This window comes from Prionailurus bengalensis, chromosome C2 (assembly GCF_016509475.1).
Source record: "Prionailurus bengalensis isolate Pbe53 chromosome C2, Fcat_Pben_1.1_paternal_pri, whole genome shotgun sequence".
Lineage (NCBI taxonomy): Eukaryota > Metazoa > Chordata > Mammalia > Carnivora > Felidae > Prionailurus > Prionailurus bengalensis.
Window position 1 is genome coordinate 140,632,267 of NC_057350.1, and position 576,716 is coordinate 141,208,982.

Genomic DNA, 576,716 nt, shown 5'->3' on the forward strand with positions numbered 1-576,716 from the left:
CTCCCTCTCTGTCTGCCCCTCCCCCGCTCATGCTCTGTCTCTCTCTCTCTCTCTCTGTCAAAAATAAACACTAAAAAAAAAAAATAGAAAAGAAAGCGTACACTTATGGCACACAGAGCGGGATCCGAGTCCTGCTCTCGCTCTTCATGGGCTATTATCAGGGAAGTAAGATAAGTTCTCTGAAAGAGTACTCCCCTCCCCAACATGTAGAAAGCAAAATCAATAACATGGTTGTTTGGAGAATTAAATAACACTTTGTAAAGTATGTGGCACCTACAAGGCACCTTCAAAGTGTTTCTTTCCCTTGCCCACAGCCACTTAAATTTCTTATTTATTTCACCATATATTTTTTTAAATTTTAACTTTAAAAAAAAATTTGTTAAGTTTATTTATTTATTTTGAGAGAGAGAATGAGAGACAGAACAGGGGAAGGGCAGAGAGAGAGGGAGAGAGAATCCCAAGCAGGCACGGCCTGTCAGTCCATCATATAGATTGAAGCACAGCAGGAAAAAAAAAAAATTAAAGAGTACCTAACATCATTACTCACTTTGATTAGGAATAGGCTGTCCAGGGGCACCCGGGTGACTCAGTCGATTGAGCATCCCCAACTTTGGCCCCCATCCTGATCTTGCGGTTCTTAAGTTCAAGCCTCGCATGGGGCTCTCTGCTGACAGCTCAGAGCCTGGAGCCTGCTTCGGATTCTGTGTCTCCCTCTTTCTCTGCCCCTCCCCTGCTCACACTCTGTCACTCTCTCTCTCTCTCTCAAAAATAAATAAACATTTAAAAAAATGAGGAATAGCCTGTCCAATTGTGGAAGTTATAATACAAACACGATGTTAGAGAAGATGTCCATAGGGGTTAGGACATGAAAAGTTAGAGATTTTAGCTGAAAAAGGCAATTAACAAGCCAACATGGACAGTATGATCTCCTAGATAAAAGATAGGAAAAAATATACACTAAGAGTTTAATCATGATAATGAATGGGCGATAGAATGGTTATCTTTTTACCATCTCACTTCCGGCTTCTCTGCATTTTCTAATATCTACAATGTACATATACTTATCTTGTTACAATAAAAGCTTATTTTGTGAAGAGGAGGGAAGAAGGATGGGCTTCCCTAAAGGAGATGAGCAAATGCAAAGACATCCCTTGTTCTTAGGACAATTCAACATCATCAAAATACCTGTTCTAAGTGAATTGATCAATTTAATGGGATTCGAATTAAAATACTAATAAGCTATTTATGGAGCTAGACAAATTGATCCTAAAGTTCACAAGGCGAGGAAACCATGAAAGAACAGCTAGAAAACACTAAAAGGGAAGAGTTCTAGGAAGGACTGCTCTCTCAGCTTTCTGCAAAGCCTTGAGAATTAAAACAGGGCAGTACTGTTGCGTAAGTAGGCAAGCATACCAGCAGAATAAAACAGAGTTCAGAAATATGCCCAACAAAATGCAGGAATCTAGTATTCGATCAAAGTGGCATCTTAAATCACTGAGGCAAAGTTGGTCTTTCTAATAAAATGTTGAGATAACTGGATGACCATTTGGATACAAAGATAAAACCAGGTTAATTCCACAAACTATACACAAGCATACACTCCAAATGTATCTAAGACCTTAATATAAGAAATAAAATTAGACAAATTTTATATAATACTAGAGCAAAGTAAGTGAATTCCTCTTTAGCCTGGATGTAGGGAGAGTCCTTCCATGACTAAAAATTTAGACACAGTAAGAGAAGCCTGATAAACATGACTATATAAAAATAAAGAATGTTTGCATGGCCAATAAAAAAATAGCCATAAATAAAGTCAAAAGACAAACAATAAATGGGGAGAAAACAATTGCTGTATATTACATCCATAAGGAGCTAACAGACCTACTATATAAAGGATGCTTTGAGCGGAAAAAGGGGTGCGTGGGTGGCTCAGTTGGTTAAGTGTCTGACTTGGGCTCAGGTCAAGATATCACAGTTCACGGCTTCAAGCTTGGAGCCTGGATCCTGCTTCTAATTCTGTGTCTCCCTCTCTCTTGGTCTCTCCCCCACTCATACTCTGTCTCAGTCTCTCTCAAAAATAAATAAACATTAAATTTAAAAAAAAAACTGAGAGGAAAAAGACCATAAATCCCAAAGAAAAAAAGATAAAGACACAGAAAAAAATTTTAGGAGATAGAAGTGGCCTTTAATGTGAGAGATGTACAATACTACTCCCAATAAGGAAAATGCACATTAAAACCATAGTGAGATACTATTTCTCACTGCGGTAGATTGGCAAATGTTGAAAAGCTTGACAACATACTCCATTGGCTGCTGAGGCTGTGGGGAAACATGTATGTTCCTACACAGCTGGTAGAAATGCAACATCAAGGAGACTTCCCATGTGGAGGGGACAGGCAATATTTCACAACACTACATATGCAACCCCCCTTCTAGAAATCTATCCTGGAGATTATACCTTCAATAATATGAAAATACACATGCACACGTTCAATCACTGCAGCATTATTTGTAATTGCAAAGTATCAGAGACTACATACAGAGGATTGATTGGTTTACGATCACATTTGAGAACCATGAAGCTGTCAAAAGGAAGAGAACGATGTCTATGAACTGATATAAACGTATTTCCAGGAATTATTGTTAAGCAAAGAAAAAAAATTCAAGTAAAATGCAAATGAAGTTGATGGATAGATAGATAGATAGATGGCAGACATATAGAGGAAAAAAAGAAGAGGAAATAACTTAACATACATTTATGTGCTATCTTTATCAAAGACACACAGGGAGAACAAGAGCCCAAAACAGGGGTGGGAAGGGTGAGGTAGAAGATGTAGGACAGAGTGATGCTTCTGACTCTATGTTTTCATATAGTTTTGAATTTTGGAAGCATGTTACCGTTCTAGACATTCAAAAAATTAAATCAAATTCAATCAACAAAGATGGGAAGGGAAAAATTTTTAAATCTAAAGCTGAAAGCAAGCCAAAATAATGAATCCAATGATTTTTCAAGTGAATACCGTATTCGTAGTAAATAGGGAAGGAAAAAATGTAACCTAAGAAACATACAAGCAGAATATGTGACTTCAAATCTGTATCTTCAGTCTTGTGTAGTTTGTGGAGCAGAGGTAAAACCGCACACACAATCTAAGCTCTATTTTTGTAGCCTTGTTTATTGCACTGGTATGAGCTAAGTACTTCTGAAACCATCTTGGATAAAGTGTAGCAATGAAGGAATAAATGTGTCAATATTGTTGGTGGCCAGGTTCTCACAATGAAAGAAGAAACATACAAACAGAAAATAGAGGAAGGTGAGACAAAACCCTTTGGTGATACACTGGACTTGCAGGACTAGGTGAACCCATGATTTTTTAAACATATGTATGTCTATGCATATATACATGCATGCTTATGCACATACATATACACATGTCTGTGCATGTGTAAGTATGTGTGTATACACGTACACACACATACAGATATTTATTAGCTTAGTCTGCTGAAAGGCCATGGAAACAAATATACCTCAGCAGCACCCAGGTATCCCATTTTAATATTTTTTAATGTTTACTTATTTTTGAGAGACAGAGACAGAGTGTGAGTGGGAAAGGTTAGAGAGAGGAGACACAGAATCCCAAGCAGGCTCCAGGCTCCAAGCTGTCAGCACAGAGCCCGACTAGGGGCTCGAACTCATGGACCACAAGATCATGACCTGAGCCTAAGTTGGACACTTAACCAACTGAGCCTCCCAGACACCAGATATTCCATTTTAAATACCATTCCCCACTACCAGGAAATAGGAAGGGTTCCTCCAGGGAGGGGGTGGGGAGAAGGCCAGTGCTGGGGCTGGGGCTGGGGAAGAATAAACAAAAGATAGCCTTGGAACTTCTGATAAGGAAGTTCTCACAAAAATAAACCAAGTCATAAAGACTGGGGAGGCAGTTTGAAGGGGTTCCACTGGCCAAATCTGGGACAATTTGAGCACAAAATGCCTAAGGGCAGTGATGAATTATAAACCACTGAGAGAAAAAAGGAATCCATAAGTCCTCACCACTAATAAATACTTAAAGAGGGAGAAAGGAGGGATCTTATTTATGGTAGCATGTCAAGTGCCAACTGGTAAATGTGGACTACAGGACTTTTGCACATTTGCGGTGCAACCACCTCAGAGAAAATTAGTTCAAGCAAAAATTGTAAAAGGATGCTAAATCTAGGAGAAAGTTTGACGAGGGAAGGGCAGAATACTTGTGTGATCGTAATGTGCTTCCCGCAGATCGCTTATTAGTTGCAAGAGGAAGAAAAATACTATGCGACAGAGATATAGAACAACACGTGACTGGGTGGCCAAAACCAACATCATTAACGTGGACGAGTCCAACAGTACTTGCATCCGGGCCACACGCTAAGAAGGTCCAGTATCGCTCATGTAATATACCAACCAGGAATGCACAGCCTGGCTGTAAGCACTACGAAAAATTAAGCAAACCAAAAATGAGAAACTTTTGTCATAAAAGACAAAGGATGGGTTTAAAAATGTTCCAGATTAAAGGAAATTAAAGAAACACAACCACAGGAGGCAATACCTTATCCCAGACAAGATTTCATACTGGGAACCAGGTTGAGGAATGAGGCAGGGCCATTACTGGGTATGTAGACAGAATGAGAATGCATATTAAATGCAAGTATATCGATGCATTTTACTCAAGTTTTAACAGTACCTGGTTAGGTAAGAGACAATCCCTATTCTTAGAAAATACACACCATGTGTTTAGGAGTGAAGGGGCACGGTATAGGACACTGACTCTCAAATGATTCAGAAAAAATATATGCACTTATGTCTATATATACATATAAACACACACACACAGAAAAAGAGAGTGTGCAGAAGTAATAATGCAAATTGGATAAAAGGTTAATAATGGATGAATGTGGGTAACGGGTATACAGATCTTCTTTATACCACTCTTATTCTTGAAACTTTTCAGTGCTCTTAGAATTATTTCCATATAAAAAATGGGTTTTTTTGGAAGTGTACTATATCAACTTGATTTAAGAACGTCAGACAAAAAAAGAATGGTTTAGGTTAGCCCCAAATCAAAATAAACTAGCAATTTATTTTAATCCAGATCTGAAAAATGTTATGAGCTAATTTTGATTAAACAACTACATTATTTAATATTGATAAGGCCATTTCCTTCAGTAGTTTTTTTTTTTAATGTTTATTTATTAGTGAGAGAGAGAGAGAGACAGAGCATGAGCACGGGAGGGGCAGAGAGAGAGGGAGACACAGAATCGGAAGCAGGATCCAGGCCCCGAGCTGTCAGCACAGAGCCCCACGCGGGGCTCGAACCCACAAACCGCGAGATCATGACCTAAGCCAAAGTCGGACGCTAAGCCATCCAGGAGCCCCTCCTACAGTAGTTTTAACGCAATAGCCCACGAAATATAGTACGACCACTAAAGAAGAATATATTTAATAAATAGCAATGATATAGCAATGTGCTATTGATTCGCTGGGTATCCTCCTGAGAGCCTTCCAAGGAAGACCTCCTCAGTGATCAGAAAAATTTGGGTGTGTTTTATCAGCAAACTTAAGAGATTTGAAAGAAATGTTTTGGTTATATTGCTATTAAAATCACATTTCTTTTTCTTATTGCAAAATTATGTCTTGCAACTCAACAGTAATATTTTTTTAATTTCACATTTTTTAGTGTTTACCTTTGCTTAGATATTAATATTGCGATTCTGAGGGGGAAAGAGTACAGAGTTAAGTATTTCATGACCTGTAAAAACTTGGTGTCCTTTAGCTCACATGGAGATACAGAGGCTGATATCAGAATATTTTTATTTTAATATTTGCTTCCTTAAGGACTAATGTAAACAGAATATAACCTATTGCTTTCTCAGTGTTCAGACAGCTTACATTTGCAGGCTAGCAATCCCTCTTCTCAATGAGCTGAGACTGTTAGATCAGATGGATCCCAGGGGCTGGTTTGTAGAGCCTGACCTCCTGCCTTGTTTTTCTGCATTTTAGTTTTTTTTTTTTTTAATTTTTTTTTTTCAACGTTTATTTATTTTGGGGACAGAGAGAGACAGAGCATGAACGGGGGAGGGGCAGAGAGAGAGGGAGACACAGCATCGGAAACAGGCTCCAGGCTCCGAGCCATCAGCCCAGAGCCCGACGCGGGGCTCGAACTCACGGACCGCGAGATCGTGACCTGGCTGAAGTCGGACGCTTAACCGACTGCGCCACCCAGGCGCCCCTCTGCATTTTAGTTTTAAAGGAAACAATTTTGTTATAGATCTGAGGTGTTACTACTTTAAAAGCTTCCTGTTAAGATACTGTAGCAAGAAAGTATAATTTAGTTATTCGTGAATTATCTGCTACTTATACTTAAATGAGTTGTTTGCTTTTTCACTCAATAGGCTAAATCTAAATAGCCAGCAGTGAACATTAGTAAATGAAATAGTATTGGTGTTAAAAAAAAAAAAGCTTTTTAATTCCACTCTGCATTTCACATGTAGTGGTTTCATATAAATAGTCCTCTGATTAAGGCATGGCTTTAAGAAGTCAACATTGGATTTCGCGTAATTGCCAGTATAAACAACAAAAGGAATCACAAATGTAAATTTTCTGTGGTACACATCGGATGGCGTCTTTGCAGTCACCATTTACTGGCTCTCCTAGACGGTGATGATTTCAACACCAGAAGGGAGACAAAGGGAGATGGAAAGCACGGAGGGAAGAAAGTAAATCCAAGCAGAAAAAGTATAAAGAGGAAAAGGGAGAAGAGGAAACAACAGAGGAAGGGGAAGTAGGGTTCAGTGGGAAAGAAAATAGAACAAAGGTTAAGAAAGAGGAGAAAGTGAAAATGGGAACGGGGCAGAGAAGGGAAAGCAGGAGATGAAAATCCTCTCTCACCTGGAGGGTCACTGAAAAGACCCTAAGCTGGAGCCATCTTACTTACATTTCGATCAAAGGGAGTGCTAAGTAAGCCTTTTCTTTTTTTTCAGTGTTTTTCTTTTTTTTAATTTTTAATGCTTGTTTATTTTTGAGAGAGACAGACACAGTGTGAGCAGGTGAGGGGCCAAGAGAGAGGGAGACACAGAATCTGAAGCAGGCTCTAGTCTCTGAGCTGTCAGCACAGAGCCTGACACGGGGCTCGAACTCACGATCTCATGACCTGAGCCGAAGTCAGAGGCTTAACTGACTGAGCCACCCAGGCACCCCCATGTTTATTTATTTTTAGAAAGAGTGGGAGGGAAAGCACGTGGGAGCAGGGGAAGGGCAGAGAGAGAGGGAGAGGGAGACAGAGGTGCTGACAAGACAGAGTTGGATGTGGGGCTGGAACTCAGGAACAGCGAGATCATAACCTGATCCAAAGTCAGAAGCTTAACCCACTGAGCCACCTAGGCACCCCAAAGGGATTGGTAAGTCTTAATCAGGGAGGTCAATGTTTTATATTTCACATTGCTTCTGTTGGCTTAATATAAATTTATTTTATGTAAAGTAAAACCCAGCTTGCACAAGAGTATTCCTTACTACCTACACAATATGTAAGCAGCTATTTTAGAGATGGATGTGAACGCCAACAGACGATGGAGCTGAGCAGAGGCTATGCAACAGGCCTGGAATTGGTAGGAATTGCCAACTATTAATAAAGCAGTTTTCTTCCAGTTGTCGCTGTGTGCCATTCTTTGAAACATTCCCTGAGGAATATTTTTAAACCAGCTTAGATAGAACTTGTCATGGGATCATATAACTGCTATTGAACTGTTCTGAGCTTTGAGTCAGCCATGTATCCTTTGTGTGAAAAAGAAAAACAATCTGTCATAAAAGTGCATGAAAGTTGACAAGACTTTCTCTAACAGCTATAGATCCCGGGAATACATATTTATGAAGGTTTTTAAACACTAGCCTGGTAAACATATAGCACAGAGTCAAATTGTTTAAAATTGAACCACTGACCTGAAACAATCACTACAACTTACTTTGCAGTAAGCCTGTGGTTTTCCTGACCACCGAGCAGCCTATGTAACGTTTTACATTAAAGAAAGAACCCGTGTTTATATTTCTTTTCAGTATTTTAATTTACAATCAAGCGTAGACATCATTCAAAATAACTGTCTCAACTTGTCTTAATGTTTATATGATTTCCTCTCAGTATTTTAATTTATGATTAGATACAGACATTAGTCAAAATAACTGTCTCAACTTGTCTTAATGTTTATAAAATTTTCTAAACTATATTAATTATTCTCTAATAGTCTATCATTATACAATGAAAACAATGGGGTTTTTTTTAAGGCAATAAAGGAGTAAAAGTCAAGTAATGAGATCATTTTCCTTCTCATCTAAAAATTATTTTTCACTTTTAAACCTTACAATTAATCTATATAATTTTTTAAGTGGAAATTTCTCCTGGTTTTAAAGACAATGAAGAGTTGAATGGCAATGCTCCCACAGAGTGACATATGAATGTTTTCCAGACACATGATATTTTAAATGAGACAAAGTGATGACTATATTTGGGTTTACAAAGGCCCCTAGAATAGATAGTATTCCTTGCTTTTAATTTACGATGGAGTTTATGTCAGGATTCCCAGTACAAGCACACACAGACTTCTAGTAAAACACCCCACTATGTTTTACCTTTAACAAGAGGCAATACAATTCCAAGAGTGGTTTTCACGCCATTGTCAATCATAAACGTTGCCCCTGTCCTTGTATTATTTATTTGTATAGCATTCATAATTACACCCCCCAGGATTCTTTCTTTGACCTCCAAACACTGTCTGCCTTTTGTACAGGAGTGATCTGAGGCAAAATGATATAAAGTTAAGATCACCACCAACTAACTCAAGGTTCATTGTAATTCATGAGCTTCTAATACCTGTACTTAAAACACTAAGATACTATTTCTTCCTATCTCTGCTTGTGACATTTATCTCAAGTGAGAGCTAAATACCAAGATAAGTTTAAAAATTAAGACCAGAGTCTAATGCATTAAAACATAGAAGCACAGATAAGAAACTATAGAATTTCTGAGCTGATGAAGATTTTAAAGATAATGTACCTATAATTTTAACAGAAAATGAAGTCCAAGGATAAGAAAAGGTGTCCCAAATCTTGCATAGCTAGTTGGGGACATGAAGCTGATGTGGGAACAAATAAAAAAACTGCTAACTACATTTGATAAGTATATAAGAAAGGGGAAAAGAGGGGCACCTGGGTGGCTCAGTTGGTTGAGCATCCGACTTTGGCTCAGGTCATGAGCTCGCAGTTCGTGGGTTCGAGCCCCACATCAGACTCGCTGCTGATAGGAAGGGCCTGTCAGCACATAGCCCACTTCAGATCCTCTGTCCCCCTCTCTCTGCCCCTTTCCCACTTGCGCTCACCCAAAAATAAATAAACATTTTTTAAAAAAGAAAGGGGAAAAGAGTAAACAAAGTCTTGGCAACGTAGGTAACAATATTCCTACCGGGCAGAAATGGTTTGTGGAACTCTGCCCACCCGGCTGTGAGCTGCGAAGGTAATCTGCTGAGGTGATTCTCCCCTACAAGCAATAGCCGAAAGACTTTTCACCATCACTTTGTATATATGGATCTGTCTCTAAATGCATCTACCCTGGACTTCTACAGTCCTGAGTATTTTTATCAACAGAAAATACCAGTCTGTAATCAAACGCATGAAGAAAATGTTTTAAAAAATGGAGTATATTCCCCGGTATTTTTTTAATGAGTCAGGAAGCAGAACAGGAAGAAGGATGTCAGGGATAGCGCCTCTATGACTAAGGATAAGAAGGGAAAACCTTCGTGCCCTCAAAGTGAAAATCCCCTTCTATTTTAAGGAACACTTTCTTACTTTAATCTCTCCAATGAGTAATTAGGATTAGATAATATTCTCTTGGGACATCTACTTTCCAGAGAGTAAGCTTTTAATGCATCAGTAAGAAAGGAAAAAATATAATCTGACAACTAAGAAGGAGAATCATCCATTTCCAAATGCCCTGGATGCTCTGTTCTCATCAGTCTATAGAACCCAAACGACGATGGCAGGCAACAAAGATCTCGACTTTGTGGAGGAAAGAAGACTCAAACGTGAGTCCTCTAGCCCCAGGGCTTTATATGGTGGTATTTCTGTAGCCATTGGCCTCACAAAGCCTCTATTTTGTTTTAACACAATGTGTCTCAGGGGCAGAAAGTGGACAATATGGTGCTTTGAAAACTTTGTCAGCTTTCTGGGTGAAATCATAATTGTGTACTTTAAAGTCAGGCTGGATAGAGACATATATAGATAGCTGCTGTTTTATTGCTCACCCATTTAAAATGCAAATGATAATACCAAAAATTACCAAAGTCTACACTCCAGCTGTTCTTATTATTCACTACAGCTTTTTTTTTTTTTTTGGCTACACTTATCCTCTCCTACATGTCTCTGAATATATTCTACCACATAACCTTCCTTACAAAAACTCCTACTTGTTTCTTAAATAATTTTGTTTTATGTATTTAAAGAGTTGGAATCAAAAATAAACCTCATTTTCCCAAGTAATGAGGAAAACAGATCTTCATTTCCATATCCCAAAAGTCAACTGTATAGAAACAAACTAACAATAACCTAAAGTGGCAGACAACCTATTTGTGAAGCTCCATTGATTGCTCTGTGGAAGCAAAAGTGACCTAGTTTCCTCAAGAGCGTGAGAAAAGAGACCTTTGGTAAGATTCTGAAGACAGGAATGAAAGTTTTTTGATTAGTACCCGATTCCCTGCGATGAGATTGCTTAATTCAGTCTTCTTAGACTGGGACACACACACACACACACACACACACACACACACACACTCAAGAAAGCCCACTCTCTTTCTGCATGAAGGGGAAGCCCTGTTGCTGCCCATAAACCATAGGAAGTAATTCTAAGCAGAGTAGGAAAGAACAAGTCCCTTCTTCAGCCTCAAAGTCCCCTTATGGTGCCCCTCATTGGCACAACCTGTGTACCCGTGAGTCAGCTATTTAATTTCCTTAATCGTCAAATTCCTTGTCTGCTAAGTGGGACCTCACATTAGTCCTACTTTATGGAGTTTTAGGGAGAACTCAATGAAACACACGCGTTATGGTACATATAGGGAGCATTCAACAAATAACTTTCTCTAGTATTAAAATAAGGAACCTAGAAGAAGAGAGGGAAGTTGGGGTTATTTGTCTTATAGCCAGTTTTTGGTTTTTAGTTGTTTTTTTGTTTGTTTGTTTGTTTGTTTTTTGTTTTTTTGTTTTTTGAGTGGCAGGTATCTTGCCCCTTGAGTTTGAGTATCTTCCAGAACAGTTTTATTTAATGTGGAGAAAATTGCAAGTATGAGTCTGGACTCAACTGAGAGGTCAGGGCTAAAGGATCAATAGAAAGAATGTGTAGTAAAGCTATTTAACTTGGTCAATATAACTTTTTCTGACAACAGCAGGACCATGAGCAGAGACAGACGGGTGTACTCGGGGGTCACATGGAAGCTTGTGAAAGGGTAGACACTAAAACTGTGGTTCTCAAATTCTAGCATTTACCAGAATTGCCTGGAGGACTTGTTCAAACACAGATTGCTAGGACCCACTCCCGAATTTTGATTCAGTAGGCTGGGATGATGGGGTTTGAGAAGCTGCATTTCTACCAAGCTTCCAGGAGATGTTGATGCTTCGATCATTGACCACACTTTGGGTAGAGCTAGTCCAGGGAAATAAGAGCAGAGCTGCAATCATTGGTAAGCATCCATACTAGATTAAAAAAAAAAAAAAAGAGTGGGGTGGGAACTTAATTCTTGAGTACATACTATGTGCCAGGAGTTTCACAGGCATTAGTTAATTTCATGAGTTTCAACTATCCTAGAAAGTGGGTTTTATCATTCAATTTTTCAGAGAAGTAAATTGCAAGTGAGAGAGATAAGGAACTTGCCCAAGGTCACATGACTAGTAAGGCAGCATCGCTAATATCCTGATCTAGATCTGTCCCACTCTAAAACCCATCTTTTTTTCCCAATGTGTCAGGCTCTCAACTCTCACTGCAAGTCAGACCAGGAAGGTAATAGGAGGATTGCTTGATAAGAAAGACCTAGAGTTCACAGTAAGGTTTTAAGTACCATCAAGATGGTAACAACTCGCAAGTTTACCTTTCTAATACCTCCTGAAACCCAGTACTCGACTCCCTATCCAACATCACTAACTTCGTCCTCAGCTGTCCTCAATCGAACTGTTGCTATCCCCTCAGAGGTGCTTCCCCTTCAGTTTTCTCCTTCCCAGGTGATGGCAACTCTATCCTCGCAAAGGCTGAAGGCAAGTATCTTCCCCTGCTGCTCTCACAAGGGCCCCATCAGATCTGTCAGCAAATCCTGATGGCTTCGTCTTTCAAATAAATCCAGCCACTTGTCTCTACCTCTCCTGCCACTGTCATCATGTCTGCGTTGATTACATACTCGCTGCTCCACCCTTGCTCCTCTGAAGCTTATTTTCAACTCTGTAGCCAGAGTAATCATTCTAAAATCTGAGTCAGATCACGTCTCTTCCTATCGAAACCTTCCAGTAAGTCCTCCTTTACTCAAAGTAAAAACCCAAGTCCCCCGTGATACAGATCTCATTACCTCCCCTCCCACTGCTCACCTTGCCTCGCCTCCTACACATGTCTCCTGTCGTGTCTCCATCCCAGGGAGACATTCTGCCATTCCATGAACACTGCTGGGCACGCTGTTGCATGGGGACTTGGAACTGGCTCTTCCCTTTCCTTGGAAGCTCCTCCCCCAAATCTAACCGCTAAGCCTTCCTTCCATGTCTTCACTCACATCCCACCTTCTCAGTGTGGCCTCTTTAACCCTGCAACCACCCTCACCCCCAGGAACCCTGATCCCCTTACTCTTTCTTCTTTTTTTTTTCATTTTTTCCTCATGACCCTTCTATGACTGTATAATTTACCTGCTTGTAATATTTATTATTTCTTATCTATCTACCTCCCCCCCCCGACCATACACACCAAAATGTGAGCTCTCTGAGAACAGGAATCTGAATTTTGTTCACTAATGTATCTGAAGTGCCAAAAACTGTGCTTGTCACTTGGTAGGAGCTCAATAAACATTTGCGGGATAAATGAGGACAGAGCCGAGTTCAATGCAAATAGGAAAGTAGGGGAAATGGAAGGCTAGAACAATGATATCGGAACACTTTCAGAATTGCAGCTGCTGGTGCTGGTGTGGCCAACTGGGTGGTGAAGCCATCTAAGGCATAGCTGTGGGGAGACCCGCAGGTGGAGTGCGGGGAAGAGGGATAGGCTGGACGGAAGGACAATAGAAAACCCAAGATTCAAAGTAGAAGAGCTTTTCTTATCACTGTCCTCAGAAAAGAAATAGAAGGTAAGGGAAAACTGGAAAATTATTTTCCTTTTTGAAAGTATTCATAGATTTTTTTAAGTTTGTTTATTTATTTTGAAAGAGAGAGAGAGAGAGAATCCCAAGCAGGCTCTGTACCTTCGACACAGAGCCCATTGTAGGGCTCGATCTCACTAACTGTGAGATCATCACCTGAGCTGAAGTTGGATGCTTAACCAACTGGGCCACCCAGGTGCCCCCCACGCCCGTAAAGGATTCAAAATGTTATAGTAGCCTTAAAAATATGTATCATGTCTCAAATCAATATTTCTTTACCTTACATATCTACCTAAAAAGAAGAGTAAATAGGGTGAGTGTCTGTCCTAAGAACTCCTGACATGGTTTGGGCATCTGTAATGCTTCTGTGTGAACCCGAGGGCATTAGTAAGAAGTATGCCCTAGACAGCAACAGAAGAGGCTCTATCCACTCTAAGCAGAATTCCAGGGTCTAGTATGTCATAAACTTGGGGGGAGACACTGATAGAAAACCCAACTAAGACTGCCTGAATTAAACAAGGAAATTCGTTGGCTTTTGGAACATAAAAGTCCAAAGCGTGTTGGTTACAGGTCTGGCTTGATCTAGGCATACACACAGTGTTATCAGGACTCTGATTTTCCCCATCACTAGGCTCTGCTTTCCTCTGACTTGGCATCATTGCCAGGCAGGCTTTCCCCAGATGTGGCTTCCAGCATTTCTAGGCTTACATTTTCTCATATTAGCCAACCTAATACAAAGATCCTCTCTGACAGTCATTCTACAATAAGACCCGAGCCTGTATCTCCTAGGTCTGACTTTTGTCCTCTCCCCGAGACACATCACTATGGCCAGGGGATGCCATCCTCTCATTGCCTAGTTGGGTCTTCAACATGTCCACTCCTGGAAACAAAAGAGGACAGATCCCACATGGATTCATTACAGAGAAGGATGATTCCCCCAAAGAAAAAGTGGGGCTCTTTGATCAGAAAAAGAGGAAATGGATGCTGAGCAGACAGCAACAGCATACTGGCGTTTGTTCAGAGTTTTATAGGAGAGAAACTTCCTGCTTAGATAACAATGATCTTAGGAATATGCAGGAACTGAAGGCCAAAACTATTTCTCTTAATTTAGAAAATCCACGGGTGTGCAAGAGTAAGTTATTTTCAGTGACTGCCATGGTTTAGGACAAGTTTTATTTGTTTTTTGAAATAATCCTAGACAGTGCGGAGTCCTGGGTCACCTCCCCCCTTAGCAGACGTCTGATATTTCCCAGATTCAGGACTAGACACTAGGTAAATACAGACAGAGGCAAAATGTGCCACCGGGGCCACCATGTTCCCACCTTTCTCTACCTCCTGTGGCCTGCTATCGAGGGGGCCCATCACATGGCACCATCTTGAATAGTCTGTTCCTAAGTCTTCCACCCATCCTGGTCCCACATTTTCACGGCTGTCTGTCATCCTGCCCATAATGATTCTACCTTCTTATTGGTAACCGCCATCATGACAATGCTTTGGAAGCATTGGGACCGTCAGACTACCTTGGAGATCTAGAAGCATCTAAGAAATGCCCTTCTATGACTTACTCACACTCTGCCCTGTGCACCACATGTCTGGAATCCAATGAGAAAACCCACAAGCACCAGTTCGGTTGTTTGTTTTGTTTTCTAAAGCCAGGCAACCCATCATGATCCCCTGAGGCAAGGGAAGCTTTGTGGTGCAAGTAAACAGGAGTGATCATCTACTCTGGCCTTGTATTTTCTTAAGTAGGAAAAAAAAGACATACAGACCGGTGGTGGGAGCACAGATGGCTTCCCTACTGCTGTTGAGAAAGCCCACTTGGTGGTGACTCAGAACTGTGGTGGAAACAATAGAGGAAAGAAGGAGAGGAATCATCTTTTCCAACCTGGTCTCCCGCTGTTATCCTAGAGCCTTGTTTTATTCTTCCATTTCTTCATTTATTCCTTCAGCAAATATTTCTGTAGTGCCTATCACGCACCAGCACGAGGCAAGCCTCAAGTCAAAATGACCTTGTTCTTCCTTCCAGGTGCTCAGTCTAATGGGGGAAACAGACATGCACATGCTGGAACATGTACAGCAAGTGTAGTAATAGAACTGACAGTGACAAGAGCCTAAAGAGGGATGAAGAGAAGCTCCTAACCCAGCTCAGCGGCAGCGGGAGTGTAGGTAGAAGTCAGGTCTCAGGGAAAATTCCCTGGTGGAGCTTCAAGTGAGCTGAGTCTTGGAGTGCTTGGGTGGTTCACTCGGTGAGACATCCGATTTCTGCTCAGGTCATGATCTCATGGTTTGTGAGACAGAGCCCGGCATCGGGCTCTGCACTGACAGCCAGGAGCTGGCTTGGGATTATCACTCTCCCTCTCTCTCTGCCCTTCCCTCACTCACTTTCTCTCGCTCTCTCTCTCTCTCTCTCTCTCAATAAACTTTAAAGCAAGCTGAGTCTTTTTTTAAATGGTTTTTATGTTTATTTATTTTTGAGAGAAAGAGGGCATGAGCAGAGGAGGGGCAGAGAGAGAGAGAGGGAAACGGAATCTGAAGCAGACTCTGAGCTGTCAGCACAGAGCCCGATGTGAGGTTCAAATCCATGAACCGTGAGATCATGACCTGAGCAGAAGTTGGACGCTTCACCAACTGAGCCACCCAGACGCCCCTAAAGTAAGCTGAGTCTTAACTAATGAGTCAGTTTTGGGGAAGACAGCATGGTGGCTAGAAAACATTTCCGACAGAAGGACAGCAAAAATCAAGGCAGCTAGGATGAAACATGTCATGTACACATGGTGACCAGAGAGCCCAACAGGAGCCAGATCATGTAGAAGTTAAACTTGGAATTGATCCTGTAGACAATGTCCAGGAAGAAATACCAACATTCATGATACGGGGTAGCAATATGATCCAATTTTCATTTTCAATAGATCATTCTGGCAGTTGTGTGGAGGGTAGGTTTTAAGAGGACAAGATATGGGGCGCCTGGGTGGCTCAGTCGGTTGAGCGTCCAACTTCAGCTCAGGTCATGATCTCATGGTCTGTTGAGTTCGAGCCCCGTGTCAGGCTCTGTGCTGACAGCTCAGATCCTGGAGCCTGTTTCGGATTCTGTGTCTCCATCTCTCTCTGCCCCTCCCCCACTCATGCTCTGTCTCTCTCTCTCTGTCAAAAATAAATAAACATTAAAAAAATTTAAGAGGACAAGATAAGTTAGAAAGAAAAATAGATAATAGATTGAACTAGAAAAATGGCAGCAAGGAAAGAGAGGGGAAAAAATCCATTCGAGAAATATTTAGGAGGTAAAATCAGAATAACTTGGGGATTGACTGGATGAAGGAAAGGGTGAACACGGAGGTTAGGATCCACTTACCAGCTAGTGATGACAGAAAGCAAGAGGCTAGATAGAGCCATCAGCCGTAGAAGGTGAGAGGACAACAGTAAGTACAGCACGTTGTACCATTTGGATCGCAAAGGTGTGGGTGCTCCCCATGGACACATGGATGCATATTCAAGCCATCGTGATGGGACCTGCCCAAGAGAGCAGCCCATGGAGAGAAGAAACCTGAGCAGTTAGGGTCTAGGGCATAGACTGCCGAAGGTAAGAGCTGAGGGCGCTGGACCAAGGAGTCAGTAGTAGAATGTATCACCCCCACCACTCCCCACAGGAGTACATTCCAAACAACACAAAAATGTCCCATGAAAGAGCCAGAGAGTGTTCATCAAGATAGAACAATAGCAGCACCAGTTTTTCTTTTTAACTGAGAGAAGTTGAGAAAGAGGGAGGGACTCTTCTGACACCATTGGTCCCCTGGATGTGAGAGTGTTGTTTTGGTATTAGCCTGAGCTGAGTCTTCTAACACCTGAAAATGAGTTATAATTACCTACATGAGACTTTTTGCATAGCTGGAAAGTAACTAGAATGGAATTAACCCAATATCTTGTTCAACAGTGAGAGAGGAGGGATATGCCATTGCTATGTTCCCCCCCCCCCCAAATTCATATGTTGAAATCCTGATGTCCAATGTGAAGTATTACGAAATGGGGCCTATGGGAGGTGAGTAGGTCATGAGGGTGGAGTGCTCTCATAAAAGAGACCCCACAGAGCTCCCTAGCCCCTTCCACCTGTGAAGACACACTGAGAAGGCGCCAGCTATGAACCAGGAAGAGGGCCCTTATCAGAGAAGGCAACCATACAGGCCCCATGATCTCAGACTTCCCGGGCTCCAGAACTGTGAGAAATAAATTCCTGATTTTTTCCATAAGCCCCCTGGTGTGGTATTTTGTTATAGCAGCCTGAATGGACTAAGACAGTCATGGTTAAGAACGATGTTCACAGAAAAATAAAGCCAACTCCTTATTGTCCTGTTCCTCCTGACTGTTCCACCAAGGGCAGCCCATTCTTAAAAACATATATCTTCATGCTCCATATTCACAAAAGGTAAGGACATTGTTCATGAAGATAGATGTATATCTATGTCATAAAGTCATCTTGCGAATGACAACTTATTTTGGCTAACTTGGTCATATCTAGTTAGATCAACATCATTTTTACCTCTTTGGTGACTGATGAAGCATAAAAGTGACATCAGATCTGGTCTCTTGCTGTTTGCTTATGTTTGCGTTTACTTTAGCCTTCAGTCTCTTTGTAGGAATCTACCTAATCCCCTTGTTCATCTTGCAAGGGTTAGTTCAAGTAGGGATAATAATTCATCCGTGCAATTAATATGGCACTAGCAACCTACAACACATCAATTACAGTGCTCTGAAACACTTAAATAAGTGCAAGTGTCAAGGTCAACACCCACCTCCCCCCTTATGCACACACACATAGTGGAGCTCCTACCTTTGCCTGAAGATGCCTCAAAGACTGTATGTAACACACACCATCTCATATACACCAAAGGCACCAGTGTCCATATGCATATTCATTATTACTAAAGTTTAATGTTAGATAAAAAAAACCCCAGGAGCTCTGACATTTTCTGCACATCTCCTAGGAGATCATGTCTCATGCTGCCCTGGCAGTGCACCTGTGCCTGGAGACCACCACTGTGGCCCACTGTCTGCTGTGCAGACCCACCCCATCATTGGTCAGGCCAGGCTCAGGAGGCCCAGCTGTGCTGTGGCTGCCTTCTCTTCACTCTGCCCCTTCAAGGTCCTGCCACCTGTTTTTAGGTCTTCAGAAGCCCCTGGAGTACTCAGGAAGCCCAGGCTGCATGACAGTTTTCCTCCTTTTTAACCTCAGAACACAAAATTCCGATTACTTTTCCTCGGGAGTAACAGTGAGGAGCTGGAGAGGGATAGACTGTGACTCAACGTGAGTCAATCTTTCAAAGGGTCTCTCCATGCAGTAGAGACCAGAGAGCAAAGATTACCTCTGAGATGGCATTTGTGACCTGCAGAAGCAGCCGTCTTGAAGGACTGCTCTTGGTGAGGGCCCAGGGCACGAGCTGAGTCAAGGCTCCCATTTTGGGAAAGGGTTGTTATTTTTCAAGCAAGCAATGAGGATTCTGGTTAGGTTGTAAATTACAGGCCATTGTGCAGTGTCTGCATGGGCTTTCTCCCAAACGTGGCTTAAATTCCATTCCCTTCAAGGTTTCTCAACACTTTCTTACCTCTGGAGTCTCCCTGAGGCTCTTGGCTTCCAGCTTTCTTGACTCTCCCATTTGATCCTGGCACTTTGCTAATTCCCTGAGGTTCTCTCTCATCATTCTGCTTACTATTAATAAAATCTGCCATCTTTCTGACATTTTCTAAGCTACCTTTACGCTGGGACACTTGGAAACATTTTATACACCCCAGCTTGCCTTCTGGAGTCTCCCAACTCCGTTCCTCCCCATCCTTCAGGTTTTTTTTATAGTTCTCATATGGAAACATATCAGGGTCCAGGTATATGCCTGTATTTTCCCATATGCCTGTTTTTCCCATGGATATATAGTATTTTGGATTGTAGTATACATATTTAATGATCTTTGCTTGTTTCATATAGCTTTCTCGTAGCTTCCTGTGCACATATGTCAAAAAAAAGAATTGTAGGGGGAGCGCCTGGGTGGCTCAGTCGGTTAAGCGTCCAACTTTGGCTCTTGTCAAATAAAAAATTGTCAGATAAAAAATAATCAGTGAAAGAATAAAACGTTTTAAAAAAAATAAACACTTTTAGAGACAGCATAAATTATTGACTTATTTTTACAAATTAGAAAAAAGGTAAGAAGGAAAGAGATAATGAGTAATTTTGACAAATTTCATCACATTACAATTGTAAGATGTTGTATGAATTTAGTCTACTTCTCCCATTACCCAATTTAGGTAACAAATGCTATTTCCATTTTAGTGCTAGCAGTGAAATGGGTATGAAATGACACTCTATGGGAAATATATATCCCCATAGAATATATACATTCTCTATTTAGCTATACATTTACTATCTGTGTGCATATATATATATATACACACACATATATAAAATATATGTTTTCTATGTATAGCTATATATAAATTTAGCTATATATGTATATATTATATTATATTATATTATATTATATTATATTATACATATTCTCTATTTAGCCATAGAAAAATCTACCAAATCTATCTCATTATGCTTACAATCCTATCCCGTTCTCTCCAACATCCCTCCACACACACATGTACTGAAATAATTGTTACCAACTATATTCAAGCAAGAAATTCCATGCAGCATAGGGGCGCCTGGTTGGCTCAGTCGGTTGAGCATCCAACTTCGGCTCAGGTCATGATCTTGCAGTCCGTGGGTTGGGGCCCTGCGTCGGGCTCTGTGCTGACAGCTCGGAGCCTGGAGCCTGCTTCGGATTCTGTGTCTCCCTCTCTCTCTGCCCCTCCCCTGCTCATGCTCTGTCTCTCTCTGTCTCAAAAATAAATAAAAACTTTAAAAAAATAAAAATAAAAGGAGCCATGTAGTGCGTGGTGTCAGGGCCCCACAGGGATTAGGCTGAAGCCAGTCTCCAGCTAAGACCACATCATTGCTTTAGCTCCTTTCCTTACTCTCTCCTGCTTCTGCACTGCTGTTCTGGGAACGCTTCCCCAGTAAATCATTCAAACAAGAATCCCCATCCCAGGCACCGATTCTAACCAACCTGACTTAAGGCAAGACCTAAGCAATAAATTTCTCAAAAAGAGCCATTACTGTCTGGGTCACCTGCGTTAAACTTCAGAAACTAATACTATCCTGCTCAGTATTTTTTTTTTTGCATATTCAATTTACAACCCTGTCAAATCATTTTTTATGGAAGTATAACTGGCATATAACATTATGATAGTTTCAGGTATACAAAATAATGATTCAATATTCATGTTTATGGGAAATGATCACCACAATAAGTCTAGTTAACATCCATCACCATAGTTATAAGATTTTTTTTCTTGTGATGAGAAATTTTAAGGTCTACTTTCTTAGCAACTTTCAAATACAGTATTATTAACTATGGTCACCATGTTGTACATTATATCCTTATGACTTGGTCAGTCTATTGTATAAAAATATACACATTTATTCAATAGCTATAGTATTATTTAATATCTATAGTATTATTCAATGTCTAAGGCATCAGAGACTCTGAGTGCAACATCACCTTCTGGAGGAATCTCTTACTCTGTTTTAAGCAGCAAACACTTTTACTCATGTATTTAGAAGTGGGCAAGGTAGAAAGGATGCACCAGTTAAAAATATTCTGCTTTGAGTAGCAATTAGACTGAATACAAGAGCAAGAATTCAGCTAACAGAGGATCAAAAATACATCTCCACAAAATGTTTAGACAATAGTAGTTTCCTAGACTGTCAGTGGCTTCTAGCTGTATGCTAGCTGTACAGAACATTTCAAAGTAGTTATGGTATCTAGCCAAGCCAGAGAAAACAGGGTGATAATTAATCACCTCAAACCTGGACTAAATTCTCAATGTTCTTTTAATGGCTCAGCCCTCCTCTGAGCAATCAAAGTCCTTTTACAGAAAGAAAGAAATATGTGTAGCCAACTCTCAATTTTCAGCCTTAATGGAAGGACTATTCATTCCACAAATATTTATTGAGTTCTTGCTATGTGCATAGCACTTTGTCAGGTACTGTTTAGAACCAAGAGGAGTAAATAGGCTGGGAGGACGCCAGAGCTATGCACAAGACCAAGAAACCGTGTTTGGCTTTGGAATGTCATGCTATGGGTGACCCCAAACTAAGTGTATCTGAAAGCATGTCTACCTTCTCTGCATTCCTCACTCCTCCCTTCTCAGTTCTATTTTCTATTACACATTACTTTGTATTTCTTTTACCTTCTCTCTGCCAAATTAGAGAGGAATGTTGCTTGCTTTAAAAAGTATATGGCAGCCTGAATTCCTGCTTCTCCTTTCATTCTGTGTTTCTTCTCCATGACACATCTGGCTCCCCTCCTAGGGATGAGACAATAAAGGGAAAATAAGCTATTTGGTCTAAAAAGACAATATGGATTGTCTAGCTACGGATGAAGAAAGTGCAACAGCTTAGATTCAGCGTTAATCATCCATCTGCAAGAAAGCCAAGTGCTTCTTTTAACATTGCTGAACTTGGCAACTATCAAAGATGGCTCTAGTTCATTGACGGAATGAATGAGCCTAAGTAATGACCCTTTATATTTACCTAGCGTCATAGAGTTTGCAAAATTCTTTCAGATACATTACTCCACTCAATCTTCACAACGACCTTGTGAAGTTTAGCCTGCTACATCAGAGGCAACTGAAATTCACAAAGGTTAGGTGGCTTTTCCCAAGTCACCTTGTCATAAGGGAAAAGCCAGGGCTCAAACTACGTCTTTCAGCCTCAAGCCTTTCTGCTCCTCCAGCCTTACCTCCCTTAGGCTTGTGAGAACCCTAGATTTTTGAAGTGTTTTTTCCAACCATTCCCCTCCCACTTCTCAATTTCAAACCACTACCTAAGTCAGCAACGTAATTGTCCTTCAGAAAAGCTAGTGTTTGGAATATTACAAAACTCCACCCTCTGCACCACCCAATTCTTTAGAAGATTAGACAGATAATTTATGGACCATTACTGTAAGGACAGTGATTACATTAACTACCTTTCTTTCTCTCTCCACTTGGCAGCTAATGATGCTGCAGGACACAATATTGTACTGACCAATATGGTCTGTAGGAACTACTAGAACTGAGATAGAAAAAAAACTGATGCAAAGCACATCTTGCTAGTATTCATACACTGTTTTGATTTGTTTTGTTTTGTTTTAAAACACTCTAATACACTGTGAGAGGACAGAAAGAACCTACATGATGAAACAGGTCTGGGTCTCTGAGGGGGTGCCTTCTTTTGGTATCTGTTCCATGACCTAACTGTTTTCTCACATAAATAATGAAGAGGAAGGAGGTTAATGTTCTCAACTTGGTCTAGTTATGGGAATCACCTATGATATATTTTTTTAGGACAGTAGCTTAAACCATTTATCATTCACAGTCTTTCACATTACATCGATACTCTTATGCATTATTCATTGATGACCAAGTTCTATTGCTATTGATAGCATTGCCTACAAACATTGACTCCTTAGGAGTTACAAAATGATGCTGTTGTTTAACATTATTCAAAAAGCTGAAAAAAATTAGCAAAACGCACATAAAAAATAGTATGTACAATAATAACCAAACAAAAAATTAGTACTTAATTCTTGTTACAGTTTACAACTTCTAAGTTAGGAGTTGGCAAACATTTTCTGTAAAGGGACAGATGGCAAATATTTTAGGCTTTATGGGCCACACAGTTTCTGCAACAACTACTCAGCTCTGCCATTGTAACGTGAAAGCAGCTGTAGACAAGATGCAAATAAATAGGTGTGGTTTGTTGTGTTCTAATAAAATTTTATTAACAAAAAACAGACAGCAGACTGAATTTAACCTGAAAGCTGTAGTTTGCTGATCCTTGAGATACGCCACAGCCTTTGCATTTTTGGACACAATTGTTATTTTCAACTTCTTTGGCAATTTCAATCATATACAACTTGCAGGAAGAGTAGAGTGACTTCTCAGTGTTCATCATCTAGCTTCAACAGTTGTCAGCTTAGGACTAATCTTGTTTCATATAACTCTTTACCTACCTCCCGTCTCTGAAATATTTTAAAGTAAATCTTTTTTAAAATTTTATTCATAAATATTCACATTCATTTCATCCATAAATATTACAGTAATTCTAAAAACATATCTGTAATATAATTATCACACCTAACTAAATTAACAATATGTACTTTTAAATATCAAAAAATTTTGAAATAATTAAGAGCCTAACAAGATCCAGTTTCAGTTGATTGATTTGTCTCTTCAGTCTCCTTGGGTTTCCCCTCTATCTTTTTTCCCCTTTTAATATATTTGACGAAGAAACTGGATTATTTGACCAGCTGCATTTTGATTATTGAATCCTAGTGGTGTCACTTAGCACGTTCCTTTGTCCCCTATATTTCCTATAAATTGAAAGTGAGATATGGAAACTTGATTAGATTCCAACTTAAGTTGTTGGTGAGAACACTTTACATGTGATGTTGTGTGCCCTCATCTGCAGGCCCTTTTTCTGTTATTTACAGCTACTGATGATCATTGCCTAGATCCATTGATTCATTAGGAGTTACAGAATGATGATATTTAAAATTTTTTTTAACATTTTTTTTTTTGAGAGAGAGACAGAGGGAGACACAGCATGAGCCGGGGAGGGGGAGAAAGAGAGGGAGACACAGAATCTGAAGCAGGCTCCAGGCCCCTGAGCTGTCAGCACAGAGCCTGATGAAGGGCTCGAACCCATGAACCATGAGATCATGACCTGAGCCAAAGTCAGACCCTTAATGAACTGACCCACCCAGGCACTCCAAATGATGTTATTTTAACATCCTTTCTTTACTTACTAGCTGCAGTCTTCTGTAAAGGGAAAATTTCCCTAAATCGCTATTAATTTTCTGTTAGCATTGGCAAATGAAAAGCAGGAGGAGTGCGTGATTTTCCCCTTTTATTTGGCAGATTTTAAAATAATGAATTGTTTCTCTAACATTCTCCAAATGTGACCAATGAATTTCTTCTTCATGGGCATCTCCTTAAAGTACAGATGTCCAGATCCTACCACTGATCTATGGAACCAGATTCTCCAGGGGTAGGACCTGGCTTCTGCATACTTAAAAGTCTTTTGGAATGATTCTGAATGTCTACAGCCCAGCCATTGACAATGTCTGGACCAGATGACCCCTAAAGTCCATCCTAGCACTACCATTGTACGGGGCTATAAAATGTCATTAATTATAGATTGCTTATGTCCTCACTCCTTGTCCTCCTCTAACTGGCTAGTGAAATGATGCCAACCAGGTGTTCAGTGAACATTCAGACAGCTGCACAGTTGGTCAGGGACACTTTTATTTTCCACCCAAAGGGTAGAGATTGGCACCTTCAGAGCTCCAAAGTGTTCAGGATTCCCTGGTGTTCCTCAGCTCTCTAATTCCACCCTCCCAGAGATGACAGGCACATAAATTAATGTCTTAAATTCACCCGCAGCGCTGACTCTTCTTGCAATGAAGTCTCCATGAAGGTAACACACAAGGTGGAGTTCAGGAGCCAAGCCAATAAACCCTAAGACACTCGATTACCTGCCTGTTGAAACGTAAGAAGCATTTACTGGCGTCTGGAGAAAAATTCATTCAAAGCCTGCCTCTCTCACTGTGGGACCCATGGCAAGTTACCTAATCTCTTGTGCTTTGGATTCATTGCCTCTACAATGGGGAGAACAGCAACTCTCTCACTCAGTTTCTCTGAGGATGAAATGAGTTTGATACAGGGACACCTGGGTGGCTCAGTCAGTTAAGCATCTGACTCTTGATTTCAGCTCAGGTCAGGATCTCACGGTTCGAGCCCTGCATCAGGCTCTGTGCTGACAGTGTGGAGCCTGAATGGGATTATCTCTCTCTCTCTCCCTCTCTCTCTCTACCCCTCCCCCACTCACCCTCTCTGTCTCTCTCAAAATAAGTAAATAAACTTAAAAAGTTTTTAAATAAAAACAAATGAGTTTAATACATGTAAAATGCTTAAAACACTGTTTTGCACTTAGACTGCTAACCACTATTAATTAAAGCCGGGAATGCCACTTGTGTGGTGGCTTAAAATCAGTAACAGGATGGATAAATACAAACTTACCACAAATTGTGGCTTTCAAGAAAACTTGACAAGTATTTTAAAGACTATGAGATCAAGAACAGAGTAGAATGCAATGCCCTTTTTCTCACTGTAAGAATGGTCCTAGGAATATTGTGAGCTAGAGGGACGAGAGTCACAGAATCCACAAATCTTAGTGAAAATTAGTTCAAACCACCATGTCACTCCCCTAATTCCGTAGTTTATGGCAGTTCAAGACCCCGTTCCTGCCCCCAAGAATACTTTTTACAACTTTATGTGACCACCTTGGACTCCAGCCTCTTGCTTTTGAAACATATCCCATACATCACGTCCTACTGCCCTAAGCAAGAAATGCAGCCTTTTCTCCAATTTACATTTACTTCTGCAGAGCATTTATGAGACTCGTGAGCTTTGCTGTTTGTTTGGGGGAAAGATGAAAGACACACCTTGTATCAGTGAAAACCACCTTGCTGGTCAATAGATACAGCCATCCTGAACTATGTGACTCAGCCCTGTCCAATAGAACTTTCTATGATGATGGAAATGCCCTGCTTCTGCACCATTTATACAGTCATTATTAGCCACGTGTGGCTTTGGAGCACTTGCAATGTGGCCAGTATGGCTGAGAAATTGAATTTGGGGTTTATTTAATTTTAATATATTTGTATTTAAATAGCCATATGTGGCTAGTGGCTACTGTATTTATAACACAGTTCCAGCTTGTTCCCTGCGGCCTCGTGAGCTTTTTCATCCCGTAGAGTCTCAGAATCTCTCCATCTTTCTCACTCTTCTCACCCTCTTTTCAGACCTTCCCTTAATTCATGCCAAGCAGCTCATCCTTCTCCCGTGAGACTGCAGCCTCTGCCCACCTGCTGACAGCCATGTCTTTGGATCTCTACTTATTATGTGACTACTTATTATTATTATCTACTTATTATGTGACTCTTGGCAGGTTACTTAATCTCTCTGAACCTCAGACTCCTTGCCTCTGCAATGGCGATAATACTAGTTACTGTCTTTGCTGGGAATTAAATAAGCTAATACATATAAAGTGGAATACATATCCCAAACGGGCTTAGCACAGGTCATTGCAAAGAAAACCATTTTTATCCCTAAAAGGAATCCTGATGATAAATGTTAATAAATAAAATTTTCACTGCATTATATAATTGTAGGCTGCACTGTCCAATGCAGTAGCCACTGCCACACGTAGCTACTTATATTTAAATTTTAATTAACTACAATTAACACTCAGGGGGCCATCTAGGTGGCTCAGTTGGTTAAGTGTCCAAGTCTAGATTTCGGCTCAGGTCATGATCTCGTGGTTCCTGAGATCAAAGCCCCATGAAGGGCTCTGTGCTGACAGCATGGATCCTGCTTGGGATTTTCTCTCTCCCTCTATATCTGCCCCTCCCTTGCCTGCTTGCAAGCTCTCTCTCTCTCTCTCAAGATAAATCAATAAATAAACCTTAAAAATACAATTAACATTCATTCTACTGTTGCATTAGTACACATTTCTTTTTATTTATTATTTTGTTTTACAGAAAGACAGAGAAAGAGTGCAAGTGGGGGAGAGGGGCAGAGGGAGAGAGAAAGAGAATCTTAAGCAGGCTCCACCCTCAATCTGGAGCCTCACATGGGACTCTATCTCACGACCCTGGGACCATGACCTGAGCCCAAAGCAAGAGTCAAATGCTCAGCCAACTGAGCCACCCAAGCACCCGTGCACTAATACACATTCCAAGTACCTGATAAGCCCCATGTGGCTAGCGACTATCATATTGGACATGGAAGGTACAGAAAAGTTCTACTGGATAGCTGTGGAACACTATTATTACCTCTTTGTACATAAACTCAAGAGAGAAGAATATCCACAGTAGGTCAGAAAACCAGTTAAATTGGGGATACCAATCAATAACAGACATGTCCCATTTATCAGTCTCACTCTCTCACTCTTGCCAGTCAATCTATATTCCCACATTTCATTTTTCCCTTTTACTCCTTACTTTCCCATCTTGACAATACTAATGAAATGCATTGAATAAATTCAATAAAATGTTGCCGGCTTAATTTTCAATGTTATCAAGAATATTTTCTTCAGAATTTATTTTCTTTTAAAGCTTCACAGCAGATGAGATTATGTCTTTCTTTTCATTAATACTAGGTCATATCTGGCAAAACACCAGGCATAATCCTATTCATTTTCTGCAGCCACAGCACAGCTAGGCACAGTAGATAATTTAATGAACATTTTTATGTAGTCCTGTTTGCTCACAGGTTGACAGAGCCCAATGTAAGACGGTCCAGTATGTGTGCGTATATGTGTGCGTGTGTGCACAGTGTTCAGATCCATATACATGTTTTGTTATTCATTGTAGTTGACAGAAACTTGTCTGGGCAGTTAATGAAAGTTCTCCCATTAAGCTGCTATTCTCTTGGGCATCTGCTCCAAAGGAAAATGCTATCATTAGTACAGGATGGAAACTTTCTTCCAACATATAGAAACTTATCCTAAGAGCACACAGTCTTGCTCTTGCTTAATGTTTTTCTGAGAATTGGCTGCCAGAAAACTCTTATTTTAATCTTGGTGAGAGTACAAAGAAAGGGTACTTGGTAAAGAAAAGGTTAATGTGGGCCATCATCCTGAAGACTAGGTACTTAGTATTTGTTTTCATGAGAAGAAAATAAAAACAAGTAAATAAAGTATTTTCATATCCTATTAAAATAAATAATGAAAATAAAAACAAGTAACTGTTGACCTTCAACAATAAAATATAGCCCTACACTTTGGGTGTTTTAGTGCAAATGGAAAGGTATCCAAATTCTTACCTGGGTGGTTTGAGTCAGATATTCTGTCAATCCTTAGAAACTATGTGGACTTGGGCAGCCACTTCCCTGGGTCTTTGTTTTCAGATATCTCTAAATGTCAGAGTTCAGGTCATCCACCCTTCCCTCTCTAGGTTAAAGAATATCTTGGGTCAGTTTCCCCAGGAGATAGATTCTGAGATAGAGATTTACTAGCAAGAGTTTTATGGAAGAATGCCCTTCAGAATACCTATGGGGACTGAAACAATCAGGGCTAGGTGGAAGAAGAAATTGGGTTACAACAAAGAGCAACAGTTTTTGCCTGATGCCCTGGAAGCTCTGGAATTGGGACAGCACTTGGAAGTTGTCCCAAATGGACACAAGGGGGCCTGGCCTTGAACTCCCATAGTGAACAGCCATGCCATGAGGGCCATCCTTTGCCTAATGGCAATTCACAGAGAAGGATGTGAACTGCCAGTGTTCCCAGCAGCTGGGAAAATGAGTGTCTGTGTCCTGAAAGATAGATCTGGATAGCATCCACTATAAAGAAGGAAGCCCACCTCATTTCCTGCTGCAGGGGTGGTATCCGTTCAATTCAGGTGTTCAGGCTGATGGATTTCCCTAGAAACAGACCCTGAGATGAGGATTTGCGTTAAAGTGATTTATTAGGAAATGTGTAAAGAGAGGAGGCCAGCAAGGTTATCAAGCAAAATTCTACTCCTGGTCACTGGCTCCATTCTACAGGGGAGCTTTGGCAACAGTATAGCTATTTCCTCAGAGTTATCCCCATCATGGGGTAAGGTAGCTAGCTTATTATATCCCTGCGTCCATTAACCATTGATTAAGGTCTGTTTCTAGGAGAACTTAAATAAATAGATACGCCCAAGTGTAGGCAAATTGGATTCCAGACGCTTGGACCAATCCTTCAACGTCACAAGTGCTGGCTTTGCTGGGAATGAAAGCATACAGGTAGCCCGTGTGCATTAACATGGCAGAGATTGGAGAGGCTACGGATGGAGAACTCTCAGCCCAAAGTCTGGGCTCATTGGTCCTTTTTACCCCACATGTGGTATTACTCAGGCAGCAGCTGAGCCCAAGTGTTCTACTTCTTTGTCACTGCCTATGCTCCAAAGTAGAAGAGGCTATAATCAAATTTGCTAATCACTTCTTTTTTAGCATAACACATTCTCCTATAAACAAATGTTTACAAAAGAACACACATTTACATTTCTCCCAAGAACAAGCAATAATTTTTTAGATCAGGGCAATCCTAATAGAAATTAACAAAATATAGCATCATTGTCATGACTAGAACTAATCTTGGAACCATCCAACTGTTTCTCACAATACATCATCTTTACATGCAAGTAGGTTTTTTGAAATAGAGCACTTTAAAATCCACGTGTGATGCTATTAAAGAACTTACCCTAAATCACATATACTTATTTGGGTAATATCACAAAAGTTTCTTTCTAGTGAAGCCTGTAAGCTAAATGCAATAACTTTCTGAATTGCTTTAAAAGCTTTTTAAAGAGCTTTCTGCATTGATATCCAATACAAGTATTTATAAGATCATATTCCCTGTAATAATAACTATGGCCGTGTTAAATTTCTTTGCCTCCTTTTAAAATTTGTAACCTAGGGGTGCCTGGGTGGCTCAGGTGGTTGACCCTCCAACTTCTGCTCAGGTCATGATCTCACAGCTTGTGGGTTTCAGCCCAGGGTCTGGCTCTGTGCTGACAGCTCAGAGCCTGGAGTCTGCTTTGGATTCAGTCTCCCTCCCTCACTGCCCCTCCCCTACTCACACTCTCTCACTGTCTCTCAAAACAAAGAAATATTAAAAAAATTTTTTTTAATTTTTCATCACATGACTTCTATCAACATTTAAAACTCATGTCAAGGAGGGTCATTTCAGGCTAATACTTCATTCCCAAATAGCACTTGTTCAAAATTTAAAAATCAAGAGAGCCCCACAATAGAAGAAACATTGTAAGGGCTTGGATATTAGGCAACTCCCTCTTTTATGGGGGACAATCTGAGGGCACAACCCTTGCTTTATAATGATAAACAAAATGAAAGGAAGCCCACATTAACCACACTTAAGTGTTAGTGTCCACGTGCAGGTGGGAAAAAGGGGGTATTAGTTAAGCACACAAGCTTTATCAGACCTGCTGTAAATAGGCTTTCCCCCCCCCCCACCTTTTTCTTAAAGTCTCCTATAACTTTATTGATTCTGTCTAAAAGTATAATAGTAAACACATTTCTATGCCAAGACTAAGGAAAAAGGTTTATTCTCTTCCACTACATGACCATTTTGAAGAAATGCCTTAGGTATGATACCAAGCAGCAACAGATATCATATTGAAAATGAAATACTCTGCTGATTATCTTACTTAATCCTTATTGTAATTGGAAAACAATGTAATATGTATGTCATAAGCACGTAATTTTCTAAGTGTCTAAGTGAGAGATCTATATATATTTGTTAAACACATAACTTACAAAAAAATTAAAGGCAATTTATAAAAAATTTGCAAAGACTGTCCTATGGGGCCACCAAGCTAGAAATCACTACTGAACTAGCTTTTTCCTTACACTGCTCAATAGATGAAGTGTGGAAAGAATAACTATATTTATATTTGGTCCAGTACATACAATTTAATAGTGTTCAGAGATTTTAAAAGAAAGATTATAATCTAAATTATGGAATTACTTGCAATTTGTGGAGAATTAAATTTTTCATTCAATTTGCTCAACATTCTAGGTTGGAATATTTGCCTTATTTCTAAATACTTTATGGTTAAGTGCATAAATTGCTATGAGACACAAAAAAAAATTCTAATCGCTAAAAAACCGCAGTGGGCTTAGACAATTCAGCTCTGTTATAACTCAAATTTCTTATCTGCAGAAAAGAGAGACACAATGTCTTATCGCCTGCATTTTATCTGATTTTGATTGGGAATCAGAGCTATGTTTCTTATTCTGTTGAAGACATACTGAAACCAGACAAAGGATCTCAAGGTAAGGAACAGGAAACGGGTATTGATTTCCTTTATCCACCTCAGTCTCTTCACATCTTTTTGTATTGTACTATGATGGATTAGGTGGACAGGCCAGCAAATGTTTCACATTTGCTACCGATTTGATGGGCTTTGGGAAAAAAGGATTTGAGGTATAGGCTAGTAAAGAGTAGAGTCCTTAAAACCAGGTCTGGGTCAGGGTGATAAGTAGCAAGGCATATGTTCCCTACATCAGAAGGCTCTAAACCTCCTACCTAATATCTTACTTGGCTCTCTCTTAGCGTGCATGTGTGTGCACGCACACACACACACACACACCTCTCACTGAAATAAATACTGATACTTTTCTTAACATAAGATTTCTTTTGATCGCTTCTGTCTTTCCTTTCTCTGGAGTAAATATGATCATCAAATTATACTTTCTCATTCTCACCTATAATCTTCCAGGTCAGTATTTCTCAAAGTGCAGTCCATGAAGACAGTGTACCCAAACCATATAGGATACAATGCAGATCCCAAAGGAGCTGAAGCAGAGTCTCAGTTCTGCATTTCCCCACAAACGCCTTGTGCACATTTAAGTTTGAAAGTCACTGCTACAGCTTGTTATACGGGATTTAAATGCTAAATTAAATAAACTAACATACAGCCCTTCCAAGAGCTATTTGACACCGTAAAAAAGAAAAACGCAAGATTGAATCAAGGTAGTACACCCACTTTCCTGGCCTCTGGAACACCCCAGGCTCCTCCTTCTTACTTCTTTAAGGGCTTTGTCATTCTTCATTCTCAGTAGTAAATTATTTACAACATAATTAAGCAGTCATTGTCTGAAAGATTCCAGTCCCTCATCTTATCCCACTCCACCTTTCTATTTTCTCCTGATATTCTTTGTCACTTCTTTTAAGAGAGTGAAGTTCAACAAATTGAAAAACTAAAGACAAAATAATTATGGTAGAAATGTAACAATAGAGTGAATAGCTTTGTACCAGATAGCATCAGCAATAGTACAGCGGGCAGTCGTTCTAGTCTCCCTCCATTCTCACCATCCCCACCCCCCCCCCCCCGCCCTCAGGTCCCCCTCCCTTCAGCCATCCAGTCACCTGAAGGATGTCACCAAATTAGCAGGTCACCCAAAATTCCTTCTGGAACAGTGCATCTCAGGAACCATATCTTTTGTTTTTCCCTTCTTCCCATAAAAACTGTTCTGCCCTCTAGGTGAATAAAATAAACAACAAATTAATCACCAAGAAAATTTTCTATTGTGGTATTTTTCATCATGCATATCGTTTTTCTTTTTAAATCAACTTTTTTTCAAGTATAATTACATAGGATAAAATTCAGCTATCTTAAGTATACAGTGCAAAGGGTTTTAACAGATATACACCTGTGCAGACATCTCCACACTCAAACTATCTAACGTTAGTCATCACCCCAAAAGGCTTCCTCCTGCCCCTTTGCAGTTAATCTCACCCCACACCTGACCTCCCAGCCCTAGGCAACCACTGATCTGCTTTCCATCACTACAAATGAATTTTGTCTGCTCTAGAATTCATATAGATGAAATCATACTATGGGTACTTTTTGTGTCTGGCTTTTTTTTTTTTTATCTCAGCGTAATGCTTTTGAGGTTCATTTGTGTTGTTGCATGTAAGGATATACGAGGTCTTAAAATTTTTTTTAAGTTTATTTATTTATTGGGGGTGGGGCACACACAGGCAGGGGATGGGCAAGAGGAGAGACAGACTCCCAAGCAGACTCTGCGCCATCAGCACAGAGCCCAACTCGGGGCTCAAACTCATGAACAGCGAGGTGATGACCTGAGCTGAAATCCAGAGTCGGACATTTAACCAACTATGCCACCCAGGTGCTCCTGGGTTTATCAGTTTATTCATTTTCCCCTGGATGGTCATTTGGACTATTTCCACTTTGGAACTACCATGAGCAAAGTTATCACCATTCTGTGCAATTCTTTCTTGGACATATATTGTCATTTCTACTGAGTAAATACTTGGAGCAGAATAACTATGAGATATGGTAAGTTCATATTTGGCTTTATAAAAAACTGCCGTCTAAAGTGGTCAAATAAATGATTGAATCACTATATTGCACACCTGAAACTAATATAATACTGTAGGTTAACTGCACTGGAAATAACATAAAATAAAATGAAATAAAATAAAATAAAATAAAATAAAATAAAATAAAATAAAAATGAAGTGGATATATTGTTCTATATGGCCACCAGCAATACATGAAGGTTCCAGTTTTTGCACATCCTCGTGAACATTTAGTCATGTCAGCCTTTTCCCTTTTCCCCTTTGGAAAGTTGTGCAGTGTAGCTCATTGTGATTTTAGTTTGCATTTCTCTGATGACTAATGATGCTGAGCATCTTTTCATACGCTTTTTATTCCCATTCATATAGTTTTTCTCTGAAGTATCTGTTCAAATCTTTTCCCCATGTAAAATAGGTTATTTGTCTTACTACACACACGCAATACTTTTGATACTGAACTCGAAGGACCAATTCTGATGGTAGGCATCAGACATAGTGGTAAAGGTTAGACTCTTTTTTCGTTTCTGAGACATTGGATTTTACGCCATATGAACTGTAAATCACTAGAACCCAGTCCTAATATTGCCCTTGCTTTCTTTTGGTATAACACAGTGATTAGGCACACAGACTGGAGTTATGCAGCCTGGACTCACATTCTGGCTCCACCACTGACTAAAGGCGTGACATCGGGTAAGATGCCCAATCAGTCTGTGCCTCAGTTTCCTCTGCTGGAAAATGAAACAATGCTTAGCTCATGGATTTGCTGTGATATCTAAATGAGGTCATTTAAAGCACTTTGGACAGTCCAAATACAGAGTAGCACTCAGTAAATGTTTGCTGTTATCAGGATGAAGGGTCTGGGGTTTGTTAATTATAGTGCTCGCACAAAAGATTCTTTCCAGAATCCTTATCTATACGTCATCTCTCTCCTCCAGTCCTCAATTCTATTTCTATAACTGTTTTCTGGATAAGCAGTATCTGGAGATTTATTTTGCTCTGGCTTTCAGGTGAGATGCAAAAACTGGGTAGAGAGGGTAGGTTTTATCTGAATGGGTTTAAATTTCATATCAATTTAGCCCCATTTGCTCCTTAGAAGTCTAATTCTTTTTAGAATATTTCAACATAGTCTTGAGACGACTTAAAACTCAAGAGAGGGAAGAGAAATTAGACTCATCCCGGCAGGAGGCTGGGAGTAACACTTGACAATCAGATTGTTTTATTTCAGGGAAGAAAATCAGTTGCCTCCAAGACAAATGGAGGAAGTGAAAGTTAACAACTTTTGGCTGTGAACTTCAGGAAGCCCTAAAAATTCCTGAAAGTGCATATTCAATGAAAAAGAAAAAAAGAAGATGTAGTCGATTAACAGAATAAAAGACAAAAACCACACAATCATCTCAAAAGACACAAAAACCACATGATCATTTCAATAGATACAGAAAAAAGCATTTGAAAAAAATCCAACATTCATTCATAATAAAAACTCTCAAACTAAGGATAGAATAGAACTTCCTCAACCTGATAAAGGGCATCTACAAAAAACCCACAGCTAATATCATACTGAATGCTTGAAATATTGAATGCTTTCCTTCTAAGATCAGGAACAAGGCAAAGATGTCTGCTTTCACCAATTTTCTTCAACTTTGCACTGGAGTTTCTATAGCTAGTACAATAAAAAAAAAACACCTCTTTTTAAATGAAGGGCATCCAGATTGGAAAAGGAGAAGTAAAACTGTCTTTAATCACAGATGACATGATCCAAAGGAATCCACAAAAAATTCACCAGAACTGATAAAGGGCTTTAGCAGTATTACAAAATCAATATATCCAATTCATTGTATCTTTCTATACATTAGCAATGGAAACACCAGAAATTTTTGGAAATTAAGAAAATGATTCCTTCACAGTAACAACAAAGAGAATGAACTACTTAGGAATAAGTTTAAAGGAAGAAATGCAAGACTTGTACACTGAAAACTATGAAACGTTATCGAAAGAAATTAAAGAAGACCTAAATAAATGTAAAGACATTTCATGTTGCTGGACTGGAAGACTAAATATTGTTGAGGTGGCTCTTCTCATATTGATCTATAAATGCAGTGTAATCCCTAGCAAAATCCCATCAGACAGGCTGTAAAAATGAGTATCCCTGTTAGCTTGCTCTGAACTATTGTTGGGACCCACGGCAAAGGGTAAGAATGGAAGTCCCAGCCACAGACTGCCCTCTTCTCTTCTCACTCCCTGGCACCATGAGGGGCTTCATGGGCAGGTGGTGTGTGTGTGTGTGTGTGTGTGTGGTCACCCCTTCAACCCAGGGTTGTGCACAATAGAAACATAGTCCCTTTTCAGGACAGACCCAAAGCAGAGATCCAAGTAGTTGCTAGGAAAGAGCTCTCTCAGAGCCATTTGGGCAGGTACTTCCAGTTCTGTTTACCAAAGATATGGTCTAGAAGCAGAGGCATGGGCTCCAGATGGACAGGCACATTCCCTTGGCCCCACTGACTTATTTAGAAGGAGACCAGACGTGTTCTCTAAAGCCATGTTTCTCAGAACTTTCATATGCAAACAAATCACTGGGATCTTGTTAAAGTGTAGATTTGGTGTGTCTGAGGTAAGGTGTGATGATCTGCATTTCTAAGTTTCCAGGCGATGCTCTGCTGCTGGTCTGTGGACCACACTTTGAGTAGCGAAGCTGTAAATCAGTGGCCCAGATCAGGAGCCTTACTAAGCTGGCTCTAAGAGCAGAACTCAGCTGTGGAATGGGAGGGACATCTATAGGGGTGAAGGGTTGCTTCAGCACCATCAACTCTTTATCACCTGGGAGATGGCTTGACTGGTGAGCCAAGAGTGTTTGCGGTACTGGCTCTTGAGGAACTCAAATCTAACGACGCGTTCGATATCAACAAGTGCAAGTCATTGTATTAAGAGGGATACTAGACAAATACCTGAGGCACACAGGTGACACAGCAGAAGTGAGTAATGTCTGAACAGAGCATTGAAGGATGCACTGGGATTCTTAGAGAACAATGAGGGAAAGGGGATTCAAGACAAAGGGATACAGATATATTTGTAGCAGATTATATTTTCCAAAAATGGCTGCAGCAATATCTCTAGTTCCATAAAACCTTCTAGAAACTTGTCACTCCCCTATCAAGAGATAAAGTTTAATTCCCTTCTCCTTGAATCTGGGTGGAATTATGATGGCTTCCATGAATCCAATATGGAGAGATGACACCAGGTGATTTATGAGGCTATATTAGGAAAGAGTATGGAGTTTTTGTCTGGTTTTCTTGGGATGCTCACTTTTGGAACCCGACCACCAGACTGTGAGGGAGCCAAGAAATCCATGGAATGTCCTTATGGGGATCCTGAGTTCCCCACCCAGGACTCCTGTTGAGCTCCTAGCCAACAACCAATACCAACTTGCCTGCCGTGTGAATGAGCCATCTTTAAAGCAGGTCTTCCATTCTTCAGTGAAACTGCTCCAAGTGACATTGTGTTGCAGGGAGATAAATCATTCCCACCAAGCCCGGACAAAATTTCTGACTCATGAGCAAAATAAATGATTGCTGTTATTGAAACTACAAACTTTTGGTTTGTTACACAGCAATAGATTCCAGGAATAGTATCCAAAGGTAAAGAGGCTTAGAACAGCTTAGTATTTTAAAACATGGCCTCAATAATAGCATGTTTATGTATAACTCAGCTATTAGAAATAAAAGCATAGAAACATGGGAAATGTTGGGAATGTTGAATTTATGGTGTGGAAGGAAAAAAGTTTAGTAAACAAACCATTAATACTGTAAATGTAATGAGGTTGTACTGTGTAGTCAACCATACTTGGATTAATTATTATTCATGGCTCTTTCAGAAAATATAGGGATGCCTGGTTGGCTCAGTGGGTTAAGTATCCGACTCTTAATTCAGGTTACAATTTCACAGTTCATGACATCGAACCCTGCATGTGGCTCTGCACTGACAGCATGGAGCCTGCTTGGGATTCTCTCTCTTCCTCTCTCTCTGCCCTTCTCCATCTCATGTGCATATTCTCTCTCTGTCTCAAAATAAATAAATAAACATTAAAAAAAGAAATAAATCAATTTATAGATTTTACTACCACAATGAAAGCATAATATAATTTCAAAAGCAAATTAAGAGCCTACCTGACTTCTTCTGTGGGAGATAAGTCCCCCTATTCTTGGGATAAGAGTATGTAATTCTGACTTGCCATTAATATCTTTGTTCCCCCACTGCCCCCCAAAAACCCCACATTTCTAAAAAAAAACTAAGAGTTTCTGGAAGAGGTCAAATTTGTGACTGTTCTTTAATGCTAACAACCTTATTTTCTAGAGGCCTGAGGCGTGGTGGGTGTATGCTAATTTGAGGGATAAAGATTTAGAATGTACTGAATAGATATGCCTGGATTATTTCCTAAACTGTGAGTCTCCTGAAAAAAAATTTTTTTATTCTTTTGACCTTAATCTAATATTTAGTTGAAACGCAATATCCCCATATAGTATGGGAATTTAAATTACATTTGAGTTCATAATCAGAGATTCCTGGGATGGAGACAGCAGGTGACAAACAGTTTCCTTCTGCTTTCAGCTAAGCTGACTCCTCCTACAATATTGTGTTCAGTTCCTGGCACTACATTTTAACAGAAACATGGACAAATTCAAGTGCATTGGGAAGAGAGTGATTTAAATGGTGAGGGACCAAAAAGCTGTGCCAGATGAGAGACAAATGAAGAAAAAAGGGATGCTTACTTTAGGGGAGGAGACAACTCACAGGGCATGGTAGACATTTTTAAATAATGAAAAAATTTTCTTGCAGAAGAGCTGTGAGCATTATTGTGTTGCCCAAAGCGTAATAAGCAAAGGATCAAGAGGCAACTTAGTGGTGAAGAAGGTCAAAACTGTCCAAAGATGGAATCATCTGTTGGGGGAGCTAAGAGGTCCAATCACTGGAGATCTTCACGAACATTATTTTGAAAGAATTCTAAATCAGATCGTGGTTGGATTCAACATCCTGCAAAATCCTTTACACAATTGCTAAGAGCTTTGAACTGCTTCAGAGCCCCCTGTGCTGTCATCTCTGGGAGTCATCGGATGTGCTCCCACATGTGCTTATAACACAGGCCCTTCTTTCCTGCCAGTGCCTCCCAGGGCCAGAGTTGTGCCTCTGTGCCAAAGCCACTGTGCTGCTGACTCCCACCCCCTTCCACTGCCACTGAACTGTCAACTCCCTCCGCATGGCAATGGCTGACTTCTTCCCCCTTTTGTGATACACTGTACAATTGCTGTCAATCCAGAACCCTATAATGTCAAATATATTTTATGGGCAAATAGCTGTTAGTTCTAAGTCATGGACGTTTCCCCCCTTGGACTTAGCAGCCTACAGGGGCTTGAGTTGGAATAATCAGGGAGCAACAGATTTTATGTCTTGCTTACAACCACCTTTATCCAGAGTGATGTGCTCATTGTCCTTAAGTACATATTCTTCTAGGTCTCCATTCTTCTTTTTTCTTTAAGGTCCATTCTTCACAGGACACTCCTTGGCCCCTCACTGAAATATCCCTGCTCCTCCCTAAGGGCATACCTGACATTCTGAATCCCAGATTAGACAAAGCTGTGGCCTTGTCTTCTTCCCTTTCTGTATGTGCCCCCATCCTACCTGATTCCATGAGTGAGGGGTGAGAGCAAAAAATTAGGAAAGTAAAGATAACAAATGAAAAAATACTTCAGAGGAGGGAAGGGTAAAGAACAACGCGGTGTGGATGGCTTAATTATAATTTTTACGTGAATTTAAAAAAATTTCAAAATGTTGTTTATACTACTAAGTAGCGTGACTGAAAGAAGTACTCATGTAATTTAGCGCTAACAATGTAATTGGTCATCCTCCACAAGATTTCACTGATGAAAACCTAGCCTGTATATCAGGAACAAATATCCAGCAGCTTTCTGGTAGTATTTGCAGAACAATTTTTATTACTCATTCAATGCTAATTATGCGTTTTGAGAGTCAAATTCAGAATAAATTATGTATACACTATGTAAAGATATTTACACACATACCATGTGTATCAGTCGATATTCTCCAACTCACGAGTTAAGAAGCAACTTGCTGTGCATGTTCTTGGCAAAGTTAGGCTGAGGGTAAATGGGGGGGAAAGCATATGTTTGCCCCTTCTTCTGAACGAGTAGAGAGATAACTGTATTTAGCTCTTCCATCTGAACCTTCCTCAGAGGTGCATAAGTCCCTAGGGATGCAGTTTTGGAAGAAGTTGGGGGGTGGCCAGAGACAGCCAACTCTTTGAATTCTTATGTATTCTTCAGAACATCCTTCAGTGGGGCTCTTTCTCTTACCTTTCAAAGAGAGAGGGAGGAATGATGGGCATCAGTAAGAAAGTTAATACTCAGTTCACTCTATCCGTAAATCTCCAAAGGACTCGGGCATTTGTTTTGATTCCTGAGGCCAATCTAGTATAAGTTGAGCATAGCATGAGATTGCATATATAAACTATTAAGCAAATGCAAATGGAACAACCAGGGGCAGCGTGTCAGCTATGATCCAAAGCCCAAAGCTTATAACCTGGGTCAAAGTGGAGACGGTGAGCAACAGCATGAGTAAAGGAAGTCAATTGAGTTAGCGAGTCCAAGGCAGGTGGACAAACAGAAATCTAGTGTCAAACTATCTTCGTGAATGTGGAGTTCGGCTGACCAAGAGGCCAGGCGAGTGCGCAGCTATGGAGGTGAATAACTTGCATCACTCTTCAGGAAAGAACTCGCCTATCAGATGCAAGGGGATTAGTTAGCTGACAGCTTCCAGCTATAAGTGCCTTCAGGACCCATCTTACATTTTGAGTCAGGGACACGCTCTTCCCGGGCAGTCTTAGCAAATGAGTACGCATGATGGAAGCATTAGCATCTGGCCATTTCTGCCCAATGTGGAAGTGCTTTGCGGGCAATGTCTGTTCTGGGGCTTTGGTTCGGCTGGACAGGCCTTCCTCAGAGCCGCACTGGAGCCTGAGACTCTTCCCACCCAACCCTTCCTCCTTCCTCCCTCCTTTCACCGGTGTCAAACCTGCATAGTAGCCTGAAGGATGTCACTGTCTACTCCTGCTACTTTCCTCTATTTTTTTTTTCATAGATAAATAGTTAAATCTCTTCCACTCGTAACTACATCTTGGTGTCTGCTTTCTGGAAGACTCAGCTGATTACAGGAAGGATGCCAGTGTTCCAAGACACTGCACGCAAACCATCTCTACCAGTAAGATAAATCACTGACTGGGGGCCCTGACACTTGGCTTCTCTCATGATACTGCCTTTTCATTTGCCCTTGGTTTGAATGGGAATCCCAGAGAACCCAAGGAAATTGTTCATCGATAGGGTACTTATAGTAAGTCCTGGTCAACAGAAAAAATATAACAGAATAGACACAAGTGAAAGGAGCACAAGAATCTTTATTCTTCTCCGTTCACAAAAATTGTGCCCTCCCATGAATATGTGAATGTACTAAAAACCATCGTTATGCATTTTAAGTTGGTGAATTGTATGGCCTGTGAACTACATCTTGATAAAAGTGTCCTTAAAAAACTGTACATTTCCAAGTAGACAAGGAAATACCAAGATGACTGTAGAGGAAGATAAAGGCAATAAGATAGAGAGTAAATACTTTCTTTTTTTCACTTTGGCCATATATAAAGAGATTTCATAGTGTTTCTTCATGCAGAGAGGGCCAGAGGGTTCATAAAGCTCTAGGAAATATTCATTAATATACTTTCTGAATTTAAATTGAACAGAAATAGTGAAGAGCTTATGCATTCTTTGAAATGGCTGTTAAAATGAATGACATGGAACAATTACATCTACTTCCCCAAGTTATGGGATTTGAGGAAATGGCAGTTGAACAAGTTGGTGTATTCATTCATTTGACCAACATGAAGGGGGTGCCTACTCTTCATCCTAAGTATGGTCTCTTGAGCCCTCGAGTAGCTCACAGCAAACTAGGGGACGTAGACTTTTAAACAGTCTAGGATGCTGGGACACACACTGCGAGACTGCGAGACTGTTTGCAAGAAAAAGTGGCAAAGTCCAGAGAGATAATAGCATCAGACTTGAGGGTGATGTGACCTGCTACTTAGCAAAGCACTAGGAAGACTCGTAGCTCATACCTGCATGACAGTTGTTTTGTTTCAAGCTCTATTTAAGTTGCTTATATGTATTAACTCATTTAATCTTCCCTCTTACCCTATGTAAGTATCAGCTGTTAAAATAAGCCCCACTAGTAGACAAGGAATCTGAGCTAGTGAGACGATAAGTACCTTGTCCATCATCACAGCGTGGGAGAAGTAGAGCCAGGATCGTAAATCCGGACAGCCCACTTCCAGAGGATCCCTGTACTGCATTAAGATGGGCAAAATCAGAGCAAGGCTTTCCTTCTGTCTTTGTCTGCTTCAGAGGTTTTGCTAAGTTGAAATGTTTTTTACTTATTGTACTAATAACAGTATAATAACTTTAACAAAGAAAACCTTATCTATAATCTCATTGCTCAACGAATCTCTGACTCTTACATATCATCATTCTTTCCTTTGTTCTGATGATAGTCTTTTCCAGAGCAGATTCTCCCTATCTTATGGTATCTAAAGATGGCTCCTCTGAACCACCTTTCCTTTTTTCCATTCCTGGCCTATGCTCACTCGAGACCCTTTAGCCAGATAATATCTCAGCACCTACTCAAGCTCCTCTGTATTTCTGGGGAAGTTGGAGGCAACAGCCCATTTCCGCAGCGAGTGGGACTCCTGGCCCCAGAGAAACCACCGCAGCAGTAGCATCTTTGATATGTAGGGGACTTGAGGGAACATCATCATCAGAGAGCAGAGAGCATGTGTGTTAGTTACGTATTGCTGCCTGAGAAGTTACCCTCAAAAGTTAGTGGCTGAAAACAACAAACATTATTGTCTCAAGGTTCAAGAGTGGCTTAGCTGGATGTTTCTGTCTCAGGGTCTTTTATGAGGTTGCACTGCAACTTTGTTGAGCAAGTTTGCAGCATCTGAAGGCTTGACTAAGGTGGATCTCCTTCAGAGTTCGCTCACGTGGGTGTCAGTGGGAGATGGCAACTTCTAGTCCATCGGCCTCTCTGTAGGGTTGCTTCCAATACGTCAGCTAGCTTCCCTCAGTGTGAATGATGAGAGTGAGAGAACCAGCAAGCCACCAAGATGGAAGTCCTGCTATCTTTTATATACTAATCTCGGAAGTGAGGTACTATCACTTCTTATCATTTATTAGCCAGCCCTAACATGATGGGGGAGGGGACTACCCTAGGATGTGAATACCTGAGGCAAGGGTCATTAGGGCCATCTTAGAGACTGACTCCCATACTTAGGCAGGGGCCAGGGGTGGGAGGAAAAGCCAGACTTCTGTGTCTGCATCTTAACTTATGGGAATGGTGTCCACTGATGTTTTGCAGTGTGCAGCATATGTAACCACACATAGCAGCCCAGGTGGCAGTCCCTCACCAGGTGGCAAAATCAGGGGTATTTGTCTTCAGCACTCTTCCATTACCTGTTAGGAATTCACTTATTTATTCATTCAACAAACATTTTTTTATTAAGTTTAAAATTTTAATTCCAGTATAGTTAACATACAATACTATATCAGTTTCAGGGGTACAATATAGTGATTCAACAATTCTATACATTACTCAGTGCTCATCATGGTGAGTGTGTTCTTAATACCCATCATCTTTTTTACCTACCCCCTCACCTACCTCCCCTCTGGTAACCCTCTGTTGCATCAAACATTTTTAAAACACCTGTAACATGCGTCTGTATTGATAATGTACTGAGTAATGGGGTCCTAGGGTCTCAGCCTAACAGGGCTTTGCTTTTCCCACATCTGTGTTTTTCTTCTGGATTTCCAAGACATTCAGAGTGACCACAGAGTGCCCTACAGCCCCTTTCAAGCAAAAGATTATTGTCTTTCATCCCATTTTCACAGGGTCCTAATCTTTGGTAAACTTAAGCTAATAATGATATTTCCTTCAGGGAGCACAATCCAAATATTTCACAGTCCTTGACCACTGGGTGCCTAATAAGAGTGGAAACAGCCTAAACAAGGGCTGGCTCTACCAGTATGACACATTTTTTGCTGAAATCCAGTCCAGTTACCCTCAGAGAGGTCTTTTCTAGCACACCCCAGTCATGCTAGAAAACTAATTGTGACTCTACCTACTCATGAAGTTGGCAGTAACAAAAGTTATAAGATGAGCCCTACAAAAAATATTCCTGTTTGCCAATGCTCGGGGTAAAATGGAGGCAATATATTGAAGTCCAGAAATAAGAAGTGTAGGGAAGGAGTGAGTTTATGATGATGGATTGATGGACCAGAGCAGGAAATACAAGGCAGGTAAGCTATTTGTTTTGGAGACGGAATTTGAGTCTTAGGGGAGAGGACTTGAGAAAAATCAAGTGAAATCTGTTAGTAACACGGGACTCATGTTAATGTGTTCTGAATTTCACAGACTCCAGAGCCAAACTGCTGATTTCAAATCCCAGCTCTGCTACTCACTACCTATGTGACAGTGGGCAAGTGACTTAATCTCTCTGAGCTTCAATGTTCTCATCTGTACATCGGAGTTGACTGAATGAAACCAACCTTCTGGGGTGTTTGTGAGCTAGTATATATGAAGTACTTGAACTTTGCCTGGTATAAATTAAGAACACACTAAGCGCTAATTATTATTATTGGAGAAATTAAAACAATGTCTATTGTGTAATCAACAGAGGTCAAGTTCATTCACTGCACCAATATTTATTGAATATATATATAGCAATGAACCTCAGACAACAAAATCCTTGTTCCCAAGGTACTTATATGTGGAGGAGGGAGGGAGGGAGGAGCAGGGGAGAAATAGAAGACTAAAATAAATAAGTAAAAATATACTATTTTAGAATTTATTATGATGATCATGCAAAAAAGAAAGCATAGTAGGGGTTATAGGAAATGCTGGAGGTGGGGAGAGGTGAAGGGAAAAAGGTTCTAGAGACAGGAGATTTTTAAGTCAGAAGCGTTGAGGCTGAGTAATGTTTGGTGTGTCCCATTCTGGCTGGAGGGAGATGAGGATAGGGTGAAGTTGTACAATGTGAGGTCAGAGGGGTCCTAGTTCAGGGTAGTGGGCAGATCATGTAGGGCCGTGCAGTCATTGTAAGAAATTTGTCTGTTGCTCTAGGATGGAAAGCCATTGGAAGTTTTGAGAAGATGAGAGACCTAGATTTTAAAGGACAACTTAGACTATTGTACGTTGGGATGGAGGGTGGGGGGAATGGAGGGATAGTAGGTAGTCAGGTAGGAGTCTCTTGTTGAGAGATGATGGTAGCTTGGGTTAGGGTATTAGCTGTGGGGAGGGAGGTGGGAAGAAGTGGATACTTTTCAGGGTGTATTCAAAAATTTAAGGCAGAGTCAACAGAATTTGCAGATGAATTGGATGTAGCTCTTAAGACAAAGAGAAAGGTCAAAAATAGGGAAGTTTTGTGAGGACAGGGATTTTTCTCTTTTATTCAATGTCATATCCCAACCAACTATACAGTGCCTATTACTCAACAGGCATTCCCTGACTTAATGAAAAGGACAATTCTGATTTGTATTATATCCTTAACTTCCTAAGTTCAGTAAATACGATACAACAGTGAAAACAACTGCAGATAAATGCAGTATTGTTATTTGCTGTAACAGAAGAGTGCTTTGTTATAAAATATTCATTAGAAACAAACAAAACCCAACAGGATATCCACCTGAGTACATTTAAGAGTTCTCTGTTTGGAGAAAAGCATAGAGACCTAGAAAACAGGGATTCCATCATCTATCTTCACCAAACCATTACAAAATGCACTAATACACAATGAGTCAAATGAAAATATTAAAATACACATATTTAACGATGTAAAATAAATTTTTCACACATTCAAGACAATCTATCAAATGTTCTATTTTGGTCATATTCTAATATTAAAAAGCAAATTTTGTGCATTATGTCATCTCTTTCTGCTAATATATTGCACCATGTGAGAGGTATATATGGCTATATAATTGATAAGAATCTCAGAATATGCTAATTGGTAGTCTTTCAATACATATTTTAGAGTCTAAGGGCAACAGGGCCTGTTGATACCCTTGAGTGATGCATAGAAGAAATACACAAGAGCACACCCACTTTTTACTCAGTAGTGATTTATGGAGGTTGGAAGCCAATACCTGCTTTTGCCAGTTTTCAGGGATGCAATGAAGTAATAGTTTTTGAAGAAAGCATTTGATGAAAGGATTTTCAGTTCGAGACACATGTATGGATCTTGACTTGCTCCTGTCCTCAGGGGTCTTATTGCACTGATTTCTTTAGGCTGTTTGAGTTGAGCTGGACTCTATGGAGGCTATCTGCAGCCACTTTCCCCACATACGGTGCCAGCTCCAGAGTATGTCACATATATAGCGACAGGTCCTATATAGGAGAGGTCTAGGAGCAGCAATAGCAAACATTTGACAAAAGGAGCTAGGGTTGGAGGTGGGGGAAATTTTGTGGAAGCTGAGTTTGCATGACAGGCGTGGGTTCTTTTTTTTTTTTTATGGTTATTTGGGGTGAAGATTATAGGGGAACATGACGTTCCCTCAGGTCACCCACAGCACTGCTACTGTTCCCATTGCCTTTAACTGGGCATTAAGGCAGCTCCCACTCGCTCTTTCACCTCTCTCCCAAATATCCTCCTCCTTTCTCCTCTCTCCCGAATATCCCAGGGTTAAAATGGCTTGGAGCTCTTAGTACATTCTAGGCCAGGACAACCCAAAAGGCAGAAGGATTTTACTGTTGCAGTGTAGGGTAGAGAGTCTGGGTTAGCCTTCGCGAACTTTCCAGGCTAGTGCGAAGTTTTCTCATCTTGGGTGCATGTGGGAACCAAGCGTCTGAGTTTTGGTTAATATGTCAACAGGGTCAGTCCCTGTAGTTACTTTGCGAACACTGTGAGGCAAGTGTGAAGCCCACGGCTGCAGTGGCTGGGGGTAAAACGCCGCACCCAGCTTGGTCTTAGGGCAATTCCCCTTCCCCACCCCCCCAGCCAGCATTGCCCTTTAATGCGCGTGCCCGTCAAGGTCCCCGCGTCCCTTCCCCTCAAGTCGCCTCGTTAGCCTCTGTTTCCCTGTCCTCTCCTGGTCCCTGCCTTTCCTTTTCCGTGGGACAGCCCTCGCCCACCCCCGCCACGGCTCACTCGCGGGACTCGGCTGTCACTTTACTTTTCCGTGCCGCCTCCCCGCCCCCTCGCCAGGCCGGCCGGGCAGTTAGCCCGTGCGCGCGCCCGCCACCGCCCCCTCGCGGCCACGCGCCGGGAGGAGGCGGGGCGGAGCGGGCTTGGGGTGCCGGGAGGCGCGCGGCGCGGCACGGCCGACGTGGGGCTCGCGCTCTCGCGGTCTCTCCCGGGCGGGCACGCGGGCACGCGCACTCGCGGGCGCGCGCGCGGACGGCCGGGCGGAGGCAGCGTCTCGCGGAGGCGGTGGCTTCACTTTCCAGGAGTCAGGGGCGGCCGCAGCAGCAGCCGCGGGCAGCAGCCTCGGGAGCCGGAGCTGGAACGGCCGCGGGCAGCGGCGGCGGCGCTGAGGGTGAGTCCGGGCGGGCGCGAGCGCGGCGGGGACAGGCGTGGCCGGGCGGCCGGGTGCGTGGTGCGCGGGTCCGGCTTTCGGTGACAAGACCGTCTGCGGGGACACCCCGTCCTCGGCCCTCCCAGCGCCCCCCCTCCGCCCCCCGCCTCCGCAGCCCTCTTTCGCAGCGCTTGGGCTCTAGCCCGTGACCTGCGCAGACGCCCCTCCCTCAGGTATTCGCCCGGGCCTCGCCGGTGCTCCCCCACTCCAGTCCCCGGCGTCCTCCCTCTAGCTGGCGTCCCCCCTCTAGTGGGCGTCCCCCCCCACCTCCTCTCCACGTCGCAGGTCTCTCCTTACACCAATTGCGCCCTAGTTCTCTCCTTCTCTGCTCCCCAGCGTGCCCCATTCCCGGCGCCCCCTCCCGCGAGCCTCCTGCCCCTGTTTCTCGCCCTTTCCACCCCTCCCCCTCCTTCCTATCTCCCCCCCCCCCCACCCCCGCCCGCCTCGTCCCTGCCTGTCCATCTTCTACCCCCTTCCGTTCTCAGTTCCCCATCCTTCGCCACCCTTCCAGCCCCTTTGCTTTCCCAGCCGCATCCTGGAACTAAGTCTTTGCAAAAGTACTGGATAAATGTCACGGTGGAAAGTGCCCGGCTTGATCTTTTGCTATTTTCCCTAATTGCATAATTGCTGCACATGGTGTCTCTCTGGCGAGTGCCGGGTCTGGCGCCGCCACCGAACCCCGTGGCCCTCCTGGAGAAGACCTTGTGGGGTGTGTTTGTGTATGCCCGGGTGTTGTATTGGTCTTTTGTGAAGCCTAGCGCTTGTCACAGTTTGGAGCCGAAGCCCATTTTTCTCTGGTCTCTTCTCTGCAGCCCCCACTGGCCTGGTTTGAAACTGGATTCCCTCTGCCCTCCTTCCCCCACTTCTCCCCCTCTCTTCTCTCATAATGTTTTGATCCTTTTGCCCTTTACCATTTCTAATGAAGATAAAGCGTAGCTTCTTGTGGGTTTTTTTTTTTTTTCCCACGACCAACCAGAAATGTCCAATCCATCTTCCCTTAAGGAAATTAAGGCCGCTTTAGAAAGACATCATCCTGTGCTCGGTGGCTGTTAGACCTATTTGCATGTTTTCAAGATTCATCGTTTTGTATTGTGTATTCTTGAGAGTTTACTGAAATATTTTTATTTAAAAGTACAAAAGAAAGTGCTAGGGTTTACCTTCAGATTATCTAGCGCTTTGGAAAGATTTTAAGGTCTTCTTAGTTTTGTTTTGTTTTGTTTTTATTCCTGATTCTTTAAAAAGTATGTTTCTGTATATGTGATAATTCAGTCTGGACCTTGCAATTTAAATGATTGTCTCACCGGTTTGGACGCTCTGGCTCTTTAGTGTTTTTGCATATGGGCTGATGCTGACGATAGTGTTTAATGTCATAGCCCATTATATCTCCCCCAGAACACAGCGCCTTTTCTTCAAAAATTGTATTTTATTTTACATTTTAGGTAAGTTCAGAAATCTGAGTAGGAAGACAAATAAGATATCAAAAGACAGGATTAAGCGTTTTCCTGTTGTAAAAGCTCAAATGAACATTTGCTTTTGCAGTTTTATACCATGAGATACAGTTATAAGGCTTATCTGGACAGTAGTTGGATTTATGAAGTGACTATAGTTGCTTTTACGTTATCAGTTATATTTATAACCGAATCATTTCATTTTTATGGAACATGTGACTTTCATTTATTATATTGCTGATTTCCAGGACTGCATGTAATTACGACATAGAGTACACAGCTATAATACAAGATTATTTTGTGTGTTGAAGAAGAAACAACATCCAAACTTTTAATATAACATGTTTGAGGAAAAGTCCACCTTTCTATTTTATGTTTAGAAACCAAGATTTACTTTGAGTCCATAATAAAAATAGAAATTGGGAAATCTTAATTAGCTTTGAAACTATCATTGAAGAAGAGTACTATGTTTATAACTCTGGAATTTAAGTTTATCTTCCTTCTATGATTCGATCAAATTAGCTAAGTAGGAATTAATCTTAAAGATAATTTAAAAATGCTGATTTAGAAGATAACTTTAAAGACTTTTAATTCACGACTTTTTATTCATTTGTATTTTGGAAAGACAAAACAATTTCATACTTATACCTAATTAAAATGCTTGTAGACTGCTTTTTCTTTGTAAAAATTAGTTGTCACCTGTGTGGTACAGTAATTTTTTTCCAATACTTTTTTCTGTACTTAGGCATTTAAAAACCAAAATCAGTGGAAATTTGCCTTACTCTTGATATTTGAAAAAGAAACGAAAACTTTGTTTCTAAGAGTTTCTGTAGTGGTTATTAGTGGTCTCAGATGAATTTCTTATCCGTAGGTTAAGATTCAGATGAAATAAAGTTGTCTTAGGTCAAAAATGGAAATGAACTATTTTTCTTTATTGTGAAACTATAGAAATTATACCTTTATTTATTTGGGTTTCTTTTTTTATAGAAAGGAGCCAAACTTGAGTATATCATCATATGATTTCTATGTATAAAATTAAAATTTGGGCAAGACATGGTATTAGAAGTTAGGGTAGTGACAGGAGGTGATGAATATGCTGTATTTCTTGGTCTGGATACTGGTAACACAAGCGTGTTCAGTTCATGACAGTTCATTGGCCAACACTCACGATTTTTGTACTTTTTTGTCTATATGGTACACTTCAAGAATTTTTCTTCAGCCAAGGATTTCCTCTAATACTTATCCTCTGTTGGCCTTCTTTTAGTATCCACATATTCAAATACTTCTCCATTCAATTCTTGATCTGTCAGTTCTCTAGACTCCCAGTGGCCAAACACACTGAGACTCAAATCCATTTTATTAATAACCACTTTATGGAGATGTATTCCACATACTGCAAAACTCACTGTTTCAAAGTATACAGTGTACTAAGTGGTCTTAGTATATATTTACAAGGATGTGCAACCGTCACAACTCTCTGATTTTAGAACATTTTCAGCACCTCAAAAAAGAAACTCCATACCTATTAGCACTCACTCCCTACTTGGATATTTTTAATAGTTTTTTTTTTTCTTAATTTTATTTAGTTAGTTAGTAATCTCTACACCCAGTGTGGGGCTTGAACTCACAACCCTGAGATGAAGAGTTGCATGTTCTACCAACTGAGCCAGCCAGGGAGCTCCATAATAGTATTTTTTCATAATTCTCTGGAGAGATTAGTCTTCTGATATTCTGGAGTGGTGTTTGAAAGTTGAGTTTGGCTCAGATTGAGTCATTGAGTAATCTTTCGAGTAATTATATACTCATAGCATTATTATTGTGCAAACGTACATAAATAAGAACGTTGAGAAGAATGTGTAGCTTTATAACTAATGTAAGATAGAACTGAAACTCTAGGCATAGATTATTAAACTGAAGGACCACGTTCAGTAAAAAAGAATTTTATTTCATTTAGGCTTCTGTATATTTTTCATACAATGGGTTGCTTCTGGTTTAAGATGTATAAAATCATTTCTCACTCATTTCACATTTCTTAAAATATTGCCAACAGCATTTTGCTATATCCAAGGACCTTTCCCTGAGAATTGTTCTCTTTCTCACTTCCGTGCGCATCTGCTCTAACACGCTTTTATGTACATACTTATAAGATTTTGAACTTCTGATATATTTTAACTGAAAGAAGCTGGAAAAAAAATCAATGTTAAATCCAAGGATAAGAATTAAAGTGAAATAAAAATGAAGAAAAAAAGCGAGAAATATATGTTAGGACTGTTACAGCTAGACTTGAAACATACTGGTATAAAATTTCAGTATTCTATTAAGTGACTTTAGTGCTCATAAAAGATGTCACAGCTGTGGAGACTGATGATCTCCATTTACAGAACAGGTAGAAGAGCAGTCACATTTCTCCGTCAGTGTGTTTTCAGAGCTGCTTGTACAGACGTATTTTTGTTTGGCCTGGGGGAAGGGAGCTGTTGGAGTTGAGCGGGGTGGTGTTGTGTTTGTGTGATGTGTCTTTGAAGGCATTCAGTATCTTCTGTTGACTCTTCACCTCTCTGCATCCGGATCATTCTCTTGCAGTGCTTTTTGGTTTGTCTTACCATAGAAATTTCAATCCATTAAAGACTTGTATTATGAAATCACTTTCATTTAGAGGAAGCTGTAAGTTAAATCTTCAGTGGTGGTGAATTTTCATCACCGTCAACTAGCTATACATTTAGACTAATTACAGTAATAAAAAACAGTGCTTTATTTGAGGTATCTTTCTTTTACAAAGTACTTCTTAGGTGTTGGTAACATGGTGAGCACAAGGCCCTTTTGAGTCTGGACATTGATTTGTCAGTTTGGTTAGAGTTGTCAGTACACTTTAAGCTAGTTTGGTTGTAAGGAATGTCTTCATAGAAACCAAACTCAGGAATTGATTATTATGGAATGACAGTTCAGAGGGGATATCCCTTTTCACTTACTAGAATTTTTTTGTATCTGCTAGCCAGGTTATAGCAGTTATATACCTATGTATCAAGGTAGGTATTAAGGAAATTGAGTTGAGAATTAGAGCTGCTTGGGGAACATGAACTAAGAGCAAAGGGAATTTGAAAGTCTTTAGGGATATTTTATCCAAGGCTGGAAAAAAAAGAATCCTTCACCATCTCAATACAGTCTCCATTTCTTGTGAAACACAGTTGCTTGGTATATTGCTCGATCAGTGCTGACACCATCATATGGTTCAGGTTTTATTTAGAATCATGCAGGCCTCTGTGTTCTTTTGTGTTCTTCTGTTATCAGAAAGGTTACTTAAAATAATTGACTAGCTTGGAGAATTTTAACTTAGTAGTTTTTCAGAATATTTAGAGTTGTACAACATCACTATTATCTTTAAAACATTTTTTTTAATGTTTATTTATTTTTGAGAGAGCGAGAGAGAGACAGAATGTGAGCAGGGGAGGTGCAGAGAGAGAGGGAGACAAGGAATCCAAAGCAGGCTTCAGGTTCTGAGTTGTCAGCACAGAACCTGATGAGGCGCTTGAACTCATGAACTGTGAACAGCATGAACCTGATGAGGCGCTTGAACTCATGACCTGAGCCGAAGTCGACTGAGCCACCAAGGCGCCCCACAGCATCACCATTATCTAATTTAAGAACATTTTCATCAACCCAAAAGCATACTTTATACCTATTAGCAGTCCTTCTGCATTCTTCCCTCACTCCTACTCCCTGACAACCATTTACCAACTTCTCTGTCTGTGAATTTGCCTATTCTGGACATTTTGTGTAAATGGAATCATACAGTTTATTGTCCTTTGTGACTGACTTCTTTCAATGAGCATGATGTTTTCAAAGTTCGTCCATGTTGTGGTGTGTACATATTGTACTTCATTTCTTTGTATGGATGAATAATACACTGTTGTGTGGCTATGTCACATTCGGTTTATCCATTTATCAGTTAGTGGACATTTGAGTTGTTTCCTCTTTTTGGCTCTATGAATAATGTTGCTAAGAATGTTTTGTGTATACATTTTGTATGTTTTCTTTTTTCTTCTCAGTACGTTTTGAAAGAAAAGTTTTGGCAGCTCCCAAAGTTGTTTTGTAAATGACCACCCTGTTCATTTTATATTAGTTTTACTTATTCTACTTGCAGGCTCTCTTCCTCTGTTCTAGAGGTAACTTACTGTCGTCCTCCCACAACTAAATAAATGATCTTTGATTTTTAATCCAGGATCTAAAATGTCCACTGAGGCACAAAGAGTTGATGACAGTCCAAGCACTAGTGGAGGAAGTTCTGATGGAGACCAGCGTGAAAGTGTTCAGCAAGAACCAGAAAGAGAGCAAGTTCAGCCCAAGAAAAAGGAGGGAAAAATATCCAGCAAAACAGCTGCTAAATTGTCAACTAGTGCTAAAAGGTACCTTAATAATTTTAACCTTTTTGGTTTTAGTATCTAGTTATCATCTTAAGTTCTCTCTTTTGTATTTAATCATTTATTTGGGATACAGATTCATAAATCTGTATATTGAATACATCTGTAATGTAATAAGTGTAATGTAATAAATCTGTATATGAATAGACAAATTCATAAAAATACATATTCATTGTGTGTGTTTGTATTATTTAGTAAGTGAGCATATATAGGAAAACGTTTGTAAAAGTGTGGTAGTTTGGTTTACTTGACCATAAATATTTTATTCTGTTCAGCAACATGGAAGAGTGAGTAGGAATCTGTTAAAATAGTTTTTGAATGATGTATATTTTCTACTACTTGTTAGTAAAGTTAGAAATGCTGAAGTTAGCAACAAACATATCTTGGTTTCATTATATAAGGCAGTGGCTCTGTCTTGATACAGGTTTTTTTTTCTCTAGACAATAGATACATCTGGAAGGTAGATATTTGAATGAGTCTCTATTACCACATCAATTGCTTATGAGGACTGGACTCACCAGAGAATCTGCTTTAATATTGTTTAATTATAGAATGTGTCTTGGAAAAGAATTTAGAAGTAAACTAAATTTAATACAGTTTTTCCTGATTTTGTGGTTTAATGGTCTTATTTTCTAATACCTTTTAAAAAATATCTAATAGGAAGCATAATGAAAGCATTCTGTAATTTTTAGACATAGTAGAATGTGAATGTTGAATGATAGCTTTATATTTATTGGATAGTATGAATTAGGAGGATCTGTTTCCTGATGATCCAAAACCATTATGGTGTAGTAGACCTTGTTTCCCTCTGGTGCGGTCAATCCACAGGATTGGGAAGAACCTTCTCAGGCCTCCTGGTGGGACATGAGCTTCTAGGGAGAGATGTTGGGGTGATAGTGAGTGGTCAGCAACTTATTCCAAGGGACTAGGGTAGTCAACTCCTTCCCAGAAGTGTGTTGCTGGTCTCTGATCTCTCTTGAAGGAGTGGTGTGAAAGTCAGGTAGCCTCAAGCTTTAACCCTCTATACTAGAACATGCCAGTGTGGGAGAACAGGGTTCCGTTTAGTTTTGCTGTCTCCCCACAAGTCCAGAGGGCTTTAGTCGGCTGACCCGACGACCCCTCTGCTGGCTGGCCACAGCACAAAATGACCTGCTGCTGGGAAATGTGGGGTGGAGTTAGTATGGATAAGAAAGGTAGGAATGGAGAAAATATGACATTAAGATGAAAGAAAGGAGGTTGGGGTGAGTGAGTGGATACGAGATACTCAGTTATAGAATATACCTGCATGTAAATGAGGAAACTGTAATTCAGTCATCAGCTTCTGATAATAAGGATTTTCACAGGGCATCTTCAGCTTGTCAGAAAAGGGAGAGAATGGGCTGTCCAGGTCTGTGGGAAGTAGAGTTGGGATAGTGCTTTGCCTGGGTTTGTGCTCAGTTGTCCCATGATGCTAGTTAGCAAAGACTCCTGTCTGTTTCATGAGGCCCTGCCTTTCCCCCTCATTAGGAGGATCTCCATAATCCCTCAAAATCATAATTGAGTGATGTATCAAAAGACCAAATTCTGTGTGTGAGAGATCATTAAGTGTACAATGTGTGAAAGTGAGGATTGCATGATTTTTTCAAGTACATGGGTAATATTTTACTTTATTTTACTACAGTGTGTACAAAGTATAGATTACAGGGGCACCTGGTGGCTCAGTCGGTTAAGTGTCTGACTTCAGCTCAGGTTATGAGTTCAAGCTCCACATCAGGCTCCATGCTAACAGTTCAGAGCCTGGAGCCTGCTTCGGACTCTGTGTCTCCCTCTCTCTCTGCCCCTCCCCCACTCGTGCTCTATCTCTGTCTCTCTCTCAAAAATAAATACACATTAAAAAAAATAAAAAGAAAACCCCCGAAGTATACATTATATAGTCAAACCTAGTCCTTCCCCCTCCCCTTTAAAAAGAGGGTAAGACCTGGTTTTGAGATAGTACGTGTGTGTAAAGAATCCAAGACAGTGCCTGATCGGCGCATAATAGTAATTGGTATTATTGCAGTGGTTAGAGTAGGAAGTGTTGTCTGAGTTAAAAGAGAAAGCTTAATTTTTCACTCATCTTTTCCTCCAACTTAGTTGATAGTGAAGCTATTTTATTTTTTTTTCTATCTTTGCTTAAGTTCTAAGAACTCAGGAAAAAATTGAGAGTCAGGAAGGCAGACCCACATCTTTTAAATTCATCATTATATCTATAGTGCCTACCATAGTAGAGTCACAGTATTTACTTACAGGTGTCTTAGAACCTTAATTTGATTGTAGGGATTGGCTCTTCCATGGGTAATTAAGATCCCAGTACTAATGTGTGCAGAAGATTCAAAGTTAGAGATCATTTCAAAATAAAATTCTAATTTATTATTGTTAATTTTTATTCAGATGAGAAGTCTTTTCCATATAGTGTCATTTTATAAGAGATAATTTATCAGAAGAAGTACACAGCTTGGACTCTAGAGCTGGGATCTGGGTTTGATTGTAGGTTCTGGCATTTAGCAGCTCTGTGATCTGAGATACATAATTTAACGTTTCCAACCTCAGTTTCCTTTTCTGTAAAATGGGGATAATAATGGTACTTCTTCACAAGGCCGTCATGGGGACTAAATATGATAAAGCATTTATTTGCCATCTAGTAAGGTCTCATACAGTGGTGCTGTCATTTATAGACCTTGTGCCACTTAAAGTCTTGTAGCTGTTTTTTAAGTTCATTTGATAAACTTTAGGAAAATGAGATCTATGTTAACCTTTGAGGACATAATACTATTGTTGAACTAGAAATACTCACATGCTGTGATTATGTGTATTTTATGTAACTCAAGAAAAGTACTTTGTACATAAGTGCTCAATTGCATGAAATGTGCTGTAACTGAAGAACTAATACTTTTGTGTAGAAACGTGTTTTAAAAAAAAATCTCAGTTTTTAAGGTATTATGGAAGAGTGACGTAGAGTATAGGAATCATTTAAGTGGACACTTTATTTAAACAATGGTATAAGTTAATTTCATCTATTTTGAGGTAAGAGAAAGATTATAGTTACATATTTGATCAGTTTTTGCTCCTTGGCAAGAATTTGTTTCTTAAAAAATTGACGTGCTTTTATCTTGATAATGTCTATATCACTTGTTATATTTGCAAGTATGTAGTTGGACTATGTCTAGCAGTGACACATTTTGATGATTTTATTTGATTGACTAGTCAGTTCAATAAAACAGTTATTTTGAGCTCGTCATTGAATTGACTGTACTGCTTTCAAGTGTTGACACATCTGTAGCTGTGAATTTTAAATCACATTTATTCCAAATTAACTTTGTTTGGAGTAGACATTGTGATTTTACTGGACATACTGCTATTTGGTTTTAGACTCTAAATTTTTGTCAGGTTGAAGGGTGGATTCCAGTGTGTTCCAGCGTAAACGTTTATTATAGTTTTCTACATTAGAATGAATTAGTACTCTTTATAGATAATCTTTTATAATTACTTCACCTTCTTGATTCTAAATCTACACATAAAAACTTTTTAATGTTTCTGAAATCAGGATGCATGGTCCAAAAGTATTTATTGAGGATATCTTAAAAATCACGGATATATAGTTTATATCACCATTCAGAATTAAACTTTAGGCTTATTATGTGCATTGACTCTGTCTTTTCTAGGTTAATTCAGAGACTACTTTGAAATTTAAAAAAATTTAGTGATTAATTGAGTGGTGTTTTTCTTGATAATAATTTCATTTTCAAAGGTTTTGACCAGTTGATTCAGTTGGTTAGGGAGTTCTCAGGTGGCCAAGGAATACAGTCCATTTAAGAATATAGAAAGGCATTTTGGTGGCACACTTTTTTCTTTTTAAATAACTGTTAAGAAAATACCTTTGTGAATTCCCATGTCCAAATATTCATGCTCTACTTGGACCTGAGTGAGTTCCTGAATTGTCTTTGTCTTAATGTTTTTAAAAAAATTTCTTAATGTTTATTTTATTTTTGAGACACACACACACAGACACACACGCACACACACACACACACACACACACACACCATGAGCGGGGGAGGGGCAGAGAGAGAGAGAGAGAGGAAGACACAGAATCCAGAACAGGTTCCAGACTCTGAGCTGTGAGCACACAGCCCTATGCCGGGCTCCAGCTGGCAAACTGCGAGATCATGACCTGAGCCAAAGTAGGCGCTTAACCAACTGAGCCGCCCAGGTGCCCCCTTTTTAATGTTTGTTTATTTGTTTTTGAGAGAGAGAGCACAAGCTGGGGAGGGGCAGAGAGAGAGGGAGACACAGAATCCAAAGCAGGCTCTAGGCTCTGAGCTGTCAGCACGGAGCTCAGTGAGGGGCTCAAACCCATGTGAGATCATGACTTGAGCTGAAGTTGGATGCTTAACTAACTGACTGAACCACCCAGGTGCCCCCCCTGAATTTTCTTTAACCTGAAATATGTGTGTTTGAAATATGTCAATACACATGTACTGCTTCATTTTTTCTGAGCCATTAAACCAATATGTTGATGTTAAAATGCATGCTTCATACCTTCTTTTAAATCAAAAGGGACAGTGTAAGCATAAGCATATCTGTGATTTTGGTACCATATTCTTCAATTAAGTCTAAATGAATCCTGATTGTTGTTTCTTTTCCCCTCCCCTCACTCCTTTCTTTTTAGCGAATGACAGTCATATGCAGTAACTCTTACCATTCTTGGAACAGTTAAGGTATTAGGTGAAGTCTTTCAGACTGAAATTTAGTTTGTATTTTGCTTCTGACTTGTCTCCATAACTATGTGCATTTGCTGACTTAAGTATCTTAATAGCCAAAGAAGTGTCACTGCTAGATGGAAATTGGGAATTTAGGCAGTTGTCTAGTTGATTTATATATAAAGAAATAATTTTGTCTTCAACGTTTTGATAAGAGAGAGGTCATTTATTTGTTTGACTTAGCAAGATAATTGCCTCTCACCTTACCAGTGTACAATAACTAGCCTTAGTTTCCTTATCTTTTAAATGGGAAATGATAAAACAGTAATGCTTAGAGAATTTTGTGAGATTTATTTAATTCACTTTTAATAGACTAAGATCATCATGTGAAAGGTACACTGTAAGTGTGAATTATTGATACTTTTTCATTTTTCCTCACCCTAAGGGACAGTGCCTGAAATAGCTACCTTTCTTACCCCACATGTCAAGACTGCGAAACTTAATACATACCATGATCACAGCTTTTGAGATAGAATTGAATTGCTGTCATTGAAAGCAGCAGGACATCTTGCAACTGTTTAAATAGCAATTCTTAGTATAATCTTTTCTGTCAAGAAAAGCAATGAATATATTGTCAAGAGAAATATATCCATTCTTAGGTGTGGCACAAAATATATTTTAATATATTGACTCACTGCTTAGAGTTGTCAAGTTTATCAATAAATTGCTTTTTGTATTGAATAATTAGATCTGGAATTATAGACATCCAGAGGTGTTCAAGTTCCATTATTTGACAGAAAATTATGATTTATCAGCTTTTTAAAAATTTACTTAGAAAGAGAACACACACAAGTGTTGGGGGCGGCAGGGGAGGACAGAGAGAGAGCAGAGAATCTCAAGCAGGTTCCGCATTATCAGTGTAGAGCCGAACACAGGGCTCAGTCTCACAAACCGTGAGATCATGACCTGAACGGAAATCAAGAGTTGGGTGCTTAACCTACGGAGCCATCCAGGTGCCCCTGATTTATCAATTTTTTAAATCAAAAGGGACAGTGTAAGCATAAAGTAAGATGAGTTATTTGAAAATCCCAAAGAAATTCTTTTATGTCAAAAAGTTTACATTGACAGTTTAAGCTCACTCTTGAATGCCTATTCTTTTGGTCCTCTTGGTTTAAAAACAATTTGTGTAGGGGCACCTGGGTGGCGCAGTCGGTTAAGCGTCCGACTTCAGCCAGGTCACGATCTTGCGGTCCGTGAGTTCGAGCCCCGCGTCAGGCTCTGGGCTGATGGCTCAGAGCCTGGAGCCTGTTTCCGATTCTGTGTCTCCCTCTCTCTCTGCCCCTCCCCCATTCATGCTCTGTCTCTCTCTGTCCCAAAAATAAATAAACGTTGAAAAAAAAAAATTAAAAAAAAAAAAAACAATTTGTGTAAGTTATTCATGTTTCTGCTAACTAAGTAGTACAGAGACCTATTTAATGGAAAGCAACAATTTTCTGTCCAAATACTTTCCTATCCCAGTTGTCTTGAAGCAGACTCTCTCTCTCTTAGCCATCTCTGGTTTTAGTCCTTCTACTGGTTTTTCTGCATAAATCTAAATTATATACAGTATTTTCACCTATTTGTTGAATAATTTTTTTGAAGTTTATGTATTTTGAGAGAGAGCTTGGGAGGGGCAGAGAGAGGGAGGGAGAGAGAGAATCCCAAGTGGGCCCCACACTCTCAGCACAGAGCCTGATGCAGGGCTTGAACTCACAAACTGTGAGATCATGACCTGAGCTGAAATCAAGAGTCTATTGCTTAACTGACTGAGCCACCCAGGGCCCTGATCTATGCTTTTCTTACCTAGGTGTTTTTCTTCTGGAATTTCTGGTTGTCTCCCCTCCTCTTAATAATGTGTCTTTATTATATTCTTTTTTAAAAAGGCTTATTTATTTTGAGAGAGAGGGCGAGAGAGGGCATGCATGCAGGAGCAAGGGAGAGGCAGAATGAGAGAGAGGGAGAAAGAGAGAATCCCAGGCAGGCTACTCATTGGCAGTGCAGAGCCCCAAACAGGGCCCAATCTCATGACCATAAGATCATGATTTGAGCTGAAATCAAGGATGCTTAACTGACTGAGCCACCCAGGCGCCCCAGTCTTTATTATATTTTTACACACTCTGCAGCCCCTTCTTGGCCATCTCCACCTGTTTAATTTACACCTGTCTGCTTTGTCTTCCAAAAATATACTGAAACTTCTCATCTCCTTTTCTTTGCTGTTTATTCCTTTTGCACTTTCTGTATTTTGCCTCCCTGCCCTTTCCTGCCTGACCCGAGTGGAGTCCTGAAGGGATAGGAGGTGGATGTGTGTGTGCTTAGTTTAGTGTCCTTAACCTGGACTTATTAGTTGTCAAGTGCCTGTTGTATACATTTGTGTGAGATCCATAAAGAGTGTTCCTCTATATCAGATCTTTGAGATTTCTCATTTAATTATAGATTGTATATACTTTATATGTATGTGAACACATCATAGAAACCGTATCAGAAGGAATCATATGTTTTAAAGATAAAACTGATCATGAAGTTAACCTCTTCATTTTTTAGGATGGAAAATAAACCTCTTCATTTTATAGGATAGAAAGCTGAGGCTCAGAGAGAGAGAAAGAAAGAGAATGCAGGTGTGAACAGTCTTTTTACTGAATAACTCTCAATGGCAGAGCAGAATTAAAATGAAAGTGTTTTTGGCTTTGAACTTATATGTCTTTCTCAACTTCATAATGCCTCCCCAACCTTGAATCACATGGCTTAGAAAAGTGAAAATTATGTTAGTAACATGCAATTCCTTTAGGAAATTGATGCCAGTCCTCTCAGAGGAGTCACGTCTATTTCTGTATTTTCATTTGTTGCCTTGAAAAAGACATGAAATGAAATTGAGAGTAAATGTTTTCAGATTCTTTTTTTTTAGGGTACTTTAGTAACTATCATCCATTTACTATCACAATAATTACCAGATAACAGGCATCCAGTTAGCAAATCTCATGTTTAAAAACCAAAGCTAAGGACAAGAAATGGTTTTGAGAATTTTTTTTGTATCTTGGTTTAACGAAGCCTCTCTTTAATAATGGTATTTAAGAGAAGAATTCTAGTTAAGAGATTGCTAAGTATAGTCTTCTAAAACGTTGTAGCACTGTTAGCCTTTGTATATGTATATGAGGAATTAGATGCAGTTAAAAGTCAAAGTTGAAAAATTTTAAGTATAGTCTTCTAAAACGTTGTAGCACTGTTAGCCTTTGTATATGTATATAAGGAATTAGATGCAGTTAAAAGTCAAAGTTGAAAAGTAACACATGGGAAAAGCAGGTTTTAAAAAAAGTTCTTTTTGCATGAATCTCGTGCAATGACATTAAGACGGTTATCTGCATATTATTAGGATAGTCCATGCAGAAGGAATAATGTCCAACTGGAAAGTCTCTACCTTCTCCAACCTAGAGGCTTTAGGGAGGAATACCATTTATATTAAAAAAATTTTTTGTAACATTTATTCATTTTTGAGAGAGAAAAAGCATGAGTGGGGGAGGGGCAAAGGAAGAGAGAGACAGAATCTGAAGCGGGCTCCAGGCTCTGAGCTGTCAGCACAGAGCCCTACGTGGAGCCCGAACTCACGGACTGCAAGATCATGACCTGAGCCGAAGTTGGACGCTTAACCAACTGAGCCACCCACGTGCCCCCATTTGTATTTTGATAGCAGTTTCACATGTTGAAATGAGATCCTGATAATTCTTTATCAGTGGTTTGGATCATTCAGAAGCCTTAATTAATAATCATCTTTCCATCTTATTTGGGGAGGTTCTTGTACAGATCAGAAGTTGGAATGATCCATAAATAATGTGACAAAGGTTTCCAATTTAAACTAGAAATTTTGGTTAGTGGTTAGTGTTATCGGTGGTTCAGTGACATTTTAATTTAAGTCAGTGTTGTTTCTGTAGGCTACATGTACTGATCACGGCCAGTCTTTTTACCTTTTGTAGGTGCATTGCCAAAATCATGGTAGAAGTTACTACTTGAATGTTACTGTATATGATGATTTATACAGTATTAGTGTTTCAAAATAAAAACACACAAATGGGAAGTGTTAGTGTAAAAGTATAACACTTTAATGAACTGTTAAGAGTGTGAAGACATTTTAACATAACTTTGTCTCTTTTTAAAGAATTCAGAAGGAACTCGCAGAGATTACGTTGGACCCTCCTCCCAACTGTAGGTAAGTACTTATGGATTTTTATTTGTGTCTTTTGCACAAGGTATAATTGAATTGTTTGATGTGCACCTGTTGTTATAGTCTGATTAATTAGTAAAATATCATTGTGGTTTGGACTTAAATGACTGTGGAAGATGGTTGTTGTTTCTGTGCTGAAATGGCATACTTATCAAGTCTATTGTAGAGGAGTGGTGGAGTTGCCAAACATACAGCAATGCAGTGACAATAAGATAATGAAATTATAGAGTAACAAATACAGTTATCTTTTAGTTGGTGAGGTGATGGGGCCTTAAATGATTTCTTTAATGATAGAATAATAGTGTGGCTAAAGTATTTGCTATTTGATAATTCACTTGTTATCTTGTTGGAAATTGATTTTTAAAAGTGCTGGAACATTAAACAGTGTTTCTTCATGGTTTACATTATTTCTTAAATCATTGGCCGTGGAATGGGTGTAGAAGTAAGAATGGGTGATTTGAGGCAGTGATATTAAATTGAAAATGTTCTCTCCTTTATGACTACATTTTTCAATTTTCTGGTCAGAGTTTACTTATAAGAAGTAAAAGTGCTTGCCTGGAAATGATTAGTGTTATACAGGTACATAGAGGAAGAGGAGAAAAACAAACTCTTAACGTTGTACTGTATTTTGGATCTGGTGGAATAGTTAGAAGACGGCTGTTTGACTATTTTAAACATTTCTTTCTGTTTTGATGTGAGGTTGGTGTTGGAACTAGGCCGACATGGAGTTTTCGTAGTTTAAATTGGTAGTCTTGTGGATTGAAGGTGAGACAGCAGGTCACAGGAAAGTGTTGCCAATACTGAATGCAGGTAGAATTTATTGTTTGGTGCGATTTCTGATTTCACTGATCTTATTTTTTGTGGAAGCAAAGATAGCAACTCTGTGTATTAATGAAAGTGAAAACTTTGCAGATGGCTATTTGATAGTTGGCTAGTTGACAACTGTTTTGTGTAGAAACATTTCTAATAAGGCCTTTTATGTTTGTGGTGAATCTAATGTGGTTCTTTACATGAGAGTCATATACCGTGTATGTACTCACAATAATATTCAAAGACTGTTTTATTCAAATAGACCAAATATTTCTGTTAGGTAAAAACCGTTTAACACTAAGACTTTTTGTTTCACTTAACGACTGTGTTACATCAGAGATTTTTTCAGATGGCAGATCATTGTTTAGGCTTTGCTGGCCAATTCATGGAAATGGAATGATTTGTGGAAAATTCCGGTTTGAATGAAATCTAAAATCTCTTGTTTCTTATGACAGTATTCATTTTAATGGTTTGAATCTTTAAAAAAATTTTTTTAATGTTTATTTATTTTTGAGAGAGAAAGAACACAAGCGGGGGGGAGGGGCAGAGAGAGAGGGAGACATAGAATCCCAGCTATCAACACAGAGCATGACATGGGGCTCAAACCCATGAACCAGGAGATCATGACCTGAGCCGAAGTTGGGCGCTTAACTAACTGAGCCACCCAGGTGCTCCAGTTTGAATGTTTTTAAAAAACTAAATTATTTTGCCACATGTATGACTTTTGTAACCTTCTTACAACTAAATTGGTAAAAATATGAACTTAATTTATATACTTATTTGCTTAACTTTTGAAAACAGTTGGCAAAATAAACTACTTTGTTTTAATGAGCTTGTTTTTTTTTTATTTTTATTTAAAAAAAATTTTTTTTAACGTTTATTTATTTTTGAGACAGAGAGAGACACAGCATGAACAGGGGAGGGGCAGAGAGAGAGGGAGACACAGAATCTGAAACAGGCTCCAGGCTCTGAGCTCTCAGCACAGAGCCCGACGTGGGGCTCGAACTCATGGACCGTGAGATCGTGACCTGAGCCGAAGTTGGACGCTTAACCGACTGAGCCACCCGGGAGCCCCTTAATGAGCTTAAGGCTCATTTTTAATAAATGAAATCTACATAAAATATCACGTGATGGCTAGACTGTTACTTTAAGATATATTATTTTCCAGTGCATTTGCCTAATTTAGTTTTGATTTATTACAGATGATAATTTAGATTTGATTAAACCAATGTTGTAAACATGCAGGAAAACATGCATCAAGTGTGAGAAAAGGAATTACATATTGATGATTATTTAAATAAACTAAAATAAATCACAATTCTATTTAAAAAAGAAAAGTTTATAGTGTCATCTGAAATTTGGAGATTAACTTTTTCACTGAGCCATAGTTAATGATATCATTACTAGTTATGTAAACTCTTTATAAAATCATTTTAAAATGTGGATGTCACACACAATAAGCCCTTCAGACAGTTTTAGCAAAGATACCTACTTTGTTGTGTTTTTTTCCAGTTTTATTGAGATATAATTGACATGGAACGTTGTAGAAAGATATAATTGACATAGAACATTGTAGAAAGATGCCTACTTTGGTTAAACTGCTTGCTTATGGGAATTTGCAAGGAAATTGATTTAATGGTATGAAGATTGGATAGCTAGCAAGTTTGCTTTAGAAGCCAGGTCTGTGATTCTGTAGCTTTGGCTCCTTTTCTTGATCCCTGAATGGCTGATTGGACTGGATCAGGCAGAGATGAAGATCATAGTTACCTTCACATATGTTGTGCTCCCTTTGCAGGCAAAGATCTCCATGCTGTGGCTGATTGGGAAGTGGTGATTAGTTCTACGTGCCCTGTGTACTTGTGCTACTTAATATAGATGTCATTGTGATCGTTAAGTGGATTACTGTGGCCTTTGGATTGTTTGGTGTCAAATATTTGATTGTGGTTTATAGTAAATCTCTCCATCTATATTTCAGTGAGAATGTGGTTACTATCTTAAGAAAGTGAAGTTAGACCATAATTTTAGTTTGGCTTATTTTTGGCACAAAGTTAAGAGTGCTTTTGTGGTTGATTTTTAAAAGTTCTGTGCTGCCTGTATTTGTGCCCTAATGACTAAATAATTAATTTACAGAGATATTCTAAATTAAAGCTATATGCCTACTAGAAGGAGTCAAAATCATATTCCTCTAGTACTCTCTTTGTGTATTATCTTTACTAGCACGCAGGCCTCTTAAAATCCTGCCTTTTGTTTGGTTGCCTTTTGGGTAATTGTTAGCTCACTATCACAGGTAAAGATTATGTATGAGGGAACATCTGTGAGTGTGCCTGTTTAGGCAGTCAGAACGGAGAAAGTATTTTATCTGTTATTAGTGGTCTCAGTCAGGGTGGCTGACTGTGTGTTACATTTCACTTCGAGTGTGGTTTACCCTTATTTTCTGGAGCCTTATTAAACTAGTACAGCCCAGTTATATCTATTTGTCAAGTTAGAGATGGCACCTCTGAATTTTGGTGCATCTCTTATGTGATGTCCATTTTAGCATTTCTTGGAATTATTTTGCAGGAACTAGCATGTGTTAAAGTACTCTGAGTCTGTCATGTAGACATGTTGGGAATATAAAGTCTCTCTGAATTCTATCATTCAGTGTAGATAGATATGTTTGTGTAAGGCATTTTTAGAGGAACTACTGTGGTATTGTTTAATTTTTCTTTTCAGGTTTTGAATGAGTCTAAATATTTTAAAAGTATCCACAAAATACTTTGATAATAAGTTGAATTATTTCTTTTTATAAGAAACACATACCTGTACATCTTTCAATTTTCTATTCACTTCTGTTGTCTTTAAGGTAAAAATGCAGTAATACAGTTTTTCTTAAAGCTTGATTCAATTAAGTACCTTTGGGTATTTTTTCTATTATAGCATAAGAGTTAATGTTTAAAAACAAAACCTTATGATACAACTAAGAAAAAAGTTTCTGTTTATAAAATCGTGGGGTCTGTAGGGCCATAGGCATAGAAAATTGCACCTAGTTTGGGTGAAGTTTGGTTATATATTTAGAATATTTCCCATAAGTAGTACAATATATTTTGTTTGGCTTCAGTTCTTATGATGGATAACATAATTGACCCATGACATTTGCAAGGGTTCTATTCTAGTGCCTCTGCAGATCCACAAGTGTTTTCATATTGCCAGCTGAATTGGAGGTATTGGACTAGAATTGCTCACTACCTCAGTGCCTTGTTCAATAGCTTAGCTGGATGGAGCCACTAAAATTCATGCAGTATCCTTACGGAGCTCTGATAGGTAGAATTGCTGCCCTTTGTAAATGACTATATGTTGTGACTATCCTGATTCTTCACAAATTGTCAAAAGCACAGCTCTTGAATCTGTAAATGTGCTAATACATTTCATTTCTATTACTTGATGCTAGTGGGAAACTGGGAGCTAACTAGAAAAGTCTCCAAGTTAAAACTTTTTCACTCAAAGGGTAACTTGTTCTTCTGTATTGTAGAGAAACTAAATTCAAATTCTGTCATTATTTGATACTGCCCAAGTTTGTATTTGCTTTATGAGAATGGAAATGATAGAGATCCTTAACTACTTTTTGAAAGTAGAGACTGTGGTAAAAGGATTCATTTGGATTTTGATTTTTGATTTAGTAATTGAACAAGTAAAAGGAGGAAATACTAAAAAAAAGTGGATGTAGTTCAGTTATACTACGAGTTTTCACTTTTTATTGCTATATTTCAATGATCTACTCATTGGACACAGCCTCTGCTTTACTTAAAAAAAAAACAAACAAACAACTAATGGCTTCATTGAGATGTCATTTAAAGTGTAAAATTCAGTGGCTTTTACTATATTCACACAGTTGTGTAACCATCACAATCAATTTTACAACATTTTGATCACCCCCAGAGGATACACCAAACCTTTTAGCAGTCACTCCTTCCCCATTTCCTCCCAACTCTCCAACCTCAAGCCCTAGGTTATCAGTCTGTCCTGTTTCTTATAGATTTGCCTGTTCTGGACATTTTGTATTAATGGAATCAGACAGAATGATCTTTTATGACTGGCTTCTTTCATGAAGCATAGTGTTTTCAGGGTTCATCCTTGTAGTGTGCATCAGTGCTTCATCTTTTTGTCTCTGAATAATATTCCATTGTGTGAATATACTACATTTTAGTTTACTTTTTATTTTTGTTTTCATTAAAAAAAATTTTTTTAATGTTTGTTTTTGAGAGAGAGAGAGAGAGCGAGTGAGCGATTGGGGTAAGGGCAGAGAGAGAGGGAGACACAGAACACGAAGCGGACTCCAGGCTCTGAGCTGTCAGCACAGAGCCCAATGCGGGGCTAGAACCCATGAACCGTGAGATCATGACCTGAGCTGAAGTTGGACGCTTAATGGACTGAGCCACCCAGGTGCCCCTATACTGCATTTTATTTATCCATTCATCAGTTGATATGCGTTGGGGTTGTTTCCACTTTTTGACTTTTAGGAATACTGCTGTAAATATTCGTGTACAGGATTTTGTGTAGACATTTGTTTTGATATTTTTGGGTTTATACCTTCCTAGGTAGAATTGTTGAGTCATAGAGTAACTATATTTAACCTTTTGGGGAATTGGTAGACTGTATTACAAATGCTGCACCATTTTACTTCCTACCAGCAGTGTTTGAGAGTTGTAGTTTCTGTACAACCTTGGCAGTTGTTCTTGTCTATCTTTTTGATAATAACCATCTTAGGTATAAGTGGTATATCATTGTGGTTTTGATTTGCATTATCTTGATGGGTATAGTGACGATGATGCTGATGATCCTCTTTTCATATGCTTATTGGCTATTTTTATATCTTTGGAGAAGTGTCTATTCAAATCTTTTGCCCATTTTAAAATTCAGTTGCATGTCTTATTGTTAAGTTGTAAGTGTTCTTTTATTTATTTTGGGTTCAAGGGCCATTTAAGATATATGATGTGCAAATATTTTTTCCTGTGGATAGTTTTTTTACTTCCTTGATGGTGATCTTTGAGGCACAAAAGTTTTAAATTTTGATGTAGTCTAATTTACCTACTTTTTCTTTTCATTGTTTGTATGTTTGGTGTCACTTCTGCCATTGCCTAATCCAGTACTACAGAAGTGTACACTTTTATTTTTCTTCTCAGGGTTTTTTAGTTTTAGCTTTAATATTTTGATTCTGATCCATTTTGTATCTGGTGTGAGGTAAAGGTCCACATTTATTTTGTGTGTGTGTGCATCCCCAATTGTGTCAGCACCATTTGCTGAAAAGACTGTTGAATTGTTTTCACATCTTTGTTGAAAAATCAATGAATCATACATGTGAAGGCTTATTTCTGAACTCTAATTTTTTTTCCATTGATCTATGTGTCTCTCCTTATGCCGATGCCACATAGTCTTTCTTTCCTATTTATTGACAGAGTCTTGATTACTGTAGTTTTGTAGTAAGTTTTGGGTCAGAAACTGTAGGTTTTCTAATTGATTTACTTTTCATTGTCTTCACTCATTAGTTTAAGGCGTTCCCACTATAGGAGAGGCCATGACTGGACATAAATCCAACCACTGTGTCATGAGAGCCATTTAATAGAGGAAAATGTATTTTCCAGATCATAGTAAGTGAGGCAATATGTAGAGAAAAATGTGTACATCTGGATTAATATTTTTCAAAACTATATCACAGAATAGGAAGGCATTGAAATAGAAATTGGGAATAGTTTTTATATAGGAGTGAACTCTGGAAAGAGCTACCAGTGCAAAAGCTAATTATTGTCACTAATTGTTTCCCTTTTCTGGTTATTGTGGTAATATTTATGAGGCATTTTTAGCTTTTCAAGGATTTTCATATATGGTTTTCATTTAATCTTTTCAATTACTCTGTGAGACTCCTGGGATTGAGTAACTTGCTCAGAGTTACTTGTTGATTTGGATTTAAACCCAAGTTTTCTACTCTTTCATCTTTTATTATTTTACATGTGTGACTAGATAGAAAAATACATTTAAAATTACATTTATGGCTAGCCGTTTGTGGTTCAGTAAAGAAAAATAAATCAACATGTAGGGCATTCCAGAATATCATTTGTACTATGTTTGATTTATATTTCTGAATTCCACAAGACATTTTTTTGCTAGAACATTTTGAAAAGTAATTTTTTTGAGTATAGTCATTTTCTACTACACTCCCTTGTGTGTGTGTTTGTGGGTATGTTGTTAGTGTTAGTGTTATTATTACTGGCACTTGTTGAAGTAAAGAATTGCTTTACATTTGACAGTTCTTGCCTCAGTGTTTGCATATGTCTACACTTTTAATGCCAAATGGGTTTTTCTTGGTTACTCAGCCTAATACTAGGTCACTTGCTGCTACCATTCATTTTAGTATTTATTGAGGGCTTAATGTTAGATCTGTGTTAGGGCAAGTGTAGGCTACAATACCGTACACTATCCAGGCTTAGTTCCTAATCCTAAAATCTGGTTGTAACTAATTGAGAGATGAGACATACAGATGCTTGGAGAACCAAGACTAGAAGAATGATGATACTGTTGGAAGAAACTGCCAATATTTGTGGCTTCTGTAAATCTTAAAATTGATAATGCTTTCCTCTTTACTTTGGTTGCCCAGAAACTAATACCTTATTTACTCTTTGACATGAGTAGTTAACTGTTTTTTGTGTAGAAACCTCAACTCAGATTATATTTTATTTTCTTACTCTTTCCCTCTAACTATTTTTGAAGCTCCATATCTTCATTTTGTACTTTTATACTACATAAAATTTTTAAGCCACATCACAGTCTTTTTGGAGTGAGGCTGATTATTAATAAATAAACACTACGAATAACGAAAAGTGATGTAAATGTGTATTGGTTAGCAGAAGGCTGAAATGCCTTTTTGAGGAGTCATTAACATGACAAAATTTAAATATACATTGAGGGCCTGTGTTATATAGGATACTGAATTATTCATATCTCTCTCTCCTTTCTTTGGTACAGATAATTGAGGAATATTTTTTATTCACTCACTGTGAGTTCTTGACTCCATTGCTGCAGTGTTCAGTGGCTTTGCATAGACTTTACAAAGACAAAAGTCTTTAATATTTGAGATGCATTAAATGGTTAGAACAGCTAAAGAATTGTTTGGAATAGCACCTATGGTTGGATAGCTGTCGAGTTGGAGTACGTGTACAACATGACAGAAGGATAAAGCATGGTCTTCTGTTCCATTGGCATTGAGAGTTTCAACCTTGTTTATGTTTTCATTTCTGTGCCGCCTTTTATAATTTTGAAGGTGTACTCCTTCCTTACTGCTAAAAGTATATATATGGTTTCTTTTTTGTCTTTCTGTCTTAAGGCTGACTTTTTACCTGGGGCACAGCCAACATAGAGCCTTAAGGGGCTGTTACTTCAGTTAGGAAACTTCAGGTGTAATTGTTTGCTATCATGTACCTTTACTTCAGAACTGTGCTTGGGGAAGACATAGACATTTCCATAAAATCACCAAAAATTTTTTTACTTTCTTATTTCAAAATGTTAATTTTTAAAATATCTGCCTTTAAAAATTTTTTAATGTTTATTTCATAATAAAGAAAAATATTGAATGAGTAAGTGAACTTAGTGCCCAATACTTGGAGTCTTTGATATTTTTTTTTAATTCTTTGCAGTTCTTTTTTTTTTTTTTTTTTTTTTTTTTCCAACTTTTTTTTAAATTTATTTTTGGGACAGAGAGGGACAGAGCATGAACGGGGGAGGGGCAGAGAGAGAGGGAGACACAGAATCGGAAACAGGCTCCAGGCTCTGAGCCATCAGCCCAGAGCCCGACGCGGGGCTCGAACTCACGGACCGCGAGATCGTGACCTGGCTGAAGTCGGACGCTTAACCAACTGTGCCACCCAGGCGCCCCTCTTTGCAGTTCTAAGAGCAGTACAAGAATGTGTCTGAAAAAATGTGTTAAATAATCACACTGGGATTGTATTTTGTAATAGTAACAGAACATTTTATCACTTATTTTGCCCAGTTTTAAGCTGGTTATTATTTCAGATTTATTACCTAAGCACTTTAGATAGAAAGTGTCATATTACTTTCTAACATGTGATTATTTTAATTTGCATTGCTGTTTTATCTTTTTTAAATATGAAATTTATTGTCAAATTGGTTTCCATACAACACCCAACAGGTGCCCTCCTCAATGCCCATCACCCACTTTCCCCTCCCTCCCACCCCCCCATCAACCCTCAGTTTATTCTGTTTTTAAGAGTCTCATGGTTTGCCTCCTTCCCTCTCTGTAACTTTTTTTTTTGCCCCTTCCCCTCCCCCATGGTCTTCTGTTAAGTTTCTCAGCATCCACATAAGAGTGAAAACATATGGTGTCTGTCTTTCTCTGTATGGCTTATTTCACTTAGCATCACACTCTCCAGTTCCATCCACATTGCTACAAAAGGCCATAGTTCATTCTTTCTCATTGCCAAGTAGTATTTCATTGTATATATAAACCACAACTTCTTTATCCATTCATCAGTTATGGACATTTAGGCTCTTTCCATAATGTTTTATCTTTTAAGATGTCTTGAAAACTGTATTCTTTCTTTTTAAATGTTTATTTATTTATTTTGAGAGCAAGAAAGAGAGAGCACACACAAGCAGGGGAGGGGCAGAGAGAGAGACAGAGGCAGAGAATCCCAAGCTGGCTCTGTGTGGGGCTTGAACTCACGACCTGTGAGATCATGACCTGAGCCAAAATCAAGAGTTGGACGATTAACCAACCACCCAGGCGCCCCTGAAAACTGTATTTTTTAGCATATCCAAAGCATTTCTTTACAGTGATTATTACATTCATTGACTTAAATATCTTTTATCAATTAAGTGTTATTACAAATAGTAAGTAAAACAGTTTTGTTGGTATATATTGAGAGCAATGGAAATTTTCATTTGTAAATTTATGTTGTCCAAGCGTGATTTTTTTCACTGTTTTTTGTAAATGTTTATTTAAAATTTTTTATTAGAATGTCTGCATACTTTAGAGACTTACCTGGGATGCCTTTAAAAGTGTATCTAAATCCGCATTTGTGTAGAAGCAGCACCTTGTGCCAAAATGTATAATAGAATTAGGCAAAGCTGTAAGCTCAAGTTCATTTTCTATTCCAGTACATGGAGTGTAGAGACTCATTCTCCTCTGACCTATGTGGAAGATAAAGCCTAGTAATAATGTGAAATGACCAAAAGGAGAGGCATAGTCCTCATACCAGGGCTAAGGTTTCTACCTTGCCACCTCTTGTTCCTTCCACCTAGAATCTAGCACGCGCCCCTTCTACACCCACTGTTGTTAGTTCTCCTGATGCTTCATGTTACAACCAAAGAGAATGCTCTCTTTAATCTCTGTGTTTCAAACCCTAGCATTTAGTTGATGTTCAGTGTGCCTATGTATGAATAAATACAATTAATCTTACTAGGGAGCTGACAACTCTTGAATGCTTCCTAGTGTTTGAGGCCATGTGGGGAGTGTTTACCAGCATTATCTCTTTTCATCTTCATGACTAACCTTGAAGTAGATGCTAGTTTTAGACAGTGTTTTATAGATGGGAAGGTAAGCTTAGAGAGATTAAGTAACTTGCTCAAGGTCACATAACAAGTAAGTCACAGAACTAGGATTTCATCTTTGGTGTTTCTGACTTTAGAGGCCAAGTGTTTTGAGACTTTCCTATGCAGAGCTTCCATTTGCAAAATAGATACAAATGAATCTGTCCAGAACAGCACTGCCCCAGTAGAACTTTTTGCTATGATTTAAACTGTTCTGTAGCCATATATGGCTATTTAGTACTTGAAAGGTGGCTAATCTCAGTAAATGAACTCCTGATTTTACTTAATTTAAATTTAGATAGCCATATGTGATTAGTACCTACTGTATTACGCAGTGCAGATCTAGAAAAACAAGAACTGTTTGGGGCACCTGGGTAGCTCAATTGGTTAAGCGTCTGACTCTTGATTTTTGGCTCAGGTGGTGATCTCATGGTTTGTGAGGTGGAGCCCCACGTCTGCCTCTGTGCTGACAGCGTGGAGCCTGCTTGGGATTCCCTGTCTCCCTCTCTCTCTGCCCCTCCCCTGTCACGTGTGCTCTGTCTTGCTCTCTCTCAAAATAAATAAGTAGACATTTTAAAAAATGAAAAAAGCAAGGCACCCAAGAACTGCGCAAGCTTAAATTTATGCTTAATTTCAGTTTTAGGTAAATTTAGACATTTTTAAAAATTATGCTTGTAGTTATGTTATCATACCACCCAAGTATTTGTCTCCCTTCTCTCTTCCCACCAGCCACCATTATATTCTAAATGTCAGGGACTTTTAAATACTGTTTTGTTTTGTTTTGTTTTGTTTAGATCATCACACATAGTGCTCTCAAGTAAAGGACCCTTATGAATATTATGAAGTGCTGGGTAAATATTTATTTTTAACTTTTTAACAAAATGAAAGCAGTATTACAAATCCTTGTTTTTAGATAGACTCATAGCATATTGAAATTGGGAAGTATATGGTCTGGCACTCTCAAGCCTGTTTGTAGACTAGGGCAAAATTCTGTGGCCTCACGCATTAGAGTAGAATGATTTGAAACCTGAATACAAAAATGGTGAACTGAAGGAAGGTGACAGATTCCACCGCACATGCTGGGGGAAAATCCTTGTCTGAAGCTAGGGCAAAGTTTCTGCAGAGTACAAAAACATATGGTTTCCAGCAATTGACATTTTGGTGTTAGGCCCAAGGTAGCAGGCAAATGAAGCCCCGCGTGTGCCGTCTTTGGATTTCAGGTGGCCAGGTAGTGAGTAAGGGGTTCTGCAGGAGGGGGGGTGGTACTAACCTGAGCCTGCCAGGCCAGGATAAAGATGGTCTAGAATCTGGAAAAGTAGAACTATAGGGACTTGCGCCTTGAGTAGGGTAGGACAAGATGGAATAGGAGTAGTCTCCGTTCTTTCAAAGTTAACATCTTCTCCACTGAGATAGAAAATTTACCTTCTTAACCAAGCACTTGTGCATCACTTCAGTAAATATCTAGCAACAGCGTGGTTTATAAATGATATGAAACAGTGTTATGATTCTACTTGGTCAGTAATTAGGATTTGAGGTGAAGGAAAGGGACAGACAGGTTTTAAAGGAGACAAAGTAATTATCTTTACTGTCCTGTTACATTGTTGTTAGACCCTTTAGCAATTAGAAAAAAAGTTGTTTTTTTTTTAATTTTTTTTTCAACGTTTATTTATTTTTGAGACAGAGAGAGACAGAGCATGAACAGGGGAGGGGCAGAGACAGAGGGAGACACTGAATCTGAAACAGGCTGCAGGCTCTGAGCGGTCAGCACAGAGCCCGACACGGGGCTCGAACTCACGGGCCGTGAGATCATGACCTGAGCCAAAGTCGGACGCTTAACCGACCAAGCCACCCAGGCGCCCCAAAAAAGTTTTTCTTAAAGTTTAGTTATTTATTTTGAGAGAGAATGTGAAAGAGGGAGAGATAGAGAACCAAGTAGGCTCCACACTGTCAGCACAGAGCCCAATGGGGGCTCAAACTCAGGAACTGTGAGACCATGATCTGAGCCAAAATCAAGAGTCTGCCACTTAACTGACTGAGCTACCCAGGCACCCCTTCTTTAGAAATTTTTAGAGTTCATGTAGTAGATATTTTGCCTTGGATGATTTCTTTCTTTCTTTTTTCTTTTTGAGACAATGCAAGGGAGAGAGGGGGAGGGAGAGAGGATCTAATCAGGTTCCATGCCCCTAGCGTGGAGTCTGATGCAGGGCTCAGTTCCATGACCCTGCGATCATGACCTGAGCTGAAATCTAGCATTGGACCCTCAACATACTGAGCCACCTACGTGCCCCGGGATGATTTTTTAATACGCTGAAAATGAATGCTTGTGCACTTTGTTCTGAATTTGACTGGGCCTAAGGCACTTTTGGCACTATCCAAATGGCTTGAACTATGTCTCCAGGTGGCTTTAGTTATTGCAGTAGCAAAAGAACCTCATTGTAAGGTAGCTTTCCCTAAATGGTAAAGTGGACCCCAAAGACAGCATTAGAAATAGCCTCTAATATTTCTGTAGCAGACTTATTCTGTTCTTAATCTGCATTAATGGGAAATCAGTAAGTCACTATTGTGATGTGGAAATACGTAGTATTTAAAAACCATGGAATATGAATCACATAGTTTTCTGAATATATAATCCAATGGACAAAATGTTTTAAGTACTAAATTCAGGGTAACCTCCTCAGATATGTAAATATAGGTGTTATAAAGCACATAATAAGTATTTATCAAAATTATCATATGTAGTTAGCTATAATTGGTTTATTCTCCTTCTTTGAATTATGTTCAGGCCAGATTGTCGATCTTGTAAGCAGGGAAAAGCTGTTATACAGTTCTTCCAGTTTTTGAGCTCACCAGAGGTGTGGGTTAATGGGTTGGTTGGTGACAGAATCTTTTTACAGAGAAATGGAGTTGTACGTGGTTTCTGATGTCATCATTCTCTGTCTGCACTTGAAATAATCTTTCATTCCCCTGGTGCCATCGTTTTAAGAAGTTAGAAGTTTGAGTGTCTAAGTAAGTGCTACACCCATCATGGGGCTTGAACTCATGACCCCGAGATCAAGAGTTGCATGCTCTACTGACTGAGCCAGCCAGGCACCCTCTTTTTATGTGATTTAACCAGGGGATTCTTCTTGTGTGTATTTGAAGACAATGTGTATTCTGTTTTTCTTGGATGGAATGTTTTTTGGATATCTTTTAGAGCCATGTATTCTGAAGTATGCTTCAAGTAAAAAATACTCTTGTTGAAAAAAATAGTAACTTTAACTGAAGGTACCCCTTTAAAATAAAGCATATCAGAGGAGAAATGGGTGGGAGGAATTAAGATTACACTTATGATGAGCACTGAGTAATAATGTATGGAATTGTTGAATCAATATATTGTATACCTGAAACTAATATAACACTGTATGTTAACTATACTGGAATTAAAATTAAAAAATTGAAAAAAAATGTTTTCAGAATTTTCATGGTGTACATTTTGGTGAACATTCATTCTCATATGAATTCATAATGATATTAGTATATAAAAGAAACTTATTATTTAGTTTCAGGAAAATAATATTGTCCAAAATATTAAACTGGTATTATTAATTTAAATATTTTTAGATACGTTACTGTGTTTGTATTTACTTTCATGTTTTTATCTATGAGCTATAAACACCAGAAATGTATTGTTGGTTTTGTGTTTATATTCATTTGGGAAATATTATAATAAAAATAACAAGTTAATACTGGCAACTTAAAAAAAAAAAAAGTTAGGGGTTTGAGTGGGGCATGACCAAATTGAGTGTAGCTTTGTAATCACCAGTTGGGAACTCCTGACTGTAGATTTCAGAGATGGCAAATTTTGGTGGAGCAGTCTTCTATGTAGGAGGTAGTCAGACATGGATGTTCAGTTGGACACACGTACATTCAACTGGACACATACATGTAAAAGTACCCTGTGGCCTTTAGCTCCATCCATGATCAGGCCCATCAGCTGGAGATCCACCTGGGAGTTTTGACTGATCTGCAAAATACAGACTATAATTGGGTGAGCACACTTTCTAGGTAAGAGATTAGTCAGGCTTAAGTTGTTTATTTGTGTGTTTACAACATGGACCTTATAAGTTAGACATAGTCAAGGACTATTGGGATTGACACCCCATAGTCTTCTGGAGGCTTGAGAAGGAAGGGGTCTGTTGACAATACTGATCCCTATGGGTTTAGGATAAACATCTCTAAGTGCTTTTTAGAATTTGGGTAGAATAGAGCAGAAATGTATTTTTGCCACATTGTTAAGAGGTAAGAATTTGTCACAGGGATAGGAATAACCTTCATGTTTGACAAAGCACCTGGTCAGAGGTTAATAGGAAAGCCTGTGAACAGGCTCAAGATGGTACTGGGGCCTGGGAAACAGCAAAATAAAAGTACATTCTTGAATAAGAATGTGTAAGGTGCTGTTGTGTTTAGAAAATAACTATTACTAGGTTAAATGAATAATAAGCTGAGTGGAGTGTATTTTGAAGTTAATAGTCATTTAACATTAAACAATGTTTTCTAAGGGTCTTTTATGTGATCAGCATTGTGCTGGATACTGGGGTTGCGGTTATAAACAAACAAGGGATCTCCATTCTTTGTGGAGTTTACACCTCAATTGTGAAGACAGACTGGGACTTGTATTTAAAAAAACCCCAAACTGCAGAAAGGGGTTAACAAATGGACACACAGACATAGTAATTGCTCTGAAGAAAACAAACAAGGGATGAGTTTTAGAGTGGGGTTCTACTTTTATCTCAGGTTTGGAAGCCTCTTCTAAGGAGATGACATCTAAACTGAGAACTAAATGAAGAAAAGGTGCTAGCTGCATAAGGTGTGCAGGACCCATGGTGTGTGTACCAAGCTGCATGTGTGGATACGTGCTCTGGTGTTCAGGGAGCTGGAAGAGGTATGGTGTGGCTGGATTGAAGGGGAGTGGGGAGTGGGCAGGGGAATGCTGTGGCACAAGATAAGAAAAGTGAGACTGGGGCCAAATCCAGTAGAGTTTGGCTTTTATGAAGATTGTTCTGGCTGCTGGACTAGAAATCATCTAGGTAAGAGAGGATGATATTCTGGTTTAGGGTAGTAACAGTAAGGATGGAAAGAGGGAAATTTGAGGTATATTTTTTGAAGGAAAATCTACAGGACTTGCTGATAGATGGCAGAATTGGGTGGAATGTTAGAGGAAAGGGAGAAATCATTGGGTTTGAGTCTTTGGGAAATGGTGGTGCCTCTTCTGAGATGTGGAAGATTCATGGTTGGAAGTGGTTCACGAGTCTGAAGTAGGAACAGCATGATCTGTATGCTGTGTCACCAGGGCAATGTGACTGTGAAGGCAGTGCCCAGGGCTGGCTTTTCTTAAGGACTGTGGACAGCACTGTGAAGATTTGGATTTGCTCACAGGGAATCCAGGCTAAGTGTCGGCTTCTTCTAGGGCAGGGTGGCCACATAAGTAGTTCTCAGGGTCTCTGCCTGCTTTGTAGGGGCAGGTGCACAGAGTTAGCCTGCCAGGCAGTGCCCTCTGCCCTGTACTTAGCAAGCCTCCTTCTTCTTGGTTCTGCTCTCAGTGCTGCCAAGACAATGCCCAGCCCCACTCTCCAGGTGCCATGTTGGATTCTCCCCTTGCTCCACCTCTATCCCCACTCTAGATGGCCTTAGGGCCTTAGCTTTGATTACTTCCTGATTGAAATAAAAAAAAAGCTTCACAGAATATGAGAAAAAGAGGAAAAAAAGAAGTAATCTGAACAAAAGATGTAGAGTTGGTTTTAGCCAAGTGTCAGTCAAGATTGATCAAACCATAAATTAATATTTATAATATTCTCCTGAGCTGTTTGCCTGGGCATGGAGAAAAAATAAAGTGAAATAGCTGAGTTGCTGATTTATGGAAGAGAGAATTTTAGTCTGGAAATTTAAAGTAATTTTTTAATCTTCAATGTAACAAAGATAATATATGTGTACAAACTAGAGAGTTACAAATATACCATGGTCATTTTTACCAAAAAAAAAAAGTTGTGTTTTGGATATGTTAATTGTAAAAATGTGAGACATCCAAATGAAGGTGCCAGACAGGCAGTTGAACATGAATTCGTTGGAAAACTGGACCTATCAATTCAGAGTTGTCATTATAAAGACAAGTCCACAGGAATTGATGAATTTATGTGAAGAAAGGGTAAAAAAAAAGAAGAGGACCCAAGACTGAGCATTCTGAAACCATAGTATTTAGAGACGAGTGAAGAAGAAGGAACCAGTAAAGGAGAACAAAAGTCCGTCATCCAGGGAGTAGGAGGAAAACTGGGAGAGAAGGAGAGTACTTCGTTCTTAGCGAGTAGGTCTGAACTTGATCATGAGTGAAGTTTTCAAGTGAGTAAAAAAGTTAAATAAGGTTGTAATTACTTACTGTCCTCAACAGGACAGTAATAAGTGAATAAATATTACCAAGTTGCATTGAAATTTCTAGAGTACAGTTGACCCTTGAACATTGGAGGGGTTAGGGTCACCAACTCCTCCTTACCCCCCAGTTGAAAATCTGCATGTAACTTTGGACTCTCCCAAAACTTAACTACTAATAGCCTACTGTTGACTGGAAGTCTTCTTGGTAATATAAACAGTTGATTAACACATGTTTTGTGTGTTACATGTATTACACTGTGCATTCTTACAGTAAAGTAGGCTAGAGAAAAGAAAATGTCTTTTAAGATAATAAACTGTATTTATATTTTAAAAAATAATGATATAAGAGGAACTGTGCAGTTCAAATCTGTTTTGTTCAAGGGTAAACTGTAATTCTTTTGTAATTTTCTAAGATTATTCATATTACCTATTTAGCCATACTCCATAATTGGGCTCAAGAGGGATGGTTTTCTCCCTTGGGAAGCAGGGTTCTGTCCATCTGAATGTTGTCCATTCAGGATCAGGGGCTAACTTAATTAGGAACGCTTTTGAGAACTCACAGCTGGACTAGGATTATGGACTGAACACAGCCAGTTGGGCATGTCATTATTTATTGTCTTTCTCTTCATGTAGTGTATTTCTCATTAGAGAATTCATTGCTGACAGCATGTCAGTTTATGTGTGTCTAGCTCCTATCTCATGGAACACAAAATTAAGTGTGATCAGCATATACTCTTCTTCATTTTTGCCTCTGAGAAAGAACTGTCAGGAGTATTATACCTGGAGAACAGCAAAGGCTGCTGTTAGAGCCAGGGGTGACTTACGTGTGCTCTCAGACATTTCCTGTGGATATATGGACTGCTTGTCACCAGTCCTGCCTGTGTTCTGTGTGTGCAGAGGCCAAACAGAAGTGGCAAACTTAGAAAACCTTTCCTTACCCATGTGCTTGAGCATAGCCTTTTCTCTATTTCTTTCATTTGGACTTCAAGGTCTACCTCAAATATTACCTCTGTTCTATAATTTTGTCTGCTCTCAGTGTACCCACAGTAGCTGTTACTTTGACTTAGAGAATCAGTATTGCACAGTGGTTTCTTCTGGAGAGACTGCCTAGGGGCGTGTGTGTGTGTGTGTATGATTTTTATCTCTCATTCTGTTAAGGTATAGTGTATCACATTTATTGATTTGAGTATTTTGAACAGTCGTTGCATCTCAGGGTTAAATTCCACTTGGTCATGGTGTATAAACTTTTTAATGTGTTGTTGTATTCAGGATACACACCCACACACCCATACCCACACACCTTTTAGTCTAGTTAAATATAACTTCTCTGTGCCTTGCTTTCTTCATCTGTAAAATCACGTAGGTTTATGTGAAGATTGTGAGTTAGCATATGTAAAACACTAAAAGTAGCACCCCCAATAATTGTTAGTTGTTGATGCAGTTACTCTTATTTATAAGGGTTGCATGCATTTACCTTCTTCATATGTTTTGAGGATGGTGAAGGTATATGGCATACTGAATTCATTATCTTCGCAATATGGTATATTGCATATAATAGACATTCAAATGTTTTTATGCAGTTACTAAGGCAGAGAACTTGTGAATGTTTTTATTTTTCTTTAAACAGCTAAGCATACATGTAAATATCTTGTGTGTGACCCTAGATTGCCTGGTTATCAGTATCTTTTTTAAAAAATATTTATTTTTGAGAGAGAGAGAGAGACTGAGACCGAGACCGAGGGAGGGGCAGAGAGAGAAACAGAATCTCCAGCAGACTGCACTGTCAGAGCAGAGCCTGGTGCTGGGCTCAAACTCACAAACTGTGACCACAGCCGAAATTAAGAGTCAGATGTTTAACACACTGAGTCAGCCAGGTGCCCCAGTTGTCAATATCTCTTTATAAAGGTTTTCCATTTTCACGAGTATGTAGAAGTCTTATCACCCAGTGGGCTAATGTCAATAAAAGGAAGGCTAGTGTCAATAAAAGGAAATGTAGAAAATTCATTATGAGGTTGCATTGACTATTTTATCTCTAAATTAACCCAGTGTTTCATGTTTGGAAAACTCATTAATTGAGATTGCACTTATTGTCCGTTAAAAGATCTTTTTTTTTCTTAAAATGTAATCTCTAGTGTTTTTTTTTTTTTATATCAAATGCACATAGTATGGGTACTTTGCTTCGTTCTCACAGGTATGTAAATTGTCTTAGGTCTTCTGTCTTCCACAGAGCATGCTACTACCATCAGTAGTTTGGAAGAGTAATTGGTTTTGAAAGGTATGAGCTCTTGCTTAAGCTAAAAAATTTCCTGTACGGTGCATTTATTATTTCCTCATAACATGAGCTTAAGTTTGGTTGTAAGCTCTCATACAAGTTCCTGGTGGGGGGATTATTTTTTAAGATTAAAATTTTGGTGGGGTTGTTTTCTAGTTTAGTTTGTCTTTTCTGATGGTACAGATCAACAGCCATGAATATATTTAGTGTTCATGGATAATTTGGTATTTTAATCAATTCATCTACGGGTGCTTCATGCTGTGGAGACATAGACTAAGTGTAAGGTATGGCTTCTTGACTAGGAGCTTAAAAATCTTAATTGTTGGAATAAGGCTGACTCACTGGAAATAGAGAAAAATAGCAGATGGTATACAAAAGAAGTATATTGTAAGTAGTAGATAATTCACCCAGCAGTCTTCCTTATTCACCAAAACCTGCTGTGCACCTTTTCGTTGGAGCAGAACCTCTGAATCTTAAGCCAAGATCTGCCGCTGAGTAATTGAACAAGTCCCTTATCTTTACTGAGTTTACTCCACCTACCTCATAGAATGATAAAAGGATCAAATATGATAATGTATATGAAAGCTCCTAGAATACTAAAGCATAGTGCAAATATAAAGAGTTACATAATGTTAAATTGTTAGGGGCAGACCATATCAGGGGGAAAGACTTTTTAAAAAGTAATACACAAGATTAATGAAGTACTTGGAGAAAGTAGACATTTTTCAGTAAGATGGAGAAATTATGCAATTGTGTGGTTTTGGAAGATGAAGTGTTCTGTGTGAGTGAATTCATTGAACACCAGAAATGTATCCCTTCAAGTTCACAAATTTTCTATTTTATTAAGATAAAACGTATTTCTAAAATGAGTTTTGCCTGTTTCTCCCCTCTAAAACAGAGTGTATTGAATTTAACATATTCTTCTTAGTTTAGGACCTCATCCTGAACTTCATTTATGTTACTGTGGTATAGTGATTAATACACAACTGCTGAGTTATTGAAGGGTGGTATAGGAAGTGCTTTTACTTCATGCACTGTAAAGGACTTTAGGCTGCAGTCTTCTTTTTAATTAAGGTATAATTAAAATATATACAATTTACCCTTTTAAAGTATGTAAGTGGTTTTAGCGTATTTACAGAGGTGTGCAACAAGCATCATTACTGTTATTTCCAGAACATTTTCATCACTCCAAACAAGAAACCCTATACCTAGTAGCAGTCATTTCCCAATCTCCTTTACTGCCAGCTCGTGGCGAGTACTGTGTGTCTTAGTGTGTCTCTAGTGATTTGCCTATTCTGGACGTTTCATGTAAATGGAATCATACAAGTTGTAGCCTTTTTACCTGGCTCCTTTCACTTAGCAAAATGAAAATAGTTTTATAATAAAAAATGCTAGTCAAATAAATTGAGTGGGGGTGGGGAGGTTTAAGAGATCCCGTGAAAGAAGGAAGGTGAAATAAGAGAGGGAGGAGATCAGAAGAGATTGAAGTGTAGCAAACATTGAATATCTATAAGACTGGCACCGTGCGAAGTTATCGGGTGTTCAAGCAGAACACGTTCTAAACCGTAAGCTGGTGTTTTGTTCTTTGGCTGATGATAATGGGATTTTGAATAGTAAGAAAAGTTATATTCTTTTAATTGTATAGAACTGCAGAATAAGCTCTTTGAAAAAGAGTTGGAAAGCAGAGTATTACTTACGCTTAACTTTTGGACGAGTACAATTTTGACTTTTATTTTTCTTGTAAAGTATAATTCCCCTTTCTTCCCAATTTACATTTCTTAACGTATATAGGGCTCTTGCTGTATAATGCCAGCCTTGTCCTTTGTTGTGGTTTTTTATTTATCCTAGAGCAGCCAGTTGAATTTTGGAAATATTATTGGCTGGGAAAGGAGACATCTCAGTAATTTCCCTGCATACCTTATTGGTTGGTATTTAAGGTTAGGATACTTGTCTAAACATTCACATTTCACTAACTGGCAATTCACATTTTTCATTTATTCCATTGACAGTCTTGCCTCCCCCATCTCGTTTATCTTTTATTTTTTTAGCTTAGCAGTTCTTTGGGGCTTAATTAATTTTTGTTTTGTTTTAAAGCTGTGCTCATACAGTAGCCAATTAAATTTTTTTTTATGTCTTATTAGGTAAACAACTGAGTTGGGTAATACTTGGTATATGGCAATGTATAGCTGCATAGCAGTGTGCTAACATTAACTATAAATACTCTGTTCCAGTTTTACCATGTTATCTGTAATAAATGGTAATGATCCTGTTATTTTGTTTAGAGAGAAAACCTGTCATTAAATAGTTTTGTTTTTGTGGTACACAACAGCACTATTTACAATGCCATTATGAATCTACAGGGCTTACTATGTCTGCAGTGAAAGCTACAGATGAAATCTGACAGGATCTATTGGCAGTTTCACCTCTAAGCATTATACGTCTGGTATAGGGGTGAGTTAATGAGCCCTGTGTGTTATTGAGCTGTGATTATTTAAGGTTACTGGGTAGTGTAAGTATTTTCTCTGTTTGCCCATACTCACTTTTAACTGACTATTGGATGAAATTATAATTCTATTGGAGTAGCTTAGTATTTGGTGAGTTTTTTTGTAGTTTTGTGATCTTTAAATGATGGAGCTTTTTTATATGGACGTATTTAAGTGAAGATGAATAATAGAGAAAATTTTATTGATTGGCTAGTCAAATAGATATTAACAATTAAGATTTAATTTTATTGTTTAAATTTTATTTTTGATTAGCTGTCTGTAAAATAAACCCTCTTATTGAAATATGTCCACCTCGGGGCGCCTGGGTGGCGTAGTCGGTTAAGCGTCCGACTTCAGCCAGGTCACGATCTCGCGGTCCGTGAGTTCGAGCCCCGCGTCAGGCTCTGGGCTGATGGCTCAGAGCCTGGAGCCTGTTTCCGTTTCTGTGTCTCCCTCTCTCTCTGCCCCTCGCCCGTTCATGCTCTGTCTCTCTCTGTCCCAAAAATAAATAAACGTTGAAAAAAAAATTAAAAAAAAAAAATAAAAAGAAGAAATATGTCCACCTGCTTACTGAACATTCTGTTTGAGTGTAAAATTGATGCCTCACAAGTAACAAGTCCAAAACTGAACTCCTGTTCTCTCTACAAAGCTGCTTCACCCACAGTCTTTGTTGTTCAGTGAATAGCAAATCCATCTCCCCAGTTGGGCTCAAAAACTTGGGGTCATCCTTGATTCCTTTATTTCTCTCTCACTTATATCCATTATGTCAGTAAAGCCTTTTAGCCCTACCTTCAGAATACACATAGAGGCCAACCACTTCTCATTTCCTCCGCGGTTACTCTTCTGGTCCAAGTCCTCTTCGTTTCTTGCTTGAATGAATTGCCACAGCTTCCCAGTGGGTCTTTCTGCTTCTGTCCTTCCTTCTCTGGTCTTTTCTTAATGTGACAGAATGATCCTTCTAAAATGAAAGTCTGTTCATATTACTCCTTGGATTCCCATTACAGTGACCTATGAAATAGTAAGTGATCAGGTCCCTCATCTCCCTGACCTCCCCTCATATTCTCTTGATTACTCTGCTCCTGCCACATCGGCCTATTTCCTTTTCTTCTAACAGACCAGATGTGCTTCTACCTCAGGGTCTCTAGAGTGGGTTTCCTCTGATTGGATTACTCTTCCTTTGAATAGCTGCGTTACCCAGTCCCTGACCCTCAGTTTTTCTTCAAATGTCACTTCAGTGAGCCTACTTTAACCGTCCTACCTCAGTATGCCAATCATTTTTATTCTGTTTCTGTGGGACTAAACACCTAACATTTACTTACAATTATGTGTATTGTCTGTTCTCTCCCATTAGATTGTTGGTATCGTAAAGGCACTGATAATTTAAGTGTTTAATGCATTGTACTTTATTGACAACAGGACATGACTAGTGCTCTTGAAGCCTCCCTCATTTTCCCTTCCATTCATGGCTGTCCCCAAGTCTGATGGTTTTTAAAGTTGTTATTTAAGTATGATTGGATATTATTCTCATACAGATAAAAGTCTGTTGCAGGGTCATAGTCTGTACATCAGGCTTCATTCTTCAGATGAGGTTAGAGTAACAACATCCTTGTACCTTGTATTTTCCAGTACAGTCAAGAGCAGCCCACAAAGCCAGATGTACATTGGAACAGAAAGGCTATTTGTTGAGTGTATGAAAATGTGTTTTAAATTGTTTCTGCAGTCTTTGCTTGTGAATACAAATGTCATGGGATGACAGCCTTCACGAACGTTTTACTAGAATCTTTATGATTTAGATGGTGATCATTTTATTCTATTGACAGTATTGAGCACTTTGCAGGTGGATAGCAAGGTTAATTATCATATTGAGGAGGGAGGCAGTACATTCTAATAACTTTCAAGTCTTTCTGAGAAAAATTGAATTATTGCCATTAAAGTGTTATTAAGTTAATAAATTGGTTAATAAAAGCAATTAAAACTTTCGTTTCTTACAACTTGCCATAACTCCTTTGCTTGAAAATAGTTATCACTGAATAGAAATATGAAGAAGATCAAATGACTCTTGAAGTTTAAACAAAGGGAACTGCAAAGAAAACCTTCAAAGGACACTATCTCAGTTGTCAGCATTTTGGTGAACAAAATTCGTTGTGTGTTGTTCTAGAGCTAGTAATATGGACACTTTTAATAATACCATCATTTATCAAGCACTTATTTTGTATCACATCCCATGCTTCATCTTTTCAGGCTCCTAGCAGTTCTGTGATGGCAGATATTACAGTTTCAAGTTTCTAAATATGTTTGTTCAGCTTCCGAGCCTCAGATTTCCTATCAGACTCCAAATATTGGGCCCTTTATTCCACATGTTGGCCCCCCCCATCCATAGCTTTTCTCTGACTTATTATTTCATATTTGATATTCTGAATTTTCTCCGAAAAACACCATATACTCATTTTGAGATTCTGGCTTTAAGAAAATAATTTATTTAATATTAAAAATAATACCTTTTGTGGCTCAGCAAAAAATTATTCTGTCAGTTTAGGCATAATCATTTTGGCAAGTTCACAGACTATTTTCAAGCATTGGTTGGGCCAGTTGAACTTGTAAATACATCTGCGAGATTTAAAAAATTCAAATCAGTTGTCTACAACTAGTATTTCTTTTTCTTGGCCATAGGGCTTTAATACCGATTTTTTTTAACCAAATAGTTCTCTCTAAAATACCTATATAGGATGCAGCAGATTTTGCCAATTTGGAGAATATTTTACTTTATATATGAAAACTATGATGCTTCAGGGTTTTTTTTATCCTGCATATTCATTTATTTTCACTTGGTATTTTAGCTGCACTGCGTAAAGTGACATATCCCTGATGATTTTTTTCCTTCTCCAACCAAGGAGAGTTTTTTTCTTTTTTTTAAAGCAGTACATCATTTAATCTCTCATATCTATTAAGGGAAATTTTATAGGTAGAAAAAAGATAGACCCTGAGTGTTATATGGGGAAAAAAAGTGCATTGTTAAGTGGGAGAGATTATAAACAGGCTTAGTTTTTTTTTTTTTTTTTTTTTTTTTTTTTAATTTTTTTTTTCAACGTTTATTTATTTTTGGGACAGAGAGAGACAGAGCATGAACGGGGGAGGGGCAGAGAGAGAGGGAGACACAGAATCGGAAACAGGCTCCAGGCTCTGAGCCATCAGCCCAGAGCCCGACGCGGGGCTCGAACTCACGGACCGCGAGATCGTGACCTGGTTGAAGTCGGACGCTTAACCGACTGCGCCACCCAGGCGCCCCAAGGCTTAGTTTTTTTTAACATAGAAGCTTTGAAGATAAATATGCCTTGTTCAGAAATTTTAACCAAGAATCAGTGATCCTTAATAATTCTCATCATATGTTGACAAATTCACATTCGCATACATTACTCGTGTATAAAGATTGATTAGCGTCTAGCTTTCTTGTATTTTCTAGTATACTTTACTTTTAACAAGTTGCATATCCTGTGCAGTGGACTTTTCAGAATTAGTGTTCATTAGTCTCTTTAATGAAGGTTTTTTTAAATATGTATGTTTGAGAGAGCAAGCACAAGCAGGGGAGGGGCAGAAAGAGAGGGAGACAGAGAATCCCAAGCAGGCTCTGCACTGTCAGTGTGGAGCCCACAGTAGGGCTCAAACTCAGGAACCGTGAGATCATGACCTGAGCTGAAACCAAGAGTTGGAGGCTTAACCTACTGAGCCACCCAGATGCTGCCGCCCCTGCAACCCCTTAATGAAGGTTTTTATAGTCAGAGTAGAAGAGGGCCAACTTTTTATTGTTTATGCAGCAGCATAATTAACTTTATGAGGTTTGTTTATTTTAGCTATGCACTAGAACAATGCTTTGAAGAGGAAAACATACAGAGAGGATTAGTAAATAATAATGTGTGAGGATGGTCAGTGGTAATAATGTCTTCTTTGGGTGGTTCTTGAATTTGTAAGCACATGCTTACATTTTTCAGGTGATAGGAATTAAAATGCCTAAATTCTCTTAAAAGATTTTTTTTAAATAGTTTATTGGGGCGCCTGGGTGGCTCAGTCAGTTAAGCGGCCGACTTCGGCTCAGGTCATGATCTCGCGGTCCGTGGGTTCGAGCCCCGCGTCGGGCTCTGTGCTGACAGCTCAGAGCCTGGGGCCTGTTTCAGATTCTGTGTCTCCCCTCTCTCACCCTCCCCCGTTCATGCTCTGTCTCTCTCTCTGTCTCAAAAATAAATAAATGTTAAAAAAATTAAAAAAAATAGTTTATTGTTTTACATAAGCTTATACCCAATGTGGGGCTCAAACTCAGAATCCCAAGATCAAGAATTGCATGTTCTAGTGACTGTGAGCCAGCCAAGTACACCCCACATTCCTAAGTTTAATTGTCTTTTCTATTGCGCTATTATAAGAAAATAGTGGAATAGTGGAAATTTCACTTGGAGAAATAATTGTATGGGAGAAGTGTTATGTATATATACTTTGGTTCTGAAAGACTTTTAGCTCTTTTGTACAAGTGAATAATGTTAGAAAGGGAATGAAAATTTAAGGTACATTTTTTGTTTCAGATTTTGCCAAATTAGGCATAAAGAAAAATGATACATTTGAATAATTATTCTTTAATAATAGAATAAAATAGAGTAAAAATTTGCAGTAGGGTCAATACTGTGCAGGCTTTGTCCCTCCCACATTTTTTGGGAAAGTCCTATTTCAGGTACTACTTCTTATGTTCCTTTTATATAAATAGATTTGTACATGAAATAGTCTTTGGACTTACTTATTATGGTCTAGTAAAAGTGTTTACCTAGTGTTTCAGGCACTTTGGTATACACAAAAGGGAGAAGATGGTGAAGATAATGGAGATTACAGTTAATTTAGCTGAAAGTGGAAGGTCATCAATGAAAAAAAAAAAAAAAAAAAAAAACCACAGAGGATTTATTGCCTGGTAAAAGAGGGTATGTACCTGATAAATAGGTTATGTATTGTTTGAAAGAAGGTAAAAAGGACATACTGAGTTCTCATTTATGGTAGACATTTTGCTGGATATTGTCATATTCTTATTTATTGAATCTTCACATCTGTTCCAGGTAGGTATCGTCCTCATTGTGCACCTGGGGAGACTGAATCTCAGAGAGTTTACATTGTTTAAGGTCACATAAAGCCAAAACTCAAACTCTAATGTTAAATCCCATTTTCTTTCTGCTAAATCATAATAAATGACTAGAAAGCCTCAAAGGATATAATTTTTTCAAACTTGAATGAATTGGCACAGAGTATTGAATATCTTTAACTAAATGTTACAACTAAACTAATCAAAAAAAGTTATTACGGGCCTTAGTTGGTTCTTAAACGTACCAATTCAGGTTAGCAGAGGACACTGATATTCATAATAATAACGTGAGTTATTGAAGTCATCAGAGTAATCAAGCAATTTTGTTTAGTAATAATGTATTACATTAGAATAGCATTTTACTGTTTTAAAGGGCACTTTCATATCTGTTGTTACCTAAGCACCTTACACCTTTCGTTAGATCTACCATATAATTGTTTTTGCTCCTTCTTGACCTTTCTAACATGAGGGGAAAACTTGCCTCTTTAAGTTTAGGAACTGTCTTTACAGATTTTCATATGTACATCTTTCATTCTCCCCCCCTAAATGTTAAATGGATGGTTGGGCAGTTATAGTTAAGTGAATGGATGAGTGGATAAATAAACCGCAGATTTCAAAAGGAGGAGCAAGAATCTTCAGGTGAATGTTTACCCACAAGTTGTTGAAAATAGGCAATAAACTGAATTAAGATTTTTTTAAAATGTTTATTTTTGAGAGAGAACGCGAGCAAGAGGGGGGCAGAGAGTGAGGGAGACAGAATCTGAAGATGAGAGGGCAAAGCCTGCTTGTGATGCTCTTCCTTTCTCTCTGCCCCTAGTGTGCGCGGGCTCTCTCTCTCAAAATAAATAAATAAAAATTTTAAAAAATATATAATTTGGTTACATATTACTTATATCAATGAATGTATCATTTTAAAGCAGAGGTATTGGGGCCTAAAGAAGAATTCTTTCACAGAGTATTAGAAAGGCATTTCATTGAAGGTGGGCTGAATTTAGAGTCTCATTGGCAAAGGCTCTTCTCACCACACCTGTCTCCCAGAAATTATAAAATAATTCTGTTGACATTTACTCCTTCCTTTTCTCCCCTTTTACTAAGGAGAAACTATAACTTGTAAAAAAATCACTTGTAAATTCATTTCGGTTTTCATTCTTTTACCCAAATGGCATCTCTAAGTTGTAAAAGTCTTAGTGTTACGTTTTAAAAGGATAGTATTGACGTGTAAAAATTTTGGTTAACATAAAGCTTTAGAAGAGTCCATCGCATGTGCCAGACAAGTGTATTTTTGTCTCCAGTTCCCAATTCTAATAATTTTTATCCTCATTTCTCCCTATTGCAGACGTCTAGATCATGTTGCCTTTTTTTTTGTAATTGAATACGTTTTTTTCTCAAAAAAGCAGTTATTGATTGACTTGATGCACCCCAGTTCACACATTTCTGTAGATGATTTGATCAGCTGATTGCCTTAATGACAGATATCTGAATCTTTAATGTGGGAATACTCATTAGGCAGTGTGGTCTGAATTACACCATATCCTCTCTGGTGTTTGTCTCTTATAGATGGGAAAGGAATTTCTCTGGAATTTCTCTAAGACTACAACTTAATTCCCCGCTGTAATCCCTGACAGAAAGAGTTAAGGGAAACAGTTGAACTTTGTTCAGATTGTTCCACAGAATATGAGTTCTACCAGTTAAGTGGAATATTAAAAATTTAGAATATTCAGCCCAAAAACATCTTCTGATCAGCTTGCATATGGAAACCTGGAAAAAGAATGTGCCACATTATACAATTAACATAAAAGATGCAAACATTGAAGTTGCATGGCATCAGAACCACTTCTCGAATTTTTAGTGCAAACATCTCACATGCGTTGCATCTTGTTTTAACTTCTCTAGTTCACTATGTATACATAATCTCTCTCACAGAAGGGAGGGAGCATGCTTGGGAGAAACAGTTTAAAGAGTACAAGAGAGTCATTCAGCCATGCCTGTCTTTCTGATCAGTGAATGTGCGTTTCTCAGTGAGAGATGGAAGATGTTCTTTGTGTTCTTGATTGTGTTTCATAGTGTGAACAGCTCCCTCTCCTGAGTGTGATACCAGTTTTCCTGAACAGATCAGCTACTTCATCTAATATTCGGCTGAATGGACGGCTATCTGAACAGTGATAGAGGAAAACTGGCTGTTTGGGCCTTACTGAGGGATAATAATAGTTTATATCCTATCTTAAGAGGTATTCAGAGGTAATTTTAATTTTGTGCAGTTTTTGCCTTTTTACAGTGACTGTAGAACCTTATTCTGGAGTAAGATATGACATTGCCATACTTTCACATGAATTAAAGATTAACTAGATCAACAGAGATAAAGCAAATGGAAACATTTGAGAACAAATGGCTTTGAAAAATACTGAACATTGAGTAAGATAGGTATAGAGAAATAATTCTTTAATCAGTCACTTTTCTTTTAAGTCTGCTTAATATATTTTCCAATTTCTTAAAATTTTGGCTACAGAGAACACAGTGGGATGCAAAGGATTGATTCAGCAGAGTTGTAGTTAAATTAGCCAAGATGAGGGACTCTAGTGATCTTGATATTAAGTGTCTACATTAAGTAAATCATCTGGTCACTTTAATTAAATCTGTTAGTTAAAATAAAAATGCCTTAATATTAAGCTAAAGTTTTAAAATAGACATTTTTGAGGGATTGCCTACTAGCTGGTAAGTTACATATGTCAGACCCTGTCTAACCCTGCTTAATCATCACAGTTGTAGGTGGGTCAATAGACACTGTTCTAGGTGTTTTATATAAACTCATTTGATTCTCAACAACTGTGTTGAGAATAAGGACTGTTGTTATGACAACTGTGCAGATGAGAACTTGCAGTATAGTCACAGTTAGAAAGGCACACAGCTATTAAAGTAGATGAACCAGTATTCAAATTCAGATTGGGTCCATTTCCTATACTCTTAACCTGTCTTCTATTCGGATTCCTTTTTTTTCTTTTGAAGTTTATTTATTTATTTATTTTTGAGAAAGAGACAGACAGACAGACAGAGACAGAGCATGAGTGGAGGAGGGGCAGAGAGAGAGAGAGAGAGGGAGAGGGGGAATCCCAAGCAGGCTCCATGCCACAAGTGGAGCATGGAGCCTGATGGCGGGGCTCAATCTCACGAACCATGAGCCAGAATCAGGAGTTAGAGGCTTAACCGACTGAGCCACCCAGGCACCCCTTCTATTCTGATTCCTGATTCTCTCTTGACATTCTTAACATTCTCTCTTAACATAGAAAGATTTCAAATGCCTACTCCAGTTTATGGAAAGTTGCTGCTTTGAGGATTCCTAGACTAGGTCAGCAAGAACTTTTTCATTTTTATCAGAGGCTGTCATAAGCGTGAAATTGGGGAGTGGTGGTATATTCTCATTTCTAACCTTAGATCATCAGAAAGCCAGTTAGTCCTATGTTTTAGTACGGGTATCCTCCCCTTCCCTATTTGAAAGTTTGCGTTATGCCACTTAACTTTGATGAAAGACCTACATAAGTACCTGTTTTCACTAACAGAAATCTGAAGAGGTTTTTTGCTTTTATGAAGAAAGGTGAAAAGCAAAAATAGTGTTCAGTGTTTATTTTATATTGAGCCCTTGGAGAGGCAGCATGCACCCCAAGCAGTGATTGAGGACTGCCAAACTCCTTCCCAGGGAACTACACTTAGCATCTCAGTATCAGGTTGTCCTAGCTTTGAACTGTGTCTGTGAGTATCTGTGCTTTATTTCAGTTTATTTTGTGCATCTGTTAGCAAGACATGTCTTAAGGTATCAGAGAGGCCTAAGAGAGTTTTTTTGGAGGGGGTGGTCTAGGAACACTCAGCGATTTTCTGTATAAATTAATGGTAATTGTTCTTTGTTTTATACCATTTCAGCTTGCAAAAGTTTTCATAGGAATGCTCTACTTTTATTATTTTTTTTCAATGTTTATTTATTTTTGGGACAGAGAGAGACAGAGCATGAACGGGGGAGGGGCAGAGAGAGAGGGAGACACAGAATCGGAAACAGGCTCCAGGCTCTGAGCCATCAGCCCAGAGCCTGACGCGGGGCTCGAACTCAAGGACTGCGAGATTGTGACCTGGCTGAAGTCGGACGCTTAACCGACTACGCCACCCAGGCGCCCCTGGAATGCTCTACTTTTAGATAATGGGGTAAACTTGTATCATTCCCTCATATTTTATGAATCTTTATAAGGTGCATTATATGAAAAATATTTCTTTATCTCCTATACAGTTTTTGAACACATTGTCTCATATAATGTACAGTGTTTGCTTTATAAGAATGACCAATTCTTTAAGGATTTGGTTTCAGACAAAAGTTTCCTTTTGATCTGGCACACTTCCTTCTATTAGCCGTTGAGAATTATTTAGCCCATTGTGCTTTTTATTTGCTTTGGCTGCAAGGAAGTTTGGAGTTAAATTTCATTTTAATCATAGTAACTTTATTAGCTTAGGCTTTTGAATGGATAATTTCTTCTCATTCTCTGTGGCAGGAGTTTTTTTTTTTTTTTAAGTTATTTATTTTGAGAGAGAAGGAGAGAGAAAGGGGCAGAGAGAGAAAGGGAGAGAGAATCCCAAGCACACTCCGTGCTGTCAGCGCAGAGCACAGTGCAGGGCTAGATCCCACAAACCGTGGGATCATGACCTGAGACAAAATCAAGAGTCGGATGCTTAACTGACTGAGCCACCCAGACACCCCAAAGGACTTATTATGGACTCTTTTTTCTTTTTTCTTTGTTCATGTGGGCTTTATTCCCAGCTTGGAGTGCTATGTGGGGCTTGAACTCACAACCCTGAGATCAAGACCTGAGAGGAAATCAGGAGCTGAGATCTGACACTTGACTGACATAGCCACCCCGGCGCTCCCTGCTAGTACCCTTTTAGCAGTAGTTGGGCTATAAATCCTACCTTTACATTGAAATCACTATCCTATTTCTTAATTTTTTCAGAAATTAAAAAGCATTCTCTCTAATTTTAAAAGCACTCAGTGTTGGAAATTTAAAGAATGGTTGATAATCTTTATCAACAGATAAAGCAGAAGGTAGAGAGCAGCAGAGTAGGAGGATCCTGAGCTCACACCTCTTCTCTCAGACCCACCGTGAGGCAACAGTTACGTGTAATGCAGCTCTACCTGCAAAAGATCTAAAGATGAGCAGAACAGATCTTCCATGGCTAAAGATGTAAAGAGGAAGCCACATTGAGAAGGGTGGAAAGAACAGAAATGTGGTCGAGAACAAAACCTCCAGTGTGGTGATGCACACATGGGAGGGATATCGCAGGGACTCTTTGAGGTCCTCCCTGAGGAGGTAGGGGATCAGGTCCCTTTGGGCACTACAGGCCCTAGGAATCTACATTGGCAAGATGAGCCCCCATAATGTCTGGCTTTGAAAATCAGCAGCTTACCCCGGATAGTTGGAGGTCTGTAGGAAACCAAGACTCTGCTCTTAAAGGGCCAGTGCGCCATATCACTCAGTGGAGACCCAGCTCAGAAGCAATAGTTTGAATAGTGCCTGGGTTATATGTGAAGGAAATTTACTGATTAATTTTAGGGTGTCTGCCTGAGGGGCAAGGCTCTTTAGGATCTTTCTCCAGGAACAGAAGTGTTGGTAGGTGCTATTTTTCTTGCCTTCCTTCAGCCTCACTGGCCCAACACTGGTGGGGGTCAGTTCTGACACCCTCCATCTACCTTGCTGACACTGCTTGCCCCACCCTGGTGTTCCCCTGCAGACCTATCACCCAGCCCTTCTGTCACAGCAGACACACCACCCAAAGCAGCTCTTGCCTTGCCACAGCTGGTGGGTGGCCTCCATGGGGACTGGTATCCTCTCAAAGCAAATACCACACTGCCACACCTGGTAGGCAGCCCCAACTGGGATTGGCCCCCCTCCAGATCGACTCCTGCCTAGGGAAGTGGGGGAGCCAGGACCACCTTCCAACATGTTTCTCAGCCCCTGTACTAGGGACTGGCCATCATGTGTGTAGCAGCTGCAGCCGGGCCTCTTAGCCACCTGTGCCTGCTCACCAGTGCACCCATAACAGTTGTGGCCAGTCATTGCAGATAGGCAGGCTGGAGGCCAGCCCCGCCCATCAAGGTACCAGTGACAGTTACAGCACAATACGAACAGGAGGATGCAGTGCAGTCCACTTAGGGGACACCCTGGAGTGCCTGGTTCTGGTGACAAGGGGGAGATTGCACTACAGGACACCTGCATAAGGCCATTGCTTTTAAGACCAGGAGATGTAGCTGACCTCCCTAATATGTAGAAACAAATACAGAGTGAGACAAAGTAAGGAGACACAGGAATATGTTCCAAATGAAAAAAACTAGACAAAAACCTCAGAAAAAGAACCAAATGAAAGAGAGATAAGCAATCTACCTGATAGTTCAAAGTAATGGTCAGAAAGATGCTCACTGGACTTGAGAGAAAAGGAGACAAACTCATTGAGAACTTCAGCAAAGAGAGAGAAAACATAAAAACGAACCAGAGTTGAAGAATACAGTAAAATGAAAAATACAGTAGAGGGAATCAGTAGCTGATTAGAGGATGCAGAAGAACAGATCAGTAGTCTGGAAGACAGGGTAGTGGGAAGCACCCAAGCTGAAGAGCAAAAAGGAAGAAATAATAAAAAATTTGAGCATAGGTTAAGGGGCTTCTGGGATAATATCAGCATATCAGCATTTGCATTAGAAGGTCCTCAGAAGGAGAAGAGACAGAGAAAGAGGTAGAAAACTTATTTGAAGAAATGATAGCGGAAAACACTCCTAACTGGGGGAGAGAAGCAGATATTCAGGTCCAGTAAGCTCCAACAAGATGAGCTCCAAACAAGATGAACCCAAGGAGGTCCACACCAAGACATGTTAAAACTAAAATGTCAAAAATTAAAGATAAGGAGATCTTAAAAGCAGTAAGAGAAGAATAAACAGCTATAAAGGAAACCCAATAAGTCTATCAGCTTATTTTTTTAGCAGAAACTACAGGCCAGAAAGGAGTGGCATGGTATATTTGAAAGTGAAAGGAAAAAACCTACCACCAGAATACTCTACCCAGAAGGGATATCATTCAGAATTGAGAGAGAGAGAGAGAGAATTTCCAGACAAAACGAGGAGTTGAGCACCACTAATCCTACACTTACAAAAACAACAATAGCAACAAAACAACCTAAACTTACAGGAAATTAAAAAAAAAGTTACAGAGAGGGAAGGAGGCAAACCATAAGAGACTATTAAATACTGAGAACAAACTGAGGGTTGATGGGGGGTGGGGGAGAGGGGAAAGTGGGTGTTGGGCATTGAGGAGGGCACTGGTTGGGATGAGCACTGGGTGTTGTATGGAAACCAATTTGACAATAAATTATATATATAAAAAAGGAAAAAAATGCAAACTAAAAATAAATAAATAAATAAACATAAAAAATATTTACAAATTAGATCTTTAACCAAAAAAAAAAAAAAAAAAAAAAAAAAGTTCTTTAAACAGAAAAGAAAAAGCCGTAACTAGAAACAGGGAAATTATGAAAGGACGAGTTTCACTGTTAATTATAGTAAGCATATAGTAAAGCTATCTCCTTTTTTTAAACATATTTTTTTAAATGTTTATTCATTTTTTTGAGAGAGAGAGCATGAGCAGGGAGGGGCAGAAAGAGAGAGAGAGACAGAATCTGGAGTAGGCTCCGCGCCCTGAGCTGTTAGCTCAGAGCCCAGTGTGGGACTTGAAACTACAGACCTCGAGATCATGACCTGAGCTGAAGTTGGTCGCCCAACTAACTGAGCCACCCAGGCGCCCCAAAGCTATTGCTTTTATAATCACTTATAAAGCTACTATGTAGGTTAAAGGACGAGAGTAAAATTAATTATATATTCAAAAATTAGTTAAGGGATACACAAAAGACATGAAATATGACAACGTATACAAAAGATGTGGAGGGAGTAGTAAAAGTCTAGTGCTTTTAGAATGTCTTTGAGCTTAAGCGACCACCAACTTAATACAGACTGCTTAATACAAAGGATGTTATGTATGAACCTCATGGTAACCACAAACCAAAAACTGATAGTAGGTGCACACAAAGAGAAAGGGATCCAAGCATAACATTAAGGAAAGTCATCAAATCACAAGGGAAGAGAACAAGAGAAGAAGAAAGAAACAGAAGATCTTATGTAAACAACCATAATTAACAAAAGGGCAAAAAAGACATACCTATCAGTATTAACTTTAAATGTAGATGGAGTATGTGCTCCATTCAAAGGACATAGGGGTCACTGAATGGATTAAAAAGAAAACCTTGGTATGGGGTGCCTGGGTGGCTCAGTCTGTTAAGTGTTTGGCTCTTTTTTTTTTTTAATTTTTTTTTTTTTTTAATTTTTGAGAGAGAGAGAGAGACAGAGAGAGAGTGGGAGACACAAAATCTGAAGCAGGCTCCAGGCTCTGAGCTGTCAGCACAGAGCCCGACGTGGGGCTCAAACTCAGGATCTTCGAGATCATGACCTGATCTGAAGTCACATGCTTAACCGACTGAGCCACCCAGGCACCTCTAAGTGTCCAGCTGTTGACTTACTCCGGTTCAGGTCATGAAATCATGGTTCACGGGGTCAAGCCCCATATTGGACTCTGTGCTGACTGTGTGGAACCTGCTTGAGATTCTGTCTCCCTCTGTCTCTGCCCCTCTCCCACTTGCTCTCTCTCTAATAAATAAATAAAAATAAAAACTTAAAAAAATCCTTGGTCTATATGCAGTCTGCAAGAGACTCCTTTCAAACCTAGAGACACATACGGACTTAAGTTGAAGATCTAGAAAAAGATATTTCTTGTAAATGAAAGTGGGGAAAAAAAAGCTAGGGTAGCAATACTTGTATGATGCAAAATAGACTTTAAAACAAATACTATCAAAAGAGACAAAGAAGGGTGTTACATAATAATAAAGGGATTCATCCAATAAGAGCACATAATGTAAATATTTATGCACCCAACTTAGAAACACCTAAGTATATAAAGCAAATTAGTAACAGACGTAAAGGGAGAAATTGACAGTAATACAATAACAGTAGGGGGCTTTAACACCCAACTTACGTGAATGAATAGATCATTCAGACAGAACATCAATAAGGAAACAGTGGCTTTGAATGACACATTAGACCAGATGGATTTAATAGATATGTACAGAACCATACATACAAATACAGTGGAATACACATTCTTTTCATGTGCACATGGAACATTCTCTAGGATAGATCATATGTTAGGCTACAAAAAAGTCTCAATAAATTTAGGAAGATTGAAATCATATCAAACAATTTTTCTAACCACAACAGTATGAAACTAGAAATCATTTACATGAAAAAAAATTGGAAAAAACACAAACACATGGAGGCTAAACAACATGCTGCTAAGCAGCCAATGGGCCAAGAAAGAAATCAAAAAGGAAATAAAAAAATACCTGCAGACAAATAAAAATGGAAACAGAATGGTTCAAAACCTTTGGGATGCAGCAAAAACTGTTATATGGGAAGTTTATAGTGATACAGGCTTCAAGATATATGAACTCTTATGTTGATTGCAGCATTATTTCAATAGCCGAGATACGGAAACAACCCACGTGTTTACTGATAGATGAGTGGAAAATGAAGAAGTGGTATATATTCAATAGAATATTATTCAGCCTTAAAAAAGGATGAAATCCTGCCATTGGTGACAACATGGATGGACCTAGAGTGTATTATACTAAATGAAAAAAGTCAGAGTAAGACAAATACTAACTGATTTCACATTTATGTGTGGAACCAAAAAAAAGAACAGACAAAAACAGAAACAGACTCCTGAACACAAAACACATTGCTAGTTGCCAGAGGGGAGAGCCATGGGGGCATGGGTGAAATAGGTGATTGGGAATAGGAGATAAAAACTTGGGAGTTATAGTCAAGTCATTGGGATGAAAAGTACAGCATAGAGAATATAGTCAGTAATATTGTAATAACTTTGTAGGGTGACAGATGGTAACTATACTTGTTGTGGTAGGTGTTTTGTAAGAATGTAAGTATTGAATCAATGTGTGGTATGCCTGAAACTAATATAATAATGTGTGTTAACTTCATTAAAAGAAAAAGTTGATGTTTTCCTACAAATCATGTACCAACTACATTTGTTTTCTTCTAAAGGAACTTATCTCTCTTAAATTCATTTTCTTAAATAGGTAACAGTAAATTATTTGTAAAGTGATTATTAACTTAATTTAGAATTAACATAGTCAAACCATAAAATCTATGTAGTGGAACCTTCCAACATGGGAGTTTAGGGCCACCATCCACCCCTCCTTCCACCCCTGGGCAGTTGAAAATCTGTGTGTAATTTTTGAGTCTCCAAAAACTGTTAATAGCCTGCTTTTATGTGGAAGCCTTACTGATAATATACATAGTCAATGAACACATGTTTTGTGTGATATATATATCATATGTTGTATTCTTGCAATAAAGGAAGGTAGAGGAAAAAAAATTTTATTAAGTAAATCATAAGGAAGAGAAAATACATTTACAGTACTGCACTGTCTTTACTGAAAAAAGAAATCCATGTTAAAAGTGGATCCGCACAATTCAAATCTGAGTTTTTCAAAGGTCAATTATATATGAAAACAGTATTCCTACATGTTTTCCCTTTGTTTTGAAGGTAGAAAAGATTTTAAAATCCTAATGATCTCTGGACTCTATGTATTAAGAGGTACACCTTTTCCAAAATACATAGGATATGGTTGCCAGTAATTATTTGCCATACCTATATGTTTATAGGTAAAAGCTATAACCATTCGAGTGAAATAAAGCCTGTGCTGCCAACCTCACTACTCAGATTAATTTCCATAGCTGTCATTTTAACAATATTTTTTATAGGTTTTCAAATGCAGATTATATTGACAGGTACTCTGCATAAATGTGCTATAATCCAAGGGGGCACATGTATTATGTTTTTGATTGTAGTAGGCTTTTTGGACTGATTGACTGTTTCTCTGCAACAAAATAAAATTATGATTGCTGGAAAAGAGGAATAAAGCTTCTCTGGTTTTCACTAGGCAATGTCTTGGTTTAAATCTATAAATTGTATAGACATATATATTTTTCCGTTGAAGAGTTGAGGATTGGCAAAAGAAAAACAATCTACCAAGGTATCATTATAATAAAAGTGGCTGTGTCTTTGAATTATTATATAGCAGTATTATGGTGTGAATTATAATAAATTATTCAGTAGTACTTCACTCCACAGTATAGGACTCTGAGTAACAGATCTGAGGACTGTGACTTAGGAAAATGAATAACACGGTATTATCCAGTTTGCTACTCTGCAGGCTATGTGTGTGAAAAAAGAATTTGTATGACTTAACCATGGACATTAAAATTGGGCTTGCCAACAAAAAAATTGTCTTAAACATTATGATTTATATTCTCATAAGAGAAAGAAACTAATTCTGCATTGTCTTATCCTTCATTATAAGTATTTTTTATAGCTTACTCACTTATTTTGAGAGGGAGAGAGAGCAAGAGTGAGCATGAGTGTGGGAGGGGCAGACAAAGAGGGAGAGAGAATCCTAAACAGGCTCTGCACTGTGTGATGGAGCCTGACACTGGACTTGATCTCATGAACCATGAGATCATGACCAGAGTTGGACGCTCAACCAGCTGAACCACCCAGGTGCCTCTGTCCTTCATTAGAGAGTAGTATTTTACTTTTGTATCCATATTGGCTGAATAGCCTGCAAAGAGACTAGTAAAATTACAATAGTGGGAAGTATTTTTTGCAGTTTATCTCTCAATAAGGAATATTTCAGAAACATCTATTGAATGCTTAAAGAGAAAGGTACTGAAATAAGTTCTGTGAGGGCATGCAGAGATGACATATTCCTTACCCATGAGTTCAAGGGTTAATATAAAAGAGAAATAAAACTAGGAGTAAAGAGATTTTGAGGATGCCTTATAGAAGTGACAGAAGAAATTGCAAGGAAAAAAGTAATTTGACTAGATAAAATTGCAAAGTACAGTGCTTAAAAATGTATGCATTGGTGGAGAGAGAAGAGAGGATACTCCCAAAGGGGCAAATATCAACTGGAAATGTATTCACAGTAAATGAGACAGGCAGAGGATGACAAAGCAGTAAGAAAACCATGATGACTGTGATAGGTAAATGAGCATAGTACACAAACAGGGTTCACAAAGGAAATAGGGTTAGTAAACAGGGATATGGAAAATGTTTAAACTTGCTAGGAATTGAGGAAATGTGATTTTTAAATAAGAAGGAATCCTACACAGTGCTGATGAAACTACTGTTGCTGGAGGACCGTAAAAGATACAGCTCTGATAGAAGCATGTCATCAGCGCTGTACTTCAGTAGCAGTAAGAAACGTTGTTCATTCAGTAATTTAACATGAGTGGCTCTAGCTTATGGAAAATAATTAAAAGTAAAGACTAATAAGTGTAACAGTGAATATGTGAATGTAAACAATGTTATGTGAAGAGAAATACCTAAGTTACGGTAAATTATTTTATCAGATGGTTATGTATCCCATCAGAATAAGGGGAGAAAGTATATAGTAGTATGAAGAGATGCATATAAAAAGAGTAGACTGTTATATGTAATATTTGATTATAAGGTTATAAAATGTAAGTATTAAAATTTGAAAGTGAAAGAAAATTTATAATTCTTGCATTAGAGTAATGAAGTTATAGATAATTTCCTTTCTTCTTTTCTGATCTCTCTGAAATAGTGATAGTGATACTAATAGTGATACTAATTTTAAAATTTAAACATAAGATCTTCCCAAGAAACTGCCAGTTGAAGGGATAGACCTAAATAAATAGTAATATTTAATTGTCATGAGAAGAGAGACATAAACAAATATTCTTGAAATTCATTTTACTACATAGTGTGATTTTATAAAGTCAGGTGAATTTTAAAAGTTAGTGTTTTTTTAATGTTTATTTTTGAGAGAGAAAGAGAGTGTGGAGGGGCAGAGAGAGAGGGGAGGGGACAGAGGATCTGAAGTGGGCTCCAGGCTGACAGCAAAGAGCCCAACACGGGGTTCGAACCTACAAACCATGAGATCATGACCTGAGCCTAAGTTGGATGCTCAACTGACTGAACCACCCAGCTGCCCTTAAAAGTTAATGCTTCTTCATGAAATAAGCTGAACAGGGGTTATGAACTGAAAAACATTTATGAACTTAAAAATGTCAGTGAGATGCTGTTCCTTTTATTCACATTTTGATTGTAGAACTATTAGTTTACATTTTATGCTATTCTACAGAATAGTTAGCTAGGTATTTATTTAAATACATTTATGGAGTGCTTATAAAGTTTTCTAGGCCTGTATTTTCGGGACTGGTAATGAATGAAGATGAATAACTTGGTCTTTGCTCCAAGGGAGCTGTGCTTTAGTTGAGGACACTCATCTTGGTAGTGATTAGACCCTGATACAAGTCACATTTTGTTAAGCACTTCAACTGATGTTTACGTCAAGAATGACTTGAAATTGTGGGGAAGATAGGTAACTTTGATGGAGGGAACTGGGAAGACGTTACAGAGGTTGTGACAGGTTGCTGAACCTTGAAGGAGGGTAAAAGGTTGTGAAATAAACAGTGGTTTTTCGGTGGGGGGGGGGGGGGGGCTTTGAAGGCAGCTGAAGATCCATGAAAGCTGAGGAAGATGAAAGAAGATTCCAGATCATAGGGACTAGCATGAACAAAGTCATAGAGATGCCAATCCTGGATTTATGGAGTAGCTGGTTGCCCTGTGTTTCTAGAGGTATAAGTAAGTACATGTTTGAGGGTTACTCATGTAGGAGTCCTGGTAGCCAGTGTTTGAGATGCTGGTCTGTGCTGGTTAGTGCAAGTGACTAGGGATACATAAGTCAAAGAGCTTCTATTCTCAACAAACATGTGGTCTAGTGTGGGGAGCAATAATTAGTTAAAATCTAGTGTGTTGGCTTACATTGGTATGTTAAGGTTTATTTGACCTTATTATAAAATTCCTGTCCACAAATTTATGATTCGAGACATTATGATGTTCTAAAGGAAACTGTAGACTGGTACAGGATTATATAAGGGTGAGCGGGGAGTGTTTGATCCTGGCCAGAAGGAGTGACCCAGAAGTTGCTATAGGAGGCCATTATGTGCCCTGGGTTTTTAAGGGTAAGTGGAAATTAGAAGAGAGAATGGGAGTGAGGAAAAGAACAGTCTGGAAAGGCAGGATATAGCCAGATTTTTCTCAGAGTAGTTATACATATAGTCTTACAGGGAATTAGGGACTCTTAGTTTAGACATTTTTTCTTAGGCCTCTTGATATGGTAGTAAATAAATGACTATGTTTAAAAGAAATTTGTTAGTGAAAAGGATAAGCCAGAATGCCTAAATGGATTATGATTTCATGTAACTTGGCCGTTGTCAACACATCTTATTTCAGAACAATTTGTGAGATAGCAAAGGGCAAATTAAGGGGTGGGTTTTATTTAACTTTAAAATACTGCAATTAAAAAGAGGTGAAAGCTAGAGGTCTATTTATTAATGATACACTAAATAAACAGAAGGCAGAAATTCAGGGATTTAGTGAGGCAGCTAAAGGGTATTGAGGACAGATACAGAAAGAGTTAAAATAGGGAGAAGTAGCATTTCCAGATAACTGACACTGGTCCAGTGGGTTATAGGTTTGTTTGTTTGTTTGTTTTGATTTTTAAAAATGTTTTATTCTTGAGAGAGATAGAGAGAGAGACACAGAGTGTGAGTGGGGGAGGGGCAGAGAGAAAGAGGAGACACAGGATCCAGAGCAGACTCCAGGCTCTGAGCTTTCAGCACAGAACCCGACGGGGGACTCACACCCACGAACCTCGAGATTATAATCTGAGCTGAAGTCAGATGCGTAACTGACTGAGCCGCCACCCATTTGCCCCTCGAAGTGGTTATAGGTTTAAGCGCTCTTTTTTTTTTCTGTTTTACAAAAGTTATGAACTACTGAACATGTTACTTTTGATCACACTTAGTATCTTCATCTTGACTTTTAGCAGAGTTAGCTTCTTTTAATTTGAACTATTTTATTGTTGGCTAAATTTCCCAGTAGCTGGGAATGAAACCTAGTACTCAGCTTCTGAGAGAATTTATTAGTAAACTTGCTTCCCCACACAAGCCTTTGAAGTTAATTCAGGAAACAGCACTGTTGGAAAAGCCAACGATGCAGCCCGTCCTAAGCCTCTGCGGCAGCTGTGGAGATCATTCTGTTTGCCTGCTCTTCACAAATAAAGCTGGCATGTGAGCCTGGGCCCCATAATTTTTCCTTTACTCTTACAAAGTTCTGATTACAAAGTTCTTTTTAGTATACGCATGTTTTTATGTGTATCAGAAAGACTTCACTCAAATTAGTATTGTATTTATAGTCTCATCATGATGTTTCTGATGAAAATAATCGTTTATTTTAGCTCTTTGTACATCTAGGTGAAATATCGATACTGCCTTGTTATATTGAATGCTTCAGGATTTAGATTATGGTTTTATTTTTTTTAGAGTTTATTTATTTTTGAGAAAGAGAGAAAGTACGAGTGGGGAGGGGCAGAGAGAAAGTAGAGAGAATCACAAGCAGGCTTCATACTGTCAGCGCAGAACCTGATACGGGGCTCAAACCCCATGAACTGTGAGATCATGAGGCGAGCTGAAGTTGGACACTTAACCGACTGAGCCACCCAGGCACCCCATGTTTTTATTGTTTTTATATTAAAGTATAGTCCATAACAAGATACGCCTGTGTGTCCGTGCGTGCACCTGCATGTGCATGTAATTATTAGTAATGTAGACTAAAGAAATTTTTGTGTTTTAATCTCTGATAAAAAAGGTTAGTTCGAACTATATTCCTGAGGGGTATGTTACTTCATCAGGAGCATTTTAATTCTTAGTTTTAAATTTTAAAAAATGAGGAAAGTGTGATTTGTTGAGATTATGTTAGTTTCTTTGAAAGCAATTAATAAAGTCCCTTTCAAATTATTAGGTTATATAAATTCTTCATAATAATACTAAATTAGGTCAGTAGCATTGTTGCATTTTTTGCTTTGGAGTTTTTTCTGTATTTTAATGCAGTGCATTAGTTATTGCTTTGATATTTAGTTGCTTACCTGGAAGCTTTATTTATGTTCTGAGACACACATGCACTCACACACATAAAATCACTTTCTTTTTATTACTGTCCATTTCTATTTTGTTCTCCCAGAGGTTGATAGAGCAGCATCTGGTCTAGCTTGAGTAATGTGCAGTCTTATTTCAGTTCCTCCTGTCTACCTGTATTGTTTGATAGAACATCAGACATTTAAAAAAGAATAGAAATCTGTTTGGGTGCTGTGAATCAAGAAGGAAGTGGTTTACCAACTTAGTCATTTCCCTATTTTTCCACCTCACGTCTTGGAAAAGGGTGTGTTTATGGGACATATATTCCTTTCCTCTAGTTGGATGTGCCTTATGAGAGAAATTCTTTTAATAACTTCTGAACCTTGGCTCCTCTGTGTGTGTCTCCATCTTTTGGGAATAGCTAAGTCAGAACTGTAGTGGGCTCAGGTTGTCATCCAAATGGGATAGATATGTAATGACAATGACAGCATATGGCTCAGGCTAAGATCTTTCTTAGTGGTCTCCTACCCAGTTCTTCTCCATCAGAGCTGGGCTAGCCCTTCACTGGTCCCATGTCTCCAAGCCTGTTCAATCAAACCATGAGATGAGCTTTCATTCTTACATTTCTGTCTAAGGGTCAAGCTCATGAGTGACGATCTGCAACAGAATAACTCTCCTGTGTTTGCTTTACTGCTTTATCTTGCTTAAGGGAAGACAAATTTAATATATTAGGACTTTCTTCTGGATTTTTTCCTTTTTTTTTTTTGATTCATGGTACATTTGAAGCTCCAAAATATCCAGTGTCTAGTCCTGTACATGTCAGCATCACTTTCATCTCTTTTTAAGTTTGAACAAAAACAGAAATATTTCGTGGAAAAATTTGTAGTATATAGACTGACGTTTGCTTTACCTTTCTTCATCTTCCAGGATTATAAAATTAATAATTAGAAAGAAATCTCCAAACTTGGTACAATTTTCTATGTTACGTGTTTCTGCTTTTCTTCATTTAGTTCTGACTCTTTCATCTGTTCAGCTATTGCCATTAAACAGAATTCTCTTCTACGAGAAATGAGTATTAGAAATGGATTTAAAAAGAAAAGGTTAATGAGAAAAGATGACAGTACATATATAACCATGTGATTGCTCTGTAAAGTATGAATTAATTATACTGATAATGGAGGCTAAGCCTAGCAGAGGGATGGGATTGGAATGCTGGCAGGATGGAATGGCCACTGCATGTGCAAGATTACAGCATGTAATTGAGCATACTGAAGAGAAGACTTAGAACTTAGATTTTATTAGAAGGGCGAGAGGCAAAACAGATCCCTCACAAGGAGAGTAAAGATGGTGACTAGTGCATGTTTTTGATTGGACAGAAGAAAGAGATGTCACCAGCAGTTTAGGATATGAGAGGGTGAGTCATGGAAATGATTTTAAGTGGGTTTTGATAGTGATAGTAAAATGTAGAAAAACAACTTAAACCTGTTTCTAGCAGTTGACTCATGGCCTACTGAAAAGAGTCACCTTAAGGTACTGCTTTTGAATGCTCTCCTTTTAAGTAGTTTGCTTTTCTGTATCAGTTTTTTTTAATAACAACAGTAAAAAGAGCTACCAAAAATCAGATCAGTAATCATTGATATTAACATGTTAACATGTTAATTATAATAAACATGTTTCTCTTGGTAGTGATCTTCTAAAAATGAGTCTAACTTCAGGAAAGGAAAAGGTGTTTGTCATAATGTTTTGACTTGTGTGTAATAAAAGACTTTATAAAACACAGAAAATCCTTTTCAGTTTTTTTAAGGTGATGCTTTAAAAAAACTTTTTTAAGTTTTTTATGAGAGAGAGAGAGAGAGAGAGACTGTGACCAGGGGAGGGTGAGAGAGAGAGGGAGGGAGACACAGAATCCAAAGCAGGCCAGGCTTCAGGCTCTGAGCTGTCAACACAGAGCCTGACATGGGACTCAAACTCAAAAATTGCAAGATCATGACCTGAGCTGAAGTCAGACGCTTGACCCATTGAGCCACCGTGGTGCCCCTTAAGGTGACTATTTTTTTTAAAATGTTTATTTATTTTGAGAGAGAATGAGAATACCCCAAGCAGGCTTCACACTGTCAGTGCAGAGCCTGATGCAGGGCTCAGTCTCATGACCTTGAGATCATGACCTAAGCCAAAATCAGTTGGATGCTCAATCGACTGAGCCACCCAGGTGCCCTACCCCTAAGGTGACCATTTTTGTATAAGTAAAACCTATTTTTAAATTTTTTTGTGCATATCACATTTTTTAAAAAATGCACCTTATTTTTTATTTTTTAAAAGTTTGTTTTTATTTATTTTGAGAGAGATATAGAGAGCAAGCAGGGGAGGACAAGAGAGAGAGGGAGACAGAATACCAGGTAGGTTCCATGCACTATCAGCACAGAGCCCAAAGTGGGGCTTGAACCCAAGAACCATGAGATCATGATCTGAGCTGAAATCAAGAGTCGGATGCTTAACCGACTGAGCCACCAGGTGCCCTTGCACCTTATTTTTTAAAGCAGAGTTAGGTTCCCAGAAAAACTGGGCAGAAGGTATGGATTTCCCATATACCTCCTACTCCCACATATGCATAGGCTCCCCCATTATCAACATCCCCCACCAGAGTGGTACATTTGTTACAGTTGATGAACTTAACATTGACATGTTATTATCACTCAGAGTCGACATGAGAGTTCACTCTTAGTGATGTACCTTCTATGTGTTTGGAAAAATTTCTAATGACATGTATCCACCATTATAATATCATATGGAGTAGTTTCACTGCCCTAAAAAATCTTCTGTGTTCTGCCTGTTCAGTTCTCCCTTCCTCCAACACCTTATCTTTTTACTGTCTCCATAGTTTTGCCTTTTCCAGAATGTCATATAGTTGGAATCAAACAGTACACAGGTTTTCAGGCTGGCTTCTTTCACTCGATAATATGCGCTTAAAGTTCCTCCATGTCTTTTCATGGCTTGATTGCTGTTTCTCTTTAGCACTGAGTAATATTTCATTGGGTATGCCACAATTTATTTATCCATTCACCTACCAAAGGACATCCTGGTTACTTCCTTTTTTTTAATTTTTAAAGTTTATTTTTTTTGAGAGAGTGAATGTGGAGGCAGGGCAGGCGGGGCAGCAGGAGGGAGGGAGGGAGAGAGAGAGAGGGAGAGAGAGAGAGAGATTGCCAAGCACTTCATGCTCAGTGTAGAACCCAACACAGGGCTCAATATCATGAACCATGAGATCATGAACTGAGCCGAAGTTGGATGCTTAACTGACTGAGCCACCCAGGCACTGTCTATAGTAAGTCTTGAAGTTGGATAGTCTTGCAGCTTTTTTCTTATCCTTCAATATCATGTTGGCTCTTAAGTGTTTTTTGCTTCTCTTTATATAAGAATTGACATCTTGGCAATATTGAGGGTTCCTATCTATGGCTATGGGATAGATCTTAAATTCTTTGATTCCTTTCATCAGAGTTTTTTGTTTGTTTTCTTCATATAGAGCTTGTACATATTTTTTTTAGATTTATAACTTTTTTGGGAGGTCCTAATGTAAATGATATTGTGTTTTTCATTTCACATTTCACTTGTTGGTTACTAGTATCTAGGAAGGCAGTTAACTTTTGTGTGTCAACCTTGTATGACACAGTCTTGCTGTAATTGCTTATTAGTTTCAGGAATGTTCTTGTGGATTCTTTCAGATTTTTCACAAGATGATCGTGTCATCTGAAATGGTTTGTTTTGTTTGTTTTGTGGACGGCATAGGATAGGTGGAGGAAAGCCTTCGTCACACATTCCATGAATCAGTGCAGCGTCATCTCTTCCCAGTGAGGGTGTCACCCCTGTCCCCTGTCTTCTCTGCAAAGTGTCTTGGGCTCCACAGATGACCTGAGGCTGCCGGTGTCACTGCTGCCCCCATGCAGGGCTCAGGCTCCAGGCTCCTCTTATCCCTCATTTGCTTTAAAACTCTCCTCTCTTTTTAAAATTAATAAATTAAGTTCTGTTGCAGTGTTTTAGTAGTTTTACATGTACAACATAATGATTTGATACTCAGATCTGTTTTTTTTTAAATCTGCTTAAAAAATTTTTTTTGAATGTTTATTTATTTTGAGGGAAAGAGAGATAAGACAGAGTGTGAGCAGGGGAGGAGCAGAGAGAAAGGGAGACACAGAATCCAAAACGGGCTCCAGGCTCTGAGCTGTCAGCACAGAGCCTGACACAGGGCTCAAGTTCACAAACTGGGAAATCATGGTCTGAGCCAAAATCAGATGCTTAACTGACTGAGCCACCCAGGCACCCCTAAATTTGTTTTTTTTTTTAATTGCAGTGGAAAAGAAGTCACAAAAAGTGGCTTTAGGTCATGGAAAATGTATGGAACAGGGACAGGAATTTACCAACCAGTACTTCTGTGAGATACCTTTTTTCTTTTTTTAAGTTTTATTTTATTTATTTGAGAGAGAGACAGTGCAAGTGGGGGAGGGGCAGACAGAGGGAAGGTGAGAATCCCAAGCAGGTTTTGCACCACCAGCACAGAGCCTGACACGTGGCACAAACTCCCCAAATTATGTAATCATGACCTGAGCCTAAACCAAGATCAGGCGCTTAACTGACTGAGCGAGCCAGGAGCCCCATCTCTGTGACATATCTTGAGTAACTACATAAGACCTGCTGAAGAGCCATCCTCTCTCTCCTAAAATAGACAAGGCAGCCTCTCCATATCTAGGGCATCCCTATATCACTGACTACTTCCTGGTGACCCTTGGGTGTGTGTGTGTGTGTGTGTGTGTGTGTGTGTGTGTGTGTGTGTGTGTGTGTGTATAAAGTTATATTTAAATTATTTTTGAGAGCATTGTTCTATAAGATACTAGGTTTTTTTTCTTTAAATATTTGCTGAAAATGTTGCATCTTATTATTTCTTCTTATGAAAAAACAGTATTTTTTTAAAAATCACTCAAATATAACAGTTTTTCTTAGAATTAAAGTTAGTGCCCAGAGCCTATATTGCATGTATAAATGTTAACATGTAGAAAAATTACTTTACATCATATCTGCCCCGTGGAAATTGTTTGTATGATTTAATGTATTTGAAGAGATTTATGTTGCTCTGTTTCCTTAAATAAAAGATTTCTGTGGAATATTTCAGGGTGAAAGGGGTCTAGAGAACTTCCCATTTTAGAAACAAAAGAAACTCACTGATTTTCCTTACCAAGAGTTATGGACAGAAAATACATGAAATTAGATCAGTAGGCTGCAAAATTCACCTTAAGTTCGTTAAATATAATGCTTGCCTGGAATTCTCTTTTCTCACAGAAGTACTCTGTGTGTAGACTTCTCTTTGTAGAAACAAGTTGTAAAAAGGACACGAGAGCCAGAACCTAAGAGGACCTGAGGTTGAAGGAGGATTTTGTTTAATTTCTTTATCAAAAACAATTTACTCTCTCATAAAAATAAATATCTTTTTCAAAAAATTAAAATTTTATTATTTTGTGTCATTTAAAATTGTATCTCAGTGTTAAATTTCCCTTTTTAACTTGTCACGGTGGAGTCCTAGATGTGCATTGCAAGGTTAAACATTATTATTACTGATCTATGTGTCTTTGAAAGCATCTGACTTAGAAAGGAGATTTCTAATATATTAGTTTTTTTTTTTTTTGGAGTCATTGTACATATGTTAAGCATGATAGATCTATTATACAATTTAAAAATGCCATTATGGGGCATCTGGGTGGCTCAGTTGGTTGAGTGTCCAACTCTTGATTTCAGCTCAGGTCATGATCTCAAGGTCATGAGTTTGAGCCCTGTGCCAAGCTTTGTGCTGACAATATGGAGACTGCTTGGGACGCTCTCTCTTGTTCTCTCGCTGTCTCACCCTCTTCTCCTCCCCTGTTTGCATGTGCTCTTGTGCATGCTTGCTCTTTCTCTCTCAGAATAAATAAACATTAACAAAAATAAAAACACCCTTCATTATATATGTTTACAATATTCTGTAGTTTTTTTTTTTAGAATTGGAAGAAAGTTGTAAATTATAAGCCCATACCAAATTGTACCTGAATTATTTTCAGTGCCAAGAATATTTCAGTATAGTTTTAGTTTAAAAAAAAAATCAGAAAACTTAAAATTTAGGATGTGAAAATGGTAGTTCTTTAATCCAATTATGTATAAAAACATTTTTTAAAAAGTAAGAAGATAATCTTCTATATAAAAAATCCCTTTAATTCAATAGAATAGTTGGTATTATAGTAAGCAATGTAAGGGTATGGTAGAATCCTTTAAAACCTTAGAAATATGTTTGAAAGTCCTTTTTAAAGTACGATATTCTGTGTTACAGAGGCAAGACTGGAATGCATTGGTATTATGAAAGCCTTTTACCTGTGGAGAAGTTAAGGCAAACCACCAAGATAACATAATGTTTAAATCTTACTGCAGTTTTAAATTTTGGTATACAAAGTCATTAGCTTCAGAAAGCATAGAACTCTTTTGGAATTGTGCTAGCTTGCTTTCTAAATATACAAAGGAAAATAATTTTCTGATGAGGAAAAGCTAGTGTGACATGGTGTTACAAAATTGAGATGTACCTCCTAGACTTGTCATGTCCAGGTTGAGAGAAGGAACATTTTTAACTTGTAGGTGAGAGGTAGGTGGAGAGATGTTCTTACTTGAGGAAAAACATGAGATTGGGATACAGAAGTCTGTTAACTCTATAATTAATAAACTACTTGAGCCATTGGGACAGCTGGGGGATTTTGACATCTAATTGAGTTAGGAGAGCAAACAACCATGGATTTCTGTCTTTTATTTATATCTTTTTGTCAGGTATTAGTTTTAAAGTCTGATATTTATATATGAGAGCCAAATAGAAAGATACTATGTTGAACCACTTGCATACAGATCTTTTGGGCGGTTGGGTTGAACTTCTTAAGTAATTAATTGCATTAACTTGTTGAATAGAATTTCTTTTTATTTAAAAATTTTTAATGTCTATTTTTGAGAGAGAGAGACAGAGAGAGAGTATGAGCAGGGGAGAGAGGAGGACAGAGAGAGAGGAGACACAGAATCTGAAGCAGGCTCCACGCTCTGAGCTGTCAGCAGGTAGGCCGATGTAGGGCTCCAAGTCATGAACAGTGAGGTCATGACCTTAGCCGAAGTTGGATGTTTAACCTACTCAGCCACCCAGGTGCCCCATACTTGCTTTATTAAAAGAATATTTCAGTCATTTTGATTTTTATAGTAATTTTGGTAGAGACTTAAAAGAAACATTAAAAGATTTGACTTTATATTACTATTATAGAGCTTGGTTCGTAGATAGTTTATTTCTTGGATTCGGCGTAAGATTTTATGTAAATAAATACAAAAGTCATAGTGTTCTTAACCCTTTTTTATTTAGTGTAAAATTTTGGTGAAGTAGCATAGGTCATTGCTGCCTTAGAATAGGTATATCGCCCTAAGCCTCCCTATGTTTTGTTTAAACAATTTTTTTTTAATTTTTATTTATTTTTGAGAGAGGGAGAATGCGAGCAGGGGAGGGGCAGAGAGAGAGAAAAAGAGGATTCAAAGTGGGCTCTGTGCTAAGAGCAGAGAGCCCAATGCTGGGCTTGATCTCACAAACTGCGAGATCATGACCTGAGCCAAAGGTGGACACTTAACCGAGCCACCCAAAGCACCCTTTCCATTTTTAAGATTCTAGATTGGACTGCCCAGACAACAGTTTATTTGTACTGTATCTCATTTCACAGAGGATTTTTGGTGACTACTACTACTGTTGCTATACTAATAAGCATTTATTAAGTGCATGCTTACTTTGAGCTAGGCATATGATCTTGTCTAATTCCTACACAAATCCTATGAGGTGAGTATTATCTGTGTTTTGCAGTTGAGAAAATGATGCTTAGAGGAGTTAAGTAACTTGCCAAAATTTAACCTTCTAAGAGATGAAGCTAGAATGCAGATTTAGGAAATCTAATTTTTGCTCCTAATTTCTATGGGGGTGGGGAGGGGATTGCAAACCAGAATTAAATGTCCAAACTGGGAAGAAAAAAGAAAGACAGTGGAATTTCATGTCTTTAGGTCCCATGGCTTTTATGACTGGATCATGAATTTGACTCTGAATTCACTGTAGGAAAAAAAAAATGGAAGAGAGCAAAATGGGTATGTGAGAATACCACATAAAATCCTTTTCTTAGGACTTAATTCTCAAATAGAGTCCCTCTGTGGGAACCTCAAAAAAGAGTCTCTTTGGAAAATGTTGGGAATAATTTCTTCAGTAATATTTCTTATAATATATCTGGTTACAGGTTCAATAGGACTGCTTCTTTCTGATCTCACAATGAAACTTGAGGCAATAATGTCAAAGCATGATTTGGTCAGAGTTCTGTGAGATACTATGATAGTATGGATCAAGCATGCGTGGTTTGGTATGATCCATGTATGAAATCCAGAATACTGAGAAGGATGGAATGATGGTTTGTATGTTTGCCAGTCAATCCTGAGTTTTGTATATACTTCAGAAATCAAATGAACACAGAGTAGAGTTAACATCTTTGTTCTGAAAATTGAGAAGCATAGACAAAGAACATAGTGACGATTCATGTTATTGAGTTCACAATTGAATGAGTATCCCAGGCTACAGGACTGTTCTAGAAGCCAAGAAGGTAAACTTTAGTAAGAAGATATTTTTCAGTCCTGTGAAATGCAGCAGAGATGCCTGATTAGATGAGGACTGAAAAATTAAATTTCAGAAACAGGTCTTATGTATCTTAGCAAGTGCAGTGTCAGTGCTGAGTGTTGCGGAATAGAAATCCCATTGTCTTGGATTCAGGATTGAGTACAAGATGAGGAAGTGGCAACTTTGTGTGTTGACTTCTCTTGTAGTTGAATGTTGTAATGGGAAGGAGAGAACCTGAAGCTCAGGACCCCAGCATTGAAGGAGAAGTTTTGTTGAAGGACTTAAAGAGACTTGAGACTGTAGGCTAAGGACAAGGAACCAATTTAGAGGGAAATATTTAAGATAAAAAACAGTGATGATTGATGTTGCAAGGTACACATGTTTGGGCCTGGAAGGGATGGAATTCAGACCATTGAGGGTGGCAAATAAATCAGCTCTACTGAAAAATAGAGTACCTACTCGCTACCTTCCCCAAGTCATTCAGAGAAGTATAGACATGGGGATAATGGGGTTTAGTCTAGAAAAGGTGGATGAAATCAGAATATGAATCAAAAGTGCATGACCCAACTGAAGAGGTGACTGAGACCAGCAGCAGTTCTCTGCTAAACCCTGAAAATGAGAGCTGTCTTGGGAGCTGTAAATAAGGGGAACTGGGGGTGGAAGATGGGTTAAACTAGACAGTGACAGAGAAGCCAAGAATCCCAGCAAAAATAAAAATGTAATTCATTTTGACACTTCTTCCAGTGTATGATTTTGCTTTTGTACCTAGTGACTCCTTCTGCCTCAGGAGCTTGCTTACCCAGGAATACGTGTGGTGGAAGCAACAGGGAACTGGGTAGTAAGGAAGCTGGATTTGCACCTCTCATATAGGAAGTTTGTTGTAGGCAGATATTTGAAGCCCATTTAGAGTTGGCATGTGGAGTTAAAAGCTAAAGACTAAAGGCCTTAGGGACTGTGTTTGTTGTTGGAGACACATTGAAATAAAGAAAAGTAGAGGACACTCAGTGACTGAACTGTATTTACTGGCTGGAAAGGCACACAGCCTGACCAGATCAGTTCTCAGCATCCAAGGGGAGTGGATTTCAGGGCTGAGTGAAGGGAAGAAGAGAAAAAGGAAAATGCTTTTCTATCATGTAAAGGGCTGGTTAAGAAAATGTCATCTACTCGGGGCATCAAAGAACAGCTTTTAGTTGATAATGCACCAGGAGCAGCAACAACTGAATAGTTTGTGCAAAGTGCTGGAGCTCTTTGTGGGCAGAGAGCAGAAAGCCCATGGCAACAAAAGTAGTAGAGAAAAATCATAGAGGAAGGAAAATGCTCTGCCACTTACTTAATGTGGTAAAGGCCTGGTAGAAAAGGGGAGAAATTGTTTCATTCTATTTGTAAGTAATCAACATGTTTTCCCAGCCCTCACAGCCCAAAATCAAGAAATAGGAGCCACAATAACACCAGAAACTAGGGATTTCTTGAAAGTCTTGGTTTGGAGCTCCTCTGTTTGACCTAGGACTCCAGAAATGCCTTGTCCAAGTGCAGGCTCTGAGTGGCTAATGGATTTACTGTCTGGCTACTATGCCAGCAGCCATGGGCTAGAAAGGCCCCTACTTTTGAGGCTGTTAACTCTTTTGTGGTCAAGATTCCTTTCCTTTTTGCCACTTTTCCTTCAATGGACAATTTTGTTTCTTGTGTCTAGTGGGCTCCCCCTACCACCAAGTCATCCACAGTGTGAGGGTCAGGAATCTTCTTCTGCTGATGGCCCATCAGTCTACCATGGTAAGATTGCCTTTGGGTTCAGGGCATGTGCCATGCCAGAATGGCAGATTTGTATACATAGTACTTGGCAGAAGTTGTCTCTTGCTCTCTCAGCACTCCTTTCAACAAGAGCCCCATGGGCTTGTGTTACTCTGCACCTATGGGATGAGCCTGAAACCAAGGCGTGGGAGTCATGGGAACCACTCAGTCTGGTTTGCAAACACACTAGGGGCTTAGCCCGCTTCTCTGCAGGGGTTGCTTCTGTTTTCCTCCTGGACAAGATTTTGTGTGATTAGGTAAGCTGGTCTTCAGGAACTGTGGAGTACATATAGATAGAGAGATTAGGTCCTGATACAAGGGTCAACCCTTGTATTTTTGTCTTTTGAGCTTTCTCTCTCTATGTCTTGGGAAAAGAAATAAGGAAGAAATGGTTTGAGTGAACCCATCATTACTGGCTTCTGATTTTTCTAGCTCTGTCAGAAAGGTCATTTGTGTGGATACTTGTTACTAGTTATAATACTTAATAAGAGTTTCAGGAATGCATTTAATAGTTTCTCGTAGGTATACAATCGTTTTTCTCAAGCAGATTTGGTTTTTTAATCACAAATCCTGCATTAAGAATGGAAATAGTCTAACATTTTTGAGATCATCCTGACAACTGAATTTATACCCCATTTGTAAAGAGGCTGTCACTAATTGTATCTACTTGCATCTTGTGTAACCTGTGAGCAATTTGGAGGGAACAGATTCATTTTATTCATTCCTCTGTTCGTTATGCTTACTGTGTAGTAGACATGCAGAAGTGGAGATAGTAACAATAATGAATAGAAACATGGAGTTTCTGGAACTTGTATTATGATGGATCTTCAAAAGATTCTTGAGGGGTGTGTGTGAGGGAGGAGAGTTTTGAAATGGGCATATGGGATGGTCTGTTAGGGTTCCCCAGGGAAGCAGAGCCAACAGGATGTATATAGAGAGAAAGAGATTTATTATTTTTTTCAACGTTTTTTTTTAATTTTTTTTTTTTTTATTTTTGGGACAGAGAGAGACAGAGCATGAACGGGGGAGGGGCAGAGAGAGAGGGAGACACAGAATCGGAAACAGGCTCCAGGCTCTGAGCCATCAGCTCAGAGCCTGACGCGGGGCTCGAACTCACGGACCGCGAGATCGTGACCTGGCTGAAGTCGGACGCTTAACCGACTGCGCCACCCAGGCGCCCCGAGAAAGAGATTTATTATAAGGAAGTCCTAAGATGTGCACTGCACAAGCTGGAGATCTAGGAGAACTGATGGTGTAGTTCCAGTCAGAGTCCAGAGGCCTAAGAATTGTGAGTGCTGATGGCATATGATTCAGTCCAAAAGCTCGCAAGCTTAAGACTCAAGAAGAGCTGATGTTTTCAGTTTGAGTTGACTGGAACTCAAAGTTGGCAGGAAAAGACGGATGTCCTGGCTCAAGCAGTCAGACTGGAGGGCTTCCCTCTTATTTCAGGGAAGGTTAGACTTCTTGTTCTAGTCAGACCTTGAACTGATTGGTTGAGGGCCATCCACATTAGGGAGGGCAGTGTGCCTTACTCAGCCTTTGATGCAAATGTTAATTTCAAAAACACCCTGAGACACACCCAGAATACTGTTTGACCAAATGTCAGTTAACACCCACCCCCAGCCTAGTCAAGCTGGCACACAAAATTAACTGTCATAGGCAGTTTATACTTCTACAAGAAGTTTATAGTATAAACAGCAGTATAATCATTTTAAAGCATCATGAAATAGGCCCTGAACTTCTAAAATTGTTGAACTAGAAATTACTCTCCCACTTTCCAGGATTATTTTCATTTGAAGTTGACCTAGTGTATGTTATTAAAAAACTATTCAGGTGTTAACAAACTTGACTCTTCTCAGTGATTGAATCACTCTTGTGCAGAAACCCTTTGGTGCAATGGAAAAAAAGTGCTGTTGGTAAAAGAAGGGATGTCAAATGTAGTACAGGACTGTTGAGTTAAATTTTTTTTAAAAAGTACAGTAGCAATGAACTGCCATGCTGCTTTATTATCTCTCCCTATATGTAGTGCTGATTTCTGATCTTTCTGGATTGTGTTCAAAACAAATGACGGTCTGTGAATGCAAAAATATTAGTATTTTGTGATAGCCTTTTAAGTTATAAAAACTCATATCGTTGAAAAAATTCCTAGATTCATAAAATGATTTTTACTGTCCACATATTCCTTTACTTATGTGTCCCATCATTTATCCTTTATCACTAAAATTGTTTACTGTTTAATGATGCAGTGAATATTCTTGTTTATAAGTTTTCTACATAGCTCTCTCTCACTTTTTTTTTTACAGTAAATGTTGTGCAGTTAATAAATAAATGGAGTGGAGCTGTGTCAGTGTCTAGTTTTGAATAAGTTTAATAAATATTGCCTAATTGCTTTTATTTATACACTCTTATATAAAATATTAATAATAACAGCTAACTTGTATTGAGTGCTAGGTAGAACCTGGGCTTTATATGGATTTTTTCATTCAATCCTCAAAGTAACCTTGTGAGGGAGGTGCTAATATCACCCTTCAGGAAACAGCTGAGTACCTACTATGTGCAAAGCACTGTGATAGGCAAGGGGACTATAGGAATGAACAAAGCAACCATTGTTGATGCCCACATTCTAAAGGAAAAGGACAGCGACTATTCTCAGTTTATTTGTAATTGTGAGAAAGACTGAAAGAGGAATTTAGGCTACTTTGAAAGTGTATCACACAGGGTATGGGGCGCGGTGTGTGACAAGAAAGCAATTATCATTGAAAAAACACCTTTACAGCCTAAGTTGAGTAGGACATATGGGGGAAGGAAGTGTTTTAGGTTGAGGAGGCAGCATGTGTGAAGGCCTTGAGGTGGTAAAATGGGGGCCTGTTCAAGGAACTGCAATTAGATGAAATGTGACTGGAACTATGAGGTGTCTAGAATAGCTCAGGGTGAGACTGGGGCTAGATCACGCAGGGTCTTTTTTGGTCATATTAAGGATTCTGTACTCTGTCCTCAAAATATTGGGAAACGTTTGAAGTATTCCAGGTAGAGGCCCTAGTGGATTTACTTTTTAAAAAGAACACTTTGGCTGCCATATGGACAATGAACCGGTTTGTAAGGTATACAGTTTTCTATTTGCTCTGTAATTTTCATCAGCCCTTTTAATGTCAGTTTGATAGGTAGAGGTGCTTACATTTCTTAAAAAGAAGCCAACTTAAATCTGTAATCATGGGGGTTGATGCAGGGGTTGGAGCTGTGGCTTGGGGGAGAAGGAAGGGATGATTCAAGGTTTAGAAGAAACTCTCGATCTCTTCCGTCACGGTGTCCAGAAGACTAAGTTTGTATTTGAGAAGAATATGTTGCCCAGCAGTTCTGATTTGTGAACAGTCTGAATTTGGGGAGCTGCTTTCTGTCATGATGCTTGCTGCCATCCCATCTGGTGTTCAATGATCACATCAGAAAGGATGTCATTTAAGGGTCTTACTAAAAGATTCTGAGGACTCTGTAGATTGACAAGACACGGTATGGGGGAGAAATGTAGATATAAGGTTATTTTTATTTTATTGTATGATTTCTGTCTCTTTTTATCTGCCTCGTGATGCCAGTGAAACTAAGACGGCTGTCTGGCATGTGCATAGGTTGGTTGTTAGAGAGCCTCTTATGGTTTCACTTAACTTCTCTAGACAGCTCTTCCAGTAGGTTACCAACCTCCTATTTTTTCTAAGATTTAGACAGTAAATTACAACCCATTTCTTACAATTGTAGTTCCATAAAAGGTACACTTCTGTTTGTTCTAATTTTTCCTCTTAAATTTTAGTTTCAAGAAACAGAGCTTTTAAAAAAAATTTTCCTGCTTTTGATCAAGTTAAAAATTTTTAACTGAAAAATTTTAATATATAAACTAAGGAAAGGTTAATAGCCCTTACCATAGAACTCCTTTCCGTTTACCCTCTTTGAATCTTTTCATGATCTCAGAAGGGAAAAAAAGATGGAAAGTTTGTAAAAATATTAATATATTTTGTAATGCTTTCTGTATTCTAAAATGTACTGTGTGAATCTTGTCTTGTAGTGGAATCATGACACAGACGTATGTGTTCAAATGATCATGCTGCTTTTTACTTCGGTTACTCAGAAGTAAGCTTGAGTGCAGCAAAGCTCTAAAAATTACAAGTAGAGTGGGTTGTGTTTTGAGGTCTTTAATCATTATAAACTAAAGTGAAATAGAAAAGTTCCCTCAAGATACTGTTTTGGGATGTGATTTTACATTGTAGGTATTTATACTTTGGTTTTCTTTCTTTTTTTTTTTTAACGTTTATTTATTTTGAAGGGAGGAGGGGCAGAGAAAGAGGAGAGAGAGAATCCCAAGCAGGCTCTGCCCTGTCAGTACCAATGTGGAGCTTGATCCCACGAACTGTGAGATCATGACCTGAGCCAAAATCAAGAGTTGGCCACTTAACTGACTGAGCCATCCAGGTGCCCGTTTGTTTTTATTTCTAATCATGTATGTGATTTTGGAATTATTTCATTAACGTGAGGAAGATTTATAAAAGTGAAAGAAATAGTTCATCATAGTATTAATATTTTAACAATAATCTTCTGTACCTGCCTTAGGAAGAGATAAAAAATTTTTTTTCCTTTTATTCTTTAAAACAAAACAAAATAAAACTGAGCTAATTTAAGCAGGCAGTTTCTGGGAAAACAAAGGCTTTGGTTTACATGCTTTTGATAGTAGACGTTGTGACCATATCATGTATGCTTTCTTAATAATGTCTGACATTATCAGATTGATTAACTCAGCATGGGGCCTAATCAGATTTAACTGCGGTTGGCAGCTGTACACTAGAAGAATAGTTAATACAGAGGAGGAATAAAATTAGTTTTTTAATAAGCTGCGTTAAATAAAAAACTAAAAAAAGTATCAGGAGTGTTCATTATTTCCCATTGACATGTAAAACTGTTGTGTTCACACAGTATCCTTCTCAAATCCATGCTGACGTATATTTTCAAAGATTGGCTACTGCCAGAATATACACATGCTGATAATAAGATTTGCATTTGATAATTGATGGTGTAGGTTTCAGGGAGTTATGATTTCCTGCAGGCTTCAGAGGTCAACATTTTTATCTATGTAGTGTGTTCATTGTGTAAACGTCATAGATTATCCAACCCATCTAAGAACTAGAACCAAAACCTCTGCTTACTTTTCCTAGAATCAACATATTTCTTTAAAAACTTAGTCTTTGCTGGTGCCTGGGTAGCTCGGTCGGTTGAGCATCCATTTTTGGCTCAGGTCATGATCTCGTGGTTTGTGAGTTTGAACTCGCATTGGGCTCTGTGCTGACAGCTCGGAGCTTGGAGCCTACTTCAGATTCTGTGTCTACCTCTCTCTCTGCCCCTCCCTTGCTTGCACTCTGTCTCTCTAAAATAAACAAACATTTTTAAAAAATGCAGAAGTAATCCTTTTCCTCATTGCTTTTAAAAAATATAATCATGAGGGGCGCCTGGGTGGCGCAGTCGGTTAAGCGTCTGACTTCAGCCAGGTCACGATCTCGCGGTCCGGGAGTTCAAGCCCCGCGTCAGGCTCTGGGCTGATGGCTCAGAGCCTGGAGCCTGTTTCCGATTCTGTGTCTCCCTCTCTCTCTCTGCCCCTCCCCTGTTCATGCTCTGTCTCTCTCTGTCCCAAAAATAAATAAACATTGAAAAAAAAATTTTAAAAATAAAAATATAATCATGAAAAGTTAATAAATGATACATAAGAAAGAGTCCTAAAGTAAGGAGTTGTAATTCTGATTCTGCTATTAACTTTAACCAGGGCCATAGAGTTTAATTAGATACATTCACCAAATGTTAAGTGAATGCCTACCATGTGTGGGTCACTCAGGGCTCTGTGGTTAGGACCAAAACAGCAAAGATTTTGACCTCATTCAAAGTGCTATTTTGATGTGCTGGAGATTCTCTATTAAGGATAACAGCCATTAATTATACATTGAGGACTGATTTTCAAAATATTATGAGAAGTGGGCATAACAAAAACAGTCCATTTCTAAATTGTGTTGCATAAAGTATTTGCACCGAATTTTCTGCTTCACGTGGTGTGACACCCAGCTTTTTAGTATGTTTTCTAAAGCTGTTGAGCTAATAAAACTTGCAGTGAATATTCAAATTTTAGTCAGATGTTATTCAGAATTAAAGTAACAAAATAACTGAGTGGAAAAGTTTGCAAATTGTATGGAACAGTTTCTCCTGGGAAAGACTAACTGTATTTCAGAGAGCAGTTTTCCAAAAAAAACATGCATTAAAGTGTACTTAGATGCCTTGTATGTTAACACATAATCATTTATATACATGTATGAGAAATAATATGTATTCAATTTCTCATGTTGCTTAAGATTTCTAAGCAATTAGAAACTTAATTAGTACAGCGTCATGACTAGTTTGAATCTCCAAAATTAAATATATTTTTAGTTTAGGGAAAAAAGCAATTTCTTTCATTTTTAAGGTACAGTGGCCCCTAACAGGTCCTTATTGTAAGATCATACAACTTTTAAACATTTGGTAAGTCCCTGAATATGTGATACTAGAGAACTTACTCAACCTTAACTGTAATCTTACGGATGAGAATGAGAGTAAAAATATTCCAGATCAAAGAGAAGTTATTTTGAGGAGTTTTAAGTGCAAGTAAATGGAAGCTTATAATAAACATGGCTATTTAGCTGTCATTGTAGCTTTATTTTAATGTAAAATATGTCTAAGGCATGTTGTAAGTACACAGAAACATTTGTTGAATTGAATTAAATGTATGTTTCCTAGATGTAGCTTCCAAAAGATATTGAGCAATTGTTGAACTACAATAAATAGTAATCACATGATCAGTATTAATTTATGAAATTGGAAGCTAATTTAGAATAAAAAGAATTGACTTGTGGCAGAATTCAGCAGTGAATTTTGTTTAAATGTACTCTTAAAACCTAAATTGCCAAGACTCTGGCTGTATAGAACCAAGTACAGCAGTATTAGATATGATCTACGACTTGCTGATAGTTTATTTAAAAACCTATTCATACACTCATTTTGTGTTTTTTTTTGATCATAAATCATTCACATACTAAATTGTCAATTTTTAGTATTATTGGACTTTACATATACTTTGAGTCATTGTGTAAGTTTTTTTAAAGGGTAGGAGCACACTGTTTAACTTGTTTTCTGTTATAAACATGGTTTTAAAACGACTATCATTTAAAAAAATTATACTGTCTTTAATTTTCAGGTAATAAAGTGACAGATTCCGTTCAGTAGTTGAGGGGTAATTTAAGGAAACACTTACCCTTCTCTCTTGGATACCTCTGTTAACACTCATTCGCTGATGCTTAAAATCAGTTATAGTCAGCAGTGCCTTTCACTCACCTATTAGAAGGCCATAAATGCAAATAAGTGTGGGAAAGATACATGTTTGACTTATTGCCACATTAGGATTCAAATCACTGATACCAATCTCTTTTCTTAGGAGGCTTTGATAGAGAAGAGAACACAGTGGGATAGGATGGAGCTTGTAGCAAAGGTGGGCTATGGGTACCAAAGATAAATAACCTGTCATAACCTATTTTAAAATTTTGCCAATGCAGTCCCCGTGTTTAAGTCCCTTAACAGTTGTGGGATGTGTTTTGATTACCCCTGTCATTTGCAGCTCTTTCTGGTATTCAGAACTGCACCCTGAAGGTATTTTGTTATGGGGAGATTTTTGATAGTGCTAATATTCTTTGAGAAGTATACATGTTGTACATATACCACAGCCCCCCTTACCCTTACAGTGAAGACCTGATATGGGTCAGAATCACATTGGTCTCAGTTTTAAGTGGGAAGTTTTGAGGGATTTTGAACGGGACTAGGCATGAACGTGCAATCTCTTTGATCCTTAAAAAAAATTTTTTTTTCTAAATGTTTGTGAGAGAAAGCGTGAGCTGGGGAGGGGCAGAGAGAGAGGGAGACACAGAATCTGAAGCAGGCTCCAGGCCCTGAGCTGTCAGCACAGAGCCCAACATGGGGCTCGAATCCACGAACCAAGAGATCATAACCTGAGCTGAAGTTGGATGCTTAACCAACTGAGCTACCCATGTGTGCCCCTCTTTGATCTTAATTCACATTTTGAACTTTTTTTTTTCCTTTCTGTATTTGGAAGTTGAAAGTGTTCAGGTTGTTTACTTAGAAAGCCTCTTATAGACCCAAGAGCAGCCCTGGTTACCCATTTCATTTGTCTTATTCACTCAGAAATGGTGCCTTCTTTTAGTGGCACTTGCCATAAGTGTCCTAACACATGTTTGACATGTAACCCACTGCTTGGGCTCAGTGAATATTTGCTGAATACAGTAGGGAATATTGGAGACTCCACTTTTATATGTTTGCTTCCTGCTGTCCTTTTCTGTGTTTACTGAATCTGCTTTTTTTTTAATTCATGTTACCTTCTCTCTTACTTCACATTCAGAATTCCCATAGTGGGTCAAGTTGGTCAGTGACCATTCAGTCTGGGGTGACCAGAAAGCAGAGTTCTTACGCCAGTTATCACTGAGACCCCCAGTTTCTCTTCCCTTCAACCTTTAGAGGGTTGCCTTTCCTTGGGGTGTGGAGTTCTATTCTAATTGGCTGTGGCTTGGGTAAATGGCTTGCCAGACCCAGAGCTTGAGGAATCAGTCACTCATGGGTAGGCAGAGATTATAATGATGACTGTTGGTAGAGCTGTTGGTAGAGCCTAAATGGAGAAATATATTTTATCTTCTACACGTGCTATTTATACATTAACTCAGAAACAGTTTTTATGGGGGGGTATATAAAATGCAGAAAGTATATATATTTGTATTGTGAAAGTTAAAATTAAAACTTTAATGAAAAGTTTATATTTGTGTTTAGAAGAATGATTTTTAAGTTTTCATAGTTACATACTTATATCTACTTATGTTTAAGTATACCTATATATCCATATTTAGGTACATCTACTTATAGGAATATTTTTTCTTGATATACTAATAACTATATCTTCCTGTGTCCATCTTGTCTTTACAATTATTACAACTGTGATCTAACACTGATAAAAATAAACATGTACAAGGAAATAACATCTATTTTCTTAAATTGTCTATATTTTTAATGATAAGAATAACCAGAAAATCTTGTGAATAGAAAACTCTGTTTCTGAAAATTCCATTAGGGGTAACATTAGATATCTGCTAAATCCCTTAGAAATCTTTGAAGTACAGATAGTTTGAATTATTTTTATTGAAGAAATATAGGCCAAATTTTCAAAAGTAGCTTCATTGTTTTTTCATGAAGTAAATATTAGCTGCTATTTACTGAGTAATTTCTTTGTACCACGGATAACTTTGGATGTAATTTTAATTCATTCTCCAGATGATTCACAAGATTGGGGGAATTATTTAAATTTTGCAAATGAATCTCAGGTTCCGGATTTGGCCACTTGTTCTCCAAGTTGTATGACTGGCAAGGAAGAAGAGCTGAGGCTTGAACCCGTCTCCATCTTATTCCAAAGCTCAGCCCTTTCCCTTAAGCTGTTTTTAATTTCTGTTGTCCTATATAAATGACTACATTGCAGTGAATGAAAAAAAAAATAGTATCATTTTTGGTCCTTCTGAGAAATTTTTTTATTACATTGCATTTTGTGAGCTTTCATCTAGGTCCTTCTGTCATCCGTGTGTAGATGTTAGAAGATGAATGTTCAATGTAACGAATTAATAAGTATGTAAAACCATTAGTCTAATGACACAATGACACAGGCTTACCTTCTAATGTTATTACGTATCAGCTTCTGTACTGTTGTGAGCAATTTTCTTTGACTCCCACCATATATTTAATATAAACAAAGCAAACACATATAAATATAATTCTCATGTTGGAGGCCCTTGGGTGGCTCAGTTGGTTGAGCATCTGATACTTGATTTGGGCTCAGGTCATGATCTCAAGAGTTGTGAGATTGACCGCTGCATCAGGCTGCACGCATGGAGACTGCTCAAGATTCATTCTCTGTCCCTCTGCCTTCCTCCCTCCCTCTCTGTCTCTCTCTGTCTCTTCTCCCCTCTCTAAAATATAAATAAATAAATAAATAAATAAATAAATAAATAAATAAATCTCATGTTGATAGCTGATAAATTTATAGGCTCTTTTGGGAGATAATACTCTAGCAATTTGGGTTCAATTTATCTAAATTGTAAATAAAATTCGCTTTGAATGTTCGACAGTAACACTGTATTTGATTAACCCAAGACTAGTATTCTACGGTGTGAAATCTAGAGTTTTATCTTCTTTCAGGATAAAAATTATATCTTTATATGTGAACAAAATTGATTTAAAGTGAAGTTAAAAAGTACAGTCAGTATACTTTCACAAGTAAGGAATGTGAAATTAACTGGGTTCAACTTATTATACTAAACACATATTACATTATCATTTGTAGGAACCATGATAAAAAAAATTGCAGCAGTGAATTAACTTGGTAATGGGCTAGGTTAATTTGTAGAGAAAAGATTCAGGCCAAGATAAGTAAGAATGTGGAGGAGCTGTAAAATAGTGATATAAGTATATCAGAAAAGGCAGAACTTGGAGAGGGCTAAAGTTCATGTTTCATCAGATTGAATATTAGAAGGCAAGGGAGTCCGGAGATAGCTTCATACTTTTTGGGACAGCTAGGACAGGCTGATTTTTCTCGTTAAAACTGTTATGCAAAGAGAAGTTAATAAATGTCACCCTTCGACACTCACCCCTCAGTGCAGATAGATAGGTGATGTTCCAAATTACCCCTAGGGCAACCAATAAAAAGTTTTTTTCTTACTGGAAAAATTGGAACTTAGGAAACTCAGGCTTTGAAAATGGTCACTTACTCCCAAAATTTGTAACTAGGAAGGGGGAAGAGCTGAGACTCGAATCCACCTCCATCTTATTCCAAAACCCATGTTCTTTCCTGTTATGTGAGGATTAAAAGCATATGCCAAATCATGCAGATTTGCAGGCTTTCAAAAATTTAGGTCTGTGAGTGTCAAAGTGTGGTCTCCAGACCAGCAGCATTGTCACTTGGTAACTTGTTACAAATGTAACTAAAACAGAAACTTTGGAAGTGGAGTCAGCAGTCTTTTAACAGGCCCTCCTGGTAATTCTCATGCAAACTGAGTTTGAGAATCACTGCCTTAGGATCTTTGCAATTTGGAACCTTAACACAGATAAGAAGGGTTCTGTATAATGTAGGGCTTTCCCTACTTAGACTGGTGTTAGGGATAAACTCATTTTGTGACTAGTTGATTGTAATTCAGGTACAACCTGAATTAACAACAGTTTCCTCCTTTTCAGTCCCATGTAGGAAAAAATTTTTAAAAACAATCCAAACAATACATGTGGTCAAATTTGATCTATCTGATTTACCTATTTAAAAAAAAGATAGTCATTGGGGTGCCTGTCTGGCTCAGCCAGTAGACCGCTCACTTGACTCTTGATCTTGGGATCATGAATTCAAGCCCCACATTGGGTGTGGAGCCTACTCAAAAAATAAGCTAAAATAGCTATCAGCCTTAATGTTTCTACTCTAGACTTAATTAACTATGTTCAGGGAGTTATAATTTGGGTAAGAACTACATAAAATTTATATTACTCAAAGAAAGAGACCATTTTTTTTAATAAAAGAGAAGTAACTAATTTTAATGAACTATATGTAACTTTAACAATGTAACTAATCTGTTATTGGCCTTATTTGTGCTTATAAAATTTTGGATCGTTTAATCAAGAAATTTTGCTAAAATAGTATAAAGTAATTTCATTCTCTCCCAGCGCTTCAGTAAAGAATCTTTGTACTGACTGGATATTTGATTGTATTAAGAGATTATTAGTCATTTGTGTATGTGTAAAAGAGAGTGGATGATACTTTGGGTATGTTTAATAGGGGACTATTTGTCTTTTGAAGATACATAATTTCATCTGTAAATATTTCAGTATGTATCTCACATTTGCTCTAAAATAATTGGAATGGGGATAATGAGAGTTAATACATGGGGGTAGAAGGGTAACATGGTCAATCATGGGTCTGAATGTTTGTTTCTTTACCCTCCCCATTTATATGTTGAAATCCTAATGCCTGATATAAGGTATTAGGCGATAAGGCTTTTAGGAGGTACTTAGGTAATGAGGATGGAGCCCTCATGAATGGGATTAATATTTTTATAAAAGAGACCTCACAGATCTTCCTAACCCCTTTCACCTGGGGAGAACACCATGGTGGCTCTGTGAGGTTCTAGTAATGACCTAGGAAGAGAGCATTCACCAGAACACCACCATCCTGGTGCCTACATCTTGAACTTCTTGGTCTCCAGGACTGTGAAAGTTAAATTTCTGTTGTTAATAAACTATCCAGTTTGTGGTATTTGTTAGAGCAGCCTGAAGACCAAGATAAGGAGTATATAAGGATATATTTTTTTCTCTAAAAGCATGCTTGTAATGTTTTTTTCCCCTAAATTTCTTAATGTTTACTTATTTTTGAGAGAGAGGGAGAATGAGTAGGCAAGGGGCAGAGAAAGAGGGAGACACAGAATCTGAAGCAGGCGCCAGGCTCTGAGCTGTCAGCACAGAGCCCAGTGTGGGGCTTGAACCCACGAACTGTGAGATCATGACCTGACCTTAAGTCAGATGCTTAACTACCTGTGCCACCCAGGTGCCTCTGCTTGTTAATATTTTAAAGTGTAAGGTTGGAAAGAAGAAAAACTAACAATGATGTTAACTCAGCACCTTCCTCACACAAGGAGGGCTTGGTTCTTTGGCTAACATTCCTGGCACACATACCTTATAGTGTCAAAAGAAAACTTCCCTGAGCAAAAAGCCGTTTGATACACTCCCATTGGTAGATATAAATTTCCAGTTGTATAATTAAGAAATAACAAAAGCAAATCAGGAAGAAAAACTATGAAAAATGTCACTTTAAAATACCATACTATGGATACAAAATTCATATATAAAAATTTGTCACATTTCTATGCACTGATAATGAAGTAGCAGAAATAAACATGAAGAAAACAATTCCATTGAACAAAACAAATGAATAAATAAAAAGCAGAAATAGACCCACAAATACAGAGACCAATCTGATGGTTGCCAGAGGGGAAAGGGTAGGAGAATGGGCAGAACGGGTGAAGGAGAGTGGGAGATAAAGGCTTCCACTTAATGACTAAGTCATGGGCATAAAAGGTACAGCTTAGGAAATATAGTCAATGGTATAGTAGTGTTGCATGGTGACTGATGGTAGCTGTTCTTGTGAACGTAGCATAGTGTATAGACTTGTTGAATCACTGTGTTAACACACCTGAAACTATGTAATGTGTGTCAACTATACTTCAATTAAAAAATGTATTAAAAAAATATCATTTACAGTTGCACCAAAAAGAATGAAGTACCTAGGAATAAACTCAATCACGGAGGTGAAAGACCTTTACTCTGGAAACTATGAGACATTGATAAAAGAAGTTGAAGGTGACACAAATGGAAAGATATACCATGCTCATGGATTAGAAGAATTAAGACATAAAAGGCATCTAGATTGGTGAGGAAGAAGTAAAACTGTCACTCTTTGCAGATGACATGATACTGTACATATATAGAATATCCTAAAGACTCCATCAAGAAACTGTCAGAACTGATAAGTTCAGCAAAGTTGCAGTATACAAAATTAATACAGTAAAAAACAGTAACTTGTTCTTTGAGTGTTCTGCAAGACGAGCACACATTTCTAATAAATTGATAAATGAGTCATGTCTTACAGTGTAAGTAGTATGTGACACCAAATGTCACAAGATCACAGCTGAGCCAGTGGTGGTTGAAATTTGTTTTGTTATATACGAGTACTTTGGGTTACAAGCATGTTTCCAGAATGAATTATGCTTACAAACCAAGCTTTTACATATATAGAAATCATTTGCATTTCTATACACTAATAATGAAATAGTAGAAAGAGAAATTAAGAAAAGAGTCCCATTTACAGTTGCACTGAAAAGAATAAAATACCTAGGAATAAATTCATCCAAGGCGGTGAAAGACCTATATTCTGAAAACAAGACGTTGGTGAAAGAAATTGAAGATGACACAGACGAATGGGAAGGTAGACCATGTTTATGGATTGGAAGAATTAATACAAAATGTCCATACTACCAAAAGGGATCTACAGATTCAACAGTCTCTATCAAAATGCCACTAGCATTTCACAGAACTAGAACAAATAGTCCTAAAATTTGTATGGAATCACAGAAGACCTTGAATACCCAAAACAATCTTAAGAAAGAAGCTGGAGGTATCACAATCCCAGATGTCAAGACATATATACTAAAAAGCTATAGTAATCAAAACAGTATGGTACTTAGATAAAAATAGACACACAGATCAATGAAAGAGGGTAGAGGGCCAGAAGTAAAGCCATCTTTATATTGTCAGTCTCCAAAAAGGAGGCAAGAATAGACAATGGGAAAAGAAAGTCTTGTCAATAAATGGTGTTGGGAAAACTGGACAGCTACGTGCAAAAGAATGAAACTGGATCACTTTCTTACACCATACACCAAAATAAACCCAAAGCAGATTAAAGACCTGAATGTGAGAACTGAAACCATAGAACTCCTAGAAGAAAACAGGTAGTAATCTCTAGGACATCAGCCTTAGCAACATATTTATGGATATGTATCCTCAGACAAGGGAAACAAAAGCAAAAATAAACTGTTGAAAAAAAGTTTTATACATCAACATAAAAAAAGCAACCTAGGGAATGGGAGAAGGTATTTGCAAAAGGTATGTCCAATAAGGGATTAATATCCAAAATATATGAAGAATTTCTGCAACTGAATATCAGACAAAACAAATAATCTGATTTAAAAATTGGCAGAAGACTTGAATAGATATTTCCCAAAGAAGATGTACAGACAGCCAACAGACACATGAAAAGATGCTCAACATCACTCATCATCAGGGAAATGCAAGTCAAAGCCACAGAGATCTCACCTTACACATGTTAGAATGGCTAGTATCCAAAAGACAAGTAAAAGTGTTGGCGAGGATGTGGAGAAAAGGGAACCTTGTACACTGTTGGTGGGAAGGTAAATTAGTACAACCATTGTGGAGTTTGTTCAGAAAGTAAAAATATGAATACCATATGATCCAGTAATTCCAGTAATGGAATTTACGCAAAGAAATGAAAACACTATTTCAAGGAAAATGAAAACCCAAAGAAAATGAGAACACTATTTCAAAAAGAAGAATGTACCCCTCTCTTTACTGTAGCTTTGTTTACAATAGCCAAGATATGGAAGCACCCAAGTGTTCATTGGTAGGTGAATGGATAAAGAAGTTGTAGTGTGTATGTATATGAATGCATGCATGTAGACACAAACTAAGCTATGAAAATGAATGAAATTTTGTCAGTTGCAACAACATGGTTGGACCTAGAGGTATTCATTATGCTTAGTGAAATGAGTCAGACAGAGAAAGACAAATACTATATAATTTTACTTATATGTGGAATCTAAAAATAACAACCACAACAAATGAACAACAACAACAAAAGAAAGCAAACAGAGTTATAAATACAGAAAACAAACTGGTGGTTGCCTGTGGGGAGGTGGGTGAGGACGATCAGTGATATAGATAAAGAAGATTAAGGGGTACAGACTTTCAGTTACAAAATAAATCATAGAGATGAAAAGAACAGCATAGGGAGTGTAGTCAATAAAATTGTATTAACATTATATGACAGATAGTAACTACACTTATTGTGGTAAACTTTGAGTCATGTAAAGCATTGTTGAATCACTAGGTTGTACACCTGAAACTAATCTAGCATTGCATGTATATTATTCTATAATAATAAAGAGGTATCATAGTGTGTTACCATAAATGATAAGAGGGTGCATTTTTAGACCCCATACTTAAAAGATCTTCTTGATTATTTTTTAAATAGACACATTAGCTGAATACTGTGGTATTTTATTTTATTTTATTTTATTTTTTATGGTTTACTTATTTATTTTTGAGAGAGAGTGCAAGTGGGGCAGGGGCAGAGAGAGAGAGAGGGAGAGAGAGAATCCCAGGCAGGCTCCATGCTGTCAGCCCAGAGCCCAGTGCGGGGCTCAAACCCACAGACCGTGAGATCATTACCCGAGGCACAATCAAGAGTTGGAAGCTTAATCAGTTGAGCCACCCAGGCACCCCTGTGGTATTTCAAATGATTGCTATTTAGTTTTAAAATGTCCAAGTATTTCTTAATATTTAGTTAAACTCAGGAGACTAAAAGAAACGACACCTGCCAATAACATTACAATTACAGCCTTTCATTATCAAATTGTAATAAGTTGTTTTATATTTCCATTTTAGGAATATAAACCTTGTGTAAAAGTGGTTTTCCTTTATGTAATAAAATTTTTCCTTAAAATGCTGTTACACTTTTGGGTAAAGTTGATTGATAGACTGTTAATTTCTCTTGTGATGTGTGTGTGTGTATGAGCGTATTCAGAACAAACTAAAGAGGACTCATTTGAAACATTTCTAAAGGAAAACTTGAGTTCAGTAACAAGTGAATATAAAAAACATTCTTTAAACTTTTTAAAAAATGTTTATTCATTTTTGAGAGATCACGGGTGGGGGAGGCGCAGAGTGGGGCAGGGGACAGAGCATTCAAAGCAGGCTCTGCACTGACGGCAACAAGCCCGATGTGGGGCTTGATCTCACGAATCATGAGATCGTGACCTGAGCTGAAGTTGGACACTCAAAACTAGCTGAGCCATCCAGTCGCCCCAAGTATGAAAGACTGGTTGGTTTTAGAATATATGCATAGGAAGTATTTGTCACCACAAAACCCAAATATGTATTTACTATCTCGTAGAGTTAAGATTGGTGACTACAAAGTAGCAGCCACTTGTATCTAATAGGTCAGTACAGTAAATGTGGGAGCACTTAAATTAGATTATGCGTTATTTCCTGAAGCTTTCCAGGCCACGTGGAGCCCAAGGCTTGCTGTCTCTGCTAGTCTAGGTCACTGTTTCTCAGACTGGAATGCATGTAAGAATCACCTGGAGATCTTGTTGAAAAGGCAGACTTTCTTTTTAGTAGGTGTAATGTGGGGCCTAAGAAAATGCATTTCTCACAGGTTCCCAGATGATTCCAGTGTCTATTTGAACAGCAAAGCAAAGGATTGTCGTAGTTGGGAGTTAGAATTTAAAATCTCGGATAAAATGTGATTAGGGATAACATATTTCCACTGAGTTTTAAATATTTCAAAGTTTAGTCTTTTCTTGTGTTTAAAAAATGTTATTTGCTTCAAGGGCTGCTGCTAGCCTCTCTAATACTTTTTACTGACTAGATACAAATGGTCCTTGAAAGAGGTGCCAGTTGGGAGGCCTTTGTGGGTTAGGAAAAGATGTCTTTCCTAAGTGATGCAGTCCTGCATACAGGGCTTGAACTTGAGCCCTCACTTACTCTCTAGGCTGGAAGCCTTTGTGCAGTATACATAGACTTACAAATTACTGGTTGATTCTGCCTTTTTAAACCTCTTAGTATAAAGTTACAGAACAATGTGAAAAGACATTTAAAATGCTTATTATAGTGTTAAAATCAACTGCTCAAAAAGTATATAAACAAAACAAGAAATCCCTCTTTTTATAATAGGATTTTTCTCTACGATTTTAATATTCATGCTTTAAAAAAATCTTGCTGTATACTCAGGCTAACTAAAATGCAGAGAATATATACAAGAATCATACTATTAATGATGTTAACTTGAAAAATAGCCATATCCACAGATTACCACTTCTAGGGAAATGGTTCCCCAATATTTGTTATCAGGCAAATAAAAAGAAATTGGCAGTGTTAGTAAGGTTTTCATATTTATAAATTTATATTATTTAAGGGACTTTTATTATTTTTGGGGGTGTTATAGTGTCCTCTTTGTGAAACAACGTGGGTAATATATAGAGGTATATTTTTGTGTGTGTGGTTGTGTGCAGGCATGCATACCCATGCTACTTTTTGTTTCTGACCTTATTTTCTTCAAAGTGGAAAACAGCTCCCTTGGTCTTTAAGAAAGAAGAGAAATACCAACAAGGACCCTGGTAAAATTTGGAGGGAGATAAAATGGTAACAGTCTTTTTACTTCCTTTACCTGGGAGACCCTCTCACCTGGCTACTGGCTGCCTCATAGTTACCCAAACTCTTGCATCACTTCATGAAAATTCACCTCCTCCTGGGAGAAATCCAGGCCTTCACAATGATCTTTTGTTAGCTAGAGTAGCATGGCAGGTAAGAACTTGAATTAGACAGTCTGTGCACTATCACTTAATGGCAGCATAGCCATTATGTAACCCTTGACAAAGCTATGTAACCTATTTGTGCCTTTTTTATTCATATTTTAAAATCAGGATAAAAGTACATCCTTTGTATGGATGTGGCACAGTCAACATAATAAGCACTCAGCTGCTTTATTGTCCTCATCCTAATTTCAGTTATTGGATGGAAAACAACAGATTAAAGTAAATAAAAATTAACACCCCCACCCCAAGTTTGTTTCAGTCCTGGTATGCTTGGAGGTTTTTTTTCCATGTTTATTTATTTTTTAGAGAGAGAGACAGGGACAGAGACAGAGTGCTAGCAGGGGAGGGGCAGGGAGAGAGGGAGACACAGAATCCAAAACAGGCTCCAGGCTCCGAGCTGTCAGCACAGAGCTAGGCATGCACTCAGATTCACAAACTGTGAGATCATGACCTGAACTGAAGTCAGATGCTTGACCAACTGAGCCACCAGGCACCTGAAGTCCTGCTACGTTTGATGAGCTTTCTAGGTGATTCTTACGTTTAAGAGATTACCCTGTGTTATATTTAATACAGTACCATAAAGATCTTCTCACAGTGAACTTCATCTTGGATCTGTTATAGCCGTTAAGGAGTGATTATATGTATTCATACATATGAAAGGGTAGAGATCCCATTTATTTTGTCTAAAGCTTTAACATAGTGCCTTGAATATGTGGTCAGACCTTATAGTTTTATGAGATAACATAGACTTACAGAAAATAAGAGCAAACATTTGTACTAGATAAGTTTCAGAGACCTTAATGGCAAATTCACTGAAGTATAAGAAGTCAATCATCTGTGAATATTTTTCCTCTGGTTTATTAGAAAAAGTTTGAATGAACTACATTAAAATCATAATAAAGGGGCAGCTGGGTGGCTCAGTTGGTTAAGCTTCTGACTCTTGATTTCGGCTCACAATTCTTTAGTTCAAGACCTGCGTTGGGCTCTTTCTTACAGCACGGAGCCTACTTGGACTTCTCTCTCTGTCCCTCCCCTGCTTGTGCACGCTCTTTCTCTCTCAAAATAAATAAATAAACATATAAAAATCATAATACTTACCTTATTTCTGGAGTAAGACTAACAACTGTCATGGCATCTTCTTTCCCTTTATTTTGGCTTTACAGTAGTCTTCCCTTTTATTAAGTAGGAAATGTACTTTTATTTTTCTTACTTTCTGGTGTAAATTTTCTTTTTTTGTTCAACTTGAGAAGCCATGCAGTAGTAATACTGCTTTTGGATTAAGAAATAGTTCTTAGGCAGTGAGGATGATCATAAGCATAATTTGTAAAGTAGAAACATGTCTTGTTTACCTTGAATAATTAGGGCACTGAATAAAAAATGCTAAGAAACTAACAGTTCCACAAGAATAAATGTGCAGTGGTCTGATTTCTGAGCAAAGCATTTTCAACTAGATGTTTTTAAAAGAAAAAATTTAAATGTCCTTCATAGTACTTAAATTATCCATGGCGTATAGATAGGTAGAAAGCAGTACTTACAGAGCTATAATGATAAATCATTGCCTGGTTAAACTAGGACGAGAAGCACTAATATTTAGTGTAGACTTTTTCCTGATGTAATTTGTATATGTGGTCAACTAGTTTTGTAAGAATTATGTAGGTTTATTGAAGAGAAATCTTGATTTCCAATTGTTGTGATGTTATCTCCTACCTTCCTTGATTACTGTCTTAGATTACTCAACCAGAAATGAAAATTGAGAAATGACTTACCTGATTTCTTTGCCTCTTATCATCTTTGTATCAAGTTCAGAATATAGGCAATTTGTTGTATCTTTTTATTTCATCATTATTTTCTCTAAAGATAATCTATTCAAATTTGTAATAACCAAGAATATAATAAGGCAGGCAATTAATTTCTTGATTCTAAAAAATTACTTTCTAAATCCATTCACTCTGCTGAAACTTCATTGTTCCTATCTTCTTGAGACTTTTCCCAATTTCCTCCTCGTATTACTGTTTTCCATTCAAGTATATGTGGATATTTTCAATTAAAAAATAACTATCTTATAAACTTTTTTTACCTGGAATATCCATTTCTTTTTTGTTGTTATTGCCATTTTCCCTTTCTCTAGTCCTTCTTGAATTCATCCATTATGGAATGGATTCTACACATTACTGAATCTTCTCTCAGAGGCTGTCATTAATGTCCTTGCTAAATTCTGGTGTCTGCTTTTGCTCACTGAAATTGTCTTCCTTGATTTCTGCAGTAGTACTGTACTTTTCTGTGATTCTTCTTTCTTGGTCCCTTTGCTGGTTTCTTTCTTTTCATGGCTTTAAGTATTTTCTAAACGTGAGGCCTTAGACTTCTCCTATCTGTTTTAGGGTTGCAGGTTCCCCTCAAGAGGCTTGTAAGTGATGTGAAAGAATGAATGGGCCAAGTAGGGACACAAGTAATAACTAATCAGATCCCTGTCCAAAGGAAACACTTACTTTCATGTGGGGGGAAAAAAGTTACTGTAATCAGATCTTCTAATTAAGAGATGTATGGGAAGTCTAGGTTTTTCTGTGAGGTATTCCAGACTATGAGTATTAGCAGTCATTGGAAGTTGGGAATGCCCAAATGAGAGGGGGTTGCTGATTGGATGGGGGTCTATGTAGTTTATCCACTGCACAGCCTTTGGGTGTACAGTCTACATTATAATGTGTCCTGCTTGTACTGCCATAAGGAGTGGTCCTAGGGATTGCTTTAAAGTTGCATTTTCACAGCAAGTGCACATTTTGTAATTTGAGTATATATTGGTTGGGGTGCTATGGAGGAAAGGTTGATGGAAATGATGGGAGTAAATGTCCCACAAACTACTCTTCCTGCCACAACTGTTGGAAGCTAATCCATTTCTCCTTCTTTTCTTTAAAAACATTACAGTTCAAACAGACATGACTGTGGACTTTTTATTTGTGGGTTCTTCTCTGAATCTTGGAGAGTTCATACAGTCTTATAACTTCAAACATTTCTAAATAGAAAGTGGAGAACTAAATTCTGGTTCCTTTTCAAAAAAAGTTTTAGCTAGCGACTTGGGAGTCACAGTTCTTTGGCTGTCAGCTGATCTTTGAACTGAAAGCAAGTACTTACCTACCTCAAAATGATAGGGTCAGTGAAGCTCAAGGGCCTTCAATTTCTAAAATTTATGATTCAGATTATTCTACATCTATGTTTCTTGTGTGACTTCTCACACTAGTTCTCATATTTTCAACCACTTCTGGAACACCTTGCTACTACTTCTGTGTTCTTTTCTTCACCAGCTTAAAATTAGCATATGTCACATTGAAATCATGTTTATTCTCAGTCTAGTTCCTTTCTTAGTCTTTAATCATGGTCATGATAATTCTGACTTGTAAAAAGTTGCTGACTCTTGTCCATCTGTCCTCATGGCCTCTGGGGCAGCACTTCCTGAGGCCTGGCAGCCACGTTTATTCTCTAGCATATCTCCAGGACTCTAGTGTCTCTGTGTCCCTTTCAACCATTTCCAGTCTGCTGTAAATACTGACCACTCTACTCTTCTCAAACAACTCAGTGGTTTTGATTACTATGAGCTAGAGTCACCAGAGAAGGTTCCCGAAAGGTGTGAAATTGAGCTCTTAACGTTGTGTGCAGTCCTTGCTAGAAGAGTAAAAGAGAGATTTTAGTGGTGGAGAAACAGCAAGAAACAAAAAATAGGAGATGTAAATGGTAATAAAGCATCTTCCTAATTTGGAAAAATAACTGTTGGATAGTGGGGAATAGATTCAGGGCAAGATTAAGGGATCTTTGAAAATTGGAAAGAGAAACATTGAGCATATGTTTCTAAATCACTTAAATCTTAGATACTTTTAGAGATAGAAAGGATTTTAGAAATCAGCGAATGCATCTGTGCATTTTATAAATGATAGTGAATTTATGATTTGCCCTTGATCATATTAGTTAATAGCAGTACCCAAGCTAGACTTCTTGTTTAGTTTGGCAAGGTAGTATGAAAGCAGCCACATAATACTTAAACTAATGAATGTGGCTGCATTCCAATAAAACTTTACCAAAAACGAAGTGCAGGTCTGATTTGGCTTGTGGGCAGTCATTTGCCAACCCATTCTAGAGTATTACTAGTAAGTGTCCTAGTATATTTTTCTCCTTTTGTGTTGGTTTTAGAATTAAGGCATCTAAAAGAGCAAAAACATTAAAAAAAACCAACACCCTAACTTTAATTTAGAAGCATCATCATATCAAGAAGGAAAGTGTAATTTATTTTTTATTATCAGGTATAAATTTTCATATTTAATTCAACTGTAGAAGTCATACAATAATGTGTCTTTTCAGTTGAGGTATAAATAACTACTTTTTAGGTATTAAGGAAACTTTAAAGTATAATCTATAAAAGACACAAGTCCTTCTTGAAAATTGTTAGATTATATCTATCAATATTTTCTATGTTAGCAATTAAAATTTGAAATACATTTACAAATTAACTTGTTTAAAATAATAGCAGTAGGGGCACTTGGGCATGCCACTCTTGGTCTCATTGTTATGAGTCTGAGCCCCTTGTTGGGTGGAGAGATTACCTAATTAAAACAGCAGTAGTACAACCCATTTTATATTAACATAAATGTGTTATGAAAAATACGCATTAGTTTGTATTCTGAAAAATTCTTGGAGGAACGTTGTTTTACATTTTTGCAAACCTCTTTAATGTCTGACTTTATTAAACCACAGCTGAATTCTCTTTCTGTTGGTCTCTTATGATATGTTTTTGGAAGTGATACACATATATAATTGGAAAAAGGGAGGTTTGTTTTAATAGCTTTTTCAGATGATTGTGGGTATTTTTGATAATATACTAAAAGTTGACAACTAGTAATTGTATCAGTGAAGTAAGTTAATTAGTGAACTTTTCATACTGTGTTGCATTTAAAAAATACATTGGTCTGTATTACACTTTGCATGCATGCATTCATTCACTTACTGTCTGGATGTGTGTGTGTGTGTGTGTGCGCACGCATGTTTGACTTTTTGGTTTTTTCCCTTGTTCTTTGAATGAATCTTTTACCTGTGCATGATGTTATAACATCAGGCATTGGTCATTTGGAAATTATGTAAACCTTCCAAATGTTTATGTATTTCCTTATGTACTATCCAAACAATATCCCATTTTTCACCCCTGATCTCATGAGAAAAAACATATTGAGATCAAATCGGTATATAATATTATATGTTTCAAGTGTACATTATAATTTAATATTTGTATACATTACAAAGTGATCATCACCACGAGTCTAGTTTCATCCATCACTATACATTTGAGCCCCTTCACCTATTTTACCCACCACCCAACCCTCTTCCTCTCTGGTAACTGCCAGTTTGTTCTTTGTATCTATGAGTTTTTGTTTTGTTTTGTTTTGTTTTGTTTTGTTTTGTTTTGTTTTGTTTTGTTTTTACATTTCACATGTAAGTAAAATCATATAGTATTATCTTTCCCCACCTGACTTATTTCACTTAGATAATACCCTCAGGGTCCATACATGTTGCAAATGGCAAAATTTTTCTTCTCTTTTATACCTGAGTAGTAATCCTGTGTGTGTGTGTGTGTGTGTGTGTGTATACACATACATACCACTTTTTTTTTAAATGAAGTATAGTTGACATACAGTGTTATTAGTTTCAGATGTACAACATAATGATTCAACAGTTCTATACATTATTCAGTGCTCACCATGTTAAGTATAGTTACCATGTGTCACATAAATCATTACAATCTTAATGACTGTATTCTGTATGTGGTACTTTTCATTTGTGACTTATTTATTTTATAACTGGAAGTTTTAAATACCTTTTCACCTATTTTCAGTCATTCTTTCCCCCACCAACCTGGCAACCACCAGTTCTCTGTATTTGAGTCTGCTTCTGTTTTGTTGGTTTGTTTTATTTTTTCGATTCCACATGTGCAATCATATGGTATTTGTCTTCTCTGTCTGGCTTATTTCACTTAGCATATTACCCTCTATGTCCTTTCTTGTTGTCATAAATGGCAAGATCTCATTGTTTTTAATGGCTGAGTAATACTCCATTGTATATATATACACCATATCTTCTTTATCCATTTATCCATCAGTGGACATTTAGGTTGTTTCCACATCTGGGCTATTGTAAATAAGGCTGCAATGAGCATAATTCTTTTCGGATTAGCGTTTTCCTGTTCTTCACATAAATACTCAGAAATAGAATTGATGGATCATATGGTACTTCTACTTTTAATTTTTTGTGGAATCTCTGTACTGTTTTCCACAGTGTTGCACCAATTGACATTTTCACCGACAGTATACAGGGGTTCCCCTTTTTCTATATGCTTGCCAACACTTGTTATTTTTTGTCTTTTGGACACTAGCCATTCTAACAGATGTGAGGTGATATTTCATTGTGGTTTCAGTTTGCATTTCCCTTACGGTTAGTGAAGTTGATCAACTTTTTATGTGTCTGTTAGCCATCTATATGTCTTTTGCAAAAATATTTATTCATATCCTCTGCTCATTTTTTAATTGGGTTGTTTGCTTTTTTGGTGTTGAATGGTATGTATTCTTTATACATTTTGAATATTAATCAGATACATCATTTGCAAATATCTCATTCGCAAGTTGTGTTTTCATTTTATTGATGGCTTCCTCCACTGTGCAGAAACTTTTTAGTTGGAGGTAATCTTATTTAATTTTGCTTTTGTTTCCTTTGCCTTTGGAAACAGATCCACAAATACATTGCTAAGACTGATGTCATGGAACTTACCACCTGTGTTTTCTTCTAGAAATTTTAAGGTTTCAGGTCTTACATTCGGGTCTTTAATCCATTTTGAGTTGCTTTTTTGTGTATGGTGTGAGATAGTACTAGTTATGCATTCTTATGCATTCTTATGCATGTGGCTGTTCAGTTTTCCCAGCGTCATTAATTGAAGAAACTGTCCTTTCCCCATTGTATATTTTTGGCTCATTTGTTGTAAATTAATTTATATTCTGGACAAATATCTTTTAAGTATTGGTGGCAGATTCAGGTTTTCCAAAATTTTGATCTTTGCTTGGGAGGTCAACTTTTATCGTTGGCAACAAATACTTTCAGTTTATATGCATATATATGTATATACACATGTATACATATATATATACACACACACAATAGGTTCATTCAGTTATTATTTTCAGAAAATACCTGCTGTATGCCCAAGTCTGAATAAGAATAGTTTATCTGTCATTCTTTCTTTTTTTAAAAAAATTTTAGGGGCGCCTGGGTGGCACAGTCGGTTAAGCGTCCGACTTCAGCCAGGTCACTATCTCGCGGTCCGTGAGTTCGAGCCCCGCGTCAGGCTCTGGGCTGATGGCTCAGAGCCTGGAGCCTGTTTCTGATTCTGTGTCTCCCTCTCTCTCTGCCCCTCCCCCGTTCATGCTCTGTCTCTCTCTGTCCCAAAAATAAATAAATGTTGAAAAAAATAAATAAATAAATAAAAATAAAAATAATTTTAACGTTCATTTTTGAGAGACAGCAAGAGACAGAGCATGAATGGGGGAGGAGCAGAGAGAGAGGGACACACAGAGTCTGAAGCAGGCTCCAGGCTCTGAACTGTCAGCACAGAGCCCAACACGGGGCTCGAATCCACAAACCAAGAGATCATGACCAGGGCTGAAGTTGGTGCTCAACCAACTGAGCCACCCAGGTGCCCATCAGTTATTCTTTAAGAAAAAGCACATGAAAAAAGCAGCAAACTTAGCTTGCACCTCTAACACATATACAAGTGCTTTACTTCAACGTAGCCACCATATTTTGGTATGCAGTGAAAATGCTTTACGCATGTTTAAGGGTCAGTATTTAATACTACTAGTAACTTTTACTGAATTATCAAGACCAAGTGAAGCTGCCTCTTTTTTTAACTGCAGGGAGTGTGGTTTGGTCCAATTTCATTAATTTGACATAAGGCACCAAGTCTTACCAACTGTTGCATTTGCACAGTTAGTACAAATGTCAACACAGTGGAAAAGGCAAATGAAGTAGTGTTGTTATGAAAATAATTTTGACTTCATGAATTCTGAAAGATTCTGGGATTCTCAGAAGTTTTTGTGCCACACTTTGAAAAGTACATTTGTAACCCTTTAGAAGACAATATTTAATGTTCCCTTTTCTTTTGACAATATAAAATTATAAACATTCCTTTATCACCTATTTTATTTACTTTGGTATCCTCCAGGAACATTACTATGAAACCATTCTTCATTTTTCTAACACCAGGTTTTTGTTATAGGGTTTTTAAGTGATAACATGACCTTATTAACAATTACTCTTGGATGAACCCTCTTCAGAAATTAATGGTAGTTAAAAAAGCAAGAGCCTGAAAATAAAATGTTTAGAAAAACATGTACTAGAAACCTACTACCCAATGAAGTAGTTACAGTAAACTAAGTTTTGATGTGTCTTTTCATTTTGTAATAGTGATTGAGAGTTAGCCACATATGTGCCCAAATCTAATTAAAAATGTAATTATTCTGTTACCCTGAGCAAGTCATTTGACCTATCTATGCCTGAATTCACTTAACAGCTGACATTGCTATAATTCTGGGAAGTATGTCTAAGAACTGAAGCAGACTTCTGTTGAAAGAAACAGAATCCTTTAACTTAAAGTCCACTAACAGAACAGTATTTTATTTGTGGATTGGATCTAAAGTGCCATGTTAGTTCAGTATCCACTCCCCCTGCCCTCTGAGGACATGTAATCATTGTATTTTCAGAAACGAGTGGTATATGAATGCTAAACAACTGTATCTATTAAAAAATATTAAAATGTTCCAGTTCAGATTATAGATGTCGGTAAGATTTCAGTCAAAATAAAGAGTTGAGTGAATTGTCATTTCGTATACGTCGCAATTGTAGCTGTTGCTTAGTAGCACCAATTTATGATTTATGGCCAGACACATTCACATTTTTTTCACTTTGCTACTCCCAGTTGGCTTTCTTATAGTGCCATCATTCCATCTGGAATGACAAGCAAATGAACCATTGGATACCTACAGAGCAAGAACCACCATTGAACCATGGACATTGAGTCTAGAACCTGGCTCAACTGCTTAGTGTATAACATGGAAGAGTTTTAAGTATTTTTCTACCAATCCAGAAAGATGTGTGTGATCATTTTTAGATATTTTAAAAACTAAATTCTGTTATCAAATGTGAATTCTGCAAGTAAATCAAGCAAATCTTAACCAATTGACTAAACTGAGTAAGGAAGATTGACACATTTCCTCAGTATGTTAAGAATCCTTCTATTTATAATAAAGACATTATAGGCTTTATAATGCAAGAAAAGCAGCAGAGAAACTGACATCTAGAATAGTACAATCTTTGTAATTCAAAGAAATTTAAACGCAGGACACCAATTTGGAGATATTTTGAGTAGAAGTGGTATCCATATTTGATTAAAATTTGCTGTCTAAATAAGATAGAACTTCCTGTGCCCTCTTTTCATTTTGTGAATTTTTAAAAAAAGTAGTATAATTACAGTTTTATGGTTGTGAATATCTCTTTGAGTATATTAATAATAGTTAATTTTTTCCTCTGTATAGTATTTCATTAATTTACTCTTTTTTGACTCTTTCATGTCCAGTAATTCTTGGACACTCTTACATATTTATTATGGGTTAGTTTCTCGAGTCTCCTAAATCATTATTACTTGGTTATGTGCTTTCCAGCTCTCAGAATTTATCACTTCTTTTCCATTTACCTTCACACTGATATATTTATTCTTTTTTTTTTTTTTACAAGTTTTATACTGTCATTTTAGTATGGCTTTGAAAAGGAACAGGTGTCATTGTGTTTGTTCTATTTCCATTTTTTAATATTTGCTTATTTAAATGAAAACATTTATACTGTTGTTATTTTAAACTAGAAGTTGAGTTCAGCAAGTAAGCGCTAAAGCCAACACAATAGTTTAAAAAATTGTTTTAGCAGTTATGTTCATATTGTACAGATACCATAAAATAATCATGTTTTCAGTAATGTTGCTTATGAATTATCACGTGTTATTTTTGTTAAAAGTTTATAGGATTTTAAATTTATGAATTATTAAAAAAACACATCTATTTAATGAATTAAGTAGTTCTCATTACATAAGTTAAAAGGAAGTAGACTTAATGCTCTACAACTTAAGCAGTAATTCACAAATGGGGAAGATTTAGAGGAGCACAGAATTAGTTTGGTTTTGAATAGTCTTAGTTTTGCATATGTGTACTTTTCTTCAGACATACTAATCAAGAGGCACCTTCTAGAGAAATGAGTTTCAAGAATGTGAGCCTTGAGATTTTACACACTCCCCAAAATACTTTAACAAGTGGCCTTGAGGTGAATAATGGAATGTTTGCAGATTTTGAAATCAGATATTCCTCGCATTAGATACTAGCTCCATTACTTGTTAACTGTGTCTACTTAAGAAGGACAAAATGGAAATAATGCCCTTTGTTTTAGAATTGTTGTAAGGGTTAAATGAGATGAAATATGCACAGTACCTAGAGCAATGCCAAGAATTTAGATATTACTTTCTTTCACTTGTAAGACTGCTTTCTAGTTTTTCTTTCTTTAGGATGACAGATGTTAATTTTCCCATCATTTTCCTGTGATTTATTCATGTTACTATAATCAACCTTCAGTGTGAAGATTCCATTGTGGTGCTATATTTTGTTCAACTGAATTAACAATAAAATTAGAAGATGACGTTTTACAAAGATGATATTGTTTTTATACTAATGTTAATGTAATGAAAATGGTTTTGCATCATTTAATCATAAAAATTTTAACTATGCCTTGAACTTTTAAAAAAGAGTTTTTAATCATTTTAAGACAGTTAATCCTGTTAGACACAAATGGATTAGTGTTAGTTTCTCAAAATTTTTTATAATTTGGATAGATCACGAGAATAGTTTGGGAAAATGAACACAGTTATAATAGCTTAGGTGCTAGGTGTTATTTCAAATGCCTCATTCATTCATTCATTCATTGGTAACTGTAATAAGTACTGTGCTAGGTGCTAGAGCTGTAATGGTGAAGAAATGTATCAGTTATTTATTGCTGCATAATGAACTTCCCCAGGATGTAGTGACAGAAACACTGTATCATCTCTGTGAGTCAGGAATTTGAGTGCAGCATTGCCAGGCTGTCTGGTTAGGGGTCTCTCTGAGGTTGCTTGCCAAAACTGTAAACCGAATTTATATTGTAGTTAGTTTACATTGACCGTGTTAACCAAAATTGATCAAAGCCTGGGTTTATAAACTTTGTAATCTTCAAAGTAAAGAGGAAGGAGCTGGGTGTATTGTTTTGTTGCTCTTTTCTTGCTTAAGTCCTGATGATGTCTTTGGTCTAAATGAACCTGGCTGTTCTGCCCAAACCTGCATTCTCGGTGAGAATGGTTATAGGTCAAATGTTGTAATCTTTATCTTACTAGATAGAAGCGTTTGTATGTTGACCTTGGTAATGCACTGTAATTCTCTTCATTGTATAGCTAACACTTACCTGATGCTGACCAATGCCAGACACTATTCTGAACTCTTTTATGTATATTAGCACATTTAATTCTCAAAACAAGCCTGTGGCAAAAAAAAACACTACCCTTCCCCTTTTTACAGATTGTCCTTCTCTTTTGGTATCAAGTGTGATAGCTGGTTGTAGAACTTAGCTAAAATCTCCAAGGGCTGGCCAGCACGAGTGGTTTGTACCCAGTGGGGGCTCAGAGAGCAGTCCTCTTTCAAGAAGCAAATATGTCAGTCACACAGCCTTAGCAGCAGCCCCCTCCTGGGGGAAAACCAAGTTTTGCCTGGGTTGTCACAGTGCCTAATACAAAGGTGCCTAAAAAAGCTACCTGGAAGTTGTCCTAGACATCTTTCTCCCCCTTTTTTTATTTTTTATTTTTTATTTATTTTTTTAATCTTTATTTATTTTTGAGAGACAGCATGTGAGCAGCTGAGGAGCAGAGAGAGAGGGAGACACAGAATCTGAAGCAGGCTCCAGGCTCTGAGCTGTCAGCACAGAGCCCGACACAGGGCTTGAACTCACAGACCGCGAGATCGTGACCTGAGCCAAAGTTGGACACTCAACTGACTGAGCCACCCAGGCACGCACACGTCTTTCTACCCTTAATTCCTCACGTCCGGTCTTAAGTACTGTTGTTATACCAACACATTGTTTCCCTTCATTAGTCCCCTCTTCTCTGTGCCCATTGGCTAGGTTCAAGGTGTTAATCTCCAGTCTGACCTGTTTTCGTTCATAGCCCTGCATTGTTCTTCATATCTCTTCATTATTTTGTCGTAGTTCTTTGCAAGTTGTAGGCTTTACTAGTTTTTTTTTTTAAATAACAGATTTATTGAGATATAATCCACATTACTATGCAGTTCACTCATTTTTAAAGTATACAATTCAGTTAGAATATTTAGAATTGTACAACTATTGGGGCCCCTGGGTGGCTCAGTCGGTTAAGCATCCGACTTCGGCTCAGGTCATGATCTCACGGTTTGTGAGTTCGAGCCCCGTGTCAGGCTCTGTGCCGACAGCTCGGAGCCTGGAGCCTGTTCACAATTCTGTGTCTTCTCTCTCTGCCCCTCCCCAACTTGTGCTCTGTCTATGTCTCTCAAAAAATAAATGTAAAAAAATTAAAAAATTAAAAAAAAAAGAATTGTACAGCTAACATCCCCAAGAGAAGTTCTGTACTCAGGAGCAGTCACTCATTTCCCCATACCTCCAGACCTAGGCAGCTGCTAATCTACTTTTCAACTCAAGAGTCTTGTCTGTTCTGGACATTTCATATAAATGGAATCCTAAAACGTGTTTTTTATGACTGAAGTCTTTTGCTTGACATAAAGTTCCCAGTGTTCATAGAGGTTACATGTTAGCCCTGTGTTCAGCCCAGGGACTTTTACCACAAAATGTCCTTCTTGACTTGTTCCTCATAAAGCACAGCCTTGCATATGTGTATGGTGTTCAGAACCACCAGGGATTATTGTGGTGTTAGTTGTATTCTCTTTGCCCCTCCACCCTCCATATCCTGCTAAGATTCTGACTATCCTCTGTCAGTGTCAGCCCAGCGGTTGGCCTTCACCAATTCCTGGCTGTGATTAGTTTCCTAGGGCTACCATAACAAATTACCACAAACTGGATGGCTTAAGACAATCAAAGTATATTGTCTCACAGTTCTTAAGTCCACAAGTCCAAACTCAGGGTATCAGCCAGGCCATGCTCCCTCTGAAACCTGCAGGAAAAATCCTCCTTGCCTTTGCTAGCTTCTTGTGTTTGCCAGTAAACGTTGGTATTCCATGGGTTATAAACGCATCACTCCGAGCTCTGTCTGTGTCTTCACATGGCCATCTTCTCTCATGTGTCTGTGTCTTGACCTGCTCTTCTCCTCTGTGTGTGTGTCCAAATTCTCTCTTATAAGGACACCAGTCATATTGGATTGGGTTCCACTCTGATGACCTTATCATCAACTTGATTACCTCTGCAAAGGCCCTGTTTCCAAATGGGGTGACATTCACAGATGGGAGTTGGTTAGGACAAAAGCTTAACACAAGGTGAGCGCTCTTTCGTTTTCAGTAATGTTCTGGGACATAAATTTCTCCACATTCTGATCCAAAGGAAGTCAGGCTCCTTGGGCCAGGTAGGGTGCTGCCAGTCTTTGAGGCTTGTTAGATCTTCTTCTAGGCTTAACTTTTGTACTGTGGATCAGGAGTTGGAGGGTGATGAGGAGTTTACTCTTTATCAGCTGTCCACCTGTATCTTCCCTGTGGAGCAGAAGGTGTGTGTGTGTGTGTGTGTGTGTGTGTGTGTGTGTGTGTGTGTGTGTGTAAGAGGCTGGAAAGTGATCCTGCCATTTAACATCAATTATCCATGGTCCAGATCTAGTAATAGGAGTTGGTAGTAACAAACAGGTGCTGCCTTGTAGCTCCCACCTTCTTGTTGTAGATCTTCTGCAGCCTAGTGCTGTGGGAGATGATACTTGCTCATGTCTACCAGCTGCCACATCCTCTAGGGATAGCTCTTCTACTCCAGGTATCTGTGGGAGATGTGAACTGCTACTCTGTTGATGAACCTACTAGAACAGCTCTTCTATAACACAGAGTTGCTGGGGGCACATGCAAGTTCTAGATGGAATGCTGTGGCATTCCACTATTATTACCAAGTGTCTGTAGATTTTATTTAGTAATACTTTGCAGTTTGTTGCAAGCTGTTTGATCAATCTCCAGAGACTGTGAATGTCTCTGCTGATTTTTGCAAGTTCAATAAATGTTGGGGTGGGCTGGGGGAGTTCTCTGAGCTCCTCATATGGCCATTCTAGAAAGTCTAACCCCTTGAATAATTTTTAAAGCACTGTCTTTGAGGTAGGGTAGTGAGACAGACAGAAGATTGGAACAGCATATAGCTCTTCAGGGAATACAGGCCATAGAAAAATGATTTCCATTAGTGCTGATGTTATTTTTCAGCATATTCAAGCATTGAAAAGTTTTAAAACTCTTTGTTAAAATGATTAAAATCATTCCTCATTTGATTTAATAGCCCTTTTTTTGCACCTACACACAAAACACTGAAGAAAACATTTAAAGATAAATGATTAGAGAAGAATGTTAATAAAATTTCATTTCAATAACTAAAATTATTCCTGGAATATTTAATGAGCTAATTATGTAAGCTAAGTCTTCATTTTGTTGGAAGCTGAAATTTTTCATAATGAACTTATTATAGCACATCTCTTTCATGGGTATTTATTTGATGTAAATGTCACCATCTGGGCTGTAATTTTTTTTTTAAATTTTACTCAGTTAGTTGAAAGGGCCAGCAAGATATCTTGAAAGCTTTTTAAAACTCTAAATGTATTTATGTGGGGTTAGCATTCTTACAGTGATTAGTTTTAACTTAAGCTGAGTTCTCCAGTTAGAGATTGGTAAAACTTGAAGCTGGTATAGCTTGTGTTATTTCTCCTGGACCAAAGTGCTGCTTTTTAGACTGGGAAATCACTTAGAAACTAATCACAAGGTATTCTTTTTAGTGTTTTCTGTGAAGCTTTGTAGGCTTTGTATCTTATTTTGTAGGACTGTAACTACGTCTCTGTATACATTCTCTAATGCTTTTTTATTAGAATTTTAAGGGATGTTTCGAACCTTAGATTTTAGTTAGTCCTACCCTACCAATTTTAGTGAAGTAACTGAAGTCCTCAGAGATTATGTAACTTTCTAAGCATCAGAATTTGATATTACACAAATATAACTGTAAAGGCAAGAACAAAATTGTAACACTTCCTGGACGCCTGGGTGGCTCAGTTGGTTAAGCATCCAACATTGGCTCAGGTCATGATCTTGCGGTTTGTGAGTATAAGCCCCTCGTCAGCCTCTGTACTGACAGCTCAGAGCCTGGAGCCTGCTTCGGATTCTGTGTCTCCCTCTCTCTCTGCCCCTCCCTGTTTGTACTCTGTCTCTCTCTGTCTCAAAAAGAAATAAACATTAAAAAAAATTATAACACTTCAAAAAATCTATGAAGCAATGTATAGTCATCTTCTTCCAGAAAGCTTTAGAAATAGCATATATTTCCCCCTGTAATCTAATATAATAATTATTTTGTTTAGCATTAATTTGGCATTTATATCAAATAACTTGATTTTAGGCTTAACTAAGCCACAGACCCCTAAATTTTTTTAGCAGAAAGCATTTTTTTCTCCTTTCTCAGTATTTATGTTTTAATAAAGCTAAAATATAGTCAGTATTAATGTAAATATATAAAATCTATATACCTCACTTTAGAAATTTTTTGAAACCATGAATCAGAAATTAATGAACATCAATATTAATTAGGTCTTAAGAAATTATGATATACGGCTTTATTGCTATATAGTAAAAGAAGCTTTCTATATATTATATTTGATTCTCATAGCCCCCTTATGAAGGTAGGTTAGACAACTTTTATTATTTCTGTTTTATAGGTGGAGAAACTGAGGTTTGGAGTTTAACTGGCCTAAATTTTATGACCTTAATAATTTACCTCTATAGTTACCTTTTTTTTTTTTTGCATGTCACTGGTCAGTCATGGTAGTATTTATTATCTTGTTTCTTCCAGGGAATGCAGAACTCTTGATGATCTTTATTCTTGAAAATTTAAGAGGAATAATCTGTCATTTGGCATGATCCCAAAGGTAGCACAAATGGAAGGAATGTAAGTTAAACTCTGAATGCCAGCATTCCTTTCTTCCCACTTTTAGCAGACTCCTATCTTTCTCTCAGTTTTAGTTCAAATGACACCTCTGTGAAGGCTGCCTTTTTTTAAAGGAGACAAAAATCCTTTATTCCATATACTTTATAGCACTGTCGTACTGCCTCATTTGGTACAAGTAGTATTTGTTGATACCATGATTGAGGTTTTTTTTAAATGTTTGTTTACTTTTGAGAGAGAGAGAGAGAGAGAGAGAGACCATGCTCGTGCATGTGCCAGCAGGGTAGGCAGAGAGAGGGAGAGAGCGGATCCCAAGCATTCTCAAACTCACAAGGCTCGAACTCATGAACTGTAAGATCATGACCCGAGCCCAAATCAAGAGTTGGATGCTTAACTGACTGAGCCACCCAGGCTCAGGTGCTCCTGAGCTTCTTGAAGGCAAAAATTGTGATGTGCCTTTTCACTTCTCCAGGGCCTTGAATGAACCATAGTGGAGCTTAGTAAATATTTAAAAAAATAAATGGATGAATGAATACTGCAGGCTTGATATGTGTCTGTAAGCTGTATAAACCAAGCATTGTGTGCCCTCTGATCCTGGAGAACTGTGAGTGTTGAATGCTTAACTACTTACTACATGATGTTTTGTTGGTTTTTGCTGCATAAATATTCTGGAGTCTTCAGTTGGTGCCTGGGCCATCTCATTTCTGCTCCACTTCACCACTTATGTTATTTGGGATCTGGATAGAATAGTTTTGTTGTTATGTTGCATTAGTTGAATCAGTGATTTTATTAAATCAAAAAGTATGGTTCAGTACATTTGATATTTTACAAAAATGAAATTTTGTTGATTGAGGTCTGTCATAATTTGTCTCTGTTTAAAAATAAAAATCTTTGGGGCACTTGCCTGGCTCATTTGGTAGAGCATGCGACTCTTGATCTCAGGGTTGTGAGTTCAGACCTCATGTTGGGCATGGAGCCTACTTAAATAATAATAAATAAAAATAAAAATAAAAATCTTAGCTTAACTCTTGACTATCCTATAAGTGAATTTTAAAAAGACGAAACTTCCTTCTAAATTAGGAAGTGAGTTTAAAGGTGGATATATCTAGAAGATCTGGCGAGGGTCTGATTAACAAGTTCCTCTGTTTTCAGGGTTTTTCTCCTTTCCTTCTAGTAACCACCTTCTGACAGTTTGGCGCTTTATTAGCTGTAATACCTGAGAGTGGAATAGGAAATGAAGTTCACATGCTTCACTTTTGTTACTTGTTATGAGATCCCTTAAAGTTTAGGTGTGAAGAAGAATGAAAATAGTTATCCCTATTATTTCTGCCTCCCAATTATCACGGATAATGATGACTTACCTACGGTTGACTAAAATTGCATGAAAGAAAAGTAGTTAAGAAATGTTTCTTAAGATTTTTTCACACCTTTCTTTCGGGAAAAGTATTAAAAATAAAAAAAAGACCTAAATGGATTCAAATTATTTTTTTTATCTATGGTATTTTGTTTTGTTACATTTCACGTTCTATAATGAATAGTGGAATTGGGCTCAGTTGTGAATTACAGGAAATGGCACATATGATAAAGATTGTGGTTTTATGTCTATTCAACAAACCAAGGTGGAATTGAAATGAAACTGTAAATATTTTAGCAATACCAATTGCTTCTGTCATCAACCAGTACTAGTCCTAATGAAAACTAGATCTGCTGATGCAAAGTTAATGGGAAACAGGACAGAATAGGTCCTTATTTACTATTAGGCAAGCTTTAGTTTTTAGTCAGCTAGGCACATAATCGTTTTGTTCATGGAGAATACAAATAGTAGAATACTTTTACTCTTTAAGAGTAGAATCAGCCACACAGTAGTGCTATCCTTTTTTTTGTTTGTTTTCTTTGGGACAAGGATTTAGATTTAATAATAAAATGTGTATTGTATATAGCAAATATGCATGGAATAATAGTATATTGAAAAGCAAATGAAAATAGTCAGTGTATATGCTCTTTCCACAATTTACATACCAATCTGGGCTGGAGGTAGAAGATAAATCCTCTAGATTATTCAGCGACTAGGAGTATACCATATTTTCAGAAGGTTTTTCTTGAATAATGGTACTTATTAAGATTTTACTGTTAGAATTTGAGCATATTTAGGTCCTTTCAGATTATATAGAGAACATTAAATTATGTTTAACAAGATAGCCCAGGTAGTTTCCATTCTTTTCCTTTTCTTGCATGTTTAAGTCCAGAACAATAGACTTACAAATTTAGCCATTATCCGAAGGAGTTTGAATGTTAGTTACTTGTACCTCCCAAAGCAGCTGTGAAAGACCTCTTGAGTTTGTTTGTTCATTTTTCAGCATGTAAGACTTGAATGCTTAGTTTGTGCAAGGTAATGTGCTGCTGTGATAAATATGATAATGAATTTCCAACTCCCCCTGTATCATTGAGCTTCCAGTCCAGTAGAGGAGAGAGAATGGTGAGAATAACTAGGGAGCCTGTATGTTTTGTTTTATGCCTCTCAACATGGCATAATTACTAATAGTATCCCCTTTCACATTCACATGTCCTGGTTTGGGTGACAAGTTACGTGGTCATGCTGTGAACAACTATATAAATATCAGCATTTAATTTAAGCATTTAGCCGAATTTAAGCATTAGGCTACTTCATATAAAGCATTATGGAAATTTAGAAGAGCGAAATATTGATTTAAGGCAGGGTGGGAAAAGAAGAAATGCCTTAAATTTGACACTTTTTCTTAATTCACAGTTAGGTGGCAAGGGACTGCCAGTTGGTTCTTGGAAATTCCCTAATGTAAAAGTAAGAATTTCCTCTTTCATTTTTACTTTTTATAGCTATGTGTTTGTAAATTGCAATCTAAAAAAAGAGAAAAGCACCAATTTCAGTGCTTTTTCTGTTTTTGTTTTCTTTTTTGAGAGTATCCCTTTGAGCAGCTGCTGAGATTTTTATATTTTTAAGTTGTTTTAGGTTAAAAGAGGAACATTGAAGAAGTGTTTTTCCCTTGATGTTTCTAAATGACTTAATCTTACTAAGAATATTGATTATTAAGTGAGAAAAAGGTTATAATTAATGTCAGGTATCTTCTAAAAAACAGTTGGAGGCTGTATATAGTTTTGGGCATCAGAAATTTTCCAGAATCCTCAAAATGACAGATAAAGTTTAATCTGCAATACAAAATCTAATCTACTGTTACTGCTTTTCTCCCACTATTGTCCACTCCATTTCACTAATGAGAAACTCTTTAAGCAGCCTTATAACTGAGGGAAATGCTTGTAAAAGCCAGTACAGATAAGATTGCTTATTGTACTTATAGCCAGGTTTATTTGTGGTTGTGATTAATATTGGAGACTGTCAGGAAGTTATTTTGGAATTGCTTTTTCTGTTCTTTTAGACAGTGATGGTATATGACTTCATTCTCCTTTTTTCCTCTTGTCAGGACCAGTATGAGTGCCTGGTGAAACACTTATTATCTCTTCTTGGCCACGCATACCAGAAAAACAATCACTAGAGAATACTTGAGCAAGCAACATTTTATAGAATTGTTTGGTGGGCATCAGGAAGATGGTAGGTCAAGGGACTATGCTGCTGGTTGGAGTCTGTCTCGCTGAAGTCTTGAAAAACCAGTGAAGACCTAAAATAATAGGATGTATTCTGATTAAATAAGCCAAAAACTCTAACTTTGTTTCATCAACTCGGGGAAGACTGTACAAAATCTTATAGACCAGTGACACCTCATACAGTTCTGAAAAAAAGCATTGTAAGGTTCAGATAAAACTTTTGTGTGCAAATTTTAGGAGTTGATGTGGTCTAGGAGCTTGTGAAGATGAAGTGTTTCACGTTCTGATTTCATGAAATGTTCCATATTTCTTTTAATCTTAGTGTAGGATGATGGGATATGCACACTTCTTATTTAACAGTGATTACTGTATGTAATAACTAACTCATCTCCTTACCATAAACATGGGACAGTGGTTACAATAAAGATATTGAGTAGATCAGTTGTAGTTTTTTTTTTTTAAGGAAAAGATCTAATGTGAAAAGGAATGCAGCATTTCAGAATAATTTGGTTCAATAAAAAAGAGAAGAAAGGGGCGCCTGGGTGGCGCAGTCGGTTAAGCGTCCGACTTCAGCCAGGTCACGATCTCGCGGTCCGTGAGTTTGAGCCCCGCGTCAGGCTCTGGGCTGATGGCTCAGAGCCTGGAGCCTGTTTCCGATTCTGTGTCTCCCTCTCTCTCTGCCCCTCCCCCGTTCATGCTCTGTCTCTCTCTGTCCCAAAAATAAATAAACGTTGAAAAAAAAAATTAAAAAAAAAAAAAAAGAGAAGAAAAATAAAGCATTTCAGTAATCTTGACAGGGAAATTTACTAATTGGTGAAACAAAAGATAAGATTCATTGATTTCTAAAAGTATCTTTTACTTCTGTGTCTTTGAGTCTGTGACATAGACTCCACTGTCATTTAGCTAACATGTCTCGGTCTCAGTAGTCTTTTACACATGTGCTCTCTAAATTGAACAAAACATCCCTACTTAAGCTGTTGTCCTTTTATCCCAGCATCTTATTTGCTGTAGCAGATGTTGGTTTCTCTTGAGAAATGACAAAATAATTATCAAAATAATGTTTTGTGAACATTTTATTGTTTAATCATATGAAAATTAAGGTAGGAATTCATAGATAATAGGTATTTTATATTTTATAATAGGAAATTCTACTTAAGCTTAAAAGTCGAAATTTCAATAATATATTGAAACATCAGACCAACTAGACAAGTATTTATGGAAACGTATTTATGGAAAAGTGAGTATGGTCCTCAGAATGGGCATCAAGAGATGTCCCTTGAATGAATCGTGGATCCATTTTACCTGTTGCCTTGGGGGATGAAATTGCACATTTTCTTCCTGTAGTTTGTCTTGCGTTTGTTGAAAACAGTCAAAAAGCAAATGCAGAGTTTGTATTTTGCCAAAGTGCGAGGCAGAATAGTAGGCAGAAAATTGGTATGTAGGCGGGCAAAAGGGTAGATTCTCTGCCAAATGGCTTTAGATGAGTTGATGCAAGGAATTTAAATATTAGGCTTTGATGAGAGATTGTTGAATTTCCTCAGTGTTGTTTCCTTTGGTGTGCAAGCTAATTAGACAACAACTAATTGGAGCCAGTGGCTCAGACAGCTTGTATCTATTGGCACGAATGCTGGAGGGTGTGGCACAGTTGACTTTATTGCTGACTACGAAGACTTCCATCAAGGCTCAGCTGTGATCATGTCTGCAGATCTCTCCATCCCTCTTATAGAGACCTTTGCCTTAAATGGGCCATTAGTAACAAGGGGTGTTCCAGGAGATGTTCATAACTTTGTATGTGGTGTTGATGCAATTTATACTTATCCCTCCTAAGGTGATTTGGCAGTCTCAAAGCTCTACCACTCTAGAAAAATGGAGAGATTCCCTTATTTGGCAAGAATAAAAATTATTACAAAGCATCTTGCTTCTGCATTAAGTGGCAGCTTACAAGAGAGTAGCTGATCTTAATCTTAATCATGCATAAAAATACCCAGGTATCTTGTTAAAAATTTACATTCTGGTGGCACCCCTCCATAAATTCTAATGTAGTAGGTGTGTAATGAAACACTGTAGATATGGCCCTTTCCCCAGCTTACCTAGAATGGAGACTGTCTCCTAAAATATTCAGAAGCCAGAAATGATTTTAATACCCAAAGCGTTTATAAACAAATTTGGTCTGTAAACATGTCATTCAGAGCTGAACTTAGTATCCACCTTTCACAGCTCTAAATACCATACTTTCAATTATATGAGCTCATTAGTTTCTGTTAGTACACTTCTAGGCTTTTAGCAGCGGGACTTTGAAGGAGCTTTTTCTTTATTGTATAGAATTAAACACTGAAAAGGAATCCTCAAATATACATTTCTTCTGTGTTGCTGGTGAGGATACATTTATCCTGCAGGAGTAGATGATAACTGTCTTTATTTAAAACTTTGACACATAATAAGTGCATAAAAGATTATGTTGATAACAGCCCTGTAGTCCTTATTATATATTGAATAGTGCACACATTATAAGGCATTGGGATTTGGGTGTCTCTTCATTGAGCCTTTTGGATTTGGATAAGGCAGAGTACCTTCCCTATAGATAACAGGGAGAAAATCCAGATGACCCCGTCATTGTCCAGGAGCTTTATGCATCATGATTGGACTAGATAAATGATTTAGGATTCTAAAATGCTGTATTCAGCTGTAGTATTCAGATACTATTCAACTGTATCTGTTTATTAGTTCCTTCTAAGATCAAACCAAATTAGCATCCTAACCTCAGAAAACATATTCAAGGTTATATAGTTTTGCCCAAAGAACTAATTTATTCTTCCTCAGTAAGAAAACATAAGATAAGCAAGGACTTACTGTGATTGAAAAATGTTAGAATAGCATTGTTACACAACTTATTTCTAGTTATCTTTTTATGATTCTGTAACACCTAGGCAGTTTATTCATGTAATTGATAGGTTGGTTGGCCACCGTGTAATCCAGTTAGTATTTACTTGTGATTTTCAAAGTGGAACATATTAACTTGAGGAGATTTTTGGCAAATATGTTTAGACAGTAATTTCTTTGAAGATTTTTCATATCCACTTTATCCTTCGATACTTGGGTATCATATACAAGAATTAAACATCTTAATGATTTTGTTTTGTTAGAATTAAAAAAGAAGGGGCGCCTGGGTGGCTCAGTTAGTTAAGCATCTGACTTTGGCTTAGGTCATGATCTCACAGTTGGTGAGTTTGAGCCCCACGTCGGGCTCTGTGCTGACAGCTCAGAGCCTGGGGCTTGCTTCAGATTCTGTGTCTCCCTCTCCCTTTGCCCCTCTCCCACTCACGCTCTTTCTTTCTCTCAAAAATAAACATTAAAAAAAAAGAAAAGAATTAAAAAATAAAGAGAAAATCAGCACAATTAAAAAGTCCTTTTAAAACTTGTTTAGATGACACCTGTTTAAAGGAAAAGTTGTTGTCTCTTTAGTTTTTTCAAATAGTGATAGAACTTGGTAACATTTATTGATTAGCTTTGTGTGAGTCACTGTGCTAAGCTCTCATTCTGTCCTTAACACTGATTATGAAAGAAGTTAATCCCTTAAGTATGTACCTATTTGATTATATTGGCTTTTTAAACTAAACTTTCTAGTTTCAGATAATTACAGATTTAGATATAGCCATAAGAAAAAAACACAGAGATTCCTTGAACCCTTCACTCAATTTTTCACCTGTGTAACATTTTGTAGAAGTATAGAGCAGTTAACACAACTATGATGTTGATGATGCCACCAACTGTATTTAGACTTCCTTAACGTGCACTTATTTGTGTATTTCGTTCTGTAACATTTTAGCACATGTGTAAATTCATGTAAATATTGTCACAGTAAAGATCTGTAGAACTGTTCCATCATTGCCAAAAATCTCTCATAATACCCTCTTATAAGCTGCAGCCATTAACCGTTCTGTTATTTGAAGGATGTTCTATAAGATGAAATTATACACTAAGTTACCTTTGAGATTGGCTTTTCTTATTCAGCATAATAACTCCCTTGAGATATATTTAAATAATTGTGTGTATTAATAGTCTTTTTTTTATTACCTAGTGCTAGTTCATGTTGTGGCTGTAGCACAGTCTGTTTAACTCTTCACCTCTTGAAGGACATTTGAGTTATTTTCTCTTTGGGGCTTTTACAAATAAAGCTGCTGTGAACATTCATGTATATATTTTGTTTGTTTGTTTTTATTTTTTTTAACGTTTATTTATTTTTGAGACAGAGAGAGACAGAGCATGAACGGGGGAGGGTCAGAGAGAGAGGGAGACACAGAATCTGAAACAGGCTCCAGGCTCTGAGCAGTCGGCACAGAGCCTGACGAGGGGCTCGAACTCACGGACTGCGAGATCGTGACCTGAGCCGAAGTCGGCCGCTCAACCGACTGAGCCACCCAGGCGCCCCTTTGTATATATTTTGTGTAAACGTAGTTTTCATTTATCTGGGTTGTATGGTCAAAAGATAGGTATTATGGTAAGTACATGTTTAGTTTTATAAGAAACTGCCAAACTATTTTCTAGAGTGGCTATACCATTTTACATTTCTGCCAGCTATGTATCCAGTTGCTCTGCATCCTTACCAGCATTTGATCTCGTCAGTATTTTTTCATTTAGCCATTCTGATAGGTATGTAGTGATATTGCATTATGGGCATAATTTGCATTTCATTTGGCTAATGAATTTGACATCTTTTAATGTATTTATTTGTCATCTGTGTGTACATCCTCTTGAAGCGTTTCATTATGATTTTGCCCATTTTTTAAATGTTTTTTTTAAAAAGTTTATTTTTGAGAGTGAGAACACTAGTGAACAGCGAGTGCACAAGTGGGGGAGGGTTAGACAAAGAGGGTGAGAGATAATCCCAAGCAGGACGCGAGGCTCAGTCTCACCAGTGTGTGAGATCATGGCCTGAGCCGAAGCTTAGAGTTGAAAACTTAACCAATTGAGCCAACCAGGCACCCTGATTTTGCCCACTTTCTTTTCTTTTTTTTTTTTAAGTTTATTTTTTGAGAGAGAGAGAGAGAGAGCGAGAGCGTGCGTGCACAAGTGGGGGAGGGGCAGAGAGAGAGAGGGAGAGAGAGAATCCCAGGCAGGCTCTGTACTGTCATCGCAGAGTCCGATGTGTGAGGCTCGATCTCACCAATCTGTGAGATCATGGCCTGAGCCGAAACCTGGAGTTGAACGCTTAACCAGCTGAGCCATCCAGGCGCCCCTTGCCCATTTTCTAATGGGTTGGGTTGTTTGCTTTTCTCCTGTTCAGTTGTGAGAGTTATTTATATGCCCTAGATACAAGGCCTTTTGTAGGATAATTTTCAAATACTTTTCCCAGTCTTTATCATCCACTGAATAGAGTCGTTCATAGAGGAGAAGTTATAAATTTTGATGAGAATCAGCTTACCAATTTTGCTTTTGATAGGTGATGCTTTTGGTGTGAAGTCTAAGAAATCTTTGCCTAGGTTTAGGTCCCCAATATTTAGCAAGGATGAGTGGTGTTAAACTTCAAATTAAAATTTTTATTTTAGTATAATACGTTTGTAACTACCAATAAACCAATATTGATACATTGTTATTAGTCCACATTTTATTTCTTTTCCCTTACTTTTTATCTAACATTCTTTTTTTCTGTTCCAGAATCTTATCTTGGATATAATACTACATTCATTCATCATGTCTCCTTAGGCTCTTCTACACTGGGACAGTTTCTCAGACTTTCTTTGTTTTCAAGACCTTGACAGTTTTGAGGAGTGCTGGTCAAATATTTTGTAGAGTGTGCCTCAGTTGGGATTTATCTGATATGTTTTTCATTTTCATGATCACGCTGGGGTTTATGGGTTCTTGGCAGGAAGACCACAGAGGTAAAGTGCCATTTCATCATACCACATCAAGGGTACATGTGATCAGCATGACTTACCACCGATGTTTAGTTTGATCGTATGACATAGGTGGTGTTTGCCAGGTTTCTCCACCGTGAAGTTGCCCTCTCCCTCTGTCTATGCTGTAATCTTTGGAAGGAATTCACTATGTGCTGTTCACATGTAAAGGATGGGGAGTTATACCCCACTACCTACATTTTAGTTCTATGTATTTCTCTTTATTTCCTTGGAGACTTGGCGTATGGATTATTTATAAGTATGCTACTTAATTTCTAAATGTTTGGAGAGTTTCCTGTTGTCTCTTGTTCATTTTTCATTTCATTATATTATGGTGGAAAATATACTTTGTATGATTTAAAATTTTTTTTTTTTTTAAATTTTTTTTTTTTCAACGTTTATTTATTTTTGGGACAGAGAGAGACAGAGCATGAACGGGGGAGGGGCAGAGAGAGAGGGAGACACAGAATCGGAAACAGGCTCCAGGCTCCGAGCCATCAGCCCAGAGCCTGATGCGGGGCTCGAACTCACGGACCGCGAGATCGTGACCTGGCTGAAGTCGGACGCTTAACCGACTGCGCCACCCAGGCGCCCCTAAAATTTTTTAAATGTTTTAAAGTTTGTTTTAAGGCCCAGCATATGGTCTACATTGGTGACCGTTCCATGGGCCCCGTCACTTATTTCATCCATCCTCCTACCCACCTCCCCTCTGGTAGCCATCAGTTTGTTCTTTATAGTTAAGAGTCTGTTTCTTGGCCTGTTTCTCTCTCTTTTATTTTTCTTTTTGTTTCTTAAGTTCCACATATGAGTGAGATCCTGTGGCATTTGTCTTTATCTGACTAACTTATTTTGCTTAGCACTATACTCTCTAGCTCTGTCTATGTTGTTGCAAATAGCAAGATTTCATTCCTTTTTATGGCTCATTAATATTCTAGGGTATGTATATACCACATCTTCTTTATCCATTCATCTGCCGATGGACACTTGGACTGTTTTCCATAATTTAGCTATTGTACATAATGCTACTATAAACATTAGGGTACATGTGTCCCTTTGAATTAGTGTTTTTGTATTTTGGGGGTAAATACCCAGTAATGTGATTACTGGATCGTAGGCAAGTTCTAGTTTTAATTTTTTGAGGAACCTCCATACTGTTTTCCACAGTGGCTGCACCATTTGCATTCCCACCGACAGTGCAAGAGGGTTTCTTTTTTTCCACATCTTACCAACACATACTGTATTTGTGTTTTCATTTTAGCCATTCTGACAGGTGTGAGGTGATATCTCATTGTACTTTTGATTTGCATTTCCCTGATGTTGAATATCTTTTCATATGTCTGTTGGCCATCTGAATGTCTTCTTTGGAAAAGTGTTTGTTTATGCCTTCTGCCCATTTTTTAATTAGACTGTGTATGGATTTTGTTGTGTGTGTTGAGTTCTATAAGTTCTTTTTTAAAGTTTTTATTTATTTTGAGAAAGAGGGAGAGTGTGTGCATGTGTGCATGCACAAGTGGAAGAGGTTCGGGGGAGGGGGGAGAGCATGAGAGAGAATCCCAACCAGGCTCTGCACTGTGAGTGCAGAGCCCGATGCGGGGCACGGACTCACAAACTGTGAGATGATGACGTGAGCCAAAGCTTAACTGACTGAGCCACTCAGGCACCCTGCAAGTTCTTTATATATTTTAGATACTAACCGTTTATCAGATATGTCATTTGCAAATATCTTCTTACATTCAGTAGGTTGCCTTTTAGTTTTGTTGATTGTTTACTTTGCTGTGCAGAAATTTTATTTTTAAGTAGTCCCAGTAGTTGATTTTTGGCTTTATTTCCCTTGCTTCCAGAGACACATCTAGAAAAATGTTGCTGTGGCTTATGTCAGAGAAATTACTGCCTTGCTCTCTTTAAGGGTTTTTATGGTTTCAGATCTTTAATCCAGTAAGTTACTTTTTGTATATAATGAAAGAAATCGGTCCAGTTTGATTCTTTTGCATGTAGCTGTCCAGTTTTCCCAACACTATTTGTTGAAGAGACTGTATTTTTCCCATTGAATATTCGTTCCTGCTTTGTCAAAGGTTGATTGCATAATTGTGGGTTTATTTCTGGATTATCTATTCTGCTCCTCGGATCTGTGTGTCTGCTTTTATGCCAGTACCATACTATTTTAATTATTACTGCTTTGTAATATAACTTGAAGTCTTTAATTGTAATACCTGCAGCTTTTTCTTTTTCAAGATTGCTTTGGCTCTTCTGGGACTTCTGTGGGTCCGTACACATTTTAGGATTGTTTGTTCTAGTTCTGTGAAAAACGCTGTATTTTTACAGGGGTTGCATTAAATCTGTAGTTTGTTTTGGGTAGTGTAGACATTTTAACAATGTTTGTTCTTCCAGCCCATGAGCATGGAATATCTTTTCATTTCTTTGACTTGTGTTGAATTTCTTTCATTAGTGTTTCATTGTTTTCAGAGTACAAGTCTTTCACCTCTTTGGTTAAGTTTATTCCTAGATATTGTATTATTTTTGGTGCACTTGTAAATGGGACTGTTTTCTTAATTTCACTTTCTGCTGCTTCATTGTTAGTGTATAAGAATGCAACAGACTTCTGTACATTGATTTTATATCCTGCAACTTTACTGAATTCATTTATCAGCTCTAGTACTTTTTTGGTGGAATCTTTAGGGTTTTCTGTATAAAGAAATTTTGTTTTATAGTCCAGCATATGGTCTACATTGGTGGACCCCATCACTTATTTCATCCAAGTCATGGATATCATTTGCAAATACTCATAGTTTTACTTCTTCCTTACCAGTTTGGATGCCCAAGATATGGTCCATCTTGGTGACCATTCCACGAGCTCTTGAAAAGAATGTGTAATCTACTGTTGTTGGATGGAGTTATCTATGTATGTCAGTTATATCCTGATAGCTGATTATTTGTCCATTTCTTCTCTGCCTTCCTGATTTTCTACCTCATAGTTTTCTCAGTTGCTGATAGTTGGGTATTGAAGTTCCCAACTGTAATTGTGAATTTATTTGGTTCTTCTTCCAGTTCTATTAGTGTTTGCTTGATGTGTATTTTAAGATTTTCTTATTTGATGCATACACATTTAGGATTTTATCTTCCTGATGGAGTGCTCTTTTCATCGTTATGTAGTGTCCTTGTTTGTCTGTAGCAACTTTCTTGCTTTGAAGTCTCCTTTATCGGATACTAATATAGCTATCACTGCTTTTTAAAAAAAATAGTGTTTGCATGATATGCCTTTTCCATCCTTTTACTTTCAACCTCCTCATGTATTACACTGGTTTTTAAAAGTAAATCAAAGCCAAGTTCAGGTTTTAAATGTTGTCATGAAGTTATTTTGAATTCTTTCAATTAAGGCCAGATTCCATATGTGGGTAAATGGTATAAATCTTTTAAAAACTAGAAAATGGAATATTGGTATGAAGCAGAGGAGAGAGAGAGAGAGAGAGAGAGAACTTTATTTATTTATTTTAATTAAAAAAATTTTTTTTCTTTAATGTTTATTTTTTTAGAGACAGAGCATGAATGGGGGAGGGGCAGAGAGAGAGGGAGACACAGAATCCGAAGCAGGCTTCTGGCTCTGAGCTGTCAGCACAGAGCCTGACGCAAGGCTCGAACTCATGAGCTGTGAGATCATGGCCTGAGCCGAAGCCAGATGCTTAACTGACTGAGCCACCCAGGCACCTTGAGAGAACCTTATTTATTAAGTCAGTTTTGGGTCATTAAACAAATATGTGTTGAATATGTCATGTGTACCAGGAATTGTCTTAGGTGCTGGAGACATAATAATAGAACAAAACAAGAAAAACAAAAACTCTCAGCCTGAAGTTCACATTCTTGTGGAGGAAGAAGAAAGTGAACAGATAAACTATACTGTATATCGGAAGGTAACAAATACTTTGGAACAGGGGCGCCTGGGTGGCTCAGTCAGTTGAGCGGCCGACTTCGGCTCAGGTCATGATCTTGCGGTCCATGAGTTCAAGCCCCGCGTCGGGCTCTGTGCTGACAGCTCAGAGCCTGGAGCCTGTTTCAGATTCTGTGTCTCCCTCTCTCTGACCCTCCCCTGTTCATGCTCTGTCTCTCCCTGTCTCAAAAATAAATAAAACGTTAAAAAAATTAAAAAAAAATACTTTGGAACAAAGTAAAGCTGGGAAGGGGGCAGAGATGGGTAGGACTTGTAGATAGTGGTGATGGGGGTGGTGATGGTGAGGTTTTGATTTCAGACAGGTGGATCAGGAAAGCTCTCTCTGATAAGTTGATGTTTGTTCAAAGACCTGAAAATAATGAGGGAGCAAGCTGTGCTAATTTAATTTCTCTGGTGGAAATTCTCTGGTATCTCAGGCAGAAAAGGGCATTCTTGGCATGTTAAAGGAACCAGTGGGAGACCAATGTGACCAGAGCAGAGCGAGTCATGGGGAGAGTGCATGGAGATGAGGTCAGAGAGGAAGCAGGGGGCTAGGCCACGTTGCATCCTGAAGGCCACTGTAAGGACTTTAGCTTATGTGAGATGACAAGTTACTAGAGAGGTTTGGATAGTAGTGATAAGATTTAGCTTTCATTCCAAAAGGAGCATTTGATAACTTGTGTGTACTTGCTGGTCTGTTGAACAAAAGAAAGGAGGTGGGAATTAAATGTATTGATTTTTAGAAGGAGACGGAAGAGTAGATAACTTCACAGCATTTTTTCCACTTCTAAAATCTTTCACTTCTTTAGCTTTTATGGGTCTAAAGTAATTGATTTTTTGATTTTAAAAAATATGAGGGATACTTCTCTCTGTGACCCTACTAGAGCATTAGGGAAAAAAAAAAGTCTAATTTCCATTGAACAGTTTGACAGGCTATTTTAAAGGTCTAAAGGAATTCACCAGAGGCGCAGATGGTATCATATCAAGAATAACAAAGACTGGAACCTCTGCCATAACTATAATTTATCTTGGTTTATTTTCGGTAAACTATCAGGCACTTCATACCCACTATAACAACCACGTGTTTAAAACAGTATGCCTAACAGCAAGAGCAAACACAAATAATTAGGGATGGTAAAGAAAGAAGAAACATAAGCCATTGATAACAAAGCCATTGATAACTGAGACTAGCTTTACACAATTTTCAAATTGCCAAGGACTTGTCATAATTTTTTCTGATAGTTCATTCCACTTAAAAAATTTCAGTGAGATGAGGACAAGAAAAAAAGATGAGAAAATTGTGTCTAATGGATGAAGAAGGAAATCACAATTACAGTACCTAATGGATACAGAAAGTGCACAAAGATTGTTTTTTATAGATATCATAAAAAAGTAGTTTTTGCAGAGGTTGAAAGTGGAGGATTTACCTGAAATGTGATCAAAATCTAATCCAGTTCACTTTTTGGAAAGAACTAAAGTATAAATACAAAGAATGAAATAATACCTTGAACCTTACGTGAAGAGAATCTCACAGCCTGTTAGAATTTCTCACCTGCTCCCACAGTAATCTGTAACCACATCTAATTAAACCATCACGAACACTGTTTAAATCCCCCCACAATTAAAAGTCCTTCTGGAGGTATCTGTATATACATATCTTAAACTTTGCTTCTTTAGAAAAATTTTTTTTAATTTTTATTTTTTAAGTTAATTTATTTATTTAGAGAGAGAGAGTGTGTAAGTGAGCAGGGGAAGGACAGAGTGAGAGGGAGAGAGAGAATCCCAAGCAGGTTCCATGCTGTCAGCAGAGAGCCTGATGTGGGGCTGAAACTCATAAACCATGAGATCATGACCTGAGTCGAAGCCAAGAGTTGGACGCTTAACCAGCTGAGCTACTACCCGGGTGCCCCCACTTTACTTCATTTTAAGCCTTCCCTCTACCCCTAAACCCAAAAGTCTGTGTAGGTACTAACCTCAAATAGATTACTTTTTCACAATCTTCATAGATATTTTTCAAATAGCAAGCACTCTTCAAAGCTTTTTGATTTAACAATTTGGGTAAATTATAACTTAGCGGAAGGTCAGTCAGTAGGACCATTCCTAATAATGATTATAATTTCTGATTCAAATATCAAAATAACAAGATCTGACAATAGTTCAGAGTCTATGAAAATTAACCAGAAAATCCAAGATCTAAATTCTTTGTATCTTCATAGGAAAATACTTCAATATATTTCAAAATATTTCAGATTAGAAATCCTACTTTTTGTAATCTGAGTGTGTTAAATACTTGACTAAAATGCGCTGATTGGCCTCTTCTTCCAGAAGTACTGTCTATGTCAAAACTAAATTAGACACTGCTTCTTAGTATGTGAAAACTCACTTAAATATGCCTCATATTAAAAAATCATGATACATTTAAATAAGTCTATGAAAATAAGTGTAGTAGTTGAATAGTTCTGGTCTTATAATACCAGTTAGACAAATATTTTTATTTATCTTTTGTATAAACTCTTACTTTTAAAGAATCAACCCTGGGGGCACCTGGGTGGCTCAGCTGTTTAAGCATCCAACTCTTGATTTCACCTCAGGTTATGATCTCATGATTCATGAGATTGAGCCCCTCGTCGGGCTCTGTGCTGGATAGACCTCTCTTGCTACCCACGGTCCTCCGCTTTTGTTCTCTCTCTCTCTCTCTCTCTCTCTCTCTCTCTCTCTCTCTCTCTCTCAAAATAAACTGAAAAAGAAAAGTTTAAAAAAAAACACAGAGAATCAAACCATGTCCTCTTTTTTGTTCCTTTATGGACACTACAGTTATTAAAACCTACTTCTTTCAAATAATGTCAAAGAAATAAGTAACCTGAGCATTCAGCCCTGACCCAGAGAAATAAATATGTTTGTACTTCTTTGATTATAGCGCACTAACTCTGCACTAAATAAGTTGAGAAAATTCAGTTTATTTTAAAAAGTCATATCCTAACAGACAAACCAGTGTCCTTCACAATTTTTCCAATTCTGACAATAATAATAAAATAATGATGATGGTAGTGTTAGAGTTGCCACTTCTTTGTGCCAGGTTAAGCTGTTGCTTGGAATGTCCTTCTCCTTTGCTGAAAAAATTCCTAATAATGTAGCATACGGAGTTATGGTATGCTCAACTTCCAAAATCTTCAGGAAGCTCCTTTGACAATGATAAGTCCATGTTGATTGTTTCTCTGAATTGCTGTGATCAGTTTTGTCTCTTCTACATGATTGAGCATTTCATGATGTAGGACTTACGAAGTTCTCTGGCTGTTTTCCAAATATAAATATATTCACCCCTAAAAAGAAGCTCCACTAAGGGGTCATTACCATGTTCTCCTTTCAAAACCTTTATTCATATAGCACTTCTGTGGAAAACATATACATATAAAAAACACTACTGACTTCCCCATTTTGCTTTTAATATTAAGATTCTGTTTAATTTTCAAAACTTTCCCCAAATGATCATTCTCTTCCTTCTTGATCTGAACATATTATCAGTAAGTTCCCCAAAAAGGCCTAGGTCACCAGATACAAAGTTGAGGCTGACCTTGAAGAATGAACAGAGTATCTGTAAATGCTAGTGGATGTACAGTAATAAAATTCCTGGTACGGCTCAACCAGCTTTTCAGTATAATTGTCACAAATTTTATGTGACTTTCTAACTAGCGTGTTGTTCTCCAGTTAGCCCCAGTAGCTCCACTATTTTGAAGATCATGCTGACCGGAATAACACTTCTCTGAATTCAACTATAGCTCCCAGGATACTTTCAGAAATCTTCATTTTAGAGCCAGGAAAGGGCTGCGGGAGCCTTGTAATCCATTTTACACATGTGGTATCTAAAGTCCAGAAAAGTTAAATGGCCCATATTGGGCTTACAATACTTACTTGATTTTGTGGTTCACCAAAGTGAAAGAGCTAGGTAGATTGATCAAGAGTCCAGATTAAAGGTGGGTCATCATGACACCCTAGTTTAAACCTTTTATTTAAGGAAGACTGATACCATACTACCTGATGAACACCTATGCAGCAAACCAAGGAAGGATGTGCTCTCTCGTAAATTTTGGCACAACTGACAACAGTCTGTCTTCTCTTTTTAAAACTGTTTTGGATCCCCAGTCAGCCCATCTCTTCCACCATGAAATTTAACTTTTTTACCTTCAGTAATCATCATGAAAAATACATACCAAACCTCAATAATATAAAACCTAAATGATTTGGGAAATTTGGTTCGGATTACCTGCTATGTATGAAAGAATAGAACATTTAATCTTTGGAAAGACAGAAGTTTGTTTTGTTTTCCCAAAGTAACCAGTTGAATAATAATTTTGGATTGTGATTTTTAAGCCAGAGTACTGACTGTGGCGGCATCCTTTAATGGACTGTTATCATCTATTAGAAACTTACTAATGAAAAACACTTAGAAAATGAATGGATTAATTTGGCAACAGTATTGATGTTGACCTGGGATGGGAATCATTTAAGGATAGAGTCACTTCAAATATTCCAGGCAAGCATCTACAATTTGTTGATTATCCATCCTCTTGGTTTTCTTTTTTATCCTCTTTGCTGACAGCTTGTGCTTTATAATCATCCATTCATTCTACTTCAACAGAGCACAGATAAAATATAATAAAATTCAAATTGGATAATTTTGCTTTGGGTTAGAAGCTCCTTCAGAAAGTGTTTGAGATTTCACTAAAAAATGTTTTGGGGGGCGCCTGGGTGGCGCAGTCGGTTAAGCGTCCGACTTCAGCCAGGTCACGATCTCGCGGCCCATGAGTTCGAGCCCCACGTCAGGCTCTGGGCTGATGGCTCAGAGCCTGGAGCCTGTTTCTGATTCTCTGTCTCCCTCTCTCTCTGACCCTCCCCCGTTCATGCTCTGTCTCTCTCTGTCCCAAAAATAAATAAACGTTGAAAAAAAAATTTAAAAAAACAAAAACAAAAAAAAAATGTTTTGGGAATTTTACAAGACTTTTTTGTTATTTATAATGCTACTTCTAATATAACGGGTATGTATTGTTTAAATAGTTCTACAGTCATTAAAATTATTATCGTGGGGTCGCCTGGATGGCTCATTCGGTTAAGTGTCCGACTCTTGATTTTGTCACAGGTCATGACCTCGTCATCATGGGATCGAGCTCCGCATTAGGCTCCATGCTGATGTGGAGACTGCTTATGAGTCTCTCTCTCTCTTCCTCTGCCCCTTTCCCCAGTTCGTGTACTCTCTTTCTCTCTCTCTCTCAAAAAAAAAAAATTATTGTGGCATCTTAGCTGTGTTGCAGTTTATAAATTGAAGTAACATCCATAGACCTAATTCCTTTCTTTTTAGCATTTTGAGATATTTTTACTAGTTTCTTGTAAGGTCTTAATTAGCAAAAATTTTCAAGTCCCTGTTCCTATCAAGACTAGTTAGGATGCCAGGCAGAAATCAGTGTGACTGGCAAATAAACTGACTATGATATTAGGAACATTAAAAAAAAAATGTTAAAAGGTCAGATCTATACTTTTACTCCCAAGATCTATAAATTTTGATGTATAATAACAATGTGTGTGGTTAGAGCAGAGTTTGTGAGTTAAATTATATAACACTTAAATTCTGTTTGTTTTGACAGTACAGATACCACTCAAATACAGATCAGTAAATGTATCTCTGGAATCAAAAATAGGAGAGAATGGATTGATGAATGGAAAAGATATGTTAGGCATTGAAGAATGATGCAGTTTTTTGAAATAGTTAGTATTTGCCCTGGAGTTGATCAAAATAGAACCTAACCCTGAATGTGAAAATGAGATGTGGCTCTGCTAAAGATCATATCTGATTTCTTAAGCAGTTTCATCAGTGTCAGCTGTGAGATACACTTAACATTAAATGACAAGGCAGGATTACAGTGCAAGCCCTGGAGTCCAGCCAATTTATCATCCTTGAAGCTATGTGGGATGCTGTGTAACACTATTGAAAATAGATGACAGAAGGCTGTCCAAGCAGCTGCTGTGCAGTTGATCTAAAACAGGGAGACCACAAACCAAGCCAACAGAAGAAATACTTTAAGGGCACAGTGTATCACAGCGTCAAATGATAAAACACAACTCAGGGCAGCCAGGAAACAGTTGTTTCTGTGAATGTAATAATCAGAAATAAAGTGATTCCTTCATAGCACATCTACTGAAAATAACATGATTTTGAAACAATGGTTTGCAAACAGGGATGGAATAAATAAATGATAGTTGCTACTCAAATCAGAGGACAATTTAATGCAAACATCATGAGAAGGATTAATTAGATCCTTTTTCTAAAGCAGTTCACAAACCATTAGAGATATCTTTGATTATCAAGATGTCAAGAACCTAATCACTTATCTAAGACAGAATTTTAAGCTATGTTAGTTTGGTTTAAAAAATATTATCAGGGCTGCCTGTGTGGCTCAGACTCAGGTCTCATGATCTCATTGTTCATGGGTTCAAGCCCTGCGTCGGGATCTGTGCTGACAGCTCAGAGCCTGGAGCCTGCTTCAGATTCTGTGTCTCCCTCTCTCTCTGCCCGCCCCCCTCACACTGTATCTATCTCTCAAAAAAAAAAATGTTAAAAATAATATCATCAAATATCCAAAAGGCTAATTTTCTGAGGTAGAAATGCTCCTCCCTCCTCTAATATAAGACATCATTTTGAGCATGTTAAGTGCTTTTAAATTGTGGAGCTAATTAATTAGTAGTTTTTTATGGCACACTGAAATCTTTTTATTAGAAATAATTCATTTTATTAATGGGAATGTATAGACTATTTGCCTGTGAGTTCATTTGCCTATGAATAAATCATATTGGTACAATAATATAGAATAATTTAGTTTAAAAGTCCTGTAACATAAGAGTATATGATCAAATTTTAGGAAATTAGAAAAAAAACGGACCAAATAAGGATCCAAAGGAAAAGATATTTTCTCATATAGCCAAACTCCTAACTTAAGGCAAGTTGTACCCCCAAGTTTCTTTAAAATATGCAACAGAGGGGTGCCTGGGTGGCGCAGTCGGTTAAGCGTCCGACTTCAGCCAGGTCACGATCTTGCGGTCCGTGAGTTCGAGCCCCGCGTCGGGCTCTGGGCTGATGGCTCAGAGCCTGGAGCCTGTTTCTGATTCTGTGTCTCCCTCTCTCTCTGCCCCTCCCCCGTTCATGCTCTGTCTCTCTCTGTCCCAAAAATAAATAAAAACGTTGAAAAAAAAATATGCAACAGAAACTCAGAATGCACATTCCCAAAGAAATAATAAAGAATACGTTCATAGACTGCCTACAAATTCCAACTTAACACATAATGTACCTAAAATATTATACATTTGTACTAAAAAAGGATGATAACCACTGCTGATACATACCAGTAATTAAACAAAGTGGAAAAAAATGGAAGAAATAAGAGGATAAAATAATCAGAAATTAAGTGATCTCTTTGCAGAAAAGCCATTGAAAAGAACATGATCCTAAAACAATAGCTTGTAAACCAGAGACCACACAAATAAAGCCTGCAGCTAAAGTCAAAGAATAGTTTGATAAGAACAGTAAGAAAAGGATTAACAGAGCTAATTAGAGCCAATGAGCAGTTGGTTAAAAACTTTTAGCTCTGTTTTGAGATCTGTACTGGAACAGGAGGGGTATTTTAGAATTTATGATTAATGTCCTTTTAAAATGGTTTTCTTTTCACTGATAAGGGAAAATTAGAAGCCCTCACTTTTTTTCTGCTCATCTCTTAAAAGCCAGTTGACTTCTTTCTCATTCAGTATACTTCCTAGTGATTTCATCTGCTTCCCTATATTTCATTATCCTCTTCTATTTGCTGGACTTCCAAATCTGTGCTCCCAATCTAGAGCTTTTCTCTTAAATTTGCTGTGTTCTACTGTTTACTAAACATTTTCACTTGGATATCCTGAAGATACTTTAAATTCAGTATGCCCCACACTGATTTTATCACACTATTCCTTTCAAAAAAAACCCCAAAATGTATGCATATCCACTCATGACTCAGGTCAGAACTGTTTGAGTTCCTAACCCCTCACCTTTGTATCCATAATCGGGTCCATTCTCTCCCATATTAATGCAGTGATATCCTAACTGTTCTTCCTACTTTGAGCTTTCTTTCTTCAAGTCTTTTCTTCAAATTCTGCTTGTACTTCCTAAAACTCCAGCCTGAAAATGTTAAAATAGAGATTTAAATTAAAATGCTTCAACTGCTCTGGGCGCCTGGGTGGCTCAGTCGGTTAAGCTTCCGACTTCGGCTCAGGTCATGATCTCACAGTTCGTGGGTTTGAGCCCCACATTGGGCTCTATGCTGACAGCTCAGAGCCTGGAGCCTGTTTCAGATTCTGTGTCTCCCTCTCTCTCTCTGCCCCTCCCCTGTTCATGCTCTGTCTCTGTCTCAAGAATCAATAAACATTAAAAAAAAATTTTTTTTTAAATTTACAAACTCTTCAACTGCTCTCTTTGCCTTTAAGTGGAGTATAAACTCTTTAACTTGAATTACAATGCCCTTTGTGATTTACAAGTGTTTATTCCAATTGCCTCTTACCTTCTAGGCTGACCTTCTAACAATTCAGTGAAAAACTTGTGCCATTTCTTTTCTTGTCTGGTCCTTTGTGCAGACTTTTAAATGTATAAAGAAATTAATTGTAGAACACTTGGCTAGTAGTAAATGTAGAATAATGAATTATGTGTAACATATATCTCTCAAAATAAAAATTTGGAGTCATTTTAAAATGAATATCAACTTCTTTCCCAAATATGCCATTCATATGCTCACAGTAAAATCAGTGGTTGAGATTTTAGAGTGTTACTACTTATCAATAATAGCATAACTTAAACTATCTTGTTTTGTTGACATTTCATAAACTGTAGACAATAGAATTGTTAATCCTGGTGAGTTACCAACAATAAATAAAATTAATAATCTCTCAGTTACAATAGCTGTTGTAACTTTTTCAAAAAATGAGTTGGTAGGGTAAGTTATCCCCAAGATGGGAAAGGAGTGGGGAGAGTGAGAATTATCCTTAGACCATAGAGACCATAGAGAACATAGAGAACACCAGCATATCTTTGATCCTGTGGTCGGCAGCTGCCCTGCCCTCACCTTTTTAGTCTGTATCTTCCTTCACCTCCAGGTCACAATGGCCTAAAACACTGGGAATGTGGCATCTAAAAAAGTCAACATAACCAATACACCAAAGGAAGTCTTTATTTTCATGTAAAAGTATATCACATAGATGAAACAGGACTTTGAAATCATGGTCCTAAAGGGGATAAATTGTGAACTGTATTTTCACTGGTAGAAAAAAGTATCTGCAGGTACTTTTAAGTGATACTTTTAAGGTATTGGGGTTTTTTTGTTTGTTTTGTTTTGTTTTGTTTTGTTTTGTTTTTTTAGTAAGTAATTTGTCCCTTCCTGACTGACATACTTTTGTCAGGGCAAGAGGGCAAGAGATGCTCTATAAACCAGATTTTGGCCTGGCAGGAAGGCCCTGTGTAGCCCTGCAGGAGTAAAAGAATGACTAACATACACTCATCACCTTAGAGATTCTTTTCAAAACAAATCTGATCCTATACTAGAAAAACCTAGCCTATGTTTCTCTGAGACATTTGCATAAACTAGTGGCTAATGATCATTTGACATTTTCTGTTCACAGACATTGAATGTTATGGATTTATTAGGATATTGGATAGCTTTCCTCATTTTGCTAACAGGATATATTTCTACGCATTTCTTTCCACATTTACCTGGAAAGAAGTCATACTGACCATCTGATTTGAATCCAGTGCTAATGTATACCATAACCTTATCCTGAACCTGTAAACTTATGCTGAAAGTACAGTCTTTGGATTGGATTGTTTTGTTTTGTTTTGTTTTGTTTTGTTTTGTTTTGTTTTGAGAGAGAGAGAGAGACAGAGTGCCAGGGCAAGGGAGGAGAGAGAATATTAAGCAAGCTCCACACCCAGTGGGGAGCCCTATACAACTCTCTCTCGGGATTGTGAGGTCATGACCTGAGCTGAAATCAAGAGACCAGTGCTTAACCAGCTGAGCCACCCAGGCACCCCTGGATTGTTTTTAATGTGGGAAATAGAAACAAAAGAGAACAAGCAGGGTTATAGAGAGATTTTATAAAAGTTTTCATTAGAGAACAAGAATTAAATAAAGATTTAAAATAATAATTATTAATTAAATAATTAAAGAACTAAATAAAGTGCCTTTCCAGTTAGGACAGCAGAAAGCATCAAGGTTTTATTCACTAATACCACTAAAATATCAGTGACAACACTGTGGACTCTCTCAGCGAGTCACAGAACAAAATTATTGAAAATGAAAATATAGTTCAGTTCAAGTAGTTCACAACTTCAGAACCAGTTATATTTCAAAACTTGGTCTGTCCACCTCAGTGCTTAGTGTGTGGAATTCACTTACTCAAATTATTTTGTATACTGGTATTAAAATCCCATGATTGTTCATTTTTTGAAAAGTTACAGTATACCTGAAATCAAGAATATCTTTAGCAAATTCAGTTCTGAATCAAGGGAAACCATACTCAAAGGTGTAATAAAAGAACCAATATCTACACCATTTAAAGAATCTCTGAAGGGTGCCTGGGTGGCTCAGTCAGTTAAATATCCAATTCTTGATTTTGGCTTAGGTCATGATCTCACAGTTTGTGGGATCAAGCCCCACATCAGGCTCCTCAGGGACAGAAGGGGCCTGCTTGGGATTCTCTCTCACTCCCTCTTCACTGCTCCTCTTCAGCTCCCATGCGCGCGCGCGCGCGCGCACACACACACACACACACTCACTCACTCTCTCTCTCTCTCAAAATAAATAATACACTTTAAAAATATGGATATAAAGGGCACCTGGGTAGCTCAGTTGATTAAGCATCCAACTTCGGCTCAGATCATGATCTCACGGTTCGGGTGTTCAAGTCCCGCATCAGGCTCTTTGCTCGGAGCCTGGAGCCTGCTTCAGATTCTTTGTCTCCCTTTGTGTCTGCCCCTCCCCCACTTACACTCTGTCTTTCTCTCTCTTTCTCAAAAATGAATAAACATTATTTTTTCACCTGTAATTATTAGAGGCTGATTATGATATTTATTATACATTAATAAAGAAAAATCGAGAACTTACCCACAAAAGTTTTGCCACCAACAGCTTACATACCAAGCCTGAGAAGCATGAGTTTGACTTGCTGGTCCCTGCAAAGGATGGGGTTTGCTTAGGTAGCATACATGTTTTAGGGTTTGGAAGGACAGAGCAACACTCACACTCAGCTTTAGCATCACGTGTGTGTTTTAGAGGGATAATCAGTACCACAGTAGGATTATCAGGTGGGGCACACATAGCTTTGAAATTGTTTAAAAAAACATCTTACAATGAAATTTCTGTACATACTAATGAAAGTAAAATACGTGTGATTTTAAAATAAACTATGGTATTTTTTAACTCATTCGTGGTTAGCGTTCAGTATATTCTGCTTACTGACTGTATTTCCTTGTTATGTATATAAACATCATTTGTGTGAGACTTTATATCGTTATTTTTAAGAAACTTGTGTGGTTTTCTGTTCTGCTTTTAATATCTCTCAGCTGTAGTCATAGATCTCACATTATGGCAGATTAAAAAAATATTATGAGAGGAATAATTAAATTTAAGACACCAAAAATAGGTGTTGGGAGTAGTCTTCATTAACAATAACTTCATTGTTGTTTCTAGGGAGAAAAATTAAGTACAGGCTGTCACCTCATATAGATGCACATACAAGAGGTGTATAAAAGTTGTTGACAACTTGAAATTCCAAATATTGTAATCAAAATTGAAAATTATATAATGTTTATTAAGCTCTATTCATACACCAGGGACTGTGCCAAGCACGTATTGCATTTAATTGTCTAAAAAGCCCTAAGGAAAGGTCATCTGAGTGGCTCAATCAGTAGAGCATACGTCTGTCGATCTTGGGGTGGTGAGTTCAAACTCCACATTGGGCATTGAGCCTAGTTAAAAAAAAACCCTAAGGGAGGTAAGGAACTGAGCCTTGAAAAGTTTAAAATAACTTGCTTAGTTAGAGGTCACCCAGCAAGTAAGCAGAACAGGTGAAATTCACGCACTATTGGATTCCAGAACCTCAGCTCTCCACACTTTCAATGCCAGATTCTAAAAATTCATCTTTCACCACACCCTCCCAATATTCTGCATAATGGCTATGATCTAATAAATGGACCACTGACTGATCTAGTAGGTGAGGGAAACCATTGAGCTGGGTCTTACCCTTGCTTTCATATCAGAGCTTTTGTATATCATAGAAAGAGTATTGATCTTATTATGAAAATGATCCCATAATGATTTTCATAATGAAAATTATGAAATGGTACCATCAACAGTACCATTACTGATTGCCTAAAATTAGTATTATAGTGAGCAGAGTCCCATCATAATACACTGAAGGTGCAGGCTGAAACATGTATACACAGCTATTCCTGCTTCAGTGTGCTTGCTACATTAGACTTTTATATATATATAAAAGTATGTATATATATATGTATGTATATATATATGTATGTGTATACATATATATATATACATACATATATATACATATACATATACATATATATATATATATATATATATATATATAACTCATTTCAGTTATACGGGTACTGAGGCTCAGCTGATTGAGTGCAGTGCAGATAATGCATGTCAGAGGTTTAATTTCCTTTCTTTTACTTCCTTGTAGATAGTTAGCTATCTGTTGTCAGAGTGGAAATATGGGCTCAGTGTCAGCCAGGTGCATGGTATGTGTGGGTGAGTATAGTAATTAGAGAAAAGCAGACTAACATCCAAATCTAGGAGAGATGCCTGAGACTGGAGTTGATAAGAATCCACATAAAATATCTAAAAAGCTCCTCAGAAGCAACACAGTCTGTCTTGTGATTTAAAGACAAGTTTTTCAATATATATTGTTAGGTAGTGGCCTACTTAAAATCCATTCAGTAGAGGAAATCTACAAATAGGGGTTTTATGACAAAGGATATGCACGATACGTACATTTAATTTATATATATTCCTTTACATAAATGTTCATTTAAATAAAAATACTGTAATTAAAATACTTTAAAATTTTATTTGGATTATGTATTTTATGTCACATTTTACTAAACATTGTACATTTATGTTAATATTGTTTTGCAGAATTTATACTCTAATTTATAGGCTATTTATGGAATTTTTATGGGCACTTTGACTATAGATAATTTTTGCCTTATGTACTAACTTTAGAATCAACTTACAAACCAGCTGTGACTCTAGAGTACAGAAAAGGTGGATATAATAGTAACTGCAGTAAGAAGAATCGTCATGGATCTGAACATGTTATAGTTTAAAATTTTTTGTAGAGTGTCTAGAATGTATCCAAGAGCAAAGATGTCCTAATTACAGATAGCTGGTTCTGTATACAGAAATAGGCAGAGAAAAGGGAAAGATAATTTATTTTTTAAAGTTTTTTTACTTATTTTGAGAGAGGGAGCGTGCAGGTCAGGGAGGGGCAGAGAGAGACGGATAGAGAAATCCCACGCATGTTCCTTGCTGACAACGAAGAGCTCGATGTGGGGCTCAAACTCAAGAACCATGAGATCATGACCTGAGCCAAAACCAAGAGCCAGCCGCTTAACCAACTGAGCCACCCAGGTGCTCCAGGAAAGATAATTTATTAACCAGGAATGACTTGAGAGAAACCTACCTTAAAATGTATCTACAAAAAACCCACCTGAAGTATAATTTGGTTTCCTAGCTATAGGATTCTACCTAGTGGAAAGAATTGGACCTCATCTATACATTTAACCACTACATAGCATTCACACATTAATTGTAGCCTGGCTTGTATTTGTATATTGTCCAAGCCCCCTCACCAAATTATGAACTCATGGAGGACGGGGATGGTTTTTCGCCTTTATATTCATTGTAGTGCTAGCAACTAAGAAACATCAGGTGAATATTTCTGGTTCTTGGATCAGGTAGCATTCCCATGGCAAATTAAAATGTGATTCACTAGTTATAAATCAATCTCTTGTGAATTTGGTTAACACAAATGAATTTCCTGGAGTTTCATTCCCATGGGTGAACTGATAAAATTAGATTTCAGTAGAATAGTACATATATCAGGAGGGCACAGGGGACAAAGTTTCTAATAAATTCCTGTAAATGCACTGCGCATTTCTCCAGTGCATATCAGTGGGATTTTATAAAAAGCTAACCCTCTTATTGTACCACATTCTCTGATGTTTTGTTACTCTTATGATGTCCAAATAGGAATGAGTATGTATTTCTTTTAATGTTTGCCTTTTATTTTTCTGGAATAACCTAACTCTCCACTTCTTGAATGGTTTTTAAAGTGTATATATATAGAAGAAAGGTATAATCTTTATATAATCTAGAGAGTTAAAAAATTTTTTTTACATTTATTTATTTTTGAGAGTGAGAGAGAGCGAGCACAAGTAGAGTAGGGGCAGAGAGAGAAGGAGACACAGAATCCGAAGCAGGCTCCAGGCTCTGAGCTTTCAGCATAGAGCCGGACACAGGGCTCGAACTCACAAACCGTGGGATCATGATCTGAGCTGAAGTCGGACACTTAACCGACTGAGCCACCCAGGCACCCCAATGTAATCTAGAGACTTTAAAAATTAGAATCAAAAATGGACAGAAATAATAATTTAATTTAGCAATCCCTAAAGGCAAGAGGCAGCAGGTTCCATCTTGAGAATCCCAGCAGATCTGTGATCTGTATACTGTGGATATACTTAGCAGGCTGGTGTTTTGAGTAGGAAGATAATAGTTTTTAATTGGCTCATCACTGAAGTTTCATCCTGAAAGGAGAGAAATGAACTTAGAGCCAATATTAACAGGTGATAATTAAATTATGGGTTCTGCATGCTTAATATCCTACACTAAAGGCAAGATGAGGCAACTGGAGGCCATTAACTTTAATAATTAGAGTCAGTATCTCTCTTAAGTAGGATTTTATAGTACATTAGCAATGGATGATTAGTATTAAATCAGAAAATAAACTGTTTTCTTACCAGAGCATGTTTTACTAATTCCAACTTCATACCTATGCATTTAAATGCATAGAATAATTTATATGAACTAATAGGTCTTCAAAGGTAAATAAAAAGATAAATGTAAAACATCTGTCGAAACCTAAAATTGATATCTCTGTTTTTAAACACTGTTTGTTTTCTACATTTATTATGGGTTAAAAACAATATCCAGAATGAAGGCTTATGGTTGGTTAACTTTAATCATGAAGAACTGGAAATAAAATGAAAACATTTAATTTTATTATTAAAGCTGAAGAATCCCTGATTGAAATGTTCAGGTATTCCTTTGTAAAGATTTTATGCCATTATCTTTGACCTTAATGTTTTAAAATATTAGGTGGTTATTCCACATTAATTGTATGGGCATTGCTATAGATATCATGTAGGAATTATATCTCAGTAATGATAGTACTATTTTCAAAGAGTGTTTTATTTTGAAGAACACATAATGAGTGTCTATATTTATTATATGTGTGTATGTGTGTGTGTGTATATATATGTTTGTATGTATGTATGTATTTATTTTTTTTTTTTTAAGTCTTAGCCCTTTTTTTTTTTTAATTTTTTTTTCCCAACGTTTATTGATTTTTGGGACAGAGAGAGACAGAGCATGAACGGGGGAGGGGCAGAGAGAGAGGGAGACACAGAATCAGAAACAGGCTCCAGGCTCTGAGCCATCAGCCCAGAGCCTGACACGGGGCTCGAACTCCCGGACTGCGAGATCGTGACCTGGCTGAAGTCGGACGCTTAACTGACTGCGCCACCCAGGCGCCCCTGTTTATATGTATTTATATTTAAGTTTCTTTATTTTGAGAGAGAGAGTGAGCATGTATGAGCTTGATCAGGGGAGGAGTAGAGAGAGGGGGAGAGAGAATCTCAAGCAGGCTCCCTGCTGTCAGTGCAGAGCCTGACCTAGGGTTCAAATACAAACCATGAGATCATGACCTGAGCTGAAATCAAGAGTTGGATGCTTAACTGACTGAGCCACCCAGGTGCCCCTATAATATGTATTTTTAAATGTTTGTTTGTTTTGAGAGAGTGTGTGTGTGTGAGAAGGGGAGAGGCAGAAAGAGAAAGGGAGAGAGAATCCCAAGCAGGCTCCACACTGTCAGCATAGAGCCCGATGCACACAACCTGAGCTGACATCAAGAGTTAGATGCTCAACTGACTGAGCCATCCAGACACCTCTGTCTTTATAATATTTTTAACCATCACTGCTACTGCATTAACTTTGAAATACTTAATGTCGTGGGATGCCTGGGTGTCTCAGTCAGTTGAGCCTCTAACTCTTGATGTCAGCTCAGGTCATGATTGCAGGATCTTGAGATCAAGCCCTGAGATCAAGCCCTGCAATGGACTCTGTGCTAGGCATGGAGTCTGCTTGAGATTCTCTTTTTCTCTCTTCCTCTGTTCCTCTCTCCCACTTATTCTCATTCTCTCTCTCTCTCTCTCTCTCTCAAAAAAAGTGTCATATGTTTATATTTGGGGCTTTTGTTAAACAATCCCTGCCTCTCTTGAGAAGTCCATTTTTATTATGACTTAGAGTGACCACATAAGTTACCGTGGAGACTTTTGGGGAGTTAAAGAGGATGCTTTTATAAAAAATGAATATGTCAGGACAGTAGGTGGAAACCAGGAAGTATATCACCCCATTATAATATTAGACCATTATTATAGCACAGTACCTGAGTTATTATACTTCCTAATCACTCAAGCACAGCATTTCTGGAGAAATGCTTGCAGAATCCGTGCTTGGGAGAACAGAAGTGCATGTTTCCTCCTTGCTACATACAGTGTTAGATTTGGGTTCCCTCAACTCCAAGCCACCAGAGGTACTTTTGTTGTTGTTTTCACTTTGGTGTCTCCAGCACCCAGGAGGGTGCCCTGCACATGAAGATGAAACTAGCAGAATCCTGGGATTCAGACCAAGAGAAGAGTGTGCTAGAGCTGTGCAAAGTGGTGGTTGGAAATGAAAGGAATTGGAAGCAGAGGAAAAGGGAAACCGAGCTGTCCTTGTTTCAACTCCACAGAAGGAGATTCCATTATTACTGTTCTTACAGAGTAGCCAGAATTTGAGCTGGCTTTCCTTCTTTTCCATTTTCATTAATCTAGTCTTACACTCAGTATCTACTCAGAGCAAGAAAAGACCACTCGTAAGAGTAATTGGTTCACCAGGGTTCAGTGAGCAGTGGATTGCATCTGATGTGATGTCCATGGCTAGTTACAAGTAGAACGGTCACTGAGATACTCCTTTATCTGGACATATAACCTATAATTAATCCATACCTATACAATTCTTACTTATTTCAAACAGGTCTATAATCTCAGAAAAATAATAGTATGAGTAGGTTCACTCAGTTTTTCTCTTGTTCCAGTGATTTTCGCAGCAATGCCTCTGTGCTCCTAGAAAAAAAGAAATGTCTTGTAGCTTCACATTATCTTTAAATGTGCTTTTATTGTGTGCTTATCTGCACTTACAGTCTTTCAATGTATAGACCCCATGGTGCATGCACGATTTGTAAAATGGAGAATCCATGTAAGGAAGTTAAATGTGGAAAAAAGAAAAAAAATCAAAACAGAGTACAAATAGCAAGGTTAAATTGAATGCTGTTAACCCCCTGCTGACACCAACTAACAGTGCAGAAGCAACAGCAGGAATCTGAAACGGAGGTTAGCGTTGGGAAATTTCCATTCATGACAGTTATAAATGAAATACACTGCCTAGTTTTTCTTCCTAGGGTATCACCTTAAAGAGCATTTTAAAAGTAGCATCAAAGACAATACCAAGTGTATATCCAGTAGAAATAACAAAAGAAAAATTTAAACAATATCTTAGTCTGAAACCCCCCATTAGAATTCAGGTGAATTTATTTCCTGCCTTTAAAAAATTGATATACTTTACATACAGCAGAATGTGTAAATATTAAGATTTCTTCCTACATTATACAGCTCAGTGACTTTTAAGATAGGAAGAAACCCATGTAATCAGCAATTAGATCAAAGTACTGAACATTATTACCACCTTAGAAACTTTCCTCATGCCTTTCAAAACCACATCTGTTATTATTTAGAAGTTTCGTTTCTCTAGTTATTCTCAGTTTACCTCCAGCTCTATATAAACTACCATGTCTGTTTCAAAATTACAGGCTTGTGAGTACTTCCTGCTGCCATCTTCTCTCCCCGATATATTTCCAGAACATTTCTCTTCTGCTTTTGACCTTATTCCTTCATATCCTGTTCAATGAAAAGCAGCTCTTATTTTGTGGATAAATAAATAATTAGATAACAAGGACAGTCACCTGGGTATAAAATTTGCTGTTGTGAGAATATACTTAGTTAAGAAAATACAAAGAACCAATTAATGATATTGAGTGAAAAATATAAAATATCCCTAATGCTGTATGTGGGGTATTGATATTTTAACAAATCAAAAAACATCCATTAAAAATATGTTCACAACTGGTTGTAGATTTAGTTAAGTGTATAAAATGCTAGTCACTCACACTAATTTTATCCTTACTCCATCTTTTAAAAAGCTTAAAATTCTGTAAGCAATAGCCTCATTTATTTTTCTTTTCTGTTTTCACTTCTCCCTTTTTTACAAGAATACTATTCTTGAGTATAGTTTTCATTTGCCTATTCATCTTCCTCCTGCTATTTTCCACTGGTATTCTGCGATTGTCTTTCTTCATCTCCTTTCCCTCCTGTTTCTAGAACTCGGCACATTCATTCTCTTTATAGTCAAATGAATCTGGTAGTTCTCCCTCCACCACTGGTGAAGCTAATGATTTCCTCCATCTCCAACGCAAGTCCTTAAATATTAAAATGCCATTCTCAGCAGTTCCCTATTTTCTTATCATTTCAAAGAACACCTCTCTCCATCCTTCCTTTCACATCACTCCTATGAAAATACAGTAAAATTCATTTAAAAAGTTTTGAACTATCATGAATTTGTTTCTGTTCTATTTCCTAGAAACTTCATATACAGAGTCTATATATATAATACCAGGGTATTCACTTTCTAGATTCCCTTTGTTTTAAATTTACTCATTGTTTCTTGAATTATCTAAATTACCATTACATTATCTTGTTAATCCATTTCAGTGTTTTACGTTTTGACTTTAAGCTGCTAAGTAGCAGGGATATGTGCCTACTGAATTCATGTTGAACAGTGCATCACTAGAGCAGCCCAGGAAACATTTAGATAGTGATTCAAAACAGGGACAAACTTAAGACAAAGACAAAAAAAAAGGAAATCTGATAGAAAAATAATACAGAACTGAGATGAGAAAGACAGAGTTGTACAAAGAGTGTAGATAGGTTCATAGAAAAAAATTAAAGAAGCAGGGTCATTAGGGCTACTAAAACAAAATAAAACAACCCCCCCCCCCATCCCCTGCTATTAGTAAAAAGTTAGGGAAACAAAACATGGAACAGATCAGAAAAGTGTTCCTGAACTAATAATAGCTTGTGAGGAATTTTCAAGCTCTAAAGCAGTGATTAACAATGGAAAGAGCTTACGTTTTCCATTTCCACATCAGGCTATTTGTATCTAAAGAGGCAACAGATATAAATTATGGGAGATTTGAGAGGACTAAACTTTGTTTTAAGGAGTCTCAAGTGTGTGACAGATTTTCAGTCAAGTTGTTTCCCTTAAGTACTGATTTTTAAAAACCTAATAACTTAAAACTGACCTCCCCCCACAAATGGTCCACAAAACATTCTTCTTTACTTCTGAAGGTTTTATGATGCATTATTATCATTAACCGGTCTTCTGCTATTAAACTGAAATGACCAAATGAGACAAACAGTTCTGAGAACATTCTTGTACCACTGATCAAGACTGGGTTGCCAGATATTAGAAATAAGTCATTTAGTTTTCTGAGCTTTCTGAGCAGACTTGGCGACCTGGCTAGCTCCACCAGCCTTCGTATCCACTGCTTTGATAGACAAGCACAGCAAGTACCTGTCACGTGCCATTAATAGCAAAACAACCCAGAGGAAGATACTTAGAGAAGCTCGCAACTATGGGCTTGCCAGGAATGATATCAATGATGGCAGCATCCCCAGATTTCAAGAATTTGAGGCCATCTTCCAGCCTCTGCCCAGAATGGTGATCTATCTTCTTCAGCTGAGCAAACTTGTGAGCGTTGTGAGCTGTGTGACAATCCCGCACAGTGCATAGCCAGCACTGATTAGGACTGGATGGCTCAGGATGATCACCTGAGCTGTGAAGCCAGCTGCTTCCATCTGTGGTTATCTTTGCTGTCACCAGCCACATTGCCACGACGAACGTTTTGGGACACACGCTTCACACTGAAGCCCACATTGTCTGCAGAAGAGCTTCACTTAAAACTTCATGGCGCATTTCAACAGACTTTGTTTCAGTTGTAACATTGACTGGAGCAAAGGTGACTACCAAGTCAGGTGTGAGAAATCAGTCTCCACAAGGACAGTGCCAGTACCACCAATATTGTAGATGTTCTGGAGGGGCATTAGATGCGTTAGTGGCAGGATGCCATCCAGAGCTTCAAGTGGCATGGTTCCACTGGCATTGCCATCTTTACACGTGACCTTCCATCTCATGAACCAAGGCATATTAGTACTCGGCTCTGACATGTTATCACCATTCCAACCAGGAATTGGCACAAATGGCGGGGTTGTAGCCAATTTTCTTAGTGTAGGTGTTGACTTCCTTAATGATTTCCTTGTGTCTCTTCTGGCTGTGGGGTGGCTCAGTGGAATCCATTTTGTTAACACTAACAATTAGTTGTTTCATACCTAGTATGTAAACCAGAAAGGCCTGTTCCTGGGTCTGCCCATTCTTAGAGATACCTGCTTCAAATTCACCAGTACCAGCAGTAACAGGACAGAAGGTTCAGCCTCAGTTATGCCTATAATCGTGCGTGTGTGTGTGTTAAATATTTTATTTGAAGTAATCTCTGCACCCAACGTGGGGCTTGAACTTAACACTTCCAGGATCAAGAGTTGCATGCTCTACTGACTGAGCCCATCAGGTGCCCCTATAATCATGTTTTTGATGAAGTCCCTGTGTCCTGAGGCATCAGTGATGGAAAAATAGTGCTTACTGTTCTCAAATTTCCACATGGATATATCAGTGGTTATACCATGTACACATTCACCTTTCAGTTTATCCAAGACCCAGGCATACTTGATGGGGCCCTTTCCCATCTCAACAGTCACCTTTAAAAATCTTTTGATGGTTCTTTTGTCAATCCTACCACATTTTTAGATCAGAGAGCCAGTAGTGGTTGTAAACTTGCACTCATCTGTGTGTCCAGTGATGATGTGTTGAATCTTTTCCTTTCTCATTTTGGCTTAGATTTAGTGGTGGTTTTTGTGACACCTGTGTTCTGACAGGAGGTTTGTTGCAAAAAAGCAAGAGGATTTTTAAAAAACATTATATAAAATTAACTTAGAATTCCCAGCGTAGAAGCTTGGTTTAGGGATTAGGGACCTATATAAATATGAAATAGCTGCAATTACACTTACTAGGCTAGAATTACAAAAGATCAGTTTCCATGCTTCAGGGCATAAAAAGATCACTGAATGTGATCAAAATGAAATGTCTCATTTCTGTATGTTTCTGCCCAAGTATGCAACTCATGGGACCTTAATGCCTGCCTCTAATGCAAGACAGAAATATATTCAAAGCAGAAAACCAGACATGATGGCTGGATGGCTAGCTTCAATATGGCAATTCTCATATTCCCAAGAGCATATCCAAAAGTATGCTTAGTGCCTGAGCAGGTTTGGTGGTTTGGAGATGTGCTGAGAAATAATAATAGAGCAAGTCCCAGGGACATGATGTACCAAACATATGATAATACGTATGTGAAATAATAACTTGCAAGAAAATGGCAGCTTTAAAGAGCGTAATCCCATTATTTTTCTTAGAGAATATAAGAAGCCAAAAAATCTAAGCCTAAAAGACAGTTCATTGAAAACCTTATACATAAGAAATGTTACATTATTTAATTATACATGCTAGAGAGCAACAAAGAAAAAAAAACCCCAAAAACCCAAGGCAATAAAAGCATTAACTTCTGAAGTTTTACCTCATCTTAAGAGGCATTTTTCCAGAAAGGCCATTATTTCTGGGACCACAAAGTTGTGTGTGCCTAATGGGCTAATTTTAGACTCCTTCCTCATATACTCTTTGGTGTTAAAGAGATTTTTAATTTTTTTTTTTTTAATTTACATCCAAATTAGTTAGCATGTAGTGCAGCAATGATTTCAGGAGTTGATTCCTTAGTGCCCCTTACCCATTTAGCCCATCTCCCCTCCCACAACCCCTCCAGTAACCCTCTGTTTGTTCTCCATATTTAAGAGTCTCTTATATTTGGTCCCCTCCCTGTTTTTTTCATTATTTTTGCTTCCCTTCCCTTATGTTCATCTATTTTGTCTCTGACAGTCCTCATATGAGTGAAGTCCTATGACTTTTGTCTTTCTCTTGACTAATTTCATTTAGTATATATAATACCCTCCAGTTCCATCCACGTAGTTGCAAATGGCAAGATTTCATTCTTTGTGATTACCGAGCAATACTCCATTGTATATATACCACATCTTCTTTATCCGTTCATCCGTCGATGGACATTTGGGCTCTTTCCATACTTTGGCTATTGTTGATAGTGCTGCTATAAACATTGGGGTGCATGTGTCCCTTTGAAACAGCACCCCTGTATCCCTTGGATAAATGCCTAGTAGTGAAATTGCTGGGTCGTAGGGTAGTTCTATTTTTAGTTCTTTGAGGAACCTCCATACTGTTTTCCAGAGTGGCTGCACCAGCTTGATTCTGGTGAAGAGATTTTTTACACAATACAGTTTCTGTGACCAAAGGCCATGATCAGAGCTGCTCTTTGAATAAGAAATAATACTTTCAAATAACTAAAAATTTGCTAAAGGCTGAATTGAGACTAGATTCTGAAATTCCTGATTCCAAAGTTATGAAAGACTGTAAAATATCTGGATTTCCTCCATTCAGCGCATGTGTATATCAAAGCTGAATGAATCCTGGTACTTTAAAGTAATGGGTTGTAGAGAAGTAGACTTTGTTAAATAAATGCAATTCCAATGGCAATCACAGGTTTCCATTAGATAGACATTGGGAAATAGTGTACCATCCTCTTTGAAAATAATAAGTTGTTAGAATTGGATGTACTTTATGAGGTTAAAGCATTTTTTTAAAACATTACAATGTTTTGTGATGTTTTTGAAATTCCAGTTTCATTAATTCCACATGTTCCATTCCAGATTTGGTTCTTGAATCTCCACTACAGCAAGAGTATATATTTGTGGAATATTTTTCAGTAACAAACAAGAGGAAGAAACATAGTTTTTATAAGATTCCTAATAGCCAGTGTATATAAACCTAGCAACCTATTTCTACAAGTGTCAGCTAATCAAATTTTTATGTATTTTATATGTACCACAAAACATAATTTTTAAGAGGAAACTCTGAAGTGAGTGCTTCTTTATAGCAGAGAAAGACACAGTGTAGTGCAAAGACCACAACTTGAGGAATAGAATGGTTTGCCTTTAGCTTCTAAGACACTCATCACCTATCTGAATTTCCTCAGTTTCCTTATCAATGAAATCAGGGTGATTAACACTGACCTTGCTAGGTTGTGGGAAGATTACTATGGAAACTGCTGAGTAGAGCAACTGGCAGAGTAGGAGCTTCACAAATGGCAGATACCGTCATCTTTTTTGTCATTTCGTAGCTGGCTTCTACATTAATTCTAATGTCTATAAGGTGAACTCCACACATAATGATATATGTAACTAAAGGAGATTAAATGAAATGTTCTATTAAATGTTAAGAAACAGTAACCCATACAAGTTCCTACAGGAACAATCCATAGGAAAACTAAAGCCATTACAAAATGAAAATAGTGCAGAAACAACTACTTACAAAATTAGTCCTAATGCAGATGTTATTTCTCCATTTAATACCAGTGTCTGTGTGTGTCTGTGTGTGTCTGTCTGTGTGTGTGTGTGTGTGTGTGTACACACACACACACACACACACACTCATCGTATCAAAGACTTTGGTTTCTCAATAAACACAAGGCAAATTCAATTCAGTTATAAAGTGAAATGGAAGTCATTCAAAAAATTTCCTGTAATGAGTTAAAGCAGTGATGAAATACTGCTGGGATCACAATCCAGGCCACCAATGAATGACAAAATCAACAAGGATGATGACAGAGTAACTTCTTCAGAAGGACTTGATTATCGAAGAAGGCCTTAAAAAAATCTGATGAAGCGGGTGCCTGGGTGGCTTAGTCAGTTGAGCGTCCGACTTCAGCTCAGGTCATGATCTCGTGGTTTGTGAGTTCGAGCCCCTCGTCGGGCTCTGTGCTGACAGCTCAGAGCCTGGAGCCTGCTTTGGATTCTGGGTTCTCTCTCTCTCTCTCTCTCTCTCTCTCTCTCTGCTCCTCCTCTGCTCATGCTCTGTCTTTCAATAATAAATAAATGTTAAAAAATTTTTTAAAAAACCTGATGAAGCCTTTATCTTTTTGTAAAAAAATGATGTGTTACTGTAATGTAAAAGTCAAATATGCAGTTTAAAAGTCTAGTAATTTACTATCGTGCATACAAACAATTATGCCAATAAAATAAACATTCAATTTTTACTATTCTGTTAACTAGAAAAGATTTTCTAATGTTACAGATTTTCTCAGAGTAAAAATCAACGTTTTGAAAAATTTTTAGTTTTAATTTCTCACAATTTACTCTGAACATTTGGTCCCAATTTAAAGTGATTTCACTTTAAGGAGGCTTTTCATAAAATTATCCTATTATAAGTACCTCCAAATATGAAAAAAAATTTGTATAAAAATTATTAAAAATTTTAAGTTACATCAAGTTATATAGAAGGCACTTTGTGTTATCCTCAGTACTCAAATACGTGATTTTATATTAAAGTGGCTCTATGGTTACATAAGGAGTGTCCAACAATATCTTAAACTTATAGAAAATAATTTCTTCTGAGGAGTTCAAATTGCTTCATACAAAATTTATAAATTGGTTCATCTTTGGCCTGAAATAACTTCTAATTTTTTCCCTGCAGCGAAGACCACTTTTCATTTAAAATAGGCTAAAATCCTAAAGGAATAACCATGACCAACCCCAAACTAGTAATCTTGTCAAATATAGTTGCACCTCATTTATCTGACACCACTGGACAATGAAGTATTAACTGGAAAACTTACTGTGAATCTGAAGCTGGTCCTGATAGGTCTTCCCCATACCTCCTCAGGAATATTTCATTATTTTATCTTCTGTGCTACCCAATAGTGCTTAGAACATAACCGATAAAATAGTACATTGTATTTGAATTATTTGCTTATATGTCTGTGTGAACCATTACATAGCAAACTCTTTGCGGACAAAGGACATGTTTTATTCATCCTCGTATCCACAGCATTCAGTGCAAGTCTAGCACAAGTAGAAATGCAATCAATCTTTGTCACATAGAGGAAAGAAGGAGATGGGGAGGAAGGGCTCGACCTTATTTTTAACAGTGAATAGTTTTTTTAACAATAATCTCTCTGAATGATAGCACTTTTCTTTTTCTTAATGTATAGAGTGAACTCAGCATGCTTATTTAACTTTTTTTGGATGACTAAGGGTCATAGTTTGTAACATTAATTATCGCTCTGTGCCTTCTTAATGATGCCTTCTAGTACTGTTCAAATACTGAGGTTGATCTTCCCAAGAACTCATTACTGTGGGGCTTTCCAATTGGGGATACCTCTTATCATCTACAGGAAGAACTGAAAGTTGACCAGGAAAACCAGTGAAAGAAGCACTTTACATCAGTAGCCTTTACACTGAGGACAGTCATGGGTACACCTGGGGCAGCTGGCTCTGTGGCAGCTTGAGGTCTTCTCCACATTCCTGAGGATTCAGGTTTACTTCTACATTCAGAGTTTAGAAAACTAGCTCATATTTAATTCCACTATCTATGTTTCATAAAATTTTCCCTCCAAAGTACACTGGAATTCCAAATTTTCAAAATGTCCTCCAGTTGCACCTATAATTTTTTAAGTAATTAGTGTTTGATTACACAAAAAACAAAAACACCTTAGTGCTCAATTAAGAATTACACAAAGATGAAAATGTATCATTTTGCAATGACCACAGGAAGGCAAAAAAGGAAACATTCTGTATCTTAAGTATTGGTTTTTGACATGCTCCAAGTGTGTATTTTGTAGATCAAGTCCATTTCAAATGTGCTAACCATCAAAGCAGTTTCCAAAGTGCACAGATACCAGTTATAAAGGTCATGAGAAGTTATTCAGAAATTATTTTTCATTGAATTCTAACAGGAGGAACAAGTAGATAGACCTGTGTTTAGAAAAGAACTTTGCACGATGAACTAACACAGGCCCGTTCATATCTGACTCGTGCCTGAGGAACTGAGGTGGTCTCTCCAGGACCCACTGCCTGGTACTATATTGACCTATCTGTATCAGTCGACACACTGAAAACCTGCCACAACTTTTCCCAAAGCAGAGGCTACCCTAGAGCTGACCCCCAGCACTCTGTCACTACCTCAGCAGCACCACAATCCTGGAAGAGTGCAAAGAAACATGAGTGCAAATACACATAAGTAGTTATCTTTGCAGAGGTATGAAAAGCCACAAAGAAAGAACCCTGAAAGAAACGTAAGGCTTGTGCTGGTTGAAAACAGGGCTGACTGTAGAATGGGGCCTGATCATGGCTCCTTCATGACCACCTCCCTTGTTCCTGCACTCCCACTCCAACTCTTACCAGAGACAGCAGAGTATAGTGAAAAGAATATACATGAGGGTTTGAGTTTTGCTTCTGTCTTGGGCAATTTATTCAAAGTACCTGAACTTCATTTCTCATAGGATTACAGCCAGATTAAATGAGACACCCTGCTAAGAAATAGGTTACCATGCCTTGACATAGGCAAGCACTCAAGCCATGTTCATTTGTGGCACATTAGTTTAAAGCGTATGATGTGTGTTTTTTTTTTATGTTTTGTTTTGTTTTGCTTTCCTTACAAAACATTGGGGTAGTTGAAAACCTATTTTCAATTATCTTGTGATATTCTTACAGTTACCTTTTTTTTTTTAATTTTTTTTTTCAATGTTTATTTATTTTTGGGACAGAGAGAGAGCACGAACGGGGGAGGGGCAGAGAGAGAGGGAGACACAGAATCAGAAACAGGCTCCAGGCTCTGAGCCATCAGCCCAGAGCCTGACGCGGGGCTCGAACCCACGGACCGTGAGATCGTGACCTGGCTGAAGTTGGACGCTTAACCGACTGCGCCACCCAGGCGCCCCATACAGTTACCTTTTAAAGAGGTAGATATAAGCAAAATAGAAAGCATGGTTATCTTTAACTGTATAATTTATAAATTACTTTGTAATTTATACTTGTACAACACTTGTATCAATTTGATTCTGACAATCCGCTTCTTAAAAAAATAAGTTATTGATGTCTTTGATGGAGCTATTTTGAAACTCACTTTCTCCACCTCTTTTAAAGAGGTTTATTATATATTGTGACAAATATATTAGATGTTTCTACACTAATTTTATCAGCAGGGCTTAATCAGTTTTATGAACCATCCTATGCAAAACTATTTTTTAAAACTTGTTCACTATATTTATTTTGCTCTGAGCCATTCAACAAGGCAGAGTAGCTACACTATTTTATACCAGATGGACATTTTAACCGAACCTTTGTATAAAAGAAAAAAATTAGCTGATTCAAAACCCTGACAGAACAAGAAAAGGAGTATATGAATATTTTTTTAAGTGGTCTTGCCACCAGTTTTCTTCCCCTTTGAAAAATAGATTTTCTTTGGCTTTAAAGATACTGTAATTTTAGATGAAGAATTTCTACCTAAATGTAGATGATACATGTTTAAGAATCATTAAGAGTCAGACAGTGTTGCTAGAGTCAAATTACTACCCCCCACCAAAGATATACCTGTGGTTTCTCTAGTTCCTTTTAGTTATCTCTCTTATTCAGTACATTTATTTTCTTAAAATAGTACTCTGATTTGAGAGCTCTAATGTTGAATTAATGGCTTTAATGGAAAGGCTATGCTCCCAGACTCCTGAAATCCTCTTTGGAATATAATTCCATGTGTACAATTACGACAGAGTTTTTTTTTTTAATTTTTTTTTTCAACGTTTATTTATTTTTGGGACAGAGAGAAACAGAGCATGAACGGGGGAGGGGCAGAGAGAGAGGGAGACACAGAATCGGAAACAGGCTCCAGGCTCTGAGCCATCAGCCCAGAGCCCGACGCGGGGCTCAAACTCACGGACCGTGAGATCGTGACCTGGCTGAAGTCGGACGCTTAACCGACTGCGCCACCCAGGCGCCCCATGACAGAGTTTTAAAAAACCCTAAATCGACCTGTTACACTGAGTACTATTTGGAATTGAAAAGGAATAAAATACTTAAATATTTTCAGTGGATATGCTTGCAGTCTCATTTTTGTGTATATGTATATACATATAACTGAAAATTTGATGTTGTTTTTTGTGTAGTATAACTTAGTCTTTCCTGACTGATAATAGAGATTTAATGTTTGTTCTTTTACCAAAAGCTGGTTCCCAAAGCTACTTGGAATTTATATGAGGTTTGTTCAAAGAGGAGAATCGTCTAAGGCAAAAATTGTACAGAGTGAAGGATAACTGATGGGGAGTAGAGGAACACTTTTGGAGGATATTTAAACCAAGGGTGAGCAGGTAAAGTCAAATACACTTGGATATAGGAAGAGATGAAAGCATCAATAAAAGTAAATTCTGGAATCGAGTTTTCAGGGAACATGTGAAAGTGAAGAGTTTACCTGTAGTTAGTATCAGATTGTACCACCCTAAGTCTGACATCAGGATGAAGCCCTAACCCTAATCTCACAGCCCTCTTTGACTTCCCTTCAAGTGCATAACTGCAAGTTTAGTCTGTACAATTCTGGGATTTGTTTTCCAACCGGCGCGAAATACTTGTCTACTCCGCAGTCGAGTTCTTTGTTACCAGTTGGTTCTTTGTTACAACAATGCCTCTTTCTTGCTCTGTCAGTGACTGTCTCACTCAAACTCTTGACCATCTAAATGCACTGGATATGTAGCCATCCTGTTTCCTGACCTTAGTTTCTGACTCATTGCTTTGCCTTGGTCCTGAAGACAGTTCAGAGACTACCTTTGCTTCTCAAAACTGGTAGCTTCATCTGCAAAATAAAAACTTTAAGAGATGGTAGAGTATCTAATTGTATAATTCAGAAAATCTTAGCTCATTTTGATGGGAGTTAAAATTTTCTTAATGTAGTTATAGAGGGTGTGTACATATTTTAAATACTGCTTTACAGGGTCAGTGAACAGAGAGACACAATTGATAGCATAGTATCATATTATAATTAGACATTTTTTAGCATAAGAGGTATACAGTGGCCAATCCCAATCTGGGGTGTGCAACAAAAGTAACTTTACTTTCTAAACTGGTCTCTTTTTGGTTACAGGCAGTCTTTCTAAATTATGCTGTAAAATACACAACTCATCATGGTGTAAAATACTCAACCTTGCCTTTTCAGAAGGCATCTCAGTTTCTTTTTTCTTTTTTCTTTTCTCTTTCCTTTCCTTTTCCTTTCCCTTTCCTTTTTCCTTTCCTTTCCTTTTTCCTTTCCTTTCTCCTTTCCTTTCTCCTTTCCTTTTTCCTCCCCTCCCCTCCCCTCCCCTCCCCTCCCCTCCCCTCCCCTCCCCTCCCCTCCCCTCCCCTCCCTCTCGTCTCCCAAAATAAATAAATAAACTTAAAAAAAATAGTCATGATGGCAGGAGGGAGATGTAGGGGTGTGGGTAGGGTTGGAGGAGAAGTAAAGAGAAGGGAATAGCATGATTTTTAAAAAGGGTACATTGGGTAACATTGAAAAAAGCTATTATATTACCCTAAGTTTTAATTGGCCATCAGAGAATGGTATCGCTTCAAGAGAAAGGAGTCTCTGATTATGATCTTTCAGTAACCGTAGTACCTAACTGTTGATATGTAACTTAATTTCCCTCATCAAAAATTAAGTTAAATCAGAAGTTTTCAGGAATGAACAAAGTTTTCCAGGGTATGTTAAGGAAATAATAGTGTTTTCTTAGGAATTGTTCATGACTCTTATGATGAGTAAAAAAGAAAAATAAAAAGCTACTGAAAACATGGAACTATTCCATATTTTTTAGTGTTGTGAATGAAATTTTATTGATGCTAAAGAAAACACCACTGAATATAGTTTGGGAGAATATTTATACTAGAGAACTTTTTAAAAGTTATTTATTTATTTATTATTTACTTACTTATTTATTTATTTATTTGTTTATTTATTTATGAGAGCGAAAGCGAGCAGGGGAGGGGCAGAGAGAGGGAGAGAGAGAATCCCAAGCAGGCTCCGCACTGTCAGCACGGTGTCAGTGTGGGGCTTGAACTCATGAACCATGACATCATGACCTGAGCTGAAATCAAGAGTCTGACACTTAACCGACTGAGCCACCCAAGCACCCTTATACAAGAGAACTTCGTATTAACTAATACACAATGCCTCACAGTCTTTGAAATAGTGAATGCCTTTATAATTGTGTACACTTGTATAGCTAAGATTTCACTAGTGATCAGTCAGAATAACTTCATGTCTCAACTAGTGGACTGTTTGCAGGTCTTTGAAAGCCAAATACCTTTCACTGAAAGTTACGCCTTGACAGTTGAAAAATGTCATTTTAAACCTGTGTGATAATGTGATGGTAGTATCTGAAAGCAAAATCTGGACCCATTAGGTTAATTATAAATGAAAGATACTCATCTTACTGCTCTAGGATATTAACAACTCAGCTGAAGGCATTTATAAATGTAGGACACATTTTCAAATAGCTGAGTATTATATTTCAGTCAAATAATACTGTTTTTCTATGTCTGAAGACTTCTGTTGAAACTCAACAAGCTGCCAGGTTTTTTTTCTCTGTTAATTATTAGCATTAAAAGAAATACACTGTTAGAAATGACCTTTTAAGGAAAGGGAAACCCAGAGTTAGGCTTAACATAACAAAGGAGTAGAATGTGTTCTAGTAGAACAACATATGAATCCCGCAAAACGGCTTTCAGTCACAGCACCATGATCAATTAGATCAGCAACAGCTGAAATCGTTAGTTGTTGTGGCTGCTGTTGGTGAGCTGTTTTTCTTCCTCCTAGGTGTTCTAACATCAGTTCATCACTTTGCTACACAGTGTCTGAGGCTCTGCTAACCTTAACTACAGAACTGAAAAGAATGAAAGAAAATAAGAAAGTAATCAAAATGAGAGTATCAGTGTTTTGCCTACATATTAATCAAATATACAGCAGCATCTGCTCAAAAAAGGATTGTGAAGAATATTTCATGAAGGTAATTTAAATGCTTAACATGACAGGGGCACCTGGGTGGCTCAGTTGCTTAAGTGTCCGACTTCAGCTCAGGTCATGATCTCACGGTTCGTGGGTTCGAGCCTCATGTCGGGCGCTGTGCTGGCAGCTCAGAGCCTGGAGCCTGTTTCAGATTCTGTGTCTCCCTCGGCCCCTCCCCTACCTGTGCATGCTTGCACACGCTCTCTCTGTCTGTCTCTCAAAAATAATATAAACATTAAAAAAATAAAATATAAATGCTTAACATGACAGTAAACATAACAAATTATCAGTTTAGTGGTTTCTAATTTTTGATGTCTGGAACTTAATTTTTTTTGTTTTAATTTCTGGAACTTACTTTTCCTCCACGCATTTTCTCCCATGGCTATTTATCTTGAGTAGTCAGTGTGTTAAGATGGAACTCAAGTTCATTTTTAGTTACATAATAACAAAAATGTGTTGGTATTGTGATTATTATTGTGATTGAAATTCCGAAGAATGTTTTGCTGTGTTATTTTTTAAACTACATAAAGTACATGATATGTAACAAAATGATAAAGTAAAAAAAAAATGTTGTATTGGCTCTACTGTACAGAGAGCTACTGAGCCTTGTAAAATGTTGCCTTCATTCATCTGTTCTAAATTTTAATAGTCAATAAGAGTTTAATACAGGGTGTCCACAGGACAGATAACTCACAGTCATCAAGAGTGTGGTGATGGAACCCTTGCCAGCGTCAGCTGTATCATTCAGTTTTCTGTTTACTACAACCACGGTTATACTCAAGCCTACAAGGATTGCTGTTTAAGTACACTTTCAGGCAGGTGGTCTGCAAATTCAAATGAATCGCAGTTGTTTAATCTCTGTCAGAGGCAGAAATGACCTGTGCGCATGAGTGCAGCTGTACTGACAAACACCTGTTACAGGACAAAATTTCTCTTCCAGTCTTCTGAGGATGTTTTCACCACTCAAGATTGCAGACGTGGGTGCACAGTTGAATTCAGAACAGTAACACCTTACGTACACAATGTTTTTTTTCTTTCCCCACAAACTTTTTTTTCCAAAAAATTACTTCCTCATTTAATTAATTCATTCTCTCATTCATCAAACATTTATTAAGTGATCTAAAATTTAATATCACAATACCCATCCTGAAAGGAGCTCAGTCTAGAAGAAGAGACACATTAACAAACGTAGAACAATGTGGTAAGTGTATAAGACTGAAAAAGAGAATTAGGTTTTTTTCTTTAAAGAAGTATCTTTGAGAAGTATTTTCTTTATTTTTTTTAATGTTTATTTGTTTTGAGAGAGAGAGAGACAGAGAGAGAGCACAAGTCGGAGAGGGGCAGAGAGAGAGGGAGACACAGAATCCAAAGCAGGCTCCAAGCTCTGAGCTGTCAGCACAGAGCCCCATGCAGGACTTGAATTTATAAGCTGTGAGACTGTGACCTGAGCCGAAGTCAGATGCTTAATCAACTGAGCCACCCAGACACCCCTGAGAAGCATTTTTAAAATATGCTTAAGTCACATTTTAATAATTTGCTTAGGATCCCTACTATGGAGACTGTCTCCAGTAAAGGATGTATATATAGGTAGTCCCTTTGTGTTTTTTTTTTACATGTTATCACTTAACTCACCCCATGCTATTTCATTAGCATCCATACTTAATCTCAATTCTTAATCCATTTACTCGTTTCTTGCAGCAGGATCCTGCAAGAAAGCAACTCAGAGAGACACTGGGAAATGAAGACAGGAATGGAGGTGATTATACTCACGTTAAACAAAAAAAGTTCTAAGACATTATCTTGCTTTGTAAAATCTGCCCCAGACTACATTAATGACTAAGGTATGGGGTTTTGTGGCTCTGAAGCTTTTTTAAAATGAGCTCTTGGTTTCTTTATTATAGACTGCAGGAGTTGCCCAATATATGACCTGTGGGAAAGCTTTTTGGAATATTTTTGGACAGGTTTTTGAAAAGGGAGTTTGAGCTAGCTACCTCTACTGTGAAATGATGACCACCATTAAGAGGGAGTGAAAATCTTTGAACCAGATGAATCAAAGTACATATGTTTGAAGAAGAATAAGTCAGGCGTAATCAATAACATGGTTAGGCATTCCACGTCTGCAGATTCTTGATAAATCAGAACTGGGAAATATTTATTGTATATATATGCATTCACACACACACACTAATATGTAAAGTTGTAACGTAAAAACTGGGGTTAAAAACCCAGTATAGAATAATTTTGTAATATTTTTTTCATATTAGACCTCTAGGATTATGCTACCAAAAGCAAACACATCTTTCCTCCAGCACAGTAACAGTAATAATGGGAGAAAAGTCTCCCAAAGGAAATGCTTCCCTTTATAATTTGTCATGAAATACTAGTTTTTTTAACTGTAAGACCTGTGTTGCTATAGTTTCTCACGTTTGTAAAGTAGGGAAAATAATAAAAAAAATATTCTTGGCTTTAAGACTATTAAAGGAAATTTCCCGTTTTTGTAGCACATTCACCTCTTCAATCAGATTGATGCTAATTATTAATTTACATTCCATAATATTCCCAGTGAAGAATATAAATATGTATTTCTGGTGTCAGGAACAAGTCAGAACTTTTAAAATATACACCTATGAATAAATAATACAGTTGACTATAAATAAATACACCAGTGCTCCACAGAATGCACTGCCTTCTGTTACCAGGGGCATGGTTTGTGTAATGTTAGAATTTAGTCTATGACCATAGAATCATTCACAAAATCTCACAGAGTGGTAAAGTAAATGTTTATAAAGCAGTAAAAAACATTATACCTCCTGTGCTAAATAAACTAAATAATCAAATTAACTAAGACAAGTACTCGGTAATGCCTAAATTTTCCTTTCAACCTGGAGAGAATAGTGTCTCCATCAACACCTTTTCACCCTACTAATCTAACCAAATTTTGGTATTTCAAATTCAGAGTCTCTATTGTAAACAGTATGTTTTATAAAACACCTAATTCTTAGGACGTCAACAAATGTTTATTTTCTTTCATTTCCCTTACTGTTAATTATTAGGTGGGTTTTATGGAACTATAAACACATAGTTAGTCTTTATAGTCTTTTGGTTTCTTCATAATTTTTTTACATCATCTCATTGATTCCTTTTGAGAATTAAAGTAAAATGATATACAGCTGAGTGTTGTTTGCTTCTCATAAAGAGGAAAAATTGGCCAGATGCTTCTGCAAATAAACAGTTTGATCAGTGGCTACACTATTAACATTATTAGGGCATTGTTAGAAAAGAGAAAAGGGGGAAGGGAAGGAGAAAGTGAAAGGGAAAACGATGATTTAGAATATACCTCATGCAGATAAGAGTAGCTGTGGGAGACAGGCTTTAAAATACTATCTTTAATTCCTCTTCACAGCTTTCAGCTTAAGGTTTAGCTGACAAACTGAATCATTACCTATGCTTAAACGTTGAGCTTGTGGTCTTCTAGATTTAAGCTGAAGGACACAATTAGAAAATTATGTATATTATAAATAAACTACCAGGGTTCATAAGTCCAAAATGAGACCTACAATACCCTACAAGTAGAATCTCAACAGTGTGGCTTTGAGTGAATTATACCTCAGTTTCCTCATCCGTAAAATGAAGATAAGGTTATCACTACATAAGATTATAAATGTTCAATGAGGTCATGCATGCCAGTCACTTAAACTAGTATCTGGCACACAGGAAGGAAGTGCTCTATAAAAGTTTACCATTATTATTGCAACTAACATTACCACCGATAAGGTAATTGTGGCTTCCCAGTCTGGTGTCTTATGTCTACCCTACCACCAATATTTAATGCTGCAGTAGGATGGAAAATGGAATTCTAGGCTATTAGCAAGACTCCTGTCCCTTTCTACAATGCAGGGCCTTTGGCTCTGTGATCATGCTCTTTGGAACTATGGTCTGCATTTCGAAAGTCATTTTTATGGACAAAGATACTGACCTACTCACTTCTATAGTCAGAAGGCTTTCCAAAGAAGCTAAATAAAACTCTTCCTCTGGTGTTGATGTCTTCCTCCTGGTTGGGAACAGGGGGCAGGGACTGGTGAAAGAAAGGAGCATACAGGAAGAAGTGGAGAAAATGGTAAAATAGGATGGAAAAGTGCATTGCCTGGGTAGAAGAGAAACACATGATTTAGGGATCTGCCCTAAAGATCCCATTAACCTAATCATTATTTTTCTGAAGTTTCTTTCAGTTATTAACAGAGTCAACAAGGACATACCTTGTTTCTAGCTTTCAGTTTTTCCTATTTTGACTTATTTACACTGTACATGGGGAAATTTATGTCCAATACAGACCAAGAAAGGTTTCCAGGACTAGGGATCTCATTATGTTTTTTTTTTTTTTAAATTCCTACTATGCACCCATCTTGTATCTGTCCTTCAAAATACAGTACTGTTCATGTTTTTTTCTCTGTTTAACATTTTAACACATGTATTTTAGTGTAGAGTATATTTATTTTAAGGAGGATTAGGTGTGATTGTGTTCTTCCTAATGGTAACCTGTAATTATTTTTATAATCATCACTTATTTAGATTTTATATTTTTCAGGAGCATAACTTGCATATGCATTTGCTTCACAAGAAAAAAAGAACGTGGTACATGGTAGATTGAAATTATTTTTCCTCACTAGTCCAAAGATAGTTGACAAATATTTTATATTTTAGCTAAAAACTTAATGTAAATGAATGTTCACAGTTTTGAACTCTGAAAACCTGATTACCAAATAGATAAAAATAATTTTTTAAAAAAGAGTAATGAATCTTCAGAAATACAGAACATTGTGTGTATCTTTTATTCATTACAGTATTGTGGGAAAATTTAGAGCCTAACAGACCTAGGTTGAAATGTCGTCCAATACGTTAACTATATGACCCTGGAAAGACCATTAAGCTTGTAGGTTTCAGCTTATCCACATGTTAAATGGAGGTTAACAGAAAACTCATAATATTATCCAAATATTTGAAGATTTTAAATGATTTCCTTCTTTTAATCCTAATGCCTTTTCTCCCAATATTTCCAGTTGTTCCCAATAATAAACACAAACTAAAGCAAACATGAAATTAATCACTTTGCCTTCTTTGATTATTGTAACTCAGGTTAAAGTGAAATAATTTCAGGAAGTACAATTATTATATTTTAAGGATATATTTTAAACATACATGCTGCTAACATAATAAAAATATACTGTTCCCCAGATAATGTGTAAGAAGAAGGTGGAAAGACTGAAATAATCTTCAAGTGAGGTAAATATTCAGAGACAGAGCCGAGAAAAATAGCGTGTGTCAAAATCGTAAAGAGGTTGACACTAGCATAGAGAATTTTTGCAATAAATACTTGCAGAATTACCTTTTTTATGAATATAATTTATTGTCAAATTGACTTACATACAACACCCAGTGCTCATCCCAACAAGTGCCCTCCTCAATGCCCATCACCCATTTTCCCCTCTCCCCCAGACCCCCATTCACACTCAGTTTGTTCTCTGTATTTAAGAATCTCTTATGGTTTGCCTCTCTCCCTCTCTGTTTGTAACTATTTTTTCCCCTTCCCTTCCCCCATGGTCTTCTGTTAAGTTTCTCAGGATCCACATATGAGTGAAAACATATGGTATCTGTCTTTCTCTGACTTATTTCACTTAGCATAATACCCTCCAGGTTCATCCACGTTATTGCAAATGGCCCGATTTCATTCTTTCTCATTGCCAAGTAGTAGCCCATTGTATATATAAACCACAACTTCTTTATCCATTCATCAGTTGATGGACACTTAGGCTCTTTCCATAATTAGGCTGTTGTTGAAAGTGCTGCTATAAACATTGGGGTATAAGTGCCCCTATGCATCAGCATTCCTGTATCCCTTGGGTAAATTCCTAGCAGTCTATTGCTGGGTCATAGGGTAGTTCTATTTTTAATTTTTTGAAGAACCTCCACACTGTCAAGTGTCTGCACCAGTTAGCATTCCCACCAACAGTGCAAGAGGGTTCCCATTTCTCCACATCCTCGCCAGCATCTGTAGTTTCCTGATTTAATTTTAGTCACTCTGACCAGTGTGAGGTGGTATCTTAGTGTGGCTTTGATTTGTATTTCCCAGTACTTGCAGAATTATCTAGTGTTTTGGTCAGTGTTTATAATCATGATAACTGAAATACAGGACATTATTATAAAATTAAATTTAAGAAAACCATCCCCAATGTATCTTCTTCTCTACCCCCCATTAAGTTGAAGAAAAATTCAAATTGGGAGCTTTTGTGTCTTTTGGTTTGTCAGTTTTTTAATTGTGAAGTAATTTCAGACTTTTAAGAAGTTACAAAAATAGTACAAAGTATTCCCACAGACAACTCCCATATACCCTTCTTTCAGTTTCCCTGATGGTTATCATGTATCAAAATCAGAAAATTAACGTGAATATTATTCCATTAACCAGTCTACAGACCTTTATTAAAATTTTGTGTATTGCTCTACTAATGCCCTTCTGGTCTAAGGTCCAATCCAGTGTTCCCAGTTGTATTTAGTTGTCAGTTTTCTTTAGTTTCCTTTAATCCGGCATAAGTCCTCTGTCTTCCATAGTCTTGACACTTGTGAATTTGTACCATGGCTCTCAATTTGGGTTTGTCTAATGTTTTCTATGATTAAATTCAGATCATGCATTTTTTGTCAAGAAATGTGATACTATGTCCTCAGTGTATCATATGAAGAAGTACAAAATATCCATATGTCTCATTGATTAGGTCTACTTTGATCACTTGGATAAGGAGATGTCTTCTTTCTCTTACTATGAAGTTACTATGTTTCCCCTTATAATTAGTATCTTGTAGTGTGATGCTGTGTAAATATCTTGTTTATAATCATGCTATACCCACTAACTGGTGATTCTTCCCTGAAACAGTTAATTACCATACTGGTGATTTTCTATTTCCATCATTCCTTCTGTGTGTATAATTGAAGTTCTGTGGCAAAGAAAAGCTTTCCCTTCTCATTTATATTTACTTATTTCTATCTGTATATTTTTATTCTATGGATTATTATTATCCATTATTATCATTGTTCTACTTGTCCCCAGTTTGGCCACAGAGAGCTCCTTAAAGTTGTTTCCTCTGTTCTTTGATATTCTTCCATCATGTTTTTTAAAAATGTTTGTATATATATTTTGTGTGTGTGAGAGAGAGAGAGAGTATGTACACACATGCGCAAGGGAAGGGAATTGAGAGAGAGACTCTTAAGCAGTCTCCGTGCTCAGTGTGGAGCCTTATGCGGGACTTGACCTCACAGCCCTGAGACCAAGAGCTGAAATAGAGAGTCAGGCACTCAGCTGACTGAGCCATCCACCCAAGGGCCATGCTTCCATCACTCTTTGAACATTTCCTTACTTTCTAGCATGCAAGATATTCCAGGCTTATTCTGTACTTCCCCTGTTCCAGTCCTGAATTCTGCTCTTTATCTTTTTTAATGTTAACTTACTTATTTTGAAAGAGAGAGTACCTGCACATGCACAGAAGGGGCAGAGAGAGGGAGAGAGAGAATCCCAGTCACAGTGCAGAGCTTGACACAGGGCTGTCTCACAACCATGAGCTCATGGCTGCAACCAAAATCAAGAGTTGGACACTGAACCACTCAGGTGCATTGTGAAGTCTGCTCTTTATCCAAGAAGTCCTGGTTTGTGTTTTTGTTTTTTGTTTTGTTTTGTTTTGTTTGTTTGTTTGTTTTGTTTTTGATGTTGATTACTTAGAAACCAAAATCTGGGCACTGGGAGAACTCATTTGTGCTAAGTGGTTCTTTCATGTACTGAACTAGGAAATATGTAACATATACATAGTACACAGTCTTTTATTTTTATATCTACGTAAAACCATTAGTTGATAATGATACCTCCAATTACAACCCAACACTACAAGATTCACCATAGCTTTCCCCTACAAGTAAGAAGTTATTTGTAGCTCCTTTCTTTGGCATAAAAACTTGATTCTTGATAACCACAATATATTTATTTGCTCGATCTTAGATACACATCAAGTAGTTTCAGAATTGCTAACTCACACTTTGAGTTTGCTGACTTTTTGCTTAGTCTAGTTAGATTGCACATTTTGATTCTTTTTTTTAAATTTTTTTTAACATTTATTTATTTTTGAGACAGAGAGAGACAGAGCATGAATGGGGGAGGGGCAGAGAGAGAGGGAGACACAGAATCCGAAGCAGGCTCCAGGCTCCGAGCCATCAGCCCAGAGCCTGACGCGGGGCTCGAACTCACGGACCGCGAGATCGTGACCTGAGCTGAAGTCGGATGCTTAACCGACTGAGCCACCCAGGCGCCCCTTTCTTTCTTTTTTTTTTTTTTAATTTTGCACATTTTGATTCTAAAATGCACAAACAATATGCTCACCCACACATTCACCTATTGGAAGTGTACCAATAAACATCTCTAGTCTTCTCCATCTTGGTAATATATGGTACCATCCCAAAGAAATAGGAGGTCATCTTTTGTCACAGTTAACAAGTTTTATTCATTGTATCTCCTAGTAGCTCTCAAGCTGCTTTGCTTCTCTTCTCCCCAACCTACTGAATCTCTTAGCTAAACCACTGCCATAGCTTTCTGGTAGATTTCCCCACATCTGGTTTTGTTCCCCTCCGATCCAGAGACTCAGTTAGTGATCCTTTAAATATACAAATGTGATCATTTAACTGTTCCTCCCTTTGATGGTTTTCTCTGTTTATTTCAAATAAAGTTTAAAACCTTCATCATAGCCTAAAGCACCCTGCATGCCCTAAAACTTCTGCCAGTCTTCGTAGCTTCAAAGCATACAGTGTTCACTCCCCTTATTCTCATTGCTGCATCTATATTAACCTTCTTTGAACACCCCAGGTTTTGCACATGCTGTTCCCCCACCCCAAGGGTGCCTCTTCCCTGCATCCCCCTTAGTCCTAACTTCTAAATGTCATTCTAACTGTCTAACTTAAATATCATTTTCTCAGTAAAGTAGTTCCTGAACTGCCATTCTGAGTTAGACTCCCATGTCATATCATCCCAAAGCATTTGGCATTTCTCAGTGTCAGTTTATACTAAACATATTTGTAATTGCTTCTTCAAAGTCAGCTTTTCCAGCTACGTTACAGACTTCTTAAAGGAAGGGATTTTTCTCTGTTGCACACTGTTACATTTATTGTGTCTGAAACAGTGTAAGCACAAAAACAGGGCTCAATTGATACTGAATGAGTGCCTAAATAAATGAATAAAGGAACCAAAAAATATTGTCAAAACATGTTAGGTAGATGCTGGAGTGATATCATGATTGATAGCTACCAGCAACACACAGAAACTAATCTTTGTCCGATTTTTATGGATACAGAGACTTCTGGATCCTTTCTGGTGCATTTATTACCTTACAATATTGGAAATACCACTAGAAGTAGTATATAGCCCTTTTCTCATCCAGTAAATGGAGAAAGGTTAAAGTTGATTTGAACGAGTCAAGAGACATGAAAAATAATTTTCTAAAAAGCCTAAAATTTAACATGTAAAAAAAATCTTCCATCAACTGTTCCTTTCAGAAGTTAATTAGATTTTGCTAATCATCACTTATTTTAAATGCAGCTGCTTTGAGCTATGCGGTATCTGGATTAGCTTGCTTGATGTGCTGGCTGCAGTTCTGCATTCAAGATAATTTACATGGAGGTGAACACTGATACAAAGACCAGTCTGTTTCAGTGAGAGCAGATTTTGAGATGTTTTGTCATTGCCATTGTATTCCCAGTTCAGTAGACTTTCTGACAGAAGTTTTACCCTCGTGGGACTGGAGAAAACTGTAACCGAGCGTAAATGAGCCTTTAAATGTGTTTGCCCATCAAAGTAATTTGTCTGTAGGAATTTTGGGAGGATTTTGGCTTTCATTCTTCTAGATACTTGTAAAATCAGAATCTTACTTTATTTCTCAAGAAGTGACATGACAAGGGCTATAGTTCATTGCAGATTTTTTTTCCCTTTCTTCTCCTTTCTTTTTTTATTTTTCCTTTCTGGTACAATTATTTCCCTGCACCTTGGAACATCAGACATCTAATAAGTCAACATATTAGCAAACTGGTGATTTCAAAACCATACTATAAAAGCTAAACAGTATTAGTTCTTACAGAAATAAAACACTGTTTCTCACTCACTTGTACTAGAGAGTGAAAATAAGACAGTCTTGCTCAAAAGCACCATACATATCATAAGAGGATGAGCCAATCTTGCTCTAAAACTGATGGCTGAAAATGAAGAAGACAGTATTTGATATTTTGAGGCATTTAGGAGGCTTATGCTACTTACTATACCCCCAGTTTTTGAGCAAAGAAAAGCTGAGTCAAACTGTTTACTCTCTTCATAATAATTATTGTGGCTTTTGAATGAAACATTCATTTATTAAATTTCGTTTCACTAAATGGTAACTACATTGCATAAAGTTAAAAATACATTAGAAATAAGCAAACTACATGTTAGCTGTTATTTCACTCAAATGTAAAACAAGTGAAAGTAATGAGCTTCAAGTGATAAAGTTTTACTGTAACTGCTATTATTACTATAGATATTTACTGTGGATTAAAGCTAACATGAAATATAAATTGAAAGCAAGCCTAGTGAACTCTAAATATTTGTTAAAACCCTGAAAGATTATTTTAAACCTGTAAGATAGATGCATGATCATTAAGACAAAATTAAAACTGAAAGTCTAGATTACATCAGATTCAGAGTGGTTATCTTCCTTGAGATTTTACTATGTTCTAAATCTTCTCTAACACAAATTTACTTTTAATATCAGATACTTTTATTTTTTTATTTAAAGCAAGTATTTTATTTTATTTTATTTTATTTTATTTTATTTTATTTTATTTATGGTTATTTTTTGAGAGAGAGAGAGAACGAACCAGGAGGGGCAGAGGGACAGAGAGAACCAGGGGGGCAGGAGGAGAAAGAGAAAGAGAGAATCCCAAGTTGGCCCCATGCCCAGCGTGGAGCCTGACAAGGGGCTCTTTTCTACCACCATGAGATCGTGACCTGAACCGAAACCCAGAGTCAGACCCTCAACCAACTGAGTCACCCAGATGCCCCTATAATCAGATACTTTTAAATTTATTCTTTAAATTGTAATAAAATATGCATAACATTTACCATTTTAATAACTTTTTAATGTACAGTTGGCATTAAGTACATCCAGTTGTTGTGCAGCCATCACCACTATCCATCTCTAGAATCAGATCATTGTTTTTAATGAACATTATTTCTTTCTAAAGGGTCTAAAATAGTTGTATTCGAAGCTAGTCATGTTTCTTAGATAGCCACAGAAGTCTTAGGGCAAAACTGACTTGGCTTCTATTAAATGAAATAAAATATCAAATTACAACAGTCTAAAGAAGATAATTAAAAGGGTTTATAAACAAAATCTATCTTTGGTGTTTTGTGATGAAGCTGTATTTCAAATATACATGACTGCTATGTGTGGACATTTAAGTAAAAAAGAAGAAAATTAAATCTTTACTTCATTGAAAATAATTTTCCTGCCAAGGCAATGTTTTGAATAAAATTATCAGCAGACCCACCTGGTTTAAAATAAAAATACTTCCTATACATTCAGAATTAAAATGATTTGTTAGATCTATAAAGTTTTGTGTTTTTTTTTACTTCCCCCCCCCCCCATGGTTTTTTATTCATTTGTGGCATGCACGTGCACACACACACGCATAAATACTATAAACTGTGGGAATGTTTTTACTTTTGTTCTTTTGGTTAAAATTATGGATTATAGGTCTGGACAAATGGATTCATGATTTTTAATACACACACTGCTTTTCACAGAGCATTATGTGAAATAACGTATATAGTTGACCCTTGAACAGCATGCATTTGAACTGTGCAGATTCACTTATATGCAGATTTATTTTGATATGCCCATTTACGGTGGTATGAGTCTATTTTCTCTTCCTTGTGATTTTCTTAACATTTCTCTAGCTTACTTTATTGTGAGAATACAAGATATAGTACATAGAACATACAAAATATATGTTAATTGTTTGTGTTATCAGTAAGGCTTCTAGTTAACAGTAGATAGTCATTTGGGGGGAGTCACATGTTATGCATAGATTTTCTTTTTTTGAAGTTGATTTATTCTGAAAGCGAGAGAATGAGAGAGCATGCGTGTTTGAGTGGAGGAGGGTCAGAGAGAGAGGGAAAGAGAGAATCCCAAGCAAGCTCTGTGCTGTCATCACAGAGCCTGATGAGGGCTTGATCTCATGAACTGGGAGATCATGACCTGACCCTAAATCAAGAGTCAGAGGCTTAACTAACTGAGCCCCCAGGTGCCCCTGGTTTTTCAATTATATAGGTGGTTAGCTCTCCTAACCCCCAGATTGTTAAAAAGTCAACTGTATACACACAGTGTTTGCTTTTGTATTTTAGGCCTCATTTGTGAACTTTATGTCAAACCTTTTCTTAATGTGTAGGTACATTTGCCAGTTTACCAATGATCTGACCTATAGCTTGGTGTGTATAAGTTTATATTTAGGTTGTTCTTCAATATAATCCTCAAATATGAAGTTTGTAAATTTGAGATTGATCAGTGGTGATTTGTGTAATAGTTGGGATTTTATAATATTATTGATTTTTAAAATTGGTTTAAAAGTCCTTTTCTTAGTCGTGAGTTGTTAATTGGTACTCCATAAAAAGGGGTTCCGTGATGGAGTGAATTTTTAAAAAATGCTTTATACCATATTCCCTTCAGTGAATGTTAGCATATATCTTTTTTTCAAAGTCTAGTAGTAAAGACATCAGTGTCAATTTAAATCCCTATATCTCAACTTTTTAAAGATGAAACCATATGAATGTTAGCATATATCTTTTTTTCAAAGTCCAGTAGTAAAGACATCAGTGTCAATTTAAATCCCTATATCTCAACTTTTTAAAGACGAAACCATATTTGTGTATGACATCTGCTAACACTCTACAAAGTGATGGCCTATATTAGTGTTGATCCAAGAAATAATTATTATAGTTACTTCAGAAATCCCCCCCAAGAGATATATGAGTACTGATGCATAGGGGCACTTGTACCCCAATGTTTATAGCAGCACTCTCAACAATAGCCATATTATGGAAAGAGCCTGAATGTCCACCAACTGATGAATGGATAAAGAAGTTGTGGTTTATATAAACAATGGAGTACTATGTGGCAATGAGAAAGAATGAAATATGGCCCTTTGTAGCAACGTGGATGGAACTGGAAAGTGTTATGCTAAGTGAAATAAGCCATGCAGAGAAAGACAGATACCGTATGTTTTCACTGGATCCTGAGAAACTTAACAGAAACCCATGGGGGAGGGGAAGGAAAAAAAAAAAAGAGGTTAAAGTGGGAGAGAGCCAAAGCATAAGAGACTCTTAAAAACTGAGAACAAACTGAGGGTTGATGGGGGGTGGGGGGGGGGGGGAGGGGGGTGATGGGTATTGAGGAGGGCACCTTTTGGGATGAGCACTGGGTGTTGTATGGAAACCAATTTGACAATAAATTTCATATATTGAAAAAAAAAAAGAAAGCCTAACATTTCTGTGATTTGTTTGAAATAAATCTGTCTTTATTTCAATCTGTAAATCAGTAGAAAGGAAGGGCACAAATAAACTAGACCCCTGAAAGCCTGACTCATTCTCTTTTTTTTTTCCTTCTTAATTGATAATAAAATTCTTCTGAAACTAAGGATTCATGAAGCCCTTAAGGAAGTATATTTGAGAACCACAAAATGACTCCTTGATTTGAAAGCACTGTAAAAGAGGAAGATGCCTGGATAATCCATACAACTGGAAAAGAGATCATTGTATTTAGGAATGGTACTCGTTTGTGTGCATATGTAATGTGATGTTTACTAGAGCTCTTAATGCCCCAAATCCTTACTTTCCTCAAATTTGCACACAGTAGAAACCCTGATTGCATCATAATTGTTAAAATCTCTATAGAAAGTCAAAGAAAAATCTCACAAATTAGCTGAATTTTAAGAAGAGACAGCTAATCTGGATAATTCATTTCTCAATAGCAGATCTCTTGGCTTAATCATACAGTTAATTGTCTCATTCCAGAGCCTGGGGCTGTATGTACTGTCTCCCAGACAAAATATATTAAGAAGGCTGTTCTTGGAGATTTTGAAAATATCACCTGAGGGGGAAAAACATGACATTCTTGATTTTTAATGAGTACAAAAATATGCTAATACAGTTTATTGAATGTTTACCATTTATTTTCTTGTTTTCGTTTTTACTGAAAATGTTTCCTTGTTCAAAAATCATTCTAAATACTTCCAAGATACTCAGGAGTTATAATTTCTTCAGTTACCATGTTTTGTTTTGTTTTGTTTTATTTTGTTTTGTTTTGAGATTTCAGTCATTGAAAAGGGATGAGATAAACACTGTGGTCTGTTTTTGTACACTGAAATCTTCCTATAATTAGTTACCACTCATACTCATGTGTAGGATATTTACATACTAGTGGCTGTGCTCCGGTCATTAAGTGATAGAGAAAGAGGTCTTGAGGGCCCAGCAGACATATTAGAATAAAGATATTTCCCTCCTCCATAGCCATAATAAAAATAATCATTACAAAAATGCTAGTAAAGGGGCGCCTGGGTGGCTCAGTCGGTTAAGCGGCCGACTTCGGCTCAGGTCATGATCTCACGGTCCGTGAGTTCGAGCCCCGCGTCGGGCTCTGTGCTGACAGCTTGGAGCCTGGAGCCTGCTTCGGATTCTGTGTCTCCCTCTCTCTCTGACCCTCCCCCGTTCATGCTCTGTCTCTCTCTGTCTCAAAAATAAATAAACATTAAAAAAAAATTTAAAACAAAACAAAAATGCTAGTAAATTTTACTGGAATAAAGAAGATGGAGAAACATTGTGGACGTATCCTTACAATATAAATCACATACTGCTTTATTACTAAAATAGTTGTTACTAAAGATCGTGTACATTTTAATTTAACTTAAGCCTTTTCTAAATAATGAGAATGGATTTCATGTTGATCTTTCTGAGTGGACAAAGTACACTAGCGTCTGAATCTTAAAATTTAATATTTGTTATAGTTGAAAGAACATGAGATTTGGTATCTTATGAGTTTAACTTGGGTCTCAGGTTCTAACGTGTATATCTCAGGCTAGTTGCTTAACCTCTGTAAGTCTTGATTCATTCATCTGTTAAACAGGGTGATGACACAGGTACCTATATCTCTCAGAGTAATTACATATATTAAATGACATTATACATATACATATATACACACAGAATAAACTGTAAACGCTTTGTAAATTGCAAACTGTCTTCCACCAGATGCTACTGCTTCTACCATTACTCACTCCTCTTACTGACAATGACAATATATAGGATTATAAACAGTTCTAAATTATTTAAAACTGTCATTGACCTCTCTGACTGCTCTAATCAAAACAGATGAATGCTAGGGAAGCTTTATAGAGTTCTTTTAATTTTTTCTTTTGAAGGTGAAAACAATTTAGTCATATAGGTAGGTGCTGTGTTTTTGTACCAGAAAACATGTCCTAAAGGTTCCCCTACCCCATCACTGATTGGGAACATCAAAATCTCTTTTTAGCCCTAATAAATCTCACAGTTCCTGAGAGAAGAAAATATGCAGCACTGGTTACTTAAATGTTTAATAACTTATTCCCTGAGGGTTTTAGCCTTCCAAGGGGACAGAAATAAATATCATATTTGATGCATTACTAAGACTGGTGTTAGGTATGGAAGTTTAAAAATATTTAAAACTGAGAAAGAACTTTAAAAATTTTTTTTAATGTTTACTTTTGAGAGAGAGAGAGAGAGCGCGTGAGCACGAATGGGAGAGGGGCAGAGAGAGAGAGGGAGATTACAGAATCCAAAGCAGGCTCCTGACTCTGAGCCATCAGCACAGAGCTCAATGTGGTGCTTGAACTGGTGAACCCTACGATCATGACCTGAGCCGAAGTTGGATGCTTAACCAACTGAGCCACCCAGGCACCCTGAGAAATAACTTTTTCTTCAGAGTTCTAGAAACCCAGGAATCTGGGCTCGAATTTGGTATCCCTCCAAACCCCCTTGACCAGTTTGAAAACCACTAGTCTCAAAAAGCCTTCCAAGAGCTTTCACTTACTTCATATTAATCTATAATCTTAAAATAATCTTAAGATATGCAAGAACAGCACGCACACAGAGTTAACATTGGGACTTGCTGATAGGGGTGAGGAAGAAACAGGAATAAATCATCAGCATCACACTTTTCCTGATCTTTTTCACATCTCTCTGCTTCAGAATAAATGCTTTTATCACCTGTATAACAAAATGCATAGCTGTGTTTTCCAGAGCTAACAGCATGTATACCTGTCATCACTTTTAAAAAGTGCCAAAGGAATCTTTATAGAGTGTTGGTTTTCTCTAAAATTATCAAAGTGATTTCAGGCTTTAGTGAAATACTTTTGGTTGACACCTAAAAGTATCCTGTGGGTACCTAAGAACTACTCCTTCCTACAGATGAACACATCACTTGACACAGTTTCTGAATAGAGAACCCATACCCGCAAAACTCATTGGCTGACAGGAAGCTCAAAACTAAGTTTTGTGTCTAAATGTAACTATTTTCTGTAGCCCAATTTTCTGTAACAACTGTTGTTCTTCTTCCATTACATAGTCCTGCATTCTTTCTTTAAATTGTTTAATTACAGGGGAGCCTGGGTGGCTCAGTCCGTTAAGCTTCCAACTTCCGTTCAGGTTATGATCTCGCAGCCAGTGAGTTCGAGCCCCACATCAGACTCTGTGCTGACAGCTTGGAGCCTGGAGACTGCTTCAGGTTCTATGCCTCCCTCTCTGTCTGCCCCTTCCCTGCTTGCACTCTCTCACTCTCTCAAAAATAAATATTAAATTTTTTAAAAATAAATTGTTTTATTACTTATAATATTTAAATTGTAATGGTTGCATGACTTTAACAGTTTTTCAGTATTTATTTTTGCCATGTATGCATTTCCTTTTCAGAAGTAACAAGATATAAATAATAAATTACACAACAGACATTTGAACAAAAAACCATTATTATTATTTCCTTCCGAATGGTGCTCGAATGTTTAACAAAGAGGACAAAGAATAGTTAAATTCCTGAAAAATTGAAACTGAGCTTCAAATGAGTGAAATGTGACCTTATACATACCTGTTCCAAACCACTAGGTAATCCTTAGCTACTTGGGAAAATTTTTTTCAAAGAAATTGAAGATATACAAGTCTGTGTTTCATTACCATTCTTTGTAATCTTGATTCACAATAATTTATGGAGTAAATACTATATTGGTAAATAAGGACTGCTTACCCTGTTTAAACAATATTTCCCGATACTTGCTGGTTCTGTAATTATATTGTAATTTTTTTTATTGTTGGCAGTAAAATATGTAGCATGTTTCATCGGTGGAATTCTCACTGCTGGTCTATTTTAAAATATTAGTGTTTGGGGGATATTCTGTATGCTAACAAATAGTTTCTTCTCATACATTTCTAGTCATAGAGAGCCCTGTTAATTTTAGGACATTAGAGGGGAAAAGATATCTTACATAAAAACCTTATGACAGTATGATGGTATCTATTTACAGATGCATTTTTACTGAAATGTAAGCTAATCTTAAAGAAAGATATCTGAGGAATTATAAAGCTTATACTAATACCTTTAAAATACTTGAATTCATTTTATTGAAAGGTTGTATAGTAATACTCTGATATTAATGAAATATTTCATACTATTTTATGTATTAGAAAATACAATACTCTGACACTATCAGCTCCCTTTCTGTTTATTGAAATACTGAGCTAGTGTTTTTGAAAGAAAATGGGCATACACTAAAGGCAAAGATCAAAGGTGGTAGATTATTCTCATCATTGGTTTTGGTGTCTTATTTTGTTGCCAGCATTAACTTGACTCCTAAAACTTACCAAACTTTTTAAAGAATGTGTGACATTCCCTTGTGTGGTCATTTTGTTCCTTTATGCCATTGAGTAACACTGAACAATGCTGTCTTTATCAACCCAGAAAACTACTTCTTTCAGGAAAAATTTTCAAGAGATACCAGTCGAGTTTATCTCAGATGTTTGTGTATTCAAGTATTCCTTACTTCCAGAGCTGACTTTGGAAACTATGAATTTTAAACTGTGCTCCAGGGCAAAAGTAAAAGCTAAATTTCCTCCTTTGGGACACTTAAATATTTCTTTTTTACTTTTTTTTAAATCTTTATTTATTTTTGAGAGAGAGACAGACAGACAGAATGTGAGTTGGGGAGGAAAAGAAAGAGAGAGGGAGACAGAGAATCCTAAGCAAGCTGCAGGCTCCAAGCCGTCAGCACAGAGCCTGGGGTGGGGCTCAAACCTGGGAGCTATGAGATCATGACCTGTGCCAAAGTCCAGCGCTTAACTGATTGAGTCATCCAGGTGCTCCCACTTAAATATTTTTTATCTTATCTTTGATTTTTTTTTGCATGTTTTTTAATTGAATGTACAAATTTTTACTTTACAGAACTGAGTTTTGGGTATAAAATCCCCAAAAATACTACTTTAAGTTGGGTGCCTAATTTATGCTTTTCATTTTGAAGTCCTCTCAAAATATTAAGATTTTTTTTCCTTTGCAACTTTTATGCCAAAACTCAAAGTTCTAGACATGTTCCTTTGCCAGAATATGAATGGGGAAATGATTGAAAGAACAAATGAAAGAAGAAAAAAATACAAACCCTTACAGGCTTTTCTGTCTATAAATATGTCACTGTTCTCCACATTCAACTAATTAGAGATTCATTTAACTTTTCACACATCCATTAAAATTCAGTTACTCCTAGGCAGTTAGAAGAACGGATCAGAATAGAACAGAATATAAAAGCTTTAGAATACCCACAAGAACATATGGAAATTTGATGCGATGAAAAAGGTGGGAAATCCTTAGTGAGTTATATTTTAGGGACATAAAACTGCAAGAAAATCTTGAATTTTTATCAGTAATTTTATATTAGTAATAATGCTAGTATTGTTTCTTTAAACTTTTTAACTGTGTATAAAAGGAGATAAGCATGTCATTAGAATCCAGGATACTCAGTGTCAGAGACCGTTGTAAATATAAAATTAAAGACATTAAGAGGAAAAAAACCTCTAGTGTAAAATTTGAATTGGCACTATCACTATGTATTCATATTTTAAAAATACACTTCCTGTTCTGTCCACAGAAATGGGCCAGAAGCAGGTCCATCCCAGTAGCAGACTGTACCTACCACCCAAATCTTACCTTCTAATTACCATTCACCACCAAAAAACCCCCACCAAACAAAGAAAACAACGACAGTAAACAACCCCCCACTCCTCAAGATTCTTTGGAGAAACCAGATGTGGGGAAGGAAGGTATAAGATGAGCCTAGGATAATCTTGTACCAAAAAGCAAGGAAGCCCTCTAAGAGACCAACCTAATAGTGTGCGGAAAAAAGCCCAGGAGCCCCACTGTCTAAATATGGGGTAATTTGAAATTAAAAGGTACAGTGACAATAGAATTAAAAGAGATAGTTAAATGTAATTGATTTAACATTGGGCCAACAAAAAAATCCAGGAGTCCTTTGTAATACTGAGATAGAACTGACCCAAAATTTATTTGCCAGCATTGGAGGTTACAACTACACCAATTCCTTATTTGAAAGTTGGTATAAAAAGGGGAGAAAAAATTTTAACCCTGTCTTTTCAAGTTGGTGAGGGAAAACTACGTAAGAATGTCAGCCAATAAATGTGAATAGTATGATGGAGTAGAAAAAACACTGTTTTCCAAGTACCATACCCTATGTGCGGTCCAGATTAGGTATTTTTATATCTCAGAGGTGATTTCTTTTCCTTTAGATCCTATTCCTGTGGGTGTTTTCTAGTGTTCTGCTAAGGGAAAGAATAGCTTTTGGAAGTTGTCAACATTAAGCAGAGATCTCAATTTCAGCCTCTCCACCTTCTGTCATCTCAAGGCGTACACAACTCACAGATGAGTACCAAGACCTCTGTCAAACATCAGGGCCCCATAGGTTTGTCGTACCCCGGGGATTTCTCTTGAGATCCTTTTATGCCTTTTACGAAGCATTTCTGTTTTTCAGTTTATTCTGTTAGGTTGACAGAAGTCCTTCTGGCAAGATGGTACTTAGTCACACTTTACACCATGGTACCTGTGGGGGCCAGTGAACTGAAGTAAGTAGGTGTGAACAGTAAGGAGTCTGGGTTTGGGATAGATGAAAGTACGTACCCCGTCAGAGTGCCACGGTGAACTCCATCAAGTGCTGCGAAGTAGGAACCCTAGTGTCGTTTTTCCAGTTATTTTTGTTTTTTTAAAAGAAGTTAGATATGTACATCTTTGTGAGAAGTCTTCTGATTTTTCACTTTTGGCAACTCATACAATTAAAAAACCCCAAAACAACCTTAACACTCTGTGGGCCCAATCTGCCAAATGTTTACAGTTTTTATAAACCAGTGCTTGTATTCATATTTCCAGTTCCTGGCACAGGATCTGAAATCTGGTAAGGTTTGATAAAATTTAAAAGAACCCATGTGTTTTGTACCTTTTACTTCTTTACAAACTTAAAAAATATCAATTATTATATTAGCCGACTTCCTAGATTTGTAACAGGCAAATTTATCATTTTTGTTCTTTCATGAAGATTATTTGATAACTGTTAAAGGAACAAGTTTCACGGTGTGCCGTACCTTAGAAGTTGCAAGTTCATCTCATATCATTGATCAGCACTGTTTGGATTTGATCCTTCAGTTAACTAAGAATCCACAAATTTCTCTGTCTTGAATATTTCATGACAGCTTAGTGAATGTCTTGCAAATCTTGGTATACTGTGTCTTTAAAATCCTTCAGCTGTCAGTCTGGTAACCCTGTTAAAAGAAGAAAATTAGAATCTTTTAGTATGACTTCTTTAAAAATATAGCTAAGTTCTGGAAATCATTGTGCCTTTTTTGTAAGCGTAGGCAAAACCCATTCTTTTGAAAACTGAAGCTTTTTTGCCTAATTGGCTATCCGATGGCACCCCGGTTTTCTTCACGTTTCTTTAAATAATACATTGGTCTTCATATAAATTTTTCAGTCTTGTGTGGATCCTTTTCATCAGAATACTTCTTCAGCTACCGTGCCAAAGTCTACTAGCTGAGAACTAAAAATCTGATAGCATGAAGAAGTAGTTCTCAGACCAAAGGTAGTTCAGTGGGATCTTGAAGGCAAAGAAGGCAAAGATGAGAAACTTATCAAAAGCGTTGTGGGATATGTGTCAGGCACCAGAAATCATCCTATCTTGAATCATACGAAGTTCTAGACCTGCCATAACAGTTTGCTGAAGCCTATGTTTTTGGCTGTAGGTAAATGAGTGTTATGGTTGGAACAATATAATAATCTAGTCATCTGTTTGTACCAGATGGTGTATCAGGTAAGATCAGTATGCATTGTCACTGTTCACTTAAGAGTAAGTAGAACTGGGATGCCTGGCTGGTTCGGTTGGTAGAGCGTGTGACTCTTGATCTTGGGGTTGTTAATTCAAGCCCCATGTTGGGGTAGAGATGGCTTAAAAATCTTAAAAAAAAAAAAAAAAGAAAGAACTGAAAACAGTCTTAAGAGTAAATAAAAAGGACAAATATTGTATGATTCCACTTACATGAGGTTCCTAGAAGAGGCAAATTCATAGAAACTGAAGGTATAATGGAGGTTCCCAGGGACAGGGAGAGAGACAGATGGGAAATTACTGTTTAGTTGATGCAGAGTTTCTTTTGGGGGTGATGAAAAAGTTTTAGAAATAGATAGTGGTTATACATGTACAACATCGTGAATATACTTAATGACCCTGAATTGTATAGTTAAACATGGTTAAAATGGTAAATTTTGTGATGTGTGTGTTTTACCACAATAAAAAGTGCCATCAGTTACTCAAACTGGAAAAATCAAGCCAGGCAAAAAAAGTAAATAGGATGCTGAGGAGACCATGGCTAGATGCCAGAACCTAGTCCACCAAATGAGAGCAAAGCCACTGTGGACCAGAGCCATATGGCAGGGCTGTGCAGTTTTAAAGCAGTAAATGCCCACCTTGGATAGGACGAGAGCTGAGCAAGCAGAACTCACAAAAATCTAGTCCCGGGCACACCTGCCCTGGCAGGCTGAGGTCTCCACACGTGCTATTCCGGAGTGGCAGCTTTGTGAAGCTAGGCCATAGAACCCTGAAGTCCCTAATTAATGAAATGTTTGCACTGTTACACATTTGAGTGTTTAGTTGACCCATCAAAATACATTTTTCTAAAAAAATTATAATCACTTAATCACAATTCTAATGCTAGAATTTTTCTTTTGTGAAATTTTTGAAAACATTTAAATGATTTTCTCTAACTTTTCAGTTTTTGTTTTAGTATTATCAGCTCCTAGCGGTTCATGATACTCTCCGTCTAGAGGTTCCATAAGATAGCTGTTGTGGGAATAATCTCTGATGTTCCTTGTATTCATTTTTGGAGAAATTGTTCTTATGAAAATGATTCAGTATTATTTATTTTGTACAGAATAATATTTCCTAAGAATGTGGAGACTTTGTTCACACGAATACATTTTTCTTTAGCTGATATACTAGTTTTTGTTTTTGGAGTGTGTGATTTAACAGACTCCCAACAACAGTGTTTGTTTTAAAACATGTCTCTTAAAAAACACTTTCTGGGTTATCTTTGTAGATATTTTTCTACTTTGAACAGCCTACCTAATGAAAGGGTGTATGAAACTCAGATTTACTATTACTGTGGTTTTGCAATAGTTATGTGTTGGCAAATAACATCATTATATTTTTGCTTTTGGCATTCACACTTACCTATATCTAAATCACAATAGTCATCCCATTTTAATAAATTGATAAGTAATAATGTAATATACAAGTTTATATTTGAACGTTATAGCAGTAGTGATACAGTAACTAATACTTATTGGATGCTTATTTTTTGTTTGTTTATTTATTTATGGAATGCTCTTTGTTTTACATACATTGGAAGCATTTAGTCCTCACAAGAAGCCTATGTAGTAGATACGTTATCCTCATTTTGCAGATAAGAAATCTAAAGTGTTGGCATGGCTAGCTACTCACCCGAAGTCCTACAGCTAGCTAGTAGCTAGCTTTATCACATTCCATTGGCAGGGTTCTTAACTTCTTCACTGTAATTTAACTAGTAGGTGATTCTAGAAATCAACCTGAGTTGCTAGTTATATTAACTATTAGTTAAGCTGTTATTTTAAAATCGTAGTCTGTAATAATACTAAGTTTGAAATTTATAATGTATGTGTGTGTAAACCATGTTTCAGGAATGCGGATGCTCGGTTGCCGGTATATTAACACGTTAAGCACTCATCAGCAACAGGGATGATTAAAAAAAAAAAAAATGTGATCACTGTCCCCAGGAAGCTTAAAATCTAATTAGATGTTTCTCAATCTTTTTTCTTTTTTTAACCTATGTCTCTCTTGGACAATCAACCAAACTGCCATGACTTTATTAATTTAAAATCTCAAAATAAATTTGGATATTCCTTAACCATCTGATTCTCCTTGGTTCCTGAGTTTTTAATAGTGAGGGATATGTCATTATCCAAATATTTTTGGTCCATAAGTTTTGGGTAGTGAGTAGTAATGAAAGTTTGAATAGCAAAGGAAAATAATTCTATCTCAAAAAGTTTCTCTCTTCATTTTCTGAGTTTGCATAGTGTGAGTTCAGTAAGGAACAGTTTGGATTGTGAGGAATATGTGTATCACATCTTAAAATAATAAAATAGTAATAAATAGAATGAAGTTGTGATTTAAGACATTTACCCCTCCATCATTGTTCCTTTTGAATGTAAAGGTATTCAACAAGAATACCTATTTCTCGCTAAAGATAATTTAAATTTAGTGGCTAGATAATGGTACTGTCTTAATGTTTTGTTTGTGCTGGCTTACATTTATATATAAGTAGGTGAAATGGTTTAGCACAAATGTTGGGTATGGAAGCATTTAAAGGATTTGATGCACATGGCAACAGTACAGTTGTTTAAAGATAACGTATGTTATGGTTTGTACTAGAGTTTGCTGGTAATACTGAGGAAATTCTAGAACAGTGATTCCCCCGGTTTAGTCCCTGGACCTGGACACTTATTAGAGATGTAAATTATAAAGTACAACTCTAGACCTACCCATTCAGGAACCTTGGGTGTGAGACCCTCTAATCTGTGTTTTAACAGGCCCTCGGTTGATGTTAATGCCTGCTAAAGTTGGAGAACCAGTCCTTAGAGGCACAGTGGAAAAGTTTAGGAGGAAGGACAAATGAATGGTATAGTCAGAGCTGAGAACCTAATTAGTTTATGAGTTTTTATTAGTTTTGAGCAGGGTCAGCAGACTATAGCCAGTATGCCAAGGCTGGTCCACTTCTTGTTTTTATATAGCCCACAAAGTAAAAATGACTTAAAAAATTTTAGGGGCACCTGGATGGCTCAGTTGGTTAAGTGTCCTACTTCGGTTTACATTATGATGTCATGGCTCATGGGTTCGAGCCCCACGTCAGACTCTGTGCTGACAGCTCAAGCCTGGAGTCTGCTTCAGATCCTCTGTCTCTCTGTGTCCCTCCTCTCCTCATGCTCTCTGTCTCTGTCTCTCAAAATAATAAGTAAACACTAAAAAAAAATAAATAAAAAATGTTTTTAATGGCTGAAAAAAATAAAAACAAGGATAATGCTGACAGATGAAAATATTAAAAACAAATTTCAGTGTCCATAAATAAAATTTTATTGGAACACACAATCATTTATCTATTGCCTATGGCTACTTTTGCATAATGAGAGTTGAGTATTTGTGACAGAAAGCCAGACAAAGCCAGAAATTCTTACTATCTGGCCTTTTACAGAAAAAGTTGCCAACCCTTGCGTTAACACATTAAAGTGCACTGTATTTGGTAACTGGTGAAAACATAGAAGAGCAGCATGGGGAGTTTAATACTCTGGGTAGAAGATGGACTCTGAGTCTAATGGGCAGAAATCTCAGCTTGCTTGATTTGGAAAGAGGAGTGCAAACAACATGGTCTTTGTTTTGTGCTGTATAGGAGCCTGTAATCCTAGAACCCATGGTTTTACTTGAGGTAGTAACTTTCCTGGTGTTCTTTGTAATCACTTGTGAAGACATAGTTTTATCAAAATGATCCTATACTGTTTATTTCATACAGTGATGTTATCTTGGTATTGAATTTACTGTATATAAAAATACTCTATATTTTCACTTAAATGTGTAAATGATCTTCTGAAAGTCCTCAAGCGTGTTCACCATGAGTATGCCTTCATGGCTTGTTTAGGTAAGAATCAGTTTTATCATGGGCAGAAATTAAACTTTGGAAAATTTTGCTTTCCCTAATGGTGATAAGCTCATTGTAAACCAGCCTTTTTGCTAAGAACAACTAGAAAAACTGGGCAAAACAAAATCTATTTGTAGGCATTGGAGAGCTAGTAAGTCAGTGAGCATTTGAGGGGCCAGGGATCCAGGAAATGGAAGTACAGAGAGAGGAACTCAACATTTGGTACTATTCCTTACCCTTAGTCATTTGCCTAATTCTCAGCAGTAGCTAAGAATCTGACCAGAGCTTCTGGTATTGCTGTACTTCTGGTACAGAGGTTAAAAATTGGAATCCAGAGACTTGCAAGAAGGAATGATCCAGACAAACACCCCAGGCTTTCATTTGAGACCACAGGGTAGAGCAGCACTTGGAAGGTCTATAGTTCAGTCTCCAGTCAACCCAGTGCTTTAGTGGATTAAGGTGATCTGCCATAGAATTGCTTTGATTTTACTATTATTACACTGGGCTCTTAATCAGATAAAGCAGTTGAGCCCAACAGTTAGGCTTTTGATTATCTGGGAATAATCAGCCTGTGGAAGGAAAGCCCTTCACTTCTGAAATGAGAGGAGAGAAGGACCATTTATGTGAGTAAACCTGCTGCTTCTGGTGACGTGAGGTTAAGGGTGGAAAATCTCTTAAGAAACCTGACGGGTCAGGAGAAGGGACTGCTGGTTTTTTAGATGATGCTTGTGAGCACTGCCTTGATCCCTCACAACTTCCCCTTTAGGAACAAACCAAACAGCAGAAAATGGGGAGCCATGCAGCATCCAGATTCTAGCACTGTCATTTCATGAAAGCAACTGTGTCCCTTTGAGGCTGGGTCCCAGCACCTAAAAATCCTCTGCCTTGGGGTGAAGGGTAAGAAGAGAGACAGGCAGTAGATGTCTGTTTTTCGCTGTCAGTTCTAGGATGGCAAAAGTGCTTGAATTGTTTGAAACATGCAGATGGGTTATGGAACATTAAAATAAGCTGTTTATAAATTATCCAGGCTCTCCAAAAAGCATTTTTCCTTCAGTACCCACTATGTGCTGGGTGAATGAGAGTAAAATTAATTTCTCTGACTAGTAGCCTTCTGAGTTTAGTTATTCTTGTCACCCTGATTCTGCATAATCCACATTTAGAGAGTGATATCTCTTTTGTTTGTTTATTTTTAAGAGTGGATCCAAAAATCTTTTTTAACTTCTAATGCCTAGAAAGAGATAGTCTAAGTTTTCTCTCCGTTGACTGTGTTCTGTGATAAAAAACTAGAAAGGAGAATCTGGGCATTAGTGCTCTCTTCTGTCAGTCCACATGACTAGTAACACAGGCAGATGAGTAGGAATTATTTCAGAGCAAAGAGGGAAAACTTTTAAAGTAAAATTTGAGTGGATATTCGATTTGATTATAGCTTCACTAAGTGCAAAAGTGAATGTATTGAAATGGAATATTACGTAATGCAGTTAAATTACCTTATTTACTACCATGTTCATTATCCAAATTGTATTGGTAAATTTGGAAGATTTTCTTACATTGTTACTTTATATATAATTTGTGTTTAAATTGTTCATCACTTATGTTTTGAGAAATAGTTCTCTTTTTTTGATTACTGTGCTTTTTAAATCTGTTCAATATATTTCCTGTATTTAGTCTTTTTACAAATTAGTATAATGGCTATAGTTATAGTAATTTCTTCTGGTATATGGCAGAACTTAATCTTTTCCTATGAATTTATAGACAAACATTTCCAGAAGGTAGAATATCTTAAGAGATTTGGTTTAAAACTTGGAATTTGAGCGAAAATCAAGTTTCTTGCCTTCACATTTTCAGGCATTTATAAAACAAAATCTCAGACTTTATTTATCCTGAGATCTCACAGCATAGTAGAATAGCAGGATTTGATGCAAAGAATATGGTTTTAGGAATCCAGGAGATCAGTATACCTAAGTTAGGGTCCTAGATCTGCCCTTTTCTATCTGTATGACCTCAGGCAAGTTACTTAACCTTTCTGCTCCTCAGTTTCTATATGAAAGTAAGATAATAGTAACTTCTTCTATATGTAGTAAATAATACTACATATAAAGTACTTTGAACAATGCTTGGCACATGGTAAGCACTCAATAAATGATACTTATCACTATTCCTAATAATAATAAAAAATGCCATTTTTGTTACTTCATCCCCGTTACAAGCAGGCATTTTGCTGGAGATGTGGTCACAGACCAGTTTGAGTAGATGAGTGGGAGGAAGAGCAGGAGGAAGAATGGTAAGAAACACACTGTGATATATGCTATAAGTATGATTATTTCCACCTATAGGCCCAGAGAAGGTAATAATTGGAACCCGGGTCCATACACAAACAACTTGCCATATATGTTTATGTAGTTCAAGGATGAATGAATGCCAGGTAAAATAAATAGTTTTTGCATAGTTCCAGAGCATATAAAGGATTTTGTTACTCTTCGTGGGAGAATACATAGGAAGTGGAAGACCTTGTTGTCATCAGGGAATTTACACATGTGGAATGGCTAAATAATAAAAGGCAGCGCAGACTCTATAGCAAGGTGGTGACTACAAGTAACTATTAATAAATTATTAGCAGTAAGCATTTCTTTTTAACTTTGAAAAAATATATAAACAACATATTTACAAAAGCGAGAACAAAGTAAATGTGTAGCATAATGAGTTATTATAAAGTGAACACCCATTAACTACCACCAGAGTGGAGAAATAGAACACTGCCAGCCACCCCTGAAAGTCTCCACTTTCCCTTTCCCAGTCCTAATGGCTTCTGTCTCCCCAAAGGCAACCACTGTCCTGACTCTTACCATAGCCACTTTCTAGAATGATAAATACTCTACATTTTTCTCCTAAGTCTTCATTTCTTTTTAGCGTGAGTATTTGAAGTATCATACAGCCACTTTATTAGATTATGTTATTTAAATGAGCTCTGAAGAAACTTGGGAGGTAAGGTTCCTCATTGTCGTCTGGTTGTCCAAAATAGTCATCATGTTTTGGAATTCTCATTTCATTGTCTTGATCTTTCTGCTCTGCCTAGCTTTGGGAATGGTTGGCGTATAACCAAGAACCAGAGAATTCAGGTCTTACAGTTTCATGGGTCTTATGTGACAACATAACAAATTGTATACTTTAAATACATGTGCATTTTGTTGTATGCTAGTTATACCTTAATAAAGCTTTAAGAAATAAAAAAGAATTCAAGTCTTAGGGGAGACATGATAATGACAATTTGGCATTAGAAAAAGTAGAAGACAAATTTTACTTTTTCCATTCATACTAGTGGAAAACTTTGCATAGGGATGTATATTAAAGAGGTGTGTGCTGAAATGAGCACTTTTGGCTCACTTCTATATTCATGTCAAAATTCTACTTCAGTAGTTCTATTTGTTGTTTGTTTACCATTAGGATAAATCTCCTGGAAACTATTAGAAATGCTGTCTTTCTGCCAGGAGGTTTCAAGAAATTCTGAAGGCAGAGTGTTTTATAGCAGTGCCTTAACCTTGGTGATGTATCTTCTTTCTTTAAAATAGTCTGAATTTGAACCTTGAAATCAAGCCCTAGAATCATATCACTTTATTAAATATTAGCATAATTATGAGAAAACTAGTAGATTACAAATCTTTTTAGATGTAAACTAAAACTCCATATGATGAAAGTGAAAATTAAAAATTTAGCCCGTAAAGACCAATTCAGATGTTTACAAAACTATGTGTACAGCTATATTTTCTTTTGCCAGGGAGTACTTTTATATTATAATCCACTCTTCACTATTTACATTATGAAATATATTTATTTACATTAGCATATTGATAGTGTGAAAGTGGAAGAAGAAGACATTATAAAGATGATTTCTGGACTCTTCCCCACTTTGCTGAAGTAATTGCATCCTTATTTGTCACTTGAGAATTACACTCCTTACTCTGCTACACAGCAGGCCGCTTTTAATTACTTTCTTTTCTTGAACATTACATAAGTACTTCGGAGCATGAAAAAAGCAACACATCTCTGTCTGAACTATTACCGTTCCATTGATAAAACACTGAAAGAAACATTACTGTCGTATATAAGTTCAATAAAAGTTCTGCTGATAAAGACTTATGAAGCCCCCTAATGTAGTTTTGCATATTCTGAGCTTATATTTTACAAAATGAAAAGATTTGCCAGAATATCCAAATCAGGAAACAAAGTTCTTGTTACAAAAAGAAAAAAAAACCCATAAACATCCCTACAGATCAGTACTCCTGACTAATCTCTTTGTTTAATAAGCCACGTTTAGTCAGCAGAAAACAGAAAAAAGGAATGAAATGATCCATTTAACTTACCGATGAAAAATAGTAGTGGATGAATCATGTATCCTGTGGATAGAAGCATATGACTGGCTCGCAGTTAACTCTCAAAATTTATCCTAAGATCTGTAATTAGAGAGAGAAGGGAATAAATGAACCTGCATAGATAGATAGATAGATAGATAGATAGATAGATAGATAGATAGATTTATATACAGAGAGAGATATAGGTATAGATGTATGTATATGTATTTTTATGTGTATATGTAACCCTGTTTACATGATTTCATGCCTTTCAGTAATGCAATTTAGCTGCAGGAATTCATTTACTGTCCACTTAAATGGAAAACCAGATCCTCTATCAAATTGTAGCAACCTTTTAAAGCCTCAAAATCATCTTTTCACAGCCTCAAACCTCTATCCTTTCTTCCTTTCATCCACTCCATTTCTTTCTCCTTCCTTCTACTAGTACTTACAACTAGTTCTGGGTGGTAGAGATACAGCTGTGAACAAGCCTCTGTTCTTATTCAATTTATATTCTAGTGTGGTGAGACAGGCAGTAATCAAACAAATGAGTAAGATATCAGATGTGAGTATGTGCTTTGCAGATAATTAATAGAGGGGGTTCTGCTGAAAAATAACTCATGTGTTCCCTTAGAATGGATGGTTAGGGAGGACCTCTCTCAGGAGGTGATAATAAGCTGTGGCTTGGTTGTCTTTAGGAGTCATCATGTTAATATCTCTGGGAAAAACATTCTAGATAGAGGAACCAGTGCAGAGAATCTAAGGCAGGAATCAGCTTTGCTTACCAGGTAACAGGAGACCAGATGGCTGGAGTATGGAGAAAAGAATGGTATAAGATGAGGCCAGAGAGGTAAGCCAGTATTATTGGATCATTAAATGCTTTTTAGGGTAGGTAAGAAGTAGAGATGGAAATAATCAAAAGAAGAATGATAATGGTAGCGTTGTTTATGGACTCACAATATGCCAAGTGCTGTCCTGAGCATATTACCGTAAATTATCCAATTTAATTCTCACAATTGTATGAGGTAAGTATTGCCATCCTCATTTTTCAGATGAGAAAAGTGAGGCTCAGAGAGAATTCATTTGCTTAAGATCACATTCCTATGAAGTAGAGGAGTAATGGAATTTTATTTGAGCTGTGGTCTAATAGACTCCAAAACCTGTGTTCTTAGCTACCATATTATAAAGGATCTATGTTGTTCCTAAGTTTCCTCTTTTGTCCCCTGCATCCCTCAAAATAATTTCTTCTTCACTTAACGCCAGTACTGGGACATAGAGAAACCCAATATATTGGAACTGGCTTCCAATCTTATTTTCATTTTTATTTTATTTTTCTTATTTGTCATCCTGGGTCCCTTAATTGCTGACTTAATTACACTATCTTAAGTTGCAAAGAATACAAACTGCAGATAAGACTAGGATATTATGAAATAACTTCCAGTACTGTCAGCAGTGATTCTACTTGACAATTACTGGTACTTCAATTTGCCAAAAGAAGTACACTACAAAACCATTTTGACTAGAATGGTTTTAAAATATTCTACTTTCACTAAAAATTGTGATCACTCCATTAAAAAAATGAGTGTGAGATAAGTGTCAGGATTGATAATGCTTAGAAATTGTTTAAAAACTTTAATCCAGGAGCTGATATTTTGTATTTCAGAAATACGGTAGTATTTTAGTCACAATACCTTCGAGATTTTCGCCTATCTTTAGTTTCACTATTCTTTTTTTTTTTTTATGTTTATTTATTTTTGAGAGGGAGAGGGAGTACAAGTAAGGGAGGGGCAGAGAGAGAGAGAGGGACAGAGGATCCAAAGCAAGCTCTGCACCGACGCAGAGAGCCTGATGTGGAGCTCGAACTCACAAACCACAAGATTGTGACCTGAGCCAAAGTCAGAGCTTAACCAACTGAGCCATCCACGTACCTCTAGGTGTTCTTCACAAGCAATATATGTGATCTCCTTTAATTAATAGAATTAATAGAATAGAAAAAAATAATTTTATGTGACATTTGTCTCTAGATCTATAGCTGTGAGGTCATTAGGATTATAGTATGTGAAATAAAGGGAATATTCCAGATACGTGCTTTTAAGTAGGCGTATTTTAACAGTAGCACAGAGAGTCATTTTGGTTTCAGTAACTTCCCAAGATGTCTACCATCTTATCCACCAAAAATCCTTAGTGGTTGTGACACTCACTTGAAGGCTCAAGATGAGCCTATGACCTTAGTCTGTTGCCTGTTTAGACTCGAGACCATAGACGTGATTGAGCCCCAGCCGAATACAAACACACCCCAACCACCCTTGACACACCTCAAGCCTGATGGGTAAAGAAAGTAGCCTGAGGTGTGGTTGGATGTTTCTTTTACAAGGTGAGTGGCAGTGGGGTACTGGACCTTGGTATGTAAATAGTTTATACTTATTCGGAATCAAATTAACAAAATACTGTTTCATAAAAATTGGGCAAAGGAAAAAGCTTAATGAAACTAAAATGAATTTAACTTTTGAACAGATGTAATTATTTTTACATAGTTATCACTTAACTTGCACTTTGCAGTACTTGATCTAACCATTCAGAGAAATACCCTTAGGCAAGATTTCACAGATACTGCAGTGACTGTAAAAGCAGTTGAAAATTGCACGTCTTTCAAACATCTTCAGTTTTACTTTTCTGGGGTCTAGTAAAATTTGTCTTGTGCCGTTAATTGCCAAGCCTTTCTTATTAAATCTAACCTTGCATTTTGTTCGGTTTTTTATAAATCGCCGATGTCAAATGATACAACACTGTGTTGAAAAGTTCTTTGTTAGTTCTGAATACACAAATTTAACTTTCCATGGAAAAGCACCACAGCCACGATAGAACTCTGTCGTCAGCATATTAAATACTCAGAGTGATTATATGTGATGAATGCCATAGTGGGATAGATAGTAGTGACTTTAAAAATAAACAAGGAGAACAAACAAAAGGCACTTTGTGCTTCCAGCCCAGAGGAGGAATCACTTCTGTCAGTTACCAAAAAGTGGACCATAGCTGCATCTATCATCATTGCTTCTCTTTGTATTTCTTTCTTCCTGCCTTTTCTCACTGCTATCCCGTTTTCTCTCAAGTCATGAGCAAGAACTGGATGCAAAGTACTAATGACTGTGTTCCAGAAACAGAACTCCCTACCCCTAATCTCTTGATTCCATTCCTTTAACATCATTTACTGAGAATGGATTACACACACACAATAATTAGTTTATTTATAAACTCAGTAGTAATGAAATTCTGCATGTTGGTATAACTATATATAACGAGGAATATCTATTGGTATTTATCAAACATTGGGTTTATATTACTGGAGTAGGATTTGATGCCAGTATTCTGAACTATTCTTCTGCCCCTCAGGGGCCTCCCCACTTAACTCTGCAACATGACATCCATTCATCAAAAATAAATGCCCAAATCAATGGAGTGTTTCTGTAACAGGTAGTAATTACCTTAGACTTATTACTCATAGCCCACAGACTCTTATCATCATTCTTTATCAGATAACCCAATTGTTCCTACATTAGTAGAAATTGAGCTGTGAGTCCATTTTTCTTGTTATTTGATGAATAGATCGTTTGAGTGACTATTAGAAATATAGCATTTGGAATTGAACTAGTAATGGATTAAGACTTTCTACTGGTTTTCTTTTTTAATTCTTTTTTATGAGTTTATTTATAGCAGCCCCAATTATCTTCTTTTGCATAGATTTGTGTTGAAATCGGCATTCTTTTACGATTTAAAAAGCATGATTTTTACGCTTCATGTTTAAGATAATTGCCAACTCGAGCATTCAAATATTTGCCAAGCCTAATATGTCTGTTTGTGCTCAATACTCCTATGGCAACAGGCAGAGATAATTTGCCTATAAATTTCCATCAGTTCCTGCACTGTCAAATTATATTATACAGTTGTGGATAGATTGAATACAAGAGAATCCGAGATACGAGTAGTTTACCACAGCCTGTTTCCCCCTACTCTATTTATTTCAGCCACTTTGTTAATATTACAAAATTTGGCTTGTGTATTTTGACTCAAGAGTTAAGGTGTTTTTCTGATGCCGAGATAAAGTGGACAAAAAGGTGGCACTTAATTGACAGTTGTTGCTGCCAAAATCCGTGCACTTTTGAGAAATATATTACAGCAACAGTTTCCTATACAATATTTTTCGGTTTGATTTCATTTAAAAAATTTATAGATGGGAAATCACATGTGATACTATAATGTGGTAGACAGATTTAGGTTTGAATTCCAAATCTGTCTTTGTGCTTTGTAAATTTGGGTAACACATCTAACTCACTGGGCTTTTGTACTCTTACTTAAAAATGTGAATGATATATCTGCCTTGTTGAGTTCTAGGAAAGAAATGAGGTTATGTAAAACATCTAACACAGTGTCCAGAGCCTTTCTTTAGTCCTGAAATCCCAGAGCTTGTTAGAGGCAGAGTATCAATCAAAAAAGTCAGGTCTTCTGACACACAAAAATGATTCCTAGCCTCTGTATATTGTCTCTTTTTAGTAGTTAGTAGGAAGTCTGGCTACTGGCAAGTAGTTATATAGGGTTATGATTTTTTCAGATAATTTTTTCCTATAAATTCTGTTAAGGATTTTCTCTCAAGAATTCCAAAACATCAGTAAGATTTGAAAAAGAACAAGTGAAGTTGATAGATGTCCATGCTTTTGACTGGGTGAGTGATGTTAATGGGATTATCCCCTGAAATGGGGAGTAAAGAAGGAAGGAAAGCAGGTCAGAGTGACTTATGTGAGTTCATTCATCAGATATTTACCATTTTATTTAGTTTTAATCTTAGGGACTTTTATAGTCCTTAATATTACTCATTTTAGGGCACTCATAAATTTGCATAATTTGCTGTTTGGAGATACCTCTTTTTTTTTTTTTAACTTTTTATGTTTATTTTTGAGAGAGATAGAGCATGAGGAGGGGAGGGGCAGAGAGAGAAGGAGACACAGAATCCGCAGACTCTAGGCTCCACACTGTCAGCACCAAGCCCGACTCAGGGCTTAAACTCACGAACCGCAAGATCGTGACCTGAGCCGAAGTTGGACACTTAACTAACTGAGCCACCCAGGTGCCCCTGGAGATATGTCTTTTACCCCATGCAGGTCTGGATGAAAATAACAGAAATTCTATGGCAGTGCTGTCTCTGATGTCAGTCACTCGGAAGAATTGACATGTCTATCATTTTCCATAACTAGTGCCAACTTAATATCTCAGCCTCTTTTAATGACACTTTTCTCCATAAAGATCGTCTTAGTAAGGATCTAAACGTGTTTGTTTAAATTATGAATGAAGACAATAACTTGGGTATAAAACTGGACCACTTAGAAGTACTGATTTTATATTGACTGCCTGGAAGGTGGAACCAAAAAGTAGAAGTCAGCGTGACAGTCTTTCCAAGGTCATACAATTCACACTGATTTGGTAGTACACTTTCTATTTCCCTTCTTTCTTTCCTTTGCTGCCTGCCTTTTTTGATTCCCTTTTTTGTTTTTTCTCCTTTGTAGAAATGATGCAGCATACTGGAAGAGGTAGGTTATGCTGACGTAGGCTCAGATCCTGGCTCTGTCACTTGCTCCTTCTGTGACCTCTGACTGATATATTTAACTCTCTGAGCATACCTCCATTTCCCTATCTGTAAAATGGTGAGAATAATGCTTAATTTATGAGGTTATTGGGGAAAATGAAAAAAACAGATTTAAAGCACTCATTTAGTAAACAGGAGTTTTAATATTGTTATGCATCCTGTTGAAACTACAGAGTAACGAAGCATAATAAAACTCAGGTAAATCTGATGATTTATGAGTTGCTTGATAAGTTTTAGTTAAAGGGGAGATTGAAACTACCATTGAAATGAGTTTTCTAAAAATTATCCGTGGGGTTATTCCTGCTAACCCTGTCTTCTGTGACCATGATAATTGAATTGACTGTAAGAAAGATGGAATGAGGAAACAATTCTCCTGCCAACTTAAAGAAAATTTGTATGCCCAGAGGCATGCATGTCCAGCCTTATTGGAGAAAGTGCTTTAAAATTCAGCCAGCAGTACTTGAGACTTCCCTGATGATGAATTGCCTGCTAAACTGTGCCACAGAGTATTCAATTTAATTCACTTATCTCTCTTGGCATAGCTTCTTTATAAAGTCAGTGCCCTCACAAGGGGGATAAAGGTCATCAGGAGAAGCCCATTCCAAATCTTAAAGCATATTTTGAATTCATGGGCTGGTTTTCACCCCCAAATTCCCCAAATATTTTGGAGACATTTTTTTCTTCAGGTTCACATGCTATAAAGATATTTTCCAAAGGATGTCATCAAGATGGCATATTCTGGGGTGCCTGGGTGGCTCAGTCTTTTGAGCGTCCAATTCTTGGTTTCAGCTCAGGTCATGATCTCACAGTTCATGAGTTTGAGCCCCACGTCGGGCTCTGTGCTGACAGCGTGGGGCATGCTTGGGATCTGGTCACACTCTCTTGTCTCTCAAAATAAGTACATAAAATAAAAAATTTTTAAGATGGTAAATTCTTTCTTTTTCTCTGGGGAATCCTGGCTTTCAGAATGGCCTGAAAAAGAGGACCAAAAGATGTCAGTAGGCATCAGATTTCATACCCTTCTCCTCTGCCCCCTCTTTTTATTTCCCCAAGAGCCCTTATCCAAAACTGACCTGTCATAACCTTTTCCTGGTTTTCTTTTGGAAAAAAGTTATAGACTCATGTAAGATCTGGGACATCCTGGCACAATGGAAACAGCTCCAGTTATGGCAACTGCATGTCTGTTCCCTGGTTCTGTGACCTAGCTAGGATCTCAGGGATCACAGATGTAAAATACTATTTTGACATCTTGATGTCTTGATTAGCTGGAGAGTTCTTTTTGAAAAATTTTAAACTTTCAGTTGTGAAAATGCCCAAACATATACAAAAGTGAAGAGTTACAACCCCCATGTGCCTGATGGCTTCCACTACCGCCACAATTTGCCATATTATTTCATCCTCTGTCTTGCACTCCTTTCCACCTTTGTGGGTTTTTTGTTTGTGTTTTAAGTAGAGTATTTTGAAGAAAAGCCTAGTCTTCATGCTTTTTCACTTCTAAACTGCTCACATCTCAATAAAACCTAAAACTTTCAAGTCTTTGACCTCTTCTGCCCCCTCACTCCTCTTAAAAATAATTACCAATATTAGAGAAACAAAAAATTCTGTGTTCCAGAGATTTCTGATTCTATAATAATCATACCCCAGCAATTCTTAATTTGAGGTTATTGAACACCTGGTGGGTATGGGAACATTTTGATATTAATGCAGATATTTGCATGTGCATGTATTTGTGCTTTTTTTGATGAGGGAATTGAGCAATATCATTTTTTTTTTAATTTATTTATTTTGAGAGAAAATGGAGGCAGGGAAGGGGCAGAGAGAGAGCGACAGAGAATCCCAAGTAAGCTCCACGCTGTCAGCACAGAGCCCAATGTGGGGCTCAAACCCACGAGCTGTGAGGTCATGACATGATCAATAGTCAGATGCTTAACGGACTGAGCCACACAGGTGTCCCTCAAGTGGTATCATTTTTTAAAGTTTCAAAGGAGTCCCTGGCTCAGAGAATCTGGGCCTGGGTAAAGACTGTGTATATAGAGTCTTCACCAGATTCTGGGGTCCTGCATAAATTGAAGTACTATATGCAGAAGATCCTATAATCTTGATAAAGAATCTGTAAAAATACATTAGCACATCATAATAATGTCTTTGTAGTGTAACAGCTAAATTCTAGTTATAATTCTGTATTTAGTAAGGCAAGGCCCTTTAAACTATAAATGCTTGACACACAATTTTGGAAAAAGATTATTTAAAGCTAGATATAATATATATTTGTGGCTTCAAGATCAAGTTAGGAGTCTCTTACCATGTTTGTAAAGAAATAAAGCTTTCTCTTTTTTGTGCTAATAAAATGTTTTCAAAGGAAGGCCATTTAGTGTCAACTTTGGTTAGATTCTTTATTTGTCAAAAAATGGATATAATTTATCTGGAAAATCATTACGTGTGGGTCACACTGGACATCTAAATCTTTCATTAAAGCCCATGCTGCTCCTTCGCTCCTGCAGCAGTTTCCCCCCGCCGAGTTAGATGTAGGTTTAAAGCTGGTAAGTGTGCCAACCCTGGGTAAGGCTTTAGATCTGTTGAAGTGTAGGACTCTGTTGGCTGGCTCTTCTAGGTCATAAATCTTTATAGTAAGTTGTACAGGACCTGAATTAGAAATGAACTTTTTCCAATTTAATACCGGAGTTGGAAATCGGGAGCACAGTTTTGAGAATAACGAAAGCTGCTCACTGGAGCAGCACCCAGCTGGGCCTCCTGGCCTATATCTAAGAGTCACAGTTCACAAAAACTGCCAGGGTTTTGCCAGTACTGTAGTTTCATTTTCTTTTCCTTTAGGAGTACACTTCTTACTTGGAGTATGCTGGTCGGTTTTTGTTCTTTGGCTTTACCTGAAGGTAATATCAAACATGAGCAAATGCATAGGGTCGTATTAGCCCTTAGTGGATTTCCCTCGGGGATTGTAAAGAATGCCTCCAGAAATCAGCAGTGATTTTTGTGTGACTCTGAGAACAGGCCCTTATATTTAAGAGTAACGCTTCATTTTGACTTTTGTAGGAAGTTATTAGATCTGAATAGCCACAATACCCAAAGTAGATTAATGATTATTACATAGTAATGAGTGTGGTTCTCACCATATCTCGTAATTAAAGAGGATGATTCCGATGGTGTTATTCGTTGGACTGCACTTCCCACCATTGACTTTATTTTCTCAGGAGTAAAGGAAAGTGGATGGTGCTGTATTCTTGCTTCTCTTCCAGTCATGTAGAATTAGTGTTAGGTAGATGACTATGAAAGGATCAGATGACTATGAAAGGTAGTTTGTATACCATCTTTAAACATCCAACACAACATCACTAAACCAGAAAAAGCAGCACAGAAAAGAGAGTTCCATAGGAGGCTGTTTAGAAAATAGGTATAGGATTGCAGAATGAGAGATGTCTATGGCTGTGATAGAATGCCAAGCCAAAATCGGTGTGGTTTACAAAACAATCAAGTGTTAATAGAAAATAGATAGAACATAAGAACCCTTGGGTAGAATTTTCCAAAAGCAGTCTTAGGCTACTCCCTGATTAACATGTTATGTGGGTAGAAGATGAAAAAACAATGTGTGCTTACTCCTTCTAGTGAAATCTGTCCCTCAGATACCTTCCCACTAACTCTATAAGGCAACTGAGAAAATGGATGCTGTAAAACTATTTGTTTTTCAATCTTTCTACTACAGCTAATGTGTGTTCCTCTTTAAAAGTCTGTATTAATTTAGTAAATTACCACAACTATGGTGGCTTGAAACCAAAGAAATTTATTCTCTCACAGTTCCAGAGGCTAGTCTGAAATGAAGGTGTCAGCAGGGTCATGCTTCTTCTGAAGGCTCTTAGTGAAGGATAATTTTTTGCCTCTTCCTGGCTTCTGGAGGCTCCCAGCAATCCTAGGAATTCTTGGTTTGTAGCCGCGTCACTCCAGTCTCTGCTTCCTTTGTCACATAGCCTTCTTTCCTGTGTGTGTCTCTGTATCCCAGTCTTCTCTTTCTTTTCTAGAGACACCAGTCATTAGATGTAGGACCCACTCTAATATGACATCAACTTAATTACATCTGCAAAGACCCTATTTTAAAACAAGATCACATTCACAAATTTGGGGGTTAGTCACTCTCAACAATAGCCAAATTATGGAAAGAGCCTGAATGTCCATCAACTGATGAATGGATAAAGAAGTTGTGGTTTATACACACAATGGAGTACTATGTGACAATGAGAAAGAATGAAATTTGGCCCTTTGTAGCAACGTGGATGGAACTGGAGAGTGTGATGCTAAGTGAAATAAGCCATACAGAGAAAGACAGATACCATATGGTTTCACTCTTATGTGGATCCTGAGAAACTTAACAGGATCTCATGGGGAAGGGGAAGGAAGAAAAAAAAAAGTTAAAGTAGGAGAGAACCAAAGCATAAGAGACTCTTAAAAACTGAGAACAAACTGAGGGCTGATGGGGGGTAGGAGGGAGGGGAGGGTGGGTGATGGGTATTGAGGAGGGCACCTTTTGGGATGAGCACTGGGTGTTGTATGGAAACCAATTTGACAATAAATTTCATATATTAAAAAAATATATAAATTTGGGGGTTAGAACTTCAACATATCTTTTTGAGGGAGACACTTTAACCCAGGACACAGAGGCCATGGTCAGGATTGGTTTTCAGTATAGATTGAGAGTTATGGTTTTATTTCTTCTTGGTTTTATTATAAAATTATTAACTGCATAATTTAAAAGTGGGTATCATTCTCTAACACATACTGGAAACTTGTATAAAGTGAGAGATTAATTCCACTTTATTTAGAATGTTTGGTTAAAATACTTTTGGTGAACCAATCTATGCAGGGTTTTATTTTATTTATTTATTTATTTATTTATTTAATTTTGTTTTGTTTTGTTTTATTTATTCTTGGCAGTGAGAGAGAGAGAGACAGAGTATGAGCAGGGGAGGGGCAGAGAGTGAGGGAGACCCAGAATCTGAAGCAGGCTCCAGGCTCTGAGATGTCAGAACAGAGCCTGACGAGGGGCTCAAACTCAGCAACTACGAGATCATGACCTGAGCCGAAGTCAGACTCTTAACTGACTGAGCCACCCAAGTGCCCCCAAGTAGATAAATTTCTAACATGTTTGCTAAGCCAAAGACTAGAAGGTATATATAGTTGTGTGTAAAATAATCATTGCCATAATCGGTAGGTTCTGGTGTCCTTATTAATGATGCAAGTATATATGTGGGTGTGCACACATATGTATGCTATAAACGTTTCATTGTAGTATGACCTAATTGTGCCTCATAGTGATACTGCCAGTGGATGCTTAATCTGTATTAGGAACCAAGTCATCAGCTAAAGATCCAATTTGAAAGTGACTGTTCTCAACCAAGCAAAGGGAATATACACTTAACCAACTGAGTCACTCAGGTGTCCCACAACAGGTTTTTCTTTTTTAAGTTATTTATTTTGAGGTGGGGAGGGTGAGAGAGAGAATCCCAACCAGGCTCTGCGCTGCACCATCAGCGCAGAGCCTGATGCAGGGCTCAAACCTATGAACCATGGGATCATGACCTGAGCCGAAGTCAGACACTTAATGAACTGAGCTACCCAGGTGCCCCTGAACAACAGTTTTAACCTTTAGCATATGGTTTCTTTTTCTTACTTTTTAAAAATTGAATAATAATTGGCATGCAACATTATATTAGTTTCAAATATACAGCTTATTGATTTGACAGTTCTATACATTACTTATTGCTTGCCGTGTGTTGTCACCATCTGTCACCATAAGTTATTGCAGTATTCTTGACTGTATTCTCTGTGATGTACTTTTCATCTCCATGACTTATTTAATTTATAACTGAAAGTTTTTATCTTTTAACCCCCTTTATCTATTTGCTGTCCCCCACACACACATACACACATACCTTCTCCTTGGCAACCACCAATTTATATTTATGAGTCTATTTTGGTTTTTCATTTTGTTCTGTTTTTAGAGACCACATATAAATGAAATCATATGATAACTTGTCTTTTGGTGCCTAACTTCTTCCACTTAGCATAATACTCTCTAGGTCTATCCATATTGTTACAGATGGCAGGATCTCATTCTTTTTTATGGCTGAATAATATCCCATATTGTGTGTGTGTGTGTGTGTGTGTGTGTGTGTGTGTATGTATCACATCTTTATTCATCTATCGATGGACAGTTGGGTTGCTTCTGTATTTTGGCTATTGTAAATAGTGTGCAATAAACATAGGGGTGCATATACCTTTTCGAAATAGTGTTTTCATTTTCTTTGGGTAAATACCCAGCAGTGGAATTACTGGATCGTATGTTTGTTCTTTTTTTTTTTTTTTAGGCATCTGCATACTGCTTTCCACAATGGTTGCACAAATTTACATTCCCATCAGCAGGGCACAAGTGTTTCCTTTTTTCTACATAAGATATTATTTCTTGATTTTTCCTTTTCTTTATTTTTCATTGCTTACATACTTGATACATATATCTCAAGATACATGGCAAGAGTAAAAAAAGGGTGGGAGGTAACTAGGTGTCAACCCTATTGTTCAGCACACTCGTAAAATTAATGAGGCATGTATTATTATGAATGTTCTAATAAACTTTATTGTGAGGACTAGGGTTGAAAACTACTATTACTTATGAAGTGTGTAGTACTTCAGTTTTTATTTTCTACTAATTTTACTCTGTGAAGTAAGTTAGAATATGTATTATCTGCACTTAAAAGTGCAGTATAAAAGCTGAAGTATTACAGAAATAATGTGAATCCTGTTCACTGTACCAAGTGGAAATATGTGTAGATAACATAAGAGCAGAAAATATCAAATGCCCCCTGCTTTCAAGACATTCATATCTAGTGTGGGGTACACACAAGTAACAAGCAGTTAAGTCTAATGTAATGTTAGTGATAGATGTATATATATCTAGCAAATGGAAGGGTTTTGACCAAAAAAGGAATGAAACTTTTTGAGGAAAAACCAAGAATGAACAAAAACCATTCCTTTTTTTATCCTTTCCCTCTTTTTCCCCTTCTTCGCCCTTTTTGTCCCCTGGAACTAGTATACGTTTCTAAATTTAAAAAATATATAAATAAACAAATTACAGAGAGGTGATTACTGTAGAATAATGTGCACCAAATGATCAAGTGCAAATACTTCAGATCATAGAGCAAAACATAGGAAAGGGCAAATAAGTCTGTTTTCAGTCTAGGGAAATCCAAGATTCAGGTAGCAAACTGTTCCTCTCAGCTGAGGCCTTGGGAAGAGCTTTCTCTGCTTCTGAACTACATACAGGAGTCAACAAAGTCCAGAAGCAGTTTGGCTCATGAGGGAGGGCAAATTGCCTGGGGTTGGGAGGAGTGGATCCTGTGGGTGTCCAGAAGCCTCTATTCTAGCTACCCCTCCAATCTGCTAGTCTTTTTTCCAGGTTTCTAGACCTCGGAGAGAGAGGCAAGGCTTTCCTTACTGTTGGCCATTTGGCTCTTGCCTAATGATGAGGAAAGTGAAGTTCCACATGGAGACTTCAGGATAATTCTGGGCCTCACCAATGTGCCTGCTGGTTGTTGAAGATGTTCGGAAGAGTCGGAAGGAAAAGGAGATTGAGGTCAAATTTATACTTGCTCAGTTAAACTTGAAAAGTTTTCAGTATTAGAGGTCAGAAGTACTTCAATAGTTTCTTCTGTAATACTGTCTCAAAAGTATGATGTAAATGTCCTAGCTGTCTACATAATAGCTGTATCACATTAGGCAAGTTACTTGAGTTTTTGGTGGCTCCTCTCCCTCAACCAGAAGACCGAGATGGAGAGTGTGAAGATGAAGTACTTAGTACAGTGCATGCTACCTTCTAAGGAAACAGTGAATGTTTTATCTGTTGATGAAAACAGTACCTCTTTGTTAATGATGCATTATTAAAATTAATAATACTAATTGGAATAAAAGTGAAGTCACACTTACCTTCCTGCAGTGTGTCTACATATGCATAGAGAGGAGTAAAGGTAATTATCTAACTGATCATAAATTAGCTGCTGTGATAGTTAAAATTGTTGTACAAACAACACATGTAGATGACAGTATGGATCCCATATGTAGCCATCTTGTGTTCAAAGAAGTGGCAAGCCTCCTAGAGATAATGCAGAATTAATTAGTAATTATTATAGTCACATATTTAATTAAATAGAATAAATGTATGTAAATGTTGGTCTTAGTTGATAAAATGCATTATAGTTTAAAATTTTCATTTTCGCTTTTTTAAAATGTATTTGCTGTTTGTATTTGTTTTTATTTTTTTTTTAATGTTTATTTAGTTTTGAGAGAGGCACAGACAGAGCATAAGCGGGAGCGCGGCAGAGAGAGAGGGAGACACACAAACTGAAGCAGGCTCCATGCGCTGAGCTGTCAGCATAGAGCCTGTCTCAGGGCTCAAACCCACGGACTGCGAAATCATGACCTGGGCCAAAGTTGGATGCTCAACTGACTGAGCCATTCAGGCGCCCTTATTTGCTTGTGTTTTTAAAGAAATTGTTGTTCGTGTTAAAAATCCTATTGGCTTGTGAGGAAACTTATTTTTACTGTAGATCATTTTGGAAGCATGTGGGTTACATTTAGTAGTAGTGGCAGCAGCAAGAGCAGGTGGGTTTCAAAGAGTTTTCAAAGGTGCAGTGCTCTTGGCTAATGTTTCTTAGTAGACATTTTTGAAAAGCTTAAACTCTTTAACCAGTCTTTACGAAGTTAGAGGTAGGGTGTTAGCAGCATTCCTACTGGTTCTTAGAATAGTAAATTCAAACAAAAAGATAGAAAGTCAATTTCTCAAGATATTTGGAAACGGTAACTCAGTAAGTTAAATTTGGACACCTGACTTTTGCTACCGTAGGTAAAAGAGTTCAGAGACAACTCTTCTTTCCTCCTACTTTTATTTGAGTACGCTTACAACACGATAATGTAATGCACTGGTTCTCAAGATGTGGTCTCAGGACCCCAACATCACATCATCTAGGAACATGTTAGAAATACAGATCCTCTGATCCCACCCTATTCTTAAAGAATCAGAAACTCTGGGCTGGGATCTCAGAAACCTGTGTTTTAGCAAGCCTTCCAGGTAATTCTGAGGCAGCTAAAGCTTGAATATGATTACTTTTTATCAGGTTGACTCTTAGCCAGTGTGATGGAAATTTTAAGGAAAAACTGACAAACTAGAGAAACTGTTGCATTATAGAAAGGGAACCAAGATGCTTTTTGAAAAGTTAATTTAAACGTCAACAAATCGTGTGGTTAACATTAATTAGGTAAACGTTTTCTTCAGCTCTCTAACAGAAACAAATGGTAAATGTTTCAGGCCATTAATATGAAATTTATATCATATTGATTTCTATAACAGTATAGCTAATATTCCTTTGACCTTTTCATAATATTTTAACTATAAACTTTCAAGGAAGAAATTGAAAGTATCAAATTTCAAATGACAATTCTAGTCATTAAGATCAATCCAGTATTAATCATTTGGTACTTCCCTCTGTCTTGCTCTGCCAAAGACTCAGTCAGTCTAAACTACTTGATTTCCCTCGACTTCTAATGCTCCTTCCTCACCTTTTGGTGCAAAAGATTCCCGTTACCTCTGCCTGGAAGCACCTTTCCCCCAACTCTTCCCTTTGGCCTATTCAGTCTTTAGGTGTTAGCCTGGATACTTCTTGAAGTAAACTTCCCTTACCTTCTGTTCCCACAGATTCTGTGCATACCACTGGAGAGTAATCGTGTATTTCTCTGTATCCTTTGATACACTGTATGCTCTCTAAGGTCTGATTTTCCCCAGCTGGTATCGCATAGTGCCTGGTACACGTCAGCATTCGGTACATACCTGGCAACTTGGATGAGTAGTCCTTCCATTAGGTAACTAGCAGCGAAGCATTCAGGAAAGCGGTATGGGTGCATGCATGTACGTGTATGTAACCTGTTATTACCATATATTTTGTAACTTGGTTTTTCCCTTTTTTCCTTTTTTATGTTCGAGGGTATAATCCTTTGTAACCCACTGCCTCCCTTTCTTAGGAACTCTTCTAACATGTGCCTCATCCCATTTATCTGTGTTTTGAAAGAGAATAAACAGGACCCAAATGGTGCTTTATCCCAGTGTACAGCTCAGCATGTGAAATTCCATTTTAGTGAAATTGTTACAGTATGAAAGAAGCTTTTAAATCTGAGACCTGCTTTTTTGAATTTTGTAATGAACCTTGGAGAAAACCATACTGGTCTGTTGCTTTTGGTTTTCAGGGGAGATCCCACTGGCTGGAGACATTCATTTTACCTGACCCTATTTCCAGTGAGTGAAAATATCTTTAATCTGTCTATATGAACCAGTCAATATACACTCGTAAAGCACCTCACACAGAGTGGTAAAAAATGTGAATTCCTTCCCTCCCCTCTTTTGAGCTTTCAGAAACAGATAGTATACCATTTCTCTGAAGTGGAGACCATGGGAACGTTGGAAAATGTGAGGAAGGGAGGGAATGAGCATATTAACTCTCAATGAAGGTGCTCGAGTATAACCTCATCCTCAATTTCTAAATTATTAGTTAGATGTTGTTATGTATTTTCCAAGTTAAATTTCATAACGTATATTTCTTTTTATCATGTTTAGCAAAAGAAAGTTATGGGTTCAATGAACCAATATTAATAGCTCAAGAAATTTGTATTAGCCACTAAAAAATACCTACATCTAAGTATACTTTAGATCACTAAAGGTATTTGTTTTTACAAATTATGATTAGTGTGTGTGGGGGGGGGGGTATGCGCATTTTAAATAGGCCTGTGGGAATTTGGCATTCAGTCCTGAAAGGAAAACAATTAGTCTCTGCTACTGTTATACTGAAAATTTTGTTTCATTTGTATTCAAACCTGAAATAGGTTTATTTTACCAAAGCAAACAGTAGAACAGGAGAACCCAAATACTTGCAAGTCAGGTTGGCAAGGATTAAAAAGATAAAACCCAGCTTGTCAAGGATGTGGGTATATAGGCAGCACGGAACACTGATGGTGAAACTGTGGGTTGGTACAGGCATTCTCGCTGGCAGTTAAGCAGTATGTATCCTGTATCTCTGAAATTACAAAGGAAGTAATGGGACAGGTACTCAAAGATGTTTGTCCATGGCTAGTCATGTAGCATTTTGTGTAATAGTAGCTGAAATTTCCAGCTGTGAGAGCTTAGTGAGGTAAGTTACCTATGTCTATTCAACAGAATGAATAGGTTATCATTAAAATGTTGGTGTATATATATATATATATGAACATGGAAATATTTGCCTAATATGTTAAGTGCAGAGAAAGAGTCAGTTACATATCTGTATTTGATTAAAACAAAGAAATAATTTCATAAGGTAATACAATGAAGTAACAATAGTAGTTACTTCTAAGAGGGGCAGCTTTCCTCCCCTCCTCTTACTTGTATTTTCTGAAGTTTCCTTTATGGGGGTGCCTGGGTGGCTCAATCGGTTAAGCGTCCAACTTTGGCTCGGGTCATGATCTCACAGTTTGTGAGTTCGAGCCCCACATCGGGCTCTGTGCTGATGGCTCAGAGCCTGGAGCCTGCTTTGGATTCTGGCTCTCCCTCTCTCTCCCTGCCTCTCCCCTGCTCACACTGTCTCTCTTTCTCCCAAAAATAAATAAAACATTAGAAAAAGAATTTTTTTAAATAAAGTTTCATGTATGGACATTTATTATTGTTGTTGTTATTATTGTGATTAGACTTCTGTCTCAAGAAAAGGAAGCCATGTTAAAACAGCACCAGGTTCTGTCTACTCTAGTAGGTAAGAATTGAATTTAAGAAAGGTTTTCCATTTCCATGGAAATTTATTTTAGTCATATTTAAAGAAGAATATTTTAGGTGTGGGATACCTGGTCAGCCATCCTGCTAACTTAAAATTTCTAGTTTTGCTGTATAATCCTGAATTTTCCAGAGGGTAAAAATTTGTTTCAAGTCAAGGTTGCCCTTATGAATTCGTGAAATAAGAAGCTGCTCACCAAGTCTGATTTCAGGGATCCTGGGAGTTTCACTGCCCTCCAAACTCTTCTCACTCCCTTGCTGTCCATCCTATCGGACTTGAGATGGAAGCTTTACAAGTATATTCTTTAGGTCAAGCATTTTCTTCCTATGGTCTTTTATGAAAGGTTAATGAGGGGTGATAGATCAAATCACTGACTTTGGGGGTTTGAGAGGGTTTTTTTGTTTGTTATTGTTTTGTTTTGGTGGATTAGTCTCTCGGCTAAATCCACTCCAAGAGATGAGGGTTTTGAAGCAGCACACATGCAGCACCTGAGGAAAAAGAAGTGTGACATCTGGTGCCAGTACACACATAGGAAGAGATGGGGGAGAGGATGGGGGGTATACTGAATATGTGCACTTTCTCGCCACTTTAATTTGCCCTGTGTTAGGGGAAAACCATTTACCAAGTAATTAGATAAGAGAAACACATCATTGTGATAGCAGATTTCCAAGTGGTTAATAGAGGGGGGGAGCCAGGTATAGTTTCCTGTGAGTTCTATTGCCAACTGATTTAAATAGGCTTAAGCAAATTTGAAAACCTGAGATGGCATCAGTCACCTGCTTCAGCATCTCAAACCCTTTTCCTCCTTCTGGCTTTTAATATGTTTTGACAAAAAAACGTTGTGTAATTCTGCTGACTTCTGGTCACCTGCAGGCTTAGAGTAACACTTTCAAATCTCTTACTCTTCCTTGATCTTTCTGGACATTTGCACAATGGAAGACTCATTCTTTTTAAGAACTTTCTTTCCTTGGCTTCCATGATGCATTTCTTTCTTTGTTCTTCCTGTCCAGCCACTTCCTTTTTGACTCTTGGTCTGGTTACTTTTCAGTTCCCTAATTGGGTATTACCAAAGCTCAGCCCTTGGCCTTTTGCTCTTCTTGCATGTGTTCTCTGTGGTGATGGATGGGCTTTTTTACAACTTACGCAATGTCCTTTTTTACTCAGGTCTTAATCTTTGGGTATGTCCACTCCAAGTCTCTCATCAGAATTTACCTCTTGGGAATATCTCATATCTTCATTAAGTCAGACAGACACAAAGTCCTATGAATTCTTTTTTCACAGTTTATATCCAGTCACCTCCTTTTTCCCATCCTCATTGCCACCAGCCTCCTTTAGGCACCTTGTACTTCACATTCAGATGATTGCTAATAGCTTTTAATTGATCTTGTCAGCTAATCTTAAAATGTTGCCACTAACTCAGCCTTTCTGAAACACCTAATTTCCTCTAATCATGTCCAGTTTTACCTTCTTTACAAAACCAAACTTTTTACCAGCTTCTCCTCACTGGTTATCTCCTTCTTAACTACTTCTTTAGAAATGATGGTATATTTCATAGTTTTTAGTACTTAATCATACCATACCTTGTACTTAACTATTTTATTAGGGATTTGCTTGTACCTACTTAAATTTCCAACACCTGTTCTTTTTTAATGTTTGTTTGTGTGTGTGTGTGTGTGTGTGTGTGTGTGTGAGAGAGAGAGAGAGAGAGAGAGACAGAGAGCGGGGCGGGGGGGGGGGAGGGAGAGAATGAGCAGGGGAGGGGCAAACAGAGAGGGAGACATAGAATCCGAATCAGGCTCCAGTCTCTGAGGGCTTGAAGTCACAGGGCTTGAAGTCACGAACCATGTGATCATGACCTGAGCTGAAGTCATGACCCTTAACGAACTGAGCCACCCAGTCACCCCTTCAAGTACCTGTTGAATTGAATTGAACAACACATTGCATTTTTTCCTTGCAAGTAGTTTTGTGAAGTAGTGTAAAATTCAGGTTTTGAATGGGTGGGTTTTCCACAGACTTCTAACTTAGTGTTTCTCAAACTTGACTAACTCATTAACTTCTTAGATTTCTTGTTCAGTGTGTTAATTTCCAGTTCCAAACTTAGAGAATCTAATTTAGTATTGAGTCTGAAAACCACACTTTGAGTAATACTGCTGAATTATTCTTTTCATAGTATCCATTACTTCCCTTTAACATCTGTGCGTGGTACAACTAGAAAGTGTATTTTAATAGCACTGTTATTACATATGGCTGTGTGCATATTACTGTTTTTTAAATTTTACACACATATAAGTAATGGCAACAGTATTCAAACCTAGCCTAGAGTGCTAGGAATCACTAGATGCTTTAAGAGTGCCACAGTGAATGAACTGTTTGCAGCCAAACGGATTTAAACTTTAGGAACTCAATCCTGGCGTTTAGTCCTTTATGTAAGAACTTCTGGTATCCCCTCCAAAAAAGTTTGAAAACAACAAGAGTAATAAACAAAAAGTAATGAGAAGTGTACATTCTGTTTAATTACTGAGGTGAAACAGATTTTTTAAAGTAATACCTCATTTTAATAATCTGCATTTTAATGTTATAAAAGATGCATCTGCTTCATGTTATAAAAACAAGTATCAAACTCTGACTTGACAAATTGGGAGCTGTTTAGGTCTCAAACTTATTACATTCCCATTGAAATTAGTTTGGGGTTTTTTTCCCCTTGATAGAATTAAGCTTTCCTTAACACTTTAAATATAGGCTATTTTTCCATCCTCTGTTTTCCATTTCTCTGTGCTGTATTTTAGTTTGCTACAGCATCTGACCTCTGTAGTTTGAAAAAACAAAATTTGTATACAGTTGGATTAGAATATAGTAAGATCGTTCATTGAAGAGAAACCGAGATAGTAGTTATTTCAAGATCTAAAAAAATTATTTGCTAAATATTTCTTTCTATAATTTAAAACATGTTTAAAAGAAATTAGGTGTTTGGTAAAATAATACTGATTTTTTTATTACATGAGAATCATATTGGCAACAAATAAAGTAGAACAGACCTGTCTGTTGCAAATTTATCCAAGTTACTTTGGTTATTCATATTTTTTCAGGTTCTTTTGGTCATAGCCTTGCTTCAGGTGAACTGAAATCTCAAACCAAATTTTGCCCCACCTACACATCTTTATTAGCAAGCAGACACAAAAATAATCATAGAACCCTATTTAATAGGCAAGTGAATTTCCCATTTTGTTCTTTGAAACATATTCAAGCAAGCGCTAAAGCAAGAAAATAATACTTTAATAGTGGAATCAGCTCACTTTTCAGTCTGATTAGGCATCAGAATCTTTTTTTAATGTTTACTTATTTTTGAGAGAGAGAAAGACAGAGACAGAAAAGAGCATGAGTTGGGGAGGGGCAAAGAGAGGGAGACCCAGAATCCAAAGCAGGCTCCAGGCTCCGAGCTGTCAGCACAGAGCCCTGTGCAGGGCTTGAACTCACCAACCACAAGTTGATGGCCTGAGATAAAGTTGGACACTTAACCAACTGAGCCCCCAGGCGCCCCTAGGCATCAGAATCTTCTAATTGGGGGAGGGTGTTTGGTGCAGAAACAAGAGCTGAACACTTTCCTGACCTTGGATACAACTCAAAAGGTGTTAGGCCGCTGGACTTGTTAGAGAATCCTACTCCATTCATGCAAGGATGGAGGAGCTTGTATGTTATTTCTGACTAGTCCCATATTTTGAATCCTGTTTCCCCAATAAAATTTATTACTAACATCTTTTATGCTTAAGGATGAATCCACCATTGGAGATGCAGGTAAAGATAATGGATGCAAGAAAAGACATTGGATCCAGCTCCCTTTGGAATTAAAATCCCAAATAAGGTCTTTAATAAGCTAACCAAGCACTCTCTGAAACACAATTCCCGATTAGGTTCTTCAAACGCTAACTTGCAGACAGAGATACATCATGTGGTCTATATTGACATTTTTTTCAAGTTTCAAATCAGTGCTTTGTGAAAAATCAGTGGGGCCAACATCTTTAGTTTATTATGGTTTAGGATGAGATGAGATAGGAATACATTGCATGTAATAAGTATTGTTTTGTGAACCTTTACTTTCAGTTATATACAGATACACATATGTGTGTGTGTGTGTGTGTGTGTGTGTGTGTGTGTGTGTGTGTGTGTGTGTGTCCATTCCTGGGTAATGATGTGAAATACATATCTTCCTGTGAGTCAATGACAAAAAAAAAAAAAAATCTGAAATCAGCAGTTAGTATTTTAAAGTAAATAACAGATGAGGTACAATTATATATTTGGCCAATTCTAGATTTATAATGGAATAGAGTTTACTGATTTCTTGAGGATAATTTTAGTAAATAAAAATCTAAACCTTTCTCATGTTTCTGAAATTACATTACTCTTATACAGAATTGTTAGCTAAGATAGTAACTGATAAAGAAAAAGTAACTGAAATACAGTAACTGAATAATACTGTTTTTTGAAAAGCATATCCAGATAGGCATTCTATCAATAACAGACTATTTTCTGAAGGTCTTTAAAAAATCACTGTTATGATAGATCTTTCATGTTAGCATATAGATAGACTCCTTGAATCGTCAGAACAGTAGAAGGAGAAGATGTGATGTGTTGATTACAGCAGGAATGCACTCTCAGTGCCAGACTTAACAGTATTTAAGTCATGCTGTTACTTCGCAAATGATACTTTAATATGGTTAAAATTCCCTTGGCAGTAGGGATGCTAGATTAAAGACCTTAGCACCTGTTCTGGACTTCCTGACTTTCTTTCCCAAATGTTTCTTTTCAAATGCACTAGTCATAACCCTTGAGTTTTACTGTCTCTGGCTATGCAGATGCTTCAAATGTAGAAAAGAGTTAACACTCCTTCACCCTCTGAATGTGCTCTTTTTGTTGTTCTGTCTCTCAAGTGATGGGTTGTTAATATGTAACACACTTTCTCTTACCAGATCTCCCTTAGGTCCACCATGGCGATGCCTAGTGTGGAATCCACTCAGGACTTGAAATAACAGAGGGAAGTATGTCATCAGAATCACCTGGGAAGTTGTGGGTGTTGTTTGGGAATTTGTATTTTGTTTTGTGGTGAGTGGCTTTGCAGGGATTATTCCCACTTGCTCGCTGTGCAGTCTTGAGAGAGAAACACAGACTGGACTCTGAGCTCTGTGGTAGCAGAGACATGTCCTGTTTCGTTAACATTGCGACCTTTGTGCCTGGTATGGCATCTGACACATATTAGACACTGAATAAATATTTGTTAAATGAATGAATGAATCATTGGTCTCACTGATACTTTCTTCTCTCAAGGCACCTGCTCAGCTGGTTTGAATTGCATGGTACCCACATGCAGTGGGGAAACCCTCCCTCTACCTCCATCCACCTGCCTCTTGCTCAGGGCTGCGGAATCCTGAGGTCTTCTGACTCATTCCTCAAATACGAAGTTTCAAAACCAGCAGTCAGATTTGCATGGATGCTGACAAAATGCCTTCCTACTGGTAGACTGCTAGGTCTTGGTGTGCAAACAGAAGAACAAGTGAACAAAGTACATTTTAGGCATTTAGAAGGAGGCAGATGCTTAAAAGAGGGAGTACTTGATGAGGCATTAGAACAAGTGGCCCTCATTTACTATAGAACTTATGAATGATTTTCTAACCTGAATTGTCATTATTTATGTTAGTTTCAATTTTGGGCTAAATAGAAGCTCATTGAGCCTACAATCTATGTCTATTTATTTTTTTTACCATCTATGAATTTGATATTTACTTATTAATGAAGTTCAACTCCATAACCGGAATGCTAGTGACCTTCTAAATAAAAATAGTTTTTTTAACTGTGAAAGAAAATCAGTCTTATGGAGAATTTGGACATAAAAAAGTGCAAAAAGATGATGAAAACCATCTGTGATCTTGTCATCCGGGGATGATTGATATCAGCATGTTGATATCTTTAAGGGTTCCTTTTTTTTTTTAATTTATTTTGAGAGAGAGAGCGTACACGTGCCCAGAAGGGGCAGAGAGAGTTCCACGTAGCCTCCATGATGTCAGCACAGAGCCTGACATAGGGCTCAATCTCATGACTCTGAGATCATGACCTGAGCCAAAATCAAGAGTCAGACGCTAAACTAGACTGAGCCACCCAGGCACCCCTCTTTTCAGGTTTCTATTCTGTGTGTGTGTGTGTGTGTATGTAATTTTTATAGAAATTGGATGAAATCAATTTTGTATTTTACTTTTTTCACTGAGCACTTCCCTCTACCATTAAAGAATCTTCGAATATATCATTTTTAATGACTTCATACTATTTTACTGTATGACTGTATTGTAATTTATTTAGCCATTTTTCTATTTTTAGATATTTAAATTCTAAATTTAATTTCTGTGATTTTGTGATTTGGAAAAATAATTTTAATTGACAATCCTCTAGTCAGTCACATTGTATTCTTAAGGTGTATATGCAATTTAAAGTCTAAATGAGGCTCTTTACTGTTGGATATGAAACCTAAAGTAATTGGGTTACTAGAGAATAATGCAGAAGATAGGCACTTCTAATTAACAATGCCGCATAATCTGTCAGTGACTATTCCTTTTATCTGTATTATAGGGACAAATGATGTTCATAGTTGTAACTTCTAAGACATGCATTCACAGTATTTTCATCATCTGTACCAGAGGCAAGAATTTTCACTAAGTATTGAATCATGATAGATCTGTTGATATGCATACTTAAAGTTTAGTGTAAATCCATTTCTTCTATGAAATCTTCTCCGTAAGAGTCTTCCTTTTCTCTGCGGGAAAAGAGTAGTCTTTACATTTACATTACACTTTTCTGTCTTTGTGATTAGGCACACAAAATCCCACACTAGATGTTGCCTAGTCAGGAACTCAGTAAACTTGAGGAAAATAACTGTTTTTTGACATATAAAAAGGAGGGTGTGTGGATTATGTAGAAGAGGTAGCATGGTGATTCTTTTTGCTTTCAAATGAGTAAGAGCAAAAGTTACAGGAAGCAAGATTTGAGTTTTAGTATTAAGGATAACTTTTGTGAAAGTGAAAACTCTTCCAAAGGGGCATGACTTACCTTACATTGTGTGAACTAGTAGTGTTTAAGCACCTCATGAGGATTGTTAATGTGTTTCTCTGTTACCTTGAAAGTCAGCTAAATGATCTGAGAATCTGTACTTACACATTCTCAGATCATTTAAACAAATTCAACAGAAAATACTTTGTGTGTTTGTGGTAGATACAGATACTTACATAGTTAGATATCTCTTAGAGTCTAGCATTACCTGGCTTAGGAGATGCTCTTATGCTGATCCAGAGGATGATCTTAACAGGAACAAATGGAAGATACCAAGTTTGGCTTTTCCAAATAGTGGCACAGTTACTGAATGAGAGACAAGTGGTATCATGATAGCAGGAGATTTGTTGGTCAGTGAGTCAAAAGTTTAATGGTGGTGTCCAAAATAACCAACTAGATGTTATGTGATGCTGAATGAGTAAATGAATAATTTTAAGAATTATATATACATGTATACATACCTGTATATACATGTATGTATACATGTATATATTCCAAATCAAGGGAGTTAAGAAGTTGGTAATTGATGTTGATCAGATCACACTAGAATATTACGTTCTTTAAGAGATTACTTTTTAAAGAGAATTTTCTTAGGTACTTAAGAGCACATTGACAAAAGACACAGTGAAAAAGAAGGGACAGTGGATAACCTGGCCATTTGATTTTATTTTTTAATATTTATTTATTTTTGAGAGATAGAGATACAGAGTGTGAGTCGGGGTGTGAGGGAACAGAGAGAGAGGGAGACACAGAATCTGAAGCAGACTCCAGGCTCTGAGGTATCAGCCCAGAGCCCGACGCAAGGCTTGAACCCACAAACTGTTAGATCATGACCTGAGCCAAAGTCAGATGCTTAACCAACTGAGCCACCCAGATGCCCCAGCCTGGCCATTTTAGATAGAAACGTAGGTTCTTTTTGAGAGATGACCCTTGAATGATGGGGAAATAGTGGTTTACTGGAGTCAAGTGCATCATCTACCTTGCCACTACTCAGCTGCAGTTCAGTGCCACCAGTTGAGTGTTGCCACATCTACCATTTTTCAAGAGAAGCCAAAAATCCATGCATCTTTATAAAAATTTTAAAATATTGACCAGGTAAACAAATATGTCTGAAGACAAGATGTTCTTCAGTTATTAGCTTGTGACACCTGTAAGAGTGTCTGCCAGGACCTCAGCCCTATGTAGGAATAAAAAAACAAAAGAAAGTCTTTGAGGCAACCACGATTGTTTTGCCTAGAGAAGGAACAGAGAGTTACTCCATATACCTGCGGGTTGTCAGATACAAGAGAGATTTGGCTTATTCTGTTTCCAGAAGCAGAACAGGTAATAGTGCGTAAAGCTTCAAAAAGGCAAATTTTTACTCAACTTAAAGAAGCAGTAACAGAGCAAGCTAGAAATAGTATAGGTTGTATGAATGGGAGATCTGAAGGTGGCATTCAAGCTAATGGTAGACAATGAGTAGTGAGGAAGGTACAATGAAGGTTTTAGACAAGATGACATTTAAAGTTCTTTCCTGTCCTCAGATTCTTTTTTTTAAATATTTATTTATTTTTGAGAGACAGAGCATGAGTGGAAGAGGAGCAGAGAGGGAGACACAGAATCTGAAGCAGGCTCCAGGCTCTGAGCTGTCAGCACAGAACCCGACATGGGGCTCGAACTCACTCACAGTGAGATTGTGACCTGAGCCGAAGTTGGACAGTTAACTGACTGAGCCACCCAGATGCCCCATTTTTTTTAATGTTCATTTATTTTTGAGAGTGAGAAAGAGAGTATGAGGGGAAAGGGCAGCCAGGGGGGAACAGAAGATCCAAAGTGGGCTCCACGTTGACAGCACAGAGCCCAGTGCAGTGCCCAAACTTAAGAACTGCAAGATCATGACCTGAGCAGAAGTCAGATCCTCAACCTACTGAGCCACCCAGGTGCCCCTCCTATCCTGAGACTTGAATCACCAAGTTCTAGATCCTATTTAGCTTTTCTGCAAATGTTGGCCCTTAGGTTCAGAAGTGAGTGAACACCCTCCCATACTGGTCAAGTCAGTACATTGTTAAAGACTGTTTTTTTTTCTTTGTTGTCTACTTAGAATATACATTGAAGATTCTTCAGTTTACAGTTCTTGTTTAAAAGGTCCCTACTGTGTTAAAGAATCACAACATTCAAAGTCAAAGCTTTAGAGTCTCTGAAGTGGTTACTGTTTTTTTTCTCTTGCATATAGAACATTTTTATAGCTACTGGTATTTTGGAGGTGTAGTATGTTAGCAATGCATTATGAAGTAAACTAAAGATAATTGTTTAAATCCTTCACTGCAATTGTCTCACATTTTCATTATTATTTATCTTATAGTAAGGATATGAAAATAGAGCTCTGTTATTTCATTTTTCTGTACTCAATATGCATAACATTTTCTCAAGATTTAATATGGGAGTGTATCTCTATTTTTGTCATAACTCATTTTAATGGTTAACAATTGTTTCTTTCTTATCAGGATGACATTTAATATATTGCCAGCCTAGATAAGAGTTCTTGGTTTTCTTTTACTTCTAACTGCTTTTAATTACTCTGTAACAGACTGAAGCTATAATCTGTATGGTGCTTGTTGCATGGCCAGTATACTTATTCATTTCTAAACCAGTTATCGTAATAGGTACTAGGTGCTTAACACACATACCTTAAACTGCAATATGGACAACTATGGTTTTGCAACATGTATGAAGTTTTTATTAGGATACTCATGAAATGTTATCAATGAGAGTACGGTCATAAATCCCACATTCCTTCTTGAATCTTAAGATCAGTAGTACGTAGGACTTATGCTACCTGTTTGTGCCTTAGCAGTGGAATGCGTGCCTTAGCAGTGGAATACTGAAGACAGAATCCCTACACTGTCCTTCAATCTGTGATGCTTGGGAAGGCTCATTTTGCTGGACTTAGTTACTGAGTCTACTGGTTGACCTCTTGAATAGTGACGTGATACTGAGAATTTTGAGAGTGCAGAGAGTGAACGAATATTTTAAGAATTTTCCTTCAAACTTTTCTTCCCTAATGTGGAAATACAAATACCATTCGATAATTTTATTTAATTCACTAGTAACTTCCTGTGCCAAGATCTGTAGAAAATACCAAATTAAATAAGACATAACTCTTTAAGAGCTTCTTTTCTATATTCAACCAGGTATGTCTAAGAAATAAAGCACAGACTACATGGTTTGTTGTACAATATTAATGAAAGATAGCAAAGGCTTCCAGTTATCACACTGAGGTACAAATGATTTCCTAACTGAATTCATTTATCCACAATCAGTCACTAAAGAAGTAGCCAACTGAGATATCTCCTCTAATAGGGGATTAGGTAGCCTTCCTTATTGGAGAACAAATATTAATGGACTTGAATACCTTAGATTTTCCTCTGTTTGCCTTAATTGATAACTGAATTTGATGACCTTTTTTTCTGGTTTATAAGAGTAAAATAGAAACTTCAATCCTATTGCTTGGATTTATGAGCATTTCTTTTAATGTCTTGTACAAATGGTACCATTAATGAAGATTCCTCTGCAGCAGGCAAAATACTTCATTTGAGAATGAAAAAGCAAATTGAGTTAATGTATTGTGTAAAAGATTCGTAGCTACGTATTGTGTCAGTTTGATCTCAGCTGGGGCTAAAGTACTCTGATAGCTATAAGATAACAAAAATAATGGAGAAGTTTAGAGAAGTATGACTGTGAATTTTATATAAATAAAGCAATTTGATTTATAAATGGTACAGTTTATTTTACCTTCATGATTTGGCAGGTGTACTAAACCAAGTAATTTTTGAGTTGGTATCAACTTTCAATGCATGCTTACTTACAAGCCTTCTAATAATAACACCAATTCTTTTAGAGATAAGAATGGATAATTAGAGTCAAAATAAACATTTGTTTTATTCTTTTCTACTTTTAACTGTGTTTACCATTTGACTATAGAAATTTTCAGTCATATACAAAGTAGATTATTACAATGAACCTATTTTCCCATCACATTTGTCAACACATGGCCATTCATGTTTTAACTATACTCCTAACAACCATCATCTCACTTCAGATTTCAAAGCAAATCCAAGGCATCACATCATTTCCTTATAAATATTTCAGTACATGTCTCTATGAATAAGGATTCTTTTTTTTCCCCTTTAAATGTAACTGCAATGCTCTTAAAACAGAACTGCTTTTTAATTGCAGCCAGGAAGTAGGGAACACTGGGGTCTAACCAGGTTCTGATGACTTTAAATAGCTCTAGGTACTCAGCCTTAGGTACTTGAACAAGTCATTCACCTTTACTCTCCATGATTTTTTGTCTTTATAAAGAGGTGATTCAACAAGATAATATCTAAAATCCCATCTGTCTCTAAAATTTATAATTTAAAAAATGAAGAGACCTCCAGCTTCTGGTTCAGCATGTAAGGAGCTTATAAGTTGTCACTTTGTCCTAACTGAAAAAGCTGAAGAAACTGAAAGAACAACAGCTCTCCTTAGCTCTGTCAGAAGAGTGAGGTCACAGGGCAAACCACTCTCCCCAAAATTGGAATTGCAGGTGAATGCAGGGAATCACAGCTTACGAAAGCAGAAATCTCTGTGGGAACCAGTATTGGGGTGGGAAAACCTAAACTACAGCCCATGAATTTCTTGAGGTTCAGAGTGGATACATCTGAGAGTTAAAAAGTCCAGGGGTGGGGGCAGTCATAGGGGGTCTCTATACTTTCCTGGTTTTACCTCCAATAGTTTGACTAGGTTCTCACAGTGAATCCCTTCTACTTCTGGGAGGGGTAGGTGAAAAGAACCATTCTGAAATGCTCCAGAGCATCCTGTCCTTTATAACAAAGGCTGCCCTCCAGAGAAAATGTTTCACCAGAACCTAAACTACTGGGGACTAATCAGGGCCTAACTGACCTAGAGAATGGAAATATCCATATATCCACCTCTAGCCCACTCTATCCTGTCCCACCGAAGTTGGAGGGAAAACTGAGAAGCCCTCACAAAGTTTTCAGTTCAGAGGCAAAGGCTCACTAAAAGATTGAGATCTAATCTTAGAACTAATGAATGCTTTCCCTATCTCTGTGCCTTGCCACCACATTATTAAAAGGTCATTTATTGAAAAAACAGTTCCCTTTACCCAGTACATCACACACAGCTAAAATCATAGGGCATACTACAAGGCAAAAAACACAGGTTGAAGGGACAGAACAAGCAACAGAACCAGACTCCAATATGACAGGAATGTTGGAATTATCAGACTGGGAATTTAAAACAAACTATGATTAGAATGCTGAGGGTTCTAATGGTTAAAATAGGATGCATAAACATGGGCATGGTAAGCAGAGAGATAGAAATTCTAGGAAAGAATCAAAAAAAAAATTAACTAGAGATCAAAAACATTGTAACAGAAATACAGAATGCTTTCAGTGGGCTCATTAGTAGACTGGACATAGCTGAGTAGAGAATCTCTGAGCTTGATGATATATCAATAAAAACTTCCAAAAAGGAAAAGCAAAGAGACTGAAAAAAACAAACAGAATATCCATAAACTGTGGGGCAGGTACAAATAGTGTAACATTTATGTAATGGAAATAATGTAGGAGAAAAGCAAGCAAGAAAGAAAAGAACAGAAGTATTTGAAGCAACAATGACTGAGAATTTCCCCAAATTCTTGTCAGATACCAAACTGTAGATCCAGGAAACTCAGAGAATGCCAGACAGGCTAAACGCCAAAAAAGCTACATTTAAGCATATCCTCTTCAAATTGTATAATATGATTGTCATAGTATAATAACTTCTTTATGCTAATGACTTGTGTGTGTGTGTGTGTGTGTGTGCGTGCGCATTATGTGTGTATCTCCAACTCTGTTCTCTCCCCAGAACTCCACACTCACCTGTTCAACTACCTATTTGACACTTCATGTAGATGTCTCACAAACATCTCAAATTTTACATGTTCAATGGGAGCAGTTGATTTTACTCTCCAAACTTATTTGCAACCTTCTCACCCCTCTCCCCAGTCTCTTTTCAACTCATAACACTAGCATGTCACTCACCTAGTAGCTCAGCCAGAACTCGGAATCAATTTTTACCTCTCCTTCATCCTTCTGAGCTGTTTACCCCTGAGATCTGTCCATTGTGCCTACAAAATGAAATCATCAGCTTCTCCTCTTTATAATATTCTGTTCTGCTTGCTTATATTCTTGCCACCCCAACCCATGCTCAGTCCAGCATCTATACAGTAGCCTAACTGTTCTTAATAAAATATAAATGATATTATGTCTCTGTTGACTTTGCATAATGCTTGAAATAAAATTGAACTGTGAGCTTCCTACTGTGCCTTTGAAGACCCTGTATGACTCAGCCTCTGAGCCCTCATCCTCCCACACTTCTTACTCAATTTGAGGCCCTCTTTCAGGTTCTCAAAGCTGCTTCTTTCCCATCATGGGGACTTTGCCATTCCGATTCCCTCCCATTTCTTTTCTTTTTTTTATTTTTTGTTAACATGTATTCATTTTTCAGGGGGGAAGGGCTGAGAAAGAGAGAGACACAGAATCAGAAGCAGGCTCCAGGCTCTGAGCTGTCAGCACAGAGCCCGATGTGGGGCTCGAACTCATGAACCGTGAGATTGTGACCTGAGCAGAAGCCAGACACTCAACTGACTGAGCCACCCAGGTATCCCTGATTCTCTCCCATTTCTTACATGGCTCCTTCTTATTCTATAGTTCTTAGCTTAAATATCACTATAGAGTGAAGCTTTTCTTTACAACCACATAGCTAAAATAGCTCCCTCTCCCGCTGTTGGTTGCCTTTGTAATTTACAACTCTTACTATAGCCTGCAAGTACTACTCTTACTTGGTCTGCTTTTGCGACATTAGTCTGGTATCATGCCAGAACATAAGCTCTATGAGGACAGAGACTGTGTCTGTCTACCTTGCCATTGTAGATTCAGGTCTTTAGTAGTGTTTGGCTCATTCTTTTTTAATTTATTTTTTGTTTATTTATTTATTTTAAAAGAGAGAGAAAGAGAGCTTGAGTGGGGAGAGGGGCAGAGAGAGGGAGAGAGAGAATCCCAATCAGGCTCTACGTTGAGTGCATGCAGCACTCGAACCCATGAACTGTGAGATCATGACCTGAGCCAAAATTAAGAGTCAGCCACTTAACTGACTTAGCCACCCAGGCGCCTTTGGCTCATCATTTTTGACATTTCAAACATATTGGATGGATGGAAGGAGGGAGGGAGGGAGGGGTGGAAGATGGGTGAGCAATGAGGTTGGAAAAAAACTAAGTTTTCCGTGAAAGAAAGAAATAGAGAAGGGAAAATACCCTAGACAGGAATGTAGTATGAACCAACATAGAAAAATGAGTATAGTGGTCCTGACAGTGAACCCTAATATCCATTCCACCTCAGTAATTAGTCCGAGCCACTAATAATAATCGTATTTCCCTTGTGTAGATTGTCCTGAGCAATGAGACATGAGGGACAGTCTGCTGTGTGGGGTCTAGAGATGTTTTCCTCACTTCTGTGGAAGAGAACATGGGAAGTGGTGCTCTCTCTTCCTCCTCTGGAAGTGGTCCTATCTAGATACAAGGATTGGGAGATCCTAGAACTGTCTTGCTACCAGCTGGACCATGAAGCCACCACAAAGAAAGAAGGAAGCCAGAGACCTGGAGCCAGAGCCCTTGTATTCGCACTCAGGAGTTTGCTCTGTTGGATTTATTATAACATAATGACCTCTTTACTTACCTCAGTTTCAGTTCAAGGGTCTAATGACCTCAGTGAAACAATGAGAATCTACAGAGATGACATACTCACATTCAATAGCAGGAAAGATTAGGTTTTGAGACTCGGGGTCCTTGAATGATGGCCTGAAGTGGTCTATATAGTGCTTTAAAAACATAGAACCTGGGTGCAGACTGACTGAACTCTAATCTTATTTCCACCACTTTCAAGCTGTTGACCCAGGGCAAGTTACTTAACCTTTCTCTTCCTCGTTCTTCCTGTGTCAAGTGCTTGATAGTGATAGTATCTACTTCACAGGGTTGTTATGAAGATTAAATGAGTTTATCCATATGAAGCTCTTAGAACACTGCTTGGGCCACGTTAAGCATTTAGTTTGTTGGCTGTTATTCTTAGTGGTGGTGATACTTATTTTATAGTTAGCTGTTCACAAGCTTCTGTGTATGTAAAAACACGTGAGAAGTTTGTGAAATGCTGCATCCCATTGCTGAGCATTTTATTGAGTGGATATGGATTTGGCCAGTGCATCTGCACAACTGTATGGGTGATTCTGCTGCAGGTAGCCCAAAGGCCTCACGTTGAGAAGCTGCAAAAGATAGTAAAGAGTCATTGGGGGCTTTGCAGCAGTGGAGTGGGACGGGACAAATGGTCTGTTACGAGAATGAATCCATTTTACAGGATTAATCTATCTTTACAGGAAACTGGAGCTTGGAGAATAGAAATGAAAAGGTTTTGAGATGTTTGCTTGAGATATGACAAAGGAAATCTTGACAGGCTTTGGTATAAAAAAAACACTTGGAGATTTTGAGCCTTTGTGGCTCAGAGATTGTTGATACAACTGAAAGGATGAGAAAATCTCAGAAAGGTGCGTCTGCTTCCTTTGTTTTGTTTCATATCATGGAGGTCCACGTGGGGCCATGCCAATTGGGCAGTTAAAAGATGCTGGCCTGGGGTGCCTGACTGACTTAGTAGAGCATGTGACTCTTGATCTCAGGGTTGTGAGTTCAAACCCTCCGCTGGACAAGAGATTACTTAAAATAAAAATAAATGAAAAAAATGAAAAAAGATGCTGGCCTGAAAGTTTCTCTGAAGGGAGAGTTGGAGAAGCAGCAGTCTGACTAAGAGAATGGTTGCCACCAGCTAGCCTGAAAGTTTCTCAGCCAAACTCACACATCAAGCATTCTACATTTACAATTTCTCCTATCCTGACATTGGGATTGCTGTTGCTTGAAATTCTGTGTCGTGGTGTAATTATTTTTTTTAATGTTTACGGAGGTTGTGGTAACTTTTCCATAGTTTGTGGTTCTCGTATTTTTCCTCTTATTATTTATAGAAGAACCAGTTAACTGAAGACTTAATTTCGTTACCTTTACTGAGACCTACTACGTGCACTCTGCTGGATACTTCACGCACATTATTCATGATCCTCACAATGGTCTTGCAGGACAAGCACACCTGTTTTGTATGTGAGAAAAATAAGGCTCAAAGAGGTTAAATGACTTACCTAAAATCATAGTTAAGCTAGAATTAAAACTGAGGTCTGTCCTAGAAATCCATGCTCTTACTAGGTTTCCACTAATGTGTCCTGTCATGTAACTAACAGAAACTGCTTAACCATGCTTAACATTTCTTTGAAGTCTCTGAAGGAACTTTTCATTAAGATGCTATCATTCCACTATATTCCTGTTACACATAACGTAGTATTGATGAGTAGCAGAAAACAGGTAGATCCTGAGGTGCCTATTTTATCTTTGAATGAAAACAACTTACCATTATTTGAAAATTTTAACTTTCACATCCATATATTATATTCTCACATGAGACATTAAATCCACTTATCCCACTTTAGTAAATTACGTACCTTTTTCTCCAGATTATTGCTGCTATTTCTCCTTCCTCTATCTCTGCCCTCAGAAATAAATTACTTTAAGAATAAACCTTTTCTTTATGTAAGGATATAAAAGCAAAATCTGGTATTAAAACTAAAAAAAAAAAAAGTCTTCATGTCTGAAAAAGAATAATTTTGGGCAGTGGGGGATGGTAAGAAAAATCCCTGAATGTACAGTTTATGAATCATGTAGAAAATTCCTAGCTAATTTACAAGTATTCAAAAGATGTTTTAATGTATTGGCCAATACATTCTTTGAACCACTGTTAAGAATTAAATGTATTGTCTAAACAGTGTGGAAAGGATGTTTAATAGAGCCTTGTGAATTCGTCCGAGAGTTTTACCTGGTAATAGAGTATTAAAAGATTTCCAGGAACTTTTGAGGCATTTGAAAAAGCAATTTGAGAACACTGCCCATTCTTTTCTTTTATTGCATTAATGGAATTGGGTTTTCTTTAAAGGTTTTTGAAAGAAAATAATCTATACAGATTTCTTTTTTGTTACTCCCATCAGCAACATTGGATATATGAACAGAGATAATGACAGTGCTCTGCCTGGCTTTCTAGAAACTCTCTAGTGTCCTTACTGTCACTGGTAACACTCTTATTGATAAGCAGAGACAAAGAGTACATGTGTTAGTGGAGCCCCTCAAGTATTGAAGTGACACTGATATTTACACAGGGCTGTCGAAAACAAATTTTGTTAATAGAGAGTCATACCTCTTAATCTGTTCAAACACATAAGGGTCCATGCATATTCAACTTCGGTAGGATGATAACATCTAACATTAGTTTCACGACTATGGTATCTCTTCCTTTGCTTTTCTCCACTCTTACCTCCCATCCCTAATCTTTGACTCTGGTGCTGTTAAGTGTCTGAAATGTAGGGAATGTGTGTATGTAAGGGGCAGTGGGTCAGGGGAAAATAGAAGGAGAAGGTCATCTGTTTGTAAATTGGTTTACAGTATTTTGGGCTTGGGATTTTTTTGTGCAAACTGTGGACCCTTTGCTTAAACAAAATTTGATCCCAAACTATAGAGCACGTAAAAGCTGGGCTCTTCTGTTTGGGGTAGAAACACAAAGCTAAAACTCACTAATACATCCCCCCACTTCTCTAAATAAGGTTGGGGACAAGGGAGAGGTCTTTTAAATAACTTACAGGAACACCACTTGAAAATCATTGTTCTCCACTGAAGAGTCAGGCTTTATTGCATACTGAGTTCACTATGCAAGAAGATGGATTTTTATTGTTTGGAAATCAGCGAATTTTGTTTGTGAGTTCAATATGTGCAATGTATTAGATAGCATCACTTAATGGATTAAAAAATTTGGATGTCTAGATCAGTATTAGTTTACTTTTTCATGTTATTTTCCTGTTAAGATTGTCTCTTTTCTTAAAATTTTTTAAACGTTTATTTATTTTTGAGACAGAGAGAGAGATAGAGCATGAAAGGGGTGGGTCAGAGAGAGAGGGAGACAAAGAATCTGAAACAGGCTCCAGGCTCTGAGCTGTAAGCACAGAGCCCAATGCGGGGCTCGAACCCACAAACTCGAGATCGTGACCTGAGCTGAAGTCTGACGCTTAGCCAACTGAGCCACTCAGGCACCCCAGATTGTCTCTTAATAGGAGATGTAGTCTCCAATTTTTGTTACTCTCGGGAAATGGCATGAGTACAGTATAGTATATTTACTATGGGTAGATTCTAATCATTAAAAATTCTGATTTCTCTTGAGCTCTAGTATATATCAGCTATTAATTTTCTTATCCTTTCCTTAGATAACATACTTAATAGAGCTATGTTATGAGTTGCATAATGGAATTTGCAGATTTATCATCACTTTTGATATATCTTTGGATCTCCTTTTAAAAACAAAACAGAGCTTTACAATTAAAATAAGTATAAGCAGATATTTAGTCCTTGAAAATAACTTCATTTTCATTAACCACTATGTATAGAATAATCTTCCTTTTCTCAGGCAGTATCCATTTAAAATATATAAGGCCTGCAAGCTGGAGTTAAGAGCCTGTGTTTGGTTGTTTTGTATCATAAATTATGACATTATGGAAATGCAGTTAGTAGTGAAAATAAAACCTTAGTATTTAGAGATTAATTCAAAATATTTTCAATAAGAATGTAGCCAAGTTAGCTCACATACTGCAGTTCAGGCTGATAGTCATCAGATTATAATGTACATTACTAATTAAGTTCTAGCAAACAGTACATGTAAAACCATCTTCAAATCTAGTAACTAAAAGCATGTAGGTAAACCCTACTAATCATAATCATATGGTAATGTATAACTTTTGGTCCAGAAGATTCGGATAAATGTCCTACGGTGATGTCCAGAGATCAGCTTTGCAGTGATTTATGTAAAGTATTCCCTGTTTTATCAAATATGGTAGTTAAATCACAAGCAGTTTCAAATTTAAGTCTCTGTGTAGAGGAAAAAAAGCAACAGAGTCTTTGCCTTTCTTAATTCTGATTGCCCTGATTTTGGAGAAATAGCTCCTTCTTAATTAATTAATGCTGTAAGATTGTGGGCTGAAGAGTGCCATAAAGTGCAAATTACTGTTTATTTGAATGAACACTCTTCATGCTTAATAGTTAAAAAGTGGAATGAAAGGAAAAGCCAAAAACTAACAAATGATGCCAGCATTTAAACGCATTTCTAAAAATGATTACATTAGACTTGAAACCGATTTTTTAATATCTGATGAGATTATTTATAATTTTTAGAAGACTTTTATTCTACAACTGCACACAGCAGTATACCAGTTATAACTTTTTGTTGACAAATTGCCACTGTAAACCTCCACATGTCTGACATGCTCTATTTTTCTCTTTACTTTCTTTTTCCAACAAGTTTAATACTTAAGTATAATGCTTCCTGTTATTATGTCCCATTGCAATAGGAGCTTTCTCAATTTTGAATATCTCATATTCCACTAAAGTTGACTTAAATACTTTAAAAAGCTTTCCTCCCCATCCCAGCCTTATAGAGATGTATTTACATATGTTCATTAGGATTCATCTGGATTCATTCCAAGATAGCAATAACATAGATTTCTGCTTTTTTCTTGAAGTTCATAATGAAAATAATAAATATGTGGTCCTATAAAAGTAGACATTATTTGCTATCATGATAAAAAGGTTCTTAAATACACTGCAACTGAAAATACTAAACATGACATTTTCAGCTTTTGATGTCTTTATATATACTCCTATATATTCATTTATGTGATGGTAATGGAAGCAAAAAAATAAATATGACTTTTTGGTAGAAGACTTGTACCTACATGTCATTCATTCAACAAATAATTATTGCATGTAATTTCCTATATGCCAGGCACTATTGCAGGCACCTGGGATAGTGCAGTGCAACAAACAAAATCAATGTTCTCACAAGTATACCCACAACTAAGTTGCTATATTATTGATGTACTCCTCTATAAAGAACTAGTCTACCCTTGTGACAGTAAACGAAATCATCATGCGTTTATACCTTACAAAAAGAAAAACTGTGAAAGTCAGCTGATTGAATCCTATCCTATGTGAAGCTGGAATCCTGTTTGATGTGTGATTTAATGCAGACAATTAATTAGATGTTTCAATTCTGGACTAATGTCAACAGTAAATGAATATGACTTTATAGCATTGTTTGGCACTATAAATCCTCTGAGAAAAATTTAAAAACACATTGATCAGACCTATGTATTATATAGGCTGATGACATCTTATTGGCTGTAATTAACCACAATATGTAATCTCTGAATATTAAAAATACCTTGTAATATTAAGGAGTCAAGAAAATGGCTTGTCTTCATGGCTTAAAAAAATTTTTTTCAACACTGAGCGAAGTTATGTGTTTGGTTAATATTCCCAAACTATTTGGCTCAAGGGAAAGATAGACTTTAACAGAATGAGAAATCTGGCCAATTGGTGTTCTCCTTTTTAAAATTTATATTCCTTAAGAAAAGTTAATTATAACAAATCATGTCTTTCCTTTTTTTTCAAGATTGAAAATGTGTGGATACATATATACAAATGGTAAATTTTTTTAAGCTTCCTTGTTTATCAGAATAAAAGAAATTTTTCTCTTTTTTCCCCATTTGTGTTTAAGATAAATCCTCAGTGTTGTATTTAACTACAATATAGTGAAAACCATTTTCTTTGAGCATACAAACATAAAGATTTCCAATAGCCTGCAGCTAGTATGCACTGTCTGAAGCTAATAGATTGGACAGAATACTGCTGCTGTTTGAGTAAAAGTTAATGCTTTTGAGACCAGCTAATACACTTAACTATAGTGTATGAACAGTGGGTGTCCTGCTTATTTTTATTACAAGCTTTATCACTGTGCAATTTTCTTACAACATGCTAACAGTAATCCACTTTAAGCTCATACTTAAATATTTATTGAATGTGGTAGCCAAGGAGCCATGTTTAAAAGGCACATTAAAAAATACCTCAATATGGCATTCAGTTGCTTACTAAGCAACATAATCTGAATTATGGTTTATCTCAGATTTTATAATAATAAGTAATATTTCAATATCAACTTAGAATTCTGAAGAGAAGAAAGTTTGCATCCCCCAAATGAGATAATTATGCATCAGCTCTATTAAATTAGAAAAAATCTAAAGTCAAAAAATTCTCGGTACAAAACACATACTCCAAAATGATAACCCCATGCGTGTCCAAAAGGATTTCCCATATCCTGTTTAAGTTTCTTTCCCCACTCTTTTTTTATAATTCTAAAATTTCATTTTAGTATGAATATATATAAGGTATATTTTATAATCTTCTTCCTCTCCAAATACATAAATATGCAAACTTGTATAAATTATGTACTTACATAAAAATCAAAAGGCATAAGGATATACTACTGAATTCAGGAAACATGGGTACACTAGGGTATGTGTTTACACAAGTTGAGATGTGATAAAGAAGAAAAATCAGAAGAAGAAATTCTGCCAGAGTAAAGCTTTATTAGCTCTGTTTTTCCTCTTGTCTCTTATCTGAAGCACCCAGGTTTTTTTTTTTCATTTGTTTAAAAATAAAACATTTGCACACACAATGTTAGCTTATTAGAAGGTCTTTTATCACTGTAAATTACTACATTATTTGCATATCAAGATTCACACAAAACACAGTTTAACCTACTATTTGGTATCTTGAAAGCAGTCTTAGTTTCATGTCTACTTTTCATTATTTGCCAAAAACTTGATAAATTCGCTTTGTAGTTCTTTTTTGTGATAGCTGGAGTTGAAATGTTATTTCTTATAAATAAGTCAGATTGCTTTTGAACCAAATCTGGCCAATTTGTCATTTATATCCCCATCTATAGTTTCAAACTCAATTGTTATTAACTTTAAATTAAAAGTTTTAAATCAGTAGTAAAAGTCATGGGGGTACCGAGGAAGCGATGGGGTGCGGATGGCGTTAGAATCAACCATGGGTCTAGCACTGCACTGCTAGGCACAGTGTTCACAATAATAGCTGTTGGACATAGTGCTCACAAGTTTCAAAGTAAATATCATTAATCCTATTCTACAAAATAAAAGGCTCTGAGATAAACGTTAAGTGACTTGGCCTGAGGCCTAAGTCACACACCCAGTTAAGTGGCTGTTTTGATCACCCCTTCACCCCTTTGATGAGGAAAGGATTCCTGCCATAGGGTTGTGGGGATGGCTGAACACACAACACCCGATAGTTGTCAGATGAGATTGGCGGCTGTTTATTAGTCACATATACTCACAGCTTCAGGGAGGAAGACCCTGCATGCCATGCAGGTCACGTGGGAATTGCACTTATGAATAGAGTGAACAGCCAGAGGCTGTGGGAGGCAGGCTTTGTAGTATTAAGAGAGTGGTGTATCCCCTGGTTCCCACAGAATGATGTGATTGGCTTGTCCGAATATATCTGCAAGCTCGCAGGAAACTGAAACCTGCTACTCAGGGAAAAGCAGGAACTACACGTGAGCCCTTTGATAAGGTCTGTTATGAGCTCTTGTAGGTAGAACCAGAGTAGCGAGAGCAACTTACGGGTAGGCTATTCAAGGCCTTCCTGATGTTACCAGATTTCAGGGCATCACATAATTTTGAACCTTAATGTTAGGTCTTAACAAAACAGTGGCTAAAGTGGGATTCTAATCGTGGACTTTCTGATTTCAGCGACCATGTGCATTCTGCTATTCGACGATATTTCTTCCCCTTGCTAGGATCACATGTTAACATTTTATAGGGGACTAAGTACTTTGCTTTCTCTGGGCATTTCTTAATCTTTTTTTTTTTTTTTTTAATGAATTCACATGCTGTAGTAACTTTATTCCCATAAAAAACTGGAACACTCTTACTTGGGAAAGGATTGGAGAACTTGTTTTCCTTTTATAGGAAATCTAGTCCTAATTGTATCCGGATTTAGAGTGTTCTTCCTCACACAGAGAAGTTTTTCTTTCAAGAACTCTACCTCCCCTTTTCAAAACAAAATCATTTCTCCATATTCCATGTAGCTGTTACAAGAACTTTTTTGCTCTCCCGCCACAGCCATGCAGCTGTAGACCACAAGTCTGGGATACCGCCTTTCTCCAGTTGTTTCTCTTAAATTAGATCTTTTCGACCACTCCTGCACACAGTGATACACTCCCCAGTCTTTAAGCCAGTTGGGAGATTCTTCACAGGGTACTTTGCAGAATACTTTGGGCTGGTTGCTGCAAGAGACGTTAAATCAGAGATGGTGTCTGCCATTGAGGCTCTTGCTATGGAGAATAAAAATAAGGATTGTACGATGTAAAGGAAAATCGGTACGTGTGGAGCTTCTTGCTTGGCCCACAAGGCTGCCCATGAGCTAGCCGCTGCCTCCCTATGCAGCCTCATCTTCTGCTGTTTTTCCTCTCTTCACTTGGCTCTGGCCACATCGGCCTTACTTCTGCTTCTCAACTATACCAGGTTTTTCCCATCTTGAGACCTTTCTCCTTGCTGTTCCTTGCCCTGAAACACTCTTCCTTCACGGCTGTCTCTTTCTCTTTAAGCTCTCTTCCCAAGTGTTATTTATAAGGAGAGGACTTCTTTGACCATGCTACCAAAAACTACCCTTATGACTCTTCATGCCTAGCACCTCCCAGGCCATCCTCTTAGCACTTACGTGATTTTTCCGAGATACTTAATTTCTCTGCCATAGTTTGGTAATCTGTAAAATGGGAATGTTTTGATAGATTGAGAACTAAATGCAATAGCACATGTAAAGTGCTAATTATAATTTTAAGAGTCCCTGGCATGTAGTGAGCACTCAGTAAACATGGTCCATTTCTAATCATCATTGTTACCATGAAGGGTAAAAGAAGTAGTATAATCCATAAATGTTGTAATTGATCAATGTAAGAGAAACTCAAGAGACATGCCATGAAAGCAACAAGCGTAACTGTATGTCACTATGGGCAGTGGATGCAGTATGAGCACAGTGATTCTAAAGATCAGTTACTGAAATGGCCCAGTTGGAGCAATGAGGGGCAGACTGTGAATAGAGTCCTAAGTTAATTATAGAGTCTGTTTAATTCAACAGAAATTTGAAGAACTTCATTTCATGCCAGTCCCTGAGCTACGACTGTGGGAGCACAAACCCGAACCATACAGGTTCCTTTAAAGCATCTAAGATTGATTCCAATGGGACTTGAATGAGTGGAGAGAAGCAAGAAAGGTGTTCCCTGCAGGCTTCAGCAAGAACTTAAGTAGAGGGGCGCCTGGCCAGCTCAACTGGTAAAGCATGCGACTCTTGATCTTGGGGCCATGAATTCAGGCCCCAGGTTGGTTGTAAAAAAAGAAAGCAAGGAAAGAAAAAGAGAGAAGGAAGAGGAAAGGGAGAAAGAAGAAAAAGTACACAGGTAGAGGTACAGAGTCATTAAGGTTCAGGAACTCACATTGTCTAGAGAACAGGTTCCCTCGTTCCAGAGCAAGAGGAAATAAAACTGACATGAGGCCTCCCAAGTTATGGAGGATTTAGGGTACCACGGCCAGAACATGGGCCTCATTCTGTAGACATTTAGGAGCCTGTGGGAGGTTTGAACATTGATCAGCAGAAGTAGTACTTAGATAATATGTTTCTGTCTTTTGTCTGGTATTACAAATTCCTTGAATCTCACTAAGTATGAAAAGGTTCGAGTTAAAAGGGACAGATCTCTTCAACTTGATGTGTCAAACACTTTCAGTAGTTGTACAATTGTGATCTTTCATTAGTTGGTACTAAGTAAATTTTGTAGCAGAGAGTGATAGGCAGTTGGTGACAGGCAGTCATTCAGCTCTTAGTCATGTTCTCTTGAGTAATATTTAAAGTGTTAAAATTTTCCTTTTCATTGTATTTTACGTATCACAAACCTGATATATTCTTGAAATACTTATGAAGTTAGATACTGTTCCATGTGGCCCATACCACATGTAAATGGAAAGGAGAAATTTAACATAGTTCATAAATTGAAATATTTGGTTTCATCTGTGCTCAGATTGAAACCATAAAAGAATCAGAATGACTGTAGGTTTATGTTGTCACAGTTACCACCAGAGATACAGATTTTCAAACAACCACATCTCAGTGTTTTTGTATGGTTTGTAACTTCTTGCAAGTATGTTTGAATACTTACCATATACTGGTAGCTATTTTTGTCTTCATTTTAAGGAAAATGTGAATATTGTTAGATTTTTCCTCCAATAATTGCGAGATTATTTTTGTCAACAAAGAAATCAGAGTATGAGATTTAGAATATGAACTCAGGAGTTGCGGCAAGATGGCGGCTTAGGAGGACGCTGGGCTCACCGCACGTCCTGCTGATCACTTAGATTCCATCTACACCTGCCTAAATAACCCAGAAAACCGCCAGAGGATTAGCAGAACAGAGTCGCCGGAGCCAAACGCAGACGAGAGGCCCACGGAAGAGGGTAGGAAGGGCGGCGAGGCGGTGCGCGCTCCAAGGACTGGCGGGAGGGAGCCGGGGCGGAGGGGCGGCTCGCCGGCCAAGCAGAGCCCCCGAGTCTGGCTTGCAAAAGCGGAGGGGCCTGACGGACTGTGTTCCCACAACAAGCGCGACTTAGCGTCTGGGAGGTCATAAGTTAACAGCTCTGCTCCGAAAGCGGGAAGGCTGGAGGACAAAGGGAGGGAGAGCTGCTGAGCCCCCTGACAACAGAGCTCAGTTTGGTGGGGAACAAAGGCGCTCGCCAGCGCCATCTCCCCCGCCCATCCCCCAGCCAAAATCCCAAAGAGAACCGGTTCCTGCCAGGGAACTTGCTCGCTCCGCGCAAACACCCAACTCTGCGCTTCTGCGGAGCCAAACCTCCGGCAGCGGATCTGACTCCCTCCCACTGCCACAGGGCCCCTCCTGAAGTGGATCACCTAAGGAGAAGCGATCTAAGCCTGCCCCTCCTGCCCCCGAGCACCTTGCCTACCCACCCCCGCTAATACGCCAGATCCCCAGCATCACAAGCCTGGCAGGGTGCAAGTAGCCCAGATGAGCCACACCACCCCACGGTGAATCCCACCCCTAGGAGAGGGGAAGAGAAGGCACACACCAGTCTGACTGTGGCCCCAGCGGTGGGCTGGGGGCAGACATCAGGTCTGACTGCGGCCCCGCCCACCAACTCCAGGTATACACCACAGCACAGGGGAAGTGCCCTGCAGGTCCTCACCACGCCAGGGACTATCCAAAATGACCAAGCGGAAGAACTCCCCTCAGAAGAATCTCCAGGAAATAACAACAGCTAATGAGCTGATCAAAAGGATTTAAATAATATAACAGAAAGTGAATTTAGAATAATAGTCATAAAATTAATCGCTGGGCTTGAAAACAGTATACAGGACAGCAGAGAATCTCTTGCTACAGAGATCAAGGGACTAAGGAACAGTCACGAGGAGCTGAAAAACGCTTTAAACGAAATGCATAACAAAATGGAAACCACCACAGCTCGGCTTGAAGAGGCAGAGGAGAGAATAGGTGAACTAGAAGATAAAGTTATGGAAAAAGAGGAAGCTGAGAAAAAGAGAGATAAAAAAAATCCAGGAGTATGAGGGGAAAATTAGAGAATTAAGTGATACACTAAAAAGAAATAATATACGCATAATTGGGATCCCAGAGGAGGAAGAGAGAGGGAAAGGTGCTGAAGGGGTACTTGAAGAAATAATAGCTGAGAACTTCCCTGAACTGGGGAAGGAAAAAGGCATTGAAATCCAAGAGGCACAGAGAACTCCCTTCAGACGTAACTTGAATCGATCTTCTGCACGACATATCATAGTGAAACTGACAAAATACAAGGATAAAGAGAAAATTCTGAAAGCATCAAGGGGCAAACGTGCCCTCACATACAAAGGGAGACCTATAAGACTCGTGACTGATCTCTCTTTTGAAACTTGGCAGGCCAGAAAGAATTGGCACGAGATTTTCAGGGTGCTAGACAGAAAAAATATGCAGCCAAGAATCCTTTATCCAGCAAGTCTGTCATTTAGAATAGAAGGAGAGATAAAGGTCTTCCCAAACAAACAAAAACTGAAGGAATTTGTCACCACTAAACCAGCCCTACAAGAGATCCTAAGGGGGACCCTGTGAGACAAAGTCCCAGAGACATCACTATAAGCATAAAACATACAGACATCACAATGACTCTAAACCCGTATCTTTCTATAATAACACTGAATGTAAACGGATTAAATGCGCCAACCAAAAGACATAGAGTATCACAATGGATAAAAAAACAAGACCCATCTATTTGCTGTCTACAAGAGACTCATTTTAGACCTGAGGACACCTTTAGATTGAGAGTGAGGGGATGGAGAACTATTTATCATGCGACTGGAGGCCAAAAGAAAGCTGGAGTAGCCATACTTATATCAGACAAACTAGACTTTAAATTAAAGGCTGTAACAAGAGATGAAGAAGGACATTATATAATAGTTACAGGGTCTATCCATCAGGAAGAGCTAACAATTATAAATGTCTATGCACCGAATACCGGAGCCCCCAAATATATAAAACAATTACTCATAAACATAAGCAACCTTATTGATAAGAATGTGGTAATTGCAGGGGACTTTAATACACCACTTACAGAAACGGATAGATCATCTAGACACACGGTCAATAAAGAAACAAGGGCCCTGAATGAGACATTGGATCAGATGGACTTGACAGATATATTTAGAACTCTGCATCCCAAAGCAACAGAATATACTTTCTTCTCGAGTGCACATGGAACATTCTCCAAGATAGATCATATACTGGGTCACAAAACAGCCCTTCATAAGTTTACAAGAATTGAAATTATACCATGCTTACTTTCAGACCACAATGCTATGAAGCTTGAAATCAACCACAGAAAAAAGTCTGGAAAACCTCCAAAAGCATGGAGGTTAAAGAACACCCTACTAACGAATGAGTGGGTCAACCAGGCAATTAGAGAAGAAATTAAAAAATATATGGAAACAAACGAAAATGAAAATACAACAATCCAAACGCTTTGGGACGCAGCAAAGGCAGTCCTGAGAGGAAAATACATTGCAATCCAGGCCTATCTCAAGAAACAAGAAAAATCCCAAATACAAAATCTAACAGCACACCTAAAGGAACTAGAAGCAGAACAGCAAAGGCAGCCTAAGCCCAGCAGAAGAAGAGAAATAATAAAGATCAGGGCAGAAATAAACAATATAGAAACTAAAAAAACTGTAGAGCAGATCAACGAAACCAAGAGTTGGTTTTTTGAAAAAATAAACAAAATTGACAAACCTCTAGCCAGGCTTCTCAAAAAGAAAAGGGAGATGACCCAAATAGATAAAATCATGAATGAAAATGGAATTATTACAACCAATCCCTCAGAGATACAAACAATTATCAGGGAATACTATGAAAACTTATATGCCAACAAATTGGACAACCTGGAAGAAATGGACAAATTCCTGAACACCCACACTCTTCCAAAACTCAATCAGGAGGAAATAGAAAGCTTGAACAGACCCATAACCAGTGAAGAAATTGAATCGGTTATCAAAAATCTCCCAACAAATAAGAGTCCAGGACCAGATGGCTTCCCAGGGGAGTTCTACCAGACGTTTAAAGCAGAGATAATACCTATCCTTCTCAAGCTATTCCAAGAAATAGAAAGGGAAGGAAAACTTCCAGACTCATTCGATGAAGCCAGTATTACTTTGATTCCTAAACCAGACAGAGACCCAGTAAACAAAGAGAACTACAGGCCAATATCCCTGATGAATATGGATGCAAAAATTCTCAATAAGTTACTAGCAAATCGAATTCAACGGCATATAAAAAGAATTATTCACCATGATCAAGTGGGATTCATTCCTGGGATGCAGGGCTGGTTCAACATTCGCAAATCAATCAACGTGATACATCACATTAACAAAAAAAGAGAGAAGAACCATATGATCCTGTCAATCGATGCAGAAAAGGCCTTCGACAAAATGCAGCACCCTTTCTTAATAAAAACCCTTGAGAAAGTCGGGATAGAAGGAACATACTTAAAGATCATAAAAGCCATTTATGAAAAGCCCACAGCTAACATCATCCTCAACGGGGAAAAACTGAAAGCTTTTTCCCTGAGATCAGGAACACGACAAGGATGCCCACTCTCACCGCTGCTGTTTAACATAGTGCTGGAAGTTCTAGCATCAGCAATCAGACAACAAAAGGAAATCAAAGGCATCAAAATTGGCAAAGATGAAGTCAAGCTTTCGCTTTTTGCAGATGACATGATATTATACATGGAAAATCCGATAGACTCCACCAAAAGTCTGCTAGAACTGATACAGGAATTCACCAAAGTTGCAGGATACAAAATCAATGTACAGAAATCAGTTGCATTCTTATACACTAACAATGAAGCAACAGAAAGACAAATACAGAAGCTGATCCCATTCACAATTGCACCAAGAAGCATAAAATACCTAGGAATAAATCTAACCAAAGATGTAAAGGATCTGTATGCTGAAAACTATAGAAAGCTTATGAAGGAAATTGAAGAAGATTTAAAGAAATGGAAAGACATTCCCTGCTCATGGATTGGAAAAATAAATATTGTCAAAATGTCAATACTACCCAAAGCTATCTACACATTCAATGCAATCCCAATCAAAATTGCACCAGCATTCTTCTCGAAACTAGAACAAGCAATCCTAAAATTCATATGGAACCACAAAAGGCCCCGAATAGCCAAAGGAATTTTGAAGAAGAAGACCAAAGCGGGAGGCATCACAATCCCAGACTTTAGCCTCTACTACAAAGCTGTCATCATCAAGACAGCATGGTATTGGCACCAAAACAGACACATAGACCAATGGAATAGAATAGAAACCCCAGAACTAGACCCACAAACGTATGGCCAACTCATCTTTGACAAAGCAGGAAAGAACATCCAATGGAAAAAAGACAGCCTCTTTAACAAATGGTGCTGGGAGAACTGGACAGCAACATGTAGAAGGTTGAAACTAGACCACTTTCTCACACCATTCACAAAAATAAACTCAAAATGGATAAAGGACCTGAATGTGAGACAGGAAACCATCAAAACCTTAGAGGAGAAAGCAGGAAAAGACCTCTCTGACCTCAGCCATAGCAATCTCTTACTCGACACATCCCCAAAGGCAAGGGAATTAAAAGCAAAAGTGAATTACTGGGACCTTATGAAGATAAAAAGCTTCTGCACAGCAAAGGAAACAACCAACAAAACTAAAAGGCAACCAACGGAATGGGAAAAGATATTCGCAAATGACATATCGGACAAAGGGCTAGTATCCAAAATCTATAAAGAGCTCACCAAACTCCACACCCGAAAAACAAATAACCCAGTGAAGAAATGGGCAGAAAACATGAATAGACACTTCTCTAAAGAAGACATCCGGATGGCCAACAGGCACATGAAAAGATGTTCAGCGTCGCTCCTTATCAGGGAAATACAAATCAAAACCACACTCAGGTATCACCTCACGCCAGTCAGAGTGGCCAAAATGAACAAATCAGGAGACTATAGATGCTGGAGAGGATGTGGAGAAACGGGAACCCTCTTGCACTGTTGGTGGGAATGCAAATTGGTGCAGCCGCTCTGGAAAGCAGTGTGGAGGCTCCTCAGAAAATTAAAAATAGACCTACCCTATGACCCAGCAATAGCACTGCTAGGAATTTATCCAAGGGATACAGGAGCACTGATGCATAGGGCCACTTGTACCCCAATGTTCATAGCAGCACTCTCAACAATAGCCAAATTATGGAAAGAGCCTAAATGTCCATCAACTGATGAATGGATAAAGAAATTGTGGTTTATATACACAATGGAATACTACGTGGCAATGAGAAAAAAATGAAATATGGCCTTTTGTAGCAACGTGGATGGAACTGGAGAGTGTGATGCTAAGTGAAATAAGCCATACAGAGAAAGACAGATACCATATGGTTTCACTCTTATGTGGATCCTGAGAAACTTACCAGGAACCCATGGGGGAGGGGAAGGAAAAAAAAAAAAAAAGAGGTTAGAATGGGAGAGAGCCAAAGCACAAGAGACTGTTAAAAACTGAGAACAAACTGAGGGTTGATGGGGGGTGGGAGGGAGGAGAGGGTGGGTGATGGGTATTGAGGAGGGCACCTTTTGGGATGAGCACTGGGTGTTGTATGGAAACCAATTTGTCAATAAATTTCAGGAAAAAAAAAATAAAACATTAAAAAAAATTTTAAAAATAAAAATAAAAAAATAAATTAGAATTCACCAGTAAAAAAAAAAAAAAGGAATATGAACTCAATAACACTTATAAATAGGTTGATCAAAAGAAATGTTTTCTATTTCTTGACATTGAGTTTATGAGAGGTTTTATTTTTTGTATGTGATTAAAAAAAAATAAGAAATAGGCTGTTGTGTTTATAGGATACCTTTATGGAAAACAGGAGACCCTGTCCCCTCGGGACACTGTAGAAGGAAGCCATGAAACTGAATTCCTTACTGACTCGTTATCATATATTGTTACTTGGCAAATGCCAGGAATCTAAGAACTAAAGGGATACAGAGTGTATGTCCTAGCCAGGAGGTATTGTGCCCAGAGGCACCTCTCCCTTCTGGATCTGAACCCTGGAATTATGCTCGGGATTCTCATGGATAAATGTTTGGATAAATGAAGGTAGATCTGGGGGATGAAATTAGAATTTTCAGTGACCCCTAGTGTCGGCTAGCTGCCCAAAGCCTCTAACGTCCCAGAGATCATGAGAGGGAATCTCAGGAGATCAGGATTGAATTTTACTCTTAAAATGAACATTCTGTATCCTAGCCTCTTAACAGCTGTCCCTACCCCTCCTCTCAAGCAGTTTGAAGCCCCCATCATGTGACATCACCTTTTGAAAAAGGGGAAGATACACATAATTTTACTGTGTTTTAGTAGAGTAACACTTTCATCCAAAATGCATTATATTGCCCACCCCATCCCATAATCCAGATGTATAACTCAAGTACCGTAGCTCTCTCAGTGATTAGCCCAGTTCGTGTTTAACATGCACAATCCAAGTTTCCATGGCCATGAAACCTACCTGATCTCAACAGTCTGTCTGAATGAGCCTCCAGTGGAACCAGGAAAGTTATATTTATTAATACTAGAAATTCTTACAGTTTTTTAAAATGAATATTTAATAAGATGCAAAATAATGACCTGCATTATCTATAACATTTGAGCCTCAAAGTGAACAAACCAAGGATCATGCTTTGCAAACAGAAATATTTTAGCATCAGAAGAGAAAACTGGGGGCACGTGGCTGGCTTGGTTGGTAGAGCGAGCAACTCTTGGTCATGAGTTCAAGCCTCGTGTTGGGGGTAGAGCTTACTTAAAAAAAATAATAAAAATTTTTAAAGGAGAAAACATTATTTTTTGTTACAAAGGAAGTAGTCACAGAGCATACCAATCAAACAATTCTGTCAGAGCTTTGAAAAATAGAGCCATCAGGCAAGATACTGAGATAAAGGATAAAAAAAGATCAACGTAAACATTTCAGTCTAGTTGATTTGTATACTACTTATAAATTTTACTGTCCGGAGAATAGTGTTCAGGTTTTAAGGAACTATAAAGAGTTGAGTTATTGCTTGACTTAAATTTTTTTAAATGGGAAGGGAGTGTTCGGAAGACATTTCCTACCACTTTGTCCCCTCTGAGTTCCTTTCCTGCTCTTCCTAGATCTGGCTCTTACTGACTCCCAGCAGTATAGCTGCGTATTTAAATCCTAAGTGACTTGCTTATTGTTAGGCAGGTCAGAAGTCTGCTGAAACAAGCACAGGAAATTTGAAACACCTAAAGGCTATTTAAAAAAAAAAAACCCTAGCTGCTGACATTTTACTTAGAATTGTAGAGAGAATGGATTGTTTGGGTACTGAGCTGTACGGTACAAACGCTGGGGTTTTAAGGCCAACTTTTTAAAAATCTCTGAAGTCATTTCACCTGGTATTGCATCAGTTAGGTATTCTAAGGCATCACATGAAAACTAAATCCACTCTGGTGTTGGCAGGCAGCTGTTGTGCCTGCCATTGAATTAGAATTGTTGGAATACCATCCATGTACTTGAGCATGAATCAGAAAATTGGGGAAGGAAAGCTTGATGCCACTGTCTCTGAGGAAGGAGACAAACGGTGGGGTTCCTGCAAAGAAGCAGATCTTATTAGAGGAGCCCACTAGCTTGATTGTAACGCTTGTGTGGCCAGAGCAGGTCTCCCGACATCACCAACAGGTATCATCGATTCTGTCATATTTTGAAGTTATAATGTGTTCATTGTAGTAGCTTTATGCTATTATTTTTGAAAGGCGGTTGTTAACTGTTCAATGCTTGAGGCACTATTACGAACTAAAGATTTTAAATATGTCATGTTTTTTAATTACCAAAGGCGGTGACAGAATATGAAACTCTCCACTTGGGCCCTCTGAAACACTTATATTTACAATTACTGTGACACTTATGTTCAAGAACATTTCATATTTATTTAAAAACTTAAAGAATGTTATTATAAAGCACTGATTTGTGATTTAAATTGAAGCTCCCCAGTGTTCATATTGTTAGAAATTTAGATTTTAGTTCTCTCACTTTTACATTGTTAATTATAACTTTAGATTTAAATGTGACCTATGTAATGCATGCTGTGAGAATAAAACCTGTCTGGAAGTTGAAAGAACAAAATAAGTGTATTTTAATAAAATCTGGAATATCATTACACTCCTTAGACTTTAATATCAATGAGGCTAGTAATACTGAATGAAACAGACAGGAAATCAGAGTGAAGTCAGGCAGAATGATTCTTTTTTTTTTTACACTGAACTTAATAAACTGAAAGAAGTTCGAATGAACTAAAGAAGAATGCCAAAACATTTCTATAAATTGTAAAAAGTTCAATTATGGGGGCACCTGGGTGGCTCAGTCAGTTCAATGTCCAACTCTTGATTTCAGCTCAAGTCATTATCTCATGGTTTATGAGTTCAAGCCCTGCATCAGGCTCTGTGCTAAGAGTGCAGAGCCTGCTTAGGATTCTCTCGCGACCTGATTTCCCCTCCCCCGCTCCCCCCTCCGCTCTCGCTCTTTCTCAAATAAACATTTAAAAATAAAAAATAAAAAAATTCTATAAATGATAGATATATACAATCAATCTTTAAAAATCTGTAAAGATTGGGGCACCTGGGTGGCGCAGTCGGTTAAGCGTCCGACTTCAGCCAGGTCATGATCTTGCGGTCCGTGAGTTCGAGCCCCGCGTCGGGCTCTGGGCTGATGGCTCAGAGCCTGGAGCCTGTTTCCGATTCTGTGTCTCCCTCTCTCTGCCCCTCCCCCATTCATGCTCTGTCTCTCTCTGTCCCAAAAATAAATAAACGTTGAAAAAAAAATAAAAAAAAAATCTGTAAAGATTATGTAGCTTCTTATAACAGTATTCCATACTTTTTAGCCTAAGTGGTAAATTCTCAGTATTAAGGAAGATTTATTTTCTGATCCTAAGTGTTCGTAAAGGTATATAGAGCATTTTTATGAATGCTTGTGCCCTCCTGAATGTAAGGAAGAAAAATTTGCTGTGAAATAGTTTTGAGTTTACTAAACTGAAGTTGCCTTACTCAGGGTGCTGAGCTTTCTGTGTTTTTTTCCTACAATATCTCCTTACAAAAGCATGTTTTATGAGCCTTTTTTCTTTTATTTTTTGATATCTGAGCTTTTTTTTTTATCCAAGGAGATCTTTAAAAGGTCACAATTCATAAATTAATAGCTTAGCCACCAGATCATTCTCTCATCAGTCCGTATCTACCACCAGTTTGCCCTCCAGGGAGGCACAAAGGAGAAGGTCTGGTTACTGGTTACAAATTACATCACTCTTGCTCAGTTTGCCCGGGGTTTCCCCTCAGAGGAATGTGGTTTGAAAAAACTTCCTCCACCACACTTCTATTTGCATATTACTTAATTTTCTTTGACAATGCATCATATCAAATATCCACAGCAATCAAAATCTAACCAAATTTAGTAATAAGAAAGCAACAGCTCCTTGGATGTGTATTATCTGTGTGCCCTGCTAAACTCCCTTACAGTAACAATACTTTCTAGGTTTCCACCCACCTCTCCTGCCAGTCGCCAGTCATCTTTTCTAGCCATTATCTTCCTCATGGCCATTCATTCGTCAGTTGTTAGGTCCTCTTCTCTCACTCTCTCTCCCTCTCTCTCCCTCTCTGAGTGATCTCTTCTCTGCCTGTGGTTTCACTTACCACCTCTGAGCACTAGAGGAATGACCGCTTGGACATCATAACGACACCACATACTCTGAGGTTTGTCTTAGCTTCCTCAGAAAGAAGAATCTGAAGCAGGGGACTATGTGCTGTTACTTTGTTAGGGGCTATAATCTCAGCAAGTAGAGGGGCAAGAAGAATGTAGTTTGGTAGCAGGGAGAGTCAATACATGGATAAGCTGTTGAGTTGCCTGGCACTGCCCAAGCCTGGAGGACCATACCCCTGAGAAATAAGGTAAACTGTCTTAAGATTGTGCATTGTGAGAGGAGAAAGGAGGAAGAGTTTTTCCACTAGTTCTTACTGGTCAAGATTTTCCCTATGACATTTTAACTTCCCCAAGTCCCCCAGTAGTTAATGGGGTGATGTGCAAGTGGGGATCCACTTGCAAGTGGAGATGCATCAACAAAGATGCCTTGGAGTGAGAAGCAAGAGCTGCCCACAGACATGAGGCAAGGTGCTGTCACATTATACCTTTGTGAAGTTCGTAATGATGAAAGAGCTGAAATAAGACGCAAGTGAAATTGAGAGAATCTAAAGTGGTACAGACAAGGTGTCCAGTGTAATATACCCCTTTTACCACTCAGATCACTCGTGCCCTAAATTATACCTAGCTTCCATACTACGATATGGGGCCTCACTGCCTCCCTGAGATCAGAGATACAAGTGCAATCCGTAATGAGTCCCTTTTAAGGTGAAGCCTTGCTTTAATCCTATGGCAAAAGACTTAAGGCAAGAGAGCTAAGAGAAACAAACTACTGCAGTCCCTACTGCTGCAACTGACCCTGAAACTGTAAGTGATACTCACCATCTCCTTCTTTTACCCGGTCTACATTTTCTTCATCCGTGGCAAATGTTTTTGCCTGATTTGAGTTCCTTGCCTGCTGAAGTGACCCAGACTTCCCTCAAATGTCTGAGCCCTTAGTTGCCTTTTTCTTATTGAGTCATGCTGGAATTTCCCATTGACTGTTACCACTGGCCATGGAAGCACCAAGAGATTTCTGATGAAATCCCCCAAGTTCTGGACATATTTCTCCCTCCCTCACTTCGTAGCCATAGTCTTTGCATCTCATAACGATCAGTGTTGAGTATCGCCAAAAGGAGACTGACTCCCTTTTTTTCTACGTGTATACAGACATGAGAAGCCCACAGTGACCAGAAGGTAGTCAGAGATTTACATTTAATGTAACTCTTTTGTGTCCTCTGGATGAAACAGTTACCTGCCCAAACCAGCCTGGGTATCAGGACTTCTAACTTAGCAAATACTGAAGTTTCATGGAAGGGGAACACAAATTCTGCAAGTGGGTCCACTAGGAATGATGATGACAGAAGCTAATCCTACTTTCATCCTTTGGTTCCCAGACCTAAGTATTCTAGCTGTTGGTAACAGACCATACATTGAAAGCATTGCTTCAGCGTATATGCCACATCTCGAGTTGGGAGTTATCTTTAAGATTTCTCTTTAGCTGACTTTTATTTTTTAACAGTTGATTCTTTGTTTCTTACTTTTTTTTTCTTTGAGAGACAGAGACAGAGCCCAAGGTGGGGAGGGGCAGAGAGAGAGGGAGACACACACAGAATCCAAAGCAGGCTCCAGGCTCTGAGCTGTTAGCACAGAGCCCGACGCGAGGCTCGAACCCACGAACCGTGAGATCATGATCTGAGCCGAAGTCAGATGCTTAACCTGCTGAGCCACCCAGGCACCCCCTGACTTTTTAATAGGCTATTCTACCTGCCTATAAGGCCAGCTATTTCTCTGTTGGTAGAGTCATGGTTAGAACAGTGGATTCTAAGGTTATGTACCCATTGTCACATTTCTTTGTTATAAAATGGGTCCTTGGCCTAAAGTAGGGTTTTGTGGGATATCACATTGATAGATCGGGTATTTTATAAGCCTTGGGATAGTGGTGGTAGCAAAAGTATTGGGAGCTAGAAACAAAACTCATATCCAGAGTAGGTATTAATTTTAGTAAAATAAATCATTGCCCCTTCCCATGTACTGTCTTACACCCAGTGATTGACTGGTCTTGAGTAATTGTGGCACATTGAGAGCTTGACACTATATCTGTTGCTGGCAGGTTAAAGCATTTAGCAGTAGCAATAACTTTTTTCAGCATTGGTGAGCAGAAGCACCATAGCCATTTTATTCATGGGCTCGTTGTGTCAACTCTTTGGTGACCTAACTGGGAGGCTGGCTGACACCCATAGAATGACTCATCCTGTTCACCTTTTGTTGACCTTTGACAATACACATTGACATTTTGGTAGATGCTTCCTGGTGGGCACGAATGTGAGATACAAAACTGCGCCTCATTTGTGTCCAGTCCATCTTTCCCAGACCTCCTTATCATACTGTCTTTCACTGCTGTTTTCTAGGCCCCGATCAGCAGTTGAGCTATTTGCTATGGCCCACGAGTCAAGATGTGTGTGGTTGAGGCCGTTTCTCCCTCCATTTGAAATGGATGACCAAATGCACTGCTCCAGCTGTTCTCCTCGGCCAGACTTCCTCTGCCACAGTCGTTTATGTCCACTCCTGAATAAGACTGCAGTGTAGCGGTAGTCCATTGTCGAATTCTTTTTCTTTCGGTCAGTTGGTCATGAGAGAAAGAGACATTTATCACCTGGGAGTCTGGGTTACCTGGAAATGTAATTTACTCATGCTTTCTGAGTATACTTGGGCCTAATCCAAATAAGTCCTTTCCATCATATAGCAGGTTGTTTCTGTGCCCATCTAGCTTTATGTCTCAGTGAGTACTTCCGGTCCCAGGGTCCTTTGTTGACCCATGGTCAGGCATAAAAATTCCACTAGGGCCCTCTGTTTTCTGCCACAGAACCCCAGGGTTCTGCACTGTGGCTTCTCTTTTGGCACTTGCAGGAGACTCCACAGACTCCTTTTCTATCAGGGGACAGGTCCTGCACCCTCAGATCCACTGGCACAGATGCACCACAGCCTGGACCTGCTACATAGTCTTTTGCGTAGTTCTGGGTCACTCTTGGAACAGGCAGCCACTGCGTCTCTGATAAACGAGTCAAGGCAGTGTTATGAAATATGGAATATATTGTCTCCAGAACCCAGTGAGGTCTACCTTTTTCTTAGCAGTAGGTGCTGAGAAAAGCGAGATGTTTTTTACCTGACAGAGGATGCTCTTGGCATGTCTCAGAGCCCTTGAGTTCTTAAAAACATAAGCAGTGTGCAGTATCTCCTGTTTTTTGTGAGGGGTCTGGTGTGCGTTTTACTAGGTCAACCAGGATTCTTTTCCATTTCTTGCTTTACAGATCCAGTTAGTATGGTGTCATCAATATAATGGATTAGAGTCACATTCTGTGGAATGTGCAGATGATCCAGGTCTGTGCAGACTAAATGTTGAGGGAGATCAGGAGAGTTACCGTTGCCCTGGGGCAGGGTGGTATCCTGTCTGTACCAGGAATCTGCTTTTGATCCACCCTTCTATGGGCTCTGAGAAGAAAGTACTCACTCCATAAATAGCTGAATACCAAATGCCAGAAGCTGTATAATGTCATACTTAGCATGACAGCCGCTATTGGGACTTCCACCAGTTTAAGGTTACAGTGATCCATCATCTGTTTTTTTTCTGCAGGGTCATTAGAAGTATAGAAAGGGTATATAATTAAGGACCACCACTCCTGCATCTGTATGTCTCTGATAGTGCTGCTAATCTCTGCCCTTCTTCCCAGTATACAGTATTGCTTTTGATTTACTGTATCTAGACTGAAGATGGAGTTGTAGGGGAAAGTTTCAAGGGTTTGCTCCGCTCTTCTTACAAAAATGACACTTATCCCAATGTCAGAGAGCCAGCGTGAGGGTTTCCCAGTTATACACTTGAAGTCAAGAAATAACTCCATGGGAGGTCTATAGATCCCACTGGACCTGAGCCAACACTTGAGGAATTACCTAGCCTCCATACACCTGCATTCTAATCAGAGGAATATAGTGGCACTTCAGATGCCCCAATTTGGGTATAGTTTGGAACTCTAATGTGATAGTCCTCAAAAAGTCTGGAGTTTTCCTTTTCCCAGTACTATTACCCATGTGAAAAAAGTTCCTTGCTCTCTTCTCTGCCTGACATATTTCTCTCTCCTCTCTTTCCTTAGGTACTGTCTGTCCTCCTTGACAGGGTCAAATTAGTCATATGTGTTATTTTTCACCATGTGCTTCTTTTTTATAATATTACAACAATTGTAGTTTCGTATAAATTTTGTATGCTGACCTGCTCATAAGTTCCTTGAGGGTAGTATCATTACCTGCTTTGTACACTGCTCTAGCCCTAGCTTAGTATCTGCCTTATATATTAGGAGATTAATAACTATTTGGGGAGTGAATTGTCGGATGGATGACAGAAAGTGAAAGAGAAGCGTTTACGGACTTTGGGAGCACTGTTACTCTAGCTCAGCAATTCTAGGAAGCCTTTCTTCTCCCACCCCTCTCATATTTTAACACTTCTTTTATCTTTGCTTTTGGCCAGCTGGCTGTTGTGACTTAGTTGTTAGTGCCTGTGCATTCACAAAAACACTTGCAAAAAAAGTCTGCAGCTTGGAAGAAAATTCCAGAAGCAGAAGTGGAGCAACATGTCAAGGTACACTGCACCAACAATGCTCCTAATGGTACACAGGACTGTATTTTGTGGGAAAACTGTCATCTCTGAGCTGAAAAGTGGTGCAGGAGATTGGAAATCTGAATGTAAAGAAGCTTTAGTAATAATTTTTTGCTCACATAGTCTTTTTATTTGTGCTTCAGTGATAATTATCATATATCACCATTGTACTTATCATGAGAGCCCATTCAGTAAGTGTAAAATAATTTTTATGTTTTAAGAAATCACTTAGTTATAGTTTAATTTGGCAATTTTTTTCTTAATGGTTCATAAAATAATAGTGCATCATCATTTTATAGTGAATGAAATAGGGTATTATACAGTTGTCTTCAGGGCCTCCATTAACATATATGGCATCTTGCGTAGAGTAGAAAGAGACATTCCAGAGCAGCCTTGCACTGGATATGAGGTGTGGTGAGGAGAACCCCTCTCCGCCAGATGCCTTTGGGGTGTGGGAAATCACCACCACCACCACACGTGGCAGCTTCAGCTATCCTTGTGGTAATATGTTTTATGATTTTATCTTAGAATTGGGAAACAGAGCATTATATGTAGTTTTTAGACATTGCTGTTCTGTTCTTGAATCTTATAACTTGAAGAAAGGTTACAGAAAAACTGATTATATAGCAAAGTGAATATTAAATCAATATTCGGAACAGTAAGTTTCTGTTTTTAAAAATCATTCTTTTTAGGGAAGTCATTTTTTCCGAATAGATAAGCCATTGTGAAGAAGTTCTTATCTGTGAATATTATGGTGTTTCTGGGTAGACAGGAAGTCCAGCAGAATTTAATTTGATTGAATCTGTCTGGGTCAGTGACCTCATAATCTTTCCAGAATGAAGCTCTAGTCATGAAGCATTTCAGTGCCCCTCCTGGGAACTTTGGTCAGCTCCTGAAAGGCATGCCTGCCTTTGCTATTTAATATAGATCTTAATATTTATGTCTTTGACAGTGTTTCTGTTTGACCATATAGTCTGGAACTATTTTTCATACAGATTGTGTCAAAATTTAAATTTTTACAACCTCACTTTGTCTCACAACAGCTTAGGTAAACTTAGTTTATCCACTGCAATTAAGATTTTTTTTTTTAACTTTTTTATTTTTTTATTTATTTTTTCAACGTTTATTTATTTTTGGGACAGAGAGAGACAGAGCATGAACGGGGGAGGGGCAGAGAGAGAGGGAGACACAGAATCAGAAACAGGCTCCAGGCTCTGAGCCATCAGCCCAGAGCCTGACGCGGGGCTCGAACTCACGGATCGCAAGATCGTGACCTGGCTGAAGTCGGACGCTTAACCGACTGCGCCACCCAGGCGCCCCTGTAATTAAGATTTTGAATTCACTTAGGAATAGTTTACGAAATTAGTATTTTTTATGCATGGCCTACCGTAAGGATTCTGATAGAAAACTAATCAAGAATGATAGTAGTTCTTCTTATGGAAAGTATTCAGACTTACGGGTAATATTATGTCATTGGATTCCAGATACTTTCTAACTATCTGAAATGCATTTGTGTTACAAATTTCAAGGTTTATCATTTATATTCAAATGTATCATCCAATTTTTAAATAAAATATCTCTTCCTGCTTCTGCTTCCTTTCTCCATCCCCCATCCTCCGTGTAGTTGTAAATTTTTTTTTAATTTTTATTTATTTTTGAGAGGGAGTGAGACAGAGCATGAGCAGGGGAGGGCCAGAGACAGGGAGACACAGAATCGGAAGCATGCTCCAGGCTCTGAGCTGTCAGCAGAGAGCCCGACACGGGGCTCGAACAACGAACCGTGAGAACATGACCTGAGCTGAAGTCGGATGCCCAACCGACTGAGCCACCCAGGCGCCCCCCCGCCTTTTTTTAAATTTTTTTTTAATGTTTATTTATTTTTGAGAGAGAGTAAGACAGAGCATGAGCGGGGGACTCCGTGTAGTTATAGACAGAGAAGTGCAATTTTTAATAACCTGATCTCTAAATTGTTGTCCGGGAGCCCAGGTAATTATAAGGGATTAGAGGCAAAAGTTGCAACTCAAGAGATTAGGAAACTAAATCTGGCAGAACCAGGGTCTGGTACCTTTGGGAAAATCTTTCAGTACACAACTCCATGCATTTACTTCCTCCTGCATCTTCTCAGAGTTCACCACAAACTTGCATTTTCCCTTCTTTTCAGTGCTTTATAGAAGTGTGATGTTATCTTCCCGAAGAATCCATAGTGTTCTGTTGAATTGGGCCCCTTACCTTACTGCCCAAAGGTATGCCGTTATAAAACACACTGGCAAAAATAATTTAAACTGGACGAATTTGGGGTAATAATATTACAGAGTTTGAAATGTCAGCAAAAATATTTTGTTGCAGTTGTGTATGTTGTGATTAAAACAATGAAAGCGCTCATCTTGAACAAATAGAAAGCATTTGTTGAATGAAAGCATTCATGGGGGATTTTTATTGTTAGCCACATTTGTAGATCTTTACAAACTGCTTACATGGATTTCTTAAAATTTGTTTGAAAAAAAAAAAACCTCAACAGATCCCAGTTTCTCTTGACCATTTCAAAGACCATTAATCACCCTTGGCCATTTATCACCATTTAATAATACCAAATCATAGAATGGTCAGGAGAAGTAAGTGGATGGAATTCAAACATTTGCTTCCCGTTTTCAACTCTAATTTTTAAAGTTTGGATGGGGTGAAAATGAGGAGCTGTGGAACTTTGTAAGGTTTTTGTTACATATGATTATATTTTCTCTTTTCACCACTGCCCATTACTGGTAATTAAAAGACAGTTTTTAACATTGATTGGGAAAACCCGTTATCTGGTTCAATCTAATCTTCTCATTATGTGACTAGATCTAAGATTCTGATAGTTTCAATAATGCTGCAGGTCGTGTCCTGGGAGACTGAGGGGCAGGTAGAATCCGTCACTCATCATGGTTAACCAGTTCTAAGAGTTTATCTCATATAACCCTGTTTTGAATTAACTAAATAATCCAGTAAGCAGTGTTTTTATTATCTCAAAAAGGGAAAGATTCAAAGTTGGCTAACAATGAAATTTCCCATTTTTCACTGGCAGGAACCCCAGCCCCGTAATGGGGAAGGTCCCACCAGTGCGAAGGCCCCACATGGGGACCCCTCCCCTAGTGAGGAAATGTACCCCTGAAGAGGAGTCCTTCTGGCCACCTGGCCCACTGCTACCCTACCACGTGAGTACAGCAATGGCTTTGAGGACCTCAGCAAGTTTTCCATTTCTTGGTGGCCATTTGTCTGTGAGAAATGGCCAGAACTTCTTCCTGTTTCTCTTAGACATTCAGTAAAGGAGATATAAGCCTCTTTTTACTGTTCTGCTTCGTTTTTCCAAGTGCAATCAAAAGAACTTGTTTGGATAAGAGATTAAGACTATTGGTTAAGACTCAGGTGTGATTAGTGAAACACTTGGTTCCTTGTGTAGAACAAGTAATACTGTTGAACAGAACTTTCTGCAGTGGTGGGAATGTTCTCTGTATGCCCTTGCCAATACACTACCCACCAACCACATACTGCTGCTGAGTATTTGAAATATAGTGCAAATGAAGAATTTAATTTCCAGTTTTATCTCATTTTAATTAATTTAAATTTAATTCTCCACATATGACCAGTGGCTACTAAAATGAACAGTGAATGCGTACATTGAATGCTGTGTGCCTCAGGTGTCCAGCCGTTTTGAATATTTCTACAAATGTACCCCTTTACCTCTGTTTCTTTAATAACCCAGAAAATTTTTCCTTGTTTTATATTATTGTAAATATAATTCTCTAAAAGTAAGAAAATATTTAAATTAAAAATTCTTACTTCGAAACTTATTCACCCATATTGCCCTTCTGTAGTTTTAATTACTTTATGATATTAAGAAAATTTATTCAACCTTAAAATTACAAAGTAATATCAATTTAAATATCCTAGCTTTATTTGCTTCTTTACATGTTTTAATTTGGAACTTCACTATATATGTAGAAGTAATTATACACATTAAAATAACTTTTCTATTTTATTATTCCTTTTTAATGAGACAATAAAATATCCTACATTAGTATAGTGCATGCAGTGCTATTACCAAAACATTAAATTCAGCATTTATTCATTATAATGCAGTACTTAATATGTTTCAAAGTTTGGATCTGGTAGATAGGTTATTGAAATTACAGATTAACTATATTTTTAGGTTTACTACTGAGGGTAGATGTCCTTCCACTATTGGGCAATCATTAAAAATTTCTTACGTCGTAAGATGCTAATAAGAGAAATTGTGGGGAGCGGGGGATGTATGGGAACTCTCTGTACTGTCTTTGTAATATTTCTGTAAATCTAAAATGATTCTAAAATTTTTTGAAGCTTACTAATGTTTTTTAAGTTTATCTATTTATTTTGAGGGGGAGGGGAGGGGCAGAGAGAGAAGGAGAGAGAAAATCCCAAGCAGGTTTCACACCCAGCAAAGAGCCCGGCATGGGGCTCAGTCTCACAAGACTGAGCCAAAATCAAGAATCTCAGGTGAGATCACCTGAGCCAAAATCAAGAATCAGATGCTTAACTGACTCAGCTACCCAGGTGCCACTGAAGTTTATTTTTAAAAATCGTTTCATCAAATTTTGTCGTGGTATCCATTTGTATCTGTGCAAAATAAGAATTACCAGCTCAGTAATTAGTAGTACTTACATAAGTATCACTACATGTCATCTTCAAAATATCCCTGAGAAGTGCTGTTATAATTTTACAAATTAGAAAGCTTGAGGCATCGAATAAAGAATAATTCAGCCAGGGTTACTTAGTGGCAGTACCAGGATTTGAACCCAGCAAGTCAGTGCTTTTAACCACACTTACGTTACTTTTTTTTTTTTTTAGTTTAGTTTTGAGAGACAGAGACAGAGGAATCCAAAGCAGGCTCCACACCAGCAGTGCTGAGCCCGATATGGGGCTCCAACCCACAAACCGGGAGATCATGACCTAAGCCAAAACCAGAGTCAGACACTTAACCGACTAAGCCACCCAGGTGCCCCTACACTATGTTACCTTTTTAGGAGTCTTGATTATGCCGTGGAAGATACAGATTTTCTGCTGTCAGTGTAGCAGTACAAACTTCCCAGTATAAGAAATCCAAAATAAAGTAGTACCATGGTGATAAATTACTTTTACACCTTGAAAGATACAGAAGTATGCTTTATTTCTGTAACAGTGATTCAGACTTTATTTCATACAGTGGTTAATTATTTTGTTGAGTGAGGAATATGTTCATATTCTCTTGACAAGAGGCATCTATGTTGGTGGGGTTTTAAAAAATTTATTTGTACTTCCTTAAGGTAGTGACTAAGAATGAAAAAAGTGAGCATTGCATAAGAGTAAGGGGAGATGGATGTGGCTGGTCATGTCATAAAGGCAAAGTTTTAATGAGAATAAGTTTTTAAGGAACTTAGAGTAATATATGGCATATTATTTTGCGAAATTATTTCAGTGTTGTTTTACCATACGCGTATTAGAGTGTTTTCTTTTACCATATGCCTGTAATGTTATTCTTCCTGGACATTAAATTATGGATATGTAATTGTTAAAACTGAAATATAGGAAAGGTTGATGGTGAATTATCAACATTTCTTTGAGGTGTTTTTGTGAAGTTTGGGAAGTATTTCTTTCGCTAAAAACAGGGAAGAAAAAAGATGGACTATGTTGCATAGTTCAGAAATTGTTGCAAATGGAATATATTGGTTTGTCCACTCATTGTTTAAATATCATACGCCCATTGATGGATTAACACATTCAACGACATGATATATCTAACTGCTGCAAGTATTTAAGGTCATGCCTTTAATTGTCAGTAAGAGACAGAATTGAAATGCTTTAAGGGAATTCAAATCATAAACAGGTGCAATTCTTATAGAATCATTCTTTTTCTGTTATTGTATACACTTGTGAACTGATTGGCAATCCTCTGTTGGCTCTGACAAATTATTTGGATTTGGAAGGCAGTGCTTTCTTGCTAAGAATATATATTTTTCAAATCACTATGAAGATTTTGTCATACTGTAGAAATTTCAGGGCAAAGTCATGTTTGCAAAATAAGGGAATTACACATTTTAGTACTCATTGACCAATTAAAATTTAGCTTTAGATTATTGGTTTAGATTGACACCCTGTCTTGATCTAGTTATAATCTTTATTAGGCCAGGCAATTCATGTTATCTTAGGTGGTTGAATTGCTACTATGCAATTCTGTGTTGGTCACAGATGGGTCTAAGGGGAAAATGACATTATTGCTGTCATTTTTTAAAAGGCAGTGTATAGCTAGAGATCTGGTAAGGACAATAAGGAGGAAGAAAACTTTTAGAGGATCATAATTTATCCCAAAATGCCTATGATCCAACAGATAGCCTTAAATTCTTTTCATGCCAATGGGTTCTGTTCTCTACAGCACATAGCATATCCCTTTGTTCAAGTAACAACTATACATCCTGGATTTCCCAGAACAAGCCATCTTTCGGATATTTCGTTCTGTTTTCCCCATAAGTGCACTTGTACTGCTTAAACCATATGTCCCATTTTTTAAAAATAGCATATTTAGAAAAGTAACTACTGTACAGAAGAAATGATAAGTAAAATAATTTTGCACTATTTCCCATTGGGAAAGGAACTGGAGTATACGTAAGACTTAAGTGTCTTAAGTTTGGCTCTTTCTGTAACTAGTAACTGCTACCTTTGGTATAGAGTATCCTGCTTTATCATGTACATTTTAAATGTGTCAGTTAAATCAATCTGGTTGTGGTATTTTCAACATGTTATTAAAACTAATGAATTTTTGTTAAAATGAACACAGACTTTTTAATTCATCCGTTTCTGTTGGAAACAATATGTTCTCAAGCTCTCAGTTTGTTTCTGCTTTCCATAGTGAGCAAAAAGAGAACATGCTTTATATTGTTAACCTATTTTTAAAAAGAGAGTTGGTATGAATCTGGTTTAAAGAGTTAGAACAAGTATCTAAAGTATTAACAAAAGAAAGACCAAGACTAAAGTTTTGGCACATTTTCTCTTTCTATATATCCCCTTCTCATGTAAAAGTGGTTCAAATTTTAGAAGACTAGAACTTAGATACATAGAACTATATAGTTAGGGGATTTAAAAAAAAATCTCTTTATGGGGTGCCTGGGTGGCTCAGTCGGTTGAGCGACCGACTTTGGCTCAGGTCATGATCTCATGGTTTGTGAGTTTGGCCCCACTTCGGGCTCTGTGCTGACAGCTCAGAGCTTGGAGCCTGCTTCTGATTCGGTGTCTCCCTCTCTCTCTCTGCCCCTCCCCCACTCATGCCCTGTCTCTGTCTCAGAAATAAACATTAAAAAAAAGTTTTTTTAATAAAAAAATAAATTAAAAAAATTTATATGCTTTTCTCAGTTGGGAAAGGGAATCATTGAAGATCCTAATAAAGTATAAATCAAGATGTTACATATAAAAAGTACATTGTAAAGCAAACAATAAATACATTTTTCATTATAGGTGAAATCTATAGATCATTATAGATTTTACTAATCCTTTGCAATCAACAGAACTTTCTAGGGCAAAATATTACTGTTTTCTTTTCAGGATGTAGTTGCACATTGGCCCAGGAAATATCTCTTATGTGTTAAGATGTTAATACCTTGAATAGGTAGGAACCCCTTCCTGAGCTCATTACATAGTTGCTGGCTACTCTTTAAAGAGGATGAACACCGAGGCGCCTGGGTGGCGCAGTCGGTTAAAGCGTCTGACTTCAGCCAGGTCACGATCTCGCGGTCCATGAGTTCGAGCCCCGCGTCAGGCTCTGGGCTGATGGCTCGGAGCCTGGAGCCTGTTTCCGATTCTGTGTCTCCCTCTCTCTCTCTGCCCCTCCCCCGTTCATGCTCTGTCTCTCTCTGTCCCAAAAATAAATTAAAAAAAAAAAAAGTTGAAAAAAAAGATGAACACCTAAGAATAAATAGCTAGGATGTCTGCTATAAAATAACCTAAAAGTACAATTTTCTGTACTCTTTAGTTTCATAGCAGGGAGACAGAAATTCAGAGATATTTGCAAATTGCATAAAATTATAAGTTCACGTTTTTGTTAGAATTAAAAGCTACTAGAACTTAAAGGGAAGAATAAGATAGAGACATGTTTTACATTTCTCAATTTAGTTCTCCTTGGATTTTTTATAAGAATATTTTTTTAGATACTCATTAGCTGTTCTTTGATTGCTTTTAATACTTTATAACTGATTTAAAAAAATTTTATAGTACTTAATATTATAACTTCCTTCTCTCATACCTTATGTTTCTTAGTTATTAATTTATAGCAGAATCTCTATTAGAAAGAGTGTATTATTTTAGGAGAAGGGAAGCTTTGAGAAAGAATGGCTTATTTGAAGTGGTTCCGCCCATGAAGGGAGTCCCTATTTTAAAACCTGAGAGCTAGGTTGACCTTCATAGGACTCTCAGGTCTGAGTGCTTTCCATCTGCCCTCTGAAATCTAAGTCTCATGTTCTCCCTTGTGTCTTTGTTAGTCTCATAAAAAACTTCAAGACAGAAATTATCGAATCAATTGCCAGAAAGCCTAAAACAACAGAGTTGTGGGCTAGAGAAAATTAGCAAGATGTAATGAGAGTGAGCATGCACATGGGCTTTCCTTATAGGACAAAGACTGTCACCTCACAAACCAGAAAGGATAATCTAACAGCTCTCTTTCTGTGTGAGTGATGGATGGATGCAAAATAATGCTGTGCATATACACGTAGAATAACTCTTTTAAAGCTGTATTTGAACTTTGTGTAAGTCTTAAGATGTCAAACTTAAAACTGCATACAAATGCAAACACTAAAATAAAATACTACTTTCTTTTAAGTTGCTGTACAATGCACTTATTTAGCTGCAGCTGAACTCATATTCTGGACACTGCATAGAAAATATTGGAAATGTTTTTTATCTGCTGGCTTAAAATGTGCTCTGCTCATTTATGGGTGTGTCAGAGAGTCTCAAAGTCACTGACTCCAAGTGTGCGGATTTGATTCCAAAGAACGCATTAGGATTGTCCTATCTTTCTGCCATACTGAGGACTATACCTGCCTAGAACAGCTTAATACGGGTTTTGCCCTCTCCTGTTTCTGGGAGAAGGCCTGAAAGTTAGGTTTACACAAGCCTCACAGCATGCAAAGTAGAGGGAGCAGAACTATTAACAGCTATAATTAAGCAAGTTAACTACCTCCCCTGTCAATACCTAACTTAATTGTCAATAGGGAGTGTACTTTGTGTCTACCAAACAAAGTAAATATCAATAAATCAAAAAGATATTCATGAATTGCCTATATTTTATGTACATTCTGATTTGATAATTCAGAGTCTATCTCATTTTTTGCATAGGGAACTAGATCTCCCTTCAAAATCAGTTTTCTGCCTTAATTATGGGGCCACACACATTTAAACTAAATGCAGATCCCCCTGATGACCTCTCTCTTGACCTCCAGCTTACCATGCATACTAGATGAGTCCTAAACCCTCTCTGCTCCCCCAGCTCCCTCCCCATCAATAAAACTGGTTACAACCACCTGCAAAATAATAATATTGATAAAGTAAACACAGATCTTCCGTGCTCACAAATTACTGACTTCTATTATGTTTTCAAAGCCTGACAAATACTTTTTTTTAAATATGCAAATCTACCCATGAGAAATTTCAGAAGGTCCAGCCTTGACTCCTGAGAGTATTGTTCTTGAAATTTCTTTTTCATTGTTTAGTTTTTTTGTTAACTAGTAGAACAAAGTGATTTTTTTTATAATTCATAAGTATTCTGCTCATGATGTCGGACATGGCAGATGTGGCTAAGAAAGATGAAAGATAATAAGAGCAGAACTTGTAACCGATACACATAGTAGAATTACACCCCAAATTAGCTCAATAATCATTAAAGTCTGCTTAATTAGTAACTTTTAGTTGTTTTCCAGCTTCTAATCATGAGAAGATAAGTGAGAACCGTAAAATGTTTACAAATGCAGACACATTATGAGACAACATTTAAACTAACCAAGCTATGAGGAGAAAAAATAAGGAATTGCTGGTTTATAATAGGGGAGCTATATAAACACCCCCATGACCTCTGCAATAACCATTCTATCGCCCTGAGGTCTGCCACACAAATTCATCCTGTGAGCAAATTAGCCAGGCCTCATGCCATTTCAAGTTGTGAGGTAAGTTTCTGGAAAAGGTCCACCAACTATTGTAGAGAGAGGTATTTTGCCTATTTTAATTACATTATTCCTCAAAACTTCTGTGATCTGTAAGAACCACAGACCAGGATGAAGCCCCCTTTTCTCGGTATACTTTCTATATAATGAATTTGAATATTTGTGTTCGTTTTAAACACTGAAAAGGAAAAGAAAAAGAAACATAAAATATACTTTGTGCTGAAAAGTTTTATTCTGAATAATTACAAGGGTTTTCCCCCTTGATTTCAAATCCTATGAATTTACTAGGTAGTGGTCAAGTGCTTATCTCTGTTTTCCAGATGAAGAATCGTTGGCAAGGAAGTTCAATGACTGAGCTGGCTCTTTAATACATGGTACCGCTAAGCAGCAACTCAGTGGATGACCCTTCTGGGGTTATTTTTATGATTTGGACTAGATGTGACTGGGTGGCGCTTTGAGCCATTGAGCTGCCCCCCAGAAGTCCTTAGGCACAAAGTTGGAGTTAGTGTGAAAGCCAAAGATACAAGAACACTAGAACTGAATTTAGAAGACCTGGCTTCAAGTCTCTGTTAAATAATTAATTACCTCATTGACCTTGTGGAAATCATGACTTTTTGGCCTACTATACAGAACACTTCCGAGGTAGTTTACCTTAGCACTCAGGCTCAAATCTCAGCTCTCCCGCACCCCTGTTCCTGTTTTCACGTGTATATATAAGGTGATGCTGGTACCTACCACATGGGTTAAATGGAAGTCTCTCAAAAATCTATGATTATTGGTGTGTAATAAGCCCTCTATAGCTGGGAGCACATAATGCTGCTGCTGCTTCTTGTTATTATTATTACTGTTAGTATTAGGATCAGTGAAATGTGTTTGATAGCATAGTATTACACCGTCTGTTGATATATAATTAGAGGAGATAAAATATGTATATAAATACCTGTAATATAAGGTGGATGAAGACCAGCTAAACTACTTTGGTAATAACAGAAAGGAGAGATTATTTCCATGTGGATTGTCATGGGAATGTCCTTAGAAGTAATTTTTGAGCTTGGTCTTAAAGGATAGTAACGATTTGGACATGCTAAGGTGGGAGAAATTGAAAGTGGTCAGGGACATCCAAGAAGCAGAAACATGAACAAAATTAAGTTCTTATTACTAAATTACTGTATGGATTTCAAGCAGTCATTACATTTATTTCATCTTTTGGCCATGTATCTGTGTCTGTATGAACATAGCCTACTGTTTTAAGGTACTGGAAATTCTTTTAATTATCTTTATATATATATTTTAAGTAATCTCTATACCCATGTGGGGCTTGAACTCACAACCCCGAGAATAGGAGTGGCATGAACTAGCCAGCCAGGACCCCCAGTACTGGAAATTCTTAATTTTTACAGAAAACCATAAAAATATGCTTTGTTATTTCCATTTTATACATAAGGAGACTGAGGCTCTCACAGCAGTAATTGGTAAAAGTAGGAAACAAACCATTGTACAGGCACTAAATTTCACATATTTCTATAGCAGTCTGCTGCCTCCAGTAGACAGTTTCAAAGGCATCAACCGTATAGTTGGCCCAAGACTGCTTTCTTCTGTGTGCCATGGGACACCTGGGTGGCTCAGTCGGTTGAGCGCTGACTTCCACTCAGGTCACGATCTCACAGTTCCTGAGTTTGAGCCCTACATCTATCAGGCTCTGTGCTGACAGCTTGGAGCTGGAGCCTGCTTCACATTCTCTCTCTCTGCCCCTCTCCCCTGCTTCTGTGCTCTCTCTCCCTCAAAAATGAATAAATAAACTAAAAAAAAAGTGTGCCATATTCAGAAGGGCTGGAAAAACTGTTCAGATGACCCCATGTAAATCTAGCACCACTATTATAACCTCAAACCCACAGGTTGCTAGTGATAGTACCTTGAGGGCAGCCAAGAAGTAAGTGTTATTAACACTTGGTGTGATCTTTGCACCATTTTGTCACAGCTTAAGTTTGCTAGGTAGTTTTGATTCAATTATTGTTGTCTTTAGTTTATTAAATTGAAACTGACCAGTAAATGAATGTAAGGTCTCAAAGCTGTGCTGCAGTTGCTAGAGGAATCCTGTTCTTGATTCTTGATCCAAAGATATTTGGAAAATAAGAACTAAGAATTTTTATATATTGATACTAGGAAATTATAAATTCATAATAGTTAAATAACCATCTACTCACAGATCATAGTACTCTGAATGATTTTCTAGTTACCATTAGTATGATTTTTTCTAAAAGTTTATTTATTTTGAGAGAGAGAAAGCACTCACGTAGAGAGAGGGAGGGAGGGAGAAAGAATCTCAAGCAGGCTCCCCGCTGTCAGTGCAGAGCCCAGTCCAGGGCTCCATCCCCCAACCATGAGACCACGACCTGAGCCGAAATCGAGTCAAACACTTAACCAACTGAGCCACCTAGGCGCCAGTATGATTTCCTTTTTAAAGGATTTTTAATGTAAGTAAAATGTCACAACTTGCATTTATTATTTATTTTAGTTGATATAATAAGTCACAAAAGCTTGTGTGTGTGTGTGTGTGATTATCAAATCTCCAAGACAGATATTTCTGGTGTTAGAATACTGTCTACTTCCCATGATAATGCTGTTGCACATTTGTTACATTTTAAATATGAAGTTAACATATTTCTACTTGAAATGTCTTGATTACATTGCATATTCTGAAAACACGCTACTCCAGTAAAACTGTTATTTCAAGAGTAATATCACTATATGATGTGACATTTATATTAAATGTGATTTTCATCTACTCTGTAGGGTTTTCTGAAATTATAACAAACTGTAATTCCATCCAGTTCTGGCTATGTTGTAAACTTGGGAGTGAACTGAAGTGATTTGTCATAAATATCCCACTAAGGGATTTATTTGGAATACATTATAACATGTTTTTCATTTTTAATAATACAAGATTAACATCATTCAGTATGAAATATTATATTGCTATACAGCGTAATTCAAAAATATCTCCCTGATGCTGTCACTGGATGGTATTGACTTTAACTTGAGGTCTTCATTGTCTAACACTTTCTCTACTTTATATGCTTCCTGTTTTAACATTACTAAAAATTGTGTGTGAAGGTATGCCTTTGTTACCAGGATGTAACTATTATCAAGAATATCTGTTACCATTTTTTTTTTAATTTTTTTTTCAGTGTTTATTTATTCTTGACATAGAGTGTGCGAGCAGGGGAGGGGCAGAGAGAGAGGGAGACACAGAATCCGAAGCAGGCTTCACACTCTGAGCTGTCAACACAGAGCCAACGCAGGTCTCGAACCCACGGACCGCGAGATCATGACCTGAGCCGAAGTCATACGCTTCACTGACTGAGCCCCCCAGGCGCCCCCGCCCCACTGTTACTGTTTTAGAGGTGAACTAGTACTTTCAAGCTGCCAGTCTTCAGCAGGACACAGTATTAAAATGCTAATTCTCGTTAGGTGGAAACAAATTCCAGAGATTCTTCATTTTACTTTAAAAGACCAATGACTCTTCTCTGTTAGTTTTTATCTGTCTCCACCAGCATATCTATGATAATGTGTGATGAAAGACTACAGCTTCTCATACTTCTGTTTTCTGTGCATGACCAATCCTGAGTTCTCAGGTTTTTCCACCCCAGCTCAGAAAACTTTCATGGAGCATGTGGGGGGCTCAGTCGGTTGAGCATGTGGGGGGCTCAGTCGGTTAAGCATCTGACTCTTGATCTCAGCTCAGGTCATGATCTTCTGGTTGATGAGTTCCAGCCCCACGTTGGGCTCTGCACTGACAGTGTGGAACCTGCTTGGGATTCTCTCTCTCTCCCTCTGTCTCCGCCCCTCCCCACCCAGAGTAAATAAATAAACTTTTTAAAAAATTAAAGAAAACTTCCCTGGTCTTCCCCTACTCCTATTTACTAGGCACATACTGATTTAGGCAGGCAGGAGGAAGTGAGTGGGATTAGGGACAAGACAAGTGTTAAGTGATATCTGGGCACTCTAGGTCAAGGAAAGGACCAGACAAATTTAGGTCAAGAATCAATGTGGAAAAACTGATTTTGATACTCTCCCACTTCGTCTTTTGCATCCCTCACACCTGATCATCTCTCTATCTCATAGAAGAGTTCTTTTATGGCAATAAGGTAGCTGTTACAACCAGAGACTCTGGAACCACTTGGGCAGTGTGAGCTTGGGAAAAGTACTTAATCTCTGTGTGCCTCAGTTCCCATGTCTCTAAAACTGGGATGTAAATTACATATAAAGTATAGTATAAGTAAAGTATATAGAAGTGTAGTAAAGTATATATAACAGTACCTAGCACATAGTAGACACTACGGAAGCGTTAGCAGTAGTGATATTATAATAAATTATTCTTATTGCACATTAGATGGTTAAGGTTATCTACAGGGGAGACCCAGTATACTCAATAAATGGGGTCAATAAATGTTGCATTTCCCAGTATTCCATTACTGAAAGACCTGCCTTTTCTTATAAAGGCATCTTGATCAAAATTAATTCTCAGTCTTTTTCCCATAATTCCATCATTGTACACGCTCTTAAGGATGCTAAGAGAGAAGAGATGATAATCAGCTAAACCATAGCATACTAACCAGATATGATTAGTGACCCCACCCTAGGAATGTTTACTGTTTAAATGGTATTAATTGGCAGAATTGTAGGAAATTTGGGATTAGGAAGGAGAACCTGAGCCTGTCACCTAGAAGCCCAAATCTGTTTAACTTCTCACATCAGAGAGGATATTGCCTTACTGTAAGCCATGAAAGATCTAAGACTCAAGTTTTACCCTACACTCCTAGTAAGCAGGGGTAGTCATAACATGATGGTATGGAACATTAGGCCATGAGACTCTCTTGCCAGTGACTTGAGATGGCCTGACCTCCTGGGTCCCTAGATGGCCAGATGTCTGCAGAGAGGGCCTCAGAGTGGCTTCTGGATCTGAGTAACTCTCTCTTCTTCTTTAAAATTTTTTGCTGACTTTTTAAAAATAGTACATAAGTAAACTGCACATTATTTGTCTTTATTACTCAACGTAATGTAGTAACCATTGACTACATCATTTTGCTTCAGATTAAACCCATTTTAAGTTTATTCCAATACAGTTATAAACTCCTTTCGTGTTTAGTGATTGTCATTTATTGGCAATATAGAATGGCCCTCTGCTTTTAACTGAAAAGAAATAGAGGGATTCATGCTAGCCATTGGCTTTTCATTAAACTAATAGTAATTTTATTTTAATTTTTATTTAATATTTTAAAGATAATGTTCTTGATAAATTAGAATGTACCAAATATATGAACTGTGACATTGGACTTGATTTTAAAATAGCATGTTTGCATAACACTCTTGTGGCTGTTTCATTCCTCTAATGGCCATAAAGCCCTGGCTTAGATTTATGTAGCAGAAAATCAGCAACTATGGCAGAGAATCTTAGCTGGTAGCAGCAGAAGTGAACAGTCATCTAGACATGAAGTTGATCTTTGAAGGATCTGCAAAGTCAACAATATTGTCAAAGTATTTTGTTATCATTTATGGTAGATCGGTGTTTAATTCATTATTTATTTTTTTCTTTTTTTTTTTCAATATATGAAATTTATTGTCAAATTATTTAAATGTACTTACTACTTTATTCCAAGGAGCCAGTAACATCAACTGTTGACATAAAGTTTTACATTTATTTTTAGGGCCCTTGAAACACAGGATACTTTTCTAGAACTTAATGAGATATGTGAAATTTTATTGTGCCAACGAGTACTCTGTCAGTTCTGCTTACCCAAGGCAAAGCAAATAAGCAGCAATCTTAAATCAGAATTTAATTATGTAATACCCATTTCTTTTTTTTTCTAATTTTTTAATGTTTATTTATTTGCAAGAGGGAGAGCATTAAGTGGAGGAGGGGCAGAGAGAGAGAGAGAGAGGCAGACACAGAATCCAAAGCAGGCTCCAGGCTCTGAGTTGTCAGCACAGAGCCTGACGCGTGGCCCGAACCTGTGAAATGTGATATCATGACCCGAGCCAAAGTTGCATGCTTAACCAACTGAGCCACCCAAGTGCCCGTGCCCCTGTCATACCCATTTCTTTATCCTAAAGTGTGAAACAAGTAGAAGTTATGAGAGACAGAGTTGGTGTGGTAAGAAAGTACTTCTCCAGTTCCTGTAATTGTGGGATTATTAAATAGCCATTCTGAACTTTAGTTTCCTCATCTACAGAATGTGAATAATACTTGTACAACTTAGTTCTTAGGCTTTGTGTTGGGAATCAAATGACATAAAATGCGAGAAAATGCTTCATTAATTACCAAGTGTTTTTAAAATGTATGTGAAGTCTTAAATACAAATGATGCAATTAGCAATATAGTCTCTAAGGCTGCACATCTGTATCTCAGAAAATAATTTGCGTAACTCATATCCTCTGAAAAGCAAGTGTGCTGTAAACTGAGCTTTCATTGATGCTTAAGTTTTCAATTTCATTTTTGTCTCATTAAAGGGGATGCTACTTCACATAACTGATAGCAAATTTATTGACTTCTTACTGTTATTCTACATCCTGATTTTACTCTTCAGCTATTATTTCTACATGTCATATCATTTAATCCTTACAGCAGTCCTATGATGTAGGTAACGTTATCACCGTTGAAGGAACTGAAACAGAACTGCTTAATGAATTTTCCAAGGTCACGCAGCTAATGAGTGGCAGCGAAGATAGAACTCTAGTCCGTGTGGTTCTAGAATCCAGACAGCTCTACTTGCCCCTGCAATTGGCAGTTTGAGTCACACTAGGCATAGTATAGTTCATCTCATATTAAAGACACCAAAGGTCATTAATTTCTAAAAGACTACGGTCGTGAAATAATTTTAGTTATCGTAACTTTTCCCCACAGAAGGTCCCATTAGCTCTTGCTAAATCTAAGAGTATCTGACAAATTCAGATGAAGATGAAGTGGATGGGGGTGCCTGGGAGGCTCAGTCAGTTAAATGTCCAACTTTGGCTCAGGTCATGATCTCACAGTTCTGGTTGGAGTTCAAGCCCCGCATCCGACTCTGTGCTGACAGCTTGGAGCCTGGAGCCTGCTTGGGATTCTGTGTCTTCCTCTCTCTCTGCTCTTCCCCACTCGCATTCTGTCTCTCTCTCAAAAATAAATAAATATTTTAAAAAATCTAAAAAAAAAAAAAAAAAGGTGAAGTGGATGACCCCTCTGGCTTCTCAGAGACCACCAGTGGTTATGCAGTGGCTGAACTGGAAATCCTGTAGCCAGAACAGAAATGTAGGCGGAAGGAATCTTCACTTTTGCTGTTCCCCAGGCCAGGTCTGTAAGGACTCTCTCTGTACTTTGTATTTCCAAACCCCATTCACCCTTCAGACTTCAGCTCTAGCACAACTGGCATTTTTCCTTAACTCATGACAAGTATTGTGACATATTTAAAGAATTGCTTAAGCCATTTTCCTCGAATGCCTACAGACGCTCTCTTGCGCAGTAGCTATCAAAGGAAAAATGTTTAACTGGGAGTTGTGTGGTATGCCTCACTTTTTACAAAATTTCTGTTTTGACTGAGTTTCTAGTCTCAGAGCATAGTGTGCATTTATGGGTATAGGCACACATTCTCTAGAGCTGGGCAAATACCCATAACAGTTTGCACAGTAATAGAATCCTTTTTAAACTGTTCCTGCATTAGGAGAGTTCCTATTCAGGTGGCTCCCAAAGTACGATGCTTTACTCCTGAGGTGTGCAGAATGATTATAGGTACTACAGAATAACATTTTAAAATTTATAATTAGTTATATTATTTGTATTATTTCATTCTAATTTATATTATTTTTATTAATTTTAATTTATATTAGGAAAAGTTTGTAACTTTTACATCAGAGCCATTAATTTTAATTTATATTGGGAAAAGCATATAGTACATCAGAGCTGTGATTTCATGGCTTTTTAATTGAGGCTGAACTAGGTATTTTATTTTTTTTAAAGGGCTTAAAATAGTCATTTGCTTCTTTAAAAAATGTTTTAATTTAAAGAAAATGTTAAATGAAGGATACTACAGTTGGTACCTGAGTAGAGATAGATAGGTACACATATAAATGATGTGTGGAAAAGATTGGTCCGTTATATGCGCAATTAGCTCACAGCTAGTTTTCTACAGTATAGTATCCTGTATAACAGAGTCTTGATGATCCTTGCCTGTGTGATGGTCTGTAATGATAACTTCGAATAGCTTATTCTTTGCATTATAGCAAACTACTCTTTGCAGAAATATTTTGTCCTGTTGCAAAATAATAGTTAATCTTTGAGTCTTATTTATTTCTCTTATAACAGTGCATTTTTTATCTGCCTTCTCCTTCACATTAGGGAGAAACTTCATAGAGTTACTATGTGTTTGCAAAATGAATGCAGAACAGTGATTATTTTTCTTGGTTATTTAGATGAGATCTAACTATGGAGAAGTCTGAGATAAAATTTCAAAGCAGTTTTTACCTGAAAAAATAAGATATTCATTAAGTGAAATTGGCTAAAAGGAATATGTAAGGGCTCTGTAAAATATGAAATATATGCTCCATTGGGATTTTAAAGTGACTGTTGCCCATAAAACACACTTTATTACATGTGTTTATATATTTTGAATTTGGCTGCATGAGAAACCTCAAGCTTAAAGGTTTTTCTTTTCTTGGCTTTTTATCTTTTCAGTATGTTTTTCCCTTTGTGGTTATACTGGAATATAGTTTAAATTGAAGCCAAAGATTTGTGCTATGGGAAAGTTTTTTTTTTGTTTTATCTGTTGGTTTTAATAGAAAAATAACTGTCCAAAATAGTATGAATTTTGGAATCCATATGACATGGTTTAAAATACTGAGCTTCTACTTACTTTTCCTGGGACTTTTTGAGCAAGTTGCCTGACCAAGCCACAGTTATACCAACTGAAAATGAGCCTAATAATCTTTACTTCATGGAGTTACAATCAAGATTAATGTGAAATACTCTGAAGGGTTTAGGGCAGCATAGGGACAGAGTAAATAGATGGTAACTGTTAGTTTTATTTTCAGCGATCAAAAGTGACTGCATCAATCCTGATCGTGTAAGCCTACTATTCAAAGCCTCACCACACACTTGTGGCAGCCTTCTCTCCTTGATCTTCTCTCACACAGCCCCCTTACTCTGGCTCCACATAGACCACTCTGGATTTTGCTACTCGCTTAGTGTCTGTTTTCAAGCCATGTCTTCTGCCATCCCTCAGCCCAACCTTTCTTGTCAATCCTACTTGTCATTTGCCCCTTTTATTTCATTCTTTACTACTGTTTCATCTGGACTTCCAGTTAATAGCACACAATTTAGCAGGGTTTTTTTTCCTCTACTTCTCTATTCAGATCTTAATTTCTACAAATAAATGGTAAGTATTATGGGCAAAAAAGACTGCATCCTATATTTTTTCCAAGTTACACACAGTTGTTTGGCTTAATTCCAAAAACAAACAAAAAGGCACTGATGCAGATCCTTGGAGAAGAAGAGAAGGTAGTGGCCATAAAGTAAGAACATGACACACTCTGATACATTTAGTTTAGGGATGGTTACAATACACCGAGCATCTACCATGGTACCTTTCTCATCGCAGTCACTAGGAAGTGGTCAAAGTCTAAAGTTGAAGTCTACTTAAATGGGGGGAGATACATAACTTTTTCAGTAATGGGAATGCAGTGGAAAAGAGAACAGGAAATATGCTAAATCTCTGATGTCAGAAGACCTGGATTCAAATTTTATTACTCTAGTTGCGTGACCTTGAGCAAGTCACTTAACATTAGGTGTGAAATTAGAGAGATAGAGGAGAGTTGGGAACCAAACCAGACAACTAATAAAAAATTAAAATAGACTTGGACTCTGAAGATTTAATCTTGGCTCTGGAACTAACTGTGTATGTGCTTTTGATGAAGTCCTGTGTCTCTTGATTTCCTCATCTCTAAATTGAGGGTGATGAAATCCGTCTCACAAAGCTATTACGATTCAATTGGAAGACGTGTGTGATGGTGCCTGGAATATTGTGGGCACATACTAAGTGTGTTTATTTTTAAATTAACCTCGATGGATCTACATTGACTTCATTGTACAATGAGGGACTTGAGTTGGAGGAGCACCAGAATCTCTTGAGTTTTAATATTCTGTGTCACTTACCTCAGAAAGAAGGTAATGGGTAAAGGATTTTTAAGCTCATCAGAGATTCCTAACTTAACCTAAAAGAAACAATTGTAGCAAAAAAAAATGGATACATGTAAATTACATTAGGCAGTAGTAAAATATTCACATTATGCCTTTACCTTTATAGTCTGTCAGTGGACATCTGTGACATATTCTGCATGGATTTTGACATTCCATTCTGCCCAGTAAGAACTTTTGTGTATTGTACTCTTAGTATGATCTAGTACCTTAGTAATAAAGCAGAGTTGAACCTGTCAAGTTGACAGGTAATTCACTGGAAAAAGAAGCGCTATATTTTATAATATATATATCTGGTTTGACTTTTGCTTAATATTATACATGATTAAACAAGTTCCAAGAGAATGTAACATTGATTCAGTCTATTTTTCAGTAAAGGACTCTGCCTATTACAGAGAAAAATGTAATCTGTTGTCAATATGTGTGTGTGTGTGTGTGTGTGTGTGTGTGTGTGTGTGTGTGTGTCTGTTTTACCTGAAGGCCTCTGATTTCTAAAATAAAGACAAAATCAGTTTTCTTTTCCTTCATTTTCACAACTTTTCTATACACACAAACCTTGAATATTGTCTCGGTCTGGCAAGTTTCTGAATACGGATGTACAGTGTCTTGTTTTTATCTGGCATGCAGCCAGTTCTCAAATAATACATTAGAATCCCCCAAATAGATCTTAAAATTGGGCCTTGTAGATTTCCGAAGGGGTTGTTGTTGCTGTGCCCTACTCTTTCTTTTCCGGTTGCTAGAATTCCAAAATGGCACTACCCTCCTTGCTTCTGGGGGATCTCACCATCTAGGGAAATGAAATCTTCTTTGCTTACCAGAAGATTATTATTATTGATCCTAATTTGGTTCCAGGGGGCTGACAGGTAGGTCCATGAGGTCCAATTTCATGGGTTTGTGATATACTATAGTATATATCAGAATGTTTGACCCTCAAGGAATCATGTTTTTCTCCACAAACACTCATATTTAGAGTTCTGTTTTTATTTTTTCTAAATTTGTTCTGTTAAGCATTTTATTCACAACACCTCTAAAGGAATTGAAATTTTAAGTAGATAAGACAAAATGGAAAAATTGAATTTGGTTGATCATTTTCATGATTAAGCATATGTAAGTTTAAATTTTTACATTTGCTCTAAGTAAATAGTTGGACAACTTAAGAACTATATTTGGCACCACAGTGGATATTCAGAAAGCAGATAGTAAATTGGAGAAACATAAAACCAGTAAAAACTGTTAACAAAGGAATATAATAAAAATATACTTAAACCTTTGAAAAACATGAGGGATTATTAAAAGATACTTTTTTTTTTTTTTTGCTTGAATTCTGTTTGTAGTTCTTGGCTCAAATTATCTTTCTGAATACTAAATCTGTTTTATGAATGTCAGTTTACTTTATTTAGATTTTCAATACTAATTTTTAAAAATGACTCTTGAACAGTAGTATTCAAACAGTTTTAACCATGTAATTGATTCTTCAAACAGAATATTTCATGGAAGTACAGGATCTATAGTGGATCCCCTCTGTTCAAAGTGGGGTGAAGGAAGGAAAGCAGAAGTACATGGACCCACGGAGGCATGCATATACACATACATAAATCTCTCGTGATTCCAAGTACTAGAGTTTGAAAATCACTGGTGTTTTACTAACTTTTTGTTAAATGACTGATAGCCCCAATTCATATTATTCTGAAGTAGACTTTGAACAATAATTATTTTAAATTAAAAAACACAAACTTCAAGAAGAAGATTCCTGAAAGATATTGGTAGCAGTGGCATTGTTCTTTAATTTCTTCACAAAAACAGGTAGAGCAACTAGGATATCAAAATCAAAACCTACGTATAGCAACTACATCCAAATTAGGTATCCCCACCAACCCCCAAATACTAGCAGGTAAGGACCAACTACGAACAGCTACAAGATTCATATGGGACTGGTAGCTGTGTGGGAGGAAGCAGAGGAAAGGAAGCAGGGCAGTTTATATCCCTGAGAATTGGAAATCCCTCAAATTGCCAGGAACTACTCTCTGGAAAGACATTAAGCCAGTCCGAGTAGATGTTGAGATTGGATGGGTATTTTTGCAAGACCTAATCCATTGGTGAATACAAGGGGACTGGGAAGCAATTCAGTCTAATGGTGCTGGATCATTCTGGTTCTTACATACTCTCAAAACAAGCAAACCAAAGGTCCCTTCCAAAACAGATCCTCTCACTGAGAAAAGCTGCTTAAAGTAGAATCCAAATTGAGCAGGACAGGACAAGAGGGGAGAAGAAAGAAAAAGTCCAGATAAAAAGCAGGTGATAGCACAATGACACAATAAGATATCACCTTAATGATAGGTATCTGATAGGTATCAGAAAAGCTAACATCAAAAAAGGCAAGAAATAACCAGTGTTGGCAAGGATGTAGAGAAAAGGGAATCCTTGTGCACTGTTGGTGACAGTATCAATTGGTGTGCCATTGTGGAAAACAGTATGGAGGTTCCTCAGGAATTTAAAAATAGAAATACCATAGATCCAGTAATTCTACTACTATATATTTACCAAAGAAAATGAAAACACTAATCTGATAAGATACATGCACCCCTGTATTTATTATAGCATTATTTACAATAACCAAAATATGGAAGCACCCCAAGTGTCCTTTGATGAATAAAAAAGATGTGAGATAGATAGATAGATAGATAGATACACACACACACACACACATATGTATGGAATTGGAAAAAAACAAACAGTTAAAGCATAAATAAATAGACTCAAATACAGAGAACAAACTGGTGGTTGCTGGGAGTGGGGTGGGAGGATGGGCAAAATGGGTGGAGAGTGGGAGTTACGGGCTTCTAGTTATGGAATAAATAAGTCACGAGGTTGAAGATACATCATAGGGAACATAGTCAATGGTATTGCAATAGTGTTGTGTGGCTAGCATAACATATAGAGTTGTGAAATCACTGTTGCACACCTGAAACTAATGTAACATTGTGTGTCAACTATACTTCAATAAAAAATATATAGAAAGCTGTTAAAAATGGCAAACCATAAAAAATGCTTTTAATTTTTTTTATAAGAAGCTTAAATATAAATGAAAAAGAATGGTAAGTAAATGAGTAAGTTAAATAAGTAAACAGATAAATACATAAAGCAGGTGATGACAACATAGGCAGTCCCACAAAGTGGAAGGCCATTTTTTAAAAAATCAGTTTGTGAAATCTAGAGGGAGTTCTAGAATCATGAAGTTGGAAAAACTATCCTGGACTCTTCTTTTCAACATTTATTTATTTTGGGGACAGAGAGAGACAGAGCATGAACGGGGGAGGGGCAGAGAGAGAGGGAGACACAGAATCGGAAACAGGCTCCAGGCTCCGATCCATCAGCCCAGAGCCTGACGCGGGGCTCGAACTCGCGGACCGTGAGATCGTGACCTGGCTGAAGTCGGACGCTTAACCGACTGCGCCACCCAGGCGCCCCTGGACTCTTCTTTTCAAAGTACAGAAAAGGTCATTGCATAAAAAAAAAATTAAAAAAAAATTAAGCAAAGATATTTTTAAAGAAAAAAATAAAGAATAAAATAATGAAATGGAATGAAAACATACCCCCAAAAGTCTGCAGAATCATTATTTTAAAACAATGTAAAAAAATGTTTTTAATGCTAAAGGATAGAAAAGAAAACATAAATCAGAATTTGAAAGATTGAAAAATTAGTTGATTCAAGACAAATCCGTGAAGTGTTCCATATTTAAAATACTCAAGGATGGAAAACATGAGCAACTGATTTTCCTTAAAAAAAATTTTTTTTGGGGGGCGCCTGGGTGGCGCAGCCGGTTGAGCGTCCGACTTCAGCCAGGTCACGATCTCGAGGTCCATGAGTTCAAGCCCCGCGTCAGGCTCTGGGCTGATGGCTCAGAGCCTGGAGCCTGTTTCCGATTCTGTGTCTCCCTCTCTCTCTGCCCCTCCCCCGTTCATGCTGTGTCTCTCTCTGTCCCAAAAATAAATAAACGTTGAAAAAAAAAATTTTTTTTTTAAAAAAAAATTTTTTTTTAATGTTTATTTTTGAGAGAGAGAGAGACACAGCACAAGCCGGTGGGGGGAGGGGGGTGGCAAAGCGGGGGGGAGGCGGGAGTGGGCAGAGAGAGGGAGACACAGAGAATCTGAACCAGCTCCAAGTTCTGAGCTCTTAGCACAGAGCCCAGTGCGGGGTCCCAACTCAAGGACCATGAGATTATGACCTGAGCCAAAGTTCGTCACTTCACCAACTGAGCCACCCAGGTGCCCACATGAGCAACCAATTTTCTATCCAGCCAAACTTCCCTTCAAGTATAACTACCACAAACAAATGATTATGATTACTCCAAGAATTCTCTTCCTGGAGAATCTACTAGAGAATGAGTTTCAGACAAGAGCCCTTCCCACATTCCCCCAAAAAACACAACAACTGGAGAGACTTCAGAGTAAGAGCTGGTGAAATGCTGTTTCCTAGCACTAGGTAGTGGTCCATGTGCCTCAGTTCTGGCCCCTGAGGTGGGATGGCAGAAATACAGAATACTTCTGGACACCATCTACATCCTCTTCACCAGTTGGCCAGCTGGATGCAGAGGCTCTTGCACAGTATTTTGTGATACCAATAGAAATCATGTTACTGTTATTCCAAATATCTCAAAATAATATCTGTGCCTCACTGTTTCAAGATTACAGAAATAATTATTAGATTTACCAGATTGGATTAAATTTTGTCATTGAATCTAGTAAGGAAGCACATTTGTGACACCAAATTTTTGGCAACCACATTTCAATATAATGTTTCCTTTGTAATACTATGCATTTTATGTGATGCATTTGAAAGCATTCTGAGAAGAGGTCCATATGCTTCAGCAGACTGCCAAATGAGTCCTTGAGCAAAAAAGAGGTTAAGAACTTCTGATTTAAAATTTATTTATTTATTTTGAGAGAGAGTGCATGCACAGGCAGAGGAGAGGGACAGAGGAAGAGAGAGAGAATCTTAAGCAGGAGTCTGATGAGGGGCTCAGTCTCAAGACTGTGAGATCATGACCTGAGCTGAAATGAAGTCAGCAGCTTAACCAACTGAGCCACCCAGGGGCCCCTAGAACTTCCGATTTAAATGGAAGGATATGGAGTCTCTAAATTCGTAGGAACACAGGGCCTTTTCCCCATTCTGTCAACATATGTTGAAAATGGCTTGAGCTAGAAATAAACTTTTGTTGTATTTAAATGAAAATGATAAAAAGGAAATTTTAAAATTTTATATTGGAAGTGATCTCTTAACTTTATTTTATTCAAATACTTTAGTAGAAAGAACTTTAGTTTTTCTGAATGCTTTACATGGTCTTTACTGATTGTCTCCAGGGGTCAAAAGAAGCACCAGCCTGGCTTCAGTTTTCTGTTGGGCACACTGGGCCAGACTGAACATTTCTATTACATGCCTGAGCCACAGTGATTCTGGTTTTTACTTTACAATGTAAATTTGATTCAGAGTTCTCTTCCCCAAGGGGACTGTGTAGATATCAGACATAAGTAAGTCCATTTCTGTACATATTAGTTCATTTTTTATAGCATTCTATCACAAAAACAAGCAAAAACCCTCATGCGATTATGACCTGTTATTATGGACTTTATTACTGAAGGGGCTTTAGAGGGTATCTAATGCACCATATCCTCATCTTTATGAGAGTGAACTGAGGACCAGAAAAGTTTTGATTTATACAGTCAGATTTACCCATGATGACACAACCAAGGTGGCAATCTAGGCTCAAACTGCCGTTTCCACATGTGTGGTACTAACATTGTGCCAAAACCTCAGTCTCCCGTCTTCCTTCCTCCTCTTCTCCTACCTTCCTATCACAGTAGAAGAGGTTTCAGTGCTTCTGTCGGTGATTTCGTCATCCCTCTTGCCTGCCTACTTCGTATTCCGCCCCGTCTTGCCTCCTCTTCAGGCCACATTCCTTTCTGCCCCTTCCCATCCAGACTTCCAGAAAGAGAAACACATTGTCTTTCTTTTAATCTCTTATATTGTGCATTCCTTAATCCACAATCCACAATGCCAGTAGTCTCACTCAAACTGTTCTTCCCAAAGTCAGGAACATCAGTTTTTACTCAAACTCATGGACCGTTCTCAATGTCATTTTCTCTCCCATTCTGCACTATGTTACAGTTGACTTCTTTATCCCCCTTCAAGTGCTTTCCTCTCTCTTGGCCTCTGTGATGCCATGCTCTCTGGAGTTTCCTTATTTGGTTGCTCTTTCTCAGTCACCTCATCTAATGGCCATACTTTTAAATGTCAGTGACTGTTTCTCATTAGAACACCCTTTTAATTTCTCACCATTCTCACTGCTGGTTCTCATATAACGTGTTGTACTCCTGGGCCTCTGAAGGTGCACTGTTTACTGCCTTCTCACAAATCTTTTCTGCAGCAGCTGTTTCACCTAAATTTCATAGCTGGCTGGGCATCTGCACCTGGACATCCTACGGGTCCTTCAGATTCAACATGCTCCTTTTGTGTCTCGGCTCCAGAATTCAGACTTCATTACCACCATCATCTTCCACCTGAATACCATAAAGCCTCCTAACTGGTCTCATGTCCCCAGTCTCAGCCCCTTCCTCACTGCTGTCAGACTGGTGTTTCTAAGATGAAAACATGTCCATGTTCACTTCTCTTTCTGAAACTTATTTGTGATTCCATTGTCCTCAGGACAAATCCATTCTAGTACCGCATAAAAGGTGCTTTCTCGATCTGGCCCTGCTTGCCTTTCCTGCCTCACGCTTTGCCGCAGCACGGTGCCTAGTTTTCTGAAAGAAACCCTCTTCTCTGTTGCCTCCTGGCCTGTGCTCTTCCCCTACCTGCCTTTTCTTTCCCCGCCCTTTCTTCCACTCTCCCCTACTCGTGGGTAACTTCCTTGAATCTTTCAGATCTCCTCTCTCACAGCTTGGTTGAGGAGCCTTTCCTCTTTACTTCCATAAGCACTCTGTACTTATTCCTAATACAGACCACATTCATCATAATACACTGTAATTGTCCCTTAACTTGTCTGTCTTCTCCCCTTAAATGGTGAAACTCAAGAAGAGCAGCTGTGCCTTACCACCATGCCCCCAGGATCTAGCATCTGCATTTTCTTTGCATGGATGAATTAATATACCCTACCTAGTCATAATAATAAGTTCACTGCAGTGGAACTAAAGCTAGGATACAACTAGCTTTTGGGATCCATACCATATCCTTATCTCATTGGTGAGATTTTAGCCCTCTGAAAAATTAAATATATAAACTCTCTTGAACCTTTGCAATAAATAGAATAGCCCTTTTCCAGCATACTGAGTTAAGGAAACACAGATTTCCCAAAGTTTTAAATGTTTGAAAAGAACCTTACCTTCAGTAATTCTGTGATAACTCCTAGGAAAGTTTTCTGAGTTTTCTTTCTTTCCTTTAGAGACTGGGAAAAGATTTTCTTTTTCTTTCTTTCTGAAGGTTGTGTGTGTAGTTCTTATCTTTACATCTGGTTACAGTGACTTCGAATTAATTATAATGAATAAATGAGAAAAAAAATCCAATGACCTTTATTATAAAAATACATTTGTACTTAAATGTTGCCTAAGAACAGGTGGCTAAACCCCAGAAGGCCCACAAATTTATCTGGTAGGCAACTTGGGAATGCAAAACATTATCTTACTATTTTTTGTTTTCTAGATATAATGCCTAAAATTCCAGTTAACATCGTTGTTAATTATCCTACCACTGATACAAATAGCTTCTAAATCTACCTTTGTTACTTATGCGCAGAGAAACAGAATTTTAATGTTCATGAATGCTGGCAACAAGTTAAAAAGGGGGGAGTGATAACACTTAAAATCTCCCTAACACTACTGAGTGTATGTATTTTTTGGGTATTCTCTTTCATCATCTTGGTGACCACCCATTTTGAGATTGAATCTGGGTTCTCTGCTCAGTGTCTTTCTCACTGTTTGGTCCCTTTCTGGTCCATATCAGCCTCTGGTCTCTCCTTCCCATAACATTCCTTCTTAGGAGTAGTGTGATAATTATCTTTGTTTCCTTGCCTTTACTTTATCATCACAGGTAGGTATATTTTTATCTATTCATCACTGCTTTGCTCAGAGAACTGATATTTTTCAAGCCCTCTTGATATCTCCGTTACAGTATCACAAATGCCAATCAGACCTATCAGGATCTCATCTAGAGTTTCCTGTTCTTGGTATGCTTCGAGTTTCACTGTTCCCACTCCCTGAAAGTAAGCATTCTCAGAGCTTCTGTGTCTGAAACCATTTTTCTAAGTGAAGTCCTTCAGCAGCATTTCAGTTCTTAATATATTTCTCTTGTTCTGTATTTGTAACTTCATTATTAATATATGGCATAGTGTAATTGGATAAAATAAATTCCTTAAAATTCAAATCAATAACTCAAAACTTAAATCAGTTAGGGTTTATGGAGAAGCAGGAACCTGCCAAGATATGAGTTTGAACTTTTTCAGGAGTTTATTTTTAAAGCATGATTAACCATGAAACGGAAACAGATCTCAATTGTTTTGGGCTGGATTTTTCAGTTAAAAATGCAACTGTCTTGAAATCCATGAGAGCCAAGTTTACAAACGTAGAAGGTCTTTCATTTTTTTCCTGGCATTGAGACCGTTTTAATAAAAGGAAGAACACATTTATGTATGTTTACTCGAAGAGAAATATGCTTATATGTGATAATATCATTACTACCAAAACATAGACCCTTCTCAACTGCTACTTACCTTAATTGCCATACAAGGTCGCTGAGTGGGCAAGCTGGGCGTTAGAAGTAAGTCTGTGGATACTTTTAATGTGTCTACAACAAACTGAGTCTTTTTTTTTTTAATTTTTTTTAACGTTTATTTATTTTTGAGACAGAGAGAGGCAGAGCATGAACGGGGGAGGGTCAGAGAGAGGGAGACACAGAATCGGAAACAGGCTCCAGGCTCTGAGCAGTCAGCACAGAGCCTGACGCGGGGCTCGAACTCACGGACCGCGAGATCATGACCTGAGCCGAAGTTGGCCGCTTAACTGACTGAGCCACCCAGGCGCCCCAAACTGAGTCTTTTTAAACATGCATGAGTTGATCTGTCATTTGCCATCTACATAAGAGTCTAAATTTAAAATTAGAGGGTTGTTTTGTCTGTGGTGACTTTGGAGGCTTTAGAAATGGACTACTACCAACCAAATCAGAAGCGTGGGGTACCCAAGGATTCCCATTCACTGTATGAGTTATCAACTATTTTATAGTATTTGAAGCTCACATGCCTCTTCCTTTCCTTTCCATATTGTTGTTTGCATTCCCTAAATAACCCAGCAAACAAATTTTCTTTGTAAAGTGGATTTTTGTTCCTTTATCCAACATATTTTTATCAATATTGGTTTGCTTTTCTGTCTGCTACCCAGGGGGCTTATGTCCTGTCCCTGAGGTTCTTATTTGTTGCTGTTTTTGAAATTTAAAAAATAATGTTGGTGTTTTGACAGCTCAGTTATTAATACTGACAGTGTTTCTTTGAGCAAAGACATTGGATGTAATTATTATACTTGATATACCATAAGATTTATGAAATTAGTAGAAAACTCCTAAAAGATATTGACCCACAACTTAAATTTAATGAATCTAAACCATTTGATTTTTATTCTACTATGTTCAATGTTTAACAAGCTATTCCTTGTTATAATACATCCATGTGTACTCTGAGTTGCTGCTACCTGCATCGTACATAAAGTTATAGGAACAACCAAATTGGAATGTTCTGACATTAACTGATAACTTCCAGAGTTTATAATTTCACTCTGGAATTTGGGTTAAATTCCTTATTGTTTCTTTTGCTAAAAACATTTTCTGTCTTGGGGTGCCTCGGTGGCTCAGTCAGTTAAGCATCTGACTCTTGATTTTGGCTCAGGTCATGATCTCACGGTTTGTGAGTTTGAGCCCTGTGTCAGGCTCTGTACTTTTAGTGCTTGAGATTCTCTCTCCCTTCCTCTCTCTCTTCCTCTCTCTCTCTGCTCCTCTGCTACTTGCTCTCACACATGCTCTCACTCTGAAAATAATAAAAAAAGAAAGAAAAAGAAAAATCTTATTTAAAAAAGACATTATCTGTCTTTATTTTAATGTGCAGCTGAAGAGGTGTAATCATTAACAAAATTGTAATTTAAAAAATTACATTGTGAATATTTAGCACGCTCTGGTCATAAACAGTGTAATTGTATTTGCAGTGAATAAATTGTTAGCCTAAAATAGAAATCTGACATGAATTGGGGCCCTTTCTTTTGATATTTTACAAATCCCTAGCCAGCTGTGAACGTTAAAATAATATTACACTTCACAGAGAAAACAGACTGTCGTGTGCTAATATATTTTTAGGAGCTTTTACATGATTGTTTTTGGAGTGGAAAAATACAACTTACAGAAGTTGATAAATGTCATAAAGTAATACCTAAATGTTCCACATACGTGGTCTAGTTTTTGTTTTGTTTTTAAAAATAATTTGGAATCACTGCCTTTACCAACCCTTTTTTTTATTGTTCACCATAGTTCTTGTCAGACAAACTGTGTATTTACTTTTATTTGCTTAGTGTTATCTTTTCCTCACCAGGATATAAAGTCCGTGAACTTAAGGAGTTTGATTTGTTCAGTGCTAAATACACATTACCTATGTGACCGACACATAGATGGAGCTTAGAATATGTTTGTTGAATGCGTGAATAAATAAACAAGTAAATTGATTTAATTTTACATCATTTTCCCTTTTTATTTGACATATTTTGAGCTTTTCTTCATGTTAATAGAGAGTAAAATACTTTTTTAAAGAGGAAATCATGGTACACTAAACTAAATGTAAATCAAATCTTTTGGAGATGTTTTAGTTACTCTGTGGTAAACTGAGATTGTACATGACAGTTTGCAGATTGTATATTTTGATCTATCACAGCCTTTTTGGGAAAAAGAAAAGGAGAAGAGCTTTATAGTATAGTTATTCTTTTATATTCATGAAGATCTCATTCCTCGGATTTAAAAAATAAAACCCTCTGTAAATGAAGAATATTCATCATCCAATGTAAGAAAAATTACACGTATCGATGTGGAGTAGACTGTGCCCCAAGCAGGTTGTTGGAGTCAGAAGCAAGAGTGAGAAAGTGACTCACTTGGGACAAAAAACCTCTGACTGTTTGCTGGAGGGCAGTTCAAGGAAGTCATACATGCCTGCAAAATAGCATAATAGTTGTCCTCTTAATATTTAGCTAGCAGTTTGATAGTTATATTACCTTTGAGGAACATAAAGCTGACGTTCTCTGTTTTGGTGTCCATTCAATAATAGAAGAATCCTACAGCCGGGTAGTTTTCAATCATTATTTTTTTTTTGCCTCCACCCTACAATCCTGCTCCACTTTTTCAGGTAGTTGTTGTTGAATAGCTGCTCTGCTTTTATATGTTACACAATTTATTTTATGTAAACAAAATTGGATTTTATATTTATCAGGGCTTGAACTGGAGTAGGACAAGAGAATTCAATTCTTCCAGCTTTTAAAAATAGAATAATAGGGGCACCTGGGTGGCTCAGTTGGTTAAGTGTCCGACTTTGCCTCAGGTCATGATCTCATGGTTCATGAGTTCGAGCCCCGCATCAGGCCCTGTGCTGACAGCTCAGAGCCTGGAGCCTGTTTCGGATTCTGTGTCTCCCTCTCTCTCTTCCCCGTGCTCGCTCACTTGCTCTCTCTCTCTCTCTCAGAAATAAACATTAAAAAAAATTTTTTTAAGAATTGTAAATTGTAGGGGCGCCTGGGTGGCGCAGTCGGTTAAGCGTCCGACTTCAGCCAGGTCACGATCTCCCGGTCTGTGAGTTCGAGCCCCGCGTCAGGCTCTGGGCTGATGGCTTGGAGCCTGGAGCCTGTTTCCGATTCTGTGTCTCCCTCTCCCCCGTTCATGCTCTGTCTCTCTCTGTCCCAAAAATAAATAAAAAATGTTGAAAAAAAATTAAAAAAAAAAAAAAAGAATTGTAAATTGTAAATCTACCCTGTCACATTTTATTGGTCTCAAACCTATCTTTTACTCCTAATTTTTTATGTTTCTTTTATCTCCCACTGCCTTCTCTCTCCCTCTCTCTCTCTGTCTCTCTCTCTCTATGTATGTACACACACACACACACACACACACACACACACATATACATACACACATATGGTCAAATGTGAAGGTATGAGGGAACAACTAACTGTTGCTCAAATACTTTTATTGTTACCAGCTTCCATTCTGTACTGACCTCCTTTATATCTTCATGGATAGACATTTGATAGATCTGACAAGGAAAGTTTGGGACTACAATGTTAAGAAGTGGCTTCACTAGCTATCAGTAGTTCCACTGGAGCTCTGGTGCTGCCTCCACTCTTGCTTACAGGAAGTTACAGGGATGGATATCTGGACAGTTTGGAGTGTGGAAGCCTACCAAACTGATAAGTGACCATTGAGCATATCTTAACTATTTCGGAGGAATTTGTATCATTGCTGTGGAGTATTCGATTGGCATATTTGCTTCAAACAAAATCTTGAATGACGCAGCCTATCCATAGTCTTTGGATAAAGGGGAGATGGCTTTGAGAAGGTACTTTGGATTCCTTATATATCATGATCTCATACACTGGAAAGTGGTCATTGGCATGCCAGCTAACTTTTCTTTTACTGTATATCCATTTCCACTGAGCTTAGTAACATTATAAATAATAATATACATGGAGAGGTTGAGCGTCTGGGGAGCAAAGGATCAAGCATACTGAATTGATACACTTAAACTTGAGTTACAGAGCAGATCCAGTTGAAGTATCCCCACCATCACCTCTCCCTATGCCTCTCCTCCCCAGAATGCAAGTAATTTTAAATGTTGGTATTTTATTAATATTTTTCATGAGCACTGTCATATTACCAGGGTGATTAATGAAACTAGAATGTAGCTAAGGTAAAGCATTTGGCACTATTTGGGGAAAACTTCCATATAGAGAGATGAGTCATCATAGACTTACATTTAAAATTTAAACATGTGCAAGCTGAACATTTGTACATAGAAATTTTTTTAAGGAAACTCAAGATATTGCTTTTATTGTTTTCAGTGTCAGTTTTTATTTTTATTTTTTTTAATACAGAAGGCTTCATGACCTTGTGTGTCATCCTTGTGCAGGGGTCGTGCAAATTTTCTCTATATGGTTCCAGTCTTCATGCATCTGCTGCTGAAGCAAGCACAAGTTAACTTTTTATTTTGGAATAACTTTAAATTTACAGAAAAGTTGCAAAGATAGTACCAAGTATTCCATAACACCTCTCTCAGTTTCTCTACTTAAGTTTTTATTACAAGCATAGCTCCAAGATACTCTGGGTTTGGTTTCAGACCACTGCAATAAGCCAATAATACAATAGAGTGAGTCAAATTAATTTCTAAATTTCCCGATGCATATACAAGTTCTGTTTACACTGTGTTGTAGTCTGTTAAGTAAGCAGTAACATTATATGTGAAAAAGAAACCCGAATGTATATACCTTAACTAAAAGATACTTTATTGCTTAAAAAATGCTAACCATCATCTGCACATTCAGCAAGTTGATCTTTTTGCTGGTGGAGGGTCTTGCCTTGATGTTGATGGCTGCTGACTGATGGGGATGGCGGTTACTGAAGGTTGGGGTGACTTGGCAATTTCTTAAAATAAGACAATGAAGTTTGCTACATTAATTGACTCTTCCTTTGACAAACAATTTCTCTGCAGCATGCATTGCTGGCTGATGGCATTTTACCCACAGAATTTCTTTCAAAATTGGAGTCAATCCCCTCAAACGCTGCTGCTGCTTATCAACTAAGTTTATGTGTGATGCTCTAAATCCTTTGTTACCATTTCAACAGTGTTCCCACCATCTTCACCAGGAGTAAACTCATGTCAAGAAACTACTTTCTTTGCTTACCCATAAGAAGTAACTCATTATCTGTTAAAAGTTTTATCATGAGATTATCGCAATTCAGTCGCACCTTCAGGCTCCACTTCTAATTCTAGTTCTCTTGCCGTGTCCACCATATCTGCAGTTACTTCCTCCACTGAAGTCTTGAACCCCTCAAAGTCATCCATGACAGTCATCTTGTTCATGTTGACATTTTGACCTCTTCCCATGAATCATGAGTATTCTTAGTGGCATCTAGAATGGTGAATTCTTTCCAGAAAGTTCTCAATGTACTTTGCCCAGATCCCTCAGAGGAATCATTATCTATGGTAGCTGTAACCTTACAAAATGTACTTTTTTGAGAAAGAAAGAGAGAGCAAGGTGGAAGGGGCACAGAGAAAGGGGGCAGAGGATCTGAAGCAGGCTCTGTGCTGACAGCAGAGAGCCCGATATGGGGCTCAAACTCATGAACCACGAGAGCATGACCTGAGCAGAAGTCAGATACTTAAACAACTAAGCCATCCAGGCGCCCCACAAAATATGTTTCTTAAATAATAAGATTTGAAAGTCAGAATGATTCCTTGATTCATGAGTTACAGAATGGATGTTGTGTTAGCAGTAATGAAAGTAACATTAATCTTGTTGGAAATCTCCATCAGAGCTCTTATGTGACCAGGTGCATTGTCAATGAGCAATAATATTTTGAAAGGAATTGTTTTTTCCCAAATAGTAGGTCTCAGCAGTAGACTTAAAATACTCAGTAAAACATGTTGTAAATAGATGAGCTGTCATCCAGGCTTTGTTGTTCCATTTATAGAGCACAGGCAGAGTAGATTTAACATAATTCATGAGAGCCCTAGGATTTTTGGAATGGTCAGTGAATTTTGGCTTTAACTTAAAGTCACCAACTGCATTAGCCACTGACAAAAGAGTCAGCCTGTCCTATGAATCTTTGAAGGTAGGCATTGACTTTTCCTCTCCAGCTATGAAAGTCCAAGATGGCATCTTCTAGTGTAAGGCTGTTTGTTCTACATTGAAAATCCATTGTTAGTATAGCCATCTTCGTTAATGATCTGAGCTAGGCCTTCTGGATCACTTGCTGCAGCTTCTGCGTGAACAACTTGCTGCTTCACTTCACACTTTCATGTTATGGAGTTGGCCTCTTTCCTTACACCTTGTACACAAACCTCTGCTAGCAATCAACTTTTCTTCCGCAGCCTTCTCCCTTCTCTCTTTGAAGACAGTTAGGGCCTTGCTCTGGATTAGGCTTTGGCTTAATGGAAGGTTGTGGCCGCTTTAATCTGCTTTCTGGACCACTAAAACTTTCTCCATATTAGCAATGAAGCTGTTTTGCTTTGTCATCATTCATGTGTTGACCGGACCAGCACTTTCAATTTCCTTTAAAAACTTTTTTTTGTATTTACAACTTGGCTGTTTTCTGCAAGAAGCCTGGCTTTCAGCCTATCTCAGCTTTTGACATGCCTTCCTCACTAAGCTTAATCATTTCCAGCTTTTAAAGGAACATGTAACTCTTCCTTTCATGTGAACACGTAGAGGCCATCGTAGGGTTATTAATTGGCCTGATTTTATCACTGTTGTGTCTCAGGGAATAGGGAGGCCAAAGGCGAGGGAGAGAGGCAGGGAATGGCCATTCAGTAGACCAATCACAACACACACAGTATTTATCAGTTGAATTTGTTGTCTCATATGGGTGTGGTCATGGTGCCTCAAAACAGTTACAATAGTAACATCAAAGAACACTGATCACTGTAACAAATATAATAATAATAGGAAAGTTTGATATATTGTGAGAATTACCAAGGCATGACTTAGAGACACAAAGTGTGCACATGCTATTGGAAAAAAATGGTGCTGACAGACCTGTGACTCAGTCAGAGTCACCACAAACCTTAAATTTAAACATAGTATCTGCAAAGTGCAATAAAACAAGGTATAATAAAATGAGGTATGACTGTGTTTTTTAAAAAAGAATGGAGCATTGCGGCGCCGGGTGGCTCAGTCGGTTAAGCGTCTGACTTCAGCTCAGGCCATCATCTCACGGCTCATGAATTCGAGCCCTGCTTCGGGCTCTGTGCTAACAGCTCAGAGCATGGAGCCTGCTTCAGATTCTGTGTCTCCCTCTCTTTCTGCCCCTCCCCTGCTCACACTCTGCCTGTCTGTCTGTCTGTCTGTCTGTCTCTCTCCCTCAAAAATAAATAAACATTAAAAAAAATGTTTTTAAAGAATGGAGCATTATGAAAAGGCACAACTACTAAATAATATGGAATCCTGAAACAAAAAACGGATATTAGATAAAAAACTAAGGAAATCTCAATAAACTAAGGACTCTAATAATAGTAACATACCTGTATTGGCTCATTAACTGTGACAAATGTACCATACTACTGTAAAATGTTAATAATAGAGGAAACTGGCTATCGGGTATATGAGGACTCTATACCATCTTTGCAATGTTTCTATAAATTTATAACTTTTAAAATTAAAAGGTTTAAAATAAAATAATCCCCCCCCAAAGCTAATCCTATGTTTATTCAGTATCTACTCCCTCCTCAGTTGGCACTGTTACAAGTGCCAAACAATTCTTTGTGAATTCACGTTGAATCAGAAAACATTGAGTATCTGCTGTGTTCCAGACACCATGGCAGCTGACTAGGGTATACAGATGAGTAAGACATAACGCCTGCCCCCAGGAGACTCCATTCCACTAAAGGCAGGCGGCGAAATTACCTAGTATAAGTGCTGTAACGGAGACAGAAGTCACGGCCTATGGGAAACCAGGGGTAGGGATCATTTATTTTGCTGGGGCTGGAGTGAAACCAAGTGTTACAAAATGGCTAACTGTGAGAAGAATACAATAGACTGAACACCAAAGGAAATTTAAACAAGTACCTGACAGCTGGAAGGTGTTGGCAAGGGTATAGTGATGTTCAAAAGAAACAGGAGTAATGAGAACTGTTTCCAGTGGTGATTAATTACAAATAGAACTGTTAAGATGTTTAGTCCCAGCAGTTAATAAACCAGCAGCTAGTTTTCTTATATCAAAAATTGATGTGATACAGGAAAATATTAAGAATATAACAAAAAAAAATAGTATTCTTGTTCTCCCAAATGAGAAGCTGGTCTGTACTAAAATGGCAAATCCAGTTGTGAGCATCTTTTACCTACTCTATACCAAGAGTCATCTCTAAGATATATCAGAAATTAGAGAAGTTCATTCAGAGAATTAAAAGAAGCATAAAAGTGAAAACTAAAGCCATTTTAAAAGCCATAAAATTGCTTAGTACAGAAAAACAATTTTACCTGCCTACCTCCTAGTAATTGAAAGGTTACTATGAGAAAGGCATTGACAATAATGGCTTTATGAACAGAGGTAGAGAAAAAGACCTTAAATTTAGCAAAATAAACTTAAGTACAAGAAAAGCTTCCTAATTTGAAGTATTAAAAACACATACTTTAAAGTCACTAATGAGGGGGAACTGCCCTCTTTGATTTAGGGGGATGTCCTGCCCTTTGCCGGAGGTCTAGAAACAGATAATCGTTTCCAACCATTCAGATAAAGAGGTTACTCTTTGGTTTGAATATAGTATTAGGCATTAACAACGTATTAGCAAGTATATAAAATATCAATGACTGTTTAGTGATCTTAACACATAAATATGACAGCTACATTAGATTTGGGTTCCCAGAGGAAAATTAAATCCATCAAAAGCAAAGAAGAATCCCAGCTGGCATAAGCACTTGACAGATTCAAAGGAGATAGGGTTTTCCTGTAATCTATTCTATTCTCAACCTTTTGTTTCAGCTTTAACATTTCTATCCCTTCAGATGCTATTCTAGCCAGTCCACCTGTGTTACGTGAGTAATAGCTTCTTATAAGTAGTAGCAATTTGGTCTGCATGTAGACAGCAAGAGTGCCCATCTTTAGAAGTAATTGTTTTTCTTTAGACTCCGTCTCCTCTCCCTTTTTTTCATCTGAACTGATTATGGGGTGCTTTCAGAGCTTTGCTTTTCATATACTACAGATATTGTAGTCACACTATGTCCTTAGCATTTGTTTCAGTTTATAAAGAATACAATTAGCCTCTTTAATGCTTGGTTCAGTCACAATTAAATCTCCCCTAATGGTTAGGGATTGGTCTTTCCAAGGCTAAGAAGGTGCTTTTAATTATTCATTCCTCGGTTTGTTTCTTACAGCAGCCTCAGCTGTGCTTTATTATTCAAAGGTTAATGCAAGCTGAGAAGTGGGTAAATTAAATCTGCTTGGCAGCCAGCAACCCTGCGTGTTAGCAGACACTGTACGATGGGCACGGGCAGCGTAAGTTATTTCCACCACTGTAGCACTGCCAAAAGCAAAAACCACTGAATCCTTCAAAGACAGCCTACATTGACAGGAGTTATTAAGGGATGCTACAAATTGGTGGTTCTTAAATTGCAAATCTTCAATAAAATCTGTGTTTGTTTTGCTTACAAAGAGAGAACGCAATGGCTGAAACCTGAGAGGTAATAATAGCGTCTGTAGAGAATTGATGTAGATACCATGACTAATGAACTTTGTATAATATTAAATCACTAAGTTGAGTGCTGGAAGTCACTTCTATAAATGTTTTACAAGGGCAGACTACAAAATCTCCGATGAAAGCAAGGGCATAATGGGCTGTGCCTGGTCAACTAGGCGGTAGGAAAGTGCCGTCATAGCTCCATCCCTGCAAAATGTTTCTAGATCCATTCATGCGCTTCCCTTTTTAAAACGTGTATTCTTTATAGCTATGGAGTCAGGAATTTTGTAGACTCCTAAGGATGCCTCATAGAAATATTGGCACAAATGATGTGCAAGGTAGGGGACATAACTCAGATTTTATGAATACACCAAAAGCCAGGAAGCAACGTCTTAGTCTTCTGTTTGGTTGCTCATCCTCTCTTCTCCCCTAAGGTGTTTGTGGGACTGGTCTCTTAAAAACTCACCTCCAGGGGCGCCTGGGTGGCTCAGTCGGTTAAGCGGCCGACTCCGGCTCAGGTCATGATCTCGCGGTCTGTGAGTTCGAGCCCCGCATCGGGCTCTGTGCTGACGGCTCAGAGCCTGGAGCCTGTTTCGGATTCTGTGTCTCCCTCTCTCTGACCCTCCCCTGTTCATGCTCTGTCTCTCCCTGTCTCAAAAATAAATTTAAAAAACGTTAAAAAAAAAAAAAAAACCTCGCCTCCAGCTGGGGCACCACTTCTGCCAAGAACCCCCAGAGTTCAGTCAGGTACCTTTCATTCCTTCACTGGAGCAAACAAGATCGCCAGACCTGTGCTACCTGCCCTGGTCATGTTTCGTTTGACCAAAAACCCATCTACTTCTGACCTTTGCCGATGGGCTGAAGGAAGAAAGAAGGGTAGGAGATGAACTCTGTGCATGTCACTGAGAATCTGGATTTTTCTTAAACACAAGGCCTGACATGAAAGCCTCTATAAGGTGTTAAGAAATCCAGGTTTGTGCTATTAAATAAAGGCCCTTAAAAAGGAGAAAAAAAAATGGAGTGATTTCATTTTAGAATAATAATCCCATTTTACCTAGTTGTGGTGAAGGTTAAAGACTATGATACATACAAAAGTTGTTTGTGACCTCTATAAACCTATCTAGAGACTAAATATTGTTAAATAATTGTCAATACTACCCAAAGCTATCTACACATTCAATGCAATCCCAATCAAAATTGCACCAGCATTCTTCTCGAAACTAGAACAAGCAATCCTAAAATTCATATGGAACCACAAAAGGCCCCGAATAGCCAAAGGAATTTTGAAGAAGAAGACCAAAGCAGGAGGCATCACAATCCCAGACTTTAGCCTCTACTACAAAGCTGTCATCATCAAGCCAGCATGGTATTGGCACAAAAACAGACACATAGACCAATGGAATAGAATAGAAACCCCAGAACTAGACCCACAAACATATGGCCAACTAATCTTTGACAAAGCAGGAAAGAATATCCAATGGAAAAAAGACAGTCTCTTTAAATGGTGCTGGGAGAACTGGACAGCAACATGCAGAAGGTTGAAACTAGACCACTTTCTCACACCATTCACAAAAATAAACTCAAAATGGATAAAGGACCTGAATGTGAACAGCAAACCCATCAAAACCCTAGAGGAGAAAGCAGGAAAAGACCTCTCTGACCTCAGCCGTGGCAATCTCTTACTCAACACATCCCCGAAGGCAAGGGAATTAAAAGCAAAAATGAATTACTGGGACCTTATGAAGATAAAAAGCTTCTGCACAGCAAAGGAAACAACCAACAAAACTAAAAGGCAACCAATGGAATGGGAAAAGATATTTGCAAATGACATATCGGACAAAGGGCTAGTATCCAAAATCTGTAAAGAGCTCACCAAACTCTACACCCGAAAAACAAATAACCCAGTGAAGAAATGGGCAGAAAACATGAATAGACACTTCTCTAAAGAAGACATCCGGATGGCCAACAGGCACATGAAAAGATGCTCAACGTTGCTCCTCATCAGGGAAATACAAATCAAAACCACACTCAGATATCACCTCACGCCAGTCAGAGTGGCCAAAATGAACAAATCAGGAGACTATAGATGCTGGCGAGGATGTGGAGAAATGGGAACCCTCTTTCACTGTTGGTGGGAATGCCAACTGGTGCACCCACTCTGGAAAACAGTGTGGAGGTTCCTCAAAAAATTAAAAATAGATCTATCCTATGACCCAGGAATAGCACTGCTAGGAATTTACCCAAGGGATACAGGAGTACTGATGCGTAGGGGCACTTGTACCCCAATGTTTATAGCAGCACTCTCAACAATAGCCAAATTATGGAAAGAGCCTAAATGTCCATCAACTGATGAATGGATAAAGAAATTGTGGTTTATATACATAATGGAGTACTACATGGTAATGAGAAAGAACGAAATATGGCCTTTTGTAGCAACGTGGATGGAACTGGAGAGTGTTGTGCTAAGTGAAATAAGTCATACAGAGAAAGACAGATACCATATGTTTTCACTCTTATGTGGATCCTGAGAAACTTAACAGAAACCCATGGGGGAGGGGAAGGAAAAAAAAAAGAGGTTAGAGTGGGAGAGAGCCAAAGCACAAGAGACTGTTAAAAACTGAGAACAAACTGAGGGTTGATGGGGGGTGGGAGGGAGGGGAGGGTGGGTGATGGGTATTGAGGAGGGCACCTTTTGGGATGAGCACTGGGTGTTGTATGGAAACCAATTTGACAATAAATTTCATATATTGAAAAAATAAAAACAAAAAACAAAAAAAAAACAAAACAAAAATAAATAAATAAATAAATAAATAAATAAATATTGTTAAATACTAACCAAATGCTATACAAATATTAGCTAAGTTGCTGAATGTTTCCATGATGTTGGGATCCACATAACTCACATCTGCCTTTTGTTGGTACTTGCTGTAATTTTGGCCAGTTCTCATCTCTGACGCAGAAATGTGGGCGCTGATGCCAGCACCTCTTAGTTCATCAGGGCTGCCTTGTCTTCTGTTTGTGTCGCTTCCAGTCTACACTAAGCCTTGTTGCCAGAGAGCTGTATGGGAAGGAAGATGAGCTTTTGAATGACACGTTCCTAGGTTTGAAGCTCAGTTCCACCATTTACAGTGTAATTTTTGCCCAGCCATTGAACTTCTTTGAGCCTCAGTTTCAGATAACAGTAATTTTGTACAAAGGCAGTCATTTGAAGGAATATGTATTAATGGTAACAGTTGCCATTTTTAAAACATTCTTTGCCAAGCACTGTACTTGAAACTTTTTATCTAATTCTTAATAAAGCCCCCACAATGTAAAGTTTCCTTTTACAGGTAAGATAAGGAAACCAAGGCTCACAGAAGTACAAAAAGTACCTGGCATCATGTCTGACATATAGAAGATGATCAGTAAATTATATCACATGGAACCTTCCTTCAGCGCCTCTCAGCCTTTAATATACATATCAGTCATCCAGAGATCTTTTTAAATTCTGATTCAATAGGTTTGCATAATACTGTTGTTCTCTGGACCACACTTTGAGGCCCTCAGTGACTCCATAGTCTGATAGCAGTTCTCAGCCCTAGGTGCTCATTAAATTCTGATTGAAATAGTCTGGGATGGGACCTGGGCTTTTTTTCTTTCTTTCTTTCTTTCTTTCTTTCTTTCTTTCTTTCTTTCTTTCTTTCTTTCTTTCTTTTCTTTTCTTTTCTTTTCTTTTCTTTTCTTTTCTTTTCTTTTTTCTTTTTCTTTTTTCTTCTTTTCTTTCTTCCTTCCTCCTTCCTTCCTTTTTTCTTTCTCTCTTTTTCTTTTCTTTTCTTTTCTTTTCTTTTCTTTTCTTTTCTTTTCTTTTCTTTTCTTTTCTTTCTTTCTTTTCTTTTCTTTCTTTCTTTCTTTTCCAGAAGCAGTTCAGCACTGGCCTCCCTTTATTCAAAGAAATCATGTGCTGAATCTATACGTGTGTGTGTGTGTGTGTGTGTGTGTGTGTGTATAGACAGAAGTGCAGTTTCTGTAATTGAATCTCAGGTAGGGAGGGAGCAGAGAGATTAGTGATCCCAAAAGACCTCATTGGAGTGTGGCTGCTCCTGGAAGCAACAAATTTGAAAGCCACAGGTCTCCAGAATACATTTCCAATTCCTATCATGGCATTTGAAGCCCTACATTATCTAACCTCAGCCAGCTGGCATATTTGCTGTTCTCCCAACAGAGAACTCACTTTCCTCCTCCCTGCTTTATTTCTACACAGTGCCTTTATTTAACCTGTTATGCCCCATCTGAAATCTTCTCCATCTTTCCAAGCCAGTTTAGTTGCCACCTTTTTTTAATGAAGTCTTTTCCTAGAAAAGGTGTGGTTTATGTCAGAACCACCTGTGGGATATGTTCAAACCACATGTTTACCCTGGCTGAGAGAGTCTGATGTTTCTTCTCGGATAACTGCTGACACAAGACCTGGGAGTGCTGTGGTGTAGGAAAGCCCACCCACCTGGAAATGCTGAAAATCAAATCATTCTTTTTGCGGGGTTCCCGTATCATCTTAATGTTGAGTTCCATGGAACACATACATCTTCCTTCTCCCATGTTGCCCAGTTAGGAAGCCCATTAGGGATCAGGACTGTTCGGTTTGTTTGTTTTTGTTTCTTTTAAATCTTGCTCAGATCATAACACAATGCTCTACACATAATAGGCACTGAGGAAAAAAGGTAGGAAACTTGAAAATAAGTCTCAGCACCCAATAGCCAGTATTTTGGTCTTGTGGAGACCTTGATCTCCTGAAGTGTAATCACAGGAAAATTTTGAATTAAGTCTACTAAATGCCATCTTTTGTTGACAGTCAATGTCTTTTAACACAGGATTATTATTTACAATAGAGTCTATTTTAGCCACCTGACACCTCCATCTACAAGGCTGACATTTAGCCTTTCTTCTCCTGACCTTGGGGAAAAAGTGTATCTCTCTATGTATTGGTGTTTTGTTGTTGTCGAAGTGGTAATGTGTGTGTATCGTGGAGCTGAGAAAATGAGTATTAAAGCCACTATTCTACAGCATTCTGGCTTGGTAGAGTCTCACATGTTGTTACAGGATGGAACATGAGAAACTGAAGCTATTCTTTACTGAATTATAGACCAGAAAAGATGGGACTAAGCAGTCAACTTGTCACTTTCTGTCATGAGCTCAGTATTTAACAGGAAGAAGTATGGTGGACAGAGAGAGAGATTAGCATACAAGGTGTCATACACCAAGTACAGAAAAGGGAAGTCAGACCCCCTAAAGAGAAACCCTTCCTATTTCCATGTCTTGGGTCCAGGAGTAAAGGATGAGGTGAGCTTCAGGACCCTGATTTGCCTGATGACTAGTCCCTCATTTGGACTATGGCTGATAATATCAATGGCATAAATTTACATAACCCTTATTATGGGCCAGACACTATTCTAAGCTGTTTACATATATTAACTCATCTAATGTTCACACCAACTCTATGCGGGAGCCACTCTTTCAAAAATGAGGGAACTGAGACAATAGGAGATTAAATAACTTGCTGTAATTCACATATTTAATGGCAAAACCAGGATTCAGACCCCTGGTTGTCTTGATCTGCAACTATACCAGTAGACTAGTGTTTTACTTAAGATGCTTGTGTATTATTTTTCAACATTTATTGTATATCTGTGTGTGCAGTTTACTTTTGCCATTGGCCTTCTATTTGACCTATTGAAAGAGAACCCTGTTGGTGGGTCTTGGAGCCAGAGAGCGATGTCAGGAATACAAAGAAAAATGCAGGTTGTAGGATACCACAGCCAGCCTTTTCTGGAAGAAATTAGATAGCTGTATGAAGAAATTGTTGTTTACCATTTTCCTGTCCAAGAACCAAAGATGTTCCCAGCCAGTAGAAAGTGTATTGAGTATATTGGAGGTATTTAATCCACTTGGGAAAGAAATTGCCTTGATAATAACTTTGTATACAAATAAATAAATCTTTATAAAATAGCTCACTGTTCCTAAGATCTGCCACATCTCAACTTCCTTTTTTTTAATGTTTTTTTTTAGAGAGAGAAAAGAGAGGGAGAGCACGAGGAGGATGCATAAAGAGGGAGACAGAGAATCCCAAGCAGGCTCCGTGCTGTCAGCACAGAGCATGATGCCTGGCTTGAACTCATGAACCATGAGCTCTCATGACCTGACTCAAAATCAAGAGTTGGACGCTTAACTGGCTGAGCCATCCAGATGCCCCTGCCCCATCTCAACTTTCAAATGGAATTTTTACTTCAATACTGTATTATAAATGTTAGAAAACAGGGGCTCCACAGGGCTCTTGGGTGGCTCAGTTGGTTAAGCGTCCGACACAGTTCAAGAGTTCAAGCCTGGTGGCTCAGTCGGTTAAGCATCTGACTTCAGCTCAGGTCATCATCTCACAGCTCATGAATTCAAGCCCTGCTTTGGGCTCTGTGCTGACAGCTCAGAGCCTGGAACCTGCTTCACATTCTGTGTCTCGCTCGCTCTCTGCCCCTCCCCCACTCACACTATGTCTCTCTCTCTCTCTCTCTCTCTCTCTCTCTCTCTCTCTCTCAAAAATAAATAAATATTAAAAACAAAATAAAAAACATGTTAGAAAACAACAAAGCTACATTTGGAATGATACCAGGAAAGCTTATATTCTGTTGTCTGTGAGTGGTAACTTTTTTGAGAACTAAAAAAAAAAGAAGGATTTGACTTCCTCAAACTATGTAGGGGCATCAGAGGCTTGCACTTTTGTCAAAAGCTTATTTAACCTTCAGATAAGATCTGTAGGCACGTTAAAGTTCTATAGCCTTCCTGTCTAACACATGTGTGGGGGAACGTTTTAAATAATAAAGAAACATGACCTGCTACATTGGCTAACTCACATGCCGAAATGGCTCTTACAGTACAGGTAAGAGAGGCTAGTTCTGGAAGTCTTGAGTACCTTGAGCACTTTCATCTCTCAATATAGAATGGAGAAAAGGCACAAAGTCAAGTTGGGGGGTGGGCAGTGAAAGCAGTGTTGCAAGAAGTCATCCGTTTGCTGAAGAAATGAAGAGAGTAGCATAAAATCAGTATTTCTAGTTTAAAAAGCTGAAAAAAAAGAACTTGGTAGCTAAAATAAAAATGGCTTTTTACCAAACCTGAATCTAGTCCTTGAAACATGCCCAGGATAAAAAGGTGAAAGGAAACCCAGGTGTTAGTCTTGATCTCTGGTCTCTTCTCTTACACAGGGCAGTCCATCATAATGGTAACTATATAGTTTCTGCAGTTGAGTCTTCATATCTAAATTGATAGCAGTTGTGAAATGGTAAGAGCCTCTCCTTAGGATCAGAGCACTCTGGTTTTCTGCTGTGCATGTGGTCTTGAGCAAAGCATTTCACTTTGCAGAACTTTAATTATATCACTTTTTTTTAAGATTTTTTTTTTTAATGTTTATTTATTTTTGAGAGACAGACACAGCGCGCGAGCGGGGAAGAGGGAGACACAGAATCCGAAGCCGGCTCCAGGCTCTGAGCTGTCAGTGCAGAGCCCGATGCCGGGCTCGATCCTACGAATTGTGAGATCGTGACCTGAGCTGAAGTCAGATGCTTAACTGACTGAGCCACCCAGGTGCCCCTTAATTATATCACTTTTAAAATGAAAGCTTTGGGGGTGCCTGAGTGGTTTAGTTGGTTGAGCATCCACCTTCGGCTCAGGTCACGATCTCACAGCTCATGAGTTCAAGCCCCGTGTCCTCCTCTGTGCTGATAGCTCAGAGCCTGGGGCGTGCTTCAGATTCTGTGTCTCCCTATCTCTCTCTGCCCGTCCCCCACTTGTGCTCTGTCTCTCTCTCAAAAATAAATAAACATTTTTAAAAAATTTTTAAAGGAAGGCTTTGGATAGAAGAGATTTTCAGTGAGAGCTTTTTCATTTTTCAGGTTCTCACCCTTGCAAATGCATGCTAAGAATTGCTACTGAAGTCCGTAATTTTTTCTATGGGGAAGAGGGTGTGTTGAAAAGGAAGAGAAAAAAATCTGCAGATAACTCAAATAACTTATTTCTAGAGTCTTTCAACTAACTAAAGGATTATAGAATTCAGTATTTTAAGTAATTCTTGTTAATTTTATGCCTGATTGTCTAATTCAGTAGAATTCTAGTCCTGTTCTAATGCTTCTGCTTCTTCTGTGTTTTGAAAAAGCTGAACTAGATGGTCTCCCAAGTCTTTATAATTGTAACCTTATTTCTAACAACCCACATATACAAAATAAGATTTGGTTCTTTTTGGCTGTGACTTATCTTTGTCCTTACAAAGATAATGTGTCTTATCAAAATGCAGCTTAGGAGGAAAAGGAACAATATGCAGTTTTTCCCCATGGTCTTCCTTCCTGTTTCCCAATTTCTCTGTTTCTCCCTATTCATTATTTTGTACAGTTATGTCTTAAAATTTTAAGTCTTTTGCAAGGTTGTATACTCCTTGCAATATATCACACATTGGGAACATTTAAATATACACAAACACACACATACACGGAACACGGAAAGAAGAAGTCTAAGGTGTCATGACCTCAGAGTCTGGCTTCTTCAGTAACTTTCAGAAGGCTAGTTTTACTCACTAAGCATACTAACTTACTTAGCTACTACCTTCCCTGGGAAAAGGAAGTATTGTGATTATTAAGTAGTAGTTATTGTTTCATTTAAAAACCTCTTTTTCTCTAGTTTCTTCCTTTCTACTGAGTTGTTGACCCGTTAACAAAGGATACAAATAGATGACGGTAGTGACTTTAAGGTAAGATTTGATAAAAGATATCTACAGTCAAGTGAAGTCATTTTTTTCTTATTCTTCACATTTCAAATCAGGGAAGTGTGATTGAGGACAGAGATCCTCGCATTTATTAAGCACTCATTGACAGAAAGTATAAAATAATTCTTTTTCTTGGAATACTTCATGAATAAGGACCAGACCACTAAGAACTAGAAAGAAAATGTATGAAGGAGAAAATATCAACCATTCAAGCCTAGTGAACGAAATGGATCTTTTCTGTCACCACTATTATATTGTAACTTCCTAAGATGTTGTGGTGGGCTTTGGTGTTACAGGTATTCAAAAAAAAAGTTATAAACAAATATAGGAAACCTCAGGAGTTGATGAAATACCATTCTTCATCTGTGTTCTCAAGAGCTACAATCCTGGCCTGTTTTCTCAACACCCTTTTAGCCATAGGGGATGTTTTTCACTATCAGAATGAGTTCTTTTTTTTCCTGTGACCCAGATAATGCTGTTGCTAAATATTTCTTCTTTCCCCAGTATTAAAGGTCCCCAAAATAACTTTTTATAATGCTTTTTTTGCATAGAACGTTACCACTTCCAAAAGAGTACTTAGCCTTTGAGGGGAAGGAAGATGTCACTGAGGAGAATGTAGCTAAGTTGAGGCCTATGGGACGAATAGAATGGTCAGACCTACAGAGCATCTTATCCGAATCCAGGAGGCAAAAAAAAAAGCCCAGCTGTCTTGAAGGTTTTATAACTAAGTCCAATATGACCAGAGAATGGAGCTGGAGGAAAAGGGAGTGGCAACAGATGAGGCCAGAAAGTTCAGCTGGAGCCGGGTATTTTTGAAAGAAAATTTGGGTTTGATCTTGAAAATATTAAGAAGCCAGAGAAAGCAGGCAAGCAGAAGATCCCATTTAAAGGATTTTCTGGAAATTGCCCTATCAGCAGCAGTTCGATGGATGGATTGGAGGAAAGCAAGATCGGAGGCAGGGAAACAGGATGCTGGTGCCGTCATGTAAGTAAGAGTTAATGCAACCAGTAGACAGATTACATAGATTGTACAGGCTTTGGGTAATTTAGAGAAGAGAAGGAGGAAGCACAATCAAGGGTGACTCTTGGGTTCCTCCCCAGATTAAAGGTTCCGTCAGCGTTTGATGACGAGATACCTAGAAGGAAGATGAAAAAACAAGGAAACAGAGTAGAACCCCTCAGGAAGCAGACACTGAAGAGATGTCTTTGGAGAGGACAAAAGAATTGGAGAAGTACACTAAAGCAGAGAGTGTCTCTTGGAGAGATACCTGGGGAAGGGAGCTTTTTAGGAATCAGGGAGTAGAAGCTACAGTTTTAGTAAAATGAAAACAAAAGGCACTGTTGGATTTAGCAACAAATAGGTCAGCTCATGGCCTTGAGAACAGTGTGAAAACATTTCCCCCTTAAATCCCCCACTCCCACATGTTTTTTCTCTTTTCATTCATTCATATCATTCATACAGTTTGATGGTATTTCCCCTCTTCAGCTGCCTTTCCTACCTTCCTTATCTGTAACTCGTCTGAGCCTTGCTTTCATATTTTCTTTTAAGGGATAGGCCTACTCTTTCCTTCCAGTTTGACATTAAAGAAACGTGTGTTACTGTGTTTTAAACAAGCAGCTCAGTATTCCTACAGCTGTTTACTCTTAGAGGGACTTTGGACGTATGGGCAGCAGGTCATTTGCCTGTGAACAGTGTGCTCGCCACTGGAAGGGATGAATTCGTCTATGTGGAATCTGACATATAAGAGATTTCCAGAGCTCTTGAGAAATCCCTCGTGCTGTCTCCTCTTCCCCATTCAATCCCCATCAACTTCAGGTTTGTGTGGGCATATCAGAGATTCTCTACAAAGGCAAGTTCCTTGTCCCATGGAGCCAGAATTCCTACGTTGCCTGGGCTTCCTTACTCTTTCTCTATCTCAGAGTCAGTGTTAAATGAAAAGGCAGCAGACACAGCCAAAATTTCTTGGTCTTAGAGTCACAGCTGGGGCACAGCACATTGAAAACATTCAGATGTATTTAAAACAACTTATGATCTTAAATAAAGACAGCGCTTAGTCCTTTTCAGCATTTTTATTGTAGATGTGTTATATTTCGCATGTACAGAAGGGCTCATCCTCTGTAGGCAGCAGCACAGAAAGCTGAACAGTTAACAGTGTTGATCCTCTGACAGAAGTTGTCCACGTGGCAACTTTCGTTATTCAGCTAATTTGTACTTTGCTAACTGATACTTGCATTTTAGTAGATTTGTCTAATTGCATTTTATTTTGAAATATAATTCTGTTAGCTGTGTTTATCTCTTTTCTTTAAAAAAATAAAATCTGAAAATAAAGTTAAGGGTAGTAATCATTACAAATACTGCAAGTGAGAGGGAAAACATTGCAAATAACCTCATACCTAAAAATCATGATGTTAAATAAACGTTCCGTTTGGTGAAAAATTGGATTTCCTGGAAGTGGCAGCTTGGATTTCTGATGGTTTCCAAAGTTCTGCCCTATTGGAATACGTATCCTAAGATTAGGTTGCAGGGTCATGGTGGTGAGTCTTGGCAGCCTGTTTTCTAGTCCTGGGATGTTGAAGCCCTTCTTATAAAATCAGGCAGTTAATCTTTTGAGTGTGTTGGTGAATTTCTGTGTCATGCACAGAGCATAACGACTAGCATAGCAGCTATCATTTGGAGGCTTATTATTTGGGCTTTTACAGGCCCCATTTTCCAAGCTCCGGGAGTACATCTCTGATAAAACTTCACAGTTGTCCCACAAAGTTAGTGCTGTATTGCCCCATTTTGCAGATGAGGAAACAGACAGATAGAAAGAGTGTATAAGGAGAGTACGTATTTACCCAGGGCGTATACAGGTAGGAGTGGAATTCCAAGAAGCAAGTCTGACTCAGGCCCATTCATGTTCTTCACCATCACTCTGTAGTGCATATGTCCTCTGACACCAGCTTTTATTTGATCAACTTAAGGAAGAAACGATCGCTGAGAATATAAAACGGTCTGCAGCTTCTGCTTCTCACTTTTTTGATCCAAGTACGTAAAAGTCCTTTCTTCTGTTTTATGTAAGTCCAAGTCATTCTGACATATTAAAAAAACAATTTGGCCAGTAGGGACTACTGGAGTTTCTAAGTCTGTACTGTCCAGTATATATACGACCACCAGCTACATGGGCTAGATTTAAATTCATTATAATCAAGTGAAATTGAAAATCCACTTGCTCGTTCTCACTAGATCCATATCAAGTGCCTAATGGCCATGTGAGGCTAGTGATTACGATGGTGGATAAGAATAAGCACAAAAACATTTCATTATCACACAAAGTTTTATTAGCGCTGCTCTAGAACTGTTGTCAAATAGAAATATAATATGAGCCACTTATATAATTTTAAATATTCTAGTAACCACATTAAAAAAATAAAAATAGGATGGGGCGCCTGGGTGGCGCAGTCAGTTGAGCGTCCGACTTCAGCCAGGTCACGATCTCGCGGTCCGTGAGTTCGAGCCCCGCATCAGGCTCTGGGCTGATGGCTCAGAGCCTGGAGCCTGTTTCCAATTCTGTGTCTCCCTCTCTCTCTGCCCCTCCCCCGTTCATGCTCTGTCTCTCTCTGTCCCAAAAATAAATAAACGTTGAAAAAAAAAATAAAAAAATAAAAATAGGTAAAGTTAGTTTTAATATATTTTTAGCCCAGTGTATCTCAAATATTATCATGTCCACAAGTCATTAACAAAAAAGTAATGATGTATTTTACCTTCCTTTACATTGTCATTGAAATTTGGAATGTATTTTGTAGTTTATAGTGTATCTGAATTTAAACTAGCTGCATTTCAAATGCTCAATAGCTACGTGGCTACCATATTGTATGACACACTTCTGGACGTTTATCCCAGGGTTTCTCAGCTGGGGCATATCAAAATGGGAGTGGGTTGGGGCACCTGGGTGGCTTAGTAGGTTAAGCATCCAGCTCTTGATTTTGGTTCAGGTCATGATCTCACGGCCATGGGCTTGAACCCGGTGTCAGGCTCCACAGTGGGCATGGAGCCTGATTAAGATTCTCTCTCCCTCTGCCCCTGCCCCACGCGTGCACACCTGCGTATGCTCTCTCTCAAAAAGCAAAAAATGGGCGCCTGGGTGGTTCAGTCAGTTAAGTGTCCAAATTTTGGCTCAGGTCATGATCTGAACCTCCCGCCCCCCGCCCCACCATCGTCAGGCTCTCTGCTGACAGCTCAGATCCTAGAGCCTGCTTTGGATTCTGTGTCTGTCTCTCTCTCTCTCTCTCTCTCTGTCTCTCTCTCTCTGTCTCTTTCTGCCCCTCCCCTGCTCACACTCTGTCTGCCTTTCTCTCTCTCTCTCTCTCTCTCTCTCTCTCTCTCTCTCTCTCTCAAAAATAAACATTAAAAAATTTCAAAAAACAAACAAACAAACAAACAAACGGACGCCTCAGTGGCCCAGTCAGTTAAGCATCTGACTTCGGCTCAGGTCATAATCTCACGGTTCCTGAGTTTGAGCCCCACATCAGGCTCTGGGCTCACAGCTCAGAGCCTGGAGCCTGCTTCGGATTCTGTGTCTCCCTCTCTCCACCCCTTCCCCGCTCACACTCTGTCTCTCTGTGTCTCTCAAAAATAAATAAAAGTTAAAAAAACAAAAACAAGCACAAAATGGGAGTGGGACAGAGGGCTGTGTAATTCAGGAACCATTACTATAAGCTTTGGGCTTGGAGGGAGTGTGCCAGTGCCACTTCTCAGATCACAGAGAAGGCCAGCCTGCTAAAACTTAATCTGTATGTATCCGAGAAGTGATAGATGTCTTAGATGCATTTTGAAACTCCACCCTGTGTTCAGTATAGTTTATTACTACTAGTACTTTCTTTAAAAAGGCACATTTGGACGGTATAAACCAACTGAGAATGATGTTAGCTGTGTTATTTAATCCATTGTTGATAACTGCACAGACAGCTGACTGACTTCAAAGAACCAATAAAATTTGGTATTCTGACTAAGAACCAAATAAAACCTAAAATGCGCACTAATTAAATGTAAATTATTTATAGACAGCGGCTGCTTTTGTGAGACGTCTCCTGACTTCTGCTTCTGAGTCCCTTCCTTGGTGGCACTATTTGGTTCCTCCTCAGTCCAAATTATATAATTAACTGTGATGACCATTCTTGGAAGATCATCTTAAAATTTCGCAAATGACTCAGAGAAATTGCGTCTTGGTATTGTGGAAACATGTCTACGCACATTGTTTCATAGCTGTGTTCTGTGTGTGTTTTTTCAACTAAATTTCTTCATCCTCCTTGAAGTAATGTTGTAACTACAAACCTATAATTTACTCTACTTTTAAGTTCTTCCTTCTGATAAACTTATCTATTCATATTGAGTCTAATTATAGCTCAAGGCGTAACCATGTGCATTATTCATCTGAATGAGTGAGCTTGTCTGGCAACAAGGAGCTGTTGTTGCCAAAGCTTTATTGTCATCTGGCCTCGGTACATTCTGTCTGTACCTCACTGTCAGCTTCAGGAGAGGTAGGTAAAGAGGATGCGGCAGGGGTGCATGCCCTGCTTCTCAACATATTTCAGCACTTTGCAATACACTGTGATCTGATTTTATTTTTTTACTTCATCCTTTTTAAATAAGAGAGATCGAAACTAGAGACAAAATTGAACTCTGCTTCAGGGAGTCTGGGTGGCTCGCTCAGTCGGTTAAGTGTCCAACTTCAGCTCAGATCACGATTTCATGGTTCATGAGTTTGAGCCCCGCGTCGGGCTCTGTGCTGACAACTCACACACCAAATCACAGTCTGCTTCGGATTCTGTCTCCCTCTTTCTCTGCCCCTCCCCCGCTCAGACTCTATGTCTCTCTCTCTCTCAAAAATAAACATTAAAAAAATTGTTTGATTAAACTCTTCTTCATTCCCCGTTTTCAGAACTATCCCGTCAATCACCCTACACCTTTCTCCTGTTCCCTGCACATCCACTGTCATGAATTGAGGTCTGTCTTTTTTAGTTCATTTCTTTAAAGACTTGGACATATATGTGTGTCCACAAACAATATATAAAATACTGTTTTATACTTCTAGTTTATATAATAGGATCACACTGCACATATGCTGCATCTTACTTTCTTCATGTATGATTTTTTTTTTTAATTTTTTTTTTCAAACGTTTTTTATTTATTTTTGGGACAGAGAGAGACAGAGCACGAACGGGGGAGGGGCAGAGAGAGAGGGAGACACAGGCTCGGAAACAGGCTCCAGGCTCCGAGCCATCAGCCCAGAGCCTGACGCGGGGCTCGAACTCACAGACCGCGAGATCGTGACCTGGCTGAAGTCGGACGCTTAACCGACTGTGCCACCCAGGCGCCCCGCTTCATGTATGATTTTGATAGACTTTTTTGGCACACTTGTTAATACAAAAACTTGGTACATATCTAAGAACATATCTAACACGTAAGTAAATTATGAGACCTAGTAATGAAACAGGTAACTCCTGAATCCACCATACATACTGAAAAGTAGACCATCATCAGAACCATTCCAGCTCCTAGATGCTTCTCCTCTACCATCTGATTCTACACAAGAAACTACTCTTTTGAGCTTTGTTCTCTTTCATTTTCTCGCCACACCACATATGTATGTGTCCTCAACAATATATTTTCTTGTTTGGTTATTTTTAAACTTGATGAAAATGCTATATCATATTGTATATATTTCTTTAGTCTTGCTTTTTTTATTCAATCTGATATTTTTAAGATTTTCCATGTTAATCAGTATATTTTCACTCTATGTAGTATTCCTTTGGATGAATTTATTCCTTTTCCTGTCAATGGACATCTGTGTTGTTTCCAGTTTTGCTATTACAAATAGTGTTTCCATGAACATTCTTGTATATGTCTTCTGGTGCACATGTGTAAAAATTTCTCTGTGGTATGTACCTAGGAATGCAATTGAAATGTTGTAACACAGGAGTATATAGATTCAACCTAAAGTCCACGTTCTTATCCAAAGTGATTGAGCACTCTTCAACAATGTATAGGAGTTCTTGTTTTTCCACATCCTCATCAACAGTTGATTTTGTCACGCTTTTATTTTTGCCTGTATATAGTGTAAAATAATATTGAACTGTAATTTGAAGTTTTCATTTCCATAATTTAATGAAATTGAATATTTTTCATATGATTATTGGCCATTCATGTTACCTCTTTTTTGGAAATGCCTATTTATGTCTTTTCTAAGTTATTGCTAGTCTTTTTCTTTTTGATTCACAGGAATCCATATACTGGACACTAGAATTCGATCAATTTTATATGATCCAAATGTCTTTTCTTAGTTTGTGGCTTGCCATTCTCTTTAGGCAACCTCTTAAACTTCTGACTTTTGCACTGAAGTGCTTAATCCATCTACAACAGGGTTTGTATATTTATTGAAGTAGAAATCCAGTTTTTCTATTTGTCATATACAAAAACTGTTTGCTTAGCCCCATCACTTCTGACATATATCAGATTCCTGTAAGTGTGCAGAAAAGTTTGATGATTTTCTCTGAGCTTCCAAACACATCTTAGAACTAAGTTGTCAAGTTTATTTTTTTCATGTTTATTTTTATTTATTTTGAGAGAGAGAGAGAGAGAGAGAGGGAACCCCAAGCAGACTCCTCATTATCAGTTCAGAACCCAATGCAGGGCTCAATCCCACAAACCATGAGATCATTACCTCAACCAAAATCAGGAGTTGGATGCTTGACCATCCGAGCCTCCCCATCAAGTTTCATTTTTTAAATAACTGTTACACTTTTTATTGGAATTGCATTGGATCAATATGGGGAAAATTGACATCTGTAGGATGCTGGATCTCCCTACTCATAAACTCTCCATTTATTTAATTCTCTTCAAAAAAATCTTACATATTTTTATGAAACTGAATTCATAGGTTTTGTGTGTGTGTGTTTCTAATACTATTACAAGATATTTTAAAATATATTTTCTAATGTTGTTAGTGTGTTGAAATTCAGTTGGCTTTTCATATTGATCTTATATCTAGCCACTTTATAAACTCTTTTATTAAGTTTAATAAATTGTATATAGATTTTTTTTTTGTGTACATAAATACTGCAGATGCTCACAGTTTTATTTTTTCCATCTCAATCCATACCTTTTGTTTTTTCCTTCCCTGTGTCTTCCATACCTTGATGGATATGATCTGTAATACAGTATTGATTAGAAGTATATGTAGTGGGTGACCTTATCTTGTTCCTCAATTTTTAAAGGGTATACTTTTGGTATTTTGCCACTGAATATGTTAGTTGCTGTGAGGTTTTTGGTAGATATTCTTTATCAGGTTAAAGAAGTTTCTGTCTATTCCACTTTTGCTAAAAAGTTTCTTTGTCATAAATGGCTATTATTAAAGCCTATTGAGTGCTTTTCTTGCACCCATTGAGATTATCCCTTTTTTTTCCAACTTTAATATCTTAGGTAAATTACATTAATGATTTTCTATTATTAAGCTATCCTTGCATTTCCAGTGCATATCCCAACTTAATTAAGATGCATGCTTGTGTGCTACGCTGCTCAACAATTAAGTTTTTGTAGATCTAAACTAATTTCAAAATAAGAAAGAGTAGTAACTAAATCTTTGTTGACAATAAAATCCTCCCCAAAGGGTTTGCTACTGGACATGAGGGGAATTTGTGGCTATTAGATGTAGGTATTAGCTTGATGTAGCAAAAAGAACACTGAAAAGCTGAATTATAATCTCATTTTGTCCTTTTGTTCACCTGAGAGATTGCAATTCATGTGACTCATGTGGGCATTAGTTTCCTCAGCGAGTTTCTCTGAGAGTCAGAGACAGATGTTTATTGCTAGTCACCATGTGGCTTCACTTGCTTTCCTATTAATGCATCATCATCAAACAAAATGTACTTACTAGGCCTTACGACGGGGCAAAAATCTATTCCTCAAGGAACTTCTAGGGAGTGGCAGAAAAAGTAAACACTTTAAAAATACAGTTTATGGGGGTGCCTGTCTGGCTCAGTTGGTAGGGCATGCAACTCTGGATCTCGGGGTTGTGAGTTCAAGCCCCACGTTGGGCCTAGAACTTACTTTAAAACATTTTTTAATTAAAAACATTGTTATAAAATGAAATACATCTTGTTTTCTACAGGCCACACTATTCATGATACATGAGGGCCAAGGGAGCAGAGATTCTTTGGCGGGAAAAGAGAAAAGAGGAAGATTCACGTGGGATATGATACTTGAGCTGAATTTTATGGATGATGAACATTTACCGATCTCTATGAACCTCATTTGTATTCTCAGTTGTTAACAGACGGATTAGATTATTTTTTATTAGACTTTATTTTCTCTAGTGGCCCTTCTGTCTTCAAAAATTTGTCTCTTTCACTCTATGACCAAATCATCTTTTTTAAGACCTCACAAATAATGTCATGCTTTATTAAACATTTGTGCTTCTACCTCTGGTCTTTGGTCCTAGGAATCTTTTGTTCAATAGGTACAGGATTGTGGATGGCAAAACAGAATCTTCCTGATTCTGTTTTATTAAGTAATACCAACATCTTTTCTTTATAGAATATTGATGATACTGACAAGTGAACCATCATATAGAATTATCCTACTTGTTGTGTTTTATTGCAATTGCTCAATTTATTGTTACCAAAATAGAATTTTTTTTTAATTTCAGGGTTTACATAATCTCTAAGCACATTTCATTTGTATGTCTTATTTCAGTGCTGGACCCAAAGGAGACAACATTTATGAATGGAGGTCAACTATATTGGGACCCCCAGGATCTGTCTATGAAGGAGGGGTGTTCTTTCTTGACATTACCTTTTCACCAGACTATCCGTTTAAACCCCCTAAGGTCAGTATGAAGTATTCATCCATTTTTAGCAATATGTACTGTTGTATATGTATACACATATACATATTCTTAAATATACATATCTAGGAATGCATGTCTATTCTGTTAACACAGACAGATTTCCAGGGCTAATTGTATTTAAAAGGAAACAGAATGTGAAAAATTATAGGCTGTATCCCTACCCCAGCCCCTCACTCATATTTCATTGATTTTTCTCATCCTTTCTCAGCGTCTCCTTTCTGTGGTTTATGTTGTAATGTAACATAAAACAGCATGTAATGGGTGGAACTAGGTGAGTGAGATTGGGCCTTTGCCAGCCCTGGAACCCAGAAAACCAGACACACACAGCCTGAAGCTGGAGCCAGAACCGAGCCCAGGAGCCAGACTAAATGCAGAGGGAGTCCCACTACTCAAGTCTTAGGGTACTTAGGGTACTGCAGCTATGGAGTTTAGAGTTTTGAAAGTTCAGCTGCTCACATGAACTACACATGTGCTAGAATGGAAAGTGTGACCCACAAAGGCTGAAAAATGATGCCAAGAGAATTTAGTAAAGAAGTATTTGTACGGGCTCTGGGCTGATGGCTCAGAGCCTGGAGCCTGTTTCCGATTCTGTGTCTCCCTCTCTCTCTGCCCCTCCCCCGTTCATGCTCTGTCTCTCTCTGTCCCAAAAATAAATAAATGTTGAAAAAAAAAATTTTTTTTAAAAATAAAAACGGGGCGCCTGGGTGGCGCAGTCGGTTAAGCGGCCGACTTCAGCCAGGTCACGATCTCGCGGTCCCGGAGTTCGAGCCCCGCGTCGGGCTCTGGGCTGATGGCCCAGAGCCTGGAGCCTGTTTCCGATTCTGTGTCTCCCTCTCTCTCTGCCCCTCCCCCGTTCATGCTCTGTCTCTCTCTGTCCCAAAAATAAATAAACGTTGAAAAAAAAAGAAGTATTTGTAATAGTTGGTTAATGTAAATGACTAATTAATGAACATAGGAAATTTACACTTATTTAAGACAAAACTATACACTTTAAGAATTCTTCACATTCCTTTCTACTGTCTGTAAGTCAGTCATTTGATGATTTGATGGGTTTTAATTCATTCTCCACTTTGAAAAGGAAAAGACCCTAAAAATACTGACTCTGTGCATTGGCCACCAAAAAAGAATTCTTATTTGACCTGACTTAACCCCTCATTGCAGAGGGAAATAAAACTTACTTGAGATGTATGTTGGAGTGCACAGTTTTAAAAAGTGAAAAAAAAACTGCCTTTACCATGAATTTCTGCAATTCCTCTCCCTCCCTCTTACCTTTACTCCCTTTTTTCCCTCTCTTCTTTCCTTCCTTTCCACTGATGCTTGGATATCAAAGCAAAAGTAACAAGTATAATTTTACTAAAGAAGAAACCAAGGCACAGAGAAACTAAGTAACTGTCCCAGTATTACACAGCATGCAAATAGTGGTGTCCGTATTTGAACCCAGGAAGTTGGAGTCCAAAGCCCATGTTCTTTTCTACATCACACAATACATTTTATCCAAGCTGACAGAGCTGGTGGCACCGGTGACCACCCATTCCTGCATTAGGTTAGTTTTCAGCGATGAAGCAGTCGTGTGTCTGATACTTACTTTCTCCTTTTACTGGAAGGGAACTTTATGTCTTTCATTCTACTGGGACCGAGCCCATAAATCACCTGGAGTAGTTCCTGCACTGCCAGTGATGCGAGGACCTTTCTCGGACAGCCTGTTCAGTAGAGGAAGGACAGAGCAGGGAAGAGGAGGAAAAGTTCAGATCAGGGAGTTGTGCAGCTTGTGAGTCTGGTGCAGGCTGTTCTCTACATCCGAAATACGCATCTCAGAAAATCTGTGGGCTTATCCACATTCGGCATGACAGAAATGTGTAGATTTAAGCTAGAAGAGGGAACTGATAAGTTAGATAAAATAATTGTTTCCAGGGGCGCCTGGGTGGCGCAGTCGGTTAAGCGTCCGACTTCAGCCAGGTCATGATCTCGCGGTCCGTGAGTTCGAGCCCCGCGTCAGGCTCTGGGCTGATGGCTCAGAGCCTGGAGCCTGTTTCCGATTCTGTGTCTCCCTCTCTCTCTGCCCCTCCCCCGTTCATGCTCTGTCTCTCTCTGTCCCAAAAATAAATAAACGTTGAAAAAAAAATTTTAAATAATTGTTTCCAAAAAGGCTTGGATGGACTGAAAGAATGGCCTGAAACTAACAGGATAGAATTTAACATGACTACATGTGTAGTATTTCAGTGAGAATTAGAAGGAAATCATGATACAAGACAGGAAAGAGAGACCTACTTCATGTTCATGTAAATAAAGCTTGTGGGCTTTTAGCTGACTAAAATTCTTTGGGAACTTAAGGTTCCTGAAGCCTTACGGTGACATTTTCAGGACTATGATCCCCAGAACTCTGCACCAGTTGCACTGTATCTGGAGGGCTTCATTCACTTCTAAGCTCTTCATTTTAAGAAGAATAAACACGATTAAGCTGGGGAAAGAGTCATCCACATTCCTGAGCTGCTTCGTTGGGTAAAACACTACAGTGGACATCAGCCGTGCCAACTCCTTTCTTTTCTAAAACACCACACAAAGGGTTAGATGTTCCCTTTCACAGATGAGGAAACTTAGGTGAGGCTTCGAGAGGTTTCCAGTAGACAACCAAGAATTTACTGAAATCTGACTTTACAGACCATGTACTTTCCGCTGTTAACCTGGAGATGTTCACTAGTAAAAATAGGACTAGGAGGAATGTAGTATCTGTCCTCAAATGTTTCAGGAACTGTGGTGTGGGTTAGGGTTTAAGACCTTACTCTGGATGGCTGGATGGGACAAAAATAGAAACAAGAGGGTGTCACAGGGAAGTAGATGTTAATTCTTATGGGGAATATCTGATCCACAGCTGTACAGTCTGCTTTTGAATAGCTCAACTTCTGAGACAGTGGGCTTCCCTTTCCTGGGAGTAACTATTTGCTAATATTTCTGTTTAAAATAGCTGAATTATTACCTATCAGAATATTACCAGAAAAAAATTAAGCTCCACCACTGAATGAATTTGATTAAACAATCTCTCGGGACAAAGGAAAAATCAAACTTTGGTAACTCAAATCATAATTTAAATGCACACTTAAATGTGCACCTGTGGCAAGTTTTTCAGAGCAAATTATCATCCCCTAATTTATCAGTTTTAGAAACCAGATTTGGTAGACAGATATGCTCTTCGGTGGGGGGAGGGGGTTGTGGGTGTCTTGAAAGCTGTTAACTAAAACAAACACTTTTATTATTAATAGTTTTGAGGTACCATGTCCATGCCTTTCTAGTCTCCTATTATTCTAAGTAGTCTGCATTTGGCATTGTCTTGGTGCTTCTCCTCTGTTGCCGTCACCCTTTGTTCTTTTTCATCAGCCCTAGCCACATAGTTTGATTAATGAGCCATTTCCCAATACTCTGAAGAATGAACCCAGATAGTAGTAGGTGTCAGAGAGAAGTGTTAGTGAGGCCAGAGGTTCACAAATAAATCTGACTGGCTGCCTGATGGTTATCAGATATCCATACCATAAAATTAGAATATAGCGTAATGGGATCCATGAGATGACTTTTCCCCAAAATCTTACACTTGGAATCCTAAGTGAGGACTTTAAATGCCCTCATGCTCAAAATAAATACTTTGACATAATAAGCCATTTAGCCATGTTTTTCAGTTTAAAAATATCAATAAATAAACCTCTACCACTTAAAATGTGGGAAAAAATAAATACTACAGTGCTCAAATACATCATGTAAATGTCAGTGGAGTGATTTGGATGCCTCTTCAACCCATAGGAACTTTTAGGAGTAGGACTTCTTTAGTTTGAAAATCCCACACTCCGCTAGCTGATTTTTCAAAATCAGACAACCCATTCCAATCATTTCTTCCAAAATCCATCTAAATTTTAATAAGGCAAGCAAAACAATTTTTAATTGAGTATTTAATGTCCATTAAATTTAGTATGCTGGTTTTAAATAGGTCAAGTACTAGTTACATTTGGAAATGCTGCATCCGAGTACGATTCTCACTGCATTAATTTTGTATAATCAATATGTTTATGCTGTCTTACTAAACCTACAGCATTCTTGTTTGTACAACCTTGTTAATTGTATCTGCGGTATCTGATGCCAAGTCTTCAGTTGAATATTTAGCCATCAATGATAATATTATTTCTATGGGAAAATATCCATTTAATGAAACTATCTAAGAATAATATGGCCAAAAGAAAAGCATAATAAATTTCTGGTGTATCCCAAAGCTTTTTAATACTGTATTTTTTTCAGTATAGACATATATTTCAGTGTTATAATTCAGGTATCTATTTATTTGTAAACTAGAAATTGCTTTTTATCTTATTGGGGATTACATTTTCCTATTCATATTATAGATAATTACTCCTGTGCTCAAAACCTACACTTTTTTATAAGTCCAGTGTGTAAATATTTTAATGTTCTTTACTCTACAAAGTCTACATATTTGTTATAGAATAAAAAGTAATTGAAAATAAGCAAAAGGAAAAAATTTTAATTACCTATAATCCTAACCCAAAAATTAATTATTCATGCCATTTTGTATATCTCCTTTGAGACTTTGTTCTCTGCATATAAATATGTTGTATGCATACTCACAAATATATAAATAAATATTGGGCCCTATTGCTCCTGCTTTTAGAATTACTTTTTGCCTAATATTCTGTTTTCACCAAACACTTAATATTGCTCAATAAATATGTAGTTGCATTAGAATTATTGAGGCTACAGGGTATTCCATTGTATATATATATACCAAATTTAGTTTCCTGATATTGGACATTTAAGCTGTTGCCAGTATTTCTGTTATAATCATTGATGTGATGAATATCCTTACAATTACATATTTCCTATACTTGTATAATTATTTCCTGAGGCTAAATGGGTTGACATGGAACTTCTGAGTAGATAGGTTTATATCTGTAAAATTTTGTTAAGGGCTGACAAATTGCCCTCCAGAAAAATCATATCAGTTTACATCATGGCCATCAACATAGTAAAGAGTACAGTACTTCCCTTCAGTCTGCTCAGCTCTGAGGATTCTTAGCCTTTTTAAATCTTTGCCAGACCAATAGAGGAAAAGTTAGGAGATGTGGAAGTTTTCACATATACTGTTGTCTAGCTCTTTCTCTTTTTGTGAATAATATGAAAATCTTTCCCTGTGGGGCGCCTGGGTGGCGCAGTCGGTTAAGCGTCCGACTTCAGCCAGGTCACGATCTCGCGGTCCGTGAGTTCGAGCCCCGCGTCGGGCTCTGGGCTGATGGCTCAGAGCCTGGAGCCTGTTTCTGATTCTGTGTCTCCCTCTCTCTCTGCCCCTCCCCCGTTCATGCTCTGTCTCTCTCTGTCCCAAAAATAAATAAACGTTGAAAATCTTTCCCTGAAAGTTATACACCAAATAAAATTAACAAGTATACTTGAGAAATTCAGAAGCAAAATAATAGGATATGTTTTATTTCTATATTGTTTTATTTCTGTATTCTCTTTTTCTACTGAAAACACTTTGCAAATATTGTGACACCCTGTGTGGGACATATTGTGTCTCAGAGATTCTGATGACAATACGTGCCAACTTAGTCATGTTAGGTAACAGGTCAGATCTTTGTTTTTAGAGCAGAAATGCATAGAGGTAGCCCTTTCAGATTTGATTTTTTTTCTGTCTCCCTGTGGATGTGCATATTCTTATAAAACGTAAGTGGGCATTTTAAAACAGATTTAAGAGTAGGTAGGTAGGTAGAATGAAGTATGTTTGTTAGTTTAGTGTCTCAGGCAGCCTGTGCACAAGTCAAACATGCTGTCAGTGTTCATATCTTTTACTGGAAAACACTGTTTTCTTCGGTAATGGCAAGACGGTATCTGCCAGTAGGTATTTTCCAAAAAGGAATGATAAAATCTTTTAAATGTTTTAAAAACTGAGTGCATGCATAAAAGTATTTGTGTGAGTAAAAGAAAGCTCTTTAATATTAATAATACCTAAAAGCTTTTTAATGTAATTTTTTTCATAACAAATTTTATCAATATATTTAAAAATAATCTTAGCAATCGTTTCAGAGCATATTTTATGTTTTATGGGTTTTTTTTTAAATCTAACTATAACATTGCTTACTAATGAAACGTCATCAAATAAGAAGAGTCTTAACTGCTTTCAGGCAATGAAATAGATAATTCAGGTCCATCATGTTTTCAAAATCTGTATTTTATTATCCTCATTAGAGTTTAACCTTAAATTGACAGGACAAGGCTAGTCATGAATAAAGTAGCTAATTAGTTATAGTAAGGAGCAATGATATTCAGTATTTGAAAGCCAGAGTGAGATCTATACCTAAAACAAGTTCAACGAGGAGTTTTGCTTTTTATTTGAATTAGGTTATTATTATTTACTTGTTTTTATTGTTGTTTCTGTTTTTGCTGTTGCTCGAAGAAGTTGATGGTGTGTCAGGTTTTGAGAAGGAGCCATGGTTTACATACATAAATACAGTTTCCCACTCATTTGCTCTGGCCTTGGGGATAGAATACACAAGTTGTGGAGTAACATGAATTAACTTGTTTAACCTGAGTTCATACATTTATACAAAGCCTGGCTGTGAATTAAGTGCTTTCATATGTATTGAATTGCCTTTTTGGCATCTCCAGTTTAACATCAACAGTCATCTCAAACCTAACAGGTCCAAAAGCAAACCATTGATTGCACAGCCCCATCCCACTCCTGCCAAACCAGCTCCTCCCGTCTTCCCCATCTCAAGTGAAGAGAATTCCATTTTTCTAGTGGCTAAAGGTAAAAACTTTGCAGTCCTTTTTAACTACTCTCAAACACCCTAGCCAGGCCCAGTCTCACTGGCTTAGATAAATATTCAAAATAAATCCAGACTCTAACCATTTCTCATCACCTCTCCCTAGTAACAAACACTGTGGCCCAAACTACCATCAGCTGCTCCCCTTCCCCAGATTATTGTGGAAGTCTCCTGTCTTGTATCCCTGCTTCTGTTATCCCTTCTGCTGTGTGCACCCCTATACCAAATGGTCCTTTTATAATACGTCAGATATATCAGTTCTTTGCCTAAAGCTTTTCAGTGATTCCCAACTCACTGAGTAAAAGCACGCAGTCGGTTAAGCGTCCGACTTCAGCCAGGTCACGATCTCGCGGTCCGTGAGTTCGAGCCCCACGTCAGGCTCTGGGCTGATGGCTCCGAGCCTGGAGCCTGTTTCCGATTCTGTGTCTCCCTCTCTCTCTGCCCCTCCCCCGTTCATGCTCTGTCTCTCTCGGTCCCAAAAACAAATAAAAACGTTGAAAAAAAAAATTTTTTTTTTAAAAAATAAAAACCTTGTAAAATCGCAATACACTTTTCAAAATCGCTGTCGCTCAGGGCACCTGGGTGGCCCTGTAGGTTAAGTGTCTGACTTTGGCTCAGGTCATGATCTCGTGGTTCATGAGTTCAAGCCCCACATCAGGCTCTCTGGTGTCAACACGGAGCCTGCTTTAGATCCTCAGTCTCCCACTCTCTTTGCGCCTCCCTCACTCGCTCACTCTCGCTTTCAAAAATGAATACACATATTTCAAAAATCACAATCACTCTTGACTCAGGTACTGTAAGTATACTGCTTTCACAGAACCTTGACATTTGCTCTTCCTTCTGCCTGCGTTGTTTTCCTCTGCCTAAAATTCGTGTGGCTCACTCCATTTTTCCCTTCAGGTGTCTGCTGAAATGTTACCTTTTCAGAGAAGCTCTTGCTTGACATCTGCTCCCCATGAGCTTTCCCACCACAACCACCATACTTGATTTTTCTCCATAGCACTTCTCCCTCCTGGCATGATACATTCCTTTGTCCGTGAGTTTATGTTTACCTTTCTTCATTTAGCATGTAAGTTTCTTGAGCACAAGGACTTTGTCTGTTTCGATGTCACTCCTGTATTCCGGCAGCTATAACAATGCCTGGAGATTCGATAGGCATTCGGTAAAAAATTGTTGAATTAATTTAATCCAAAGAACTTTGCCCTAAAGGCTGTATTCATTACTACCATCACCCCTGCTTATAGACTAGAAAACTGAGGCTCACGGAGGTTAAGTGGCCCAGAGGTCACATGGAAAGCAAGCAGCTAAACTGGACTCCAAACCCAGTTCTAAACTGATCCTTTCATTCCCCAACAGTAGAGAAGATTTGAATTGCTCAGGTTCCTGGGAGAAGGAACACTTATATTTTACACTCTGGTATAAGTTAATTATATCAGATCATTCTCTAAAGCAGTTTTGGGGGGAAAGCAGATGAAATTGATGGTACAAGGAGAAAAGAATGTTAGGAAGAGATTTCAAGTGCCTTTCAGTTTGGGCAAGGATCTTTTTTTCCAAAAGGCACCTGGGGCTTTTCTCCAGTGTCTTCCTACTTCAAAGACACTGAGGTATTAACTCTATGTTGAACCACAAATAACTTGACTTCTGGATTTTGTTAACCCTGAGCCAAGAGAAGTTACTTCCCATTTCACAGGTCCTTTTCACAGTTAATTACTGTCAAAGTAGCCTTGTATCCTCAGTGTCATGACTGGGCTACAGCATTACTTGTATCTCATAAGTTTTCTTTTTTAGTCCATTCTCCTTTATAATAAACCATTTAAAAATGCCATGGTATATGTTAATGTGGTGTGAAATTTCAGGATGCATATGATGAGTAAAAATTGATCCAAACAGTGGTCATTGTCTTCCTACTTTTAAAACAGTATGCATTGTATCCATTTGTGGGTCCTACCACCAATTTAAGAATTACTAAGAAGGATTGGATTTTGTTTGTTTGTTTGTTTTCACCAACTTTATTCTAAACAAAATTAAATTTGCCGATAAGCTGAAAGGGAATCAGCCATTTGGCTGACAGGAAGGTCAATTTCATCCTATTTTGTGAGGATTCCCCCTCTTTCTAGTTTTATAGAACGTGATGTAGTCCCAGATTTTGGAGAAATACCTTTAATTTATCACTGTCTTTCTTGAAATGCTTATTGCCCAAGACATCTTAATCTATTTGGGTTGGATCCACTCAGCCACCTACACCTTTGCCCAAGCTCAGATGTTGGTGTGTATTCAGCCTCTCTCATATCTACTCACACACCCCTTTGAGAGTCTTGCCGTAGAGGTAGGCGTCTCAAACAAATATTTTACTATGTTCCTTCGTAGTCTGAAGTTCCATTCTCTCTGACCTCACTCCACATGGGAGTGGGTGTTTGTTGATATTACCGTCACCATAACTGGAAGGAATGGGCAGACCTAAATTCCTTCACAAGGGATGTTCTTCTGTAAGGAGGCTCAATGAACAAAGCAAACTGGATGTTGGGAAAATGAGGAACCCTCTTGCTGTCACAGCCATGGGAAGATGGCAACTCACTAGAGAGAGGTGGTTTTTCCAAAGAAAGGTTCCCAAATTTAGACAAGTGACACTCCCCTCGAGAGGGTTTTCTGAAGAGAAAAGGGTGGGGTGGCTTCAAGATGAAATCTTCAGGATCCCAACATCAAAGGGCAGGGATCCACTAGTCCCAGAAAACAAGGTTAACACTGGGGACTCTGAGAGAAACACTGTGAGTCTCAGAAAGTTCAGAGATAACAAGGCAGTGTTGAAGGAATAGTCTGGTGAAGAGGGAAATTTCTTCACAACTAAGCCCGAAGAGAGTTCAAATTTGCAATTTTCTTAACCTTGTAGGAAAGACTCCCTGATGAGAACAGATCAAGACCTAGAACAGACAGCGTGTGTTGATGAAGTGTCTGTAAATTTTAAAACAAATGATCTTCTGTCATCCACTTGAGAAATGAGGTGGGGAAAATGGTATTCTACACATAAGAAAAAATTGTGATTGTTCTTTACCTTATTTAAAGGTATTACTTGTTTGGATGGCTATATATGTAATGCTGTTTTGTTCGTGTTTGGATAGAATGGGGAGGTCTGAGTTCATTTTTAAGACTACCAGCCAAATATCAGCTCTTTTTTAGCAAATGATCAAGTTTCCTTGATTTTTCCCCTTAGACTTGAATCTGGATCTCTTATTAAGATAGCAGCCTCTTAGAGATTTGCTTAAGCAGGTCCAAGGAAAATTAGGGAGAAAGGAATGTTCTCAGTTCCTAGCCGACCAAGATCACAGTATGTAATCGTGGCTTGTCACTGAGTTAGGGGAAAGATGTGATCATTTGGCCCTTACAAGTATTTTGCAGTCTTCCCCTATAGAAAATAAGGAGAAACAGAGTCACACAAAAATTAAAGATTATGAATAGAATAGACCTAATATCACATAGCTACACTACTTCATACAGGTGTAACTATTCTAAGCAATCAGATACATTTTTCTTATGGTATTAGTATGTTAGCAGAAACCTGCCAAAAATTCTTATAAGTTCTTATTAGTTTCTATTTAAAATGTCTGTGCTAAGGCTAATAAAGCAAAGATTTATTGAGCCCTTACTGCTTTCTGGGCCTTGACACATAAAGATCAATAAGACACAGCCCCGGGGACCATGTAGACAAGGAGAACAACAAGCAGGGGTTAATACAGTAGTCCAGGCTAGGAAACAAGGAAGGCGGAGCTTTGGGGATAAAGACAAGGGGAATAGTATGTGAATTCTTTTTTTTTTTTATTACTTTCTTCAGTAAATACGCGTGTACCATGCACCGTCCAGATACTGAACATACAGAAATGACTCTTTCTTGAAGACCTTACATTCAAGAAACGATAGAGCAAGATTTCTCTACTTCAGCATGGTTGATACTTTGGACAAGATAACTCATTCTCGCGGAGGGATATCATTTGCATTGTAGGATCCATAGCAGCATGTCTGGCGTCTTCTCACTAAATGCCAATAGCAGTCTTTCTCCCCCACTCTGAGCCCCCCGATTTGTGACAGACGGAAGTGTCTCCAGATATTGTCAGATGTCCTCTGGAGGCCCTAGGGAGATCACCTGTGGTTGAGAAGCAGTATTCTCTTTTATTTTCTTATTCGAGTGTAATTGATACACTCTGTTACAGGAGTTTCAGGTGTCCAGCGTAGTGATTCAGCTTCATTGTGCTGTGCTCACAAGTGTTAACTACCATCTGCCAACCATATACCACTATTACAGTATCATTGACTACATTCGATCTTTTACATGCTGTATCTTTTATTCCTGTGACTTACTCATTTCATACCTGGAAGACTGTACTTTTTTTAATGTTTATTTGTATTTATTTTTGAGAGACAGAGAGAGAGAGAGAACACTCAAGCAGGAGACAGGCAGAGAGAGAGAGAGAGGGAGAGAGAGAATTCCAAGCAGGCTCCGCACAGTCGGTGCAGAACCCAACACGGGGCTCAGTCCCACAAAGCCTGAGATCATGACCTGGGCCAAATCAGTACTTAGATGCCTAACCTACTGAGTCACCCAGACACCCCTAGAAGACTGTATTTTAACCTCCCCTTCATCCATTTTGCCAACCCCCTATACCCCTTCTCTCTACCAACCATCAATTTGTTTTCTTTATCTATAGATCTGATTCTGGTTTTTGTTTAGAGAAGCACTGTTTTAGCAGTAACGTTGGTATCCGCTTTTAACTGATTAGAGACATCTGTGAGGACTCTCCAGTTTCTAATCTGAGTAACCAGGTAGGGACATGTTTCCTAGGAGGAACATATAGGACTTTTGGCTGGGAAATGTTCATTAGGCAGCTTTACAGATCTGGAATTCAAGCGAGGGATATGAGCTAGAGATACAGGTTTGAGGATTGAAACCCTAGAATAAATGACCTCACCCACAGAAATATGCAATTTTGAACCAAAACTGAGTTTTTGAAACTAAAAATTTCCAGAATGGGTGTCCCAAAGGAAAGACTGATAATCGAAAAGAGCAACAAAACTCACATTTTCTTTCTTTCCATATGTTCTCAGTATTTGAGGATTGGAGGTTATTTTCCATGCAAGAGTATACAATAATGCCTCACAAAATATCATATTCTTATTTTAAAAAGACTCATCTGTTAATAAATCATAACAGCATGAATAATTATACCAGTCAAACAAATTAATCTTCCTACAAGTGCCTAAATAAGGACTAAAATAAATCAAAATAATTACTCCTGCAGGGGAATGGACTAAATGACCTTCTGCAAGCTCTCCTTGAGCCTTTTTTCAGCTTCAAATTCTACTGACATCTTGGTGGTTATGGAGCGTTGTGTACTAGATATCATACTGTATTTCTTAATGGCTAGTATTTTATGCTAACATTATGTAATTTTACATTCACTATCATACTTGATCCTCTCACTTCGATAGGTGGGTTTCATTATTGCAGGAAACTGAAACTTTTTTTTTTAACGTTTATTTATTTTTGAGACAGAGAGAGACAGAGCATGAACGGGGGAAGGCCAGAGAGAGGGAAACACAGAATCCGAAACAGGCTCCAGGCTCTGAGCTGTCAGCACAGAGCCCGATGCGGGGCTCGAACTCACGGACCGTGAGATCATGACCTGAGCCGAAGTCGGCCGCTTAACCGACTGAGCCACCCAGGGGCCCCCAGAAAACTGAAGCTTTTAAGTAAAGTGATTAGGATCACATAGCCAATAAGTGCCAAGGCCAGGATGAGAACTCCTGGCCTCCTCGTGAGATTAAGCCCCACATCTGGCTCTGTGCTCATAGTGCAGAGCCTGCTTGGGATTCTCTCTCTCTCTCTCTCTCTCTCTCTCTCTCTCTCTCTCTTTCTCTCTCTCTCTCCCCCTCCCCCTCTGTCCCTCTGTCCCACACTCTCTCACTCTCATTGTCTCTCTCTCTAAATAAATAAATAAAAATAAATAAGTAAATAAAGAAATTTGGCCTCCTGATCCATTCCAGCTACCCTGACCCTTCACATCTGTACTAGCTAAACTGGAAGTGATCTTTGCTAAAAACACAACAATCCAGTTTATTGCCAACAGCCATACTTTAGATGACCCCTTGCCTTCTTTTATGTACTTGATGGAAAACATCCATTTTGCTTTTGTTTTTGTGAATAATTAGGTTAAATAAGGTTTTTTGTTTTGGCATTTGCAAAATTATACATTTACATATGTATGATATATATATTTATATTCTCCCTATACATGCCCACGAATTTATTTTAATCTCTAACCCTATAGATTATATAAAACAATAGTTTATACAATAAGGAAATAATACATAAAGCAATATGTTTATTTCACGTTTTTGCCATTATTTTATTCATTTCCACATTTTTTCTTCCTTTCTTTCCTTAAAACGAATTCTTTGGGGCACCTGGGTGGCTTAGTCAGTTAAGTGTCCGACTCTTGGTTTTAGCTCAGGTCATGATCCCACAGTTTTGTGGGTTCAAGCCATGATTCTGGCTCTGTGTTGACAGTGTGGAGCCTACTTGGGATCTCTGCCCTTCCTCAACTCATGCACACAATCTCTCTCCCTCAAAAATTAATAAACTTAAAAAAAACCCATCATCTCTTCTGTAGTGGTTTTCTTTTAAAAACAGACTGATTTTTTTATTGAATTTTATCTGATATACAATATAGTATTAATGTTAGGTGTACAACATAGTGATTCAACATTTATATATGTTACAAAATGCTCACAAGTATAGCTACCATCTGTCACCATACAAAGATATTACAGTATTATTGACTGTGTTCTTTTTTTAATGTTTTTATTTGTTTGTGAGACAGAGAGAGATAAAGGATGAGCAGGGGAGAGTTAGAGAGAAAGAGACACTCACACACAATCTGAAGCAGGCTCCAGGCTCCGAGCTGTCAGCACAGAGCCCGACGCGGGGCTTGAACTCACAGACTGTGAGATCATGACCTGAGCTGAAGTCAGGTGCCTAACCGACTGAGTCACCCAGGCACCCCAATATATTCTTCATGCTGTACTTTTCAGCCCACTCACTTGCATTTTATAACTGGAAGTTTTTACCTCTTAGTCTCCTTCACCTATTTTTCCCATCTGCCCACCTCCCTCCCTCTGACAACTGCCAGGTTTTTTCTATGTTTAAGAGTCCGTTTCTGTTTTTTATTTGTTCATTCATTCATTTGTTTTGTCTTTAAGATTTCACATATAAGTGAAATCATATAGTAATTGTCTTTCTCAGTCCAACTTATTTCACTTTACTGTAATATCCCTTAGGCACGCGCACGCGTGTGTGTGTGTGTGTAATCTTCTGTATACACACACACTTGGGCTGATTCCATATCTTGGCTACTGTAAGTAATGCTGCAGTAAACATAGGGGTGCATGTATCTTTTCAAATTAATGTTTTCATTTTCTTTGGGTAAATAGTAGTAGTATTACTGGATTATATGGCATTCTATTTTTAATTTTTTGAAGAACCTGCATATTGTTTCCCACAGTGGTTGCATCAATTTACATTTCCACCAGAGTGTACGATTTAGAGTGATAGTAGCCATTCTTATTGGTGTGATATCTCATTCTGATTTGCATTTGCATTTCCCTGATGATGAGTGATGTTGAGCATCTTTTCTGTTGACTGTCTTTTGAAAAATGTCTATTCATATCTTTTGCCCATTTTTTTCAATATATGAAGTTTATTGTCAAATTGGATTCCATACAACACCCAGTGCTCATCCCAAAAGGTGCCCTCCTCAATACCCATCACCCACCCTCCCCTCCCTCCCACCCCCCATCAGCCCTCAGTTTGTTCTCAGTTTTTAAGAGTCTCTTATGCTTTGGCTCCCTCCCACTCTAACCTCTTTTTTTTTTCCTTCCCCTCCCCCATGGGTTTCTGTTAAGTTTCTCAGGATCCACATAAGAGTGAAACCATATAGGGGCGCCTGGGTGGCTCAGTCGGTTGGGCGTCCGACTTCGGCTCAGGTCACGATCTCACGGTCTGTGAGTTCGAGCCCCGCTTCAGGCTCTGGGCTGATGGCTCAGAGCCTGGAGCCTGCTTCTGATTCTGTGTCTCCCTCTCTCTCTGCCCCTCCCCCGTTCATGCTCTGTCTCTCTCTGTCTCAAAAATAAATAAATGTTTAAAAAAAAAAAAGAGTGAAACCATATGGTATCTGTCTTTCTCTGCATGGCTTATTTCACTTAGCATAACACTCTCCAGTTCCATCCATATTGCTACAAAGTCTTTTGCCCATTTTTTAATCAGTTTTTTAAACAAATGTTTAAAACAAACATTTTTTAATGTGTGTTTTTTTGGTGTTGAGTTGTAGGAGTTCTTTATATATTTTGGATATTAACCCTTCATTGGTCATATCATTTGCAAATACCTTCTCCCATTTACTAGGTTGCCTTTTTGTTTTGTTGATGGTTTCCTTCACTGTGCAAAAGCTGCTTATTTTGAAGTAGTCCCAATAGTTTATTTTTGCTTTTGTTTCCCTTTACCTTAGGAGACGTATCATAAATACGTTAAGGCCAGTGTCCAAGAGACTACTGCTTGTGTGGTCTTTTAGCATTTTTATGGTTTCAGGTGTCACATTTAGGTCTTTAATCCATTATGCACTTATTTTGGGGTATAGTATACAAAAGTGGTCCAGTTACATTCTTTTGCACATAGCTGTCCAGTTTTCCCAACATCATTTATTTTTTTTCTAATTTTACTTATTTTTGAGAGACAAAAACAGAGCATGAGTGGGGGAGGAGCAAAGAAAGGGGGAGACACAGAACCTGAAGCAGGCTCCATGCTCTGAGCTGTCAGCACACAGCCCGATGTAGGGCTTGAACCCATGAACTATGAGAAGCCGAAGTCAGATGTTTAACTGACTGAGCCACCCAGGCACGCCCCAACATCATTTATTGAAGAGACTTTCTTTTTCCCCATTGTATATTCTTGCTTTCTTTGTCATAGGTAAATTGGCTGTATAAGCATGGGTTTATTTCTGGGCTTTCTGTCTTCTTCCATTGATAATTATGTCTTTTTGTGTCAGTACCATAACGTTTTGATTACTGTAGCTTTGTAGTATATCTTGAAATCTGAGATTGTGATACCACCAGCTGTGTTCTTTTTTCTCAAGATTGCTTTGGCTATTCAGGGTCTTTTGTGGTTCCATACAAATTTTAGGGGTTTTTTTCTAATTATGTAAAAAATACTATTCATATTTTTTATAGGGATTGCATTGAATCCCTTTCCATTTGTTTCTGTCATCTTCAATTTCTTTTATCAGTGTCTTACAGTTTTCAGAGTACAAGTCTTTTACCTCTTTGGTTAAATTCATTCTTAGGTATTTTATTCTTTTTGATATGATTATAAATGGGATTGTTTTCTTAATTTATCTTTTTGCTACTTTGTTATTAGTGTATAGAAATGCAACAGATTTCTGTATATTAATTTTGTATCCTGCAGCTTTACTAAATTCATTTATTAGTTCTGATAATTTTTTGATTGGGTCCTTAGGGTTTTCTATATATAGTATCATGTCATTTACAAATAGTGGCAGTTTTACTTCTTCCTTACCAAAATGGATGCCTTTTATTTCTCTTTCTTTTATTTTTTTATTTAAAAATGCTTAATGTTCATTTATCTTTGAGAGAGAGAGAGAGAGAGTGTGTGTGTGTGGGAGAGAGAGAGAGTCATGGAGAGGCAGAGAGAGAGGGAGACACAGAATCTAAAGCAGGGCTCTAGGCTCTGAGCTGTCAGCACAGAGCCCGACAAGGGGCTTGAATTCACAAACTGAGAGATCATGACTTGAGCTGAAGTTGGACACTTAACTGACTGAGCCACCCAGGTGCCCCTGGATGCCTTTTATTTCTTGTCTGATTGCTGTAGCTAGGACTTCCAGTACTCTGTTGAATAAAAGTGCTGAGAGTGAACATCCTTTTCTTGCTCCTGATCTTAAAGCTTTAAGCTTTTCACCATTGAGTATGATGTTAGCTCTGAGTTTGTCATACAAGACCTTTATTATGTTGAGATATGTTCCCTCTATACTCATTGTATTGAAAGTTTTTATCATGAATGGATGTTGAATTTTGTCAAATACTTTTTCTACATCTAGTGAGATGACCATGTGATTTTTATCCTTCATTTTGTTAATGTGGTGTATCACATTGATTCATGTGGATATTGAACCATCCTTGCATCCCTGGAATAAATCCCACTTGACCACGGTGAATGATTTTTTTAAGGTGTTGTTGAATTCGGTTCAACATCAGGGATATTGGTCTATAATTTTTTTTTTTTTACTTTGGTAATGCTGGCTTCATAGGATAAATTTGAAAACATTCCTTCATCTTCATTTTTGGAATAGTTTGAAGATAGGTATTAACTTTTCTTTCAATGCTTGGTAAAATTCACCTTTGAAGCTATATAGTCCTGGACTTCCATGTGTTGGAAATTTTTTGATTACCAACTCAATTTTGTCACTAGTTATCACTCTCTCCAGATTTTCTATTTCTTCCTAATTTAGTTTGGAAAAGATGATGTATTCCTAAGAATTTATCCATTTCTTCTAGATTGTCCAGTTGGTTGGTGTGTAATTTTTTGTAGACCTTTCTTACAGTCCTTTGTATTTCTATTGTATTGGTTATAACGTCTCCTCTCATTTCTGACTTTATGTGAGTTCTTTCTTTTTTTCTTGATGAGTCTAGCTAAAGGTTTATTAATTTTATTTTTCTTCTCATACAATTAGCTCTTAGTTTCATTAATCTTTTCTAATTTTTTTAGTCTCTATTTCATTTATTTCTGCCTTGATCTTTATTATTTTCTGTCTTCTAACTGAGCTTTGTTCTCATTTTACAAATTCCTTTGGATGTAAGATCAGATTATTTAACTGAGATTTTTCTTGTTTCTTGAGGTAGGCCTATATCACTCTAAACTTTCCTCTTCAGACTATTTCATTTTTTTTTTAATTTTTTTTTCAACGTTTATTTATTTTTGGGACAGAGAGAGACAGAGCATGAACGGGGGAGGGGCAGAGAGAGAGGGAGACACAGAATCGGAAACAGGTTCCAGGCTCTGAGCCATCAGCCCAGAGCCTGACACGGGGCTCGAACTCACGGACCGCAAGATCGTGACCTGGCTGAAGTCGGACACTTAACCGACTGCGCCACCCAGGCGCCCCTAGACTATTTCATTTTTTTTGAGAGAGAGAGAGAGAGAGAAAGCATGCGAGTGGGGGAGAGGGGCAGAGGGAGAGACAGAGAATCCCACACAGGCCCAACACAGGGCTTGACAAAGGCCTAAATCCCACGACCCTCGGATCATGACTTGAACCAAAATCAAGAGTCAGATGCTAAATTCACTGAGCCACCCCGGTGCCTCCAGAATATTTCATTTTTAGAAATAGTTTTAAATAGGTGATATAAAAATGCATACACACACACAGTAAAAAGTTCAAACAGCACAAATAGATTTAATAGATTTAAATAGTTTTAATAGATTTTTCTCAGACTACTCTCTTTTCAAAGTGTATATCAAGTTATACTCACAACTGAGATGCACCTGCCTCTAAGGGTTGTAGGGAAAACCCTACTTCCTCACCAGTGCTGTGTAGCACACCAATATATAGGAAAGAATATTTAATTATTTGCATTTCTCTTATTATGAGTAATAATATCTTTTCATGTGCCTGAAGGTTAGCCTTTTTCTTATTGAAAATAAACCTTAGAGAAACCTGTGCTCTTTACACTTTCCAACCACATAACTTTGATGACACTAAACTCTCTGGAATTTAGTATTTGTATCTGTAGGAAGAGGAAGTTCAACAGTCTCCAGGATTCCCTTAATCTTGCACTGTCAGTGATCCTTGCTTAAAATCTTTAATGGCTTCCCATTATACTTAGAATAAATTCAAATAAGGTTGACCTACAAGGCCCTCATGGTGTCTTTACCAGCCCCACCACACTGCAGCCCTCTTTGGCCTCCTTTTTATTCTGCAGAACCTTAGGATTTGGTGATCTCCTTGCCTGGGACACGTGTGATCAATTTCTTCAGGTGGCCAGCAACTTCTCATTTTTAAGGCCTCATCTTTAAGTGTTAGCTAATGAGAGGTGCATTGCCTGACCACCTTATATAAATAATTCCACACTGTTTATTTTCTGTCATATCAGATCATTTCTTTCATGAAAAAAGTCTGACATTTTTATTTATTTGTTGGTTGATTTTCTACCTACCTTCACTAGAGTCTAAGCTCTGTGAGTGCAAAGACCTTATTTATTTTGTAGTACCTGACATATAGTAGGTTTGATAAAACAAGTAAATATTCATTTATCTTGTCACATCTTTAACACTGCTGAAGTCTTGTTTCTTAATTAGTTTGTAGTATTGAAAAATTCAAAATGAGCGAGCAAGAGAGTGAGTGAGTGTATGTGTGTGCATGTGTGTGTGTGTTCATTCTCTTCCACAAAATTAGATACACCTGGAGGGTAGGGTCATTCTTTTCAAAGAAGATGTTTGTCATAAAAACATTTAATAGACACGATAGAAAATAATACAATTTTTTAAAAAAACAGTGAAAGATAATGCAGTTTATCTTAAAATGCTTAAAATTATGTGCCACAGATATTAGCATGATATTTAATGTCAACAAATTAATCTTTGTTAAAGAAAAAATTTGTGTTTTTATTTTCATCTTGTTTGAAATAACTATACTCTTGATTTCATAAAATATCTAGGCTATATTTTATGCAGACAATCTGTTGACATAAGTTATAAGCAAATAATTTGCATCTTTAAATATAGGTTCAAGTAATGCTAAGTACATAGGCTAAGTTTTGCAAAGCTGGGCTAAATTTTGCAAAGCAGGAAAATAGTGTAATCCAAGAACCAAGTACCTTTTTCTGTGGGTATCTACTTCAGTAATATAGTATGAACATACTCAATTTTCTGTGCCATTTTTACAGCTTTAGAATTTAAAGTCAAATCGTGAAAGCCAAATCAGCGCATGTGTTTGTTTTCCAAGGAATACATAGGCAAAGAAAATATGTGAACTTTGTCTTTGCTTCCACTTTGTCACATTGCACTGTCACTTCTTAAGCTTTATTTAAACAGAAGATTCCTGGTGGGGGAAGTTCATGTCTAGTAGAATAGATTAATAAATTTATTAATTAATAAATTAATAAATCTATTCTAGTAGAATAGATTAATAATAGATTAATAAATTAATAAATCTAATAAATAGATTAATTCGTATAATGGAAAATAATATAAGTGAAATAAACGGAACAATGACCAATACATATGAATCTCACAAACATGATATTGAAGGAAGACACAAGAGTATATACTGCATGATTCCATTTATATGAGTTACAAAACAGGAAAAACTGTTTTATAGAAGTAAGAGTCATAATAGTGGTTACATTTGGGGAGATGGTTGGTTGTGACTGGGAAGAAAAAGAAGTGAGATTTTCTGGGGTTCTGGCAATATTCTGTATCTTCTAGGTGGTTGTTACTCGAGCTAGTTGACTTTTTATAAACTCACCAAGCTGTGCACTGGTGATGGGTGTACTTCATTTTTTTTGATATATATTTCATTTTTTCTGATAGTTTTCATTCAGAAAGCACTATATCATTCCATGTTAGCCTGCTCTCCTCCATCTTGTGAAAATTACATGCTTTGAGACTAAATGTAGGTCATTCTCTTTTCCTGAACAGTTTGTATTATTTCTTTTAATCTATAGTTTGACCTGTGTAAGATCTTGATGTTCTTCGTCTGACCAGTGTGTAAACTAGCTTTAGGTTACCTGCAGCTTGGATAAGCATGTCTTCTGTGTCTCCATTTCATTTAAGTCATTGATAAAATGTTGAGAAAGATAGGCTAATCACACATTACCCTACTAAAGAGCTTTTTTGTGCCTACTTGATGTATTTGGTCACTCAGCAAAATCTGCTAAAATTTACCTACCGAGCTTATTGCACATCTACCAAACTAAGTTATCATCCAGCCTGGAATTCTCCCTCTCGCCCACAAGGATAAAGTCAAAGTGAGCTTTTTAGCACAGTTTGCCTTTGTACTCTACTGTTGACAGTCTCATTGGTCATAAATTATACTTCCCTACATAAATAGAAGTCAAATTTATAACTGCCAGGCTACTGTGTTTATTTTGGCACTGAGCCAGTACCATTGACAATAATAAAGGAAGAAGACTTTGAAGAGTTTTGATTGTATATATTCCTGACCAGAATAGGAAGAAGCTGTTAATGGGTATGAACAAAGAATGATGCGGTCACCTCAGAGATATAACTGGTTGGCACAGCACTTGGCATTCAAAGAGAATCTGCGTATGACCCTCAATTTATGCCTTGACTTAATAAGTTTTTTTAACAACTTTCAAAAGACCTCATCATAAACCATGCAGGAGTTCAAATATGTCTGCTTTATTCCCTTAATTTGTAATTATAATAGCCACGTTGAGAAGGAAATAGAGTGACCCATGGCACAGTTTGTTTTTGGTATATCCATGCTTAATCCCATTGATCATCACATCATTTTCTCAATACTAACAAATCTTCTGTTTAATAATCCTTTCTAGAGATTTGTTTAAAACTACATCATTCTCCTTGTTAACAAAAAAAACAAAATTTAATAGAATTGAATAGAATTGAAAACTGTGCCTTCACTCTACCATTTGTTACAATTCACTTTTATCTACTCCAAGGAGTGATTCCCTTTCTTCATTTGCTACATAATTGCTTGGATAAGCCTTCTTTTCTTTAGTTGCTTTTGTTTTCTTTCGTTGTTTTGTTTTGTTTTGTTTTGTTGGTGATGTTCTTTTACTAGATATGTCTAAATCTGTGAATTGATTGTAATGGTAGGATTTTATGAGAAGTAAACGTTAAAGCCAGGAGATAGTACATTCCCTGGAATAAATGAGACCCAGCCTTAGCCCTCATGAAACTTACAGACCAGTGGTGGGGACAGACATACCAGTAATGGCACCAAAGGTAACAATCCAGTGGGAACGTTGGAGAACGAGCTCTTGAAGGATGGCAGAGTTCCCCCCCAGTGAAAAGAAGCTGTATTTCTGACAAAACGAATAGCACACACAGAAGACTGCACGTGTGTGACCTTTTCAGGGCAGTGTGGTCCATGGAGGACCAGGATAGGCAGATGTGCCACCTTAAAGGATTTATCCTGCAAGCAATAAACAGGTGAACGTATTTGCGTGCTAGACAGATCACCCTTGAAGCAATATGGTGCGTGGTGGTGGAAAGAAGAGACCAAAGAGAAATAGTGTCGTGAAGGAGACTGTTGTAATAATTTCATCCAGTAATGATGAATGCCTGAACTAAAGTAGTGACAAGGAGAATGAAGAGATAAGAGAAATCGAGGAGGTAGTGTCTACTCATACATTTCTCTCATGTCAGTTCTTTACATTTCTTGCAGGATGCATTAATATCCCTGTGTATTTTGTCTGAAGATCTAAGCTTTCGTGCACAATCATTGCTATGAATCTGAGAGTATATGAAGTCAGTAACTGCAGATCAGTATGTCATGACACAGCAAGAATATTTGATGTAGACATATTTGAAGTTCACTCTCTTCTTCTTGGTGAGCAATTCAGGAAAATAAAAGGGAAAAAAAGATAATCGTCAAACCCTTGTTACCCCAATCCTTCAGAATTCAGTTTGTGCCTACCTCTTCTCTGATACTTCCTGGGATTTTTCCCAGCCAGACATCGTCTGTTCTATCTGAACCCTAGAGCCCTGTGTCCTCTCATAGGACATTTATTTCTTCATAGTTCTATGATCCTTTTCTCTCTCTGGTAGATGGTCGGGCATGTGAGGGTCAGGACCTGACTTCTGCATCTGGGCTTCCTCTCCCACCCATTAGCCTTATGCTTCTCAATTCCACCCAGTGCTTTGAAGGTAGTACAGAGTCAATGAATATTTGTTGAATAAATGAAAATTTATCCTTTGTGTTCTTTGTTCTAAATCAAACCTTTTTTTTTTTATAATTTGCAGCAAACATTCCTCAGAACGTTCCTCAGACCAGTATTTATACTTTTGTATCTTCCCTAGAACCTAATGTAGACTGTTTAGACTTTAGGCATCAATAAATACCTTCTTGGTTTATTATTTTAGATTTGATTATTTTGAAATTTTTGACGGTAAGGACAAAGAAGAAAGAAATAAAATTCATGGCATATTCACTGATGCATCTTCTCAGAAAAAGATTCTCACCTACTAGGTTGTATTTACTTGTATAAATGCTCACTCAGGTGAGTTGAGTTATATTTGAGCAAGTTTGGCGGACCTGCAAGGGGGACTGGTAACTATCCAAAATAGTTGACTCTAATCACTATTAAAAAAAAAAAAAAACACCATCTAGTCATGTCAGGCATACTCCTGAGATTAAATATCCTAAAATATCCAAATCAAATTAAAATTTAAATACAAATCAAGTACAAAATCAGTAAATACATTCAGAGAAAACTTCTCTTCTTCCCCACTTACTCCTGCTCCTGTTTGGGGGTTGAGGAGAAACAAGCATTTGATAGTTGAAGGCTTTTTATAGAGAATTACTGTTCATTTATCCACTCAATAAGTATATATCCACGCCCCATTTAGATGTGTGGCAGTACTGGATATCATGGCTATTGCAAACAATCTCCCACATGCCTCACCCCCAGACACCCTTCAGTCTAGGTAGGAAGAAAGAAATATATATCCACGCAAGGGTAGGCTTAAACGTAAGAGATTTAGAAAAAGGAGTGAGTACTATGTTTGGAAATGGCAAGGAAATGCTTCATAAAAAAAACTATCCATGGGGGCGCCTGGGTGGCGCAGTCGGTTAAGCGGCCGACTTCAGCCAGGTCACGATCTCGCGGTCCGGGAGTTCGAGCCCCGCGTCAGGCTCTGGGCTGATGGCTCGGAGCCTGGAGCCTGTTTCCGATTCTGTGTCTCCTTCTCTCTCTGCCCCTCCCCCGTTCATGCTCTGTCTCTCTCTGTCTCCAAAATAAAAAAAAAAAAAAAAAAAAAACTATCCATGAAAGATGGATAGCATTTCCATAAGTAAAAGAAAATACCAAGTTATCAAGATGTAGGATGGCAGAACTTGAAGTGTGGAAAAAGCAAGCTCGTTCTACCAAGCATGTCCTAAGCATAGTAATCTATTACATATATGGAACTTGAATTTAGAGAAACATCACATCTAGAACAGTATACTTGGGTCTCATTTGAAACTTTTATAACAGCAAAAATCTCAGCATTAACAGTTAGTGAATATATTCCTCGTCGGTTTGAATTTGTTTATAAAAATTTGAAAAGAATAATGTAAAACTAAATGAGATAGGAAGTATTTCCTCACAAAGGCACACACACGTGCATAGCCAACATTTTGGAATACTATTATCAGACAAACTGGGAGTAGCAGGGGAAATTTTCCTAAAGGAAATACTGTTTAGTCCATAATAGATGATAAGTGTCAGTAAGGAGAAAAGACAATGTAGGTTTATCAAGGTATAGAATACCAGTGTTTTGAAGTATGGAAAGTGCAAGCTTTCCCTCTTCATCAGAAACGAACACCGTCTCTTGCTGGGAATTGTCTGGCCCACACCTTATACTCACTGTAAAACACACGTGCGTATACATACACACAGACTCGCACACGTAGAAAGACACGTTTGCAATTGTAAGATATTCTTATTAATGAGAGATAAGAATGTTAAATTAAAAAGAAGTAACCAGATTAATTTTTCTCAAAAGTATACTTCTTTGTATCATTCTACTCCCCAAAAAAGATGCTGATGTTGGCATGCGTGCTTTGAAACCTGAAATGTAGGTGGGCGTTCAGAGACCTTTGTATCCTGTCAATGCCAACACATTGCTACACCACCACATCTCGAGACCCAAGATTTATGAGCAACTTTTCTTTTCCTCAAGCGACTGTGTGAAGCAACAAGTGCAGGCAAAAGTGTTAGAGTACATCGTTTATTTATGAATATTATATGTACTATATTCTTATATATATTATATTCTTACATTTTAGACTATAATATATATTTTAATATTTATATGTGTGATAAATATTGTGTGTATATGTGTGCATATATATAAATAAATATAAATCAGGGCAAAAGCATTAAGTCTGCTCTTAAAAATATTCCAAAACATCTTCTTAAAACAGTACACAAAACTTCGTTTGTGAGATAAGTTAAGTCAAAGTGCATTATCACCATGGACCAAATCCGTGAGGCAAATTGTTGAAGGGGAGCTCCATTTCAATCTTCCTCAGTTACTATTAGAGGGAAGACAAGCTTAATAATTATAGCAACAGTATGTTATATCAGCAGTATCTGTAAGCAGTAGTATATTTGTTCCTCCACTAAGCTAGGTATAAAGTAAGCAAATGTGTATTTTTAACAGTCAACAGTGTTCAATAAAATGCTATTCCTCCACTATAATATCAAACTGAAGAATTAAAAATTTTTCACGGGGGTAGGGGGGTGGGGCCTGGGTGGCTCAGTCAGTTGAGTGTCCGACTTCAGATCAGGCCAAGATCTCACAGTTTGTGAGACATAGAGCCTATTTCGGGTCCTCTGTCCCCCTCTCTGCACCTCCCCCACTTGCTGTCTTTCTCTCAAAAATAAACATTTAGAAAAAAAATTCCTTTGATTGTGAAAATGTACTAATAATTAGAAATTTGGATAAAATGTTCAGTTTATTCTTATATCTTCTATTCTTAACATCTTTCATGAATTTTTATGCTCCGTGAAGAATACAGTTACTCCTAACCAGACCAAAAATATTCCATAATGTGACCATAAAGTAGTGATACAGATTTTAAGTACATACCTGAGAAATGAATGTTACTAATTTTTATATTTTATGACATCCAAGGTCACACCATCTATATGTTAAGAGTTTTGGGGCCTCTGAATACATATGTCTTTGAACACCTTAGAACTGGTCAATGCAATGGTCAGCATAACCACTTACGTTAGTTCCTACCTCAAACAAGAGGTTGATGTCTTTTTCCTTTGTACGTCACGAAATAATTCTGACCAAAAAAAGGACAAAAGTAATGAAAAACTGACTAGGTTAGGTCTTTGAAGAAAAGTGTGTTATTCTAATATTGTCAGGATAAAAATAGGTGAATATTCTTATGAGGAGGGAAAAAAGGCAGTTTGTTAGTCATTTTGTTTATTTACTTTTGAGAGAGAGGCAGAGCATGAGCAGGGGAGGGGCAGAGAGAGAGGGAGACACAGAATCTGAAGCAGGCTCCAGGCTCTGAGCTGTCAGCACAAGGCCCGACGTGGGGCTCGAATCATGAACCATGAGATCATGACCTGAGTCAAAGTTGGACGTTCGAACAACTGAGCCACCCAGACACCCCTCTGTTTTCTACTTTGAAGGATCTATGAAATATTCTTAATCCCAACTCTGCAATCAATATTTGAGATTCATAATCTCTACTGACAAAAATATTAATTACAAGACTTTGGAAGTTGCCCCACAGCAAAATTTGAATAACAAAAAAACACATATCCCTTTATAAACTTTATACATAGTTCAGTTATTCTCCCCTACTGCCCTCCCCCACAATGTCACTGTAAACCTGTTAGAATATCAGAAGTTTTCAGTTGGTTGTCATTTTTTTTCTTTTTTAAATTTTTTTTAACGTTTATTTATTTTTGAGACAGAGAGAGAGCATGAACAGGGGAGGGTCAGAGAAAGAGAGAGACACAGAATCTGAAACAGGCTCCAGGCTCTGAGCTGTCAGCACAGAGCCCGCCGCGGGGCTCAAACTCACGGACCGCGAGATCATGACCTGAGCCGAAGTCGGACGCTACGGTTAACCGACTGAGCCACCCAGGCGCCCCTTTTTAAAATTTTTTTAATGTTTATTTACTTTTGAGAGAGAGAGAGACAGACAGAGTGTGAGCACAGGAGGGACAGAGGGAGAGTGGGAGACACAGAACCTGAAGCAGGCTCCAGGCTCCAAACTGTCGGCACAGAGCCCAATGTGGGGGCTCCAGCTCATGAACTGTGAGGTCATGACCTGAGCCAAAGTCTGACACTTAACCGACTGAGCCACCCAGGCACCCCGGTTGTCATTTTTAATTATGGTATGTATGGCCTCTTTTCAAATGTAAATATTCTATATTTTTCCAGTTCATCTGTTTACTGAACAAATATGTTGACATCCTACTCTCCCCTATAGCGGATAAAAATCAGTATCAGATAAAATCCTTGTTCTTAAGAACTCTGTATAAATTTGTTCCCTTTATAAATAAATATTCATTGCCAGCTTGTCAACAAAAATTCATTTCTAAAATCTTTATTTAGCTATAGGTACAGCTATCAGTTTTGTAAAATGAAGTTGGCACTATTTATTTAAACAGAGTCATGTATGGTGCCATTGTTTGCTTTTAAAAGGTAGTATTTGTTGTTATACCACAGCAATCAATTTTCAACCGCACAAAATTGAATGTTACAGATTATAGGGAAAAGCAAAAAGCAGCTCAGAGTTTTTACGATACTACTTCAGATTTTTTTTTTTTTTTTTTTTTTTTTTAGGGTTAAGAGATTCACGCAGCAGGAATAAATCATTGGGAATGGGAGTGTATTTTTTCCACACAATTTTGAATCATACCTATTTGACATTTCTTTCTCCTTGTTTCTATCAGATGCATTTTCACAAAGCCTTAGGGAAAACTAGCCTCTGAGTATTTTTAGGGTAGTAGTCCTACAGAGAATACTGGAAGGAAAAGGGTAAGCCCAGAACAATAGGCTTCAGAAGCTCTGAGATGTGAATGAAGCAAGATAACCTAGAAGGTGGAAATAGAGACTAAAGAAATAATGTTCAAAATCACAGAATGGAAGCAGAGATTAGATTGTAGACAAGTGAAGAATGGGAGAGGAAAAGAAGGAAAGAAATTCCCCGGGATAATAGAAAAAGGAAATTTAAAAAAATTTTTTTTTCAATGTTTATTTATTTTGGGACAGAGAGAGACAGAGCATGAACGGGGGAGGGGCAGAGAGAGAGGGAGACACAGAATCGGAAACAGGCTCCAGGCTCTGAGCCATCAGCCCAGAGCCCGACGCGGGGCTCGAACTCACGGACCGCGAGATCGTGACCTGGCTGAAGTCGGACGCTTAACCGACTGCGCCACCCAGGCGCCCCGAAAAAGGAAATTTTAAAAGGAAAACAAACCCATGTTGTTATCATGAGATAAAAATAAAATTTTAAAAATCCCTTTTAATATCAAATACTCCTTCAGCAAAACTAACTAGTAATTCTTGAATACTTTACTGGACGACAAAAAGATACATTAGCAGTAGTTCTTGGCATGAGGTCAAAGTCTTTGTACCTCTTTTTTGTGATGAGGAGGGACATAAATATCCTTCCGTATAAGGATACCTCAATCCAAAGAATCACTCAAGGTAAGAGTGGTTACCTTGGACTATTCTATTATATATTTACCATTTACCTTTTCCAGGGGGTGAGGGCCACAGTCAGAAATGGTTCTTTAGCCATTTCTGGTTGTTCTTTGCCTGCAGCATTTGGTCCCTCCTTTCCTACACACCTGCTGCATATTGTGGTTTGAATTGCCCATCTTTTCTCCATTTCCCCTCTCTTCCTATTTTTGTTTGCCTCACCTCTATTCATTTATCTCTTGGTTTGATCAGCTCTTACATGTACAAAAAAAAGCTTCCACTGTATTGATCATAGAAAAGCCATTTTGTGAATTCAGGAATACGTAGTGTCATCAATCATAAAGGATTCATTCCATGCTTGAGGGTTTAGTTTAAGAAGGAATGCTATATCCTGTTATAAATTCCTAAATACCCCTTTCATCACTGCACTCTCATGATCGAAAACTACAGAATAACAGACCAGCTCCTTTAGCATTCAACACCCACTCCTTCACTCTCTCAGTCTGGCCTCAGCCTTATTTTACTTTTTAAGTAAACTACCTGGTTAGCGATCTGTCAGTAGTATACAGTATCATGAGTATCAGATTAGTTCATCATGTCTCTTCTCCACACATGTTTAAAGATTCTTTACTAGGATAGCAGCACCTGGGTGGCTCAGTAGGTTGAGTGTCCGACTTTGGCTCAGGTCATGATCTCACAGTTGGTGAGTTTCAGCCCTTCATAGGGCTTGCTGCTGTCAGCACAGAGCCTGCTTCAGATCCTTCTCTCTCTGCCCCTCCCCTGCTTGCACTCTCTCTCTCCCTCACCCTCTGTCTCTCTCTCTCTCTGTCTCAAAATAAATATTTTTTTAAAAAGATTCTTCACTAGGATATTCTGCATGCTGAGATTTTTTTTAATTATTCAGAGATTAGATAAATCTTAAGTGACGATTTTCAAGTCATATTAAAATATTACTCGTTTATTTTTTTTTAAACTGACTTGATTTTTCTTGCCTTCAGTAATCTTAGCAATGACAGGTCATTTGGCATAAGAATGATAATAATAGTGAATATCATTAAACATTTTTTTCTCTTTGCTAAACTTTATATGAATTCTCATTTTACCAGACTCAATTTGAAAAAGCTACTAAATCCCTTTATCGTTACCTTTTCTGTTGCCTCCAACTGTTGAGACCTAGAAATCATATAAATTTCTTTATTCTCTTCCCATTTGCTTTCCTGTAGTTTTCAAAAAACTCTGTGGGGCTGTGGGTTGTTTCCCTGTGTGTGTTGGTTTGTTTTTGTTTCCTTCCTCATAACATTTTTTATGTATTTATTTTGAGAGAGAGAGAGAGAGAGAGAGAGAGAGAGTGTGTGTGTGTGTGTGTGTGTGTGTGTGTGTGTGTGCACGAGCTGGGGGAGGGACAAAGAGACGTAGAGAGAGAATCCCAAGTAGCTTTGCACTGTCAACGAAGAGCGCCACACGGGGCTTGATCTCACGAACTGTGAGGTCATGATATGAGCTGAAACAGAGTCGAAGGCTTAACTGACTGCACCACCCAGGCACCCCTGTATAACTTCTCTATTTGCTATTGAAATTGCTTCACCTATCCACATTTGAATTCCTCTGAACTTGTGTGTCGGTTTCTTTATCCATAAATGAGAATAATAACCATATCTACCTCACGGGGTGATTGTGAAGATTAAGTTATGTAGTAAGCAGATCACTTAGAGCAGCGCTCAGCACGTAAACATTGCATAATCGTCCACCGTTCTTAATTTTTATTATTTTTTTGGTTACACTTCTGTGTTATACATGCTGTATTTTCTTATCTCATGGTATAAACATAGAGAAACCAGTACCTTTCCCTCTCTGGTATACCTGCAAAGTTTAGAAACTTTCGTGGTATTTGTGAACACTACCACATTCAAAGAATGTCTCTTTTGTGTGTAATATAGCACTCACTGAGAGAGTGGGCATTAAGCCAACTCTGTAATTGCTGTTAATTTACTGTATCATTAACAGAATTAGTCATTGTTTCATTTTACTGTGTGTTAAAATATAGTTTAGTTCAACACTGTTGCCTGTATGAAAAATCAAATTGTCATTTCCAGCTAGTTATGATGAATACTTTGTATTGTGTGGTATGTATATTGAATTATTAATCTCTTAAATAAATAACTGCCACTTCGTATGTCTACAAACATAAAATGTATTACTTCTTTCCCAAAGGATAAAGGAAGCCTGTATATTATTTCCATTTTACATTTAGGAAACCTGTAAATATACTACATTTTATATAATCGCTTTGGGTAGTGTGAGACCTATAAAAAATGTAAACAAAATAAAAAGGAGGGCATTCTCCTTATGTTTATGTTTATGTCACTGCCTCTAATTTAATAGAAAGTGTCATATGGTTGGCCATTTATTATCCATTAATCCATTAAGTATCTCAGCTGTTGTGCTTCGTAATTAATTGTCGTTATGTATGAGACACTTTTGCAGTTATAAAGCAGAAATGAATCATCTTGTCTTAGAAATGTGGGTTCATTGGACATCTGTTAAATTATGTTTTCTCTATGCAGTACTAATTAATAAGTAAGTGTTGTTGGATCAACATAGCCCCACATAATAGTTTTAAGTTCACTGTTCAAGAGCAGCTGTTCTAGTATCTGATGGGGGTGGGGGTTAGAGGGTGATGCGTCTGGTGGAAATATTAAACTCACAGAGCTTTGGGTTTTGGTTTTGATGGACCCTCAGGCATTGATTGATCCCCCATTGTGTGTATGCTCAATGAATGAAGATAATGGGAACTGCTTAAGTGATATTTTGTGTACATGGTTAAGTTTAGATACCAGATCATTTCTTCCTCAACTGTTGGGGATTCAGCAGTATTTTAATCCATATGTGATTATGTTACTGGAGAAATTGTCCAAGCCCTGAAAACCCATTTGTAGAAAAGTCATACAGCCAGCTTTAAGAAAAAAAAACTTAATTGTTTTGAAGTACCATGTTGCTTTTTTAAATAGCCTTTAAGGGGCACCTGTGTGGCTCAGTTGGTTAAGCGTCTGACTTTTGGTTTCAGCTCAGGTCATGATCCTCACAGTTTGTGAGTTCGAGCCCCACATCGGGCTCTGTGTTGACAGTGTGGAACCTGCTTGGGATTCTCTCTCTCTCCCTCTCTCTCTGCCCTTCCCTGACTCGCTCTGTCTCCCTCTCTCAAAAATAAATTTAAAAAGTAAATAAATAGCCTTTGAGAGACTGTTAAAATACAAGCCTTCAGATGGTAAAATTGTACTCCTAGGAATGTGCCATTCCTCGAAGCTTTGTTAAATATGTTTATTTTGTTTTCTTTCTTTTTTAACTGACTGGGGAAGAAAACCTGTATATGCATGCCAAACAAGCATTGGTTGATCTGGTTTCAAGCTACTGGGTCTTTAATAGTATTTTGTTCAAAATAAAGTAATTGAGACATCATCTATAAGAGATTTTTATAAAGATTTAAGTATAAATCAGCTCTTCCTAAGGGATGAGTCTATAGGGCCATATATTTTGACATATATGATACAATCTGTTCTCAAACTAGTGTTGTCCTTGAGGCCCATGAAGAAGCAAATGCAGAACATTCTACAGTCCAAGGCCCACAGAACTTCTGCAGGAAAATACTGTGCACTGAGGATGAGCTCATACTCATATTAAAATCCACTCTATGATACGATGCTACCCTAAAGGAGAATCAGCTGAAGTACCATTTCTAAAACTGGAGGCAGTAGAACAAGTCAAAAAAGAGATGAGATAGTCATTTAAAGAGAAAAAGAATAGAAAATATAATGAGAGAACAAGTCACTAATAAAAAAGAGCACACAAATTTGAAAAAAACTAAATTGAACCTCATTCAATATAGATACGTTCCTGAGACATTCTATATAAATTGAATTTTTGTAAGTTAGATAAGAAGGAATCTAATTATTGGTTCCTAATCAAGTCATACCAAGTATCTTCCCCTTGCAGGGCTTGGGTGTAATCAGGTGCTGCACGGTCAGAAAGGGCCCTGGGGATTGAGTGTGATGCTCCCATCTTCTAAGAGATTTACTTCTCACGAGAGGGGACATTTTCTAGTTGTGTGCTTTTCTACATCTGTACTTACAAGGAACTGAGAAAGACTTAAAATTTAAATACCTCTACTGTAAATATCTTTCATTCTTCATCATTTAAATAGTATTTGAAATCTTAAAAAAAAAAAAAAAAAAAGAGCTCTAGCCTGCAGTCAAATGTAGCATGCTACCCAGCCTCATTCACAGCAGGGTGAGTGTCATCTTTCCACTTGATGGTTTCTAAGTAACGTTTAATTTTAATTCCTTTACTGTCACTTAGGATAGGAGAAACATATTTCCAGGGTTGTTGTTTTTTAATTTGGGAAGGGGTTTTGTTGTGTTCTACTAATGTGTATTTCTTAGAGTTTCTTTAAGATTTGTGATTCCCCTCACTTACAATGAGTTTTTCCAGTTTTTATTTTGTCTTAGGATGTGTTAATTGTTGGTGCAGTGCTCTTAAGTCCATTTTAAGAGCACTTGAAATTTCAGAAAGTATGGTAGTACTGACATTTTTAAAATGTGTATTAACAACCTATTCATGTAAACTAGTTTCATAGTGAGCTTAGAGCCAAGATCCATTTGAATGATGTTAACCCTGCTATTTTTGGACTTTTGTTATATGATTCACTGATTTATGGCACAGGAGCTCCAAATATTTCCTCTCTGGGTCTCCATGGAAAAGTATTTTTAAGAGGAATGTATTTCTCACTGATCTCATACTTCCTCAGTAAAATCACCGTGTCATGTATCTCCTGATGAGAAGTTTTTTTGAAAAATGTAAGCTATGTGAAAAATAGAGGTTGTTACTGAAATATTATTTTAAATGATCATTTTTATTATCATTTATCAGCTTTCCAGCCTGGAGGTATTTCTTTACTTTAAAACATTTTCCTAAATTATGTCTTGAATCAATTTGGCAGAAATAATTTATTAAATTATTTTCTTCTTTGTCTATACTCATGCCCTACATGATTTCTCTCCCTTTACAAAAATACTTTTTGTCTCTGTGTGAAATGTTGTCCATACTCTAGAGCAAGGGAGTGGTATAAAGAAAACACATCTAAAACTCCGGCGATAAGGCAATTATTATGTGAACGCCTGCATTCTGAAATTGCCCTGTAAAGCCGGGAGACATGAAGAGGGGAAAGGAGACTGGCACTGCTTGAATCCGTGCTGAGTGCCAAGTGTGGTGTTAGAACTTCTCGGGTGCTTCAGTCTTCACAGCCACAGTGGGTATAGCTAGTATTTTTCCCATTTTAAGATGAGGAAACTGAATCTCAAACAGGCTAATTTGATTCATCCAAAGTCAGAATTCCAGCTCAAGTCCAGCTAGCTCCCAAAACCACATATTCATCTCATGATATAACTCTTGGATCTTGGAACTAGAGTGGGCCTTAGAAATAATCTAATTTAAGTCTCATTTTGTCAGGATATAGGGGCTCAAAGTAGCAAAGTAACTTCCCATAGATCATTCACTACTTAGTAGCATTGTTTTATGCTGTAGTCAACATAAAAAATTGTGTTAATTCTTTCTAAAATTACTTTTTAAGGAGTGATCCTGTGAAGTATAGAAATAGCGCAGCTACATTTACCTTTTAAGATAAAGTAATAATGCAACTGAGAAATATACTTACATGTTGTATTGTTTCCTGTTGCTGTTATAACAGGTTAACGCAAATTTGGTGGCTTAAAACAATGTGAATTTCCTGTCCTTCAGTTCTGGATGTCAGCAAACTAAAACCAAGGTGTCAGCAGGGTTGCGTTCCTTTTTGAGGCTTTAAGGGGAAATTTATTTCATTGCCTTTTCTGTCTTCTTGAGGCCAACTACGTTCCTTGGATCATGGCCCCATCACTCTGACTCCTTGACATCCCCTACTGATCTTCCTGCTTCCCTCTTGTAAAGCCCCTGTGATTATATCCAGCCCACCCATATAATCACCCCATCTCAAGAGCCTTAACTTAATCACACCTGCAAAGTCCCCTTTACCATATAAGAACATATTCACAGGTTCCAGGGATTGAGATGTGGACATCTTTAGAGGAATAGGCCAGTATCCTGTCCACCACACACATACACACCTACCTGCCTCTGTGTGCATTTAGATATCACACATAAATTAAAACACTTCTTGAAGCACCTGGGTGGCTCAGTGGGTTGAGTGTCCAACTCTTGGTTTCGGCTCGGGTCATGATGTCACGGTTCATGGGTTCAAGCTCTGCATCAGGCTCTGTGCTGACAATGCGGAAACTGCTTGGGATTCTCTCTTTCCTTCTCTCTCTGCTCCTCCCACGCTCTCTCTCTCTCTCAAAATAAGTAAATAAACTTAAAAAAAATTAAAACGCTCTTGTCCAGAGTCATCTTGGAATTAGACATTCTGGACAAATAAGTTTTCGGTATCACTATAACCAAATCGTTTTAAAATTTTCCTTAATATATGGAAAATGTTCTAAAATGTACTGTCTTCCCAGCCTTTGAAAACAGTATTCTCAATATAATTTTACCTCTCCTTGATGAATGATAGCTATCATTATAAACATCAGTATTGAACTATGCTTCCAAAACAGCAATAAATGCAAATGCAGGTGTAGGTTATGTGATACACAGAACTCATTGAGAATTAAGCCCTGCAGTAGAGCTGGAAATTCCTTTATGGTCATTTTTTTTATCATTTGTTTTTTTGTCAGAAGGGTGAAGTGAAGGATGTACTGTTGTCCAGCCCCCTGAACAAGATAACATGATGGGCTTTCTATAAAATTGAGTCAGTTACGAGCACCTTCTGTAGGATGAGGGTGGGAGATGAGTGCTTTCTTAGCCTCTAAAAATCGTCTAACATGTGCACATCCCTTGATATTTGTCAATATTCAAAATACCATTTTTTTATTTCTGCATCACTAATGTCTAAAAGGACTGCAGACAATTCTTTATCAGTTTGCATGTGTTCTTGTCTCTCATTTCCCCTGGTTTTGTTGATAGGGTCTGGAAGACAATGCTGACTGTTTCAAGAACTGTCATTAGCAAGGTTTTGCCTTGATTATGGAACACTTTTGCTGATCTGACCAGACCACATATTTTTAAATTTTCTTTATTATTTAAATAGGCAAAAACAACAATAAAAATGTTAATGTTGGAGTACCTGGCACGTATTGAGTACTTACTAAATATTTATTATTTTTTATTATTGGTTTAACCTATGTGAAATCTTTTCTGAACTAATATTTTAATCTATAGGACAATTTAGTAAAGTAACATTTGGGTACAAAAATATTAAAAATATATCCTGCTTTCTCAGGTTATTCTCCACACTTTTCCAGTTTTCAGTCTACTGTAAGTTATGGTTCTAAAATCTTCTTGTATCTAAAGAACAATAAGATGTTACAACCCCTCAGAAAGATACTTGTCTCTTTGAGCACTAGCCAGTGATTTGTTAGCATTTGTTCAGCAAACAATGGACTCTTTCTATGTGCCAAGCACTGCACTGGACATCAGTTGAAAGAAGAGACTTTCATGGGTAATTCCCGGTTTGATGAGGAGGTCCAGGAGGTCCTGTGGCAAGTGTGGTAGCAGAAGTAGGAGTGTGATAAGGGAACCCAGAAGAAGTTACTGTTTACTTTACAATAGGTAAATATGTAACACTTCTTAAAACTCTGGGACATCAGTTTTTTTATCCAATTCAAATAGTGGTATTTGTGAAAAATAAACTCAAAATAGAATAAAAACACAAATGCGAGACCTGAAACTGTAAAACTCGTAGATAAAGACCCAAATGTGAGACCCCAAACCATAAAACTCCTAGAAGAGAACACAGCAGTAATTCCATTGACATTGGCTGCAGCAACATTTTTCTAGATACATCTCCTAAGGCAAGGGAAAATAAACTGTTGGGACTCCACCAAAATAAAAAGCTTTTGCACAACAAAGGAAACCATCAACCAACAAAAAGGCAGCCTACTGAATGGGAGAAGTATTTGCAAATGATATATCTCATAAAGGGTTAATATCCAAAATGTATAAAGAATGTATATAACTCAACACCAAAACAAACCAGAAAACACAATCTGATTAAAATATGGGCAGAGGGCCTGAGTAGACACTTTTCCTAAAGAAGCATACAGGTGGCAAGATGCTCAGCATCACTAATCATCAGCCACTGTGGAAAACAGTATGGAAGTTCCTCCAAAAATTAAAAATAGAAATACTTATGATTTAATAATAACTACTGGGTATTAACCCAAAGAAAATGAAAGCACTAATTTGAAAAAATATATGCAACCCAAGTGTCCATTAATAGATGAATGGATAAAGGAGATGCGATGTATATATACATACACACACACACACACATAGATACACACAATAGAATATTAACCATTAAAAAAAGGATACAATCTTGCATTTGCAGCAATATGGATGGACCTGGAGGCTATTATGCTTAGTGAAGGAAGTCAGACCAAGAAAGACAAATATCATATGATTTCACTTACATGCACAATCTAAAAAAATAAATGAATAAACAAAAGGCAGAATCAGACCTATAAATACAGAGAATAGACTGATTGATGGTTAACAGAGGAAAGGGGTTGGGGGACAGGCAAAATGGGTGAAGGGGAGTGGGAGATCCAGGCTTCCACCTGTGGAGTGAATAAGTCACCAGAATAAAAGGCACAGCGTAGGGAATGTCATCAATGATACTGAAATAGCGTTGTATGGTGACAGTTGTAACAGCACTGTGTGGTAGCTACACTTGAGGTGAGCAGAGCATAATGTATAGATGTGTTGAATCACTGTGTTGTACACCTGAAAGAAATGTGACATCGTCAACTATACACACAAAAAAAATATTTTAAGGTGCTATTTGTGGGAGCCTGCAGCATTAGCACATGTAGGAACGATCAGCCTACCTGTTTGATTCAGTGTGGTTTCTTTATGAATATCTGTTGGGACAAAAGCTAACAAACATCACTAAAGTAGATCCTTTAATCAGTATTGCAAAATATTGAAATGTGAAGCATTCTCTGTCCAAAAAATCTGCAAGATTCTTTGCAAACTCATGCTTTATTTTTCTTCCAACTGTACTTCACTTTTAATATCTCCACTTAAAACAGAGTCAACAGTAAAAACAACCTAATTAGAAAACAGGCAAAAAACCTGAAGATCCTCTCTCAAAAAAGAGAGTAGCCAGATAGAAAAAAAAAAAAAAAAAGCACGTGAAAAAGTGCTCAACATCATTAGCAATTAGGGAAATGCAAATTAAAACCACAATGGTACCACTTCACCTAATCAGAATGACTGAAATAAAGCATCCTACACTAAATGCTGGCCAGGATGCTGAGAAACTGGGTCACACTGCTGGTAAGAATGTAAGATGGTTCAACTGCCCTGGAAAAAAGTATGGCAGTTTCTTATAAAACTAAATATGAGCTTATCACATAACCCAACGATCACACTCTTGGGCATCTTATCTCAGAGAAATGAAAACTTACATTCACACAAATACACACACACATGTTCGTGACAGCTTTGCTTGTGATAGCTGAAAACTGGAAACAATCCGTTTGTCCTTCAGTAGATAAATGGCTCAACAAACTGGCGCATCCATACCATGGAATACTACCCCGCAATATGAAGGAACAAACTATTGATACACGCAACAACTTAGATGGATCTCATGGGAAATGTGCGAGTAAAAAGAGCCAATTTCAAAAAGTTACATCCTATATGATACCACTTATATGACATTCTTGAATGACAAAATCACAGAGATGAGGAACAGAGTAGTGGCTGTCAAGAATTAAGGAAGGAAAGGGTTTGGAAAGTGACCTTTAAATGGTAGCACAAAGAGTGTTTGTGAAGGAACTGTTCTGTATCTTGGCTGTGGTGATGGTCATACAGATCTACATGTGATAAAATTGCATAAAAACACGTGTACATGAGTGCATATAAAACTGATGATAAATGGAAAAGGTCAATGGACTGGAAAAGGTCAATGGACTGTATCAGTGTGAGTTTCCTGTGATGTGATATTACAGTTATGCAGGATGTTACCATTGGGGAAAAGTGGATGAGGAACATAGTGTGATCCATTGGTATTGTTTTGTGTGCGGTTTTTTTTAATGTTTATTTACTTTTTGAGAGAGAGTCAGAGCATGAGCAGGGGAGGGGCACAGAGAGAAAGAGAGAGAGAGAGGGAGACACAGAATCCGAAGCAGGCTCCAGGCTCTGCCCTATCCACACAGAGCCTCAAACTCAGGACCATGAGATCATGATGTAAGCTGAAGTTGGACGCTTAACTGACTGAGCCACCCAGGGGCCCCAGTCAGTATTGTGTCTTACAACCTAGTGTGAATCTATAATAATCTCAAAATTAAAAGTTAAAAAAAAAAAAAAACAGAGGCATTGAGGCTGACTAGGAGAGCGTGAGCTTTTAGGTCAACAAAGCTGTGTTTAAATTCTGGCTCCCCCACTTACAACTGTGCAACTACATGCCAGTCCTTTAACCCTTCTGGGCCTTCATGTATTTTTTTCCTCCAGTTTTATTGAGATATAATTAAATTTAGCACTGTATTTATTTTAGGTGCACAGCATAATGATTTGATATATGTATGTACTGCAAAATGATTACCACAATAAATTTAGTTAACATCCCTCACCTCACAGAATTACAGTTTCTTTATTTTAAAAGTGGCTACAACAATACTACTTACCTCTTTGTGTTATTTTGAGGATTAACTGACTCAGAATAGCCATTCAGTATCTGATAGGTTTTTAAAACATTGTATATAAAAGCCACTCATCATTTACATTGGATCATAAAAATATTCTGTATTTTCATCTAGCACTTAAAGGGATACACCTCTGCAGAATTTTATTATTACCAGGTATACTCTATTTCATTCAATTCTGCTCATGTCTTTATTTCTTTCTACTTTTATGGGATTAACTCTGTTCTTTTTCCTTCCTTAAACACTTACTAAATGTCTTTCTTCCTTTCTAATTTGTGTATTTGAAACTATAGATTTCCCTTTGATAACTGTTTTAGCCAAATCACAAAGTTTGTATTGACAGTCCAACATTTCATTGTCATTTAGTTATAAATGTAACTTATTTTTTTTTGATCCAAGAATTATTTGAAAAATGTGCTTTTCAGTTTCCCAAACATTTGATAGGGGATCTTTATGGTCTTAATAATTCTTTGAGATATGTTAAGCTTCCTTTGTGGCTTAGCATGTGATCAGTATTTATAAATGTTTCTTATATGCTTGGAAAAGAATATATATTCTTTGTTGAGTGTGGAATTTTATCTTCAATCCCTTGATTTTGTTAAATTGGTTTTCATATTTTCAGCATCCTTACTACATTCTCTTTCATCTGCGTGACCTCAGTTCCTGCAGCGAAATGTCCCTCTGATTGTAGATGTCTCATTTTTCTCCTTACAATTCTGCTGAGTTTCATTTCTTATATTTTTGGGTGTCTTGTTAGGTACAGCAGATCCAGAATTGTTACGTTTTTCTGATGAATTGTTCATTTTATCCTAATGCATTGATTATCTTTCTGCATTTTACCTTAAACATCTATTTGATCTGATAGTAATATAGCCATTTAGGCTCTCTTTCGGTTGGTGTTTGCATAGTTTATATGCTGAGGATTTACAATTCTCAGGGGATACATTTTTCTCCCCACCAGAGCCCAGGCTTTCTCCAGCAAGTGTCTTTGCTGTGTCTCCCAGAAGGCATTATCTTTTCAAGTCCATCCACTCACTAAAAGACTAGCTGCCCAAGTGTTCTAATTTATGTAAGGGCTCTCAATCCCAACTTCTTGCCACATGCAGACCTTAGGTTTCACCTTTTTCCATGAGAGCATCAAAACCCAAGCCTCCATTTTAATCTAGACTGGGTACTGTCCTTCACCCCCTCCCTCTTACCCAAGTCCTGCCCCTGGCAACGACACTGCCAGCTCATGTGCTTACTGTAATTTTTGGTTTTCAGTTCTGGCCTCTGGGGATTTCTGTGAAAATTCAGCTATGTATTTTTTTAAATGTTACTTACATTTTCTTCAGCACTGGTAGGTGTTTGGAATGTGTTTGTGTGGAAGGGATGTCAAGGTTATCTATAAGGTCCGGCATGTTACTAGGACAGTTCTTATTAGGAATACTGATCTAGCCTGAAAATGGTACTGTGTTGTCTAATAATTACAGAAGACTGGATCTGTCCTTTCTGAATCTTGATACTATATGAATTAAGTAAATGTGATGTTTGAGCAGATGCTGGATACCCTGGGAGGTAGCAACACATACAGAAATCTGCCACGTAGTTTTTGGTTCAGAGCCATTTTTAATTTAGGGGACCAAAAGATTGGTCTTTAAAACACTAAGGGTTTTTTTTTATATTTCATCTTATAAATTTGAGAACACTTATAAACATGATATTAATGAATAACATTAAGATCTTATTGTTGCTTACATAAGACTTTTAGCAAACAGAGTTTCACCAGAGTTACAAAACTGATTTAGACTTAGCTTTTTAATTAAGTTCTTGAAAAATGTTATAAACATGTTTCAAAATTATACCTAAATGACATGCAGTGGTGATGTAACTGTTATAGGGAAGAGAGACTACACTAATATTACATTAAAATATAGAATTTAAGGAGAAAAAAGTTCATAAATTGTAACTAATACAGTTTTTTATAAACTAGGTATATTATTTACATGCATGCCTAATTTGTGTTTTTAAACCATGACAGAAAAGAATATTTATGTCCTTTTTATAGTGTTCCCATGCTATTTTGAACTTCAAAATACACAAAATCCTTAAAACAACTGGACTCCAAGTTTCTTTTGAAATTTTTATTTTTGAAATTTATTTTTTCTTTGAAATGTTACTTTTATTTCAGAGAGAGAAAGCAGGCATGCGTGAGTGGGGGAGAGGGACAGAGAGAGAGAGAGAATCTGAAGCAGGCTCCACACTCAGCACAGAGCCCAACGTGAGGCTCGATCCCATGACCCTGGGATCATGACCTGAGCCAAAATCAAGAGTCCTGTGCTCAATTGACTGAGCCACCCAGGCACCCCTTTGAAATGTTTTTAGAAGCCACAGCTAGTTTTTCTCTTACAAACATTCCTACACTTATACCAAGAGCAAATTCAGTCCCCAGAACACTAGCTAATCGATAGGACTCTTCATCAAAAGCAAAAGGATATGATTTTGCTGTTGGGGGTTATTTAGTTCTCTGTGCCCAGAATAACAAGTTCTAAGGTAATGATTTTGTTTCTTGATGCTTCTCAGGTGCCTAAGGAATAATTAAGTATATGGTTCTACCAGTGACCCTTGGATTATTTTGTCTAATAAAAAGTATGTCTATTTATAATAACATTACATTTTCTTCTAGGTTACTTTCCGGACAAGAATCTATCACTGTAATATTAACAGCCAGGGCGTCATCTGTCTGGACATCCTAAAGGACAACTGGAGTCCAGCCCTAACCATTTCTAAAGTTCTCCTCTCCATCTGCTCACTTCTTACCGATTGCAACCCTGGTAAGAGACTTAATCCAATATTGAATTCAAGTCTATTAAAGACTTCAATGTCAGACCTTAGGAAATTGTTTACTTTACTACCACCACCACCACTGTAACTACTGTTATTACTATTGATTTTAAATTTCCATAATATCTAACTGCTTTCTTTTTAAATTGGGTCTTCTCATTAGTCTTTTTGAGACCTCTTATTTGCCGAGAAGGAAAAAGCACAATGTGATAAAAATTAATGAAAAATCATTTTGGATAGGGAAGTGCTTTTACAGAATGCATTACATTCTGCTGGCAAATAATAATAAAAATTCAAATTGAATAGCTTAATCTTTAATTAGATGCCTACCAGAAGATGTTAATTTGAGAAATGTGGGCTATTAAAATCTGATAACAACCAAGCAGCACCACGCAGACATGACCTTGTTGGCATTTTAATAACCATGCGTCCTTTCAAGCTAATAGAACAAAAAAAGCTGAATGGTCCTCAACTAGGAAATACAACTTCCCAGGAAAACTAAAGAGAGTTTATGACGAAGCCTTTGTGGCTTGCTGGTGTGCTTAATGCTGAAAGTTTTTACTTTCTGTGTCGTCGCAGATGTATGATTATGTGTTTGACCAACTTCTTTTAACTAACAGACAAACCCAACTGCCAAATTTTTACGTATCTGGGTTTATTTTGGAAACTACAAAAATCTAAAGTAGCTACAGAGTTTTCATTCATGTTTTTAATGAGAAATTCTTCTTTGAGTATTTAATTAGTAGTGTTAATATTTTATAAGATTCTATCTTCCGCATTCAGGAATAAACTTTATTCACTAGATAATTGAAGTTTTAGACAAGAGAGAAATGACAAAGGGGAATCATGGTCTCTCTTAAGCTCCTGTCTGCTTTATAAAACATGAAGAATTTACAATCTGTTCAATTTTTAAAACTTTTAAAAATAAGGATATATAAAAATACTTCCACCAAAAGAAACATAAAATATAATTATGCAAGATCATTATAAAATACTTTTTAAATTATTTCATACTTTTACCCCAGATAGCGAAGTTCATTAATGCTGCACTAATTTAAAACTGAATGACAAATACTGTGTTTTTTCTCCTTATTACTATTTCAATCCCATTTGTCTGTATGACTGTGTGTAACTTCATTTGGAGGTAATGTCATAAGAAGACATTTTGTGTGTGATAGAAGCTTAAGCCCAGTGGTCCTCCTGGAAATGTTGGAACAGGGAACTATATCTGTCTCCCCTCTCCCAACAGAGTACTTCTGGGCTTTGCTGAAATTTAGAGGGAGTGGTTTTTTAAGGAAAAAAAAAAAAACTTATCTTGAGAAGTAAGTCACCCATACAAGAAACTTTTGACATGAGATCATTACACCTAAAACTTCTAGTGTTAGGTGTCAGTTATATCTCAGTAAAACTAGGGGGAGAGAAGAAACTTTTGAGGCCATACTATTCATGAGGCCCTTCTGAACACTAGACGAGTAAGAAGTCCTTCCTTCTTCCACATGGGTAAGGTGTAACTGCACACTTAGAGAGAAAGCTCCGTGCCGAGAGGCGTTCCTTACTCAGCCATAGCCAGGCCTGTTCCGTCTCCCAGTCAGTTGAAATGGTCCTGTCCCCCTGAATCAGCTTGTATGTGGGAAGCTCTTCTCTGTACAGGTAATCGCCGCTTAGAGGAATACATTCATCCCACCAAAGCCTTTTCTCAGCAATCAAAAATATTTCTCTTCACTAGAGTTTTCTTTTGCTGTGTCTCAGAAAGTTACAGATGTATGCTACAAAACAAGAAAAGTAAAATCACCCCTGGCTAAAGCAAAATCACATAAATAAAATAAATAGATTTTGAAAACGATAATATTGGTGGTAAGGATAAGTGTAAGGGATAAAGAAAAAGTAAAGAATAAGCCTAAAGATTAAGCCTTAAGTTTGATCAACTAGATACAGCTCATCTGATCTAAGAATAGACTATTGTTTGTAAAATACGTGGCAACCAACTAAATGTTTGTACTTTAAGACATATACAAAAATTTCCTAATTGGCACATCATCGATACGTGTGTTCACACTTCTAGAGTCTTAAAAAGAGTTTTTAAGTCAAACTGGCCTTTCTTTTGTTTAATGGGTTTACTTCACACCCTTTTCTGGTACACTTCCAATGTGTAGATTTCTTTTCCCCCAGATTTAAGTTAAACTTCAACATAACCTATCTTCAAATTACCACAATCATAAGTTTGATAGAATACAAATAAATACGATTTTCCTATACTAAATCTGTAGAGCTAGTTTAACACCAGAAATGCTGTCAGCTCTGAAGTAGGTTTTGCATAAGGTTTTGCGCCAATTTTCAAAGTGCTTTTCTCAGTCTTCTCTCCACATAAACTTACTTTTTTAATCTTTTTCATACTCTTCTCATAATTTACATTTGTCTCTTACTTAAAGAATTTTTTTGGTGGGGCTCCTGGGTGGCGCAGTCGGTTAAGTGTCCGACTTCAGCCAGGTCACAATCTCGCGGTCCGTGGGTTCGAGCCCCGCGTCAGGCTCTGGGCTGATGGCTCAGAGCCTGGAGCCTGTTTCCAATTCTGTGTCTCCCTCTCTCTCTGCCCCTCCCCCATTCATGCTCTGTCTCTCTCTGTCCCAAAAATAAATAAACGTTGAAAAAAAAAATTAAAAAAAAAAAAAAAAGAATTTTTGGTCTATTCAGAAATAAATTTTAAATGTTCGAGGGTGGGGCTGTACATCCTTACAGCATGGTATTTATAGTCCACAGATACAGATTTTAATACCAGCTCCACTGTTAATTAGTTGTGCGACTTGTTCTGGGCGCTTCACTTTCCTCAGACTCCGTTTCATTTACAAAAGAGGTAACCATCAGCCCACCTAAATCACAGGATTCCTGTGAGGTACACATGCAAGCCCTCTGTAAACAATCATGGGCTGTTGTTCATGTCACTTCCCAGGGTACTTAGGACTCCAAATGGGCATACATTCAATGGCTGACAAATACCTACTCAGTTGAGTTTAACTGAGAGAAGAGAGTATTGAATAATCTCTAAACACCACTACCTCAGCACTGACACTCTTGGGTTTAAACTCTGGAAAAAGCCTAACCTTGAATTAGTAGTCCCTATTGCATTATTTCCTAGGAAGGATTATCTCGCGGGTGGCAAAATGTCCAACAGTCACCAGCCAGTTGACGGGTGCACCGGTGATAATCATTCTGTTCCCAGTGCAACGGTCTAGGTAGGTCTAACTGCTGGCCTTGATAGGGCTGTTCACACTTCACAGTGGTGTTCATTGAGCCTGCCAGAGCACTCTTATTTGTCAGACTCTACCTGGCTGCCAGTCTGTCTGTGTCACACTGCTGAGGAACAGAATGGCAGCAGAAAGGAGTAGAAGTTGATAAGCTCCAAAGGCCCACACTGGCCTTCCAAGCTCCCAGAGTTTAGTCCTCCTTGGTGAACATGATTTAACCCAGGAATTGCTGTCATTTAGAGTACTGATCAGATTTCCATCTTTCATGGAATGCTCTTATCTGTCAATACTCTCTTCTCAAGCATATACAAAATTTAAGCTCTGTTCTGTTTGATTGTGTCTTTTGAAGTTTGTTTGTGCTATTTTGTGGTTGTTTTTTTAAACTCTTAGATGTTTATCATATTCTTTATATGAAGTCTGGTTATTGTTTCAAATATGCTTATCTTATGGTCTTCAGACCTAAAAATAATGGGTGTTTTCCCTCATAAAAAATGAACTATCCTGAGAACACTGACAATTATGAAATAAAACAAGGAGATCAACGGTTTTCCTGTACCAGATGCTTTATTTACGGAGTAACTTTCAGAAGTATTTCTAATCTTTTTTTCCTCTTTTTTTTTCCTGCAAAGTATATCACTCTGGATGTTATCTGGCATTATTTTTTTTAACCTCAGTTTGACTTTCTTGCTCTATTGCTGTTGCTATCTAAAGTGTTATAAGCTTGTTTTATTCGGAATGTAATTCTGATACTGTATCATTTAAAAATTATCCCCCAAATATATGGCTTTTATGGGATAATTGGAAATTTGAAAATGAGCTTTTGATATTAAGGAATTACTGCCAGAAATTTTTAGGCATGGTAAAACAGAACTGTCATGAATTTTTTACGTATCCTTACCTTTTAGAGGAGATATGGAACTACTTGCAATAAAGTCCTTTGATATCTAGAATTTGCTTCAAAATAATCCAGAAAGATTAGATTGGAAGTAGATAAGGATGTGGAGGATACGAGATCGACCATTGTAATTGTTGAATGATGAGTGATGAGCACACTGGGGGGGGGGGGTTCATTATACTCGTTTGTCTACCTTTGAATATGTCTGAAGTTTTCCATGATAAGGATTTCCTTGTAACTGCCGAAGATGAGCAGCAGTGTAGTCTGTAAAAGGCGTGTGATTTGGCCCTTTTGCTCTGTGGGAGAATCGTGTGGGCCCTGACCCTCACCCTCTGTATTTCATTCCCTATCGTTTGCCTTCCAACTAAAGACTGCCTCATGGTTCAGCCTGGGCCATCAGGGTCCTGCATTCACACATCCATGAAGTCTTTGTCCGCCACTCTTCAAACAGGCAGAACCGTATAGGCCAGGTCAAATGAAAATGCTCTGAGCACACCCACAAACATCAATGCCCAAGATGGATGAGCTCTTCCCCCTCCCCCAGCACCTTCCAAATAAAAATCAAGTATCAGTTATTCCCTGTCTTAGATTTATGCGTATCTTTTATTAAAACAACAAATAGAACTAAGAATGGCGCTAATTAACCCTCAGCCTTACACAGTGATTAAGTCGAGGGTGAGCACAGCTGCAGCGTCATTGGTAAGAGCTTTATTCTTCTCAAATGGACTGAGCAAATGGAAAGAGGAATTTGCTCCCAGTGGCTCTTTTATAGTGTTCTATAAAAGGTCGGAGAATGGCTCCTTCCTTATTCTCCAACTTCATAGCCCTTTGTTTCAGATCACTTACAGCCCAGTTTTCAAACAACTGATAAATACAATCCTTATCCATAAATTGTCTCATATACCTTAACTTTGATTGTTATTAATCGCTTGTCTTTGACCTGGTTATGATTGGATAATAAATTGTGTTACTAACCATTAAAATGTTATAATTGGTAATGACTACTAGAGGGTGGGGACCATAAAGTAGAATTAATTGTTTCAACACAGGCATATTTGTGTAGATTATTTACACTAAGTTTGTGAGCTATTACACTGATGAAAGGTATATAAACAGACTTTTAAAAGGATTCTACTGCCTGCTATAGCAGCGTGAACTTGGCTTCTACTCATTCTACTCTGCTACACTTGAGAACTGGCAAAGAACAATTTCTTTAACTGAAATTAAGATAAAGCTGTAAAAATGATAAGCCTACCTGTTCTCAAGGCCAGCTATCTTAGCAGGAATGCAAAAAACATTTTTTTTTTCTGTAGGAGGTATTAACTATGGATACATAGACCTAAGGTTTCTCCTAATGCCTATGACTTTTTTTAAAAGTGAGAAAATTTATAAAGTAGAAATATACGGTACGACATACAGCTAACTTGAAGCTGTTTTCTTTGTGAAAAATTGGCTCTCCTCTAGAATGTCACATGATAAATTCCAAAAGTCCTTGTAATTGGTACTTCCAAATATGGATATAGATAGGCTGTAATCCATAGTCCTGTAACTTCTCTGACACCTTATGTAAAGGAAAGCTATAGCTCTATGTAGATAGCCAATCTACCCGGTATTTTAAAAACCAAGAGGGTACATAAAGTCCAAGAAATGTATAAAGGACTTTGGGTTCCAACTCCGTATTATCTACAGAATCCTGGGACACTGACCCCTCATGCACTACAGGTTCCCATAGACTCCCTCGGATCTGTTTGGAAATAGGCCTTCCATGGTGTGAAGGTCCTAGAAGAACCGAGGATTCGTTGCAAGGATGAATAAAATCAGGAATACACATCATTAAACGGAGAAGAACATTTCTGTTTTGTGCATTAAAGAGGTCTTTGGGTACCTGGGTGGCTCAGTCAGTTGTGTCCAGCTTTGGCTCAGGTCACGATCTCATGGTTCGAAAGTTCAAGTTCCACATCGAGCTCTTTGCAGACAGCTCAGAGCCTGGAGCCGGCTTTGGATTCTGTGTCTCCCTGTCTCTCTGCCCCTCCCCCACTCGTGCTCACTCACTCTCCAAAATAAATAAACATTTCCAAAAAAAATTTCACAGAAGTGATTCTGTACCATCATAAATTTGGGTTTAAAAAAAAAAAAAGTATCAATTCTGTTTACCTGTATATTTATAAATGTGTTTCCTTACCTTGTCATTCTGTAAAAGGGAACTTTTTAGTTGTGTTACAAGGGATACTAGTGTATAACAATGTAAACTAAAAGATCCTATTTTATGGTCCTTTATCAAAAATGATTTTCAAGGAGCACCTGCGTGGCTCTGTCAGTTAGCATACGATTCTTGATTTCAGCTGAGTTTGTGAGCAGCACTGAACATGGAGCCTGCTTGGGATTCTCTCTCTCTGCCCCTCCCCTGCTCACCTTGTCTCTCTCTGTCTCTCTCAAAATAAGTAATTAACATTTTAAAAAAAAATGAGGGGCACCTGAATGGCTCAGTCGGTTAAGTGTCGGACTATTGCTCCGGCCATGATCTCGCAGTCCATGAGTTCAAGCCCCACGTAGGGCTCTTTGCTGACGACTCAGAGCCTGGAACCTGCTTTGGATTCTGGGTCTCTCTGTCCCTCCCCCACTCATGCTCTGTCTCTCTCTGTCTCTCAAAAATGAATAAACATTTAAAACTTTAAAAAAAAAGAATGATTTTCTAAAAAACACAGAATGAGAAAAGAAAGCTAAAATTATTTGATCATGGGTTTAGGTTTTAGATTGCCAGGTAGTGAAACAAGGAAAGAGAACTTGAGTCAGAGTTGTCTGGAAAGGATTGGTGGCTTCACTATGTAGGGGAGTGATGATTCCATGACAAAGCAAGTGTCCTAATCAGCCCTTGATATTTTTGCTTTGTATAGGCAAATCTTTATTTAACATAGCCATCAGTTTTATATCCTTCCTGAACATCCAGTTTGCCTAGTCTAAAAGAATATTACCAAAAAAAAAAAAAAAGGAATATTACCTGTTTATTATTTTTTTGACATGTTGTCCAGAAATGCTGACCTTTACAAAAACTTTATTACTTTTCTCAGTTAAATATATCTGCTTGGTAGGTTTGATTCTTTTAAAGATGGTAAAAACTATACCTTATTTGCAGATATCTGAGTTGCATTCAAAATATGCCTGTAGGGGCACCTGGGTGGCACAGTCGGTTAAGCGTCCGACTTCAGCCAGGTCACGATCTCGCGGTCCGTGAGTTCGAGCCCCGCGTCAGGCTCTGGGCTGATGGCTCAGAGCCTGGAGCCTGTTTCCGATTCTGTGTCTCCCTCTCTCTCTGCCCCTCCCCCGTTCATGCTCTGTCTCTCTCTGTCCCAAAAATAAATAAAAAACGTTGGGAAAAAAAAATTAAAAAAAAAAAATATGCCTGTAAAGTTTTACTTTCATATCTGATATAAAGGAAAGACCCATTGGAGAAGTCACTCTCCTTGAGTAAAGAAGAAAATACAACCGTGTATTTATGATGCCTATGTTCGTTTTTCTCACTTGGTTCCTTACCTCTGACCCAGGAAGTAGCTCTGAACCAGGTAATAACTGTGCTTCCAGCATGGTTAAAGCAGGAAGATGAATCCCTAGGGGTAGCAATCTATAATATCTTTCCTGGTTTTGTTTTGTTTTTTTACCATTATAGAGCTGTCCGCTTATCCTTTGTGAGATTCTGATTGGCTTGTCCTATAACAGGAGTAAAATCTCACCAATTCAGTATAATTAGGATGTCAGATAAAATTTTTTAATAATTGTAGGAAATTTTAAATGAGTGAAGACCTATTAAGCACATGTAGGAAATACTAGTGAAATGTTTAAACTACATGGCCTTAGACTCTGCTTTACCAAGGACAGGAATGAAGTGGGTTTTTCACATAAATAAAATAGAGAAAATGGTTATAATGAGCCCTAATGTATTCCTCACTCAGCCTCAAAACTTACCTTTATTTAGGGTTTAGGTATTTTTTACAGGTTATCTAGGCCTTCTTTCAGACAGGCTAAATATTCTTAGATAATATTGCTTGACACTGTTAATTTTCATGGCAACCCTTTTTAAAAGAGATAATACAGTAAACTTCAGAATAGGTCTCTGCATTCCAATTACTGTTAATATTTGTTACTCAAGGGTATAATATGTGTTTTTTGGAAAGTAGGTTACTGGTAAAGTTTGGTTTTCTTTTTAAGGAGAAATGATTTTAAACAAAACAGTTAAATAATATGTATTTGAAATTATAACAATGCACTGTAGTGTTTTAATATGGAAATTTAAGAGTTCTGAAACAACATAATAAAAATCCTCTAACTGTCCAGAAATTTATTTGCATGGACAAAAAATCTGGATGATTGAATAACATGTTGCCTTTTTAATTTAGATATTTGAGATCATATTGTGTCTTGGGAGAAATGTTATAATTATGAAAATACGAAGAATTAATGTAACCCTACCAATGCCTGAGTCTGAGACCCTCAATTACCAGGCAGTTATCTTTATATTTCCTTACTTTCCTTACTTACAGCCTTCCATTCTGTATTTGGCCTGGGTAAAGTGCTTCCAGTAACAGCACTCAAAATAATTCTTAATTATTTTTTTAAGTGTATTTATTTATTTGAGAGAGAGGGGAGGACAGGGGTAGAGTGAGGGGGAAAAGAGAGAATCCCAAGCAGGGTCCATGCTGCCAGCACAGAGCCCAGCGTGGGACTCAATCTCAGGAACCGTGAAATCAGACCTGAGCCGAAATCAAGACAGATGCTTAACTGACTGAGCCACTCAGGCACCCCACAGTAATTCTTATTTTTAAAAAAGGATGCTTCTGACATGTCAGACTAATTATTCCTACACAACAGCAATAACTTCTTTCTTTTTTCCTTCTGATTTTTGTCCTTTAAGAGATCCTGGGCTTATGGGTGTTGAATTTTTGGTTATGTCATATTGGTGAGGAATTTGCATAATAAGCAGTATAGGAGTTCCTTTAAACTACAGGCATATTTCTTTCCACAATACGTAGTGTTCCTGGAAAGAAATCATAAATCAAAATGCTTTAGATATATTTGAAGAACTTCCTACTTAAACGAGTAGCCTATGGAGAAACCTGTTGCCAAATAAAGCATTTATAAGTTTGAATAATGAATTTATTTTTTAATAAAAATCAGTTTTTTAAATGTATCTTTTCTTGAAAATACAAAGATATTTTCCCCCTAATTCAGCACTGCCTTCCCTCTGAGAGCATTTCCCCCAAATAAGCCATATTTTTTGCGATACTCACATACCTAGCACAGCCTATAAAAAGCCTACATAGCTGTGTGCCTGTAGGCGGGGTAGGTAGTCCCTTATGGGGCAGCCGCTCACGTTAGTGAGGTGTGCACCACCTTTTATTCAGAGAACTGTGCCCACACACGTACTCCAGTGACTGACTTTCTTGTCTAGACTGGCTCCCGTGATGGAAGCATGGTCATACACAGTCTAATTCAAATACATAAGGCAAGTTAGGACAAATGGAGACCTAGAGGAGATGTCTTTATCTAGCATTGGGTACCACCATTAGATTTTTATAAGAAAAGCTCTAGGGGCGCCTGGGTGGCTCAGTCGGTGAAGCATCCGACTTCAGCTCAGGTCATGATCTTGCGGTACGTGACTTTGACCCCCGAGTTGGGCTCTGTGCTGACAGCTCGGAGCCTGGAGCCTGCTTCGGATTTTGTGTCTCCCTCTCTCTCTGACCCTCTGCTCTGTCTCTGTCTCAAAAATAAATAAACGTTAAAAAAAAAAATAAAAATAAAAAAAAAAGAAAAAGCTCTAGAAAAGATCACTCAGGGGGCGCCTGGGTGGCACAGTCGGTTAAGGGTCCGACTTCAGCCAGGTCACAATCTCGCGGTCCGTGAGTTCAAGCCCCGCGTCAGGCTCTGGGCTGATGGCTCAGAGCCTGGAGCCTGTTTCCGATTCTGTGTCTCCCTCTCTCTCTGCCCCTCCCCTGTTCATGCTCTGTCTCTCTCTGTCCCAAAAATAAATAAACGTTGAAAAAAAAATTTTTTAAGAAAAGATCACTCAGCTACACTGGGGAAGAGGCACCAGCCACCCTTTGTCCTCTATAAAGGATTCCTCTACCTGAGGAATATATACATTTTTATCGAATCAAGGGTCTGATAGGGCTGGTGTATTTTAATTTTAGCCTTACTCAGAATGGTTCCGTTCCTGCAGGAAAAGCATCCTCTTGGTGGATTCGCATTCATAGGATTGTGGATAGCTTAGAGTTGGGATTCATATCTGAGTTCAAAATAATCTTGTGTCCAATTTGGTGAAAGTTTTTAAGTGAAAGTTTACTGTTAATGGAGCTCTCCATTAGCTTGTTTAATTCTCTGGAAAGGCTATTTAAATTTATAATTATACTAGACAAAGAAGCCATTGATTTGTATATGGTATTGATTTGCATTTAGGGAACTCTGGCTATGTTGCATATTTGTAGTTTTCATATTCATAGTTTTCATGGTGGAGCTAGGATATCTTAAAGGTGAAGAAAAGGTCTAGATGTACTCCTTGATAATGTCTCAGTATTGGCTTTTCTTTTTTTCAAAATGGAAATATCTTCAGTTTTTTTCTTGCTTATTAAATTTCTCTTAAATCAACTATCCTTTAAAGATAAGTGTTTAGTTTTCATTTGAGGCTCCTTGCTCTGCAAACTCAAAATTGATGGGACTTAGCAAAGTATATTTGTCAGTTAAGTATGTCTCATTATAATTTTGGTGTAAATTTAAACACATGACCTCAATGTGTAGCCCTGGCTTTGACCTGCTTCTACTTAGCATTTCCCTGTGCATATTTATTGCCCCTTAATTAATATAAATCTGGACATGGGTATTAGCTGTTGCTACAAGTTTTCTGCTGTAAAGTCTATTGCTGTCCCTGCAATAATAACCTCTAATTTACTGGTTTGGAAGTTGATCTCATTATAAAGCTATTGTATATATTAAGCCATGATGAAAATTCCCTTCAATTTACTTTTTAGAAAATGGCATTTTGAGGTTTTCCTTTTTAGAGATCACCAGTGATTTGTTGTTGTTGTTGTTGTTGTTGTTGTTGTTTTAGGGAAACACTAATAAGAAAATGACATGGTGTAGATCAGTACTTCTCAATTTCTACATTCTCCCAAAACTGATCTCTTCCTCCACTAAAATCAATTAATGTCTTTCTGAGTTTAGAATATAGCAAATTGTATTAGAGGTATTTTTCTCCCATAAAGCAAGTTTTTGGCATCTGATGCTGTTTAGGGAATTGGGGAAAGCTGTTGAAGCAATGCATGTGTTCTGTTGTTGCCAGTGAAAAGCTCAGAAAACACAAATAAGAAATTGAAAAGTGAAGCAGACCCTCAGTATAAACAAACACCATTCTTTACTCACATGGGAGTGTGTCTTTTACTCAGAAGAGTTTACCCAAGGAATGATTCAAAGACTTTTTTTCTTTCCCTTACTTGAGGAATTTCTGACAAGTCCAGAACATTTACTCTAGATTTTAATTAACTTTTTCTTTATGATTTCTGGAATGAAAATAATTGAGAAAGAATTACAAGATTAATTTTCTCATTCTAGAGTAAAAAGAGGGTTTTTTTTTTTGTTTTTTTTTTTTTTTTTTTAAATTTTTTTTTTTTCAACGTTTATTTATTTTTGGGACAGAGAGAGACAGAGCATGAACGGGGGAGGGGCAGAGAGAGAGGGAGACACAGAATCGGAAACAGGCTCCAGGCTCTGAGCCATCAGCCCAGAGCCCGACGCGGGGCTCAAACTCACGGACCGCGAGATCATGACCTGGCTGAAGTCGGACGCTTAACCGACTGCGCCACCCAGGCGCCCCAAAAAGAGGGGTTTTTTGATGATAGGGAAAGAATTATGCAAAAATTGTATGTTTTACATCCAAGGTCTTTCCTATTCCCCTGGATAACCTCTCCCAGTGTTTGTTTGTTTTCCATTTTTCATTCTTTACAGTTGAGGACCAGTAATAAGTTTGTCACTCTCTGAAATTAGTCTTCTTTTCTTCTACATGTAGTCTACCTTTTTTTTTTTTTTTTTTTTTTTTAACCATAGCACTCACTATTTGGGTTTATTTACAGCTTCTGTCAGGAGAGACTTGACTGTGTCAGGCTTCACTAAACAGTTTAGTTCCAACAACAAGACTTACTTTTCCTGTGTCTGTTCTGTAGTCTCTTGCTCTCCACATGAACAGAAAGGTTTCCGGTGTTATTCCCAGGCAAGCATCTGCCACAGGTGTCTTTTTTATCACTTAAAATATATGTAGAAATGATGAGATTATTAAGTAGCTGACTGTGGTTCATGTCGTTCTTTCAGATCTTAAGTGCTTTTGAAACTCTTAAGTGCTCTTTCTTTGTTGGTTAATTTATTTTGCAATTTAGACTTCTGTCCTCATTCAGTTCATATCTGTAATGTGGTGGCTTGTTAATACCATAGGCTTGTTATTGGTAAATCAAACTGTTCTAATATTTATTGTCAGAAACACCTGTACCTGGTTAGTAAATGATATAGCATGGATTTTACTTTATGTAAATTTTAAAAGTGAATACATTTTTTTAAACTTGGTAACAGCATAAAACGCTGTACAGGATGTTGACTGCCCATTCGGCACTCAGAAGGATCCCTTAGTCTAGAGGCCATGGTGCCCTGATCTCCTTTTTGTCTTAGTATGATTTGCCACGTGGCTGTCACATTCCCTTTTCTGGCGACCTTTCAGAGAATACCATCTTCTGAAACTACTGAGACCACCCATCCAGCACTAAAGAGATCCCTCTGTGATCACACTGACTTTTTTTTAAAGTTTATTTATTTATTTTGATAGCATGTGCGAGGGCATGCAAGCAGGGGAGGGGCAAAGGGAAAGGGAGAGAGAATCTCAAGCAGGCTGCACGCCCAGCTCAAGAGCCGAATGTGGGGTTCAACATGGGGTTCGATCTCAAGACTGTGAGATCATGACCTGAGCCAAAATCAGGAGTCAGATGCTTAACCAACTGAGCTACCCAGGCACCCCTAACGGATCTTTATGTACAGAGGAATTTTTAATGAAACTATTCTGTATGTTGTTAGTAGTTGGCTAATGTCCTCAGGGACCAGGTCTGGAGACTGGAGGGAATAGTGATACTCTTAAGGTGAAGCATTAGATTTTTCCTTCTGCCCACAAAAAGAAACAGCCAAAGTAGTGTAAACCACTGGGCTTTTGCTTACATTCTCACATCAGCTTGTTCATTACTGCCTCCTACAGACTGTCTCTTTCACAAATACTAATAGAAAAAGCAATTAAGAGAAAGAATGAACCACATCAGAGGTCATCTATAGAGTAATATAACCCACATCATCTTTTAAAAGAGATAGATACTGAAACTTCATGAATAGCCGTTTCCCAGCCTTTGGTGACCCTCCGGTGCTTTCTTACTCATCTTTGGCTTGTCCACATTAGCCTAGGGACTCTTTTGTGCTTTACCCTCTGGAGTCTGTAATATAAAGGCAATTGATCTATTGCATGTGTTTTCACAGTACATATGTACAAATTCCAGCTTCACCCCAGGCTCTGATTTGACTCCTCCCTCCCGCCTGAAGTGTATCCCTATTCTCCATAAGAATCACTGAGCTGGAGCTAATGGCAAAGGGAAATGGACCCACACACATTTATTTCCTCAGGACAGAGCTCTGTGGTGTATCTATCCTTGGTTAGTCCTCCTTTCTCCCTTTTCCTGTTATCCAGTCTTTTCTTTTTTATCTGTATTTCTAGCTTTTTTTGTTTTTCTGCTACTGCTTCTCTTTCTTTTCTTTTTCTTACCCTAATTTCTGCTCTCCCTCTTAACTTCCTTTAACCTTTCTTTCACCAAGGAAAAAAAAAATTTTAAGGGATATCCAAACTGTCTTTTTATTTGTTTTTATTTAAAAGAGCTTTATTTAGTATTATCTCTATAACCATATGACTTAGCTTGTAGCATCTATTGGCCTAGTATAACCTTGGAATATTCCATTTCACTTCACATGCCAACTGATGGCTCTTGTCCATCTTGTGTGCCAGGGCAGGAATGGCCCCATCGACTCTCAAAAGGGGTATGGTGTCAACTCAGAAAATTGGCTGAACACTGTGAGTAATGCTCGAGTTGTTGCCAGTCTTAGCCAGTACATACCTTCTTAATTCCATGGCCTCTTCTTCCAGTTAAACAGTTGCTTTTTTAAATCTAGTTTGGAAAACATATTAAAGTCCTATGCTCTGTAAGTAGCATTGCTAAAGCGGTATCACACGTGTAGGAAGATAATCTCATTTTGACGTTTTGAATTGATTGTCCTGTGTACATCCGGATGGCAGGGCTTTAAGTGAAAAACACGGGAGTTAGTCTATAGTGTAAGATGGCTCATGTTATATAGCTCTAAGCTGTTGCCCCTCACTGTATTTATGCCTGACTTCTCTAAGTAACAGTGGCATACCTTTGCATGCATGCATCTTTTCAGCAAACCTTATGATGCCCCTTGCTAGATTCACCAGTGTCAGAGCATGAGCACAATGAAGGTTATATTTTGCCATGTTAAAAAAAGATTAAGTCAGAGGAGCTAAATTATACTGAGTTTTGAAGATGTCAAGAAAACTAGAGTGTTGCCCAGCTCTTTCCCTTACTAGATAAATTGGTGCCTTCATTTGTGAATTGAAGACAGTACTTCTGACCCTGACTATCTTGCAGCATTGCTGTGAAGATAAAGTTGTGTGTGTAGACCTCTGTAAACACTTTGAAAGCTGTGAGTATCATTGTATGGAATGTATTGTACTGAAGGCCTACATTAGCTCTGCAAGGTGCAGTTAACCTGTCCTTTGAGATGTCAAAAGAGCCATTTTGTTTCTTGCATAAAATCTTTAAGTGGCTTATTCATAGTTTGATGAGCTCGGAGTTTCATATGTGATGGAATTTACCTTTCAGAAGGAAAACTAATAGGAAAAATGAATTGAAATTCAAACTTGGCTTAATGATTTCAATTTGCTTTAGGCTTCTATCTTTATAGTCTAAAAAACTTTAAGTATTTAATGTTATTTTTTGTCATCTATAAAATGAAGTCTCCTTCTTTATTCCCAGCACACATAATGCACAAACTGTATGCCCATAGGCACCCCCATCTGGCCAAAGAACTTCCTAGGAAACTTTGCCTTATTTCAAGTCCAGCCAAGCCTTTTAAAATCTTTACTCACACCCCTATTGTTCCTTTGCTCTTGCCTTATATAAAATATGTCTCAAGCCCAAAGGCAGCTTAAAATTTCTCAAGATATTATATCACATGACAGACTCCTGAAGTTCAGAGACTGTCTAGCTAAGATAGAAGTGAAAGCTAGCTATTTTTAGCCAGGTTTAAGTAAATTTAATTTTACTGAACTAGATATACTGTACTCTCTGGATTGTCTGTAATGTTTTCACAATACATCAGAGTGGACTTCAGCTTCTGGCCATGAAGAAATAACAGGAATTAGATTTATACTCTTCCCTTAACCAACTAGAAAAACAGACACTGGGGCGCCTGGGTGGCTCAGTCGGTTAAGCATCCGACTTCAGCTCAGGTCACAATCTCGCGGTATGTGAGTTCGAGCCCCGCGTCGGGCTCTGTGCTGACTGCTCAGAGCCTGGAGCCTGTTTCCGATTCTGGTCTCCCTCTCTCTCTGACCCTCCCCCGTTCATGCTCTGTCTCAAAAATAAATAAATGTTAAAAAAAATTTTTTTAATTAAAAAAAAAAAAGAAAAAGAAAAACAGACACTGAACAACAGGCAGCCCAAGACCAAGATCCCTGAGAGAAGAGAAACACACGAAGTGAGCCCCACACTTGCCCCAGCTCACTGCTTAGAGGCAGTTTCCAGGCTACATTATAGAGAGGAAAAAAACAAAGAGAGCACCCAGCAGTCTCACTGAGTTGAGGAGACAGAGATAGGGGTTTAGGAAGACCCACGTACTGGTGTTTGTGGGGCAGAGATCCAGAGAAGAGGGACCACACAGAGAGAATGCTCCAGAGATCTGAAAAGGGATCCCCTCAAGTCTTTGGCTACGTTTAGAATTCTTCATATGTCAGAAGAAGCCACCTGGGGCCAGGGAAAGAACCTGCACAAAGCAGTAAGCCAGACAGTTCCTAGAGCTCACACAAGGCTGTGAGTGACCTCACATTAAGCAGGAATCCATGTTGTCCTCATAAGATACTGTCTTAATAGTAGGGGTAAATTAGCTCTACACCAAAGGCTCCACTGGACCTACCTACCCTAAAAAAAATTTAAAAGAAAGCTTGGAAGCATCAAACTTTTCTTAAATAAATACATGCTAGGACAAAGTACAACATTCTTTAAGGGAATATAACAAATTCCAACACTCAACAGTGTAAAATTCACTTTTGTACCTCAAATGAAATATTACTGGGCATTTTAAAAGCAGGAAAATAGAACCCATAACCAGGAGAGCAATTAATCCATAGTTCCAGACCCTGAAAGGACAGAGATGATGAAATTAGTAGGCAAGAATGCTAAAACAGTTATTATAAATTCCATATGCTTAAGAAAGTAGAGGAAAATGCAAACATGATGAGGAGAAAAAATATTAAAAAGATAGAAATGAAACTTGTAGGGTAACAAAATGCAGTCTCTGCCATTAAAAGTACATATTATAGGATTAACAATAGATTGCATACAGTGGAAGAAAGTTGGAAATGAAATTGAACATAGTAATAGAAACTATCCATAAAGAAGCAAGAGAAATGAAAGTTTAAAAAAATAAAATGAACAGAGCCTAAGTGATCCATGGGATGACCTCAGGCTACTTAACATACCTGTAACTGGGAGTCCCAGAAAAGGAAGTCAGGAAAGAAAAAATACTATAAAAAATAATGAGAGGAACTTCCACTTCCAGTAACAGGGATAACCATATTTGCCCTCCCTCCTGAAACAACCAAAAGACAGACAAAATACATAAAACAATGGTTTTCAAGACATGGAGCTCAGACAGTAAAGGTCAGTGATCCCTGATACGTGGGAAACAAAGTGAACCCTGGACTACTGCCCTGTGAGAGTTTCCATCCATAGTGTGAGGAAAGGAACCCAGGGGAAGCCCAGCAGACTCTCTAAGTTGAGCAAACAGAACTGAGTCCAAGGAAGTCGAGGCGCTACAGTTCCAAAGACGGAGTATAGAGAGGAGAGAGCTGCACACACAGAGGGAACCCCAAATATCTGCAGAAGGTACCCCTCGAGTATTTAGCAGAAGGTGCCCCTTGCACATTCATGCAAGGAAACTACCCAAGTCTGGGAAAGAACTGGTGTGTTCCACCTCTTTGCCACATTGGTGAAAGATGGATTCCCACCCTAGGGTTATGAGGAGTGGCCAAACACACAACACCCAACACTGGACAAATGACGGTGACAACTGTTTATTAATCACTTACATTCTTAGCCTTGTGAGGAGGACATCACACATCTTGCAGGGCCACATGGGGATTGCACTCAGGAACAGAGGGAGCAATCAAGGGCTGTGGGAGACAGGCATTGTAGTCTCAAGAGGGCAGAATGCTCCCTGGTTCCTGCAGGAAGATGTGATTGGCTTATTTGAATAATTCCACAGGCTGGCAAGAAATTGAGTAACACTATTCAGTGATAAGCAGGAACTATTCCCCCTGTCCATGGTAAAGAGCATTTTTCAACTAGTGACCCTTATCCATGGGAGCAGAGTCAGGAAGGGAATTTGTGGTTAGGCCATTTGAAGCCTTCCCAGTTTTCCTGAGATGTTAAGGCAGCACATAATGCTGAACCTTAATTTTAGGTCTTGTACTACAAGAACCATCTTAAAGGGTTAAAAGAAACAGTGCCTTTTCCCACCAGCCAGACTAGAAAAATTCATAATTCTTGGGACATTTGGACACACAGGAAGGGGTTGCCTTAGCTTGTGGAAAATAATTAGCCCTAGACTAAGCACTGCTTCAGCCTACCTACCTAGTCATAAAAGCAAAACCAGACAGGATCCAAGTGTCTGCAAGAACAAAGCTCAAGAATATAAGAACACAAAAAGTAAAAACTTAATGATTTTTAAATTTTTTTAATTTTAATTTTTTTAATTTTTTTAAAAAAGAATACAAAAATAATCTATCAACCAACATGGTAGAACCCACAAGGTCTGGCCTCCAAAGATTACCAGGATGCAAAGAAGCAGGAAAACATGACACACGATAAGGAGCATAACCACTTACTGGAAACAGACCCAGAACTGACACAGACGTTAGAATTAGACTAAATAATGGTTGATAATTTTCTGAATTTGATGAGAACTTTAAACACATGTATCAAAGAAGCTTTATGAACCCCAAGCAGAAGAAACATGAAGAAAACCCACACCCAGGTACATCATATCAAATTGCTGAAGAATGACAGAGAAATTCTTAAAAGCAGCCCCGCCAAAAGTGGTTATATTATTAGAGAGAAGCAAAGATAGTCATGACTGCAAACGTCTGTTGAGAAACTGCTAACCAGAAGATGGTGGAACTACATCTTTAAAGTACTAAAGGAAAAACTGTCAGCCCAGAATTCTATACCCAGTAGTAATATATTTCAAAACAGGTTATTTCCAAGAAAACATACCAAAGCTTACGCACATTCTGAAGTAAAAATTGGCATTAGAAGAAGGTCTTTATAAGCAAGATAAAATCCAAAAAGCATAAAGAAAAAGCATCAACAGATTTGACTACCTAAAAATTTTTAAATTCTATATGGCAAAAATACCGTAAGTTGTTCACAGATTGCAGTCTTGTAACATATATAGTGGGCAGAGAGTTAATATGCCTAATGTAGGAAGAACTATAAATCAAGAAGTGAAAAACCAATAACTCAGTAAAAAATTGGGAACGTTATCTAAGCACTCAATGCATAGAACAGCAAAGTATAACTGAGAAACATAGGAAAAGATCTTCAGACTCTAGTAAACACCAACTAAAATGAGATTTCTCTTTTTAATCAGTTGACAAAAATCAAAAGATTAATAACATCTGATATAGGGAGAGTGCTGGGAAAGGCACTTTTACACAGTTTTTAGGAATATAGATTGGTACTACGTTTTTCAAGGACAATTTGGAGGCACCTGTCAAAATGTAAAATGCACATAACCCCTGACCAGCAGTCTCACTTCTGGGAATCCATCCTGTAAAAATACTCACAAGTGTTCATGGGTATATGCTCAAGGAATACTCCACAACATTATTTTTTTATATACTTTATTGTTAAATTGGCTAACATACAGTGTGTAAAGTGTGCTGTTGGTTATTGGGTAGATTCCCATGGTTCATCACTTACATACAACACCCAGTGCTCATCCCAACAAGTACCCTCCTCAATGTCCCCTCTCCTCCATACCCCCATCCACCCTCAGTTTGTTCTCTGTATTTAAGAGTCTCTTATGGTTTGCCTCCCTCCCTCTCTGTTTGTAACAATTTTTTCCCCTTCCCTTGCCCCATGGTCTTAAGTTTCTCAAGAACCACATATGAGTGAAAACATATAATATCTGTCTTTCTCTGACTAATTTCATTTAGCATAATACCTTCCAGTTCTATCCACATTGCTGCGAATGGCGTGATTTCATTCTTTCTCATTGCCAAATAGTATTCCATTGTCTATATAAACCACATCTTCTTTATCCATTCATCTATTGATGGACATTCAGGCTTTTTCCATAATTTAGGTATTGTTGAAAGCACTGCTGTAAACATTGGGGTACATGTGCCCCTATGAATCAACACTCCTGTATCCTTTGGATAAATTCCTAGTAGTGGTATTGCTGGGTCGTAGGGCAGTTCTATTTTTAAGTTTTTTGAGGAACTTCCACATTGTTTTCCAGAGTGGCTGCACCCGTGTGCATTCCCACCAACAGTGCAGGAGGATTCCCTTTTCTCCACATCCTTGCCTGCATCTGTTGTTTCTTGAGTTGTTCATTTTAGCCCCTCTGACTGGTGTGAGGTGGTATCTCAGTGTGGCTTTGATTTGTATTTCCCTGATGATGAGTGACGTTGAGCATCTTTTCAAATGTCTGTTGGCCATCTGGATGTCTTCTTTGGAAAAGTGTCTATTCATGTCTTCTGCCCATTTTTTCACTGGATTGTTTTTCAGATGTTGAGCTTGATAAGTTCTTTATAGATTTTGGACACTAATCCTTTATCCAATATGTCATTTGCAAATATCTTTTCCCATTCTGTAGGTTGCCTTTTAGTTTTGTTGATCTTTTTCTTTGCAGTGTAGAAGCTTTTTATTTTGATGAAGTCCCAGTAGTTCATTTTTGCTTTTAATTCCCTTGCCTTTGGAGATGTGTCAAGTAAGAAATAGCTGCGGCTGAGGTCAAAGAGGTTGTTGCCTGCTTTTTCCTGTAGGGTTTTGATGGTTTCCTGTCTCACATTTAGGTCTTGCACCCGTTTTGAGTTTATTTTTGTGTACGGTGTAAGAAAGTGGTCCAGTTTCATTCTTCTGCATGTCGCTGTCCAGTTCTCTCAGCACCATTTGCTAAAGAGACTGTCTTTTTTCCATTGGATATTCTTTCTTGCTTTGTCAAAGATTAGTTGGCCATACGTTTTTCACATTATTTATAATAGTAAAGAACTGGAAAAGTTCTTACTGTGCATCACTAGGGAATGGTTAAATGGAGCTGTACAGTCCTAAAAGAGAAGAAGGAAAATCCACAATATTATGTAGTTTGATCTATTAAAAAATAAAATAAAATTGGCCATAAACACCCTCACACATGTATTTGACTATAAAATGCATAGAAAAATTGTATAAAGGGGCACACAAAACTGTTAAAAAGCAGTTGCCCTCTGGGGAGTTAGAATTTGAAGGTGTAAGGTAGGAAAGAAGGATTTTCATGATTTACTTCTATATTTGTTTTATGGTTTAGATTTTTAAGGGTTAGTAAATAATTTTAAATGTTTACATAACTTAAATTTTTTAAAATAAGTATTAGTAAATTAAAATGAGAATGCCTAAAGTTAAATTTCAGCTGATGAAAGGGCAAGCTTTTTAAGTTAGTTTCTGAAGCATTATTAGTTTTTAATTAATATTTTCAAATTTATTCAGGTCTTACCTTCAAGTAAATGCTTGAGAATTGACTAGAAAGTCTTTTTTAAATTTGTTTTTAATGTTTATTTATTTTTGAGAGACAGAGAGAAACAGAGCGTGGGCAGGGGAGGGGCAGAGAGAGAGAGAGAAAGACACAGAATCCGAAGCAGGCTCCAGGCTCTAAGCTGTCGGCAGAGTCCAATGCAGGGCTCAAACTCACAAGCCATGAGATCATGACCTGAGCCGAAGTTGGACGCTTAACCGACTAAACCACCCAGGCGCCCCGAGAATTGACTAGTATGTCTTTTGCTTATTTAGAACCAAAATACCATATGTTAAGCCAGGCAGAAACTTGTGTTGTGGTAGAAATGTGCAAGTAACTATTCTATTCAAATTTGCAGTAAGTTGCTATTAGCAGTACTGTACTTTATGAATGCTGTCTGCACCTCTTTATAGTTTCAAAGCATCAACCTGTTCCATCCACTCAAGTCGCTGATGACTCATTCCTAAAATTAGGAAGTTTCTTCTCTTTGTCGTGAGAAATTACTGTTTTTATGAACAATTAGTAATGTGTGTATTTACTGCTTACTTGTACTCTATTAATTTACAGAGCCTTAGAAACTCATCAGGAAATAAAAACACATTTCAGAATTAACAGAGAATTAATTTCCACTTTTTTCAAGAGGTTTTAGTAAAGAAGTGTTGCTTCAGCTCCACTTTGATGTCACCGAAGGGTTTTGTAGAGGTGTCCCCTCTTGAGAACTAGAGAGCATAGGAATAGGCATCATCTTCCTGGGTATCAGGGAAAAAACGTAGCCCTCTTATTTCTACCGTGGTCTTCCTAATAGAGAATTAGAATGCTTTTTTTGAGTAATTCTAATTTTTACTTTTAAAATGTGTATTATATGTTTATTGTAATATGTCCTTTGCCTTTGTAATAATCAACCAAAAGATAAGATGGAAAAAAAATTTTAACACCAGGAAGGAAGTTCTTAAATAGCTGTGACGTTTTCTTCTTAAATGTTCTCTAGTCTAACATTCTTTAAATAGTTCTAGAGGCAGTAGGTGTTATGCAATTTAAGTAGTCAAATAAGTGATAACATTATTATCCCCCATGCTGTCATCCCACCCCCAGACAATCTATTTACAGTGTAGGTTTTCTATTTGTGGCCCAGGAGATGAAAATTAGGTCTGACTTCATGTCTTAATTATGCATCACGTGACCACAGTTGATTCTCACCAACCACTGTGTGATGACTTCACTGCCCATGAAAACAAATGTTGTTATGATCAGAAGAAACTTAGACCAAGGTCTTCGTAAATCTCAGTTAGTGCCAAGGCATGGACACTGCATGTGCTACAGTGCCTGAACTGAAGCAGACGCTTAGGCATCACCCAGGAGGCCCCTGGTCACTGTCAGGGTCATCACTAGACTCAAGGAGAAAAGAAAATGCCCTGCAGGTTGTTCCCAGGGAAGCCATAAAATATTGCCCTTCAAGAATCACCATCCAACAGCAATGTGCATGTACTTAATGCCCCTGACTTGCACCCCTGAAAATGGTTAAAATGGTAAATTTTATGTATATTTTACCACAATAAAACAGATTTAAAGAATCACCATCCACTTTCTAAAAGCAGCTTCCTAGGGACTCCAAACAGCTTATCCCAAAGGTTAACCTGTTGAGTGACAGTTTGACCCAGCATGGCAAAGACAGGAATGTTGAGAAGCAAGCCCTCTCTGCAGAGGCAGCTGGAATGGAATGAATGCAGAGCATTAACACCCAGGCAGCTGTGAGGGTAAGTAGTGGCTGGTAACTTCTCTACTACTCTTTCGCCAGGTGTGGCTGTGGTCATGATAATGAATGTGGTCATGAATGCGGTAACAGCTGGCTAATTTTGAGCCTACAGAGTACCAGGCACTATATTCAGTGCTTCTCATTAGTTTTCTCATTTAATCCTCTCCACCACCTTACGAGGTAGACACTGATGTTACCTGCTTTTTGCAGATGAGAAAACAAGCTCAGAGAGGTTAAGTGATGTGACCAGGTAAGAGTGGTCAAAACCAGGATTTCCATGTAAGGAGTTTGACTCCCGAACCTGAGCTCTTACCAGCTGGGTTACATGGCCCCAACCACGATCTCTGTGTGACACAGCTGAGCTGTAGCATCTGTGCATGGACACCACATGGATGCCTTAAGCTCAGTCACTTGGTTGTTCAGCAAACATTTACCAAGCTCTGGTTCAGGCCCAAGGCCAGGGAATAAAGCAGGCAGTAGTTAAATTACTTGGATCAAAGTCCCTGCTTTTGAGGAGATTAAAGTACCAGAGTCTGACAGTACTCAAATCATCACTTAAAACCAGAAGTTGGGGCCAGGACTTGTGTTCACTGTGAAGGCCACCGTGACCAATGATGGAAGCCCTCTGCCTCAGGATACCTGCTCCACCAGAATGTCCGACACTCAGAAACCACTCATCATGGCCCACACAGTTCTGTGGCTAGGATACACAGTGCTCCCTTTTAAAGAATCCAGAATGCTTTCAGTCAGCATTTCTTCAGGGTCCAACCCTTTGGCTAGTTAAGAGACTCACAACACCATTAATTCAAGGGGTAGAGGCATGGAGTGGGGCATGATACTACAGTAACCCCGCTCTCTCAGTCATCAGACTCCCTTACAGGGTGGGTCCTTAATAGTCAAACACATTAGACCCTAGAGGTGAACACAACACATTCCACTGCCCTTCCATCTGCTCCAAGGGTGCCTTGTCTCCTTGAACCGCCCTATTCAGAGGACCCTAGCAATCTGTACAAAGAGATCATGAAGAGAAAGAGGAGAGCTCTGCATGGTCAAGATTCCAGAAGCTGGATTAAGAGTAGATCACCCTCAAACGTGCCATTGTAATTCACTGATTTATTTATCACCAGAGTTCATCGTAGCACACTCACATTCACATTTTATAATGTACACCTGGCTCAAAGTCGCCTGCAGAAACACAATTTTAATTCTGGGGTCGGGATTGCCCAGCGTAGGGTGAGGTAGAAGAAACGACCTTTGTAGTTCTGAAAGACTTCAGAGCCTGTGTACAGAAAGGGGCGATGTGTCAGTGCTGCCTGCATATATTCTGTGTAGCATCCATTTTTCTCTGTCTTTAGAATATCTGCCAGTGTTGACATCTGGTGATTATAAGGTTCCAGTATCTTTTCCAGGGCACCTCTAGCTACTGGATGTCTTGCTCTTGGCATGGTAACAGCACTCTGTAAGTCTCTCTCTGAATGAATGTCTAGGGGTTAGTCTTTTCAAAGTATTCTCCATCTACCCCAATTTTTTCACAGTATTCTCTTTACACACTTGCCTTCACACAAACTATTCTCACAGATTTCTAAATGTAAACTAATTTTCCTCTTCCCTATAAAAGTACTCATTTAAAATTGGCCAATTAATAAATAGCCATTGCAGCAATTATTAATTACTATAATTTCAGAGAATCCTCAGGCGCTCAATTCAACAAACATGTTTATTTTTAGCGCAAAATGTTGGAGGAACTACACTAGACACTACAGGAGATTCTACGAGGCCTATGATCACTACAACTATGGGAAATATTCATCTAGTTATTACAATCTACAATTGGAATTTGGGTCAATTCCAAAATTTTAGACATAAGGGCAGGAATTGATCCTCCTCCCCGTCTTGCTTACTCCTTAGCAAGATGTCCCGCATTGTAAAAGGCTCATGGTAAATGTCTACTTCACTGAATTCAGATGTTGATATTATTGAGGCACTAGGTAAAAAGAACCTACACAAGGATGTCCCCACAGAGAAGTTTTGGGTTTGAGCCTTTCTGCAGTCCCAAGAGCTAAATAGTTAGGAGGTAGCCCTTAGAGAGGTCGCCCCTGCAGCTCAGTGTCTGCACAATCAGGAATCCTGGTTCTCATCATTAGGAATAGTCACTGTTTCTTCTTCTGTAATGACTTTTTTTACAGATTGTAATGACTTTTTTTTACAGATTGTACTTGTGAAATTTTAAGAATATACGGTTTTGAGGCATCTCAGCTAGCTAACCTCATCTCTCCAACAGTTTTTGCCACATGAAGGAGGCACAGTCTGAAATGCTCTTCAACTACCATTCAAGCTTTTGAACATGTAGCCATGGCCATAGATCATCCAGAAAAACATTGACTTCTAGGATGATGAAAATTCTGGAAGCCTGTTTTCTTCCTTTTCCTGCTATTTTCAGCCAGTTGTCAGAACTACTAATACATTTACATGTTGCCATAAGAGTTAGTCATTTTATAACAAAATGAATTTTCCAAAACATGTTAGTAGTATTTACCATATAAATTTTTAATGTTAAAAAAGTCCTTTATTTTCTGAATTTTATTTATTTAATTTTGTAAAAAAAAATTTTTTTTGAGAGAGAGAGAGAGACATAGCATGAGTGGAGGAGGGGCAGAGAGAGAGGGAAACACAGAATCTGAAGCAGGCACCAGGCTCTGAGCTGTCATCACAGAGCCAGACATGGGGCTTGAACTCACGAACCATGAGATCATGACCTGAGCTGAAGTCAGACGCTTAACCGACTGAGACACCCAGGTGCCCCTATTTTCTGAATTTTAATAAACATTTTCTTATCGATTCATAATCACCTTGATTATATCTAAACTAAGGTCTTCATATCAAAGTTGAAGATTATTTCGGGGGAAAAATTTTCGCCTTTATATAAATCATAAAATTGGTCTATGGTGTTTTAGTAAGGTAACAAAATCAATAAATTGACAGGTTTCCATTGTTAACATAGCCCAAAATGTTCTGCATTTCCTCTTTTTATAGAATAATAGAAACCTTTGGTCACACTTTAGTCAAATAAAATGCTAAAATAATAATCAATGATACTATGAAGTTTATAATCTTTTGAGGGAAAAAGAAGATAACTACAAAGAAGCATGACTTGTGGGTGTGGAGTGAAGCCGTTTCCCATCACAGTGTCTTAAGTTTTTTTAATGTCTTGTCAAAGCATACTTCAGCATGCTTATAGCCGTAATTATGGCGCCTTTGTTTTGGTCAGTGATTTTTAACCTCCCATTTACATGAATAAACTGACACAGCTCTTAAAATGGATTATACATAGCCATCCAAAATTGGACATCTGTTTCTGGAAGAAATGGTTTGGTTTTCTAAACGCCTCTGTTCCGTTCTTATTTTTTTCCAATCATTAACAGTAAGTTCCTCAGATTTTTTTAGACATGAGAAGGCTTTCTCAAAAGCTGTACCCAACAAAACCTCAGAAAGAAACAAGAAAAGAAAGCAGATTAGAATTGTTGATATTCTATCACTGTTAAAAACTAGCTGATCTTGGATTTAAGGTGAAATCAGTGTTAAAAATAGAATTCAACTGAGTGAAGTTAAAGGTCCAGTTGGCTTTGTTCAACGATTCATGGATTGAGCAGCATTCCATCCAGCAGATAGAAAGGAGCTCCAAGGAGCTGTACAAAATGGAAGGCTCTCAGGCAGGAGTGGGCAGGGAGTAAAAAAAAAAAAAGCAACAACAGATTACCTCATCTTTCTTTGGGGGAAGGAAGGGGGCTATTAGGTGGATTACGTCACTAGTGCTGACCCGGAAATTCCAGACTGACCAGTTAAGATTCCATTCCTGGGAGGGGCTAAAACAGCCCTTGGGTTAGGTATTAAGTCTTGGTTTGCTGACATGGGGTTTAGCACACGAGATTCCATTTGGGGCCTGTTGTTTCTTTTTTAACACCAGTGTTATGTACATTCATTAAGTTTATATGAAGTTAAAGATTCATCCTTAAAATATATAATACAAATTCATGGTTTAGAATTTTGTCCTTTATGCCTCTCAAGTGGCTAAACCATATATCTCAGGAACCCAGCATTTCTTCAATCCCATCAAAGTTTCTATTTAAAAAAAATTTTTTTTAATGTTTATTTATATTTGAGAGAGTGCACAAGCAGGAGAAGGGCAGAGAGATGGAGACGGACTCTGAAGCAGGCTCCAGACTCTGAGCTGTCAGCACAGAGCCCGATGCGGGGCTTGAACTCATGAACCATGAGATCATGACCTGAGCCGAAGTTGGATGCTTAACCGACTGAGCCACCCAGGCACCCCTAAAATTTATATTGTAAATTAACTCATTAAAATCCTACACAACTTTAAAACAAATACTAACATTTTGTGGGGAGCTTTCGGCTCAGGTCATAATCTCACGGTTCATGAGTTTGAGCCCTGCATCGGGCTCTGTGCTGACAGCTCAGAGCCTGGAGCCTGCTTCAGATTCTGTCTCCCTCTCTGTCTGCTCCTCCTCTGCTTGCACTCTGTCTCTGTCTCTTTCAAAAATAAATAAACATTTAAAAAAGAATTTTTTTTAACAAATACATTCTGAAATCGTGCGCACAGAATTGGTCTGTTATGTAACATTATTCCTTTCTTTACCTATCAGTAATGTATGATATATTTCATACAACTGATGAGATTCAACTTCCTAGTCATTTGCTCAGTTTTTCAAAGAAGCCTGGCAGACCTCATCTGTAACTTTTTTCAAAGGTAAATTCTCAGTTCTTTATTAGCGAGGTACTCTGTTATTCTGTTTCTCTACCCTCTTGTCCACCAATGAGGCTTAAGTAGGCTTCCTTGGAGTTTATAGGGAATGACAAATTCCATTACAAAGTCATTCTAGTTTTTTGTGTCTCTTGACATCAACACACTAGGTCAGCCTACGTCTGAGACGAGCATGTCAAAATGGCTGTCTTACTGCATTTCTCATTGTTATACTCTGGGTTGATATCCCTTGAAGGTTATATTATAGATCATTTTATCAAAGACACACCAACAATAGTGGCTGGGCAAGCGTTGGTTCCGCCTAATGAGATATGTCCTCCAAAGCCACTAATGGCTTGATGCCCTAACAAAATCTGGTTGCCTGAATACTTCACCATGACTTCGGGCTCGTCTCAGACTTAACCATGTCTGATCTGCACATTCATTCTCAGAACTCAAAAGTACATTGCTTAATATCTTCTATTCTGTAAGTATAGGGTGAAAACCCAAATAAGTGCAAGTATACACAATCAGTATTTCATTTCATTATAGCTTCTCCTTTGCCCCTCACTTTTATATACCTAAGAAGACACATACACAGACTTGTCTATAAGTATACACACATCTCTTCTCAGTTTGATGCCTGAATCTCAGACCCATTTAAAAGTAGCATTGATGTTTGGACCATGCTGAAATCAGTCTCCAAAGAAAAGGAATTTCAAGGTACCATCTCAGCAGATTTTCCCAAAGTGGACTCACTTGTGGTTAGTTTACAGAATTTCATCCTTCCTTTAACTTGTGGCATATTTTAAGTGAATGCGAGGGGTAATGTGTACCAACTTTTAAAATATGACATAGTTTCTTAGGATTCATCAGTTGGATAATCCCGATCCAGGATGGGCGTATTGGTTTGCCTGTTTCCACACTTGTGTTCACTAAAATCTGCTCATCTAAATGGTATTTGTTAACCAATTCCAGTTCTTAAACCAAATTTTTACAACACCTTCATTCCCATGATATAAATTAAGTACAATTCCCTAAGAAATTCTAATGAGATCAGTCAAATAAATCATCAGAAAACTGAAGTCTCAACACAAGTGTAATGTAACGATTTGCTATAGATTTGGGCTAAACATTACAACTCATGGACTTTAGTTTTGACAGATTAAAAATAACCAGCTAATGAAATTAAGCACAAAAGTTTTATTTTTATGTTGTCTCTGGAGAAACAATTACTCATTTTTATTTTGGTTTAAAACTTGGTTGTAAATTTGAGGGTTGCCTTGTTAGTACAGCCAGGCACCTTTTAAGGAATCCAAGTGCATTTCATTCAGCATTTAACATCACTCCCAGGGACAGGCAATCCCAACGAGCCATTGAGCATGGAAAACATTAAACATTCATTTCTCTGCCTTTCAGTCAGCCTTAACCATGACCTGTCACCCCCACACTAGTTTACCTGAGGGTCTTTCCGTGTCAGATATCACATACTAGAGACATGAACTTAGTACAAATGAGAATTAGATTTAAATTACTAAGCTAATTTTCATGTCCGATTTTAAGCAAAACTTACTGTCTCCAAAAATAAGATATAGTCATGTTTAACACCAGCAGCCTAGGGGCGCCTGGGTGGCTCAGTTGGTTGAGCCTCTGACTCTTGATTTTGGCTCAGGTCATGATCTCACAGTTCATGAGCTCGAGCCCCTTGTCAGGCTCTGAGCTGACTGTGAGGAGCCGGCTTAGGATTCTCTCCCTCTCTTTCTGCGTTTCCCACACACTCTGTCTCTGTCTCTCTCAAAATAAATAAAAACTTAAAAAAAAAAAAATACCAGTAGAGCCTGACTGTCCTGCCATGAGCAGTTTATATATCCTTATATATCCGTCCTTCTTTCCTTTTTCTTTAACGATACTGAATAAAGGACACAAACTTCTACTTGTCCCTTCGATAAGAATTTTGAAGTTTGGTTGAAATATTTTGCATGAGTTGACACAACAGTGGCTTGGTGGCATGTACATTAGAAATAACCTCTAACCCCGACTTCAGCCAGGTCACGATCTCGCGGTCCGGGAGTTCGAGCCCTGCGTCAGGCTCTGGGCTGATGGCTCAGAGCCTGGAGCCTGTTTCCGATTCTGTGTCTCCCTCTCTCTCTGCCCCTCCCCCGTTCATGCTCTGTCTCTCTCTGTCCCAAAAATAAATAAAAAACGTTGAAAAAAAAATTTAAAAAAAAAAAAAAAAAGAAATAACCTCTAACCAAGTTAAATGCTGATAATTAATTCTTTTGTTATCTTTACGGGAATAGTTCTCCAATATTATTTTGATTGATTACTAATTTTTTTGATCATCCTGGACTGAGAAATTTAAATATGGAAAGCCCTATAGTACCTGCTGGACCTAATTTGCAATTGAAAATATAGTCATTGTTCACGCAAATAGTGGCCGTATTCTCATTTAGAGGCCAAGAAGCTGTTCAGTTATCTCTCTATTATCTGTTTATTACTATGGAACTGGAAGGCTCTCCTGGTGTGCTGAGCAGGTCATGTTTTCTCTAATGATTTTCTCTTTGAAGCTTTTGACTTAGTGTTTTATCTGGAAGAATAAAAAGATTTTTGATGTCCATAAATTTCAAACTGACAATTTAGGGATGTAAACAAGAATCCTCACTAAAAGTATTCTATAAGTGAAATGTAACAAATAGATAAAATTTAAAAAGACATCCACTCTATTAATTTTTCTCATCACAAATAGTCTTTGAGGAGTATATTTTCCATAGGGCTGTATTTGTGTGTGTGTGTGTGTGTGTGTCTTTAAACCTAAGTAAGACACTATAGTAATGTGTCAGTACCAAAAATTTGTTCTCATGACCTCTAACAAAATAGAGCAAAACTAACAGGTCTAGAGGGTTGATTTAACCTTGCAAAAAATGTATATTTTTAAAACCATCATTCCTAAGAATATTCACTGTGTGTATGTCTGAAGAATGGCTGTTTAAGCAAGGAAAACCTTATAGATACAAACGGTACCTAATTTGCAAGTGAAAATATAATTGTTTATGCAGATATGAGTTCATTCTCATTTAGGGGCAGTAGGTCTGTTCATTCCCCCCACCACCACCACCACCAAAAAATATAGCTCCAGACATATAATCACTATGCAAATCTAGTCAGAATGTTTATACTGGGAACGAATGTAGCCAATTATAGAAAAATAGGTGGATCTGTTTTAAGCATTCATTAAATCTCTCAGGGCAAGGGGGTAAATTAAACTTTATAAGGCTGCTGTAAAAATAACTATTTTAGAATTTAAATATGCTTGTATAATTTAGTGGTTGTTACCAGATTAATTTTTAACACCGAAATTTAGTTTCAAAAAAATACTCCACATGAAGCCTTGCATCTAGGGACCTATGACTGTGCCCACCACACAGTATTTAAAAATTAGGGCCTCATCATGTCCTATTTCTTGTTGAATCAAGGGTGGCCTTTGAGTTTCCAAAAAGAATGCCATGGTTTGACCAATCTTGAATAAATATAGTGGTGGTTAAAACCCCTGTAGGTGAACCCCTGTTAGCATCATCCACAGGGTAAAAAAGCATGGTCCCTCCCACCCATTAAATGATCTATATGATCACAGCCAAGAAGGTAGTTTTCTATAACCTATCTTCTCACTTTTAATGATGTGTTTTGGAAAAAGAATTAAAGTAGTAGAATATGAATGCTAAAATGTCATTTGAAAAGTTAAAGCGTCAATGAGGGTCAGATTTCCATGAAGAATGACTAGCACAGCTAGCTACCTGAAAAGTAGTAATCAAAACCAGGCTTATGAGAGAGGATGCAAAAGATACAACTGTGTGTCAGACACTGTGCTGGGTGGGTGCCTTAGTGGCAGAGTGGATGGTAGCTTTCAGCTGTGTGATCTGAAGAACCCCAGATTCCTCCTAGTCAAAAAACAACTGAATTACGCACACACTCTTTTGTTCCAATCACGTTTCATTAGTTTCATTACTTGGTGCTACATGTGTTCTCTGTATTTCTCTTTGAAAATGTGCATACCTGTAGAAAAGATGGCACCTTAGAGGAGGGTCACATTATGATCAGGCATATGAACATTTCCTCTGGGAGAGAAAGGTCTGTGCATGTCAGGAGGGGGAAATGTGCCAGGAAATCAGCCAAATGAGGAGGGAGCCAACCAGACACAAGCTGGATTTCCCCTACTTTACAAAGTTGCTATGCAGTCAATTAGAGAGAGGCCCAACTCTGAATTACTACACTCAGGTGAAGAGTGGGAAAGGTGGAGAGTTTTTATGTATGTCCTTGTCCCAAAGTAGGCCTGGCATTTTTTTTCAAAGTAAGAGAGGCTTGCAGCTGGGCTGAGAAGTATTAAGGTGAAGAAAGGTGAGCAGGTTAGAGAGGTCAGTGCAACAGGGCTTGTTAGGAGTAATCAAAGACCTACTTAGGGAAGCAGCAGGAAGCGAAGAGGTGGGATTTCCACCAGTTACAGGGGCCAGCTGGCGAGAGAGAAGTTGGCTTCATTCTGAAAAGGTTTAAAATCCAGTTTAAAACGCTGATCAGAAAAATCCCACAACAAGCAGTTTGATCTTTTTTTTCTCTTTCTCACATACAGGACAAAATGACTGTGACTAAATAGTTCAGCATTATTAGGGCACCAGTCAGTAGAGCATAGAACTCTTGACCTCAGGAGTTGTAAGTTCGAGTCCCACATTGGGTGTAGAGATTACTTCAAAATAAAATCAGAAACAATAGTTCATTATTTCTAAGGAGTTAATATGTAGACAGATAACTTTGATAAATGCTTTTTTTTTGTTTTGTCTCACCTCTTTTCTTTCTTCCTTTCTGCGTTTCATAACACACACCCCAGTCTCTACCATGAGATCAGTGGTTTGTATTTTCTTCCTCTTCTGCACAGATTGATCTCCCTGGGGAAGACAAGGACAATGTAGACTGACCAAATTGTTGTCAGGAGTTGTTGTTCTGGGCTGAATTTTCCTTTTTGAATGATTTCACACTAATCTATGTTACAGCGTTCTGTCACATTAATATGTTTACCTCTTTTGAAAACATATTTCCTCCAGAAACAGTAAACACTAAATAGTTGTCTAAAGAGAAGGGAAAACAGAACAGCCCTTATTGAAGATAAAAGTATGATTAAGATATTGAAAAAACAGGGGTACCTGGCTCAGTCGGTTAAGTGACCCACTCTTGATTTCGGCTCAGGCCATGATCTCAAAGTTCGTGAGTTTGAGCTCTGCATCAGGCTCTGCACTGTCAGTGCAGGGCCTGCTTGGGATTCTCTCTCTCCTCTCTCTCCCTCTGCCCCTATCTCTCTCTCTCTCAAAAATAAATATTTTTTTAAAAGGAGATAAAGAAAATATTTTTTTAATGTACTGAAAAAACAATTTGTTAATGTTTATTTTTGAGAGAGAGAGAGAGCGTGTGAGTGGGGGAAGTGCAGAGAGAGAGAGAGAGAGAGAGAGAGAGAGAGAGAATCTGAAGCAGGCTCCCCGCTCTGAGCTAAACAATTTAATGGGTGAAAATCATCAGGGACATCAAACAGGTTACTAGCAAAAGTACATCTTTATGCATAGTTAGCCTTGCTATTGGGGATCTCGTGTGGGATGGGCATGGTGGTGAAGTTGGGCAGGAATAGAAAGTTTTGAAAGAGAGACCTTACATGACCAGGTTTGTGACTTTAAAAACTAAGGTTTAGTTCACCTGAGAATAAACTGAAGGCAGAGAGGTTTAAGAATGTATTTTGATGATCCAGGTAAGAGATGACAGAGACCATGAAGAGGGAAGAGGAAGAGAAGGGCCAAGAGATATTTGGGGATCAGAATCGCCAGGATTTGGCTTCCTAGCCATTATGACAACATCCCTAGCACCTGTGTAAACTTGGCTATGCCTGATCTCCCACAGATTTCTAAACCAATCCTGTTGAACAAGACAGATGCATTCTAAGACCAGTGAATATTACTTAGTTTATGGTACCCAGTGGGTTAACCCTCCTGTCACCCCATGTTGCTAGCAGAAAAAGGAGAAACAGTTTGCCACTTATGATATATTAGAATTTGTTTGGACATGGTTCTTTACCTATATTAGAAGAGTACAATAATAGTTTGAGTCCTAGAATTAGACCTGCCCACTTGGCTGAAGCAGAAGTAAGGGAGAACATTTTGCCCACTGGGTTAAAACAACCGGTTCGAGTTCAGGCAAGATACCATAAAACAAGAAAATACTGAACAGAGACTAAATATACAAATTTCAGTCACCTGCGTGGCTCAGTCAGCTAAGCATCCAGCTCTTGATTTGGGCTCAGGTCATGTCACAGTTCATAAGTTCAAGTCCCACGTCAGGCTCTTCCTTCACAGCATGGAGCCTGCTTGGGATTCTGTCTAACCTCTCTCTCTGGCCTTCCCCCACTTATTCTCTGTCTCTCTCTCAAAATAAATAAAAATAAACTTTTTTTAAAAACTTAAAAAAAGACTATATGAATTATGAGAATTGAAATCTTCAAGGACTGAGAAAAGAAGATAGGGAAGCTTGAAGAAAGCAAGAGTTCAATTAAAGGAAATAGATCATATTGTCTGCTTTAGATTCGGAGCAGAGATAACTAAATATTAAACCACAAAATAATGACACTAGGGCTGCCCAAATGTTTACTATCTCAAGTCAGCAACTTGGAGAGCTGCTGATCCTACAGGTATAAATGTCATTTAGGCTTATGCATGAGAAGGAGGAAGATGCCAGGAACTTGATAACATCTACATGCTAAATTTCATCCTCATCGGTGGGTCTGATTACCCATTAATTCACTCATTAAACAAATACCTATTGACTGGTCACCCAAAGTGCCCGAACACTACTGGTTTTGTGATACAAGACTGAGAAAGAAATACTGCCTACCCTCACCAAGAGATAGGAGTTAGCAAGCACAGGGATAGACAGAATGGTTGGGTTCTAGCTTTAGCATAGAACTCAACAAGATCCCTTTCAGAGGAGAGGATAAGAGCAAGGCCTGCGCCCTAATCAAAGCCTCCACCCTCAGTGTTATTCCTCAACAGGGACAGCATCCTTAGAGCTGCTTCAATTACAGATGTCTGGCACTTGAAGGCAGTCAGAATGATCTGGTAAACTGAAACCCTTGAGATTCTTGTCCGTCTCTGGCTCTGAGCTGGGTTATTTATATCCCTGGACTCAAGTCCAGATTCCCAGATGCAACAGAGACTGTGGACACGTATGATAGTATGTAGGACACAATTGCTATCTTCACACTCACCCTTGAAAGCCATCTCCTGTACCACTCTTAGCTACTGAATAGTGCAAATAGAAAACACTGTGCAATGGGAAAATTGATAAATTACAATACTTGTTTGTAGAGAGTGGACTACATTCGAGGACTATGGAATAAAAATAAAACTTTTTATTTTGAAGAAAAGATGTACCTTACAAACAAGTCCCATTAGATTGCTGTTGTCATTTTTTTTACTTATATTTGGGTTGGAAGTAGAGGGAAGAGCGGATCCAGGATAATCTTCAGTCTCTTGCAGCTAGAGACCATGAGAAAAATACCCTTTTGAAGATCATTTGTTTCCCACGGTTGGCAGTAACAAGTGTTTATAAAGAGTATATATTTTTTAATAACTGGATACCTGGTACACATGGGCCAATAAGCTATTCTCTCACTATAATCTACCATCCTCAGATAATAACAACTATTGATGAGGATGTGGAGAATTGGAACCCTCACACATTGCTAGTAGGGATGTACAATGATGCAATCTCTTTGGACAGCACTTTGGCAATTCCTGTAACGGTTACACAGAGAGTTACCATATGACCAAGCTGTTCTACACGTAGGTATATACCAAGAGGAATGAAAACATGTTCAAGCAAAATGTCCATAGTAGCATTATTTCCAATAGCCAAAAAGTGCAAATAGCCCACAGGTCCATCAGCTAATGAATGGATAAACATAGTGTGGTATATTCATACAATAGAATATTATTTGGCAAGAAAAAATGAATGTGGGGTGCCTGGGTGGCTCAGTCAGTTGGACGTCCAACTTCGGCTCAGGTCATCATCTCATGGTTCATGGGTTCAAGCCCCTCATTGGGCTCTGTGCTGACAGCTTGGACCCTCGATCCTGCTTCAGATTCTGTCTCCCTTTCTCTCTGCCCCTCCCTAGCTTGCACTCTGTCTCTCTCCCTCTCTCTCAAAAATAAATAAACGTTAAATTAAAACAAAATGAATGAGGTCTGATTTGAGGCATGCTATCACATGGATAAAACCTTGAAAATACTATGTTTTGTGAAAGAAGCCAATCTCAAAAGACCCTATGTGTGTGATTCCATTTATATGAAATGTCCAGAACAAATATATACAGATAGAAAGTAGATTACTGGATACCGCAGGCTGGAAAATTTGGGAGGATGAGTGACTGCCACGGGGTCCCGGGTTTCTTTTGGGGGTGATGAAAATGTTCTAAAATGGATTATGGTAATAGTTGCGTAACTGTGAATGTACTAAAAACCATGGAAGTGTACACTTTAATTGGGTAAATTGTATGAATTGTATCTCGTTGAAGCTGCTTTAAAAAAAAAAAACCCAATTTCAACATCTTGGCATCTTTGACTCCTGCTTGCTTCAGCAACAGCCCTTTGCAGCGGTCTTTTGGGGAAAGCAATGTGTGAATTTCTGGTGTCTTAAGCAAGTCCTCTACCGTAAGGCTCTTTTCCTAGAGTTCATTAGGAATTATTGCTTAACTAAGCCTGGCATTGTAATCCAATAGCTTCTCAGTAGGAATGCACCATCTGTGCTGTTCTTTAGATGAGTCTATTCTAACAGAACACTTTATATTTCAGAACACATTGATTTAATGTACATAGCACTAGTGTTAGACTTATAGGATGAGCTTTTAAATTTTTAAAAATATTTTATCAACCGTGTACTTTAGATCAGGGCCAGTGTATTTTGTGTTTATTGAGCAGTCTCAGTTCAGTGGGCGTTAATATGGAATGGTTTTAATTTTCTCCCGTCACTGCCTTAGGCCTTATTTTGTTGATCTTGCTTTTCTATTCCTTAATAATATTTAGCAGATCTCATACCATCCAGGTCACTTTCAGTTAGCCAGTCTGGTCCATTTTTAAACTCCCACCTCATACCTGATTTAAATCTAATTTCTTCCTCCACTCCCATCAGGGTGGATGGAACATGGTCTGCCTCTCAGATACCACCTTCTCCTCCCTCTTCAAGGCCTAACTCCTAAGCATATGGAGGCTAGGTAATGAATGAAGACGGTGTCCCTTTACCTAATTTCCTGTGGTTATTATCTTCACTGCTTCTTGGCAAGCACCATCTTGCCATCCATGCCTTCTAGGTGACAGGTGACAGGTGTCAAAATGCTGCCTCTCATGGGTAGTTGGGAGAGCTCACTGCCCGATTCCCTGATGTGGAAGACCCAGCCCTGGCTCAGCCTCTTAATAACCCCTTCTCCTGTGGTGTCCTGGTAAATATTTAACAACGGGCTAGGGGTGGGAGTGGGGTGGTGTACATAAGTTTATTACATATTTTACTGATGTAAAGAATGTGTAGTACACAACTTACAAGTAATGAAATATACAATACTCATTAATGTAAATGCCATGTAGTCAGTAGACTCTCCCAGCAGTGAGTCAGTGATTTTTTTCCATCCTGTGGTCGCAGCTGACAAATGAGTGGAATTCTAACATGAACGGATGATATTTTCATTTAAGAACTAAGACAAAGTGGGATGCCTAGGTGGCTCAGTCGGTTAGGCATCCGACTTCAGCTCAGGTTATGATCTCATGGTTCGTGGGTTCGAGCCCTGCGTCGGGCTCTGTGCTGACAGCTCAGAGCCTGGAGCCTGTTTTGGATTCTGGGTCTCCCTCCATCTCTGTTCCTCCCCTACTCACGCTCTATCTCTCTCAAAAATAAATAAACATTAAAAACAATTTTAAAAAAACTAAGACCAAAGTGAAATAAAGAAGGATTTTGGAATTTCACTTATTAGTGTCATGAGCAACTCCTTTGCTGAATTGAGATAATAGGTTCAACACTGGAAGAATATACCCTCCAGTTTTTATGCTTTTGACAATGTAAGGACTCTAGACATACTACACTTTTAGGTTTAATCTGTATTATTTGCATTTTTTCCATCGCTTTCTCAGCTCCAGACAATCAATAAAACAATAAACCAAGTCCTAATTTGTAGCATTTGCCAATTCAGGCTACATGCATGACCTTATTGGATGCATAATTAGGGCAAGATGCATGGCAGCACATTGTTTTTTTCCACCATACAGATGGAGTAGTCATAAAAAAATTTATGAGAATAGTAATCATAGCAGTAAAATAATTAAGAAATGATGAGTTTTAAGGATTCCCCTTGTTTGTAAATAATGTAATTGTAATGTTAATTTTTAATAATGGTGTTGTTTAAATTCCTAAAAATTTAAAAATTGGCTGGCAAGCTGGTTCCAGAATACCACTGCCCCTCTCATAGCATTCTCCTAAGAGCCTCTTAGCTACTATGGTCCCCTCTTTTGGGGAGCTGCCTTCTTGATAGGACACTCATGAGCTAGCAGAGACAGTATAGACCATTTCCTTGGTGCTCCCTCTCACCACTCAGTCAAGGGGCAAATCTCGGGCCGGGGATCACACTCCAGTCTGCTTCTTACAGGCACCCCAGTCTTTACTGTTGGGTCTCTTGGTACCCTCTTCACCTGCCTTTGAGAGGGAAAAGTCATCCTCTCCCCATTTTTGTGGTGGGAGAAGGGAGACAGGGAAGTTCCACACTCCCAAGATAATAGCTCCGTACTCCCACAAAACTTCTTTCTCTCCTTTCCCATATTTTATGATGGGCCTGGGGCTGTCCAAGCCAGCTCATCTTCTCTTAATAAGTCTTATGGAAGGTACTCATGGTCTCTTTAGAATGTGGGATACTCAGCACCTTTTACCATCACTGGTTATTAATTCGGAAGTAACGGCGTATCTTGCTAGACTTGTGTGCAGTTCTATTTAGCATTCTCAAATTTAAATCTAGTTTATGTTATGGATAATATTCACCATTTGGTTTAAATCAAATGTATCTTCTCAGGGCATTTAACAATCTTTCTGGTTTGGGCTAGGCCTATAATTAGTAGTCTTGTTTCCCCACATTCCAAAATACAAAAACTTTAACTCTGTCCTACTCACTTGATTTAATTAGCAGATCCAGAGGAATATCTCAGATATTCCTAAATCTTGATAACATTCTTCAAAAGAAACAGAAGATTCCTATACCCATGGGTGAAATTGCTTTAAATGCTCCGAGTCTTAACCTCATCAAGATTAGGGTTCTTTAAGTAAAATTTTAGTGAAGAAAAAAAATGGGCAAGGGTAAGAACTTACCCTACCAGATATTAAAACACACTATAAAACTATAGTGAGAAAAGCAGGATGAACAAATAAATCAAAAGACAAATTAATCTATTGAAAGAACATCGAGTACAGAATCAAATCCAGATATGTATAGGAATCTTAGGAATGATAAAGCTAGCATTGCATGTAGAAGTTACTATATGTAAATAGAGGGGGATATTTCTAAAATACTGGAGTGAACGAAGGGGGCCTTTATAAATAAGCATGACATGAAACTGGAAAATATTAAGGAAAAATAGACTTATTAAAAAATTTAAACTTATGTATGGCACGGGGCATCATAAATTAGGTGAAATGGCAAATGATACACTGAGAGAAAATATTTTCTCCACACATAATAGATAAATAGTGTTATTGTTAGAGGTGCACTGAATTTATTTTGGCTGAATACTGAAAAGCCAGTGTTAAAATCAATGAACAGCCTAAGGCAAGGCTGAATATTCCCATCATAAAATGATCCTCTGAGATACAGCAGTAAATATGAAATTTTAAGAATTTAAGTAATATTATAATTTCATTATTAAAAATTCAGTATGTTTTTAAAGTTTGTCATTATGATGTACCAATGTAATTCCTCAGCACTGCCAGCTACTAGTTGGCTCCTGTGCATATTTGCAATACTTAAATAGATGTTTTCATTTAATGAAAAGCATGAATTGGGAGGAGAGGTTATTTATGCCAGTGTAGGTTACTGGTAATGAAGATTTTGCTCTGAGGTCAGTAGCTTCCTTTTCCTCTAATAGTTACAGAAAGGTAGACTTGCCTTCTCAACTCCCAGATCCTGAGGATTTGGCTGATGGTGGGGGCACAGGGTCTTTGAAGTGCTCCCATGAGCGGAAGCTCTGTGCGGTGCTGAAAGAAATCACTTTCTGAATATTGACGAAGCAAACATAAGGTTTTTTCCCCTCACATTTTAATTTCTCATATTTTTACATGCTTGCTGCTTCCCACAGTCACTGGATGTGCTGCCTTCCCTGCCAGCAGCCGTTGGTCTTTCCCAAGTCCTTTCCTGTCAGTGCCGGTGTTTAACAGCAGACAGTATTACAAACCGTTTTGTTCCAGCAGCCTCTTCACATGTGGTAGCTGCTCTTCTATCTCACTTGGAACATTTGTTTGAATACCTGAGGAGGCAGGTCCAAATTATTCCCCTGCGTGTCACAGTGTTTGTCTCTGGCTGAAAGAGATTTTCCGTCCAAAGTGACACTCGTATCGCTTACCGATACTTTTAAAGCCACTGTTCACATAGTAGCATTGAGTACGAATGATGGTATTGTGCTTATTAAAGGTGATGGCAACTTACATGATCTGGGAGCTCCACAAGTTCGGTAAAGCCAGAAATGGCGTCAAAGGAGGCATCTGTCTGTTCGGTCTTCCAAACACTAATGCAGATTTTGGCTAAATACTGAGGCCCAAGCTAAACTTCAGTGCATGCCTGATATTTGTAATACATAAAGCGCTCCTTCGGGTTGGTAAGAAAAAATGGACAAAGGCAAACAACTCACAGAGAAAGAAATATAAATAGCGAACAAAACTGAGCAAATGTGAAACCTCACGCATCAAGTTAAAGGCAGTTACAACAATAACAGGCTTTGTTAGCTGAACAAAAAAAATTACAAAGATAGGTAATGCGGTGTTGCTGAGAATGCCTAGAAACAAGGTAAATTCCTTGTAGTGAAGGCAGTTCTCAGCAGTATTCCCCAAAAGTTTGAGATGTGTACTCTCTTGTCCAGCACTGTTACTTAACAGGAATCTACCCTCCAGAAGTACTTCCAGCCATGTGCTCAGAGATTTATACAAAACTGTAATGCTAGTTGTTATAACAAAACATGAGATCAAATGTAAGTGTGCATCTGTAGAACGGAGAACTGAACGCTGAAGAACCATGAAGGAATGCCCTACAATGATTAGAACTAATGAGCTAGGTGTATTCGTACTGCCGTATAAAGGCAAGCACGGTGTATTGTTACAGAGGAAAATGCAAGTTGCAGAATGTTTTTATGTGATTCCCATTTGATGTAAACATAAATTTAAAAAAGTATGGAGGGATGAGTTTCGAACCGTTAACAGTGGTTACCTTGAGATGGAAGGAGTATAGGGATGGAGGAAATAGAGGGAAGAAGGTACTGTGTTTGATATCATACGTACTTCTTTGTTACTTGAGTTTATTATAATGAGAATCTATTACTTATTCATTTTATATAAGACTTAAATAAAACTAGGTTAGACCGAACCACAGGAGAAAGATTCCATGAAAGACACAAAAATGAGCTACTTGACATCATTTCAAGGCAGACATACAGAAAGCCTCCAGTGACTTGATGGGAGCTAAAAGAATCATGTTATCACAGGTATTATGAAACGGCTGGCAAGGCAGTCGTTTATAACCTTGAAGAATTGAAGAAATGGCAAAGTGCAGAGCACAGATTTCAATAATAAAATAATTAAGTTTAAAAAATACAGAAAAGTGCAAGAAAGCTGTCACAGTCACCATCAGGTCCCCTTCTCTGACTTGACGATAATTCACATCTAGAGAAGAAACGTCTGTGATGAACCAACTTATAATGGTACTACCACACAGGGATACCTGCCATATGGAGTGATATGGTTGCTATTTTGTGTGTGCTTCTCACTTATTGTCTCTTGTGTTTCCGTCCATACTTATATTCACTCAGTAAACAGACTTAGCAAGAGGGAAGCGGAGTGACAGGCAGAGCCCCATGAGGCAGGATTTTGTTTAGCTCTAGTTCTCCAGTACCCAGTACAGAGTAGGGACTCAATAAATATTTGTCGAATGAATGCATAGGTTCTAGTCCAGGGGGGAATACAGATTAGTAAACAGCCAACGAAAAGACAGTATTCTCCGTGCAGTAATAGGGATGGGAACACTCAAAACAGAAATGGGACGCCTAAGACTGCAAGAAAGCTCCTAGAAGACATCCCCAAGGATGCTATGCTTGAGCTAAATGTTGAGAATGAATAGAAGCTTTCCAGGCAAAAGAGATGGCAGAAGCAAAAGTTCAGACTTACGGAAGAGCAGGGCTTATTGAAGAAGCTGCAAGCTGTTTTTTCTGGCTTCAAGCATGAGCAGAGGAGGCTAGAAAGACTAGTTCTAGATCAAAGATCTTGGGAGCCCTACTAAGGACTTTTAGATTTTATCTGAAGAGAATGTCTTCACGAAGACAATCAGATTTAGATTTTAAAATTTATTTTTATTTTATTTTGAGAGAAAGAGAGAGAGTGGGGGGGAGGGGCATAGAGGGAGAGAGAGAATTCCAAGCAGGCTCCACACTCAGCACAGAGCCCAACGCGGGACTTGATCCCACAACCATGAGATCATGACCTGAGCAGAAATCAAGAGTCCAATGCTTAACCAACTGAGCCGTGCAGGCACCCCAGCAGATTTGTATTTTAAAAGATGCACAAGAACACTTAGTTGCCAGTCTTTATTTTGAAAGTAATAGCAATTTTGTATGTGCATTACAAGAATTAATTCATTTAATTCTTATAACAATCTATGGAGTCATTACTGTTATCGTCTCCATTTTGTAGTTGAGGAAACTGAGGCACAGAGAAGTTAAGTAATTCGCCCAAGGTGACTCGGTTATTGGTGGAACTGATATATAAACTCAAGCAGTCTATATCCAAAGCCCATGCCCTTTTCCTGTATTCTGTACTACTTTTGTTTGTGTTTTTTAAGAACATACTTGTTTTCTTAAGAAAAGGGAATCAAAATTTTTTTCCATGTAATTTTTCCCGTATCGCCTACCAACCAAGATAGAATGTTCTTTGACCTTGCAAATAGAATCATTCAGCAGTTTAGTAGTCTGCCTGTCTTTTCCAGTCCCCTCTTACCATACAGCTGCTTCTTTATCTCCTTTAGTCTTGCTTCTTGTCTCCCTCCCCTCCCTTTCTGGATAAGCTTTAACCCATTTGGCTTCCAGGGTACCCAGTGTAGCCCCAGCCAAGAGAGAGAGGCCAGCTGGGCGATGAAGTTGCAGGAGGAGTTGTCTGAGACTTCACCTTCCAGAATCAAAGGTGCACAGACCACAGATCTCAAAAAAAATGGGAGAGGGGGCAGAGTACTCAATATGATCACCTTTCACTCACTTGTAAATAATCATGATGGCTGTTCAGTCAACAAGCATTTAGTGAATAGCTTCTCTTTGCTCCTGAAACTGTGTTGGGAGGCAGAGGTGAGGCCAGGAGGTAGAGCTGGGAGAAGAGGAAGTTGTACTGCCCCTTGCCAATCAATGGTCTTTCAGTCTTGCACTTTCATTCGGGCTAGTATTTCGTAGCTAGTATTGTGTCAGAAAAAGTGATGACATTTTTATTAAGCAGACGAGATGATGTGGTTTAGAGGTCTAGTTAATGAAGAGCATTATAAACCAACTCTCACCCCCATTATTTTCCATTGACCCCACCCTGTAAATCCTGTTCCTCAGCCTCAGGGAACCTCTAATAGATGCATCAATGGTATTTGGGAGAATTAAGTGCTTAAAATCATCCAGCCCTGTGCTGTAAGCATAAACATGCTCCTCTTCTCAAAAATTCAGATTTTTGCTGTGAACAAGGCAAAAAGTGTAGAAGACTTAAAATTTAATTTACTTATCCACTGATAAATTTTGTGGATCTTCTTTAGTAAGAGGAGGAAGACCAATAGAGGATAATAATCAAAGACGGATGAAGATTTGGGAAAGTAGTAACAATGTAGAAACCTAAAGTGATGGGAATTTTTTCTTCTTTTTTAGAAAGAAATTGTTAGAGAAACAAGTAATGCATGTTTGGAAACTGTTATTACATCCCTGACATATCTGTATCCATGAAATATGAAACCTTTGTAAGGAGATTTGTTTTTACTTAGGATCGTAATTATAAATACACTACAAAGAGTGGGTCTCATTCCATTAAATTCTCTGTGATAGTAATTTGCTGCTTATATATTGCATAGTTTTGACTCACTAACCTACAGTCTTAATTTTCTTCTATTCATCAAAAACATTTTAACATTGAGAACTACGTGGTTAACAACACTCGATGTTTAAATTTCCTCATTTTATACCTTTATGTTATTCCTTCATTTGTACATTAAACAAATTTCAGATTTGCATAAATTTGTGAAAGTGTATGCACAGTAATGTTCCTCACAGCATTGTTTATAAAAGCAAAAATTGAAAAGAGCCCAAATGTCTCTAGACCAGAAGTTGGTTATTCAGGTAAATGTTAAAAATGATGAAATCAATTTGTGATTATTGACATAACTTATTTACCATATCATGATGTTTTAAGATGATAAAAGCAGTCTCTACATTAATCTTTTTTTTAATTGTGTGTGTAGAGAAGAAGTTCCGGAAGATCTATGAATGTTAACAATACTTCTTTCTGAGTAAATTTGGAGATGGTCTTCACTTACAACTTTGTCTTATATGTATTGTGGAGGTGGTTTTTATTATTAATTATTGCTTTTACAGCTAGCATGTATAATTTTACAGGTGGAAAGAAATAGTCTTTTTAAAATCAGACTTGAAAAGGTAAAAGGATCTCTGAAAGAAATGTAATGTTAAATTGTTTAAGCATACAAAGAAATTTTGCACAATGCATGTTAATTTTATCAGTTCTCCGCCTTGTGAGATTTTCCATTCTTCCCCTACTAAAATAGTATTAACACTTGATATAAAACCTTTCCCTCCCACAGCTTCCTGTTCCCTATCCTTCATCTGTCCCCTTCTTCTTCCTTTGAGCTGCAATGACAGACCTATCTTGTTCCCGTATGCCCACACTGTGAGGATATGATTTGAGGCAGAACATTAACATCACTGGTCATTCTGACATTAAACCTGTCCTTTACCGTGACCATTGAGTTAGGGAGCACAGATGGGTCTTTAGTGCATTTCACTAATGGACATTCTGTTCAGTTAAACACCTGTCTTCAGTGACGTAGATCTCAGCTCTTAAGAATACCTATGTTTTCACTAAGGTTTTGCATTCCAGACTGAGAAATTGGAGCAAGATGATTTTTTTGTGACTCAGACCTCTCTTCGTCCCTTTAGACTCTAAAGTCATTACTTAATCTGAACTGCAAGGCTGCATTTTTTTTTACAGTATCTTAGCCAGTTTCCAAGCATTTGGTATTCCTAGTTTTCATCTTCTTGAGCCTGGTTGGTTTAGGCAATGGTTTCAGTTATAGGATTTGGGCAAGTGAAGAGAGGCAGAAGTTCTGAACAGACCCAAATAGTGGGTAGTCTATTAAATTGTTTGTGATATAAGTGAGCATAAGACACTGGCCTCTGCCTAGAATAATCATAACAAGCTGAACACAAATCCAAGAAAACATAAGCAAGGTTGTAAGCAGTGTCTTGTCAAGAAGGCTTTCAAAAGCTTCAGCAGCAGCACCCTCACCAGATCATTAAAAGGTGGTGTTTCTCTTGGACCTCTAATACTAAGAAGCTATAACCATGAATGTCTTGCTAGGCTAGAATTTCAGAATCCTCCCCATTTATCAGTTGTATTAGAGCATGGGCACACTTCCTTACTCTTTTCTTGTCTTTAACATAGTGTTTGCTAATTTTTCTCCTTTTCCCTTTTGGTTCTTTCTTATCCACTTGCTCTAATACACCCAGATTCTCAACACCAAAAATAGAGGAAATAAAAATCAGACGAGAATGGAGGAAAAGGGGGTGCGTTCTGGGGTCCCCAGACACCTAAATTACTTTTTCTTAATTGCTCTGATTTTGGGGGGTCCTGTCTGGGTGGAGAGCAGGCTCCCGAGCAGTGTGTAGTGAAGTGTGGGAGCTCCAGGCTCAGAGCCTGGCACCTCCACTTACTCTGTCTGGAGCAAGCGACTTACCCTCCTGTGTTTCACTTTCCTGGTGTGTCAGCTCCTCCGAGTTTTATGGAATTAGTATGTTTGTGTTAGGACGTGGTGTATCTGAGTATTAGCTATTATTTAATATCTACCAGTATTTTTGTAATAAAGAGCTATATGGATTTTGACATTCCCCAGTTTGGAGGGAGAGGTAGTCCATCTTCCCCTGTGTCAGTGGGTCTCACTCGGGGCTGCTGCTTGATTGTGTTTGGCTGAGGCTCTTGAAGGCTCCCTCAGTGCAGGCCACCAGGGGGGCTAAGCCTCCAGGTGGAGGACTTAGCCAGGCCATCGCAACCACTTCCCGAAGAGTTCTCAGTGAAGAGTCTATCTGAAAACGAGGGGAGGAGGATGGGAGACGTGCGGTGGGCACAGGGAGAGAGAATGAGACCTGTCAGGAAACATGACAGGAGCCATCAGTAAAGGCACAAGCAGACGACTCTTTGGGCAACTGGTGTGAGATGTGATCTATCACTGGCAGGGCATTTACAGGTCTTGCTAAAGCAACGTGGTTCCAGGGTAGAGAGCCGCTTTCCACCACCTCCCCGTCTGCTCCTTGAACGAGGCCTAGCTTTCCAGACACTCCTTTTCCCCAGCTCTGAAAGAGGAGGTGCTGCTGCTGTTTACTGACTCCCGGCTCTGCTTCCCTTCCAGCTGACCCTCTGGTGGGCAGCATCGCCACACAGTACATGACCAACAGAGCAGAGCACGACCGGATGGCCAGACAGTGGACCAAGCGGTATGCCACATAGGGGCCTGCTGGCTGCTGCCCCCGCCGGACCTGTGCAAGCACATTCACCAAGTGCATCAATAGCCCTACCCACCCCTCCGGACCTCGGTTCTGATCTTCTTATTTTTATTACATTTTGAACCTTTTTCTGATGGTGTGTCATCCATCCCCCGTCCCTTGTCCCTTCCTCCTCTTCTTCCTCTTCCTCCTCTTCCCTCTCTCTTCCCTCCACCCCTGCCTTCTCAATTTATTCCCTTTTTTTGATTTCTATTAACTTGAAAGATTTGGGTTTTTTTTTTCCCACCTCAACATGGATGGGAACTTTTGTTTTCAGTGCAAACAATGTCGGATCTGTAATAGTAAGAGCTTTCTTACAAAGCTTCGTATTACTGTGTGGTTTTGTTTTTTGTTGGTGTTTGTTTTATTTTGGTTTTTTTTCCTTTTATGTGATCTTTGGGAAAACACGAATTCAGAATTATATCTCATTTCTACTTAAATGTAGTGCTTAGGATTAATTTTTTGTACTGAAGTCTTTATTGGTGGGTGCATGCTACTGGGAACAAGTTTTTTGTACAAAAGCTTCAATCAGAATCACTGTGCATTACTGAGACTCTGTTTATCACTAGCCTTCTGTCTCCCACACAGAAGACTGTTGGATTGAACAAAATAATATGTATTTTGATTTACTTAAAGTGCTTGTAAATTTCTTAGGGACCTGCCACTTTTGACTGTGGATCAGTTGATGTACACTTGTATTATTAAAGCACTCAATAAATCACTGTGGCTGATAAATGCACTTCTGGTAACCCAGCGTTTGCTTTGTATCCTGGTGACCAGCATAGCCCTACGTGCAGCGAGGCTTGTCTAATTCAATTACAGATTCAAGTGTATTTTTCATCTCAGACCTCTAATATTTCTTTGTAGCTAAGTTGCTTACCATGTGGAATTTCTCCAGCTGTCAATAACCTGATGATTTTATGGTTGTTTCAGGTCACTGTCACTTTACATATTGGCCACACATTAGTTTGTCATAGACCTCCTTTCTGTTACAACCTTCTTGACAATTAAAATACGGGACTCCAAAAACAGCCTTCTAGTGGAAGTCAAGTCAGACTGATCATTGTGTTTAACCACTGTTGAATTTATTTCTCTCCCTTTTTCCTCTGAAGATTGTCGTCGTGATTACCCTTGAGTTTGGGTTTTGTTTTTTCTCTATAGTTATGGTGGGAGAAGTAAACTGTGTCAGTCATGGTCAACACATTCACTGACAAGGGTATGTATATCTGGCTTTAACCTTCAGACTATTTTAGGTATGTTTTGTTTTCTCGCATAATTTTAGTGGAAGAAATAAACTCAACTGTATCATTCATGGTCAATACATTTGTGACAAGGGTATGTCTGTCTTGCTTTGACCTTCAGACTATTTTAGGTATGCAGCTATAGAGGCAGAAGAAACTTGCGTGTGGTGCAGTTTGAAAAACATACCGATGGGGCACCTGGGTGGCTCAGTCGGTTAAGCATCTGACTTTGGCTCAGGTCATGATCTCACAGTTTGTGAGTCCGAGCTCTGCACTGGGTGAGCCCATGCCCCATGTTCAATGAGCACAAGCCCCACTTGGGGTGAGACCCACTTCTCTCTCTCTCTCTGTCTCTCTCTCTCTGCCCCTCATAGGATTCTCTCTCCCTTTCTCTCTCTCTCTCTGCCCCTCACTCACTTGGGCCCTCTCTCTCAAAAAAATAAATAAAACTTAAAAATAAATAAATAAAATTTTAAAAATAAATAAAAGATTTTGAAAAAAAAGAAGAACATACTGACCTGCTGACTGAAATTCAGGGTTCTCTGTGTTACAAGGCATATTGGAAAGTCCTGCTCTCACTAATCACAGTTATAAGCCCACCATAAAGCTTGGTCTCATTTGAGGAACATCTTTACTGCTAAATAGTGGGATTTACAAATGGAAGTCATTCACCTCTTAAATATTTCTGATTCAGATTTAAAATCTTTATTTGGAACAGATTTAAATATCTGATTCAAAAGATGCAGGTTTTTGTAGTTAAAAAGAAATCCTAAAGAAATATTGTTTAAACATCGAAAAGGTAAGTTTTAAACCAGAGTACATGGGGTATTTTTTGTCCTTCTAATAATGATTTTACCACTCACTTTATTTGAAAACATTTTCCTACAGACCATATGTGTGAATGGGCATAGCTGTATTCCAATAAAGCTTTATTTATCAAAATAATCAGTAGCCAAATTTGGCCCATAAGTTGTAGTTTGCCAGTCCCTGATATATAGACCTAAACAGACAGGGGTGGGGGTGGGGTGGGAGTCAGATAACTATGTGTTTAACATCTCTTTCTTTTCTTTTCTTTTCTTTTTTTAATTTTAATTTATTTTTTTTTAACTTACATCCAAGTTAGCCTATAGTGCAACAATGATTTCAGGAGTAGATTCCTTAATGCCTCTTCCCCATTTAGCCCATCCCCCCTCCCACACCCCCTCCAGTAACCCTCAGTTTGTTCCCCATAATTATGAGTCTCTTATGTTTTGTCCTCCTCCCTGTTTTTATATTATTTTTGCTTCCCTTCCCTTATGTTCATCTGCTTTATGTCTTAAAGTCCTCATATGAGTGAAGTCATATGATATTTGTCTTTCTCTGACTAATTTCGCTTAGCGTAATACCCTCTAGTTCTATCCACGTAGTTGCAAATGGCAAGATTTCATTCTTTTTTATTGTAACATCTCTTTCTTTAAAATAAAATTAATTTTTTTTAGTATTGTGGGGGGTTTTTGCTGTTGTTGGTTTTGAGAGAGAGAGTGCACACACTCAAGCAGGAAAGGGGAGAGCAGGAAAGAGAGAATCCCAAGCAGGCTTTGTCAGTGAGGAGCCTGACTCCAGACTCAATCACTCAAACCCATGACATCATGACCTGAGCCAAAATCAATAGTTGGATGCTTAACCAACTTAGCCACCCAGGTGCCCCTAAAATAAAATTAATTTAATTAATATAATACAAGACTAATTTTTAGGAAATTACTCATAATGTGTTTTTATCTACAGATTTCCTCACCAAAGGTTTTTATATTTACTTTAATACTTTAGATTTAAAAAGTCAATCTTAAAAGCACTTAGCCCTATTAATATGCAGTCTTATTAAACTGATTTTTATTTTGCTTTTGACTGATTAAACTAGACTTGCGATATTACAACTGACTTTTATTGAAAATCTCTAAATTCACTTTGCTTTTCTTCTTTTAAAATGTCAACTCCATTGGACATTTTTTAAATGATGTATCCCATATATTACATGTACATCTCCTATCTGGTTGTACTTCAGATCATTTAAAAATATGTGTTATTTGGGAGCCAGACACGATAACAGTTCTAGTAGGAATTCCTGTCACAAATCTGTGTTTGCTTTCCCATGAGCCATCTTTAGATTTTATGTCAATTTGATAGGAAATCTCTAAAATTTTTTTCCCTGTGTTTATGAACTCTAAATACTTAATGACAAACAAATGTACCCTCGCCTCAACATGTGAAAGCAAGAGAAACTCCAGAGAGAGCAACAAATCCTTAGCTGAGCCTGTTAAGTCTAGACTCCAGATAACATAGTAATTTTACTGGAAATCTATAACCACAGCAGGCAATACAATTCCAGTGTTTCTTAAAATGTTTGCAAAGTAAGATTTAAGAGTAGTTTAGCACTCGGAAAACTAAGTCATTTCACTAATAATCATGGGAAAAGCATTTCTAAAATTCAGGCGTCATTGTGAACCTTAATCTTTAAGGTTGCGATTGCTAGTTGTGGTATTTCACAGATTTGTCAAATAAAATGTTGGCAGATCCTTGAGAGCCAGGACTTCCAGTCATTGAGAAAGTAGTTTGAAATGATACTTATTGATCTTAAGTATTTCAGGAGGTTGTGGCCTTAATTTGCCATAAAACTACAAATAAATTGAACAGTCTTCATCTCTTTTACAAGAATCCATTGAATGCACCAGGTGCAGAAGTGGTCAATCTTTTCTTCTTATTCTAAGATTAGAGAGTCAACCTAGAAGTTCATCCTACAATACTGGTTTGGGAATTAGGAAGAAAGGAAATATTTACTCAGAATATACTGTGCATCAGGCCGTAAGTTACCTAATAAGAAGACCTCAGCATAGTCCCTCAGTGTGTAGGCTGCCATGGTCTAAACATTTGTGTCTCCCCCTCCTCTGCCATAATTCATATGTTGAAACCTGAATCCCACGGTGATGGTATTAGGAGGTGAGGCCTTTGGGAAGTGATGAGGTTATAAGAGCAGAGCCCTCAATACTGGGATTAGTGCTCTTATAAAAGAGACCCCAGAGGGCTCCCTGACTCCTTTCCATCATGTGGAGACACAGTGAGAAGTCAGCAGTCTGCAGCCGGGAAGAGGACCTTTGTTGGAACCCACCCATGCTGGCACCTGGATCTTGGGCTTCCATTCTCCAGGATGGTGAGAAGTAAATTTCTGTTGTTTATGAGACACCTAGTCTGTGGTGTTTTGTTACAGTAGCCTGAGTGGTCTAAGACAGTGGCCCTTGTTCATGCGCAACAAACAAGATACCAAAGTGAGATTCCCACCCAAGCATGTGACACCAGAGCCTTGCTATATACAAGACCACATGCACCTTTCTGCAAACTCAGATCATACTATAGAAACAAATTATCGTAATTCAGTCTTAGAGTCGAGATGCCATACAATTTCTAGGTGGTGGGGGTTTTGCCATCTTCAACAACTGGAAAAAATTTGAAGAAAATATGGACCTGGTATTACATGGGAGACCAAACGGCACTTCTAATCTTAGACGTGACCCAACTATGGAAACCTATCACTTGGAAGACCCCTGAACATCTCTGCATTTCAATACTGCAGTGAAAGGGGCCATTAATTATTCCTAACAAATTCCACAGCAATTTGTATTTTTTCTTTCTTTTGTTTCAAGTTTTTATTTAAAATTCTAGTTAGTTAACATATTGTGTGTAATATTGGTTTCAGGAGCAGAATTTGGTGATTCATCACTTACATACGGCACCCAATGCTCAACCCAACAAGTGCCGTCCTTAATGCCCGTCACCCATTTAGCACATCCTCCCACCCACCTCCCTCCAGCAACCCTCAGTTTGTTCTCTGTCATTTAGAGTCTCTTATGGTTTGCTTCCCTCTCTTTTTTTTCTTCCTCCTCTTATATTTATCCATTTTGTTTCTTAAATTCCACCTAACGAATGAAACCATATGGTATTTGTTTTTCTCTGACTGATTTCACTTAGCATTATACTCTAGCTCCATCCATATCATTGCAAATGGCAAGATTCCAGTCTTTTTGATGGCCGAGTAATATTCCAGTGTGTGTGTGTGTGTGTGTGTGTGTGTGTGTGTGTACACCACATCTTCTTTATCCATACATGGCAATTTTTAAATGTCTCTATAGTAAGTTGTGTGTTAAAAAGAGATATGTCCATAGTTGATATTGACAACAGTTGTACAAAAAGCCCTACCAGAGGATCCTGACCTACCTATGCATCTTATTTCAAGGTAACTTTATAACACCGTCAAGATGTCCCTTCTGTACGAGGCTCTCTGGTATGTGGGGTGGAATCTCTCATGCCATAGGGGCGCACCTCGTGTCCTAAAGGAGTCCTGCAGCTATCCTCAGAGGAGATCCAGAGCAGAATATAGAATAACTATATTCTGGACCATAATTCTGTAAGTTACATCACATCTGGTATCTCTTAGAATTGACACATTCAGGGACTCAGGGGAGCCTGGCCTCTGAGGACCTGCCCTAGTAGACGTGCATTTCCCTACACCCAGACACCCCTGGGGTGCTGACTGGTTCCTTGCGCCTGGAGCATGGCCCCTCCCCTACATACCTTTCTCTCTCACATTCCACCATGTGCACTGGTAATGTGGGTTGAAGTAAAGAACTTAACCCAGTTTTGCCAGACTTGCCCTGTTTTAAAACAGAAAGTCCCATGTCTTGGAACCCCCGCAGTCGAGGGCAAACCAGGGCTGTTGGTCATTCAAGCTTTTGTGCTCGTGCTAAATTTCAGCGGCAGATCTCAGGCATTACACAGGGCCAGTTTAGCCCATGGAAATGTTGGGCTTGGGGAGCAGTGTTTTCCCTGATATACAGTGGTCCTTTTAGAAGATATGCACACTCGACAGTCTGAAGAATCTTCACCACTCTCTATGGCTCTCACACCCAACCGTCTCCACTCATTCCCTGGTGCGGAAGCGTGTGAGTGATTTTTTTTTTTTAACGTTTATATATTTTTGAGACAGAGAGAGACAGAACATGAACAGGGGAGAGGCAGAGAGAGGGGGAGACACAGAATCAGAAGCAGGCTCCAGGCTCTGAGCCATCGGCCCAGAGCTCGATGCGGGGCTCGAACTCACGGACTGTGAGATCGTGACCTGAGCTGAAGTCGGACGCTTAACCAACTGAGCCACCCAGGCGCCCCAGCATGTGAGTGATTTAAACCAACTGCAGTCTTCCTTTACATCTTCAAACATGACTTAAGGTACATATGCCTTTCTCTGAAGTAGTCTTATGCATATAATACACTTTTTGAGAGGATTTTTTTTAAGTTTATTTACTTATGTTGAAAGAGCATGTACGAGCAGGGAAGGGGCAAAGAGGGAGAGAGAGAAAATCCCAAACAGGCTCCACACTGTCAGCAAAGAGCCCAATGTGGGGCTCGATCCCACGAACCATGAGATCATGACCTGAGCCAAAACCTAGAGTCAGACGCTTAAAGGACTGAGCCACCCAGGCACCCCGGGTGGATTTTTTAAAAGGGAAATTCCCAAATTTTAAAATCTTTTAATGTATCAGAGCCCCACAGGACAGTGGAGGAAATAATGTGATCATCTCTCTCTTACCTGTTTATAAATCCACATAGTCAAAGTTGGGGGCAACCCCAGCTGCTCCGGATCTCCAGGTATCAGGGCTTTCAGTTCTGGTTACAGAAAAAAAAAAAACCTTACCCAATCACCTTGGCATCCTTTGGGGCTGGCGTGATTCGTAATCCCACCCTCCCTCCTATCACCCCCTCCTCCCACACAACATTGCAGTCTCATCCATCTTTTTAAAAATTGGACGGGAGGTCACAGTTCAGGATGACAATCACGTCCTGCTTTGCAGGAAATTTAGACCTCCTGAGAAATTCTGTCAGGCTATGCAACAGCAAGGTAACAGATGCTTTACAGTTGGTGCCACCGAGAAGCACCCCACCAGATTCTTCTACTTAATCTGTAGTGCAAGAACAGTACAAAGGGGCAGAGAGAGGTCATGCTCGCCTGGTACAGCCTCCCTCTGCTGAGCTTGTCTACAAGTAAGATGATAACATTCTTCATTGTTCAGTTTCCCACTCGAAACTACTGGCGAACAAATAAATGAAGATGGCCACTACCATGAAACTGGACGGTTTTCGTCTTTGTCCTTTAGACTGACAGCGCATGACTTTATGTTCACCAAACATCTCCCAGCTACCACAACTTAAAAATCAAAGCAGCTTGTGGACAGTTAGTCAAAACCTATGATGAGAAACTCCAGAAGCTATTATGAATCCCCAGGAGACCCCATTCGCTTTAAACAATAATGGGGAAATGATTTTAAATTCAAGCGTGATTATGCATTTTTACATAAATGTGAAACATCTGTCCCTATTAACGAATCCCAAAATTCTTGTGTGTTCTTAGTGGTGTGTAATAAAATGCCAGGATGTACTTGTCAATCCAGATTTGAGCTGTTGGACTTTGGATGAAAGGTAATGTTCTTGTTTGGGATTTTTTTAAATAGTTGAATAAAACAGAGTGAAAAATAGGTTTAGATAAAAAAAATACTGCTTCCTGGGCACTGCAAAATAACATAAAGACTATACGTATTAAACTCCATAATGTTTGCAAGCTCCTTGATTTGTTTTATGGGCTAAGAGGTCAAGAAGCAAGTTGCTAGGTCAACAGAGTCCAGGGAAATAAAAAATGTGTGCACTAGTTAAGAACAGAAATTTTGTCACAATGGTAATATTCTTATTGATAGCAAGAGATTGAGAGTGTAGCTTCCATTTAAGGAAGATGAATAGGGAACTACCATTCTTTCTGAGGCCGAGTCTATAAATGATCCCTAATACCCATTCTCTCTTTCTTCCCTTCATAAATAGAACCATCAAGTTTTGGCTGGACACATGACCACCTAACTAGGAACTAAATTCCCCAGTCTTCCTGTGATAGAGTCATTATAAAAAAGGGTCCCAATTCTCAGTCTTTCTAGTATCCACATTTTTACAGCTTCTTCCATGAAGAAATGGAGTCTTTTTTTTTTTTTTTTTTTTTTTTCACCGCTTGAATCAGAGCTGGCCTCGTGACTTGCTTTGGCCAGTAGACTTTAGTGGAAATGATCTTATGCTGGTTTCAAGCCTGGGCCTCCAGAAGCCATGTGCACTTCCCAGCTCTCTTGGAACCCATCCATGCCCTGAGAGTAAGTCCCAGGCTAGGCCGCCAGAAGACGAGAGACCATGTGGGGACGAGCTGAGATCATCCTAGACCAGCCCATCCACCAATATCCCAGGTTGTCCAGGCAAGATCAGCAGAACCGTGTACTCGGGGCGGACAGCAATTGCATGCATCAACCCAACTAAGACCAGATAGCTGCCCACCTGATCCTTCTACTTGTGAGCAATAATAAATGGTATCGATTCCAGCCACTCAGTTTTGAAGTGTTCTGTTACACAGCAGTAATTAATGCCAAGGCCAAAGGAAGTGAGCAGAAGCGACAGGAGCAAATTCCAGATCTCATCCTGTAGGAGGGAGCTCCTCACCCTCCACTTCCTCTTTGCACTTTCCGTGGTCTGGAATGGAGGTGTGCTAGTGAGCCAGCTGTGACCATGTCAACAAGGGCCACACCCAAGAGAGTATGGAGCAGGCAACAAGCAGAAGCTCAGTTTGGAACATGTTGAGACTGGAGTGCCTCGGATACATCCAACTAGAAATGTCTGGCCTTCGGACACATGAGGCTCACATTGAGGAAAGCTGAGTGTCCCGGATGTAGCTATAAAGTTGGGAATCCTTGTATGTGACTCTAGAAGAGGATGATACCGCTCAGAGTGAGTGTAAAATAAGATAAAGGCGGCCAGAAACAAACTTGGTGGATGAACCACGTGGCTTACCAACCGCCCCGACCCAAATGTCCAGAGATGACATTTTAACACATTTACTTTAAAACGTTTATTTTGGGGGGGGGGGGGGGGGGGAGGCCGGGGAGGGTGGGTGATGGGTATTGAGGAGGACACCTTTTGGGATGAGCACTGGGTGTTGTATGGAAACCAATTTGACAATAAATTTCATATATTGAAAAAAAAAATAAAAACAAAATAAAACGTTTATTTTTAACATAACATCTATACTATTGGTGGAAAGAAAAAAAATGCCATCGGCAGACGAAATATTCCGAGGTTGACAGAGCAGCTGGAATTATTGATGGACCATAAGCAGAAGTATAGGCAAAGTAGAACTCACACAAGGGAAAACTCTACAGGGTAAGAGCCATTCCAGAGTTCGACTTCCTTCCTGCTGCTGAAATGCAAGAACCGGGGCTGCTACCATAGCCTACGAGAGGATGGGGCCACGGGATGGTGGAGCCTGTACCGTAGAGCACTGGAAGACGGTGGACGTCCTGCCAGACTTTCATGCAGACAGAAGTCAATTTTTATCTTCTTTAAGCCCTGCTGTGTCGGGGTTTCTGATGCTTGCAGCTGATCTGAGCCTAAAAACATGCACACCAACCTCATGCTGATGGCTGCCTTTGAGGAAGGGAAGGAACAACACTGGGGAGACAGACGAGATTTCAGTTTTACTTCTCATGTTATGGTTCTTTTTTGTATGGAGCTAGAAAGCCAGTAACTATGACAAATGTTAACACACGTTGGGTGGTTGAAAACAGGGTGTTTGTTATAGCATCATCTGTACTTTTCTATATGTAAATATTTTTCCGAATTAAAAAATTTAATGTGAAAAACAGATTGTAAGTAAGCTTTACATAAGAGGGGATAAGTGTGATATATTTGGGTAAGTTTAAGTTTTTTATAATGGTATTGCTGTTGAAATCAGAAGGAAAATAAAGACATGACAAAGGAGATAAGAGTTGGAATGGGTATCGGCAGCCTAGGTAGAAAATCCCTTCAATAAGAATTGTTTTGGAAAGATAAAGAGGGGCACCCGGGTGGCTCAGCCGGTTGAGTGTCCAACCTCAGCTCAGGTCATGATCTCATGGTTTGGTTTGTGGATCTGAGCCCCTCGTCAGGCTCCGTGCTGACAGCTCAGAGCCTGGAGCCTGCTTCGGATTCTGGGACTCCCTCACTCTCTGCCCCTCCCCCTCTCATGCTCTGTCTCTTTCTGTCTCAAAAATAAATACGCGTTTAAAAAAATTTAGAAAGTAGAAAAAATGGGATGGTAGTGTGAGAGTTTGATCAATGGAAGGGGTTTGAAAATGAAAGATGCCAGAGCCTCCTTATGATGATGAAAATGACCAGAAAAAGAATGAAGGAGAAGAATTTAGTCTTGCTACTCCAAGCACTGGCAGCACCTGAGAGCTTGTGAGATATGCAGAATCTCAGGCCCAGACCTGCTGGATGTGACAAGTTCCCCAGGTGGTCCACGTGCACACTGAAACAGAAGGAACGCTGAGTGCAGGGGAAGAGCCTGTGGCAGGAAGGGCACTTAGTCATAGCGGGGGAGGATCCCAGGGGCTGGTGCGGACGAGGGAAGATCATGGGTTTGGCAAATGGGAGGTGAGGGAGTCCCCACCTGACAGCTTCTATTTTCCGAGTAGAGAATGAAGCAGAATCACCTAGGAGGCAGAAAGGGACCATGGGAGGTTTGAGAGGAGAGAAACCCTGAAAGGGTCATCTCAGAAAGGAGAAAGTGACCAACCAGTGTGGAGCACCGCCCACGTAGAGATGGGAGCTCTGAGCTAAAAGAAACCGAAACAACTAGTCGTCCAGCCCGGATGGCTTTCTCCCGCACCGTTCAGGAACAGGAGGCAGACAGGCAACCAAGAATGGACTGTGCTGGGCCATGTAGGCAGGAGGGAAAGAGAAAGGCCAGAGAATTAAGGGCACTCACAGGGAACTGATTATATGATGGGCCCTGACATTCATCCTGACAGTGGGGTCAAAGGCAAGGGAAGGATGGAAAGTGGTGATTACGTATTAGTAACGGGCAGCGTGGCACTGAGACACGTCACCGTGTGACTAGTCTCTGAGGTTAGTTATGAACCACAGAGTCAAGTTACTATAACTGGAACAGATCTCCTGTTTTGAATGCAGGGGTTTGCCTTCCACATGATTCGCGTTTTGTGGGCAGTTTGGAGATGTGTGTCACTTTCTGTCGGCTAGTGTCGAAAATTGCAGTAATCTGTATTCTGGGTTTACTGGTAACGATAACATCAGGTGCCCTGCGAAGGGGAGAAGAATTGCCGGTGTGCTGGCTTGCATGCCAGCTCCTTTGTATATGTTCTACTCACACTTCTATCCCTAAGATAAGCCCTATAGGAGAGGCATAATCACCCCCAGTTTATAGGTGAGGAAACAGACGCAGAATGGTTACGTAACTTGCCCAAAGGTCACCCAGCGAGGAAGTAACCTTGTCAGGATTCTGAACCCTTCCTCTCACACCTTCCTGCCTCTCCCTGTAAGAAGAGTGACTTCGTTGGTGATCACGTGTCCAAACAGGTGCACTCGGCCCAGCACACCCGTTCCACGGTTCTTGCCACATTTTGTTTAACTAACAAAGTAACAAGAAACCCCGGGCAGTACATTCTTGGGTGGTGATGTGACTTGCTGAAGGTGGGGGTTCTCAAGAATATGGTAACATTTCTCATTTGTAGATTTTTTTTTTAAGTTGGCATTGCGATTAGGGGTGAAATTGTTTTCAAAGTACTAATGTCAGAGGCTTGAAATTCTAGAAAGCTGAAGACTGTGTACCTTTGGGCAACAAAAGTAGATTTCTGTGGCAGGATATTTCGGGCTGCTTTTTCCGCTCTTTTGCCTTATTTTTGCTTTATGTTTAATGAATAAAAAGGGTAATCTATTGGGACAAGATTCTGTATTACTATTACCATCATCATTGTAATTATTACTAACACCATAATCACTACCAGAATCACCACTATGCAAATATTCAGCACAGGGCATGGAACACACTATATAAATATATATGTATGTATGTGTATACATATAATCTCATTTAACCCTTTCTACAATCCCCTGAAGTGTGTATTATCTTCATCATATGGGCGTGGAAATTGAGACCCAGAGGTTTTAATAGATGCAAACACATATTTGCTGCTCTCAAACCCAGATGAGTGTGGCTGCAAAGCTCATGGGCTAAACTACTATGTGATCCGATCTCCAATCCAAGGCAAGTTGAGAGCGAAGCATTGGTGGTTCAGTGGTAGAATTCTCGCCTCCCAAGGCAACTTGATATGTACATAATTACAAGTTCACTGGTTGATGATGTAGGAAATTATTGGGTTTATACAACCAAAACCCAGGTAAAGCAAAATATCGCATGCAGCTCCGTTGGGTTTAATAGCCCCTTAAGTGGAAAGCAAGGAGAACAAAGCAGGAGGAAATGTGAGTGATCCTTATAGTCTGGGGTGTTTGGAAGAAGGCAACAGAAATCCGTTCCAGAGAGCACGGAGTCACCCCTGCGCTTCACAAGCCCACCAAAGAGCGCTGTGGCCATTTATTCTCTTCTCTCTGGCAGGAAGTTTCTACTTTTCCTCTTTTCTTTTTTTTTTTTTCCTTCCAATCCCCGTGGGAAGATTTCTAGTCATTTTATAGCTGAATTCAGTAGAAAAATAATGTTTATTCACTTCACAGCCAATTTGGGCAGCACACATCTCTATTCCGTAACATAATGCATTGATACATTTATGATTCAGAACTGCAGGCACATTCCTTGCGTTTCAGGCTGGATAAAATTAAAATATCACTTTCCTTCTTCTTTCCCGTGGATTCACTTGAGGTGCCCTCATTAGGCAGAACTGGTGCACTTGGGAGAAATGCCAGGCTTCAGAATAGAGGCTGGTAAATCTAACCTCATAAAGTTGCAGCAGGCCAAAAACGAGACACGAGGTGAACATGAACACTAACTGGGCTTCTCTGGCTCCCTCGTCCTGCCCGCCTCTCTCTCACACACAGTCTGGCTTCCTTCCCGCCACTTTCCCCACTCACCCGAATGTCACTGCTCATCAGAGCCAATGGTGTCTTCTCAAAGCCCATCTTCAGGCTCCAGATAGCACACTCCATGTGGGCACCCTCCTTGCCGAACTTCTTTTCTCCTTGGCTCAGGTTTGAATCCCACCGGCCCCGATGGCAGGCTTTCACTCACTGAATGTATCTGATCCCTGATTTTCTGTCCTTTCTTCTCGCCTCCCCCCTCATTGGATCATCTCATGTTTTCTGATGACTTCTAAGTCCCTCACCTGGGGTCTCTCACAAATGTCAGCTCCAAATCGGCTACTTCCCACTAAAACTGGTTGCCTGGGAATCCCACCAGCACCGCAAACTCTGTATGTTTTTGAGTTGAACTCATGCACTCAGTATGCCTTTATCACATCCCTTGACGACGCATGGCAGCAGGAGGACCACAGACGCAGACAAAGCACATCCTCCAAGGGACACAGATGTGCCCGTACCATGTTCATCTGTTCCCCCAGGGGAGTCACAGGACTGACCTGCCTCAGCTCCTGCTCCAGGAGGAAGCACCTTCGAGAAAGCTCTGGAACCGTACAAGCTGGGACTTAGGCAAGTTATATAACCTCCCGCACTGCTGTGTGCCTGTCTACAGACTGGAAATAAAACTCCCGCCTCGTGAGGTTATATTTTTAAATGCCTGTCCAACAGTGAGTGCTGGATACATGCTATTACCCACCTTCTATCCCTTCCCGAAACGTCATCCTGCCAAAATCACCGGTTTGTGCAGCCAGAATCTGCTGTATGAGCCAAAGGTAGTGGCCGAAGCTGCCTCCCTTCCCCCTAGCCTGGATTCTTAACGCAGGGCCACAAAGGGGTTAAAATTTAATTAAAAGAGGAAGAGAAAAGAAAGAATGTGAGCTAAATAGGAGGCGGTGTAGAAACACTAGATCAGGGGAGATTGAGTGGTTTTTCCCAAAGTTATTAATTCCAGTGAAATTTGTTTCAGGTGTTTCATCGGTGCTCATGGTTAAGCTACACTCCACCTGCATATCTCTAGAAGGATACATGAGAAACAGTAACAGCAGTTGTCTCTAGGGAGGGAATTTGGGATATTATAAGTTAGAATTATAACTTTTTATCACTTCCTTTAGTTTTTAAAAAAATTTTTTAACGTTTATTTATTTTTGAGACAGAGAGAGACAGAGCATGAACAGGGGAGGGGCAGAAAGAGAGGGAGACACAGAATCTGAAACAGGCTCCAGGCTCTGAGCTGTCAGCACAGAGCCCGACGCGGGGCTCGAACTCACGGACCGCGAGATCATAACCTGAGCCGAAGTCGGACGCTTAACCGACCGAGCCACCCAGGCGCCCCAGGTACATTTAGCATTATGTGAATTTTAGCCATATGTAACTAAAAAAAAGTTACCAACATAACAAACAAAATTCTCTCCAGCAAACAGTTTGAGGGTGATTAAGAGAAATGTCTTCACCCAAAATGTACCTTTCTCTTTTGATAACAGTAAGACACATGGCGGCCAAAGAGTGTGAAAATACCTGGCTTGTCCTCGTCATCCACAAGTCGGAGCTCAGTTGCAATGCAAACCCACTTTTGATCGAATGCAGGATGCGAAGAAACAGGCCCTAGCCCTGGGCGTTGAGACTGCAGAGTACCAAAGGGTTAACTAAACTCACGAGGCACTGGGAGGTCAGAGGATCAGCTTCCAGCCTTGGCCCTGGCACTGACCGGCCTTCACCTCTGCCTGTCTCCGTGTTCTCTTCTATAAAATGTGATTTGTAAGGTCGCGGTGATCTGTGGTGCCACAGCAGAGTAGTTAGACCTTGTCCTCCTGTGCAAGCCCCGGCAGACCACCTCGTCTCTGCTCCCACCCCATTAAAGTGCCTGAAATCCCCGTGCTGAGAGTGCCTTCTGAGCTTCCCATGTTTCTAGAAATGCCTCCCAGCCCCTCTCCAGATGAGATGTATGTGTTTCCCTCAGCCAGAGGGACACGAAAATGATTTGGGGCAGTATAATGACAAACACTTGTTGTAATAGTTACATACTTGTGTTTATTATACCGTCTGTGTTTATACGTGTGAATTCCATGTATGATGCTTACTATTAACTCCCCTATGCTGTGTGACATTAGGTGTCCACTGTGGTCTTAGGTGAAGATACAAGAGCTAACAGTATAGGTGGCATATTATTCATGAGAACAGTCGCAAGGTGGTTTTAAAAATGACTAAAGTTTGAAGAACACTGCTAGGGGTTGAATTGTTTTCCCCCAAAACTCATATGTTAGACTCCTAACCAGTGCCTCCGAATGTGACCTTATTTGGAAATAGGGTTGTTGCAGATGCAGTTTGTTAAAATGAGGTCAGACTGGAAGAGGGAGGACCCCTTGTCCAGGGTGACTGGTGTCCTTATAAAAATGGGAAATGCGGGCACAGACACGCACACAGGGAGAACGGAGTATGAAGACATAGCCACAAGCCCAGGAACCTCCAGAAACGAGGAGACAGGCCTGGAACATGGCCTCTCCTAGAGCCTTCAGAGGGGGCACAGGCCTGCCCACACCTTGATCTCAGACTTCCAGCCTCCGGAGCTGTGAGACGATAACTTTCTGTCGTTTAAACCACGTCATTTGTGGCACTTCATCCTGGCAGGCCTTGGAGACGAATACAGTCACGCAGAGCACTGCACGGCCCTGGGGAAATGCAACACAAGAAAGATGTGCAAGCTGAGCCACCTTCAGGAGTGTGGGGTATGAGGTAGGGCTTGGAGATGCCCCCAGACCGCCAGACATCCTATCTGCCTTGATGACTGCAGCCCCAGTGAGGGCGTCTATGTCCAGGATTGGAGAAAGCAGCTGGCTCCAAGGGTCTTACAAGATGTTGCTCCTCCTCTGGGTTTGATTTCAGGACTGTGCACCTCCAGGTGGGCTCACTACCACCCTAAAGAAGCTTTCTCAAGTTTCCTTTCCAGGAACTGCTGTGGTAGGCCTACACTGGAGTTCTTTTTTTTTTTTTTTTTTTAAGTTTATTTATTTTGAGAGAGAGAGAGAAAGAGAGAGAGAGGCTGCGTGCATGCAAGCAAGCAGGGAAGAGGGAGAGAGAGAGAGAGAGAGAGAGAGAGAGAGAGAGAGAATCCCAAGCAGGCTCCGTGCTGTCAGCGCAGATCCTGACACAGGGCTCGATCTCACAAACCTCGAGACCATGACCTGACCTGAGCCGAAATCAAGAGTCGGATGCCCAACCGACCGAGACACCCAGGCGCCCCCTCAACTGGAATTCTTTAGAAACTTTTTTGCCGCATCCCTAACTTTGCCAGGACCTCACATCGAGAACCATTCACCGTTTTGAAAAGCATTTGACTAAGCTAATGACAACTGCCCGTGGACGTGAGGTCTCTAACCGTGCTCTTTTCTCGCGGTGATCATTTTTAGATGCCTTTAACCTCAGCACTGCCTTCCCCAATCTGAGTTACTACCCAACACCAGGACAGCATCCTCCCTCATTAGTGCCTGGATGATGGAGAGAAGGAAGCCTGGCCGGGGGGGCTCATGCTGGCTGTGGGACTTTGTACAATCCTCCCTCTCTGTACTCGGTCTCTGCATCTATCACAAGCAGGTCAGGTCCCTTTAGTGCCTCAAATTGGTGCTGTGAGGATCTATGGAGATTTTCGACATGAAAGGGGCTTTGAAATTTTAAAAACAGTAAGAGACCTTCACCAAACACTTGTTGAGGACTTCCTACGTGGATGGCAGGGAGGGGAACCCAAGAGTGCTTAAAATCCTTCCCCTCTTGCAACATTCCCCAGTGAAGGTAACACCTGTCAAAAACAACCACCAAAGATTTATGTGTGTTGAACAAAGTCAAGTTGAATAAAGAGCTAGAACGTTGAGACAAGGGAGGAGTCACCGCAGGCTAGAGGGTCAGGGGAGGCTTCCTGGCCTCATGACAGGGCGGGAATGGGTAAGAGCGTTTCATATAAAGAGACTACTGTGAACAAAGAGGCAGAGCTGGGTAAGGCCAGGCATGAGCCTGAACCACAAGAATTCCAGGTCAGCATGAACGGGGAAAAAACCAGATTGAGAAGAAGCCTGGATATCAGCAGGAGGAGTCTAAACACAGCAGATTTGGAGGCGGTGGGACTGGAGGCACCATAACCTTGAGAACGCAGAACCCACCGGGAAACCACTGAAGATGCCCAGGTGAGAGACGGCAGGGCCTGCCCTCGGCAATGCTGGAAGATGCCGGCAGCTAGAAGGGGCCTCGGTACCAGGACTGATGGAACCCAGAGGCCGGGGTGTGGGGGGGTCTGAGGAGGAGGGACAGACGAGGTCAGGTCACCGGGAAATGTGAATGGGGACGCCGCCGAGCACGTGAAAGCTTCGATGAGTGCCCTTAAGATTGCTCAGGGAAGAAGAGGAACCTTACACTTGTTCGCCAGTTACTGAGAGCTTTGTGGGCTAATATGGGCCCGTTTAATGTTCACAACACTTGTGAGGTAAGTACTGTTTTTGCCGCTGGTGAGAAAATGGAGGCTAAGGGAGGATAATTACCTTGCCTGCGTCCTCCAGCTGGGACCCAGTTCTGGAGCCAGAATTCGAACCTAGACCCTCCAACCCCAAAGCCTGTAAAGTTTATCCAAAGACATTTAATAACCATTTAATGTAAGGTGCTCTTGAATTCTTTTTTTTTTCCTGCTTATTTCAAACGTTCTTAAACATGCAATGAAAATGCACAGATCTTGGATGTTGAAGTTGATGAATTTTGACAATTGCACACATCTGTATAACCACCATCCAAAACAAGATACAGAACATTTCATTCATACCAGAAAATTCCTTTATGCTTCTTTCCTGTCAATTCCCGCCCCGACCCCCAGGGGAACACATTCTGAGTTCTATCTCCGTGGACTGGTCTGCCTGTTCTAAATTCCATACAAATGGAGTATGTGTTCTGTTGTGTCTGGCTTCTTTCACTCAGCATCTTTTGGGCATCCAGCCGTGTTATTGTGCGTATCAATAATTCAAAGCACTGTTTAACTCTGATCCCCTGAGAAACAGGTAAGTACTATGTTGGTAATACTTTGGAAAGTATCGATAGGCTGTTCTCTTTTGGCTTTCCGAGACCCTGACCTCTGGAGTCCACCTGAAGCACCCATTCCCCTGAAAGGAAAGTAGCATCAACTGCTGAAGAAAGCCAAGAGACTTGCCTCATGTAATGACTGTGGAATTAACTTATCGACATAAAACCACAGTTTTGGACGAGGGCTTATTTTTTTCTCTCAGTACAGTAACCTTTAATCCAAAAGCACGCTAAATAAACATGTTAAAGGCAGTGATATCTTGACATCCAGGCAGGCAAAAACACACTCGGCAATTTAGTCAATACAGCGGCGTCTTGTCAAAGAAAATCACACGAAACGGATTTGAACTGCATGCCGTGTCTACATGAACCCAGTGTAAAGCAGGCAAGGGACGTGGAGAACCCGCATTTCCTAGGACTTCGGCCGGGACTGTTGCTGTACCCCTGTCCTGTTTCCACGTTTCCGAGAACTCTTGTGCTCAGCCTTTATCGTTCCCTAACCATGTTTCTCTGCAGTGCAGCATGAGAGCAAAATACTCGTGAGCCCGAAGGTTGAACACTTAGGAAAACACGAAGAAAGAAGATGTAACCCTCTCTCCCAGCCCTCTTCCATCAACCACTCCTGCGCCCTCCCTCGGTGAGTTCAAAACGACCTTTGTTGTGTTACATTCTATGTATAAACTAGATTCATCTACCTTTCCCGTTGGTGTTACTTGCGTGAACTTATTTTCATTGTTCAATTGATAGAGTTTTGTCTGTGAACATCACCGAGGTATCTGGAGTTGGGAGAAAACACAGCATCATCTTTTCATGAGAGAAAAAAAAAAAGGTGTTTTCATTAAATGACTTGCCCTTTAAATGAGATCGGGCGCATTCAGGGTGGTATGGCCCTGGACTAAATGACTTGTCCAAAATGACTAAATTACTTAGTAGCAAAACTTGCAGGAATGAATTAGGTTAAGCAGGGATAGGTAGGTTTAGACTTCTAAACTTCAAGAGCAGGATTTTTCAGCAAGAAAGCCCTCTTGAATCGTCTGCATCCCATTATCACTCCTGTGGTGTATCAGTGGGTGGAGATTTACATAAAAGCAGTCAGGACAGAAAGGGAAACAGAAGAACAGCTGGTCCCTCCACCAGCCCAGAGGGAGGAAGGAAACGGGGAGAGAAGAAAGGTTAAGATGTACAAAAATGGCAATTTCCTCTCACAGGCTTTTGCTCGAAGAAAGTGACAGTGGTTCCACGCAGAGGGGCCATGTGGGCCTTAGTTCCATTGGAGAAAACCAGGCTGGGCCGGAACCAAGGAGGCCCTTGTGGTTAGCTTCCCTGAGTCACCCTCAGATGCCATAGCTGGAGCCCGGGGGGCCCGTCTAGAGCCCACGTTGGCAGGACCCCTAGGAGCGTGCCGCCCCAAGCAGGGCCACTGCTGGACCCTGAAGGTTCAGGACACTCAGTTACAGTGGCCGCAGACCTCTGAGGACATTTCCTCAGCGACCCAGAAGGGGAAGCCCTCACTGTGAGGACCCTGCCTCCAAGGCAAGTCCGCAGACGCTCCTCAGAGATCCACAACCTTGCTGGGTTCTTTCTCGGCCCCCAGTCAAAGCCCTTCGAAGCCCAGAGGGGCTTCTCTAACTCGAACCCAAGTGCCAGGGCTAAGGGAGCAGGAAAGGAGAGAGGGGGTATGGCCAGCAAAGTACAGGCTCTAGAGACCCTACAGGGCAAGTGACCCAGGTTCTTCAACAGAGAGAGACTGGGGGAGGGGGTGGGGGAGATATAAATTAACAGCAGCCCAGGAAACAAACCTGTTTGTTTGCAGTACCTGGACCTTACTTGGATTCTCATTTTAAACAATCTGTAACCAAGAAATGTCTTAGACATTAAGGACAATTTAATGATTTAAGGAATTGTTCGTTGTCTTTGGTATGATAATAGCATCATGTGGGGGTTTCTTTAACCTTAATCTGTACACCCAACGCGAGGCTCGAACCCATGACCCCGAGATCAAGCATGGCATGCTCTTCCAACTGAGCCAGCCAGGTGCCCCAGTATGATGGGGTGGGTGTGTGTGTGTGTGTGTGTGTGCGCGCGCGTGTGTGTGGTTTGCTTTGTTTTGGTTTTTTTCTTAAAGAATCCTCAGAGATACATCGCGAAACATTCACGCGTGAGATGATATAGTATCTGGGATTTGCTGCAAAATGATCCCATGGAGCAGAGTCAATAGAATTCCACTAGCCATGTGCTCGTATAGTCAAAGCTGGGCAGGTGTCACACAAGGGTCTGTTGTGCTATTTCGTCTACTCTTGAATATGTTTGAGGTTTCCCGTAATAAACTGTTAAAGAAAGGCAGGAAAGAGGGTGGGTGGGAGGGAATGCAAAGCCCGAAGTGGGGGGCATCTCATAACCACTGGGGGAAGTGGGTCAGGCCATGAGGGAGATGGTATCTGTAGGGTAGGATTCTGACCACGGCGGGAAGGAAGACAGGGCAGGCTCTCAGGAAGGGAAGAGAGCCCATCAAAGGCCTGGGACAGCACGTTTGGGGGCTGGGGGCCCAGGCTGTGGTCAGCTCGGTCCCATTCCATTGGGGTTGGTTCTGGGAGCCGCCTGAGTGCAGGCAGAGCCTTGGAGCTGGGCAGTCATCCCACTGCGCAACACAGGGCTGGGTGGGCGGCGCCGTCCCTTGTGGGTCCCCCTACCTGAATCCGTGCGGCAGTTTGGTCTGAATTACCCACATTATTACGTGCACCTGCTGGTGCCGCCAGAGCCAAACAGATGTAGCCAAAGAAATGAAACAGAGATAAAGATTTACAAGGCCTGCAGGAAAATTAGGTACAACTACAAAGGCTTGGAGAGACTGGGGGCGGGGCAGGAAGGAGGAGAGCGGAAACAGCAGAAGGGTGGTTAATTTCGCTCTGAGGAAACAGCTCCCTTGATGGAAGCACAGAGCCTAGAAGTCAGGGTGTGTTGTTGAAAACTCCCGAATGGACATCTTGCATCTGGATCTGTTTTAAATACAGCCTGATGAGGGGTTGTCCTCTTTTGGCTTCTGCTATTTATAGACTTCAGATCCATTCACTGTTTCTATTAATAGAACAGAGTATTAATGTCAATGATGATCATGATGATGTTCACAAATATGCGAATCATTTAGGCTCCATGGAGTTTTAACTATCAAGATAGCAGAGAAAAAAGAAATTAAGGGGGAAATTGTTTTTCCATGTACATTTTATCCAGCCTGAAAATGTGCAGCTCAAGAACTTGAGGCTGACAGTGAGAGAAAGTAAGCTTGGGAGACGCCCCCCCCTGCCAGAGACGTCACAGGCGTCCCCTAAACACAGGGGAGAGAATTCTTGCAAGAAGGGGGTCTGAGTTCCTAAAGTAATCCTGAGTACTCTGGGAAAAGCAGACTTTGCTTTCCTCTGATACCAATTTCCCAATTGCATGATTTTCTTTCTGACGCTTAAAAGAAAGTGACATTTCCCTTAACCTTTGACTTGAAGAGGTGGGCACGTAGCTTTGCCGTGTCTCTGTGCACAGGACCTCACTGACAATGACAGCCCTTCAGTGGCCAAGGGCTTGAGGTGTAGCAGCCTTTCTAAGCTCAGTCCTCTGGGAATTTGAAAATGCGGAGCCCCGAGGCCCTTCTTCTTATTCTTAGGGCCCCAAGCCCCCAAGAGAGAGTCCTCACTGGGTTTTAAGTTCCGAAAAGCTTTCTAGCTGGCATGGGTTTGGGGTGGCTATTTAACCTCTATGAGTTTACGAGGACTCAGTGAGAAAATTTAGGTTAAACATTTAGCCCAGGGTCGGGCTCATGTTAAGCGCTGGGTAAATGAGATCTACTGTTGTTATTATTACCCGTTGTTATTATTGCTGGCATTATTATTTTATGGGCGAACGAATGAGCTGGCAACACGAGTGCAGACTCCAGCCAGAATTTGACAAGGACAAAATAAAACCAGACCCAGCCACCCCATGAGGGAGCCTGTGCCCGACAGGCCTTAAGAATTCATTCCCCAGCTGCCGCGGGCCTGCCCTCGCTGCTCCTCTCCACGGCTTTTAAATAAAGCTGCTTTGAAGCCCGTAACTCACTGTTGTGCCTCAAGGAAGGCACGGCGCCCAAAGGTGGTGTTTCTTAAATTGGTGACGGACAGTCTGCAATATACAAATCAGCCAGACTGTGTTTCTCTCCGGGCTTGCCAAGGAACGCCTGGTTCCGTCCTGTTAAGGAATCTGGTGGTCTTGCGTTGGAGAAGGGGAGCTTACATCAAGGCCAAGCAAGTGAGTGTGAACCTTTCTGCCAGAGCGGGGGAGGAGCCTTTTCTGGAGGTTCGTCACGGGCTGCCATTTTATAAGCATATAAAGGAGAATCTGGTGGTTTTACTTCACCGAAGCTGGCAAACCAGAGCTGATGGATTGGGGTTGGAGAGGGTGGGGAGAAGGTATAGCTGGATCAAGAGGAAAAACATCTGCCCCTCCTCATATGCCAGGGTGGGCTCAAAGCCACGTGGACATCCGTGCTGCTGCGGCTCTCCACGTGTGGCTGGTGCAAAGGAACTGGGAGCCCGAAGCAGTCAGGAAGGTGTGAGGAGTCTGCCAAAGGTCCCCCCTCGCCCGCTCAGAGGACACTCCTGGGTCCCTCAGGCAGAACACATCTCGGGGCTTAGTTAGGAACAACCCAGCCCCAAAGGAGCACATGGGTAGAGCCCACTCCCAGCTGGTGATCATTCAGAGAACATCCCAGGGCCCTAAACCCTAACCTGGCTGCCTCTCCTCAGAGCCAGACGGAAAAGCCAGATGAAACCCCGTCTTTCTGTGCCACAGTGTTTTAAGAAAACCATCGTTCTAATAATAATTGGGTTCTGTTCAAAACAAAAAAAAAAAAAGAGAGAGAGAGAGAGAAAGCGAGAAAGGAGAGAAGCCTGAACACAATTCATGCTGGGAGAACAGGCTCACACTTAGCTTGTTTTAAAGGTGTACAAATACAACTTCTCCAGCAGAAATTTCGGGGGGAAAAAAGAAGCTTCTGGCTGCAGCATGCGGTGTGGGGAGGGAGCAACACCAGATAGGAACGGGTGGGTGTAACTCCTGGTGTCCATTCCCCCTACCCCGTCAGCCTTCCCCTGCGATCTACCCCGTCAGCCCTTTCCCTGCCAGCTGACAGCTCTCCACCTCCTTACCGGGAAGTGAGTTTATTTCATTTCAAGCTCTCACAGATGAAAAGAAACAGGGCTATAACCCTTTTATGGAGTGAGTGAAAAATGTTTTGTGTAGGGTAATTTGAGCACAAACTGGAATTCACCAGGTGATTTTATATCATTTCCATAAACTTTTATTGAATTAAGATAATAGTGTTTTGAATTTACATGTCACATTTCTTTAGAGGGAGCAAAGCACATTCACATATATTTCCTTGCTTTCCAAAAATCCCTGTGAAGTAAGACCTAGCAGGCACTGTCACTCCTATAAAATAAAATCTACATGCACAGTGCCTTGGGGCCCCTGGGTGGCTCCGTTGGTTAAGTGTCTGACTCTTGATTTCGGCTCAGGCACGATCCTGGGGTCGTGGGATCAAGCCCCGAGTCAGGCTCAGTATGGAGCCTGCTTGGGGTTCTGTCTCTCCCTCTCTCTCTGCCCCTACCCCACTCACGCCCTCTCTCCCCAAAAATTAAAAAAAAAAAAAAAAGCTTTTGCCTTTCCCTTTAGTCCACCAAGATTATGGTTGAGTCGTTTAAGAGATTCTTGGATGCACACAAGGGTCTCCTCATAACAGTCACAAACACTTTTATTTTATGATGTGATACTCTGCTTTATAACTCCTGTACGGCTTCATGAATTCCAGCTTTGAAGCTGCAACTTCTGAAACCCTCCTTTCTCCAGTTAAACATCAGTTTCAAAACTCATCTTTTTGGATATTTAAAAGATCAGAGGAACTGTTTCAACCCCTCTTTAAGGCAGGCGTGTGATTGAGTGACAATCCCCTTCTTCAACAGATGCCCCAAACTATAAAAGAAGCTTCTTGCCTTTTTATTATAAAACGGCATTTATTATACAGCATTCCAATTATTCCAGTGAGCAATTTAGAAGGCGCAGTGTTTTTCTTCTTTCAGGTTTTGCCAGACAGGGGGAGAGCATATTGTGGAAGACGCAGCTATCATAATCATCAAAGACTATGGGAGCCGGGGTGGAAGTTTGAGAGCAAATGTGTTCTTTTTTTTTTTTTTTTTGAATGTTTCTTTATTTTTGAGAGAGAGAGAGAGAAAGAGAGACAGAGTACGAGTGGGGGAGGAGCAGAGAGAGACAGAGACAGAATCCAAAGCGGGCTCCAGGCTCTGAGCTGTCAGCACAGAACCCGACACAGGGCTCAAGCTCACAAGCGGTGAGATCACGACCTGAGCCGAAGTTGGAGGCTCAACCGACTGAGCCACCTAGGTGCCCCGAGTGCAAATGTATTCTTAAAGAGAGTGCCTTTTTAAAATTAAGATACAATCACAGACCATAAAACTCACCTTCTTAAAGTGTGCAATACAGCTGTTTCTAGTATGGAGTTGCACAACCATTGCCAGTAACTCCAGAATATTTTATCACCCCCAAAAGAAACTCCATACTGTTAGCTGTCACTCCCCATCCACCCTTACTCCCAGACCCTGACAATCACGAACCTATTCCCTGTCTCTCTCGATTTGCCGATTATGGCCCTTTCATAGATGGAGAATCATGGAGTTCGTGGCCCTTTACGTGCGGCTTCTTCCACTTAGCATTTCCATGCTGTAGCGTGTGTCAGTACTTTCCTTTTTATGCTGAGTAATATTGCATTGTGTATTTTAGTTATTCGCCGGTTTGTTATTACGAATAGTGTAAGCCCTTGTGTGGACATGTTTTCAGTTCTCTCGGGCACATACCTGAGAGTGGAATTGCTGGGTCATACGCTAACGCTGATTAACTCTTTGAAGAAATTCCAAACCATCTTCCATAGTGGCTTCACCAATTTACATTTCCACCAGCAACATATGGAGCTTCCAATTTCTCCGCACCCTTGCCGATACGTGTTACTTTGATTTTAGCCGGCCTACTAAGTACAAAGCGTTACCTCATTGTGTAAACAGAGTGCCCGCTACAGGATCGTCAATAAAGGTTTGCCAGTAGGGCGTCATTTTTTCTGCCCAGGAGACCAAACAGCTGCTATTTCATGGTTACATAGTCTGTAACTTATTTCTAAATCCTGCATCTTAGCTGAGCGAGATTGTCTCCTGTGTGGGTTTCCGTATGGATGATGACTGAATAATGAGTACTCGATCGCAAGCATGACTGTCCTCTCAGGGACCACCTCCTCTGTTCCCATCTTACCCGCAGCGATAACTAAACTCTGCCAGCCCCATGCACGGACAGCTGTGGCTGTCCCAGGGTGGCCCGGCATGCTCCACTCCGCTGGTAAGGGCCAGAGTCAGATCACTGCCCTAGCCTAGGCTCCCGCAGCTCGGCTCCACATCAAGCCAACCCTGAGAGCTCGCCACGTCTGCCCGGGGAGCGAGGGGGCAGAGGGCGGAGGAGACAAAGGCAGAACTCAAATCTCCGGTAGTTATTTGACCCTCATCAAGGTTGGGCACTGAGCTTTCTCACCTCTGGGCTTTTTTCTTCTTGTTCCAGTTCCCCTTTGATAGCCCTGCCACACCTCAAGACCTCAACCCCTTCCTAAAGATGTGCTACTGTTCCTCCGCCCACAGACATGGGATCTTAGGTCACCCCAACAGGTTTAAAGGTGAATAACCCCAGAGTCAGCAAGTCAAGTGCGCAAAGATGGAACCGTCTTCGTTTCCGATTAGAACGAACTGAGCTTTTCAGCCCTCATTTCTGCCGAAGGTGGAAAACTTCGTCGCGTCAATTCAAAACAATTAGTCGCTTCTAATTTAAAAATCATGCCCTTTGGGGTAACCTCAGGGGGACAACCTGAGATTCTCGTGACCCAAGGGCTGGGAGGCTCCATAAAGTGTGCCCAGCTGTCCCCGCTGGCCTCTGGGGGTGGGACCTGCGTGGCCTTGCCTGCGTCTCTTCTGATGTCCTGGCGGTCAGGCGCCTGCCCTCCCTATCCTCCTCTTCCCCCACAGGCCCGGGCTGGCCCACCCCGCCTCTCCCCGAGGAGTGGGAGTTCGAGCTACTCGCCAGTGGCCACACCCGAGCCCTAAGGCCCTGAGGCCTCACCTGAGCCCAACCTTCAGGACACTACCAGGCCCCAGGCTCCAGCATCCTCCAGGAGGGTTCGTAATCCGGGCGACACGGGGAAAGGCAGGCGGCTGCAGTCTGCTTTCCAGTCCCCTGACCTCCTTCCACCTCCCCCAGCCATTGGGAGCTTGCCCTGAGGCAGAGTCACACAACACTGGGCATTTCTCGGGGACCCCCTACCTCGAGGCCCTGGTCCTGTCCACTGCAAGTCTTTTTCCTTTCCCCTCAAGTTAGCCTCTCCTCCGAGGCAGAAAAGCTGAGCTTTCTTCCTCACTTCCATGCTCTAGGCCAGGGTTCCGCTCTCTGGACCAGCAGCGGCACCATCTAAGGACTCAAGGGGCAAATCCCCAGGCTCCATCCCAGACCTGCCGAGGCAGAGGAACGGGTAGTGTCCTGGAACGGCATGGGTTAACCAGCCACCAGCTGCTCCCGGCCAGAGTTCGAGCAAAGCTCTAGTCCCAGTGTTCTTCACCGGCTACATCCAACTGTTGAGAGTGAAAACCACGTGTGGGATTCAGAAGGCTCTTTTCTCTCAGGCACCAGGCTTTCAAAACTTACCTGATTGAAATATTCATAGGCCCACCTGAGAGCTAGCTCAAGAGCCACACTTTATTTTTTAACAGCCTGATTGAGAGATAATTGACTCCAATCAAAACTGCACATATATAAAGTGTCCCATTTGGTAAGTTTTGACTTAGGTGTACATCCGGGAAACCATCACCACAATCAAGATAACGATCACCACAAGAAGTTTCGTGTTCTGTCAGGATTTGCTTCTGGTTTTGATGGGTTTCTCCTTCCGTGGCAGAACAAGGCTCAGCTTCTCTTGTTTTCGTGGTGAAGGGTTGGGAGGACGGACGGGGCAGGGAGCAGGAGGAGTTGCCAGGGAAGAAGGTCCTCCGGGTGAGAATTTAAAACATTATCTCGCTACAGAGTCACTCTGCACTCCCTATTTTGGAGGGGAGACTAGATTCTGAGTACCAGGCTAGGAGCTAGAGGTACCACGACGAACGAGACAGACACATCCCTGAGCCCTGAGCTCAGGCCTAGCTAGGAGTCCGGGCATTTGTAACCACTAAGAAGTACCTCAGCAGAGCGTGGGCTGAAGAGAGCCAGCCTGGGAACTGGAGAGCGAGCTGGGCATTTCAACGGAGACCTGCAGCGTAGGTCTGAATGGACGGGGTGAGTTCCAAGCAAAAGAAACAGTCTGTGTGTGTGTGTGTGTGTGTGTGTGTGTGTCTGCCAGGGGCTGGGCGGCTCGAGGAGGCGCCGGGCCCCTGGGAACTGAGCAGAAAGCCCACTGTCCACTTCTCACCAGGGGACTGAATCTGCCAGGGCCTTGATCTGACTTCCAGCGTCCAGGCCTGTGAGAAAGAAATGTTTGCTGTTTGAGTGTATGGGATTCTGTGAGAGCAGCCTACCGGACTGAGACACTGACAGTGACATGTGAACTCATCGTCAGCGTCAAGGGGTCCTTGACTGTGGGAGGGGTCTGTCACTCCTGCCCCAAGCGTGGACATGGGGTCTTTGTGAGCCTGGAAACCCAGAGCTTCCTGGCTGCACCCGGGAGCCTCTCCCTGGGGGCCCTGGGGTGAGGAATGGTGGACCCACTCCCCGTCTCTCGGACTTTCCCCGTAGGCCAGCCTTTTCCACTCCCTCCATCCCCTTCCCTCTGAGCCGGCTTCTTCGTTACTTCCCCTATTGGCTTCTCCAAGTGAGGCTGAGACGCTGATGCCTGCGTTTCCTGAGGGGCTCCTTCTGTCCTCTCTCCCTCAGCCGGTGCACTATTCTCCATCCTGGCACACCCTCAAAGGGGTGGGGTGCAGCTGGCGTCTCCCCTCAGCTCCCGGGCTCTGTCCCAGTTGCTTCCCCAGGACAGTAACTCCCACAGGCCAGGGGAGAAGCCTGGGGAAAGGTGAATCTTCCACTTCAGGAAAATGGCAACCTCCTTGAAGGATCTCCTTCCTTCCTGCCCTGTGTCTCCTGGAGGCTCCGTGTTGCCCGGGGAGGAGCACTTGTCTTCAGCTGGAAAGGCCTTGAAGGAGGACTTGGCTGGACACCGCTCGTCTTGCTCTCAGAGCCCCACACGGAGTGGGAAGTGTGGCAGTCGCTCATGATCCGCTCGAATCAGAGTATTGGTTGACTTGAAACTCTTACCTGACTTGTATTCAGGGCCGGTCTCTCCATTCCTTGAGGTCCACACACTGGGGTGTCTGTTTTTAGAGAGGAAAACGACTGTACAGGCATAGAAAGATCTTCAGTGTCCGCACAGATAAGCAGTAAGGGCAGTGTGAGCGAGCACCACCCGCCCCCTACCCCGGGGCTCCACCGCACACAAGGCCTTCGCTGGGCACGTCCCCAGGCCCTACCCTGTCCCACATTAAGGGTCCACTCGCCTCCCTGTGCACCGCTGTGGCTCACACCCCTCCCCACCACTCGCTCTCTAACGGTTATGCCCAAACCCTTCACCCAGCACACTTAATATTTGCAGGAACCGGCCACATGCACGTGAAGGGACTCTGATGAATCCCCCTCTGACTCAGAGTCGTTTAATGGGATCCTTACTGTAATCTGGTTTCCGCCTCCCATGTTACCTACAAAGAAAGGGTCCAGGGAGACAAAATGGCAGATGGGTCCAGCACGGTGAGCACTTCCCCCCCTGGGGCTCCCGCAGCAGGCTTTGCCAGACCCCTGCCCACAGACGTGGCCAAGTCTGAAGATCAACCAACAGAAGTGTATGGGGCACCGCCTTAGGTGGGGTCCCAGAGGCAGTGAGACCAGGATCATGGACAAGGGATTTACTACCCAAGTGCTCCCAGGAGACACCTGGAAGGAATGAGGGACCAGGACGGGTGAGGAAACCACACGTCAGGAGTTTCCATCCCAGGCAGGCTGTGGGGTGTAAGCTATTCTCAGTGTATCTCACCCCAGGGCAAGGGAGCCAGCCCTCACCTCACCTCCCACATGGGTCAGTTATTGGGAACAGGCCCCCCAGGGGACATAAACTGCCATGTGGAGGCATAAGGCATAGACGGGCACATCCACGTTCTCTACTGTGTGCTATGTCCCACTATGAGTAGAAAAGAGGCATCTTCAGCTCTCTGTGTATTTGGTAAGGGCTCCAGTGGCCTCTGGACAGTCCCTGAAGAGGGTCACAGCTGTCTGATGTCAGCAGCAAATCACATGGAGTCCTGGAGTCCAAGGAGCTTGGCGGGTCACCAGCGGGATCCCTGCAGTCACTACTGTGGGCCAGCCCTGTTCCAGGTGCTTCCAGACATTGGCCATTGAAGCCTGACAACAGCAACAGAAATGAGAGCACTGAGAAGTTAAATCGCTTGCCTAAAATGCTCAGCCGGTGTCAGGAGATTTCCACCGAGAACTCCACTCTAGACTGTCAGCTTCTGGTGACTCAGCAAGTCTCAGGATGGTGCTCTGCGTGTCCCTTTGGTAAAAGAAAACAAACACGTATTTATATGTGTGAATGTGTGCATGGGGAGGAGGTAACCAAGCAGTGCTATCTTATACAAAAGAATACTGTGTGTGTGTGTGTGTGTGTGTGTGTGTGTACAAACATTCACTTAAGTAAAGCTCTAGAACAGGCCAAACTAACCTCATCTGTGGTGGGAAAATACCAGCAAAATGGTTGCCTGAAAAGGAAGGCAGGCAGTCTGTGGGTTGATGTTTGTGTTTGGCTTCTTATTTCTGTCAAAACCAGCAAATGGGGCGCCTGGGTGGCTCAGTCGGTTGAGCGTCCGACTTCGCTCAGGTCACAATCTCACGGTCCGTGAGTTGGAGCCCCGCATCAGGCTCTGTGCTAACAGCTCAGAGCCTGGAGCCTGTTTCAGATTCTGTGTCTCCCTCTCTCTCTGGCCCTCCCCCCGTTCATGCTCTGTCTCTCTCTGTCTCAAAAATAAATAAATGTTAAAAAAAAATTTTTTTTTTTTAAAAACCAGCAAATGTACACGTAAAATCTGTGCATTTCATTGGATATAGATTTTACCTCAACAGACAAAAAAATGTAAAGAAATCGTAACGTCTAGCTAATGATTTGGGGAAAGTGCCGATGTCTGCTGTTTACCCGGAAAGACATACTGAAAAGAAGGAAGAAAGATGGATCGATGGGTGGATAGAGGCATGGACGATGGGCAGAGATGTGATAAAGCAAGAATAGTAAAATGTGAATCGTGGGATGTACGTTGAGCATACAGGTGCTCGCTGCAAAATCGTTACTTCTAAAGATTTGAACATTTTCATGACAACATGCTGGGGGAAAAACGTAGCTACTCTAGAGAAGCCATGGAGGAGATTATGAGTGGATGGAAGGGGACCTTATTTTTCTCGGTATGCTTCTTAATTGTTTCATTAAGCAGGTACTATTTTTGTAACAATTTGTTTTAATTTAAGAACTTAATAAAAAGCGCCATGAAATATGATCTTTCCCTCGTGGAGTTTCTGGGAAATGTGATGGGAAATTGAAGACATACACACCCCTTTCATTGTATGGCTGTTGCCAAAAGAAAGGGCATTGACAATGCACGTGAATTGGTGACCCACCATGAAGGCCAAATGTGCCTTGGTCCTGCTCTGTCATCCACTGGCATTGTGACGTGAGCCTCAGTTCCACAGGGTATAAAACAAGGGGGCTGATGGGGTGCCTGGGTGGCGCAGTCGGTTAAGTGTCCGACTTCAGCCAGGTCACGATCTCGCGGTCCGGGAGTTCGAGCCCCGCGTCAGGCTCTGGGCTGATGGCTCGGAGCCTGGAGCCTGTTTCCGATTCTGTATCTCCCTCTCTCTCTGCCCCTCCCCCGTTCATGCTCTGTCTCTCTCTGTCCCAAAAATAAATAAAAAACGTTGAAAAAAAAATTAAAAAAAAAAAAAAAACAAGGGGGCTGGTTTGGGTGTCCTGGGGTGCCTTCCAACTCTGCTCAAGACATTCCTAGGAGACGTTTGCACGAATGGCGTCTGTAACGTTTGACGACATCAGAGAAGGAAAACCGCCGAATACAGGAGATTTACAGACTTACACTTTAAAAATAAATGTAATTGTTTGGAAGCAAAAACCTAGGGCGGATTATGCTCCAGGATTACTGTGGAAAGGGGTTCTTTGTGCTCTGCCAGCAGAGGCAATTTTACATCAGCCTGTGATTCCACACGATTGTGTCTCAGTGCGACTCTCTATGTGGGGCAGGTAAACTGGGACCCACCACCTGCTTTGTAAATAAAGTTTTATTAGAACACAGCTGTGCTCACCTGCTTCTGGATCGTCTCTGTGTGCTTCCTGGTGACAGTGGCAGAACTGAATAGTTGTGACAGAAATACCCTGGCCTGTAAAGCCTAAACTATTAACACTCTGGCCTTTTACAGAAAAAGTTTGCCAACAGCCGCTCTAAACATTCACTTCTCCTCTGCTGTAATTAGCGGTGAGTTTATACTTTTTAGTGCATTTTGCCGAACATTCCTGTGGCTGACAGAGCTGATCTCAGCCCATCACTAAAAAGCTGGGGAGGCTGTAGTGCGCCTGAGCTACGGCTGGGCACGTTGATTTTCTGACTCTTATCACACACAGCCTCTTAAATCTCCAAGCAGAAGCGTGAAGTCACCTCCAGGCAGCCCTGTACATGAACTGTCGCTGAACATGCACAGGAAGCTGGCCTTTGCGCTCACCTGGATGGCACAAACCATGACACTGTGCCGAACAGGTGAGTGTGTGTGCTCCATCCAGACTCCACAGTGGTCAGCGCACCAGCCTTTAAAAATGAAACGGGAGCACCTGGGTGGCTCGGTCGGTTAAGTGGTTAACTTCGGCTCAGGTTCATGGGTTCGAGCCCCACGTCAGGCTCTGTGCTGACAGCTCAGAGCCTGGAGCCTGCTTCAGATTACGCATCTCCCCCTAGCTCTCTGACCCTCCCCCGCTCATGCTGTCTGTCTCTCTCTCTCTCTCTCTCTCTCTCTCTCTCTCAAAGATAAATATTTTAAAAAATGAAATGAAATTAAATATTAAGATGGGAGCAGAATGCAGCTGTCTCTTCCTCGGTGGGACAGAAGAAGAGGGCTTCTTCTCTTTCCCTCTCTTCATTTTAAGTGGTTTTTCCATTTGGCTGCTTACATGATGACCAGGGCTTTGAAAGCCACAGAAATTGCCTCCGTGGCTGGCAGTTCCATTAGTGACCGACGGCCCAGGTCAGCAGAGGCTGTGAAGTCAGGAGGGCAGGGTGCAGGGAGGTGGAGACCACACCAGATGCAGCAGCCGCAGAGGGACCGAGGGGACCTCTGGCCAAGGACCACCAGAGGGATCTATCCTCTGTCACCAGTCCTGAAATACTCCCCACACTGAGACCCTGGCCTGAGCCTACAGCACAGACGTGTGGAAGACCAATGACTCATCTCCCAAATTACCCGCTTTTAACATAAAAAAATAAGGCACAGGGGCACCTGGGTGACTCAGTCGGTTACGAATCTTGTTCTTGGTTTCAGCTCAGGTCATGATCTCATGGTTTGTGAGTCTGAGCCCCGCATCGGGCTCTGTGTTCACTGAGCAGAGCCTGCTTCAGATGTTCTGTCTCCCTCTCTCTGGCCCTCTCCTGCTTGCTTTCTCTCTCTCTCTCTCAAAAATACATAAATGTTAAAAAAAATTTTTTTGAAAAAAATAATTAAGCACCGACGTTTGTCCCGTGTACTACAAGGGGAGACGAGGATCCTGGGCCAGGTGTCCATTTTGTTTCCATTTCATTGTCCTATTTCCATGATGGCTTTCTTAGTGGGAAAGCCTCCCATAGTCAGTGGGAAGCCACAGAGCTGTGTGTATATGGAGAAACCACTTGTAATGGGTATGGAGCTCACAGGACCGGGGCTGTCTCCTTCAGTCCTCAGTGTTAGGTGCCTCCGAGGTATTGCCAGAATCTTCTCCCCAAGGTGATAGACAAAGGAGGTGATCGGCCGGAGGAAACACAAATTCAGCTAAACGAATGGTGCTCTTTTGTGGCCGCTTTCTGTTTTCTTCCTTTATACTAGTGACATCGACCGATGATTTCTTATCGAAGCCTCCAAAGACAGAATCGTGAAATAAACTCAATCAGACTTCAGTTCAGTGAAGATTTATTGAGCAAAGTGCAAGTCGGTGGACAACGCAGGACACAGAGGTGCGTAAGATGTGACTCCTGTCCTCAAGCAGGGCACAGTCAAATGTGGGTGGGGGACAGACACTACAGGGGTCTGCTGAGAGCTCTAAGAGGGGTGCATGGTGCTGGGGGCTCCAAAGAAGGAAAGAGTCACAATCAGTCACAATCAGTCACAATGAGGGTGTGTGGGAGAGGGCAGAAATGGCTGGGGGAGATGGGCTTTAAGGCAAGGCTGATGAATGATGCCCTGCACACCCCCAAAACTCGTTCACGTGTCTGCAGGTCAGCTTGAGGTTGGCTGATCTCAGATGGCTTGTTTGGGCGGCTCTAATGCATGCTGAGGGCTCTGCTGGGCATGGCTCAGTCTGTTCCACGTTTGTTCAGTTTGGGGCAGTGCTTACACATTGCTGGAGCTTTAATACTGAATAAGTGAATACCTGAAGTGCTGGCACTGTGACTAACAATACTCTTGGAGACAGTTTCTTTTAGCGTGTAAAGTGCTGTCTGAACTCTTACATGCAGGGAGCTTTTTGCTCAATGCTTCATGTTACAGTTCAGACGTCCAAGGAAAGCTACCCCAAATGACTTCGCTGGGTATGAGGACATGAGTACGTAAAGGCTCCTAGTATGCTTTCCGGATGAAAAGGTTGGGTGCAAAGGGCATAGCCTTTCTTTCTTTGTCCCTTCTTTTGGTTGTGGATGTGAGTGGGATGGCAGGAGCTCTGGTCACCCTTCTGCAACCATGGGGGAAAACCGAAAGGAATCTCAGAGTTACCAATTGTGTCAGTCTAGGTCCTTCAAGAAGCAGGTGCCTGTGACTCTTGATTTAGGCTCAGGTTATGAGCTCCGGGTCCGTAGGATTGAGCCCCACGCCTGGCTCTGCACTGATAGCACAGAGCCTGCTTGGGGTTCTCTCTCTCCCTCTCTCCCTGCCCCTCCCCAGCTCATGTGTATTTGCTCTCTCTCTCTCTTTCTCTCTCTCTCAAAATAAATAAATAAATAAACAAAGTTAAGCAAAGCCATCAGGAAGTCTTCAAACTAAAGTTGGCTGTTGGAGGAGTCCCAGATCCCCCAGAGTGGGTCTGCCTCGGTATCCCTGCTGAGTCATCATTAGATGCCACGGAAGGCAGAGCTTAGGCACAAACATTGTGATGGATTTTAAAGAGAAACGGTTGGAGCCCTGGTTCAGTTATGCTCCCTGTGGCAGGAGGTCCATGAAGCATACCCCAACACCAATCTTTACACTGTTGAACCATAGCCAAAAACTAACCTCCTTGAAGTACTCACTGTCAGAGAAAAATAAGCTCTTTGTCTCTCTACACCCTTGCTGTATAACTTGTTGCTGAATGAGTTCCTAACCTGCGCCCTTCACTGGGTTAAAGCCCAGCCTCCCACCATTTCCCCTTTCCTCTTTCCTTTTCTTCCTTCTTGTCTCCTCTCTCCCCCCCCCCCTTTCCTCCCTTCATCTCCTCATGCAGAGAAGCTTAATTCAGTCTCTTTCATACTTGAACTCATGCCAGCACCCAGGCCGCAAGATCTCACCTCCAACCCCAAGCTGAAGTGGCTTATCAAGTTGTTTCTCCAAAACAAACACATTCTCTCCCTAAAAGGAATTTGGGATCCAGGTGGTAAGGTAAAGATTTTGGCTCAACATGCACACATATGTACATACACGTGCGTGCATGTGTGCACCCACACGCATACACACACACACACACACACACACACACACACATTGACCATTCTCTAGGATAGTTACTTATCTTCCTCCCTAACGTGTGAACTATTCTAGAACTGATACCTTATCTTTTTATGTATAATTTAGTTTGACTATAAATTATTTAAAAATACAGAAAAATATCAAGAATAATACAGCACTCACGAAAACATCCCATGGATTTAACGAATGTTAACACTTTGCCATATTTGCTTGGAGTCTTATTTTAAGCAACAAATTATTACAGATAACAATTATAATAATACTAACACTTGCACAGTGCTGACTATATGCCAGGCCCTGTTCTAATACTTCATGTGCATTAACCCCTTTAATCCTCATAAAATCTGTGAAGTAGATATTAATGTTGTCTCTGTTTACATTCAAGGAACCTGGGCACAGAGAGGTTGAGTAACCTGCTAATAAACAGCCAAAATTTGAACCCAGGAAGACTAGACTAGGTACAGTTTGGGATCATATTTGATTTATTCTTATACTTAGCTTGAGTAATAATTACTCAATAGCTACTTGTTAAAGAAAGAAAAGAAAAAGAAAGAAACGAAAGGAAGGGAAGGAAGGAAGGAAGAAAGAAAAAGAAAGAAAAGGAAGAAAGAAAAGGAAGGAAGGAAGGAAGGAAGGAATAAAGGAAGGAAGGAAGGAAGGAAAGAAAATTCATTTAGGGTATAAATAAATAAATACATGACTGACTTGCATTCTGGGAAAACTAAGCTCAATGAGACCACAACTCCTTTCTGAGATATTGTTATCTTGGGTCCTAAAATGTTTTTAATTTCCCTGCCTAGTGGCTTCCTACTGGGAAGAGGATAGCTCTTGTATTGGTTACCTATTGCTGCCTGATGACTTACCCAACACAAAATGGCTTAAAACAATACTCCCTTATTATCTCACACCGGTTGCTGTGGTTCAGGGATTCAGGGCTGGAGATGGCTTGTCCCTGGTTCACAAGGTCTGGGGCCGGGCTACAAAGCTCGAAGACCAGAGCTGAGCTCATCAGGTCAATGTTCCTTCACTCACATGTCTGGCTGTTGTCTAAGGACGTCAGTCTGGGAGTCCTTACAACATGGTAGCTGCATTCCAAGGACAAATAACCCAAAGAGGGAGTCAGGCAGAAGCCATATTGCCTTTATGGCCTCAGAAGTCACACAGTGTCACTTTCACCCCATCCTGTTGGTCAAGGCAGTGATGAAGTTTGGCCTGGTTTCAAAGGGAGGAAATACAGATCCTTCCTTTCCTTGTGGGGGGCATGTCAGTGTCCTATTGTGAGGAAACCAAGCAGGATGGGGTAAATGTATAATCTACCACAGACCCTAAGAAACAGACATGTAGTAAGTATTCTTTCTATTATGGGGGGGACAGTTATTTCTTTTTAACCAGTTGGATCCCACTAAAATGTATGAGAATGGACTCTACCAATGTGTCCACTATGAAAGCAGAGTGAGACCAAAAATCACTGTGCATGTCAACGATTGTGCCAATTACCATATTCTTTTCTTTACCTGTTCCAGTGTTATCAGCCCTTAAAACACTGAATATGCAAGCACTCTTAAAAATCTAACCATGTCCTAGGGTGCCTGGATGGCTCAGTCAGTTAAGTGTCGGACTCCTGATTTCGGCTCAGGTCATGATGTCACGGTTTGTGAGTTTGAGCCCCCTGTCAGGCTCTGTGCTGCCAGTGCAGAGCCTGCTTGGGATTCTCTCTCCCTCTCTCTCTCTCTCTCTCTCTACCCCTTCCCCGCTTGCTCTGTGTCTCAAAAAAAAAAAAAAAAAAAAACTTTAAAAAAATCTAGCCACACATCATTTTCTAAAATTACAAAGTGGGTCAGCTCCTCTCTGTGCCTCACTTTGTCTCATGAACCCACAGTCTAGAGGTAAGTGGCAGTGGGTCCCTCGGCCCCAGCTCCCCCCACAGCAGCACCAGTCAGCTCCCCCAACTCAAAGCAGGTCTGGCGAAGGTGAGGGGGTGCTGTGTTATTCCTGCATCCTCGCCGAAAGAACTACAGTCTGGCTGGTTTACATTCCTGGAGCGAAGCAGATGTAATTCATACCTTGAAGACATAAAGACCAGATCCTATTTGACAGTTCAAATAACTTATTCTCCCGTCCTCGTAGAAAATATCTACTCCTAGAACTGAGCAGAAAAATGTAATAAAGTGGAAAAGGCTCGTGAAGAAGAGGTTATGGCATCTTTGCTCTGAAAAAAGAATGGCAGGTCACTTTTAACGGTCACATCGCACACACCGCGTGCTTCTGAGAGTGGCGGTAAATCGAGCAAACCCTTGGTGTTTTCTTCACTTGTAATAGGAGAAGGTGTGTGATGTGCTGACTGGAGGCTCCTCTCCTGCTAAGGTTTTCAGTCTCCTGTGTGTGTACCAAACACCAGGGCTTGTGGGCAACTCCTGCCGTTTCCGGAACTGCTCCTAGAGAAAGGGGTGAGATGGCCGCGTCTCCAGGACGTTGTTCCTTCTTCTTGGTTATTAAAGAAAATCAGCCCCCTCCCTGTCCTGTGACCACTCAATTTCCACTGTCACTCCATAAATAGCTCTCTGATTTGGGCCATATTTTTCCTAAGGAATGAGTTACTGAAGTCATCTAATTTAATCATCAGGAGATTATCTTCCTACATCGATTTAATAAAGGAAATTAAAATGTGTTTTCTTTTTGTTAGTATCCTCAACTGCCATCTGCTTAAAAATGTGGATATAATCAGCCACTGGAAAGTATAAGAAACAGATCATGTTTACAAAGGAGTTTCTCTCCTTTTAAAAAGCATGTGAATAAAATTTTGAAATCCCCAGGAGGAAACAAAACAAAACAAAAAAAATCTGCCAGAATTTTTAGTTGAAAGAGATTTCATTTCATAGCAAGAACTGGTAATGTAAAATGATCCCTCTAAATAGAAACCCATGGCTTCCTGGTAATTGTGTTATTTTTAAGACAAATAAGGTATTTTTTTCTAATTTATTGTTTTCCAGAAACCCTTTTTTTTTTTTTTTTTTTTTTTTTTTTTTTTTTTTTGCCGTCCCTCTGGTAACACTCAGTGGGACTAAATCGGCCACCTGTTCCCATTGGTTTTCAATCTTACATATCTGGAAAGTCTCTCTAGTCATCTTCCCCAGTGAGGATTATTCTGGAAAAATAAATACTGTTTTTACATGAGTATGAATGTGTTTTGAGTAAGGGGTATTAAGATTGTTTAACTGCTTGCAAGATTGACATTAGTTTTTTATCTTCATCAAGGAAAACATACATTGATTTTTTTTAAACAGCTTTATTGAAATATAATTAATATACCATGCCATGCACTCAGGTAATATACACAATTCCATTTTGTCAGTACATTCACACGGTTGTATATCTATCATCACAATCTACTCTTGGAACATCTTTGTCCCTCACAAAAAAACCCTGTACCTTTAAAGCAGTCATTCTTCATTCTTGCCCCCGACCCGCAGCACGGGTATCCATTAATATACCTTCTCTACTGATTTGCCCTCTCTGGACATTTCCAATAATAAGATTCATTGGAAGGGTACCTGGGTGGCTCAGTGGGTTAAGCGTCTGACCTCAGCTCAGGCCATGATCTCACGTTTTTGAGTCCGAGCTCGGCCCTTGGCTCTGTGCTGACAGCGAGAGGCCTGCTTTGTATTCTCTCTCTCTGCCCCTCCCCAACTCACACTTTCTCTAAGTAAATACATAAACTTTAAAAAATAAAAATAAAAAGATTCATTGGGGTGCCTGGGTCGCTCAATTGGTTAAGCATCTGACTCTTGATTTTGGCTCAGGTCATGATCTCATGGTTCATGGGATCAAGCCCCTCTCTCTCTCTGCCCCTCCCCCCGCTCATGCGTGTGTCCATGCACATGCACTCTCTCTCAAAACAAACAAATAAGTAAATATTTTAAAAATAATAATAAAAATTAAAGGATTCGTATAACATGCAGTCTTGGGTGACCACCTGCTTTTACTTCGCATGATGTTTCTGAGGTTCATCCAGGTTGTGATAGGTATCAGCCCTTCGTGCCTTTTTATTACCGGATAACCTTCCACTGTTCAACTAATCCATGTCTTACTTCTCCACACATCAGTTGATAGACGTTTGGGTTGTTTCTGCCTTTTGGTTATGAGTAATGCTGCTATGAGTATTCATATACAAGTGTTTGTGTGAATAATGTTTCAATTTTCTTGGGCATCTAGGAGGAGAATTGCTGGGCCGTATGATAATTCTATATTTAACGTCTCGGGGAACTGCCAAAACATTTTCCATAGTGACCGTGCCATTTTACGCTTCAGCTAGCAATAGGTGAGGGCTCCAATTTCTCCATATACTCACTAACGCTTATTATTGCCTGCGTTTTTCACTACAGCCATCCTAGTGGGTCTGAAGTGGTTGGTGTCTTATTGTGGTTTCCCTAATGACTAATGATATTGATCATGTTTCCATGGGCCTATTGGCCATTCATATATCTTCTTTGGAAAAAGGCCTACTCAAACACTTTTTAATTGGGTTATTTGTCTCTTCATTATTGAGTTGCAAGAGTTCTTTATTTGCTCTTGGAAACAAGTCCTTTACCAATGTATGATTTGCAACCATTTTCTCCCATTTCCCTTTAAGGGAAGTTTTCAAATGACTAATTTGATCTCTTTGCTTGATATAGCTCTATTCAGATTTTCTGCTGTTTCTTTAATCAGGTTTGCTAGTTTGTGTCTTCCCAGGAGTTTTTCCATTTCATCTAAATTATCTAATTTTTTGCCATACTATTTTCAAGGTATTCTCAGAATCCTTTGTAAGATCAGTCCTATGCCCTTTTTTTCATTCCTAATTGTGGTAATTTGAGTCTTCTCTCTTTTTTTTTTCTTCCTAGTTGATTTAAGCTAGGAGTTTGTCAGTTTTGTCAGTCTTTTCAAATAACCAGCTTCTGGTTTCATTGACTTTCTCCGTTGTGTTTCTATTTTATAAATTCCCATGCTAGTTCTTATTGTTTTCTTCCTTCTGCCTGCCTTAGGTTTCGTTTGTTCTTCTCTTCCCAATGTCTTAAGGTAGGAGGTTAGGTTATTGATTTGAGAGCTTTCTTCTTTCTTAATATAAGCATCTACCTATATAAAATTTCCTCTAAACACTGCCTTAGCTGCTTCCAGTGAGTCTTAGTGTGCTTGCCTTCATTTCGGCTCAGAGAATTTTCCTTTTGATTTCTCTGCCAGCTCAAGTTTACTGTTGAATCCCTCTGAATTTCCCATTTTGGTTTGTACTTTTTAGTCCAGGATTCTATTTCGTTCTTTTTTTTAATTTATTTTATTTTAAAAAAACCTTTTTAAATGTTTATTCATTTTTGAGAGACAGAGACAGAGTATGAGTCAGGGAGGGGCAGAGAGAGAAGGAGACCCCGAATCCCAAGCAGGCTCCAGGCTCTGAGCTCTCAGCACAGAGCCCAACACCATCTCAAACTCATGAACCCCAAGATCATGACCTGAGCTGAAGTCGGACACTTAACCGACTGAGCCACCCAGGCACCCCTCTGTTTGGTTCTTTTTAATGGGTTTTCTTTATTGACATTGTCTTTTGGTAAGACGTTGTCATTATACCTTCCTTTAGTGCTTTAAGCATGGTTATCTTTAGTTCTTTAAACATATTTATAATAGCTGTTTTGAAGTCTTTGGCTGCTAGGTCCACTATTTGGACCCTTTCAAAGTCAGTTTCTGTTGTTTGCTTTTTCCCTTGTGTATGGCTCACGTGTTCCTGTTTCTCTGCATGTCTTGTCACTTTTTTTTGTGGAAAACTGAACATTTTAGATACTGTTTTGTGGTGACTCTGGATACTGACACCACTCTCGGGGGTGTGGGTGGGTTGTTTGTTTGTTTAGGGACTTGACTGATTTATCCTGGGAAGTCTAGTTCCCCCAGTGCACAGCCTCTGACATTCCTGCTCACGTTTCTCTCACCTTGTTCTCTTCTAGCCTGGCCACCTAGGAATTGCTTCGGATGGGTGTAAGCCATTTATTGGTCAAAGGCTGTGCTCAAGCCCCCTTAGCCAGTTAGGTTTTGACCCTTTTCGGTGGCACATGCGTACGGCTTGAAGTTCAGAGTATTTACTTTTTTGTCCCATGTTCTAGTATCTTAGAGTCCTCTGATTGCTCCTGTCTGATTGTTCCCTGGGTGGGTGCAGTCTTGGCCATGCACGGTCTTCCAGATTGTCAGGAATGACTGCAATAATGGTTTTAAAGCCTGATCAGGTGTCCTGTGTCGAAGTGACTTAGTTTTCAGTCAGTGCTTGATCAGAGGTTGTATTTAAGCCCCTCCCCGTGCTGCTGGGTCTTTTTGAGACTCGTAGGCTGCTTTCAAGTCAGCTCCACTGGCTGCTCTGATTGCTTCACCGGGTTGGAGGTGAGGGGGCAAGACGGGAGGTGCTAGGCAACCCCCACCTGCTCACAGCTTTCCCAACCCCCTGAGTTCACTGTGACCCCAGGAGGGCTCTCCTTGGTGGTCTCTTTCCTGCTTCTCTCTATTAAACGTCTGGCTGCTCTCTGCTTATCGTGTATCAGAATCACCAGCCTCTTCATTTCCACCAAGACCTCTACTGTTTTTGACAACACTTTTAGGGATGGAGCTCTCCACTCTGTTCCCAATAGGCACCTCAGCTGAGCTACTGAGCTTGTTGTCTTTAGCGCGAGCCTCCACCCTCTCCACTATCCCCCCGACCTCCCCCCTCCCCCCCCCCCACGGCAGAACTCCTACACCACAGCACGGGCACGGCGGTCAGGGACCCGCTCTTCCAAAGGGTGATAAACGCCCCTCTCTATAAGCGTGTACCGGGGGTGGGGGCTGTGACAGTGCCTGGTCTTCCTGGCTTATCTCTGGCACCACGGAACCTCCACCCTCCTAGCCAGGGCACTGGGCCAGGGTTGGGGGTGTCAGGGCCCCAGGACTCTCATCTGGAGTAGAGCTTCTTCCTCAGGAGCAAGCTGGCTATGCTGTCCAGAAGACAGCTTCTGCCCCTGGTGGTGGGGGTCTGGTGGTGTTGCTGAGCCTGCCCCTACAAGAGTGAAACCGTAGCCTCAGATGGTTGCTGGGGTAGGAAGGAACCCCCATCTTCTTGGCCACACCTGCCCACAGGAGAGCGCCCAGCGGCACGTCCCTAATCAGGAGCTGGCCTGAAGGGGGTAAGGAAACAGGATGTGACTCAAATGCCACAGACACTGGCTGTTCTCTCTCAGGTGTGATCGATTTTCTCGAGTGACTTTTCCTCCATGTGCTGTATACCCTTCAAACAATTTCTGGAGACTTTAAATTCCTGCGTTTTAAATAATGTGTACCAGTTAAATTATGGTTTTGCTAAAGAGGGGGTCTGCTGAGCTCCGACTTCCCCCTTCTGGAAGTCCTGGCCTACACTGATTTTTTGCTTTAAACTCGATATCTAATTGGATTGATGAGCCCTTGACCTCTCCATACGGGAGGCTTGGGATGGGAAAGGATATGACCTGTGGATGTTCCCAGAAAACAGCAGTGGCTTAATGCAAACTCTGGTTGCCTTTTGAAATTGCAAATGCTAGCCTGCATTTCCTCCTCCTCTCCCTCGTCGTTTGCAAGCAGAATGCTGGTAGCTCACTTTCATTTTATATCAGGAATATGAGACAGACTACATTTTCAAGTTGGAAGCAGACCTCAACTAAATGAGGATATAAGTCCCAAGAGAACAGAACCTGCTATTCCAGTTTTCCAATTTTTGTATGAAATAGGAAATGGTAGTCAAACAACAAATGATGTCTTTAAAATGGTATTTTCAAACTGAGTACTGCTTCTGGATGGCACAAATTATTCATAACCCAGCAGGGTCACAGCAAGCTTTATATTCTCTGCAGAATGCATTTTGTTTCCCGAGACACAGGGCCCAATGGACAAAGGGCCGAATTAAGACATTTCCTTACGTCAGCAGCAATTGTGAAGTTTCAGTCTGAAGAAGAAGAATACAGTTTGAGATCTAAGGGCACTCAAATGTGACACTGCAAACTGTTACGTCTCCACTTAAACAGTTATGTCCGTCCTGTTAAAGAAGAAAATAATCATATTTAGGAAATATTGTGGGAGGGAAACAGAACCACAGCCCTCAATAATCTATACCACCCTTGTTCCACTGATAGTGGCGCTTCAGTCTGGTAAGTCGTGAATTAATTTTGTTAAATATTGAAATAACTCTAATAGTGTGCTTTAATATATTTCCATTCACAAGAGGTTCTGGGTTTTTTTTTTTAATTTTTTTTCTAACGTTTATTTATTTTTGAGAGACAGAGTGTGAGCAGGGGAGGGGCAGAGAGAGAAAGACACAGAATCCGAAGAGGCTCCAGGCTCCGAGCTGTCAGCACAGACCCCGACGCGGGGCTCAAACTCATGGACTGAGAGATCATGACCTGAGCTGAAGTCGGACGCCCAACCGACTGAGCCACCCAGGCGCCCCGAGGTTCCGTGTTTTGTTTTGTTTTGTTTTGTTTTACCTCGATGGGAGTGTGGTATATAAACACGCTTATAGTTTCCTGAAGATAATTTTAATAATTTTGCCCATTTCCACAGCCCTACGCATGACAGCCACAGGGGTCTGGGTAGCTGTTTTTTGATGCCTTGCCAGCATTCTATAATTCACCAGAAATAATAGCATTGTAGGAAATCATAGAATCCTAAGATTCTAACCTCCTGGGAAAGAGACACAAAGAAACTGATTCTTCCCGAGACCCAGAGTCAATAATTGGTAGAGATAAAATGAAAACCCAGGTTCTCTCAAATTCCTGTGAATGCCCTTACCCTGTGTCAAGTGAGGCATTATATTCCGCAGTGATAGGAGAATGCGAGATAGACAACAGGACATCGAATAATAATAATGTCATCTTTTGTCTTTTCACTTCATAGAGTTTTCATATTCCTTTTCAAAATTTTTTCTTCACGTAACCCTTTGAAGTAGAAGGCAGTGGTGGTAGGTGTAGTAGGAAGAGTATTGACAGTCTCAGTTTGAAGAAGAGGAAACTGAGGCTTCTTATACTGGTTTGAGTAACATCAAATAGCCAAGGAGTGGGAGAACCGGGGCATGAACCCAGATCTCTTCATCCAAATTAACGTTTTAAACACCCAGTGAAAAGTCAGCGGGACTTAACACAAACCAGGGTGTCCCAGGACCCATCAAGATGAACAAGGCCTTGGCCTCAGGCCATTTGCATGCCAAATAGTGGCCCCTCACATCCCTTGTTATTACACGCAATGTCTACACCATTAAGGACCTGACTCAATATTGACACCAGGAATCTAGTAGCCTTGGGCGCCTGTGGGGCTGGGTGGTTTGTTTCATTGAGGGTCAGACTCTTGATTTCGGCTCAGGTCATGATCGCACTGTCCATGGGGGTCCGTGGGGTTGAGCCCAGCTTCAAATCCCGCATCAGGATCTATGCTATCAGCACAGAACTTGCTTGGGATTCTCTCTCTCTCCTTCTCTGCCCCTTCCCCACTGCTCGCTCTCTCTCTCTCGCTCTCTCTCTCTCTCTCAAAATAAATAAATAAACTTAAAAAAAAAAAGAATCTAGTAGCCTCCTTGTAGTCTGCCAGTGTTCTGACTTTGAGTAAGTCATTCAAATCTCTCTGCACCTTGGTTTTCACTTTAAAAAACAAACAAAATGAAACACCTCCCAGTCCTCAATATGATGCAGCAAAGGTCAGCTGACGACGTAATAAATATGAAACTTTATTTATTTTTTATTTTTTTTAATGTTTATTTACTATTGAAAGAGAGAGAGAGAGCGCATGAGCAGGGGAGGGGTAGAGAAAGAGGGAGACACAGAATCCGAAGCAGGCTCCAGGCCCTGAGCTGTCAGCACAGAGCCCGACCCGGGGCTCGAACTCACAAACGTGAGATCATGACCTGAGCAGAAGTCGGACGCCCCTAAATGTGAAACTTTAAAAGCAAAAGTGACACAAGGCACCTGGGTGGCTCAGTCAGTTAAGCGTCCGCCTTCCACTCAGGTCATGATCTCACGGTTTGTGAGTTCGAGCCCCGGGTCGGGCTCTGTGCTGACAGCTCAGGGCCTGGAGCCTGCTTCGGATTCTGTGTCTCCCTCTTTCTCTGCCCTTTCCCACTTGTGCTCTGTCTCTCTCTCTCAAGAATAAACATTAAAAGAAAATTTTAAAGCAAAAATGATATATGGTACTCCCAACGACACCCTTTCTCCCAAGCATCTCTGTGTAACAATGATTTCCATGTTCTCAGAGATGGACTAAGAGAGCAGCACATTGTTAGTCTAGTTACAACACAAACGTCCCACCCAGTCTTTGTCTGTGTTCCTTGCACCTCCTATATAATCCTCTTACACAGTGTGTACACAGAACACCATTAAGTTAAGAATAAAGGCTTGGAGGGCAAGAGAAGACACGAACTGTAAAAAATTTCCCATGCGGCTTCTGTTCTGCAAATCAATTCACCTCTCTTTCATATGAAGGTCATCATTCCCTTTCCTAACATTGAACTGAGAACGGTGATTGGAATAATGGCAAAAATAGTCCAAAGAACAGGGGAGGTCTGTCACTGGGAAGAGATGTTTCAGTATTGCTGCATAAAAAACCATCCCCCAAACTTAATGGCTTAAAAGCACCATGCTTGATGATTTCTCACTATTCTGTGGTTTCGCCTGGGGTCACACGTGTTACTGCAAGCAGCCGTTGGCTCGGCTGGGGCAACAGCCCTCCACATGGCTGTTCTCCTCCACATGGCTAGCTTGGGGCTCTGCACGCCATGGTGGGCTCAGGGTCCTAACAGAACAAAAGTGGAAGCGGGGCTCCTATGGGACAAACCGGCAGGGCATTCCACTGGTCAAAGCAAATCACATGAGTCAACTCAGATTCAAGGGTAGGGCAAGCACACTATGCCTCCTAGTGGGCGAAGGGATGTGCCCATTCAGCAGTGGAAGCGATTGTTGGCGGCCAGTGTGGGAGCAAAGTGCCACCGAGGACGTCAGGGGGTCGAAGGCTTGAGACGTGTCTTTGGAAATTCCAGATCTGCAGAAAAGGTGGGTGAAGGAGAAGCCGTGTGGAGTGGTCTGAGGGTCTGAGACAGTTCTGAAGAGATCAGTTGAGTGGTCCGAGTGTGGGGAGGGAGTGATCTGGTCTCATGTCTTCCAGAGACATTCTGCTCTACGCACGTGCCCATATTCCTCCTCCCCTCACCTTTGGGGACCAATCGGGAATTGGGGCAAGGCTAACTGAGGCAGAAGCATTATGCACTGAATTATGTCCTTCTCAAAATTCAGATCAGAATATGACTGCATTTTGGAGATAGGCAAATTAAAGGGGGTAATTAAGTTAAAATGAGGCCTTTAGGCTGAGCCCTTATCCACTCCGACAGGTGTCCCTACAGAAAGAGGAGATGAAGACACAAGACACACACCAGCTCCTGCACAGTCCACCCTGCCCTGAAGGATGACCATGTTTGAATTTTTTATTTATACTTAGAGAGAGAGAGAGACTGTGAGCGGAGAAGGGGCAGAGAGAGAGAGAGAGAGAGAGAGAGAGGGATGGAGACAGAATCTGAAACAGGCTTCAAGCTCTGAGCTGTCAGCACAGAGCCCGATACGGGGCTCGAACCCACAAGCCACGAGATCATGACCTGAGCCGAAGTCGGATGCTTAACTGATTGAGCCACCCAGGTGCCCCAGGATGACCGTGTTTATTTATTTATTTTTTTAATATGTGAAATTTATTGTCAAATTGGTTTCCATACAACACCCAGTGCTCATCCCAAAAGGTGCCCTCCTCAATACCCATCACCCACCCTCCCCTCCCTCCCACCCCCCATCAGCCCTCAGTTTGTTCTCAGTTTTTAAGAGTCTCTTACGCTTTGGCTCTCTTCCACTCTAACCTCCTTTTTTTTTTTCCTTCCCCTCCCCCATGGGTTTCTGTTAAGTTTCTCAGGATCCACTTAAGAGTGAAACCATATGGTATCTGTCTTTCTCTGTATGGTTTATTTCACTTAACATCACACTCTCCAGTTCCATCCATGTTGCTACAATAGGCCACATTTCATTCTTTCTCATTGCCACATAATATTCCATTGTGTATATAAACCACAATTTCTTTATCCATTCGTCAGGTGATGGACATTTAGGCTCTTTCTGTAACTTGGCTATTGTTGAAAGTGCTGCTATAAACATTGGGCTGCCAGTGCCCCTATGCAGCAGCACTCCTGTATCCCTTGGGGAAATTCCTAGCAGTGCTATTGCTGGGTCATAAGGTAGGTCAGGATGACCATGTTTATTTTTTTATTTTTATTTTTCAACGTTTATTTATTTATTTTTGGGACAGAGAGAGACAGAGCATGAATGGGGGAGGGGCAGAGAGAGAGGGAGACACAGAATCGGAAACAGGCTCCAGGCTCTGAGCCATCAGCCCAGAGCCTGACGCGGGGCTCGAACTCCCGGACCGCGAGATCGTGACCTGGCTGAAGTTGGACGCTTAACCGACTGCGCCACCCAGGCGCCCCAGGGTGACCGTGTTTAAAAAGCAGCAGCAAGAGGGCATCTATTTGCAAACCAAAAAGCTGTAGGGTTGGGGTCTGTGGACTCCAAAGGAGAGAGGCCTCGGGAAAAACCAATTCTGTGGACACCTTGATCTCAGACCTCCCACCTCCACAATTCTGAGCAAATAAGTTTCTGTTGTTGAAGCCACCAGGTGTGTGGTATTTTGCAATGGCCGCCGGGGCAAACAACTATAAAGAGGGCAAGCCCGAGACTGCTGAGCTCGGGAAAGTCAACCGCAGTGCTACCTGGAGGCCTCCAACACCAGGAGCAGGGCGGGGAGCCTCCCCAAATCGGAGGCCCCGGAGCCGGGTTCAGACGTGGCTCTGGAGACAGAGAGGCCAAGTCCTGGAGAACCCGCAGCCTGGTTGGTGCCCTGGCCACTTAGCCCCAGGTACGTCTTGTGGAACCCACTGTACCTCTGTAGAGATCGTAATTAGCTGCCAACATTTAAAAATCCGGAGGTTTTGCTCTTGAAAGAAAAAAAAAAAATAGGGTTTCTAGCTTTTCTTGAAAAATTAGATTTGGCCACACGGCCCCACACGTGTTCGTGGTCAGAGGTCAGGGGCTTGGTTTTTCATTTGAATCCTGGTCGTCTGTCTAAGCGCATTTCCAACGTGAAGTTTGGTGAATACCAAGTGAGAAAAGGGACGAGCCGTTCTCCCAAATTGCAGCACTTGGAAATGCGGGGATTGAAAGTCTTTATGGTAATTTATGTCTTGTCATTACCGTAAAAAGCGTGTGATTCACCTGCTCGGCTCTGTTCATTGTGATTTACGGTGGAGGAAGTTCTATAATTGGCCGTAACCAGAAGAGGTGGAAACTTCTAATATCCCAGGTAGGGCTTTTAAAGGGTTTTTGTGATCTTAAACTGAGTTTTTATAGGTGTTTCTATTTCCGGAAGACATTGGAAATAGCTTGAAGTGTGCGTGTGTGTTCAAGTAGCTTCTCACTTGACACTCTTAGATACGCGTTCGCAGCTTGTAAATTCCTGCTTTGGTGTAATGAAAAATCTCGTTATAATTTGCACATCAAACAAGAAGGGCTGGTTACTCTAGCTGGGGGAGACTTGATTGAATTTCTAGGCTTTTGAGAAACTCAAAACGCTCCCAGTTGTTCATGTTCTTTGTACATAATATCGGAGACAGAATTAGCAACAGAATTACTGCTCAGATCTGGGTTGCTTTTCTTTCTTGCAAGGCACTTTGCATATTTTAGAGGGTTCTCCCTGTTCCTGTGTTAAATTAGGCACTCAGAGGCTGCAGTCTCTTTCCCTGGGTGCTGGCACTTTATCTCCACTTGGAGCACCTGATTCTAGAACAGGGCTGATGCCTGGTCTTTCACACCTGAACCTCATTAGGGCTTGTAGGCACAGCCTCCCCACTGGAATGTGTGGAGAACATCCCCACGTATCTTTGGCACCCCTGTGCCCTCAAATCCTCTTTTAATGACCTCATCTTGCACCCACCACCTCCACAGACCCCAACCCTACAGCTTCTCAGCCGTTCAAAAGGGAACATTGTGCCTCTCTGGAAAAATAACCTTGATCCAAACTTTCCCCCAGTTCCAGCAGTCATTGTGTTAAGACTGGCTGTTCTCCTCTGGCCAGTCTAGTCCAAGATCCATCAGTGATGTTCCCTCGATACATCAGTAATTGTTGTTCCTGTGTCACCTTGTGGAAGTCCTGCTTTAGTCCCCCATGGCAGGAATCCGTGTGGGTTGGCACAGACAATAGGGTGTGCCTGCTGTGATAAAAACCATACATAGCCTTTACAGAGGGCTCGCTGTGTTCAGGGTTTTCCAGTGCTAGCTCACTGAACCTTCACCTCTACTTGCTGGGGTAATCTTCTTATTCTGTCCATTTTGCCGCCGTTGAAACTGAGGCACAGACTCCTACAAAGTTACACAGTGGGAAATAACAAAGCTGTTGAACCCAGACAGCCTGACCCCAAAGCCCTAAAACTCTGCTCCTGTATTTTTTAAACGTTTATTTTTGAGAGTGCGCGCGTGCGAGAGAGAGATCACAAGAGGGAGAGGGGTAGAGAAAGAATCCTAAGCAAGCTCCACGCTGTCAGCACAGACCCTGGTGTGGGGCTCAAACCACAGAACCACCAGATGATGACCTGAGCCCGAAGTAAGAGCCATACACTTAAGCAATTGAACCACCCAGGTGCCCTTCTATTCCTATTTATATAAACGACAATTATCCAACCCACACCTCGTTCCAGAAAGGATCTATGATAACTTACAGAAGTGCGTAAAGAGCAAATAAACTTTAAAATCCAGGGTGGATCAAATCAGGATGATACGAAGAACAGGAAAGAGCAGAGGGAGCCATCAGTGTCTCTGTGCAGAATTAGAGCCTGTGGCATTGTGTAACACCTCTGCTGGCAAGTCGGGACCTGCCATCAAAGTCCTCTTGGAGTACATCATCTCGGCACCACCGACCTGGTGGCTGCTTGAGAGCGGAGTGAGCCACGGCTACAGGACTGCGATGGTGGAGGGTGCGTCCTCTGTCTTTGTCCCCTCCATCGTCTTAGTTCATGCAACAAGCTTTTCTACTTCTCCGGGGCCCTGGAGAAGTTGCTCCTAGGAGCCTCCCGCAGGATCCACCCTGAGGAACAGCAGTCCCACCGACCACGGGAGGTGATGGAGGTGCCCCGTCAGCCCACATGACCCTGCAGGGTGGGGTCAGCGCTACGAAGGGACCCTGCTCCCCCATGCATTGTCTGGCCCTCCTTGGGCTCTCAATCTTGGTGTTGATGGCTGGAGGCTCTTGTCCCCGCAGGCCCTAGTCCTGGGGGTGGGGATGGGGTGCTGGGAGCGGTAGGGATGTGCAGCAGGGGGTGTTGGAACCTGCAGTTCCCCAGCTGTTGGGAGTGTGCTTCAGTGAGTATGAATTCAGTGGAAAGTCGTGGCCATCTTGGCTTCAGCTCCAGCTTTTGCGGTAATAGAGTGGACCTTTTGATCACTGACTTGCACATCTGTTTCTCAACTTAGAATGTGGAAGGAAAGAGTCTTTTGTTGTTGTTGACCCTTAAAAACCACTTTGCTTTCTCCTAATCCTTTCTGTTGTTTTAAAAAAAAAAAAAAATTACAGGTTTATTTTTGAGAGCGAGAAAGAGAGCCAGAGAGCACAAGCAGGGGAGGGACAGAGAGAGTGGGAGACACAGAATCTGAAATAGGCCCCGGGCTGAGCTGTCAGCACAGAGCCTGACGTGGGGCTCAAACCCATGAACCATGAGATCGTGACCTGAGCTGAAGTCGGATGCTTAACTGGCAGAGCCACCCAGGAGCCCCGCATTTCTGCTCTTAGAATAGGGATCTTCCAAGGGTCCGTTAGGAAAGCTTGTGGTAGCAAGTGATGGAAGAAGACTACAATGGCTGCATTTTGGAGGCTTCTGAGGGGCAGCTGCCAAGACAGGAGTAGAGATGCCAGAGATGGATTGGAGCGGCGCTGGGGGAGGATAAAGAAGAGGGGCCCGAGAAGGTGAGGAAAGACAGGGAGGCAGGTCTGATGTGAGCAGGCAAGATGGAACCAGGGAAGGAAGGAGGGGGAGTAGAAAGTGTCACACTGCAGGGCAACTCAGCTTGACGGGGGAGTCCCCGATGCAGTGTTGCCTACTGAAGGGTCCCCACGTCTCTCAGGAGTGAGCCTGTGCCGACCCGGGGGCCTTGTTCAGTCACCGGCCGGGAGTAGCCTGTGGGAAGTGGGCCTCCCAGAAATGTGTTGGTGGATCCAGAAGAGAAGCAGCAAAGCCTTCCATTATGCCCCTTGCAGCCGGAGAGCTGAGTGGTCCTGTTTGATGGCCAGCACGGTGGCTTGACCTAGTAAAGGTTTGAATGAAGGGGGTACCTGCTGGCATCTGGGCTGGTGTCCCTGCTATACCTTGGGTACGCCACGTGGTTTAGAGATCAGTGCAGCCCCCTCCCCCCCCCCCCCCCCCCCCCCCCCGCCGCCCCAGCTGCCACATCCACAGTCAGCAGGAGAAAGGCGGAGAGGAGCATCGCTATCAAGAAAGCCAGATAGTTCCCAAGAGCCTCACAGCAGCCTTGTGCCTCCTTGACCAGGGCCAGGTCGTGTGGTCAGGTGGCTTAGAGAAAGGAGGGGGGTCAGCCCCCGCGGTCATATGCCTGCCACAGACCTAACGGTGAGCCCCAGCTGGAAGGCCTGAAAGCTGGGTTTGAGTTCCACGCAAACTCTATGTTGGGCAGTTCAACCTGGACCCCGCTGTGCCTCCCATAGAGGCTCCCGGGCGTTTCTGGCCAGTCATGTCTTCATGTCCTCCGTGGAGGGGACCTGGACTTCTTTCTCCTAGCTCATCCTGGTGAGACCAACCCCACAAATGATAGAGTTCATCTCCCCCCCTCATCGGAAGGGGAGGGACTTTTGTTTGGCCACCACCCCACGTGCGTTTGTGTGTGTCCTCTTGTTTTCTCCCTCCAGTGAACTTGTGTGTGAGGTAGATGTTGTTTCAGGTACCAGGATGTCTCCTTCTGTCTACCCGCCCCCCTCCTGTTGGGTGGCAGCCGAGGGGTTTGGGACATAGATGCCAAATCCACTGGGTGGTCTGGATTAATCTAGGCCAGTCAGTGCAATCCCCTCCCCTTGTGACTGGTTCAGAAATGGATTTATGACCAGTTTGGCTCTGAGATGCAGGACAAGGTTGCTGGGGCTTCTGGATTTGCCCCCTCCCCTTTGGGTTGGAGAGAAAGCCACAGATGGCCAGTTTGTATCTTCAGCTGGATATGAACAAGAAAACCAGGATTGCCCGTGGCTGTCATTGTGTGGGATGCTGAGGGGAACCCTGTTAGAATGCGCCTGACGCCAAACAGCAGCATGGACTCAGAGAGAGTGGATCCTTAAGGACATGGCTGAAAGGTTGGACCCTGAAAACCTCCTAATCTGTAGACTCACTGGTGTCTGAGCCCATAAATTTCCTTATTGTTGAAGCCAATTTGGTTGGCTTTTTTCTGTTACACGGAAAGCAACCTAACTGTTCCAGATGTTACACCCATTTTAGAGATGAGGAAACCTATATCCAGAGGGATTAAGTAACTTGCCCAAGATTGCACAGCTAGTGTGGCAGAACTGGGCTTGGAACCAAGGTCTGACTCCTGGTTCCACACCCTGCAATTAATCTGGCTTTTCCCCCCCAGATAGCTGATTCAAAGGCTATAAGAACAGCTTAGACATGCTGAACTTAGTTTAAAAAAAAAAAAAAAAGGAATTGGTCTTTGACTTTTTGTTTCCTCGATGAGTCCAGATCTGGGCCGTTTCCTGTGTAACAGGGATCTCCAGAACATCAAAAGACTTTGATGAATCACACTAAGGCCAAATCAGGCAGATTTATGACCAGTTTTCAGGGTGACATCAGTACTTTACCTTCATTTGTTAAGACAGGCTGTAATAATGACAGAGTGTGAAACAAATATATACAGGGTTGTGGCTTCTAAGCTTCTCTTATCATAGTTGACAAATGCCCCACACCTGTGGGAACGGTGTGGGTGGAGACTAGGCACTGAATTGTCACTGAATTTTTATACTGTGGGTAAAAGGACTGTGAACGCGGCAGTCTAATCCACAAGTGTAAGACCCTTCTCTAAAGCAACTTAAAATCTTAGAATTGGGTGGAATTGGGAAGGTATCTGGTCTCGTCTCCCACCCGTGGAAGACCGGAATCCCTTCCTGGATGCCCCCTTTGAAGGGCTTTCCCTTGAAAATGTTTCAGGATGGGAAAGCACTCTTGTCTATTCCCCTTGCTAGGAAGTTCCTAATGCCGCATTGACTTTGTACTTCAGTTTCGTTATAGAACTTTTTCTTGGGAGCATAATGGATACCACCTCCTTAAAAAAACAAATGGTGAAATGGGGCGCCTGGGTGGCTCAGACAGTGACACAGCTGACTCTTGATTTCATCTCAGGCCATGATCCCAGGGTCGTGGGGTCAAGCCCTGTGTCGGGCTCCACACTGAGCGTGGAACCTACTTGGCTTTCCCTCTCCCTCGGCTCTTCTCCCCCACTGGCTTGTAACATGCTTGCTCACTTTCGCTCTCTGGCTCTCAAATAAAAAATAATGACAGATGATCTTGGTTACTTCTTTTTATCAAGAAGATGTGATGATGGGTCACCAGTAATCTGCCCCCTCAACAGGGTGACCAAACCCACTTAGCCCTTTCCCTCCTAACTTTGGATAAAAGAGAACACCCATCCGGTCCGTGAACTTGACGTAGCCCAAGACAAAGACCAGGGGTAACTTTATGTAGCGAAAGGGTGACCTTTGAGAAGGAGGGGTGGATTTGATTTTTGTTCTCAAAGCACACATTCTGGTTTTGAGTTAAATAGCGCTACAAAACTAACAATCAAACACAGCAGTCTCCTACCCTTCCTATCTCTAAATATTGCTCTCCAGAGGCAAGCGCTTTGAAATCCTGGAGCTATTTCTTAGAGTATTTATACTTGAATGTGTTCCTTTTTTTTTCTTCTTCAGTTTTAAGTATCCTTTAGTTCCTATTGCGGAAAATTAGGCCTTAGCGTGGCCACACCTTCCCTTCCCTCCTGGTGCCAGCCTCACCACTATTTACACACACACTCTCCCTCCCCTGTCTTCCCAGTAGGGTTATGTCACAATTGTGGGTTAAGTCAACTTTTAGTTTTGACATTTTTATGACGATGTAAATCTTGGCGACAGCTGAGTTATGCATTGAAACCCAGAAAGAATAAAGAAGCATATCGCGACCTCCCTAACGGAACTTGAGTGTGACACAGGGGTGCCAAAGCCCCTCTGGGAGTGTTCGAGAGCAAATACCCAGGCTGTGGGCAAAGTATGGCTGGGAGTTAGTTATCCTGTGTCTACACTGGTTGAGTCAAGACCACCTCCTGAGGTGGCAGGTGAGATTTTCCGCAGCAGAGCGGAAGGATAGAAATAGTGTTGAGAGGTGAAGAGGGCATCCAAGCCAGGAGAGCCAAGCTTAAACTAGCTTCTACCTTCTACTCATGTGGGAACTTTTCTGAAGAGGTTTTTTTGGTATTTTCTTTGTTGGTTTGTTTTCTTTTGGGCTCTGGAAACATTCCTGTTAGGCATCCTCTTTAAATGCTTTTGTCCTTAGAGTCCTTCCTTTTCCAGTTCTTCATAACCATTCAGTGATTCACAAACCACTTTGTGTTGGTTAGGAGTTGGTGTTAAAAGGAAGAGCTAGGGACAAGGCAGTAAGGGAAGCCCCACATCCCCGCTCCAAAAGCATCTAGTTTTCTTTGAGCATGGCCATCCAGTCGCATCTCTTTGATGGTGGTCATATTGCCTCTGTCCTCCCCTAGCAAGGCTGGGCCCCCAGTGTGGAGAATCCTGGTCACAGGAGCGCTGGGGGGCGCCATTGCATGTAGGGAAGGAGGGGCTTCTGTGTGCCCTCACTCAGGAGGGGGAAAAAAAAAACCTGTCAAGCTGATTCTGTTTTTTTAAAAATGTTGCTACTTTTGCACGGATTGGGAATTGAAATTCAAACTTCACTTTCTCCCAAATAGAATGGAGTCCATCTTTTAAGTTTTTTTTCTTTTTGCAATGGAACCAATCTCTAAGAAGCTCCCATTGTACTAAACTTCAACATCGGCATTTATATAATGGCACAGACCATATATCTATCGTTTTCATTTCTGCTTTAAGAATTGTCCTTGTTGTCACAAAGTTTAGTCCGCAGTTTCTTAGTGGAGAACAATCACTTAAGCGACTTTAATTCTCTTTCAGGGGTTATTTTTTAATATCTATAGAGAGGAGCTGGGCCCAGGAAAACCTCATTGCTTTTTTTTTTTTTTCATATTGATGGAAAAGTTCAGATGAATTACACAAAATCAAATGAACAAGTACCTTAGTGTTCTTCTACTTTTTCAAATGTTCAGCTTCAGTTTCTACTCCACAGAAAGCCCTCCATTTCTGAAACTCTATCAGTTACTTTTCTAAGCAGCTTCATTTGAATGGTTCCCTTCAGCTGCTTTCTTTTATGGGTCTGTAAACTTTTGAAGATTCAGTTATGCAAAAGAGGTTTCAAGTGCTGTCTTCAAAGGAGGGGAAAGCCAGAAATGGATGTGAAAACGGGCATCTGCAGCATTGGGGTTGTTTTTGGAGAAGGACGTCCTTCCTCTTGTCTTCATTAGAGATTAATATTTAGTCACGACCTGTCAGTCTTCCAGCTTATCCTTTGCAATTAATTGGGCTGGACCAAAACCCAGCCAGCAGCAGAAGAATCGATTTTTAGATGTCCTTTCAGGCCATGTGATAATCATGGCTAGCAGTGAGATTTTGCAGCCTGCAAAAGGGCTTTTGCCCTTTCACTGAGAATACTGAAAAACTGGATCCTTAAAACAACTGGTTGGTGGTAAGGATGGTTGGAAAGATTTCCCGAATCGATACTGTGTCACGTCCCGGTTGTGAGTTTTACATGTATCGACTCTTGATCCATAGCCTGGTCTTCTGAGATCAGTATTAGCATCTCCTCTAATCTTCTCAGATGAGAAAACTGAGGTCATGTGGCTAACAAATGACTCAACAGGGATTTGAACCCAGAGAACCAGTTTCCAGGGTCTATAGTCTTCACCAGTACAGGACCGTCTTCCTCCCACCCCACCTCAGTGGGAGATCATCCTGTTCATGTCACAGCTGGGAAAGCAGAGACCCACAGCCTGTCTCCTGAGGCTCACACGGCTAGTGGCAACAGCAGAATGAAAAGCTAAAACTCAGGCGTTCACTTCCAAGTCCTTGGCACATCCACGCGTTGCACCACCTCCCTTTTCTGCCCTTCTGACCCAAGCAACTTTGGGATGGACGGTCTTTCTGGAGGGCCAGGACTAGGGTGCACAAAAATTTAAGGGGCCTCTAAAAAAAACCTCAGTAATAATATCTATGAAATATTTTTGAATAAAAATAGAAAAATCCATGATGAATAATAATCACATGATTGCCAGTTCTAGCCTTTTTCCTGATTCCAATTCCTTCATGCCTTGCTCTTGAAGAAATACTCGAAAGTCTTGAGATCGTACTGATCTATTCCAGGGGTATTGACATTTCACACCTCAGGTGTAAAGGAATTAGATGCAGTGAGGATTGCCAGAACTGGAGGAAGGGCTCGACAAGGAAACGGGAGGGACAGGGATGGTCTTGATTTAAAGTGTTGAGACCCTGTTCATCACAGGTTTTTATATTTCTGATGTTTTTCAAGTCGGATTTATTTGATGACTAAGTTGTCTTGAAACCTGTTAAATTTTGTTGCATTTAGTACGGGGACTGGAAACGAGTGAACATGAACCACTTCCAAAACCAGCGGAACAACCAAATAGGAAGTTTCAGTGGCTTGGCAGGAGGGAGCAGGTGTGTAAGGTCGGAGCAATGCTCGGTAGGCTCCCAGAAATAGCTGGACACCTACTTGCATGACAATTCTGTGAGGTAATAAGTGTGCTGTTCAAGGTCAGTAAGTTGCCCAAAGCCAGGCAGCTAGCAAGTGGTGAGCCAAGATTTAAATCTACTTTTTTTTTTTTGGTTGTAAAGCCCTGGACAGCAGTCTTTCTGCAATGAATCTAGAGCAAACAGAGAGCATGGAGGTGGGGAAGAGACTACTCAATGTGTGTAATGAAATGCCATTTGATGGCTTTCAAATAATCAGAAAACTCAAAAGAGACAAAGAGCTTCTTCAGGAATAAATACTACATCAAATAATTTTGAACCTATATCTTAGTCCTTTAACTTGAAGTATCCTTGAGGAATATAAACTGTATATAGTCAAGTATAAAATTTGGTATACATAAACACCTGTGAAAGGAGACCCACATCGAGATAAAACTTTGATCACCTCCCAAAGTTTCCTTGTGCCCTTTTATAATCCATCCCTTCTCCCATCCCTGTCTCCAAGCAGTCACTGCTCTACTCTCTGTCACTGTGGATTTGTTGGCATTTTCCAGTATTCCATATAAATGGGTTCATACAATAGAGTCCCCTTTCATTTGGCTTCTTGCAGTCAGCATAATTGTTTCAAGATTTAGCCCCACTCTTGTGTATATTAATAGTTCACTCCTTTTTACTGCTGAGCAGTATTTCGTTGTGTAGATATAGGACAATTAGTTTATGCATTTACCTGCTGATGGTTGTTTGCAGTATCTTAGTTACCTTATGTATACAAGTAGATTTTCAGATGTATCTTAAGTTTTACTTATTTGTAAGTAATCTCTACACCCAATGTGGGGCTCAAACTCACAGTCCCAAGATCAAGAGTCACATGCTCTTCCTGAGCAAGCCAGGAGCCCCTCCCTGAATTCCTAATTACACTGATAGGGCAGGGGCAAGCCTGTGTGTTCACCTAACCGTGCTTCTTTGTGTTCCCTCCTGGTAACATGAAAATACACTTCGCACCCCTTTGCATGTAGATAGGGTATTCTGGCTAGTTTGGGCCCAAACAGTGTAAGCAGAGGAGGTGGGTGGTATTTCCCAGTGGGGCAGCAAGAAGCTTATTCAGTTTCTCTTCCCCTTGGGCAGGGAAAGTGGAGGCCACGATTGGCTGATGGAACCACGTGACAGGAACAGGTAGGGCCACTGAGTCACAGGATATAAGCAGCTGCCGTGGGGAGCCCCATGCCCCTACAGTAAACTACATGCCGTGAGAAATAACCTGTTCTGTGACTTGGGGTTGTTTCTGTAGTAGAAGCCTAGCCTGTCCCTACTAGTGCCCTTTAGCTTAGCAAACCTTCCCTTTATAGATATGCCAAGACTCCACTTCTGCCAAGGCTGATGAGAGTTGTACTACTTAGAATTGCCTAAGAAATCAACTAATATTGTACAGCCACAGACCACCTTTCCTTTCGGTGCCTGGGAAAGAAAGAAACCTAATCAGAAGAGGAGCATGGGGGGAGGCAATAAAGAAGGGAAAGAAAAATAAAACCTTTCTCTTCATCGTGTATCAGCAATTGAACTGCTTTAACTTATTTCGTTGTCAAAACTCTAAGGAGATATTTATAGTCCCATTTTTACAAAGGAAAGAAACTTAACAAAGACACAGTGAGGTTCCCAAGGATACACAGCTGGTAGGTAGCAGTTCAGGAATTAAAATGTAGGTCTGCCTAGCTCCCAGCTACCTAAGGGCTAGTCCCATCGGGTTGGGAAATGCAGAAAGGTGTGAGGAAAAAGCGCTCCTGCCCAGCATCCGTGCCACCCCCTTGCTAGGTGTGAAGTCTAGGAATGGGTGAGAAGTGGGTGGTCGAGCAGGAACTACCCACAGCCCCAGTGATAGACGGCTGGCCGTAGCACATGGCCAGGGCCGGCCAGCCAAGTTGATGCAGTGACATAAGGAGGTAGGGTATGGACTGAGCAGGCCTGGAGTCTTAATTCTGGATCTGAGACCATCTTCCATCGCTGAGGTGATATGACCTAAGGCAAAGTCCACCTGTTCCGCCTTCACTCCCCAAACGTACAGCAGAGATGGTCTATGGAAAGCCAATGGCAAACCCTAATGTGCTGTGTAAGTGTGGGCTTGTCTGAGGCTCTTGACACCCCTCCTGGGTGACCTAGCACAGCACCTGCCATACAAGGCCTGTGGTGTGGATAAGGTTAGCCTGAGAGATGGTCTCCTGGCTCCCCCTCAAAAAGCAGTATTGACATGATGTTGCTCTGAAGAAGAGCCTGCTCTCCATTCCAATCACCTGACACGTTCACCTTGTGCAAACATCAGGCCTTCAACTATTACCAATAAAGAATAAATTAAAAAAAAAAAACACTTGAGAGAATCCTACTGGGCGCCTGGGGTGGCTCAGTGGGTTACGTATCCAACTCTTGATAGTGGCTCAGGCCATGATCCCATGGTTCATGGGATCAAGCCTTGGATTGGGCTCTGCTGATTGTGGAGACTGCTTGGGATTTTCTGTCTCTTAAAATAATAATGAAAAAGTATAAGACCCTCAGAGACCACCTCGTCCTAATTCTCAGAAGAGTTTTGTCTCCTGGTTAAACTTCTCTCACAAAGAATGGGAGTCGCAGTTGGGTCAGGTCCGAAGGCCATTCTATATTACCACATACAGTGAAGATTTGTCCATTTTTTTGCAGGTGAAGCACCCCTTAGAGCTTGGAAGGGAGCTTTGTGTTTGTCAGCCATGAAGAAGTCCCAACTCTTCTGCTCTGGGAGGATCCCCAGCCCAGGGTAGAGGAGCTGAGAAAAATATGTTATAATTAACAATTAAACATATTGCATTTATGGACTCGAGCCACGGCGGTATTACATAATACTGAATACATGAAATTGCTGCCTTAGTAGGTTCAGATGGTTCCACCTACTATATTTTATCACTTGACACATTCCGGGAAGGAGAGGGTTCTCTTGATAACTTTTAACACTTCTTTGTCTGTTTTTCCCTGCTTTTCTTTAAAAGCATCAGGTATGAGCAAAAAGCTAGGTGCAACAAAAATACACCCTTTAAATCTTCATCTTCTTAATAAATGCAATGTTTGGGTTTTCATATTAGGTCTGTGGAACTGTGTTAAGAGCTGGAGAGGAAAAGGTGCACATCCATAGCACTAAGCCTTTTCTCAAGAAAAGGCGTTGTTTACTACATCTGAAAAAATTGTGAGCGACTAAAATTAAGGATCACCTCTTCCCCTCAAATCCCTACTCTGAATTATCTGTAGAATAGAACTAAAGATATTTAATTATGTGATAGAGGTCCTGGTGTTTGGATATTATTATTGGGTGGTACCCCATAGAAACAAATCATTGGTCAATTACAAATGTATTGACGCATAAGCTACTTGATTGAGGCTGTGCTTATTCAAGTATGCTTTCTGAAGATGCTGCCACCTTGATAGGTTCATTCTCAGTGTCTTTTACTCCATCCTCCTTGCCGCCTCTAAGCTATGCAAGTAGTTAGCATATCCAAGTACTTAATAACAAATTATTGGATCTATTATATTCTTAAGTCCTTGGCTATGACCATGTAATTAGATCCCTAGGTCCTTTAAAGGAAAGGCACTTCATATAAATAGAGATACAGCAATAAAAGAGCGTTTGGGGGCCTGCCGGCATGTTTTACATCTACACTACATGTTCCAGAACCCAGCGGGCACTTAAGGGATGCTAGTGTTGATGATGGGGCTTTATTGGATTCACCCAGCCTTGCTATAAATCTGCATAAAAGAATTTTCAGTATAAATTGATGACCTTTTAAGAAACTCTGAGGTAAAAGAACAGGATAATTTTATATGAGCTGCCATATAAAAATCCTGATCACAAACTCGTAGAGGTAAGGAAAAGGAGGCATCAGACCCAATTACTAAATGGGAAAGAAGGGAGAAGGGAGGTGAAACCTTCATAACAGACTGTGGGAAGCAAAGCTATGGATTACCTGTATGAACAAATGTTAATTAACTACATGAGGTTGAGGCCTACAAGCAGAGAGGTGGCCTTTGGGCTCTGGGCCCCCCTCTATGGCATTGTCATTTCTGGAATCTCACAGTGCTGCCAGGGTACGTCCCCCCTCATTAAGCTTGTCTTCTTCTCCCTCTCCTGTCTCATTTCTTTCCTTCGGTTCCCCACCCCATCCCCATTTCTTAATCATTTAACATCCCGTAACTATTATGAACTGAATTCTATCCAGAAAACCTCAAACTTCGTCATCGGTTCTCAAAGTTCCATTGCCCTAAGTGATACTTTCTCTTTGCTTGGAAACAATTTCTAAACGAACCAGAGTAAAAACCTTAACAGGCACCTAAAACGAGCAAGCAAATGTTGACATTTTGTCATGAAAAAATAATTAAAAGAAAGAAGAACAAATATCGTAGGTCCACTGAAACCCTCCTTCCCTCCCTCCCCAAGGCCTGCCTGGTCATCATCGTTGTCTTCGTTGCTAGGTTATCATTTTGCATGAACGTACATCCTTCCAGAAGCTGCTGTCTTCACTCGGTTGTGAGCTGGAGTCACATGAGCACAAATAGTCTTCCTTCATTTCTGGGGTTGCCTGGCAGGGTTTCATCATGAGCATTCCTTGGTGTATTTATTCCCAACTTGGTGTCCAGTCAGGTTGTTTCCAATTCTTCGATATTTCAGACTGGCTTGTGATTTCCTACCGCATGGGCGGATTCACCCGTTCTCAGTCTTGGTCAGGTGGCCTGCAGAGTTGCGCCGATGACGTGACTGCCGGGGTGTCAGCACTTCTGTCTTCCTTTCCTGCATCCTCTCGCTTGGTTTTCCTCCGACCTGTTGATTGCCACTCATCTGATGGCAGATCTTTGGAGTTTTAAATGTTATTTGTTTCTCTGATGATTTAAGGCGGGAGCATGTCCTTCTCTGGAGATGCTGGCCATCCAGACATCCTCTTTTGTGCCCTGCCTGCCCTTGTTTATTGCTGTTTTTCTGTTCGTTTGTCCTTTTTTAAAAATAATTTATAGTTCTTTGCATATTCCAAATGTAATCCTTCACCTGCTTGTCTGTTGCAAATATGTTCTAGTCTGCCGTTTGCTTATTTTTTTATTTTTATTTTTAAAACTCGTCTTCATTTTTTTTTAACGTTTACTTTGAGAGACAAAACAAGCAGCCAAGGGGCAGAGAGAGAGGGAGAGAGAATCCTAGTCAGCCTCCACACTGTCAGTGCAAAGCCTGATGTGGGTCCCGAATTCATGAACTGTGAGATCATGACCTGAGCCCAAATTAAAAGACACACACTTAACTGGCTGAGCCATCCAGGTGCCCCTAAATTTTATTTTTCGTCTCTGCACCCAACATGGGCTTGAACCCGCAACCCCGAGATGAAGAGTCACACTCTCTACTGACTGAGCCAGCCGGGCACCCCTGCTGTTAGTCTTCTAATACTTTTTCATGATGCTGCTGGAGTACAGATGGTTTTCATTTTGATGAACTCAGATGTGTCCGCCTTTTGAGTTCTGCATTTTTGTGTGTCATTGCTAAGAGATCTTTGCTTGTCCCTAAGGTTATGAAAATATTTTAAAGTTTTGCTCTCCGTATACAGGTGTTCAGTCTCCTCAGGATGAGTGAGGTGGAGATCTAATTTCATTTTGTTTTGTTTTTTTCCATTTTTTCCATTTCCATTTTTCTCGTTGGGATTGCCAGCTGTCCCAGCATTGCTGATTTATAGAGACATTGCTGTCACAACCTGAGCCCCCAGTGTATCTAGGACAGTTTCCCAGCTCTCTATTTAGTATCCTATTTTGTATCTGTTTCCTACTCTCTCCACTCAGTTTACCTATATGGCTGTTGGGATATATTAAGTCTATGAAATGGCTATTCAACTTTATTAAAATTTACTTGGAAAGCCATAAGTAATTTTTTTTTTTTTTTTTTGGCCTAATGAACAAGCACTGGTGAAGGCTGAGCCTGACCTTCTGTGTGGATGGAGTTTAGTAAACACTAAATACAACAAGTAACTAGATTAGGCGGGGTTGCGGTGGGAGAAAAGAACTCAAGTTTGTCAAGCACCTAAAATGTGCCGGTTATAATTCTGGGTTTATAAACTCCTTTCAGAATGTCAATAGCACTTTGACTTAAGTTTTATTTTTGCACTCATCTTATAGATGAGGAAAACTGGAAACTCAGAGCCGTTTCCTAACTTGGTCAAAGTCACATGGTGAGTGAGCAACAGAGTTAGGACTGACCCTTTTGCCTGTCGGCCTCCAAAGACCTTGACCTCTCCACTTGGCCACAAAGATAAAAGAATTTGCTGCTAGGCCAGGCCACCTCAGCTAGGAGGAGTCCCATCCCCCCATGTCACAAAACCATTTGAGATCAGGGCTGGGACTAAAGCATAATCTTTGGCTAGGTTGCTATTACTATGCATCAGATCATTTGCATACATGATCATCTTATGTTCCATCAATCCTGCACAGTAGGACTTACTCCACAGGTGCAGATGAGAAGCCTGAGCTACAGAAAGGGTGAGCATTTGGGGCACCTGGGTGGCTCAGTCAGTCGAGCATCCAACTCTTGATCTTGGCTCCGGTCACTATCTCACAGTTGGGGCTTTGAGCCCCTTGTGGGATTCTACACTGATAGCATGGAGCCTGCTTGGGATTCTCTCTCCCTCTCTCTGCCTCTCAGCTCCCCCCACCGTCTCCCCTCATACTTTAAGGAAATAAATAAACAAACTTATAAAAATGGGGTAAGCATTTTCCTAAAGTCACTCTGCTACTAAGATAGACTACCAGGGTTGCAGGCAGGGAGCCTGTATGCCTTTGTGTACATGAGATTAAAATAAAACACAAAAACAAACAAAAAAAAAAGTGCTCCTCCCCTCCCCTCCTTCCCACCCCAGGGTAGACACAGCCCAATGTAAGGAGCTTGGCTGGCAGAGTGCAGGCTGGATCTCAGCCCCAGGAGCCCCTCCACACCATGACCCTGTGCAACTGCAGCCTGCAGATCGGAAGGTGGAGACCCTGAGAAGGGCTTGACCTTGGATGGGTCTGACTCCAACAACCTGCCCTATTTTTCCTATATCCCATTGTTTTCGACTAGTGCTCACCCACTTTGCTGGTTTCAGACCATTCGGCTGAGACAAAGGACTCCAATGCCCCACCCATTTCAACCTCCCTATGAGGCAGCAGCTAGGTGAGAGCAGGAAATTGTTACTTGCACGTAGGTGTATGTTTTATTTAGCTGTGGTTAATTCACGTTTGAACCACAATGCATACTAGGTCATAAAATCTATTCATTAGGAAAAAAATGAGTCAAATTAGTGATGCCAAATGTTGTCATAGCTGGAACTCTTAGGGGAAGACAAAGTATAATTCTCTGCATACTCCAGTACGGTGCTTCTTTTAAGATTATAGATGAATAGTAAATGGCGCTGAGTGGTACATACAAATACAAATCGGTGACAGGAGTTGCATTTTTGGATTAGTTCACAGCCACTAGAGATCTCACTTGGAGAACCACTTCTCTAAACAAAAGTGACGTTACGTTGGGTTTCTCCAAATTCTCAGAAATCCTAGTTGGGGGACATTCTGCAACATGTATTAGTGATGGCGTACCTGAGCCATTCCCCATGCTTAACCCCTGAAGTGTCCACGTGTCGTTTATCTAGGCTCACAAACTGCAGACACAAGTCCAAAATGACAGCAGTCCCTTTGCATATTTAAAAAGAAATAATCCGAACATAGAAGTGGAAGGGCCTAGGAGAACCAGAATCAAATTATCCAAGAAGGAAGGATCGAACAATTGTTATAATTGTGCCAGAAATATGATAAGCTAGAAGGAGTGGAGACAAATGACTTTATTGAAGTTCTAGAAGAAAAAAAAATGGATTCCACGCGTCCTAAATCCAGATATTGTTCTCAAAAGACCATGTTTAACAGCCGAATGAAACAAAGAACAAAGTAATACCCTTTAGGGAGAAATAGAGAAGCCGAAACCAATAACTGCTTACTCTGCATTTATGACTTTTCCTCACCGAGCAGTTATTGGCTCAAACTTAATCAAGTTAAGACATTTGCTTCCACATTTGCTTTTTCCCTGGCCTCATGTCCGCCTCCTTTACTCATTTCTTCAGTACCTGTCCTTCAGGCAACCCTTGAATAAAAAGGGGCGGCGAAATGACGAACGGTGCTTTACCCTTCGGGGAAAGAAGTGACCACTTGATTCGCTTTTTTTGAGATCGCCTCCCACTTTGGTCCGCACCAGGAGGAAAGCAGAGCCTGCGGCACCTGAGTTGGGTGATTCAGATGTCCTGTGAAGCTAAATTCCGGCCTCAAAGATTCCCTTCTTTCTGGACTGAGCGCCATCCATTTCGTGCTCAGGAATAAATGTCCCTCTTTCTGGTTCCTTTTTGCTGCTTCTGGTTTTCCTCTCCTCTCATTTTCCAATTCGGTCTCTGGCCCGGCTGTGTTCTCAACAATCCCTCAACTGGATGGGACTTGGCATTTACTTCTCTTAGTCACTGGTGTGTCATGAATCAAGCTTGTGAGAGCTGCTTCCTTGAAAATTGTTAACACAGTCTCTCATTCCGCAGGCAGAACGTTGCAGCCCTTTGCTACCCTCATCTACAGTAAGGCAACCGAAGTTCCAAGTGGGCCTTTATTCACCAGTCTGCAATAAGTTGCCGGCGATGAGGGCTCACATTTGCTTATTCCTATTAGCCAGAAGAGTTGGGAGGAAAGAAGTCTTTGACTTTGTTCCTACCCCGGAACTTGCCTAACTTGCCAAAAGTACAAAAGAAGTAAAATCTAATTCATTTCTCTTAATCTAGGCAACTCGCAGCTTTACTGTTTTGGCTGAAGAAATCCTCCCATTAAAGAGTAAACAGACCAAATAAGGCGATGATTCATCTTGCCAGGTTCACTGACCGTAATTTTGTTGGCAAGCATCACCTGACATGGAATAATGGAATTTCAACATTGGAAGAGACTTGCGAAGTCCTCTGGTCGAAACGGCCAATGGACGCTCAGATGTCCTTTATGCACCAGTGGCTCCCAAGCCTGGCTGCACATCAGAATAAGTGAAGGCACTTGTTCAAAATAAAACTCATTTAGCCTCCCCCCAGCGAGCTTCCGATTCGGTAGGCCCGGGTAGACCTTTTTGAATAACACCAGGTGATCCTGATGTGGCCATGCCACGGAGCCGTATTCCAGAACCACCCTATGGCATCGTGGTGTTTGGCAGTTGGCCAAGTGACCAAGCCTTTGCCTGGTCTTGTCCAGCGCCCGGCCCTCCCTGCTTCCCGCGGTTAGCTGAATTGGGGCAGCTCTGACGGCTGAAAAATTCTTGCTCTCTCTCCCTGCCAATATTTTTCCTCACCACCTCGTCCCACTACTCTCCTCCTCCCTTAGAGCTACCCAGCATCCATCTGACCACCGCTGAACCTTCAGATACTTGAAAACGGTCTTTGTGGTCTGGCCTGAGCTCGCTTCTCCGCACTAAACACCTCTCAGTCCTGTAACAGTCGCTACGTGGCTTGGTTCTGACCTTCTCCCCACTGGGTTTTCTCTCTTGGGGGGGGGCCCTACCTTTGGGCTTTAGAATTCAGTAAAGGTAATTTCTCCTCTCAGCTCTTGCTCTCCCTAGCTGAGTCGTTTGGGCCCTTGGTGATACGTAGCCTTTGTGAACCTGTGCACTTTGTCATCTGGAAAGTGGAGATGATACAGCTCACTGCTCAGGGCGGTTGTGGGGTCAGGCACAGAGCCTGCCACCCGGTTGGCCTCAAAGGCAACCCCTTCCACCCCCTGTTTGTTCGCCTTTCTCCTGGACTGCCGTGTTGGAAGTAGCACCATCACAGAGAAACGGAATGGGACCACGTCTGTCATTTTAAGCTTTGTGGCAACCACGTGGAGAGAGTGCACAAACAGGTGACATTCATTTAAACATTTTTTTTTAATGTTTATTTTTGAGAGCGACAGAGACGGAATGTGAGTGGGTTAGGGGCAGAGAGAGGAGGAGACACAGAATCCGAAGCAGGCTCCAGGCTCCGAGCGGTCAGCACAGAGCCTGACGCGGGCTTGAACTCGCGAGCTGTGAGATCATGCATGACCTGAGCCGAAGTCGGACGCTCAACCGACTGAGCCACCCGGGCGCCCCTGGGTGACATTCATTTTAATATATCCTGTTTTATCCAATTTATCTGAAATATTTCCACGTGTGAGGTATAATGAGCTATTTTGCAACTTTGTTTCCACCCTAAATCTTCAAAATCTGGTAGGTATTTGACTCTCACTGCACATCTCCTTTCAGCCTAGCTCCATTTCAAGTGCTCAAGAGCGACATGTGTATCAGCACAGGTGTGGGCATGTATCTGTTCCTACACTGTGCCCGTGGCCCTTCCACCATCAGGAACCTCACTCCTGCTCCTGCCCTTGAGAAGTTAATCTGCCTGGGGGCGCCTGGGTGGCTCAGTTGATTAAGCGGCCGACTTCAGCTCAAGTCACGATCTCACACTCCGTGAGTTCAAGCCCCGTGTCAGGCTCTGTGCTGACAGCTCGGAGCCTGGAGCCTGCTTCAGATTCTGTCTCTCCCTCTCTCTCTGCCCCTCCCCTGCTCTCTCTCTGTCTCTCTCTCTCAAAAATAAACGTTAGAAGAAAAGTTACTCGGTCTGAAGATGAATCTGGTCCAAAGCCTGTTCCTCTCACCCACCTGGGTTTTTTTTGTTTTTGTTTTTATTTATTTTTGAGAGAGAGCCAGAGTACGAACAGGGGAGGGGCAGAGAGAGGGGTGGGGGGACACAGAATCCAAAGCAGGCTTCAGGCTCTGAGCTGTCAGCACAGAGCCCAATGTGGGGCTCGAACCCATCAACTGTGAGTGAGACCATGATCTGAGCTGAAGTCAGACACTTAACCAAATGAACCACCCAGGTGCCCCAAGAACCACTGTTTTAAGCTCACTAACACTTTCCCGTGTTTCAAGTACTGTAGGTAACAAGATGATCAGTCATTCGAAAGCAGGCGAGCCACACGTGGAGATGGGTTTGTATATCGGGGCGAGAAGGAACACAAAGCTTAGCAAGATCACTTTATTGCCGACAAACTCGGATGAGAAGTATTCTACCTTAATTATGGCTACAGTTAATAATGGTGTCATATTTAATTAACATTCGTTCATTCAGGTAACCCAGAGCTTTACTTCCTACAGTCTGTTACAAAGGTTTCACTTTCTTTCTTCTTGACCATTTAGTAATTGCGTCCGACGCCTCCTTTTCCTTGCCTGTAGGAGTTTGTGATCAGGGTTTTTATACCGAGACTGAACACGAGGAGGGCAAGGGCGGAGACGGAGGGAGACACAGCCAAAGCCCACTCCAGGCTCTGAGCTGTCAGCACAGAGCCTGACTCGGGGCTCGAAGCCACGAACCGTGAGATCATGATCTGAGTCAGAGTGGGACGTTTAACCGACTGAGCCACCCTGGTGCCCCTCTGACACATCTGGTTTATTTTATTTTATTTTTCTAATGTGTTTTGCTTTTGAGAGAGAACGAGAGTGTGGGAGAGGAGGGGACGAGCAGAGAGAGAGAGGGAGATAGAGAACCCAGAGCAGGCTCTGTGCTGACAGCAGAGAGCCTGATGCGGGGCTTGAACCCACGGACTGTGAGATCCTGACCTGAGCCAAAGTCAGACGCTTAACTGACTTTGCCACCTGGGTACCCCTCACGCATGGGTTTTTAAATCCCGAGCGATTAACTCAGTTCCTCAGTAGCGGCTTGTTGAACACCAATACCGGCTAAGGGCTGGGGCTACCGGTTCTTGTCCTCAAAGCCCTTGAATCTAGTTAAGAAACATACCCCTACAACTATAAGGTCAAGGCAGCGCTATTATGTCCATAAAGGCATAAATATATTGAGACATTTTATTATCCACTGACAAAACGATTCCTCTTAGAGGTTGTTGACACTTTGGTCATGTCGACTCCTCCCCCGCTTCACCCATGTTCCCAGGTCTGTAGCGGACCTCGCCCACAGATGTCTCATGTGCATCAAATTGTACTTTGGGTGGGGGTTGGGATTCAAAGACGTGGCGAAGCCCGTGGAGTGCCAGCATGTGCTAGGAGGAAGGACCCCCGAGAAAGAGGTGATGGCGGGGACGTGCCCACGTCCCCACCCCTGCCCGAGACAGTTTCAGAACAGAGATCTCATGGGAGGCTTTGGAATTTCCTGGGGCCATGGGACAAGGACGGAGTGACTGTGCTAAGCCAGTGGTTCTCAAACTTTGCTGTGCTTGTGTAGTACGGTCACTTGGGCGGTTTATCGAACTCTCCCTTGTCAAGCTGGCATCTCAGATTATTTCATCACGATCTCTAGGGGCGGGACCCAGAGGTCAACACGTTCTAAAACTCCCTCAAGAGATCTAGGGCAGCTGAAGTTGGGGACCAGTGATCTTAAGTGCTTCTGAAACTTTGGTGTCTAATACAAGTCATGTGGGAATCTCCTTAAAATGCAGATTCTGAATCAGCAGATCTGGGTGGGGCTAAGATACAGCATTTCTAACCTGCTGCCAGATGAGGTCTATGTTCTTGTCTACAAAACAGCAAGGTCTAGATTTCAAGGTGCTGGAAGACGCTGCTTTGTTGCTGGGTTAGGTGAAGTTCTCTGAAGTTCAGAGGCTGGAAAGTTGACTGCCTGCTGGGAGGACACGAGCAGGCAGGCCCCGGGGAGAAGAAACGGTAAAGCAGGAACGGGAGGGACAGGTGAGATTTTGAAAGAGGAGAAGGGAAGAAACAGATTTCAACAGGAAAACAACCCTGTCTTGTCCCCAACAAAAGGCCTATGTTTGGGGAAAGGAGCTCCCTGTGCAGGGTAGAAACTAACAAGACAGCCAGAAGGAAGCACTGAGCTAAGACAGTAGGGGTGGGACTCTGGCTTGAGAGGCCCTGGAAAGCTCAGGTTTTTGACTTGGACCACAGCTTTCTGAAAACAACTAGTGACTTATCTGTGCAACTAAAATAGCTAAGGATAGGAATACACCCAGGCAGTCAAGCCCGGAGGGCTTTGCCAACAGCGGACATTTGGGTGTGAAAACGGATTAAGTCGAGCCAGATGGGTTTTGAAAAACACTGAGGTTCTGACTTGCGCTGCTGCTCCTAGAGTAGGGTTGAGGAGAAATGGCGACAAACCCAAAGCAGCAAAAATACTAACACTTGCTCTTCTTGGAAAGAAAAATGTAACTTCTCCTGTCTTCTCTGCCCTGTTTCGCTATCACCATGTACCAGATCCAAAATCCTCAGCTAATGTGTCTGAGCAATTCGGCAGGCCCCTGAATTAGGGCCTGAGATCTCGTGATTTTCCCCATGTCCCCTGAATATCAGTGCCCCTGCCTTCGAACCTTTGAGCGTCTTTAGGATTAGAGCACCCCATCTTGTTCCAATCCTATCTGCCACCAGCCCTCCACGCTGGCTCTTCTTTGTCCTCCAAACAGATCCTGAGCACACAGACCACATCTCTGTCCCTCCTCATGGCCCCCCTGAGGTTGTAAGGCAGTTGCTGGCTCTTTGTAAACCCGCTTTGGCTAACCCTGACACACACAGCTTCCTTCCAGTCTCTGCCCTGCTGGTTCATGCTGGATGCATGTACAACATAAACTCTTAGTCTGTGACTTTGTGGTTTCTTCGGCTGGCTGTTACCTGTATCGCCTTCCCAAGTTTGGGGAATTTGTCACTGTACACGTCTGGAAGTCCCGAGAGTCCACCTTCCTTTACAGCCAAAAAGGATGAATTCTAAGCTGCCTTCTTGACCCCACTATGCGTTTGCGGACACGTAGCTTGGCTTAGCAAATCAGATGCCCCTACCCAAGGTCTCCGATTTCAAGGTAGAAGAGAAAGAGGAATTTCTTCTTCCAAAAAATGCCTTTAGAGCCGGCTTCCCTTCCTTCTCAGGTCGGGATGTGGCGGGTTTGTGCCAGGAAGGCAGGCAGGCATGGGTGCAGTCCCCAAGTCTGTGTGGTTGTCAAGTTCCCACTGCTCTGTGCCTCCTCTGAGAGCCCACACCAGGGCCACCGGCTATCCTGGTTTTCCTGGGATGGAGGGGGTTTCCCGGCATGTGGGACTGGGGGAGCTAAAACCGGGACGGGCAAAGCTGAATGGTTGGTCAACGCGGTCTGAGCCCTGGGAACCTTAAAGAGTTTGGTGTTCCACTTGCCTGTAACTGAGGATACATCAATATGTCCTGGAGGAAAGAAGGATCCCAAAAACACACTCCCCAGAGAGAGCTTTCTCAAATCCAGGGCTCTCTGCAGGAAGTGCTCAGCGATTTTCTAGAGTGGCTCAAGATATTTGATGGGAGCAGAGGTGGGTTTGCCAAGAAGCTACTGAAGCTTGGGCTTCAGAGGCTCTCACTGGCCCTAGGAGGCCCTGGGAGGGACCCAGGGGGCATTCACAGCATATGTTTTGCTGTGTTTTTGTTTTTTCATAAAAGTAACATTTATTTTTAGTGTCGGAGGTTAAGGTGCCTATCTCTTTCCTTTCTGACTTGCCCTCCTGTCAAGAGCGGGGTGTGGAGGGAGGGTCCACGGTTGTTGTTGGAAATTCTGCCAAGAGGAAGGAAAGCTGAGACACATTTAATTTGGGTGTAGTGGGATGTGTTGATGTAGTCACTTCTTGTGTAGTTGAGCTGTTGCTGGCAGAGCTGGTGTGGAAAATGCTTATCACTCATATGGAGAGTTTTATCTGATGCCTTGCCCAAGGTGCTTCTTGAACGCCTAGGGAAGAAGTGTTGAGTTATCCATACCTTCTAAGCCTGGAAGTGGGTGTGGGGAGGGATTAATAGAAAACCCTGAAAAAGAGGAGAACTGCCTTGAGACACAAGCGTGGGTCTCTTGTGAAGGAAGAGCCAGATGAGCAATAAATGAATTCTGTCTATACAGAGAGGGGCTTTGGGGAACAGGTGCATTCCTCTCCTGGATGCTTTGTTTGGGACTCAATTGGTTGAACTTGAAACTGCCTCTTAGTTGGGCGATAGAACAAGTCTGGGAGCCTGAGAGTATAACAGGAGTTACATGTGAGATGAAAGTTTGAAGAATGTACATGGTAGGATGCAACATCTATGATGTCAGAGGTTCTGCTCGCAGAGAAGGCATGCTGCAGTCACGGCAGGTGCCCTCCCCCAAATGAGCTCATGCTTCTAGCACAATGCCCAGTTTACCCCGGCACTGCTGATAAAAAACAGCACTTTCCATAGTTTGGGGTTTTGCCACCTGGGAACTCCTCAAGGGCAAGGTCTCATTGATGAGGATTCTATCAGCCGCACCTGGCAGGGTGCCTGGATTCCCAAAGTAGGCTCTCAAGAAGTGTTTGCTGAATTCAGTTAAAATAACCATGCAACATCTATGACCACAACAGCACCCAGTGCCCTGCTAATGCACAAAGGTTAAGAACATTCAGGTGCTCTTAGAATGAAAGGATTCCGTAGAAAACCAGCTGAGGGTGTTCTGGCATCACAGATCCTTCCCCCTCCCAATGCCAGGGAATGTGGACAGACAACTGTATGTGCCCAAGGCTGGGGTCTCTGCGGTCAGGATGGAAGCAAGGGTAGTGGGACTTGTGGACCCTGGGTAGAAGCCAAAAGAAGAGAGAAAGGTATTGCAGGAAGTTAGAAGCAGAAGAGGAAAAAGAAAACCATTGCACTGAAATTAAATCCACGTATATTATTGCAATTACACATTTGAGTAAGATGGTACATAAAGATGTAAACACAAAACAATTTTTAAAAATTTCTAATGTTGGGGCGCCTGGGTGGCACAGTCGGTTAAGCCTCCGACTTCAGCCGGGTCACGATCTCGCGGTCCGTGAGTTCGAGCCCCGTGTCGGGCTCTGGGCTGGTGGCCTGGAGCCTTTTTCCGATTCTGTGTCTCCCTCTCTCTCTGCCCCTCCCCCGTTCATGCTCTGTCTCTCTCTGTCCCAAAAATAAACGTTGAAAAAAAAAATTTCTAATGTTTACTTTTTTTTTTTTTTGAGAGAAAGAGACTGAGCACAAGTGGGGGAGGGGGAAGGAGAGGGAGGCACAGAATCCAAAGCAGGTTCCAGGCTCTGAGCTCTCTGTCAGCCCAGAGCCCGACGCGGGCATCAGACTCCCAAACCGTGAGATCCTGACCTGAGGTGAAGTCAGATGCTTACCCAACTGAGCCACCCAGGAGCCCCACTACATACCAATTTAAAAAATCTCTTAAATCAGGGTGCCTGGATGGCTCAGCTGGCAAAGTGTTGGAATCTTGGTTTTGGCTCAGGTGATGATCTCACCGTTCATGGGTTCGAGCCCCTCATTGGGCTCTGTACTGTTGGAGCCTGCTTGGGTTTCTCTGTTTCCCGCTCTGCCCCTTGCCTGCTTGTGTTCTCATTCATATTCTCTCTCTCTCTCTCTCTCTCTCTCTCTTCTCTCTCTCTGAAAATAAACTAAAAAAAAAATTTTTTTTTTTAAAAAAGCTCTTACAGCTGCGATGCTTAGGTGGGTAGGTGGTGACAGCCTGGTACCATGAACACCTCTGGGTGCACTGCCCGGTTTTAATTAATGTATAAAACCAATTGGGCTATAGCTGAGGACAGACGCTGTTGTGCTACGCTCTTCCAGGTGAAACACTGAGCAGTGAGGGGTCAGAGAAGGGCTCTAGAGCCGGGCATACCTTACTTTGGGCAAGAAGAGGTCCAATAATGATCATGTCAACCTGTAAACAGAGAATGGAGTTTCCTGGGGCTGGGGACACTTTGCCCAGTGAGCATGAAGGCACCATGAAGGAAGTGAGAAGTTCTGAAGGGCCACGGAGGAAATGTGTGGGATCATTATGTGTGTGAGGAAACCCCCTGAGGTAGGCCATGAGATGGGGTGTACCATGGACAGTTGAGGACCGCCCCTTGTTTAAGTCAACATGGTAACTTTCTTGGCTTCCCTGGAGTTTGTGCGTGTGTGTGTTTTTCCCCTCCATCTCCCCCCCCTTTCACCCTAACTTTAGAAATGATTTCAAATTTTCAGAGAGGTTGCAAGAATAGTACCCAGGTTCACCAGTTATTAGGGTTTTGCCACATTTGCGTTACCGATCTAAGTACATGTGTTTTCTTTCTACATTATTTGAGAGCAAGTTGCAGGCCTCCTGTCTGCTTTACCCTTACGTATTTCCACATATTCATCCAGAGATAAAAAATTGTTCTACATAACTATGTTATATGGATCAAAATTAGGAAATTTAATATGGACACATGTTACCAGTAATACATACCTTGTATTCAAATTTGGACGATTGTCCCAATATGTCCTATATATTTAGCACTGTCCGATGGAACCTTCTGCCATGATGGAAAAGGCTGCTGGGTGCTTAAAATGGGCTTAGTGTGACTGAGGAAGTCAAATTTTAATTATATTAATAATTAATTATATACAATTTAAATTAGTTTTCATTTAAATAGCCACACGTCCCAGTGGCTAGTGGTTAACATGCAGGTTCCATCGTCCTGGCTTTTAAATGTATAATTCTGAAACCTGAGCACTATCAAGAGAGTTCCCCTTTCTCGGAGGTCACAGACTGGAGGTCCACCAGCTGAGTAAGGCCGTCAGATGTGTTTTGTTTAGCCAGCACAGTGCTTTCTTAAAAAAGAAGTTGAATGAGTTGCCTACATTTAAAAGCTCTGCAGTTGCAAAAAAAAAAAAAAAAAAAAAAAAAGGTTCTGTAATTGCATACAACATTTGGAATGCCTGGCTTCGCATGAAAAATCAGAAGGCCTAGCGACACGGCACCTCCTTCCTACAGGCCTGCTCCTTTCCGTGGGCCTGTGGGCCTCAAGGTGCTTCCCAGGCCCACCCCAGCAGGGTATCTAGATCCACCTCCCTGGGGTGTGATCCACAGGTGCCTTCGCTGGGACCTCATTGCTCTCCCCAGGGTCCCACCTCAGGGATGAAGGCGGGGGAAGGCTCTGCCAGCCGGACAGAAAACGCTTCTCCGTGGGTGGTACCGTTTCCCCCCAGATCTGTTGCATGATAGGGACAACGTCGGATTCCAAAATTCTTTTCTCTGAGGAGTTTCTTCTCCCTTGGGTGAAATTCCAGGGATTCCCTGCTGCGTGGGTTTGCCCATTGGAAATGGATGAGAAGTCATGGCTTGACACCTTGAAGAGTTGAGGGTAGAACTTCTTTTCTGAACCACTGTGAGGTGGTCTGAATTCCACCCCCACAGACTCTGCTCAGAGCCTCAGCTACTCCAGGTGTTTGCCTGGTGGGCCTGCAAGTTTCCCCTCTGAAACACAATCCCATGCTCTGGAGAGGTGTGTGTGTGTGTGTGTGTCATTGTAATGAACTTTTAATTTTTTTAAATGTTTAATTTTGAGAGAGCGTGAGCAGGGGAAGGGCAGAGAGACAGATGGGGACAGAGGATCCAAAGCAGAGGCCCCTCGCTGACAGCAGTTGGGTCGATATGGGGCTTGAACTCACGAACAGTGAGATTACGACCTGAGCTGAAGTCAGAAGCTTAACCGACCGAGACGCCCAGGCGCCCCTGAACTTTTAATTTTAAATCATCTAGAACTATTGTGACAGTAGTACAGAGAATTTCCACATACCTGGCACCAATATCCCCCGCAACGTTTTACCTCAGCAGGGTGCAGTGATTACAATTAATATTGATACGTTATTATTATCAAAAGTTCACACTTGACTCAGATTTCCTTTATTTTTACCTACTTACCTTCTTCCGTCCCAGGATTCCATCCCGGATACCATGTGACTTTCAGTTGTCTGTTTAGGCTTCTCTTGGAAGCGATGATTTCTCAGACTTCGTTTTTTTTGATAGATTTGAGGAGGGCTGGTCAGGGATCCTGCAGAATATCCCTCGATTGGGATTTGCCTGACGTTTTTCCCACGATTGTACTGGGGTTCTGTGTTGAGGGGATGAAGACCTCAGAGGTGAAGGGCCATTTTCTCACATCCTATCAAGGTTGTACTGTCAACATGACCTTATTTTGTCATCGCGGCGCCCGGCTCGAGGCAGTGTTTGTCGGGTTCCCCCAACAGTAACGGTAGAGTTACCTTTTCCCCTCCTTTCCATATTATACTTTTTGGAAAGCAGCCACTCTGTGCAGCCCATACTTAAGGAATGGGAGGCTATGCTCCAGACCTTCAGGGTAGAGTATTGACATAAAATGGTCGAAATTCCTCCTCATGAAAGACTCTCTATTCTCCCCCATTCATTTATTTATCCAGTCGTTTATTTTTACCAGTGTAGACTCATGGGTATGTAACTTATGTTTTGGGCAATAAGCCAATAATACTATCATATTTTCTTAAATTGTTTCAGCTTTGGCCAGTGGGAGCTCTTTCCGTTGGCTCTTGTGTTCGTTTGACATACCCTTCTCCTCACGGGATTGTTTTGTTTTGGGTTAGCACTTCCTTACTTTCTGGCCTTCTAGATGTTCCAAGATCATCTTGTATATTTTCGGCCCCAGTCCTAGAAGAACCAAAGGGCTCTAGTTCCTTTTATTGGAGAATAATACTAGAAACCATGATTTGGGGGGGTGGGGGGGCGCCTGGGTGTCTGGAGCCTGTTTCAGATTCTGTGTCTCTCTCTCCTCTCTCTCTGCCCCTCCCCTGCTCACACTCTGTCTCTCTCTGTTTCTCTCCCAAAAGTCAGTAAACATGTAAAGAAATTGGGGAAAAAAAAACAAGAAGAAACCAAGATTTGGGTGCTAAGAGTGTTTGTTGGGACTAGGGTAACTTTGCTTCTAGGCCCTCTTAGCTGACAGAACAAGGAGCAAATATACAAACCTGTGTATCTGTATGAAGCTAAACGTGAGCTCATGCTGTTGTTATCCGCCCTAATCCATTGCTGCGTGGAACATTCTAACCTCCCCACTCTGACGGATGGATCCCTCCACCTGCTATCCACTTAATGTTCAATTCCAATATGCGTGTATGGCAATATACATACATCAACCCATGGTTAACCTATTACCGCCCCCCACCCCCCCATAGAAACAACCTTATTAGAGAACAGCGCTCATGGACGGTTTCTTTTGCCTTTAGCCTTGCAGACTCCAGTCATTTCCAAAGTTACTTAGGTCCCTCACTCCTTCAGTGGGCTCGTTCATATATTTGTAATATAATTTGTTTTGTTGCATTCTATCGTAGGATTTCCCAGCTTCCTAAGGGATCTGTTTGCAGCATACATTAAGGTTCATTCTCTGTGCTATAAAGGTCTGTGGGTTTTGACAAATAGTGTCCTGTATCCACCACTATAGTATCATATGGAATGGTTTCGCCCCCCCTAAAAGTCCCCTGTGCTCCACCCATTCAATCCTCCTTTCCTTCCGCTGACCCCTGACAACCACTAATCTTTTTTACTTCTCTATTTTTGCTTTTTCTGGAGTTTAATATAATGGGAGTCCTAAGGGCGCCTGGTGGGCTCACTTGGTTAAGCGTCCAACTTTGTCTCAGGCCGTGATCTCTCGGTTCATAAGTTCAAGCACCGTCTGCTATCAGGACAGAACCCACTTCGGATCCTCTGTCCCCCTCTCTCTCCCTCTCTGCCCCTCCCCAGCTCACTCTCTCAAAAATACTCAAATAAATCAACTTTAAAAAATGGGAGTGATAAACCATGTAGTCTGTTGAAACTGGCTTTTTTCATTTAACAACATGTACTTAAAAGTCATCCATGCATTCTTGTGGCTTGGTAGCTCGTTATTTATCACTGAGCAATACACGTATGCCACAGTTTGTCCATCCGTTCTCGTATTGAAGATCATCCTGCTTGTTTCCAATTCCTGGGAATTAAGAGTAAAGCATCTGTAAACATTCACATGCAGGTGATTATGCAGACTGGAGTTTTCAGATCCCTTGGGTAAATTGCTAGAAGCATGATTGCTGGATTGCGCGGTAAGCCCGTGTGTAGCCTTGTAAGAAACTATCGCTGTCTTCCAAAGTGGCTGTGACATTGTGCAATCCCACCAGTAACAAATGAGACTTCCATTGCTTCACATCCTTGCCCGCAATTGGTACTGTCCATTTTTTTTTTTTATTTTGGTCACTTGTAAGTTACTTCTTTCATCATTGTAAGTGTACTTTTTAATCCCCAACCCCTATTTCACCATCCCCTCACCCACCTCCCTGCTGGTAACTATCCATGTGTTCGCTATATTTAACAGTCTGTTTCTTGGTTTGTCTCTCTCACTCTTTTTTTCCTTTGCTCATTGGTTGCTTAGATTCCATATATGAGTGAAATCCAATGTATTTGTCTTTCTCTGACTGACTTATTTCACTTAGCACTGTACTCTCTAGCTCCATCCATGTCCTTGCAAATGGCAAGACCTCGTTCTTTTTTTATGGCCTAATATTCCATTGTGTATATATACCACACCTTTATCCATTCATTTACCGATGGACACTTGGACTGCTTCCATAGTTTGGCTGTTGTGAATAATGCTGCTATAAACATAGGGATGCATGCGTCCCTTTGAGTTAGTGTTTTTGCATTTTGGGGGTAAATAGTAGTATGAGTGCTGTATTGTAGGGCGGTTCTATTTTTAACTTTTTGAGGAACCTCCATACTATTGTCCACAGTGGCTGCACCAGTTTGCATTTCCACCAGCAGTTCAAGAGGCTTCCTTTTCCTCCTTCTTGCCAACACTTGTTTCTTGTGTTTTTTATTTTAGGCCCTGTGACAGGCACGAGGTGATATTTCATTATACTTTTGATTTGTATTTCCCTGGTGATAAGTGATGTTGAGGGGCACCTGGGTGGCTCAGTCAGTTAAGCATCTGACATCAGCTCAGGTCATAATCTCACAGTTTTTGTGAGTTTAAGCCCTGCACTGGGCTCTGTGCTGACAGCTCAGAGCTTGGAGCCTGCTTCTGATTCTGTGTCTCCCTCTTTCTATGCTCCTCCCCGGCTCACTCACTCTCTGTCTCTGTCTCTCTCTAATATAAATAAACATTAAAAAAGTGATGTTGGTCATTTTTTCTTGTAGACACAAGATGTTGGCCATCTGTAGGCCTTCTTTGGAGATAAGTCTGTTCATGTCTTCTGCCCTTTCTTAAACTGGATTATTTGTTTTGTGGGTGTTGTATCAGTTCTTTACATATTTTGGATACTAACCCCTTTATTGGATATGTCATTTGCAAATACCTTCTCCTATTCAGCAAGTTGCCATTTGGTTCTGTTGATTGTTTCCTTCACCGTGCAGAAACTTATAATTTTGAAGTAATACCAATAGCTAATTTTTGCATCTCTTTCTCTTGCCTCCAGAGACCTATCTAGAAAAATCTTGGTACAACCAATGTCAGAGACTTTAGTGCCTGCGCTCTCTTCAAGGATTTTTATGATTTCGGGTCCTACATTTAGGTCTTTAATCCATTTTGAGTTTGTTTTTGTGCATGGTCAGTTTCACTCTTTTGTATGCAGCCGTCCAGTTTTCCCAACACTATTTGTTGAAAAGCCTGTCTTTTTCCCATTGCATATTCTTACCTCCTTTGTGGAAGATTAATTAACCATATAATCATGGGTTTATTTCTGGGTTTTCTATTCTGTTCTATTCATCTCTGTATCTGTTTTTGTGCCAGTATTATATTATTTTGATAACTACAACTTGTGTACCTTAAAATCTGGGATTCTGATACTTTGTTTTGTTCTTCCTTTTTCAAGGTTGCTTTGTCTATTTGGGGTTGCTTGCGGTTCCTTAGAACTTTTAGGATTATTCCAGTTCCGTGAATCATGCTGTTGGTATTTTGATAGGGATTGCATTAAATGTGCAGATTGCTTTGGGCAATATGGTCATTTTAATAATATTCTTCAGTCCGTGAGCATGGAATGTCTTTCCATTTCTTTGTGTCACTTTCAGTTTCTTTCATCAGTGTTTTATAGTTATCAGACAATTGGTCTTTTACCTCTTTGGTTAAGTTTATTCCTAGATATTTTATTGGTTTTGGCCAATTGTAAATGGGATTGTTTTCTTAATCTCTCTTTCTGCTGCTTCATTATTATTGTATTGGAATATACAAATTTCTGTACCCTAATTTTGTATCTGTGACTTTGCATCCTGATAAACTGATTTATTTATTAATACTAGTAGTTTTTTTTGGTGGGGTCTTTAGGATTTTCTATATATAGTATCGTGTCATCTGCAAATGGTGAGAGTTTTACTTCTTCCTTACCAGTTTGGATGCCTTTTATTTCTTTTTGTTGTCTGACTGCTGCACTAGGACTTCCAATACTGTGTTGAATAAAAGCAGTCAGGGCCACCTAGGTGGCTTAGTTGGTTCAGCATCTGACTTCGGCTCAGGTCATGATCTTGCGGTTCGTGAGTTCAAGCACCACATTGGGCTTTTGCTGTCGGCACAAAGCCTGCTTTGGATCCTCTGTCCCCTCTCTCTCCACCCCTCCCCTGCTTGCATGCTCTGTCTCTCTCAAAATAAATAAACTTACACAAAAATTGTTTTTTAAACTAGTGAGAGTGGACAATCTTGTCTTGTTCCTGACCTTATGGGAAGAGCTTTCAGTTTTTCCCCATTGAATATGATGTTAGCTGTCAGGTTTTTCATGTAAAGCCTTTATTATGTTGAGATATGTTCTGTTAAGACCTACTTAGCAGAGGGTTTTTATCGTGAATGATATATGTTGTACCTTGTTGAATGCTTTTTCTGCATCTATTAAAATGGTTGTATGGTTTTTATCATTTCTCCTATTGATGTGATGTATCATGTGGGTTGATTTATGAATATAGAACCACCCTTGCATCCTGGGAAGAAAGTCCACTTGATTTTGCTGTATGATTTTTTACTGCATTGTTGGATTCAGTTTGCTAATATTGTGGTGAGAATTTTTGCATCTCTATTCATGAGAGATATTGGCCTATAGTCCTCTTTTTGTGGTGTCTTATCTGGTTTGGTATCAGCATGATACTGGCCTCATGGAATGAATTTAGACATTTTCCTTTCGCTTCTATTTTTAGAATAGTTCGAGAAGAGGAGATATTAAATCTTGTTTAAGTGTTTGGCAGAGAACAAATAAATGGTTGGGAGAATTTGCCTGTGAAGCTATCTGGTCCTGGACTTCTGTTTTTGGGGAGTTTTTTGATTACTGATTCAATGTCATTGCTGGTAATCGGTCCGTTCAAATTTTCTATTTCTTCCTGCTTCAGTTTTGGTGGAGCTGTATGTTTCTAGGACTTTTTCCATTTCTCCTAAGTTGTCTAATCTGTTGACATATAATTTTTCATAATATTCTAAGTGTTTGTATGTCTGGGGCATTGGTTGTTAGTTTTCCTCTTTCATTAGTGATTTTATTTGTTGATCTCTCTCTCTCTCTCTCTCTCTCTCTCTCTCTCTCTCTCTCTCTCTCTTTTGACGAGTCTGGCTAAAGGTGTATCAATTTTGTTGATCTTTTCAAAGAACCAGCTCCTGGTTTCACTGATCTGTTCTACTGGTTTTTTTAGTTTCTATATCATTTATTTCTGCTGTAATCATTATCCTTTCCCTCCTTTGATAGATTTGGGTTTTGTTCTTCTGACTTGTTTAGTGTAAGGTTAGGTTGTTTGAGATTTTTCTTGCTTCTTGAGGTAGATCTGTATAGCTATAAATTTCCCTCTTGGGACCACTTTTGCTGCATCCCAAAGATTTGGACCATTGTGTATTCATTCTCCTTTGTTTGCATGTAATTTGTAATTTATTCTTTGATTTCTTGGTTGACCTATTCATTGTGTAGTAGTATGTTATTTAACCTCCATATATTTGTGCTCTTTCCAGATTCTTTCTTGTGGTTGATTTCTACTTTCATAACATTGTGGTCAGAAAAGATGGAAATTTTAGTCTTCTAATAGGTGTATAGTGGTAACTTGTTTTAATTGGAGTAATTTTTAAAATGTAGTCCTGTATGCCAAAAAAGGGAGGGAGAGATGGCTCATGATATTAAATCCTATGAAAATAGGTTATAACAATAATAAGAAAGCACGTTAAAATGAACAAAAAAAACAGGTATTGCCAAGTAGCTGGAGTAGTTTATTTTCTTAAAAAAATTTTTAATGGTTATTTTTGGGGGAGAGAGTGCGAGTAGGGAAGGGACAGAGAGAGAGGGAGACACAGAATCCAAAGCAGGCTCTGAGCTGTCAGCACAGAGCCCAATGCAGGGCTCAAACTCATAAACTGTGAGATCATACCCTGAGCTGAAGTCAGACACGAGGCACCCAGGCACCCCTGGAGTAGTTTATTATTGTGCTTCTATAGTAAATTTAGCTTTATATTGCAAACAGTTTCTTTTATACATGAAAAGCAGGCATACACGACTGCTTAGAAAGACAAAATTTTTCCTGCCTCCAAATTTAAGTAGAAATTTATCTTGTGAGTTTTGCATAGGCATTGGATACCATAAAAGACAGTGTTGGCAACGAGTTTTACAACTGTAGCAACTTGCTCCCAGCAGAATTTCCTTATATCTTCCTCCGGTGGAAGCTGAATTCCATCACCCACCTCTTCCAAGAATTACAGTTTGCTCAAATGCATGACCGAGAGCATCATCTGCCGTTCTCTAAAGAATTTTACAACAACAGACGTGGTGATACAGACATATTAAACCTGCTAAAAACTTGTGAATTAAATTGAATGAAGACAGTGTAGACACCATCCTATCTGGTGATAGGGGGTTGGTCTGTTGGGTTTCTCCTAGTGGTTCCCAAACCTGTGATGGTTCTCCTCTAGTGGCCAATATGAGAATTAAAAAAAAAAAAACAACAACAACCGTACCCTAACCCTGGAAGGTTTCTCTCCATTCCAGCCCTAACTTGCAATTTCTTACTGTTCATTTTGCTATTTTTTAGATAAGAGTCCTTCAGTACCTTTTCTTAAAGTGTAGTCGTGTTCTTCCACTAGATGGACACACCTAGATTGGAAGGAATCTCTGAAATCGTGATCTCCTCACAGTGGTTTTATTTTGCAAGGGCTGTGTGTGCAAGAGTTATTGCTAAGCAATTACTATTCATCTGACAACTGTGGAACGGAGTCAGGTATTTTAAATGGATCAGTACATTGAGGCATAACTCCTTTACCTGGAATTAAAAGGAGCAGAAAAGGTTCTTGATAATATTTCAAGTTAATTTTCCACAGTATCCCTTGAAGACAAAGCAGCGGAAGGAAATGCAGCGGTCTGTCAGCCCATTTGTCTATCTCAGCTTCGAGATGCAGAGAAGCAGGTGAACTAATACCGCCCCTCACTCTGTTTTTATAAAGCCACTGTGCAGAGTATGCTGTCCAAAAAGGAAAAAAAAATGGGAAGAACAAAGAGTGTCAGTAGCTATTTAGACGGAAAGACAATAATGCTCTTTCTAGAGTGTCCATTAATGCCAATTTGCTGTGAAACTTTCCAAAGCTAATGAGATATTAAATGTGTTTTGTCAAGGGAAGAAGCTGATTAGTCTTTGGTTTGATTTTTTAAATGTAATTGGCAAGGAAAAGTACATGGCTTAAATTTTGGAAGTAACTTTCATTCAGAGCCCTGTCGAAATATGACTGGACTTGTGAAGGAAATGAAGACCCCTTAGCTGAGAACTTGACAGCAGTTATGAAGCATGACTTCTCCTCTGGATGGGGTTGATCATAAGACTTTTCTTGGTATTTGTAGGGATCCCTGAGCCCCTTGTGTAGATGCCTGAACATTTTATCTTCCACACATCACTGTCATGGCTTTCGAAGACCGTTTCATTCTGAGAGGGGTTTTTAGAATTTAGGGCTTTCCGGATAACCCTTCACACATGGATTAATCCAGTAATCAATAGTCAATCTATTACAAAACCTACAGATAGCTAATATGGAACACCATGTTGTATAACACACAGATAATGCTCTACTTGGTGTAAGGCATTTGGTATTATGGAAGCAGGAAATCTTGGAACTGATGAATTGTTCATTTTTTAAATGTTTATTTATTTTGAGAGCAAGCATGGAGAAGGGGTAGAGAGAGAGGGCGAGAGAGAATCCCAAGCAGGTTCCGTGTTGTCAGCATAGAGCCAGATGCAGGGCTCGATATCATGAGATCATGACCTACCCTGAAATCAAGAGTCCGACAGTCAACTGACTGAGCCACCCAGGTGCCCCCTGAGTTGTTTATTTTTAAACTGCATCACACCGAACTCTTATTCTCCTTGGGTGAACTCTTGCTCTCCCTTGGGTGGGGAGACAGTTTGAAGACTCCAAGCTTGGTTCCACCTGGGTGGGCTTGAAAAGGCAACTCCACAAGCTTAAAGAGTACTTTCACCCCAGTTTCCCAATATCTGGCCATATTTAAGATTGTTGTATAAGGTATGATAACCTTAAAAATAAAACTGTCAGTTCTTTTACCGGCAAAAACAGGTTTATTTGGGAATAGCAGAGAGCTGCAATTTGAGACATGCAAGCTATGACAGAACCATAGGCAAATCTGGAAAGGAAAGGAATATTCTTTTATAGAAAAAAAGGAGGTATTGGGAGAGTCTCTTAAGTCCGCTGGAATAAACTGGGAGTACTAAGTTTCATGGCTTTTCATTGGCTGAGCTGTGACGGTCTCTCTCATTGGCTGGGCTGTTGCCAGGCAAGGAGAAAAATCTTTGTTTCTCCTGGTGGGGTAGTGAAGTGTAGATGTGCTTCTTCCTGTGGGGAATGCAAGGTCCTTCTCTTCCTGTTGCTTCAGCATTTGAGGACTTGTGGTGGGGTGTGAGGGCTCCCCCTTCTGGCCTGCTGACTCCACTTTAAATGAGGTTTCCTTTTATTCATTTTTACAGGCTAAGTATCTTTGTATGTAAAAGTCCCACTTGTGTGGGACAGTAGCTACTTAATCCACACACAGGCTAGGGGCGCCTGGGTGGCTCAGTTGGTTGAGCCTCTACCTCTTGATTTGGACTCAGGTCATGATCTCACATTCGTGAGATGGAGCCCTGTGTCAGGCTCTGCACTGACAGTGCGGGGCCAGCTTGGGATTCTCTCTCTGCCCTTCCCTTCCTTGTGTGTGCGCTCTCTTGCTCTCTCTCTCCTCTCTCTCTCAAAATAAACTTAAAAAAAAAACAGCTAGATATTCCCCAAGTTCCTGTCTTGTCCTTAAAATGTAGCTAGGGAGGTAGATTGTTATATAACACATCAATCAGATAAAAATAGCCACTGTATCTGTGAGAAAATTAAAATACTTTCTAACCAGTGAACATATCTATAAATCCGGAGTGGTTGTAACTATAGTGATAATTACAAATTATCGAATTCAGGTGGAAATACGTGGTGCTTCACATTCAACAAGGTCTTGAAATGGTTAAAGCGGAGAAAAACAGGAAAAGATGTTAAACTCTGGCACTCGAATGTAGGAGAGACAGAGGCAAAAATCAGATGCACTCTTGAGTGAAACATAAATGGATAAAGTAACAGTGTGAGGAAATAGGAATTAGAGTGGGCTAGAAGGGACTGGCTCAGTGGGTAGAATGTGAGACCCTTGATCTCAGAATTGTAAGTTCGAGTCCCACATTGGGTGTGGAGATCACCTAAAAGATAAAACGTAAAAACCTTGGCAAAAATTAAAAAAAAAAAAAAAGAAAGAAAAAATCACTGCCCAAGACTCCTCTACGGGATGGGTGAGGTCCATGAGCCGCCAGCTGAGACTTTGCGAATAGAGGAATAGGCAGTAAAGTCAAATGATGGGGTGAGGAGTAAAGCCCTGTAGGCCTGTGTTCAAATACTAGTTTTGCCACTCCCTGGCCAAGCCACCAAGAGCAAATTACAGGTCTAACAGCGACCCGTCTATAATTGTGGCTAATACTGATAGCCAAATGATAGCCATTGTGAGGATTCCGTGAGAGAATATAGACGAAGCGTTTAGGTTAATATCAACAAAAACCAAACTTAGTCGGTGATGTGGAAAAATAAAACTTTATTTTACTCTCTGGTAAAATTCTTCAAGCAGACCGAAGGTGAGGTTTTAAAAAGATGCTGAAAATCTCCGCAGATAGATGACCTGAAGGCTGTGAGGGAGAGCTAGAAGCAGAGTATAGCACGAGCTACCCAGGAGTAAACAGAGGAAACTTTCCTTCCCTGTCGAAACGGAAGGAAACTCTGAGGCATCTTCCTACTGTTTAGTTTTCAACCAAGGCCTAAGGGTTTACAGCAAACATGTCTCCGGGCTAATTAGCACACCCAGACCTGGCTGGTGCCTCATCGAATCACTTAAAACGTTGCTGATTCAGAAACAAGACGACCGTTTGTTTGTTCAGTGACAGACGAAAATCGCAAAGGCTTTGTTTTAAGATTCATTAAAGTGAAGTTCAGCTAAAACAGGCATCAGAGTTTTTATCAAAAGTCCGCCTTTTCGATATTGTTGAGGCAGGTAAGTTCTATGAGGTTTTGAGCCCCTAAATGATTGTACTTTTATTGTTTTTAAATGATGATTTCTGGAGAATGGTAAAGGGGTCCTTAAATAGGGGGTACCATTTTACCTAAAAAAGTTGATACGCTGCGTTGTAGGTTAAACTGTGGTGCCCCAAAAAGATACGTTCGAGTCCTAACCACTCGGGCTTGTGAATGTGATCTTGTTTGGAAGTTGGGTCTTTGCAGATGTAATCAAATTGAGATGATGAAGTCGGGTGAACCCTAATCTAGTATGACTGGTGTCCTTCTAAGTACAGAAAAGATACAGATACACAGGGAGAATACCATCTAAGAACAATGGTAGAGATTGGAGTGACATGTATACCAGCTAAGGAATACAAAGGATTGCCAGAAATTCCAGAAACTAAAAAAATGGATTAGATTCTTCTCTGGAGCATGGCCCTGCCAATAGGATTTCTATGTTCCAGTCTTCAGACAGAGTTTGCTCTGGAGAAGGAAACCTCAGTTTTTGCTTGTAAGGCCTTCAACTGATTGAACGAGGCCCACCTGTTTTATGGAGGGTAATTTGCTTTACTCTGATTTTAAATGTTAGTCACGCCTAAAATTCTGTCACAGCATCTAGACTGCGGGTCTAGCATCACACAACCGGCCACCCTAGCCTAACCAAGTTGACATATAAAATTAACCAATACGCTTCCACACTTCATGCATTCTCCCTGCTCAGCCTTTCTCTCTGTCTCTGGCACCTTAAAGCCTACGCTTACTCTATTCCCTTTGCCTGCGAGGCTTTCCACCTCTCTCTTCACATGGTGTCCCAGCATATGCAGAAAAGCCCTCTCTGATTCTTCCAACTCAGGACTCCTTAATTGGTATGATCCTACCCGACTTCCTATATTTTCTTTCCCATTTTTTTGGTGTGTGTGTGTGTGTGTGTGTTGCATCTACGTAATTAATCGCTACATGTCTTCCCTCTTGGCCTGGAAATTCCTTGTGGGATACTTACTGTTCCCACAGTGCTAGGTATAGAGTAGATATTGATGAAAACCTTGTAGACTCTCTGATCGATGTAGAGAACTGGAGGGCACTCAGAGAGCTTGGTGTACAGGTGAGGCATCTGGTGCCCAGAAAGGTTAAGACTCTTACTAGGGTAAACAGGATTTAGACCCAGGTCATCTTCTGATACTGAGTCAAATCTTCTTTGCACTTGAACCCGCGGCTTCCCACTTCAAGGCAGAACGCCAAGTGTCTCATTCTGAGCTGGCTGACTTCTTCGGTCTTTACTAAGAAAGTCTGCCTCTCTGACTGTGGTTTCCAAATTCGTAAATGAAATCCATGGGAAGAGGATGCTTCTTCTCACGAGTTAATACGGAGAGACCAGTGGGTTGAAGATGGATCCCAAGAGCAGCAATCTCATGCCCCGTTATCCCCGACTCCTCCCTGTCTGCTTCTTGGTTTTATGGGAAACTTGGAAGTGTAGATAATAACGAAGGCAACTATGTATGAAATGCTTACTGTAGACCGTGTTCTGTGTGCTTCACGTCCACGTTCTCAGTCAAGCTTTCCCCACCTTTATGCTAGTATTAGTCCCATCCTAGACATGTGGAAAACAAAACACGGGTAGTCTCTGTGACTTAACCAGGTCTTGCAGCCAGATAAGGGCAGATCAGGGATTTCAGCCTAAGCAGTCAGGGTCCAGAGCCCATGTTCTCAATCACTCTGCCTTAGGAGAGATGAGACTTGAATGTGTCTAAAGTAGTGCTTCCAAGGAAACAAAACGTGAACCACAGATAAGAGTCACATGCGTACTTGGAGTCACCTTTCTAGTAGTCACATTACAGGTCTGAAGCATCTCACTGTCGTCCTGAGTCACTGAGCTACCTGGCCATGCTCTTATTTCCTGTGCATTAAAGTCCCCACTGCCCCCATCAGGAACAGCCAAGTTACACCCACTTGAGAATGCCAGTTGGTTATTGGAATGCATGGGCCTCCCTCTCAACTCAGCCTTCAGGAATAGGAAGGTTACCACCAGCCTCATAAACTGCACGCATCTTTTGCCCTGTAGACAAAAATTCCGATTCCGCAGTCCTTGTCTAGATTGGGTTTGCTTCTGGCTGGGCGGGCCATTCTGTGGGCTCACCCTGAGCCTCTGACTCTGTCTCGACCTGGAGAGGGTCCAGGTTGGTGAGTCAGGGCATGAGTTATGAGTAACCCAGAAGGCCTTGGAACAATTGTCTTCCTGACTAGCTTTTGAATCACCCGATCCTCTCTGGGATCAGATCAAGTTGGGAAAATTGGTTCTGCCCAACCAACCAGGGCTCCCTGCCAAGATTTCTCACATCTGGTCCCTCCTTTCCTTCTTGGCTCCCAGACAGTCCAGGCATTTGGCAGAGAAAGCTTGAATTTTCTGGAATTGCTTTTGCAGGGAATTTGGCATAAGCTAATCAGCCCCTTCACGGGGCTTCCAGTCTCTCAACGTTTACTTTATTGGTTCCCCACCCCCTGTCCCCGCCCCCTTTCATTAAAAAAAAAAAAAAAAAAAAAAAAAAAAAAAACCTTAGCCATTAAAAACATAAGCTAACTCAGGAAGCTGAAGGAGTGGTTTCGATAGGATGAAAAATCGAAAGAAGATTCTGGTTATGGTGTATTAGCAACTTCTCACTTGACTGAAACCAGTCTCCATCCAAATCTTCCCCAGAAAATCCTGCAGGTTCTCCTTCCAGGCCCCTCTGCCCGGAGATGCTGGCAGAGACTTTTGGACCCAGGAGCAAGATTTAAAATTTTTACAAGAGAAAGAAATGCTCCAATCCTAGAGGGACTCTAATGTTGAAAACAAAATATAACAATGCAGCTAATTAGCATTGCATGGCTCACAAACCCCCCTCCAGGGGCTGCTCCTCGGATTTAAATCAGGGCTGCGCGAGATGGAACAGCTCCCACAGAGAGACCCCTTCTACCAACAGTCAAGCCCGCTGTTTTTCATCCTTCTCCTTTGGCTCTGGGAGGAGTAACAGCTGAGCCTGGATCAGTGGGCAGCATTTACCAGCTGCATGCTAATAGTGCCCGGCCCCAGCTCCTGCCTTGCCTTCCCCTCCACCCTTTGCTTCTGAATTCAGACCTTAACCCTTTACGTTCACAGTTAGCCCAGGCCCCAAGAGGCTTCAGGCATTTCCCTGGCAGCCTGTAGGAGAGCTGGGACCAAAAAAGTCCCAGCTCTCCTCTCTCCTGGCCAAAGGAAGGGCATTTCCTGACTGACCCTGGCATTCTTTCGCTCTGATGATGAACTAGATGCTTCATAGATTCCCTGCATGCTCACAACAACCCCACTGGTAGGTATTACAATCCCCATGTTTACAGAGGAGGAAGCAGACTCCAAGAGATTGCTGTTAATAGGGTTGAACCAGTATATAGGGTAGACCGGAGATTCCAACCCAGATGTGTCTTGCTCCAAAGCCCTCTGCCGGGAATACTGTTCCTCGTCTCTCCCCGGGACCCCAGTGGTGGGGATGTCATGCTAATGATGACAGTAATGGTAAAAGAGGAGTACAAATACTTGGTGACTGACTGCATCTGTGGGAGCTGTTTTGTCTCACACCCAGACCCTGATTGTGATCTGAAGAGTTCTTCAGGGGGTTCAGAGCCACGCAGTGATATGTTCATGTGTATGTATGTACACATGTTGATACATAAATATACATATACATATACACACGTGTGTGTATCTCATCCCGAATATTCTTACAATGAGACTGACATTCCTTCCACTGAGACGGTGGACTCTTATTTTCCCTCCCCTTGCCCCGGGTGGCTTCCCACTGCTCCAAACAGAGGAACCCCAGTGGAAGTGATGCTGTGTGGCTCTTGAGTTTTGGTCACACAGAGGACTCAGGCTCTCACACAAGGCTACAAACACCTGCAGGCTTGACTGGAGAAGGGCCCTGGCACCTATATATATACCTCAGGACCTTGCTGTTGGCCAGAGACCTCAGTTCCTTGCCCCATGGGCCTCCCACGGGACCACTCACAACGTGGAAGCTTGCTTTCCTCACAAGGGCTCTGAGGCAGAGAGAGATGGAAGTCACAGTCGTCTTGTAACCTAATCTCAGAAGTGACCTCCCGTTGCTTTGTCATTTTCTATTCGCTAGAAGCTGGTCACCAACTCCCGCCCACGCCCACGTACAAAGGGAGCAAACAGGGCCCGAACGCCAAAAGGGAGATCCCCCTGGGGCCGTTGTAGAGGCTGGCTGCCACATCCTCCTTTGTGGATCTTTTGCTGTCGTGGGCACTGCAGGCACGCACACACTTAGGCACACGAGGCTGGGTGCCTTGAATGGGGTTGCACAGGGCTAGCGTATTTCCAACTGAATATTCTGGCTGCGCTTGCTTGTCAGGAATTTCAGTTCCAGGACTGACAGGCTGAAAAGGACACAGAATCCCATTCAAGTATTTTAAACTCTGAACAACTTTTCCGAATTAACTTTGCATTTAGTTATAAGGGTCTGTGTTTATAGAGTCCTGAGCCCCACCGTCCTCTGCTCGTTTTGAGGCCATGAAGAACGCTGGTAGAATTTCTGAACTTGGTACCGCTCCTCCTCCCTGTCTGCACTTGAGAATGCTCTGCGGAGGTTTAAAAAGTCCAGTTGCCCAGCCCACACTCCAAGCCTATCACATCCGAATTGCTAGCGGTGGGCCCCAGGTGCTGAGACGGTCTCTCGAAAGCTCCCCAGATGACTCCAGTACGCAGTCACCCAGGGATCTTGGGAGAATATGGATTCTGATCCAGCAGGTCCGAAGTGGGACCACGTTTTTAACCAGCCCCCAGGTGACGCTGCTGGTCCACGGGCCACACTTTGAGCATCACCGGGTTAGGGCAGTGGTTCTCAAGCCTGGCTGCACGTCGGCCTCGTGGAAGCCTGAAAAAGGCCGATGGCTGGCTCTGTCCCAGAAATGTTTAGTCGGGCTGGGCCGAGGTGCGAGCATCCCGCACCCCCCGAGTGAGACCAGTGTGCAGCAGGTTGCCTGCTGCCCTGACACTCCCGGGGTCTTCTTCCGCGCTTCTCTGTCCCCAGCCCCCCCGCCCCCACTCCTAACCGATGTCCTCCCCACCCCCTTTCCTCACTGATGTTCTTCCTCGTGGAGAGGCTGCCTCCAGTGTGGTTTCAGCCACAGGGAAGGCATCCAGGCTGCCAGACCTGTCTCTGGGTGCACCGGGTTCCGCCATCAGGGACTCCTCCCTGCGTGTGGAGCACCACTCTCGCCTTGGAGGTCTTTTAAAAATGCAGCATTCATGAGAGTGGTAGCACATTAAATCTCTACTAAATCTCTACTAAATCTCTCCTGGACTTCCCTTTTTTTTTTTTTTAACTTTATGTATTTACTTTGAAAGGGAGGACAGGAGTGGGGGAGGGGCAGAGAGAGGAGGCCAGAGAGAGCATCCCAAGCAGGCTCTGCACTGTCAGCACAGAGCCGGATGTGGGACTCAAACTCCTCAACTGTGAGATCATGACCTGAGCCGAAACCAAGAGTCAAATGCTTAACTGAGCCACCCAGGCACCCCTGGACTTCCTCCTCCTAAATGGCTTCTCTCCTTTGCAGTCTCCCAAAACACCCGCAACCAGAAGGCTCGCTCTTTCTTCCTTCCTTCCTTCCTTCCTTCCTTCCTTCCTTCCTTCCTTCCTTCCTTCCTTCCTAGTTCATTTCTTTTGAGAGAGCAGGCACAGGAGGGGCAGAGAGAAGGGGCGAGAGAGAATCCCAAGCAGGCTCTGCAGTGTCAGCTCAGAGCCCGTTGCAGGGCTCACACTCCCGAACCACGAGATCATGACCTGAGCTAAAGGCAAGAGTGGGACACTCAACCAACTGAGCCATCCAGGTGCCCCCAGAAGGCTCTTTCTAAAATGCAAAATCACATTCTACCCTTGGGTACGCTCTCCCATCCTTCCCACTGCTTCCTCTAGGATCCCGTGCCTTTACCAGCTACGTTTCCGCTCCTGGATTCTCTGCGGTTCCAGAACCTTCCCAGCTCCCCCGGCCTGTGCTCCTGCTCCTCCCTCTGCAGTGCTCAGCTAGTCGGCCCCTCCTGACCCCGCAGTCAAGTGAGAGCACCCCAGGTGACAGTTCTGTGTTCCCCACGAATCTGACCCAGCACCTAGCTGTGCCCACAGCACCTGTGACGTAACTCCTCACAAAATAGGAAGGAAATAACCTGGGCTCTTGAATGGGTTGGGGGTGGAAGGGCAAGAAATGCCTAAAGGAAGAGAAGAAAAGGGGATGGGGCCCTCTGCCCTATATATACCTTAGGGTGTAGGGTCACAAGTTTATAGGGTCATTCTATTCTGGGTCTTCAAGGTGGCAGTAGCCAGTAGCTGTGGCCGGGGCTCCAGGTGTCATTGAAGGATCACTAGAAAGTGGAAGCGTGATTGAACAGGCTTTCTTGACCAAACACATCCTTTCCGTTTGGTAACTCTCAAAAGACCCTAGTGCTAATCCAAAAACAATGACTGAGTTTCATAAAGATTGGAAAGGGGTGCCTGGCTGGCTCAGTCAATGGAGCACACGACTTTTGATCTTAGGGATTGTCAGTTCCAGCTCCATGTTGGGCAGGCAGCCTACTTAAAAAAAGGTGGCGGGGAGGGGAGGTTGGTGGGGGAGGGGGGGGAGGCGCCTGGGCGGCTCAACTGGTTAAGCTTCCAACTTGTGATTTCAGCTCAGGTCATGATCTCACGGTTCCTGAGTTCAAGCCCCCACACTGGGCTCTGTGCTGACAGGGCGGAGCCTGCTTGGGATTCTCTCTCTCTCCCTCTCACTCTGCCACGCCCCTGCTCCCTTACTTGCTCTCAAAAATAAACTGGAAAAAAACAAAAGGTTGGAAACCCTTTTCACTGGACACAAACATGCATGTATCCCACTGGGATGGGGAGACCATTGAACCCCAACTTAGGAAGGCTATGTCTCTAAAAGGTGGTCTTCACGTCAATCGGGAGTTAAATCCCAAAGGAAGATGAAGCCAACACGATTTCTACTGTGACCTTTCTCTCTCCCCTCCTCCTCTCCACTCCCCTTTTCCTCTCCATTCTGCTGGCTGCTTTTCAAAGTGTCTTGGTGTAACTTGACTAAATTGGAGCCCTAGCCCTGTTTTTACACACGACCACAGGTCCAGCTTTGGGAGCCCCCGCCTGGAACACACCCTCGTCCTTTCTAGGTCAGCTTGGTTTTGGCCTGTTTTTCTGCCCAAACCACCGAGATGGAGGAGAGTCTCTATCTTGCCCCCCCACCGGCGCCCTCAAGGCTGTGGGGTGATCCTTGTGAGCCTGCTGTCATGCAAGTGAGTGAGAGCAACATTAAAGATCCTCAAATAGGGGCGCCTGGGTGGCGCAGTAGGTTGAGCGTCCGACTTCAGCCAGGTCACGATCTCGCGGTCCGGGAGTTCGAGCCCCACGTCAGGCTCTGGGCTGATGGCTCGGAGCCTGGAGCCTGCTTCCGATTCTGTGTCTCCCTCTCTTTCTGCCCCTCCCCCGTTCATGCTCTGTCTCTCTCTGTCCCAAAAATAAATTTAAAAAAAAGTTGAAGAAAGAAAAAAAATCCTCAAATACACAAAAAACAAGCCAGGCTTTTGACAACCACAATGTTTTGATTCTCATTAATAATAAACAACTTGTTGCAATAAAAAAAAAAAAGAATCAAAATGCATCCATGTCGGGGCACCTGGATGCAATTAAGTCTGACTTCGGCACAGGTCATGATTTCCCGATTTCCTGAGTTCGAGCCCTGCATCGAGCTCTCTGCTGTCAACGAGGAGCTGGCTTCGGCTTCTCTGTCCCTCCCCACCCCCCCCCCCGTCCCCCGCTTGCATGTGGCACGCGTCTGTGTGTGTGTGTGTCTCTCAAAAATGTTTATTATTTTTTTTAAGGAAACGTTTTTAAAAAATTCATTCACATATTCTAAACCAGAGGCCTCTTAAACTTGAACATGCATACGAAACACCTTTGAAAATGTACTTTAATTCTGTACTTCCTTTGGTGAAGAGGATGTTCAGGGACTTAGTGGGGAGAGACATGGCTTTAAAATACAACATTTTCAAGGTTTTAGTACAAGGTAGGTGGGGGATGTGCTTCCTTATTGCAGAGAATAGTAAGGATTTATTTAATAGAACACCTGATGAAGTGAAAATAGCAGGGGGCATTTTCCCCAGCTGTCACACATCATTGTCATCTGTTGGGCTCTTGTCTTACCTATGAGCTCCTTAGAAGGCAGTATAGTGCCTGACACACAGTAGGGGCTCAATAAATGTTTATTGAACTGAATTCCTTGTCTGATGGCTGCGTCAGTGAAGCAGATGTAAAAAGAAATTGCCCAGCTCTGAAAACTCCCTTTGGATTTTAGCCAAAACTCTATTTCAGCAAATACTATTAGGATTAAAGATACACTTATTCACAGGAAAAAATAAAATGGGAAGTCACTCTCTTTTTTTCTCATCATGTTAAAAAAAGATCTTTTGAAATCATCCTCTGCCATTTCTTATCCATCAGAATTACATTAACATGATATGTTGCTGTGAAAACGCTTCCCTTAAACACATCAAATGGATTAATGCTGGCACTTTATCAGGTACAATTTCTGTTTCCATAAAACATCTTTAGACACATAAAAACTACTTGAATGAGAAGGAGAAAATCCCTGCCTTCTCACATCATCCAGTCGGCTCTGTGGAAAAAGCTGACATTTCTAGAGGCCCGGCTTTGTTCCCTCCTGCGGGAGCTGTTGCTTTGTGAAGGGGCCAGCCTCTCCCTGGGAACCTGCCTTCTCCTTAAGCCTGTAACAGCCTGGGGAGCCCAGCTGGCTGACGACGGGCTGCAGCCAGCACAGACCAGGTGGAGGAGGGGACCTGGACGGCAAAGAAGGGCACAGGAGCTGAACGAGGTTGACTTCTTGCAAAGCGCATGGAAAGTCTTCCTCAGTCCTGTCCCTTGGGGAACAGTGGAGACATAGGACATAGACTTGGGGTCATCATGCTGGACATCTCAGAATGCAGCCCAGGACGTCTATGAAAGCCATTGTTGCCCGGAGCCTTCCCTCCCGCCCCTACCCCTCCCTTTCTTAATTTTTATCTTCTGAGGCACTAGGCTTGTGGTTCTCAACCTGTGGCCCCCTCATCCTCGACCAGCAGCATCACCTGGGAACTTGTTGGAAATGCTCATCCTTGGTCTAAGACCTACTGACTCTGCCCTCTGGGTATCAATAAGCCAGCCAGGGAATTCAGACGCATGTTCAAGTTTGAGAATCACTACATTTGGCAAGCCCTGGAAAGGAATCTTTCTCTTTTTCAGCTGGCAAGGATTCCCATCAGTTCTCCAAATTCCCTTCTAAGGTTCCCACCAGCTGAGGCCTAAACTCATCATTTGTTAGAATTCTGAAGGGTCTTCAAGAGGACGGAAAGAAAATAGCTTTTATTGAGTGCCTGCTATGTGCGGACACCGTCACAAACCTGTCAGGTGCCTTCTTTAATCTTCAAAGCAATCCTTTCAAGTTGATGTTACACCATTATAGGCTGAATCATGTCCCACCCAAATTCACATGCTGAAGTCCTAGCCCTCGGTACTTCGGAAGGTGACTGCATTTGGAGATAGGGTCTTTAGAGGAAAAACAAAAAACAAAACGATTAGTTAAAACAATTCCTTTAGGCTGGGCCCTACGCCAGTCTGATTGGTGTCTTCATAAGAGGGGGAGATGACGACCCACAGACCTCAGAGATGTGTGCACACAGAGGAAAGACCACGTGAGGAGAAGGTCACCATGGATAGGCCTCAGAAGAAATCAAACCTGCCAATACCTTGATCTTGGACTTCCAGTCTCCAGACCATGAGAAATGAATTTCTGTTGTTTAAGCCACCCAGTCTCACCATGCAGTCTGTGGTATTTTGTTAGCCCAAGCAAACTACTAAAATGGGTAACAGAGTGTTTCTCCGGAGAACCCTGACTGATACAAGCATTAAGAACACAATCCGGACGATAAAGATGGCCGCACCTGTTACCCCGTACGAGTAGGTACACCGCAGGAGCTCCTTTCATTTTTACAGCGTCCTCCTGTACGTCCCGTCCAAAGCCCCATTCTGCAGATGAGGCACTGACACAAGTGATTTGCCCAAGGTGGCCCAGCTGCTGAATGGCAGAGGCAGGTTCCGAAACCAAGCATTTAGACTCTCGGGTTTATGTGTTAACCACCACTCTCCACAGCCTCCCTGCTCCAGGCCCTGTGGGGAGCGTTTCAAGTTCATTGAAGCCTCACTGGAACGCATATTATCCCATTCTTTCGGGTGAGAAAACTGAGGCTTACTGACCATAAAGAGGAGTGCCTAGGGCCGTACAGCTAGCCACTTGCAGAGAGGAATTTCAGCCTCGGGCTTTGTTCCCTTCAGGGAACTCACTCCCATCAAGGAGGCTTTCTTTTTCCCCAGGCGTTTTTGTGTTTCCACTGGAGACCCCCCCCCCCAAGCCTTTAAGACTCCAGAGAATGCACCTCTGATGGAGAATTTTAACAAGAAGCAGAATATGGCCCTCAGGAATAAAACAAGAACATTGATTACAATGTGTCTTGTGTCTTCTGTGTGCCCATCCTGCTAGAGCCGGGTTCTCTCCCACGATGTTACTTAGACACAAAACAAGCCACTCGCGCAATCTCTGCAGCGGTAGAGAGGGGCAGTTAATGATACAAAGGAGCTCAGCTACCAGGCAAATGCTGGCTTCCTGGCTCACTAGCTGGAAGACCTTGGACAAGTTGTACAGCCTCCATATGCCTCCGCTTTTTATCTGTAAGATGGTTGTGACAGTAACAGCTCCCAGGCTTGTCGTAAGGAGCAGCCGAGTTAATACAGGTAAAGCGCTTAGAGTCATGCCTGGCGTGTGGCAAAAGCTTTTGCAAGTGTTTCCTGGTATTGTTATAAAAAAGACTGAAGAAATGCCCTTAGTCCCTTATTGGACAAGTTCTCAGGAGTCTTCATGTCAGCCTTGGGTTGTCTAGGAGAACTGTTTGGTCACTAAGGATGAGCTTTATGAAAGTCTGTGTGAGTTCATTTCTAAGTACTGGGGGAGGGGAACTGTAGAGAAATGGGCTTCATGACCTACATGGTGTGTCCATGAGTATTTCTTGCCAAACCCAGCCTCGACAATTAGTAAATAGTGTTCTATCGAAATGAAGCCACAAATATCCCCATTTTTTCCCTGCTGCTTTCCTGCCAAGCCACTGTCCTCATGCTCAGTCTCAATAACAGTAGCAATAATAATAATAACGTATATTGCCCAATATGTGCTAAAACCCTAGGCCAAAACAACAGAACAGTGTGGAGGTACGTTTTGCGAGCATCGTGCGTGTGTTGGGTTGTGAGAGATGTTATGGACGTAACTGAGGAACAGATCCAGTCTCCCAGGAAAGGGGGACAAGAAGAGAAACTTCAGGGAAATATTTGGACACGCACCAAGACCTAAGTCCAAGGGTATTCATTATCATGGGAGCACTGTCGGCGACCTAAATGCCCAGCAATCTGGGAGTAAATAAAATCACGGTACATCCATACAGTGGAATGGGATGCAGTCAGAGAAAAGAACAGGATGGATGCGATCATGCTGACATGGAGCTGAGATAAATGATACATAAGAAAGCAAGGCACGCTTTAAAGGGGTGAATTGTATGGTACGTGAAATACCTCAAGAGAGGTGTTGTACATTTTTTTTAAAAAGGCGTAGGAGCACATTGTGTGTTACCATTTGTCTTTTTTTTTTTTAATTTTTTTTTCAACGTTTATTTATTTTTGGGACAGAGAGAGACAGAGCATGAACGGGGGAGGGGCAGAGAGAGAGGGAGACGCAGAATCGGAAACAGGCTCCAGGCTCTGAGCCATCAGCCCAGAGCCTGACGCGGGGCTTGAACTCCCGGACCGCGAGATCGTGACCTGGCTGAAGTCGGACGCTTAACCGACTGTGCCACCCAGGCGCCCCATTTCTAACTCTTTTAAAGAATATAGTCAGAGAAAGTAAGAGTGAACTTATTTCTAATCTTGCGTGAAAGTGCTGGAAGAGGGGCAGGGGAAATGTTCTTTCTGTGTGGCTTAGCAGTATCTTTTTTTTTTTAATTTTTTTTTTCAACGTTTTTTATTTATTTTGGGGGAGGGGCAGAGAGAGAGGGAGACACAGAATCGGAAACAGGCTCCAGGCTCGGAGCCATCAGCCCAGAGTCCAACGCGGGGCTCGAACTCACGGACCGCGAGATCGCGATCTGGCTGAAGTCGGACGCTTAACCGACTGCGCCACCCAGGCGCCCCGAAACAAGTATTTTTTGAATGATACCGTGTGCCAGGCACTGTTCCAAGATATCAGTCTTCATTCTACACTCACGAGACACATACTGTTATTATTCCCATTTCACAGAGGGGTTAAGGACCTTCCCCAAGCTCTCACAGGAAGGGGGTTTGACCAGGGAAGTCTGCTCTGCTGAGCTTCACTAGCCCCCTTCCCCAGCTTCCTTGGATTTCTGAAAGCTTAGAATTTGAGATTTCCCAGGGGAGCCCTGCAGGAGCTTTGTCAAGATCAAACAGGCTGAAGTATTTTAAAACGTAAAAACAGCTCACAAATAATTCTAAAGCCCCGGGCAAAAGGTGACCCATCTGCCCGAAACGGGGTTTGCTCAGGAGATGGCGCTCCTGGCTCCAAGAGGTCATCCTCACAGGCTGGGTCTCCCCAGAGCCCCAGGAACTTTGGGGGGGGGGGGGCTGACTCTTCAGAGGAATCTTGTCAGGCCCACAAAGAAGTTTGCTTGAAAATTGATTGCAGTGATGTGCAGCTAGCCCGGGCTTTCCCCAGGGCTATAAACGGGTGTTTAATTACAAAGCAGGTGGAAAAACTTCAGAATAAGGGGTCAGGCATTCCACTGTTTGTTTAATTTCTTTACATGAGAACCATGAGATTACACCTCAGATTGGCTGCTCGTCGCGCAATTTACATTTCCTCTGCTAGAGCTCAGTTGCCACAAGGTTGAGAAAGAAGGGACCAGTTTGCTTTTTTTTTTTTTTCTTTCTCTTGAAAAAGAGGAAATACCATGGGCCAGAGCTGGCAGTAATTCTGAGAAAGTACAGTTTATCACTCAGTGGTAATGTTTAGAAATTTCTGAAGGAAAAGTATGTACTGAGCTGGGATTATGGAGTTTTAGGGTAATTTTTAGAACAGACGTTCACGTAGGACTTACTATATGTCAAGCGCTTTATATAGAAGTTAGGTCACGGGGAGGCTGGGCGGCTCAGTCGGTTAAGCGTCCCACTCTTGGTTTCGATTCAAGTCATGATCTTGAGGTGTGTGAGTTCGAGCCCTGCATCGGGCCCTGCACTACCAGCGCGGAGTTTGCTTGGGATCTCTCTCACCCTCTCTGCCTTAACCCCACTCGCTCGCTCTGTCTCTCTCAAATGAACTTTAAACAATTTTGTACTAAAATATAAGTTATGTCATTTGATCCTTATACTTGTAGGGAAGTGTTAAGGAAATTGCTGCCTTCTTCAGATAAACCGCCTGGGAGTTCTCAGGTTGATTCAGGACAGAGGGGGCACTGCCGTCAGGATTCCTGGCTCATTAGCTATGGTCACCGGTGTCCTAGTATCTTCAGAGGTAGGGGTTCCTCTAACCCTCAACCTTTATTACCCCGTGGCACTGCTGAGACACGGTTGCAATGTTTAAAAAGAACGACGAAGGCCTTGGGGATGACCAAAGGAAAACAGAATAACATGAACACAGAAAACGTGGCTCACAGGGTGCAGTCCATTTCCTGGAGCTCTTCAGTCCCCTCCCTCCACGGAAGATGCCAGGAAAAGTGATCCCCGTTATATCCCCTTCTGTTTCCCTCTTGGGTGTCCATCTATTCATTCGTGCATTCATTTATTCAGTAGAGAGTTATTAAAGAGCTAAAATGTGCCGGGCACCGAAAATACAGCCTTGAATAACTCAAGGAAGCTCCTGCTCTCCTCGAGCTTTCATTCTGGTGGGGGGATAAGGGTATAAATGTATACATAATTTCTCATGGTGATAGGTGGTACAGAAAATACGGTAAATAAGGAATCCCCGAAAAGGCTTTATTAGCCACTTAAAGCAATGTCCTCATAAGTATATATAATTATACCCATTTTATACATGAGGAAATCGACGTGTAGGCTAAATGACTTGGCCAAAGTCACAGCGGTAAGGCTGGATTCATGGGCTCTCTCTAGAGCCTACTTTTTCTCACTACATCCTCCTGTAGAGATTGTCTCGTCAAGGGTGCATTTGGACTCCTCCAGCTCTGTGGAACACACACGCTAGATTAGCATATGGTATCTGGTTCATCTATTGTCTTAGTCTATAACCAAATATCACAGACTGGTATTCACAAATATTCTATGACATTCTGCTCCAAGTCACGTTCTTTTGGCACGTGAAATACATTCATTCCGTCCAAATGGCCCCAAAAGCCTTAACTTGTTCCAGTATCAACTCCAAAGTCCAAGTCCAAAGTCTCAGCTAAATATCATCTCAACCAGATTCAGCCTTAACTCCCAATTTGTCCTGAGGCAATTCCTCTCCAGCTGTGCACCTATGAAATCAAACAAGTTATGTGCTTCCAAAATACAATGGTGGGCAGATACAGGAGAGACATCCCCGTTCCAAAGGGAGAAATAGGAAAGAAGAAAGGAATGACAGGTTCTGAACAAGTCCAAAAACCAATGAAGCAAACAGCATTAAATCCTAAGGCATGAGAGTAATCTTCTGTGGCTTGATGCTCTGCCCTCCATGCCCACTGGGGCAGAAGTCTCCCCTTCTGGACCTACGAGGGTAAAGCCCCCCTCCCTGCATCTTTTTCAGGCAGGACTTGGCCCCATGACTTAACCTAATGGCCCCTCCCCCAGCTCTGTGCCTGGGCATCCTTTAAAATCTGGGTGTCAGTAGCCATGCCCCCACAGCTCACGCATTCTGCAGAAAGTGCCATAGAGACACTGACAGAGTTTGCGGGTTCCTTCTGGAGGGGTGACCACAGTGCCCTAGGTCCACAGGAGCCACGCTCGGGGCAGCTCAGAAACACTAGCACCCCACCCCCCCATACCCCCACCTAATTGTGGGAAGCAGAGCTGGTGATCTGAAGCAGCCCCAGCAGCAAGACGGAGGTAACGTGAACAGCAGAAGCCGCTCTGGTGACCTGTGAGTTCCCTCAGGTGGTGGTTCTTCCACGACTCGGATAATAGCTCTAGGCTTCTGTTGAGGTGGCTGATTCATAGTCTCCTTATCAGCTGTGGTTAGGCCACATCCGCAGTGTTCTCTGCCCATCACCCTGCGTCATTTTTTAAAAAATTAATAGGCTGAGAATTTTCCAAATCTTTAACTTCTGCTTCCTCTTTGGTGAACGAGCCCATCTTCAAGTCATTTCTCTCTTCTCGAATTTAATTATAAGCAGTCAGGGGAACGCAGACCTTTCCTTCAACATTGTGCTTAGAAATAGCTTCAGCTGAATATCCAAGTCACCACATGCAGATTCTAACTTCCAGAAAACACTAGAACCTGAGCACAAATCAGCCAAATTCTTTGCCACTTGATAACAAGAATGGCCTTTCCTCCACTGTTCGGTAACATGTTCCTCATCAGAGACCTCACTGGGATGACCTTTAGCCTGCATATTTCTGTGACATTCTGTTCAAGATCACTCAAGTATTCTCTAGCAAGATTGAGGCTTCCTCTCTGGCTCTCTTTTTCTTTCTGAGCTGTCACTAGAATTGCCCTTCAAGCTTCATTCACAGCAGTGTAGGCTTTCTCTAGCACAAGCCTCCAATCTCCTCCAGCCTCTGCCCAATACCCAGTTCCAAAGCCACCTTCACATTCGAGGGGAACCCCACTTCTCAATACAAATCTCTGTCTGTGTGTTTGGGCCGCTATAACACAATACCGTAGACTAAGTGACTTAGAAACAGCAGAAATGTATTTCCCCCAGCCCTGGAGGCTGGGATGTCCAAGATCAAGGTCATGACAGACTCATTATTGTTTGGTGAGCGCCATTCCTGGCTCATTGAGGTCGCCCTCCCATGTGTCCTCACGTCACAGGAGGGGTGAGGGAACTCTCCGGGGCCTCTTCTGTAAGGTCACTAATCACCTCCCAGAGGCCCCACTTCCTAATACCATCACACTTGAGATTTGGTTTCAACGTATAAATTTGGAGGAGGCACAAATACTCAATCCGTAGCACCTCGGCACAGTGAGATAAAGTCTCTTGATGGTGGCAACACCTGCTGGAAGCGGGTGCTATCCAAACACGGAAAAGACTGGCAGCGAGACTGAAAAAGACCCACAGACACAGTAACACAGCTCAATCCAGAGCCTTACCCACAATCCAGGTTCGGTCAAAGTGGTCATGTTGGTATGTTCCCTACCGACAGCCATCCACCTCGTCCCTCCTGCCTCCTAATAACAAAATAACACATTGTGCTTTCTGGTTCTTACCCTGAGCCCATCACTGGCACCTACAGTGACGTCCAAGGGCAGAAACCCAACCCAGCCTGACATGCCAGATGCTCTCTCCTAGGAATCTGAAATGTGAGTGGTGGTGTCCAAATTTCTATAGTGGCTGGAATTGTGGGAGGACTGAGAAGTCCTATAGGGCAGGGGGCGGGGTATCCATCGTTCTTGTCCTTGCAGAGGCTGGGGTGGGGGTGGGGGGTGGGCAGTGTTGTTTTTTTTTTGAATCATACAAGCTACTCCTCTTTTTATAGTTTAATCAAGGCAGAGAGGTTTTCTGTTGCTTGCAACCAAAAGAGTGCTGAATAATATATAAAGCTATATTCTAGTGGCCCAGCAAGCAGAGAAATCAATATATAATTACGGAATGCGATAAAGTGCCAAAAAGGGAAGAGCGGAAGCTGGGGGAGACTGACACTGGAGACCAACTTTAGCCTCGGGGGTCAGAGACAGGAGCTTTTGGGAAATTGTATTTAAGTTGGAACCTTAAGGATGGACTCAGCCATATGAAGAGTGGAGGAAAGACTATTTCAGGCAGAAGGAAAACTTGTGGAAATGCCCGAGGGCAGGGAAGAGCTTAGCACATTCCAGAGACTTAAAGGAAACTAGGGAGGCTGGCGCAAGTGGAGAGAGATGCGCTTTATTCTCTGAGTTAAGTCCAGTGCAGTTTTCTTCTTCTTGGTGAGAGTGGTGAATGTAGTTTCTCCCTCTTGAAAATGGGCAAAATACGTGGTAACATTTAGCTCTACCATTGTGTGTGTGTGTGTGTGTGTGTGTGTGTGTGTGTGCGCACGCGCGCGCGCCACAAAGGGGATTCCATTTGGAATTGGCAAGTTTATTCTCTGTTTCACATGATTTTAGCACCTGCTTACAGGATCTGCTAGGCTAAGAACTTGATTCCTTCAGGATTAACTTGGATAGATCAGATCGTAGAAAGTGTACGCTGGGCTTTGGTAGATCCTTTTTTTTGTTTGTTTTTTAAAGATTTATTTCTTTTTTTTTTTTATTTTTTATTTTTTTAAAAAAAATTTTTTTTTTTCAACGTTTATTTATTTTTGGGACAGAGAGAGACAGAGCATGAACGGGGGAGGGGCAGAGAGAGAGGGAGACACAGAATCGGAAACAGGCTCCAGGCTCCGAGCCATCAGCCCAGAGCCCGACGCGGGGCTCGAACTCACGGACCGCGAGATCGTGACCTGGCTGAAGTCGGACGCTTAACCGACTGCGCCACCCAGGCGCCCCTAGATTTATTTCTTTTGAGAGAGAGAGAGAGCAGGGGAGGGGCAGAGAAAGAGGAAGAGAGAGAGAGAATCCCAAGCAGGCTCCATGCTGTCAGCACCGAGACCAGTGTGGCACTTGAAGCATGAGATCATGACCTGAGCCGAAATCAAGAGCTCATTGCTCAACTGACTGAGCCACCCAGGAGCCCCTAGGCTTTGGTGCGTGTGCTTTCTCTCACTCTCTCTCTCTCTCAGAATAAATAAATAAACTAAAATTTAAAAAAAAAACAAAAAATCTTTCCTTACGGCTGGCTGCAGGAGTAGGTCTCCATTTTCCCTTGCTGTCACATGGGAACCACTCTCAGCTGCACGAGCCCACCCTCTCTGGCCAGGGCTCACGTCGTGGATGTTTGCTTTCTTCCAGGCCAGCAGAGTCCATCTCGATGATGTTCTCTTCTGCTGCCAGTTGGAGAAGACACTCTGCAGTCACAGGGATCATGTGACTAGGTTAGAGCCGCAGGGACAATCTGTTCTAAAACCAATTGATTAGTGGCCTTAACTACAGCTGCAAAATCTCTATGCCCTTTGAAGTAACGGCCACAGGAGAAACACCAGGGAGTGGAGATCATGGCCATCTTAGAGTGCTGCCTGCCACAAGATATCATTGCCGTTCGCCAGCTCACAGACTCTTTGCACAATGACAGAAGGTTCTGGCCTCCTTGAGTATGCAGTTAAAAAATAATTTCCTTCTGTCTCCTCCAGCCCATCCAAGATGCCAAAAGGAAAGAAGGCTAAGGGGAAGAAGGTGGCCCTGGCCCCTGCTCTCGTGAAGCAGTAGGAGGCCGGGGCGCCTGGGTGGCGCAGTCGGTTAAGCGTCCGACTTCGGCCAGGTCACGATCTCACGGTCTGTGAGTTCGAGCCCCGCGTCGGGCTCTGTGCTGACAGCTCAGAGCCTGGAGCCCGTTTCCGATTCTGTGTCTCCCTCTCTCTCTGCCCCTCCCCTGTTCATGCTCTGTCTCTCTCTGTCTCAAAAATAAACGTTTAAAAAAAAAATTAAAAAAAAAAATAGGAGGCCAAGGAAGTGTCAATCCGCTGTTTGAGAAAAGACCCAAGAACTTGGCATCAGATCGGACATCCAGATCCAATAGGACGTCACCTGCTTTGTCAAATGGCCCCGCTATATCCAGCTGCAGCAGCAAAGAGCCATTCTTTATAAGTGTCTACAAGTGCCTCCCGCTATTAACCAGTCCACCTGGCCTTGGATCGCCAACAGCTACTCAACTGCTTATGCTGGCCCACAAATACAGACCAGAGTCGAAGCGAGAGAAGAAGCCGAGATCGTTGGTCCCAGGCTGAGGAGAAAGATGCCAGCAAAGGGGATGTCCCCACGAAGAGGCCGCCTGTCCTTCCAGCTGGGGTTAATACTGTCACCACCTTAGTGGAAAACAAGAAGGCTCAGCTGGGCGTGTTTGCACGTGCTGTGGATCCCACTGAGCCGGCTGTCTTCCCAGCTGCCCTGTGTCGGAACATGGGGTTCCCTCCTGCATCATCAAGGGGAAGGCCAGGCTGGGGCTTCTGGTCCACAGAAAGACCTGCACCACTGTCACCTTAACTTGGGAGACAAAGGGGCTCTGGCTGAGCTGGTGGAAGCCATCAGAACCAATGACAATGACAGATATGATGAGATCCGCCATCACTGGGGAGGCAGTGTCCTGGGTCCAAAGGCAAAGGCTAAAAAACTGGCCACCAAACTGGGCTAAGTGTATGCTGTTGAATTTTCTGTACATAAAAGTACCAAAACATTCTCTTTCTAGTAGTAATAACAATACTAACAATGATAATGATGGATGAGACCCTTCCGCTTTTGAGTGTTCTTTTTGAAGTGTAAAAACAGAATTAGCTACAGGTCTCACCTGCCCTTCTTTTCCCCTTTGATACTTTCCTATCTAAAATAATAATAATAGTAATAATAATAATAATAATAAGGGATGGGACCCTTCTGCTTTTTTTTTTTTTAATGTTTATTTTTGAGAGAGACAGTGCGAGCAGGGGAGGGGCAGAGAAAGAGGGAGACGCAGAATCTGAAGCAGTCTCCAGGCTCTGAGCTGTCAGCACAGAGCCCAACGCGGGGCTCGAACTCATAGACCCGTGAGATCATGACCTGAGCCGAAGTCAGACACTTGACCGACTGAGCCACCGGGGCACCCAGATCCTTCTGCCTTTGAGTGTTCTTTTTGAAATGCAAAAAGAGTTAGCTATAGGTCTCTCTTGCCTCTTTTTTTTCCCCTTTGATATTTGACTATCTAAAAGAGTTATTAGTAGTAGTAGTAGTAGTAGTAGTAGGTGTCAGTAGAGTCACATTTCCTACTCAGACTTTATGGAAGTTCCTTGCCTCACCTGGTGGCGACAAATGTTTCTTAGCTCCTGGTTGTATTACTCTGGTCTCTGCCTTTGTTTTCTTTGTTATCTCTTCACCTGTGTGTGGGTCTGGGTCAGAACTTCTGTCTCACTGTTGGAAGGACACACATGCTTGCATTTAGAGCCCTCCTAGATAATCCAAGGTAGATTCCTCCTCCTTAACTTAATCACATCTTTTGCTGTATAAGATAATATTCACAGGTCTGGGGATTCGCTTGTGGACAAATCTTTGTGAGACCGCTTTTCAACCAATCACACTTTCTGTCTCCATTCCCATGACCTGGGTACCAAGTATCCAATTGTCAGATGACAGGTGTTTCTGACATCTTCACCCACTGCTCACACTGGGATGTTAAAGGTGATTTGTTTCAGACTTTGCCATGAACAAAATAAAACATTTAGTACCAGATGTGAGGTGTATGCTCATGGCTACAACTACCTCATCTCGCTGGCAGTTCTGAAGACCACTGAGCTCAGGTTCTAGGTTCTCTGCCTCTAGAGGCTTCGTGAAACCTCCATCACCTCTATGGCAGGTTTATACCTGGACAGCAAACCAGGTGGACCATGCAAGGTCTTCACGAGGAGCCTACGTCCCACAGGGAGACTGGGGGATGGGATGCTTCTGCTTTTGAGCCTTCTTTTCGAAATGCAAAACCAGAGTTAGCTATAAGGTGTCTCCTACCCCTCCTTTTTTTTTTTTTTTCCTTTGATACTTTCCTATGTAAAGTATCCATTGTGGTTTATGTTTCTTCTGTTTTCAAATTTTTATTTAAATTCTATTTACATTCATAGAATATATTGTGTTTTAATTTAAAAGCTCTTTCTTAAGAATAAAAAAGCCCTGGGGCACCTGGGTGGCTCCGTTGGTTGATCAGTTGATCTTGATCGGTTGATAAGTTGAGCCTGGGACTTTGGCTGCAGTCGTGACCTCCTGGCTCATTAGTTGGAGCCCTACATCGGGCTCACTGCTGTCAGTCTTTCAGCTCAGAGCCAGCTTCAGACCCTCTGTCCCCTTCTCTCTGCCCCTCCCCGACTTGTGCTCTCCTAAAAATAAATACATTTTGAAAAAGAATAAAAAAGCCCTAAAATTCAAATGATGCATACAGATTACTTTTCAATTCATCTTACAATATGTGAGTTGTAAGCGCTCCTAAAATGTGATGATTCCTGGTTAAATTTGGGATCTGATTATCTTTACCTACAGCTAGAAAGTTTCTGTATAAAGAACTGTTGGAATAATGAGAGAAATGAACCCACATTGATTAATCATCGTGCTCTGTAAAAGCAACAGACTCTCTTTATAAGAGGGATCACTGCAAGGAATTCTGGAAAGGATGCAGGTGTTGTGTGAAATAAGGACAAGGGTGGTCTTGAGAAAGAATGTTCTCCGTCAGTAGCAACTGCCTGTCCGTTCACCTGACATGGGATCATTTTCAAAGCTCAAGACATACTTATTTTTATTACAGACTTGAAAATGCTGTTTGAGAAACATACAAAAAGAGTGTATATAATGTATATTGTGCAGCTTAAGATTAATAATAAAATGAACGTAAAGCCTTCTTTTCAAAGAAAGTAGCAGTGCGCGTAGAAAGGCTGAGTATCGCCAGGGTATGAAGTATTTGACATTCTATTGTGGAAATGCCAACACACAAATTACCCTTGTTCGTTTTTTATTGCCGTAGTTCTATATTTCCCCATATAATGCTGTGCAAACATTTTATCAGAAACGGTGGAGGAGAGAAAACCCATTGTTAACCACCGCCAATAAAGTAATTTGGCTGCTGATATTACAGCCTGTGCAGTTGGATGGTTATGTTGTTTTCTACACTCGACAAGGGGCAAGAATAACATATCGAGGGTGGTTATAAAGAAGCAAAGTGGAAGTTAAAGAGGCAATGTGCCATAATATTTTCACCTCCCTGGCTTCTTCCATTTGAAGCCCATTATGAAAATATTACAGCGGCACAGCCCACGGCTGATCGGCGACTCGAACGCGGTCCGCGAAGCTCCGGGATCCCGCGGCGCTGGAGTGGGCCGGTCACACAGGGAGGCCGCAGACAGGGTTTGGCCCAAGTGCAAATCAGATCCTGAAGCCTCGCTGCTTGCAACCTGACGCAGTGTGGGGGAATAAGAGAGCGGGACTAGCTGGCCGTGAAGCCCCACTCTCTGCCCCACGGGGCTCTGTGAACGTGGGAGCATCCTCACCCCTCCTCGGGCCTCGGTGTTTTCACTTGCGGCAAGAGGGGAATAACGAGAGGAGCCTACCTTTGTTGTGAGGATAAAATGAGTTAGACTACGTAAAGCCCCTGAGAGTATCTGGGCCCCAGAGATGCCAGGTCGCTGGATGAATATTGTTGCAGGATCTTAGCTCCTTACCGCGGCCTGAGGGACATACCCGCCTGGCCTGAGTGGGCCTCCTGACTTTATTTCCTGCTCTGCTCCCCTGCTCACTGCACTCCTCCTCCTCTTCCTCAGATGCGTGTGCCCACTTTGTCCCTGTTCCCTCAATCTGCAACATACCTCCCTGGCTCCTGGGGCCTGGGTTCAGAGTGGCCCCCTCCACCCTGCTGTCCGCAGAAGCCTCCTCCCAGCCCCCAGCCCCCACCTAATTGGTATCACATCAGCCTGGTTATTTCCTTCACTCCATTTATCACTATTTGAACTTGAGGTGTTTATTTGTGTACTTGTGAATGGTCCGTCCCCCTGCGTGGGTGACCAATGTGTCCCAATCTGATCAGGCCCTTCCCGATTTTAGCTCTGAAAGCCCCACACCCTGGGAAGCCCTGTGAGGGCAGGGACTCTCCCCTGCACCTCCGTCTCTAGGCCCTACACTGTGCCTGGCACGTGGCAGGCCCTCGGTACCTATTTGTGGCGTAAGCAAACGAGTCACCCAGTACCCGGGTGCAGAGGAAGCAGAGTGGCAGAGCCCCACTACAGAGCTACGGTCACCTCGCTGGAGAAAAGAGAGGCCTGGGAATCCTGCTTTCATCATTTACAACACATCCCGACAGAGCCAAGTCGGCCCGCCAATGCTTTCCTCCTCAGACAGGCGACCGCTCCCTGACATCCTCATCCATGTTTATGTTCCTGTCTCCATAGTTACCGAGACGCCTCAAAGGCCAGCAGCTGTTTTGCATCCCAAGATCAACACACACAAGTGTCTGGAGACCCTGGGTGATCAAGGCCAGGTGGAAGTTTTGGAAGCTGACACGGCTGCACATGTCACTTCCTCACGGACTGAATCCCTGGAGGCGGCTTGTCACAGAATGAGACTTAGCTTGTCGGGGCTCTGAGCTCTCCCTCAGCCTGTAAGCTGCAGATTCAGAAAGAACTTCCAGAATCATTCTAAAGAGCAAGAGAGATCGGAAGGAATAGTCCTGAAGGGAAGAAAACGGAGGCTACCGGGTATTTAGCGGGGGGATTGCAAAACTAGATTTCTCTTTCCCTATCATGATAAAGAAGTCCCAGCATTTGGCTTTCTGGCTAAGAGAAATACACATACAGGGATGCAAAGGAAGCCTGGAATTCATCCTCTAGCTAAGGAAACCGTGCGAGGATGATCCTGTTGGGATGATCTGGGGAACACATTCTTAGGCTAGGAGTATTTCTCTTGAGTAACTGTGAAAACTGTACTCCATTTCCTCCATTTATTAAGTGGGAATGGTCATTTCCACCTTGACTTCCTCAAGAAGATGTTACATTATTATGTGATAATCAGCCTGATCCTATGGGTTGAATGAAGTAAACTGCTCCCTCTCAGGGGATGTGTTAAGTGGCTGGGGTCATTCCAGTTGAGCGAATAAATCGATTTCACTTGACAGGTTGGTTTGCCGCTGCTCCAAAAGTTTTTGCAATGGGGAGAATTTACATTATCAACAGAGACAGGTGGAGCTCACGATGAAACTACTTGAGATCTTCTAAAGAAACAGCCTAAGGAATCATGACCGTAACTTAACATCGGTATACGCAAGATTCATCCTTGAAGCTATTGGGGTAAACTGTTTTAGAATCTAGCTTTCCAAGTAAGAAAGGAAGGGATGGGCTTCGGGCTATGCCCTGGGAGTCAGAGACCCCACCACGATCTGGGGTCCAGCTGGGGACACAGACCAAGATCTGAGTGTTCCTCTGAGGGAGAGCTTCTGAGGTTCTGACTCCTGTTACAAACCCTCCCTCCACAGTTTTGTTCCTCCTGGTGCCTAGACTTTCCTGACCTCCCAGAGGTCATTACTGAAGCCCTTTATGGCCCAGCTCCAATGCTGCCTCCTCCATGAGACACCCCCCTCTCCCAGCCTTTCCTGCCAAGGAACATCTCTCCACATCCCCTGTTCCAGTCGCGGCTACTACTATGCAGGTCCTTAATGGTCTCTTCCCACATTGCAACAATTTGTAGATCTCCTTTCCTTGCAAACGGCAGACTCACTGAAGCTAGACCCTGTGCATTATTAATTATTGTATTCCTCTGGAGCCTAGCATGGTGTGATGAGCACCATAGGGGCTTGATACTTGTTAACTGAATTGAGTCCAAGCGGGAGGGAGTCTATGAAATCTACAAGCAACATGTGAGTTTGGGGAGAGACTATGAAATCTACAAGCAACATGTGCGTGGGAGCCTGGGTCTGCAGAAAGCTGAGAAGCCCTACTGTCAGCGTTCAGGGGCAGCATTATCAGTGGTTACGTCAACCTTGGTCCTCAGATGAGTGAACTGTGGTTTATGTCAAGGCTGTTCTGCACTGATGACCGCATTATGCACGTTTGGTTTTCATGATGTCATTTATCAGGGGATGCAAAATTTTAGCTGGCCAGCGTCCCTTTCAGAAATCTGTCTTTGACCAAGGCCACGCGTGGGTGAGCCTGGTGCCTGTGTCCCGACCAGTGCTCTGGAGCAAGGCCTGCTGTTTCAGTGTCAGGGGAAAGGGAACCAGGAATGAAAGTAAAGAGCCATAAGGATTTGCTTAATGATGAGAAATCAAATGGAGAAAAAGTCTCACATCTCCATGGAAAAACTGACACACTTCTCCAGCCAGCTGTGAGTGGAGGAGTGATGGGGAAATTTGTAATAATTTGCAAGTTTGCCCAGAGGATGAAGTTGTTTCATTTTTCCTGCAACAGTCTGTGCTGCTGGCTGACAACTTGGAACTCCTTCCTGGATTGAGTTGGTGATTATTCACAAAGATGGCCAATTAGGCCGTGCAAAGCCCAAAACGGTGACTGGCCCCAATCTGCTAAAGAGAGATGGAGGTGGAGGGTGGACAGAGTCCCCCAGGCGGCTTTTCTGCACTCTGGCCTCTTTACTGTTCGATTTCTTCTTTCTGATTCATCCAGCCCTGCTGGCTTCACTGGTTGCTCCCTACTTGCCTGACCTCTTCACAAACAGTCCTTGGACAGTCCCTTCCGGGGCCTGGGCTGCAGCCCTTCTCTCCCTGCCCCCTGCAGCGCCTTTCCCTCGCAGGCACCTTGGAGACAGATGGTGCAGTAACCCAGGAAACGCGTCCTGGATCCAGCAAAAGAGTTGCAGGTTTCAGGTTGGGAGGGATGCTTGCTGTCGTATCATAGACCGCTGGAACCAGCCCTCCCCATGAACCCCCAGTTTGAGAGTGGTTGAATAGCAAGGCTGAAAGACACTTTCCCCAACCACTGGCAAGCCCACCCTTTCCTAGTGTTTCAGGCAGCTTTTTGTCTGACTCCGTCCCTTTAGGAAAGGCTACGCAAGAGACTTAAAATCTGCCATGAACATGTTGCCTAATGGAGATGGGAGGAGGTGACTTCTTATTTTCAACTCTCTCTTTTTTTTTTTTCAATGTTTGTTTTTGAGAGAGACCATGCGGGCCAGGGAGGGGCAGAGAGACAGGGAGACAGAGGATCCCAAGCAGGCTCCACACTGGCAAACTCATGAACCACGCGATCGTGACCTGAAACCCAAGTCAGATGCTCAACCGACTGAGGCACCCAGGCATTTTTTCGAGCTCAGGCGCATTTTTACACACAAGTGTTTTCTACGTGATGTGACTCTTGCAAATGTGCCAGAACAGGGTTGGCAGATAAACTATAGGAAGCCTAGCTAAATATGTCATTTAAATAAACAATGAACAATTTTTTTAATGTAAGTATTTCCTAAATATTGCATGGGACATACCTATACTAAAAAATTATTTGATGTCCATCTGAAATTTAAATTTATCGAGGGGGGATGACACGGACGCAGAGTAAATGAATGAATAACCTTTATTTGCTAAATCTGGCGACCCTAGCCAGGCAGACCATGAGCCTTTTCCTTACTCCCAGCTGTCAGTCATCCATTTACTTATCTGGATGGCAGGCCTTTTTCGCGCATGGTATACAGTTCGTTAATGCTGCGAGAACTGCATAACCAACACCTCAAAATTCAGTGGCTTAAAATAACAATCATTTATTCATCTGGATTCTGTGGGTCGGCTGGAGGACAGCTGACCTAGGCTGGGGCGTCTCTGCCCCATGTGTCTCCCATCCTGTTCTTGAGAACTGTGGGCTGGTTTAGGCTTGTCCCCATTGTTGTGATGGCAGAGGTGCATGAGATCAAGACCCAAGTCGTAGGTACTTTCACGCCTTTGGCCACATCACGCATGCGAATGGTCCATTAGCCAAAGCAGCCATGGTCAAATGCCGTAAGAGGACGTGGAAGTGTAAAGAGTGTGGACACAAGGAGAGGTGAGGAATTGGATCAAGCAATCTCTCACACTGAGAAAAGGCACAGTCGAAGGCCAGGTTGGCCTAGGGCCTGACCTCACTTTGCCACCTACTAACTATGAGACCTTGGAAAAGTCTCCGAACTGTTGTTTCCTTTTTAAGACAGGCCTGTGGCGCAGGTTGGGGTGATGTGATTGATCACTAAGTGGTGGCTATCACTGTGGTCAAGAACGGCCATGGTTTCCAGTTTCCAGACGCTGACCCCTCAACTCCTGATTCTGCTCCAGAGTTTCCTTAAGGGGCTACCCTGAGGAACTGTGGCACACGGATCCATGGTGCAGTGAGCCAGGCCCTGTGCCACGTCCTCTGCCCCTCAGCCCCGGAGCCCCCTCTCTGTTAGGGCACGTACTGCAGACAGGCTCATCCCTTACCTCCAGCTCTACCCTGCTGATTTTCTCACTGTTCAATCTGCATCTGAAATCAGCGTTCTTTCCTTCTCTAGAGAGGGAACTGATTACGAGGACTGACGCCTTCTTTTCTAAGAGCTCTGGCTCTGGGTTCAACTCTAGACTTTTCCGTTTACCAGCTGTGCCTTGGAGACATTATTTAACACTTCCATAAAACAGAGTAATAGAACCTACCTCCTGGGATGGTCATTTGGAGGACTCAGTGAGTTAATACATACACAGTCCTATTTAGAAGAGGGCCTGTCACATTGTACAGACTTAGTAAATATTGGGGTGGGGGCAAGGGAATAGTGTCATTTTGTTGTTATAATATATCCTAGTCTTCTTTCATGGTTGTGATATCTTACTTTTTCCCTCTGAAGACTTAATTCTTTTTTTTTTTTTTTTTTAAATTTCCTTCTGTTTCCTATTGTTTTTTTCTGAGTTCTTTTGTTTTGGTCTCTTATTCTTTCTTTTTAAAAATATTTATTTTTGAAAAAGAGAGAGAGAAAGAGAGAAAGTGGGGGAGGGGAAGAGAGAGAGGGAAACACAGAATCCAAAGCAGGCTTCAGGCTCTGAGCTGTCAGCACAGGGCCTGACGCGGGGCTTGAACCCACAAACCTTGAGATCATGATCTGAGCCGAAGCCGGACGCTTGACTGACTGAGCCACCCAGGTGCCCCTTTTTGGTCTCTCTTTCAAGTGAAAAGTTTTCCTGGTGATCATCATCTCTATGTTCATATTAAAAAGTGAGACATTTAAAGAGATGAAGGAGATTTAGTGGCCGGCCTTCAAGATGACACCCTGTGGTTCTCACTGCCTGGTATTTGCAACTCCTATGTAGTCCCCTCCTGTATGGAGTAGAGGAACCCGAATCACCAGGATGATACTGCAGAAATGGTGGAGTGTAACTTCCAAGGCGAGGTCATAAAAGACATTATAGCTTCCACCTGCCGTCTGGGACCACTTGCTCTGGGTAAAGCCAGCAGCCATGTTGTGAGGTTACACAAACAGCTCAGTGGAGAAGTCCATGTGGTGAAAGACTGCAGCTCCTTGCCCACAAACACTAACTTGCCAGGCATGGGAGTGCGCCATCCCTATAGGAGGTGGGTCCTCCAACACCAGTCAAGTCTTTAGGTGGCCACGGTTCCCACCAGCATCTTGACTGCAACCTCATGAGAGACCCTGAGCCAGAGCCACCCAGCTAAGCCATTCCAGAATTCTTGACTTACAGAAACGGTGAGGTAATAAGTGTTTATTTTTGCCTTAGGCCCCCAAATCATGAGGTATTTCATTATGTAGCAACAGATAACTAATACAGGAAGGGTATTTGGCTGACTGGGTTAGGGAAGGGAATCTGGGTCTAACTGCTCCTCAGTTCAACTTTCAGTCAATTCCTGGGGTTAGCCCCACCCTTTACTCAGTGCGTAGAGGTCCTCCAAATCCTGTGTTCAGCCAAGCAAATATGCCTCCTGATTTATAAGAAATAGGTTTCAATTTCTTTGTTCTGTGAAGGCAGTTATCATCTTTCCATCTGCTTTCACTTTTCTAAGGTTTTATTGATATTGCTCATCTGCTGCCAACTCCTCTTTTGTTCCCTTTTTCTTGTGGCTTTATATTGTTGTTTTTAATTTACTGTCATTTAATAGGATGTGGAGAAAGGGCAGAGTAAATGTGTTTGTTCAATCTGCCACATGTAGTCAGAAGTCAGACGTGATCTTTCATTACTTGGAAAACCTCCTTGCCTGCCTCTCGTAGCTGGAGACCACAGCTATGGCCACTCCACTTTTAAAAGGTTGGTTGTATGGGCAAATCGAGCTGAGAAAGTGTTTGAAGGACGGAGCAGATCCCAGGAACTTCTGCAGATCCTTGGAGCTATGATAGTCCTAGATGATGGCTTGGGGAGGGGAGAGGGGAGGAGGGGGTCTCTGCCAGCCCTTTGAGGAGGAGTCATGTAAGACAACTGAAAGGAAAAGCCTGGGCAGATGCTAAGAACAAAGACCATGTAATCAGAAACGGGTTGAAGTGTGCTGTAGAGTATGTGGAATGAGGGTGTGCATGTGATAAAACTCCCATCGATTCCGTCCTCTGAATACCTTCCTCAGGATGTTAAATACAAATGAGACCGCACCATCCTCTCCTTCTACAGAAGATAAGGAAGAAAAATGAACTACATACGACATTTTAAGAGTACAGTATTGAAAAGGAGTGATGAGAGGAAGCACCCTTGCCTTGTTCTTTTTTAACGTTTATTTTATTTTTGAGAGAGAGGGAGAGAGAGAGAGAGAGAGAGAGAGAGAGAGCATGCGCGCGCAACTGGGGGAGGGACAGAGAGAGAGGGAGACACAGAGTCTGAAGTGGGCTCCAGGCTCCAAGCTGTCAGCACGGAGCCCGACGCAGGCTTGAAGTCAGAAGAACCGGGAGATCATGACCTGAGCTGAAGTCAGATGTTTAACGGACCGAGCCACCCAGGCTGCCTTGTTCTTGATCTTAGCAGGAAAGCTTCTAATGTCTCACCATTAAGTGTGATATTTGTGATATGTTTTTTGTAGATGTTCTTTATCAAGTTAAATTCCCTCTCTATTCCTAGTTTACTGAGAGTTTTTATCGTGCATGGGTCTTGGACTTTGTCAAATGTTTTTTCTGCATCTATTGATATGATCGTGTGATCTTTCTTCTTTAGCCTGTTGATGTGATGGATTACATTAATTGATTTTCTAATGTTGAACCGGCCTTGCATATGTGGAATAAATCCCACATGGTTGTGGTGTGTAATTCTTTTTATACATTCTTGGATATGATTTGCTTTAATTTAATTATTTCTGCTCTAATTCTTACTATTTCTTTTCCTCTGCTCACTCTGGATTTGATTTTTTTGGCTCTTCTTTTTCCAGTTTCCTGAAATGGAAGCTTAGGTGACTGATTTTAGATCGTTTTTTCTTTTTAATATATCCATCAACTGCTATAAATTTCCCTGTAAGCACTGCTTTTGCTGGATTTTTGAGAAATTTTGAGAAGTTGTATTTTCCTTTAACTCACAATATTTTGAAATTTCTCCTAACATTTTTTCTTTGACCTGTGTATTATTTGGAAGTATGTTGTTTAATCTCCAAGTATTTGGGGATTTTTCTTGCTCTCTTTCTGTTATTGATTTCTATTTAATTTCTTTGTGGTCTGAAAACATACATTGTATGCTTTCCATGCTTTGAAATTTCTTGAGGTGTATTTTATAGCCCAGAATGTGGTCTGTCTTGTATATTCCATGTGAGCTTAAGTAGAATTTGTGTTCTGATGTTTTCGATGAAATCATCTATAGATGTCAATTATATCAGGTTAATTGATGGTGCTATTGAGTTTAGATGTTTTAAATTTTTATAAAGAGAATATATTCGTGGATGGCATGTAATGTTTCCGTAAAATAACAATGCAGCAAAACAAAAACAATGCATGCAGTTTTTTTCAAAGCAATAATACGCCAGGGCGGAAGGTGTTTGTGGGAGCAACTTTGTCGTCATTGCTGAGGGCTCATCTACTCATTCTGCCAGCCCTGCCAAGTCAGATGAGGGTGTGGCAACCATGGCAACCGAGGGTCTGGACCCGCTGCACTGACCACAGTCAGTGGCACAGTCAGTGCCAAGGGATGGGCTTGGGCTGGGGAGAAGATGATGTATCTCTGAACCCCTCCCAAACGCAAGCACAAACTGCTGGTGATAAATGACTGAAGTCCAGCCAAGCCTGTTCAACTGTGATTATAATAAAAGGCATGAAGTTTATGTTCAGGCTCTAGGCTTGTTTATTTGATTAAGCAATTGGAGACTTATGTCATATTTGCCTTCTGTCTTGGGCTGGGCGTGAAGCATGCCAGTTCATAGAAGCAGAGGCACCGACCAGAGAAAAGGAAGGCATCGCAGATGAAATTACAGTTCCAGCCTTTTCTTAGGCAACTGTCACTGAACATGTTACACTTCTTTGTTACACCACTCCTTCTTTCGTAATGGACATGAACCATAGGGAATCTCAAGTTCAAAAAGAAACCCCAGCAACCAGAAAACGTCTAGTAAGCGAATTTGGAGACGTGAATGTAAATAACTAATGTTGCTGCAAGTGATTCTGCCAAAAGTTCTCTCCTTTGTCCCTTTCTTTGTGGCAACTCTCATTCTTCAAATGGAAGAAGTCCTCTTATAAGGAAAGGCTCAGTGCCCTATGAAATCACGGAGCGGGGTGCTGGAGAAGTAAGCGGTGCTGTTTTCCAGTTGTTAATATGTTCATCGGATTTTATCAAGGTATTCAAAATTAGTTTCTGGATATCAACCACAGAGAAACTTGATTTTATAAATATAGCAACTGTGACAGGTTAGCTTTAAAACAAACATATGGGGGGGCGCCTGGGTGGCGCAGTCGGTTAAGCGTCGGACTTCAGCCAGGTCGCGATCTCGCGGTCCGTGAGTTCGGGCCCCGCGTCGGGCTCTGGGCTGATGGCTCAGAGCCTGGAGCCTGTTTCCGATTCTGTGTCTCCCTCTCTCTCTGCCCCTCCCCCGTTCATGCTCTGTCTCTCTCTGTCCTAAAAATAAATAAACGTTGAAAAAAAAATTAAAACAAAAAAAACAAAAAAAAAAACAAAAAAAAACAAACATATGGGACAGGAGGCAAGGATATAGGCACACTTCGCTAAAAAATCATGATAAAAGTTCCATTGTCTTAGTCACAGGTAGTTAGAAGTACTGTGATTTCACAGTATTTCTGGATAATTAATTTTTTGTGTGTTTGTGGGTTTTTTCAAAAGTTTATTAGAATATAAGATTAGAAAGTAAGAATAGTAGGAAAGCTCTCTTTACAGAAAGGGGGCATGCGAAAGTGAATGCCCCCGATAATTAATTTTTTTAAGTTAGAATGACCTAAAATACTCTAAAACCTTTTTAGCCCAATATCAACCTGACTGTGTGAGAAAGAGCAAGTGATTGTGTACATGTGTGCATATATGCACGTGTGTATATGTGTATCTTTTTGGAAATATGTTAGTTTACTATGAAGATAACGATATCATTGGTAAGGACAAAGCTATAAAGAGAAAGTTTAATTTATATAACTGTTCGTGGAACAAACGGTTGAGCATCCAACTCTTGATTTTGGCTGAGGTCATGATCCCAGGGTCATGGGATTGAGCCCAGCGTCAGGCTTTATGCCCACTGTGGAGATTCTGTCTCTCTCTCTCTCTCTTTCTCTCTCTGCCCCTCTCCCCAACCTGTGCTCTGTTTCTCTCTAAAAAACAAAAAAAAAAAAAAAAAAATAAAATTATGTACTTTTTTGTAATAAACTCATGGTTCATGGGAAGCGAAAAAAGTTTCATAAATCAGTCTGCCCACCTGTTATGTACAAGTTACAGTATTTGGAGGAACAATGGATTTTATTATAGTTGTATGACACTTCTCAGTGAAAAAATTTCTCTAATCACTTATAAATGTTAGAGCTTTCAACTTCTAAATTCAAAAGCAATTTCTTTATAGATTCTGTAAAAAAAAAAAAAAGTCAGTGGTTTTAAGAGAAGAGTTCAAACTTCTATGTAATTATTCTGGAGAAGACCAACTTTTTTTTTTTTTAATGGTAGGATATGAGGAATAGTTGTTTTGTGAACCTGCATATAATTTATAGCCTTTCCAAACACATGTTTGCCTGGATCTTAGAAGTAACAGATTAACTTGTTTTTTTTAATGCTTATTTGTTTATTTTTGAGAGCAAGAGTGGGAGCAGGGAAGATGCAGAGAGGGAGGAGAGAGAGAATCCGAAGCAGGCTCCACACTGTCAGGGCAGAGCCCAATGCAGGCCTCCAACCCACAGACCATGAGGTCATGACCTAAGCCAAAGTCAGACGCTCAACCCACCGAGCCACCCAGGTGGCCCAGTAACAGGTTAGCTTTTATTGTTCTTCTCATGACCGTGTCCAAGTGCTTACACGTGGCTGCCCAAAGCCAGAGGATGCACTGGGTACATTCCTCAGAGTCCCTGCCTGTATCTAGGTCTACACAGAAGAGTTACAAGACTCCAAATTGTACTCCAACCAGTGCCATGATGCTTCTTTTGGGTAACACACTGTGTTTTCTGGTATCCTTTTATAAGTCCAAATACACCTGTGGGAACGTGTAATCAGATTGCTGGCCTCCTAGCCTGCTTTCCTCGATGACTTCTGGGATGAGGGTGGATAAGTGAAGGTTGCTTCGTGGATAATTGTCAGTGAAAGAAGGAGAAGAGGGAACCTGTAGATTATGTATCAGTCGGGATTAGATTTAGCTGTGTGAAACAGAAAAATCAAAGAATGGCTTAAACGTGATAGAAGCCTATTTCTTCCTTCTACAAAGAAAGTGCAAAGGCAAGCGTCCAAGGATGATGGGATCTAAACTCTGTATTACTGGGGCTCCATCCTGTTTTATAGCTTCTGTCCTCCAAGTGACCTCAGGGTCCAAGATCAGCTGCTGGGGCTGCCAGCCAGGAGAAGAGAAGTAAAGGCAAGAAGGGGCTCCGCCCTGCTGAGTCAGCTCCCTTCACACTGCCTTGCTGGGCGTCCCGCACAATTTATCTTACTGGTCAGAAGCAAGTCACATAGACACATCTAAAGGCATAGGAGGCTAGGAAATCAGTGTTTTTCTCTTGGTCACAATGTGCCCAGCTAAAAATAGGGGCAAGTAAAGAGGAAGCAAGGAGTAAAGCACAGAAGGGATCCTGGGGGTGGCAACTAGCCATTTCTGCATTTGGCAAGATGTGAAGGTCACGACTGGCCTTGGAACGACGTCTGGGCGGACGTTGTTGTAGGCTCTTAAGAGAATGCCTATTTTGTCTACACTTGCCTGCTTCATCTAGGCTTTTCCTGGATGGGGGACAAGCCTAAGGGCTGGAGTAGCCTAGTCCTGGCAAGTGTGTGTGCCCAGAGGCTTCAGGCCTAAAATCAACACAAATGCAAAGAGATTCGCTGACTACACTCCAAGTGGCCACACTGATGCAGGAGTAACGCCGGGGATGGGGGGCAGATGGTGTGCTGCCCTTCCCCGAGTGGCTTGTCAGATGTGAAGGCAGCTCAGGACACTGCTTCTGAAAGTGCTTCCCCCGTGTGTAGCAGACCAACGTGCGGTCTTACTTGATGACCACAGGAGTTCAACAATACCCAACACAGGCCATTCCTTGTTGGAAACGACTAGTCCTCTGATCACACACTTGAAAGTCACCCTGTCAACTTGCCATAAAAGTGCTCTACATGTTTATTCTGGTTCAGGGATGGGAGCTCATCCTGCCCACGCAGCCAACCCACTGAGGCAAGCTGCCTTCTGAGCCTCCTGACTTCATGCCCTCTTTCCCCCACCTCTGGGATGCCATCAATTCCGATATCTCCCCTTCTTGTTTACTTTAGGCAGACTTGGTTTGCACGCTTGCAAACAAGGCCAGTACTGATGCTGTGGGTGTTATCTCCATCGTACAGATAAGGAAACCAAGGCCCGGGTTCAGTGACTCTCCTGGGGTTATGGCAGAATGAGGATTAGAACCCAGTCTCAGGGCACTTGGGTGGCTCAGTCGGTTAAGCGGCCGACTTTGGCTCAGGTCATGATCTCACAGTCCGTGAGTTTGAGCCCCACGTCGGGCTCTGGGCTGATGGCTCAGAGCCTGGAGCCTGCTTCAGATTCTGTCTCCCTCTCTCTCTGCCCCTCCCCTGCTCATGCTCTGTCTCTCCCTGTCTCAAAAATAAATAAAAACATTTAAAAAAATTAAAAAAAAAAACCCTCAGTCTCAATCCATGCAAAGGGAGAGACAACGCCAAGCCTGATTTTGGTAACACCAGCATCACTCTTACCCTGTGACTTTGTCTCCCTCCTTGCAGCCAGGGGGCTACATGGCCGCGCTGTCATGAGGAGAAATGCACGGGTCCCTTCCACAGCCCTCCGCTTCCCTTGACAGCATCAACAGGCAGCTTGAGATTGTTGCATCTCAAACCTCTGGCATCTCCAACCTGCCAAATCCTATGTCTACCTCACTCACTTAACCGTTCCTTCAGATCAGAAATGAAAACCCATCCCAGAACGCATTACAGTCTTGCGTGCTTTTCTGTGGCTTAGTTGAGCATTGCTTTTAAACCCTGGTTCTGATCTTTGTTTCGTGTTTACAGAAGTGGGTTCCTTTTATTCCTTTACCCCCCCTCGTGGGAATAATCCCTTGGGAATTTAAGCTTTTAAAGAGCAGTTCCTTGGATTACATGAAGGCAGCCCTCCTCCTCCTGCAAAGAGGGGTTCTGAGGCTGGCCCGGGGCTGCATGGGGACACACATCTTGAGGCAGCATCGCAGCATGGGGAGGGGCCAGCCCAGGCAACTGGAAGGAAAGGAGTTCTGGCTCTCTGCTCAGATCTGGCCTCTCCCTTCCTCCGGCTTCCCCTCCATTCCATGCCAGTCAGCACCAAGAGCAATCTCGAAAAAGAGGAGGGAGGGACAGAGTGGGTGGAAGAAAATGACGTGGAAGTGTCACCCGCAGCCAGAGAGGGGAAGGACTGTGCCATAGTCAGCACACCCGGGGCAGGGCCTCTGTTTCTCAGGATTCCCGGGACATTGAAACGTGAAGACGGCTGAGAGGACTCACCGCCTCCGGCTCCCTCTGCTGTCGCTCAGCTGTTAGGAGGAGGACTGTCAGTGGACAGCCTCGGCTGTCAGCCCCTTCAGGGGTCACCTAGACCAGGGTCACTCCTCCAGAGGTGGTCCACATCCGGTGACCGAGGGCGGCGGATGGTCTAAGGGCCTGGTTGTGTCGGCTCAAATCAGGATAATGCTGAAAGGCGTGGGGTCACCAAGGCTGCTGTTGGGTTGCATCTCAGCTGCCACTTCTCGATGCCCTTTGCTCCCTTCCACAGTCGGTGGTCCCCGGGGTGATCCCTGATAAACATCCCGCTCACAAACTCTCTCTGAGTCCACGTGGTTCCCAGGGAGCCCAGCCTAGGACGCAGAGACTGTTGACATGCAAGTTAATGTCCCCGACACATGAAAATACTTTGCACCTAGCGCTGACATCGCCAGCATATATGCTAAAACTGGAACAGTACAGACAGTACTGTTGGACAGTACTGGACAGTAAGGACAGTACTGGACAGTAAGGCCCTAGAGAACTAAACCCCTGGCAGGGCCTGAGAGGTCATCTTCTCCTGCAACACTGAACGGATATGCTATGACCTTATTTCCAACTTTTCGTAGTTTCTCTTAAGACATTAACAGTCGAGCTTAGACTGGGCAGACTATGGAGAATGGTGGGGACTGGAAAACTGCCCGTTGCATGTCTGTGTAATCAGGAAAGCACATCTATTTAAAGTCCCAATCACGGGGCGCCTGGGTGCATACATCAGTCATTTGAGCATCTGACTTCGGCTCAAGTCACCATCTCACGGTTTGTGAGTTCAAGCCCTGCATTGGGCTTTCTGCTGACAGCACAGAGCCTGCTTCGGATCCTCTATCACACCCCCCCCGCAAAATAAATAAACATTTGAAAAAGTGAAGTTCCAATTAATCACTGTCCTGTGGCAAGAACTATTCCTCTTTAAGGAGACGCCAGGCATGTGGGTTTTTATGCAAAATCACAGATCAACAAATATTTATAGAGCACCTACTGCATACCAGGGACTGACCGGGAAACAGGTCAGTATAAGTGAGTAAGACACTGCCCTTGCTCTCACAGGCTCCTCGTCTGACGGGGACACGGCACAAAGTGCTTTATAAAGTGCATCGTTGGAGGCGAGCATTGGGTATCCCAGGAGTCGGGGCACACCTGGCTCCAAGTGGGCAGGTAAGGGAGAAGAAGATGGCCACTCAGCTGAACCTTAGGTAGGAGTTGACCAGGTGAGGGGAGATGGAAGGGACATCTTGGGCAGAGGCATCAGCAGGATGAGAAGCAAGAAAACGTGCACCTGGGCACAGTGTGGCATGTGAGGGAAACAGAGCAGTCAGAATCATTAGAGCTTAAAATCTGAGGCCAGAGGTGTCAGGAAGTAAAAGGATAGAGGAAACAAGGGTCAGATCATAGAAGGTATTACAGTCTGTGAAGTGAAGGGCATTTTGACATTGACTTATCAAGACCATGGGATGGACGGACGAGTGGATGAATACCATCATTTAGCAAATAGTCTCCAGTAGTTGGCGCTGAAGACACTGGGGATATAGGTAACTAAAATAATGGGGTCTGTCTGCTCATGGGCTTTACATTCTACCTGGGTAAAGCAAATGGTAATAAGGGAATACATACATAAATAAGATAGAATTCTAGATAGAATTTTGGCCTGGAAAAGAGGAAACAGAATATGGGGGTGAATGACTGGAAGCTGGGTAAGGGGGTAATTAGGTGGCTTCTCTAAGAATCCCTTGGTAACATTTTTTGTAGTCAAAGTTTTTAAAGAATCTAAATAGGGAAACAAATGGCATTTGAGAACCGAAGAGAGAAAAATCTCTTGTAATCATACTACCTTAACATCACCTCTTTTTTTGGTTAGAGTGAATTTCATTCAATCTGGACCCACATACAGATGTATTTAATATGATTGATCATGATCAAATGTATACACAATTTTGCAGTCAGCTCTTTTTACTTAACTTGGTAAACAATTTCCGTGATCACTATAGTCCTGACCATTACAATTTTCAACTTCTGCATTATTGTCTGTCCAGTGGGCCTCACGTGCAGTATTTGTCCTTTACACATTTAGGTTGTGTTATAAATTTTCATGTTTATGAGCATAAACATCTTTACGCATACTATATTGTTCCTCTTTTTTCCAATAACTTCCCTAGGGCAAATTTCCTAAAGTGAGAGATTCCTATGTCAGAGGAATCTTAGTCTTCGCCTTAGAGCTTATGATAAAAGTGGCCAAACTGTTGTCCAAAAGGAGTAAGAAGGGAGATAGTGATGGGGAAATGTGCGTGCATGCACGTGACAACATGAGCCGTCATGCTCTGTGAGGGTAGCAGCCTGCTTGGCTTGTGACTGGTACACAGTAAGAGCTCAATAATGGGATGAATGACTGACTTCCAAGCTCAGGTTTTGCAGCTCAGGGTTTGCGGCTGAATCTGTCGTGCTCCGAAGGTTAGGAATGTCCTTGTCAGGAATGGATATCTCGCATCGCCCTGCTTTCCGTAGCTTTGGCTTTTGATTAACAAAACGAAAACTGGATAGATGTTTATGGAGATTGAGCTACAAAGGCAGACTGAGGACAAGTGCCAGCTTCCCCTTCCAAATTTCTAGAATAGACTTAAAAGATACATATGCCTTATGTGAGATACCCATTTGCGTGTGCACGCGCGTGTGTGTTTGCATGTCCCATTCAGGCCCTCCCTGTCCCTGGACCCAGCTGTGGTGAACTACAAGATTCACAGAGAGCCCCGCACAGCCTCCATGGGAAGATAGGCACAGTCTTCCGCTGTGTTCTTGTAAACAGCTTCTGAGACAAAGATTTGCGGGAAGCTGATTTACAAGGAAATATTCCCAGGAAGAATGGAGGGGAGAGTGGGGAAGTGGGACCAGGAGGGGCGAGTGGGGAAGTGGCACCAGGAGCGGAGAAGGCCATCCACGGGTGTCGTAGCAAACAAGAGGCCCTCAAGGGATAACTTTGGCTTAATGCAGGGAGCTCTGGAGACAGCACAGGTCAGAACTCAGAGTCGTCCCCATCAAGGAGCGAGGGGCCTGGAGGATTTATCTCTCCTGTACCCATCCGTACAGAAACTGTCCCCAGGGACATTAACTCCCAGGCGTTTCTGGCTCTTGGAATGCACTGGCAAAGTGTGGTCCAGCAGGCTGCAGCCTGGCCAGCAACAGAGATGCAGGTGCCGGCTGTTGGGGGTGAAAGCACACAGGAGGCCGTGTAGACAAAAATGGTCAAGAGACCCGAGAGCAGGTGGATGGAGCCCTGCCAGGTCCTGCTTCAAGCTCACAACAGTAATCACCATGAAAAACAACCCCATGAAAGCAGACATCAAATTTAACAACTAAAAGAGCAAACAGAAGGTGAAGTTAATCAAAAAAGACAGAAGAGGGCTCTAGAATAAGTTTAATCAGTATCTTCATGGACACAGAAGCAGACAGTGCATCTGCTATATTAAATGGAGGTCCTGAAAATTAACTTTTTGATCACTGACATTTAAAAAAAGTAGACGGGGTGCTTGGGTGGCTCAGTAGGCTAAGCATCTGATTCTTGATTGCAGTTCAGGTCATGATCTCACGATGCGTGGGATCGAGTCCCGCACGGGGTCGTGCGCTAACAGCACAGAGCCTGCTTGGGATTCTCTCTCTCTCTCTGCCCCTCTTCTGCTTGTGTGCACACATGTGCACTCTGTCTCTCTCAAAATAAATAAACGTTAAAAAAAAAAGTGGATGTAGAAAATAGCAGAATGGGAACAGAAGAGGGACAAGTCAGTGGGCTGGAAGATTAAACTAAGGATTTCCCTGAAAAGAGATGAAAAGTATGAAAAACAGTTAGGAACATGGGAGAGAATTCCATAATTATCCACATCTAGCTAATAACATTTTCAGAATAAGAGGACAAAGAGGAGGGATGGGTGAAAATGCTGAAATGATAATAGAAGAAAATTGCCAAAGTTAATAAAATACATGAGTCCTCAGAACAAAAGTACCCAACAAGACCCAAGCAGGAAAAATGAAAAATGCCACAGGTATAGTGCTGACATCATCGTAAAATTTCAGAACACCAAGGATGAAGAGAAAGTCCTAAATCTTCCTGAGAGAAAAGCAGATTATACACAGGATTAAAAAGAAGAAGAATATCACACTGACCTCATACTTTGCATCAGCAGTAGGTGACAGTCTGGCGGGGGGGGGGGGGGGGGGGGGGGGGGCAGGGAAGCTAGAGCTTTAAAATCCTGATGATGGAAAAAGGTTGTGAACGTAGACTCAAGTGAAAATATCATTCACGTGGGGAACACATCTAGGTAGTTCAGATAAGCAAGAAGATGAAAATGTACCATTCACAAACCCGGTTTGAAAGGATCGCTAGAGAATGTAGTCGACAAAGCAACAGAAATTAATTTTTTTCATTTTTTAATAAGAAATTTATTGTCAAATTGGTTTCCAGACAACACCCAGTGCTCATCCCAACAGGTAACAGAAATTAATTTAAGAGCAGCAGAGAAGCAATAATAAACTAATGAGAAAATAAACTGGTAAAAATGTACTGTTAAGAACATTTTATTGAACATTTATTGTGCAAACACTTATAATGTGGGCCACACCATGCGACTTTGCTTGTGATCATCTTCAAAGGAAGTGTCAGGCAACCAACATTTCCAAACTAATAGTCTCTGTAACATCGTAATGAACTTCACTGAAAATCGGTAAATGCACGGAGACAGGGCCACCACAGCCATGACCTGAAGACTCAGTTTATATGGGGGTGTGAAACGAAGGTCTGGACAGAGCCTCTTACCTGGGTATTTGTCAACTAGACCAACGGTCTTTGTCCACTGAAAGGGCATCCTGGATGGGGCGCCGGTGGCTCAGTCGGTTGAGCGACCGACTTCGGCTCAGGTCATGATCTCGCGTGATCTCGCGTGATCTCGTGTGAGTTCCAGCCCCGGGTCGGGCTCTGTGCGGACAGCTAGGAGCCTGGAGCCTGCTTGGGATTCCGTGTCTCCTTCTCTCTCTGCCCCTCTGCCACTCATGCTCTGTCTCTCTCTGCCTCAAAAATAAACAAACATAAAAAAAATTTAAAAAATAAAATTTTGAAAGGGCATCCTGGATAATACACACTCCCCGCTGGTTTGTATTCTCTCTTCTCAAACCACAGGTTCTCAAAATGAATTTGTATAATTTACCCTTCTGTTCTTTCTATTAGAGCGCTTAAATTATTCCACTGAAACCTGCCAAAAGCTTTCAAACCTGTAGCGTTGACTGGGGGGTGAAATTGAGTAACAAACGAGCTCAAGTCATCCCGGGAGCTCTTGTGCAAAAAGAAAGGACGGAGCTGCCCTTAAATGGTTTTGCTTCAGACCCCCTCATTTATAACACCTCTTAGAAGCTGAGAACTATTTGCTTTTCTTTGATCGACTTGATCCTTTTGGAGTTCTCTCCCTCTTGCAGAGCAGGCTGTGACATGAGGGTGGCTGCCTTTGTTTCATGAGTCCTGTCCACTGGTCCAGACGCTGCATTTTGTTTCCATATCAGGAACTTCAGTGATCTCGCTCTCCTAGGGGATTAGAGATTGTTAATTACTTTCTGTGAAAGAGGGAGCTGGCAGCACTTCAGCTTGGCAGGTTTGCTAAAAATAGAGGCTATAGGTTATTTTTAAAAACCCTCATCGAGAGATCATGACCATGAGTCACATTTATCTCCAGAGTTTGCCGCTGAAGGAAAACCACATGGCTCTGTAGACATTTAAAACCCTCCCTAAAACACTGCCACCTCGGCAGAGCAAACACTCACACCGACCCACCCAGGAGGAAATGGAGAGGAACTTGTCCACGTGGAATTTTAAGACCCGGTTTAGTCTAAAATAGATATTCCATGCCCCAAGGATGAACACAATTTTCTCAGCACTAACTCTTAACTAATGTGTGCCATGCTGCTTGTTAGCTTTTTTTCTTTTCCTTTCCAAGGAATGTTCATAATCTAATGAAGAAATATTCGCTGCGGAGGAGTTCCATGGCATGGGAGGTATCAGTCTTCTCTGAGACATCAATTTCACTTGCTTACAGAACATTAAAAAGAAATTTTAAGTGATAAATGCATTAATCTACAGCTACTTATGATTAGGCTGTTCGGGCTAAGACGGAATACATTATCTGTAAGACATCTTTCATACTCCCAAGGCACTTTAAAATAATGAAAACATATAAAATAATATCTAAGTAATTAAAGTAATGGCAAATAAAAACTTAGCGTTATATGGAATTGCCTATTGGAGTAATATATCTCTTTTTATCAGCCCTTTGTGATATTGCTATTAATTTTTAAGTAACAAAATATTGCTTTTGAACCAAAAATGGGATATTAACTAACACACACACTATTAATTGCTTTGCAAATGCAAAGTGCTGAATTCTCATTTGTAAAAACGAACCTTTGAGGTTATCTAATAAAATCCATACACAGTGCCCACTTCTGAACCATGAAGGGGCAGAGGAGACTCTGCATATGGAAAGCATAGAAATTGCTTCCTGAGACCCTGTATCTCTTCTGCCACTGATCCGTGCACATCCCAAAGCCTTGTATTATCCCCCCTTCCCATCTCACACTGTCATTCTGTCTCTTAGCCTAGTGCCTTCCCTGATGACTCAGGCATTATTTTCCCAACCCCTTTCAGCTAATGGGTTTTCTGAGCCACAAGTAGGACACTTCTTAAAACAATGTCAATTCTTGGGGTGCCTGGCTGGCTCAGTCAGTGGAGCGTGCAACTCTTGATCTCGGGGTTGTAGGTTCGAGCCTCATATTGTGTATAGAGAGAACTTTAAAAAAAATAACAAAATTCTTAAAAAAAAAAAAACAAACAAAAAACGATGTCAGTTCTTATAGATGATATTCTGTCCCTAGACCTGCCTGTTCTCTTGGCAACCTCCTGCCATCGTGATGTCTCTAGTGCCACATGTCCCGTGGAATTGGACTGATGACCCGTTTTGTCTTTATTGACCACAGTGTGATTGATTCAGTCAACACGTTCTGAGTTACCCCATCCCAGCGGACTCATTTCTCTGGGGACCACACTCCGTGCCCCACCGTACCTACCACTCATCCCAGGGACAGGGGCAGGAGCTTGGGCTGCATGACTTAAGGAGACACTTACCCTTGGATTCAGGTAAGTGCGGGCTCAGCATGTAACAACCCCAAGAGTGAGTGCCTCCTTCAGTTGCGCCCTGCCTCACTGCTCACCAGAGCCCTGACTTATGCACAGTCCAGCTTTTCCAGCCCCCAAGGTCCAAGTAGGATTCACTGGAAATAGCAAGCAGCAGCAGAGAGGGGAGGAAGTGGAAGATCACTTAACACTGGATACAAGTCCCCCTTTTCCTCAACTTCCCATGCTTCCCAGCTCTCTGCAAGCAACAGTGTGTCCCTGGAACCAAGAGAATGGGCTTCTCAGCTTGTAAAACAGACGATTTCTCGCCAGCACCTTCCATCAACACTTAGAGGGAAAACAAATGCTCTGTATGCATGAAATCATGACACTTCCTGGGGCGCCTGGGTGGCGCAGTCGGTTGAGCGTCCGACTTCAGCCAGGTCACGATCTCGCGGTCCGTGGGTTCGAGGCCCGCCTCAGGCTCTGGGCTGATGGCTCGGAGCCTGGAGCCTGTTTCCGATTCTGTGTCTCCCTCTCTCTCTGCCCCTCCCCCGTTCATGCTCTGTCTCTCTCTGTCCCAAAAATAAATAAAAAACGTTGGAAAAAAAAAATCATGACACTTCCAACCATTTTTCAAAGTTTATTTATTTATTTTGAGCGTGAGAAAGAGAGAGAGAGAGAGAGAGAGAGAGAAAATCTCAAGCAGGCTCCACACTGTCAGCACGGAGCCTGATACGGGAATGAACTGAACAGAAACCAAGAGACAGAACCTTAACCGACTGAGTCACCCAGGCACCCCAGAGTGCAGAGGCACCCCAGGTTCCCCCAGAACCTCATCTGGGGAGTGGGAAGCATCTGTTAGTATCCTACAGAGCTAACGTTCTGAGACCATAATGAAGTAGATTATGCTTTGGATTTAATACAGGAGATGTGGATTCAAAGCCCGCTCAGGAGTAATGGTGAATGCTCTATTCACCCTGTCCCAGATCTGTAAATTGAGGGGGTGACCAGATGAACCTTTCTAGCTGCAAGACGCAAGTGTCTTACAGCTTATCACTTCCTGCCTTCACTGGTGACCACTGTCCCTTGCTGGGTCCCAGGGGAAGGGTCTTTATACAAAATAGCGTGGGGCCCCGGATTGCCGTTCTCAGGTGCAGCCGCTGTTCTCAACGAACAGCTTTGAGGTGGTATTTCAGGAGGATTCAGAAAAGCAGTCTCAACCAGCAAATTTGCTCCCCTTAAATGCGTCAGAAACACTTAGGTAAAATGTAACAATGGGGTCACTGAGCAGGGCCATCCCCTCAGCTTTTTCATAGGCTGAGAAGAAACCCAATGCCAAACAAAAAATACCAAGATTACCCATAACTGCAACTTCCTAACCCTTGCAATAATTAACAAAAATTTTTTTTCAATGTCTACTTATTTTTGAGAGCCAGTGAGCGAGCAGGGGAGGGGCAGAGAGAGAGAGGGAGACACAGAATCCGAAGTGGGCTCCAGGCTCCGAGCTGTCAGCACACAGCCTGACCCGGGGCTCAAACTCACGAACGGTGAGAGCACGACCTGAGCCGAAGTCGGACCCTGAACCGACTGAGCCCCCCAGGAGCTCCTACCCTTTCAATAATTTTTGATAGGTTCCAGGGTTTCAATTCTGCATCGGAGTTTAGGGACTTCAGCTAACGCCAGCTTCAAGCTGACTTTGGATGTTAACACCGATTAATTGCCACCCTAATCTTTATTCAAATACATCAATATTTTTAAGACCAACATAAAAACGCAAATATTTGCCCCTTTACTAAAGTAACCAACTTTTAAATAATAAATAGACTTTGCTTGAATCACTAATAACTGTTCTTTATCAATTTCCCCCCACAGTTTTGAGAGATCTTGTATAGCAAACTATATTTACCAAGTAATTAATTTGTTTTCCCTTAAAAAATTAATCCGAAACACATATCACTTGGCTGTCTTCCCAGCCCAAAGCAAAGCCACTTGTTATAGGAGTCATATTTATTTGTTCAGCTTTAAAATTTGTGTTGATTTTGTCTTCCCGTAGTTTATGTTTTAAGTAAATGTATGGAAATTCTGTGATTCTATTTAACAAAATACCTAATGAATACGAGCGAATGCTTGCGGTGCCTGAGCGGCTGCTGACAGGGGCTTTATAGAATGGAGTTCAAGCACATTTTAATTCACCCACTCACTTGCTTCTCAGTGTACAACTGTGGGACCTTTCCTCGGGAGAGCTCGTGTCCCACTGAAATTTCTTATCCTCGATGTAATAAACCTGTCACCAAGATCATAAAAAATTGGTAGGGAGCGCTTATTAAATACAGATCCGTGGTGCTCGGTGATAACCCTACCCCCAGCACTCCTCGTGCTCGGGGGCGGCGGGGTGCTCCAGGCTCTGCACACAGCATTGCAGACCCCCATCCCTGTCTTTCAACTCCCCAGAGGTGAGGGCCCCCCCTTTCCCTAAGGCAGTGGGGTACAGTTTTGACCTCTTGGGGATTCAGGGTTTCCTTTATAAAGAACAGATTCTAATGCATCTGGTTTACTTTGTCCTAGAACTCACTAAGGATACGTGCAAAGATAAGGAGGCTTAGTCCCTCTTTCCTAGGTGCCCTGCCTTGGAGAAATGAATTTCAGTACCGTCAGATTGCGTTAATATTTCTGGGCTAGCAATCTTTATCCCCCTCCCAGTCTTGTTTTCTGCCCACCCCACCCTTTCCCTGGACCAATTCAAGCCTGTTGAGCAGCTGTGAGCTTATTATCCCAGGGGGTGGATGTTCCTGGGCAGAGCAGAAACAAAGAAAGCTTCACTGTTTGATCTCCAGGAGGCCAGAAGCCAGCCAAACATTTGTAGAAGCAAAATGTTAGAGAGAATTGATGTTCGAGGAAAGAGTTCCCAGGGCTAGAGGGAGGAAAGACCGGGGTGCGTCTGGGGAGAGAAGCCGTATGTCCTCCCTCCTAGCAGAACCCCAGGTAGGCAGCAAAACCGGAAGGAGGTTTGTTAAGAGCTGAGGGCTGGGGGTTCTGCTTCCGCTCAAGCCCCACAAAGGTGGCAGAACCCCGCAGAGGAAATGGGATTTCTGCTCCATGGGAAGACACAGGAACAGCAGAATGAGGCCTCTGGACCAGCACAGGACCCAGTGCGGCAATTTGGTGTCTTGGAGTGACCCAAGCGAGGGATGACCAAGAAATCAATGATCCCCTCTGATGCGTTGACGATGCATGAGTCGCAAGAGGAGAGATGAACACTTGATTTAGGTTAACCTTCCGCCACCTCAGGAAGAATGGAAACTTAAAAATTAGTGACTTGTTTTAAAAATTGTGTTTCTTTTCTTTTTTTCTAATGTTTATTTATTTTAGAGAGAGAGAGAGAGAGTGCAAAGGGGAGGGGCAGAGAGAGGGAGAAAGAGAATCCCAAGCAGGCTCCCCACTATCAGCACAGAGCCCCGGGCTTGGCTTCATCTCATGGTTTGTGAGATCATGACCTGAACTGACATCAAGAGTCTGACGCTTGACCAACTGAGCCACTCAGGCACCAAGCCGTGTTTTCTATCAGAGTTCTGGGCTGAGATTTCTATCCACCTCCTGTCCTGGGGAATAAAGGAAAAGTGACCTAGCCCTCCAAGCACAGGCCCCCTGTTCTGAGTTTCCTGCTCTCTTCTCCCCACCCCTCCCACCCACCCCCTCAGCAGTCTTCCCAACTTGGTGAAACTCTTGCTCTCTGAGAAGCCAAATGCTTCCTTCTCCAAAAGGCAGGAACCTACCCCGCCAGTGATCAGAGCGAACATCAACCTGAGGCTTAGGAAGAAGGCAGGATAGTCCGACACCAAGGACTAAATTCTAAAGACCATTGGTAAATTGACCATGAAGGAGACCAACAGGGAGGGGTTCTCCAAGCCTGGAGCAAGCTGTTTGGATGTGAGTGTACAAAGGGATAACTGAAGGTGAGGACAGGTGAATGGGGGAGCCTGCCTTTTCCCATTTGCCCAGATTCCTAGTCTTTTTTTCTTTTCTTCAAGTTTCCCGTGGCAACAAATTGAAGGTAACCAAAGAAGAAAGGTTTAATTTGTCCCATCTTTGAACACATTATCCCCCCCACACACACACACATTTCCCCTACAAAGATAATAAAAACTATGCACACACACCTACACCCTAATAAAATTTCAAAGTCAAGGAGGCCAAGCTCATCTTTTTCCAGAAATGGAAAAATTAATACTGTAATTTCACTAGAATCCAGTACTCAACAGGTCTGTTTTGGCAGACCACTTTTCTTCGGAGAGGAGAGAATGCTTTATAAAGCCCAGAGGTCTTAAATTCAAGATTTGGCCTGTGTCGTTCCCTATTGGTTATAGAGCCCCTCCCTACCATCCTCTCTCTGTGAAACCCACCAATTCTTGAAAGAGTAAAGTGAAGACATGAAGAAAAATGGTGTAAAATTTGATAGCTCTGGTGCAAATCTGCCATAAATTGTCAAACTGACCCAACTCCTTGCAATAGAAGTTGACTAGGAGGACCCGATACCAATTCTTTTGGGTTTTTTATTGAATTACCATTAACGTACAATATTGTATTAGTTTCGGGTATACAACATAGTGATTCGATATATTTTTTTTAACGTTTTATTTATTTTTGAGACAGAGGGAGACAGAGCATGAATGGGGGAGGGGCAGAGAGAGAGGGAGACACAGAATTGGAAGCAGGCTCCAGGCTCTGAGCCATCAGCCCAGAGCCCAACGCGGGGCTCGACCTCCCGGACCGCGAGATCGTGACCTGAGCTGAAGTCGGCCGCCCAACCGACTGAGCCACCCAGGCGCCCCCTGGATATTTTTATATATTACTAAACGATTACTCTGAAAGGTCTAGTTACCATCCGTCACTACACAAAGTTATTACAATATGATTGAGTATATTCCCTGTGACTTATTTATTCTATAACTGAAACTTTGTACCTCTTAATCCCCTTCACTTGTTTCACTGGTGCCCCCCCCCCACACCCAGCAACCACCAGTTTGTTCTCTATATCTAAAGGTCTGTTTATATTTTGTTTTGTTTTTAATGTTTTTTTTTTACTTTGGCGGGGTGGGGGGGGATGCCAGAGAGAGAGGGAAAGAGAGAATCTCAAGCAGGCTACCAGCTGTCAGTGCAGAGCCCGACGCAGGGCTCCATCCCACGGTTCATGAGATCATGACCTGAGCTGAAATTAAGAGTCTGAAGCTTAACCAACTGAGCCATGCTGGTGCCCCAGTTCTTTCCTTTTCTTTCCTTTCCTTTCCTTTTCTTTTCTTTCCTTTCCTTTTCTTTTCTTTCCTTTTCTTTTCTTTTCTTTTCTTTTCTTTTGGTTCCTTTTCTTTTCTTTTCCTTTCTTTTTTTTTTTTTTTTTCCTTTTCTTTTCTTTTCTTTTCTTTTCTTTTCCTTTCTTTTCTTTTTGGAGAGAGAGAGAGAGAGAGAGAGAGAATGCTTGCATGCAAGTGAGGGAGCGGTAGAGGGAGAGGAAGAGAATCTTAAGTAGGCTCCACACCCAGCACAGAGCCTGACTTGAAACTCAATCCCACGACCATGAGATCATGACCTGAGCCAAAATCAAGAGTCGGATGCTTAACTGACTGAGTCACCCAGGCACCCCTTGTTTGTTCATTTTTATTTACTTGTATATTGGTTTATTTATTTAGATTTCACATATGAGTGAAAACATACAGTATTTGTCTTTCTCTGTCTGATTTATCTCACTCAGCATAAAATCCTCAAGGTCTGTCTATGCTGTTGCCAATTGCAAGATTCCATTTTTTCTGTGCGTGTACCTGAGTAATATTCCATTGTGTGTATAGCACATCTTCTTTATCTATTCATCTGTCCATGGACACTTAGGTTACTTTCCATATCTTGGCTTCTGTAAATAATGCTGCAATAAACATAAGGGTGCACGTATCTTTTAGAATTGGTCTTTCCTTTTTCTTCAGATAACTACTGAGAAGTGGAATTGCTAGATTACAAGGTATTTCTATTTTCATTTTTTGAGATACTTCCATACTGTTTTCTGTAGTGGCTGCACCAATGTACATTTCTCCCTACAGTGCATGAGGATTCCCTTTTCTCTACAACCTTGCCAACACTTGTTATTTCTTTAGCTTTTTTTGGCAGGGGTTGGGGCGGTGGGGGGGCAGATATTAGCCTTTGTGACAGGTGTGAGATGATATCTCATTGTGGTTTTGATTTGCATTTCCCTGATGATCAGCGAAGTTGAGTAACCCTTCATATGTCTGTTGGCCATCTATGTCTTCTTTGGGAAAATGTCTATTCAGATCCTCTGCCCGGTTTTTAATCAGGTTGTTTGTTTCTTTATTATTGAGTTTATGAGTTCTGTATGTATTTTGGATATTAACCTCTTATCAGATACTGTATATCACTTGTAAGTGTCTTCTCCCATCCTGTAAGTTGCCTTTTCCCTTTGTTGATGGTTTCCCTCATTGTGCACCAACGTCAATTCTGGTTCTCTGCCATTTCCAACCCTGACGTCAGCCTTCTCTTGTGTTCACCAGGTCCCACTTCCCTCAGGTCATTTAAAAAAGGAAAATTTTCTTCATAAGATCCAACTCTCAATAACCCACCTAGCCAATAAAAAAAAGTATATGTGGAAACCTGAGATAATGCAAATAACTAATTCGGGCCATTAATTTTAGCCTTCTCCCTCCCTAACTAGGAGACTCAAGAGCTGCTGAAACACCAAGAAATACATTATTGAATTGAGTTTCACTTCTCACAGCTTACCATCTGGTGAAGGTGCTAATGAGCAATGATGTGCCCCACAGGAAGGAAGAAATTAGGGGAAGTAGGAGTGGGGCCCGAGTGCTACATGAGCTATAATCAAGTCCTTGGTGACTCAAGGTTGCCTGGACTTTTAAGCAAATATGGTTTGGGTTTTACTTCTCCAGGTTTTCTTCATCATTAGAAAGGAAAATTAGACCTCTCCAGAAAACATCTCCTGGCCAGCCAGCCTTCCAGCCTGTCTGCCTTCCTTCTTTCCTTCCTTCTTTCCTTCCTTCCTTCCTTCCTTCCTTCCTTCCTTCCTTCCTTCCTTCCTCCTCTCTCTTTTCCTTCCAGTTCAGCAGCATTGTTGAGTATTTATAGAGTGCCCATCATACCGCCAGATTTACACTGGAATGCCAAGGGTCTGAAAGTGGAAATTGCCACCATTTTCATCACATATTAGAGCTCTGGGCTCAAACTAGATTTCTGGAGGAAAAGACAGCTCAAAACTGGCATAATTTACTTTTATTGGTAACTATTATTAATACACAGGTTTTAACAACCAGAAAGCCTATATTGTCTCCACTCAAATCTTGATCTTGTCTCTTTCAATATGGTCACTGAAGAACGAGCAAAGTAGGACTGCTTTTTCAAAAAGATTTTTTTTAACTAAACTCTGTGCCCAGCATGGGACCCGAATTCATGAACCCCACATGCTCTACCACCTGAGCCAGCCAGGTGCCCACAATAAGTGTTTTCCTGAAAACAAAGGTCAGTGAGTGAGAGAGAGGACACTAAATGGAGATTTCTTCAGATGACACCCGTTGAAGGATTCTTAAACCTAAGTTAGGAAGTGCAGAATTATATAAGGCATATGATACAAGGGGCATTTGGCAATTTTGTTCCAGAGTTAATATGCAAGATAATGAGAGATTTGCGTTGCTGTAGAAAAACCCACATACTGCGTTTCCAGCAATATTTTGATTTCCACCCTGGCATTTTATTATCAGCATCTGTAACTCTGAAAATGTGTTAGAGGTTTTTTTTGGGGGTTTTGTTTTGTTTTTTTTTTTTTACTTAAATAGAATAAAAGCATTGCTTCACTAGAGCATGGGTATAAGAAAAATAAATAAATAATCCTGTCCAGTTTTATAAGCTGAAGCTGTATTAAAGTGATTGATTAATACTCTGCATGTCTTTTTCTGGGCCTCTTGTAACCCTAATAACATTTAAACCATTAACTATTAAGATAATTGCCTTCTGAAAGGAAAGGAAAATGTGAGGACTGTTTGCCTGTCTTATTCAATTCAGTGCCAAATAATAGTATTAGAACTAGGTTCTAGGAGCTACAGCCCTGGAAATATAGAGCCAACGCTAGGTGAAACCAGGAAATGTGTTTCCTAGCTCTCTCTCCTTCAAAAATAAATAAACATGAAAAAAAAATTTTTTTAATATTTGCAAGCTGGTTAAACCTATAAAAATTAGTTGAGGAAAAAAGAACATCAGGCAGCAGAGAAGAAAATCAGCTTCAGGAGTCCGTGAACCTGCACGAGAATCCTCGCTCTACATTTAAATAGCTGTGTGGCCTTGAACAGGCCCTCTAATTTCTCCGAGTCCAAATCATCCCATCTGGAAAGTGGAATAGTATTATTTATCACATTGGGTTTGTGGTAAGAATTAAATAAGACAACGTCTTTTATATAAGACGCGTGGTTCTTGCTCAGTAAGTGGTTTTCTCTGGTGAGCCCGCGTAAGTTAAGGTTTAATAGTTCAACGTGTTGTCACTTTTCATATGTAATTTTTTTGCTTTCACATTTTTATAAGACTTTCTTAGGCATTAACCCAAAAGAGGAAGCCCTGTGGGAATTTCCCCTGTTGTGGCAGAGCAGTTGGGAAAGACAGACTTGAGACATCAGGCCTTGGGGGAGTGTGCTTACGTGTGCCCAATTACGTCACCAAGATATTATAAGATATAATCCTGTATGTGTCCAGGGCTATACGGACCAAAGAACAACCGGTTTCTCTGTTTCTGTCGGTAATATCATTTGTGCTGTCATTTGGGCAAATGGTGGCCTGAGTCATGGCCCTCAGAAATCTAGGGATGAGATGCCTCTGAGATCTAGGCCATGCCCTTCTTGTAACATTCTCACAAATAGGTCGGAGGGTTATGAATACTGGTCTAGGACAGTGCTAGTTCACCCCTGTTGTCCCTGAGTGATTATTAATAGCACCTCCTCCCTTTTCACTCTTAAAATGATCCCAGTTTGGAGGGCAAATTAGATGGCTACCTTAATCAGAGTGAAGTGTATGTGGATAAGAACAATAAATTACAAAAGGGAAGATGATGAGGTACTACACTAATTCATAGACTCTGAGAAGCTTAGACGGCATTAAAGTTTATTTATTTATTTTGAGAGAGAGAGAGAGTCTGCATGCGCGTGAGTTGGGGAGGGGCAGAGAGAGGGAGAGAGGGAGAGAATCCCAAGTAGGCTCCACACTGTCAGCACGGAGCTTGACATGGGGCTCGAACCCACAAACTGTGAGATCATGACCCTGGCCGAAATAGAGCCAGACGCTTACCTGAGTGAGCCACCCATGCGCCCCTAGATGACATCAGTTTAAGACACGCTAACGTGTCGTGTACCGTTAACAAAGCAAAAAAGCCCACTGTGTTAGTTTTCTAGCACCACCATAACAAAGTACCACGGACTGGGAGGCTTAAACCACAGAGATTTATTGTCTCACCGAGCTGAAGCTAGAAGTTCAAAAATAAGGTGGCTGCTGGGTTGGTTCCTTCTAGAGGCCACTCTCCTTGTTTTGTTTTGGTTTTTAAGTTTATTTATTTATCTGTTTGTTTATTTACTTATTTATTTAGGGCGGTTGGGAAGAGAGTGCAAACAGGGGAGGGGCAGAGAGAGAGGGAGAGAGAGAATCCCAAGCGGGCTCCATACTGTCAGCACACAGCCAGATGTGGGGCTCAAGCCCACGAACTGTGAGATCATGAGCTGAGTCACAATGAAGGGTCAGTCGCTTAACCGACTGAGCCGCCCAGGTGCCCCCACTCTCCTTGGTTTGCAGGTGGCTGTTTTCTCTCTGTGTCTTCACAAGCTCTTCTCTCTGTGCTTGTGTGTGTCCTAAGCTCCTCTTCTTCTAAGGACACCAATCAGATTGACTTAGGGCCCACGATGAAAATTCTGTTTAACCTCATCACCTCCCTAAAGGCCCTCTCTCCAGGGGTGGCTCCGTTGGTTAGGTGTCTGACTTCGCCTCAGGTCATGGTCTCGCAGTTCGTGGGTTCGAGCCCCGCGTCGGGATCTGTGCTGGCAGCTCGGGGCCTGGAGCCTGCTTCAGATTCTGTGTCCCCCTCTCTCTCTGCCCCTCCCCAGGCACATTTTGTCTCTCTCTCAAAAATAAATAGATACACACACACATACATACATACCTTATCTCCAAATACAGACACATTCTGAGGCACTGAAGTTAAGACTTCAACACAATTCAGCCCATCACACCCAGCAACTGAATTCTGGCATGCCATTAGTTGTTAGATGTATCTTGACGTCAGAGATGCGAACATGTGAACAAGTGTGCGTGTCAGAACCACACGGTTCTAAAATGCGGTCAGTCGGGAAGGGGGACTAGAGCCATTCTGTGTGCTTCAGCTAGTGTGAGTGTGGAAATTTATAAACCTCGTCCTCTGAAACCATCGCTATCTCCCCTCCACCCTCCTGAGGGACCCGGGAGAGGAAGGGAGCGCGTAGCCATCCAGATTGTGATCTTGATTGCTTCCCCTCCCTGGTGCCTCACTTCCTGCCAGTTCTCCTTCTGTAACACTGTCCGTGACTGCCCCTTCCTTTCTCCCTGCCCACACCCGCATCAGCCCTTAGCTCATACCTGGACAGTTTCCACAGCTTCTGAACTGGCTCCCCGCCTCCCTCCCCTTCTTTTCCCTCCTAATCCACCCTGACACAAGCATTGGTCTGCAAGGTGACTCTCAAAACTGCAGCCTGGGTCATGCCACACCCCTGAGAGAAAGTCTCAACGGGCCCTTCGCTCCTAAAGAATAAAACCCAAATGTGCTGTAGCCGCATGCTTAGGTCAGGCCCTCCATGCCCAGTCTGGCCCCCAGCCTCCCATCCAGCTGCATCCTGTGACCCTCCACCACGGCCAGCGTTCCCACCTCCTGGCATCTGCGCGTTCCGTGCCCCTAGTCTGGCGGGCTCATGCTCTGGGCCTGTCTGAATGCCACCATGTAATTATTACACGTAGTTATTTATGTCTGACTCTCCAACTAATAGCCAGCCAAATTATCAAGACTGTAACGCACTCCATTAACCACATTGGTTGAGAAAGGATTTGTTTCTCCTTGGTTCCTCCAGAAAGAATGAAAAGTATTTCCCCCACCCCCTTCTGTCTCCCTCCCCTGAGAGAAGGTAGCTGGGCCTTTGTGTCCTGGAAGCCTGACTTCCCTCAGCCCCAGGGAGAGTTAACAGCCTTTTTGTGTGTTTTCTGTGGGAAAAAGGGAAGCTGCCTGGTGGGATGGCCTCCCCCTTTGTTTTCTGAGGTCTAGGCCACGGGTTAAAATCGGTGGCTTGGGATATCTTTTATTTGGCCTGGAAGTATTTTCACATGAATTTTAAATATGAGTTGCAATTTTCAAAAAGTAAGAGATTTCCCACGAAAACCTAAATTTCTGGGTTCTTTAAAGCAACGACAACAGCCACCACCTCAGATTTAGCACCTCTGGGTCCCTATTTTTACTTGGCAAAAGTTGGCAGCATCCGAGTATTGCTGGTCCCTTTTCGACAGGTCATGTACTTTCCAATTTACCACAATCTCCACCATTCCCCAAGATCTGACACGATGCGCATCGTTCCTTTATGTACCTGCCTGTTTTTGTGAGCATCTGAGTTCTCGGCCCCTGCTTAGACCCAACAAGGGTATTCATCTGAAGCATTAAGGGAAAGGAGATGGTGACCGTGAGCTTCAAAAGTGAGAGAGAGCACGGACATTCTGCAGGTCTTTAGAACCTATAGAACCTTTAGCCTCTGCTAACCTACCTTCCTTTTTAAAATTTGTACCATGTTTTTAATGTTAATTCCAGTATAGTTATATTAATTTCAGGTGTACAATATAGTCATTCAACAATTCTATGCATGACTATCTTGGTAAGTGTGTTCTCAATTCCCACCATTTATTTCACCCATCCCCCCACCCACCCTAACATACTCTCTTGAAGGAGCAGGATGAGGGATAGAGTTGGCTGAGTGGGTGCCTCTGAGGACCGGGCTTTAAATGTTTTCACCTTGAGGGGGCCTGGGTGGCCCAGTCAGTTAAACACCTGACTCTTGATTCTGGCTCAGGTCATGATCTTATGGCCCGTGAAATGGAGCCCCACAAAGGGCTCTGTGCTGATAGCACAGCGTCTGCTTGGGATTTTCTCTCTCCCTCTCTCTCTGCCCCTCTCCTGCTGGCACTCTTTCTCAAAATAAATACACTTAAAAAAAATTACTTGCACCTTGACAATGTCAAGACAACCTGCCAGGGCTGAGCTGGGCCTAGAGAAACCAGAGCTACCCTCACAACCACCCACAGAGATACCTGCCTTCAGTGGGCCTGCCCAAGGAGCAGCAGCATCAGGGAGCATATCAACCAAAGAGCTGATGTATCTCGATTTTCCTGCCTAGCATCATCCCCCACAGTTCTTGTGCAGCCTAAGTGGGGTGGGGTGGGGTGGGGTGGAGGGCGTTGTACTACATGACAACAACCCTTCATAACCTTACACGTTTTCTATGGAATAACTCCTCCTGTGGTTGTTCAGTGCACAACCTGAGCGAGTGTGTGTGTTTGTGTGTGTGTGTGTGTGTGTGTGTGTGTGTGTGTATGTGGTGGTGGTGGTGGGGTAGCCTCTCAAATTGACATTTGACTTGTCATCAGCCTTGACAGTGAGAGCCCAGAACTTTAATTTAATTTTTTATTGATTGGTTATTTTTTTAAGTAATCCCTACACCCAACGTGGGGCTTGAACTCACAACCGCAAGACCGAGAGTCAAATGCTCCACTGACTGAGCCAGCCAGGCATTTCTAATTTAATTTTTTAAACAAATGTAATATGTCTTATTCCTAAGTGTGGTTTAGTGATTGAATTTCGTTACAAAAAATAACTTTCTCAAGAACAGAAAGCATGCTTTGTTCTTCTATACCCCTCCCATAGTGTTTTGCAAAATAAATATCTGTTGACTCAAACTACAGTTCTTAGCACAGAATTTCTCTTCCTGGTAAAACTTAAGTTTCCCATTTTCCTGGGTCGTAGGCAAGACTGGCTTTTGTCACCCAAACTCGTTTGAGGCTAAAAGTCACTTCCATGATTTGCAGTGAAAATTTTTTTTTGTTTTGATTTTTAATTAATTTACTTATTTTTGATAGCACACAGGAAGGGCGGAGGGGGTGGGGGGGAGAGGGAATCCCAAGCAGGCTCCACACTGTCATTGCAGAGCCTTATGCGGGGCTCACATTCATGAACCGTGAGATCATGAGCCGAGCCAAAATCAAGAGTCGGATGCCTAACCAACTGAGCCACCCAGGTGCCCCTGCAAGGAAGAGTTTGAGCAGCATATGAGTTTCCCTTAATATACACCAGCCGGTGTGTAATCTGTCCAGGAGAGAATTCAAACACAGCTCTCTGCCATTAGTATTCTGTCCACAGCCTTAAAGTTTTGAGCCCCTCTGGTAAGAAATTTCACTTCTAGGAATTTATGATAAGAAAAGAATCAGGAGATATGAGCCAAGACTTGGGTACGTGGATGTTTATTGTAATATATTAATTACAGTAGCAATAATGGGGAGCAAGCTCGTGATGAAATGACATTCTGACATATTCATATGGTGGGGTACCAGGTAGCCTTTGAAAAGAATGTTCTCGGGTATTAAAGGGAATGAGGAAATGGTTGGTTATATATATTCCTAAGACCTCTAAATACCTCTAAGTATGTTGTTAACATTTGGAAAAGGGTGTAACTATTAATAAAAACACTTACTCTCTTCCCCAGCCCTTGACTGGGGTTCCTGTGAGATTTGTTGTAACTGCCGGGCTATAAGCAGACGTGATCCTAGGGGAGGACTGAAAAGCAATTGTGTGATTTGGCTTGCTCTCTTGGGCCTCTCCCACTGCCGTGAGAACATACTTAAGCTAGCCCACTGGTTCTAGAGAAGGATGACAGACGTGCACAGCCAAACCCAGCCATTCCAGCTGGGTGCAGTCTGGTTCAGCCAACCCCAGTGAACCCTCGTATCCAAGAGAATGGAGTATGGAGAATCCACTGATGGGCGTTTTGTGGCAATCGTCGACTGATCCAGGAAGAAGCTACAGTCCAATGCTAGAAAGCTCTTTTCTCCGGTGATAAAGCATACACAGACTTGCGCAGCTAGTCCTCTACTTTTCTCTTCAAGTGCCCATTTGATCCATACTGGGTCCGCCCGGGTTCAAGGGGAGGGGACATAAACCTCAGTGGGAAGAATATCACATTATAAAAAGAACATGTAGGATGGGAAATAATTTATGGCCTTCTTCGGAAGATAGACTCTAACCATCTAAGATTCTCAGAACGTTGCTTTATGAGCACTATATATGTGTTAGCTATTTTCATTCAACCAATATTTACTGAACACCTACTCCGTACCAGCTACCCTGCTACAACCTGGAGATGAGCAGTGAACACCTCAGAGGTGGTCCCTGTGTTCACAGGCTACCCAAAGAAAAACTGCAGGCTGAAACCCATTATAAGACCCCCCTGGTAACTGACCAGATGAGCTGTTGAGCTGGAGATAATTTTCTAGTGAGTAGGCCAGCCCCAGAGGACCAGAAAAATTATCCTGGCTATAGATGCATTTTGCCTGACTGTGTCTGCTGTGACGGAGCCTTTCCTGGCAGCTTCTCTGAGTGTAGAATGCAGAGGCCAAAGTTCTCAAAGGGCTTAGAGTCCGATTCCATTTCATTCAAGCAGTTACTATAGCTTTAATGCAAAGCAGGTGTTGGGCTTGTTAAAAAAAAAAAAAGGAACTAAAGGCACCTGGCTCAGCTTTGTAGTAGCTTGCAGCTCAAAGTCTGATCTCGGCACAAAGCGTCCTCCAATTGCATGGGCCTCCCCTGGGAGTTGTATGGCCCTCTCCTGGCCCTGCCCCTGAACTTCTGAGTCAGAATCTGCATTTTTAAAAACTTAACTGTGGTAAAATACACGTGTAAAATTTATCATCTTAACCATTTTTTAAGTTTGTTTGTTTGTTTGTTTGTTTGTTTATTTATTTAGAGATAGAGAGGAGGGAGGAGCAGAGAGAGAGGCAGACAGAGAGAGAATGCCAAACAGGTTCTGCACTGTCAGCACAGAGCCCGACGAGGGGCTCGAACTCACGAACTGTGAGATCATGACCTGAGCCAAAGTCTGACGTTTAACTGACTGAGCCGCCCAAGCGCCCCTTAACCACGTTTTTTAAAGTTTTTTTTTTAAGCAATCTCGACACGCGTCATGGGGCTTGAGCCCATGACCCCCCAAGATCACGAGTCACGTTCTTCTGACTGAGCCACCCAGGCGTCCCTCATCTCAAGCGTTTTTAAGACCACGGTATAGTCACATTGAGTACTTTCACACTGCTATGAGCCATCACCACCATCTGTCCAAAGAACTCTACATCTTGCAAAACTGAAACTCTGTACCCATTAAAGAGCAGCTCCCCATCCCCTCCCCCCACTCCTGTCTCTATGAATTTGAATACACCAGGTGCCTCATGTAAGTAGAATCGTGCAGTATTTGTCCTTGTGCAACTGGCTTATTTCACTAAGCATAATATCCTCAAGTTCCACCCATGCTGTAGCAGAATCTGCATTTTGTCAAGATCTTCAGGTCATGTGCATGCACGTGAAGGTTGGAGAAGTCCTCCTCTACTGGATTGCTGGCAGCTGAGACAGGGGAGGAAAGAAGGTCCAAGAGGACTGGCCTCGCTGGGATTCAGCTTTCCTTACTCCTCGTCCAGCCAGGAGGGATCATCTTCATAGTCACGTGTCTGAGGGCAACTTCGGATTCCTAAGATCAACCAATTGGGCTCCAATCGGTCAATAAATGGATGGCTAAGCCGGCCTCTGGGCATCAGAAGTTTCTGGCCTACGGGGAGTAGGCTTGTGGGAGTATAACTTGTATATCACTCACAAAATAGCAAGGGCAATTAGATGTCTGTGGCTGGACTGCACAGAGTTACCAGCCCACTTAGATTCACATTTATGTAATAACACATACACTTATATAGTGCCAGCCATTATTCCAAGTAGTGATCAAATATTAATACCTTTAGGGCGCCTGGGTGCCTCGGTTGAGCGTCCAACTCTTGATTTTGGCTCAGGTCATGATCTCGTGGTCTGTGGGGATTGAGCCCCACATCAGGCTCTGCACTGACAGCACAGAGCCTGCCTGAGATTCTGTCTGTCCCTCTCTCTCAAAATAAATAAATAAACGCTAAAAAAATATATTAATACCTTTAACCCTCAGGGTGCTTGGGTGGCTCAGTCCATGAAGCGTCAACTCTTAATTTCAGCTCAGGTCATGATCTCACGGTTTGTGAGTTTGAGCCCCATGTCATGCTCGGCGCTGACAGTGAAGAGCCTGCTTGGGATTTTCTCTCCGTCTCAATTTCTCCGTCTGTCTCTGCCCCTACCCTACTTGCTCCCTAAATCAACAAACAAACAAACAAACAAACAAATGTTTAGCCCTCATAACAATTCTAGGAGTAGGAACTACTGTTATCTCCATTTTACATGTGGGGAAACTAAGGCACAGACTGGTTAAGTAACTTTCCAAGGTCCTATGACTGGAAAATGGTGAAGCTGGGGTTTGAACCGTAGAAGTAAGACTCCGGGACCTCGATGACTACACTATGCCTCCTCCCTTGTAGTGGTTTGACCGAGTCTTCTGTCAAAACTGAGCAAGAGGGGATTATACAGATTGTGGGTGTGTTGTGGGGAGGGGTCTACGTTAGCCACAGGGGTTAGTTTATATATAAGAAAAAAGCCAGCAGATGCTAGGATGTCTGAAAGCAAGTAGGAAACCCTTGCGAGTTGGTGGATTTTTTTCTCATCAGGGCAGAAGAAAATTTGTGGTTCACGTTCACGCTACTAAATACTCAGACTGGCTCCCCTCCTACCACCCTAGCCACCCTTTCCGTGCCTCCTACACAGGCTCCTTCCCCTCCCACATGCTCTCCCTCACCAATCTCAATTGCCCTCTTAGCTTGCAAGCACATGACCCCCAAAGCCATGTTGCCTACTGTGATCTTTCTTCCTGGTTCCGGATCGTATTTCACTGCTTTGCGGTGGCTCAGTGAGAATGTCACACTAAGATCTCCAACTCCACCTCCGGGAAGATGAGCCACATTGATTGACAGCTTGGAGATCAGTGAGGAGCCCGATGTCACAGGCAGACTGCTCTCATAGCAACATCCCCAAACAGCACCCATCATCTCGCTGCCCCAGAGCATTCCCCCAGACTCCCAACTCACTGCTGGCCCCACATCATTCTCTCTAAGAAGCTTGAAACCTTGCTCATCTTCTCCTCCTCTTCCCCAAAACGTAAGGAGTCTCCCTCCTCAATGGGTCTCAAGTCTGTCTTCGGCTTTGCATGTTGTCACCATCAGAGCTCAAGCCCGGACATCTGCCTCCAGTCTCCCTAGCCCCCTCTGCCTTGCTCCCAGGACCCCACCCTGCACCCAGCTGACGGCAGCTTCCCAGAGCACAGCTCAGTGTGCGCCACATCTTGGTACTGCCCTTTGACTCCATCCCTGGAGGGATGGGGGAAATTTGCCGACCGCTCCGCAAAAACAACCTCCTTCTTTGCGCTTTTCAATAGCAATCTCAACCTTACAGAAAAGGTGCAAATATAGTACAAACAGCACCTTTGCTCCTGAACCATTTGAGAGTAAATTGCAGACATGATGCCCTAAAAATTTTAGTATTTACTTCCCCCCAAACAGGGACATCCTCCTACATACAGAGTACACTTTGAAAAGTTAGGAAATTAACATTGATCCCTGGCTACCATCTAATCCCCAAGCCCCACTCAAGGTTTGCCAACTATCCCCGTAACACCATTTTCGTGGCAAAAGTCCAGAATCACACGTGCGTCAGTTGTGGTGTCTCTTTGGGCGACTTCTGTCCGAGCAACTTCTCATTCTTTCCTTGGTTTTTATGCCTTTGACATTTTTTTTTTCAATGTTTATTTATTTTTGGGACAGAGAGAGACAGAGCATGAACGGGGGAGGGGCAGAGAGAGAGGGAGACACAGAATCCGAAACAGGCTTCGAGCCATCAGCCCAGAGCCTGACGCGGGGCTCGAACTCACGGACCGCGAGATCGTGACCTGGCTGAAGTCGGACGCTTAACCGACTGCGCCACCCAGGCGCCCCTATGCCTTTGACATTTTTGAGGACTACGGTCCAGACCGGAGTGTGGAGTGTCCCTCGATTTTGTTTTGACTTGATTATCTCCTCTTGATTATAGTCAGGTAGGAAGAGTGCATCTTGGTCAGGAATAGTGCAGAAGGGATGCTGGGTTCTGCCCACTGCATCGAACTGCGTGGTGCACGATTTCCGTTTGCCCCAGTCCCGGTGATGTTCATGTGGGTCCCTTGACTAGAAAGGTGTCTGCCAGCTTCCTCCTCAACAGTGACAGTGACTCTTTTCCCTCTCGTAAGTATTGTGCGGAAACCATTGAAACTATGTAAATATTTCATCCCTCATCAGACTTTCAATTGAGTCATTTCTTTATGAATATCAGAATGGACCAGTGGTTTTCTGTCTTGTTCAATGTGTTCTATATAATCTGTTACCGTCCCTATTGTCTTACTCTCTCGCATCCTGCTACAACTGCCTACGTAAAGAGGTTTTTAGCCATGTTTTTGGCCACGGAGCCCTGTGTTTATCCAAACTGCATGCTTCATTCCTAACAGAGGATGGTTTTTGTCCGAGTATTTGTTACC

The 576,716-nt window shown here is 40.0% G+C and overlaps 1 protein-coding gene, 1 long non-coding RNA gene, 1 other non-coding gene and 2 pseudogenes across 6 annotated transcripts; 2 read left to right on the top strand and 3 right to left on the bottom strand.

Moving 5' to 3' along the window:
- The first annotated feature begins 46,771 nt into the window (after nucleotides 1–46,771).
- Nucleotides 46,772–429,038, top strand: LOC122492046 (ubiquitin-conjugating enzyme E2 E2). 4 transcript variants are annotated; one of them, XM_043595513.1, is made up of 7 exons: nucleotides 46,812–47,037; nucleotides 52,741–52,924; nucleotides 61,844–61,894; nucleotides 339,358–339,490; nucleotides 381,263–381,410; nucleotides 384,554–384,650; nucleotides 428,167–429,038. In XM_043595513.1, the coding sequence occupies exons 2-7, from the start codon at nucleotides 52,749–52,751 to the stop codon at nucleotides 428,168–428,170; spliced, it is 609 nt and encodes a 202-aa protein (XP_043451448.1). In that variant the 5' UTR covers nucleotides 46,812–47,037; nucleotides 52,741–52,748; the 3' UTR covers nucleotides 428,171–429,038. The 4 variants fall into 4 exon arrangements, with proteins under 4 accessions (XP_043451449.1, XP_043451448.1, XP_043451450.1 ...); XM_043595515.1 differs by lacking the exon at nucleotides 339,358–339,490 and adding an exon at nucleotides 285,040–285,169 and having other exon boundaries at nucleotides 428,167–428,270; XM_043595514.1 differs by lacking the exon at nucleotides 384,554–384,650 and having other exon boundaries at nucleotides 46,772–47,037.
- On the bottom strand, nucleotides 80,782–85,817 carry LOC122492048. Its single transcript, XR_006299522.1, has 2 exons — nucleotides 84,016–85,817; nucleotides 80,782–83,764 (listed from the first exon to the last, which is right to left on the bottom strand). It is a non-coding gene; the product is annotated as an uncharacterized LOC122492048 (long non-coding RNA).
- Nucleotides 183,101–184,143, bottom strand: LOC122492045 (annotated as a pseudogene).
- On the bottom strand, nucleotides 315,545–315,647 carry LOC122492466. The gene has a single exon (XR_006299653.1). It is a non-coding gene; the product is annotated as a U6 spliceosomal RNA (small nuclear RNA).
- A 90,411-nt stretch (nucleotides 429,039–519,449) lies between the features above and the next one.
- LOC122491042 lies at nucleotides 519,450–534,437 on the top strand (annotated as a pseudogene).
- Nucleotides 534,438–576,716: the final 42,279 nt, after the last annotated feature.

Coding starts and splice junctions, on each gene's coding strand:
- LOC122492046 (XM_043595513.1), top strand. CDS start 52,749: ATGTCCACTGAGGCACAAAGAGTTGATGACAGTCCAAGCACTAGTGGA. Junction 52,925..61,843: donor TTGTCAACTAGTGCTAAAAG/GTACCTTAATAA, acceptor CTCTTTTTAAAG/AATTCAGAAGGAACTCGCAG. Junction 381,411..384,553: donor TCTTACCGATTGCAACCCTG/GTAAGAGACTTA, acceptor ATTATTTCCTAG/GAAGGATTATCTCGCGGGTG.